General features: G+C 44.0%; 6 protein-coding genes across 9 annotated transcripts; 4 read left to right on the top strand and 2 right to left on the bottom strand.

Moving 5' to 3' along the window:
- The first annotated feature begins 22126 nt into the window (after positions 1 to 22126).
- On the top strand, positions 22127 to 45195 carry LOC144888596 (uncharacterized). Of its 2 annotated transcripts, XM_078767085.1 has the most exons (5): positions 22133 to 22248; positions 37408 to 37483; positions 37600 to 37748; positions 38601 to 38670; positions 43397 to 45195. In XM_078767085.1, exons 1-5 carry the CDS (start codon positions 22194 to 22196, stop codon positions 43458 to 43460), a joined length of 414 nt encoding a protein of 137 aa, XP_078623211.1. In that variant the 5' UTR covers positions 22133 to 22193; the 3' UTR covers positions 43461 to 45195. The 2 variants fall into 2 exon arrangements, 1 of the variants encoding a protein (XP_078623211.1); XR_013621154.1 differs by lacking the exon at positions 38601 to 38670 and having other exon boundaries at positions 22127 to 22248.
- A 48960-nt stretch (positions 45196 to 94155) lies between these two features.
- SWT1 (SWT1 RNA endoribonuclease homolog) lies at positions 94156 to 174531 on the top strand. Of its 2 annotated transcripts, XM_078767516.1 has the most exons (16): positions 94156 to 94534; positions 94685 to 94770; positions 100858 to 102405; positions 108519 to 108608; positions 115067 to 115294; positions 121146 to 121239; positions 129235 to 129562; positions 139616 to 139754; positions 144143 to 144291; positions 144650 to 144694; positions 147948 to 147992; positions 163628 to 163791; positions 163927 to 164028; positions 172391 to 172469; positions 172780 to 172847; positions 173723 to 174531. In XM_078767516.1, the coding sequence occupies exons 1-16, from the start codon at positions 94500 to 94502 to the stop codon at positions 173832 to 173834; spliced, it is 3312 nt and encodes a 1103-aa protein (XP_078623642.1). In that variant the 5' UTR covers positions 94156 to 94499; the 3' UTR covers positions 173835 to 174531. The 2 variants fall into 2 exon arrangements, with proteins under 2 accessions (XP_078623642.1, XP_078623643.1); XM_078767517.1 differs by lacking the exons at positions 144650 to 144694; positions 147948 to 147992.
- Positions 174532 to 194819: 20288 nt separating this feature from the next.
- LOC137438949 (protein Niban 2) lies at positions 194820 to 358022 on the top strand. 2 transcript variants are annotated; one of them, XM_078767514.1, is made up of 14 exons: positions 194820 to 195068; positions 278094 to 278224; positions 281892 to 282017; positions 298412 to 298514; positions 314408 to 314554; positions 314735 to 314850; positions 335514 to 335618; positions 337912 to 338074; positions 344468 to 344655; positions 346169 to 346330; positions 350397 to 350513; positions 353067 to 353174; positions 354145 to 354256; positions 355762 to 358022. In XM_078767514.1, exons 1-14 carry the CDS (start codon positions 194867 to 194869, stop codon positions 356784 to 356786), a joined length of 2805 nt encoding a protein of 934 aa, XP_078623640.1. In that variant the 5' UTR covers positions 194820 to 194866; the 3' UTR covers positions 356787 to 358022. The 2 variants fall into 2 exon arrangements, with proteins under 2 accessions (XP_078623640.1, XP_078623641.1); XM_078767515.1 differs by having other exon boundaries at positions 194823 to 195068; positions 314411 to 314554.
- Positions 358023 to 367026: 9004 nt separating this feature from the next.
- Positions 367027 to 368359, bottom strand: LOC144888683 (uncharacterized). The gene is made up of 2 exons (XM_078767512.1): positions 368159 to 368359; positions 367027 to 368020 (listed from the first exon to the last, which is right to left on the bottom strand). Exons 1-2 carry the CDS (start codon positions 368312 to 368314, stop codon positions 367172 to 367174), a joined length of 1005 nt encoding a protein of 334 aa, XP_078623638.1. The 5' UTR covers positions 368315 to 368359; the 3' UTR covers positions 367027 to 367171.
- A 6075-nt stretch (positions 368360 to 374434) lies between these two features.
- On the bottom strand, positions 374435 to 442786 carry LOC137438947 (desmoplakin). The gene is made up of 22 exons (XM_068134441.2): positions 442581 to 442786; positions 435792 to 435873; positions 433116 to 433243; positions 432403 to 432709; positions 427967 to 428095; positions 414893 to 414970; positions 414070 to 414231; positions 412643 to 412747; positions 410293 to 410388; positions 408084 to 408209; positions 407734 to 407886; positions 406076 to 406230; positions 404665 to 404791; positions 404249 to 404453; positions 403609 to 403772; positions 398231 to 398379; positions 390927 to 391065; positions 390486 to 390679; positions 385527 to 385689; positions 383316 to 383399; positions 380809 to 380904; positions 374435 to 376320 (listed from the first exon to the last, which is right to left on the bottom strand). The coding sequence occupies exons 1-22, from the start codon at positions 442643 to 442645 to the stop codon at positions 376117 to 376119; spliced, it is 3111 nt and encodes a 1036-aa protein (XP_067990542.2). The 5' UTR covers positions 442646 to 442786; the 3' UTR covers positions 374435 to 376116.
- Positions 442787 to 467696: 24910 nt separating this feature from the next.
- Positions 467697 to 530157, top strand: ORC1 (origin recognition complex subunit 1). The gene is made up of 18 exons (XM_078767513.1): positions 467697 to 467770; positions 469049 to 469161; positions 472622 to 472746; positions 473476 to 473651; positions 479989 to 480220; positions 480472 to 480557; positions 481866 to 482014; positions 482171 to 482296; positions 482617 to 482815; positions 485443 to 485528; positions 488480 to 488581; positions 490786 to 490957; positions 494268 to 494375; positions 518334 to 518477; positions 520874 to 520993; positions 523694 to 523857; positions 525482 to 525569; positions 529493 to 530157. Exons 1-18 carry the CDS (start codon positions 467768 to 467770, stop codon positions 529694 to 529696), a joined length of 2397 nt encoding a protein of 798 aa, XP_078623639.1. The 5' UTR covers positions 467697 to 467767; the 3' UTR covers positions 529697 to 530157.
- The last annotated feature ends 46559 nt before the right edge of the window (positions 530158 to 576716 follow it).

Here is a 576716-nt window from a genome sequence, read left to right as displayed (position 1 = left end):
TTATTTTAAAATCACATCTTCGCTTGGAAAAAGTTGATTAGGGACATTTCATTTGAAAATGCGATGTGGCATTCCATATTAGGACCAGTGGAAAATATTATGTTCTTTGTCTGGACTGACTGACAATAGACTTATTAGTCTGTGGGCTTATGTGAAAAAAGCAAAATTTTGGGTAGATTCTTGGCATTCATGTTTAAACACATTTAGAAACATCACTGATAAAGAAAAAAATGGGTGCCAGTTTTGCCATTAACATTTAGGGCCTCCATTGTGAATTTCAATATGGCCGCCCTTTTTTAGCCCATCTGTATGATTTTTCGGTATTCAACATTATTTTAAACATGTATTTGAAATGTGTGTGGCATTTTATTCGTTTTACAAATTGTACACCGCTCCTTTCCTATGGCATCTCCAGACGCTGCATAACGTCATTGCCGGGCACCGAAGGGGGCCCGGCAATGACGCACGCTGAAAGGGAGTACTCGGTTTTCACTCTGGTTGTTTGTTTTCTTGCTTTCTTGTTTGTTTGTTTGTCCGGGCGATCTCAGCCATCCTTTGAGCTGGGAAGCTGAAATTTCGGCACAATAGTGAGAAAGTACTTTGTCAAAAACAGGTACTTTTTGTTTTTGATTTATCAATTAATTAATGAGTTATTTAATTGTTAGCGATTAATTAAGTACTTATACATTTCCTTTCTCTTCTAGGCATTATCTCAGGCACCTTTTGAGTTTGGAAGCTGATATTTGGACATGCCAATGACCAACTGATTTGGCTGCAAAGGCAATTTTTCATTTATTGATTAATCAATGAATCAATTAATCGATTGATTATTCAATTAATGACTTAATTTTTTTTTTTAAGTTACAGATTCTGATGAAATGGTGGTGGTTTATGTGTTCTATTAGGCAATTGATTAACTATTTAATTTTTTTACGATTATTATTTATTTATTTTCATTATTAATTATTTATTTATTTTATTTCTCATCTGGGCAATATCTGAGGCACCTTTTGAGCTAGGAAGCTGATATCCGGACATGACAATGACCAAGTGATTTGGCTGTAAAGGCTATTTTTGATTTATTGATTAATTAATGCATCGATTAATTATTTAATTATTCGATGAATGACTTAATTAATTATATTTTTAAAGTTACATATTCGGATGAAATGTTGGTGGTTTATGTATTCCATTAGCCAATTGATTAACAATTTAATTTTTTTATGATTATTATTTATTTATTTTCATTATTAATCATTTATTTATTTTCTTTCTCATCTGGGCAATATCTCAGGCACCTTTTGAGCTAGGAAGCTAAGATTTGGACATGACAGTGATCAGGTGATGTGGCTATAAAGGATATTTTTGATTTATTGATTTATCATTTAATCGATTAATTAATTATTGATTAATCAATTAATTATTTAATTTTTATTAATGACTTATTTAATTAAATTTGTAAAAGATACATCTTTGGATGAAGCACGAGTGGTTTAGTTATGCTATTAGCCAATAATTGATTAAGAATATATTTTACGATAATCTTTTATTGATTTTAATTATGCAATTAATCAATCAATTATTGTACACCTCTCCCTCCCAATGCACTCTCTGTGAGCTGCACCGCGGTGTTGCCGGGCGCTAGAGGCACCTCGGCAATGCCGCGCTGTAGTGCATTTAATTATTTGGCATGGGGCGGTGTACTTTGAATGTATCTTTACTTGTTTGGTCTTTCATTAAGCAAACTTGTTTTTTCATTTGGTGAATAGCATTGAGATTTATGGCAACTTGTTATTCTAACTTATGCTTTTTATTCCAGGTTAACCATGGCGTCCAGTGAAGAGCCACCACGGAAGAAGTGTGCAACTGAATCTTCCATCAACTTTCGACTCTGCTTGTTTTGTCAAGGAGACAAGTTCACGAAGATTAAAGGTGTTCATCAGCTGGAGCATCTGCGCCAACCAGAATTGGATTTCATATCAACCATTGGTGAACTGTATAAACAATAGAGCTCAATACCAAAACCCCGAGTATTGGCAACCACTACTTGGCAACCATTCTGCGCTAATCATGGGCACAAGCGAAAGACGACGCAAAGTCTTCCTGCAGCCTATATATCACAACCTTGGCCCGGAGAAATCAGCAGCTTTGATCAACTGGCATGCTCTCACAGGCTGTGATACTACAGGACATATCCATAGAAAGGGAAAGAAGGGATGCTTTGCAACTTTCCTGATGGCAAGCCCCGCAATTCTGATAACACTAGCTGGTCTTGGCGAAGGAGATGAACCGTCCGCAGAAGTTATATGTGGCTGTGAAGAGTTTCTTTGCTCTCTTTTCTGTCCACGTGGAGTCGACATTGGACAAGCAAAGATGCTCAGAAGGTTTTTGTTCAAGCAACTGAAAGATGAAGAAGCAGTTGACAAACTGCCACCGACTCAGGGAGCATGGATTGAACATACTAGGACGTGCCCGTACGTGGGTGCCCGTTCCTTGCCCAAAAAAAAAAAAAAAATGTCTTCGCCCATGCATGCATGGGCGTGCCCATGGGCCCATGGGCGTGCCCGTAAGTGCGTGATGTGACCGTACAATGAATGTATCGTCCCGACGCCGCAGCTCGGATGGCGCTGCAGTTAATCGGGCCTGTATCGGCAGAGTTATTATAAACGTGTACTACAATCGATCGTACCTTACAGCGTCTGCTCGCCACGTTCAGCATCAGTACGTCGTCACTATGACTATCCGTAAGTCCGGAAGTGACGTCCTCATTTGACTGTCCGGAAGGTCGCATATCGCAGTTACGATGAATCGCAAATTAGTTTTAATTAGTTTTAAAACATAGTTTAACACCAACATAGCGCCAACATAGTTTGCCAACGTGAAATAAATGAATACGCTCTCAAATGTGCCGTCCGAGGCAGAGTCTGTTCGCCACGTTCGGCACACGTGATAGCTCGCTGCTCTCTGATTGGTTGAATCGTTTTTTGGACATAGCTCGGTAACTACTTCTCCGATTAATATGAAACCTTGAAAAGGCACATCCTCGGGTCCCCAGCAATATACCTGGCAAGTTTCAAGTATATCGGACCCGTGGTTGTCGAGAAACAGCGGTCACAGACAAACAAACACACAGACACACAGACACACAGAGATTACTGGAATTATAGATAGACTAGGACGTGCCCGTACGTGGGTGCCCGTTCCTTGCCAAAAAAAAAAAAAAAATGTCTTCGCCCATGCATGCATGGGCGTGCCCATGGGCCCATGGGCGTGCCCGTAAGTGCGTGATGTGACCGTACAATGAATGTATCGTCCCGACGCCGCAGCTCGGATGGCGCTGCAGTTAATCGGGCCTGTATCGGCAGAGTTATTATAAACGTGTACTACAATCGATCGTACCTTACAGCGTCTGCTCGCCACGTTCAGCATCAGTACGTCGTCACTATGACTATCCGTAAGTCCGGAAGTGACGTCCTCATTTGACTGTCCGGAAGGTCGCATATCGCAGTTACGATGAATCGCAAATTAGTTTTAATTAGTTTTAAAACATAGTTTAATGCCAACATAGCGCCAACATAGTTTGCCAACGTGAAATAAATGAATACGCTCTCAAATGTGCCGTCCGAGGCAGAGTCTGTTCGCCACGTTCGGCACACGTGATAGCTCGCTGCTCTCTGATTGGTTGAATCGTTTTTTGGACATAGCTCGGTAACTACTTCTCCGATTAATATGAAACCTTGAAAAGGCACATCCTCGGGTCCCCAGCAATATACCTGGCAAGTTTCAAGTATATCGGACCCGTGGTTGTCGAGAAACAGCGGTCACAGACAAACAAACACACAGACACACAGACACACAGAGATTACTGGAATTATAGATAGACTAGGACGTGCCCGTACGTGGGTGCCCGTTCCTTGGTGCGGCCCGCGTGCCCGTACTATATATATATCTAAAATTATATCCCCCCCCCCTCTATTTACATGAAATGGTTTGGTCCATTCGCAAAGCCAAAGCGAACGGCTTGCGAGTACGGTGACAATCCCCCCCCCCCCTCCATTTACATGAAATGGTTTGGTCCAAAGCGAACGGCTTGCGAGTACGGTGACAATCCCCCCCCTCTATTTACATGAAATGGTTTGGTCCAAAGCGAACGGCTTGCGAGTACGGTGACAATCCCCCCCCCCCCCCTCTATTTACATGAAATGGTTTGGTCCAAAGCGAACGGCTTGCGGAGTTTGGTAAAGAAATCGCCATAGCTCGGTAACTACTTGTCCGATTAATATGAAACCTTGAAAAGGCACATCCTCGGGTCCCCAGCAATATACCTGGCAAGTTTCAAGTATATCGGACCGGTAGTTGTCGAGAAACAGCGGTCACAGACAAACAAACACACAGACACACAGACATTCACACAGAGATTACTGGAATTATAGATAGATACGCCGTGCCCATGTGCAGGCTAATATCTGGCGCCAGGATATGGTATTGAACCCAACTTGTCTTGACCCTCTGACCTTGGGGTGGCGAAACCTAGACAAAAAGCTACTGACGGTTCTTTCTCAGGTTGCAACAGCTCCGCTCTCAGTGTTGCAGCTCGTCAGGTGTAACTGTGAGAAATCAAAGTATTCGAGAAGATGCTCATGCAGAGGAAACAATGTGGTCTGTACCGAACTTTGCAAATGTGGTGGGGAAGGCAACATATGTACGAACATCACACCACCAATGATTGGCGAAGATCTAGAAGATGATTGAAACAATGACAATTAGGAACATTTAATCCGTAACGTTGACACTCCTGATTCATACATGTTGTACCTTTAAAAAAAAATTATCCATCTTCAAGTTTTTCAACCGCCCAAATAAATTTATATTGGATTACATGTTCTACATTATTTCTATTAAATGTTTTGGAGGACTGGCGAAGAGTGTTCGAATCATAAATATGTTGTTATTATTGGAATCCTCATATGCCAAAACATATGGTTAGACACCAAAAACATCTTCCTATGTCCATTGGTTCAAAAGTTATGGCATTTTACGTAAAAAAAAAAGTCTTAAAATTTGGTGGCCATCTTTGATTTTTGCTAATTTAGAGTATTTCTTGTGCTGTCATTTTGTTTCCAATGAATTGTTGACCCCTATATATGAGTTTAGATAAAATGGAATAAATATTGTATGACATTTGAATGAATAGTAGAGTTAATTGCAATTGGCAAACATTTTTTAAGAAATTGAGTTTCAGTGGCGGCCATTTTGAAATTCAAAATGGGGGCCCTAAATGTTAATGGGAAAACTGGCACCCTTTTTTTTCTTAATCAGTGAAGTTTCTAGATGTGTTTAGACATGAGTGCCAAGAATCTACACCAAAAACGACAAACCTGGAAATGTTACATAAGCCTATAGACTATGTGGTTTTGCCACTCGGTGGCTTAAAACTCTTCCCACAAAATAAATATGTAAATAGTTTGAAAAAAATCGAAGTAAAAATACCTTGAATTATATATATTTTTTGTGCATTTTCCCATCTCCACGAATTACATACCACTTTGAATTATTTATTTATTTTAATTTACTTTGCCATGTCCACTACCAACACACAGCTTTAAATAATTTGTCTATTTTTATACACTTCACCATCTCCAATATCATCAACAAGGCTTGGTTATGGCTTAATGGTTAAGGTGAGCTGTGTCCAAGCCCCCGCTGTGCCAAAATGAGTAGGATTATCCAAGACCAACACACAGCCTTGAATTATTTATTTATATAAAACTACCATCTTCACTCCGAACAAACCACCTTGAATTGTTAGTACAATTTTTACCATCACCACTACCGACATACCATCTTCAAATATTATTTATACATTTTCCAATCTCCACTACTAACACCGAATTTTGAATTATTTATTACCCTCACCAAAGGAGTTTGGGTCAAATAAGGAATTAATAATAAATAAAAAAAATTAATTGATTAATCAATGAATAATGAATCGATTCAGTGATTAATCAATAAATCAAAAATATCCTTTGCAGCCACATCACTTGGTCACTATCATGTCCAAATATGAGCTTCCGAGCTCAAAAGGTGCCTGTGATATTGCCCAGATGAGAAAGAAAATAAATAAATAATTAATAATGAAAATAAATAAATAATAATCATAAAAAAATGAAATAATTAATCAATTCGCTAATATAACACATAAACCACCACCATTTCATCAGAATCTGTAACTTTAAAAAAAAAAAAAATTAGTCATTAATCGAATAATTACTTAATAATTAATCGATTAATTGATTGATTGATTAATAAAAAAAGAATTTAAAAATAGCCTTTGCAGCCAAATCACTTGGTCATTGGCATGTCCAAATATCAGCTTCCTAACTCAAAAGGTGCCTGAGATAATGGCCAGAAGAGAAAGGAAATGTATAAGTAGTTAATTAATTGCTAATAATTAAATAACTCATCAATTAATTGATTAATCAAAAAACAAAAAATACAGTTTTTGACAAAGTACTTGCTCACTATTGTGCCGAAATTTCAGCTTCCTAGCTCAAAGGATGGCTGAGATATTTCCCAGACAAACAAGAAAAGACCCAAACAATCAAACAAACAAACAACCAGAGTGAAAACTGAGGACTCCCTTTCAGCATGCGTCATTGCCAAGCCCCCTTCGGTGCCCGGCAATAATAATAATAATAATATTAATAATAATAATAATAATAATAATAATAAAGGAGTCTTATATAGCCCCATCAAGCAGAGTAAACGACCCTCATGGCGCTTTACATTATCATGCGAACGCACACACACCGCACACACATACACAAACATACACACACACAGACACACCTTCACTCTTGCCCTCCCTATTCCTATTCCTCCTTTCAGCGCGTCTCTCCAAAGCTGGTTTCCTTGCCGAGTACCTCTCCTCTTTGGCTTGGAGCGTTTCGCATCTCACCGCTCCTCTTGGTGCAGCCTCTTTGCTCATCTCCCAGGGTCATCTCCCAAGGCCTCTTGTAAAGCAGTCCCTTACAGTCGCTTTTATCACCTCGGGCAGAATCAAGCCGCCGGCTCCGAGGGCACGCCTACCGGGTCGCTCACCGCGGTGCTGATTGGCTGTTAGGGCTGGTTCACTCCTTCCCTCTTATGACGAGGTGGAGACACGCCTTTCTTCTCCGACTCAAAGCACATGGGCAATGGCGGCCTGCGGGATTGAAAACAACTCCCCTTTTGAAAGGAACTTTGGAGAGCGGAGATGTTTGGGGAAATTGGAAGGGCCTACGCTTATTTTGTTTGATACAATGCAAAGTCAATCTAGTGGGAAACACATATTTAGCCTACATGGAATAAGGAAATACCCTATTTAAAAGATATATCGTGACCTGCATGTAAGTTTCATGGAATTAACTAGGAGGACGGCTACGACCATTATTTACTTAACAGGGTGTTACCATACTTTTGTAACGTTCACATTGTAACGTTTCCACATTCGTTACACTGCACCCTCCTTTCTTCAGGCCCGTCCTCGGGTGCTCGCATCGGCTATCCGTCGCTCTAACCACTAACCCGGTTACCATCGGTGCTTTACTTGCATGCTTACAAGCATACGCTACCCCTTTCACCCTCACAAAACCTGGCGTTCCAACGCCGTCCGTACATTCCACCAACGCTCTCCCTGTTACACACCACACCTCTCGCGCACACTTTGGTCCACACCTCTCCTCCGTTACGTCCTCCGTAACACTCACCATGGGCGTGCACTCTTGCATCCACCCACTAACGCGCTCACATGGGCTCTCCCACACCCGCGCCATGACCAACTCAGGTGTGCTTCCTCGCACACGTTCCACCACCACCTTACTCTCCATGTCACACTTCGTACACCCCGATGTGCATTCTCGCTCGCACTCGGTTTCACACTCGCGCTCCGATGTGCCCTCTCACACCTGCGCCATCACCAACTCACTATTCGTGTCACACTCCGTACACCCCGACGTGCATTCTCGCTCGCACTCGGTTTCACTCCCACACTTTATAACACACCCACTCGCCGACGCACACTTTTTCCTCACACGCGTGCCATTTCCACTCACACGGGACCCTTCACCAACGCCCGGGTGCCATATCGATCCCAAGCGCGCGAAAATTCTTTTGTCGCTAAACATCCTCTTACAAAATCTCCCCGCACAATACACAACAGCACGACTCACCTGGGGGATCCTTTTCTCCACGCGAACCTGCAAACTTCCATTCGGGTTAAGCACAGCATCGTGATGTGAGCAGGGACTTTGTACATAATCCATTTCTCCCTGCAATTCCCGGGCTACCTCCGTCATCTCTTCAATTTTAATTCCCAGCACTGCTTTTTCTTTATTAACCTCGGCGACCGCTGGCTTTAATAAAACACCCTCCTCTACCTCAGCGGTCGCCGGCTTTTCCAAACCCCGTGTCGCGATTTCTACCCCCGTCATTGTACCCGTGCTTTCCTCCGCTTCGCTCAACTGGCGCTTCTCGACCCGCATTACTTCCTTGTGCACCCCTGGGACCCTTTCGCCCAACTTGCGGTCTCTGTCCCTCTGCTCCCTTGCCTCTCTATCGGCCCTCATTCCGTTCGTTGTTGCTTCAATTTTGTTTAACAATCGCTCACTGTTAGCCCTCCTTTGCTCACTATGAGCATCCATTTTTCCCATCAATTGGTCCATAAAAAATCGCATGTACTCTGGCATCTCTGGCTCGGCTGCCGCGACCACGGCCGCAGCGCAATTTGGTGCCGCTACACCCACGTGCGCGAGGACGCCATCTTGTGCGTCTGATACTCCCTCAACCACACCTTCTTTACTCTCCTCCACCATTTTCCCCACTTACATTTCCCCGAGGTCCTGGGTCGATTCCACCCTGTCTATCTCTCCCACCGACATCCGATCGCCTTGATTGTCCATGGCGCGATCTCAAAATTCGGGTTTTGCTTTATAAAACAAAATAAATTTCGGCAGCTTGTAATTTTGAGCGCGTTAAGCGCGCTTCGGGTCCGATTTCGGGTCCGATCTCCCTCCTCGACACCAATTGTTACTCTAATAGTACAATTGGTGTTCCAAAATTTGGGCCTAACAAATTTAGTCCCAGGTCCGAATCCAACTCCTCGACACCAATTGTTACAGACGCGGCTTTAGATGTTATATTGACCGAGCGGTGGTGTATTTAACCGCGTCCGAACAGTTACTCCCCGATTAGAACCCGATTCCACCCGACGTTGACCAGATCGCCCCACAGATATTCAATCGGGAAACCTCTAAAGCGACCGAAAGAGAATGAAAAAGAAGAAGAAGAAGAATACGGAGGAAGAACAGATTTATTATACACACACAAGCAATGGATGGAAGAAGCAGTAACACAGCGAATCGTTAACTTACACTATTCATTTTTACTTAGCCCCAAGACAACGAGCAGGACAGGACGTTCACACTTACACAGGGGATAATGCAGGCAGGTAGGGCTTGAGGTGGATTGCTTGCTAGGGAGGCAAAGTCGGGAGGCCGCAGCTCGCAATTCCTCGCGGTTTTGGCGGGAAACCCTCCGTCGTGTATCCGCTGCGGTAGACGTCACGCGCTGGTTCGGCACACCTGCTCCTCTTCTTGGGGTGGAGCCGTCTCCCTCCTTTCAGCGCGTCTCTCCAAAGCTGGTTTCCTTGCCGAGTACCTCTCCTCTTTGGCTTGGAGCGTTTCGCATCTCACCGCTCCTCTTGGTGCAGCCTCTTTGCTCATCTCCCAGGGTCATCTCCCAAGGCCTCTTGTAAAGCAGTCCCTTACAGTCGCTTTTATCACCTCGGGCAGAATCAAGCCGCCGGCTCCGAGGGCACGCCTACCGGGTCGCTCACCGCGGTGCTGATTGGCTGTTAGGGCTGGTTCACTCCTTCCCTCTTATGACGAGGTGGAGACACGCCTTTCTTCTCCGACTCAAAGCACATGGGCAATGGCGGCCTGCGGGATTGAAAACAACTCCCCTTTTGAAAGGAACTTTGGAGAGCGGAGATGTTTGGGGAAATTGGAAGGGCCTACGCTTATTTTGTTTGATACAATGCAAAGTCAATCTAGTGGGAAACACATATTTAGCCTACATGGAATAAGGAAATACCCTATTTAAAAGATATATCGTGACCTGCGTGTAAGTTTCATGGAATTAACTAGGAGGACGGCTGCGACCATTATTTACTTAACAGGGTGTTACCATACTTTTGTAACGTTCACATTGTAACGTTTCCACATTCGTTACAATATCATATCATATTCATTATAATAGAGCAAACATATATGGTTATGTCGTTATGTATGTTTGTTTATATGCGACGCAAACGTCTTCTTTTTCTTAAAATACAAGTAACACCCTCTTAATTTACCCTATTAATTACGTTTAGACTGCTGAGACCCCTCAGACCTTTGATGACCCTTTAATTACCCCCAAGACCCTTAAGACCACCAAGACCCCTGAAGACCCAAAAGACCCCAAAGACCCAAAACACCCTGAAGACTACAAAGATCCTTAAAGACCCTGAAGACCCAAAACACCCCAAAGACCCAAAATACCCTTAAAGGCCCAGAGGATCCAAAAGACTCTGAAGACCAAATGGCCCCGAAGACCCAAAAGACACCGAAATGTTCAAAGATGCCTATCCCTCTGAAACGATGTGTGGTGAGGCGCACGGAGCATGCCGAGTCACACTAGTGTAAATAATAGACCAAAATATTTCCTGAAAGTCCATTTATTGCCAATTTCATTTGTGAACAGCAAATTTCTTTCAACATAAGCTCCTGCGTTCTCAGCAGATTTTTTTTTTCAAAAGTTTATAACAACTGGGATGTTACATTAAATCCATTGCAAAGCAGCTTGCTAACGCTTGCCAAGCGAGCCGTTCCTTATCAGCCATTTCGTTGGAGTGATTAATTAAGGCTTAGCAGATTCGCGATGACTGATGGACCAAAGTGGCGAACTGTTCAGTAGACTTGTCCACCCCTTCCTTGGTCAAAACAAGAATGACCGCAATATGGTGACGAGCTGCGACAAAATCCGGTTACAGGCCGATTGGGAAACACACTTTTAATGCGCTATTAAAAGATTAACTCGACACCTCTCACCATGTCAGCCTCCGCCACAGTTATATCAGAACGAGCTGATTAGTCACTTACTTACTTGGATTTACTTGGATGTAGAGGCCACAGCAGCCACACTGTCATGGATTGTTTAACCCCAAAATGGGGTTCAAAGATTACGCAACGCTATTTTTTAAATTAATGTAAGCACAATAGTTAGTTATTTGAATGCCCGGATCTTCCTGGAGCGACTTCCGGTGGTTGATTTTTGGGCGCAGAGCGGGGACGGAAGTGTGGCCTTGAGGTGTTTGAACTCTTGGTGGGTGGTGCGCTCCCTTGGAGCAATTGTTACTTTGTACGGCGACAATATATATTTCATTTTATAGCAAAAGCAATGGCACTTAGGTGGAATTTGTTTTGAAAGCCATTAATTAGATGTATTGGCCGATTTATATTCCAAGTTTCAGTTAGTTACAATGTATAACCTTTGATATATGAGCGCCAACACATTTTTGTTGGACGGACGGACAGACACCAACGTGAATTTGAGTGTTTTCTAAATAAAACTCAAGAATACGGAAACAGACGTTGCTGCGCCAGTAAAAGATAAACGCCTCTCCTTCGTTCGAAGCGAATGTCCAACCAAAACACGTTCAGGCTTTGTTATAACATCAGCATTTAATCATCGCACTTTATCGGATGACGAGGCATGAGGCAACAGTACACCTAGATGAACAAGACACCGGGGCCGGGCCCACCGGGACGCGCATGCGCAAATAGCGATGATGCATATGCCTACGTCACCAACAGTAATCACATTAACATATAATGGCGCTGAAATTTGGAACATATTACCTCGACGTACAAAGCATTTACTTCTGCAATTTGCAGCAATTTCGTCCAGTAGAAGTCGAGAAAGGAATTTTCAGTCCCCATGTTAAAGTTGCAAACAGAGAAACGATCCCATACAAAGGGAGGGGCGCTAACCCCAACAACTCGGACGAAACTTGGTGGATAGGTTGGGTGTGTGACAAGGAAGAACTGATTCGCTTTTGGTGAAGATTCGAATCCGGAATGGAGAATTTTTTAAGTGATTCTTCACCATTGGGAGAATAAAGTCGGAGATTGAAAGAGGTGGATTTGGGATGGATTAACGTGGTAGAAAAGATCAAGGTTTTGGATGGCGGAAGATAAGAGATGGTGGTGAACAGCTGTTTTGAAGACCTGGAGGGAGGAGTGGGATTGAAGGGAGTGGGGCAGTTTGTTCCAGAGGCGGAAGAAAAGAGGAATGAAGGAGTGAAAGTGAGCAGAGAGTCTTGATTTTTGCAATTTCACCAGAAGAAGGTTGCTGACTTAAGTTTTAATAATCATTTGTTGCAGAATGCAATGAAAGGTCGTTGGTTGGCTATTTCCGATAGATAAATTAATGAACCATACAATCGCCATCAACATTGTTTTTGTGCTCAATGCATTTTTCCCTTTTCTTTGTATTTTGCTGTTTCATTTACCATGTATTTTCTGGCCTCTGCCTTTTGTAATCATTGACTGTGTGATTCATCTGGAAACGTTTATTTGAATTTATAACTGATAAGTATTTGTAATGTTGCCTTGCTCCGGTTATCGATATCACGCAGCCAGTGTGGTAATATTTTATCCCAGGTTGACTCATTTTGGCTGAAATGCTGACTTTTTATAAACACCATCACTTTGCAGATTCACCGTGAGAATTGGAGAATCGCCTCCATGTTCGCCTTGTCCATTTTGAGTAAACTGGATTGTCACAGCGATTTGACGGTAAGGATTTTTAAGCCCCCGCCCCCCCCCCCCCCCACCCTCTCTCAACAGTTGAGCAACTCCTGTGCTTTATGATGATATCACCCACATCTTCAGTACAGGGTGGCCTGAAAGTTGCTAAATTTCGAGCACCGACCTCCGTTCCCTTCCACCTTCCCACACAGTGGCATGCGGAAACACTGACTCAGGAGAATGATGGAGCCAATTCAGAAACAACGAGAACGCCACTCAGTAGAGAGCATACCTCCACCTGGTTGGCCATATCACTCAATGGTGAAGAATCACTGAAAAATTCTACTAGCCGGATCCGGATCCGGATCTTCACCAAAATTGAATCGATTATTCCTTGTCACACACACAACCTGTCCACCAAGTTTCGTCCAAATCCGTCCACACCTTTTTGAGATATTCTGCTGTGTATCGTGTTTGGCCCCATCTCCCAATGGAGAAGAATCACTGAAAAATTCTACTAGCTGGATCCGGATCCGGATCTTCACCAAAATCTAATCGAATCGTCCTTGTCAAACACCCAACCGGTCCACCAAGTTTCGTCCAAATCCATCCACAACTTTTTGAGATATCCTGCTATGTATAGTTTTTGGCCCCATCTCCCAATGGTGAAGAATCGCTTAAAAATTCTAGTAGCCGGATCCGGATCTTCACCAACATCTAATCATTTTGTCCTTGTCACATATGCTACATCTCCGCCAAATTTCGTCCGAATCCGTCGACAACTTTTTGAGATATCCCGCAATGTATAGTTTTTGGCCCCATCTCCCAATGGTGAAGAATCGCTTAAAAATTCTAGTAGCCGGATCCGGATCCGGATCTTCACCAACATCTAATCATTTTGTCCTTGTCACATATGCTACATCTCCGCCAAATTTCGTCCGAATCCGTCGACAACTTTTTGAAATATTTTGTTCACAAACGAATAAACGGACAGACAGACGGGGTGAAAATATAACCTCCATCCACCTTTGGTGGCGGAGGTAATGACTGATTTATTATTTAAGTAATGCACAAAAATACCTGTGTTTTTAAAGAATTTAAGAACGCCTGCTTTATGAGATAGAGAGGGGTAATGGACTTTCAGGCCACTCTGTACAAGTTGCTGTGCAACACAATGAACTCTTTATCCACCTGTCAAACTCACAAGGACATTCTGAGTATACCGATTTGACCGAAGGCATTCCTTTTACCATGGAAGGTAAAACATGTTTGCAACATATGTAGGTGTGATCATAGTCCTACTTCGTTTTTTAAACTTTTATGAATCGGTGTTTTGTGTTGTTTTAGAAAATCTGTATTTTATGAATTTGGACACTGATATACAGGGTGTTTCATAAAAAAAACACAACCTGGGCAGACAAGAAGTTCTGTCACTGTTCACTGTTCTGTCTGAGGTTCTGTTCTGTTTGAAGTTCTGTTCTGCCACTCAAGCTCACTATCTGCCATGATCTTTCTTGGGAAAAGCACATTTCCAAGCTGGCCTCCAAAGCCAGTCGCCGACTGCGCACCCTTCGTCGTGCGAAGTCCTTCCTTTGCACACCTGAGCTCCTCACCACATACAAGGCTTTCATCCCAGCTCAATGGAGTACTGTTCTCCCCTCTGGGCCGGTGCTCCTGCCTCTCACCTAGCTCGGCTTCACGGTGTTGAAACCAAAGCTTTCAGAATCATTGGAATCTCCTGCGATGAAGCTATCTCCGAGGGCCTTTCACTCACTCACCGCAGGCAGGTTGGTGGTCTTTCTGTCTTCTACCGACTCCTCTCCGGCCTTGCTCCCCCAGCTCTCTCTGGGCTCTTTCCCCCAAATATTCCTACAGGTCGCACAAGATCTGCCAGCAACCCTTTTCTGATGAAACTTCCAAAATCAAGACTATCTGCTCACCTTCACTCTTTCATTCCTCTTTACTCCCGCCTGTGGAACAAACTCCCTCACTCTCTTCAATCCCTCTCCTCCCTCCAGATCTTTAAAACAGCTGTCCACCACCATCTCTTATTTTCTTCCCCCATCCAAAACCTTGATCTCTTCTACCCTCGTTAAAACAGCCCAATTCCACCTCTTTAAATCCCCAACTTCTTTCCTGAAATTCCTAGAAGTGTTCATTTGCTTTATACCGTGTACCCCTCCCTCCTCCCCCAGCCCTCCTCCTTCCACAGATCTCCCGACGTCCCTGTTCTCTTCTGTTGTTGTGCTTGCGTGCTTCCCTCTCTTGTCTCCCGCTCCCTTCATTGTATGTTTTATGTGTCTGTGCATGTTTTCATGTTCAATGTGTTAGCTTTTACACGAGCCTCGATTCTGTAAACAAAAAATAAATAAAAAACCCTTTCAAAGAGTGTGAATTTTTTATTTTTCATACAATTTTTCCCAATTGTAAGTTTGTATGAAGCATCGATTGGAGTAAAAACTACAAACATCAGAGAGTCATCCTGTTAATTTTGAACATGGCATGAACAATTGAACAAAGGATCTTTATTGTGGATTTTTTCTTTGTCACAAAGTCATTTGAACAGACTCAAACACGATTCAGAAATAAGTTTGCGACCACATTAGCCCCAGAAAAAGTCTGCTCTTTTTCAATTGATGAAGCGGTTTGAGTTTCACGGGACAGTACAAAAATTGCTTAAAGTCTGGTCACCTGAAGACTGCAAAATCACAAGAAAACATTGAAACGGTCCATGACGAGGTTTTTGTGGAGCCCCAGGAAATGGCTGCGTCATCGATCTCAAGAATCGAACTTATCTTCATCAAGTACACAAAGAATTCTGAAAAAATGTACCCGTATCGCGTAGAAGTGAAGGGAAAACGAGCAGACAATGATAAACAACTTCGTGTGACGATTTGCGAATGGTTTGAGGGAAAACTGCGTCGCGATCCAAATGTTCTGAGTAATGTGTGGTTTTGTGACGAGACCCACTTTCTTTGAAGTGTTTACGTTGACTCGAAAGACCATGCCTTTTAAGGTTTTAGTTCTCCTGATGAAGTTCCGGAAAGGCTGCTGGACAGCCAGCAATGCACTGCATGGGTTGCCATAAGCACATCTGGCATCATTGGGCCTTTTGGGTTTCAGGATGAAGGGAAATCGGTAACAGTAACAACTGAGCGGTAATTGAAAGTTATCCAGAAGTTCTGGTTTGCATTAGCGAGGAAGCTCAGCATCGACAGGGCTGTGCAATGGTACAACAAGATGGGGCCACACCGCAAACTTCCAATAGATCAATATAGATGGCGACGACAGAAATTCAGTGATCGAATTGTCTCGAGAAGGACAGATGTTGAATGGGTGCCCCCATTCTCGGAACCTCAACACACCTGACATATATTTGGGGTTACCTGAAGGATAGAGTGAATGTACCAGCGGAGACCTCAAACGATTGACGACCTCTAAAATGCAATATTGGCACCAACATCAAAGCTTTTCTGGTTCAGGAATACAGCCGAGTTGTCGACAACCTCACCAAGAGGATCCATTTTTACCTGCTGCACCTGGGCAGCCATTTTGAACACATTATGTGAATTGTCTTGAATGACTCAAACAGCAGCTTTCCTCCACACTATGAGATGAGCAGCTCCGATCGGCACAACACAGACTTTCCTTCCTCAGCGCTACTTCCAGCATTGTATAAACATGATACCGAGGTTAACGGCCATCCGAGCGACGGCACACACATTTATGCTCGTTGGGGGAGGTGGGGTTGCCCCCCAAAATAGGTATTTTTTTCTTTATTTGTTAAAAGTCTCATGATTATGTTAGTATGATTGTGCATCTTCCCCTGTCTTCCAGCAACCATTGAAATTGGTTTCAAATATCTTTAGTCGGTGCAGTATAGTGTTTATTCTACCAGGTGATCGCCAGGGGGTATTGCCCCCTATGTTTATCATCCATATGTGAGTTACCAATCGCGATTATTACTAATCGTGCTGTCGTGGGTCTATCAAGAATGTTCGACTAGCAGGATAGCCTAGATGTATGCACACTCACCTCTGAGATGTCTAGCATGGAAACCAATCTTGGCCTACCTGTAATACTGTCTTTATGATGTTCTGTCGGCAGGGCGATAGGCTACATAAAGGTGTGTGCCGTCACTCTGTTGGCCGTTATCCTCGGTATCAAATCTGCTTACATTAGTTGATGGACGTTAAAGATCCCACAGTATCCTCCACGAAGAAAAGGAGAGCTATCGCCGGCATCCTCGCAAGAAATATATATTCCTTTCTGGAGTGCTGGTGGCAAGTGTTCTGCTCGTTTTGGATACTCCATGGCATCAAGTTGCACGTTTGTCTTCTGAGTTGTTCACCTGTCACATGTGAATTGCCATCTTTGACTATGAAGGGCAACCATGACATCAGGAATAGTAAACACAGTGCCACCTACTGAATGGGCTCTGAAAGAATTGTCCAATCAGAGCCAGACAACACGACTGGACATGCTTTATCATGTGCTCCAAGCAAATGGAAATCGGCATTCGCGAATGTCTCCATGGTTTTACCGGTCTCTCTGACAATGGCAACTGTCCAAATGCAGTGCACGAAAGGTCATTGAACCACGTGAAGTTCATCAGGAGCCCTCTGCGCTAAATTCTGGCCTTTTCAACCTGAGACCGCTCAGCACCGAGTAATAAATAGCGAATGAACTATTGATTTTCTCGGGTTATTGATTGATTGATTTGCTGCTCCTAAGTCATGCTGATGTTTAGAACATTTTTTGCCTTACAATGGTGAGTGCAGACTGAGTATTCGATAATCGATGCATATAAAACATCATATGTGAGTATTTGGTAGTGTAATGTTGGTAGGTGTGATGTTGGTAGGTGTATATGGTCTTTCATTCCTCCTTGATGATCACCTCTTTCTCCTTGATGTAATATTGTATTTTACCCAAATTGTTACATCGCTTCTATTTTTCTTTCTATCACGTCGATAAATCATGCACACTTCTTAAAGCAAGTCTCGCCTCCTCTAAATATATTGTACTCCTCATTATCTGCTTTCGCTTGCAGGTGTCCCATCTTTTTTATTTTTTTACTCCAGGTATTGGTATAAAATATTAGTAACTTTTTTTCTGCCTGCCCTTACCTACAATCATGTTTATATCATTTGCACATTCTCTCTTTTCTGTCCTCTACGCCCTCTGCTGGCCTAAAAAGTCCCCAATTCCCTCTGCAGACATTGCTGCCCCATTGCTGCTTGGCTTCAGCCATATCATTCCTGAAACGCTCCCCCTTCGCTCCCAAAATGATTCCCTCTGCTCTTTCAATGCAAAACGATGCTGCACACACCCTCTTCCAGCCAAAGGTTAACATATATCACTCTATTCATAAATTCCATGTTTGTTTGTTTTTTGTTTTGTTTTTGTATACAGAATCGAGGCTCGTGTAAGAGCGAACACATTGAACATGAAAACATGCACAGACACATAAAACACCCAATGAAGGGAGCAGGAGACAAGAGAGGGAAGCACACAAGCACAACAACAGAAGAGAACAGGGACGTCGGTAGATCTGTGGAAGGGGAAGGGCTGGGGGAGGAGGGAGGGGTACACGGTATAAAGCAAATGAACACTTCTAGGAATTTCAGGAAAGAAGTTGGGGATTTAAAGAGGCGGATTTGGGCTGTATTAACGGGGGTAGGAAAGATCAAGTTTTTGGATAGGGGAAAATAAGAGATGGTGGTAAACAGCTGTTTTAAAGACTTGGAGGGAGGAGAGGGATTGAAGAGAGTGAGGGAGTTTGTTCCAGAGGTGGGAGAAAAGAGGAATTAAATATTTGAAATAGTGAAGGTGAGCAGAGAGTCATTATTTTGGCAGTTTCACCAGATCTTGTGCGTACTGCAGGAATATTTGGGGGACAGAGCACAGACAGAACAGGGGGAGCAAGGCCGGAGAGGAGTTGGTTGAAGACAGAAAGACCACCTACCTGCCTGCAGGGAGAGAGAGAAAGGCCCTCAGAATCAGCTTTATCGGGGGAGATTCCAATGATTCTGAAAGCTTTGGTTTCAACAGCGTGAAGCCGAGCTAGGTGTGAGGCAGGAGCACCAGCCCAGAGGGGAGAGCAGTATTCCATTGAGCTGTGGATGAAAGCCTTGTATGTGGCTAATTGGGCTTCGTGGCAAGCGGTCACATTTCATCTCTTTCTCATTCTGGCAGTCGTATTTTTGGCTCTCGCTGGTGCTGGTTTCGTGGCGGGCGGTCACGTTTTCTGGTGTGCGTTTGAGGAGAACTGTTCGGAGCCCAGAAAACCTTGCAGCATTGGAGCCAGGGGTGTCGTTTTGACTCGGTGCTCTTTGAGGGAGCTAAGGGCCGGGTTGTGCTGGCTGGGCCGGGATCGAGCGGGGGAACGTTGGCTGTATGCTGCACCGCTCGGTGTGCTGGCACGATTGACCGGCACCATTGTTCGGGCGTTTCGACACGCGGTCGTCTCAGCGACCGATCCCACCAAAGTACTTGGCTAGACCAGAGCTGAGTGCCAAATCTAAAGAGGGGATTTTCTTTTTATTTTATATTATTTTTCCCCTGTCGTGTAATTGTGTCCGAATGGAGGCGCCTCAATTTAAGAATCAAGTTTACCTTACCTGTCGTTTTGTGAACCTTGCATTTATTTTCATTAAATCATTATTTGTTGCATTTTACTTTTGTGACGTGTTCATTTACTCGTTTGTGGGTTCTAGGAATACAACCCCGTAGCGGCTGTCCGATCAGGTAAGGCTTCGGGCCTTTCCCGCGCGCGCGAAAAGATAATCCTGCCAAGTTTCAAAATACGCCCCAGAGTTAACTGTTCGGCTATCTGTCCAAGGCTGGTCTTCATTGTCTATGGACTTGACAATACATTAAATTTATGCTCATCCAGCTTACAAGAAGTAAATACGTTTCACAAAAATCACTCACTTCTTTCACAAATATCACAGTTAAAAAGTCATTCAGTTGGACCCTCATCACACTGGTGCAAATGCACTCCTTGACTCCCATGCTTGCACCTCCTCAAATCCCACACACTAGATACATTCTTTTGAAAACTGCAAAGCCTCACACTCTAGGTCCGCCAGTTCCTTGCCGTGCAGGGCAGACCCATAAAAGAAAACTGAGCCGAGTCCACAGGGGCAAACATGTACTGAACGTGGCCCGAACCATTGATTCACTCCACTGTCCCATGGGCTGAGCCGAGTCCACAGACATAAACAAGCACCAAACATGGCCTGAACCATTGATTCACTACTGTCATCGACATGGAGGCCTACATTGACCTCAAAAATAATTGGTGAAAAAAAGAATTATATGAATTTCAAGTCAATCCGATGAAAATTGAGGATTGTAGAAATTCCACCTAAGTTTTTGACATTTTGACCTTTGATGATCTCTACAATAATTCGTAGTTGAATTCAATGACCAAATGTGCAAATCCTCTTCAAATTTCAAGTCAATCGGATGAAAATTGAGGATTTTAGAAATTTGACAAAGTTGTTGACCTTTGGCCTATGTTGACCTTTTGACCTCATAATAATCAATGTGCTTCTTCCTTATGACCAACTCTATCATTTGGTGGAGTTTTGTGAAGATTGACTTAAATGGTGACCTGTATGCGATTGACATACAGACAGACAGACAGACAGAATAACACACCAGACCAACCAATATATGTACTTGAAAAATCCTTCGATTTTCGCAAGTAAAAACAGACAGACACATTCGGTGGCGGAGGTAAAAATGTACAATTTTTTAAACTGTTGTTTTTATTATGTTTATTTGAGTACAAAGAGAACGCCAATGGGCTTTGCATTTTGAGGTGCTTTTAGTTGAATCTGCAACACGTACATAGTTATTCTGAACTTACTTTTCTATATCATTGATAAACTTCCAATTAGGTATTTCATCCAACTGAACAGACGTGCTCTCAAATACGAGATATTCCGGCTTTATTTTTTCGAGATCCAGAGCATCTACCACCAGCATCATGCAGATACCATTTATTTTTCTCGTATACCTGCAACACTCATCAGATACAGCTTTCTACATCGTGACCCATGCATGGCTAAATGGCGAATTAAACTTTGATCTTTATTGATTTCTTGGCGTTTGCCCTCATTGTGTCGTAATTGTAAATGACGCAACTCTGCCTCCCAGATTGCGGTTGGAAAAACACTCCAGTAATGAATGAAAAGAGACAGGCATTCTGAGACTTCGTTGCCATGGCGCTGTTGCCTCCCAACGAAAATCCGGATAATGAATGAGTGAAACTGTTGGCCAAAGTTAGGAATGTTCCAATATCGGGAAACGAGAACATACGCACACAAAGCAAAAGTTGAAATAACCAGAATAACAAATGCATTATATATGACCAGCTCTATGAATGGTTACTAAAACCTCGCAATTTTTGCACATTCAAGTGTTCAGTGAGTTTTGCAGAGTTTTGTAGAGTTTTGTGGAGTTGTTTTTGCACCATTAATTCCTTGTCATTGTTTATTTAGGAGGGGTAGAAGGACTAAACAAGGGTGTGTATTGTTAATGTAGAAAGCATTCATGATGAGTGCTGCATCAGAACGATGGACTGAATTCCCGCGCACATAAACAGCTGTTCAGAAGTTCGACAAAAGCGCGCATCTCAAAAGGGACGCGTCCTGAATAGCTGTCCCTCTCCCCTCCAGTGCACACACTACCTCCCGCCCATCGCAATTCACTCTCTGATCGTCAACAGAGTGACCCGGATTCATTACTTCGCTCGAAGCGCCATTTATCACCCGCTGGCATGAACATTCAAAGACCGCACCCGGCGCGCCGATTGAGTGAGCTGCGTCCTTTTATTTGGGGGGGGCCTGCATTGATCCACATAGTCCCAGGACTAACGAAGCAACGGGAGTCCGTGAAAAGCATCGCGACCCACGGACCGCTTGCACCCTCGCTTGCTTTACGCCAAATGGACCGGGCCATTGCCGGTCGGACTCTTCCTTCCCGTACACCGTATAATCCATTCGAATTCCTGAACTTTCCATCGGATGTCTTCAAAAGGCTAACACTGGTTCTAGGGCAGTTGAGTCCGATTCCTTTGTGCAATTCTTTAATACGCTCAAAGTTTGTCCGAAGTACTCGAGTCACGACCGCTTAAAGCAACTCGGACCCAGAACCAGGGAGATATTGAGCTGTTGCTTTCTCGGTTCCTACCGATGTTATCGTAAGAGACGGCATTCAACTCTGACTCTCCGCTGTTGATTGTCCAAACGCAATTCTTGCTGGGCGTTTGCGCGCAGCGCAAGGGTTGTGCATTGGACATCAACAGCTGTGCGGTCACTGCGACCAAGAGTACTACGGAGCAGGAGACGCATGCGGGAATCAAAAGTTTTCAAACACTTCAAGATGAAGTCCAGTGGGACGGAAGGTGAGGAATGTTGTGTATATGAAAGGGATGGAGATTATCAGGATGTAGGTTTTAGTAGAGAAGGGTAGCTTTGAAGTATGCATACTCGCCTCTGAGCTGCCAAGCCTGGGTTCGAATCTCAACTCAGCTTTGTATAAACTGTCGGATGGTGTTTCACATGTACTTTCACTGTACATTATAACAAAGTGTGTCGTCCCTTCGATGGACATTCATCTTGGTGTCCCGTTTACCAACGGTAGGCCTAGTTGGTGGATTTTTAAAGATCTCACGGTGGCCTCGAAAAGTAGACGAGTTATTGCCAGAGCCTTAAAAAATTAAAAAATTATTGGCTGGTGCATGGGGATCAAGTTGTCTGGTTTTCTTGGATGTTCCTTGCCACCAGGTTGCACTGCTTGCTACCTATTGAGTGTGGTTGCTGCCAACAACAATTCCTCTGCAGGATAAACAAAAGTTGGCATGTGTCATATGAATAGCCTTCGTGATCGGATATGAAGGGCAACCAACCAGGTTTTAGTCAGAACAGATCATGTGACATGCTCGATATAGAGTGTCGGTTTGGCCAAAACATGTTTTTTTAGCTAGGATAACAATCTTGCATGGGTTCCCACTCCAACACAGGAAGTCTGTGCAGGAATTGCAACTTGGCCAGGGTGCCAGCGAATTGGAACTTGGCCAGGGTGCTGGTGAATTGGAACTTGGCAAGGGTGCCAGCAAATTGAAATTTGGCCAGGGTGTTGGTGAATTGGATCTTGGTGGCCAGTTGAATTGGAAATTGGCCAGGGTGCCAGTGAATTGGAACTTGGCCAGGGTGCCGAATTGGAATTTGGCCATGGTGCTGGTGAATCAGAACTTGGCCAGGGTGCTGGTGAATTGGAACTTGGCAAGGGTACCAGCAAATTGAAATTTGGCCAGGGTGTTGGTGAATTGGAACTTGGTGAGGGTGCCAGCGAATTGCTACTTGGTCAGGGTGCCGGTGAATTGGAACTTGGCCCAGGTGCCAGCAAATTGAAACGTGCCCAGGGTGCCGGTGAATTGGAACTTGGCCAGGGTGTTGGCGAATTGGAACTTGGCCAGGGTGTTGGCGAATTGAAACTCGGCCAGGGTGCCAGTGAATTGGAACTTGGCCATGGTGCCGGTGAATTGGAACTTGGCCAGGGTGTTGGCGAATTGGAACTTGGCCAGGGTGTTGGCGAATTGGAACTTGGCCAAGGTGCCGGTGAATTGGAACTTCACCATGGTGCCGGTGAATTGGAAGCTGACCAGAGCACCAGTAAATTGGAACTTGGCCAGGGTGCCGGTGCATTGGAACCTCGCCATGGTGCCGGTGCATTGGAACTTGGCCATGGTGCTGGTGAATTGGAAGTTGGCCAGGGTGCCGGTGAATTGGAACTTGGCCATGGTGCCGATGAATTGGAAGTTGGCCAGGGTGCTGGTGAATTGGAACTTGGCCAGGGTGCCGGTGAATTGGAACTTGGCAAGGGTGCAGGTGCATTGGAACTTGGCCATGGTGCTGGTGAATTGGAAGTTGGCCAGGGTGCTGGTGAATTGGAACTTGGCCAGGGCACCGGTGAATTGGAACTTGGCCATGGTGTTGGTGAATTGGAAGTTGGCCAGGGTGCCGGTGAATTGGAACTTAGCCAGGGTGCTGGTGAATTGGAACTTGGCCAGGTTACCAGTGAATTTGAAATCGGCCACGGTGCTGGTGAATTGGACCTTGGCGTGGGTGCCAGCAAATTGAAACTTGGCCAGGGTGTTGGTGAATTGTAACTTGGCCAGGGTGCCAGCGAATCGGAACTTGGTCAGGGTGACAGCAAATTGAAACTTGGCCAGGGTACGGAACTTGTCCAGGGTGCCGGTGAATTGGAACTTGGCCCAGGTGCCAGCAAATTGAAACTTGGCCAGGATGACGGTGAATTGGAACTTGACATGGGTGCCAGCAAATTGAAACTTTTCCCGGGTGTTGGCAAATTGGAACTTGGCCAGGGTGTTGGCAAATTGGAACTTGGCCAGGGTGTTGGCAAATTGGAACTTGGCCAGGTTGCCAGTGAATTGGAACTTGGCCAGGGTGTTGGCAAATTGGAACTTGGCTAGGGTGCTGGTGAATTGGAACTTGTCCATGGTGCCGGTAAATTGGAAGTTGGCCATGGTGCTGGTGAATTGGAACTTGGCCAGGGTGCCATTGAATTGGAACTTGGCCAGGGTGTTGGTGAATTGGAACTTGTCCATGGTGACGGTGAATTGGAACTTGGCCAGGGTGCTGGTGAATTAGAACTTGGCCAGGTTACCAGTGAATTGGAACTTGGCCAGGGTGTTTGGCGAATTGGAACTTGGCCAGGGTGCTGGTGAATTGGAAGTTTGCCAGGGTGCCGGTGAATTGGAAGTTGGCCAGGGTGCCGGTTGAATTGGAACGTGTCCATGGTGCCGGTGAAATGGAAGTTGGCCATGGTGCTGGTGAATTGGAACTTGGCCAGGGTGCCAGTGAATTGGAACTTGGCCAGGGTGTTGGCGAATTGGAATTTAGCCAGGGTGCTGGTGACTTGGAAGTTGGCCAGGGTGCCGGTGAATTGGAACTTGGCCAGCGTGCTGGTGAATTGCAACTTGGCCAGGTTACCAGTGAATTGGAACTTGGCCAGCGTGCTGGTGAATTGGAAGTTGGCCAGGGTGTCGGTGAATTGGAACTTGGCCAGGGTGCCGGTGAATTGGAACTTGTCCATGGTGCCGGTGAATTGGAACTTGGCCAGGGTGTTGGTGAATTGGAACTTGGCCAGGATGCCGGTGAATTGGAACTTGGCCAGAGTGTTGGTGAATTGGAACTTGGCCAGGGTGCTGGGGAATTGGAACTTGTCCATGGTGCCGGTGAATTAGAACTTGGCCAGGGTGTTGGTGAATTGGAACTTGGCCAGGGTACCGGTGAATTGGAACTTGGCCAGAGTGCAGGTTAATTGGAACTTGGCCAGGGTGTTGGTGAATTGGAACTTGGCCAGGGTGCTGGTTAATTGGAACTTGGCCAGGGTGTTGGTGAATTGGAACTTGGCCAGGGTGCTGGTTAATTGGAACTTGTCCATGGTGCCGGTGAATTGGAACTTGGCCAGGGTGTTGGTGAATTGGAACTTGTCCATGGTGACGGTGAATTATAACTTGGCCAGGGTGCCGGTGAATTGTAACTTAGCCAGGGTGACGGTGAATTGGAACTTTGGCATGGTGCTGGCGAATTGGAACTTGGCCAGGATCCCGGTGAATTGGAACTTGGTCAGGGTGCTGGTGAATTGGAACTTGGCCAAGGTGTTGGCAAATTGGAGACTGGCCAGGTTGCCAGTAAATTGGAACTTGGCCAGGTTGTTGGCAAATTGGAATTTGGCCAAAGTGCCGGTGAATTAGAACTTGGCCAGGTTGCCAGTGAATTGTAAGTTGTCCAGGGTGCTGGTGAATTGGAAGTTGTCCAGGGTGCCAGTGAATTGGAACTTGGCCAGGATGCCGGTGAATTGGAACTTATGTAAGCACTATTAAGTGTGCAGTGTGCATCAGTAACATGAAGGGTGTGCACTAACCATATTCATTTTGTTCACCTATGCACAGTCTGAATTTTGCAGATGTTTTACATCTACAATGACGTCACCTTTCATTATAAAAAATTGCTTTTGAGCTCATCCTGCATGGACTGCTGAAACGTCGAGATATTCTCTGCAATATTGTTATTTTTTGACTTGTTTTCGAAGGCTATTCAAATAGTGCAGCATTGCAAGGGCATACTAGTACAAAGTAGATGTCAAATTGGTGTTTCGCAGGAAGTTCACCATCCCTCTGATCGATGTTAAGCTGGGGATCCAGCCACTACCAATTCGTTTGTGGACGTTAATGATCCCACGGTGTATTTTTCGAAGAGTGGGCGAGTTATTACTGGTATTCTCCATAAATCACAAGTGCCTGTTCAAAACATCTTCCGTCGAACGTCGGGCCTGGCCAGCACATTCGTAAAAGACTTAAGGCAATAACTTTGCCAGGTCGACTCAACAAAGAGGTGGGAATAATTGGGGCAGTTGAAGTGGTAGTACAGTAGTTGCTGATTGTACATCGTGAAGTAAACTTGCAGACAGCTACCCCAACAACCTTTTATTGGACAAAACACCATTAAAATGGTTTAAAGTTAAATTGTTTGATTTGTACCTTATAGACCCGTGGTTCTTAACCTGGGTTCCACTGAATCCCAGGGGTTCAGTGAGCCAGTCACAGGGGTTTGGTGGAGGTCCTCCGAAACGCATTGCAATTTTTTATTTTTATTTTTATATCAATTTTGAATCAAATTTGAACATCAAATTTGAACGCTTATTACTAATATTATTATTATTTTGTATCAATTTTGAATCTATGTGTAATTACGCTTATTATTAATATTACTAGCCGAAACCCGTGGAACATCCACGGAAGGGAGGATGTGGTGTATGGATAGAGTGTACCATGATGGATGGCATTTATGGATTATGGATTATGGATTATGGAATTATGGAATTATGGATTTGCTTGTCCGAGTAAGAGTTAGGAAGAAAGATGAGAATGAAGAGTGCGTATATGAACAACGATCGCCGACACCGGCACAAATGCATGCTCTGGAAGTAAAGGAAGCGAACCTTGGCACAAACTGGTTGGCAGGCTTCTGAGGACGGAACTCAGGATGAACCATGAAAAGCATTTGGTGAAACCCAGTGCCGAACCAGGCTCCGACTACGTCACAATACCGTGATGACTTCGGTGTATACACGTCCACACACTTAGGACAGTACAGTTTAACCTTCGCTCCACCAGGAACATCTGATAGACCTGCAGTCCAATCGCAACATCCCCAGACACACAAAATGAACAACTGGGCAACTTAAAATGCAAAGCCCTTTGTATTCAGACTTCTTCCGTCTGCCAAACATTAAGAAAACCGCGAAAATAAAATACAAAAACATTGACGGTTTTAGGTGATTTTGACCTCAAAAGCAATATGCTTCGGTAACCAAATATGCAAATGTTGCTGAAATTCCAAATCAATCTGATTAAAATTGACTCAACACCATTGGTATCTCTCACAAAGCAGCGGACGTACAGGTGATACTGCTTTATCAATGCAGACAGGTCGACGGCCTCTCCCACCACCTAGTCAGGTTCACTATGTTAACAAATATAATTTCTTTCAAAATTTTGGGAGATTAGCAAACCTGTACATTTTTGGAATCTTCAGAGCATGGAGAATCTGAAAATCAATGTTGGCATTTGCACAGACACCTGCATGGCCGCCATTTTGGATTTTGAAAATGGCCGCCATAAAATACATATTTTGCGCGATCTCGGCTTCTAGTCAACCTAGAGACTTAATTAAATATGCTAATCCTATGTTTTCTGGGTCAAGGAATCCAATAAAGGCCTCAAAATAGTGCTCAGGATTATAGAAAAGCAACAAACAAAGGTAATTGAAAACCATTGTCTTTATATTTGTGATATAACTGTATTACATAATACATGATATTGCAAGTCCTTTGAAGTTATAGGTTGTTATAGGAAGATATAGGTGGTATCAGATTGAACTATAAGTCCTATACACAGTATCTACGAGGTCTATACTGTTCAGGAATATGCTTTTACAGATCTTCATCACTGTCCTGAGTGTCATTTTCGCAAAGGTGTCTACGCAAATGTAAACATTAATTTTTGGATTCCTCATGCTCTGAATATTCCAAAAATGTATAGTTTTGCTAATCTACCAAAATTTTGAACGAAAAAACATAGTGAACCTGACTAACCTCTTCTCAAGTCATTGCGGTTTCTTTCATCATTCCCTCCGCAGTCCCAACAGTTTCGACGCGTTCTTCCAACAACCCAACTCCCAAAATAAAGGTTCGCAGCTCACCTGCACTCATTTGTCCCTCGTCTCCCCCACTTGTGGAACCTCGGTGCTCAGGCCATGCCTTCCCGCTCTCATACTTTTATTTCCGTTCGGTGTAGAAAGAGATTGACATATCGTTCGTCTGTTTTCAGCTCGTTATCTTTAAGCTTCCTTACGTCTCGCCACCTGCTACACCTCTCTGAGTTACGAGGATTTTTGCAACGCACCCCGAGTATCGCAACGTCACTCCATTTAATTTTATTACAATGACGATAAATTCGTTTCCTTATATATCCTAATTTAAAATGTTCAAGGGAATAAAAAGACCATTTGGTTCACACCACCCATGTTCACACCACTCGACTGTCCAATCAGCGGACAGCTCGCTTCGCCTTCGCCCAGCAGACGCCAATACGATGGCGTCATAAGATGGCGTCGTATCGGCAGTTAATCGGATGCTTTTGGGCCCCAACGTCGGCTAATTCAGATTTTTCGAGTATGTCTGTACGTGATAAACAAAGAGCGCGGTTCATAGATCGTAAATCCATTAGTGCCGTGGGCATCAGGTCACTGGGTGCGGCGTAAAAGGGATAACAAAGTCGAGTCCTTAGGGTATTATTATATAGATTATTATTTTGCTATGTATGTTACGAACGAATGGAAATGTTATTTGTAATTGTATTCCCATCCCATTCATGGTTTCTCTGGTCTGTGTTTAAGATAAGTTGTTTCACACTGACTGTAGTGATTTGAATCAATGAGCAACTTGCTAATTATTCTGTTGATGGTGCTTATTTGCTTACTTACTTACTGGATTTTGGACTTTGCAGGTGTTCGGGAATTCCAGTGAATAGCCTCGATTAGCTTGCCGTGTGCCGTGCGTCATTGGTCGCGCCTTACTTTGGAGTTACTGATTAAATGAAAAGTAAGTTGGAAATGTTTGTGGATATGCAGGGCGGGTTCAGAGTTATATTAAAGTCAAAAGTGGATGGTGATTATAAAATATGATTGAATTACTCAGAAAATTAGGTGGAGGTGATATAACTCCTTTGGTCGCAATTCAAAACTAACAATTCGCAGTTTTCTATGCAATATTATAATGGATTTGAGGTGACATAGAGTTGAGTAGATAATAAATCCCGTCATCGTAACTATAAGTTATGTTTTCTTCATTAAAATTTCTCAGTTTTCAGAGGGGTACTGATTATATTTAAGCATGTTCCTTTTTAAATTTTTGTCATACAATTATTAGCCCAAACTCAATTAAGATCAGTTTGTTACTTTTTTTCTTTTTTTTTTGCAGTATGTCGAGCAAAAAAAGGAAGTGGTCAGAGGATTACGTGCGGTACGGGTTCACGTGTTTGACGGAACGGGACGGAAGTCAGCGTCCTCAATGCATGCTTTGCAATGTCAAGTTGATCAACTCCGGCCTAGCACCAGCAAAACTACAGGAACACTTCAAAAAACTGCACGGCGAGCGGCAGTACAAAGACACAATGCTGGATGAATTCAAATTGAAGAGAGTCCGATTCGACGCAAGTGCTACCTTGCCCACTCTCGGCTTCGTTCCAATTGACAAACCGATCCTCACCGCGTCGTATGAAGTTGCGTACCTGATCGCAAAGCAGGGCAAACCGCACACCGTTGGCGAGACACTCATCAAACCGGTCGCGTTGAAGATGGCCAACATCATGCTGGGAAAAGCTGCTGAAAACTAGTTGTCTCTCGTTCCACTCTCAAATGACATCATCAGATGCAGAATCGACGACATGAGCGACGACATCCTCATCCAGGTAGTTGCAGATTTAGTCGCGAGCCCGACGAAATTCAGCCTTGAACTCGACGAGACCACCGACGTTTCGAATTTGAGCCAGCTCATCTTACTTGTGTGTTATGTCAAAGGAGACAAGATCAAGGAAGACTTTCTGTTCTGCAAGCCTCTCACAACAATGACAAAGGCAGCTGATGTGAAGAAGCTTGTGGATGACTTCTTCAGAAGCAACGGCCTCTCGTGGAACATGGTGTCTGCAGTTTGCTCGGACGGAGCTCCAGCCATGCTGGTATGCAACTCGGGTTTTGGAGTGCTGGTGAAGGCCGATGCACCACACATCATGGTCACGCACTGCGTACTGCACAGACACGCGCTGGCATCAAAAACCCTGCCTCCCAAACTGGCCAATGTTCTGAAAATCGTCTTTGAAGCTGTGAATTACGTGCAAAGCCGTGCTCTGAATCATCGCATCTTCAAAGAGCTGTGCAATGAAATCGGCTCTGAATTCGAAGTCCTTCTCTGCCACTCTAACGTTCGATGGTTATCACGAGGGAAGGTAGTGAGCCGTGTTTTTGCCTTGCGTGTAGAATTAGCCCTGTTTTTGCGAGAACAACAGCATTGCCATGCAACGCACTTCCAAGAGTCAGAGTTCATCCTCGCCTTGGCTTACTTAGCTGACATCTTCGACGCACTCAATCATCTCAATTGGCAGATGCGGGGTGGTGGAGTGAATGTCATCGAATCTGAAGAAAAGCTGAGCGCTTTCCGAAAGAAGTTACCGTTGTGGAGGCGTCGAACAGAGAACGACAACTTCGCGAACTTTTCGCTACTGGACGAGTGCGTGAGCGGGATCGAGGATGAGTCTGAAGTTGGAGGCACTGCTGTACCGGGGGAGCTGAAGCAAGTGATTGCCACGCACTTGGATGAGCTGGGAAAGTCATTCGACGGCTACTTCCCGACCAAGAGCAATACCCAGTATGGGTGCGGCAGCCGTTTACTTTCGACGTTGCAACGGCAGATGTCAACGACCAATACCTCGACGACCTCATCGAACTTCAGCAGAGCCAGACTCAACAACAACTCTTCAGCACAACAACACTCTTGAAGGAACTGCGCTCCAACGCAGGTCGAAAGAATTGACGCGACCAAAGACGGAATTCGTCCGAGTTGCTTTATTGAAACAAAACAGCTCAGGTATTCTGACAAGCCCGTTTATCGGGCAGCAATATATATACACATTTATGTCGGGAAGTTTGCCCGGCAAAAGCTATACCGGGCATGCCCGGGTGTCAAGGGCGAGCCTTGGAAAGGCGAGTCTGGACCTGCCCGGGCGTGTTTGGCTGCGGCCTGGCAAGTCGAGGCTGGGCGTGCCCGGGCGCTCTGGGCGAGCCCTGGAAAGGCGACAGCGGGCATGCCCGGACGCTCTGGGCGAGCCCTGGAAAGGCGATAGCGGGCATGCCCGGACGCTCTGGGCGAGCCCTGAAAAGGCGATAGCGGGCATGCCCGGACGCTCTGGGCGAGCCCTGGAAAGGCGAGAGCGGGCATGCCTGGGAAAGACGAGACCGGGCGTGCCCGGGAGGTTCGGGCGTGCCCGGGAACAGTGAGACCGGGCATGACCGGGAGAGGCGTGTCTGGCCGTGTTCTGGCCGGTGCAAGGCGATTGTGTGCATCCAGCGGTAACCGCTACACACGCCCCTCCAGAATCGACCTGCACCGGCAGGGTCAATTTAAGGGGGGTCCGGATGACCCGGCCGAAGCGACCCCTGGAGTGTCGTGGGGAGGGGTCCGACGTGGTGGTGGGTGGTCGAGCGGGGGGAACTGTGGACGGGGGGCGGCCTCGCCGCGGAGGAAGGGCCAACGGTGGTGGTCGGTCGACGTCCATGTGCGCCGGTTTGAGGCGGTCCACAGAAATCCGGTCCGGCCGGCCGCCGAAGTCGACGATGAAAGACTTGTCGCCCCGTCGCAGGACCCGGAAGGGCCCGTCGTACGGCGGCCGGAGTGGCCCCCGGTGCGCGTCATGACGCACAAAGACGTACTCCGCTGTACGAAGCGCCGGGGGGACGTAGGACTGGGGGCCACCGTGGGGGGACGTCGGCACGGGGGCAAATCGTCGGGCGGCCTCCTGGAGGTCCGAGCGCTGGCGAGCGGAGGACCAGGGACTGGTAGCGTCGGGCACGAATTCGCCCGGGACGCGGAGCGGCTGGCCGTAGACGAGCTCGGCGGCGGACGCCTGGAGGTCTTCCTTGGGGGCCGTGCGAAGGCCCAAAAGGACCCACGGCAGCCGGTCGGCCCAACTGTCGTCCTGAAGGCCGGCCACGAGTGCGGCCTTCATGGAGCGGTGAAACCGCTCGCACAACCCGTTGGCTTGGGGGTGGTAGGCCGTGGTGCGGTGCAGCGTGACCCCCAACGAACGGGCGACCGCGCCCCAAAGCTCAGACGTGAACTGTGGGCCGCGGTCGGACGAGATGTCCGCTGGTGCGCCGAAGCGCGCGACCCAGGTGGCGATGAACGCCTGCGCCACGTCGGCGGTGGTGGTGGAGGCGAGGGGCACAGCCTCCGGCCACCTGGTGGTCCTGTCCACCATGGTGAGCAGGTGGGTGAACCCCCGCGAGGGGGGCAGGGGACCCACCAGGTCCACGTGGACGTGGTCGAAACGCCGTTCAGGCACGGCAAAAGGTGCCAGCGGGGCCTGGGTGTGGCGGTGGACCTTGACCCGCTGGCAGGCCGTGCAGGCGTTGGCCCAGTCACGGATGTTTCGTCGAAGGCCGTGCCAGACGAAACGCGCCGACACCAGCTTCTGAGAAGCTTTCCGGCCCGGGTGAGAAAGGCCGTGGATGGAGGTGAAGATGCGGCGCTGCCAGGAAACGGGCACGATGGGGCGAGGCTGGCCCTGGGAGACGTCGCAGAGCAGGACGGTGCCTGCGAAGGGAATGTCGGCCAGGCGGAGGCCCGTGTCCACCGCACGGAGTGCCTGCACCGAGGCGTCGGTGGTCTGGTCGGCCGCCATGAGCGCGAAGTCCACGCCGAGGTGGACCGCGTTCGCACTGGCCCGAGAAAGACAGTCGGCCACGGCGTTGTCTTTGCCGGCGACGTGCCGGATGTCCGTGGTGAACTCTGACACGGTGGAGAGGTGGCACTGCTGGCGGGCCGACCACGGCTCCGTGACCTTAGCCATTGCGTAGACCAACGGCTTGTGGTCGACGAAAGCCGTGAACGGGCGGCCCTCCAGGAGGTGTCGGAAATGGCGAACGGCCAGGAATAGCCCGAGCAGCTCGCAGTCGAAAGTGCTGTAGTTTAACTCGTTCGGCCGGAGTTGCCGGCTGAAAAAAGCGAGTGGCTGCCAAACCCCGTCCACCCATTGCTCATGGACGGCGCCCACCGCGTAGTTGGAGGCGTCCGTAGTGAGGGCGATGGGCGCGTTGAGCACCGGGTGAGCCAGCAGCGTTGCGTCGGCGAGGGCCCGTTTGGCGCTGGCGAAGGCCGCGTCCATGGCCGCGGACCAAATAATGTCATGCTTGGCCGGCTTGCCCCGGAGGGCCTCGTAAAGGGGCCGCATGAGCTGAGCAGCGCGGGGCACGAATCGGTGATAAAAATTCACCATGCCGAGGAACTCTTGGAGGGCCTTGATGGAACGGGGATGCGGGAACGTGGTGATGGCCTCGACCTTGGTCGGCAGTGGCACGGCCCCGGTCTTGGTGATGCGGTGGCCCAAAAAGTCAACGGTCGTCGCGCCGAAGTGGCATTTGACCGGGTTGACAATTAAGCCGTGCTCGCTGAGGCGACCGCACAGTGTTCGGAGGTGGAGGAGGTGCTCGGCGCGGGACGTGCTGGCGACGAGGATATCGTCCAGATAGACGAAAAGAAACGGCAGGTCGCGCAGCACGCCGTCCATCAAGCGCTGGAACGCCTGGGCCGTGTTCTTGAGGCCAAACGGCATCCGCAAAAATTCGAACATGCCGAACGGCGTGATGACGGCCGTCTTCGGGATGTCGGCCGCCCGGACAGGTACCTGGTGGTAGCCCCGTATCAGGTCAATTTTCGAAAAGATGACCCGTCCCGCCAAATGGGCGGAAAAGTCCTGAATATGCGGGATCGGGTACCTGTCGGGGGTGGTAGCGACGTTGAGACGGCGGTAGTCACCACACGGGCGCCATCCACCCCCCGGCTTTGGCACGATGTGCAGTGGCGAGGCCCACGCGCTATCGGAGCGCCGCACGATGCCGAGGTGCTCCAACGCGTCGAACTCGGCCTTCGCCATGGCGAGCTTGGCCGGGTCGAGGCGGCGGGCCCTGGCGTAGACCGGCGGGCCCGTAGTGGGTATGTGGTGCTCGATCCCGTGCCGCACCGCGACGGCCGAAAACGTCGGCCGCGTGAGGGCCGGGAATTCCGCGAGCAGGCGAGCGAACTCGTTCGCTGCCGGGAGGGCGCACGCCAGTTCGGTCGGCGCGGAGCTGCTCATCGTGCACGCCAGGGAGCTGAAGGTCTCGGCGTTGACAAGGCAACGACGTTTGACGTCGACCAGCAGCCCGTGCGCGCAGAGGAAGTCGGCGCCCAGCAAAGCCATGGGGACGCAGGCGGTCACAAAAGTCCATTGAAAACGCTGGCTGCCGAAGCAGAGGGTGACGACGCGTGGGCCGAAAGTGCCTATGGCCGAGCCATTAGCAGCGACCAAAGAGGGGCCGCAAACGGCGTCCCGCCTGTCCTGCTCGGAGGCGGGTATGACGCTCAGTTGGGCGCCGGTGTCACACAGGAAACGCCGCCCAGACGCTTTGTCCCGAATAAACAGCAAGTTGCCCGAGTGGCCGGCGCTCATGGCTGGGAATGAACGCCGGCCCGGCCGTTTCCCGACCTGCCGAAAGTGCACGGGGGCCGGCACGTCCGAGCCTTGTGTCCGAACCTGGCATGGTAATAACACCACACCCGGTCAGGTGGAGGCCCCGGCCGTCATGTCGGAAGCGGGCGGTGCGGCGTGGCGGCCGCCAGTTGCACCGGCAGTTCGGCCTCCAACCGCGCAGGGCGCTCGGGCATCGTGGGCGTCGCCTCGGACGGCGGCGGGCTCCAGGTAACCGCGCCGATGTGCTGGCCCGCCGAGGAGATCTTATCGGCTTCCCTGGCGAGGGCGCGGGAATCCGTGATCAACGTGCCAGCCAGGGCGAGGCGTACCGGGTGAGGCAGCTGGCGAAGGAACAGCTCGCGGAACAGAAAATCTGGAGAGTGCTCACCGAGCAACGAGAGCATATAGTCCATGCGCTCTGACGGGCGCTCGTCGCCGAGCTCGGGCAGAGCGAGCAGGCGCTGTGCGCATGCTGCCGGTGAGAGGGCGAAAGCGTCGAGGAGGAGTGTCTTCAGCGCGTCGTATTTGTCAGCAGCCGGCGGGTGCTCGAGGAGGCTCAAGGCGCGGGCCGCGGTGGCGGAACCGAGCGCCGCCACAACATGGTGGAAGCGGGTGTCGTCCGCGGTGATGCCTCGCAGGGCGAACTGAGAGTCCGCCTGAGTGAACCAAACAGCCGCGTGAGCCTCCCAGAAGGTAGGCAGTTTAAGCGTCACTGCCGTATCCATGTCGGTAGGTCACCAATGAAGGAACTGCGCTCCAACGCAGGTCGAAAGAATTGACGCGACCAAAGACGGAATTCGTCCGAGTTGCTTTATTGAAACAAAACAGCTCAGGTATTCTGACAAGCCCGTTTATCGGGCAGCAATATATATACACATTTATGTCGGGAAGTTTGCCCGGCAAAAGCTATACCGGGCATGCCCGGGTGTCAAGGGCGAGCCTTGGAAAGGCGAGTCTGGACCTGCCCGGGCGTGTTTGGCTGCGGCCTGGCAAGTCGAGGCTGGGCGTGCCCGGGCGCTCTGGGCGAGCCCTGGAAAGGCGATAGCGGGCATGCCCGGACGCTCTGGGCGAGCCCTGGAAAGGCGATAGCGGGCATGCCCGGACGCTCTGGGCGAGCCCTGAAAAGGCGATAGCGGGCATGCCCGGACGCTCTGGGCGAGCCCTGGAAAGGCTAGAGCGGGCATGCCCGGGAAAGACGAGACCGGGCGTGTCCGGGAGGTTCGGGCGTGCCCGGGAACAGTGAGACCGGGCATGCCCGGGAGAGGCGCGTCTGGCCGTGTTCTGGCCGGTGCAAGGCGATTGTGTGCATCCAGCGGTAACCGCTACACTCTCAACGTTTTGGTGCCGCCAAATGGAAGGGTATCCTCACATCGCTAAAATTGCCCTTGAGATCCTCACGCCGTTCATTACAACGTATCTCTGCGAGCATGTGTTTTCGAAACTGGTGGACATTAAAACAAAGAAAAGGAGCAGGCTTGCATGTGAAAATGATTTGAGGGTGGCCCTTGCCAAAACAAAACCACGCATTTCCCAGATCGCCTCCCGAAAAGCAGAACAGAAAACGCATTAAGATGCAATTCTTCTTAATTTTTTGGTCAAATTTGAGGGGTTCCGCGAGTGTTCGGTGGGTTTCATTAGGGTTCGGCGCCTTTAAAAAGGTTAAGAACCACTGTTCTGGACGATACACATATCTAACTTTTTGCTTCATAAGGGAAATATATGTAGATAACTTGCTGTTTTGCATGTTTTGAACTCAGCTGCCGAATTACCCTCACCTGAGGAGAGGGTATTTCATTTGGATCTGTATGTCTGTCTATCTGTCTGCACATAAGGTGCCAATGTAGACCACAATTTTTACACGTTTTCTTTTTTTCAACTGAGTACCTCGATAAAGTATGTACAATTAGGATGCGAGTACGTCTATAAAGTATGTACTATTAGAATGTGTGTACATCTATAAAGTATGTACAATTATAATGTGAGTACGTCTGTAAAGTATGTACTATGAGAATGTGTGTACGTCTATAAAGTAGGTACAATTAGAATGTGAGTACGTCCATAAAGGATGCACAATTAGAATGTGAGTACGTCTATAAAGTATGTACAATTAGAATGTGAGTACGTCTATAAAGTATGTACAATTAGAATGTGAGTACCTCGATAAAGTATGTGCAATTAGAATGTGAGTACCTCGATAAAGTATGTACAATTAGAATGTGTGTATCTCTATAAAGTATGTACAATTACAATGTGACTGCATCTATTAAGTATGTACAATTAGAATGTGAATACGTCCATGAAGTATGAACAATTAGAATGTGAGTACCTCTTTAAAGTGTGTACAATTAGAATGTGAGTACGTCTATAAAATAGGTACTATAAAACTACACATAACAAGTCCAGGGGAGGGTATGCAATCTTTGATAAATTTTTTTAAATATATATTATGTATTATGATATATGCAAGAAAGGAGAAATTTTGGATCCCTGGCCCTCCTCTCCATCACATTGTAACAAGTGGATATTATGTTTTTTGCATTTTATCATTTTTTTAATGAAATCTTTTTGCGAATTTTTAAAAATACATTAATCTAACCTTTTTATTCATTGATTATTACCAATGAGCTGTCTGTTCTGAGTTCGATTCTCGGCCCGACAATAAACTGACGGATTGGTGTTTCACGGCGGCAGGGTGTTGTTTCACAAAGGGTGCCATCCCTCGGATGGTCGTTAAGCCGGACGTCCTATCAGCCTCTGCCAGTACGAGGTAGGTGGACGATAATGATCCCACAATGTCTTTAATTTTGCAAAGAGTAGGTGAGTTATTGTCGGTACAGTACCCTGAGCTGATGGGCCATTCCTTCCCTAAACTGTCATTTGCAGGTGTTGGTTACGTTGCTTGCCAACTCAGAGTGTGTGCTTACTGTCCGAGTTGAGTTGCAGCTCCTACACTATGGATGAATTCACACTCCAAGGTGTTTGTGTCACGTGCAAACAACCACCTGCGGAAAGGAAGGGCAAACAACTTCAAGGTAAAAATTTTCTTGGAAATTTTTCTCTCCGAGGAGCATTTCCGTGTTTCATGGTGGGGGCAGACACACCTTGTATTTCCAACCCCATAACTATAAACTAAGCCATAGACTTATTGATCAAGCCTTGTGAGTATTTTGACGTTTTTTGTATACATGTCGATATTAGCTCTTACTCGAGCCTCGACTTCGTGTACAAAAAAAAAGAAAGTGAATCCAATGGAAATGTGCGTGCATTGATGACTTGAGAGATGTATCATGTAGGCATGGTCAATTCTGAGGGACTTACACATAGTAGCCTATACTAACAATGTGGCACGACGGTCACGACACCCCGAAACGCAGGACGTGCTGAAGGTCGAGATCCACAGATAAAGTGAATAGTTAACGAAGGAAACAAAAAGCGAAACACATCAGGTTCCCCAGAACCGAGTTGAATGGAAGTCCGGCTTGTCGGGGCGTTTTCCCGCGCCCCGTGAATGGCTCTCTCTTAATTGCACACCAATAGAAGAGGGAGATCGGTCAAAAGGAGGGGCAAGGAAAAGGAAAATCTCCCAGTGGAAGGTGGGGTCGATGCCTCTCATTGGACGAAAATTCACCCGATCGAGAAGGCCCTAGAAAATTGGCTTTGATTGGGAATGAATGGCAAATCCTTACAAAGGGCATCTTCCGCCTTTCATTCGTTGCTGTTGTTGCCGCTCTACATCCTGCCTCCCGGTGCTGTTGTTGCTAATTGGTTGTGCGCTCGTGTTGCTGTTTTAGGCCTACCCAGAATGGTGCTATCTGCGCGTTTTTCAGTTCCTTCCCTGCCCTTCTTGCCCTCACATTCATGACTGGATGTTCTTTTTTTCACAGAAAAGAACGAATTCACCACTGCAGGAGAAAGATTCATTGGAACATTTACAGTTGATACTACAGTCGACAGGTACCGTGAAATGGGGTGAATAGGGACGGCAAGGTGAATAGGGACACAAACTGAAAAAAAGTTCGGAAACCTTTTTCGCTGAAAATTGCTAACCATACCGATTTGTTGATATTTGGGTTGAAAGTGTTCTCTTGTTTTTTTAAAAAGCAACTTATAGTCCCTATTAACCCCATATATGGGTTAAATAGGAATAAATAGGATTTTTATGGCTGTCCCTATTCACCCCGTTTTACGGGTTAATAGGGACGGTCACTAATACAAAAAAATAATAATCAAGAAACAATCCTGAGTTTCCAACTTATTGCTAAATTGATAGCTCAGATGGATGCACATAATATGCACCCATAATATAAACCACGGTACCAATGAAAAAAAATATGGGATAAAAAGTTTCTCCAAACTTCCTATTTCTTGATTATTATTTTTTTGTATTCGTGACTGTCCCTATTCACCCGTAAAACGGGGTGAATAGGGACAGCCATAAAAATCCTATTTATTCCTATTTAACCCATATATGGGGTTAATAGGGCCTATAAGTTCCTTTTTAAAAAACAAGAGAACACTTTCAACCCAAATATCATCAAATCAGTATGGTTAGCAATTTTCAGCGAAAAAAGTTTCCGAACTTTTTTTCAGTTTGTGTCCCTATTCACCCCATTTCACGGTACAGGTTTACCTGCATGTTGCTTCAATGTCTATTGTAAATACCTTTCCACTGGTCATTGTGTCCCGTCCCTACGCCATGAGTCACTCACATCTGTATGTTGTCATGAGCTTAACAATAGACAACAAAAACTTGCACAATGAAAAGGCCAACTGTGCCCAGGTTAACCTGGAGTTAGTTCTTGCATGTTTAATGTTTATCAAGCTCCTTGTTTTGACCAAAGATATTTTGATTGGGCGTCTTCAAAAGCCTAACACTGGTGATAGGGCAGTTGGGTCCAATTCTTTTGCGCACTTCTTTAATACGCTCAAAATCATCCGAAGTACTTCAGTCACGACCACTTAAAGCAACTTAGATCCAGCACCAGGGATATATAGAGCACTAGCTTTCTCGGTCCCGACTGATGTTATCGTAAGATCCCGCGTTCGAGTCTCCTCTGTTGATTGGCCGAGCGCAATTCTCTTGTGATGGTTGAAAGGGCTAAAAAAAGAAATGGGACAGGTTATATGTTTATTAGGGGAGCAAAGAAAAAAACTTTTTTTAGTAGAGATCAAGGCAGCGGTCTGTTGCCTACACACCGCCTGGGTTCCATTTTTTGGCTCATTGAAAAAAAAATATAATTTCCCCGTAGATTTAGATTAATTCGAAGAGACTTACCTCATTTTTTTTCTCTCCAAGGAGTGCTTCCGCGTTTCAGGATGTTTCAAAAAGAGTGATACAACTTTAAACGTTTATTTACAAAGAAACAGAAACCTCAGGAACGTGAACCAATCATTGGTTGAAAGGTTATGGCATGGTATTTTCTATCACTGATTGCTATTGCAGTAAGTCACTGCTAGAGTATGTAAGAGGCCAAGGTCTGAAATTGGCATTTAAGGAAAATCCTTGTAATTGACGTTCTCGATGTGTGCCCCTCCGCGGTTCAGACAGGCATTAATCCTGACTCCAAAGTTCTGTCCAACTTTCCTGTAGGTCTCATGTGGCACTGCGTGGAGGTAGTCTGACACCTCCTGCTTCAGATCATCTAGTGTGGCAGGGTGGTTGACGTAGACAGAGCCCTTGGCAGCCCCCCAGAACCAGTAGTCCAGAGGGTTCGAGTCTGGGCTATGGGGTGCCCTGTCATGAGCGGTACCCAGGGCAACGAGGCAGTTTCTGAAGAGATGCTGTAGGAAAGTGATGTTGTCACCAGCAGTATGCGGGGGTGCACCATCCTGTATAAACCAAGTCATGCTGATGTGGTTTGGGGTGTCCTTTTGGGCTAGATTATTATGGAACTTCTGGAGCACGATCCAGTAGCGCTCACCATTGATTGTCACCGTCCTGCTGTTGTCATTCTCAAAATCAGTAAGGCACAATCATTCCCCACCTGGCATTGAAGGTGCAGATGCATGTGACCCTAGGCCCTTTCAAGTACCTCTCAGTGATCTCTTCAGGTGGTTATGCCCCCCAGAAAATGTTGTTGTGGTTGTTGATTTCGTCTCATACCACAGAGCCACCACTTTTGTCTTCTGCTCCACTCTAAATGGCATAGTTGAGCTACGGAGCTAGAAATCCCAGGGAACGAATACCACAATAACACCACCAAACCCTGAAAAGGAAAACGGTATATGTCAAAAAACAAAGAAATGCCAGGAAGTCAAATTTGTATCAATCTTTTGAAACACCCTATATATATTTACTCCAGTTTGCGGATTGCTTCTGCTTGTTGCCCCGATTCAGTATGAGGTTATCAAGTGCTCTGGATTATATACAATGAGCTTTTAAAAAGTTGTAGAGAAACGAGATACTCACAACAGCGTCCAAGATGTGGCAACTTTGAGATTCCGTATAGTATCCCTTCACTTCAATGCATTTATTCCATTTGTCCTTTGAACTTTTTTTCCATTAAAATGGAAGTTTTTAGGTGGTTCCTTCCTCCTTCAACCATGTTTCAGTTTCTTCAGTCAGGTACTCATCATCAGAGCATTGGAGGCCACACAGGTGGGATTTAAAATGTTGAAACAGATAAGTCAAAGGGGGAAAGGTCCAAGTTCAAAGATGGGGGTGAGGGAGTGAAACAATCCAGTTGGTCGAAGCCACAGTGATGGATCGCAATCTGCGCAACACGGGCCTTTTGCATAGGTGTGTTGGGTGAAGGAGAAGCAGATGTTTGGTCAACTTGATCCATGATAGCCTGGTGAAATGTGTGCATGAGGCTGCTGTAATAATCCATTGAGAATGTTATTTTGTGAAGAATATAGTCAACAGGTAGGATTCCTTTGACATTCCAGGTATTATAGGCAATGATCTTGCTGAATGAGGGTTGGGTGTGAAATCCCTTTGGTGAAAGTCATCCTTGCTCTTCCATTGCTTTGATTTCCATTTGATTTCAGGATCCAGATGTTGAAGTCATGTCTTGTCACCAACAAGACCTGACTTCGCCATCAATGTTTATTGCAAATACCACATTTTTTTGGTCAAGCCATATTTCAAAATTGGCCTCCAAAGCCAGTCTCCAACTGGGTTTCCTGCATCGTACAAAGTCCTTCCTTGGCACACCTGAGGTCCTATCTGCCAACAAAGCCTTCGTCTGCAGTTTTATGGAGTACTGCTCTCCCATTTGGGCTGGCAACCCTGCCTCACACATTGCTCAGCTTGACGAGAGGAAAACCAAGACCTTCAGGATTATTGGGATCTCCCGCAAATAAACCAAGGTCTTCAGGATTAATGGGATCTCCCGCCAATGGGCTTTTCACGTTACCATCACGGACAGGTCAGTGGGCTGTCTTCTAACACCTCCTTTCTGGTCTTGCTCCCTCTGCCCTTTCCATGCTTTGTCCCGCCTGCCCCCAGGTTTCTGCTGGGTGCACACAATCCAACATCTGGTGAAACTCCCAATATCCAGAATCAATGTTCACCTACACTCATTTGTTCCTCTTTCTTCCTGCCTGGGGAACCAACTTTCACATTCTCTTCAATCTCATTCTTCCCTACAAGTCTTCAATACAGCTGTTCACCACCATCTCAGATCATCCCTCTTCCAAAACCATAATCTTTAACCCCCAATTCCCAAGCCAACCTCCTTCTGAATTTCCAGTTTGTCCCTCCTGAGAGTTTGCTTCTGTATCCATCTTGTCCACCCCATGTGTCCTCTTTTAACACCCATTCCTCCCCAAGCCCATTGTTTGTCCATGTCTCCCTCTATTTTGTCCTTCAACTCTGCTATTGGTTGCCCTCCCCCCCTAACTCTCTACTTTTTTGGATACATAGTCGAGGCTCGTGGAAGAGTCGAGGCTACTGTTCTTTTTGCTCTGATTGCTTCCTGATCCTGATCCTCGACATTGCTGTCGATGTTGAGTACGAAGGTTTTGGAGGACCTATCTTGTTGTGATCTTGGACAGACTGAAGTGTTCATGAAAACGTTGCTTTGAGAAATTCCACCTTCTGTGATCAGGTCATGTTCAATAACTCACTTCAACATTTTAAGTCATTGCCCATTTGGCTACTGCAAAATATACGAGGGCACACTTTCACCAAATATGGTGACTAGGTGTTCATGGATTTATTTGGTGCTGGCACATTCTTAGGAGCAAACCTGAGTACCCCGATGCCAATTTTAGTAAAAAAAAAACATTTTGTTGAGCTCCACCAAAGCTCTTCTGGTCTGAAAAAGGGCTAACATCCGAAATAACAACTTTTCTTTGCTTCCGATGGCAGTTACGGTCCCTCAATCGGCATCTTATTGATTCCGTCCATTGTCGATGCTAACCTTGAGTTATATAAATAAATGACGTCAGAAGATGAAGGATATGTTGAGAGGTGATGGCCTCGTAGTTTCAACAAGTATGGACCCATATAAATAAATGACATCAGAAGATGAAGGATATGTTGAGAGGTGATGGCCTCGTAGTTTCAACAAGTATGGACCCATAGGACAGACAAACATTTTAAAACTGCACCCACACAGGCAGGTAGCGATAACATATCCCTGCTCAAAGCTCACAAAGGACCTGCTCTTAGAATTGTATCGATATATTTTTTGGGGAATGGATGGGGAGGTATGACTATTTGGCTATTTTTCAGGTGTTTCTTGGAGATCTTCTCTGTTCTGATGACACGCACATGTTCTGAATACGCACAAGCATGATGCGGAAGACACGCAAGCAAATGGATCAAGGAGCAAGGAGTTCACAAAAGTCAAGATCACTGCTGCAGCAGAGGATGGACTTCCAGTGTACAGGATAAATATTTTCAAATTATTCAAGGAGACTTCATTCTCATTAAGGATCAGGATAAAACTGTTCACTGCCTCTATTTGTCAAACTTTGTACATTTCTGTCAACTTTATTAAGTAGGCAATGCAATAAAATATTGCTACCTTCCTTGTTATGTCCTTTTCACAGTCGTGGTCTGAGCTGGCAAGATACCCTAGAGATACGCACACTGAGTTGTTTAGCCTGGGTTTGAATCCTGACCGAGCTATAAACTGTCATCTTGGTCTTTCACAAGCAGGGTCATTCATCAATGTATATGCCATCCCTCGGATGTTAAAATTTAAATTATTGATTAAATTTGATGTTGTAGTGGTTACCTTATTCACATGTCGCGGTTACCTTATTCACTTGTCGCGGTTAACTTATCCGCATGTGACGGTTACATTACGATGGGTTTGGACTAACCCACGCACACGGGCTTTTGGTTGTGTCGTCGTGACGCACGCGCGGCTGTTGGAGCCACGCCTTCCGAAGAGGGTTCTTGGTTTTATATAAGCCGTTACGACTTCCGTTCGTAAGCAGTTGCTGGAGATTTCTGTACAATAAACAACCTTTTGTACCCAACGAAATGGCCTCTTCTTATCGTCTTCGGCAACTGCTAAACTGGTGACCCCATTGCCCCCGAACGTATTCGGGGGCCACATGAACACGGCAGGATTGTGACCGCAATTTCTTCCACAAGACCTAAACTCGAACTGCCGGAGTTTTAGCAACGACGAGCGACCATGTGGTTCGCGCATCGCGCTCATTTCCTCCTCTACGACTGGAGGGGCGAACCAGCTCCGGGACCCTCCGAAGGAACGCCGTTACGGGGCGTTGGCGGCATGGCTACTTCGTCGCCTTCGCGCACACAGGCCGAGCACCGCTGCTCGTCGCCTCCGTGCACACAGGCCGAGCACCGCTGCTCGTCGCCTCCGCGCACACAGGCCGAATACTGCTGCTCGTCGCCTTCGCGCACACAGGCCGAGTACTGCTACTTCGTCGCCTCTGCGCACACAGGCCGAGTACTGCTGCTCGCCACTCCTACTACTGCTCCTACGGCGGATCCCGAGGCTGAAGCTCCTGCAACTACAGCTACTGCCGCTGCTCATCTCTTGCGCACGCACGGCTGCTTCGTTACCTTCGCGCGCACTGCTGCTCGCCGCTCCCACAATTCCTACTGCTGCAACTACAACGGCTACCACTGCTCAGCACCCTCGGCCCGGCTCTGTTCCACCCGCGGCCCGGCTCTGTTCCACCCGCGGCCCGGCTCTGTTCCACCCGCGGCCCGGCTCTGTTCCACCCGCGGCCCGGCTCTGTTCCACCCGCGAACTACGTACACGCCCGTGGCGTGCCTTCTGGGGGGGCGCATGTAGTGGTTACCTTATTCACATGTCGCGGTTACCTTATTCACTTGTCGCGGTTATCTTATCTGCATGTGACGGTTACCATTACGATGGGTTTGGACTAACCCACGCACACGGGCTTTTGGTTGTGTCGTCGTGACGCACACGCGGCTGTTGGAGCCACGCCCTCGGAAGAGGGTTCTTGGTTTTATATAAGCCGTTACAACTTCCGTTCGCTAGCAGTTGCTGGAGATTTCTGTACAATAAACAACCTTTTGTACCCAACGAAATGGCCTCTTCTTATCGTCTTCGGCAACCGCTAAAATGTGACGTTAAAATTGGTCTGCAGGAATTTTTTGGTGGACTTTATAGATCCCATGGTGCCCTTCACAAAGAGTAGGCGAGCTATCACCAGCACCATGAACACATTACAAATTCCAGCTCTAACCAGCAGAGGGCAGTGCATAAGTCACGCAGCCACGCCCTCAGCCAATGAAGCTACCCTGCAGCCTTGTGCTGCATTCAAATGAAGAAGAAGAAGTCGTAGTGTATGGACTGTAAAATCAAATATGTCTATGGAATGATTATATTAATCAAACATGGTGGGTAGGGACTTGATTAGGACTCAATTTTGATTGTATCATGGTTGGATGCTCCTATAATTTTAATTAAATAAAAATGTAAAGTTTTCTAAAGCGCTACGATTATTACTGCTCTATCTTCTCTACATTGGAAAGTTTTATGGCTATTCATCATTTAAGTGGTTTCTTAAAATGGAATAATGGTGTCGAAAAAAACGTAGATTTTCAAGCTGCCATGCGCATTCCTAGAAGTCCTTAGCGTTGATGCTTGTCCACCTGCTCACGGACGGACAAGTTTCTGGGCCGACGGTGGAAGAAGCATCAAGAAAAACCATCTTTTTTTTAGCACAGACTAAAGAAACGTTTGTCCCTCTGTTGTACACCGTTCATTTCCTATGGCATCTCCAGGCGCTGCATAACGTCATTGCCGGGCACCGAAGGGGGCTCGGCAATGACGCACGCTGAAAGGGAGTACTCAGTTTTCACTCCGGTTTCTTGTTGTTACTTGTTACTTGCGAAAATCGAAGATTTTTCAAGTATAATGGTTGGTGTTGTGCATTATTCTGTCTGTCTCTTTGTTTGTCTGTCTGTCTGCATGTCAGTCGCCTACAGGTCACAATTTTCAACCGAACTTCACGAAACTTCACCAAATGGTGGAGTTCGTCATTGGCAAGAAGGATATTGTTTTGGGGGTGAAAAGGTCAACATAGGTCAAAGGTCACCAACTTTATCAAATTTCTAAAATCCTCAATTTTCATCTGATTGACATGAAATTTGAAGAGGAGTTGCATATCTGGTAAATGAATTCAACCACCAACTCTTTTTGAGGTCAACATAGGCCAAAAGGTCAACATAGGCCAAATTTCTAAAATCCTCAATTTTCATCTGATTGACTTGAAGTTTGAAGTAGATTTGCATATCTGGTCAATGAATTCAACCACCAACTATTTTTGAGGTCAACATAGGCCAAAAGGTCAACATAGGCCGAATTTCTAAAATCCTCAATTTCTATCCGATTGACTTGAAATTTGAAGAGGATTTGCATATCTGTTCACTGAATTCAACTACCAAGTATTTTTGAGGTCAACATAGGCCAAAAGGCCAACATAGGCCAAAAGGTCAACATAGGCCTAATTTCTAAAATCCTCAATTTCTATCCGATTGACTTGAAATTTGAAGAGGATTTGCATATCCAGTGAATTAATTCAACCACCAAGTATTTTTGAGGTCAACACAGGCCAAGTTTCTAAAATTCTCAATTTTTATCCGATTAACTTGAAATTTGAACAGGATTTGCATATCTGGTCACTAAATTCAACCATCCAGTATTTTGAGGTCAACATTGGCCAAAAGGTCAACATAAGCCGGATTTCTAAAATTCTGTTTTCATCTGATTAACTTGAAATTTTAAGAGGATTTGCTTGCCAGGTCACTGAATGCATCCACCGATTATTTTTGAAGACATCATAGGCCAACAACCTATTTTAGGGATTTTGCAAGTATCACGCTATGCACAACATATTTCTTGTCTATTTGTTTGTTTGTCCGGGCAACATCTCGCCCGGCCATCCTTTGAGCTTGGAGGCTGAAATTTCAGCACAACAGTGAGAAAGTGCTTTGGCAAAACCTTTATTTTCTGTTTTTTGATTAATCAATTAATTGATTAATTAAGTACTTATTTATTTCCTTTCTCATCTGGGCAATACATCAGGCACTTTTTGAGCGAGGAAGCTGATATTCAGACAGGACAGTGACCAAGTGATGTGGCTGTAAAGGATATTTTGGATTTATTGATTAATCAATTAATAATTTATTGATTAGTTAATTAATCAATTATTTAATTCTTTAAATAATTATTTAATTAGTTTTCAAAAAGTTACAGATTCGAATGAAACATTGGTGGTTTCGGTATGCCATTAGTCAATTGATTAAAAAATTAATTATTTTACGATTATTATATATTTATTTTAATTTCACAATCAATTATTGTCCACCTCTCCCTCCCAGTGCCGTCTCTCTGCTCTTGAGGATGTTATTTATTTATTTGGCATGGGGGCGATGTACTTTGAATGTATCTGTACTTGTATTATATATTATCCCAATGGTTGGCAGGATACCTGAGAGGTAATGTAGTCGGTCACCTTTGACCCGTGTTGTATAATTTAATTCCCACTGATGTTCACTGATGTTCACAACAGGCATGTTGCATCAATGAGGATGCACCTGTCAGATGGGATGTTAAGCCAGGGATCAGTCTACCAGTGTTTGTTGCTGGTGGACATTAAAGATCTCACTGCGTCTTTCACAAAAGTAGGTTATCATGCACGGCACCCTCAATAAATTTCAAATTCCTACGCTTCTGCTGGGTAGACAATGGCCAGTGTATTCGTTGCCAACACCGATGCCCTGGAAAGGGTATGGATTCTAACAACAACAATGGTTATGAGCTACAACCAGGCTGACAACGCGAGGTAACCAGCCTCAGTGTCGGAGCCGCCATCTTGGAAATTGCTTAAGGGTGTCAGTGAAGAGACAAAGCTCGAAGGCATGATGAGTTGCCCTTTCCCACGTATATCGCCGTAACCATGGTCAGGCTAAGGATGCCGGGGCAGAAGGATAGCGAGGCTACGGCCCTTGGGTGCTGGGGGTCGCCTCCGGATCCTTTCAAATGGAAATAGTGTTCTTCCATGGCTCGGAGCAGATGGGGTGATTGTGGCTTTTCGGAGTTTGCGTATTCGTGAGGTGCTAATCGCAAGGAGCGGGGTGGCCAAGAGGGGGATGGGCAAGGGTCTGTGGGGGATTGACCCCAGAACTGTGCCTTCTCTACAGCATTGTTAAAGCACACCCTTCGGGACCTCGGCTTCACATTCCAGAGCGCTGCATGGACGACATCTTTGCCTTAATGGGTGCAGCATTATATATATATATTATAATTCATGTATTGCAGGATAATATCAATGTGATGCTTAAATACATTTTGTTTACCATCTGTCATTCATTTTCAATGTCAAAGTTTTCATTTAATTGTCCATATTTTGTTTGTGCATGCATGTATGTATGTATGTATACTATATGTATGAGTGTGTGTTTATGTGTACGTGTGTGTGTGTGTTTATGTGTTTGTGTTTGTGTATGTGTGTTTGTCGTGTGTGTGTGTGTGTGTTTATTTATGTGTGTGTATCTGTGTGTTTATGTGTATGTTTGTATTTCTGTGTATGTGTATGTGTGTGTGTGTATGTATGTATGTGTGTGTATGTGTTTATTTGTATGTGTGTGTGTGTGTGTGTGTGTGTGTTTATGTGTATGTTTGTATTTATGTGTATGTGTATGTGTGTGTGTGTGTATGTATGTATGTATGTTTGTGTGTGAATTAGAGAGATAGAATTGTGAGGAACAGAAATGAAAAAACGAGATGTGTGTGTGTGTGTGTGTGTGTGTATGTGTGTGTGTGTGTGTGTGTGTGTGTGTGTGTGTGTGTGTGTGTGTGTGTGTGTGTGTGTGTGTGTGTGTGTGTGTGTGTGTGTGTTAAATGACACGAATTACTCCAACGTTCTTGTGTGGTCTGCCGGTGGTGGGTGACGTGTCTAGCTCAAGTCTTTCACGAACATTTAATTGGCAGTAATTTGACCAATGTGCCGGTAATAACTCGCCTACTCTTCACTTAAGAAATAATGGAATCTTTAATGTCCACCAAAAGTTTTGGCATCATGGTTCTCGGGCATAAAATCCTCACCATGGATGGTGAACACATCGATGCGTCGGCGTGCACGTGAAGAAACAGGGTGGCAGTGTGTAGTTGGTTTAAGATTGAAACCAAGCCAGACAGTTCAAATGTTACTGCATATACCTCTAAGCCAGGGGTTGCCAAACCAAGGGCCGCGACATGAACGTGAAAACCCCCCTCAAAAACTCGTTTTTTTTCGGGGAGGTTTCACATCTAAAGTGTTTTCTCTGACAATTATTAGTGTAGGTACCGGTACCAAGTAGGTGGTACTGGTACCATTTGGTCATAAGGCGAATCATTTAAAGTTTTGGGTCATGGACAAAAAAAATTGGGAGCCACTGCTCTAAGCTATCCTCCATATAATACCAGAATCCAAATATAATATCCAAATTCTTTCATAATAGATTTCATTCCATAATTCTTTCATCATATCATAATATCCAAATTCCTTTCCAAAGCAATATCCAAGTTCTTTCTATCTTTCCAAAGCAATATCCAAATTCTTCCTATCTTTCCAAAGCAATATCCAAATTCTTCCTATCTTTCCAAAGCAATATCCAAATTCTTCCTATCTTTCCAAAGCAATATCCAAATTCTTCCTATCTTTCCAAAGCAATATCCAAATTCTTCCTATCTTTCCAAAGCAATATCCAAATTCTTCCTATCTTTCCAAAGCAATATCCAAATTCTTCCTATCTTTCCAAAGCAATATCCAAATTCTTCCTATCTTTCCAAAGCAATATCCAAATTCTTCCTTTCTTTCCAAAGCAATATCCAAATTCTTCCTTTCTTTCCAAAGCAATATCCAAATTCTTCCTATCTTTCCAAAGCAATATCCAAATTCTTCCTATCTTTCCAAAGCAATATCCAAATTCTTCCTATCTTTCCAAAGCAATATCCAAATTCTTTCTATTCCAATGCAATATCCAAATTCTTTCTATTCCAATGCAATATCCAAATTCTTCCTATCTTTCCAAAGCAATATTGTTTGTGCTGCTGTGAGGAACATAGTCATGTCATGTCATGGTCATGGAACATGAACCAATGCTGTGAAGGGGAACAGGTTGAGATGGTTTGGTCATGTGTTGAGGAAGGATGAAAGTGACTGGTTGAGAAGAGTGATGGAAATGAATGTAGAAGGAAGTAGAAGACGGGGAAGACCGAGAAAGACTTGGCTAAAGATGGTGGAAGAAGAAATGCGGGCAAGGGGGTTAACAAGGAGAGATGCAGAAAATAGGGCAAAATGGAGAAGATTGTCATGGGGACCGCAAGGCTAACCCCCGCTCTAGCAGGCAAAATGGCCTTTAAAATGCATGTTGTTGTGTGTTGTTTCCAAAGCAATATCCAAATTCTTCCTATCTTTCCAAAGCAATATCCAAATTCTTCCTATCTTTCCAAAGCAATATCCAAATTCTTTCTATTCCAATGCAATATCCAAATTCTTTCTATTCCAATGCAATATCCAAATTCTTTCTATTCCAATGCAATATCCAAATTCTTTCTATTCCAATGCAATATCCAAATTCTTCCTATCTTTCCAAAGCAATATCCAAATTCTTTCTATTCCAATGCAATATCCAAATTCTTTCTATTCCAATGCAATATCCAAATTCTTTCTATTCCAATGCAATATCCAAATTCTTCCTATCTTTCCAAAGCAATATCCAAATTCTTTCTATTCCAATGCAATATCCAAATTCTTCTTATCTTTCCAAAGCAATATCCAAATTCTTTCTATTCCAATGCAATATCCAAATTCTTTCTATTCCAATGCAATATCCAAATTCTTTCTATTCCAATGCAATATCCAAATTCTTCCTATCTTTCCAAAGCAATATCCAAATTCTTTCTATTCCAAAGCAATATCCAAATTCTTCCTATCTTTCCAAAGCAATATCCAAATTCTTTCTATTCCAATGCAATATCCAAATTCTTTCTATTCCAATGCAATATCCAAATTCTTGCTATCTTTCCAAAGCAATATCCAAATTCTTTCTATTCCAAAGCAATATCCAAATTCTTTCTATTCCAATGCAATATCCAAATTCTTTCTATTCCAAAGCAATATCCAAATTCTTTCTATTCCAATGCAATATCCAAATTCTTTCTATTCCAATGCATTATCCAAATTCTTTCTATTCCAATGCAATACCCAAATTCTTGCTATCTTTCCAAAGCAATATCCAAATTCTTTCTATTCCAAAGCAATATCCAAATTCTTTCTATTCCAATGCAATATCCAAATTCTTCCTATCTTTCCAAAGCAATATCCAAATTCTTTCTATTCCAATGCAATATCCAAATTCTTCCTATCTTTCCAAAGCAATCTCCAAATTCTTTCTATTCCAATGCAATATCCAAATTCTTCCTATCTTTCCAAAGCAATATCCAAATTCTTTCTATTCCAATGCAATATCCAAATTCTTCCTATCTTTCCAAAGCAATATCCAAATTCTTTCTATTCCAATGCAATATCCAAATTCTTCCTATCTTTCCAAAGCAATATCCAAATTCTTTCTATTCCAATGCAATATCCAAATTCTTCCTATCTTTCCAAAGCAATCTCCAAATTCTTTCTATTCCAATGCAATATCCAAATTCTTCCTATCTTTCCAAAGCAATATCCAAATTCTTTCTATTCCAATGCAATATCCAAATTCTTCCTATCTTTCCAAAGCAATATCCACATTCTTCCTATCTTTCCAAAGCAATCTCCAAATTCTTTCTATTCCAATGCAATATCCAAATTCTTCCTATCTTTCCAAAGCAATATCCAAATTCTTTCTATTCCAAAGCAATATCCAAATTCTTCCTATCTTTCCAAAGCAATATCCAAATTCTTTCTATTCCAATGCAATATCCAAATTCTTCCTATCTTTCCAAAGCAATATCCAAATTCTTTCTATTCCAATGCAATATCCAAATTCTTCCTATCTTTCCAAAGCAATATCCAAATTCTTTCTATTCCAATGCAATATCCAAATTCTTCCTATCTTTCCAATGCAATATCCAAATTCTTTCTCTTCCAATGCAATATCCAAATTCTTCCTACCTTTCCAAAGCAATATCCAAATTCTTTCTATTCCAATGCAATATCCAAATTCTTCCTATCTTTCCAAAGCAATATCCAAATTCTTTCTATTCCAATGCAATATCCAAATTCTTCCTATCTTTCCAAAGCAATATCCAAATTCTTTCTATTCCAAAGCAATATCCAAATTCTTTCTATTCCAAAGCAATATCCAAATTCTTTCTATTCCAATGCAATATCCAAATTCTTCTTATCTTTCCAATGCAATATCCAAATTCTTTCTATTCCAATGCAATATCCAAATTCTTCCTGTCTTTCCAATGCAATATCCAAATTCATTCATGCATTTCCAATGCAATATCCAAATTCTTTCTGCCTTTGCAAAGCAATATCCAAATTCCTTCTACCTTTCCAAAGCAATATCCAAATTCCTTCAATCTTTCCAAAGCAATATCCAAATTCCTTCTACCTTTCCAAAGCAATATCCAAATTATTTCTACCTTTCCAAAGCAATATCCAAATTCTTTCTACCTTTCCAAAGCATTATCCAAATTCTTTCTATTCCAATGCAATATCCAAATTCTTCCTATCTTTCCAATGCAATATCCAAATTCATTCATGCATTTCCAATGCAATATCCAAATTCTTTCTGCCTTTGCAAAGCAATATCCAAATTCCTTCTACCTTTCCAAAGCAATATCCAAATTCCTTCAATCTTTCCAAAACAATATCCAAATTCCTTCTATCTTTCCAAAGCAATATCCAAATTATTTCTACCTTTCCAAAGCAATATCCAAATTCTTTCTACCTTTCCAAAGCAATATCCAAATTCTTTCTATTCCAATGCAATATCCAAATTCTTCGTATCTTTCCAATGCAATATCCAAATTCTTTCTATTCCAATGCAATATCCAAATTCTTCCTATCTTTCCAATGCAATATCCAAATTCTTTCTATTCCAATGCAATATCCAAATTCTTCCTCTCTTTCCAATGCAATATCCAAATTCATTCATGCATTTCCAATGCAATATCCAAATTCTTCCTATCTTTCCAAAGCAATATCCACATTCTTCCTATCTTTCCAAAGCAATCTCCAAATTCTTTCTATTCCAATGCAATATCCAAATTCTTTCTATTCCAATGCAATATCCAAATTATTTCTACCTTTCCAAAGCAATATCCAAATTCTTTCTACCTTTCCAAAGCAATATCCAAATTCTTTCTATTCCAATGCAATATCCAAATTCTTCCTATCTTTCCAAAGCAATATCCAAATTCTTTCTATTCCAATGCAATATCCAAATTCTTCCTATCTTTCCAAAGCAATATCCAAATTCTTTCTATTCCAATGCAATATCCAAATTCTTCCTATCTTTCCAAAGCAATATCCAAATTCTTTCTATCTTTCCAAAGCAATATCCAAATTCTTTCTATTCCAATGCAATATCCAAATTCTTCCTATCTTTCCAATGCAATATCCAAATTCTTTCTATTCCAATGCAATATCCAAATTCTTCCTATCTTTCCAATGCAATATCCAAATTCTTTCTATTCCAATGCAATATCCAAATTCTTCCTATCTTTCCAATGCAATATCCAAATTCATTCATGCATTTCCAATGCAATATCCAAATTATTTCTACCTTTCCAAAGCAATATCCAAATTCCTTCTACCTTTCCAAAGCAATATCCAAATTATTTCTGCCTTTGCAAAGCAATATCCAAATTCCTTCAATCTTTCCAAAGCAATATCCAAATTCCTTCTACCTTTCCAAAGCAATATCCAAATTCCTTCTACCTTTCCAAAGCAATATCCAAATTCTTTCTACCTTTCCAAAGCAATATCCAAATTCCTTCAATCTTTCCAAAGCAATATCCAAATTCTTTCTGCCTTTCCAAAGCAATATCCAAATTCTTTCTACCTTTCCAAAGCAATATCCAAATTCCTTCAATCTTTCCAAAGCAATATCCAAATTCTTTCTACCTTTTCAAAGCAATATCCAAATTCCTTCAATCTTTCCAAAGCAATATCCAAATTCCTTTTACCTTTCCAAAGCAATATCCAGATTCCTTCTATCTTTCCAAAGCTGTCTTTGATGAGCTTTGATGGGCTTTGACTGCACGTGACTTCTATTCAAGTGACTTATATTAGTGTTCACATGTTTAGATTAGTTTTGTTGAGCCTAATGTCCTCCTGCCTCGAAGTTCCTTTTGACATTGTGAGGGAGGTCATATTATTTTTTAGACTTTAATCAAACACCAAGATTTATGTTTAAATCTTTAGCAAAAATATTAACGAGGGAGTGCACCACGGCAATTTTTGGGCCAAATGGCCGCATTTCCTTGTTTGAGGTTGGTTTTTCCTCAGCCTCATGTTGTTGAGCCTATAAAAATAATTCCAGTATGGCACTTCCATCTCCACGGCAGATTACGCCGCCATGGGTGACACATATTGGCCAGACAAATCGTGATGGCCAGACAGATGAGAAGTTCTCGAAGTCGCTGATGAGAAGTTCTCATCTACTAGCCCCGCCTACCGCATGAGGTGTTCACGCCCACATATTAAGGGATAACTTGTCTATAAATTACATACGCTGCCTCTTCAGCATCAAGTGTACCAAACGACTTAACCTGACAGGTCCCTGTGACATGTCAATCTAACCCTACTGAAAACACACGGACTATACTACACTTACCATGGTCGAGTTGTGGATCCCCCACCCCATATTTCATATACAGTATTAGCCACCTCAGGGACGGATCCATGAATTTCAAGACTTGCATGAAACTATAGCTCTGGGGAGGGCGGGGTGAGGGGCTAAGGGGGGTCTGGGGGTTCTCCCCCAGGAAATTTGTAAAAATTGATCGTCAGAAACGGCATTTCGTGCGTTCTTGGAAGTTTCTGCAGTTCCTTGTGTCCTTCCCTGGTCCAACAGTTCAACAGATTCGCAATGACTAATGGTCAGATAGAAGGAATGGTGAAACGACTTGCCCAGCTGTTCCTTCCGCTATAAATTGATGAATTTTGTGTTTGTGTCGATATGATACCTCTGTAGATCGCATTTATCAGTTTCCTCACCGCTCAGCAATGCATTATTGGATGGACGAGTCCACTAACGTGCTCAGCAAGGGGTGTTGACAATAGGATTGTACTATTGTGAATATACCCCACGTCGACGTAGCACATGAGTATCGATCCTGTACACACACGAATAATTGACACAAACATGAAGAGAAATTTGAATTCTGCGCAAACTGTACTGCTACCATTATAATTGTGCTCCGCTGTAAACGAGTTTTAATGTAATGCTGTATATTCATGCTCCACCCATGTTTTCCTCATCACGTATTCAATTCATGCCCCACCCATGTGCTGCGTCATCGCCACGTCGTCATCTTCGCGTCATATCCGCTGAAGTGGCTGCTGCTGATTATTTCGCTTTGGACGGTGGATTTATGTGATGAAACTATGGGTTTTTTACCGTCGCACTTGGAGTGTTTTATAATAAAGCAAAAGTGATTTAAAACCTCTGAGCGCGCCGTAAGGATATGTCTGAGCGCGCCGCGCCGACAAACCGTAAGCCGCCTGAAACGTTCCTTGGTCAAAATAATCTGGACACGAGGGCTGTTGCAGGATATTCAGAGCTTATAATAATATCAAAAATCCAGAGGAGAGGGGAAGAGGGGTGCGCGCCCCCTGCACCTCCTCCTCCCTCTGGATCCGCCCCTGCACCCCTGCATGTTTAGTACTGTACAATGAAATGTTGAAGCAACAGCATATTGGATGCATCCACTACATTGACCTGCAGTTGTATCTCAATGGACCTTATGCATATGACGTCACACACCCTTATGCGGAAGTGCGCCCCCTTCAGAGGGCAAGCAATACTGCTACTGCAGCAATACTGCTAGAACTACACAATGCAAATCCTGAGCAGTGCCCCATTCATGAGCAGATTCCACCTGTTGGAGGGACTGAAACCCAAACGGAACTGTCTTTCAGAGACATTCGTGCACTGGAAAAAAACGTGGAGGAACTACAGAAGGACAATATTGCCCTCAGAACTCAAGTGTGTGACCTGGAAGAAAAGGTAAGAGCAACGGGTCTGCAGGAAGAACACCTTCAGAACAACGATGCAAAACTCCGATTTTACACGGGAATTCCTTCTTGGGCAATTTTTGTGCCACTCTTCACGTTTACATCACGTGCTCTACCAACGTGAAAAAAACTCACAAAGTTTGGTCAAGTGCGAATGTTCCTCATGAAGTTGCGATTGAACGTTTTTGACGAGGACCGAGCTTACAGATTCGGAGTCAGCCAGTCAACTGTTTCACGAAACTTCCACCGCGTTCTTGATGTAATGTTTGTAAAGACTCAGTCGCTGATACACTGGCCCAGTCGTGACGCTCTACGTCTCAGTATGCCGTCATCGGTCAGGAAATGTGGTTATTATTGACTGCACTGAAGTGTTTCTAGAGCAGCCGTCCGATTTACTGGCAAGGACACAAGTGTGGAGCAACTACGAGCACCATTCAACTGTAAAGTTTCCAATTGGTATAACACCACAGGGCTCAATATGCTTCCTAAGCCAGTGTTGGGGAGGAAGGGCAACAGATACTGAGATAACGGAAAACAGTGACCTCATGAATAAACTGATGCCAGGGGATGTTGTGCTTGCCGATCGTGGTTTTTTTGTTGATGAATACTGTGGAATGGCGATGGCCGAGGTGAAGGTTCCCCCATTCACCAAGGGAAAGAAGCAACTTGAAAAAGTAGAAGTTGTCTGGAGCAGAGAACTTTCTTGTGTTCGGATCCATGTTGAACGGGTAATTGGAATGGTGAAACAAAAATATACTGTACTCCAAAACCGCATTCCCATCACACTGATGGATGATGGGACATCGCCAGAAGCAACTGTGAACAAAATCGTACAAGTTGCGTGTGCTCTCGTAAATCTTTGTCCAGGAGTAGTTCCTATGGACTGATTATCATGGAAGTGTTATTTTATGGATCAACAGTATCGCCTTATTAGTGAGACACATTGTTAAATACGCACATGAAACAAAACAAAATGACAAGTAACATAAAGTTGCAGCAGTTTTATTGTCACAGTTGTGTCAGCTTCAAAACATATGTACACATATCATGTGCAGCTTCATTTACTGTTCACAGAAAATATGTAGTGTATAAATTTCTACAGAAACATTTCAAACATCACTATATCCATTGTTACTTCACCAAAAACAATTTTTATGATTCATTCACCATGTGGAATTAGTGAAAAAGACTTCAACATGTGCTTCTTGGATAATAAATGTTTTTTCAATTTTCCACAATTGCAAAAAGAAATAAAAATGTGAAACTGTCTACTTTTGTGTTCTACAGATTAAGATCAGTTATGTTACTCTGTGGCTCGCGTCCCGATCGCAGTTGACTCACACATGAACGCGTCGTCAGGGAAATTGTTTGCCCTCTAAGATGGCGTCGCGATTGGTTGTTAGGTGCTTCGTGATGTCAATGCATAAGGTCCATTACCAACGTTATTTCGTGCACGTTTTAATTTAAATATAATACATGCATGAATGCCTGGTCCTATCGTTGTCTATTTTGCTGAAGAACTCTTCTGCACTTATTCTGTGTCTACCCTTCATATCTTAAACATCTATGTTATTTCCCCTCATAACCACCTCCTTTATAATGTGTATGCCGATAACCTCCTGCCTCCTTCAGCTGTGCCTAATAGCCGGCGAAGCCGGTGTTGTCAATGAACGCGTACGTATTATGTTGAAAAGCCAGATTTTGCTGGATCCCTTGGCTTGAGAATTTCGAAGCTTTGACGCACCAAATCGCTCAATGGAGGCCGCCATCTTGCGGATGCGGAAGTATGCATAACAAATTGAAAACGTTCAATAGGAGCTTCTTTCACCCGTCGTTGTTTGATTCATAATCTTATGCACCTCCAATTTATTATTAAAATACTTTAAGACCAACCTCGGCCCGCATGGGCCTGGTTATCTTCAACGAAACGCGTCACCAAACACCGGAACCAATGAGATTCGAGCATTTGAAAAAATATTTCTAAAACCAAATCACGCAATGGAGGCCGCCATCGACCGGATGCGGAAGTTTGCATAAAACAATTGCGAAAAAGTTCAATAGGAGTTTGTTTCACCCGTCGTTCTTTGATTCACAATCTAATGAACCTCTAATTTGTAATTAAAATACGTTAAGACCAACCTCTTTATCTTCAACGAAAATCGTCACCAAACTCCAGAACCAATGAGATTCGAGCATTTGAAAAAATATTTTTTAAAAGCTTATTACGCGTTTCGGAGGGTGAAAACGGCGTCAATATTCTAAAATTGACGAAGAATTATTTTTTAGAAATCTCGTGGCCGTCCGGGATAGTTTTTCACGGCCAGAAATACGGTATAAGCGGTTTACATATTTAGTTTAGAAATACGGATAGTTTTTCACGGCCGGAAATATCCGAAGTTGAGACGGAATTCACCGAATTAATCAAGAAGTAAATTTTATCAATTTTAATCTCATCCAGAATGCAAATTGTGTCATTTTAGGTCTGAATTTTCGAAATTTTGTGAGCTGACCAATCAACGATCAGCTTAGGTCAGCCAATCAGCGCCTTCGACACAGGACATCTTAGTATCTTACCAGGGCGTCGACTGCGATGCCGGGAACGAGGTTGGTGCAAAACAACCGAATCACGCGTAAGAAAATGCTGCTCGAAATACTTCTCATCATATGCTCAAATTTCCTAAGCTAAATCGTCAATGCTTTGGGCACTTTTGTCTGTTACGGAGAAAGAAAAAGAACGGAAATGAAAGGACTGCAACAACGTGGGCTAGAGCTGATGAACTGAAACGTATCAAGTCACTCGCTTACTGCACAGCGAAAAAGTACGAGCACTTGAACAACGTGTTTTTCGACTCGATTCTGCAAAACGCCATGTCACTCGGTCAAAGCCAAAATGAGGAACAATGTTTCGCCTCCATTCTTCATCGCCACACTGACCTATCAGATGTGGCATGAAGGACGACGTTTATGCTTAACCACGACATAAATGTACCCAAGTCTTGGGTACCCAAGCTAATTCGTTAGAAAGTGTCATGTGACTCCTGCTCATTCACCAGGTTACAATCTACACTGTTTCAATTACCAGTTTAAGTCTACACTTTAACTGTACACTGCTAAATTTCTCTACTCGGGGCCATTTTCGAAATTTTTCTCTTCTTTAGTGGTAGACCTGAAAAGCCGAATTAGGCTTCAATCCCATGCTCCCATGCTCAGTAGGTTGTCTGATTTATGATGTTGTCCTGCACCTACCGGTATAAGCGGTTTACATAAAGAAAGAAAGCTCGGTTTGATTAACGACAGTCACACATTGCTGTTGAAACGGCGCTATCGTCTGATCTGTCGGCACTGATCTTACTGCAAGCTAACTTCTTCTGGTGGAGGAAGCCGCAGTGCCCAGAGAGAACCGGTCCTGACAGCGACTGGAGTTAGAAGACTACACACATACTGTGAAAACGTATGTTAAGCCCAGTTAAAATTTCTTAAAATAGGCCTTAAGCTAGCACATCGTATAGTTACTTCCTTAAGCTTCTTGTGACATTTATTGTATGCAGGTATTGGGGAGGACTGTCTGCTCTTCTCTTTTACCAAGTCTTAACAGGTACGGTACCTACTACACCTACCTACTACCAACTACCTAACCTACTGATGCCATCGTGATGGGTAAAATAGTGGCAAGAGGCTTTGGCTTCGCCGGCTCATTGCGGCTTTGCAGTCGGTACTAGTAATGTGTATGCCGATAACCTCCTGTCTCCTTCAGCTGTGCCTAATAGCCGACGAAGCCGGTGTTGTCAATGAACGCGTACGTTTTATGTTGAAAAGCCAGATTTTGCTGGATCCCTTGGCTTGAGAATTTCGAAGCTTTGACGCACAAAATCGCTCAATGGAGGCCGCCATCTTGCGGATGCGGAAGTATGCATAACAAATTGAAAAAAGTTCAATAGGAGTTTGTTTCACCCGTCTTTGTTTGATTCACATTCTTATGCACCTCTAATTTGTAATTAAAATACTTTAAGACCAACCTCGTTATCTTCAACGAAAATCGTCACCAAACACCGGAACCAATGAGATTCGAGCATTTGAAAAAATATTTCAAAAACCAAATCACTCAATGGAGGCCGCCATCTTAAGGATGCGGAAGTATGCATAAAAAAATTGAGAAAAAGTTCAATAGGAGTTTGTTTCACCCGTCTTTGTTTGATTCACAATCCTATGCACCTCTAATTTGTAATTAAAATACTTTAAGACCAACCTCGTTATCTTCAAGGAAAATCGTCACCAAATCGAATCTCCAATGAGATTCGAGCATTTGAAAAAATATTTCAAAAAAGCTTTTTACCGCGTTTCGGACGCTGAAAACGGCGTCAAATATTCTAAAATTGACGAATAATTATTTTTTAGAAATCTCGTGCCCGTAGGGGATAGTTTTTCACGGCCGGAAATATCCGAAGTTGAGACAGAATTCACCGAATTAATCAAGAAGTAAATTTTATAAATTTTAATCTCATCCAGAATGCAAATGGTGTCATTTTGAACTAGGTACGGTACCTACTACACCTACCTACTACCAACTACCTAACCTACTGATGCCATGGTGATGGGTAAAATAGTGGCAAGAGGCTTTGGCCTCGCCGGCTCATTGCGGCTTTGCAGTCGGGTACTAGTAGCTAATACTAGCTAGGCCCGGAATCAATCTAGTAACCCTATGCTGTACCCGCTCTATGGTATTTATGTCCTTCCTGAGATGTGACCAAAATGCACAATATTCCATAAGAGGCCTCACTGGATTCCTATACAGTGTTAAAACCCCTCCTTTGATTTATAATTGATCCCCTACGAATACAACCTAAAACCATACCAGTATTTGCTTTATCTGCTATATCTTATGCTGCTATCTTATAAAAGCCCACACGCGGTTTGGCTGAAGCAGCTCACATGGATCAGCTAAATTAATTGTGGCGAGGGCAAAGCTCTAACTTTCAGGCGATGTATGACCAAATTTGTTTTCGCTGGAAAGTTTATCTAAGTACAGTTCTAATCACCTTTGCCTTAAAAAATTACTTAGTATGTTGGATAAATTCATATAGACTACTAGCAGGAGTACCCAGCATTACCGAGGGGGGGGGGGGGGAGGGGAGGAAGCAGGAGACGGAGGGGTGAGGAAGGGAGTGGGGGGAGTGGAAGAGGGAGGGGTGGGTGGGGTGAGGGAAGAGGGAGGGGAAAGATATACTACATATACATCTTTTGGGGGGTGGCTTTGACAGGCCCCTCTGCTTTTGTGGAGAGGGGGGGGGGGGAGGGAAGGAGGAAAATGTTTCCTGTGCAAAGAGTGCTTTAACCTCAGTGTTGCACAGGTAAGAAAGGAAATTGTAATACCCTCTGCCACCATCACCAGGTGGCGCTACACGGTACACACTCACATAGAGAATTTACACCCCTCTCCCCTACACTCCCGAATGAAGCCGCGGCCACATAGCCTATGTTACCCCCCAGACAAAGTTGTATTTGTATTTGTACCCCGAGTGAAGTATAAAAGCATTTATAGCTGGAGTTGAAGCAAAAGCGTTGCTCAAGCAAAAAAGAAACATGAACATATTTGAAATGCGGGTAAATATAATGGAAAAGCAATTACATCCAAATCATAATCCATCACAAATGTCAAATCATCATTTTACCTTTTCGTTGAATATATGCTGATGAATGTGCCATTCATCAAGTTTCTGAGTTAAGTATGACGTGTATGAAGAAGAAGAAGCCATACACCAACTTCGACCGCTTCCGGAATTGTTTTATTATTTGTGTTCAAATGTCTGGTGATTGTTTTGTATTTATTTAGGCGAATGTGTACTTGTATATAACTAAAGGTGGGCGCGATTCGGAAAATTTTAAGTCCGCTTACCGCTTATCCGCTCCGCCAGCCCGTGTAGTCCGATTCGCTTATCCGCTTCAGCGGCCGAAAATCTTAGTCCGCTTACCGGTTATCCGCTTATCCGCTTCGATTTTTTAAAAGCGCTTCGACGTTTTTAAAGCGATTTTTGACGTTTCTAAAGGGAATTTAATGCTTTTTAAGCCTAAATAGCCATTTCTAACTACTACAAAGACAAACAAAGCTTTTAAGATCAAAAATATACATTTTTATTTAAATAAAATTTATTCAAAATTTATTGAAATAAAGTTTTCCACTCGACTCTACTCTACTCTACAGTTAATTTAAATATAATTTTAATATATGCAAGTTACATTAAAGAAAAATCAATTTGCCCATCCTTTCTTTGACAAGAGAGTCTACTAGTCAACAGACTAGCAGTCTGTTGACTAGTCCTCGTCTTCCTCCTCCACCTCGTGGGCCTTCTTGAGCATTTGGAGGTTGCCCTTCATGAAGACGAGGGCCTCGAAGTTCGGTGCAGCCAGGGCCGACCTCTTAGGCCTGAGGATGTCCGACCCGTAGCTGAACACGCGCTCGACCGAGGCAGAGCTCGGGAGCGGCGTGTTATGCCTGAGAAATAGAGTTACCCAAGCATCACGGAACTCGAGCGGGAAGAGATTGGGCGAGTGACACTCAGTGAACTTGGCACTCAGTGAACTTCTCCTTGAAGGTCTCCTCGATGCTGGCCTGCCTCCTGGCGCCGGCCATGTCCTGGAAGGACTTGTGGCGGCCGCGTCTGCTGCCGCCGTCGAGGGCCGCCTTGAGGTCGTTGTGCTGGGCATCATGGTACCTCTGGTAGTGCACCTTCAAGTTTGAACTTGATCCGGGCTGGGCTTTGAGTGTCTTTGAGCACTTGGTGCACGTGGCCTTGCTGTCCACGTCCTTGAAGAAGGGGGCGATGTGCCTCCACTTCTGGCTGAGGCTGGAATTGTCTGTGTCCATTGTCACGTTGATCTCAGCCGACTCGATTGAGTCCAGCGACATCCTGCTCTCGCTGCGCGCGAGCTGAGGGGTCAGGGCGCAGATCTCCTGACTGTCCTCCACGTCCCCCATAATGTTGACCGCCGGGTTGTGGATGTCGCTGTGCTGGGACTGCTGGTTTGCGTCGCTCATGTGCCTGTCCCTGGCACTGCCGCTGGGCTGGAGAGTCAAAAATCTCTCCATCTTGACGTTATTGCCGCTCTAGCGTCCAATAAAATATTCAGTTTTCACTTATTATTCACTTAAATAAATATTCACAATTCTAGAGTAACGGCTCAGGCTAACAGCTGATTTGGCGAATCGCGATGCGCTTTAATTTTTCGGTAGTCCGCTTACGCTTATCCGCTTCGGTTTCCGGGGGTTGTTCCGATTCGCTTATCCGCTTCGAAAACGTTAGTCCGCTGCAGCGGATAAGCGGATAAGCGGACTTTCGAAGCGGACCGCCCACCTTTGTATATAACTGTCATAATGAAAAAGGCTTCGACACTATGAAGCGATTTTTAAAAAATGCAAAAAACGAACTTTTTTTTTTCAATAAACATTTTTTTTGCATAAAACACTCCCACACACTCACTGATGAACCTCTGAAAGTTTGACGAAGATCTGTTCAGCCATCTCTGAGAAAAATGGCGACACACACACACACACACACACACACACACACACACAGACACACACAGACCAATGGTTCTCTTACAGTCACGTGAAAAAGTAAGTACACCCCATGCAAAGTTTTGACTTTTTCAACATATTTCAACATTCAGCTATTTGATCTTCATTTCAACAATATTGACAGATGTAGGTGATATAATATAACAAATATCATGAAACATTTACATTTTGTAGTCCATTGTATAATTTAAATAAACATAAATGCAAATTTCGCATGTGGAAAAAGTAAGTACACCCTTGGCTCATATAGGTGGTATTGCCCCCTCTGGCAGAAACAACCTCAAGTAGGCATTTCTTATAACTGTCTACCAGTCTCTGGCATCGACTGGGAGAAATTTCTGCCCACTTCTCCATGCAGAATTATTTCAGCTGTGCGATGTTTGAAGGGTTTCTTGCATGCAGAGCTCGTTTTCTATTACCCCCACAACATCTCAATGGGATTTAGTTCCGGGCTTTGACTTGGCCATTACAGAACCCTCCATTTCTTTCTTTTCAGCCATTCCTTGGTGGATTTACTGGTATGTTTAGGGTCATTGTCCTGTTGCAATGTCGACCTTCGGTTGAGCCTCAACTCTCCGACAGATGGCCTCACATTATCCTCAAGCACCCTCTGGTACAATGAAGAATTCATTGTGGATTATATGATGGTGAGCTGCCCAGGCCCTGATGCAGCAAAGCTGCCCCAAACCATAATATTTCCACCACCATGCTTTACAGTTGGTATCAGGTTCTTGTGGTCAAATGCTGTCTTTGGTTTTCGCCAAACATGTCTTCTGGTACTGTGGCCAAATAGCTCTACCTTTGACTCATCTGTCCAGAGCACATTGTTCCAGAAGTGCTGGTCTTTGCCTAGGTGTTCATTGGCAAACTTTAGTCTTGCCCTGATGTTCTTTCTGGCCAGCAAAGGTTTCCTCCTGGCACACCTCCCATGTAGATCAAATTTGTGCAGCCTCTTTCTAATGGATGACTCATGCACTTTAACATCAACAGTGGCAAGAGCTACCTGTAGGCCCCGTGATGACATTCTGGGGTTCTTCGAGACTTCTTTCAGCATCTTGCGGTCTGCTCTCGTGCTGAACTTGCTGGGGCAGCCTGGCCTGAACAAGTTGGCAGTTGTTTGGAATCTTCTCCACTTGTAGATGATCTTCCAGACAGTCGAATGATTGATTTCAAATTGTTTGGAGATCTTTTTAAATCCCTTCCCAGACTCGTCGGCATCTATAACCTTCTTTCTGAAGGCTTCAGAGAGCTCTTTTGATCTAGGCATGGTGACGCCGCACACTTCAACAACAAAGAGCAAACCAAACTAAATGTCTGAGGTTTCAACAAGACAGGTTCCTCCAAGATCCTCTCTAACGATGTTCTAATCATTTGCACCTGAGCTGGTGCACCTGATTCTAATTTTAGGTATTTGAAGTAGTGATAAATGTAGGGGTGTACTTACTTTTTCCACATGCAAAATTTGCATTTATGTTTATTTAAATTATACATTGGACTACAAAATGCAAATGTTTCATGATATTTGTTATATTATATCACCTTTATCTATCAATATTGTTGAAATGAATATCAAATAGCTGTATGTTGAAATATGTTGAAAAAGTCAAAACTTTAAATGGGGTGTACTTACTTTTTCACATGACTGTATATAGTAGATGGATCAAAGGGGTGTAATGTAACAGTGTGATTGTGCAAGCACGTGACAGAATGGAGGGAAGCCTAACCGAGTTGCTCTACTGGTGACATGAACTTTGTAACATCATCATGTATATTACCTTCAGAAAGTATTCACACTCCTTGACTTCTTCACATTTTGTTGTTACAGCCTGAATTTAAAATGGAATTGAGATTATTTTTTTTCACTGATCTACACAATATACCCCATAATGTCAAAGTGGGAATTTTTTAAAATTTGTTTACAGAATAATTAAAAATGTAAGACAGAAATATCTCATTTACATAAGTACTCAATCTCCCACCCGCTCCCCGAGTCAATACTTTGGAGAAGTGCCTTTGGCAGTGATTACAGCTTTTGTCTTCTTGTGTATGTCTCTATCAGCTTTGGACATCTGGATTTGAGGAGTTTCTCCCATTCTTCCTTTGCAGATTTGCATAAGCTCTGTCAAGTTGGAGCTTCGGTGAACAGCAATCTTCAAGTCTTTCCACAGATTCTCAATGATATTCAAGTCTGGGCTTTGACAGGGCCACTCAAGGACGTTCACATTTTTGTTCTGAAGCCATTTCAGTCTTGCTTTGGCTGTATGTTTTGGCACATTGTCCTGCTGGAACGTAAATCTTCACCACAGTCGAAGGTCTTTTGCACTCTGAAGCAGGTTCTCCTCAAGGATTTTCCTGTATTTGGCTCAATTCATTGTTCCCTCTATCCTTACAAGTCTCCCATTCCCTGCCACTGAAAAGCATCCCCATAGTATGATGCTCTGATCACCATGCTTCATGGTCGGGATGGTGTACATGGGTGTTGAGCTGGGCTCGGAATCCACCCGACATAGCGCTTTGCATTCATGCCAAAGAGTTCAGTTTTCGCTCATCAGACCACAGAATATTTTGCCTCACGTTCGCAAAGTCTTTCACGTGCCTTTTTGCAAGCTCCAGGTGTGCTGTCATGTGCCTTTTTCTCAGGAGTAGCTTCTGTCTTGCCACTCTTCCATAAAGCAAATATTTGTGAAGTGATGCAGAGACTGTTGTCCTTCTGGCAGGTTCTCCCATCTCAGCCAAGGAACTCTGTAGTTCTGTCAGAGTGGTCATTGAGTTCTTGGTCACCTCCCTGGCTAAGGTCCTTCTTGCTCAGTTGCTCAGTTTGGTCAGATGGTCAGCTCTGGGAAGAGTCTGGGTAGTTCCATATTCTTTCCATTTCCTAATGATGGAGCTCACTGTGCTCTTGGGAACCTTCAACACTCTAGAAATTCAATAAATGAACAAGATTCCAATTAATATCAAGTTAGATGTCAATTAATTAATTAGAATCCTGTTCATTTATTTAATTGTGTTTCTATGCCCACAGTGATGTTTGTAATAGCGGACATGGATTTGTCCCCCCCATTGGAGGAAGACCCTCTCGTGAGTCGGCCGTTGGTGCTCCTATGGTTGGCAGCCAGTGTCCTGGAAGCAGTAACGGAAAGAGAGTGGCAATCATATGTGGGAAAATTGCATGTTTGGTCAGGGTCGCCCAGATAGCTCAGATGGCAGTGCACTAGTATGCTTCACCAGAGAACCTGGGTTTGATTATTGGGCTGGGCGTGTATTTTTCCCACATATGTTAATTAACTCCAGAAATTGTTTTATACCCTTCCTCAGATCTATGCATCCTCACAATTCCATCTTGGCGTTCTATGGACAGTTCCTTAGACTTCATGGAGTTTCTGCTCTGACATGCACTGTCAACTGTGGACCTTGTATAGAAAGGTGCGTTTCTTTCTAAATCATATCTAATCAATTGAATTGGCCACAGTTGGATTCTAATTAAGTTGTAGAGACATCTCAACGATGCTCAAAGGAAATTGGATGCACCTGAGCTCAATTTTGGAATGTCAAAAATAGGTATTTTTTGTTTGTTTGTGCAAAGTCTAATGATTATGTTAGGGTGATTCTACATGCTGCCCTGTCTTTTTGCAACCATTGAAATTGGTTAAAAATACCTTTGGTCAGTTTTATAAACTGCTTTATTCTTCCAGGTGAGTGCCCAGGGGTATTGCCCCTATTTTATTTTTTTGTGAAAATTTCTAAAAATATAAATTCCACTTTGACATTTTGGGGAATTATTTGTAGATCAGTGACAAAAAAATCTCAATTTATTCCATTTTAAATTCAGGTTGTAATAACAACAAAATGTGAAAAAGTCAAGGTGTTTGAATACTTTCTGAATGCACTGTATCTGCTTGTAGATTTCTGTAAACGTGCAGTTTATTTTGTATTTACACTTACGATGTTGTGTATGTTATTGTCATGTTCGATCTTTGTGAATGAGATACATTTAAGACACATGCCGGTGGTATGAGGTCACACATGTTGAGGTCTGAAATGGACCAATGTACAATTATTTATGTAACACCTTGCTTGAGCACTTAGTTGCTGGAACATGATAATCTTAGTTTGCTGGAACATTACATTCCTGCCTTGATCACACTCATACATTACGCATGCTGTATCGCTTGTCATTCAGCTGATATTCGAGTGCTGATATCCATCGTCACTTCCCTGAGTCTGCTGATAATAAGACGTCCATTTTGGAGTAGGGTAATCTGAAAGGCCTGCATGGAAGTGCTGACAGCTGCTGTTATTGACCAGATAAACAGCGACTCCTCGTTACATTGTGCTTGGTAAAGCCTTGTATTGTGGTGGTATTTGTTTAATTTTTTTTAGGGTCATTACCAGTACTTCGAATACTACAGCCTGGAATGAAGACAGATACTACATGAGAGGCATGATTCTTCACGCCACGTTGTCGTCATAATTATAATGCGCCCACATTTGGTAGGCTGATGGCATCAGGTGCTACTTGGGACACTGTGCTCTGTTTGTAAGATTGAAAATGGTGAGCAGGTGGAAGGCCTCATTTGGTGCAAGCATTCATATGAGCGAGAAAATGTCAGTAGGTCTAGAGCTGGGTCATTGGAGTAGCGGGTTGTAAGGCCTGCCAGCTACATTTGAGGCAGAGCAACAGAAGTTTGCCGTGTTGGCATCAGATGTACACTACTCACAATAAGTTAGGGATATTGGCAGGTTCTTCGGTGTGGTTGATTTTGTGTATTAATTATGTTGAAAAAAGTTGTTGGTCCTAATTCTATGGTTATTAATGAGTGTGAAAAAACACAGCATTCTTGATTTCAATACCCTAACCCTAACCCTTAAAAAAAAAAAAACTCCCTCCCACAATATCCCTAACTTATTGTGAGTAGTGTAAATGCACCTCCATAAGAGTTGGTGGAAGTTACCTCAACGATTGATGCAACAAGTAGATCACCCAGGTCTCTGGACAGATCTTCTGTCGATCGCTCCATCTATGTGATGTCAACCCACGAGCTGGGGATATTTTGCGGCCCACCACTGAAATCAGGAGATTTGATTGTATATGAATGAATGGGTGGGGAATGCAAAAGGACTGTTGACTATGCAGCAACCACTGAAATCAAGCGAAGTTGCATTGTTTATTGAAAGCATCTCTGGGAGTAATCATCAGGAGATTATTGGTCTTGGCAGTAGCTTTTTACAGATCTTGAGTCAATTTCTGTGTTATTATGTGTGTTGGGGATGGGAACACCTAGCACAGTTGCAGCAATGCTGCTTATATTATCGGATTTGAAGTACAGCTGTGTATCCATCTTCATACTTGGAACCACCTTTCGAGGCCATTTTTTTTATCGGATTTGAAGTACAGCTGTGTATCCATCTTCATACTTGGAACCACCTTTCGAGGCCATTTTTCCCAGCAGAGCAGGGGTTGGCCTTTTTCGGGCACCGTGGTCCCCTTTTTGAAGCAATGTTTTATGGCTGGATGCCCTTCCTGTTGGTCGCCTTTTGCGACACACAATGGGAATTACCAGTGAGCTGGTACTCAATTTGCCGACCTCGGAAGGATGACAGGCCGGGTCAGCCCCCCTGGCGTTAATTCAGCGATCGACCGGGATTCAAACCCAGGATCCTAGGATCCCAAGCCCACACCCTAACCGCTAAGCCGGCACCAGGCTTCCATCTTCATACTTGTCCATTTGGACTACATGTCAATAAGCCCCTTAACTATGTATAGCTTCTGCATTACCATTCCCCCAATTACCTTCTAAATTATGCCATTGTTCATCGAATGGAGGTCTTACCACCAACCTGGGAGAGTGGTGTCCACGGTCCATTTAGCACTGGATATGTCGACTCACACTCTTCTCCCAAAAGGAGTTCAAAAGGCTTCCCCTAAATGGGACACTTGGAGAAGTACTTTTCTTTGTAAGTGGAGAATAACGTTTTTCATAAAAGCATATTTCTGCCATACGAAACGATGAAGTACTGTATTACGATATTGGAATGAAGGAATGCGTCAGGTGTGTTGAACGTGCGTGAGATGTGTTGAACTGGTGTGAGAGACAACAATGAGTCCCCTACTGGATTCCTCTCAAAATTACAGTTTCACCAACAAATATCATTGTACTTCACCAGAAATTGAAACCCGGTCCCCTCCAGGAAATTAGGAAGAGCATTACCAATGGAGAGACTGTGAAACTACATCCATTTACTCTCCCTCTGAGCCAATAATTTCATGCAATATCTCATTATGTAATCAAGATCCACGAGTCCAATGAATGTGCTAAATGTTTTCAAAGGAAAATCGACAAGTTTTGCAGGAATTGAATTCTGACGGTTGTGCGGTGGAAGATACCATCACCCAGACTTGGAAACTTTCAGCTTTTTAGGGTTCACAATTTAACCGCACTTCACCACAGAGAGTTCCATAAAAATGTTCTTCCATGCCTTATCCTATCCTGTCGTTTCCATGTATTGGTGAGCAGTGCACATTTGGAACTTTTATCTCTTTTTCACATGTCGAGTTTGAAAGTTTTTGTAAATAGCCTCTGGATTTGCTAATCTCTCGAAGAAATAAAGCCCAATAGGGCAATAATTTTGAGAATGGAAACCTTTTGTGTGATCTACTGCGAAGTCAAATTTGACAAAGGTTAAGCTTTTTCTTAAAAATAAGCAACTGTGTAGTTCTCATAAAATCTGTTATACACAGGAAGTTTCTCCCATCTCCACACAGGATCTCTGGAGCTCAGCCAGAGTGACCATCGGGTTCTTGGTCACCTCTCTTACCAAGGCGCTTCTCCCCCGATTGCTCAGTTTGGCCGGGCGGTCAGCTCTAGGAAGAGTCCTGGTTGTTCCAAACTTCTTCCATTTAAGAATTATGGAGGCCACTGTGCTCTTGGGAACCTTCAATGCAGCAGAATTTTTTTTGTAGGCTTCCCCAGATCTGTGCCTCGACACAATCCTGTCTCTGAGCTCTGCAAGCAGTTCCTTCGACCTCATGGCTTGGTTTTTGCTCTGATATGCATTGTCAGCTGTGAGACCTTATATAGACAGGTGTGTGCCTTTCCAAATCATGTCCAATCAATTGAATTTACCACAGGTGGACTCCAATCAAGGTGTAGAAACATCTCAAAGATGATCAAGAGAAATGGGAAGCACCTGAGCTAAATTTCAAGTGTCATAGCAAAGGGTCTGAATACTTATGTCAATGGGATATGTCAGTTTTTTCTTATTAATAAATTTACAAAACTTTCTAAATTCCTGTTTTCTCTTTGTCATTATAGGGTATTGAGTGTAGATTGATGAGGGAAAAATGAATTTAAACGATTTCAGCATAAGGCTGCAACATAACAAAATGTGAAAAAAGTGAAGGGGTCTGAATACTTTCTGAATGCACTGTATATTGGATCCGCTTCCGGTCCGGTCTGAAGAGGACGCAGGCGTCACATGCTCGCCGCTTCTTCGACTGGGCCACTGTCTGTGGCTTGCTTTTTTGGTGGTCGTGCGGATTTTTTGGCCATTGAGTCTGCCCTCCGCATAGTCCCGGCTCTGCTCCCTGCTTCGCCTACCCGGCTCCTTCGCCTGCTCGCTGTTTCCTCGGGCACGCTCTCGTGGGTTGTGTCCTTTGCAGCGGTGTGGCGGCGGTTTTCCCGCCGTCATCTTGATTTGTAGCGGCGGCGGTTGATTGCCGCTGCATTTCCCGCTTTGCCGTGATCAACCTTGGCCTCGTGATCGTCTCTTTGGTCCTGTCTGCCCTCTGCTTGGTCCCGACTCTGCTCCTGGCTTCACCTACCTGGCTCCTTCGTCTCCTTCGTTTCCTTGGGCCTGCTCCCGTGGGTTGGGACCATTGTTTCACCTCCTCAACCTTGGCCTCGTGCTCGCCTCTCCGCTCCTGCCTGGCATGGCTCTGCGGTACTCTGCCGCAAAGCTCCTTCTGCTCAATACCCGCTCCACCCCATCATGCATCTCTGCCATCAAATCAAATGGACTCCTCCGACGACCCAGGTACATTCACCGTGGCTCCGGTCGTAAGTTTGTATATGTACAATCAGGTCACTCCATCCCCGTCCTCTGGTCGGCTCAGTGCACTCCCACTCATCGTCCCAGCGCACCTAGTCACGGCAACGCACAAAATCGCACCTCCTGCCTGCGAACCCTGGCTAAATCACCTGAATTCATCCCCGCTGTTCAAAACAACATCAAGCTCACCCTGTTCAACACCCGGTCCCTCAACAACAAATGCCTCATCCTCAACGACTACATCCTGGATAACAAACTGGACTTTCTCTGTCTCACCGAAACCTGGCAACAACCACTGGACTACTACACGCTCAACCTCACCACACCCAATGGATATTCCTACGTCAATAAACCACGCTCGGAGGGCCGAGGTGGTGGAATTGCCGTTATCCACCGTCAAGACATCAGGACCAGCCTCATCCCCATCGCCTCATCCTCATCCTTTGAACACCTGGCTTTTAAACTCTCTGGTCGCACGCAGTCAGTCATGGCTGTCGTATACCGCCCTCCCAAACCACACCCATTATTCCTGTCTGACTTCTCCTACTTTCTGACCCAGCTATGTTCCCTCTCCCCCTCAATCCTCCTCCTTGGTGATTTCAATATCCACATGGACTCCACTGACTCCACAATAACCACTGACTTCACTGATTTACTCACCTGCTTTAACCTCACTCAACATGTCAACTTTCCTATGCATATCCGTGGTCACATTATGGACCTTGTCTGCTCCACTGGATTAATTTTGCACCATCTCTCTGGCTCCGACCTCACCCTCTCTGACCACTTAGCCATCACTATGACCATCAACATCCCCACCCCAACACCAAGACATTATCGCACTATCAACTTCCGTTAGCTAAACGCTCTTTCACCTACCTCATTCTCATCCACCCTCTCTGAAAAACTGTCCACTTCTCCCTTCATTGACCTCCACACACCCCTTCCGACCTCACTGACTACTACAACCACACTCTCTCCTCCTGCCTTGACCAGCTTGCGCCTGTAAAAACCAAAACAGTTTCTTTCACCCATTCTGCTCCCTGGTTTACCCCTGAACTCCGCCTGATGAAAACTCGTGCTCGCCAACTTGAAAGACTCCGCAATAAAACAGGTCTCACAGTTCACTCCCAAGCCTACAAGGACCACCTACAACACTACAAAGATGCCCTCTCCCATGCCCGCTCCGCCTACTACTCTCAAATTATCCACTCTGGCTCCGGAAACCCAAAAGCACTCTTCTCGACAACAAACAAACTCCTCCGCCCCCTGGTCACCACCACCCAGTCATTCACAGTAGACAACTGCATCTCCTTCCTTTCTTTCTTCCAACGCAAAATTGACAACATCTACAACAGCTTGACCACCGCCGCACCCGCTCCCCCTCCAACCACCTGCCCCCCCTTATCCTGCCTTCCCCTGTCTCAATTCACCCCGGTCTCCCCTACTGACCTCTCTGAACTCCTCATAGGAATGAAAACTGCCACCTGCACTCTTGACCCCATCCCCTCCAGCTTTGTCAAGGCCTCCCTCCCTGCTCTCTCTCCACTTTTCATTGCAACAATAAACTCCTCCCTGTCTACAGGCATTGTCCCACCATCCCTCAAAATTGCTGCTGTTACCCCCATTCTAAAAAAAAACCTGGTCTAAACCCTGACACCCTAAACAACTTCAGACCCATCTCCAACCTACCCTTTCTGTCGAAAGTTTTGGAACGCGCTGCAGCCACTCAACTCAAACATCACCTCTCTGACAATAACCTGTATGAAACATTCCAATCCGGATTCCGCTCCAACCACAGTACTGAAACTGCTCTCCTCAAAATCACCAACGACCTTCTCCTCTCCTCTGACGCTGGCAACCTCAACATTCTCGTCCTCCTCGACCTCAGCGCTGCCTTTGACACCATCGATCACACCATCCTCCTCACCCGACTTGAATCCACCTTTAACGTTACCGGCACTGCCCTCTCTTGGATTAAATCATACCTCTCTGACAGACGCCAGTTCATCTCCATCAATAACTGCAAATCCCCCACTGCTCCCCTCCCCCAAGGTGTCCCCCAAGGTTCAGTTCTTGGCCCCCTCCTCTTCATCCTTTACCTGTCCCCCCTCGGTCACTTAATCCGCCGTCATGGTCTCCAATTCCACTGCTTCGCCGATGACATCCAGCTTTTCATCTCCACCAAGTCCGTCTCCACCGACACCCACTCTATCCTGACAAACTGCATCTCTGAAATAAAATCCTGGCTTCAAATCAACTTCCTCAAACTTAACTGTGATAAATCTGAAATAATCATCATTGGCCCAAAAACGCTCACAAAATCCACCCATAACTTTGCCCTCAACATCGACGGTATCCCAGTATCCACCTCCCCTCTCATCCGGAATCTTGGCGTCATCTTTGACCAAACCCTCTCCTTCGACAAATACACTAAACAGATCACAAAGACAGCCTTCTTTCACCTGAAAAACATCGCCCGTCTCCGCTCATCCCTCTCCTCCACGGCTGCAGAAACCCTCATCCACGCCTTCATCACCTCCCGTCTGGACTACTGCAATAGCCTCCTCTATGGTTCACCCTCAACAATCACCAATAAACTCCAATACATTCAGAACTCTGCTGCCCGTCTACTCACCCATTCCCGGACCCGTGACCACATCACCCCCATCCTTTACAAGCTTCACTGGCTCCCCATCTCCCAGAGAATCCAGTACAAAATCCTCCTCTTGACCTACAAAGCCCTCCATAACCTGGCCCCATCCTACCTGGCTGACCTACTCTCCAGACACACTCCCACCCGCAACCTCCACTCTGCTGGTACCAACCTCCTGACCCCCCCCCCCCCCCATCCGGACCAAATTCAGATCCTGGGGGGACAGGGCCTTCTCCATCGCTGCTCCCACCCTCTGGAACTCACTACCTCACACCATCAGAGACTCCTCCTCACTCACCACATTCAAAACATCACTGAAGACCCACCTGTTCAGCACGGCATTCAACATTCAAGCCACAGCATTTAACCCCTGACTATCACTTCTCCTTCTCCCTCCTTTTGCTTTAAAAATTTCCCTATTGATTCTTGTCTTTTTGCAATTGTTGTTTTCATGTTTTGTTATGCATTATGTTTTGCACTCTGTCAAAGCGCCTTTGGGCTTCATGAAAAGCGCTATACAAAATAAATGAATTATTATTATTATTATATCTGTGCAGTGTCTGTCCTGTGTTGTGTTGTGTTGTCACTGAACTACTCCCTCATACTTTTGTGAAACCCTACAAAACTTCTGGTATGCACCTACCTCTCCCGCATGTATGTCCTAAGGGTATTTCTTTTAAAAAAGTTTTTGGTTTTTGTGTTTAAAAAAAATTTTTTTTAAATTTTTTTTTCCCCACTTAAATCTTCAACTTCAATTGTTTATAAAATGTAATATCACGTATATTACAAATACATTTGTGCAAAATAATCGTTTGTATTATGATTGGTGTGAACCATGACATAACAGCAACTCAGGTACAGTCATTTATCAAAATATCTGCATATCTGGACAGTGTCTGTGTTGTCACTGAACTACTTACTCCCTCAAACTTTTGTTTCCATGGTTGTGAAGTGTTTTTAATAACGTGGTGGTGAGGTGTTTTGAATCACGTGGTGCTGAGGTGTTTTGAATTACGTGGTGCTGAGGTGTTTTGAATCACGTGGTGCTGAGGTGTTTTGAATTTCATGGTGGTGAGGTGTTTTGAATCACGTGGTGCTGAGGTGTTTTGAATTACATGGTAGTGAGATGTTTTGAATTACGTGGTGGTGAGGTGTTTTGAATTACGTGGTGGTGAGGTGTTTTGAATCACGTGGTGCTAAGGTGTTTTGAATTACATGGTAGTGAGATGTTTTGAATTATGTGGTGGTGAGGTGTTTTGAATCACGTGGTGCTAAGGTGTTTTGAATCACGTGGTGCTAAGGTGTTTTGAATTACATGGTAGTGAGATGTTTTGAATTACGTGGTGGTGAGGTGTTTTGAATTACGTGGTGGTGAGGTGTTTTGAATTACATGGTAGTGAGATGTTTTGAATTACGTGGTGGTGAGGTGTTTTGAATTACGTGGTGGTGAGGTGTTTTGAATCACGTGGTGCTAAGGTGTTTTGAATTACATGGTAGTGAGATGTTTTGAATTACGTGGTGGTGAGGTGTTTTGAATCACGTGGTGCTGAGGTGTTTTGAATCACGTGGTGCTAAGGTGTTTTGAATCACGTGGTGCTAAGGTGTTTTGAATTACATGGTAGTGAGATGTTTTGAATTACGTGGTGGTGAGGTGTTTTGAATCACGTGGTGCTAAGGTGTTTTGAATTACATGGTAGTGAGATGTTTTGAATTACATGGTAGTGAGGTGTTTTGAATTACATGGTAGTGAGGTGTTTTGAATTACATGGTAGTGAGGTGTTTTGAATCACGTGGTGCTAAGGTGTTTTGAATTACATGGTAGTGAGATGTTTTGAATCACGTGGTAGTGAGGTGTTTTGAATTACATGGTAGTGAGGTGTTTTGAATTACATGGTAGTGAGGTGTTTTGAATTACGTGGTGGTGAGGTGTTTTGAATTACGTGGTGGTGAGGTGTTTTGAATTACATGGTGGTGAGGTGTTTTGAATTACGTGGTGGTGAGGTGTTTTGAATTACGTGGTGGTGAGGTGTTTTGAATTACGTGGTGGTGAGGTGTTTTGAATTACATGGTAGTGAGGTGTTTTGAATTACGTGGTGGTGAGGTGTTTTGAATTACGTGGTGGTGAGGTGTTTTGAATTACGTGGTGGTGAGGTGTTTTGAATTATGTGGTGGTGAGGTGTTTTGAATTACATGGTAGTGAGGTGTTTTGAATTACGTGGTGCTGAGGTGTTTTGAATTACATGGTAGTGAGGTGTTTTGAATTACATGGTAGTGAGGTGTTTTGAATTACGTGGTGGTGAGGTGTTTTGAATTACATGGTAGTGAGATGTTTTGAATTACGTGGTGGTGAGGTGTTTTGAATTACGTGGTGGTGAGGTGTTTTGAATTACATGGTAGTGAGATGTTTTGAATTACGTGGTGGTGAGGTGTTTTGAATCACATGGTGCTGAGGTGTTTTGAATTACGTGGTGGTGAGGTGTTTTGAATCACGTGGTGCTGAGGTGTTTTGAATTACATGGTAGTGAGGTGTTTTGAATTACGTGGTGGTGAGGTGTTTTGAATTACATGGTAGTGAGGTGTTTTGAATTACGTGGTGGTGAGGTGTTTTGAATTACGTGGTGGTGAGGTGTTTTGAATTACGTGGTGGTGAGGTGTTTTGAATTACGTGGTGGTGAGGTGTTTTGAATTACGTGGTGGTGAGGTGTTTTGAATTACGTGGTGGTGAGGTGTTTTGAATTACGTGGTGGTGAGGTGTTTTGAATTACATGGTAGTGAGGTGTTTTGAATTACGTGGTGCTGAGGTGTTTTGAATTACATGGTAGTGAGGTGTTTTGAATTACATGGTAGTGAGGTGTTTTGAATTACGTGGTGGTGAGGTGTTTTGAATTACATGGTAGTGAGATGTTTTGAATTACGTGGTGGTGAGGTGTTTTGAATTACGTGGTGGTGAGGTGTTTTGAATTACATGGTAGTGAGATGTTTTGAATTACGTGGTGGTGAGGTGTTTTGAATCACGTGGTGCTGAGGTGTTTTGAATTACGTGGTGGTGAGGTGTTTTGAATCACGTGGTGCTGAGGTGTTTTGAATTACATGGTAGTGAGGTGTTTTGAATTACGTGGTGGTGAGGTGTTTTGAATTACATGGTAGTGAGGTGTTTTGAATTACGTGGTGGTGAGGTGTTTTGAATTACATGGTAGTGAGGTGTTTTGAATTACATGGTAGTGAGGTGTTTTGAATTATGTGGTGGTGAGGTGTTTTGAATGATGTGGTGGTGAGGTGTTTTGAATTACATGGTAGTGAGGTGTTTTGAATTACGTGGTGGTGAGGTGTTTTGAATTACATGGTAGTGAGGTGTTTTGAATTATGTGGTAGTGAGGTGTTTTGAATTAAGTGGTGGTGAGGTGTTTTGAATTATGTGGTGGTGAGGTGTTTTGAATGATGTGGTGGTGAGGTGTTTTGAATTACGTGGTGGTGAGGTGTTTTGAATTAAGTGGTGGTGAGGTGTTTTGAATTATGTGGTGGTGAGGTGTTTTGAATGATGTGGTGGTGAGGTGTTTTGAATTACGTGGTGGTGAGGTGTTTTGAATTACGTTGTGGTGAGGTGTTTTGAATGATGTGGTGGTGAGGTGTTTTGAATTACGTTGTGGTGAGGTGTTTTGAATTACGTGGTGGTGAGGTGTTTTGAATTAAGTGGTGGTGAGGTGTTTTGAATTAAGTGGTGGTGAGGTGTTTTGAATTATGTGGTGGTGAGGTGTTTTGAATGATGTGGTGGTGAGGTGTTTTGAATTACGTGGTCGTGAGGTGTTTTGAATTACGTTGTGGTGAGGTGTTTTGAATTACGTGGTGGTGAGGTGTTTTGAATTAAGTGGTGGTGAGGTGTTTTGAATTAAGTGGTGGTGAGGTGTTTTGAATTATGTGGTGGTGAGGTGTTTTGAATGATGTGGTGGTGAGGTGTTTTGAATTACGTGGTGGTGAGGTGTTGGGATTCCTCCATATTTCTTTATTTAGTGTTATAAACAGCATTAGCGGCTGTTTAAAAAGCTAATCGTGTGGATTTGTGGTTTCTAATATTTTTTACTTCTGGTCGAGGCCGTAGGGTCCGTTACTCTCACGAAAACACCATGATAAGGTATTTATAAACATTGACTCGAAGTTTGTTCAAGGAGGAAAAACCCCTTGGGGAGATATTATTGGTATTAATATTGTTTTGTAATAACATTAATATTATGCTATTATCATTACCCTCGCCAGAGGAGAGGGTATTGCATTTCAGTCCGTTTGTTTGTTTGTTTGTTTGTTTGTCCGCACAGAATATATATGATTTTCTCTGCAACTGTTGGTCCGATTGACAGGAAATTTTCACCATAGGTGCACCTCCACCTGTATAATTTTTTTATGATAATTATGACGTCAGATATATGGATATTTAGAGATGCTCCCCCTGAGCAGCATTGTTGATGTCTGTGGACATTTGATCTGTGTATCGTGCCGAGAGGCATGACACTTATTCTAAGTAAAGCAAATGACAACAGAATGAAATGAGCAACAAGCAATATAAAGCAAGTAAAGGATAACCTAGAACTCTTGCAGCCTGTGTTACCCTTAATTTGACCGTTTATTTAGCCCGAATTTGTTGGCAGAGAGTTATAAACTGTGTTTCCATTTGCCCGTTTGATTGTTTTTGATAGTTGTTGGCTTAAGTAACAGTGACCTCCTATGGTTAACTGAGGTAGTGCAGTTAACTGATCTCTCCCTTTCCCTACACCCACAAGCACATCGACTACCATTTTTTGCTTCAACATGGTGGCATCACTGGCATGGGGCTATTGTTTTTGTAGACAAAGTCGAGGTTCATGGAAGAGCTAAAACCCAAACGAACATAGTCTAAAGAGGGGAAACATGCCAACAGCAGGGAAGAGGGTCACAACAGTGACTTTTTGAGGAAGAATTATTGATATCAAGGAGAAGGAGGAAGGTCACATAACATCAACAAGCTGGATAAGAATAGAGTTTGAGCGAGGGTGAGAATTGGAATAGAGATTATTGGAGGAGGCATGACAAACATCTGTGCGTGTTCGGAAGGTGGAGGCGGGGTTGGGTAGTCCCACCCTTGGCCGAGGCAGACACGCATCATCAAAAAAAATAAAAATAATAAAAATTTGCACACAAAAAAACACTTCAATTAATGAATGAATGAATTGCACATATGATATGAATAACAATGCACACAAACAAAATTGGCCAACAATCAATGTCAAACGGAGACAAATGAGGTACGGTTTACTTAACTTAAAAAGCAGATCGCTCGGAGAAGAGAAGATGAGCTGCAACCCCCAAAAACTCTGCTCCATTATTTGGCACTTTAGGTAAATGGATGTTCTTGTGCAGAGTAAGATGACTGTTAGCTTCAAAAGTTAACACATAGGCCAGCCAGGTACAGTGGAATCATTATATTCGTCTCCTCCTTATTCAATTTATCGACTTGCAGGCGTTTGTTCTTTATGATGAAGGAACTTTTCTTAAGTCCTTTCAATTTGTTTAATTTTTTTCTCTGTTGAATATATCGGTCTTGTTTTGTCCCAAATGATTTGTAGACCTCAAAAAACAAGCACAACCATGATAAGAACAGGGACAATATTAAACACAACAGTTGTTGGGAAATTTACTCCACTTCCGAATTTTTGAGAACTCGTGGGTACAACGGTGGATTTCTGGCATTTTGTATGCTGGTGGGGTCACCCGTGGGAATCCCACGGGCATGGAGGTGTATCGTTGCGATCGGTGCGGCCGTTTTTGCGGTACTTGGGACAATAACGTTAGGCGGGAGTCCAAACATGAAAATGCTGGAGACCAAAGCTGAAATTGGAAAAATAATATAGCCCATTTTACTCCAGGGGGTCCCAGGATTACCCACCCAAAATTTCGTTGAGATCAGTTCAGCCGTTTTTGCGGTACCTGGGAACGGACGGACGGACAGATGGACGGAGAAACAGACGGACGGACATTTGGTGAATTAAAGTAAGATAGGTCTGAATGTTAATTCTCTCTACTTTCGGGCCAAATTACATTGTCTCGGATTTCCAGAGAACCAAGGAAGTACAGGGTGCCCCGCTTAAAGTTGTCCCGGTTAACATTGTTTCGTTATAACGTCCATACTAATTAATATACCAAGGCTTCACAGAACATCGTGATTATTTATCTATAACTCGCTATTATGTCGTCGATGATAGAAATATCTTGGAAAGTCTTTGATGCTACTATTTAATTTATGGGGAATAAAAGAGGTAGAGCAGCAAGTAGTCAATCATTGATCCTTTTTTTTCGGGAGGGAGGAAAACGGTCATCTTAACAATCAGCGGAAGCCTTCACGTCACAGCAAGTGACAGAACTCTCCGGATCTCAGTGACTTGCCACCCTCCACTAGTAGATTGTTCTATTGTACTAAAGGATGATTTTTTTGAAGTTTATTTAACCTTTATTTACAGTATAGTATTACAATGTACAATACAGAATATATAAATAATGACAAGTGTGTGAATTTACTTAAATGTGATGCATTTAATGTGGAGGAAGGGACCTAAACCCCCAATTTATATTAATTATTTTGAAATAAATTGATCCATTTAACGTTGTTTCACTTAGCATCGTGTTTTCAAAATTGTAGTCATGACACTAACCGAGGACCAAGTGTATTTAGTCGTTGCTTTGGCCACTGATAGTTCTCAGCCCATCAGTTGTCCATCCCCGAGTAAAATGGCAGCTACAATTAAGAAAGAATTCGGAAATGTTGAAAGTGACAAAGCTTAGAACAGCTAAATGTTCAGTGTAAATGTAAATGCTTGCCTGGTGTAAATTGGCGGCCCTACAGTAAAATGTTTTGGGGGAGGCACTCATTTTGGGGGAGCCCGAGTCTCCTGCCGAACTCCCAGGTCTCTGAGCGCCAGTTACCTGTGAGAGACCTTTTTTTTTTCTTTTTTTTTGAATACAAGATCGAGGCTCGTGAAAGAGCCAACATTAATCACACAAAAAGTCAAACCGACACATAAAACATATAATAAGGGGAGCGGTAGACAATATGCGGAGAGAGGGTGAAGGACACAAACATAACATTTGAGAGCTGGGACATCGAGAGATCTGTGGGATGGGAGAGGGCTTGGGGGGAGGTGGGAGAGGGATAAAACATATGGACACTGCAAGGACTTCCAGGAAAGAAGTTGGAATTTCAAAAAAAGTGGATCTGGGGTGAATTAGCGGGGGTAGAAAAGATCAAGGTTTTGGATGGGGATAGATGAGAGATGGTGGGTGGTGAACAGCTGTTTTAAAGACCTGGAGGGAGGAGTGGAATTGAAGGGAGTGGGGGAGTTTGGTCCAGAGGCAGGAGAAAAGAGGAATGAAAGAGTGAAGGTGAGCAGAGAGCCCAGATTTTGGCAGTTTAACCATAAGAAGGTTGCTGGCAGATCTTGTGCGGCCTGCAGGAATATTTGGGGGACAGAGCACACAGAGAGAGAGAGAGAGAGAGAGAGAGAGAGAGAGAGAGAGAGAGAGAGAGAGAGAGAGAGAGAGAGAGAGAGAGCTGGGGGAGCAAGGCCGGAGAGGAGTCGGTAGAAGACAGAAAGACCACCAACCTGCCTGTGGTGAGTGAATGAAAGGCCCTCAGAGTTAGCTTCATCGCAGGAGATTCCAATGATTCTGAAAGCTTTGGTTTCAACAGCGTGAAGCCGAGCTAGGTGTGAGGCAGAAGCACCGGCCCAGACGGGAGAACAGTATTCCATTGAGCTGCGGATGAAAGTCTTGTATGTGGTGAGGAGCTCAGGTGTGCCAAGGAAGGACTTCACACGATGGAGGATACCCAGTCGGCGACTGGCTTTGGAGGCCAGCTTGGAAATGTGGTTTTCCCAGGAAAGATCATGGCAGATAGTGAGACCCAAAAGCTTGAGCGACAGAACTTCTTGGAGAGGATTGTTGAGAAAGTAGATGGGAGGGTTGTCCTGTCACGCTTTTTGGAGAGACATAGTAGAGTGTGAGATTTGTCAGGATTGAAAGACCTGTTCCACATGTTTGACAAGTCTGTGATTTTGTCCAGGTCTGCAGAGAGTGAGGAGGCTGCAGACTGCCGATCTGAGGGATGAGGAATGGAGCGGCAGAGAGTGTACTCATCAGCAAAGAGATAGAGAGGATTTTCCAGAGAGTCGGAGAGATCATTGATGAAGACAAGAAAAAGCACAGCGCCCAGAACACTGCCTTGGGGAACTCCAGGCTGAACAGGAAGGGGAGCTGAGAGAAATCCATTCAGGGCCACACTTTGACTACGACCAGAGAGGAAGTCCGCAAGCCATGCATGGAGATTTCCATGGATTCCATAGGAGGAGAGTTTGGTGAGCAGAGCTGGGTGCCAGACCGTATCGAAGGCACGTGATATGTCAAGGGAGACAGCTCTGATTTTCTGTTTGGCATTGAGGACCTCCATCCATTGTTGAGACAGCAGAAGCAGCTTGTCCAGAGTAGAATGACCTGGTCTGAATCCAAATTGATCATCGGAGATCAAGCCAATGGAGAAGAGGAAAGATTTCATATCCGAAGCAATGATGGATTCCATGACTTTGCTGATAATTGGGAGAAGGCTGATTGGTCTGTAGTTGCAAGGATCTGTTTTTGCACATTTTTTGTGTAAAGCGGTAATGTTTGCTGATTTCCAAGATGCTGGCAGATGACCTTGAGCAAAAGAGAGGGTGAAAAGAACAGAGAGAGGGTGAGATAGAGTGGCAGAGCAGGATTTTAGGACCTGTGGGCTGATGCCGTCTGGTCCAGTTGCAAAATCAGAGTCGAGGTTTGACAAAAACTTCTCCACCTTGTCAGGAGAGAAGGACACAGAGTCCAGGAGCAGTTGTATTCGACTGGGTAAGGTGGGAACAGAGAGTGATGGGTTTGGGACACAAGATTTTGAGGCAAACACAGAGTTGAGGCATTCAGCGTTGTCACGTGCGGTGTCAACTGTGTAGCCATTTGAGGTAATGGAGGGGATGGAGGGGGAACAAACACCAGAAACGGATTTGACCAGACGCCACCAGGATTTGGAGGAAGGAGACAGGTTTGAGAGTTCATTCTTGAGTGTGGAGAGATAGTGCTTCCTGGCACTCCTAAGGGTAGACACACACTTGTTCTGAGCTTGGTGGAAGGAACTGAGATTGCCTTCGGTTGGATTAGCCTTCCAAGAGGCAAAGGCAAGTTGTATCAGGGCAACTGCCTCACCACACGATTCAGTGTACCATGGACGGGAGGAAGGGTAAGACAACTGAAGACGAGATGGGATAAATCTGTGCATGAGAGAGAGAGCAGTTTGCTTTGGAAGAATTCCCAGGAAGAATTGATGCAGAGGAAGTAGAGATGGGAGACCAGTCCAGATTATTGATGGCTGCTTGAAGACCGTGCCAGTCGGCCTGAGTGAAATGCCAGACTCGTCGGCGCTGAGGAGGCTCTCTGAGAATGGCCAGAGAGATGTCCACTTTAACAAGCACATGATCAGAAGAACCGATTGGAGCAGAAGAAGAGCAGCAGACATTTGTCATAACCAAGTCTAGAAGAGAAGATACTCCATTGACTGAGATCCAGGTCGGGAAATTGACAGATTGTGTCAGTCCCAATGAGTCACAGAAGTCCTTTGCTGAGGTGCCATGACTGGTGAGAGAGGAACCCACACCCAGCGAGCTGGCATGATGACAGTTGAAGTCGCCACATATGAGGAAGAGAGAGTTGGGATGAGTGGATCGAAGTTGGTCCATGTTGTCAGACAGCGAAATGTAAATGGAGTCATCACTGTTTGGAGGATGGTGCAGAACACATATAAACAAAAGATGGGAGCGGAGAGGAAACCGTACCCAGAGGTACTCCTGAGGGTGAGGTGTAGAGAGGGCAGTGCAAGGAGAGTGAGGAAGAGAGTTTTTGATAAATATAGCAACTCCACCACCAAGACGAGGCTCAGGTCTATCATACCGGCGGAGGGAGTAACCAGGAAGAGATATTAAGGAATCGGAGACATCTTGAAGGAGGAAAGTTTCTGTTGAGCAGATCAAGTCTGGATTGTCAGAAGCAACCTCTATGGAGAGATCAGTCAGGTTTGAGCGATGGCCCCGGATGTTTGTGGTCCATACCGTTAATGAAGAGAGAGGGGAGCATCGGTTGCAGGACAGGGGAGGGGAGGGGTAGAGTCAGATGAAGGATGAGAGGGGGAGGTAGGGAGAGCAGTTGATAGTGTGTCAGAAATTACAGAAGAGTTACAAGAATGGGAAGGATGAGGAGGACGAAAGGTTTGATGGTAATGGGAAGAGGCACAGTGAGGGGTTGTTTGAGGAGGGGGGGGGGGAGGCAGAGGCAAGTCGAAGGTTGGGGGAGGTGGAGGTATGAGATAGAAGGGAGATGAAGTGGGGAGGAGGCGGATTTGAGGAGGAGGTGGAGGGGGGGGAAATTAGAGAGGGAAGGTGGGGGGGGGGGGAGATTTGAAGGGGAGGAGTGAGGAGGGAGTTTAGGAGGGGATGGGCAAGGGGGGAGTTTAGGAGGGGAGGGGTGAGGGGGAGTTTATAAAGTGGATGATTAATGAAAGACGAACATTTATAACAAATTGGGTTTATTGTGATTTTCAAGACAGAGATCCGTTTAAGAACGATAGAGGAGAGGTGGAATGAAAGTGAATTTAGAACATGTGGTGAGGAAGAATTATAAGAGATTGAATATTTTTTTGAAGTGGAATGAGTTGAAGAGGAAATTGAAAAAAGCCTTTTAAATAGGAAGAAAAACAGCGTGTTGTGATATACCACTGAATAAAACAATGCAGGGGAAAATTTAAACATAATTAAATAATATTTAAACAGAACCATGAAGAACAATCTTATATTCACAAAATACCAACGGGGAGAGCGTTTAGAGGGACAATGACGAGTCACGTGAACAGGGCAAAAGGTGGAAGGCAAGCAGATCAAACCTCATCATTTTCTCAAACCATTGGATGGCACACAGGTACACTGTTTCTGTGAACAGATCGAGTTTTATTGGGAGCTCACACAAAACACACCAAGCCCTCGGAAATCACACAGCGAATGAATAATCATGAGTGACGAATAAAAAACAGAGCATGCGCAGGACGTCATCATGTGTCACATCCTGAGCAGTAAAACAGCAACAACCAACACTGGCGTGGCCACTTTCTTTCCTTGAAAAAAAAAACTTCTCTTTGCTAAATAACATTTCTCGTTAACTAGTATAAGTTAACATGCACATACAATGTATCAAAACGTAGAAGAAATGTAAAATATTGGGAACTAGAACGGCACTCGGTGGAGCGAATGCCTTTGCCAGGCTGAAAAGTTTACCTTTTGTATCCCACTGATAGGCCAGATCTGGATTTGACGACCTGAACCAAAATCGAATTGGCTTGTTCTTGTCACCTAACCAACTCATCCACCAAGTTTTGTCATGTCATCCACAACTTTTTGAAATATCATGCTATATAATTTTTGGCCCTATCACTCAATCTGGCCGCCGACTTGGTTTACTTCACCATCTGGCTGCCAAACCTCCTTCCGCCCTTGGTTCCTTACCCCTTCTCCCCTCCCTTCCCGTGCCTCCTCCCCCCAAGCCCTCTCCCTCCAACAGATCTCCCGATGTCCCTGTTCTCTGCTGTTGTACTTGTGTGCTTCCCTCTCTCTCCCCATCTTGTCTCCCGCTCCCTTTATCTTATGTTCTATGTGTCAGTTTGTCTTTTGTGATTAATGTGAGCTCTTGCATGAGCCCCGATCATGTATACAAAAAAAAAAAAAAAAAAAAAAAAAAATGGTGATGAATCCGTTTGAATTTTAAATGTGTCAAAATCCTCGTATCCGGATCCGGATCTTCACCAATTGTCGATTTGTCGTAATCACACACACAACTTGTCCACCAAGTTTTGTCTGAATCCGTCCATAAAGTTTTGAGATATTGTGCTATATATCGGTTTTAGCCCTATGGTAAAGAATCACTTTAAAATTTCTCTGATCTGCATCCTGATCTCTGATCTGACCTGCAAATTTGTGACTGTCGGCCACAAATCATCAGCCCATCGTGGATAAGGACCCTCGCCAATTTGGATTGAAGAAGGAGAGTGAGGGTGGTGGACTCGTGCCTATCTGGACCACAATCAGGACGGCTGGGGAGGTCTTTGAGGTAGATGTAATCTGCAGTTCCCGAGGGAGATGTCTATCAGACAAGGGTGGGAAGTGCTCTTGCTTCTGGGCCTAGCTCAAGTGTACAAGACGCTGCAAGTGCATTTGCTCTTCAGTCTACACCTAGCAAGGGTTCATCATTTATTTGTTACTAAAATATTTTGTCATTTTCTTCTCAATAAAATTCAAAATAATTGATGGTAAAGGGAGAGTCTAGCACTACGTACTCACGACCAACCACACATGTATGGCCTTGTGACCGTTTATACATTCATTGGAGGAATATGGGTGAATGTTTGAATAAATGTGAATCAACAATATACAACAGTTTTTGTATTTTTGTAGAAATATATCGGTCAGTGCTGGACTGGTTAGAGGGTGCGGTCTCCGTGGACCATCCATTTCTTTTACAAACTAAATTTTGATGCTTTTATGTTCGATTTTTTTTAGGAATTAGCATATCGAATGTCAAACTGACCATTGTGAAGGTCATGTGTGAGGTCAATGATACATGCACCAATTAATTTCTCTTGTAAAATAGATATTATTTCATGTGTCACACATAGGGTTTCTTGACAGCTGTTTCCAGACTGGGGAGCATGAGACAATCATCCCCCCCCCCCCCCCCCCCCCCAGCTCATGAGGGCATATATGTGGATATACCTAAAGTTAATGTGTTCTATATAAGCTATATTTGCTCTTGTTTCGTTATTTGCTATATAAGCAATATAGGGAGGGCCTCCTCCCTATATTATATAGCAAATTCGTTATATATATCAGCTTATATAGCCCCTATATAATCTACAATTGTTGTGGATCAGATAGACTTACATCTGACACCGACATCAACATTCTTCATTGATAAATAGCTGAATTTTATCACACAGGCTTGCCACCCATGTGCTCCCCCTTCAAGGGCGGTGGGGGAGCAGTGTAGGAGGTGAGAGTGGGGGGGGGGGGGGGGGGGGGGGTAAGAACTGGCACATACAACAAAATATGTTCCTCAGACTCCAATCTAGGTAAAAATGCCCAAATATTGTTTTCCACGGAGTGTGTCACAAACTTCAGGTTTTTTTTGGGGGGGGGGGGGGGGGGGAGTAAGTACTGTCACATCTTACTATAATTCACCAAATATCCGTCCGTCCGTCTGTCTGTCTGTCTGTCTGTCTGTCTGTTCGAAGGTACCATAAAAACTGCTGAACCGATCGCAAAGATATTTTGGGTGGATAATCCTGGGCTCTCCAGGAGTAAAATAGGCTATTTAGTTTTCCCAATTTCATCTTTAGTCTCCCGAATTCTCAGGTTTGGACTCCCGCATAACATTCGCGTTCGCATAACGTTCATTGTTCTCATTGTGAGGATGTTGCTTTCCCGGGTGCCGCGCGATCGGTGCAGCCGTTTGTGCGGCACCCGGGAAAGCAACATGTCTCCATCGAACGCTAACAGATCACTGTCTCCATCAATCGCTAACAGATCGCTGTCTCCATCGATCTTGCCAAGGCGTAACAGCTATCGGCTCAAAATCCTTTTAACTGTTGATTTGGTACAGTTACACGTATCGGGAATTTGGTACACATATCGCGAGTACATACGACATAGCGATTGTGAACACGATTATCGTTCACGATCACGATCATCATGATCATAGTGTATCGATCACAATTTGAAACACGATGGAATAATATTTACCGATATGAACAGTGATGTGGCTTTTATTGAAATTCTAAAGATTCTGTTTAGATTTTGATGATTTGTGTGTGATATGATTTAACGGATGTTTATATGAATCGTTGAAAATAAAAAAACCCTTCAATTTCTGATATTTTGCCTTTTCATTTGGGCCTCCCAATTGAAGCCCTGCCCGTAGGGCGGGTACCGTTGCTAGTATTACAATAATTCACCAAATGTCCGTCCGTCCATTTGAAGGTACCGCAAAAACGGCTCAACCGATCACAACGATATTTTGGGTGGGTATTCCTGGAAACCCTGGGAGTAAAATAGGCCATATTGTTTTTCCAATTTTTCCAAGTTTTCCAATTTTCCAGTTTTTCCAAACACGATGGAATAATAGCCGGCGAAGCCGGTGTTGTCAATAAACGAGTACGTATTATGTTGAAAACCTGATTATGCCTTGGCTCGAGAATCCGAAGCGCAGTGGAGGCAGCCATCTTGCGGATGCGGAAGTATGCATAACAAATTTAAAACGTTCATTAGGAGTTTCTTTCACCCGTCATCGTTTGATTCACAATCTTATGCACCTCCAATGTATTAATAAAATAATTTAAGACCAACATCGGCCCGCACGGGCCTGGTTATCTTCAACAAAACGCGTCACCAAACACCGGACCCAATGAGAGTCGAGCATTTGCAAAAATATTTCTAAAATGAAATCACTCGATGGTCGCCGCCATCGACCGGATGCGGAAGTTTGCATAAAACAATTGCGAAAAAGTTCAATAGGAGTTTGTTTCACCCGTCGTTCTTTGATTCACAATCTAATGAAACCTCTAATTAGTAATTAAAATACGTTAAGACCAACCTCGTTATCTTCAACGAAAATCGTCATCAAACACCAGAACCAATGAGAGTCGAGCATTTGAAAAAATATTATTACGCGTTTCGGAGGGTGAAAACGGCGTCAAATATTCTAACATTGACGAAGAATTGTTTTTTAGAAATCTCGCGGCCGTATGGGATAGTTTTTCACGGCCAGAAATATGGTATAAGCGGTTTACATATTTAGTTTAGAAATACGGATAGTTTTTCACGGCCGGAAATATCTGAAGTTGAGACGGAATTCACCGAATTAATCACTGCAAGCTAACTTCTTCTGGTGGAGGAAGCTGCCGTGCCCGGAGAGTCAGAGAACCAGCCCTGGCGCCTGACAGCGACTGAAGTTAGAAGACTACACACTTACTGTGAAAACGTATGTTAAGCCCAGTTAAAATTTCTTAAAATAGGCTCTAAGCTAGCACATCGTATAGTTACTTCCTTAAGCTTCTTGTGACATTTATTGTATGCAGGTATTGCCATTGGGGAGGACTGTCTGCTCTTCTCTTTTACCAAGTCTTACCAGATACGGTACCTACTACACCTACCTACTACCAACTACCTAACCTACTGATGCCATAGTGATGCGTAAAATAGTGGCAAGAGGTTTTGGCTTTGCCGGCTCATTGCGGCTTTGCAGTCGGTACTAGTAGTTACCGATATGAACAGTGATGTGGCTTTTGTTGAAATTCTACAAATACTGTTTGTTCTACGTTCCAGGAGAGAGTAGATCGACTCCTGACGAACTTTTCCTATATAAACGTGTGGCTCCGAAGTAACATGGCAGCGTGTGCAAAGCGACTGAGAAACAGGTGTAGCAGCCGCTTCCATGTTACAGATTCGGCGCGCACTCTTCACACATAAACGTGCGACTGAGAAAGACTTGTAGCGGCCGCTTCCATGTTACAGATTCGGCGCGCACTCTTCACACATAAACGTGCGACTGAGAAAGACGTGTAGCGGCCGCTTCCGTTTTGCAGAATTCAATCTTTTTTCAAAATGTGTGCCATGTACTGTTTAGATTTAGATGATTTGCATGTGATATGATTCAACGGATGTTTATATGAAACGTTTGAAATAAAAAAAAGCCTTCAATTTCTGATATTTGTCCTTTTCATAATTTCATTTCGGCCTCCAAATTGGAGCCCCGCCCATAGGGCCCATAGGGTTGCTCGTACAACTAAATCTGCTCCTCAGACTCCAATCTAGGTAAAAATGCCCAAATATTGTTTTTCACGGTATGTGTCACAAACTCCAGGTTTTATTTTCCAGTTTTCTGGGTAAGAACTGGGAGTGGGTAAGAACTGGCACTACAACTAAATCTGCTCCTTTTTTTTTTGTATACAAGATCGAGGCTCGTGAAAGAGCGAACATTAATCACACAGAAAGACAAACCGACACATAAAACATATAACATCGGGAGCGGTAGACAAGATGGGGAGAGAGGGGGAAGGACACAAACACAACATTTGAGAGCAGGGACCGAGAGACATGGAGACATCGAGAGATCTGAGAGAGGGCGAGGGCTTTGGGGGGGGGGGGGGGCATGGGAAGGGGGCGGTGGGAGAGGTATAAAACATATGGACATTGCCAGGACTTCCAGGAAAGAAGTTGGAATTTCAAACAAGGTGGATCTGGGGTGAATTAGCGGGGGTAGAAAAGATCAAGGTTTTGGATGGGGGAAGATAAGAGATGGTGGTGAACAGCTGTTTTAAAGACCTGGAGGGAGGAGTGGGATTGAAGGGAGTGAGGGAGTTTGTTCCAGAGGCGGGAGAAAAGAGGAATGAAAGAGTGAAGGTGAGCAGAGAGCCGAGATTTCGGCAGTTTAACCATCAGAGGGTTGCTGGCAGATCTTGTGCGACCTGTAGGAATATTTGGGGGACAGAGCACAGAGAGAGCTGGGGGTGCAAGGCCGGAGAGGAGTCGGTAGAAGACAGAAAGACCACCTACCTGCCTGCGGTGAGTGAGTGAAACGCCCTCAGAGATAGCTTCATCGCGGGAGATTCCAATAATTCTGAAAGCTTTGGTTTCAACAGCGTGAAGCCGAGCTAGGTGTGAGGCAGGAGCACCGGCCCATAGGGGAGAACAGTATTCCATTGAGCTGCGGATGAAAGCCTTGTATGTGGTGAGGAGCTCAGGTGTGCCGAGGAAGGACTTCGCACGACGGAGGATGCCCAGTCGGCGACTGGCTTTGGAGGCCAGCTTGGAAATGTGGTTTTCCCAAGAAAGATCATGGCAGATAGTGAGACCCAAAATCTTGAGCGACAGAACTTCTTGGAGAGGATTGTTGAGAAAGTAGATGGGAGGGTTGTCCAGTCGATCTTTTCGGAGAGACATAGTAAGAGTGTGAGATTTGTCAGGATTGAAAGACATGTTCCACTTGTTTGACCAGTCTGTGATTTTGTCCAGGTCTTCAGAGAGTGAGGAGGCAGCAGACTGCCGATCTGAGGGAAGAGGAATGGAGCGGCAGAGAGTGGAGTCATCAGCAAAGAGATAGAGAGGATTTTCGAGAGAGTCAGAGAGATCATTGATGAAGACCAGAAAAAGCACGGGGCCCAGAACACTGCCTTGGGGAACTCCAGCCTGAACAGGAAGAGGAGATGAGAGAAACCCATTCAGGGCCACACGTTGACGACGACTAGAGAGGAAGTCCGCCAGCCATGCGTGGAGATTTCCATGGATACCAAAGGAGGAGAGTTTGGTGAGCAGAGCGGGGTGCCAGACCGTGTCGAAGGCACGTGATATGTCGAGGGAGACAGCTCTAATTTCCTGTTTGGCATTGAGGACCTCCATCCATTGTTGAGACAGCAGAAGCAGCATGTCCAGAGTAGAGTGACCTGGTCTGAAACCAAATTGATGATCAGAGATCAAGCCATTGGAGAAGAGGAAAGATTTCATATCCGAAGCAATGATGGATTCCATGACTTTGCTGATAATTGGGAGAAGGCTGATTGGTCTGTAGTTACTAGGATCTGTTTTTGCACCTTTTTTGTGCAAAGCGGTGATGTTGGCTGATTTCCAAGCAGATGGCAGTTGACCTTGAGCAAAAGAGTGGGTGAAGAGAACAGAGAGAGGGTGAGATAGAGCAGCAGAGCAGGATTTTAGGACCCGTGGGCTGATGCCGTCGGGTCCAGTTGCAGAATCCGAGTCGAGGGTTGACAGAAACTTTTCCACCTTGTCAGGAGGAAAGGACACGGAGTCCAGGAGCAGCAGGGTACGACTGGGTATGGTGGGTACAGAGAGGGATGGGTTTGGGACACAAGATTTAGAGGCAAACACAGAGTTGAGGCATTCAGCTTTTTCACGTGCGGAGTCAGCTGTGTAGCCGTTTGAGGTAAGGGAGGGGCTGGAGGGGGAACATACACCAGAAACGGATTTGACCAGACGCCACCAGGATTTGGAAGAGGGAGACAGATAAGAGAGTTCGGTCTTGAGAACGGAGAGATATTGTTTCCTGGCTCTCCTGAGGGTGGACACACACTTGTTTCGTGCTTTGTGAAAGGAAATGAGATTTCCTTCCGTTGGATTTGCTTTCCAGGAGACGAAGGCAAGTTTCCTTGGAGTCCAATCCTTGGACTCCAATCTACGTAAAAATGCCCAAATATTGTTTTTCATGGTATGTGTCACAAACTCCAGGTTTTATTTTCCAGTTATACTGGGTAAGAACTGGGAGTGGGTAAGAACTGGCACTACAACTAAATCTGCTCCTCGGACTCCAATCTAGGTAAAAATGCCCAAATATTGTTTTTCACGGTATGTGTCACAAACTCCAGGTTTTATTTTCCAGTTATACTGGGTAAGAACTGGGAGTGGGTAAGAACTGGCACTACAACTAAATCTGCTCCTCGGACTCCAATCTAGGTAAAAATGCCCAAATATTGTTTTTCACGGATTGTGTCATAAAACATTCAGGTTTTTGACCCCCACTCATACCTCTGCCAGGCTGAAGAGTTCGTTTTGAATCCCACTGATGGGTCAGATCTGGATTCAGACTTCAACCAAATTCGAATCAGCTTGTTCTTGCCATCTAACCAACTCATACACACAGTTTTGGAATAAGTCGTCCACAGCTTTTTGAATTATCATGTTATATATCGTTTTGCCCCTCTCACTCAATGGTGAAGAATCACTTTATAAATTGATAAATTCCAAATCCGGATTCGAATATTTACCAAAATGGAATCATTTCGTCCTTGTCACACACCCAACCTCGACCCCAAATTTCATCCGACTTTTTTTTGAGATATCCTCTTCACAGACAAAAAGCCAAACAGACAGGGGTGAGTAGTAATACAAAGATCTAGTCCTTCTGTTTCACCCTATTCCTATAAAAAGATTTCGGATGTCATCCTACTGGGACATAATCCATCTCGAAGACGATGAAATTCACCTCAAGATTTAGAGCACTTTGGGACCGAGAGCGCAGCTCTTTCGCCCTGGCTTCATAGAGGTATGGTATCGGGGTGTGTTCATTACCACGTTTCTTGTACAGCGCTGGTTAAGTGGCTCAAGCACACTCAAGCGGCTCATAGCGTGTTATTTCCATTTTCAAAGAAGAAGAAGCGTTTTACGGAGACACGTAAAATCCTAGTAACGTAAAATAGAGGAAGAAGAAGCGTCTATTGAAGTAGAAGAATAATATCATCAAGAGAAATAAACAGGAAGCATAAGATAGAAAAAGAAGAAAAAGAGAATAATTACAAGAGTAAGAAGAAATAAAATACGCAGCGTAAAATGGCAGAAGAAGAAGAAGAAGAAGAATAAAAAAGGCGAAACTGCGATAAGGAATCGGCGATTTGAGGTTAAGGCGTGAGTTGCTTCCGCATTTTGAGATTAGGTCGTTGTGCTCAGTACAGTAGAACTTACGCTTCAAGCTAATCTTCGAGATTATTGTGTCGCTTTACATCAATAATCGTCTGACGTCAATAATCATAATATCTTTAATAATCATCTTTTATATCGAATATCGATAATCGTCTGTGCGGTCAACTAACAACAACAACAACAGCAACAATCTGCTGTTGTTGTGAGGCGAAGTTCACTTGAGGAACGCTCTCGTCATGAGAGAAGGAGTTGAATTTTTGGGCGTTTGTGATGTTTGTTTTCAAACATTGTGAGGTGTTTAAAGGACATGGCGAAGCGAAGCTGGTGTGAGGCGCCTCGAAGGTAAATGTATAATGCAATACGTACTTTTACTTCATGAAGGAGTTCGTGCAGTCTGTGGATTCTTACACTTACAGTTAGAGTTACACTACGGCTAATCGTACCTCTTTTGTCATGATGTCCCTGCCTGCCTTCTATTCCAACCTGTGATAGCGTTGAGCCGTTTACTAGTGACCGACATCGTGCCATCGTTGACGCGGCGAAGAAAAGAGCGAAACATGTACTCTCAGAACTTTCAGGTAATGTAGCTTGATCCTGATGGTACACTGTACTGTACAGGTGTGTTTCGTAACCTTTTACACCTCGTTCGGCTTCCTCGTGTCTGTGGCACTTCGTGTGTTCCCATTAATGTTGGACCATAGCGATTGCTGAAGCCCAGAGCCGCCTTTGGGGCAGCACAGCATCCTGGGCTCTGTTACTATGCACCGGTTACTATGTTACTATGCACCGGTTACTATGTTACTATGCACCGGTTACTATGTTACTATGCACCGGTTACTATGTTACTATGCGGTTACTATGTTACTATGCGGTTACTATGTTACTATGCACCGGTTACTATGTCACTATGCGGTTACTAGGCTACTATGCACCGGTTACTAGGTTACTATGCACCGGTTACTATGCACCGGTTACTATGCGGTTACTAGGTTACTATGCTCGGTTGGGCCAGGTTACTATGCACCTACTAGGTTACTATGCACAGGTTACTATGCGGTTACTAGGTTACTATGCACCGGCTACTAGGTTACTATGCTTGGTTGGGCCAGGTTACTATGCACCATTTACTATGCGGTTACTAGGTTACTATGCTCGGTTGGGCCAGGTTACTATGCTCGGTTGGGCCAGGTTACTATGCACCGGTTACTATGCGGTTACTATGCAATAAATCGCCTGAGTTTTTTTTCCCGGATGACGTTATCCAGTCTCCTCTGGCACGGATAACACCTTATCCGTGGTTAGTGATGTGTATGTAGGTTTGTCTAATTCAAAATTGTGGACGATCCATCTTTGTCCGCCGTTTGTCGGACGAACGTTGAAAGGAAATCAGCCAAGTGATAATTGTCTCCGACACCGTTGACGGCAGTTGTGATCGCCCATCAGGCTTTCTCTTCACATCATTAGTTTGGGTGTTGAAGAATTTACTGTTGATGAGCTTTATATGATCTTCTGCCGCCACGACACAGCTGCTGCCGTGGGGCCCCATCATGATGCCATGGGGTCCCCGTCATGCTGCCGTGGGGGCGCCATCGTAATGCGTCATGCTGCCATGGGGGCCCCATCGTGATGCCATGGGGTCCCCGTCATGCTGCCGTGGGGGCCCCATCGTGATTCCATGGGGTCCCCGTCATGCTGCTGTGGGGGCCCCATCGTGATGCCATGGGGTCTCCATCATGCTGCCGTGGGGGCCCCATCGTGATTGCATGGGGTCCCCGTCATGCTGCTGTGGGGGCCCCATCGTGATGCCATGGGGTCCCCGTCATGCTGCCGTTGGGGCCCTATTATGATGCCATGGGGTCCCCGTTATGCTGCCATGGGGGCCCTATTGTGATGCCATGGGGTCCCCGTCATGCTGCCGTGGGGGCCCTATCGTGATGCCAAGTTGCAATCCAAAGTCATGCTGCCATGGAGGCCCTACCCCGCTTCCATGGCATTAAAAGTTTGTTCACATCATTAAAAATAATAGGGTCTGAGGGTGTCTGTGGGGGAGGGGGGGGGGGGGGGTTGATTAACTGCTGCTCCTGATCCAGGTGAGCTTTAGGTGCCGCCTTCTTATTTTTACTTGGCTCATAGGGGCGATCCCCAAAAAGTTGGACACACAAAAATTTTGACTCTGGTAGTAATTCTTGGGAAAAATGCCAGGGGCATAAAAAAAGGCCCTTTATATTGTATGTGCTATGTGCAAACTACAGAAAATAAGGTATATTCTTCGGGGGGAAACGCCAGGGGCATAGAAATGGTCCATTTATATGGTATGTTTCATGTGGCAAAGTATCGAAAAGAAGGGACATTCCATAGCTTGTAGCAAATGCCAAACAATAGAAACGAAGGGACATTCCATGGCTGGTGTCCGTCATGGCACAACACAAATATGAAGAACCCCTGGTAGAATGGTTACATGACAATGAAGGCACATGAAGGAGCTATAAAGAAAGCAATGAAGTATATATTTGGTCCATTCATATATGCACCACCAGCACCCCCAGACACTCTTCTGATTCTGACTATGCTCAATATACTGAAAGATGTCACCAAAGGATATAAACAGAAATATATGTAAATGGTTTGTGATCTTCAGTTATATAAGATTGCAATCCAAATTCAATGGGCTGATCCTGTGCTTTGGAAACATCTCGTAGTAAGGTCTGGAGGAATGCACACGTTGATGTCCTTCCTTGGTTGTTTTGTCAGACTCATGAAGGGGTCTGGCTGAAAAGACTTGTCACATGCTGCGTGCAAGGGAGTGCCGAATATGCTCGATGGGAAAGCATGGCCAAAGGCACTACGTGGTTTCAGAATAGTTGTTACTGTGCTTTTGGAAGTATTTATCCTGAAAGGGAATACAACACTCGAAGAGCTTGAAGGTGCACTTGCGAATGTGTGACAGTCATCAACAGGGTTTGTATGGGTGGACTGCTTCATAATTCCAGTGGTCATTGCTCACCTCTTCACCCGGATAGAGCGTGAAGGAAACTGGCTGTTATACCAACACTGAGAAGAATTAACGAGAAGAATGGTTCTTCGTATGATGGCTGCAGGACACTGGAATTATGCCAGATACCTTTCTTGGTATGTCCAGAGGCAAGTTGATGAAGAGGCTGAGGTCGACTATGAGGGTCTGCTATGAGGGGATCCTCTGTTCCTTTTGAATTTGTGTACAGAGTCCAGGCTCGTGAAAGAGCTAACATTTATCAAACAAACAAATCAAACAAACGAGCAAACAAAGTATATAAAAGGGGAGCGGTCGACAGGATGGGGAGAGAAGGGGAGGAAGCACACAAACACAACATTTGAGAGCAGGGACATCGGGAGATGTTTTTGGAGGGAGAGGGCCTGGGGGGAGGCAGGATAGGTATAAAACGCAAGGACACCAAGGACTTCCAGGAAAGAAGTCAAAAGTCACCTCAAAAAGTGGATTTGGGGTGAAATTAGCGGGGGTAGAAAAGATCAAGGTTTTGGATTGGGGAAGATAAGAGATGGTAGTGAACAGCCGTTTTAAAGACCTGGAGGGAGGAGTGGGATTGAAGAGAGTGAGGGAGTTTGTTCCAGAGGCGGGAGAAAAGAGGAATGAAGGAGTGAAGGTGAGCAGAGAGTCTTGATTTTGGCAGTTTAACCATAAGAGGGTTGCAGGCAGATCTTGTGCGACCTGCAGGAATATTTGTGGGACAGAGCCCAGAGAGAGCTGGGGGAGCAAGGCCGGAGAGGAGTCGGTAGAAGACGGAAAGACCACCAACCTGCCTGCGGTGATTAAGTGAAAGGCCCTCAGAGATGGTGTCATCGCGGGAGATTCCAATGATTCTGAACGCTTTGGTTTCAACAGCGTGAAGACGAGCTAGGTGTGAGGCAGGAGCACCAGCCCAGAGGGGAGAGCAGTACTCCATTGAGCTGCGGATGAAAGCCTTGTATGTGGTGAGGAGCTCAGGTGTGCCAAGGAAGGACTTCGCACGACGGAGGATGCCCAGTCGGCGACTGGCTTTGGAGGCCAGCTTGGAAATGTGGTTTTCCCAGGAAAGATCATGGCAGATAGTGAGACCCAAAAGCTTGAGTGACAGAACTTCTTGGAAAGGATTATTCAGAAAGTAGATGGGAGGGTTGTCCAGTCGGTCTTTTCGGAGAGACATTGTAAGAGTGTGAGATTTGTCAGGATTGAAAGACATGTTCCACTTGTTTGCCCAGTCTGTGATTTTGTCCAGGTCTGCAGAGAGTGAGGAGGCTGCAGACTGCCGATCTGAGGGATGAGGAATGGAGCGGCAGAGAGTGGAGTCATCAGCAAAGAGATAGAGAGGATTTTCAAGAGAGTCAGAGAGATCATTGATGAAGACCAGAAAAAGCACAGGGCCCAGAACACTGCCTTGGGGAACTCCAGCCTGAACAGGAAGAGGAGATGAGAGAAACCCATTCAGGGCCACACGTTGACGACGACTAGAGAGGAAGTCCGCCAGCCATGCGTCAATATTTCCATGGATACCAAAGGAGGAGAGTTTGGTGAGCAGAGCGGGGTGCCAGACCGTATCGAAGGCACGTGATATGTCGAGGGAGACAGCTCTAATTTCCTGTTTGGCATTGAGGACCTCCATCCATTGTTGAGACAGCAGAAGCAGCATGTCCAGAGTAGAGTGACCAGGTCTGAAACCAAATTGATGATCACAGATCAAGCCATTGGAGGAGAGGAAAGATTTCGTATCCGAAGCAATGATGGATTCCATGACTTAACTGATAATTGGGAGAAGGCTGATTGGTCTGTAGTTGCTAGGATCTGTTTTTGCACCTTTTTTGTGCAAAGCGGTGATGTTGGCTGATTTCCAAGCAGATGGCAGTTGACCTTGAGCAAAAGCGAGGGTGAAGAGAACAGAGAGAGGGAGTGAAAGAGCGGAAGAACAGGATTTTAGGACCCGTGGGCTGATGCCGTCGGGTCCAGTTGCAGAATCAGAGTCGAGGGTTGACAGAAACTTTTCCACCTTGTCAGGAGGAAAGGACACGGAGTCCAGGAGCAGCTGGGTACGACTGGGTATGGTGGGTACAGAGAGGGATGGGTTTGGGACACAAGATTTAGAGGCAAACACAGAGTTGAGGCATTCAGCTTTTTCACGTGCGGAGTCAGCTGTGTAGCCGTTTGAGGAAATGATTATTATTATTGGGGAAATGATTATTGAGGAAATGAGGAAATGATTATTGGGTGAACATGTGTGTAGGCATAGCAATGGAGTGTGGAATGTCATTTTGACATACATGTTTGGAGAACAAACGTACTGTTAAAGGGTTTTGGGTCTATGAGGGTTCCCCTCAAACTTATCATGCCTGAGGATACTGATCCCGAATAACTTTTTTAACACGGTGGGTTGCTAGGCAACCATGAGCGCCAATTGGTCTATCACGTGTTCCCAGGGTCCTCCATCTGATCACCGTTTACCTGCACCACGTGGCTTTCCAATCGGGGGATGTGGCTGAGCAACCGCTGATGCATGCCGGACTTGAATGAGCAACAAGTATAGATACATTCAAAGTACACCGCCCCCATGCCAAACAAATAAATAACATCCTCCAGCGTGGCATTGCTGATGTGCCTTAGGCGCCTAGCGATACCGCCATGCAGCATATAGAGACGGTATTTGGAGGGAGAGGTGTACAATAATTGATTGATTAATTGCATAAAATCAATAAATAGTAATCGTAAAATAATTTCTTCATCAATTGGCTAATAGCATACCTCAACCACCAGTGTTTCATCTGAAGCTGTAACTTTGTGAAAATTAATGAAATGTCATTAATCTTAAAAAAAAAATTTGATTAATTGACTAATCAGTAAATGATTAGTCGATTATTTGATTAATCAATAAATCAAAAATATCCTTTATAGCCACATCACTTGGTCACTGTCGTGTCCGAATATCAGCTCCCTAGCTCAAAAGGTGCCTGATATATTGCCCAGATGAGAAAGGAAATAAATGAGTACTTAATTAATCGATAATAATTACATAGTCAATTGATTAATCAAAAAACAAAAAATACTATTTTTGCCAAAGTACTTGTTAACTATTGTGCCAAAATTTCAGCTTCCTAGCTCAAAGGATGGTTGAGATATCGATCGCCCAGACAAACAAAAAGAAAGAAAGAAAGAAACCAGAGTGAAAACTGAGTACTCCCTTTCAGTGAGCGTCACCCCTGGGCCCTCTTTTGTGCCCGGCGATGCGGTCATGTGGCGCCTGGAGATGGAATAGGAAAGGAGCGGTGAACAACAAGAGGGAATTTATTATTTACAGAACAATTTAAGATGTGTAGATGTGGTGCTATGCAGCACTTTAATGCAGAAGCAATTGTCAAAAAAGAAGGAATACAGTAAAAAAAATGTACAAAAGAATAATGATGTATATCTGGTGTTTTTTTTCCTTTTCTTTTTAAAACAAGTTATATGGTTAATGGAAGCTTTTTCTGGAGTTGTTGGTTGTTCTTGCCTATCCTAAATTATAGTTTGCTCATTGTATTGTTATTGCTCAGTCAATAATTGAAATTGACAATTTATCTGCTTTTCTTAAAAAAACAAACCAAAAAACCCCCTTACCCTCATGTTATTGATTAACTTTTTTCTACCCCCCTCTGTGTTGCAGGTGTTTCAAGAAAAAAGCAGGTCTCTGTGCCAACTGGGATGTATGGACCACTGGAAAAAACTAACCAAAAGTGTGCCACCAGTAAGGTTAGAGCCTGTGGTGAAGTCGATTCCTGTTCCATTCCTAGCTCAAATCTTTCAAAGACCCACTGTAGCCAAAAGGAAAGTGATTATTTTGATACCCAGTCTTGTTTGGCATCTCGCAAGCTGCCAGAAGCATCGTTGACAGCCCAAACTCATTTATTTCATAAAACCAGCCCACCGGCATTGGAGAAGGTATCTTCATGTGATGCAAATACATATTCAAAACAGGTGGTGAAGAAATCCCTGTGTTCAGAAATGAAGGTTTCCTTTAAGGTGAAATGTAGAAGTGAGAAGAATAAGCTTGGCACCGGCAGCATTTATAAAAAGTCTTCATTGAACACGGAAAACCAGAAAGCAGCATTACACCTGAATGATACCTATCACAACCATACAAAGAAGTATGTTTTAAAACATTCAAAGGTGAAGACTGGATGCACTGCAGTGATGTCTGCTTGTACCAAGTTGGACAATGAAGTTGCAACGCTACAGTTTTCTCTTCCTCCAAGTTCACAAGCATCACAACCTGGAGCATCAGTTATTGCAACAGTACCAAGTCATTCCAGGTCGCATCACAAACCAGGCAAACATGGGCAATTTGTTGATTATTCACGACAAAATGTTGAACATTTTAAGGATGGCAATGAAACTGAACAAGACGATGCCAACAGAACAATGAGGAAGAAAAGAAATAGGAAAACAGGCATTTTAAGGCCATTTTCTCTGCAAGAGCAGGGGTTAGCCAAAAGAAATAGGAAAATAAATAAGAATATGAAGAAGCAAAATAATATAGAGCAGAAGTATAAAATTGGTGGTAAGGAAGCGAGTTGGATAAAGTCTGATGCCAGTTCAGTTCAACCATACAGTCAGCATGGTAATGAGGGCTGCTTTCTAACAGCAGAAAGAGATTGGGAAAGAAGGTTCAGGAAGCACAATGAAGTTGCAATTCCACAGTTTTCTCTTCCTCCTAGTTCACAAGCATCACAACCTGAAGCATCAGTTATTGCAACAGCACCAAGTCATTCCAGGTCGCAATATCATAAACAAGGCAAACGTGGACAATTTGTTGATGATTCGCGACAAAATATTGAACATTTCAAGGATGACAATGAAACTGAACAAGACGATACTAACAGTACAATGAGGAAGAAAAGGAATAGGAATATGAAGAAGCAAAATAATATAGAGCAGAAGTATAAAATTGGTGGTAAGGAAGGGATTTGGATAAAGTCTGATGCCAGTTCAGTTCAATCATACGGTCAGCATAGTAATGAGGGCTGCTTTAAAACAGAAACAGACAGGAAAAGAACGTTTGAGATGGGTCATCATCACCTTGGATATGGATTTGATGGAGGTGCTTGCGGAGTTGGACGTTGCACAAAGCAGAAGGACTTAATTGAAAAGGGAGAGAATTGTGAGATGAGCATGGAAGTTGACAATCCCATTGATGATCATCTTGTAGACCAAGGTTCGTTGCAGTTTTATACTCTTGATAGTTTTATGCCTCCGCCGACGATATATCCGGAGCCATTATGTTTGTGAGTTGTCAGTCCGGCTGCCCGTGCAAGCCATTCGTCCGTGATAGGTTTTCGTTACCGCGTTAACTTGAGTACGGCTGAAGGGGATCCAAGTCCAACTTGGGGCAGGTATGTATAATGAGGTAAAGATTAAATGGTTACATTTTGGGGTCATGAGGTCAAAGGTCATGTTAAGTAAAAATCGTGTTACTGTGATAACTTGTGAACCTGTGATGGGATTTTGATCAAAGTTGGTACAAGTATGTATTATGATACAATTTTTTTTTTTTTTTGTATACTGATGCCCAGTCAAATGATGATGAACTGATTTGATTTTGGGGTCAAGAGGTCAAAGGTCAGTCTATAAAAGGTTGATAACTTGAGAATGGCTGAAGGAAACGATATCAAGCTTGGTACAATTATGTAAATTGACAGAAAGATGGACTGATCGAAATGTGGGGTCAAGAGGTCAAAGGGCAGAAGTCCTGTTAGGTAAAAATTCTGTTACTGTGCTAACTTGTGGACCAGTGATGGGATTTTGACCAAGCTTGGTGTAAGTATATATTTTGATGCAAAGATGAACTGATTAGATTTTAGCATCAAGAGGTCAATGGACAGAGTCTGTAATAGGTTTTTGTTACCCCGATAACTTAAGAACAGCTGAAGGGAACCAAGTCGAACTTGGTACAAGTATGTATCCTGATGAGTTATATGGGCGGAGGCATATCTGTCGACTTTGCGATGGTGAGGATTGCTGTTCTAGTTTTATTTGTTCTCCTGTGTGTAGTACTCATTGAGGAACTTGTTATACCTTATGCTGCAAATTTGTAGGCAACCCCAGTGTAGTGGCAGAGCCTCAATGTGATTTTATTTTTTATTTCTTTCATGATGGGACCACTGTTTTCACAGACTGTTTTCAGTATGATTGTTTTCACAGAGGAATAAAATAGTTAGTCGAGTTGTACACCGTGAGGTTTTCCAAGATTCTGACGTTTTGGGCTTTTTACCCTTAATTGGAGCAAAGAGGCTATTGTTTAGTGGCTATTAGTGGCTATTAGTTTATTATGTATGTACTAGTTTAAAGTCCGTCAAAAATGAAGGGCGGTACAGCCTTGTGACCGTGCCAAAGTCTGAAGCCTTGGCCTAATATCAGGTGTGCTTATATCTTCTTTATTCATGAGACATCCTATGGGCGTAAATGAACACTCATTTTACTCTGCACATTGCACATCATGTGCAGTGAATTTCACCTGCCTGCACCTTGTATTTATTGTTAATTGTTTAAAAAACCAAAACGTTAATGTACATCCATTTGAGGCTCAGTTTGCAAGTCACCGTCTACAATTCAAATAGAAGAGACGTAATTACTCTTTTATAGAAAATGTTTTTCGTATTTTTTTATTTTCAAAAATAGACGGTAGTGAGCACAGTCGTGTTAAAAGATTGGCCTTTAAAACCCTACCAACTCAAATCGTCCTTATGAAAGGTGACAGACAAATAGTGTTTTATATAGGTAGATACCCTGGTGATACCCTGGTGTTGGGCTAGTGGCTAGGGTGCCGGCTTAGGATCCTAGGATCCTGGGTTCGAATCCCGGTCGATCGCTGAATTAACGCCAGGGGGGTTGACTCAGCCTGTCATCCTTCCGAGGTCGGCTAATTGAGTACCAGTTCACTGGTAATTCCCTGCTTGTCGTAAAAGGCGACAAAAAGGGTTGGCGGCAGGAAGGGCATCCGGCCGTAAAACATTGCTTCAAAAAGGGGACCGAAAAACAACAACAACCACGGTCTCCGAAAAAGGCCAACCCCCGCTTGTGGGGAAAAATGGCCTCTAAAGGTGTTTTTTTATTATTATTTATAGGTAGATGTATGCGTATATGCAGTAAATCACTTAGACATGCATTAGATGGTTGCTGAGAGGAATGCTCCATGAGGGTATAAGAGGGATTAGTGTAGAAATTCAGCAATGGGGGTGGAACTCTTGACATAAACTGCAATCCCTCCATTGGAGTGTAGTGGAGGGGGTGAGATGAAGGCAGAAAAGCAGGAGAGGTGGGAAGCATTTTAAGTGTGTGTCTGTGTAGGGGTTTTTTTTTCTTCCACTCCTACATTTATCTTTGACTGGTGTTGGCTTAGCGGTTAGGGTGCCGGCTTGGGATCCTAGGATCCTGGGTTCGAATCCCGGTGGATCGCTGAATTAACACCAGGGGGGTTGACTCAGCCTATCAGCCTGTCATCCTTCCGAGGTCGGCAAATTGAGTACCAGCATGCTGCGATGAATGATCCCGGTGTGTACCCTGGTTTAGAATAGGTACACCGTATCCCTGGGCATCGTAAGAGGCGACTAAGGGTGGCGTCAGGAAGGGCATCCGGCCATAAAAAAAAACATTGCCTCAAACAGGGAACCATGAATGTCATGGGGCCCGCAAGGCCAAACCCCGCTCTAGTGGGGAAAATGGCCTTAAAACGATCATTCATTCACTGAATCTACTTTTTTTAAAATAAAATTTTCTCCCCTACCCTCCCTTCCGCCTCCTGAATTATATTACTGCATTCATTTTAATGTCTGTGTGCATGCGCGTGCATATTTTTTTTTCTTCACCGAACTGCCCTTTCTCTCATCATTCTCTCATCATTCTCCTGTCACTAAAACATTTCTCGACGGTGCAGTGCTCCCATGGACGATTTATAATTCGAGTCCACAGGCTTGCGATTAGACTCTCGCACACAAAGTGTTTGACTTATCCAGAATATATACATTGCCTTCAGAAAGTATTCATGCTCCTTGACTTTTTTCACATTTTTTGGTGTTGCAGCCTGAATTTAAAATTGATTGAATTGAGATTTTTTGTCACTGATCTAAACATAATATCCCATAATATCAGTGATTTAAAAAAATATTTTTTTATTACATACAAAATAATTAAAAATGAAACAAGTACACATACATTCAAAGTACACCGCCCCATGCCAAATAATTCAATATGCTGCAGCGCGGCATTGCCGGGGCGCCTCAGGCGCCCGGCAATGCCGCAGTGCAGCTCATTGAGGCTGCATTGGGAGGGAGAGGTGTACACTAATTGATTGATTAATTGTTTAATTAAAATCAATAAAAGATTATCACAAAATATTTTCATAATCAATTGGCTAATCGCATAACTAAACCAGTAGTGCTTCATCCAAAGATGTATCTTTTAGAAATTTAATTAAATAAGTCATTTATAAAAAATTAAATAATTAATTGATTACTCAATAAATAATTAATCGATTAATCAATAAATACTTAATAGATGAAATGATTAATCAATAAATAAAAAATATCCTTGATAGCCACATCACTTGGTCACTCATGTCCAAATATTAGCTTCCCAGCTCAAAAGGTGCCTGAGATATTGGCCAAATGAGAAAGAAAATAAATAAATGATTAATAATGAAAATAAATAAATAATAATCATAAAAAAATTAAATTATTAACCAATTTGGTCAGAGAACACATAAACTACCACTATTTCATCAGAATCTGTAACTTAAAAAAAATTTTTTTTTTGTCATTAATCGAATAATTAAATAATTAATCGATTAATTGATTAATTAATAAATCAAAAATATCCTTTGCAGCCAAATCACCTGGTCATTGGCATGTCCAAATATCAGCTTCCTAACTCAAAAGGTGCCTGAGTTAATAATGGTCAGAAGAGAAATGAAATTTAATTAATTAAATAAGTACTTAATTAAACGCTAATAATTAAATAACTCCTCAATTAATTGATTATTCAAAAAACAAAAAATACCGTATTTGACAAAGGACTTGCTCACTACTGTGCCGAAATTTCAGCTTCCTAGCTCAAAGGATGGCTGAGATATCGCCCGGACAAACAAACAAGAAAACAAACAAACAAGAAAGAAACCAGAGTGAAAACTGAGTACTCTCTTTCAGCGTGCGTCACTGCCGAGCCCCCTTTGGTGCCCGTCAATGACGATTTGTAATGCCTGGAGATGGCATAGGAAAGGAGCGGTGTACAATACAGAAATATCTAATTACCTCTGCCACCAAAGGTGGATGGAGGTTATGTTTTCACCCTTGTCTGTGCGTTTGTCTGTCCATTTGTGAACAAAATATCTCACAAAGTTGTGGATGGATTCAGACGAAACTTGGCAGAGATATAGCATATGTGACAGCGATGAAATGATTAGATTTTGGTGAAGATCCGGATTCGGATCCGGCTACTGGAATTTTAAGTGATTCTTCACCATTAGAAGATAGGGCCAAAAACGATACATAGCAGATGTCTCAAAAAGTTATGGACGGATTTGGACGAAACTCCATGGACAGGTTGTGTGTGTGACGAGGAAGAATCGATTCAATTTTGGTGAAGATCCGGATCCAGATCCAGCTAATATAATTTTTTCAGTCATTCTTCACCATTGAGTGATATGGCCAACCAGGCGGAGGTATGCTCTCTACTGAGTGCCGTTCTAGTTTCCATAAGTATTCAACCCCCTGAGTCAATACTTTGTAGGTGCACTTTTGGCAGTGATTACAGCTTTTCCTTTTCCATGAATATGTCTGTATCAGCTTTGCACATCTAGATTTGGGGAGTTTCTCACATTCTTCCTTGCAGATTTGCCAGACAGGCCGCTGCACCACGGATAATTTTGCGGCCCGTCGGGTTGGCAAGCAACTACCGACACTGATTGATACCACGAAACCTGGCAGGGTCCTCACTCTTTTACAAACGCATTATCTTTCCAGTTTGTTGGCGATGCATATTGGAGCCAGTACTTTCAGTGCGTACTCGTTTATTAGTCCCCTACCGGTGTACACCGGAGGGGACTATAGGTTTGCACTCCGTCCCTCCGTCCCTCCATCTGTCAGTCTGTCAGTCCGTCACGCAAAGAACAGTTTTCCGGACTTTTTTTTCTAAACTCTTAATGCTAATGGTTTCAAACTTGGTACATGGTTTCCTGATGATAAGTTACAGATCAAGTTCGAACTTCACGACGTTTCGATCATTTTTGACAACGTTATGGCACTTTGAACTTTGGTAATTTCCCCAACAGTTTTCCGGATGACAGACTGCCGGTAGGGGACATGTATTGCAGCGCAATACTCAGAATGCTTGTTTATTATGTACAGCTGAGTGTAACCGTCAAGTACGCACTGACTTAGTTACGGAGCTAATCAGTGGGGCAGAATTTCCCTTCTATCTAAAAAACAACTTCCTTTGCATACCAACTCGAACCAATAGTGAATGAGACGAAACAGGCAGGATGGAAGCAAACAGTTTACCAAATAAAGCACACGTATTTGCAAAGCACATAATCGATGATGACATTTTACATGTATATATACACGAGCTGAAGTACCCAGTGTTGCCCAGGGAAGTTCCCGGGAGGGGGGGGGGGGAGGGATTAAGGGGTGGACGGGGGTGGGGAGGAGAGGGAAACGGGAGATGAGGGGTAAAGGGAGGAGGAGGAGGAGGAGGAGGAGGAGGAGGAGGAGGAGGGGGAGGGGGAGAGATATAGTGCATATACATCTTTTTTTGGAGGGGGCTTTGAGGGCTTTATTCGGCTCCTCCGTTTTGGGGTGGGGGGGGGGGGGAGGGGGTGGAGGGTAGAAAGACAAATTTACTGGGAAATGCAGAGGATGGCCCAACGTAAAGTGCGCAGCCATTGTTTATGCTCGTGTGGCACAAGTGAAAAGGATTACTGTTGATTGTGGGAAATAGCACTCGTGCTTTTAGTTTGTACCGCTTGGGTCTTAAGAAATGGGAAGAAAAAGGGAAAAACCTAGCTAATCCCCTGCAACGCATATTGACCTGATAGACCGACTAGACAAGAGGGTAGGACTACCTGCACATGTACTTAATTAAATTACTAACTACAGAATCTGTATGTTGTGTGCAATTATCATTGGGGAGTGCCGGTTCACAGAACTGCAACAATATGCTTCAAAACAACCTTAAAATGATATGCTTCCTTGCAGGGCTCACCTAGGTGTGTTGCTGAACAATGTTCATCAAAATGTAATCCATTTTCCCATTGTAATCTAATACCTTTCTCAGTGACAGCCAGGAAAACTGTTGTTGTGCTGGACACAAACATCATGCTGCACCACCTTGACTTGTTGCACAAGCTTGCTTGGCAGAATTCAGGTACCTCAACACTGGGCCATACACTTGCTGAGGATTTGTTGCAGTTTTGAGTATAATCACAAAGTAAAGGGGTGCTATAATGTGTGCTGTGAATGTGTTCACTTCAAGAGTGAATCAAAACACTTAATCCCCTCCCCCTTTTCCCCCCACCCCTCCCCCCCAAAATTGATTTCTTTGATATAACCATTATATGCACCTTTCAATTTATTACTTGTAACTTGCATTTTGCCATAGATACATATTGGTGAAAATGAATGGATAAACCTGATTAGAAACTGTTTGACTGGTGCTTTGCGAGCAGGGTGTTGCATCATTGAGTGTGCCGTTTTTTGGATGGCCGTCCTATTTCTTCCTTAAAATGCCATGAATCAGCTTTGTATTTGTTATTGGACTTGCAAAGTAATCATATTCGCTAACTACACCTCACATGTGCTGTCTTCGCATAGTATGGCCCACCAGTCTTTAGGGTTAACACCGCTGTTGGTGAAACCATGCTAATCTGAACTAATTGGAGGTAGAGGGTGGAAGTGTGGGGTGGGAGGGGGAATACAGCCACAGCTTGTGGCTGCTTGGTTGCATCATTTTCTTGGGGTGCGGCTGTGCCGCTGATGCAATGCCCCCCCATTACCAATCGGCTGGTACTCATTTTGCCGACCTTGAAAGGATAACAGGCTGAGTTAACCTTCCTGGTGTTAATTCAATGGCGCGACAGGGGCTCAAACTTAGGACCCCAATATCTCAAACCAGCCACCTTCACCGTGGATCCAACCCCAACCACAACAATATCACTCCATTATAATCAAATGGGACTTTTTGTGAATTTATTATTGCCAAACCTCAACTTTTCAGGATGTCAAATTGAAACTAACACAGCTTATTTGTACGTATGTGTGTGAAGTTTGATCAAAATTCGTCAAAAGGAAAAGTCAAGACCATCCGAAACATGTAATAACGCCCATTAGGCCGCAGTATAAAATGAGCTGAAATGCTGCACTTATAGACCATGGGCAGTCCGACGAAAAGTGGCTGGAGAACACTTTTCGTTCCGAGGAAAAGGTGCGACTTTAACTTTTGACTGCTGGTAGACAAATATTCGGTGGAGTGTGGGGAACAAGTTTTCCACGATATATTCGCCCAAGAAAACACAGTGAGCAGTTAAAGTTGGGCACCAGGGTCAGACATTTTGGCATTTTTCTCATTCTAATGCCCCTATAGCTCCTCCCATATGCCCCTCCAATCTTCAACTCTCCAGGGGCCATCAGAAACAGGAACATAGCTCTTAAATCAGAAGTATTGACCGTGCAAACGCTTTAGTACATAAATTATAAAAATTGCAACAAGGTGAATCGTTCAGAAAAATAGTGATATAAAATCAATATTAATAAAGATGAATGAAATGAGTCCTGACAGCAGGGCATAGTGCTATCTTACACTGAAGGAAATATCATGGTCATACACTGATCAGTGTGGATGTTGCAAAGGATGCATTTAGGTACATCAACAGTGCGAGTGATCAAAATGTTCATACAAGTACAAATAATTTCAACTTTGACAAGGTTTCGCTTTCCACATCAATAGATCTAGAGATTTGAAATTGCACACGCCCGTCGAATAACTCGAACCTCAATCAAGTCATACCAGTTCACAGTTGGGTTTAATTATTTATTAATTACACGTCGTTTCAGAGGGGAAGGCATCTTTGACCATTTTGGTGTCTTTTGGGTCTTCATGGTGTTTTGGGTCTTCAGGGCCATTTGGGTCTTCAGAGGCTTTTGGGTCTTTGGTGTCTTCAGAGGCTTTTGGGTCTTAAGGGTCTTCGGTGTCTTTTGGGTCTTTGGGGTCTTCAGGGGCTTTTGAGTCTTAAGGGCCTTTTGGTTCTTCTTGGTCTTTAAGGGTCTTTGGGTTTTCGGGGTCGATTGGGTCTTTGGGGTGTTTTGGGTCTTTGGGGTGTTTTGAATCTTTTGGGTCTTTTGGGTCTTTTGGGTGTTTTGGGTTTTTGGGGTGTTTTGGGTCTTTGGGGTGTTTTGGGTCTTTGGGGTGTTTTGGGTCTTTGGGGTGTTTTGGGTCTTTTGGGTGTTTTGGGTCTTTGGGGTGTTTTTGGGTCTTTGGGGTGTTTTTGGGTCTTTGGGGTGTTTTGGGGTGTTTTGGGTATTTGGGGTGTTTTGGGTCTTTGGGGTGTTTTGGGTCTTTGGGGTGTTGGTGGTCTTAAGGGTCTTGGGGGAATTAAAGGGTCGTCAAAGGTCTGAGGAGTCTCAGCAGTCTTAACGCAATTAAGAGGATTAATTATAATTAATTAAGAGGGTGGTAATTGATTTGAAGAAGAAGAAGACGTTTTAGTCGCATATAAACACAACGACGACATACATAACCATATACGTTTGCTCTATTATAATAAGATGTACATGGATGTAGGGGTGTACTTACTTTTTCCACATGCGAAATTTGCATTTATGTGTATTTAAATTATACAATGGACTACAAAATGTAAATGTTTCATGATATTTGTTATATTATATCACCTTTATCTGTCAATATTGTTGAAATGAAGATCAAATAGCTGTATGTTGAAATATGTTGAAAAAGTCAAAACTTTACGTGGGGTGTACTTACTTTTTCACGTGACTGTACATCGCGTTCCACAAATCGAAGTCTTTTCATCATCATCATTATCATCCTGTACATTCCACCCTCAAATAACTCATCGGTGGCTGTTTTAGAGCTATTCTCACTTCTGGCACTTACACATATCTGTGCAGGACAGGTTAGAGGAGAGACATGAACACAGGCCCGTTTTGCATTTTGACATTTTACGTGCGCAGTTGACGACCTGCAGCATAATTTCGGGAGCTGAATCTTGTGTCGTCCACAGAACTGACAATTCATCACCTGTAGCTCGCCAGCCGTGGCCGACTGGAGAAGGAGCATTGATGACATGGCAGAGGGCCCGTCTGTGTATGACGGCTTGATAGTTGGCCCGCAAAATGTTTTTGTGCAGGGTTTCTCTTGGAGATGGCATACACTGTTCTCCTGGCGACAAAGCCAAGCAAAATAGTCTGCATTGTGCATCATTCACGTCAGCTACTGAGTCTTGACCGTAAATAACACAACCGAACCTCTCCAATACAGGTTGCTATGTCAAAATCGGCCCCCAATTGCGTCAAGCGTTGCACAAAGTCCCGCTTTTGTACATGATGAAAAATGTTCTCCTTTCACCATTCTCATGAAACGAGCTTGTGGAGTCACACCTGGTTGGAGATGAAACCCAATGAGACAGACAGTGAGACAATGGCTCCCCAAGGCCATCTTTGATGCATCCTATATCAACCGCACAGGTGCGATTCTTGACGCCAGTCGAAAAAAACCAACAAATTTGCTGGTATTTGTGAACTGAGAGCAGTAGCGATCACTGCGACATCAGTATCTGGACTGTGAATGACAATATCACGATGACTGGAACTGGCGTGCTTTTCGAGGAGGACGAGGAGGAGGGGGAGGAGGAGGAGGAGGAGGTTGGGGTTGGTGTTGGTGTCAGCCTCCTCGTGGTCGCACTGCAACTCATCCACTGACTGTTTATATAGCTCACCTATTGACACTTTCAACACGACATTGGTCAGAATGTCTCATAAATGCTATAATCTCGCCCCCAGATCAGGCAGTTTGCTTGACCGCCAAGTGGTGAAAAGAAAATCAATCGGTGCTTCTTTATTCTCACCCTTTGCGAGAAATGCCTTTCTCCGACTTGGAATATTTTGATCGGGGCTGTGGTGTGCAGTATATGGAGTGTGGTGAGCAATATGTGGTGTGGCGTGCAGTGTGTGGAGTGTGGCGTGCAGTGTGTGGAGTGTGGCGTGCAGTGTGTGGAGTGTGGCATGCAGTGTGTGGAGTGTGGCGTGGAGTGTGGCGTGCAGTGTGTGGAGTGTGGCGTGCAGTGTGTGTGGAGTGTGGCGTGCAGTGTGTGGAGTGTGGCGTGCGCTGTGTGGAGTGTGGCGTGTGGTGTGCGGAGTGTGGCGTGTGGAGTGTGGTGTGTGGCGTGTGGTGTGTGGAGTGTGGAATGTGGAGTGTGGCGTGCAGTGTGTGGAGTGTGGCGTGCAGTGTGTGGAGTGTGGCGTGCAGTGTGTGGAGTGTGGCGTGCAGTGTGTGGAGTGTGGCGTGCAGTGTGTGGAGTGTGGCGTGCAGTGTGTGGAGTGTGGAGTGTGGCGTGTGGAGTGTGGCGTGCGGAGTGTGGAGTGTGGCGTGTGGCGTGCGGTGTGTGGAGTGTGGCGTGCGGTGTGTGGAGTGTGGCGTGCGGTGTGTGGAGTGTGGCGTGCGGCGTGTGGAGTGTGGAGTGTGGCGTGCAGTGTGTGGAGTGTGGCGTGCAGTGTGTGGAGTGTGGCGTGCAGTGTGTGGAGTGTGGCGTGGAGTGTGGCGTGCCGTGTGTGGAGTGTGGCGTGCCGTGTGTGGCGTGCCGTGTGTGGCGTGCCGTGTGTGGCGTGCCGTGTGTGGCGTGCCGTGTGTGGCGTGCCGTGTGTGGCGTGCCGTGGAGTGTGGCGTGCAGTGGAGTGTGGCGTGCAGTGGAGTGTGGCGTGCAGTGGAGTGTGGCGTGCAGTGGAGTGTGGCGTGCAGTGGAGTGTGGCGTGCAGTGGAGTGTGGCGTGCAGTGGAGTGTGGCGTGCAGTGGAGTGTGGCGTGCAGTGTGTGGAGTGGGGTGTGGGGTGCGGCATGCACGCCTGCATGTGGTGTGTGGCGTGCCGTTCTGTATGTGGAGTATGCCGTGCAGAGTGTATGATGGTTGCGATACTGCGATCGGACGATGTCACCACTTTCCCCTTCTAAATGTATTCCATCTAACCTCAGAGAATGGACACACATTCTGTGCTTTTACCAAAGCTGGATGCAAAACACAGAATAAGGGCGACTTCCCAGTGGATTTTGCTTCGGACATGACTCGCCTCACACTGACATGGGGGCCGCCATTGCAGTACAAGTAGTGCAAATGTTTACGAAAATATGGTTTCTGATTGGCTTGGAGTGAGTGCTATTAGTACGCTGACTGGCCAACTTACTCCACTGCTCACAAGCACCTGACACACTTCCACCTAGAGAAATAAGTGCTTGTAACTCCGAGCCAAAGCTAATCCTTGGGCTTTGTTCACATGGAGAACTTTACATACACAGCAGGAAATACCATTTTATCCATATTCTCAGTTCGACAAGTCACACCTCTTCCACAGAACGAAATGAAACGATAGTGGTGGACTGCCCACGGCCTATTGAGATGCAAGGTTTCCTGGGAGTTTTCCTTCTTGAGAGTTTGCTTCAGTATCCATCTTGTCCACCCCCTGTGTCCTGCTCTAGTCCTCATTCGTCCTCGCATCCCTTATCTCTGAAGTCTCTCTCTATTTGTCCCTCAACCCCACTTGTGTCTTTCCCCTTCTCGTTCTGCTGTTCATTTTGTTCTGTTGCTATCCGTTTTGTGTCCTAGCTCCCCCATGTGCCTCGACTTTGTATTTAAAATATATAAATAAAAAAGGCAAGGCAGGCACATGATATTACTAAATATAGAGGATTAATTTTATCAGGACAGAACACAAAGATCCCAACACAAAGACACAAAGAACACAATACTTAAATGATAGGGAAATTAGGCTCTACGTACACAAATCATTCACACAGAACCGTGCTGGATTGTGAACGATATTTCGTCCTTGCACAATGGATAAGGAGCTGCTTTCACGCAGTTGGGCATCCTCTTCCCAGCACCATCGAGGTGTGATGCCACCGGATCAGACCGACATGTTCATCACCAGTGTGAGCATGGTTGAAATGGAGGCGAATGCGAGCAGATGTATGGAAGAAGGGAGAGAGAACGAGCCCTTGTGTACGCTGACCTTGTCTCCTCTGGCCTGCCTAAGGTGGAGCCAGTCATCTGTTTGAGCGGGCCAGTGTCCGGGCACCATGGTCCCAGCTCCAACCACTGCAGTCCCCACGCTAGAGGAAGACCTAACCAATTGCCGGCATGTGTGGGGAAACTGTGTGGACCAATCACTCTCATGAAGAAAGGCAACATGCCATCTTGGACACCCAGTCTTCATCAATCCTCCGAACCCAGCCCAGACTTGTTTGTTTTAAACAAGGGGGGCAAAACTCGAGACTTCCTTGACCTATAACGAAAGCACGAAATTGGATTAATCTCTTCCCTGTGCATCAGAACACTTGGCATTCGACATTAACATTGTTACTGAGGTGTTTTAATAAATTTTGGCATGAATGTCAATGATGCTAAGGCCTTGTTTCTACATTTGAACACTCCCTCCTTCCCCTCTTATAAACATAATACATTTTTTTGTTTTTACAGGAGATGGAAGTTAATGGGCTTCAATGAGAAAGGGGTCAAGGGCTAGCTAGCACACATCCAGCACTAGTTGTACAATCATGCCCATCTCCATTTTGCTGTGCATATCTGACCTTTTGTGTTTTCAGATGCGAGTAGTCCGACACTGCTTATTCCCTGGATTGTGCTGCAAGAGTTGGACTGCTTAAAAGCAGAAAGGAAAGATTCCCGGGCCTCGAAGATCACCAGGTTTTCAAATGACCTCTCAGACCGGTGTATTAAAGCGAAAGATGCAGTGCTCTTCCTCAATAATGCTCTGAAGGCAAAGGCTCCAGCTTTGCTAGGACAGTCTGCTCAACAAGCTGGGGAGCCAATCCGTACGGACATGCACATCTACATCATTCTTTGAAAACTCTAGATATAGCAAGTAATGTAAGAGATTATCGGAATCTATCTCTAATACAGCAGATTTGCCTTTGTAACTCGACTAACATTGCTCCTTTCACCAACTAACTCCTTCTTCCACAGCCATAGTTATTAAATTGAAGTTAAGAATGTTAGATTTAATTATATTGGCAACTTAAGTCGAACATTGGATTGGTATCGATTAGACAATTAATGTTGTGGGGGAACTGTTTGATTTGTGGAAAGCTGTCGTTACTATGGAAGACCAAACTCCTGTTGTGTGCGACAGTGTTTGTAAGCTATGATAACGTGAAAATTGGGGGACAGAATTTCATCGAAAAAGTTCATGAAATAGTCGTTTGACAAACATTTTTTTTTCTGTCAATTCTGATGCCGATTACAGACTTGAAAACTCAGTTGTAATGTTGAAAATTGTCCGAAGTAACTAAAGAAGCCAAAAGGCATGGTATGTGAACCACCACAATCACTTTTGTGAAACAGTACGTTGGAGTAACTTAAGATACATAAAGTCAATGTTCGAGAGATCTATCAAGCCCAGGTAGCTTTAGGAATTTGCTGTGAATCTTATCGACGATCACTTTCTCTTCTTGCCGGATTTGAATGAGACTGGAGACACTTGAAGATTAATACAGAGACAGCAGATCATTGCTTATTTAACGATAGCAACACAGGTCCACTTATTACGGGCGGACATGCAAGGATCATGAAAATCTTTTGCACATAGATTTGTGAGAATGTCAAGACAAAAAACCAAAATTGTCCATCAAATTCCATATTGACTCTTTCAAGTTATACGCACCCAAAACACACATTCAGGCAGAATTGAAGTGTACAGGATACCAGAGGTTTATGAGTGAGGCACCTCTTAAGAAGACGATCTCCACAATGTTCTATGATTTACTGTGACAAGTGTTTACCTCCAAACCCCAAAAACCGAAGTAGGTGGAGGCATGTTGTTCAGTGTAAAACTGTTGAAATGTAAAAGCACATACTTGGTCTGTGATGAAAGAGTGGATGACCCATTGACCCAGCATCACAAGTGTGCATCCATGATCTGGGAGCTGTTTCAAACCTGCATGCTGTGGAGATTCAATATCACTGACTGCTACGCCTCATTCATTGGAAGACGTAAAATTTCCTCAGCTGCAAAGTCTTCTTACCCGAATGATGTTACTTTCATAAATGTTGTCTGTTATTACCAATGACCCCCAAAGAAGATGGAGCTCGGTTGAGCTATACAAGCTATTTGGTCAGACGATGTTTATGCAGAATATAGATACTTCTAGGCTAGGTCCAGTGCCAGTGTTGACTCACTAAGATGTTTGGACATGAGTAGCCAATGGGATTGCTTGTGGAAGTATGTTCCAGAGACTGAAATTCGTGGCAGCAAATGACAGTGACCCTGTCTTTGAAGTCATAAAGAATTTCAGAAGAGGTCCAAGAAAAGGAAAAGTCAAGTTGTGACACTTGTGATGTCAGCAACTAAACTTTTGAGAAGGCAGTTGTAGCTGCAAGCAGTTCACTTTTGTCTTACAAGTGGACTTGTTTCATCAGGCTGTCACAAGATAATCTCTCGGTCTGGCCCAGTCAATCCAAAGTTTAATGACCTGAATTTTCAATCAAACCACACTTGGGCTAGCTGTAAAACTTCATCATCAGTTTAGATCAAAAGAGCTGGATTAACATTCTCCATGGCAGTGGATACATCAGCTCCTATTATGAAGCTCTTAGATTCAGAAGTCCTCTGCTGAGGTTACTGCCCAAGACAGATATGCTATACTATAAAAATAAAAAATAGTTACTGTATATGTGTATATATATATATATATATAATATATATTATATATATTATATATATATATAATATATAATATATATATATATATATAAATAAAATATATATATATATAAATATATATATATATATATATATACACATATATATGTATATATATGTATATGTACAGTCATGGCCAAACATATTGGCACTCTTGCACTTTTTTCAAATAATGCACCATTTCCTCCAGAAAATTGTTGAAATAAAAAAAGTCTTTTGGTATCCACATATGTATTTCATTGGTTTGCAGTGGAACAAAACAAAAAAGAGGAAAAAAATTACTAAATCTTATTCCACACAGAAATCCCAAAATGGCCCAGACTATTATTGGCACCTTTTAGAAGTTGTTAGTAATAATTCGATTTCAAGCACATGATTCTCCTTTACTTTGGAATTGAACTCACCTATGGTGAGTTGCAGGTGCCTGTAATATACAAATCACTCCTTCAACCAGTTTGAATGGAGAAAAGGAGTCATTCTGATGTTTTGTGTCACTGTGTGTACCACAATGAGCATGGAGAAAAGAAAGAAAACCAGAGAATTGTCTGAGGAGGTCAGACATGAGATTGTCCATGCTTGGCTACAATCTTAAGGCTACAAGCCCATCTCCAGAGACCTTGATGTTCATGTGTCCACCATACGCAATGTTATTAGGAAGTTTAAGGCCCATGGCACTGTAGTCAACCTCCCTGGACATGGCCACAAGAGAACACTTGATTGAAGATTGCAGCGTAGGATTGTTCGAATGGTGGAGAAAACACCTCGATCACCTGCCAAACCTTCAGACACAAGGTAGGACACTTTCAACTTGCACCATCCGTCGCCAACTCGATGAAAGGGGGATCTATGGCAGGAGACCCAGGAGGACCCCACTTCTGAGAGAGAGACATAAGAAAGCCTGACTGGAATTTGCCAAAACACACCTGAACAAGCCAGAATCCTTCTGGAAGAATGTCCTGTGGACAGATGAGATCAAATTAGAGCTTTTTGGTAAAGGACATCATTTCTATGTTTACAGGAAACAAAATGAAGCCTTCAAAGAGAAGAACACCTTCCCTACTGTCAAACATGGAGGAGGTTCAGTGATGTTTTGGGGTTGCTGTGCTGCATCTGCCACTGGGTGCCTTGAATGTGTGCATGGCATCATGAAATCAAGAGTTTACCAAGGCATTTTGGAGAGCAATGTTCAACCCAGTGTCAGAAAGCTGGGTCTCAATCGAAGGCCATGGGTCTTGCAGCAGGACAATGACCCCAAACACACTTCAAAAAGCACCCAGGAATGTTCACGACAAAACGTTGGACTGTTCTGAAGTGGCCAGCAATGTGTCCAGATCTAAATCCCATCGAACACCTGTGGGGAGATCTGAAAACAGCAGTTGGGAGAAGGCACCCTTCAAATCTGGGAGAACTGGAGCAATTTGCACAAGAAGAGTGGGTCAAACTGCCAGTAGGGAGGTGGAGGAAGCTCATTCATGGCTAGAGGAAGCGCTTGACTGCAGTTATTTTGTCAAAAGGTTGTATTACCAAATATTAAGTATTGCGTGTCAATAATTTTTCAACGCCATTTCTTTTTCTTTTCTGATTTAAAAGGATATATTAAGTTCTGATTCAAAAACAAAGATTCTGTAATATTAAGAGTGAAATAAAGAATTGTGGAGACCAAATACTTTTAGAGAAAATTGTGAGTTATTTGAAAAAAAGCACAAGGGTGCCAATATTTTTGGCCACGACTGTATATATCTATCTATCTATCTATCTATCTATCTATCTATCTATATATGTATGTATATATATCTATATATATATATGTATATATATCTATATATGTATGTATTCATTACCTAATACGTGGTTCGGCCGCCATCTTGGAAAAACCGAAAAACTTTGCACCTCTATATCTCCGAAAGCGCTGAATAGAAAAAATCGAGACATGGCTCATTGTAAAGAACTCTCCATGGGGAATAAAATATGTTAATGATTATATCATAGGTGCCTCCATTATGATGTTATAATTCGACAAGTACAAAACTTCATCCAATCAAGATGAAATTTCTTGAGCGCCATGTCAGCATAAACTGGTGGAGAAAAAAAATTAATGAATACGTCATCGTTCACGTGGTACGGGCACCATCTTGGAAAAAACAAAAAGCTTTGCACCTCTATCTCAAACACTGCTGCACAGAAATAATTGAGACAGATCTCATTGCAAAGAACTCTCCATGCGGGATAACACATGTGAATAATGACGTCAGAGGTGCCGCCGTTATGACGTCATAATTCGACAAGTAAAAAATACTTTATCCGATCAGGATGAAATTTCTTGAGCATCTTCTCGGTATAAAATGATGCAGAAATAAAATTATAATGACGTCGTAGGTCACGTGGTTCAGCCGCCATATTGTTTTGAGTGAAAAGCTTGAAAAGCCACTAAAATCCAATTTTCTCCAAAAGGACAACAGATCGAGGCCAAACTTTGCACGCAGAATCGCATACCCATGACGAACAAAAAAGTCACCGAGCATGACGTCATGCGTCTCATGGTTTCGGAGTTATGATGTTTTTAAGCATAAACTTTAAAAACCTAGCTCCTCCCTCATTTTTTATCCTATCGAGGGGAAACTTCACAGATGTGTTCAGCATATCAGTCTACTAAAATGACCTTTTGGAATTTGTGACAGGTGACGTGGTTTGGCAGATATAAATAATAATTAAACAAAAATATTAATTTTATAACCCTTGAACCGCTTCATTGATCGACGTGAATCTTTATATTATATTAGAGGTAATGAAGTGTAACAAGTGTGCAAAATTTCAAGATGATTGGATGGATGGTCTCGAAGCTAGAAGTTGTTATTGCGTGAAGAAGAAGTCGTCTAGATTGGGCATGGAATTAATTATCACACTGCACATGATGAGCAAGCAAAGTACGGAGCGACCTCACGGGGTCATTTTGAGCTCAAATAAAATTCTGATTTCAGATTTGTCAATCGCTGAGGTATATTAATACACGACCAAAACAGATTTGGCGAAATTCTGACGATTTTTGACGAAAATATGACATTTGGGTCTTTTTTTTTTTTTTTTTGTATACTGAATCGAGGCTCGTGAAAGAGCTACTGCATTTCAGTAAAGTAAAGTGTGTGCCGTGTCAGCATTATAAAAATTGAAATGTGGCTCATTGTAAATAACTCCATATGGGGAATAGGTGTTGTTAACGATGACGTCATTGGTGCCATAATTATGACGTCATAATTCGACAGGGACAACGCTTAGTCTGATCAGTTTGAAATTTATTGAGCATGATCTATGCAACAATTATTTAGAGAATATAAATTTATGATGTCATTGCTCACGTGGTCTGGCAGCCATATTGGATCAAAAAAAAAGAAACGTTCAAAAATAGAAGAGTTGGCTCACACCAAGTTGACTGCGCAGGGTAAGTATTCCATGAATACCATCTAGTTTTTTTATGCACCGAGTTCAAACTGTACGTAATTAATAGACATACAAGCACATGGCTTCATGGCCAGACAGACAGATGGACAAACGCAGAGACAGAGCTCCTTTTATATTATAGATGTCTAAAATTATTTGTTCGAGTTGGAAACATTTTCTTATCCATAGACACTTTGGAATCTTAAAAAGGGTTGTCCAGCTGCAGGACAATTAGTCCACCTATTTTCCCTTAAAATATTTTTTAGATTTGAATTTTTTTTTCTTGCGTGGGTATTCCTGCTTGGTTTTCATTTTTAAGGTTTTTCAGAATTTTTTTTTTAAGTTTATAATCTCAAAATAAAAATATTTCCTCTTTTTGTGCTTTATCATGGTTGTGCATAGCTTATAATTAAGAAATTGACATTCATGCTTCGTGAGGGAGGGGTAGAGAGGACCGCAGGATTTCACTCGGCCAAGTGCTGATATCATGTGTCGGATATTTTTCGTGATTCCATCCACATGTCTTGCAGGTGGTTTGTTAATGGAATGCAATGACGACCGCATCCTCCAGTGTTGCTTACAGAAGCAAAGGGACCATGCTGAATCACGCATATTCCTCTGGAGGTATATATTCTTGACGTTGCACCTATGTTCATCTTCATTATTGCTTTGAAGTTTATTGAATGAGATCTCAGAGCTTGCTTGAGCTCGAGCGAACCATCTCAATATTAACAGTATGTATAAAGTGTGTTCATATATGAAGGTCTCCCAATTTATTTCAACAAGCACTTATGACTTACAAAAACTAACATGATTCGGTGCGCTGCGCGCGCCTCACTACACGTCGTTTCAGAGGGATAGGTATCTTTGACCATTTCAGTGGCTTTTGGGTCTTAAGGGTCTTTGGGATCTTCAGGGTTTTTGGGTCTTCAGGGTGTTTTGGATCCTCTGGGCCTTTAAGGGTATTTTGGGTCTTCAGGTTTTTTGGGTCTTCAGGGTGTTTTGGATCCTCCGGGCCTTTAAGGGTATTTTGGGTCTTCGCTGTCTTTTGGGTCTGAAGGGTCTTTTGGTTCCTTTGGTTCCTTTGGGCCTTTGGGGTCTTTTGGTCTTCAGGGTATTTTTGAGCCTCAGGGCCTTCAAGGGTATTTTGGGTCTTTGGTGTGTTAGGGGTCTTTGGGGTATTTTGGGTCTTTAAGGGTATTTTGGGTCTTCAGAGGTCTTGGTGGTCTTAAGGGTATTGTGGGACTTAAAGGGTCGTCAAAGGTCTGAGGGGTCTCAGCAGTCTAAACGTAATTAAGAGGGTGTTCATTTTTTTGAAGAAGACGTTTTGGGCGCATATAAACATACAGACAAACATACATAACCACATACGTTTGCTCTATTATAATAAGATGACATGTACGTCACTTCTCAATACATTCCATGAGGAATGCTATACTGTGCACTTTTGGTACTTACTCATCCATGATGTGAAGGCTTTAGCAAAGCTTTTTTCAGGGGTATGTGGAGCCCATTGATAAATCTCATACCAAACATAATCAAGAGAAGTTTGCTGCCACGAAGGTTGTCTTTCATTTTTGGAAGTAATGAAGAGTTACTGAGCATTGGGTCCAGTGAATGTGATAGATGTTAGATAATCCTCCGTTGTGTGAAATCTTTCCTTGGCACTAATGAGCTTCTCACCACTTGTAAAGCTTTCATCTGCAGCTTAATGGAGTACTGCTCTCCCCTCTGGGCTGGTGCTCCTGCCTCACACCTAGCTCAGCTTCACGCTGTAGAAACCAAGGCTTTCAGAATCATTGGTATCTCCCGCAATGAAGCTGATTCTGAGCGCCTTTCACTCGCTCACCGCAGGCAGGTAGGTGGTCTTTCTGTCTTCTACCGACTCCTCTCCGGCCTTGCTCCCACTGCTCTGTCGGTGCTCTGTCCCCCAAATATTCCGACAGGATGCACAAGATCTGTCAGCAACCCTCTTCTGGTGAATCTACCAAAATCAAGACTCTCTGTTCACCTTCACTCTTCCATTCCTGTTTTCTACCGCATCTGGAATAAACTCGCACACTCTCTTCAATCCCACTTCTCCCTCCATAATCTTCAAAACATCTGTTCACCACCATCTCTTATCTTCCCCCATCCAAATCCTTGATCTTTTCTACCCTGTAAATACACTCCAAATCCACCTCAGTGAAATTTGGTTTTCTTTCCTGAAAGTCCTTGTGGTGTCCATCTTGTTAATCCCGTGTGCCCTGCCCCAGCCCTCTACCTTCCACAGATCTCCCGATATCCTTGTTCTCTACTGTTGTGCTTTTCTCTCTTTCCCCCTCTTGTCTCCTGCTCCCTTTATTATGTTATATGTGTCATGAAAATCAAGCTCAGACACGACTTGACCTCTGGGTAGGTTTTAATATCATTTAGATCTGCAGTACATCCTGTAAAAATACATGCATGCAATAGGCATTAAATCAAAGCATTTCATGAGCAGCAATGGTCGATGCAATATAACAATGGTTAGCGCAGCGCATTGTCAGCGCAGCATTTGGGGCGTACATACCATTCAAACTACTGGATAATGTCACAGTGAGTTCTGCTGAAGTGTCGGCGCGCCCCGGTTGTCCCGGGTCTTATAGACGCCCCCCCCCCCCTTCCGTAGCGAGCACCCCTGGGTTCACCTTGGTATAATTTCACTACATTCTCCCCGCCGTTAGAACTATACTGCCGCTCGGCAGGTTGCAAGCAAGCATCAGCAATAAACGAATGGGTCACGTCAATCCACGTCAGTCGGTCCATCCGTAGCGGTCGGGGCGGCGAACCTCCCTGCCAGTTCGTGTTCGGAATCTACCGGGCACGGCGTCCCCTAGCCCGGAGTCCCCCGCGTCGGAATAGCCGCCGGAGGTTGGAGTCGGAGGGGGCGCCCCTGCGCCTTCGGGCACGGGAGCGGGGGACGACGGGAGTAACAGTGGTAGTTCCATAGGGGAAGCTTCGATAGAGTCCATAGACTCGTAGACGGGTTCGTCTATCCCTGTCGTCGTCCCCACATGGGGCGAGATGGCATACGGAGACAGTAGACTCGCGGCCATCCGCCGTTAACACGCGAGCATGCTCGGGATTAGCCTGGAGGACCTGCACCTTGTCAACAAGGGGGTCGTACTTGCTAGTGCGAACCGCTCGTTTGAGATAGGCGGGCCCCGGTTCAGCGAGCCAGCTGGGTAAAGATTGGATACTGCCGGAGCTTCTCGGGTGGTGGAACAGTCGTTCGTGAGGAGTCTGGTTGGTGGCAGTACATAGGAGAGCCCGGATTGAGTTTAGAGCGGCAGGCAGCGACCACGCCCATTTATCGAGGCCTCGGCCGAGGGTCCGAAGGCTTAGCATGACGGCCCGCCATATAATCCCATTAAAGCGTTCGATCTGTCCATTAGCTTGGGGCCGGTACGGGGTGGTGTAGCTCGAAGCGACATTATGCTGGAGCAAGTAGCCCCTCACCTCCTGGGACAGGAACACCGCACCCCGATCGGTATGCACGTAGGTCGCATACCCGAACATAGAAAACAAATTCTGCAGGCACCGAATAACCGTGGCAGCCGACATATCCCCGCACGTGTAAGCAAAGGGGAATCGGGAATACTCATCGACGATAGTGAGCAGATAGCGAGAGTTGCTCGACATCGGCAGCGGCCCTTTGAAGTCCATCGCCAAGCGCTCCCACGGTCTAGTAGCCCTAACGAGTGTCCCCAGAGGGGGGCTATAAAAACGCGGTTTGAGTTCCGCACAGATCGCGCAATCACGGCAGATGCGGCGGATGTCCTCCATCGAGTACGGCAGATTGCCCCCGCGCACAAAATGCGCGAAGCGCGTTACCCCGGGATGACACATAGTGCTGTGCAAAGTGCGCAGCCCCTCCAAAGTTACAACCCCCGCGCAAGTGGCCGGCCTCGATAAGGCGTCAGCGACCAGGTTATCCTTCCCCGGGCGGTATTTGATGGTGTAGCAGAAGTCGGCGAGTTCGATACGCCAACGGGTGATTTTCTCATTCTTAATGCGCTGAGCATGCAAGGTGTCGTACATAAACGCAACACTCTGTTGGTCCGTGATGATTTGGAAACTTCGCCCAAGCAGATACGGACGCCATCGCCGAATTGATTCGACGATCGCGTACGCTTCCTTTTCGACAGACGAATGCCTCCGCTCGGCGGAGGTGAGAGTCCGCGAGAAGAAAGCCACAGGGCGGCCTCCTTGGGAGAGAGTCGCCGCTATCGCATGATCCGAGGCATCACTCTCCAAAACGAAAGAGGCACTCTCGTCAATCGTCGCGACAGCGGCGCCAGCAATGTCGACTTTAAGGCCCTCGAAGGCCGCCAGGGCGGCCGGGCCCATGGGGAAAGTGTCGCAGGCCACGAGGGGGCGGAGCTTTGCGGAGAAATTTTGCACCCACTTTGAGTAGTGGGCGAACAGCCCTAGAGCGCGTTTCAGCGAAGCCCGATCGCTAGGCGGAGCCATATCGAGCAAAGGGCGCAGACGCTCCTTATGCGGAGAGACGGAGCCATGGGTCACGGTGTACCCCAAAAGGTCTACCGTGCGTAGAGAGTATTGACACTTCGCCGCATTCATGGTTAAGCGATATTTCCGCGCGACCTCGAGGAAGCGTTTCAGATTAGCGTCGTGATGCTCCTGGTCATACCCACAAACCGTAAGATTGTCCAGATAGACAAAGACATCGGTCAAATTCTCCTTCGCAACGAGGTCATCCATAGCTCTCTGAAAACAAGCGACGCCGTTCGTTACCCCAAAGGGAAGTCTCGTGAACTGGTACAACCGCTGACCCGATTCAAAGGCTGTAAAGACGCGATCCGCCCTAGAGATGGGGACTTGATGATACGCACTACGCAGATCGAGAGTGCTATAAACAGAATACAGGGCCACCTGGCGTACCAGGGCGTCCATCCCCGGTAAGGGGTAGGCATCCAGCTGTGTAAAACGATTAATCGTCTGCGAATAGTCGATTACCATTCGCCGGCGGTGGGCCTCACTCCGCACCACTAAGACTTGGGCCCGCCACGGTGACCTACTGTGTTCTATGATACCGTCCTTCAAGAGCAGGGCCGTTTCTTCCGCAATGAATTGCGCGTCCGCGCGAGAGTAGCGCCGCGATTTGACGGCTACAGGGGTACAATCAGTGGTCAGGTTGGGGAACAGTGAGAGTGGCTCCATGTCCATTTGAGCGAGGGCGCACACAGCGAGCGTGTCCGGCCCTCCGAAGTCCATTTCCAAACGTCCATGCCGCTTAAGGAAATCAAGTCCTAACAGAACGTCAGCGCATAAGGCCGGTAATACCATGAGATACACGTCCGGGAACGTGTGTCCGTTTATCACAAGTTTCAATCGACACGCCCCTTTTGTGCTCAACCGAAGTCCCTGAGAGGCCATGAAGATCCGGCGGGTTGTCCCGAGAACCGGCCACCCATGTTGATGCACGAGTCGCTGATCAATAAAACTATCCGTGGATCCCGTATCAATCAAAGCTTGCGCAAAAACGCCCGCGACCGTGAGCGAATGAAGGCCTGTGCTAGGCCGGCAGACCCGGCAGGTATAGTTCCGGCCGGGCGAGAAGATCGCGCCTCGCGGGTGGATCCCACGCCGGCTGCAATCCTTCGGGCCTCAGCAGGAGCATTGAAGTCAGTTGGCTCATCAGCAGTTTCATTTGCCAGAGTGGGAGTGAGTTGGTCATAAGAGCAGCCGCCAGATGGCGCTCGAGCCACGTGAGAAAGATTTCTGCCGTCTGTAGATTCACATGCCAAAGTGGGTGCATGTAATTCGCAAAAGCTGCCGTCAGATGGGGCTCGTGTCACGTGAGAAAGATTTCTGCCGTCTGTAGATTCACATGCCAAAGTGGGTGCATGTAATTCGCAAAAGCTGCCGTCAGATGGGGCTCGTGTCACGTGCTGCGTTTGCCGCACTTCGAGAGGAATTTCCAAAGTAGGAGCATGTCGCTTGTTTGAAGTAGGCGTTCGAACGCCAGTCAAGGTTGGACGCGCTGTGACCGGTCGCGTTCGCGCCATTTGTTTCGGTGGCCCGATGTATCTCACCAAGGTCGGGCGAGAAGCCAGAGGCCCGCGAGGAGGAGAGCGGCTCTTCAAAGCTGAGCAAGGCGCCCCGTCCGGCGCTCGATCTGTTGGCTCCGCGATGAGCCCATTCAAGGTCGCTCGGGAATGCGTGCCCCGAGCGGCCTTTTTGCAGACCTTTGCAAAATGGCCCTTGGTGGAGCACAGGTGACAGGTCGCCTCTCGGGCCGGGCATTCAGAGCGAGGATGCTGCCGATTTCCACAAAAATAACATTTTGCATACCGGGCAGGTCGTGGCCTGGCAGCGGCGGCCGCAGTGAGGCCGGAAGCGGAGTCCGCTTCCGGAGCTCCCAGAGTCTCGGCCGTCGTGGGGGTCGGGTCCTCCTCCATATCCTCGGCGGTAGCCCTCTCAGGTCGCGCGAGTTGCGAGGTCCCCGCCACGACTCGTGGGTGATCATATGCGGTCAATTGTTCTCGGGCATCTGTGTATACGCGTGCCAGCCGTAGTGCTTCTGTAAATGTCAGCTCCGCGACCTCCAAGAGACGGAGCCGCAAGACTCCAGAACTAATTCCGGAGATGAATGAATCTCGGAGCAAATCGTCCTGCACTTGCTCGTGGGTCCGGACGTCCTGCACGCAGTCTGCCAATAGGTAACGCAACTCCTGCGCGAAGCGATCGATCGATTCAGACGGTTGCTGCCGCCGCTGAGAAAGTTGATGCCGGCCGTGTACAGCGCTCCGTGTCTTTACGTAGAGGCGCTTCAGCTCGGCTAGGGCCGTAGCGTACGTCCCAAATCGAGAAATGTTCTTGAAAACAGTGTGATGGACCTTGGACTGTAACACGGACAGCTTTATCGCAGCGGTGGGCTCTGTCTCGTGAGCCGCAAAGTAATTCTGCAGCGTGTTGAGCCAATGAGCAAACTCCGATGCAGATCCCTCAGCTTGAGGGTCGGCTCCGAGAATCGGTACCACGATCATCTTGTGGTCAGCCATTCCGGTGATCTAAATGATATTAAATGTCGTGAAAATCAAGCTCAGACACGACTTGACCTCTGGGTAGGTTTTAATATCATTTAGAGCTGCAGTACATCCTGTAAAAATACATGCATGCAATAGGCATTAAATCAGAGCATTTCATGAGCAGCAATGGTCGATGCAATATAACAATGGTTAGCGCAGCGCATTGTCAGCGCAGCATTTGGGGCGTACATACCATTCAAACTACTGGATAATGTCACAGTGAGTTCCGCTGAAGTGTCGGCACGCCCCGGTTGTCCCGGGTCTTATAGACGCCCCCCCATTCCGTAGCGAGCACCCCTGGGTTCACCTTGGTATAATTTCACTACAATATGTGTTAGCTCTTACACGAGCCTCAACCTAATGTACCAGAGTCGGTTCACCAGAGGTCCTGGGTTTGATTCCTGGTCTGGGTGTCTAATTTTCCCACATGTCAATTAATTAGTTATAATCGTGTTTATTAATTTAATTGTATTTTTACGCCCCCAGTGGTGTTTATAATAGCGGACATGGATTTCTTCCCCCATTGGAGGAAGACCCTCTCGTGAGCAGGCCATTGGTGCTCCTATGGTTGGCAGCGAGTGCCCCGGAAGCAGTAACGGAAAGAGTGGCAATCATATGTGTGGGAAAATTGCATGCTTGGTCAGGGTCACCCAGATAGCTCAGATGGCAGAGCATTGGTACTGTTCATCAGAGGACTTGGGTTCGATTCCTGGTCTGTGCGTGTAATTTTCCCACATATGTCACTTGATTAGTTATTCTTGGGGTTTGGGAATTTGAGGGGGGAAGGAAGAAGGCAAGGGGTTGTGGGAGGTTGATGTCAATACTTTGGTTTTGCTTGATAGCATTGACATCTTAAACCACAACGGCACTCCGAGCACGTCACTGCCAGGCTGAACAGTTTACATTTTGTAGCCCACTGATTGGCTCGATCTGTATCTGTACTTTAAACAAAATCAAATCTCTCGTTTTTGTCACCTACCCAACTAATCCACCAAGTTTTGTCCGAATCCGTCCATAACTATTTGAAATTTCGTTTTTGGCCCCATCTCTCAATGGTAAAGAATCGCTTTCAAAATCAAAAAAATTTCAAATGCAGATCTTCACCAAAATGGAATCGATGCCTCCTTGTCACATACTCAACCTCTCCACCAAATTTCGTCCGAATCCGTCCACAACTTTTTGAGATATCCTGCTCCCAGACAGATGCACAGACAGGGATGAAAACATAACCTCAGTCCACCTTTGGTGGCAGTTAACCATGGTTACAGATGAGGATCCCAGATTCGCATCCTAAATACTACATGTTGGTCCATTGTCTAATAATGCCCTTTTTATTCCCGTAAGAGTACACTGATGTCTATTATTGCATTTTTCTTCAGGGTGATTCCTGTGCAAGCTCCACCACGAGCCTCAAATTAATTTATTTCAAAATGTTTTTTTTTTTGAAATTCACATATTTTTGATGCATATCAAGTCTGCTCATGTTTGAAAACATTAAGGGAGCTGCTTCCCCCCACCCCCTTTTACTGTTTCATATTCACAGCAATGATGTGAACCTTTGTACAAAGGCATTGGTGAGTGGGATTGAAGTCTGTAAAGCGGAAGACCTGTCAATTGGGATTGAAGTCTGTAAAGCGGAAGACCTGTCAAACCTCTCATCTATGACCAAAGCTGCAGTCCCCTCGTCGGTCGTCACTCGAGCAGGAGAGAAAACTGAGAGGAAACCTAACCTCGCCATGCCAAAGCCAGATGCACAATGTTGGGTTGACATCTCAGAAACCTTAAAACAGTTGCAGAAAACGATGACAGATGTCTTGACAGTTGTTATGGAGAAGGAGATGCGCCTTGCTTTTGATGAAGATTGGCTAGAGGTGAGATGGAATGTGTATGTTGTCAAAGGATAGTATTTAGTATGAGTTTTTATAAGAGATTTTGCACTTCAGCTTTGCTGAAAGGCCATAGACAATTATATCTTGACAGCTATTTGTATTTAAACCCTGAACAGCCAGTGATCTGAAGAGCCCGCAAATACAAAGGTGAATGAAGTCGGGCTGGAAATGAAGTTTGACATTTTAAAGTCTAGTTGATATAAGAACTTCTTGAAGTGATGCGGGTTGGAAAATCATTTTCAGATGGGTGTTTGGAAACTAATAAAATGGAAAAGGCTAGCAGTTTCACTGAAATATACAGTTGTCAATGCATGGCTGGTAGCTTGTAGTCTGATCCCTTGCAAGCCAGTATAGTAGCAGTTAAAATACTCACACATCCTTCTCTTTCTCCCACTTCATGCTCTGCCTTCTTGCCATGCTCCGTGCCTTTCTCGCCATCCTACGTGCCCTTCTTGTCAATGGTGCTGTCAATGCCTGACGTTCGACTGAAGGTGGCACAAGAATGTGGAATTTATTGGTTCATCATTTCCCATTCGCTGTTTTTTGCACGGGTGCCTCGCTACTATATAATATATATATTGTTACAGACACGACTTTGATGTTAAGGTGGGCCGAGCGGAATGGCCGTCGTGTCCGCACAAATTACCCGATTATACTCGACGTTGACGGAGCCGCGCTACGCTGGATCAATAAAGGAAAAGAAGACACCCGGCTGGATTATAATGACAGACACCAATGTTTCGATTCTCAATTATATTCGTACGGAAAGGTTAGATTACAGGGGCTAGAGGTATATCACAGGAAGACAGGCACTTAGACACACTCTTATATTGACCCCGGACAGACGACAGATAAACGGGACAACGGCTGACTCACACGGGGATTGATGGCAGGGAAAGGCAGGTATCGGTGGCTCCAGGTGCGCCTGGGCTCGGGGCAGAATCCACACGGTTCGGTCCGGTCCAAAGATGCGGGGAGGTCACAGCGCTCGGAGGTAACGTTCTTTCCCAGGCGGGTTCGCTTCCTCTCAGCGATCGCAGGCAACGTTCTTTCTCAGGCGGGGCGCCTCTGACTCAGCGCGCGCAGGTACTTCTTTCTCCAGCTGGGGGCGCATCTCACGTCACGTCCGCTAAGTCGCCACGTATATCCGGCGGGGAGTGACACGCCCTCGGCTCGTTAGCTCCGCCCCAGATGGAATCGGTCCGCCCTTCTGATTGGGTGCGGGGGGGGGTTACCAGGCTCCGCCCTTGACGAGGAGCTGACAGCCAGCCCCTCTGGTAACCCCGTGGAGCGCCGAGCCGGTGTGAGGACGCATCCTCCCCCGCGCCGCCGCGCCGCCCCCATCTCCTCTGTTGTTGTAGTTATAGTTGTGGAAGAAGATGGAAGGAGGTATGGAAGATGGAAGGAGGTATGGGAAAGGTCCTAAACTCACTACTGATGCCATATAATCACATTCTGGTGCAACGAAGAGTCATAATTAATGGAAACGAGGCCTTAACTGACATAGACTAAGAATAACCACCAAGATGTCCGAAAGTTGTCTACGTGTGGTGCGGTGGACCTGGGCACGACATTTAATGGGGGAATAAGGGGAAGGTCGGCTCTACTGATTGTTGTTTACAGACAATGGGACTAGGGAATGGGGGATTGGGGATAGTTGGGGAGTATTGGGGAAAATAGGGGAATATTTACAAGCGGATATGGAGGCCAAATTCCATATTCGCAACATTGCACCCTTCTCTACCCTCGGGGCGTCCCGACCCGATAAATTTTTACCTACTTTAGTGTGGCACGCAATGTAGTTCCCTCTACTATTAACTCTACCCTGAGTGCGACAGTTTTACAGATATTCACAAATGAGTAAATATGTCCCCCTGCGACGTTGCACCCTTCTCCTCACAGAAACACACCCACAGGATAACCGAATCCGGAAAGAATTCGCAAACTAAACATACAGCCGGTAGGGAGCATTATTTACATGACTACGCTGCTATTTACACTACGATCCAGGACCTGTTTTTGGAGGAACACATGCAGATGTTATGCATAGAGAGAGCGCGCTTGCCAGCATCGATACACCAACCCACGAGTGCTCTGTGGCCGACGGCCTTTAATAACGTGCAGAGCACCCTTTCCCAGCATCAAAAGCACCACCCCACCACACAGTCAGCACCATCCGGTGCAGTCACCATTGTTCATGGGAATAAAAATAAATTCGACAACCCCTAACCCTGCAGGTGTCTCTTGCCCTTCGTGTGGCCTTCAGTGGTGTTAACTATTAGTGGTTCACCTGTATGGCATAGGTGCCACGTTGACCCATAGGTCCATCAACGGGTGGTGCTTGGCCGCAAACGAACTGCGGTCCATTGTGGGTGGCCACAAACATTGCGGTCCATATGGTGTATCGATCCAGGCAGCCAACAGCGAAAGTGCAGGCCCACAACTGCGTAGCCAGCACCTCTCTCTCCTCTCTCTCTACCCCAAAGCCAGATCCTCGGAGGCGGGAGACAAAAGAAGCAGACAAGTGAGTAAGGTGGTAAGGGCGCAAAAGTGCACGCAATATAAGGTAATGCACACTGGGGGCACATGGGAACCAGGTGAGACAGGTACGTTCCTATCGTACGCCCCCCCCACCAGGTAACCTACATGGCCCCTCGCTTACCCCTTACTGTATCCACACAACACAACACCACTCATAAACATCTACTTTACAAATCAACAAACATCCCTACTGTCTTCCCCGTTCCTCCCATATACCAAATTCGTCTTCTCTCCCTCCTAACCAATCAAATTTGCCATTTTCAACTGAACATCAAAATTTGCCATCACCAATTCATCATCAGTCCCTCCTAGGGAGGGAGAGATGGAATCACCCCAATGTCTCATCCACGTCGTGATGCGTCTCACAAATCCTCACAACAATTCTTACTTCCTGCAACACAAAACAAAGAAAACACAGGTGTGGAGTCATCATCATCACCACAGGTAAGTGGCTGCGTATGGTGCGACAGGTTCATTAATCCTAACTATTTCCTAAATGACTTTAACAACTTTACACTACCCGGGGTCTTTCTCCGGCCAAACCATTGGCCCTCTTACACTATGGGTTCTAAAAACCAATTCCCATTGGCCAAACTGTGGTGCTCTTCAATTTGGGGTCTCACTCCCCCGATTCATCTCCCGGTGCCCTCGCACAATTTCTGGGCTGCGGCGTGTACCTCTCCCAGTGGGTCTACCCACCTGCACACCTCCACCACTGCAGTTGCCTCCGAGCTTACCTGCTCCTTACCCTAACCTAACTACCTGGGGAAGGCCCTCTGGCGCTCTCCCCACTCGGTGCCCTCTCTGGCACTGGGCTACCCGGGTCCATCCTCCGGATCCTCGGGCCCCATCCACAACTCTACCGGCTCCCAGAGCCCACCTGCGGCCTCACCTGGCCGACATCCTCACAGTGGTGGAGTGCCCAACCAACTACACACACTAACAGGCTACACGCCCAGCCATTTCCACAACACTAATGCACCCATCCATGTACCATTCTTTCACCTGCACCACAAATGCCAATATCCAACCACAATTTACCTGTACCCTCTACCTAACACTTACACTACCCGCCCCGGGTATCCGTGATGGGGGTCCACTCTTCCCCCATTCACACCTTCACACCATGCACACCACTCCGTACCACTTACTCCAACTCTCTCCACACACCTGTATTTGCACACCTGTGCTCTCACACCTGGTGCCACCTGCACCCTTCTCTCCCCAAGCGCATTCGCGCTGATCCACACACTCACTACTCACACACTGCTCCACACACCTGTCCAGTTGCACACCTGTGCAATCACACCTGTTCCATCCTCACACACACACGGCATCATCTCATCTAACTACTCCCTTCTGAAACTTGCGCTTCCCAGTCGTCCCTTTAAACTATTGCGCTCCCTCGTCATTATCATCCATACTAATCTACCTGCGTCCCCACTACAGGTATCAGTCACTAACTAAACTTAACGTTACCTAATGTCATCTTCGCTAGATCCCTACCAATATCCTAACCCACCCGGGCTAGTTTTCACTGCCATCAACCCCATAAGCTATAGCGCATTTGCCCCACATATGGGAAGGATGGTGGATTTGCCATCCCACCACATCGGGGGTCTCTCACTACCAATTTTGCACATCAAATTTCAACAAATTAAAAATTTGCCAATCACTGCCCATCATCTGCCAATCACTACTGCCAATCCCTTGCCAATCATCAAATTTTGTTTTTCTCTAATTTTGGGTCCAAAACACTAACCTCATCACCCAGTCGACTCACTAATACCTCTCGGTGCGCCAATCCCTGTCCAAAGCCCGGCTTCGTAAAGCCAAGCAATGGATGCTGGTTGTTTTGTGCCAGCGGCTGGATGCGTCCGGCACTCGGCGCAGGGACGGGGGCTTACCCGGGCCGAGATCCCACGCATCACCTCGGCGTGGAGCCATCCAATGTCCCGATCTCGACCTGCCGGCACGTCTCAACAAAACGTGGTCGCCATAACGACCCTTCCTATCGGGCTGCCCGCTCCGCCTAGTGGAGCACGGACGCGGCCGTTCAAAGCGAGGCCCAGCACGCACCGAGGGCCCGATTCGGCTATAAGTCGTTCTAAACTCTTTCCCGTCTAACGTCGATGCTTCACCTGGACGCTTACACCCCGCAGCCCGTTCCTTGCTCACACATCCCGCCGTGCCCATGCTCCTCGTACCTTTCCTTACACACCCAGGTACACCCATTCCACTCACAGCCTTGGTCACACACCTGACCACCGAACACTTTGGCACACATTCGTTGTTCGCACACCTCACCAATACACCTCTTCGCGCCCCCTCCTCTGTCACCTCCTCTGTGACAATCACAGGTGTGCTCTCATTCGCACACCCAGCCATGTGCCTCACCACCAACTCCAGCGTGCATTCCCACTCACGCTCTACCATTCCAGGTGTGCATCCTTCCATCCCAGGTGTCCATCCTCGCTCACCTGTCACAACTAACTCACGCTCCATGTCACTCTCACTACTTTCACCTCCATCCTTGACAGCGCACTCACCCTTACTCTTGACAGCGCACTCTTTCCCCATGCACCTGTCCGTTACACACCTTTCTCGCGCACACTCTCCCGTCACACCCTCTGTAACACTCACCACAGGTGTGCATTCTTCCTTACTTTTGACAGCGCACCCTTTCCCCATGCACCTGTCCGTCACACACCTTTCTCGCGCACACTCTCCCGTTACATCCTCTGTAACACTCACCACACCGCGCTTCCATGTGCCCCCTCGCACACGCGCTACGACCGACTCACTCTCGCCAGCACCCTCACTCCTTGGCACGCACTTTTTCCTCACACACCCCAGAGTCGGACTTTCTCGCACACCTCTTTTTTCGCACACCAGACCTGTCGCACACTTCACCAGAGGCCTCTCACGAACACCCGGGTCTATCTCGACCCCCAAGCTTCTTAAATCCCCTGGCGCATCATACGCACGACCATATTGGTCACCACTTACACCGGGTCCTCTTCCTCTTCGCTTCTCCTCCATTACCTGCGAATCCCTCATCCGGTTAATGAGCACATCATCACGATCCAAACACAGACTTTGGACCAATTCTTTTATCTCCTCTTTTATTTCTTTCTTATCCCCTCTCCGTCGCTTCTTAATTTCGCTCATCCCTTCTTCCACTTCTTCTAGTTTCTGCTTCACCTCCTTTATTCCCCGGTACGTCTCCTCAAGCTCATCCTCTATGGCTACCTTGACCGTTTCCAGGTGCGTCCTCACCTGCCGGTCCTTCGCCTCCATTACCTCTATCACCTCGTCCAACCTCGTTGTCAGTCCCTCACGTACCATCTGACATTCCCTCTTTGTCGCTATCAAGTCGTTTTTTATGTCGTTTTGTGTCGCTTTTAAACCTCCTATTACCGCTGTGTTCTTCTTTACTTGGTCCGTTAGTTCTTTTTGTCCCTCCGTCAGCTGTTCTACTTCCTGCGTCAGGTCCTCTATGCCCCCTTGTAACTTTACAGTCCCCTTTCTCACCTCCTTCTCCATGTGCTCCTTACAGTGCCTCACCTCCTCGCGCACTCCTCCGACCTCCTCACTCACACCTCTTCTGATCTCTTCTCCCATCACTTGCATCTCCTGCCCAGATGCCACCCTCATCTGCTCCATTTCCTCCCTGTGAGCATCCAATTTCGTTTCTACCCCCATTCTGACCCCCTCTATCTGCTGCCCCATTTGGTTAACTTCCCTTTCCGCTTGGTCCCTCATGTCCCTCAATTTGCCTTCCATGGTGTTTTCTAACCCCTCTAACCCTTTTTGCATCCCTTCCATTTGATTCTCTTGAGCGGCCATTCTGTTTTCTACCCCCGTTAACCCCTCCTGTATTTCCCCTAATCTATCGTCTAATTTCCCAAATTTCATGTCTAATCCCTTAAAATTATTGTCTAATCCCTCACTGGTACCCCTCGCTTCGTCCCTCATTACCCCTATTTTGCCCTCCAATCGCTCACCCTGAGCATCCATCCGGTTCCCCATTACCCCCATTTGGTCCTCCAATCGCTCACCCTGAGCATCCATCCGGTTCCCCATTACCCCCAATTGGTTACTCTGCAGTTTGAGGGACGCCTGCATTTGCGCCATAAATTGCTCCATGAGGACCTGCATCTGGGCCATCCCTCCCACTTGTGCAGCGGGTGCGGCCGCCGTAGCTATGTGCGAGGCGCCATTTCGCGCGTCTGCTACCCCCGCTGTTTCGCTCTCCTCACGTGTCTCAATTTGGTCCTGGACCGACCCTGCTTCACTCTCCCCTACCGGACCCCAGCCGTCTTGATCCGCCATAGCGCGACTTTCAAAATTCGAGTTTCGTAACACAAATCCAAATTTTGCTGTTATAATTTCGTCGAGCGCAGTAACCGCGGGACCGCGCTCCGGATCGATTTTGTCGAGCGCAGTACGCGCTCCGAATCGATTTTCCCTCCCAAAATTTGGGCCGAACTAATTTAGTCCCGGGTCCGAATCTCACTCCTCGACACCAAATGTTACAGACACGACTTTGATGTTAAGGTGGGCCGAGCGGAATGGCCGTCGTGTCCGCACAAATTACCCGATTATACTCGACGTTGACGGAGCCGCGCTACGCTGGATCAATAAAGGAAAAGAAGACACCCGGCTGGATTATAATGACAGACACCAATGTTTCGATTCTCAATTATATTCGTACGGAAAGGTTAGATTACAGGGGCTAGAGGTATATCACAGGAAGACAGGCACTTAGACACACTCTTATATTGACCCCGGACAGACGACAGATAAACGGGACAACGGCTGACTCACACGGGGATTGATGGCAGGGAAAGGCAGGTATCGGTGGCTCCAGGTGCGCCTGGGCTCGGGGCAGAATCCACACGGTTCGGTCCGGTCCAAAGATGCGGGGAGGTCACAGCGCTCGGAGGTAACGTTCTTTCCCAGGCGGGTTCGCTTCCTCTCAGCGATCGCAGGCAACGTTCTTTCTCAGGCGGGGCGCCTCTGACTCAGCGCGCGCAGGTACTTCTTTCTCCAGCTGGGGGCGCATCTCACGTCACGGCCGCTAAGTCGCCACGTATATCCGGCGGGGAGTGACACGCCCTCGGCTCGTTAGCTCCGCCCCAGATGGAATCGGTCCGCCCTTCTGATTGGGTGCGGGGGGGGGGGGGTTACCAGGCTCCGCCCTTGACGAGGAGCTGACAGCCAGCCCCTCTGGTAACCCCGTGGAGCGCCGAGCCGGTGTGAGGACGCATCCTCCCCCGCGCCGCCGCGCCGCCCCCATCTCCTCTGTTGTTGTAGTTATAGTTGTGGAAGAAGATGGAAGGAGGTATGGAAGATGGAAGGAGGTATGGGAAAGGTCCTAAACTCACTACTGATGCCATATAATCACATTCTGGTGCAACGAAGAGTCATAATTAATGGAAACGAGGCCTTAACTGACATAGACTAAGAATAACTAGCAAGATGTCAGAAAGTTGTCTACGTGTGGTGCGGTTGACCTGGGCACGACATTTAATGGGGGAATAAGGGGAAGGTCGGCTCTACTGATTGTTGTTTACAGACAATGGGACTAGGGAATGGGGGATTGGGGATAGTTGGGGAGTATTGGGGAAAATAGGGGAATATTTACAAGCGGATATGGAGGCCAAATTCCATATTCGCAACAATATATTGTTACGGGGTCCTCCCCTATCCCCTGGTCTCTGTAAACCTCCAAACCCCGAGAGGGTCCCCGGCAGAAAGATATGTTATCCTTGGTTGAAATTAATCAATAATGAAACCACACCAAGGGTGATGAACAAACAATAATATATTATAAATCACACAAAAAGAGCCATACAACAATGGGGGCAATCAACCCTACAATCAAATATTAAGATGGTAACCTTATCTATTCCTTTAACCCAAACTCACAGCACTCCCCCAATGTCTCTGTACCCCACCAAGGCGAAGTCGACTCGCTCCAGCGATCGTTGGATCAATGTCCGATCACAATCAATTGAGGCGTGGATGATCAAAGCAACCCACAGGTCACGTGGTCCAACACCCCGCACAATAGCGGCGAAATGGGAAACCTCCCAAAGACGCGCTCCGACGTACACGTTTGCGGTTCAATCAGCGAGTCTCCTTATAATACTCAAAATCCACTTTCTTGCACAGCCGTCCCCGGCAACCCACCGGGGAATAATGGCCGGCCGACGCGACAAAATCTGTTCACTGCAGGTTGCGCGCGTGGTGAAGATGGCGGACGGCTTTCACTCTAACCGGGGCTTTGAGGCAAGGATACTCTGGAACCTCAATGAGGATACCCGACTACACAGGCTCCACAGCATGCCGGCGATATCTCCTATCGCACGAACTTCCTTTCAAGGACGCAAGGTTCACTTGCACTGTACGCTCGCTCGACCGCTCGGGCCGGAGCTTCCACAAAAACGTCTGTTCACGATCTCCTCCCGCCTCGTCTTCTTCGCTCCCCTTCTCTTCCGGGTCACGATCCGGATTTCCGGCCACATTTTACCAGGAGCGCTTTAAAACCTTTTAACCACAATAACCCTTACTGAGAACAAGCAATAATAATAATACCAACAATAATTAGGGCCGAATCCGTAACAATATATATATATATATATATATATATATATATATATATATATATATATATATATATATATATACACATCATCCTGAATTAAGGTTATGGTTCTATTTACCGAATGAAAAATTTTGGGCCCTGTCAACTTGGTTTGTTGGTGTTTCTTTCTGTTTTGTGAAGAGGGATTGGGTGGAGGACCTCCATATTTTCAATTTGTTTTCTGCAAGATTTGGTTTTCATTTCCATGTTTTATTTTCACTATGTGTATGTGGTAGCAGCAATCTGCTTCCCACGTCTCCGCTTCCCAATCCTCCCAGAGTGAGACCCAGGAAGCACTCAGAACTGTTCACACGGTGTTTATTACAAGAGCCTGTTACATGCACGGAATGTTTCCAGTTATGCACCGAGACGGCGGCGCCCGCTACACGGCAGCACGACCCACATTAGCAAGTAGCAAGTCGTGATGCGTACAATGCACAAGGAAGCGCCCCGAGGCCATACACTGAAAACATTAAAGTTCTTACTGTCAAGCCGGTTATTATACATGGTTCCCCCCCCACCCCCCTCCTCTCATCCCATACTGAGAAATCAAAAGGGGTGGTCCAGACAGTGAGGAGCCTTGCTAAGGGGACAAGGCCACAGGGAGAACATAACATGGCTGGGCTGACATAACACGGCTGGGACGCAAGTAGTGGAAATGTCATTTATGGTCTTGGACTGCCCTGCGAGAGGTTTGGGAGGGTATAGCGGGGCCAATACTCAGTATTGTAAAGGGAGAAGCTGCAAGAAATATGGGTGCCCCCAAATTATTGCCACCACATGTATGCCTCTCAACATGAGAATCTTCTCCGGGATCATACATGAAGAGATTTTTCTTGCAGGTCGTGTTGATACAGCCTCCATGGGACCTGCAGGCACTGCTGAAGTGCCTCGACAAGCACTGGATTGCAGTCTTTGGTTTCTTCCTTCCTCGTGAACTTCAGTGCACAGTTACTGATTTGCGATTCACATTGAAAACAGGTACTCTTGCATTTTTACCACATGAGACTGTCATTCAATTTGCCTTTTTTTGCCATTCAATCAATTCTGTTTTGATCAGTCAAAATATTGTCACCTTATTCGACTGAAACATTCTGACATGCTTCTTGCATTAGTTAGGCCAGATCTTGCATGGCTATATTTCCTTAGTACCTCTGTCCCGCACTGTATTTAGCCATTTTCTTGTGAATGATTGATAGAATACTTAACTCCATTCGTCAGAAGTGCAAGATACATTTATCTTTGCAAATATTGAGACATTGCCCAGGCAAAAATTGAACAGTTATAACTATGGTACAGTATATGAGAGTTGTACTCTCATATACCATAGTTGGTTACAGTACTAATTACATTAGTCTGCAGAGAATAACTATAGTAAAGGCGCGCTCTTTTTGCCTGGGTGACCCCTCACAATCCTTCCCTACCCCTCAAACAGAAAGCTGGTTCATGCAATATTAAGTTAATAATGCAAATATTAAGTATAAAGCTCTCCCCTCTGGGCTGGTGCTCCTGCCTCACACCTCACACCTCACACGTCTTCACGCTGTTGAAACGAAAGCGTTCAGAATCATTGGAATCTCCCGCGATGAAGCTACCTCCGAGGGCCTTTCACTTACTCACCACAGGCAGGTTGGTAGTCTTTCTGTCTTCTACCGACTCCTCTCCGGCCTTGCTCCTCCAGCTCTCTCTGGGCTCTGTCCCCCAAATATTCCTACAGGTCGCACAAGATCTGCCTGCAACCCTCTTCTGATGAAACTGCCAAAATCAAGACTCTCTGCTCACCTTCACTCCTTCATTCCTCTTTTCTCCCGCCTCTGGAACAAACTCCCTCACTCTCTTCAATCCCACTCCTCCCTCCAGGTCTTTAAAACAGCTGTTCACCACCATCTCTTATCTTCCCCCATCCAAAACCCTGATCTTTTCTACCCCTGCTAATTTCAGCCCAAATCCACTTTTTTGAAATACCAACTTCTTTCCTGGAAGTCCTTGGTGTCCTTGTGTTTATACTTCTCCCACCCCCACCCCCCCCCCCCATTCCCACGCCGCCTCCCCCCAAGCCCTCTCCCTCCCACACATTCCCGATGTCCCTGCTCTCAAATGTTGTGTTTATGTTATTCCCCTTCTCTCCCCATCTTGTCTACCGCTCCCCTTTTTATATACTTTGTTTGTTTGTTTGTTTGTCTGTTTGATTTGTTTGTGTGATAAATGTTAGCTCTTTCACGATCCTCGATTCTGTATAAAAAAGAAAAAGAAAAAAAAAAGTTATGGTCCTGCACCTGCACTTCTCTCTATTTTCTAATGGCCCAGCACATTTCTCTTTTGCATCATGTAAACTAGAACAGCACTCGGTAGAGCACATAGTCTCGTCTTGCGTCCTCATTCTCAACAAAAACGCCGTTGTTAATTGAACACGCCGCTATTATGGCCCATATACCTGAATCATCCATGCACCCTCTTATGTCATTGCCATTTACTGTCATTGAACCACGATAGAAAGAGAAAAAGGATGCTTTTTATTATTACCTTGAGCTGATTGAAAGGGCTAAAAAAACAAGACCAATAGTCTAACAATGGCATAGTCGGGCTTGTTTAATACTTTAGTTGAAGACAATAGTATGACCTGGGTGGGGGTACCAGTTAGCAGTTAGCAAATGATGTAAGTATTAAATCTTTTTGACTTCAGCCATGGACAGCCAGTTCGTGATTGACGGGTTAAAAAACGGCGAATGGCAAACAATGAACTAATAAATTCCACATTCCTGTGCCACGTTCAGTCGAACGTCAGACATTGACAGCACGTTCTCTATATTTTCATTCCAAACAGCATCATTCATCATACCAATCACAAATTAATACGATAGTATTGTTATGTTTATGGGGGTAGGTAGGAGAATACCGTAGGAAAGGTAGGATTGAATCGAAATAGTATGGACCATGTGATGTGTAGGAGCATTTCGATGCAATAAGTAGGAGAAGGGAAAATATAGCTTAAGGCTTTGTTTACCTGTGCATCATACGAGGGGTGATGCCATGTTAATTAGTAGTAGGGGTTAAGGTTAATTTCCCCTGTTTGTAATACCCTTTGTGGCCATCCCTAACATTTACAACATCAGCCGGCCAAGCTATTCACGCTCCAATGGACACATAAGGCAAAGGCCTGCCTAGGATTGGTCATGGCCATGGACTGAAGTGATGGGGTGTGGAGATTGGTTAGAGTGTGACGTCATCGTGGAACGTTCGAGAATGGAGGAAGAAAAAGCGAAGTGACCACCATTTTGTCTCTCTCTGTCCTGGGCTACGTGGCAGGCGGTCGCATTTCCTTCACTCTCTCTGTTCTGGCGTTTGTGTGGGTTGGACGCTTGTACCTCTGGCTCTCGGCTGCGGCTGGTTTGTGTGCCCTCCTGGAAGTTTGGGACAGTCGGTGCTCTATGCAGCCGAACGAGAAGGCAAAAAGCTGAGTGTTGGCAAAAAGGAGGGATTTTATTTTATTTTATCATTCCCTTGTCTGTGTGGAGGATCCTCATCTAGAATTATAGATCTTATCTCACCTTTCATTTTTATTGCCTGCTTTATTTTCATTAAACCTTTATTTGTTGCATTTTCAATTTCTTGTGTCTTGTACGTTTATTTGTTTGTGGTTTCGGAAAACCCTCGCTGTGTCCGTCCTTTCAAATAAGACCAGGGACCTCCATTTCACTCGTGTGCTATAAAGACACAACACTGCCATATTTTCGGCTCGTACGCCTTAACATTGGAAATGTGGTTTTCCCAGGAAAGATCATGGCAGATAGTGAGACCCAAAAGCTCGAGTTACAGAACTTCTTGGAGAGGATTGTTGAGAAAGTAGATGGGGGGATTGTCCAGTCGATATTTTCGGAGAGACATAGTAAGAGTGTGAGATTTATCAGGATTGAAAGACATGTTCCACTTTGACCAGTCTGTGATTTTGTCCAGGTATGCAGAGTGTGAGGAGGCTGCAGACTGCCGATCTGAGGGATGAGGAATGGAGCGGCAGAGAGTGGATTTATCAGCAAAGAGATAGAGAGGATTTTCAAGAGGGTCGGATAGATTATTGATGAAGACCAGAAAAAGCACAGGGCCCAGAACACTGCCTTGGGGAACTCCAGCCTGAACTGGCAGGGGAGATGAGAGAAATCCATTCAGGGCCACACGTTGATGACAGCCAGAGAGGAAGTCCGCAAGCCATGCGTGGAGATTTCCATGGATACCACAGGAGGAGAGTGGTGAGCAGAGCGGGGTGCCAGACCGTATCGAAGGTACGTGATATGTCAAGGGAGACGGCTCTGATTTCCTGTTTGGCATTGAGGACCTCCATCCATTGTTGAGACAGCAGAAGCAGCATGTCCAGAGTAGATTGACCTGGTCTGAAACCAAATTGATGATCAGAGATCAAGCCATTGGAGAAGAGGCAGGATTTGATATCCTTCCTGATATCTGATTCCTGATTTGATATCTGAAGCAATGATGGATTCTCCATGACTTTGCTGATAATTCGGAGCAGGCTGATTGGTCTGTAGTTGCAAGGATCTGTTTCTGCACCTTTTTTGTGTAAAGCGTTAATGTTGGCTGATTTCCAAACTGATGGCAGATGACCTTGAGCAAAAGAGAGGGTGAAGAGAAGAGAGAGAGGGTGTGAAAGAGCGGCAGAGCAGGATTTTAGGACCTGTGGGCTGATGCAGTATGGTCCAGTTGCAGAATCAGAGTCGAGGTTTGACAGAAACTTCTCCACCTTGTCAGGAGAGAAGGACACCGAGTCCACGAGAAGCTGGGTTCGACTGGGTAAGGTGGGTATAGAGAGAGATGGGTTTGGGACACAGGATTTTGAGGCAAACACAGAGTTGAGGCATTCAGCTTTGTCACGTGCGGCGTCAACTGTGTAGCCATTTGAGGTAAGGGAGGGGATGGAGGGGGAACAAACACCAGAAACGGATTTGACCATACGCCACCAGGATTTGGAGGAGGGAGACAGGTTCGAGAGTTCAGTCTTTCGAGTCGAGAGATATTGTTTCCTGGCTCTCCTGAGGGTAGACACACACTTTTTCCGAGCTAGGTGGAAGGAACTGAGATTGCCTTCAGTTGGATTTGCCTTCCAAGAGGCAAAGGCAAGTTGTTTCAGGGCAACTGCCTCACCACAACTGCCTCACCTCACCTCACCTCATCATGTTGAATTATTTTTCGGATTCTGGCCCTCTTTCACGAGTATTCGTTTTTCATATTTCAGATGTAGTCACTTGTCTACCATCCATAATAATTCTTCTTGCAAACTTCAAGCTTTTATTTTAAAGATGACAATATAATATTGCACCCTGTGCATGTTTTTTAAGTCGATGTTATTGCGTTTGTTTCAGGTGGAAAAGCATCAGGGGGCCAAGCAATCCTGAATATATTGAATGGTTCACTTTCATTGCTGGAGGCATTCGGCATTAGATCGGACTATAATGGGATTCTACCACAAGCACATGAAAAGTTAACTCGACTTCTCCGAGAATCTCAAAAGGTATGATTCTTTACATGCCAACACACAATCTGACTCGATACTATTACTAGCTCCACCACCTCTCCTACTACTACCTCCTCAATTATTCCCATTTTCTTGTGGGGTTGGTTGGAGAAAGTTTTTGTCTCAAGTCTTTCATAAACTGACTTGCCAGTCCTGAAGTTTGACTAAAATTGGCAGGAATTTTGAATATGTAGAGTCGCAGCAATAACTCGCTTACTCTTTCCGATTATACATTGTGATATCTTTAATGTCCACAAAATAATGGTCGCAGATATGACACCCAATTTAACATCCATCTATATAATAGTACAACTTGTGATGCAGTGTTTAATCTCATGATACACCAATCCCACAGTTTCTCGTCAAGCCAAGAATTGAATGCAGGCAAGACATCTCAAAGGTAAGTGTCCTATCACTGCATCACCCTGTCTGACCAACACAATCTCACCAACTTGAGGTTGATGCAGGATCTCAAATAACATCAATAATACCGTATTTTTCGGTGTATTAACCGCGACCGTTTATTAACCGCACCCCTGACTTTCACCCTCAAAAAATAAATTCATGCTCCCGGCAAAGTTTGATGATGTAGGACTAGAAGTGTGTAGTCGTATAAGCCTCGTCATTGGGTACATGTTGGGAGATGTCTCCTCTTTTTGTCTCCCACTCCCTTTATTATATGTGTATGCGTAGTGCTCTTACTCTTTATAGCCTGGTGTTGGCTTAGCGGTCAGGGTGCCGGCTTGGGATCCTAGGATCCTGGGTTTGAATCCCGGTCGATCGCTGAATTAACACCAGGGGGGTTGACTCAGCCTGTCATCCTTCCGAGGTCGGCAAATTGAGTACCAGCTTGCTGGGATGAATGATCCTGGTGTGTACCCCGGTTTAGAATAGGTACACCGTATCCCTGCACATCGTAAGAGGCGACCAAGGGTTGGCGTCAGGAAGGGCATCCGGCCATAAAAACATTGCCTCAAACAGGGAACCATGATTGTCATGGGGCCCGCAAGGCTAACCCCCGCTCTAGCGGGGAAAATGGCCTTAAAATGATCATTCATTCATGCGTAGTGCTCTTACATGAGCTTCGACTTGGTATACAAAAAAAAGTTTTTTTTTTGTTTTTTTTTGCTATATCTGTGTGTTAACCACACCCTAACTTTTAACTTGTTTTTTTTTCCGATAAAAAGTGCGGTTAATGCATTGGAAAATACGGTATAGATTAAATGTGTCAAGCTGTGCGCTTTAACAAAAATTAAGGGCGTTGCAAAGCACCCTTAACTTTATATGGAACGGTTTCTCTGTATGCAACTTTAATTAAAGTGGGAACTGAAAATTCGTTTCTCGGCTTCTACTGGATGAAATCTGCTGCAAATTTCAAAAGTAAATGCTTTATACATCGAGGTAATATGTTCCAAATTTCAGCAAGGTGCGTTTCCGCAATTCTTGAGTTTTATTAAGAAAAAACTTTAATCAACGTTGATGTCTCAGTCTGTCCATCCGCCCGTCTGACCGAAATGTGTTGGCACTCGTATCTCAAAGGCGATACATTGAAACTAGCTAGAAACTAACTTGAAACTAGAAACGTGGAATATACATTGGCCAATATGTCTAATTAATTGCTTTCAAAACAAATTCCACTGAAGTGCCATAGTTTTTGCTTGGCTCATCGGGGCGAACCCCAAAAAGCTGGACATAGAAACATTTTGACTCCGGTAGTGATTAATATAGAATGAAGTTGTGTGCCAAGAGAATGAAAAAGGCACGAAAAGAATGGCGGCAAAATTTTTTCTTTGTCCAGGATTGGATTGATACCATATTTAATGATGAGCAATGGGAGAGATGGTTTACAATATCGGGCACGACCCCCATACAGACTGCAGGAAAGTGGTTGGTTTTTAATTAGTGCAATTTAATTGATGTATGTGATGTCTTCATGTATTTTTTCATCTGTTGTGATTGCCACTTTCCATTGCCACTATAAGTGGCCATATAAAATGAAGGACATTCTTGGGAAAATGCCAGGGGCATAGAAAAGGCCCCTTTATATAAGGGTATGTGCCATGTGGCAAACAATAGAAAAGAAGGGACATTCCATAGCTTGTAGAAAATGCCAAACAATGTCCATATGGCAGTGTCCATATGTTTATACCTCTCCCACCCCCCCCCCTTCACATGCCTCCCCCCCTTCACATGCCTCCCCCCCTTCACATGCCTCCCCCCCAAAGCCCTCTCCCTCCCACAGATCTCTCCATGTCTCCATGTCTCTCGGTCCCTGCTCTCAAATGTTGTGTTTGTGTCCTTCCCCCTCTCTCCCCATCTTGTCTACCGCTCCCGATGTTATTTGTTTTATGTGTCTGTTTGTCTTTCTGTGTGATTAATGTTCGCTCTTTCACGAGCCTCGATCTTGTATACAAAAAAAAAAAAAAAAAAAAAAAAAAAAAAAAAAAAAAAAAAAAAAAAATAGAAAATAAGGGCCATTCAAAAAATCTCGATGCATGCTGGATTACTCTTGTGTTCTTCGGAGGAAGCAAGTAATGCTCTCAAAAGTTCATATAAAGGGGCGCTCTATTTCATGAAAAGTTCATGCTATCACCGACTTCACAGAAACCCGTCGGTTTTAAGAGAAAATAGTCGGAAGTATTGTAATAGCAAACCTACATAACATCCGTAGTAAAAGCTCTGCTCAAGAGAAAGGCTTTTAAAGGGTGAATACTAAAGTTCTGAAGGGTAAAATATTTTAAAATGTGTATTTTAAAACCATTGGGTGAGACAGTCAGGTGAACTGTCTCACCCAATGGTTGGATATTGCACGCACGTATGGCTCCTTTATATATACTAGGGCATGCCCGTACTATATCTATATCTAAAATTATATCCCCCCCCTCTATTTACATGAAATGGTTTGGTCCAAAGCGAACGGCTTGCGAGTGGTGACAATCCCCCCCCCCTCTATTTACATGCAATGGTTTGGTCCAAAGCGAACGGCTTCCGGAGTTTGGTAAAGAAATCGCCATCGCGTGCACAAACGCGCAGGAAAGCGAATGAATCGCAAATTCGTTTTTATTAGTTGTAAAACATAGTTTAACGCCAACATAGTTTGCAAACGTGAAATAAATGAATACGGTCTCAAATGTGCCATCCGAGGCAGAGTGTGCCCGCCACGTTCGGCACACGCGATCGTTCGCTGCTCTCTGATTGGTTGAATCGTTTTTTGGACATAGCTCGGTAAGTAATTGTCCGATTAATATGAAACCTTGAAAAGGCACATCCTCGGGTCCCCAGCAATATACCTGGCAAGTTAAAAGTATATCGGACCCGTGGTTGTCGAGAAACAGCGGTCACAGACAAACAAACGTACGTACAGACAGACAGACAGAGATTACTGGAATTATAGATAGATTAAAAAGTCACGTCTCCTTCAGCCACTCATGGTGGTATAAAAATGGGGCTCTTGACTCCCCCGCTTCCCCCCCTCCTCCCCCCTCCAAGTTAAATAATAAAATTATGTTTGCTTTTTGACCCCAGACAATAACTAAATTGTTTGTTTTTTTCTGACCCCTTTATCACACATAGTTTAACATCCATCCAAAAAATAGTAAAATTTATGATGCAGTGCTAATCCAACCTAACCTGTGATGCACCAATCCCATCAGGTTCTCATCAAGCCAGTAAATGAATGCAGACAAAACACCTCAAAGGTAAGAGTGACACCTCTGCATCATCTTCTCACCAACACAATCTCACCAACTTGAGGATTATGTTTAGCAGGATCCCAAATCTTATTATAATAGAGCAAACGTATATGGTGATGTTTGTATGTTTGTTTGTTTGTTTGTTTGTTCATTTGTGACCAAAACGTCTTCTTCAAATAAAATTAACACCCAAAACACAGTCCGTGAACTCTTGTCACTGTTGGAATATACCTTTTGATCCTTTAGACTGCTGAGACCCCTCAGACCTTTTTTTTATTTTTATTTTTTATTTTTTATTTTTTTTGTATACAAGATCGAGGCTCGTGAAAGAGCGAACATTAATCACACAGAAAGACAAACCGACACATAAAACATATAACATCGGGAGCGGTAGACAAGATGGGGAGAGAGGGGGAAGGACACAAACACAACATTTGAGAGCAGGGACCGAGAGACATGGAGACATCGAGAGATCTGAGAGAGGGCGATGGCTTGGGGGGGGGGGGGGGGGGGCATGGGAAGGGGGCGGTGGGAGAGGTATAAAACATATGGACACTGCCAGGACTTCCAGGAAAGAAGTTGGAATTTCAAACAAGGTGGATCTGGGGTGAATTAGCGGGGGTAGAAAAGATCAAGGTTTTGGGTGGGGGAAGATAAGAGATGGTGGTGAACAGCTGTTTTAAAGACCTGGAGGGAGGAGTGGGATTGAAGGGAGTGAGGGAGTTTGTTCCAGAGGCGGGAGAAAAGAGGAATGAAAGAGTGAAGGTGAGCAGAGAGCCGAGATTTCGGCAGTTTAACCATCAGAGGGTTGCTGGCAGATCTTGTGCGACCTGTAGGAATATTTGGGGGACAGAGCACAGAGAGAGCTGGGGGTGCAAGGCCGGAGAGGAGTCGGTAGAAGACAGAAAGACCACCTACCTGCCTGCGGTGAGTGAGTGAAAGGCCCTCAGAGATAGCTTCATCGCGGGAGATTCCAATAATTCTGAAAGCTTTGGTTTCAACAGCGTGAAGCCGAGCTAGGTGTGAGGCAGGAGCACCGGCCCATAGGGGAGAACAGTATTCCATTGAGCTGCGGATGAAAGCCTTGTATGTGGTGAGGAGCTCAGGTGTGCCGAGGAAGGACTTCGCACGACGGAGGATGCCCAGTCGGCGACTGGCTTTGGAGGCCAGCTTGGAAATGTGGTTTTCCCAAGAAAGATCATGGCAGATAGTGAGACCCAAAATCTTGAGCGACAGAACTTCTTGGAGAGGATTGTTGAGAAAGTAGATGGGAGGGTTGTCCAGTCGATCTTTTCGGAGAGACATAGTAAGAGTGTGAGATTTGTCAGGATTGAAAGACATGTTCCACTTGTTTGACCAGTCTGTGATTTTGTCCAGGTCTTCAGAGAGTGAGGAGGCAGCAGACTGCCGATCTGAGGGAAGAGGAATGGAGCGGCAGAGAGTGGAGTCATCAGCAAAGAGATAGAGAGGATTTTCGAGAGAGTCAGAGAGATCATTGATGAAGACCAGAAAAAGCACGGGGCCCAGAACACTGCCTTGGGGAACTCCAGCCTGAACAGGAAGAGGAGATGAGAGAAACCCATTCAGGGCCACACGTTGACGACGACGAGAGAGGAAGTCCGCCAGCCATGCGTGGAGATTTCCATGGATACCAAAGGAGGAGAGTTTGGTGAGCAGAGCGGGGTGCCAGACCGTGTCGAAGGCACGTGATATGTCGAGGGAGACAGCTCTAATTTCCTGTTTGGCATTGAGGACCTCCATCCATTGTTGAGACAGCAGAAGCAGCATGTCCAGAGTAGAGTGACCTGGTCTGAAACCAAATTGATGATCAGAGATCAAGCCATTGGAGAAGAGGAAAGATTTCATATCCGAAGCAATGATGGATTCCATGACTTTGCTGATAATTGGGAGAAGGCTGATTGGTCTGTAGTTGCTAGGATCTGTTTTTGCACCTTTTTTGTGCAAAGCGGTGATGTTGGCTGATTTCCAAGCAGATGGCAGTTGACCTTGAGCAAAAGAGAGGGTGAAGAGAACAGAGAGAGGGTGAGATAGAGCGGCAGAGCAGGATTTTAGGACCCGTGGGCTGATGCCGTCGGGTCCAGTTGCAGAATCAGAGTCGAGGGTTGACAGAAACTTTTCCACCTTGTCAGGAGGAAAGGACACGGAGTCCAGGAGCAGCAGGGTACGACTGGGTATGGTGGGTACAGAGAGGGATGGGTTTGGGACACAAGATTTAGAGGCAAACACAGAGTTGAGGCATTCAGCTTTTTCACGTGCGGAGTCAGCTGTGTAGCCGTTTGAGGTAAGGGAGGGGATGGAGGGGGAACAAACACCAGAAACGGATTTGACCAGACGCCACCAGGATTTGGAAGAGGGAGACAGATAAGAGAGTTCGGTCTTGAGAACGGAGAGATATTGTTTCCTGGCTCTCCTGAGGGTGGACACACACTTGTTTCGGGCTTTGTGAAAGGAAATGAGATTTCCTTCCGTTGGATTTGCTTTCCAGGAAACGAAGGCAAGTTGTTTCTGGGCAACAGCCTCACCACAAGATTCCGTGTACCATGGACGGGAGGAAGGGTATGACAACTGAAGACGAGATGGGATAAATCTGTGCATGAGAGAGAGCAATTTACTTTGGAAGAATTCCCAGGATGAGTTGATGTCAGAGGTGGTAGAGATGGGAGACCAGTCCAGATGATTGATGGCTGCTTGAAGACCGTGCCAGTTGGCCTGAGTGAAATGCCAGACTCGTCGACGCTGAGCAGGCTCCCTGAGGATGGTCAGAGAGATGTCCACTTTAACAAGGACATGATCAGATGATCCGATCGGAGCAGAAAAAGAGCAGCAGACATTTTCAGGGAAGTTAGTCATAACCAAGTCCAGAAGAGAAGATGTTCCGTTGACTGAGATCCGGGTCGGGAAATTGACAGATTGTGTCAGTCCCAGTGAGTCGCAGAAGTCCTTTGCTGAAGAGCCATGGCTGGTGAGAGAGGTACCCACACCCAGCCAACTGGCATGGTGACAATTGAAATCTCCACATATGAGGAAGAGAGAGTTGGGATGAGTAGATAGAAGTTGGTCCATATCATCAGACAGCGAGATGTAGATGGAGTCATCACTGTTTGGTGGACGGTACAACACACATATGAACAAGAGGTGGGAGCGAAGGGGAAGCCGTAGCCAGAGGTATTCCTGGGGGTGAGGTGGAGAGAGTGCAGTGCAGGGCGAGTGAGGAAGAGAGTTTTTGATAAAGATAGCAACCCCGCCTCCAGGACGAGGCTCAGGTCTATCATACCGGAGGAGGGAGTAGCCCGGGAGAGATACTATGGAATCAGAGACATCATAAAGGAGGAAAGTTTCTGTTAAGCAGATCACGTCTGGTTTGACAGAAGCAACCTGTATGGAGAGATCAGTTAAGTTTGAACGAAGGCCCCGGATGTTTGAGGTCCATACCGTTAATGAAGAGGAAGGGGGAGCATCAGATACAGAACAGGGGGGAGGAGGGGTAGGGTAAGATGTGGAAGAGGTGGAAGAGATAGGGAGAGCTGTTGAAGGTGTGTCAGAGATTTCAGAATAGCTCGGAGAAAGGGAAGGATGGGGCGGACAAAAGGTTTGATGGTGATTGGGTGAGCCACAATGAGGTGTTATTTGAGGAGGGGGAAGAGCGAGGCAGAAGGTTGGGGGAGATGGAGGTGAGAGTTTGAAGGGGGAAGAAGCGGGGAGGACGCTTTGAGGAGGGGGAGTGAGAGGGGGGAAATTGAGAAGCAATGAGGGTGGGGAGATTTGAAGGGGAGGGGTGAGGGGGGAGTTTGGGAGGGAAGGGACAAGGGGAGGGATTTGAAAGGGATGGGATATGGGGGAGATTTGGAGGGGAGGGGTGAGGCAGGAGTCTAGGAGGGGAGGGGCGAGGGGGCGTCTTGGCGGGGAGGGGTGAGGGGGTAGTTTAGGAGGGAGGGGGCAAGGGGGGAGATTTGAAAGGGACGGGTGATGGGGAAGATTTGGAGGGGAGGGGTGATGGGGAAGATTTGGAGGGGAGGGGTAATGGGGAAGATTTGGAGGGGAGGGGTGAGATTGGATTTTTGAAAGTGTACGATTTATGGGAAACGAACATTTATTGCAAAATGAGTTTCTTGTGACCTTCGAGTTAAAAATACGTTTAAGGACGCTGGATGGAGGATGGAGTGCAGGAGAGTTTAGGGAATGTAGAAAAAAGGCACTATAGGAGATGGATATTTTTTTTGGGATGAATTGATTTGGTGAGCAAGTCGAAAGCAGCCTTTTAAAGAAGAAGAAGAAAAAGGTGTTATAAAATATGACGGAATACATAACTTGAGGGGAAAGTGTAAACATTGAAGGTTAATGAGTGAAAACTATCTGGGGAAATGGGGGAGAAACACGTGGTCGAAGAACGAACGAACGAATAAGAATGAATAAACGAATGAGAACAGAGAAGGAAATGTTTTTTTTTTTTTTTTTTTTTTTTTTTTTTTTTTTTTTTTTTTTTTTTGAGTTGAGATTTACACAAGGAAGTAGGCTATGGGTGAAAAGCCTGGGAATACAGAGAACGAAAGTTATTGGATCACAAATGACGGACCGCTGAGAGAAAAACAAAGCCTCAAGGTTGTACAGTGCACACTGTACAAGGCCTCAAGACACGACACGGCAAACAGACGATCAATTTATGAAAGATAAACACCGAGAAACAACCAAAGTTGCACACAATAACTTCACACACCGAAAGATAAATACAGTTTCGACAAAATACAATTGTGAACAGACAACTTCGAAAAACGTGGAGATCGTGTGGAGCTTCGAAAATCCCTCCCACCGTCTCCGAGATCTCGCGAGATCTCCAATCTCGCGAGATCTTTGACGACCCTTTAAGTCCCCCAAGACCCTTAAGACCACCAAGACCCCTGAAGACTCAAAATACCCTTAAAGACTGCAAAGACCCAAAACACCACGAACACCCAAAAGACCCTTAAAGACCTTGAACCAAAATACCCTGAAGACCCAAAGCACCAAAAAGACCCAAAATACCCCAAAGATCATCAAAGACTCAGAGGAACCAAAAGACCCTTAAACCCAAAAGACCCCAAAGACCCTGAAGACCAAAAATGCCCCAAAGACTCAAAATACCCTTAAAAGCCCCAAATAGCCAGAAGACCCAAAAGTTTCCGAAGACCCAGAAGACCCCAAAGACCCTGAAAACCCAAAATACCCTGAAGAACCAAAATACCCCAAATACCCTTAAATACCCAGAGGAACCAAAATACCCTTAAGACCAAAAATACCCCGAATACCCAAAACACCCCAAAGACCCAAAATACCCTCAAAGGCCCAGAGGATCCAAAATATGCTGAAGAGCCAAATGGCTCTGAAGACCCAAAAGACCCTGAAGACCCAAAACACTGTGAACACCCTGAAGACCCAAGACACCCTGAAGACCCAAGACACGCTGAAGACCCAAAACACCCTGAAGTCCCAAAACACCCTGAAGTCCCAAAACACCCTGAAGTCCCAAAACACCCTGAAGTCCCAAAACACCCTGAAGTCCCAAAACACCCTGAAGTCCCAAAACACCCTGAAGTCCCAAAACACCCTGAAGTCCCAAAACACCCTGAAGACCCAAAACACCTCGAGACCCTAAACACCCTGAAGACCCCAAACACCCTGAAGACCCAAAACACCCTGAACACCCAAAAGGCCCAAAATACCTTGAAGACCCAATTTTGGCCACTCTCCCCCACCATCCGCCCCCCCCCCCATCACCATCCACCCCATCCCCCATCCACCATTCCCCCACTTCCCCCCACGATTCCCAATCCAACATCACCACCACTAAGCTCCCCACCCACCATTGCCGCCATCCCTCACCCCCAGAGAAAGCAGACATGGTCAAAGATGCCTATCCCTCTGAAACGACATGTGGTGAGGCACGTGGAGCGTGCCGAGTCATGCTAGTAACATCAATGATGCAGATTAAATAACAGCAAGCTGTGTGCTTTAACACCAACTTCAGCAGGGGACCAGAGTCACACCGCTAGCTAGCTAAATGCTGTGAATAAGAAGGCAGTAAATACATCAGTTAAAGGCTTTTTGTCAGGATCATTTTTAAAGATTAAGCAAGGTTTATTTGGCCATCCGGCCCATCAAGCCCATGCATTTCTGCCAATGTGTATGTACCCCTCTGCACCCAATGCTTTCAGTTACCGATCCAACTGCAGTTTAAACCCTTCTACGGTTTCAGCTGCTAACTGCTCAAGGGAGACCCATTTCCATGCATTATCTACCTTCTCAGTGAAGAACCCCTGCCTAATCTCGTCCAAACTCTCCTCCTGTGGCCCGTTGTCCTATCGCTGTCCACTCTTGAAAAACCTTTCCACATTTATTCCCTCTAAAGTCAATATGCTTCATTATCTTAAACATCTCAATCAAATCCTCTCATAATTGCCTCCTTTCTATTGTATAAAGTCCTGTCAACTTCAGCCTCTCCGAGTGGTGTGGAAATTGGGTACTGACCTGTCCTACCAAGTTAAATAATTAAATATTATTGTAGTTTGATTTCTAACCGTCCCCACCTCCACCAAATTAAATAACAAAATAATTTTGTTTGATTTCTGACCGACAACCAAAATTAGATGATTCTTTTTATTTTCTGGCCCCTTTATCACACACAGTTTAACATCCATCCAAAGAATAGAACAATTTATGATGCAGTACTTCATCCAGCTTAACCTGTAATGCACCAATCCCACAAGCTCTCGTCAAGCCAAGATTTGAACGCAGGCAAAACACCTCAAAGGTAAGTATCCCACCTCTGCATCATCCTATCTGACTAACACAATCTTACCAACTTGAGGTTAATGTTTCACAGGATCCTAAATGTAACATCAATAATACAGATTAAATGTGTCAAGCTGTCTGCTTCAGCACAATTTTCAGCGGGGGCACCAGCGTCAAATTTTGTTTTTAAAAACTTTTTTTTTACTTTGTGTCGAATATAGTAGAACACGAGGTATTAGCGACATCTATCCATCTATCCACTCCAATATAAGCACTGACTCGGCACATGCACACCACTGGTGTTCCCACAATCCAATGTGCCAAAATGAATGTCAACAACACTGTTTTGCCAGTGTGCAGTGATTGAATTCCTTTTGAAGGAGAACAAATCATTTTTTTGATGTGTACAGGCGATTGAGTCAGGTGTACGGCTTTGTTTGCATGGGTGCTAACAGTGTCTGAAGGTGGGTGGGGGGGGGGGACAAGGACTTCACCAATCAGCCACGCTGTGGTCAGCCGAAAAGTGCCATGACTGAATGCAATGGCTGAAAGTTGATGCTCACCAGTGAGGACTGAAGGGAGATGGTTAGAAAAAAAATCGCTGTCTAGCCTGGCATGGGACATCATGTTGTACAGGGGATCATAGTGACCTTGGTATTTCAAAAAGTTTGGTCCCGTTGGGTTCCCCATTTGTTTACGGAGGAACACAAAAACACATGCATGGATGTGTCAAAACGGTTGCTCCAACGGCATACTGCCGAATGCCGAAGGCGATGACTTCCTGGTCTGTATCGTGACTGGTAATGAAAGCTAGTTCCACCATTTCGACCCAGAAACCAAGCAGCAAAGCATCGATTGGCAGCACTCCACATCTCCAAACACGAAGACCAGAGTACACTCTGCCGGCAAGGCTATGGGAACTGTTTTCTGAGATGCTGATGGATGCATACTGGTTGATTTCCTGCCCAAAGGAGAAAGTATCAACACTGCTCTCTGTGTTCAGATGCTGGATAAACTGAAAAGTGCACTTCAGGAAAAGCGGCCGATTGGGAGATGGGGGTTGGGGAATGGAAGGGGAAGCTGTTATCTTTCAGTATGACAATACTGGACCTAACACTGCGCATCTGACGTTGGAGGAATTCTCAAAGAATGGCTGGGAAGTCCTCCTCCACCCTCCGTGCAGTCCGGACTTGGCCCCATCGGACTGACATGCCAAGCCGAGAACTACGATCTGTTCCCCCCTTGAAAGATCATGTGAGGCCAACACTATGAAAACAATGAGGCAGGTCAGACTACTAAACTCTTCTGCTGTTTCAGCTGCAAACACTGCACAAGAGAGACCATTCCATGCAAAACTACCTTTTGAGTGACAGACTCCTGCCTAATGTCATCCCAACTCTCCTCTTATGGCCCCTGGTCCTATCGCCGTTCATTCTGTGGAAAGATGATTTCACATTTATTCCCTCTCTCGACTATATGCTTCATTATCTTAAACTTCTCAATCAAATCTGTTCATAATCGCCTCTTTTCTAATGTACAGGGTGCTTTATAAAAATCTCAACCCAAAATTGGTTTTATGCTTTTTAAATTTCCCATTGAAACAACATGAAACCTGTACATAAGAATATTTGTAATATCTATCTTCTATAATTATAATAATAGGCTGTGTGTGTGTGTGTGTGTGTGTGTGTGTTAGTTGTATAGTCTCCTCCATAACCCCCAAACCATGAAACCTAGCAGCCCCGAACTTTTCATGCATACTTCTCGAACTCCAATGGAGTTCATGAATGAAAACTGTTTGTTTAAACACCCCTTTTGAAGATAATTCACCAGCTTGTATAACTAAAACAAAAACAGGCTTCTTCCTTGGTGAGTCTGTTAATCCTCTCTGGAGTCGTAAGCTTTTTTGGCCTGCTTAAAAAAATGCCTTTCCTTGGAACAGGCCGCAACGGTTTCTGTATGTAGGCGCTCATAATTTATGTTTTTGCTTTCCTCACTCATATCATCAAATGTCTAATGAAAAAAAAAAATTGTACGAAAATTGTTGCGCTTTTTATGAAACACACTGTACTATCAGGTACCCGACTCCAACAGGTTCGTGCACGTCTGGTTGGTGTGGATGTTAGGGATTTACCCCCCACCCCACTAGGGATGACTCTGAGACATCTTAGACAGTTACAGGAGAATTTATTAGGGTTTAACATGTACATGGGAAAGCTGCCATTTTAAGAGTGACGACAGCTTCTCAACAAAACACATCAGGCTAGGGTCTTTATACTCGACAGGAAATAATAAAACTAACTTGAAAGACAAGATGGAAAGAATAACAATTGGAGTTGTTTTTGTAAGGGGAAGCTATCGAGCCACGTCCTCTCGTCCACGCTGCTTTTGCTCAAGGTCGGTGCCTGAAAGCTTCAACAAGCAGGCCATGTCATCACAGGCCAGGGGTAGTTTGCCAGCTTTGCTCAATTCCCAGAATACTCAAGGGTTGCTCAGACAACAGGGCCAAATGTGAAATCCCTGACAATGGGATTTGACTGGAATCCACCACATGGAACAGTACTGAAGGTGTAGCACAGGGTGGGACAGGAGAGGATGGCGTGATGGTTGGGAGATGGAGTCTGTGTCTCTCAATGGTATATCTCTTCGGATAGAAAAGAGAGATGGAGACATGAGACGCGTCTTCTGCCAAAGGTCCAAATGCTGTGCGGACACTGCTTTTAAGCCCCACGGGGACCTCCTTTCCAGAACGCGGTTGGTCCCGCAACTGATTGCTCGCTGACTGTGGGTGGCACCAGCATTCGGGCTTGCCCACTCTGTGAAGTGGCCCCTCATGAGTGTTCCTGCCTCATCCAAGGCTCTTCAGCTCACTTCTCCATCCTGGCCGAAAGTCCTTACTCAAACGGCTCATGCTAATGTCCATTCCATTGGACCAGTGCCTTTCTGGTGCTAAATTCCTCACCTAGCCTCACCTGTACTGGTGGTTTTACACAATACACAGTTGCCCTGTTCTGCTCTATTGTTACAATCACTGCCTTCCAATCTATTGTTACAATCTCTATTGTTACATATATCACTGAGGTGCATATTATATTACATATGACTCATCTCTGAGAGATCCCCAATACAGAGGTAATTGTAGCCTACTCAAACACACGGGCCATACTATTCTTACCACATTCAAGCTATTGGCCCTCCTCTCCATTTCACAAAACAATATCCTATTCCTGCACTGGAAAAACTCTTCCCTTTCACACGCATTCCAGCTGCTCAGCGTGGCCTGCATAGACCTCCTTTTCCCCCGCATAGACCACCAATCCAGTCAAAATCTCCCTTAACTTCATTTTTGGAAGTTTGTGTGCAGAGATTATCCTGATTTAAAGAAGATTTACATTGTTGTTGAATCATTTTTTTGGTTGCAGCCAGCATTTAGCTTCTGCACAGGGCTGTGCAGTTCTGGCTGCTTCATAGGGGTCACCACTCACCAATAAAACTCAAGGGAGCCTTGTCAAGAAGGCAAATGCCCCAGGACTGCATGCTTTTTTAATAAAAAGGGTGAAAGTCTTGCTTGAGTCTTGCCGGCGAGGTTATGTTTTTTCGCAGCTGTCCATGCTCTCCACGCTATCGAAGTTAAGTAATTGTTCCCATTTGTATTTTCGTCAAAACTGTATTTATTTTATGATGTGTGTACCTACAGTGTGTCCCGAGGAAGATTCTCGGTGTAAATATTTCATACCTGTATAGAAAATCGTCGGTTAATTTGTGTCGTGTCTTTTGAGGCCTTGTAGGCCTACTGTGTCCTACCTTGAGGCTTTGTTTTTCTCTCATCGGTCTGTCGTTTGTGCTCCAATAACTTTCATTCTCTGTTTTTCCCAGTCTTTTCATCCCATAGCCTACTTCCTTGTTTAAAATCTCAACTAAAAAACAAACAAAAACATTTCCTTCTCTGTTCTTATTCGTTGTTCTTATTCGTTTATTCGTTGTTCTTATTCGTTCGTTCGTTCTTCGACCACGTGTTTCTCCCCCATTTCCCCAGATAGTTTTCACTGTTAAACTTTAAAATGTTTAAACTTTCCCCTGAAGTACTGTATTCTGTCGTATATTATAACACCTTTTTCTTCTTCTTCTTTTAAAAGGTTGCTTTCGACTTGCTCACCAAATCTATTTATCCCAAAAAAAATTCCATCTCTTACAGTGCCTCTTTCATACATTCCCTAAACTCTCCTGCACTCCACCCCCCCTCCAGCGTCCTTAAACGTATTTTTAACTCGGTCAGAAGAAACTCATTTTGCAATAAATGTTCGTTTCCCATTAATCATACACTTTCCAAAATCCAATCTCACCCCTCCCCTCCAAAACTTCCCCATCACCCCTCCCCTCCAAATCTTCCCCATCACCCATCCCTTTCAAATCTTCCCCCTTGCCCCTTCCCTCCAAATCCTCCCCATCACCCATCCCTTTCAAATCTCCTCCCTTGCCCCTTCCCTCCTAAACTCCCCCCACACCCCTCCCCTCCTAGACTCCCCCTCGCCCCTCCCCTCCTAGACTCCCCCCTCACCCCTCCCCTCCAAATCTCCCCCATCTCCCATCCCTTTCAAATCCCTCCCCTTGTCCCTTCCCTCCTAAACTCCCACCTAACCCCTCCCCTCATAAACTCCCCCCCCGCCCTCCCCTTCAAATCTCCCCACCCTCATTTCTTCTCCATTTCCCCCCTCACCCCTCCTCCCCAAAGCGTCCTCCCCGCTTCTTCCCCCTTCCAACTCTCACCTCCATCTCCCCCAACCTTCTGCCTCGCTCTTCCCCCTCCTCAAATAACACCTCATTGTGCCTCACCCAATCACCATCAAACCTTTTGTCCGCCCCATCCTTCCCTTTCTCCGAGCGATTCTGAAATCTCTGACACACCTTCAACAGCTCTCCCTACCTCTTCCTCCTCTTCCACATCTTACCCTACCCCTCCTCCCCCCTGTTCTGTATCCGATGCTCCATTGCTCCCCCTTCCTCTTCATTAACGGTATGGACCTCAAACATCCGGGGCCTTCGATCAAACTTAACTGATCTCTCCAAACAGGTTGCTTCTGACAAACCAGACGTGATCTGCTTAACAGAAACTTTCCTCCTTCATGATGTCTCTGATTCCTTAGTATCTCTCCAGGGTTACTCCCTCCTCTGGTATGATAGACCTGAGCCTCGTCCTGGAGGTGGGGTTGCTATCTTTATCAAAAACTCTCTTTCTCACTCGCCCTGCACTGCCCTCTCTCCACCTCACCCCCAGGAATACCTCTGGCTACGGCTTCCCCTTCGCTCCCACCTCTTGTTCATATGTGTGTTTTACCGTCCACCAAACAGTGATGACTCCATCTACATCTCGCTTTCTGATAATATGGACCAACTTCTATCTACTCATCCCAACTCTCTCTCTCTTCCTCATATGTGGTGATTTCAATTGTCACCATGCCAGTTGGCTGGGTGTGGGTACCTCTCTCACCAGCCATGGCTCCTCAGCAAAGGACTTCTGCGACTCACTGGGACTGACACAATCTGTCAATTTCCTGACCTGGATCTCAGTCAACGGAGCATCCTCTCTTCTGGACTTGGTTATGACTAACTTCCCTGAAAATGTCTGCTGCTCTTCTTCTGCTCCAATCGGCTCATCTGATCATGTGCTTGTTAAAGTGGACATCTCTCTGACCATTCTCAGGGAGCCTCCTCAGCGTCGACGAGTCTGGCATTTCACTCAGGCCAACTGGCACGGTCTTCAAGCAGCCATCAATCATCTGGACTGGTCTCGCATCTCGACAACCTTTGACATCAACTCATCCTGGGAATTCTTCCAAAGTAAATTGCTCTCTCTCATGCACAGATTTATCCCATCTCGTCTTCAGTTGTCATACCATTCCTCCGGTTCATGGTACACGGAATCTTGTGGTGAGGCTGTTGCCCAGAAACAACTTGCCTTCGTCTCCGGGAAAGCAAATCCAACGGAAGGAAATCTCATTTCCTTTCACAAAGCCCGAAACAAGTGTGTGTCCACCTTCAGGAGAGCCAGGAAACGATATCTCTCCGTTCTCAAGACCGAACTCTTATCGGTCTCCCTCCTCCAAATCCTGGTGGCGTCTGGTCAAATCTGTTTCTAGTGTTTGTTCCCCCTCCATCCCCTCCCTTACCTCAAACGGCTACACAGCTGACTCCGCACATGAAAAAGCTGAATGCCTCAACTCTGTGTTTGCCTCTAAATCTTGTGTCCCAAACCCATCCCTCTCTGTACTCCCCGTACCCAGTCGTACCCAGCTGCTCCTGGACTCTGTGTCCTTTTCTCCTGACAAGGTGGAAAAGTTTCAGTCAACCCTCGACTCTGATTCTGCAACTGGACCTGACGGCATCAGCCCACGGGTCCTAAAATCCTGTTCTTCCGCTCTTTCACTCCCTCTCTCTGTTCTCTTCACCCTCTCTTTTGCTCAAGGTCATCTGCCATCTGCTTGCAAATCGGCCAACATCACCGCTTTACACAAAAAAGGTGCAAAAACAGATCCTAGCAACTACAGACCAATCAGCCTTCTCCCAATTATCAGCAAAGTCATGAAATCCATCATTGCTTTGGATATGAAATCTTTCCTCTTCTCCAATGGCTTGATCTCTGATCATCAATTTGGTTTCAGACCAGGTCACTCTCCTCTGGACATGCTGCTTCTGCTGTCTCAACAATGGATGGAGGTCCTCAATGCCAAACAGGAAATTAGAGCTGTCTCCCTCGACATATCACGTGCCTTTGATATGGTCTGGCACCCAGCTCTGCTCACCAAACTCTCCTCCTTTGGTATCCATGGAAATCTCCACGCATGGCTGGCGGACTTCTCTCTAGTCATAGTCAACGTGTGGCCCTGAATGGGTTTCTCTCATCTCCTCTTTCTGTTCAGGCTGGAGTTCCCTTCGGCAGTGTTCTGGGCCCTGTGCTTTTTCTGGTCTTCATCAATGATCTCTCCGACTCTCTTGAAAATCCTCTCTATCTCTTTGCTGATGACTCCACTCTCTGCCGCTTCATTCCTCATCCCTCAGACCGGCAGTCTGCAGCCTCCTCATTCTCTGCAGTCCTGGACAAAATCACTGACTGGGCAAACAAGTGGAACATGTCTTTCAATCCTGACAAATCTCACACTCTTACGATGTCTCTCCGAAAAGACCGACTGGACAACCCTCCCATCCACTTTCTGAATCCAAGAAGTTCTGTCACTCAAGCTTTTGGGTCTCACTATCTGCCATGATCTTTCCTGGGAAAACCACATTTCAAATCTGGCATCCAAAGCCAGTCGCAGACTGGGCATCCTCCGTCATGCGAAGTCCTTCCTTGGCACACCTGAGCTCCTCACCACATACAAGGCTTTCATCCGCAGCTCAATGGAATACTGCTGTACCCTCTGGGCTGATGCTCCTGCCTCAAACCTAGCTCGTCTTCACGCTGTTGAAACCAAAGCGTTCAGAATCATTGGAATCTCCCGTGATGAAGCTACTCCGAGGGCCTTTCACTTACTCACCGCAGGCAGGTTGGCGGTCTTTCTGTCTTCTACCGACTCCTCTCCGGCCTTGCTCCTCCAGCTCTCTCTGGGCTCTGTCCCCCAAATATTCCTACAGGTCGCACAAGATCTGCCTGCAACCCTCTTATGGTTAAACTGCCAAAATCAAGACTCTCTGCTCACCTTCACTCCTTCATTCCTCTTTTCTCCCGCCTCTGGAACAAACTCCCTCACCTCTTCAATCCCACTCCTCCCTCCAGGTCTTTAAAACAGCTGTTCACCACCATCTCTTATCTTCCCTCATCCAAAACCTTGATCTTTTCTACCCCCACTAATTTCAACCCAAATCCACTTTTTTGAAATACCAACTTCTTTCCTGGAAGTCCTTGGTGTCCTTGTGTTTATACTGCTCCCACCCCCTTCCCTTCCCACGCCACCTCCCCCCAAGCCCTCTCCCTCCCACACATTCCCGATGTCGCTGCTCTCAAATGTTGTGTTTATGTGCTTCCCCTTCTCTCCCCATCTTGTCTACCGCTCCCCTTTTTATATACTTTGTTTGTTTGTCTGTTTGATTTGTTTGTGTGATAAATGTTAGCTCTTTCAGGAGCCTCGATTATGTATACAAAATAAAAATAAATAAAAATAAAAGATATTCACCTCACTGGCTCTTTTAACTTGTCTTGCATATCTTTAATAATTGACATTGCAAAATACAAAGCTGAATCTCTCAGTATTGTTTCTATTGTAAAAAAAACATGTTCCAAATTCATCAACTGACTGCTTCAACTGACTTGTGTTATAATCTTTTTCTATTTTTCTATTCTTCATTTTTCTATTCATCATCTTTTTATATTTGTCCTCGTTTGTCGGTCTGTCCGTCACGCTATCTCCTAAATGGTTGTGCAGAAATTCACCAAACTTGTTAGTTATGATCACCACATGGCAAGAAGGTGTGAGAGCAGAAAATATTTGGGCCTGCCTCCTGGGTGAGGTAAAAAGGTTAAATACCAAAAAATGCAATTACGGGTACATTTTATAACATTTTTATTGAAACATTGTATATGCGATCAACATTGGAGAACATATTAAGTATGTAACGATTTTTGGGGATTTTATCCCTGGTTCATACCCCCCGGGTATGAACGTATGAACTTTGAGTCATGGGTAAAAATGGATAAAAAATTTACTCTATTTTATATCGAGCCATTCCTCATTGAACTTTTTGCCATATTTTAACTTTACTTTTGGTGGGAAGCTTGGAGATTTGCGATGACGGGTTATCGACTGCTCTAGTTACTTTTTGTGATGACTTTTTCACCCTATTTTTTTTGTTTTGTTTTCAAGGCTCAAAATAACAGCAGCACTGTATCACATTTATCAAGCAACCAACCAACGCACTTGATTGCCTTGTCACAGCCACAAGGTGACCTTACCAATACACATGTTGCTGGTGGTTCTGATCCTTGGGTGGTGTTCGAGGAGATCTGGGCAGCACTCCTTAACTTGACGTGAGGATTACAAAGTTTAATTTGCAGATCAATTTTCATGATATTTTTCTGCACATGTATCCTTTTTTTCTCTCGCATGACTCACTGCTGCACCCACTGGTTTTTATTTATTTATTTATTTATTCCTTTTCTCAGCTCTCACCTGTCTGCTGCCACATACGACTCTATCCAAGTGCCTTTTGAACATCTGCATAGTCTGACATGTGCTGTCAATTCCTTGCTTCTCAGCTTGCACCGGTTTGTATCTTTAAATGGCCGAGTATGAAAAATATTCCTCAGAATGTGACTGTTATTACTGCATCCCCTATATTACAACCTTTGAAAAATTTATTTCCCTGGCAAAGATTTATCATCATACTAAAATTCACAACATGGTGTCTGTCCATCTGACCGTGATGCATTGTCGTTACTTATCCAATCTCAACTGCACTTCACAGGAGGCGTAAGGGTCACATGATGGAGGTTGTAGCAACTTAACTTGCACCTCTCCCCAAGGGTTTTTTCCTCCTTCGACAAATAGCTTATTGTGGCATATTATGGGGCAAGCCTACCAGAATTAAAAAATTTTTTATAAACCACAAACGCATGTGATTACCTTTTTTAAAACAGTCACCATTGCTATTTAACACAACTGAAAGAAATCTGGAGGAAACCCGACGTCCTTGAGGCATTGTATGCTTATCACGGCCACCACAGACTAACGGACCAGAGCCTAGATCTACTGTAATCTATAAACCCGAAAGAAGATGATAACATGACCCTTCCTGACCCTTCCTGCCCCTTCTGTAGGGAGTGGGTGTACTAGTAAGTTAAAAACGAAGATTCCTTCATCCAATTTTTAGCAGGTGTAAATATAAACGAGAAACGACTGCCAAGTTTTTGCTTTCAGGGATCTTGTTCTTTATTTAAGTTCCCCTTCGCAATGTCACTGAGGATTCATCTTTTCGAATCCATGTTCCTCTCTTACATAACTCCTCCACCTCCTCTCATGAAAATCTCACCGTTGAGCATCTTCATCCGTGTTATGGATTCGTCACTTCCGTCTTTGTGGTTTTCATCTATTTGAAGCATTTTTAGTTTCAGGTACTATTATTGTTACGGTTCCTGTGTGAAATGGAGATAACTGTCTTCAAAGGTAAAAATAGTGTTTCAGAAGAAAAACGAAATTGGTGAAGAAGAAACCGGAAGAAGAGGCGGGCGATAGGATCGAGAGAGATCGGAGAAGAAAGGCTTATCTGCTTCGTGGTGGCGAGCGGACCGTGTGGACATTGGTCGCGAGCGAATGTTGGTTTCCCCGGGAAAGGGATTCCCGTGACAGAGTCGTTATTTCTGTTGCAAATAATCCTGCGTGATGGGTTTTGGTTCCGAGAGTGAATCATCATTGGAGAGCAAGCTGACGCCTCCATTATCGGCCGGTCCGCCATTTCACCTCGCACCAGCCCTTCGCCCAGTTCCACGTGTGTGTCGTGGGTTTTCCCGGAGCGACCTCAGCGTGGGAACCACTGATTGTTCATGTCAGCTTCATTGTCGGGTGAACGGAAGGTGTGAGTTTCCATTCACCTTTTGGGTGAACCATTACCGGACCGACTTCGGCCCGACCTCTCACCAAGCGGCTCTTCTGCAGTTTTGACTGTCGACTGACCTGGTTTCAGGTCTCAGTACGACCTTTTCGTGTGATCGCCAGAGCGGGGATCGACTTTGGCCTTGTGTCGTGACACCGTGATTTTGGGGAATGTTACAGTTCGCTCACGTTGGAGTACTGTGAGTTATTGATTAAGGAAATATTGGTGGTACCATCATAGGAATTGTATGGTTTATGATGTGCAAGTGAGAGTTTCCTTGTACTTGCGTTAAGTGTTATTATTGTGTGAGTTTGAATACAATAATTGGTTTTGTATCAATTGCTTGGTGTGGTTCTACTATTGGTCATTGGGACACACACATAATAGCACATCTTTCTGCCGTGACTCCTTTCGAGGCTCAGAGGTACACCGTGGCCGGGGTTTGGGGAGGAGCACATCACATCCGTCAAAGCACAAAACACTTTTGCCGCTTAACTTTCCTCCTCAAGGAGTGGAGACTACTCTCTCTTCTCCAATCCAGGCTCCTCCTTCAGGTGTCTGCTACTTTGCTCTCGAACAGTCAAGTCTGGGCTTCATCTTCAATCCATGACAGTTGATCCTGCTCTCCACAGTTGGTCACAAGACGTTGGAGGAAATGACGTTGAAGGAAACGTTGTCATGCTGAATTGGAGTTGACGTTTGAGGAAACGCTCTCACGCTGGATCTCAGCACACTGCCTGGGAAGCACCAATCCCACAGTTTATAGTCTGCTTGGGAATATAGTCCCACGTGGCAGGCTTTTACAGTCAACAGAATATTTTTGGCATGCTTTTTACGGCGCAGCCCGCAAGGCAAAGCCATCTTAAACAGTGTTTGTCTGTATATATGTATGTCCCTCACAAGCATACACCAATCAGAGCTGAGGGTCTGGTCACATGACAGGGTGATAGTCGCTACTGCATGACATATTACGTCTGTGATGTCATTACAGCGAACGACGTCTGTTTCAACACACCACCATTTTGACTTGTATGCCGTTCAGGCCAAACATATAGTTGAACCTGTCATATATCACAATCGCCATTCTCTACCTTTACGTTTTTCATTCAGTGTGAAACACAACCAAACCGATTTTTAAAATGACCATAAAATATCGAAAGCAAAGGGGGTTATGGGTCTTCTAACGATGCAGTACATATAGGCCTTGGGCTTCATGCCTTCATGCCTCAACTTCAGGCAGCTTTGGACAAATTAACCCAGGTTTCTTAATACAGTAGTATCCTTTTTGTAATAATAATAATAACATTGATAATAATATAGTAAATACTAGAACGCCACTCAGTAGAGCGCATACTTCCGCCGTGGGTCAAGTTGGAATAGTATGATTTTACAAAAGTTTGAGGGAGTAGTTCAGTGTCAACACAAGACAGACACTGCACAGATGGATATATATATATATATATATATATATATATATATATATATATATATATATATATATATATATATATATATATATATATATTATATTATATTATATTATATAGAAAATAATGTTTAAAAAAAAAAGAAGGCAGTTTCACTTACATTTTTGGATTCAGCGTTCAATTCTATATAAGTGAGTGTATTTTGAGGCATGTGTGACTTCAAATAAAATTGTAAGCCAAGAAAAACGTTCGTTTCATTCCTTAGGGATACAACATGTAAAACTGGCCCAAACGTGAAAACAAAACTCGCTCATTTTAAGTCGTACAAGCTATACTAATGCGACCACTCATTCTTCTGGGAAGAATCCCGTGCACATGCTGGTCACACTTATAACTCACCTAAGTCTATAAGTTCATCAAATACTGACACCGCGATTGACATTCGCTGAGGTGAATGTTGATATCTCTTCTGAGGTTAAAAAGAAAAAGAAAAAAAGTTTTAAAGCATTATACATATCAAACGATACATTTTATGAAACGGGGAAACCGAATACAAACTTTGGTGGTTTTAAAATGACAGAATGTCTTTATTAGAAAAAAATAAAATGAACATTGAAGACGACGCTGCTAAGAAATACACCGCTCTAACGCATGACCACGAGTTTAAACTACATTTACAACAAATATGAAAACTATTTTCATATCACAATGTTAAATATAGAATATATAGAAGATAATGTTTAAAAAAAAATGAGCCCTATATTCCAATGGTAAAAAATTCCTGGATCCGGAATAATATCCTGAGCTTCACCAAAAACTAATCAATTCTTCCTTATCCCAAGGGCAATCATCCCACCAACTTTCATCCAAATCCGTTCCGAACTTTTCCAGATATCTTGCACACACACACACACACACACACACGGACACGGACACACACACACACGGACGGACACGATCGAATGCATTACTCCCTAGCGGGAGTAATAATCCTAACACTACAATCCCTTTGTCGTGACTCGTGACTGCAAAGTTACTGGATTGAAGCAGTTTATGGTTCATGACTCAATTAGAAGGCGTCACTTTGATGTGAAGGGTGTAAAGTCGTCACTTTTATAGTGTTGACTAACTGACCAACGTATATAATAAACCAATGTCTCAATGCAATCTCTTCACTTCCATGGTGACAGACAGCTTAGAAACTTACAATACTTCAAATAGTAATAGTTGCATTATTTGCTAACTAGTATCCCCACTCAGGTCACACTCTCCTCTTCAACTAAAGTATCAAACAAGCCTGGCTACGCTGCTGTTAGTCTTGCATTTTTTGGTATATCAAGGCCAAGCTCATGGAAGAGCTAGAACACCGAAAAACGGATCAGGGCGCAACAGAACCAAAGGAACAGTGGAGAGGTGGTGGGGGGTGAGTGGGGGGGGGGGGGGGAGGGGGAGGGGGATTGAAACACCAACAGCAGAGTTGAAGGACAAAGAGAGGGAGACTTGGACAAACAATGGTTGTGGGTAGGAATGCAGGACAGGATGCTTGAGGTGGACAAATGAAGACAGAAGGAAACTCTCAGGAAGGAAAAACTGGAAATTTGGAAGATGTGGGAGGGGGAGGGGGAGGGGGAGGGGGGGCTTTTCGGGATTGGATTTTCACTTTACGGACAGACCGTCTGGGGAACACGCGGTGTGCTCTTGCAGTCAGAGGTTCAGCATTCGAAATTCGAAATGTGCTCTTCACCGGCACTTGGACTAAAAGGGAGGAGCTTAGTATGTGTGGGGAGTGCTGATTGGCCCCCTTCGATGATTGAGTGTGCTCCATCAATTTAAGGCGTAGCTTCGAATGCTACTACTACGTATTTACAACCACACCCAGATCATTATCTTGTGTTACACTCTCTGACTGCCCCTTGTGTTATGTAGTCCCTACATTTGTTACTATTACCCATCCCCAACACCTACCATTTTCTAATTTTAAACTGCGTCTGTCTATCTTTTGCCTTATCTATGAAGGTATCAAAAATTCTAAGTCTAATCCCACCCTCTCTGCTGTCCACCTTGTCATCGTTGTTTTTGTCAGCAGTAAACTTGGAAAGCCTACATTTAACCCCACTGTCCAAATCATTGATGTTAATGATACAAATGATAAATAACGGTACTAGTGCTGAGCCCCAATGTGTGCCATTACTTAAACCTCCCAGCTAGACATTTGCCATTCACAGGCACTGTTTGTTTCCTTTCACTGAACAACTTTTCGATCCAGTTAGCTTCCGCACAAGCCATTCCACAAGCCCTAGCCTTTTTTTTTTTTTCTTCTTCTTTTCTATGCTGAATCGAGGCTCGTGAAAGAGCTGACATTTATTTCACAAACAAATCAACCAGACAAACAAAATATATAAAAAGAGGGAGCGGTAAGACAAGAGAAGGGGAAGCACACAAACACTTGAGAGCACACAACATTTAAGAGCAGGGAGATGTGTGGGAGGGAGAGGGCTTGGGGGCAGGGGGGTGGCAGAAGTATCAAACACAAGGACACCAAGGACTTCCAGGACAGAAGTTGGTATTTCAAAAAAGTGGAATTGGGGTGAAATTAGCGGGGGTAGAAAAGATCAAGGTTTTGGATGGGGGAAGATAAGAGATGGTGGTGAACAGCTGTTTTAAAGACCTGGAGGGTGGAGTGTGATTGAAGAGAGTGAGGGAGTTTGTTCCAGAGGCGGGAGAAAAGAGGAATGAAGGAGTTAAGGTGAGCAGAGAGTCTTGATTTTGGCAGTTTAACCATAAGAGGGTTACGGCCGCCTTTGCGAACAGACTTCTGTGTGTGGTGCCTTATCAAATGCTTTCTGAAAGTCGAAATATATGATATTCCCCACTGCACTTCTCTCATCCACCCAATCAGAAACTGGTTCATGGAACAGTAATAATTTTGATAAACATCCTCCCTTTCATAAATCCATGCTGACTGCCTTTAACCCTCCATTAGTGCGGCGGGGTATCTCAAACCCCTTTTGCATGTTATTAGTCCCCTACCGGTGTACACCGGAGGGGACTATAGGTTTGCACGCCGTCCCTCCGTCCGTCAGTCCGTCACGCAAAGAACAGTTTTCCGGACCTTTTTTCTAAACGCTTAATGCTAATGATTTCAAACTTGGTACATGGTTTCCTCATGATAAGGTACAGGTCAAGTTCGAACTTCACGACGTTTCGATCATTTTTAACAAAGTTATGGCACTTTGGCTTTGGGAATTCTGATAATTCTGATGATCCTTAACTCAGTGCCATTTTAAGTTTTAATTTCCTTTATAAACCAATTTCTCTGCAATAATTGGACCGATTGAGATAAAATTTTCACCATATGATGGAATCGGTCTGTAGAATATTTTAATGGTAATTATGACGTCACAGGTCACGTGGTTCGGCCGCCATATTGTTTTTCGTGAAAACACGAAAACCCCTTTTTCTCTGCAACGGCTGAACAGATTGAGGCCAAACTTTGCAGGCAAAATCGCATACCCATGACGAACAAAAAAGTCAACGAGCATGACGTCATGCGTCACATGGTTTCAGAGTTATGACGTTTTTAAGCATGAACCTTTAAAACCGAGCTCCTCCCTCATTTTTGATCCAATCGAGGGGAAACTTCACAGATCTGTTCAGCACTAAAATGTCCTTTTGGAATTTGCGATAGGGCACGTGGTTTGGCAGATATCGTTAATTAAACGAAAAAAACAAAAAAAGGATATCTCTTGTTTATTCTCGAGTTCTCCTCAAGCGCGTCCTCCGTCCCCGCGCGTCGTCGGCCTCGTCTCGCGAATGTCAACAGCGCGACACAGCGCGCGCTTTCGGGAGGGGCATAGCCAAGCCGAGCAATATATATATATATATATACACATCGATCATTGATCGTGAACCGGAAAATATAATAAATTACTGATGGTTTCAGAGTTATGACGTTTTTAAGCATGAACCTTTAAAACCGAGCCCCTCCCTCATTTTTGATCCAATCGAGGGGAAACTTCACAAATCTGTTCAGCATGTCAGTCTACTAAAATGTCCTTTTGGAATTTGCGATAGGGCACGTGGTTTGGCAGATATCGTTAATTAAACGAAAAAAAATAAAAATGGATATCTCTTGAATCGCCAGGACCTCAGACTGTGAGTTGGTAATAATTTATATAATTCACACAGTGCAATACGTGCAGGCCGCTCCACGGAGCGACCTTGCGGGTTTATCAACGAGGCGAGGCGTGACACACACGTGTCTCAGCATACCTCAGATCAAGTTTGAAAACCAGCATCAACCGTGCATAAATTTGCATATTCGATCATTTTTGACAAAGTTATGGCACTGTGAACTTTGGTAGGGGACATGTATTGCAGCGCAATACTCAGAATGCTTGTTAACCATGTCCAAAGCCATGCCGCACTGATGAGGTTGAATTAGTTTGCATTTATTTCAGTGGTCCCTCCCCCCCCGATCACGAATTCATCAATAACATATTCTCCAAAAGTGAAGTTGATTTAACATCGTTTAAGTCTATCGTTATTTAATTCCTTTGTTGATTTTAAAAAAGTAACTGTGGTCTGTGGGCTGCAAGAATTTGCTGATTTATCTTTATGCCTCTGCTGACAAAGTGGGCGGAGGCATTATGTTTTCGGGTTGTTCGTCCGTCTGTGCGTCTGTGATAGGTTGTTGTTACTGTGATAACTTAGGAAAGGCTAAAGGGAATCAAGTCAAACTTAGTACAATTATGTATGATGATGTAAAGATAAACTGATTAGATTATGGGGTCAAGAGGTCAAAGGTCAGAGGACCTATTAGGTAGAAATTCTGTTACCACGCTAACTTGTGAACTAGTGATGGGATTTTGGCCAAACTTGGTATAAGTATGTATTATGATGAAAAAGTGAACTATTTCGATTTTTGGGTCAATAGGTCAGAGGTTATGTTAGGTAATTTAAGTGATTCTTCACCAATGAGAGATCGAGCCCAAAAACGATACAGTGTATAACGCACGATATCTCAGTTATGGACGGTTTCGGACGAAACTTGGTTGATGAGTTAGGTAGATGAAAAAAAACAAGCTGATTAGATTTTGGTTCAGGTCAGGATGCAGATCCGGCCTATCATGGGATACAAAATGTAAACTGTTTAGCCTGGCGGAGATATTTGCTCTACCGAATGCTGTTCTAGCTTTGTTTTGATTTTATTTGTGGCTGTGTATTTTTAGGCCTCCACTGATGAAGTCGCCAGCGGCATTATGGTTTCGGGTTGTCCGTGCGTCCGTGTTAGGTTATTGTTACCGCGCTAACTTTAGATGGCTGAAGGGATCTAAGTCAAACTTAGTGGAAGTATGTATAATGTTGTGATAAACTGATGAGATTATGGGGTCAAGATGTCAAAGGTCAGTCGTCCCGTTAGGTTAAAAACCTTATCATGGGGTTTAACCTAAGATTAATTATTATAAGGATCATGAAAAACTGTTGATGGGATTAATGAACTAACAAAGGCTTGTTTTACTTATTTGAACGGCCACAGGTATAAAATTTTTTCCTCCACAGAAAATCCGACCTTGTCGTTAAATCCATCTTCACATTAATTTCTTGCAGGGTGGTTTTGGAACAGGGAGTTGGTGAAGGTTTAAGTGAACTGCAGTTTTCTCTTCTCGCTATGCTTCGTTCCCCACTGGTAAGACTTTTATTCTGGTCTTCATAGAGCGAGCATGTCATATTGCACCTTTAGTCATGCAAGTCTTGCTGAGGGTTTGCTTGGACTGTGCATTCTGTGAATATGCCACGAGCAGGACTTGCTTGTATGTGGAGGCTGTTTGAGCAACCTTTTCTCAATAATAATTGACCTATTCCGGCTCCATTTAGATATGTGTACATAACATTTGTGATCCCATTTCAGCAATGCTGCGTAAGATGAATACCAAAACCGTTCTCGAATGTTAGACTTCCTTTTTTCAAAATTATTTTGTTGCTTTGTCAATTTTCAGCTTTCGCTCCATCCCCATGATGTCTCACAAGCCAGCCTTCAACAGTGTTTTGCACCAAGTCACAACCTGTGAGTCTCTTTTTGTGTGGAAGTTGTCTTGGCGAGTTGTGGTGGTTTATCTACAACTTTTGTGGTGGTTTATAATTGTTAAAATAAATGTATATCATCAGTAATTACTTTGGCCTTTTCAGTACCAGGCTTTATTTTCAGTTGAAGGTTAATGTCAGAAAAATGTTTCACAAGACAAAGTAGTGGATTTGGGGAAGAAAGGGTATAATGGTGGCAGGCTCTCACAGCTCAAACACATTGGGTAATGGTATAGACATCAGCAACGTTTTAGTGAAAATGTGTGGGAATTCAGGGCCAGCAGTTGAATCTCCATGATTGCCAAGATCATTTAATCATTTTAATGAGTGGACCTCAAAAGCCTTGAAAGCGTTGCTATGCCCGATTTTAAAGGACTGACCCAAAAACCCTTATTCAGGCCTGTGGTTATCTGATAAGAGTATCGTGCAGGTTTCGAAATAATCAGTGGTCCGGTAACTAATGGACACAACAAAATACCAGTGGACCACTGAAAATTGTTGCGTTGGTGGTCTGTGCTGTCTCCAAAATATGGAATGGCTCGCTTAAAATTTGTGTCCTGCAAAATTGTCTTGGACGAATAACAAGAGAGTAAAGCATTCTGATAAAACACAAAAACTCACTCAGCCCTAATTGTTACGGATACTCTTTCATCAAGATAATTGGCCACAGTCATAGTTTTGGCTAGCAACTGGATGCGTGGTTCGACGGGTAAAACGCGAGTGCCATAGTTAAGTATGTATGTAAAGAGACTGAACACTTGTACATTATGCATGAAAGTGCTATTGGTGATGTGCACCCTGCACCCAAGATTATGTCGGCAGCCCCATTAATTTCTGCTCCCTTGTGTGCATGTGCAGACAGAGGTTGCAGGTGGGAGCGGAACAGCTGGCAGTCATACTGGGTCAATTGCAACAATTTTGCCAAGAAATATGGCTTTACTATCAGAGGCAACAGTCAAGCAACCTCTGAGGACATGTCGTTACGTCGTAGTATCACCACAATAACTATACCAGGAATTACTGTCGATCAGTTCCTACAAATTGCACTGCGTATGTTTTTATGAAATGACATGTTTGAATTTGCAATATTTATTTATAGTTTTTTTATTTTAATGTATGCACTTACTTTGTATGCAGACAATTGAACAGTAACAACACTGTCTGTCTTGTCTGTCTGTCTGACAGTTTTTAGTTGGGTTTATTCTGCTGTGAAACTCGTAGCATTGATGAGTAGTTAGAGTTGAATTATAGAGAGCAAGTTGGAAAAAAAAGAAAAAAGAAGTCCTTTCTTTCTAACTGGGCTCTTTCTCACCTTTGCTTTTAATCCACAGTTTTGTTGTTCTTTCCATAACTTGGAGAGAGTATCAGGGCACCTACAACTGCTTGTTTTACGACCAAAGGATCAGTTCTTACGGACGGGATAAATTCCCCTCTTTAACACATGTGGAATTACTGGCTTCCACCAGGCGATGATATACAGTGCATTCAGAAAGTATTCAGGCCCCTTCACTTTTTTCACACTTTGTTATGTTGCAGCCTTATGCTGAAATCGTTTAAATTCATTTTTCCCCTCATCAATCTGCACTCAATACCCCATAATGACAAAGAGAAAACAGGATTTTAGAAAGTTTTTGCAAATTTATTAAAAATAAAAAACTGAAATATCACATTGACATAAGTATTCATACCCTTTGCTATGACACTTGAAATTTAGCGCAGGTGCCTCCCATTTCTCTTGATCATCTTTGAGATGTTTCTACACCTTGATTGGAGTCCACCTGTGGTAAATTCAATTGATTGGACATGATTTGGAAAGGCACACACCTGTCCATATAAGGTCTCACAGCTGACAATGCATATCAGAGCAAAACCCAAGCACGCCATGAAGTCGAAGGAACTGCCTGCAGAGCTCAGAGACAGGATTGTGTTGAGGCACAGATCTGGGGAAGTCTACAAAAAAAAATTTCTGCTGCATTGAAAGTTCCCAAGAGCACAGTGGCCTCCATAAATTCTTAAATAGAAGAGGTTTGGAACAACCAGGACTCTTCCTAGAGCTGGCCGCCCGGCCAAACTGAGCAATCGGGGGAGAAGGGCCTTGGTAAGAGAGGTGACCAAGAACCCGATGGTCACTCTGGCTGAGCTCCAGAGATCCTGTGTGGAGATGGGAGAAACTTCCAGAAGGACAACCATCACTGCAACACTCCACCGATCTGGGCTTTATTGCAGAGTGGCCAGACGGAAGCCTCTCCGCAGTGAAAGACAAATGAAAGCCCACAGAATCTTGTTTCTCACAGTCTGAGAGTCCTTTAAGTGCTTTTTTGCAAAATCGAAGCAGGCTCTTGGGAACCTTCAATGCAGCAGCGATTTTTTTGTAGGCTTATGTAGGATTTTCACCCTCTTGCTTTTTGCTTCGCCGATGCTCTTGCTTTTTGCTTCATTGACGCCCCTCATCAGCTTTGACTTCGCGGACGCCCTTTGTCTATCTGATCCGAACTGCAAGTGTTGAACCATCACTCTTCGCCGACGCCCATCGCTCTTCGCCGATCCCTCGCTCTGATCCGGCTGACCTGCAAGCGTTGGCCCCTTCTGCGACTCATCTTGAAGCTGGTCGTCCAACCTGCGCTGGAGTTCGTCGTTCGTGCTGCCTTTGAGGCGGCGGTTCGTCCTTTGGACCTTACCTCATCCAGGCTGCACGTCCCGATCGAGCTGCGCATTGCGCACACCAAGCGGCCACCCTAGAGTCAATCCCAGCAAACCACCATCGGTACGAGAATAACCGTTGTGTCATTCCCTATCTGTGAGTGTGTGAAGGCGCTTGTGGGGTTTATTATAGGTAAGGAATTAATAAGGCTGCAACTTCGTCTCTTTCTATTGCCTTGTAAATAAAAGGCTGTACATTTTGTTGTTACTTTCAAACCTGTTCGGGTACGTCTTTTCGCCATTGGCCTAGCATCATCCGAGACCGAATTTGGCTTGAATCAGGTCCGTAAATCACGTCAGGTAACGCCGCTTTCCACACCGTGCAAATCCGCTCGGCACGCAATAAAGTGTGGGAAGCGAGGGTTCGATCCCCGGTTTCTTCCGTCGCATGTCTTGAAGGTATTTGGGATTATTTGACCAGCAAACTCTTCGGCGCGTGGTTGGGAGGTTGGCGATCGGAATTGCTTCGCAATCCGTCGATCACGAGCTTAGTCGCGGTCGGCGGCCTCAGTGGACCCGGAATTTGAGGGGGAGCGGGGTAATAAACTCCCCTTAGAACGTCGACGAACCCGGGATCCACAATATATACTGTGTGTATATATATATATATATATACATATATATATATACATATATATATATATATATTTTTTTTTTAATGCGGTGAACAAATTTGGGTTGCAACATAACAAATATAATTTGTGCCAAGTTTGGTCACAATCCCATCCACAGTTTCGGAGAAGAGGTTACAAGTGTTTACGGACTGACGGACGACGCGCCATCCCATAAGCTCCCCGGAACTACGTTTCAGGTGAACTAAAAACTCTAAGTTAAGTTTAATCGACTCAGTTTTTCATGCTCTTTCCAATGTTCCAACTGTGATCGTCCACTAATTTGCATCCATTTAGCTACCCATAGTTTGGTTCATGGGGAAAAAAAACTTGAGATCAAACATCAGAGAGGAATACTTGCCCCCCCCCCTCACTCCTTGTCTTCTTAATAATTCTCAAACCCCCCCCCACCCCCCCCCGAGATTCGAAGTATTTAGACATATCTTTCGTGATCAATTATGAGGGTTTTTGTCATACCTCACCTGGCCATATGTGGAGCTCAAAGTTTTGATCACTGCATTTGAAAACTTTCAAATCTGTTTATCTATTTATAGGTTGACAAAAACCCATATAAAAACACCGGAAATGGAGAGATCTCACTGAGCTCATTTTAACCTATATAAGTATATACCATACTCAACGCAAATCCATTCAAGGAGAGGCTGCCCCAGGGGGGGGTTTGATTCACTGTAAATAGTTAATATGTAATAATAAAAGGCAGTGTATGTACGTGTGTGTGCGCGTACCTCCAAAACTAAAGCCTGGTGGACCCATACGTTGCATTCATACATCTCGACCTCCAAGGGAGCACAATGAAAGAAAACTGGGTGTTTGGGTGTGTTTCAACACCCCTTTTGAAGATTATTAACGAGGTGCTCATAAAAAAAGCCTTACCAAAATGGTGGTCCGTAATCTTTGTCAGTCCACTGTCGCATCGCTGGGTTCTTAAGCTGCCATTTTGTTTCAGCCTAATCAAATGTGCCTTGCCTTGCAACCACAATGACCTCTCACTGACTAAAGCATATAATCAAAATTTGGATTTGAGGATCTTGTTTACGAAATAAGTATCAAAACCTGAAGTGAAATCTGAACAGATTAACAACATTAGCAATTCTTATAACTAAGTATATATCTTATAACTGAGCTTTAAGCAGGGCTGTACTCCTTCATATTGCCGAAGCATTAAACTTTTTTTCTTTTTTTTTAATACATGGGCTAAGGCTTGTAATAGAGCTCACACACACACACACACACACACACACACACACACACACACACACACACACACACACACACACACACACACACACACACACACACACACACACACTGACGAGACAAACAGCCACTGAGCTTGGGGGAAGTGTCTTACTACCCTCACTTCCCGAGATACTCTAGGTACCAGCGAAGTCATAACAATGGCGCCGCTTTTCTCACCGTACTCAGCGGGGCATTGCCTCAAGAGGAATATCTTCCTCCCCCATGGATGCCAACCGATGGGGATTGTCCGTGCTCTATCCTTTTCATGGAAGGAAGGAGCACGTAGCATTTTAAAAGTCTTTGGTATGACTTGAACCGGTCCTAACCGGATGGGTGTTTTTTAGGAGACACCGTTTCCTAAATGGATTTTTGGATGGATGTAAACTTAACTTTTTCTACTGTTCCAACAATTATATTAAGTGAAGAAAAGATTAACGAATTTGCCCACAAGTGTAAATTTATTGAGTGCAATGAAAATGTTCCTTATTGTACACCGCTCCTTTCCTATGCCATCTCCAGGCATTGCAAATCGTCATTGCCGGGCACCAAAGGGGGCTCGGCAGTGACGCACGCTGAAAGAGAGTACTCAGTTTTCACTCTGGTTTCTTGTTTTCTTTCTTGGTTGTCCGGACGATATCTCAGCCATCCTTTGAGCTAGGAAGCTGAAATTTCGGCACAGTAGTGAGCAAGTCCTTTGTCAAATACGGTATTTTTTGTTTTTTGAATAATCAATTAATTGAGGAGTTATTTAATTATTAGCGTTTAATTAAGTACTTATTTAATTAATTAAATTTCATTTATCTTCTGACCATTATTAACTCAGGCACCTTTTGAGTTAGGAAGCTGATATTTGGACATGCCAATGACCAGGTGATTTGGCTGCAAAGGATATTTTTGATTTATTAATTAATCAATTAATCGATTATTTATTTAATTATTCGATTAATGACAAAAAAACTTTTTTTTTTTAAGTTACAGATTCTGATGAAATAGTGGTAGTTTATGTGTTCTCTGACCAAATTGATTAATAATTTAATTTTTTTATGATTATTATTTATTTATTTTCATTATTAATCATTTATTTATTTTCTTTCTCATTTGGCCAATATCTCAGGCACCTTTTGAGCTGGGAAGCTAATATTTGGACATGAGTGACCAAGTGATGTGGCTATCAAGGATATTTTTGATTTATTGATTAATCATTTCATCTATTAAGTATTTATTGATTAATCGATTAATTATTTATTGAGTAATCAATTAATTATTTAATTTTTTATAAATGACTTATTTAATTAAATTTCTAAAAGATACATCTTCGGATGAAGCACTACTGGTTTAGTTATGCGATTAGCCAATTGATTATGAAAATATTTTGTGATAATCTTTTATTGATTTTAATTATACAATTAATCAATCAATTAGTGTACACCTCTCCCTCCCAATGCAGCCTCAATGAGCTGCACTGCGGTATTGCCGGGCGCCGGAGGCGCCCCGGCAATGCCGCGCTGCAGCATATTTAATTATTTGGCATGGGGCGGTGTACTTTGAATGTATGTGTACTTGTCAACCATTTCTTTGGTGTGGTTGCTTGAGTGTTTAAGCCACTTGACGAGCGATCTTCAGGCTGCTTTTTGCAAGCCATGGCGATACAGTACACAGCGCTCCCTTTTTTTACGTACACAGTTTTTTTATTACAGGAGATTGCATTGAGTCACATTTTTGTGCAATCTACTTTCATGATATCAATATAGTTGTATTAATGCGCCTTTTTCTAGTCCCATCCCCTCCTCCATCCGCCTCCTCCCCATTTGCGTTCTCCTTCCCTCCCCCTCCCTGTTCCCGTTTTCCTCCCCTATCCTCCCCCTCCCCATTGCCGGTGTGCTTTCTCACCTCCTCTCTCCCTCCCCTCTCCATTCTCCCACCCCCCCCCCCTCCCTGCCTCCTCACCCCTCCTTGTTCCCTTTCTCCACCCCTGCCACTCCTTCCCCTCCCTTCCTCTCCCTCCTCCCCTCCCTCCTCCTCTTTTTCCTAACCCCTCTCTTCATATTCCCATCATGAAGCGACTATATGTTTGCTAGTGAGGTAATGAGGATCAAGAGTGAGTATGGGGAGGTGTGTCATGAGGTGGTGGTTCAATGCCTTCTTGAATCCCTGGAGGGAAGAGTGAGACAGAACACAGAACACCCTCTGGAAGGTACTTCCATAGATGGTAGAAGTGAGGAATAAGAGTTGGTGTGCAGTTAACTTTAATTTTGGAAGATTAACCAGGATGGGGTTCCTGGAAGAACGTGCATCCTGGAGTTGCTGGGGTGGTTGGACGACTGAAAGAGAGTGGAGGGATCAATGGTGGAGAATAGGCTGTTGAAAAGATCATCATCGATCTGTCTGCGATGTGAGAGCAGCAGACCTTGTGCTTCAGCCCCATTACAGGAGATTCTAATAATCTTGAGAGCTTTACAGTCCACAATATTCAGGAGAGACAGATGTGATACCTGACTGTGCCAGTCCATATTGGAGAGGAGTACTCCATTGAGCTATGGACAAAGGCCTTGTAGACCGAGTGGCTCTGATTTATTAATTTTTTTCCAAGGAAAGACTTGGATCGACAGAGGATGCCCAATTTCCGGTTGGCTTTGGAGGCCAGCTTTGCTGTGTGTTCAACCCAGGGAAGGGCATGCTGATAGTGAGGCCAAGAAGTTCAGGAGTGTGAACCTCTTCCATTCGACCAATGGAATAGGGGTTATTTGACAATCATTCTAAAGCTATAGGATGACATTGGGATTTTCAAGATTTGAACAACGTTACATTAACTTTCACGAGCCTCGATTCAGTATCCAAAAAAAAAAAAAAAAAAAAAAAAATCAAACCAGAGTCTGATCATTTCCAGATCAGCAAATAGAGAGAGAGATGTAGCTGCTCTGTCTGCCCAGCAGAGGGATGGGGGTTCTGTCTGACACATTGTGGAGTCATTTGTAAAAAGGAAGGGGGGTTTCCAGAGCATCAGAGAGGGCATAGTTCTCGTAATGTCCCAAATCTGGTAGTATGGAATTTTCAAGTGGTGAAGCCGCTTCAATAATTGGCCATGTTGTCTGTCAAAAAATGAAAGAACCTTTCTAACCCACCGTGTTTAATTCTGATGGGTCCTAAAGGGTAATTGTGATGGGTTTCTAAAAGGTAAATATGATGTGTTCTAAAGGGTAATTGTGATGGGTTATACAGAGTAATTGTGATGGGTTATAAAATGTAATTGTGATGGGTTATACAGGGTAATTGTGATTGGTTCTAAAGGGTAATTGTGATTGGTTATAAAGGGTAATTGTGATGGGTTATAAAATGTAATTGTGATGGGTTATACAGGGTAATTGTGATTGGTTCTAAAGGGTAATTGTGATGGGTTATAAAATGTAATTGTGATGGGTTATACAGGGTAATTGTGATGGGTTATAAAGGGTAATTGTGATGGGTTATAAAGGGTAATTGTGATGGGTTATAAAGGGTAATTGTGATGGGTTATAAAGGGTAATTGTGATGGGTTATAAAATGTAATTGTGATGGGTTATACAGGGTAATTGTGATGGGTTATCTATCTATAATTCCAGTAATCTCTGTGTGTGTGTATGCGACCGCTGTTTCTCGACAACTACCGGTCCGATATACTTTAAACTTGCCAGGTATATTGCTGGGGACCCGAGGATGTGCCTTTTCAAGGTTTCATATTAATCGGACAATTACTTACCGAGCTATGTCCAAAAAACGATTCAACCAATCAGAGAGCAGCGAGCTATCGCGTGTGCCGAACGTGGCGAACACACTCTGCCTCGGACGGCACATTTGAGAGCGTATTCATTTATTTCACGTTGGCAAACTATGTTGGCGTTAAACTATGTTTTAAAACTAATTAAAACTACTTTGCGATTCATCGTAACTGCGATTCGTAACTGCCGTTCGCTTTGGCTTTGCGAATGGACCAAACCATTTCATGTAAATAGAGGGGGGGGATTGTCACCGTACTCGTAAGCCGTTCGCTTTGGACCAAACCATTTCATGTAAATAGAGGGGGGGGATATAATTTTAGATATAGATATAGTACGGGCATGCCCTAGTACAGGGTAATTGTGATTGGTTCTAAAGGGTAATTGTGATGGGTTATAAAATGTAATTGTGATGGGTTATACAGGGTAATTGTGATGGGTTATAAAGGGTAATTGTGATTGGTTCTAAAGGGTAATTGTGATGGGTTATAAAGGGTATTTGTGATGGGTTATGAAGGGTAATTGTGATGGGTTATAAAGGGTAATTGTGATGGGTTATAAAGGGTAATTGTGATCGGTTATGAAGGGCAATTGTGATGGGTTATGAAGGGTAATTGTGATGGGTTATGAAGGGTATTTGTGATGGGTTATAAAGGGTAATTGTGATGGGTTATAAAGTGTAATTGTGATGGGTTATTAAGGGTAATTGTGATGGGTTATAAAGGGTAATTGTGATGGGTTCCAAAGGGTAATTGTGATGGGTTCTAAAGGGTAATGCTAAAGGGTTCTAAAAGGTAATGCTAAAGGGTTCTAAATATTGTTACGGATCTCAGAGTACGGCGCTCCCCTTACCGAGGGGGGGGGGGGGGGTTAATCCCCTCGCCTATTAAGCTGGCCGTCTCCGGCCCTGGAGCTTTGACGTCACTTCCGGTCAGCGCTGAATAGGGTGGTAGGCCAATTGTTCCTATTACCTAATTACCAGCGCCTTCCGGTAAGCGAGGAAATGAGCCCCGCCCGAGCCACGGCTGTAATGGACACGCCGAGTGAAGCGAGCCACGACTCAGCTCGTTAACAAAAGGACTAAACCCAATTATAGCGGTTGGCCAAATCGTGCCACAGGTACTCAATGGGGAAAAGACAAAGACGATCGGACGAGAGGAAGCCAAAGAATAAGAAGGGTGAAGGAAGAACAAATATGGTTTATTACTATCTGAAAGAGGAAATGAAAGAAGGGAATATACAAGAAGAGGAAACAAAAGGACATAGGGCAACCTTATACACTCTTATATAACACGCCCATGACAATACAAACAGACTCACACGGAATGGTAGCTGGTCGGGGACGAAGGTCCAGGCAGATGGTTCCAGGCTCCGGGTCCGCCGCAAAGAATGGCAGGCAGCTGGCGTCGTTGGCGCTCGACCGGACCTTACAAATGCGAGGGGCTGGAATGCGCGTACGTATAGCGTGCCGAACGCTCTCAAAACCACGGCAGTTCGTATCCAAAACGATCATCCCAAACGATCCTCCGCGCAATGTTCTTGTATTCGCCGCCTCTGCGCTGTTCTCTCGCATCTGCCGATCTCCCCCGCATCTGCTCTCTCTTCATCTCCCTGATCCTCTCCGTAAAAAGGCTTCGCGCTCGCGCTTTTATTAGGAGCCTCGCGTATCAAGCCGTGTCTGCTTTGCTCCGCCTACCGGTGAACACGCCTCGGCCCGGATTGGTCACGAGGGTTCATTCGTATGAACGATTCATTCGTATCTCCACTCGTGACGCGTTGATGGGGCCACGCCTGTGTTCCTGGCCGCTCCTCCCTTTTTCTCCCACTCTGACCGCGTGCGGAATGGCGGTGGGCAGGAACAAACCAAAAGGGAGCGACGCTGCTGGCAATGGCGGCTTGGGGCGAGCTTTAGCTCCGAGGCAGCGAATGCTGCAATACGGCTACTGGCACTTTGGAGAGAGAGAGAGAGAGATTGGGGATAAATGAAGGGGCCTAGGTTATTTGATTAATACAACGCAGAGTCAAACTATTGGAAACAGATCCTTAACTGAAACATAGACTGATGAAATAACTAAAGAAGAAGCCTATGGTTTCCTACGTGTTGCAATATGACCTAACTAGGGTGCGACCTTTACAAAGGGGGATATTTACAAGAATTATTATTATACAAAGTGAAGGTTCTAAAAACCGTAACACAGCACCCGTCTCTCCTCCAGGCACGCCACGTGCCGACAAAAACTTTAACTTAATGTGACACTCAGGTGTAGTAACCCTCTACTATTAACCTTACCCTGAGTGCGACAGTTTTAAAACAATTAAGTATGTCCCGCCTGCTGCGTTGCATTCTATCTAACAGATTCACGCCCACAGGATAACCGAATCATGGAATTAATTCTCAAAACTACACATTGACGGTGGGGAGCATTATTTACAAAGACACACTATTTGGTATTTACAAAACTAAACCCAGGACCTGTTCTTTTGGGAAACAAAAGCAGAGTTTTTGGAAAGAGGAAAGGTCATGCACTGCACTGCACCGGTACACCATACCCACGGGTGCTCCGAGACGCACAATTGATATTGCAGTGCAATCTCAGAGCACCAAAAGCACCACCATAAAGCACCCAATAAAAAAACACAAAGCACCATCCAGTGCACAGTTATACAGTTCAAAATGTCCCACTGGCGTCCTCGCTGCACAGCCGATGTTCTGCTGGGGTCGATGTTCTGGGTGTCTTCTTGACTTGCTGCCTATTTGAGAGATAACAAAAACACAAAAAGGGCACAAAAGCGTCCACTTTTTTTGTTTAATTACGGTCAGCAGGGGCCAACTAGGGTGGTCCATCTGCTTGGCATAGGTGCCACCTTTACCGTGGTCCACAAGCAAGATTCCCCAGCAGTGGCCATACCACGGCCGTGTGATCCATGATGTGGTGCTCGGCCACAAACGTGTGGTCCATAAGTGGGCTTGGCCACAAACGTGTGGTCCATAAGTGGTGTACCGGTCCAGGCAGGCAGGCAGCGGAGGTGCGGGCACACAACTGCGGTGCCTGCACGCTTTCCCCTCAGTGCCCAGAGAGCACGGTCCATAGGTGGGGAAGGAAGACAAAGTAGAGTTAGCGGGGTGCAAGGGCGCAAGGGTACACATCAACACAATGTAATGCAGAGGTGAGGTGCGCAGGAGAGCGAGCGGAGAAAGCTCGTCCCGACCTTTCCCCCCCCCCCCCCCCGCCCCCCTGTCACCTAATCTACCCTTGCCCTTACCCCATATTTACACAATTTACAATTCGTCTCTAATGTCCTGTCTTCCCCATATCTCCCCTCTATACCAAATTCGTCATCAATCCCAATTTCTCATTAATCCCTCTATTCCAAATTTACCATCAATCCCTCATAAGGAGGAAGAGATGGAACACAAGCACAATGTCACCCCCATGTCATGATGCGTCTTACATACCAGACATTTGCAAAAATCACATGGTGTGGAGTCCTGTCACCTTGGTGAGTGGATGTAGATGGTGCGAAGAGATTCCAATCCTAACTATACTCTAAATGACTTTAACACACTTACTCTACCCGGGGTCTTTCCCTGCAAAACCATTGGCCATCTTACACAATGTGGTTCTAAGAACCGAACTCCCATTGACCAAACTGTGGTGCTCACCAATTTGGGGTCTCACTCCCCCGATTCTACTCCCTGTGCCCTCGCACAATTTCCGGGCTGGGTCGTGTGGCGCTCCCAGCAGGTCCGCTCACCTGCACACCTCCGCAACTGCAGTTGTCTCCGAGCTTATCTGCTCCTTACCCTAACCTATCTGGGGAAGGCCCTCTGGCGCTCTCACCCCCTACTGCCCTCTCTGGCGTCAGGCTACCCGGGTCCGTCCTCCGGATCCTCGGGCCCCATTGAACAACTCTACTGGCTCCCAGAGCCTACCTGCGGCCTCACCTGGCCGACATACTAACAGTGGCAGAGTGCTCAACCAATCACACTCACTAACAGGCCACACGCCCAGCCAATCTCGTTCCACTAATGCACCCAACACAACACTCTGTGCAACTACTCGCACCACAGATGCCAATTTCCAACCACAATTTACCTACTCCCTCTACCTACTTTTAAACTACCCTCCCCGGGTACTTGTGAAGGGGTCCATCTTCCCCATCCACTCCTTTCGCACCAACCACTCCACTCCACATATTCCACACTACTCACTCCACACCATCCATTCCATACTCCATTTACTCCAGACCATTCATTTCATCCAACCATTCTCCATACACCTGTGCTTCACCTGCACTTGCACACTCACCTGGTGTTCTCACACACCTGGTGGCACTTGCACCCTCCTTCCCTCCAGGCGCATTCACTCAAGACAATCCACTCACACTCACAATACTCTACTCAATACTCTTCCTACACACACACTGCATCATCTGATCTAACTACTCCCTTCTGAAATGCGCGCTCCCCATCTTCCCTTATACTAAGCGCTCCCACGTCGTTATAATCCAACTAATCTGCTACGTCCCCTCTACAGGTACAATGTCGCTACTTAAATCTAAAGTTACCTATTGTCATTTTTCTAAATCCCTATACATTATAACCTAACCCTCCCGGGCTAGTTTTCACAGCCATAACCCATAAATCCTATAGCTCCTTTGCCCCCATGGATGCGAGGGATGGTAGAGATACCACCCCCCGACACTGCGTATCAATTTCCAACCATCACTATTCCCAATTTCACTCACTAGTAATTTCAAGCCAATTCCCTACCAATTCCAAACAATTACACTATCATCATCACAGTCCGCTAAACTTGAGCCTCTCGGTACGTCCATGCATTTTCAAAGCTCGGCTTCGCAAAGCCGCGCAATGCATACGGGTGGTTTGGTCTACTGCGGTTGGGTCCGTCCGGCATTCGGTTCAGGGGAGGAGGTTTACTCGGGCCAAGGTTCAAAGCACCATCCCTACGCAGGGCTTTTTGCTCCCATGCGTGATGGCCTTGCCTTGCCCGGGTGGAACGCTGCCACCACCAGGGGGCGCCACTCCGACCCCTTCTACCTCCTCTCAAGCCGGGCCGGTGGCTTCGCCTAGCAAAGCTCAGAATCGACCGTGCAGGGCGGGGCCCGGCCCGAATCATGCACGACGCTCCGAACAGGAGCGACGCGACACCGATCCCCGCCGGTTCCTGCAATACACAAAGCTCGGCACGGACCGAGGGCTCGCGTCGGCTATACGTCAGGCTAGACGCTAACCCGGTCAAAGTCGATGCTCCCTTCGCATGCTCACACGCATACGCGACCCCTTTTACACTCACCAAACCCGGCGCTCCAACGCCGCTCGTACAGCCCACACACTTTGTCACAGCACTCGCTCGTGCATACCCCTTTCTGACGCACTCTGTTACACACCACTCCTCTCGCGCACCTTCTTGCGCACTCATCCTACTCGCACACTCCATTGCACACCACTCCTCTGTTACGTACTCCGTAACACTCACCACGGGTGTGCACTCCTGCACATACTCACGCGCTCCGATGTGCCCTCCCGCACACGCGCCACAACCAACTCAGGTGTGCCTCCTCGCACCCGCTCCTCATCCATCTCACTCTCCGTATCACTCGTCGTTCCACTCCCACCCTCCGATGTGCATTCACTCTCGCACTCGGTAACACTCTCGCGCTCTGACGCCATTCGTACACGCGCCATTGCCATTCATAACGCGCACCACGGACCTTTTACGAGCACCCGGGTGCCGCCTCGATCCCAAGCGCACGAAAATTCTTTTTGCACCAAACACAGCCCGACTCACCTGGGCGCTTCCTCTTCTTCCTTCCTTCACCACCTGCAAACTTCTTATCTGGTTAATAAGCACAGCATCACGATGCGAATCCAGACTTTGTGCAATTTCCCTCTCTTCCTTCTGCGAGTGCTTTTCTACGTCCGCTGTCTCTCCAATTTCCATTTCCACTATTGGTTCGGTTTCTTTGCCAATTTGAATTAATTCTTTTCCTTTATTTTCTTTTCCCTCGACGACCGCTGGCTCGAATAAAATTTTCTCTTCTACTTCGGCGGTCGCCGGCTTTCCCATACCCCGGTCGCGATCTCTATACCCGTCCAGTTACCTGCGCCTTGCTCCAACTCGCTTCTCCCGCACTCCTCGAGTCGCGCTACCTCGTCGTGTACAAATGCGCTTTTCCCGCTTGACCTGCGGTCAAAGTCCTTCCCCAATGCTTTTATCTGGCCACCTATTCGGGTTCTAAACCCTTCAATTTGATTTCCCAATTGCTCCCCCATTCTATCTTCCATTCCCTCACTATCAGCCCTCATTTCTTCCATCTCTTTCCTTAATCCCCCAATTTGGCTCCCCAATTCCCCAATTTGGTTTCCCCATCTCGTTTTTCAATTGCTCATTGGTACCCCTTGCTTCGTCCCTCATTGAATCCATCTTACTCCCCGACTCTACCATATAGGCCCTCATTTGTACCATGAAGGTGTCCAGATAGGATTGCACATCCATAACCCCCATTTGCGCGGCAGGCGTGGCCCTCGCCGCCATGTGCAAGGCACCATTTTGTGCTCCTGTAACCTCGTGCGAGGCGCCGCCATCTTGTGCGCCTGCAACCCTCTCTACCACACCTTCTTCAACCCCATCTTCCATTACCCCCGATTGTTCCCTGGGGTCCTGGGTCGACTCTAACCGCTCTTCTATCTCCCCCACCGGCATCCGACCGCCTTGACTATCCATGGCACGATATAAATTTGGATATGAAATAATAAATATTGGCTGCTCGTAATTTTGACCAAATTTTTCAGATGGTTTAAAAATTTGGTTCGGGTCCAATCCCACTCCTGACACCAATTGTTACGGATCTCAGAGTACGGCGCTCCCCTTACCGAGGCGGGGGGGGGGGGGGGAGTTAATCCCCTCGTCTATTAAGCTGCCCGCCTCCAGTCCTGGAGCTATGACGTCACTTCCGGTCAGCGCTGAATATGGTGGTAGGCCAATTGTTCCTATTACCTAACTACCAGCACCTTCCTGTAAGCGAGGAAATGAGCCCCGCCCGAGCCACGGCTGTAATGGACACGCCGAGCGAAGCGAGCCACGACCCAGGTCGTTAACAAAAGGACTAAACCCGATTATAGCGGTTGGCCAAATCGTTCCACAGGTACTCAATGGGGAAAAGACAAAGCCGATCGGACAAGAGGAAGCCAAAGAATAAGAAGGGTGAAGGACGAACAAATATGGTTTATTACTATCTAAAAGAGGAAATGAAAGAAGGGAATATACAAGAAGAGGAAACAAAAGGACATAGGGCAACCTTATACACTCTTATATAACACGCCCATGACAATACAAACAGACTCACACGGATTGGTAGCTGGTAGGGGAGGAAGGTCCAGGCAGATGGTTCCAGGCTCCGGGTCTGCCGTGAAGAATGGCAGGCAGCTGGCGTCGTTGGCACTCGACCAGACCTTACAAATGTGAGGGGCTGGAATGCGCGTACGTATAGCGTGCCCAACGCTCTCAAAACCACGGCAGTTCGTATCCAAAACGATCCTCCGCGCAATGTTCTTGTATTCGCCGCCTCTGCACTGTTCTCTCGCATCTGCCGATCTCCCCCGCATCTGCTCTCTCTTCATCTCCCTGATCCTCTCCGTAAAAAGGCTTCGCGCTCGCGCTTTTATTAGGAGCCTCGCGTATCAAGCCGTGTCCGCTTTGCTCCGCCTACCGGTGAACACGCCTCGGCCCGGATTGGTCACGAGGGTTCATTCGTACCTCCCCTCGTGACGCGTTGATGGTGCCACGCCTGTGTTCCTGGCCGCTCCTCCCTTTTTCTCCCACTCTGACCGCGTGCGTAATGGCGGCGGGCAGGAACAAACCAAAAGGGAGCGACGCTGCTGGCAATGGTGGCTTGGGGCGAGCTTTAGCTCCGAGGCAGCGAACGCTGCAATACGGCTACTGGCACTTTGGAGAGAGAGAGAGAGATTGGGGATAATTGAAGGGGCCTAGGTTATTTGATTAATTCAACGCAGAGTCAAACTATTGGAAACAGATCCTTAACTGAAACATCGACTAATGAAATAACTAAAGAAGAAGCCTATGGTTTCCTACGTGTTGCAATATGACCTAACTAGGGTGCGACCTTTACAAAGGGGGATATTTACAAGAATATTATTATACAAAGTGAAGGTTCTAAAAACCGTCACAATATATTTCATTCTATTTGTAGTTCTCGGTTCGAATCTAGCCCAGATATAAAATGTCATCTCGGTGATTCACATGTAGGGCAAGGCATCAATGTGTGTGCTCTATCTTTTTTTAAATGATGAGTGTCGAGCAAGGAAGCAGCACGTACCATTTTAAGTCTTTGGTATTCCTCGTCCAGGGTTCACAGTACACACTGACCTCCCAGACTCGGAGCAGATGCTCTGACCATCTCGTTTTTCATAGAAGAAGCATAGAAGCCTTTGGAACAGGAATTTACTGATTTTACAAAAAAAGGAACATTTTCATTGAGCAAGGCCTGCACCAAGGGTCGTCCCATCCACCTGGTATTGAGCAAGGCCTGCTGAACTCAGTCAAAAGGAAGAAGACTGGTTAAAGATCTAACGGTGTCCTCTGCGAAGAGTAGGCAAGCTATTGTCGGCATCCTAGCCAAATTACAAATTCCTGCCCGAATCTTAGTCGAACGTCACAAGACCGTGGGTGTAATTGTGGCCTTGTGGCTGCGAAGATAAGTTGGCTGATAAAGGTTTGTTAAGAACAAGGTGAAGGATGATCCATCTGACCATGTCACATTTCTCCACTGCTCAGTCGTCCATTGCCTGTGGTTTTTGCACCACTGGACTCGGCAAACGTGAATTGCAAACTCTCTTTTTGTTCAGCTCAGCCCCTAATTGAGATGTTTTTTTAATTTTAATTTTAACTACCTCTTACAGATAATGTGTAGTTCTGTGTTTCCGTATTGATACTCATACGTCCTAAATTCAATATTTATAAGTTTATGGCAATTTGTGACAATTTTGGTGGCCATTTTTGAAAAGTTGCACTTTGAAAAGAATGGCCGCCATGTTGAATTTTGAGTTTGCTGATGGACTGGATTTAAAGAGTCAATAACTATCATTCAATAGAAGAGCACAACTGCCAAATTTCATGCTTTTATCACAATGTGAAAATTTCACCCTAATAATGGATGTTCGTCGCCCAGCTCCAGATAATCTTGCATTCGATCTGCCATGGGCATGCCTGGATCCAAAACCGTCCTTCAAGAATTGACAGGTCGTGTCCTAAGCAATCTTTTAAAGAGGGGTGGGGGTGGGGGAGGGGAGGAGTCGTTGTCAAGCTTGCAGATGATCTCTACTGTGGTAGTAACAGGCCTGAAGAACTTCACAACTGGCCACATGTACTACATTCCCTATCACAATGTGATCTGCGTCTATCTGCCCGAAAGACTGTCACCTGTCCCAAGACGACAAATATTCTAGGATGGATTTGGTCTCAGGGTACTTTGCAAGCCAGCCGAAACCGCGTGGACATTATCTCTACCTGCTCTCCACCTGTGAAGGTTAGGGCATGAGATGTTTCACCAGAGCCTCCAATATGCTTTCAAGAGTCCTTCCATAATGCGCCTCGTACACAAACCTGTCACTGCCGGACATGAATGAGTCCAGTGAAAGGATCGAGTGGACAGATGACCTCCGCACAAACTTCCAAATGACACAATCTGCCATTGCATCCACTGAAATCATTTCCCTCTCCCCGACCAGATGATCAAGTCTGGTTTGTGACAGACTGGGCTGTTAAGAATGGCATCGCATCCACACTGTGATGTGAGTCCATCATCGATGCAATGGATGCATCGGTGTGGATGTGAGTGCATGTGATGGATGTGAGTGTGGATGTGGGTGTGGATGTGAGTGCAATGGATGCATCGGTGTGGATGTGAGTAGATCACATCCACACATCCACACTGGTCACTGTATCTGACCCATCATAATAAACTCAAACTTGCTGGTTATCTTCCAACAGTAGTTAGGGTTTAAAGTGGTCGAAGGGTCTAAAGTGTTGAACATGTCGAAAGGGTCTTCAAGCTCTAAAGCTCAAAAGGATCAATTCATTTATTTATTTTTGTATACCAAGTTGAGGCTCCTGGAAGAGCTAACACATACAACCACAGGTGTCGTTTGACATCTCTATTTAGTGGGGGGGGGGTTGGACGTGGAAGGGCTTAATATTAACTAAATGGTATACAGAGAATAATTTATCCCGTGCAGTCAACTTGGTGCGAGCCATCTTTTCTATTTGTGAACGCTTTTTTTTTCTTTGATCCAATATGGCTGCCAGACCACGTGAGCGATGACATCATAAATTTATATTCTCTAATATAATTGTTGCATAGATCACGCTCAATACATTTCAAGCTGATCAGACTAAGCGTTGTCCATATCGAATTATGACGTCAAAATCACGGCATCAATGACATCGTTAACAACACCTATTCCCCATTTGCAGTTCTTTACAATGAGCAACGTTTCAATTTTTTCCCATGGAGTGCTTTTGGAGATAGAGGTGCAACATTTTTCCGGTTTTACCAAGATGGCGTCGGTACCACATGACCTATCACGTCATGATTATATCATTACAATATTCTGCAGGAGGAGGTGCGCCTATGGTGAAAATTTCGTGGCCATCAGACCCAACAGTTGCTGAGAATTTTTTTTTATATTGATCGATAAGTGTTGTACTTGTTGAATTATGACGTCATAACGAATACACCGATGACATCATCATTAACATATCTTATTCCCCATGGGGAGTAGTTGACAATGAGCCAGGTCTCAATTTTTTCCATGGAGTGGTTTCAGAGATAGAGGTGTGAACTTTTTCAAAGATGGCGCCTGTAGCACGTAACCTATGACCATAATTATGAAGAAAAAAAATCGACAGGCATGGCGCTCCCATGGTAAAATTTCGTGTCAATCGGACCAACGGTTGCCGAGAAAATGAATTTTAAAAATGCAGACACGTACGTACGCACCCGAATGCCTAACCTTGTTTTCGCTTCGCAAGTGCAGGGTAATAATGGGTTCTAGATTTTGGTCTGACTTCCAAAATTACCGTTTGTTAATGTAGTTACAGTGTACGTGAAATCACAACTACAGTTTACGTTCTTTATTGTTATGTTTAAATACGTGATGTTTTTAGCTTAATTGTAAACGACTAAAAAAAATTAAGGTGGGGGCATTTCCCCCCTCTGCTTCTCCCTCCAAACTCCGCCGGTGCATACAAGATGTAATAGAGGGAGTGGGAGACAAGAACGGGAGAGAGGGAGGGAAGCACAACACCAGTGGAGAACAGGGACAGTGGTAGATCTGAGGAAGAGAGAGGGCTGGGGTTGGGTACATGGGATAAACAAGATGGACAGCACAAGGACTTTCAGGATAAAAACGGAATTTGAGGAAGGTGGATTTGGGGGGTATTAATATAATCAATGTTTGTATTTGGGGGGTATTAACCAGGGTAGAAAAGATCAAGGTTTTGGATGGGGGAAGATAAGAGATGGTGGTGAACAGTTGTTTTAAAGACCTGGAGGGAGGAGTGGGATTGAAGAGAGTGAGGGAGTTTGTTCCAGAGGCGGGAGAAAAGAGGAATGGAAGAGTGAAGGTGAGCAGAGAGTCTTGATTTTGGCAGTTTAACCAGAAGAGGGTTGCTGGCAGATCTTGTGCGACCTGCAGGAATATTTGGGGGACAGAGCACAGACAGAGCTGGGGGAGCGAGGCCGGAGAGGAGTCGGTAGAAGACAGAAAGACCACCTACCTGCCTGCGGTGAGTGAGTGAAAGGCCCTCACAATCAGCTTCTTCCCGGGAGATTCCAATGATTCTGAAAGCTTTGGTTTCAACAGCGTGAAGACGAGCTAGGTGTGAGGCAGGAGCACCGGCCCAGAGGGGAGAGCAGTATTCCATTGATATGCGGATGAAAGCCTTGTATGTGGTGAGGAGCTCAGGTGTGCAAAGGAAGGACTTCTCACGACGTAGGATGCCCAGTCGGCGACTGGCTTTAGAGGCCAGCTTGGTAATGTGGCCCAGGAAAGATCATGGCAGACAGTGAGACCCAAAAGCTTGAGTGACAGAACTTCTTGGAGAGGATTGTTGAGAAAGTAGATGGAAGGCTTGTCCAGTCGGTCTTTTTGGAGAGACATAGTAAGAGTGTGAGATTTGTCAGGATTGAAAGACATGTTCCACTTGTTTGACCAGTCTGTGATTTTGTCCAGGTCTGCAAAGAGTGAGGAGGCTGCAGACTGCCGGTCTGAGGGATGAGGTATGGAGCGGCAGAGAGTGGAGTCGTCAGGAAAGAGATTGAGAGGATTTTCCAGAGAGTTGGAGAGATCATTAATGAATACCAGAAAAACCACAGGACCCAGAACCACTGCTTTGAGAATTCATGGCATCGATGAGCAAAAACGAATGGAGCCCTTTTTCCAATTCCATCTACTAGCAACGGTACTCGCCCTAAGAGCGGGACTTCAATTGGGAGGCCCAAATGAAAAGGCAAAATATCAGAAATTGAAGGGTTTTTATTTTATTTTAAACGATTTTGTATAAACATCCGTTAAATCATATCACACGCAAATCATCAAAATCTGAACAGTATTTGTAGAATTTCAATAAAAGCCACATCATTGTTCCTATCGATAAATATTATTCCATCGTGTTTGGGAAAATTGGAAAAATTGGAAAAACAAGAAAGCCTATTTTACTCCAGGGGGTCCCAGGATTACCCAACCAAAATTTTGTTGCAATCGGTTCAGCCGTTTTGCGGTACCTGGGAACGGATGGACAGACAGACAGACATTTGGTGAATTATAGTAAGACGTGGTGAGATAATTGACTGATTAACTGAAAATATAATCAATGTTTGTATGTGCATCACATATCGCGAGATTCCATCATATGACGAGATTGTGAATTAAATAAATAAAAAACGTGCTCCTGTTTCGTCGTTATTATATTTTGACCTCTTAATACCTCTTAATTTAAACTCTTAATTGATTTTGTTATTGATCATAATTAAATTGAACCTCATCAACTCGTACACGAGTTAAACTACTTTACCTTGTGTAAATAAATACCGCCTTTTTCTGTTTATGTACTTTGAGAATTTTTTTGAATTTTGTATTTTTAAATGTGATGTGGGAGCGAGTGCGTGTTGATCAACATATGCGCAGTCTTGGTGGGCCGAATGGTCTCCGCCTGCGTCGAAGTTCATTGTATGTCCTTGGGACTTCATTACACGAGTGAATGAAATCGTCACTAATCGTGCAGATACGGGATTGAGCGCACAGGCACTGAACACGCACCGCCCGGAGATACTCCCGCCATCGTCCTGTCGAGGAAGAACAACACGGGATGGAGACTGACGTCAGCGAATGAAAATGACCGCAACATGTGAATATATCTCGTGTGTTTAATACAGGTGGAAATGACCATAGACCAGACGTCACAACTCACAAGTTACCTGCACTCGTTTGTACGACGTCCGCTAAGCAACGATTGGCTATAAATCTTGTCTGTAGGGGCGGGGACTAGACCGTGACTCTCGCTCGCGCTGATTGGTTCGTACAGCGCATTAGGGGCGGTCCTTCGGTGTTGACTGGCATTTTGGGCGCGTTGGGAATGTTGGAATCTATCATAAAGAGTATAGTGGGCGGAGCTTTGTTTTCCAGAGCAGACGTGAGTCACTCCCCGTGTGACTCGCAGAGCTACACAGATCAGTCATCCACGAGGTTTTCCGGAGTGTACGCTGAGCGAAGCTCACTCAACATGGGAGACGTTGTCTCGACGCACTTGGACGACACGCGAAAGCAGTTAATACGAGGTGAGTTTTCACGTGGCGCTGATGAGGTGTTTGTATTTATTAATCGTGTGGTGATTACCTCATGAATCCTCCATACATAGGTGTATCGGAACGTGCTTGGAAACCCGGATATCGAGCACGGACCACGAGGTGTTTTTTCTTTTTTCTTAATCTCGGTTTCAGTGAACTTTTGCTCTGTGCCCAGGTTTTAGTACCTGTACCTGTAATGGTACGTCAGAGGATGGCACCTGTTGTCATCATGTTATTATTAAGTGCAAGATGTTCTGCATCGTAAGTTGGTACACCGTGGTCTTTCGGCGGTGTTTAAGCCGGCCGTCTTGGCGTCTGTCACCATTGAGTCTTTCGATGTAGGTAGGTCGTTGTGTGCCGGTGCCTTGGCCGAATTCCTTCATTGCTGCATTGTTAGCTCACCTGGTTTTTTATACCACGTCTTGGGTTATAGGACCAGCGAATGACGTCATCTCCAAAGTATGGCTTATTCTCACTTGCCTTGGACGATCTTCTACTTCTAGCCTTCCACCGTGCATTTGGTGTCCACTGTACTTACTGTACAGTGCCTGGTAAAATTGATGTAATGGGTTTTCCTCGCTCACACTCAACCTTATCAATCTCTCCTGGTCCTTCTGCTTCCTGAACACTGCATCAACATCTGACGTCACGATCTCGCTTGTCACCCACACCTTGTTTCGTCTGATCACCTCGACCTACCCTCGGTTCCAGTCCACCTCTTTCTTTGTACATCCAGGCAGTGAAAATTAAGGGGATGGGGGGGGGCCCCCCCCCCCCCTCTCCTCCACAACCAAGCCAACCTCTTTCCAAATTTCCAGTCTTTCCTTCCTGGAAGTTTGCTTTTATATTCATATTGTCATCCCCGACTACTCATTCTTCCCCACTTCCCTTATTTGCCCAAATCTCCCCCTTTTGTCCCTTAGCCCTGCTGTTGATGATCCCCCCCCCCCCCCTTTACTGCTCCTGATTCATTGAGTCTATCTCCTCCATGGGCCTTGACTCTATACAAATATATATATTTTTAAATTTTCTTCATATATTGAAGATGTCAACAGTGAAGTGGATGATATTTTGATCTCAGTAACACTCTTGTAGTGTTCGCTGAGGTAGCATAATTTGCTGAGGGGTCTAACTGCTGCTGATGCAGTGCCCCCTGTAGGTTGGCGAATAAATTTGTAATTCATTCATGGAGCTGCCAATAGCTCGAAGACTCTTCACGGAGGACGTCGTGGGCTCTTTAACGTCCACCAACTAATGCCAGCAGACGCCTGGTTTAATGTCCACCTAAGGGATGGTACACGTATTGATGAATCGCTCTACCTGTGAAATACCAGGATGACAGTTCATAGCTGATTCTGGATTCGAACCCAGGCTAGACAGCTTTGAGGTGAGTGTGCATACTTCTAGGTTACCAGTCAGCCCTTTATAGATGGTGTAACTCATTTTTGACCTTTTATACATCGCACCATAATAATGGAATGTTCGAATACAAAATCAAGATTCATTGGAGTGGTGAAGGAAAACCTGGAACCTGAAAACCTGGAAGGTCATTCGGGAGGCACGTTGTTTACACGTTTGTCAGTTACAAGTTCTTTTTGAAAACTTTTTAAAATTCCTTCTGTCTCTAATGTATAGAATCCCCACTTTTTGAGAATGATAGCCAATCATAATGCAGTAGAAGTTCCTCCTAATAAGGTTATCTTGCTACGGTTCCCAACCTGCTTGCTTTACCTTCCATGTACAGTACGTATATAGCTTAATCAAGGAAACGTGAAATCTTAATTTTTCTACAATGTTTTCAACTTTTTTTTGTTACATTTCGATTATTATATTTTTATTTTTTCAAGGTCTACGGCCCATGGAGGAGCTGTAGCACAAGTCGCGTAGACGCTTGCAGACAAATATATCGGACAACGCCAGGCAAATTCAGTCGTTGAGCTTTGAGGAAGTGTTGTAACTTCCAGGGGTACTCTAGGTACCGTGACCCCATCTTCAACCCCATCTTTAGGGTGTGTCCTTTTTTCTCTCGACACAAGGCATAAAATTGACAAATGTCCTTCCCCATGGATGCAAACTTGTGCTCTATCCCATAAATGTTGTCGAGCAAGGAAGCAGCATATACTATTTATGAAATCATTAATATTGTTGCGGGGGCCAGGTTCAAAACCCCCTTCTTGCACAACAATTTTTTTGTGCGATTCCCCTCGGTTAATACCGGAGAATCATGAATACCTTCAATATGCACGGATCAAGGTGCACACGCTTGCCGAAGAACCGTGCGATCAAACCCTCACTTTCCTACACCTTCTGATGCCGAGCGGTTTTGCACGGTGTGGAAAGCGGTGTTACCCCACGAGATTTATGGACCTCAGTCTAGCCAAATTCGGTCCCGGATGATGCTAGGCCAAAGGAGAAAAGACGTACCGAACAGGTTGGAAGTAAGAACAAAATGTACAGCCTTTTATTTGGAAGGCACAGATAAACAGAGACGAAGATTTACCTTAACAATTCTTACCTATCCTAATAAACCCCACTGGCACCTTCACACTCTGACTCGCACTCTTAGGGAATAACACTCTGGTTAAAGGGCGTACCGATGTATGTGCTGGGATTCCTCACTGGTGACCACATAGGTCAGGTCCGCAGGACGAACCGCCGCCTCGAAGTTGGCACGGACGAACTTAGCACAGGTAGATGAACTTCAGCACAGTTGAGTCGTGTAGAAAATGCCAACGCTTGCGGGTCAGCCGGATGGCGCAAAAGATCGGCGCAGACGCGATGGGTGTCGGGCGTCGAACAAAGGCCAAACACGTGTCGTGGGAGATATGAAAAAAAGATATGTCGTGGGTCTCGTTGTGGGCGTGGCGAAAGGGGCAAGAGCTCAGGTGTGTCCTCAGTGAAGTCCCAAAAAGCAAGAGAATGATAATGCCTGCGCGTGGGCTATTATCAGAACTGATCATGCCCTTCAAAATGTTCCAGAGCCTCTCATTGGCTGAGGCTTGTCGCATCATGGCGACAGGTTCCTGGCTCGCCATTGGTCACGTGGGCCGTGCTTTTGGCCACGCCTTTCTGCACATCTGGTGTTATGGCTTCCCTTAACCAACGAAGGTTTGAAGACCCTGCCTAACAACGCATGTTTGGTCTCTATTACTATACAATGGGAAAGGGCTAATCTCTACATTCAATAAAACATAACTAACTACTGCAGGCTACATGTTGTTGTGCAATTGACTACAGGGAGTTTGCCTTTATGGCACAACCGCAACAATATCATTTGGCCAAGGTCAGAATAGAATCGCTGACCTCCCAGACTTGGAGCGGATGCTCGAACCATTACGCCACCATGTATGTTACGGTGCATATTAAACACTTGGTGCTGTTGGAAATGCCGCTGTAAGGTCGTGATTTGGGCAGGTCCATTTTTCTGCAGTAATGGTTATTTGCATTTCTTGGAGATCGTCTTTCTTTTAAAAGTTTGCTTTCGGTTGATACCGTTGATGTGAGGTGGAATTCCTCGCTTTATAAGATTGTGAAATTGCTACATTATGAACTACAACCTCACTCATGACTCAGTTAGTTGGAGGAAATGTAGTTGTGCTGTTAGGGGTGGTTGGGATGGAGCAATATGTAAGCAACAAATTCCATCAAATGCCATGTATCCACCATGGATGCTCCATACCCCTACAACCATGTTAGTGGTGGGGATGGAGCAATATGTAAGCAACAAATTCCATCAAATGGTATATATCCACCATGGATGCTCCAAACCTCAACCACCATGTTGTTCGGGGGTATGGCAGAGGGCGGGGGGAAGAGAGGGGTGGGGTGGGTGTTGTAAAGCATCCATGGTGAATACATGATTGAGTTGGTGTCAAAACGTGGTCATGGATGTTTGGTTGCATTTGATGAAACTGTTACTTTTAATTGATTTGATGAAATTGTTGTTAATGTTAAGACCAAAGCTGTGTTTTTCACCTAAATACATTCTCGTAAGAACAATTTCTTGCATAATTAACATGACTCTGCATCCGGGTGCAAGTTCACTTTTCCTATATTATTTTTTCTTGCTTCCACTCCGCGCATTCCTATGCTCGGTTCTCCTGTGGGTCATTTGCTGGTGCTGCTTTAGTTAAACAAAGAGTATAATTACCAGTGTAAGTTACTTGTTTGCTTTCTGAAATCCTGTCACCAGTGTCATCTCGCTTTATGCAATTAAATCCAAAAGTTTTTTTTCTTATGTCAAAGTTTGTATGTATAGGATTAGGATATTTATCGGTTTTTGGGGGCATGTGGAATGCACGTGCTTCCTTGTTTATTGAACCTGCTTGGACACGACGGGTTTGCATTCACAACCAGTTGTCAAATCTTAAGCGAAGCGGTCCAGAAAGGGCAATCTGCACAAAGTGTCGGAATTGTTTATATTTATTTAAAAAAATTTTTTAACGAAATTAAAATGTAACAGGTGGCACATTTGAATGCAATCTTGAAGAATCCTTAAAATGACGCATAATACAATTTATATAAACCACTCGTTCGAGTACCTGGTGTTACCTGGTTATCTAATATTGTTTGCATTTTGAAGAAATCCATTTTGTTTTTCCTATTTCTTTTGTGAGGGACGAAAACACAATTCCTTCTACCCACAAAGGGAAATTAATATTTTATTAGACACACACAGACAGACACACAAATTGCGGTAATTTAATAGTGTTTCCTTTCACATCGTGACAAATGCTCATTCACTATAGTGTTTAAAAAATAACCCCCCCCCCCCCCCCCCACACACAAAAAAACGAACTTTTTTTTATTTTTAATTTTCAAAAATTTGCTTTCCCCCTAAAACACTCCCTGGCACTCACTGATGAACCTCTGAAAGTTTGAAGATCCCTTCAGCCCTCTGAGAAAAATGGTGACAGACAGACAAGTGGCTCTCTTATGGTATATATTTGATGCTATTTCATTAATTCGAGCAAAATGCGACTAATTTCGTAAGAAATCCTCTTAAATAAAAGTTTCCATTTCTCAGCATTGCTTAAGTGCTGCCTGAACGGTTAAGGTGGCTGACTTGAGATGTTTGGGTCCTCCTGAGTTCAAGCCCCTATCCTGCCGTTGAATTGACACCAGGTGGGTTGACTCAACCTGTCATCCTTCTGAGATCAGCAAAATGAGTATCAACTGACTAGTAATGGGGGGGGGGGGGGGGGGGGAGGGAGAGGAGTTGAGAAAGCACACCGGCAATGGGGAGGGGGAGGATAGGGGAGGAAAACGGGAACAGGGAGGGGGAGGGAAGGAGAACGCAAATGGGGAGGAGGGGATGGGACTAGAAAAAGGCGCATTAATACGCCCCTCCCCATTTTCTGGGGGGGGGGGGGGAGGGGCGTTGCATTAGCGACACAGCCGCACCCCCAGAAAATGATGCAGCCAAGCAGCCCCAGGTTGCATACGAACCACCACCACCATTGATGTATACGGGCTGTAACAGCCTTGTGGTTGTACTAGCTGCTGTATTTCGGTCTCCACATTAGGTGCGCATTGTCCTGCACATTTTCTCTGCGTTTTAAGCATGATTTATATTCTTACACCTTTTCACATGTAGGATTGCTGCTGTTCTAACCCGTACTTGGCATCACTTGTAGACCTATCGGTGACGAATGCTTCTGGGACATTCCACGGTGGTCATGATGTAGCTTTCATTGAAGTCCAAGAGGTATAGTCATTTTGGCAACATCGGTGACATATTTTTTGTCTGAGCAAGCAATTGGATATTTTCTTTTTCCATGAACCTTTGATCCCATGGTATGAGTTTGTCCTTTGCTCACATTGCAGTATGTGACGTCTGATTCATCCTTTGCCACACTGGCATGGTTCTCTTGTGTATTCATTAGCCCATTGCACCATGTTTTCATTGTCTTGGGCAAAGTTAAAATTTGTAGGCTGGGCTGTTGGGTGTGGCTTTTTAACATGAGGAATTTCCCACTTGTTCTAACATATATATATATATATATATATATATATATATATATATATATATATATATATATATATACATACACACACACACACATACACATACACACACACACAGTGTGTGTGTGTGTATTCTTTGGAGTATCTTTGTCAGAGACAACTTGTTGGAAGGTTTGTTGTGACATTTACTCCTACACTCCAGGTTGTGCTAAACGAGCATAAAAATCAAACATATTTGCTTGTCCTCCCCAAGCTGTGAAACAACAATTTTCCCATTACGCACTGCACCTTTCGGGTGGTGATCCATGGTGTCCACTTGTGAAGGTTTATCCTGAAACCCAGGATTGTTTTTGGCTGATGTGTTTTCTAATTTGAATTCCCCCATTCTTGGGTGTTTAATCCACTTGTGCTTGTGATATGTAAATAACTATATAAAACATTCGCTCTCTCCAGAATTTTAGGCACTTGTCTAAACTTTGGCATGGTTGAATGCCCACAAACGTATACCTTGGATTTGGTTTGTGAAAGTTTTTATAAAGCCATTCCCTACTGTGGATATGTATTATCTGCCAAAAAGATGAGACTTGGCTGTGTTGGAAGTCTTATGACTGGTTTAATAAATAGCACCGCAAAGCGGGCGTAACCCCTCAGCCCATGCATGGTGGAAACCAATTTCAAGATGGCTGCCGTGGCGGCCATATTGAAAATCGCAGCGTGCCCATTTTCGAAAGGAGCCTTCCTCTACTCAACCCCAACACACTGCAAAAATGGATTTAATCGGACAAGCCGTTCTTCTCGAAATTGACGGAAACCAAAAGTTGACGGACGCCCGTGACGACAATACCCTTTAGCCCAATTTGGGCTGAGGGGTGAAAAGCGCTTAAACATTGCACTCTCAACTAGAACGGCATTCACTAGAGAGCATACATCTGCCAGGTGAACAGTTTACGTTTTGTATCCTAGAGTAGACCAGAAAATCACAATACAGAATCGCATTCAATCAAAGTAATCTGTCCACAACTTTTTCAGATATCCTGCTATGTATCGTTTTTGGCCCCATCTCCCAATGGTGAAGAATCGCTTCAAAAAAAATTCTAGTAGCCGGATCGGAATCCGGATCTTCACCAAAATCGAATCATTTCGTTGGTGTCACACATGCTACCTCTGCCAAATTTCGTCCGAATCCATCCAACGTTTTGAGATATTTTGTTCACAAACAAACAGACAGGGGTAAAATCATAACCTCCATCCACCTTTGGTGGCGGATGTATATTAAGATGCGTCTCCTGATCAAGATCGGGTTATTTAGGCTTTGGTAAACATTAAGAAGATGGTTCTTTGCAGCTGCGGCAAAAATTTACTTGGGAGTGCAATATGTCAATGATGGACCAAATGACCTAATTTCCTTTTTTATGGTTTCCATGGACCATTTATCTCATGGTATGAGTTTGTCCTTTACTCGGTTCTATTGCAGCACAGAATGTGATGCATTCAATGTCGTCCTATGGAGACTGAGGACCCTTTTGTTTGGCCCAGGGGTTTGGAAATGTACAACGAACAAACAAACTGGCGTGTGTGCGTGTTGTGTACATATACACTACTGTGCAAAAGTTTGGGTTATTCTCATCAAACCATCAGTGATAAGTCATATGTGTTAATTATTGTAAATTAAGTCTTTATAAATGTGTGTGAAGCAAACTGCTGAAGTAAATAACAAGAACAGTGTCATTTTATAGTATCAGTCAATACTTTGTGTGTCTGCCCTTTGCCTTTTTAAATGCCATCAATCTTTTTCCCATGTTTCCTCTTTATGACTGAAGTATTCTTACAGGAACAATGTTCCAAGTATCCTGCAGTACATTCCACGGTTCTGAAGGTTAGTTGGGTTCCTCGCGTTGCTTCCACCACCAAAGGTGGGCGGAGGTTATGTTTTCACCCCCGTCTATCTGTCTGTCCGTTTGTGAACAAAATATCTCGAAAAGTTGTGGACGGATTCGGACGAAATTTGTCAGACGTGGCATATGTGACACTGACGAAATGATTAGATTTTAGTGAAGATCCGGATCCGGCTACGATAATTTAAGCGATTCTTCACCATTGGGAGATTGGGCCAAAAACGATACAGAGCAGGATATCTCAAAAAGTTGTGGACAGATTTGGACGAAACTTGGTGTACCGGTTGGGTGTCTGATAAGGACGATTCGATTAGATTTTGGTGAAGATCTGAATATGAATTCGGATATGAGAATTATTTAAATTTTCAAGCCTTTCCAAAATTTATTTAATAAAAACCACTTTTTTTTTGAAATCCCGACTTCTTTCTTTCCTGGAATTTCTAGCAGTGTCCATGTGTTTTATACCTTCCCCGCCTTCCCATGCCTCCTCCCCTCAAGCCCTCTCCCTCCCATGGATCTTCCGTTGTACTTGTGTACTTCCCTCTCTCCCCATCTTCTCTCCCACTCTCTTTATTGTATGTTTAGTGTGTCCAGTTTTTTTTGTTGTTTTGTTTTTGTGATTGATGTCAAGCTCTTACACGTGCCTCGATCTTGTATATAAAAAAGAAAAGAAAAAAAATGCGATTCTTCACCATTGGGAGATGGGGCCAAAAATGATACATAGCAGGATATCTCAAAGTTGTTGACCAATTTGGAGTGTGTGTGTGTGTGTGTGGTGTGTGTGTGTGGTGTGTGTGTGAGAGAGAGACAAGGAGGAATCTATTAAATTTTGGTGAAGATCCGGATCCAGCTAGTGGAATTTTAAAAGTGATTCTTCACCATTGAGTGATATGGCCAACCATGCGGAGGTATGCTCCCTGCTGAGTGCCGTTCTAGTTCTTCTCTGTTTCCAGGTAATCTCATATGGCCCCAGTGGGATTCATGCCCAGACTCTGGGGTGGCCATTCTATCACTTGGAGCACCAGCTGTCACTTTGTTCTCCAAATACTGTTTTACTATATTGGAAGTGTTTTGTGTCATTATCTTGTTACCTTTCAACCGTTGGTGGGCGGAGGTTATGTTTTCACCCATGTCTGTTTGTCTGTCTGTGCACACACACCCAATTCTTCACCTTTTAGTGATTTGGCCAAAAACGAATAGATAGCATGATATTTCAAAAAGTTCTGAACAGATTATGACAAAACTAGGTGGATGAGTTGATTAGGCTATATGAACAAGCGATTCGGTTTTCGTTCAGGTGTGGATCTGGATTTGACCAATCGGTGGGATACAAAACGTAAACAGTTCAGCCTGCTGGAGGTATGCTCTCTACAGAGTGCCGTTCTTGTTGGAACATGAATCCTCTTCTGATTAAACTATTTCCACTTGGAACAGCATGGTGCTGCACTGCTGCAGTATCTGCTTGTACTTCTCTTTTGTTCACATCCCATTTGTTTTAACAAGTTTTCCTACACCAAAACCTGGAGTACAACCCCAGTCAGAGCCTCACCAGATTAACAGTGCGCTGCAAACAGTGTTGTAGCATTCTTAGTCTTCGGTGTATGAACTGTCATGACAGGTAGGAGAGATTGAACATTGTTTGCATTGATCACCTGAGTTTGTCTAATTTTATTTCAACAGTCTTTTCCAGAAACCGGATTCTAACTTGTTCCTTAACGGCAATGCAAAAACTGATCCATACAGGAACTTGATGGTATTCAATATTCATAGAATACTTAACCTGTGCACTCAACTTGGTGCGAGCCAACTCTTCTGTTTTTGAAGGGTTTTCTTTGATCCAATATGGCTTCCAGACCACATGAGCAATGACATCATACATTTATATTCTATAATATATTGTGTAGATCACGCTCAATAAATTTCAAACTGATCATATTAAGCTTTGTCCCCGTCAAATTATGACGTCATAATTAAGGCACCAATGACGTCATCATTAACAACACTGATTCCCAATGCAGTGTTCTTTACAATGATCCTCTTTTCATTTTTTTTTTTCCATGGAGCGTTTTCGGAGAAATAGAGGTGCAACGTTTTTACAAGATGGCATCCGTACCACGTGACCTATGACGTCATAATTATGAATATTACAGGCGGAGGCATTCCTATGGTAAAGTTTTTTTTGTAAATCGGACAAACGGTTGCCGATAAAATGAATTTTAAAAATGCAGACAAGTACGCCACACGTATGCACGTACACAACCGAATGCTTAACCCTGCTCTTTGCTTCGCGAGCGCAAGGCAACATCCCGCTTGCATTCCCACCACACCTTAAAAATGGGGTTCTAAGCTTGTAATTACAATCGTGACTGTCCAAATAATTTTGATATCAAATATATAATCCTTGCATGACTCAAGTTTAGTTATGGATTTTCACCATATTATGGATCTTATGGATCACTATTATGGATCACATATTATGGATCACTCAATTATGGATCTTCCTTTTGAGGATTCGCTTGCGTTATCAAATGTCTGTTGAAAATGTTTGTTCCAGATTTATTCTCACAGGCAAAGTGTAGTTGTACCCATGAATACAATTCTGAGAAATTGTTTTGTCAATGAGGGAATGTTGGGAGCACGGTTTATATGCTCAGGATGCTGCCATGATGAAGTTAAATCTGGAAAGCGCAATACACGTGCTAATTCGTTTTAAATATAAACTTTAATTTTAGAAAAATAATCCAAATTGCTATATCGTAGTTTTGTGGAATAATTCTTGTTTATAATTCTTTCTTTTTTCCAGTTGTGACGTGTTTTATCTTGATTGCTCTGTTTTGCTCGGCCCTTGTCGAAGCAGTTGAAGGTAACACCATGCCAAAGAGTTATTGTAGATCTTATGATTGCAATAACCAATCAGAAGGCTGGGGGAGGGGAGCAATAAAGTTGAACTTGTTTCATGTGTATAACACCATCAAATATATTGTGCCATTAAAAGGATTGTAATGTAAGCTAACCACATTCCTAAGTTTATGCGGATCACTTTAACTTGTATCTCATCTTTCCCCAAAAAGGAAAAGAATTGCAACAATTTGGCTCAACCATGCCATGTGGATGCCCATTCTACACTGTCTGTATTGAGTGTGGGTTTTATTAGTGCCCTACAGGTTTCATTGGAGGGGACTATACGTTTGCTGTTTGCCCATCCATCTATCTGTCCGTCTCACCGTTGGTTTTTCTTGACTTTTTTTTTTTTCCATACCCTTTAACATATTGAACTGAAAGTTGGTACATTGCTTTTCTATAACAAGTTAAGGAACACGTTTCAGTTTCAGGGAGTTTGGACAATTTAAAAAATTTGTTTTGGCTTTACTATTCAAAATATTGGGACAAGCAGGGGACATTATTGCAAAGCAGTTCACCCTGTTGTTTAATTTAGTTCCTCAATCTTAAATAAAGCAATCATTCATGGTTTAAACCTTGTAAACATTTCCATTGCTGCTTGGCTTTTGAGAATGAGGCAAGTGCATAATCTTCATAAAGTTTGATTATTTACTCGATCATTCAGTAGAAACGTTGAATTTACTCTGTTTATGTAAAGCAGGTGAAATGCTATATTCTGGTCTGGCACCAGATTAATTTATGAACACCTTTAAATTACTAGATTGCTTAGCAGTTAGGGTTCTGGCTTGGGATCCTAGGATCCTGGGTTCGAATCCCGGTCGATCGTTGAATTAACGCCAGGGGGGGTTGACTCAGCCTGTCATCCTTCCGAGGTCGGCAAAATTGAGTACCAGCTTGCTGGGATAAATGTGCCGGTGTGTGCTCCAGTTTAGAAGAGGTACACAGTATCCCTGCGTGCCGTAAGAGGCGACTAATGGGTTTTTTTTTTTTTTTTTTTTTGTATACTGAATCGAGGCTCGTGAAAGAGCTGACATTTACTTCACAAACGAATCAACCAGACAAACAAAATATATAAAAAGAGGGAGCGGAAGACAAGAGAATGGGAAGCACACAAACACTTGAGAGCATGCAACATTTAAGAGCACGGAGATGTTTGGGAGGGAGAGGGCTTGGGGAAAGGAGGCGTGGGAAGGGGGGGGGGGGGGGGGGAGAAGTATAAAACACAAGGACACCAAGGACTTCCAGGACAGAAGTTGGTATTTCAAAAAGTGGCATTGGGGTGAAATTATCGGGGATAGAAAAGATCAAGGTTTTGGATGGGGGAAGATAAGAGATGGTGGTGAACAGCTGTTTTGAAGACCTGGAGGGTGGAGTGGGATTGAAGAGAGTGAGGGAGTTTGTTCCAGAGGTGGGAGAAAAGGGGAATGAAGGAGTGAAGGTGAGCAGAGAGTCTTGATTTTGGCAGTTTAACCATAAGAGGGTTGCAGGCAGATCTTGTGTGACCTGTAGGAATATTTGCGGGACAGAGCCCAGAGAGAGCTGGGGGGGGCAAGGCCAGAGAGGAGTCGGTAGAAGACAAAGACCACCAACCTGCCTGCGGTGAGTGAGTGAGAGGCCCTTGGAGTTTGCTTCATCGCGGGAGATTCCAATGATTCTGAATGCTTTGCTTTCAACAGCATGAAGACGAGCTAGGTGTGAGGCAGGAGCACCAGCCCAGAGGGGAGAGCAGTATTCCATTGAGCTGCGGATGAAAGCCTTGTACGTGGTGAGGAGCTCAGGTGTGCCAAGGAAGGACTTCGCACGACGGAGGATGCCCAGTCGGCGACTGGCTTTGGAGGCCAGATTTTAAATGTGGTTTTCCCAGGAAAGATCATGGCAGATAGTGAGACCCAAAAGTTTGAGTGACAGAACTTCTTGGAGAGGATTATTCAGAAAGTAGATGGGAGGGTTGTCCAGTCGGTCTTTTCGGAGGGACATCGTAAGAGTGTGAGATTTGTCAGGATTGAAAGACATGTTCCACTTGTTTGCCCAGTCTGTGATTTTGTCCAGGTCTGCAGAGAGTGAGGAGGCTGCAGACTGCCGATCTGAGGGATGAAGAATGGAGCGACAGAGAGTAGAGTCATCAGCAAAGAGATAGAGAGGATTTTCAAGAGAGTCGGAGAGATCATTGATGAAGACCAGAAAAAGCACAGGGCCCAGAACACTGCCTTGGGGAACTCCAGCCTGAACAGGAAGAGGAGATGAGAGAAACCCATTCAGGGCCACACGTTGACTACGACTAGAGAGGAAGTCCGCCAGCCATGCGTGGAGATTTCCATGGATACCAACAGAGGAGAGTTTGGTGAGTAGAGCGGGGTGCCAGACCGTATCGAAGGCACGTGATATGTCAAGGGAGACAGCTCTAATTTCCTGTTTGGCATTGGGGACCTCCATCCATTGCTGAGAGAGCAGTAGCAGCATGTCCAGAGTAGAGCATGTCCAACTTCTTTCCTGGAAGTCCTGGCAGTGTCCATATGTTTTATACCTCTCCCACTGCCCCCCCCCCACGCCCCCCCCCCCAAAGCCCTCGCCCTCTCTCAGATCTCTCGATGTCTCCATGTCTCTCGGTCCCTGCTCTCAAATGTTGTGTTTGTGTCCTTCCCCCTCTCTCCCCATCTTGTCTACCGCTCCCTATGTTATATGTTTTATGTGTCGGTTTGTCTTTCTGTGTGATTAATGTTCGCTCTTTCACGAGCCTCGATCTTGTATACAAAAAAAAAAAAAAAAAAAAGTGACCAGGTCTGAAACCAAATTGATGATCAGAGATCAAGCCATTGGAGAAGAGGAAAGATTTCATATCTAAAGCAATGATGGATTCCATGACTTTACTGATAATTGAGAGAAGGCTGATTGGTCTGTAGTTGCTGGGATCTGTTTTTGCACCTTTTTTGTGCAAAGCGGTGATGTTGGCAGATTTCCAAGCAGATGGCAGATGACCTTGAGCAAAAGAGAGTGTGAAGAGAACAGAGAGAGGGAGTGAAAGAGCGGAAGAACAAGATTTTAGGACCCGTGGGCTGATGCCGTCAGGTCCAGTTGCAGAGTCAGAGTCGAGGGTTGACAGAAACTTTTCCACCTTGTCAGTAGGAAAGGACACAGAGTCCAGGAGCAGCTGGGTACGACTGGGTACGGTGGGTACAGAGAGGGATGGGTTTGGGACACAAGATTTAGAGGCAAACACAGAGTTGAGGCATTCAGCTTTTTCACGCGCGGAGTCAGCCGTGTGGCCGTTTGAGGTGAGGGAGGGGATGGAGGGGGAACAAACACCAGAAACAGATTTGACCAGTCGCCACCAGGATTTGGAAGAGGGAGACAGATAAGAGTTCTGTCCTGAGAACGGAGAGATATTGTTTCCTGGCTCTCCTGAGGGTGGACACACACTTGTTTCGGGCTTTGTGAAAGGAAATGAGATTTCCTTCTGTTGGATTTGCTTTCCAGGAGACGAAGGCAAGTTGTTTCTGGGCAATAGCCTCACCACAAGAATCCGTGTACCATGGACGGGAGGAAGGGTATGACAACTGAAGACGAGATGGGATAAATCTGTGCATGAGAGAGAGCAGTTTACTTTGGAAGAATTCCCAGGATGAGTTGATGTCAGAGGCGGTAGAGATGAGAGACCAGTCCAGATGATTGATGGCTGCTTGAAGACCATGCCAGTTGGCCTGAGTGAAATGCCAGACTCGTCGATGCTGAGGAGGCTCTCTGAGAATGGTCAGAGATGTCCACTTTAACAAGCACATGATCAGATGAGCCGATTGGAGCAGAAGAAGAGCAGCAGACATTTTCAGGGAAGTTAGTCATAACCAAGTCCAGAAGAGAAGATGCTCCGTTGATTGAGAAATTTGGTCGTGTCGGGAATTGGTCGGGAAATTGACAGATTGTGTCAGTCCCAGTGAGTCACAGAAGTCCTTTGCTGAAGAGCCATGGCTGGTGAGAGAGGTACCCACACCCAGCCAACTGGCATGGTGACAATTGAAATCACCACATATGAGGAAGAGAGAGTTGGGATGGGTAGATAGAAGTTGGTCCATGTTATCAGACAGCGAGATGTAGATGGAGTCATCACTGTTTGGTGGACGGTACAACACACATATGAACAAAAGGTGGGAGCGAAGCGGAAGCCGTAGCCAAAGGTATTCCTGGGGGTGAGGTGGAGAGAGGGCAGTGGAGGGCGAGTGAGGAAGAGTTTTTTATAAAGATAGCAACCCCCCCTCCAGGACGAGGCTCAGGTCTGTCATACCGGAGGAGGGAGTCACCTGGGAGAGATATAGGGTTGGCATCAGGAAGGGCATGCGGCCATAAAACATTGCCTCATAAAGGGAACCATGATGATTGGCATAGGGCCCGCAAGCTAACCCCTGCTCCAGCAGGGAAAATGGCCTTGAAAAGGGAATTTTAAAAAATTACCAGATCAAGTTTGTGTGAGCTAAGGTGATCAAGCAGCATGTTCATTTTTGCCGAGAAACTTCAGCGCACCTGATAAGAGCCCAGTCAAAGCCTTTCCAACCTCAACCACCCTTGACATCAATGAATTACCTCCGCCACCGAAGGTGGATGGAGGTTATGTTTTCACCCCTGTCTGTCTTTGTTTGTTTGTTTGTCTGTCTGTCTGTGAACAAGATACACTACATGGCCAAAAGGATGCGGACACCCCTTCTAATTAGTGGGTTCGGCTGTTTCAGCTACACCCATTGCTGACAGGTATATATAATCAAGCACACAGCCATGCAATCTCCGTAGACAAACATTGGCAGTAGAATGGACCGTACTGAAGAGCTCAGTGACTTTCAACATGGCACCATCATAAGATGCCACATTTCCAACAAGTCAGTTCGTCAAATGTCTGCCCTGCTAGAGCTGCCCTGGTCAACTGTAAGTGCTGTTATTGTGATGTGGAAATGTCTCGGAGCAACAACAGTTCCGCCGCGAAGTGGTAGGCCACACAAACCCACAGAACAGGACCGCCAAGTGCTGAAGCGCGCAGCATGTAAAAATCGTCTATCCTCAGTTGCAACATTCACTACCGATTTCCAAACTGCCTCTGGAAGCAACGTCAGCACAACAACTGTTCGTTCGGGAGCTTCTTAAAAATGGGTTTCCATGGCCAAGCAGCCGCACACAAGCTTAAGATCACCATGCGCAATGTCAAGCGTCGGCTGGAGTTGTGTAAAGCTCGCCACCATTGGACTCTGGAGCAGTGGAAACACGTTCTCTGGAGTGATGAATCGCGCTTCACCGTCTGGCAGTCCGACGGATGAATCTGGGTTTGGCGGATGCCAGGAGAACGCTACCTGCCCAAATGCATAGTGCCAACTGTAAAGTTTGGTGGAGGAGGAATAATGGTCTGAGACTATTTTTCATGGTTCGGTCTGGGCCCCTTGGTTCCAGTGAAGGGAAATTTTAACGCTACAGCATACAATGACATTCTACACAATTGTGTGCTTCCAACTTTGTGGTGACAATTGGGAAGGCCCTTTCCTGTTTCAGTGTGACTGCCCCCATGCACAAAGCGAAGTCCATACACAAATGGTTTGTTGAGATTGGTGTGGAAAAGCTTGACTGGCTGACACAGAGCCCTGACCTCAACCCCATCAAACACCTTTGGGATGAATTGGAACGCCGACTGTGAGCCAGACCTAATTGCCCAACATCAGTGCCCGACTTCACTAATGCTCTTGTGGCTGAATGGAAGCAAATCCCTGCGCCTTCACAGAAGAGTGGAGGCTGTTATACTAGCAAAAGTGGTACAAACTCCATATGAATGCCCATGATTTTGGAATGAGATGTACGACGAGCACATATGGGTGTGATGTTTGCGTGTCCACACACCTTCGGCCATGTGGTGTATCTCAAAAAGTTGTGGATGGATTCAGACTAAATTTGACCAAGAGGTTGTGTATGTGACTCGGACGAAATGATTAAATGTTGGTGATTATCTGGATTCGGATCCGGCTGATAGAATTTATAAGTGATTCTTCACCATTGGGAGATAGGGCCAAAAACGGCATGTAGCAGAATATCTCAAAAAATTGTTGATTGGACGGATTTGGACGAAACTTCGTGGACCGTTTGGATGTGTAACACGAACGAAGCGATTTGATTTTGGTGAAATATGGATTCGGATGCGAGAATTATTTAATTTTAAAGTGATTCTTCACCATTGAGAGATCGGGTGAAAAGCAATTATATAACACTAGCAGAAGTACCCGGCGTTTCCGGACGGGGGGGGGGGGGGGGGGGTGGTGGTGGGGAGGGGGGAATGGTGAGGGAGGGGGGGGAAGTGGAGGGTGGATAGGGGTAGAGGGGGAAGGGGGGTTGGAGAGGAGAGAGGAGGAAGGGGGGTTGGGAGGGGGAGGGGAGGTTGGGAAGAGGGGGAAGGGGAGGGGAGTGGAGGGAGAAAGGGGAGGGGAGTGTGGGAGGACAGGGGATGGGGGGAGGCAGGAGAGGAAGGGGGTTCATATACTGTATATGTTATGGGGTGAATGTGGCGTTCATCCTGTTTCTGAGTTGTGTGATGCCGATCAGGAAGAAGAAGAAGCCGTACTATCAACTTCGTGCACTTCCGGAATTGTTTGATTTATTTGTATTCAAATGTCTGGTGATTATTTTGTATTTATTTATGTGAATGTGTACTTGTATATAACTGTCATTCATTTTTAAAAGCTTAGGCACTATCGATGTTTTTTTTTGTTTGTTTGTTTTTTTACTCAGAAAAAACGATATTTTTATTTTTTGGCCCAAAACACTCCCAGTCAATCACTGATGAACCTCTGAAAGTTTGACGAAGATCCGTTCAGCCATCTCTGAGAAAAATGGCGACACACACACACAGACAGACATCTCTCTTATATAGTACAATGAATGAATGAATGATCGTTTTAAGGCCATTTTCCCCGCTAGAGCGGGGGTTAGCCTTGCGGGCCCCATGACAATCATGGTTCCCTGTTTGAGGCAATGTTTTTATGGCCAGATGCCCTTCCTGACGCCAACCCTTGGTCGCCTCTTACGATGTGCAGGGATACGGTGTACCTATTCTAAATCGGGGTACACACCGTGATCATTCATCCCAGCAAGCTGGTACTCAATTTGCCGACCTCGGAAGGATGACAGGCTGAGTCAACCCCCCTGGCGTTAATTCAGCGATCGACCGGGATTCGAACCCAGGATCCTAGAATCCCAAGCCGGCACCCTAACCGCTAAGCCAACACCAGGGATATATAGATCTATATAGTAGATGATATTTTATAAAGTTATGGTTGAGGTATGACTAAACTTGGTGGCCGAGTTGGTTAGTTGACAAAAACAAGCTCATTAGATTTTGGTTCATGTCCGAATCTAGGTCTGGCCTACCATTGGGATACAAAACAAACTACTCGGCCTGGTGGAGGTACGTGCTCTACCAAGAGCCTTTCTAATTTATTTATTTGATTCCTACTACCTCCTGCATCCCCACACTTCTATATGTATATGTATATATTTTAGTTGTAATCGGCTTTGTTCTTGTCTCCTTTGGGCAGTGTCGGGACGAATGAGTGTAGCATGATGCAATGGGTGGAGTTTAAAAGCTGTGGAGTTGGAGAAACGCCCTGCAATTGCCCCTCTGTTAACTCCAACAGCTTTACTTAGCCCCGTTTGCCAAGTTGTACGCTCGTCATTTGGCGTTTCACATTCACTATGGTAGCTTGCTTACCGTTTGCCTTTCAGTCCTTAATTTTCAAAAACCCACAAACTTTTTGTACATGTTGCTTTACTTGTACTTAAAGTACTTTGAAAAAGAATACGTGAACACAACGTTGTTTCATGTGTGTAATTTCATCTGTTTCATGGCTGACTACTGTAGTAGTTATTGTTGCTACCGTGGTAGGCTACAACAACGTTGTTTCATGGTCATGTTAGATATTTTCGTTACTGCAATAACTTGAGACTGCCTGAAGGCATGTAGGTCAAACTTGGTACAGGTATATATAATGATGTAAAGGTGAAAAATGAACTAATTAGATTTTGCAGTCATGAGGTCAAAGGTCAGCGGGCATGTTAGGTTAAAAAAAAAAATCCTGTTGGTGCGATAACTTATGAACCAGTGATGGGATTTTCACCAAATTTGGTGTAATTATATATTACTAGGGCATGCCCGTACTATATATATGCCCGTACTATATATCTATCTAAAATTATATCCCCCTCCTCTATTTACATGAAATGGTTTGGTCCATTCGCAACGCCAAAGCGAACGGCGAACGGCTTGCGAGTACAGTGACAATCCCCCCCCTCTATTTACATGAAATGGTTTCGTCCATTCGCAACGACCACAGAACCCCCCCCTCTATTTACATGGAATGGTTTGGTCCATTCGCAACGCCGGCACACGCGATCGTTCGCTGCTCTCTGATTGGTTGAATCGTTTTTTGGACATAGCTCGGTAAGTAATTGTCCGATTAATATGAAACCTTGAAAAGGCACATCCTCGGGTCCCCAGCAATATACCTGGCAAGTGAAAAGTATATCGGACCCGTGGTTGTCGAGAAACAGCGGTCACAGACAGACAAACGTACAAACGTACAAACGTACAGAGATTACTGGAATTATAGATAGATGATGCAAAGATAAACTGATTAGATTTTGGGGTCAAGAGGTCAAAGGTTATGTTAAGTAAAAATTTATGTTGCCATGCTAACTTGTGAACAAGTGATGGGATTTTGGTTTACTTTTTTTTTTTTTTTACATATATACTGTATGATGGATGCAAAAATGAACTGATTATATTTTGGTATCAAAGGTAAGGAGTGAGGTGATTTTGTGATTTTTGGTGAGGTCAGAGGTCATGCCAGGTAAAAATATGATACTTGAGAACAGCTACATGGATTTCAATCAAACTTGGTAGAAGTATGTATAATGATGTAATAATGTGGGTGGAGGTATATTTGTTAACGTCGTGACGTTGAATGTCGTTCTCGTTTATCATTCCCAGGGGGAGGCATGAAGTGGTTTTAATTTTGGTATCCATGGTCTCATACTTTTATGGAAGAAAAAACACGAAAAAAAACAACAACTTGTTTTTATTGAGGTTGAATTTCAAGTGCTACCAATTGGCTAATATCACGAATTGGCTATACCAGGAACCATCAGCGATCTCCAATCACAGCCCTCTAGTCTGTATTGAGTTTCGGCAGAGTCCTTGCATCTTTTTTTTCTTTTTTTAAATCGTCATCTTGTCACTTTCTATCTCTATGCCATGCTTCTTTTGAAATATTCCTCTTTTTGGTTTTCCTAGCTTTTTGGAAGTCGGCATTTAGCTCTCTTGATGTCCTCTTGATGCGATTTTGGTTTTCATCTCTCTTCTTCTGTCTGCAATATTTATGGCCTCCTCTGACAGCTATTTGGCCTTCTTGCTTTAGGGATGTTTTTTTCTCCTCTTTTACAATGTCTTCAACCTCCGGCCACAGTTTGTCTGCCATTCTGTCAACCAAGTCCAGCTCTGCAAAATAGTGGGGAGGGAGGGAGGGAGGGTGTTTTGCCTCTATTGCATTTTGTTACTCCCACCAGGGAGTAATGCATTCACTCGTGTCGGTGTGTGTGTGTTCGTGTGTTTGTGAACAAGATATCTGGAACAGTTCTGAACGGATTTGGATGAAAGTTGGTGGGATGATTGCCCTTGGGATAAGGAAGAATTACTTAGTTTTTGGTGAAGCTCAGGATATTATTCCCGATCCAGGAATTTTTTGAAGGATTTTTTACCATTGGAAGATTGGGCTCATTTTTTTTAAACATTATCTTCTATATATTCCATATTTAACATTGTGATATGAAAATAGTTTTCATATTTGTAGTAAATGTAGTTTAAACTCGTGGTTATGCGTTAGAGCGGTATATTTTTTTAGCAGCGTCTTCAATGTTCATTTTTGTTTTTTCCTAATAAAGACATATTCTGTCATTTTAAAACCACCAAAGTGTGTATTAGGTTTCCCCGTTTCATAAAATATATCGTTTGATACGTATAATGCTTTAAAACTGTTTTTATTTTATTTATTTTTTACCTCAGAAGAGATATCAACATTTAGCTCGGCGAATGTCATTCGCAGTGTCAGTATTTGATGAACTTATAAAGACTTAGTTCTAAATTTGTCAATGGCTGAGGTATATTAACAAACGAATAAAACAGATTTGGCAAAATTCCAACTTTTTTTTTTTAAAGCGCATATTCACCCAGGGTTGTGAGGTTGAAGAAGAAGAAACCTCGCATGGGCTTCCCAGACCAAATAAATAATTCTGGCTCTGCGATTTTCAGGTTTATGGGAGTAACGCATTCGATCGTGTGTGTGTGTGTGTGTGTGTGTGTGTGTGTGTGTGTGTGTGTGTGTGTGTGTGTGTGTGTGTGTGTGTGTGTGTGTGTGTGTGTGTGTGTGTGTGTGTGTGTGTGTGTGTGTGTGTGTGTGTGTGTGTGTGTGTGTGTGTGTGTGTTCGTATGTTCGTGAACAAGATATCTGGAAAAGTTCTGAACGGATTTGGATGAAAGTTGGTGGGATGATTGCCCTTGGGATAAGGAAGAATTCATTAGTTTTTGGTGAAGCTCAGGATATTATTCCGGATCCAGGAATTATTTTTGGAAATTTTTTTGGGAAAGATTTTTTCTGTTTTACTGCATTAAAGCTTTTATTCTTATTCTTAAATGATGTTTTGCTCCTCTAATTCCGAGATATATCAAAATAAATTCTCTGACAGGGCATACTTTTTTTTTCATTTATTGTTTTGGGGAGAGGGGATGTTAAACAAAACGTATTATTCCAACTAAACTCACAGCGGGAGTATGCGCTCTACTGAGTGTTCTCGTTTAGATATGCTTTCAAGGTTTTCACCTTTCTTAATCTAACTCCTAGTTTTGCCACATGGAGTTAATGATCTGTCCAAAATCTGTGCTTCAGAGTATTTTTGGATGGCACAGCACTTTTCCATCTTCCATTAAGAATATAATCGATTTGATTTATTTGTTGCCCATCTGGTGAAATCCAGGTATGCAGTTTATATTTGGGTTGTTTGAACGGTCATGTTTGCAATTATGAGCTCATTCTGCACACACAACTCCAGCATTTGCTACCCTGGCTCATTTTGGATACAAAGTCTGCACTTTCCTGCAATTCCTGGTGATCCTGCTTCTCCAATTTTTGCATTCGTCTTCCATGATTATTAAAATGTTCCCTTTTGGCACTTGTTCCATTAGTTTCTACAACTTCCCATAAAACTCCTCCACATTTTCTTCATCTAACAGCAGAAGTTGGAGCATATATCTGAATTTTTTTTTTTTTTTTTTTTTTTTTTTTTGTATACAAGATCGAGGCTCGTGAAAGAGCGAACATTAATCACACAGAAAGACAAACCGACACATAAAACATATAACATAGGGAGCGGTAGACAAGATGGGGAGAGAGGGGGAAGGACACAAACAACATTTGAGAGCAGGGACCGAGAGACATGGAGACATCGAGAGATCTGAGAGAGGGCGAGGGCTTTGGGGGGGGGGGGCGTGGGAAGGGGGCAGTGGGAGAGGTATAAAACATATGGACACTGCCAGGACTTCCAGGAAAGAAGTTGGAATTTCAAACAAGGTGGATCTGGGGTGAATTAGCGGGGGTAGAAAAGATCAAGGTTTTGGATGGGGGAAGATAAGAGATGGTGGTGAACAGCTGTTTTAAAGACCTGGAGGGAGGAGTGGGATTGAAGGGAGTGAGGTAGTTTGATCCAGAGGCGGGAGAAAAGAGGAATGAAAGAGTGAAGGTGAGCGGAGAGCCGAGATTTCGGCAGTTTAACCATCAGAGGGTTGCTGGCAGATCTTGTGCGACCTGTAGGAATATTTGGGGGACAGAGCACAGAGAGAGCTGGGGGTGCAAGGCCGGAGAGGAGTCGGTAGAAGACAGAAAGACCACCTACCTGCCTGCGGTGAGTGAGTGAAAGGCCCTCAGAGATAGCTTCATCGCGGGAGATTCCAATAATTCTGAAAGCTTTGGTTTCAACAGCGTGAAGCCGAGCTAGGTGTGAGGCAGGAGCACCGGCCCATAGGGGAGAACAGTATTCCATTGAGCTGCGGATGAAAGCCTTGTATGTGGTGAGGAGCTCAGGTGTGCCGAGGAAGGACTTCGCACGACGGAGGATGCCCAGTCGGCGACTGGCTTTGGAGGCCAGCTTGGAAATGTGGTTTTCCCAAGAAAGATCATGGCAGATAGTGAGACCCAAAATCTTGAGCGACAGAACTTCTTGGAGAGGATTGTTGAGAAAGTAGATGGGAGGGTTGTCCAGTCGATCTTTTCGGAGAGACATAGTAAGAGTGTGAGATTTGTCAGGATTGAAAGACATGTTCCACTTGTTTGACCAGTCTGTGATTTTGTCCAGGTCTTCAGAGAGTGAGGAGGCAGCAGACTGCCGATCTGAGGGAAGAGGAATGGAGCGGCAGAGAGTGGAGTCATCAGCAAAGAGATAGAGAGGATTTTCGAGAGAGTCAGAGAGATCATTGATGAAGACCAGAAAAAGCACGGGGCCCAGAACACTGCCTTGGGGAACTCCAGCCTGAACAGGAAGAGGAGATGAGAGAAACCCATTCAGGGCCACACGTTGACGACGACTAGAGAGGAAGTCCGCCAGCCATGTGTGGAGATTTCCATGGATACCAAAGGAGGAGAGTTTGGTGAGCAGAGCGGGGTGCCAGACCGTGTCGAAGGCACGTGATATGTCGAGGGAGACAGCTCTAATTTCCTGTTTGGCATTGAGGACCTCCATCCATTGTTGAGACAGCAGAAGCAGCATGTCCAGAGTAGAGTGACCTGGTCTGAAACCAAATTGATGATCAGAGATCAAGCCATTGGAGAAGAGGAAAGATTTCATATCAGAAGCAATGATGGATTCCATGACTTTGCTGATAATTGGGAGAAGGCTGATTGGTCTGTAGTTGCTAGGATCTGTTTTTGCACCTTTTTTGTGCAAAGCGGTGATGTTGGCTGATTTCCAAGCAGATGGCAGTTGACCTTGAGCAAAAGAGAGGGTGAAGAGAACAGAGAGAGGGTGAGATAGAGCAGCAGAGCAGGATTTTAGGACCCGTGGGCTGATGCCGTCGGGTCCAGTTGCAGAATCAGAGTCGAGGGTTGACAGAAACTTTTCCACCTTGTCAGGAGGAAAGGACACGGAGTCCAGGAGCAGCAGGGTACGACTGGGTATGGTGGGTACAGAGAGGGATGGGTTTGGGACACAAGATTTAGAGGCAAACACAGAGTTGAGGCATTCAGCTTTTTCACGTGCGGAGTCAGCTGTGTAGCCGTTTGAGGTAAGGGAGGGGATGGAGGGGGAACAAACACCAGAAACGGATTTGACCAGACGCCACCAGGATTTGGAAGAGGGAGACAGATAAGAGAGTTCGGTCTTGAGAACGGAGAGATATTGTTTCCTGGCTCTCCTGAGGGTGGACACACACTTGTTTCGGGCTTTGTGAAAGGAAATGAGATTTCCTTCCGTTGGATTTGCTTTCCAGGAGACGAAGGCAAGTTGTTTCTGGGCAACAGCCTCACCACAAGATTCCGTGTACCATGGACGGGAGGAAGGGTATGACAACTGAAGACGAGATGGGATAAATCTGTGCATGAGAGAGAGCAATTTACTTTGGAAGAATTCCCAGGATGAGTTGATGTCAGAGGTGGTAGAGATGGGAGACCAGTCCAGATGATTGATGGCTGCTTGAAGACCATGCCAGTTGGCCTGAGTGAAATGCCAGACTCGTCGACGCTGAGCAGGCTCCCTGAGGATGGTCAGAGAGATGTCCACTTTAACAAGGACATGATCAGATGATCCGATCGGAGCAGAAGAAGAGCAGCAGACATTTTCAGGGAAGTTAGTCATAACCAAGTCCAGAAGAGAAGATGTTCCGTTGACTGAGATCCGGGTCGGGAAATTGACAGATTGTGTCAGTCCCAGTGAGTCGCAGAAGTCCTTTGCTGAGGAACCATGGCTGGTGAGAGAGGTACCCACACCCAGCCAACTGGCATGATGACAGTTGAAATCACCACATATGAGGAAGAGAGAGTTGGGATGAGTAGATAGAAGTTGGTCCATATCATCAGACAGCGAGATGTAGATGGAGTCATCACTGTTTGGTGGACGGTACAACACACATATGAACAAGAGGTGGGAGCGAAGGGGAAGCCGTAGCCAGAGGTATTCCTGGGGGTGAGGTGGAGAGAGTGCAGTGCAGGGCGAGTGAGGAAGAGAGTTTTTGATAAAGATAGCAACCCCGCCTCCAGGACGAGGCTCAGGTCTATCATACCGGAGGAGTGAGTAGCCCGGGAGAGATACTATGGAATCGGAGACATCATAAAGGAGGAAAGTTTCTGTTAAGCAGATCACGTCTGGTTTGACAGAAGCAACCTGTATGGAGAGATCAGTTAAGTTTGAACGAAGGCCCCGGATGTTTGAGGTCCATACCGTTAATGAAGAGGAAGGGGGAGCATCAGATACAGAACAGGGGGGAGGAGGGGTAGGGTAAGATGTGGAAGAGGTGGAAGAGGTAGGGAGAGCTGTTGAAGGTGTGTCAGAGATTTCAGAATAGCTCGGAGAAAGGGAAGGATGGGGCGGACAAAAGGTTTGATGGTGATTGGGTGAGCCACAATGAGGTGTTATTTGAGGAGGGGGAAGAGCGAGGCAGAAGGTTGGGGGAGATGGAGGTGAGAGTTTGAAGGGGGAAGAAGCGGGGAGGACGCTTTGAGGAGGGGGAGTGAGAGGGGGGAAATTGAGAAGCAATGAGGGTGGGGAGATTTGAAGGGGAGGGGTGAGGGGGGAGTTTGGGAGGGAAGGGACAAGGGGAGGGATTTGAAAGGGATGGGATATGGGGGAGATTTGGAGGGGAGGGGTGAGGCAGGAGTCTAGGAGGGGAGGGGCGAGGGGGCGTCTTGGCGGGGAGGGGTGAGGGGGTAGTTTAGGAGGGAGGGGGCAAGGGGGGAGATTTGAAAGGGATGGGTGATGGGGAAGATTTGGAGGGGAGGGGTGATGGGGAAGATTTGGAGGGGAGGGGTTATGGGGAAGATTTGGAGGGGAGGGGTGAGATTGGATTTTTGAAAGTGTACGATTTATGGGAAACGAACATTTATTACCTTCGCAAAAGCGGAAGGTTATGTTTTGATCGCTGTGTATTTATTTGTATGTCTGTGTGTGTGTGTGTGTGTGTATGTTATTCGCATAACTCAAAAAGTATTCAACCGAATTGCATGAAATTTGGTGGGATGATTGGTTATTATACGGGACACATTTGATTAGATTTTGGGAGCAATCGGGTCAAAGGTCAAGGTCAAGGTCACGAAAAGGTCAAAATCGTATTTTTACCATAGCACGGTCAATTTTTATCCAATTGGCATGCAACTAATGCCAAAATGTTCAGAATTCAATGCCCGATCTTGTGATATACGACATGACCCAGTGAAGACATTACCCTTGTTAGCGGTTGGGGGTCAAAGGTCAGGGGGGTCACGACCTTGCAAAATGTGCGTTTTTTGTCATAACTCGGTCAATTCTTATCCGATTTGCATGAAATCAGCACCAAGCTGTTCACTGTTCTGTTCCCTACACTCCCATGCCAAGTACAGAACAGTAGCTGCGGCGAAGGTATGCGCTCTACCGAGTGCCCGTTCTTGTTGCAAAATGAGTTTCTTGTGACCTTCGAGTTAAAAATACGTTGAAGGACGCTGGATGGAGGATGGAGTGCAGGAGAGTTTAGGGAATGTAGAAAAAAGGCACTATAGGAGATGGATTTTTTTTTTGGGATGAATTGATTTGGTGAGCAAGTCGAAAGCAGCCTTTTAAAGAAGAAGAAGAAAAAGGTGTTATAAAATATGACGGAATACATAACTTGAGGGGAAAGTGTAAACATTGAAGGTTAATGAGTGAAAACTATCTGGGGAAATGGGGGAGAAACACGTGGTCGAAGAACGAACGAACGAATAAGAATGAATAAACGAATGAGAACAGAGAAAGAAATGTTATTTTTTTTTTTTTTTTTTTTTTTTTTTTTTTTTTTTGAGGTGAGATTTACACAAGGAAGTAGGCTATGGGTGAAAAGACTGGGAATACAGAGAACGAAAGTTATTGGATCACAAACGACGGACCACTGAGAGAAAAACAAAGCCTCAAGGTTGTACAGTGCACACTGTACAAGGCCTTGCTCGCGACACGGCAAACAGACGATCAATTTATGAAAGATAAACACCGAGAAACAACCAAAGTTGCACACAATAACTTCACACACCGAAAGATAAATACAGTTTCGACAAAATACAATTGTGAACAGACTTAACTTCGAAAAACGTGGAGACCGTGTGGAGCTTCGAAAATCCCTGCCGCCGTCTCCAAGATCTCGCGAGATCTCCCAGTGAATGAATAAAATGAATGAATGAATGATCGTTTTAAGGCTATTTTCCCCGCTAGAGCGGGGGTTAGCCTTGCGGGCCCCATGACAATCATGGTTCCCTGTTTGAGGCAATGTTTTTATGGCCGGATGCCCTTCCTGACGCCAACCCTTGGTCGCCTCTTACGATGCGCAGGGATACGGTGTACCTATTCTAAACCGGGGTACACACCGGGACCTGGTGCATAATGTGCCACCGGGAGCATATATCTGAATGATGGTGGTATTTATCGGATGTCATTTCGTCCTCACTGATATTAACCTATCACTGACTGGATTGTGTCCCAGTACTGACTCTGCCATCATCTGATTGCAAATCACTGCCGCATGATGTTTTGCAGGTTTGGTGACACTTTCCAATCACCAGATTGAAACTGCCTCAAACCAATCCAGCTAAGTTCACTTGTCCCCAAAATTTCGGTTCTTGTCCTCTTCATCTCTCTGTATTACATCTACCTTTTCCATTATTCGTTGCTCTTGCATTCCATTTTTTTGAACATTTGAGGAACTCGGAGATCGACTTCAAGTTCTGGCAACCTCAGAAATTGGTGGTTTTGATAAATATAGATGACGAGCAGAAGTACCCGGCATTGCCGGGCGGGGGAGGGGAGGGGAACGGGGGGGAACGGGGGGGGGGGGGGGGGGGAGAGCGAGCCCCTTGGCAAAGTGAGCGATTTTTTTTTTTCATAGCGTCATAGCGTCATCACGTGATCGCTCTGAGCGAATCAGCGCCCACCTGCTCTGATTCCGTTGATTCCGTGCGCTGAAATGCGCTGAGGTAAATATGAATAAAAAATATGGATCGTGTTACGTGGTCCTCCCCGGTAACTACCTGGTCTTGGTGACCCCCGGACCGTGGGAGGACCCCGCCAGAAAGATATCTGATTTATACGCTTTCGTAGCGCAATCAATATGCAAGACACAATAATTCAAGTCAATAAGAAACCCCACACCAAGGATCCGGATTACTTAATAATATATTCTCCATCCCTCATCAGCAATCAACAATCCATCAACAATCCATCAACAATCTTACTAAGATGGCCATCTCATATATTTCCCCCCTTTCCCCACTCACGACCCCTCAATGGTCACTGTCCCTCACAATGTCTCTGGGCCCCTCCAGACCAAGGTGAAGGTCGACTTCTCCGCACACGGGCGGTTCAACGAACCCCTGGCTGACGTGTTCCAAACGTGCACGTCGCGTACCGGGAACAGCTGCTGCAGTGCACACCTCCTTGCAAAGCAAAGCGGGCAAAGCAAAGCGGGCAAAGCAAAGCGCGGCTTGCAAAGCGCGCGAGGCCCAAGGTGCGACCCGTACGCGTCCTTGTAGACGTTGAGGCGACTGTGCCGGACGCTTGGTTCCGTGCACGAACCCACGGCAACTTGACGTGTAATCGGTAATTACCCCGCGCAGGTAACTCCTTTCGCCAGACGGGCTTTCAAACGCAGCGTCCCCCACGCTGCTCAATATCGACACCGCTCGCGTCGGAGCTGGGCGAGGAAGAAGAACATCGCCGCTTCTCCCGGATCTCGTGTCTTTTTTTCTTCCGGTTCACTATCCCGTTTCCGGTCTCCTGTTATCCGGAGCCTCTCTAACCCTTTAACCACAACAACCTTTAATAGAATAAACATTAATAAGCAATGACATGAATAGTAACTCCTCTAAATCCGGGATCCGTAACAATCGTCAAATATTTTGAGTTCGGCCATGTTCGTCCCAGGCTCAATGGCCATGTCTATGCCAAATATCAAGCATGTAAGCCTCTCCGTTTAGGAGTCTGTCGGTAACATTACACACACACACACACACACACACACACACACACACACACACACACACAACTGTGTTTTATATATACTAGGGCATGCCCGTACGTGGGTGCCCGTTCCTTGCCAAAAAAAAAAAAAAACGCTACCCGTACGCTCTACCCCGCCCGTACGCCCGTAAACAAAAAAAACAACGCTCTTCGCTTCCGCCCTTCGCTCTGACTGAATTGGGAGAAATAATGCGCATAAGAAATCGAGAAATTATTATTTTCTCCGGAAGAAATCGAATTACGAACCGTAATGGCGCACCGCGCTCGGCTCGGCTCGCTCTCACATCGGCCACGCCTACGCAACAACGCGTTCTGTGATTGGCTGCCGGAAGTGCAGTCTTCACTGTCCGGAAGGTCGCATATCGCAGTTACGATGAATTGCAAATTAGTTTTAATTAGTTTTAAAACATAGTTTAACGCCAACATAGTTTGCCAACGTGAAATAAATGAATACGCTCTCAAATGTGCCGTCCGAGGCAGAGTCTGTTCGCCACGTTCGGCACACGTGATAGCTCGCTGCTCTCTGATTGGTTGAATCGTTTTTTGGACATAGCTCGGTAACTACTTCTCCGATTAATATGAAACCTTGAAAAGGCACATCCTCGGGTCCCCAGCAATATACCTGGCAAGTTTAAAGTATATCGGACCGGTAGTTGTCGAGAAACAGCGGTCACAGACAAACAGACATACATACATACATACATACATACATACATACATACATACATACACACAGAGATTACTGGAATTATAGATAGATAGATAGCGAAAACGTTAAAAACTATGAAAATTATCATTTGTTCTTGGAAAGTAAGCAAATATATCCTATTGTCATTACTGATCACGGAAGGTTATAAAGTTGGTCCTCCTTGGCAAGACAAAATCTAATCGGTTTTGAGTTAGCTGAGATTCAGTAGAACAGAGGTGCGTATATAATGAAGTGGGATGGCCAACTGTACATATCTAGGTGTCTTCACCAGCTGGGTGGGTTTTTTGAGTTATAATAGTCTATAGCCAATATGTTTCCCAAAGTTGATGGCAGGGGAGGTTTTTGGAATGTGGCACAATCCTCTCCCCATTAGAGCTGTCATTGCCAAGCTAAGAGACCATTGTAAGCATGCCTCAAAATTATGCAATCAGGCCATTAAGTCATCCAGCTGCCCTTGTATATACCCAGCAAAACAGGAGATTGGTGTGTAGTGGGTATGAGAGAAAGAAGACGTAAGGGGAGTAGAAGAAGCTGGCATTTGTGAGCTTTCTCAGCTTTAGCACGGTTGTGATGAATGTCATCCGCTTTTCCATTGGAGAAACATGGCAGTGTTAAAAGGGACCATGGGGCTTCATTTAGACTGTTCAGTACATTGTTTTTTTTTGCTTAAATTTTTTGAATTGCCATGAGCTGAGAATCTATCAAGGGGTTAGAACCACCTTTAAAGGCCATTTTTCCCCGCAGAGCTGGGGTTGGCCTTTTTCGGGCAACGTGGTCCCCTTTTTGAAGCAGTTTTACGGCTGGATGCTCATCCTGCCACCAACCCTGTTGGTCGCCTCTTGCGACACACAGGGAATTACCAGTGAACTGGTACTCAATTTGCCGACCTCGGAAGGATGACAGGCTGAGTCAACCCCCCTGGCGTTAATTCAGCGATCGACCGGGATTCGAACCCAGGATCCTAGGATCCCAAGCCGGCACCCTAACCGCTAAGCCAACACCAGGCTTATCAAGGGGTTAGGGAGGGTCATTTAGAGCAGTTCCAGGTAGGAGTGAGGAAGTTGAGAAGCAATTAGGAAAGCGATGACAAGATGAATCTCCAGGGCCTTATAATATGCATCCAAGAGTACTGATGCAGGTGACGGGGCAGATGACATTGGTGCTTGTGGATATCTTCAACAGCTCATTGGAGTCAGAACAGGTACTAGAGGATTGGAGAGTAGCAAATGTAACACCGTTGGTTAAGAAAGGATCGGGGAGCTATATAGACCAGTCATTGAGGAAGATGTCAGAGACGTTTGGGATCGGATGAGGAACCATGTAGATTATTTCAAAATAGGTTTAAATGGCAATCGGCGTATACAGAGGTCGTGTTTAACAAATTTATTGGAGTTCTATGAAGAAGTTTCTGATTGGGTAGATACGACAGTGGATGTTGTATGTGTAAACTTTAAGAGAGCATTTCTTAAGTTATCATGAAGGCGTTCAGGTAAGGTGAGTATTTGCGAATTGGCTGGTAGAGTAGATAACTGGATTTGAATCTTGCTTCGTGATGGGAAATAAAATGCTGAGTTATAAGGTGGCCCATTCTCTTACTCCACCCTCCCCGTTCTCTTATTCCCACCCCTTCTCTTACCCCCTCCCACCCCGTTCTTTTACCCCCTCCCATTCTGTTCTCTTACCTCAACCTCCTCGTTCTCTTACCCCAACCTCCTCGTTCTCTTACCCCAACCTCCTCGTTCTCTTACCCCCACCCCGTTCTCTGAACCCCCCCCCCACCCATCCCACTCTCTTACCCCCTCACCCCCACTCTGCTCTATTACCCACTGTCCCCACTCAGTTTTCCTCCTCCCCGCCATCGCCCCCACACCACCCTGTTCTCTTGCACACCGCCGCCACCCCGTCCTCTTACCCGCCCACCCCCTAGCATAGCACATTGCACAGCACACACTTTGATGAATCGCCCTGCCTGTGAAACACCGGGATGACGGTTTATAGCCGGGCCGAAATTTGAACTAAAGCTAGACAGCTCAGAGGAGAGTGTGCGTACCTCAAGGCCATCCTGCCAGCCCCATCATTTTTCTTTGTTTGAAAGTTTTGTGATTTTCCAAACTTTCCCGAGAGAATATAGTTACTACTTTCTATAGATGTCAGATGTCTAAATAAATTGAACGTTTGATCATTGTACACTGCACCTTTCCTATGCCATCTCCAGGCGCTGCATATCGTCATTGCTGGGCACCGAAGGGGGCTCGGCAATGACGCACGCTGAAAGGGTGTACTCAGTTTTCACTCTGGTTGTTTGTTTGTTTGTTTGTTTTCTTGCTTTCTTGTTTGTCTGGGCGATATCTCAGCCATCCTTTTAGCTAGGAAGCTGAAATTTCGGCACAATAGTGAGCAAGTCCTTTGTCAAAAACAGTATTTTTTGTTTTTTGATTAATCAATTAATTGAGTTATTTAATTATTAGCGATTGATTAAGTACTTATTTAATTAAATTTCCTTTCTCTTCTGACCATTAACTCAGGCACCTTTTGAGTTAGGAAGCTGATATTTGGACATGCCAATGACCAGGTGATTTGGCTGCAAACGCTATGTTTGATTTATTAATTCATCAATTAATCGATTAATTATTCAATTAATGACGAAATTTTTTTTTTTAAGTTACAGATTCTGATGAAATGGTGGTGGTTTATGTGTTCTGTGACCGAATTGATAAATAATTTAATTTTTTAATGATTATTATTTTTTTCTTTTCATTATTAATCATTTATTTATTTTCTTTCTCATTTGGCCAATATCTCAGGCACCTTTTGAGCTCGGAAGCTAATATTTGGACATGAGTGACCAAGTGATGTGGCTATCAAGGATATTTTTGATTTATTGATTAATCATTTAATCGATTAATTAAATTTATTGATTAATCAATTAATTATTTAATTTTTTATTAATGTCTTATTTAATGAAATTAAAAAAAGATACATCTTCGGACGAAGCACTAGTGGTTTAGTTATGCTATTAGTCAATTGATTAAGAAAATATTTTGTGATAATCTTTTATTGATTTTAATAATACAATTAATCAATCAATTAGTGGACACCTCTCCATCCCAATGCAGTCTCTATGAGCTGCACTGCGGTATTGCCGGGCGCCATGCCCCGGCAATGCCGCGCTGTCGGATATTTAATTATTTGGCATGGGGGCGGTGTACTTTGAATGTATCTGTACTTGTTTATAATCGATTTATGAAGCGCGCGTAGGTTATCGCTGCGTTATTCTAATTTTATGAACCCTTTCTGCAATTGTTGCTTTTTACATTATACCGGTGCAAGCAAAAATTGATTTTTTAATGTCATTAAATCAGAACTTTAAGTGAATAAAGTGGGAATATGTAGGAAACAAAACACGAAAATTGAGCAGGGGAAGAAATATTGCAGAATATTAAAAAGGAACTGTTATTGAGTTTTCCAAGGAATGCCAAAAGAGGCCTGTCTCATCAGCATTGCAAATCTGGTCTGAAGGTTAAATTCTCATATTGCACTAACTGTGGAAAAATATCTTTACTTTTCAGCAGCCTCTTTATCTGCAAACACTTTCTCAACACTCACTCTAATCCATTGAATATCATGGCGTAACTTAAATTTCTGGCACCAACCAGGAAAAAAAACCCCTCGATACTCACTAATTAGGTGCTGGTGTAATTGTTTAGCCTTGTTACAAAAAGGTGGACCAGAAATAGGTACGCCTTCACTGCGGACGTGGTTTAAACCACCTGTAAATTACCTTGTTGAGGTCGGCTGATCTAACTCCATCCAAGGTTTTCCATTTAGTAATGCCTTTACTTGAATCGCTATTGGCACAAAACTTTACCAGCTTATATATATATATATGTATGTTTGGATGGCATGTGGGGGGGGGAGGTGAGGGGGGGGGGGGGGTGAGGGGGGGGGGAGGTGAGGGGGGTGAAAAACGACCACCCCATCCTAAATACATGCAAAATGATATGCTGAAAAGCTACTGGAGTATAAGCCTTTACTTCTTCTTTGCTCTACTATAATCAGCACTATCGCTTGGCCTCTTGGTGGACGATTGTTATGAGGGCAGAATAAGGCAAAAGCTCGGGGTAACACCACCAACAGGTTCAAACCAGGAAGATAAGGGGACACACATGATGTGTGTTGGCATGGGCTATGGCAGTGCACCAGACTACGAGGGTGGCAGCCTTCACAAACTCGGACGCAATTTTGCCTGTTTGAATCTACGGATGTGCGGAAGTTCAAATTTCATTTGTATTTTGAGATGTTATGGACTTCAGCGTTTTCACTGTAATATGCCATTTAAACCGGTTTAAATATATTTATTAGACAAACAAAACCATTTCGTGTTTGTTGTTTCACTTTGATAGTCTTTTTACCTCAGCCACCAAAGGTGGGTGGAGGTTGTTTTCACCCCTGTCTGTTTGTTTGTGAACAAGATATCTGAAAAAGTTGTGGATGGATTCAGAGAAAACCTGGCAGAGAGGTAGTGTATGTGACAAGGATAAAATAATTAGATTTTGTGAAGATCTGGATTCGGGTCCGGCTCGACGGATTTTTAAAAGTGATTCTTCACCATTGGGAGATGGGATCAAAAACGATACTTGGCACGATATATTAAAAAGTTGTGGATGGATTTTGACGAAACTTGGTGGAGAGGTTGGGTGTCTGACAAAGAAGACCTGGCTCGATTTTGGTGAAGATTTGAATCTGAATCGGAGGATTTTAAAAGTGATTTTCTTCACCATTGAGTGAATGAATGATCATTTTAAGGCCATTTTCCCCACTAGAGCAGGGGTTAAGCCTTGCGGGCCCCATGACAATCATGGTTCCCTGTTTTGAGGCAATGTTTTTATGGCCGGATGCCCTTCCTGACGCCAACCCTTAGTCGCCTCTTACGATGCGCAGGGATACGGTTTACCTATTCTAAACCGGGGTACACACTGGGATCATTCATCCCAGCAAGCTGGTACTCAATTTGCCGACCTCGGAAGGATGGCAGGCTGAGTCAACCCCCCTGGTGTTAATTTAGCGATCGACCGGGATTCGAACCCAGGATCCTAGGATCCCAAGCCGGCACCCTAACCGCTAAGTGAACACCAGGCTATTCTTCACCATTGAGTGATAGGGCTAAAACCAATTATGTAGCACGATATCTCAAAGTTCTGGATGGATTCAGCTGTCTTTTCCAAATTTTAAACCAAAGACCGAATCTATTCGATTTTGATAAAGATCTGAATTTGAATTCGGATACGATAATTATTTCATTTTTAAAGTGATTCTTCACCATTGAGAGATTGACGAAAAGCGATATATAACATGATGTTTAAAAAAAGTTGTGGACGAGTTATGAATAAACTTTATGGATGAGTTGGTTAGGCGACGAGAATAAGCAGATTAGATTTTGGTTCAGGTCCGAATCCTGATCCGGCTATCAGTGGGATACAAAACGTACACTGTTCAGCCTGGCGGAGTTTGCGCTCTACGGAATTGTAAATACAAAATGCTGCTATACATTTAGAAGGAACCCAGGCATTTGGCACCATCTGGTTAAGCAGCATGGATGGTGTTTTGCACATATTGATAGCAGTAGAAACACGGTGTGCAAATGCTAATCGATGCAAGATATGCACGGGGTGTGCACATCGTTGCTTAAATTGCGAGTTGTAGGTTGTTTCAGTACTTCATGTTTTTGTTCTCATTTTCCTTGTCTGACATATGAGACATTCTCCTTTTGATAATAGGTGTACACAGTCTTGTTCCTGTTTTAAAATGTTATTACAACCAAACCAAACAAGACATCGTGGACACCCTGTACATTGATTCGAGTTGTTGGTGGGTTCAAAGACTGGGACTGCTGTAATTGTTTGCGCATGCCAAGAATGAACGCAGATATGATGCCTCATTGGCAATGCACAATGCAAGGACTGAGAAAGTTGAAGACCAAAGATGTATTGCATAGGCATGCATAATTTAAAAAAGAGATGATCCATAAACCAGAAAGATTTCAGGATGAGTGAAGCCATGAAACGGGCGAAAGATTATTCCACGTCCGTCATCGCCGATGAGCAAGTGGATGGGCATCAAAAAATGTAAAACATGGCTGAAGAATGTATACATTTCTGAGGTAGAAATTTTTTCACTGTGACTGCTGTCCAGTTTTTTTGTGTGGATTTAAAAAAAATCTAACTCCACGTTTGGTATTTCCTCCCATTTTCCTCGGCGCCCCTGCTGCGAGGTGGGCCCGACCGGCCTCCTGTGCAGCCCCCGCCACTTCCTGCCGACCGGCTGGTTATGCTTCACATAGAGCTGGACAGTCTGGCAGCAGTGATTTCTACTGCGTCTTCTTGAGGTTTTCCTGTCCTTTTTTTAACGTCAATAGCTACAAGAATCCCATCTGCAAATGCCTTAATTGCTGCTGGTGATTGTTTTGGTTTGTCCATCGAGTAGAAAGTGCTTTGTACACTAAAAAAAAAGCGTTAATGATCTTGTATCCTGAAATACAACCTTGTTGAAAAAAGACATGCTGTGGGGTAGTGGTTGGAATTTGTGTTGTAATGCATCCATTGTGTGAGTATCACCGTGTTTTTTCATCTATTTTCATTCTATGTTCAGTGAGATGAGTAAAAATAAACAAGCATTCTGAGTATTGCACTGCAATACATGTCCCCTACCAAAGTTCAAAGTGTCATAACTTTGTCAAAAATGATCGAATATGCAAATTTATGCACGGTTGATGCTGGTTTTCAAACTTGATCTGAGGTATGCTGAGACACGTGTGTCACGTCTCGTCTCGTTGATGAGCCCGCAAGGTCGCTCCGTGGAGCGGCCTGCACGTATTGCACTGTGTTAATTATATAATTACCAACTCACGGTCTGAGGTACTAGCGATTCAAGAGATATCCATTTTAAAAATATTTTCGTTTAATTAACGATATCTGCCAAATCACGTGACCTATCGCAAATTCCAAAATGACGTTTTAGTAGACTGACATGCTGAACAGATCTGTGAAGTTTCCCCTCGATTGGATGAAAAATGACGGAGGAGCTCAGTTTTAAAGGTTCATGCTTAACGTCATAACTCTGAAACCATGTGACGCATGACGTCATGCTCGCTGACTTTTTTGTTCGTCATGGGTATGCGATTCTGCCTGCAAAGTTTGGCCTCGATCTGTTCAGCCGTTGCAGAGAAAAAAGGGTTTTCGTGTTTTCACGGAAAACAATATGGCGGCCGAACCACGTGACCTGTAACGTCATAATTACCATTAAAATATTCTACAGACCGAGTCCCCCCTATGGTGAAAATTTGATCTCAATCGGTCCTATTATTGCAGAGAAAATCTTTTTTAAAGGAAATTTAAACTTAAAATGGCACTGAGTTAAGGATCATCAGAATTATCAGAATTCCCAAAGTTCAAAGTGCCATAACTTTGTCAAAAATGATCGAAACGTCGTGAAGTGCGAACTTGATCTGTAACTTATCATGAGGAAACCATGTACCAAGTTTGAAATCATTAACATTAAGAATTTAGAAAAAAAAGTCCGGAAAACTGTTCTTTGCGTGACGGACTGACGGACTGACGGACTGACGGACTGACGGACTGACGGACTGACGGACTGACGGACTGACGGACTGACGGACTGACGGACTGACCGACTGACCGACTGACCGACTGACCGACTGACCGACTGACCGACTGACCGACTGACCGACTGACCGACTGACCGACTGACCGACTGACCGACTGACCGACTGACCGACTGACCGACTGACCGACTGACGGACTGACGGCGTGCAAAACTATAGTCCCTCCGGTGTACACCGGTAGGGGACTAATAATGATGCACATATTTATGTATGAAGAGACTGATGTATAGTGGCTCAAACCACGTGAGAGAATGGACAAAATACAGTACAAACTAGAACGGCACTCTGTAGAGCGCATACCTTCGCCAGGCTGAACAGTTTGTTTTGTATCCCACCGATTGGTGGATCTCGATTCGGACCTGAACCAAAATCGAATTGGCTTGTTCTTGTTGCCTAACAAACTCATCCACCAAGTTTTGTCATAACACGTCCATAACGTTTTGAAATATCGTTTTTGGCCTAACTACTCAATGGTGAAATATTTATAAATTATCGTGTCTGGAACCGGATCCGGACACATTTCAAACAACTGATGTAGCCAACCTTGCAAATAAATATTTTGCTATGATGTGTGACTTTGTGGACATCCCGTAGATAATACACCAAGGTGATTCAAATTTGTCTCAATTATTCCAACTTATTGCACTCATTAATTATTTTCTGTAGCTGTGGACTGTTAAGAGATATTATGGGTGTTGCATGAGCAATGGCCCTTCTCCCATAAGAACAGAGTGTTGTCCCTCACTCGTCAAGTCCCTTCGTTGCACACATTTTGTTCCTGTCTCGGTAGCATCGCTCTTGGTTATAACTCCCGCATATGACACTGAAATATGTACCTGCCAAAGTGACAGGCATCAGGTTGGTGAAGATCTGGATCCAGCGAATGGGAATGTTCTTGCTCCTCTGTAGTTCATGCAACAGAAGTTTTTATTAATCGATGTTTAAACTTTTAGAAAGCATTTTGAGTAATGGAGATTGTAGGTATGAAGGAGGGATGCCATGATATGGTGGTGTGGACGAGTTATGACGAAACTCGGGGGACGAATTGGTTCGGTGACGAGAACAAGCCGATTCGATTTTGGTTCAGGTCTGTATCCAGATCCAGCCCATCAGTGGGATGCAAAACATAAACTGTTCAGCCTGGCAGAGGTATGCGCTCTACCGAGTGATGTTCTAGGTTTCTCTGTGTGTGCTTGCTTCCAATTTTCAATATTAAATCATACCTTGTTGTGCTGTATTGTCAAATCCTTGTTCGTGGAGTTTGGGCCACTCAAAGGATAAATTTCTGTGGCGTGTAAAATTCGGTCTGTTTTGAAGCCGTATTCCTCATTCCACTTAGATTCTCCCAGGTATTTTCCTTTCGGCCTCCTCTCCAATGTTATCCTATTCCCCCTCCTCGCTTAATAATTTTTCTAACTCCAAAAAATGAATTTCATAAATTTATAATTCCTTCTGTGTTTTTCCTATATTTCATTCTTATATCCTTTTTTTTTTGTTTTCTAATATCTCCAAATTGAATCTCACCTTGAACGAAGCACCTCCTCTGTCTTGCTTTAAAAGCTTTTAAATACTTTTGAAAATGCTACACTTTCCTTATTTCTCGAATGGTGGGAACTTGGTGTTCTTCTTTACCACATTTCCTTATTCTCCTTCTTGTTGAGCCTCCCCCACATAGCATTATTGCTGTTGTAGGGTTTGTTTCTACAATTGGAACACCCAATTTGTAATGGTACAGCAGAGTTTTAGACACCCTGAACTACAAATCCAGCGTTTAGAAGAAAAAAATTAAAAAATTCATGCACTCAACACTTTCAGAATGAAAATTTTCATCAATAATGTCATTCTAAAGTAGGTGGGGTTGCGGAGTTGACCTTCACCTAAATTTAACGTCATGACTTAATTATAATCATTTGAACTTTTTTTTTTTTTTTTACCATTAAACGTGATTAAAGTTTGTCCGATAGTAACAAAATGGACCTCTCTAGGTAGTTAGAGCAACTCGTATCTATGCTTAGTTTATGTTATACCCCTCCAGGTTAAAGCTTATTCTCAGTATGAAAAAAAGAAATCCTTATTATTTTTTAAATAAACGGCGTAGCCCATTGGGCAAAGCCGTCTAGAACAGTGTTTATCTGTTCAGTGGTGGCAATCCGTCCGTATGTATGTATGTATGTATGTATGTATGTATGTATTTACGTCCCATGAAACGTATACCAATCGGAACTGAGGATCTGGTGACATGACAGGGTGATGTGATTACGTCTGATGCCATTACGGCAGTACGGCGGCTGATGCTCCACACTCCGGCATTTTGATTCCAGTTTCGTTCAGGCTGAACATATCGTCGAACCTGTCATATATCACAATCGCCATGCTCTACCTTCACGTTTTTCATTCAGTGTGAAACACAAACAAACCGATTGTTAAAATGACCATCAAATATCGAAAGCATCGGCGTTACGTCTCTTCTAACAATACGGTACGTATAGGCCTTAGGCTTTATGCCTCACCTTCGGGCCGCTTTGGACAAATAAGCCCAGGTTTCTCAATACATTAGTGTATCGTTTTAGTCGGGGGCTTCCCTTGATGAATGCCCCCTACTGAAATGGGGGTGGAGGGAGGCTTCCCTTGATGAATGCTTTATCACAGGTATCCAGTTCTAGTTCTTGTTTGTACCCTGCACACGTGAAGCGAAAAGTGGTGTTAATCATTTGTTTAAAGTCGGTCCGTCTGTCCATCTGTAAACACCAGTTTATGATCGAGGACCAATTTATTTAAATTGAAAGTTATGTTTGAACATGAATCCAAAAGAAACCTGCCCTTCACCAGTACTTTGTTTATGAATTTGTCCCAATCACCCAAGGGTAGAGGAGTGAGATGAAAAATTTAATTTGTCTGCCTGCCTGCCTGCCTGCCTGCCAGTCAAACAAGATAGAAAATGATTGATCTCTCTGACTCTCTGGAAAATCCTGGTTATTTACTTGCTGATGACTTCACCCTTTGGCATGGCATCCCTCATCCTTCAGATAGTCCAGCAGCAGCCTCTTCCTTCTGCTCAGACCTTGATAAAATCTAAATCACATGTTGGTTAAACCCATGGAATGTGTCCTTAAATCCTGAGAAATCCCACTCTCTCTCTTTCTCTGGAATGACCATTTAACAAACCCTACCATCTACTTTCATAACAATCTTCTTGAGGAAGTTCAGTCACTCAAACTCCTGGGTCTCACATTTCAAACCACATTTCAAAGTTGCCCTCCAGCGGCAGTTGCTGACTGGGCATCCTTCTATGTGCAAAATCCATCCTTGGCTCACCTGAACTATAATCCACATGCAAGGCCTTAATCTGCAATTTGATGGAATACTGCTTGCACCTATGGGCTGGCACTCCTGCCTCACAGCTCAGCTTGTTGCTGTGGAAACCAAGGCTTCCAAAATCATTGGAATTTTCTATGATGAAGCTGAGTCTGGGTCTATCACTTTCCCATCACACAGGTTGTTAGTCTCTGTCTTCTGTCGCCTCTTCTCTGGTCTTCCACTCTCTAACCTTTCCATGCTTTTTTCCCCCCTGCACCCTCCTAGTTTCTGCAAAGTGCATGCAATCCACCAGCAACCCCTCTCTGGATAAACTTTCAAAATCCAGAATCACTGCTCACCTCCACTCATTCGTTCCTCTTTCTTTATGCTTGTGGAACCAACTTCCACATTCTCTTCTCATTCTTCCCTCCAGGTCTGCTGTTCTGCTGTTCATCACCATCTCAGATCATCCCCCTCCACAAACCATGTCTTCATGTCCCCTCCTACCCCCTCCCCACCCTAGTCAGCTATTGACTTTGAAGGACTGGTTTGCTGTATGGTTGGCCCAATGGAGGTCCTTACTGATGGTGATGCTTAAGAGTTCAAGAAACTGAATCTCTTTTAGTGGCTGACCATGATGATAGATGGGTGGGATCATTTGACATGTTGAGATTGAGATTTTCATGGATTGAAGGACCAGTTTCATTTATTATGGACTTTTGTCTAATTATTTTCAGATCAGGATGGGGGGTGATTCAGCTGCCAACTGCCAATCAGTGGGATGGGAGTACTAGAAGACAGTCGTCAGCAAAGAGCAGGAGTGGGTTTTCCAGAGAATCTGAGAGGTCATACATGTATGTAGATGAACAATACTCGGCCAAGCACAGTCTTTGGGCACTCAAGCCTTTACATGCAGTGGAACGGAGTGGATTTCATCGATAGCAATACATTGTGTGAGTGGAGGAAGTGACAAATCCAGCAAAGGCAATCTTCTTTTCCAGAGGTAAAGAGTTTAGCATGCAAAGCAAGATGCCAAACTGTTGAATGCTCAAAACATCTACAAAGAAAGTATCCTGGCTTCTTTGAGATTTAGGGCATCCAACCAACCAATCACTGTTAAGAGAGCAGCAGCAGCATGCCCAGCGCTAAGTAACTTGTATGGATTCCAAATAAGATCGGAATCAGAATATTTGCAAACGGGGAAGACTTACCATCGATAGCAATGATTGATTTCATTATTTTTCTTGTAATTGGAAACAAGCTTACTGGTTCCACGGGGTTGTCAGGATATCCTTGTGGTATGCATACTCACTGTAAGCTGTCTGACCTGGGTTATAATATTGGCCCTGCTATAAACTTGTCATTCTGGTATTTCGCAGGCAGGCTGGGGCATCGATGTATCTGCCGTCCCTCGGATCGACGTTAAACTGGGCATCCCATTTGCTAGCATTGGTTTGTAGGTGTTAAAGATCCCATGGTGTTTGTTGTGGAAAACCATTCAGGTCCGCACAACTTTAGTCCAACGGTTTGGTTTAATTGCATTTAGATCATCAGATCATTCCTGTAAGTAGAAATACACAATAAGCATACGATGCGACATCTCATAAAGCCATTCATATCAGTCAATGCAAGCAAGCTAGATATTCTATAAAGGCGTACCATTAACGAGGCTACCGATGTAACATGTCACAAGGGAGAAGTCTCGGAGCACTGACACAGCAACGGGTCTTATAGTCACGCCCCTAGTGGGGACAACAATGACAGCGAGCAGCGAGCATCCCCACCCGGGTTCAGTACGGATACGATTTCACTACATTCACCCCCCGTCAGAATTATACGGCCGCGTGGCTAAAAGCGAGTGAGCGTCAGCATGGGCGCGGAGTATCAGTCGGCCCAACCGTAGCGGGCCGGGCGGCGAATTTCTCTGCCAGCACGCGTTCGAAATTCCCCGGGTACGGCGTCTCGTAACCCTGTATCCCCGGTGTCAGAGGCGTCAACAGGGTCGGGTGATGAAGGGGGTAACGCCAAGTCGTCGGACCCGGGCAGTCTCGACGGGGGGAGGGTCGGTGGACTATCGGCGATGGGAGCGTCGGGAGAGGTCATAGTCTCATAGATGGGTTCGACCGGTTCGTCCGATTCCCTACTAAGGTCGTCGACCCCGCAAGGGGCAAGATGACGAACGGAGACAGTAGTCTCACGACCATCAGACGTCATCACACGAGCATGCTCAGGATTAGCCTGGAGAATCTGCACTTTGTCCACAAGGGGGTCGTACTTGCTCGCGCGAACTGCCCGTTTAAGGTAGGCCGGCCCGGGCCCAGCGAGCCAACTGGGCAAAGACCGTATACACCCCGAGCTCCTGGGGTGGTGGAAAAGACGCTCGTGGGGAGTTTGGTTAGTTGCCGTACTCAGGAGTGCCCGGATTGAGTTCAACGCCGCAGGTAGCGACCAAGCCCATTTATCGAGGCCCCGGCCGTGGGTCCGGAGATGGAGCATGACGGCCCTCCAGATAATCCCGTTGAAGCGTTCGATCTGCCCATTAGCCTGGGGTCTATACGGCGTGGTGTAACTAGACGCAACGTTGGTTTGGAGCAGATAGCCGCGCACCTCCTGAGACAAGAAGACTGCACCCCGGTCGGTATGGACATAGGCCGGGTAACCGAACATTGAGAACAAGTTCTGTAAGCAACGCATCACCGTGGCAGCAGTCATGTCCGCGCACATATAAGCAAAGGGGAATCGTGAGTACTCATCAACGATAGTGAGCAGATAGCGAGAGCCGCTCGACACCGGCAAAGGGCCCTTGAAATCCATCGCCAAGCGTTCCCACGGGCGTGTAGCCTTCACCAGAGTCCCCATAGGGGGGTTATAGAAACGCGGTTTGATTTCCGCGCAGATAGCGCAGTCGCGACAGATACGGCGGATATCGTCAATCGAGTAAGGGAGATTCCCACTCCGCACGAAATGAGCGAAACACGTTACGCCGGGATGGCCCGCAGTAGCATGCAGTACCCGTAGGCCCTCCAACGAGGTGATACCAGCACATGTAGTGGGGCGCGATAAGGCATCGGCGGCCTGGTTATCCTTCCCTGGGCGATATTTGATGGTGTAACAGAAGTCGGCGAGTTCGATACGCCAGCGAGTGATTTTCTCGTTCTTAATGCGCTGGGCGTGTAAGGTGTCGTACATGAACGCAACGCTTTGCTGGTCCGTGATGATTTGGAAGCTCCGCCCGAGTAGGTACGGGCGCCATCGCCGAATAGACTCGACGATCGCATACGCTTCCTTTTCAACGGACGAGTGCCGCCGCTCAGCGGAGGTAAGAGTCCGTGAAAAGAAAGCCACGGGACGTCCCCCTTGGGAGAGGGTCGCCGCGATGGCCTGATCCGAGGCGTCACTTTCGAGGACGAACGAGCCGCTCTCGTCGATGGTTACTACGGCGGCTCGGGCGATGTCGGTCTTAAGACCTTCAAAGGCCGTCAATGCGGCCGAACTCAGGGGAAAAGTGTCGCAGGCCACAAGGGGGCGAAGTTTCGCGGAGAAATTTTGCACCCATTTGGAGTAATGGGCGAACAGCCCAAGGGCGCGTTTCAGGGACGCCCGATCGCAGGGAGGGGCCATGTCGAGCAAAGGTCGCAGACGTTCCTTATCCGGAGAGACAGAGCCATGGATCACGGTGTACCCCAGAAGATCTATGGTGCGTAGGGAGTATCGGCACTTATCCTCGTTCATAGTTAAGTGATACCGTTGCGCGACCTCAAGGAAGCGCTTCAGATTAGCGTCATGGTGCCCTTGGTCATATCCACAAACCGTAAGGTTATCGAGGTAGACGAAAACATCGGTTAAGTGCTCCCGCGCAACGAGGTCATCCATGGCCCTCTGGAAACAAGCGACCCCGTTCGTCACCCCAAAGGGCAATCGTGTGAATTGGTACAACCGCTGCCCCGACTCGAAAGCGGTATAGATACGATCCGCCCTAGAGATAGGGATCTGGTGGTACGCACTACGGAGATCGAGAGTACTATAGACCGAATACTGGGACACCTGTTGCACTAGCGCGTCCATCCCCGGAAGGGGGTAGGCATCCAGCTGTGTAAAGCGGTTAATCGTTTGGGAATAGTCGATCACCATGCGTTTGCGATGGGCCTCACTGCGCACCACTAAGACCTGGGCACGCCACGGCGACCTACTAGGTTCTATGATGCCGTCTTTCAAGAGCTGAGTCGTTTCGTCCGCAATGAATTGCATGTCCGCGCGAGAGTAGCGTCTCGATTTTACCGCGACAGGGGTACAGTCGGAGGTTAGATTGGGGAACAGTGAAAGCGGACGGACGTCCATTTGCGCTAGGGCGCACACCGTTAGCGCGTCGTCCGCCCCCACAACAAGAGTGTCAGGCCCACCGAACTCCATTACCAGACGTCCATGCAGCTTAAGAAAATCGTGTCCTAGCAGAATATCAGCACATAATGCGGGTAAAACCATAAGGTGTACATCAGGGAAAACCCGTCCCTTTAGCACTAGTTTCAATCGGCATTCCCCTTTTGTGCTAAGCCGGAGTCCCTGGGAAGCCATGAAGATCCGTCTCGTAGACCGCCCGATCCGCCATCCATGCCTGAGCACAAGTCGCTGGTCGATAAAACTATCCGTAGATCCGGTGTCCACCAAGGCCTGAACACAATGGCCCTCAACCATAAGGGGAATAAGGGCTTGAGCCAGGCCAGACGAGGCAGCTGGGAGCGGGACTGAGCCCCCCGAATGGGTCGGACCAGCCTTGCGGGTGGATCCTACACCAGCAGCAGTTTTGCGATCGTGGCCGGAGTCTGCGTTGACCATGGGGAATCCATTATCGTCATCAGAGGGCTTTCCCCAGCATTCCGGTGTTTCGCGATTCAAAATCCGACGAGAAAAGGCCTCCGTAGTATTTGGCATCGCCTTTTGACACTCCTGGCAGATAAAGGCTTCCGTAGTATTCGAAATCGCCTTTTTCGTTTGGTCGCTTTGACAAAAGGCTTCCGTAGTAGTATTCGAAATCGCCTTTTTCGTTTGGTCGCTTTGACAAAAGGCTTCCGTAGTATTCGAAAGCTGTTTCTTCCCTTGCGTGGCTCGAGGTTTGGCCAAGGACGCGGCCTTTGTCCCCGATGGAGAATGAGACGGTGGTGGCTGTCCGGTGGCGCCAGTCAAGGTTGTCTGCGCGCCCAACGGGCCGCAGAGAGGGGCCCTCCCCTTCGAAGTCGGGTAAGGCGCTGGGCTCGTGGGTTCTGCTACAAGCCCGTTCAAGGTTGCCGCGCCTGCGCGAGTCGAAGGGCCGCGAGCCGCGTGCCGATTTCTTGCACACCTTCGCGTAATGTCCCTTTAGCGAGCACAAATGGCAAATAGCGTCACGTGCCGGACACACGACTCGGGCATGACGAGGCCCTCCACAAAAAAAACATGCGGCCCCGCGCAAGGCCTTGGGTCTGCTGGTCGTAACGGCAGCTGTCAGGGTAGGGTCATCCTCCGGAGCATCCCGGAGTTCAGCAGGCGGATCCACGTCCTCGTCAGTGGTACTCTCCGGCCGGGCGTGTAGTGAGGTGCCCGCCAAAAGGCGCGTGCGATCATAGGCGTTCGATTGCATCCGCGCTTCGGTATACACCGTCGCTTGCTCAACCGCCGTAGCGAAGGTCAGGTCGGTCTTCTCCAAGAGTTTGAGACGTAGTTCTTGGGAGGAGACCCCTGCTATGAAGGCATCTAAAAGTCGATCATCTTTAGCCTGCTCGGGAGTCCGTGGCTCCTTGGCGCTGTCCAGCATGAGCTGCCGGAGCTCCTGGGCGTAATGATCCATAGGCTCGTTGGGCTGCTGCCGCCGCGTCTGCAGCAAATAACGCGCATACACAGGGCTTTTTTCTTTTATATAAAGCCGCTTGAGCTCCGCGATGGTAAGATCATACGTCGTGCATTGAGCGACCGCGTGGTAGACCCGGTAGTCGATTTTTGAGTGTAATATTGCCAGCTTCGCGGCAGGCGTCGGAGCGGTCTCAGGCTCATCAAAGAGATGCTCCAGTTGTCGGAGCCAGTGCTTGAGTTGCAAGCCTCCGTCCGTGGCTTGTGGGTCGGCGCTGAAAATGGACACCGTCAACGTCTTGTTGCCAGCCATGTCAGCAGATCCTAAATGCAATTAAGTGTTGTGGAAAACCATTCAGGTCCGCACAACTTTAGTCCAACGGTTTGGTTTAATTGCATTTAGATCATCAGATCATTCCTGTAAGTAGAAATACACAATAAGCATACGATGCGACATCTCATAAAGCCATTCATATCAGTCAATGCAAGCAAGCTAGATATTCTATAAAGGCGTACCATTAACGAGGCTACCGATGTAACATGTCACAAGGGAGAAGTCTCGGAGCACTGACACAGCAACGGGTCTTATAGTCACGCCCCTAGTGGGGACAACAATGACAGCGAGCAGCGAGCATCCCCACCCGGGTTCAGTACGGATACGATTTCACTACAGTGTTCTTCGTGAAATGTAGGTGAGCTATCGCCGGCAACCTGGCTCAAATTCCGAATTCCTTTGCTTCACTGGCACAGCCATGCCCCCAGAAAATGATACCACCTGCATCCATGTGCTCCATACTAAAGAATATGAAGAAGAGTCCACTGTTAAGGAGTCTATAGGAAGAAAGATTGATCCCAAAACGTCTTCAGCTGAGTTTGAGGAACTACCAGGAGATTCCCATTGTTATCCGATAGCATTCCTGCTTGGGTGCAACACGTCATGAGATTGCAGCAGAGTGTGAAGTTTTATCAACGTTACTTCTGATGAAATTGCATACACGCTTTGGTTTGATTTGCCACTTTGTATCTATCCCCCAACTGTGCCTCGGCCTGTTTGGGAATTTATATTTTGGGTGCCATCTGCCCACCTGTCCAGAGCCTCTACTCAATAATGACCACACATTTATTTTATATTCGGCCACACGACATGTATGCAGTCATACCTGGGCTTGAGGTACAGTATTTCAAATAGTTTTGGGATTGGAGGCAAAACTCATGGGACACTTATTTCTGAATTTTGGCAATTATTATTTTATTGGAGAGTACCAACACACAGCTTTGGATTTTTTAAATGCCTCTGCCGACAAAGTTGCCGGAGGAATTATTTTTTCGGGTTGTCCGTCCATCCATCCGTGATAGGTTTTCGTTTCCGTGATAACTTGAGAATGGCTGAAGGGATCCAAGTCACACTTGGTACAGGTATGTATACGGATGTAAACATGAACTGCTTGGCTTTTGGGGTCACAAGATCAAAGGTTGAAGGTCAGAGGTCATGTGAGGTAAACATTCTGTTACCTGACTTGTGAACCAGTGATGGGATTTTGACCAAACTTTGTACATGTATGTACAATGATGTAAACATGGACTGATTTGCTTTTGGGGTCAAGAGGTCAAAGGTCAGAGTCTGTAGTAGGTTTTTGTTATCGCAATAACTTAAGAATGGCTGATGGGAACAAAGTGAAATTTGGTACAAGTAAGTTATGTATAATGATAATGTGGGCGGAGTGGGCGGAGGCATATCGGTCGACGCCACAACATTGGAGAGTGTTGTTGTAGTTTAAATTTATATTTTATTTTATACACTACCATCTCCATTGGGTCAATGCCAACACCCAATCTTGGATTCTTTTTTTTTGGAAACTTTGCCATCTGCACGAGCAACACGCAACTTTGGACTACTTATGTCTCTATACTTCTTTATCTCCACGACTAACACACAACTTTGAATTATTTATTTTTATATATGTTTCCATCTCGACTACATACTTTATTACTGCCATCATAGAAAGTGGCAGGAGGTTATGTTTTCGCCCCTGTATTTCTTTGTCTGTGAACAAGATATCTCAAAAAGTTGTGGATGGATTCAGATGAAATGCGGTGGAGAGGTCGGATGTTTAACAAAGGTGCATGAATTTGATTTTGGTGAAGATCCGAATGTGGATCCAGATATGAGAATTTTTCATTTTTATTGATTCTTCACCATTGAGAGATGGGACCAAAAAAGATTATTATATGGCATGATACTTTAAAACGTAGGGGACACATAGGGGCAATAATAAACATAGGGGCAATACCCCTGGCGCTCACCTGGGAGACTAAACAGTATTCTGCACTGATGAAAGCTATTTTAAACCAATTTCAGTGGTTGCCAGAAGACAGGGCAGCATGTAGAATCATACTAACATAATCATAATGCCATGAACAAACATTGATACAGCACGTTTTTTTTTGTTTTTTTTTTTTGTTTTTTTTAATGCCATGAACAAACTTTAGTGACAGCACAGCAAATATAATTTGTGCCAAGTTTGGTCACAATCCCTTCAGCGGCTTCAGAGAAGAAGTTGCAAGTGTTTACTGACGGACTGACGGGCGTCGCGCCATCGCATACGCTCCCCCTGAACTCAGTTCTAGGTGAGCTAAAGATTGTGGCTGAGTTATGACAAAACTATGTGATTGAGTTGGGTAGGTGACCAAGAAACAAGTCGATTCGATTTTTGGTTAAGGTGCAGATTCAGATCCAGCCTATCGGTGGATACAAAATGTAAACTGTTCAGCCTGGTTGGAGGTATGTGCTCTACAGAGTGTCGTTCCAGTTTATACAATATACATCCTTTATCATTTGCATTTTGCCGTTTTTTTACCATTTGCATTTTGATTGAAAGAGTTTGCATAAGCTACCTTGGATGTCAAATAAAGCTTGTCTTTGGTACGGTAAGAGAAATATTTAGGTGACAGCCCATAAGTTATTACACAAATCATCAAATTGGTATGATTTAAATTGCTGAACTCAAAAGTTTTTTTTCAAAATATTAGCTACAGCATGCTATACTCGGATGTCTTATTTTGTAGCATGGTATTTTTAGCCTTTAGATAATAATACACTGCCTAAAATTGAGTTCCTATTACTGTAGGGATGAGTAGCATCATAAAATGAATATTAAGTCTGTCCAACAACAAAAACAAACAATTAAATCACGTTTTTACCTCACCTGGATCGAAGTGCAGGGTTGCTTATGCGATGGTGCGTCATCAGATAGCCAGACAGTCAGTCCTTCAGTCCATCCATCCGTTCGCAAACACTTGAAACTTCATCTCCGAAACCGCTGAAGGGATTGCGACTAAACTTGGCACAAATGACATTTGTTGTGTTGTCACTAAAGTTTGTTCACGGCAATTAAAAGAAAACGGGGTCTATGGGGGTTTACCGGGGCCAAAGTGAGTGTATCCAGGCTTGACACACCCCCCTCACGCCCGCCCCCCCCCCCCCAAAACAAAATGGGGATTTGCTTTTTTCTCTGGAACTACAGATGCTATTTCGATGAAACCTGACCATAACCTTCATCACCCATGATGTACCAAAGTTTTTCACGGCATTAAAAAAAAATCGGGCCCTGAGGGGATGTCCCCCAAAATAGGTATTTGCTTTCTTCTCAGAAAACTACACATGCAATTTCGATGAAATTCCACAACCTTCACCACCCGTGCTGTACCAAAGTTTGTTCACGGCATTAAACAAGACCGAAAGTCTAACAGCGACATAGCCGGGCTTGTAAAATATTATATACCACAAAAACACATGATTAGCTTTTTAAACAGTCGCTAATGCAGTTTATAACATTAAACAAAGAAATTTTGAGGAATCCTGACATCTGTGAGGTAAGTTTTACTTGCATAACTGAGAAGATTTACTGTAATCTATATACCCCACAATGGTTGGGTTAATAACATGCTATTAAAAAACCGAGGCGAATTCCTTGCTTCCAAGGTTGTTAGTACCGTACAACGCTTATCATTGATTCATGAACCATACACCGCTTCATTTCATCAACTTTGTATTCACGACATTGGGATTAAAGTATTATGGTCATATTTACTATATTGTTATTATTACTATTACGAAAACGATGCTACTGAAATGATACACTACTGTATTAAGAAACCTGAGCTTAATTTGTCTGAAGTGGCCCGAAGGTGAGACATGAAGCCTCAGAACTATACGTACTGTATTGTTGGAAGAGACGTACCGCCGATGCTTTCGATATTTGATGGTCATTTTAACAATCGGTTTATTTGTTTCACACTGAATGAAAAACGTAAAGGTAGAGCATGGCGATTGTAATATATGACAGGTTCGACGATATGTTCGGCCTGAACGACATTGGAATCAAAATGGTGGAGGGTGAAGAGTCAGCCGCTGTTCCGTCGTAATGACATCAGCCGTAATGACATCATCCTGTCATGTGACCAGATCCTCAGCTCTGATTGGTGTACGTTTGAGGGGACATACATACATATGCATGGACAAACACTGCTCTGGACGGCTTTGCCCTTTGGGCTACTCCGTAAATAAAATCTGCCCCTTTGGGGCTCTATCTTCCTATAGAGATCGTCTCTGTTATCATTATCATTTTAAATGCTGAATCTCAATCCATGAACCACCATTAACCATTTTTCAAAGTCTTTGGTATCACTCGGTCGGGGTTTGAACCGCCGACCTCCCAGACTCGTGGAAAACGCTATAACCATTACACCACTGAGTCTGGTAATGCATTTTACCATCCTTTACTTTATCTGGTGTAAAGTGAATCAAAGGTTATCTTGCATGATTATATCCACGATGGTGTTGACGTGTAAAAGTCAGGATCATTTTGGGCTGCTTCACTTCCATGGAATATCTTTTGGATGCAGGAATGTCAGCAGAGAGCTAAAACTTGTCCAGCCTGTATGTATGGTTGCGGTGTTGATGTCACGCCTGGCCCAGATGGTACATATCTGCAGGCATTGCCTTCTGTACTTGTTGCCAATGTTCCATAACAAGGAAGTTAATGAAGCATGTAGTGGGAAAACTACTGCAATGTATCCTGAAAAAGTTAGCTGTTTTGTAAACTCGCACAGATTAAATATGGACGTCGATAGGTTTTTCTTGTTTTCTTGCCAAATGAGGCTTGAGAATTTTTTTTGCCTCCACTTGGGCAATGGTTTTAGGAGGGAAATCATGTGAGTAACTCCAGCAAACCTGCACATCGATTTAGCAATTTCATAAATGTTGTCAGAACTCTAGACCTTCCTAAATTTTCAATGAAATAATCTGACTTCATTGTCTGGCATGTTGGGTGGTTTCAGATCAAAGCAATCGTGGAACAAAATACTGTACAGAACAGACCTGGGACCCTGTGCACTCACCTGTATTCATTGCATGTTTGACCTAGATTTGTAACCCATGACATCAACTTGGGAAAAATACAAATTCCAACTCTTTCGAAGTGGCTTTTAAACTTGTCCGTCACAAATGGATAGATTCTGAGTTTTTCTTTTGAAACAAGTTTTGTCAAACTACCTACTTTGATTTGTTCAATATCTTGTTTTATTTTTGCAATTTTATTATGTATAGATGTAGAAAAAGAATTCATCCTGGAAAGTCTAACCTTGTCGGTTTTGTATTATGACTAACGACATCGACTCTGCAACAAACAGTTTTAAGACCATTTTCCCCTTTTTTAAAGAGGGTTGCTCGACTGATCTGATTTCTCCATGTGGATGTATCCATTGTGCCAGTTTAGTGTAAACCCAAATATTCCCTATCCATCCTTGACAGTTTCGATCCATGTCCTTTCTGGGTGGCCTCTCTGCTTTCTTCCTCTACCAGGAGCTTGAGTTCTTTCTTTACATTTGCACCTCATTACCTCCGCCACCAAAGGTGGATGGAGGTTATGTTTTCACCCCTGTGTCTGTTTGTCCGTTTGTGAACAAAATATCTAAAAGTTGTAGATGGATTCGGACGAAATTTGGCAGAGATGTAGCGTATGTGACCAGGACGTAATGATTAGATTTTGGTGAAGATCCGGATTCGGATTCGGCTACTAGAATTTAAGTGATTCTTCTCCATTGGGCGATAGAGCCAAAAACGATACATAGCAGGATATCTCAAAGTTATTGATGGATTTGGACGAAACTTGTTGAACAGGTTGTGTTTGTGATGTGGAAGAATCTATTCAATTTTGGTGAAGATCCGAGACACGGTGATTGTGTCTCGTATATTTATCTGTATTGATATACGTTCTTGTTTTGACATTTTTGTTAAAAAAAAAGGAGCAGATAGACCACCTACCTGTCTGCAATGTGAGAGCACCAGGCATTGTGCTTCCACAAGCCGAGCTGAGCATCTTCACCAAAAGTATAGGTGAAGATGTTCAGTGAGGTTTGCAGAATGAGGGGGTGACGGCATGTGCAGACAAATAAGGGAAGCACATCAATAAAACGTTTTGTTAGTGGCGTTTGTTTCTGGAAAAGCTGGAAACCCTCCATCCCATTGATGTTGTGCAGTAATAAATGAAATGTCTTTCCTGTCCTTGGACATTCTAAAAGCATACTTCTCCGTCAGCCAATGCTAAATGCCATCTCACGTCGTTTCAAAAATGGCAGCTGTTTCACGTGCGTTTGACCCTGCACGTCCCTTTCATTTGATTATACTTATGCTATGGGGTGTCTTTACATTGCCCATTGTGACCATGCCGTGTTGCAGTACGCGACAGATTAAAGCCACCCTCTGTTCCATCCCTCTGCCAAGAATAGTCTCAACGAGTTGGCCTTGGGCTGTGGTTATTGTGGCTTTGGGTGGGCCCATGGTACTGGCTGGATCAAACAGCTTGTGATGTACAGTCCAAGGTTTTTTGTTTGCATGTATATCTTGGTTTGCATTTTGCCAATGGACATTTATTTCGAGCATTCTGTCTTCTTTGTGTTCCAATCTTGAGGCCTGGGTGATTTTTATTTATTTATTTATTATTATTGAAGCTCTCCCCACCCAAGCTAAGAAGTTTGAAGATTTGTTGGAGAGGGTAATCGACATCTTTAAAAATAAATTGAAGAGTTAAATCAATAACATGATAAGTGTTCAAATGAAAACTGTTAGATGAAACACATCCATAATCCTCAAGGAATGGGAGCAATAAGAAAGTTCAAAAGAGGGATTTGATAATTTTAATTGAAGAATAACACTGAAGACTAGAAAGGGCAATCAGACATTGCAGACCCTTGCCAGGACTTGTTTTGTGTGGTTTTATAGCACGTATTTTAGACTGTTCGCATTCTAATGAAACATACTTTCTCGAGGTACTCGTGTTGGAAAAAATATATATATATATAACATGTAAAAATTGAGGTCTACTTTGGCACATTATGTGCGGACGAACAAACAGGTCGAGATGCAATACGCTCTCCTCTGGCAAGGGTAATGAAGAATATGTTAGCCTATTCCAGAGATTTTTAAATAGCTGGTAGAGCCACCTCTGAAACTTGAAAACTAGCAGAGCCAAGATTTTCCATCAAAGGATCTGACTTTTTGTGCCTTTATTAAAAGTCTTGCATTTTACAATAAATTACTGCCACAATTATTATTTACAGAAGACCCCAATCCCAAATTTCCCACAGTGAATTGTTGAAGGTCTGGATGCCCCCAGCCAATCCAAGTTTTCCACCATTCTTTCAACCTCTCAACCCTCCTGTCCTTGGGGCTTTTACTGGATAACCTGTTGCCTATCGCTAGGAATTACTTCAATATTGAGTTTAGCTGCATAATGGTAGCATCACAGAAAGGAATGTCTCTTGCAAACTCTTAATTTCAAATCATGAAATGAAATGTTCCTACAATTGGCAACTTTTGGCTGCCAATGAATGACTGTGCAGCCTTTGTATAATGTCTCAAGTACTACTTATTCTCATTTTGCAATTCTGATCTGCCGCTGGTAAAGGAAGGATTAACGCCTGAAACTGTTTTACTCCAAAGAAGGATTTAACGCCCAAAATATCACCCTCTCCTTATTTCCCACGCAGTTAGCAAACGTCAATCAACATTCTGTTGATTCTATTTATGTATGGGACAGTCTTATTAAAGGGCATTCTTGTTCATATCTTTGTATTAATGTTTTTATGCCTCCATTGACGAAGTCGTTCCATATGATATAAAGTTCCCTCCCACACAGCAACACCCCAACATCAACTAAATGAGAAATCAAGCACATCCGCACAAGGATATGCCTCACCGAAATCACCATTTATTCTGGTTTTGTATACAAGTTGAGTAGCATTTGTATAGTTGGTGTAATGGCTTTAAATATGCATGGCTGATATGCATTATGAATAGTAGAAGCACCTGCTCCCTACGGGAGCCTCCACCGATGAGGGGAGGAGGTTTGGATTATGTTATTATCTTTGACTATTAATACCATAGCAGAATACCCATCCTACGGACGATGTTGTACCAAGCGTGCAACAGGTATTCTGGCGCATCACTTATTTGGGTGATTTATAGGCAACAGACCGCTGCCTCGATCACTCCCAAATATAGTATTAACCCGAGTTACATATATGAAGCAAAAACATGCGTACTGCTTGTGTGCATGTAATAATACATTATGGTTTAATATAGCTTGGATAATTTCAATTGCACCCTGCCTTCACCAAAGGAATAAAATGCTAAGATGGACAAAAATTTTTTTTTTTTTTTCAAGACTTGAAGGAATTGAACGAAACTTGCACAATGCAAGTGAGGCATCAAACGAAACATCAAACTGACAGTGAGGCATCGGATAAGAGACAGACGTAGGATGAAAATAAGGAGCACGACCTGACATAAAAGTAAAGTCAGCATAAAGGACTCGGACTATGGATAAATAACATCCAGGAGTACCACAGCCAAGACTGCACAATGGTTTACTGTTGCTTCTGAACTTGTACAGAAGTTCAGCTTCAGGGTTCAGGAGCTTCAGGGTTCAGGGTTCCCTCAGAAGCTTCAGGGTTCCCTCAGTAATCCATGAGGGCTTCAGCTTCCTAGGTCAAATCCTCTTGAAGGAGTAGATGATACATGCATAGATACATACCGGTACATACATATGTATGTACAATATACATATAGTGCCTTCAGAAAGTATTCACACCCCTTGACTTTTTCACATTTTGTTGCGTTGCAGCCTGAATTTAAAATGGATTAAATTGAGATTTTTGTGTCACTGATCTACACATAATACACATGATCTATGCTGATCAACACAGTATCTGTACTCGGTAAAGCGCACAGCACCACCAGGCACACCAACTAACCAACTCATCCACCTAGTTTCATCATAACTCCTCCACAACGTTTTGAAATATCATGCTATATATGGTGTTTGGCCCTATCTTTCAATGGTGAAGAATCACTTATAAAATTAAAAAATTCTCTGATCCGATTCCAGATTTGAATCTTCACCAAAACTGAATCGATTCTTCCTTTTCACACACCTAACCTCTTCATCAAGTTTTGTCCAAATCCGTGATGGAATATTATGTACAATATGTTAATAACAGATAGACAAACAAACAGACAGACAAAACCTCTTCCCACCTTTGGTGGCGGAGGTAATCAAATTCATTAAGTTTTTGGAAAACAAAACTGACCGACCCAAAATAGCCCGATTGTATAAATTCTTCTTACTTTTCTTTTCCGACAGCCTAACTCAAAATCGGTTGAAGATAAGGACTTGGTTTAAACACGAATCTTCTGCATTTTATAGTGGGAAGGTCCATGACTGCTCAAAACTTTCATAACTTGAAAAGATTCCACGAAAAGTAGACATCACTGCTTGTTGTGTTGTTGTGTACGCATATAAATATGAAGGCAAATGAGGGGTAGGCGGGACCATGCCTGTATTTACCAGTCTTGTGTGGGAGGAGCCACGCCAACACAATAGCCCGAGGGCCAATCACATATAAATAGGTGTGGGTAACTGCATAAAATGGACAGTAGCGACAACAAAAGAACACTTTCAAGAACAAGTGTGGTTAAGGATGGAATATTATGGACAATCCGACAACCATTGTAGCCAGATATATGCGAATATATATATATATATATATATATATATATATATATATATATATATATATATATATATATATATATATATATATATATATATATATATATATATATATATATATATATATATATATATATATACAGTATATATATATATATACAGTATATATATATATAATATACAGTGTATTCAGAAAGTATTCAGACCCCTTCACTTTTTTCACATTTTGTTATGTTGCAGCCTGATGCTGAAATCGTTTAAAGTGGCCCCTAACCCGTGGAACATCCACGGAAGGGAGGATGTGGTGTATGGATAGAGTGTACCATTATGGATGGCATAGGGGATTTGCTTGTCCACGTAAGTTAGGAAGAAAGATGAGAATGAAGAGTGCGTATATGAACAACGATCGCTGACACCGGCACAAATGCATGCTCTGGATTGTCCACTCAGTGGACGGCTTGCTTTCGCCTTCGCCTGTCCAATCAGCGGATGGCTTGCTTCGCCTTTGCCCAGCAGACGCCATCAAAATTGAATCTTTTTGATGGAATCTTTTTTACAAAATAATTAAAAATGAAAAGCTGAAATGTCTTGAGTCAATATGTATTGACACTGTTATGACACTCCAAATTGAGCTCAGGTGCATCCAATTTCCTTTCATCATCGTTGAGATGTCTCTACAACTTGATTGCAATCTACCTGTGGCCAATTCAATTGAATGGACATAATTTATAAAGAAACACGCCTTTCTATGTAAGGTTTCGCAGTTGACAGTGCATGTCAGAGCAGAAACTCTCCCATGAAGTCCAAGGAACTGTCCGTAGAACTCCGAGATAGAATTGTGAGGAGGCATAGATCTGGGAAAGGGTATAAAACAACCTAGACCAGGCTGCCCGACCAAACTGAGCAACTGGGCAAGAAGGACCTTGGTCGGGGAGGTGACCAATAACTTGATGACCACTCTGACAGAACTATAGAGTCCCTAGGCTGAGATGGGAGAACCTGTCATGAGGACAACAGTCTCTGCAGTACTTTACAAATCCAAGTTTTCTGGGAGAGTGGCCAGACTGAAGCCACTTCTGGGAAAAAGGCACATGACAGCACACCTGGAGATTGCAAAAAGGCACGTGGAAGACTTCAGGCTGTAGCACAACAAACATGAGGCAAAATATTCTGTGGTCTGATTATACGAAAATTGAACTCTTTGTACTGAATGCAAAGCACTACGTCTGGTGGAAACCAAGTGCAGCTCATCACCCATTTAACACCATCCCTACCATGAATCATGGTGGTGGCAGCATCATGCTGAGGGGATGCTTTTCATCAACAGGGACTGGGAGACTTGTAAGTATGGAGAGAACAATGAATGGAGCTGAATACAGGCAAATCCTTCAGGAGAAGCTGTTTCAGAGTGCAAAAGCCCTTAGAATGTAGCAAAGATTTATGTTCCAGCAGGACAATGAGCCCAAGCATACATCGAAAGAAACACTGGAATGGCGTCAGCATAAGAACGTGAAAGTCCTTGAGTGGCCCAGCCAAAGCCCAGCGTTGAATCTCATTGAGAATTTGTGGAAAGACGTTAATATTGCTATTCACCAATGCTGCACATCCACCTTTCCAAAGATTAAGCATATCTGCAAGAAGGAATGGAAGAAACTCCCCAAATCCAGATGTGCAAAGCTGATAGACATATGAAGTATTGACTCGGGGGGGAGGGGAGGGGGGGGGGGTCTGAATACTTTTGTAAATTCTATATTTCTGCATTTCATTTTCAATAATCTTATAATAATTTCTAAAAACATGTTTTCACTTTTTCATTTTGGAGTATTTTGCGTAGATCATTGACAAAAAATTAAATTGAATCCATTTTCAATTCAGGCTGCAGCACAACAAAATGTGGAAAAAAGTTAAGTGGTGTGAATACTTCCTGAAGGCGCTGTACAAACATGCATACATCCTTGCTCCATTTTATATATACTTGCATAACATATGGATTATGGAGGAAGAGCAGTATAACACAAGCAGTAAAGCAAATGATAATTTAGCCAGTATCCGCAGTGTTTACCTAAATGCTATTTTTCCGGTATGTTGCAGTGCTTCAAATGGTGTTTGCAGAGCATTTCTGGTGTTGGAGTCTTGTATATTTTCAACTTTGCTTGCATGTCTTAACATTGCCCGTATATATTCAAACTCTTTTGATCCAAGTTTGTCGGTTCTTCATACTTCATTTCTGCTTTGAAGTCTGTTTAGACTTGTTTTTGTACTACTGTAGCATAATCCTAGCAACGAGTAACATAACGACCATTTGTTGCCCCATTTACTGGTAGTGACCTCACTTGGTATGAACTTCACAACTCGCTTTCCCCATAAAATAGCATTAAGACAGATGTTACTGATACCAGCTAGATACAACTTCAGAAATACTTTATTTGGGCACGAAGAATGAATAAAAGCGATTGATTTGAAACGAAAAAAAATATTGTATGGATTTGCTCGCTGTTGAATCATTTTCGTTCCCATATTCTCTTTTTCATCCCAATGAGAATTGGCTGGGCATGCAGCTTTCAAGGGCTACTGAAGTCTGTTTTCACATTGTGCTGGAGAAGGACAACATTATGGAGACAAAATATTCCTGGCTCTGACGATTTGTCCAGCTCACACATGGCATGCGCTATACTGTATATTTGTTTACTCTGTCTGCCTGTCTGACAAACAATATCAAAAGTCATTCCAAACAGGAAACTTACTGTTTTTAAAGATGCCATAAAGGACACAAACGGCACGAATAAATTGATGTAACGTGTTAAGTAAAGTGGTGTAAGACGCTGGATCAGCGGCAGTAAACTTTAGGAAGAAAAAAAGAAAATTAAACGTCTTTTAAAATATTTATTTTATTTCATTTGAATTTTTATACTTGAACACTGTAGATAGAACAAACTCACCTTTTTGGCACTTTCAAAACCCTTCTGTTCAGTAGTACCTGAACAAAATATTATGGCATTTTGCGTCATGACCAATCGATGCACAGTGGTAAGTCTATAGATAATCTTGTCGGGGACTCCTCCTTCTGACTCCCCATTTCTTAATCTTTATTTCCGTCTTCCGCATACTCTGTAGCCGCTGCTAATTCAATAAATTAGTTTGGCGAAGTTGTCAAGAGGATCGAGTAAAACTGGAAACCGCGGTCTGGACAGCACATTTGCTCAAGTACCATGATAGCATTGTTTACATGGCGACCACCATCTTGTTAAGTGGTGCAAAGTGCTCCGTTTCGTTGAAGTACTTGCTTGAGCGCTTTGAATGAAGCAAGCCTCTTGGCAAGCGGTAAGCAAGCCACTTTCTAACGGAACACATCCCAGGTCCCTCAACTTTGTATATGCTGCTGCCTCTTTCCCAACAATGACCAGAGGCCCTAAATCTTTTAATCCTGATAAATATTCGACTTTGGCACTCCAGAAGGATTGCCAAATTAATTTGCCCGCTTCCTTTTTCAGCTACTTGGAGGTTAAATCTCTTTAATCTAGTCTTTTCCACCATCTCTTTTCCAGTGTAGCTGTCTGCTCTCCCAAACCTCCAACCATTCCTAGGTCCTCGAGGGGATGTATTCTTCTAGTCACACCTACCTGGTTAAAGTCCCAAAATCCAGGCTTGCTGCACTCCTCAAATCTTTGATTCCTCTTTTATCCCATTTATGGAATACCTTCCTGAGTCCTTTCAATGCCACTCTTCACACTGGTCAGGGCTTGAAGCTGGAGGTACACCACCATCTCATGTTATCCTATATCTCTCCCTGTGAACGTTTCTTCCTATATCCCTAATACCAACCCTCTTGCAGATTATTGTTTCCTCCCTTCCCCTTCCCCTTCCCCTTCTCCTCCTCTTTTTCTGTTCATTCATTTCCTGCTTGCTGCATCTGTTTGTTGCCCCCAAACCCCAATGGCAGTATGTTGCCTTTACATCCTCTTTCACCTACATCTTTCTTTAGCCTAGATTTTATATTTAAAATGCTTTACTGATGTCGTCACACATTTCATTTAGGTATTATTTTGTGTTCAACATGTTATTGTAAATGAAACATAATTGTCTCCTCTGTGAGTGTTTTGAATGTTTCTTGATTATGGACCAATGTTATAAATCATATCTAGATAGTTTTGTTGAAAATGGACTTTATCAACACCCTCCTCCCTACCTCTCCCTACCCCTCCAGTAACACATGAAGTAAGATGTGTGTATGTATGTGTGTGTGTGTGTGTATATATATATATATATGTATATATACTGATGTTGACAAATGAGAATGGATTGTGGATGCAAGTCTGGTAAGGTGTCAGTGTGGACGTGAGTTCAGATCCATCAGAGGGTTGAGGATCCATCAGGCCAGGAAAGGGTGTGGGAGTGATTGTGTGGGAGATGTTGGTCTATGGGGTGATTGTGTGCATGTGGAGGCACGGCAGGTTCGAGAGAAGTGTGGGTGTGGACGTGAGTTTGAGTCGGTGAGAGGATTGCATATCCATCAGAGCCAGATGGGTTGTGTGCGTAAGGTGGGTGAGGAAGAGGTACAGCAACTCAGTGCCTTTGAAAAGGGGACACGTAAGACGGCCGGGCGAAACCTCCAGGTAGCAAGCCACAGTGTTGTATGTCCTGGGGTTGTACTTCAGCAGGGAAAGGATGTGAGGAGGAGAGTGAAATGGCCAGGTATGGGAGAAGGAAGTATGGGAGAGAATGTATGGAGTGATGTGTGGGGCGCTTCATAGGTTGAAAGGAAGGGTGGAAGATAGATTGAGAAAGATGAATGAGATTGTGTTTGAGTATGCATGTGTCACATTTGGAGTGAAAGAGTGTGTAGAGAGGGGTGAGAAGGAGGCATGTTTGAGCAGGAGGCAGAGGGAGATTCATGAGTTGAGAATGGAGTTGAGTAGTTTGAATGGAAGAGGGCTGTGGAAGGGGAGAGGAATGAATGGGCTTGAGGTGTTGACGAAGCATGTGATGATGAGGTTGGTGAAGTTGAAGAGAGTGGAAAGGATGAAGAGGCGAAGAAAGGAGAGGCAGAGGCAGAGGAAGAGAAAGAGGTTCTTTGAGAAGCCTTTTCAGTTTATGAATGATCTGTTGGAGCAGTCTCGATTTGGTTTACTGAAGGTACCAAAGGAAGAGTTGGAAGGTCACCTGCGTGTCACGTATGCAGACACAAGGAGGAACGAAGTGGTGGAGGACATCGAAGGAAGGTTATTCTGTGTCTAAAGTAGGAGGAGGCTCTGACACTGTAGCAGTTTAGACCAATATCATTGCTCGATGTAGATGGGAAGATATTGATGAGTGTTGTTGCGGCACGGCTCTCAGGCTTCATCAGAGGGAATGGTTTTGTGGATGGTTCTGTGCAGAAGGCAGGTATACCAGGATCATCAGGATGCATTGAACACTCGGCAATGGTCTGGCAAGTGTTACAGGAGGCAAAGAGGCAAAGGAAGGATGTGGCGGTGGTATGGCTGGATTTGGAGAATGCATATGGGTCAGTGCTGCATGCCTTGATCAGGTATGCCATGGATTTATTTTGGGTGCCACGGAGATTTAGCGATTTTTGATGGCATATTATGATCAGTTTTGGATGCGGTTTGCGACACAGTCCTATGTAACAGAGTGGCAGAAGTTGGAAGTGGGGATCCCGATGGGATGTACCATCTCCCCTATTTTGTTTGTGCTGATTATGGAGCTGTTGATACGTGCGGTGAGTGGACATAGGAAAGAAGTGGAGCTAGCCCCTGGTCAGAGTTTTCCAGTGGTGTTTGCATTCATGGATGACCTGACAGTTGTCCAACAGTCCGCTGATGCAGCAGTAGAGGTACTGGAACGACTGGAAAGGTTGATGCGGTGGGCAAGAATGGGATTTAAAGCAAGAAAGTCGAGGTGTGTGGTAGTGAGATGAGCAGTGGTGGATAATATGCACAGGTTTGAGCTGGGAGGGGAGGTCATTCCATCATTGGTGGAGGCCCCTGTGAAGAGTTTGGGAAGATGGTATACCGTGGAGTTGAATGATGTGGGAAGAGTGGAGGAGGTCAGAAACCAGCTTTTGAGAGGTTTGAACAGGATTGATGGATGTGGTTTGCCAGGTAAGTTGAAGGTATGGTGTTTGAAGTTTGGATTGATGCCACGAGTATTGTGGCCATTGATGATGTATGATATTGCGATTGGGCATGCAGAGAGGATGGAGGTTGTGGTGAGAAGGTGGTTGGGAGTGCCACACTGTTTGACAAACATTGCCTTTCATGGTCAGGGTGGAAAACTCCAGTTGCCCTTGACATCATTAACCGAGGAGTTTAAGGTGGTGAGGGTGTGGGAGTTCTTGATGTTGCGGGATTCAAGTGATGCAGTGGTAAAGAATGCTCTCCCAGAGAAGAAGGGAAGTCGGAAGTGGAATGCAAGAGCAGAGGTGGATGAGACTGAGGAGCGGTTGCAACAGGAGGAGTTCATGGGGATGGTACAGCACGGGAAGCATGGCTTGGGGTGGATGAAGCATGAGCGATGGGGAAAGGCATGTGTGAAAGAGAGGAGGAAGATGGTTGAAAGGGAGGTGAGAAGAAAGGAAGAGGAGGGGAGATAAGTGAAAGCAGTTGGTCAGGCACATCAAGGTGCTTGGACTACAGTCACGTAAAAAAGTAAGTACATTTCTGTTACGTGCTCCTCCCCGACCCCCTGGTCACGGTGTACCTCCGAGCCCCCGAGAGGAGCCACGGCAGAAAAATATGTTATTCTGTGTCAAAAATCAACAGGGGAAACCACACCAATGGTTATCGACAAACAAATATTGTATTAAAAATCACACAAGAATAACGATACAACAATAATAGCAATCAAAAGTACAATCAACACATCTTATGATAGTACCATCAGCTAGTAGAGGATAACTCACTGTGCTCCAAGTGAGTGAAAAAAGAACATTCCCCAATGTCTCCATAGCTCAAAGTTGATCCTCTCCAGTGATCATTAGAGCGATGTCGAATCGAAACCCGAACCCCGTTCAGATGATGGGCCCGGTCACACCGCCAAAACAGCAGAAAGGCGTATGCGGCCGAAGCGGCGCAAAGAGTCACGTGGTCCAAAACTGCGTAAAGCAAACTCAAGGCGAATGGGAAATCCAAAGGCTCCCTCCAGGTCTGAACTTTCACGGCTCAGTCGGCGAACTGCAAATTAATCTTCCAAAAGCCACGGTGCGCACACACACACACACACACACACACACACACACACACACACACACACACACACACACACACACACACACACACACACACACACACACACACACACACACACACACACACACACACACACACACACACACACACACACACACACACACATCAGATACGTCTGAAAGCGGTGGAAATAGCTGACGAAGCAAATACCTTGCTTGACGCGCGAAGCAACAACAACAACAACAACATGCATTTTAAGGCCATTTTCCCTGCTAGAGCGGGGGTTAGCCTTGCGGTCCCCATGACAATCTTCTCCATTTTGCCCTATTTTCTGCATCTCTCCTTGTTTAACCCCCTTGCCCGCATTTCTTCTTCCACCATCTTTAGCCAAGTCTTTCTCGGTCTTCCCTGTCCTCTACTTCCTTCTACATTAATTTCCATCACTCTTCTCAACCAGTCACTTTCATCCTTCCTCAACACATGACCAAACCATCTCAACCTGTTCCTCTTCACAGCATCAATCACAGGCAATATTCCCATCATCTTTCGCAATTCATCATTTGTCTTCCTCTCTCTCAACGATACTCCGCACATCCATCGAACCATTCGCATTTCCACCCTTTCCAGCCTTCGTTGCTGCTCTACGTTCATTACCCATTTCTCACTCCCATAAATCATAACACTTCTCACACATGCAGCATACACCTTTCCCTTCAGCTTCAGCGACACTCTCCTCCTCATCAGCATGCCACTCAGTTCCCGAAACTTCTTCCATGCACATCTCACTCGAGCAACCGTTGCCGAGTCTGATCCACCTTCTCCATTCAGCATGTCTCCGAGGTAGCAAAATGTTTTCACACCTTCCAGCTTCCCGCCGTCTCCAAGATCCAACTCAACATTTCCTCCATCTGCAGCTCCCTCTGTGCACACCTTGCATTTGAATGTAGCTGCCACACTGGTAAATGACCCTCTCAGACCACTACATTTTTGATGAACCCACTCAGCGCACATTGTACATTGAATGGAGTTCACTCCGACACCCTTCCTGCACACAGCACACAGCCACTTCCCAGTTCTTTCCACCTCACCACATGCTTTACCACTTGCCATCACCTTCGTCTTTCCGATATTCACCTTCAGACCTTTTGTCTCCATACATTCCTTCCACTTGTTCATCTTTTCCTTCAGTCCATCCATACTTTCCGCAATCAACACCAGATCATCTGCATACAACAACTCCCACGGTAAACCCTCCTTTACGTTCTGAGCCAGCACCTCCACCACAGCTACAAATAGTAGTGGACTTAGTACCGACCCCTGATGCACTCCCACCTTCACCTCAAACTCACCACTGTTCCCATCCTTCGCCCTTACAGCTGTGCGCGCTCTTTTGTACATTGCCATCACTACTCTGATCAACCAATCCTCCACTCCTAACTTCCTCAATGCCCATGTCAATACTTTGCGTGGGAACCCTATCGAATGCTTTCTCCAGATCAACAAACCCAAAAAACAACTTCTTCCTCTTCTCCATGTACTTCTCCTGCAACTGCCTCACAATGAAAAGCGCATCTGTTGTTCCTCTTCCTGGCATAAATCCAAACTGCATTTCGTCGATCTTCACTTTCTTCCTTATCCTCCTCTCCAACACCCTTTCCAATACCTTCATTCCATGCTCCAATAACTTTATCGCTCGGTACGAGCCACACTTCAGAGGGTCACCTTTCCCCTTGTATAGAGGGACGAGGGTACTCAGTTCCCAGTCCACTGGAATGCGGCCTTCTTTCACCACCAGATTACAGATCTCTGTCATTCTCTTCACACCCCAACTTCCTGCTGCCTTCAACATATCTCCCACAACTCCCGTCGGCCCTCCCGCTTTTCCACTCTTCATTGCTTTTATCGCTTCCTCAACCTCCTTCTCAGTTATCGTCTCTGCCGGTCCTAAAACTGGGTTACTCTCTATGTTGCCATCCCATTCATTCTCTGTATTCAACAGCATTTCCATATATCTTTTCCATCTTCCTTTAATTCCATCTGGGTCGACAACGATTTGTCCCACTTCATCCTTCAAGCAACTCACCCCCATCACATCACACCTCTCTTTCGCTATGTGCTTTGCAATCCTGAATACTGCTTTATGACCCTCTTCCGAATCCAGGCATTCTCCGAACATTTTCCGACATGCCTCCTGCGCCTCGACGCGCGAAGCGCACAAATCAAAATGGCCGACGGCTCGTTCTCGAGTTGCAACGACCCGGCGATGATTCTTCAGAATCCCAACGCCAAACCTGACACCCAGGTTGATCAGTCACAGCGATAACCCCTATCGCAGGAATTCCTATCCAGGAAATTCAAAGTTCACTCGTGACTTGCTCGACAACGTTCGATCCAGAACGCAAAGCAACCAGCTTCTTGTCCGACTTTTCGCTCCTTTCTTTTCTCTCGCCTCCTCTTCTTCTTCGTCTTCCTGGGTCCCGATCCGGTTTCCTGCTTCATTTAACATTAACCTTTTTACCTTTTGACAATAATAATGGCTATTTCCCTCAAACAATAATAATAATAATAATAATAATAATAATAATACATAGAACCAGAAATGTTTCAAGTGGATGAAAACCACAACACCGGAAGTGACGAATTCGTAACAACCCCATGTAAAGTTTTGACTTTTTCAACATATTTTAACATACAGCTATTTGATCTTCATTTCAACAATGTTGACAGATAAAGGTGATATAATATAACAAATATCATGAAACATTTACATTTTGTAGTCCTTTGTATAATTTAAATGTACATAATGCAAATTTCGCATGTGGAAAAAGTAAGTACACCCCATGAAATGTTTTTTAAAATCTTTTTAACATATGTGGACATATCAATATTTGATCTTCATTTAAGCAGTATCTATAGATAAAGGTGATCTAATTGAACAAAAAACAATGAGAGATTGACTTTGCAATAATTTATTAAACAAAAAATTGTTGCACAGCATGCACAATTGCATGCACAGCTAGTTTCAGATCCCCCCACAGCATCTCGATGGGATTTAGATCCGGGCTTTGACTTGGCCATTCCAGAACCCTCCATTTCTTTCTTTTCAGCCATTCCTTGGTGGATTTACTGGTATGTTTAGGGTCATTGTCATGTTGCAAGGTCCACCTTTGGTTGAGCTTCAATTTTCCGACAGATGGCCTCACATTATCCTCAAGCACCCTCTGGGACAATGAAGAATTCATAGTGGATTCTATGATGGTGAGCTGCCCAGGCCCTGATGCAGCAAAGCTGCCCCAAACCATAATATTTCCACCACCATGCTTTACAGTTGGTATCAGGTTCTTGTGGTCAAATGCTCTCTTTGGTTTTCGCCAAACATGTCTTCTGGTACTGTGGCCAAATAGCTCTACCTTTGACTCATCTGTCCAGAGCACATTGTTCCAGAAGTGCTGGTCTTTGCCGAGGTGTTCATTGGCAAACTTTAGTCTTGCCCTGATCTTTCTGGACAGCAATGGTTTCCTCATGGCACACCTCCCATGTAGATCAAATTTGTGCAGCCTCTTTCTAATGGTAGACTCGTGCACTTTGACATCAACAGTGGCAAGAGCTACCTGTAGGTCCCGTGATGACATTCTGGGGTTCTTGGAGACTTCTTTCAGCATCTTGCGGTCTGCTCTCGGGCTGAACTTGCTGGGGCGGCCTGGCCTGAACAAGTTGGCAGTTGTTTGGAATCTTCTACACTTGTAGATGATCATCCGGATAGTCGAATGATTGATTCCAAATTGTTTGTAGATCTTTTTAAATCCCTTCCCAGACTCATAGGCATCTGTAACCTTCTTTCTGAAGGCCTCAGAGAGCTCTTTTGATCTAGGCATGGCGACGCCGCACACTTCAACAACAAAGAGCAAACCAAACTAAATGTCTGAGGTTTAAATAAGACAGGTTCCTCCCTGATCCTCTCTAACGATGTTCTCATCATTTGCACCTGAGCTGGTGCACCTGATTCTAATTTTAGGTATTTGAAGTAGTGATAAATGTAGGGGTGTACTTACTTTTTCCACATGTGAAATTTGCATTTATGTTCATTTAAATTATACAATGGACTACAAATTGTGAATGTTTCATGATATTTGTTATATTATATCACCTTTATCTATCAATATTGTTGAAATGAAGATCAAATAGCTGTATGTTGAAATATGTTGAAAAAGTCAAAATTTTACATGGGGTGTACTTAGTTTTTCACGTGACTGTAGGTGGGAAGGTGTGCGGGTTTAGGATGTTGGAGTGGCAAGAGATTTGGAGGATGGAGCCAATATTTTTAAATTTCCTGTTGCGTGCAACGTATGATGTGTTTCCGTCACCAGTAAACTTGAGATTGTGGGGTTTTTTTTTTTTTTTTTTTTTTTTTTTTTTTTGTATACAAGATCGAGGCTCGTGAAAGAGCGAACATTAATCACACAGAAAGACAAACCGACACATAAAACATATAACATAGGGAGCGGTAGACAAGATGGGGAGAGAGGGGGAAGGACACAAACACAACATTTGAGAGCAGGGACCGAGAGACATGGAGACATGGAGACATGGAGACATGGAGACATCGAGAGATCTGAGAGAGGGCGAGGGCTTTTGGGGGGGGGGGGGCGTGGGAAGGGGGCAGTGGGAGAGGTATAAAACATATGGACACTGCCAGGACTTCCAGGAAAGAAGTTGGAATTTCAAACAAGGTGGATCTGGGGTGAATTAGCGGGGGTAGAAAAGATCAAGGTTTTGGATGGGGGAAGAAAGGAGATGGTGGTGAACAGCTGTTTTAAAGACCTGGAGGGAGGAGTGGGATTGAAGGGAGTGAGGGAGTTTGTTCCAGAGGCGGGAGAAAAGAGGAATGAAAGAGTGAAGGTGAGCGGAGAGCCGAGATTTCGGCAGTTTAACCATCAGAGGGTTGCTGGCAGATCTTGTGCGACCTGTAGGAATATTTGGGGGACAGAGCACAGAGAGAGCTGGGGGTGCAAGGCCGGAGAGGAGTCGGTAGAAGACAGAAAGACCACCTACCTGCCTGCGGTGAGTGAGTGAAAGGCCCTCAGAGATAGCTTCATCGCGGGAGATTCCAATAATTCTGAAAGCTTTGGTTTCAACAGCGTGAAGCCGAGCTAGGTGTGAGGCAGGAGCACCGGCCCATAGGGGAGAACAGTATTCCATTGAGCTGCGGATGAAAGCCTTGCATGTGGTGAGGAGCTCAGGTGTGCCGAGGAAGGACTTCGCACGACGGAGGATGCCCAGTCGGCGACTGGCTTTGGAGGCCAGCTTGGAAATGTGGTTTTCCCAAGAAAGATCATGGCAGATAGTGAGACCCAAAATCTTGAGCGACAGAACTTCTTGGAGAGGATTGTTGAGAAAGTAGATGGGAGGGTTGTCCAGTCGATCTTTTCAGAGAGACATAGTAAGAGTGTGAGATTTGTCAGGATTGAAAGACATGTTCCACTTGTTTGACCAGTCTGTGATTTTGTCCAGGTCTTCAGAGAGTGAGGAGGCAGCAGACTGCCGATCTGAGGGAAGAGGAATGGAGCGGCAGAGAGTGGAGTCATCAGCAAAGAGATAGAGAGGATTTTCGAGAGAGTCAGAGAGATCATTGATGAAGACCAGAAAAAGCACGGGGCCCAGAACACTGCCTTGGGGAACTCCAGCCTGAACAGGAAGAGGAGATGAGAGAAACCCATTCAGGGCCACACGTTGACGACGACTAGAGAGGAAGTCCGCCAGCCATGCGTGGAGATTTCCATGGATACCAAAGGAGGAGAGTTTAGTGAGCAGAGCGGGGTGCCAGACCGTGTCGAAGGCACGTGATATGTCGAGGGAGACAGCTCTAATTTCCTGTTTGGCATTGAGGACCTCCATCCATTGTTGAGACAGCAGAAGCAGCATGTCCAGAGTAGAGTGACCTGGTCTGAAACCAAATTGATGATCAGAGATCAAGCCATTGGAGAAGAGGAAAGATTTCATATCAGAAGCAATGATGGATTCCATGACTTTGCTGATAATTGGGAGAAGGCTGATTGGTCTGTAGTTGCTAGGATCTGTTTTTGCACCTTTTTTGTGCAAAGCGGTGATGTTGGCTGATTTCCAAGCAGATGGCAGTTGACCTTGAGCAAAAGAGAGGGTGAAGAGAACAGAGAGAGGGTGAGATAGAGCAGCAGAGCAGGATTTTAGGACCCGTGGGCTGATGCCGTCGGGTCCAGTTGCAGAATCAGTCGAGGGTTGACAGAAACTTTTCCACCTTGTCAGGAGGAAAGGACACGGAGTCCAGGAGCAGCAGGGTACGACTGGGTATGGTGGGTACAGAGAGGGATGGGTTTGGGACACAAGATTTTAGAGGCAAACACAGAGTTGAGGCATTCAGCTTTTTCACGTGCGGAGTCAGCTGTGTAGCCGTTTGAGGTAAGGGAGGGGATGGAGGGGGAACAAACACCAGAAACTGATTTGACCAGACGCCACCAGGATTTGGAAGAGGGAGACAGATAAGAGAGTTCGGTCTTGAGAACGGAGAGATATTGTTTCCTGGCTCTCCTGAGGGTGGACACACACTTGTTTCGGGCTTTGTGAAAGGAAATGAGATTTCCTTCCGTTGGATTTGCTTTCCAGGAGACGAAGGCAAGTTGTTTCTGGGCAACAGCCTCACCACAAGATTCCGTGTACCATGGACGGGAGGAAGGGTATGACAACTGAAGACGTGATGGGATAAATCTGTGCATGAGAGAGAGCAATTTACTTTGGAAGAATTCCCAGGATGAGTTGATGTCAGAGGTGGTAGAGATGGGAGACCAGTCCAGATGATTGATGGCTGCTTGAAGACCGTGCCAGTTGGCCTGAGTGAAATGCCAGACTCGTCTACGCTGAGCAGGCTCCCTGAGGATGGTCAGAGAGATGTCCACTTTAACAAGGACATGATCAGATGATCCGATCGGAGCAGAAGAAGAGCAGCAGACATTTTCAGGGAAGTTAGTCATAACCAAGTCCAGAAGAGAAGATGTTCCGTTGACTGAGATCCGGGTCGGGAAATTGACAGATTGTGTCAGTCCCAGTGAGTCGCAGAAGTCCTTTGCTGAGGAGCCATGGCTGGTGAGAGAGGTACCCACACCCAGCCAACTGGCATGATGACAGTTGAAATCACCACATATGAGGAAGAGAGAGTTGGGATGAGTAGATAGAAGTTGGTCCATATCATCAGACAGCGAGATGTAGATGAAGTCATCACTGTTTGGTGGACGGTACAACACACATATGAACAAGAGGTGGGAGCGAAGGGGAAGCCGTAGCCAGAGGTATTCCTGGGGGTGAGGTGGAGAGAGTGCAGTGCAGGGCGAGTGAGGAAGAGAGTTTTTGATAAAGATAGCAACCCCGCCTCCAGGACGAGGCTCAGGTCTATCATACCGGAGAAGGGAGTAGCCCGGGAGAGATACTATGGAATCAGAGACATCATAAAGGAGGAAAGTTTCTGTTAAGCAGATCACGTCTGGTTTGACAGAAGCAACCTGTATGGAGAGATCAGTTAAGTTTGAACGAAGGCCCCGGATGTTTGAGGTCCATACCGTTAATGAAGAGGAAGGGGGAGCATCAGATACAGAACAGGGGGGAGGAGGGGTAGGGTAAGATGTGGAAGAGGTGGAAGAGGTAGGGAGAGCTGTTGAAGGTGTGTCAGAGATTTCAGAATAGCTCGGAGAAAGGGAAGGATGGGGCGGACAAAAGGTTTGATGGTGATTGGGTGAGCCACAATGAGGTGTTATTTGAGGAGGGGGAAGAGCGAGGCAGAAGGTTGGGGGAGATGGAGGTGAGAGTTTGAAGGGGGAAGAAGCGGGGAGGACACTTTGAGGAGGGGGAGTGAGCGGGGGGAAATTGAGAAGCAATGAGGGTGGGGAGATTTGAAGGGGAGGGGTGAGGGGGGAGTTTGGGAGGGAAGGGACAAGGGGAGGGATTTGAAAGGGATGGGATATGGGGGAGATTTGGAGGGGAGGGGTGAGGCAGGAGTCTAGGAGGGGAGGGGCGAGGGGGCGTCTTGGCGGGGAGGGGTGAGGGGGTAGTTTAGGAGGGAGGGGGCAAGGGGGGAGATTTGAAAGGGATGGGTGATGGGGAAGATTTGGAGGGGAGGGGTGATGGGGAAGATTTGGAGGGGAGGGGTTATGGGGAAGATTTGGAGGGGAGGGGTGAGATTGGATTTTTGAAAGTGTACGATTTATGGGAAACGAACATTTATTGCAAAATGAGTTTCTTGTGATCTTCGAGTTAAAAATACGTTTAAGGACGCTGGATGGAGGATGGAGTGCAGGAGAGTTTAGGGAATGTAGAAAAAAGGCACTATAGGAGATGGATATTTTTTTGGGGATGAATTGATTTGGTGAGCAAGTCGAAAGCAGCCTTTTAAAGAAGAAGAAGAAAAAGGTGTTATAAAATATGACGGAATACATAACTTGAGGGGAAAGTGTAAACATTGAAGGTTAATGAGTGAAAACTATCTGGGGAAATGGGGGAGAAACACGTGGTCGAAGAACGAAACAACGAATAAGAATGAATAAACGAATGAGAACAGAGAAGGAAATATTTATTTATTTATTTTTATTTTTATTTTTTGTTTTTTTTTGAGTTGAGATTTACACAAGGAAGTAGGCTATGGGTGAAAAGACTGGGAATACAGAGAACGAAAGTTATTGGATCACAAACGACGGACCACTGAGAGAAAAACAAAGCCTCAAGGTTGTACAGTGCACACTGTACAAGGCCTTGCTCGCGACACGGCAAACAGACGATCAATTTATGAAAGATAAACACCGAGAAACAACCAAAGTTGCACACAATAACTTCACACACCGAAAGATAAATACAGTTTCGACAAAATACAATTGTGAACAGACTTAACTTCGAAAAACGTGGAGACCGTGTGGAGTTTCGAAAATCCCTGCCGCCGTCTCCAAGATCTCGCGAGATCTCTCAATTGCAGGAGGGTTGTTGCAGGAGGAGAGATGTTATTTGTGTGGAGGTGTGGTAACTGTGCAGCATGCACCGAGTGCATGTTCAGTGGCATTGGCAGCAGGACAATACAGGTGGCGACATGATCAGGTGCTGGCGGTGGTGGTGCAGATGGTGCAACAAGAGGTGCTGAGGTCGAGAGAGAGAAGAGTGGAGAAGGTAACTGATGGGGGAGAGGTGTGGTTTGTCAGAGGGCCAAGTGGTAAGAGGTGGAAAGAGGAGGAGGTGGAAAGCAAGAGGGCTGTCAGATGCTTGTGATTGCCAGGTGGTGGCAGACCTAAAGCCACAATTGGTATTCCCAGAGGAGATCTGTGTGACAAGGTTGCGGCCTGACATTGTCATTTGGTCAGGTGCAAAAAGACAGGTCATCTTAGGGGAATTGTCTGTACCTTGGGAAGAGAACATGGAGGAGGTGCAAGAGAGGAAAGTACAGTGAGCTGTAGGCTGAGTGCCGGGAGAAGGTTTGGCGAGTTTCGTGTCAGCCATTTGAGGTGGGGGTGTAGAGGGTATATTGGCAAATTCCTTTTCTGCATTTCTTGCTCGGCTTGGAGTGTGTGGGACAGAGAGAAGGAGGATGTGTGACACGGTGGCCCAGGTTGCCTTGAAAGGCTCATTTTGGATATGGAGGAAGTTTATGGAGGCACATCGAATGGTGTAGGTTTGTTGTGTGTGTTTTTTTGGTTGTTGTTACTATTATTTCTTATTTTGTGTATGTGAGTGGGTGAGGCTGTGTGTTTTTGCATGAATGAATTTTTGCACGAGTGTGTTTTTGTATGTTGAGTGGTGTATGTTGTAAGGGTGTGTGTGTGTGTGTGTGTGTGTGTGTGTGTGTGTGTGTGTGTGTGTGTGTGTGTGTGTGTGTGTGTGTGTATATGTATGATCTGGTGTGTTTTGTTGGTGAGTGGTGAAGGGTATAAAGGTGGGTGTTTGAGTGTTCCACCATGTTTGTTTGGTGCTGTGGATTCTGGATGTGGAGGTGTTGGTGTTGTAGTCTGCGTTCGCACTGGCTGGGGGTGGGGGTATGTACACATCCAGGTGTAGTTGCTGCATGTGGATGTGTATGTGCCCCTGCTGGTCCACCTTAGCTGATCGTATTGAGGTTGAAGGGCCAAAACGGTGTGATGGAGGACCTCGGCTGAGGACCCGGTCAGTGCGGCACACTTGGACCCGGTATGTTTTGAACGTGTGTGTGTGTGTGTGTGTGTGTGTGTGTGTGTGTGTGTGTGTGTGTGTGTGTGTGTGTGTGTGTGTGTGTGTGTGTGTGTGTGTGTGTGTGTGTGTGTGTGTGTGTGTGTGTGTGTGTGTGTGTGTGTGTGTGTATGCGCTGTTACATATTTATGTGAAGGTATGTGGATTACCATTCAGGTCTTTGCTTATCCGTGTGTAGTATATTAAGGGTTGTTGTGATTGGAGGGTCAGGAGCCCTTCTGAACAAGTGGCCGGAAACGGAAGTGACCGGAAACGGAAGAGGAAAAGACACGAGGGGGAAAGGATGAGGATTCTTCTTCCTCGCCCCGCTCCGACAAAAAGGTGGGATTGATTGAGCCGTGTGGAAAAGCGGCGTTCCGAAGCCCGCCTGGCGAGAGGAATCCCCGGGACGTGTACCTGCCCGGTGGAGACGTCAAGTTGACGTGGGGCCGTGCATCGACCCCGCGTCGGGCACCGTTCCCAACACCGTCTAAAAAGACGCGTACGGGTCGCCCGTTGGGGCCTAACACGCCTGGCAAGCGGCGTGGGGCTTTTGGCTTGCTTTCCCGTCCCCGCGTCGCGTGGCCGCGAGGGGCTGTAGCCGGGGTGCCGGGTACGATACCTGCCCGGTGGAAACACGTCCACCCGGGGTTCGTTCAACCGCCCGAGTGCGGCGACGCTGACTATCATCTTGGTCAGGAGGGGCCCAGAGACATTGTGCGGGACCGAGACCAAAAGGGTGTCGTGAGTACTCACCGGGACACACGTATATAAGATGGCCATCTTACTCATAGGGAATTGATTGTGGCTGGGAAATATTGTTGATGGTTGTGTATTGTTGATTGCTCGGGGAAAATCTCCGTGGTTGTGTCATTGAAATTGTATGGTATCATTACCATTGGAAATATATCCTTGAACATCAGTTGTCTCCTGGGTGAAATTCATATGGATTGCGTGGCGAAAGCGCATATATAATACAGCTTGCTGGCGGAGTTCCTCTCACGGTCCGGGGGTCACCGAGACCAGGTATTCACCGAGGGGACCACGTAACAGCGCGTGTGTATATATATATATAGTTTATATACATATATATACATATACATATATATATTATATATATATATATATATATATATATATATAGAATGGGTAGATAGAGTGCATGCCAGTAGAGTGCTTGCCGCCACCAGGTTGAACAGTTTGTTTTGTATCCCACTGACAGGCCGGATCTGGATTCGGACCTCAATCAAAATATCATTGGCTTGTTGTCACCTAACCAACTCATCCACCAAGTTTTGTCATAATCCATCCAAATTGTTTTTTGAAATATTCAATTCTGTATATCGTTTTTCGCCCCATCTCACTATGGTGAAGAATCACTTGAGAAATTCTCGTATTCGGATCTTCACAAAAATCGAATCAATTTGTCCTTGTCACATGCCCAAATTGTCCACCAAGTTTCGTTCGAAACCTTCCACAACTTTGAGATATCCTGCTATATCGTTGTTGGCCCTATATCTCAATGGTGAAAAATCCCTTAAAAAATTATCGGATCCAGATCTGAATCTTCACCGGAATCTAATCATTTCGTCCTTGTCACATACCCAACCACTTCACCAAATTTCGTCTGAATCCGTCCACAACTTTTTGAGATGTCCTGTTCCCAAACAGACAAACCTTTGGTGGCGGAGGTAATAATCGTGACCCTTTTGTGTTTTGGATACCATGTACATGAACATGCTGCCACTTTAGATGACAATAAATATAATTGACTTTGAGCTTTACCCATTACTTTGTAAAGTATAGATAGATGAGGGATGCTTTGTGCAGACGAGATAGGCATGGAACATATTGTGAACACTGGGGTTTTCTTTTATGTGAAGAGACCAAAGCACACCTTGGTATGACACAATGGGTTGTACTGTAAATACAACAAGCCATATGTTCACCACACAGAACATAGTTAATTATCTACTGAGTTTTGGGAATGGAGAAAAGTGCACTTTATTAGTATTTTTACATTTGTGGGGTAGGGGTCTGCAGTTATTTATTTTTGGCCTTGGCACTGTTTGTGTTTTTGTGATTTATCAGAATTTTTGCATGTAATTGTTATCATTTCGTATCCAGCCTGTGGTTGCTGGATGCACCATTGCTAGGAGCGCAGCTGTGCCACTGATGGAGTGCCCCCTCTTTTCAGGAAGCTCGTACTCATTTTGCCGACCTCAGAAGGATGACAAGCAGAGAGCACCTTGTGTTAACGGCACGACGGGAGCTCAAACTCAAGACTAAGATCTTAAGCCAACGACTTTAACCGTTAAGCCAACACCAGACTTTGAACGTGTAATAAGAACACTTACTTGGGTTTGGTGTACTCCGTGTGAGAGACCGGTCTTGTCTATTGTGAGGAGAGGTTAATTTTGTCCTGTCAGTTATGTCTCATGTTGAGTCGGTTGACAGAAGCGCTGCAGGCATCTCTCCACACATACACAGCCGGCCTTGAGCTCACAGCGTGTGGTGCCCCCCTCCTCTTGCACGCCCTGAAGGAAACGCTGCCTCTTACGTCTCACCAGTGAGGGGTGAGTGGTGGGGGTTGGGCCTTGGGCCCTAACATATGGCTGCTCCTGATTGGCAGCGAGCAAGGTGATGCACTATTGGACCGCACTGCTTGTCGGTCATGGCCTTGAGTGGGTCAGAATCAGTCATGTAGTTTGACTGAGACTCTGTCGCTGTAAGTGGGAATGACACATATTGACTGGTACCCTGCAGGCGTTGACATCTTGGGGGCAAGGAGAATCGGTTTTAAAAAATGGGGAAAAGGGGCTGCGAGCTTGTCTGCAATGTGAGAGCATGATGACAATGTTGAGAGCTTTGGATTCCACAGATTCTGGGAGGGATAGATGTGATTCTTGGGTTTCAGCTCGTAGGGGAGGTCATAAATCCATTGATCCATTGATATAAAGTTGAGGAGGTAAGGGGTGAAAATAAAAGGTAGTACAGCGAAAGGACGATCATGGACACACAATGACTAATGAGGGCACCTTGTAGGCCTCAAAAAACACGATACGAAAAATCTGATATACTCACAAATTTTCATGAATTGTAAAACAAAACCGAAATAGAAGCACACAGTAAACACATACACAGCAAAATATACAGGAGAAAATCGACAAAAACGATCAGGAGAGCTTATATTTCAGGGTACCGGAGGAGTCAATTAATCGGCACGATGGAGCGCGAGGAACCGGAACCGGAAGTTAAATTTTCAAGTTAATTGGATTAAAATTGACCACATTTCCTTCAATCTCGTTCTTCCCTCCAGGTCTTCCAGACAGCTGATCACCACCATCTCAGATAATCACCCATCTAAAACCATATTTAATACAATGATTAAATACCTGAGCGTTTGCTTCTGTATCCATCTTGTCCACTATCAGTATTCTCCCCTACCTCTTGTGCTTACCTTGTCTGTCGCGTTAATTTTTTTCCCTGGCTCTGCTGTTGGCATTTCCCCCTTCTCTTTCTGCTATTCCTTTTTGCTACTACATCCTGATCCGTTCTGTTCTGACTCTTCCACGAGCCTCGACTCTGCATACAAAAGTAAATAAGTAAAAAGTGATTGAGGTGAGCTGCAATGATGGACTCTATTACCTGACTTAAAGGGTTGGGAGAAGGCTGATAGTTCTATAATTAAGAGGATGAGTCTCAGAATGTTTTTTTTCTTTAAGATAGCAGTGATGCATGCAACTCTCCAGGATGGATGGACTTCCTCATGCAAGGAGGACCTGTAGAAGAGGAGATCGGGTGATAGTCCTGAAGCACATTTCTTGAGGAATGGAGGAGCCATCAGGACTATTTGTTGAATAATTTTAAGCTTGGTAAGGAATTTCTTCACTACGATGGAAAAGTAAACATCCTGTGGGAACATTGTGTAATGGGGGAAAGAGTGTTATATAGAAAGGGATAAATATAGGATCTTACCCTTTTGAGTGATGACAGAGTTCAAGGACAGTTTTTTTTTTTTTCCTCAGAGTTCAGCATGACTGAGTCCTTTTGGTTGGAAGGAATGGAAATGGGATATGTCCCAGACAGACCTCACCAGCCAGATGTTGGACAGAAAATTTGAATGTGGGATGGGATGAATTTGTGAAGAAAAATGAGTCCATTGCAAAAAAAAAAACTTTCAGGAGCAACCAATGTTAGGAGCTAATGTAATGTGATGGACCAGCCTTGACTGGAAAGAGCAGATTACAAGCCAGATGAATAACCTTTACAATATTGCCAGACATATCTGTACCTTTTGGGGGTTATCTTATTACTGGCCTTTTTGAAATTTAGAGAAACCCTAACCTTCCGGTAAGCGCAGGCTGACAACGCAGATCCTGTGACTCGCTGCACCCCTTCCGGTCCAGGTCGTACTGCAGTCATAGTGCAAGAGAACATTATTACATTTACCACCTTTGAGTCAGGATGTGTGGGTGTGGTGTGTGCCTAATTTTTGTAAAATTGATGCCTTGGCCTTTTGGTGGTTCTGTTTAACTTTGCAATTAGTTATTTTTACTGCAGGTGTTTTTGGTTCTGCCACCGATTCCATTCTCGGCCTTTATTTAGTAGTTGATATGCATGTGTGTGGGAATAAGCAGCCATTCTGTATCATGTTTATATGTGGGGCTTTTGAAATGTTGTGAGCATGCTCGACTTCTACACTATGCTTGTGAACTTTGCAAAACGACAAGGTTCCATTGTGTCCCCCTTTTTCCAATGACTTTGTGACCATGTTGCCTCCGTTGGAATTCTCATGGCTTGACCCAGCTGTGAGCCCTGCCCAGCAGGAAAAGGCCTCAGGCAGACAAACAATCTGCATTGTTGTTTCCTTGCATCGTGAGCTGAGGATGTTTTGACATTTTTGCTCTTGGAGGGGATGAAGTGATGAGGGGGAGGGTGGTAGGGCTCGTGGAAAACAAAACATACACTGATTGTCTTACTTCATACGAGGAGATCACAATAAGTACAACGATTCAAAAATATATAAATGTAATTCTTATGTTGTAAGTTTAATCTTTTAATTTTTAAAGGACGTATAATGAATTTGCTACATGAGATCATGGATAAAGCTAGCCCTTTGTAATTGGTGAGGTGAAATATTAGACTGGATTGATCCATACATCCAACAGTGGACTGGTGATGTGAGTGCTTTGGCCTGAACCATTGAACAGCACACGTTTCAGGCTCATGACTCAGGTTTGTAGCTGGAAGAGTGCAGCACCAACAACATTGTTGGTTTGCTGACATAGCAGCCCTTCAAACAGCCCCTCAGTCAGAACGCTGCTTCCTTTTCACCTACATTAAGGCTATTAGCTGATCCAGGATCGCCATCTTTGACATTTTACACATTGATGCTGTAACAGTTAATCCTGTATGACGTGCGAGACAAATAAGAAATATAAGGTTTATGTAACATTTTAAAAATTAGGCACTCGGCAGAGCACGTACCTCCACCAGGCTGAACAGTTTACGTTTTGTATCCAACTGATAGGCCTGATCTGGATCCGGACTTGAACCAAAATCTAATTGGCTTGTTCTTGTCACCTAATCAATTCGTTCAAGTTTCGTTATAACTCGTACACAACTTTTTGACATAATGCTATATATTATTGTTTATTATTGTTAATGCAGCGCTGGGTTTCGTTGTTTACTTACGAGGGGGAGCCTTGGTTCCCCTCGGCCTTACCAGGCCCAAAGCCACCGAGCACGGATAACTCCATGTCACGGCGGTTTGATAATTAACCGTGAGTGCCATTTAGTCTATCAGGGTCCCTCAGTGTCCTTCGTCTATTTGTCGTTTACCTGAAGTCGCGTGGTTTTCCAACCGGGTCTCGTGCCCTCGGTAATGCACTGATCTTATGTTATGATCTTAGTTGGATGCAGATGAGCAACTGCCAGTGCACACCGGATATGCAGATTAGAGCCAATTAGGTGGGGAATTAAAATATCCCAGGCTAACTAGGTGTGAATGGTGCTAGACAAATGAAGGAAAGGAAAGGAAAGGACAGGCACAAACAGATCCGTAGAACAGTTCAACAATAGGGGGTTTATTTACAATGTGAATGAGATGTGATTGCCAGGACTATGGGTAGATGGCAGGACGACAAACAGGCATCAGGCATACAAACACAGGCCCAAGGCGAAGGCAGGATGACCTCCTTAAAACTCTCCACACTGCGTGCAACACAGAAAACCAGCACTTGCACTCTCAATCCCCTCTGAACTCTCTCAGTTCTCTTCAGAATTTGCCAGCTCTCCTCAGAGATGACACACTCCTCTCCTGCGTGTCACAGGCTCCTCCCCTTCTCCTGAGAACTCGCACAATTCCACCTTTTTCATCTCCTCCCTTGTCTCCCTTGACAACCTTCTGCCCCTCAATGTGTTGTGCTCCACCCCCTTTAGGAAACAATCATAGGTCTGCCCCCTTTCTCTTTCCTGTCTCCCGGTGCCACAGGTAGATTGCTGCAAGAGGTTTTACACACATTTCCTTCACTTGATCCCTTGTTACCGATTTCAAAGCGCCACCCTCCGTATGGTGCACATTCAAACAGACAATCCTTAAGCCGACATGACCCTGCTTATTACATCAAGATTGGTTATATACTTCCTATAACCATGAATGAGCTTCCTACACCTCTCTATTGGCAGTTTGGCCCACTCCTCTTGTGCAAACTGCTCCAGTCTTCCCAGATTTGAAGGGTTCTTTCTCCCAACTGCTGTTTTCAGATTTCCCCACATGTGTTCAATCAGATTTAGATCTGGACTCATTGCTGGCCACTTCAGAGCAGTCCAGCATTTTGTCTTGAACCATTCCTGGGTGCTTTTTAAAGTGTTTGGGGTCATTGTCCTGCTTCAAGACCCATGACCTTCGACGGAGACCCAGCTTTCTGACCCTGGGTTGAACATTACTCTCCAGAAGGCCTTGGTAATCTCCTGATTTCATGATGCCATGCACACGTTCAAGGCACCCAGTGCCAGAGGCAGCACAGCAACCCCAAAACATCACTGAACCTTCTCCATGTTTAATTGTAGGGAAGGTGTTCTTTTCTTTGAAGGCTTCATTTTGTTTTCTGTAAACGTCGAGATGATGTGCTTTATCCAAAAGCTCTAATTTCGTCCCATCTGTCCACAGGACATTCTCCCAGAAGGATTTTGTCTTTTCAGGTGTGTTTTGGCAAACTCCAGTCGGGCTTTCTTATGTCTCTCTCTCAGTCCTGTGTCACCTACCATATAACTCCCTTTCATTGAGTTGGTGACTGATGGTGCGAGTTGAAGCTGTCATACCTTGTGTCTGAAGGCCAGCTTGAATCTGTTTGGCAGTTGATTGAGGTGCTTTCTCCACCATTCAAACAATCCTTCGCTGCAATTTTTAATCAAGTTTTCTCTTGCGACCACGTCTAGGGAGGTTGGCTACAGTGCCACGTGCCTTGTACTTCCTGATAACATTGCGTACGGTGGACACAGGAACATCAAGGTCTCTGGAGATGGACTTGTAGCCTTGAGATTGCCCATGCCTGGCTACAATCTTGTCTGACCTCCTCAGACAATTCTCTGGTTTTCTTTCTTTTCTCCATGCTCATTATGGTGACACAAAACAGCAGAAACACTCATTTTCTCCCTTCAAACTGGTTGAATGAGTGATTTTTATATTGCAGGCACCTGCAACTCACCATAGGTGAGTTCAATTCCAAAGTAAAGGAGAATCACCTGCTTGCAATCTTATCATTTCTAATTTCGAAAGGGTGCCAATAATATTGTCCTGGCCATTTTAGGATTTCTGTGTGGAATCAGGTAAGATTTAGTAATTTTTTCGGCTGTTTTTGTTTTGTTCCACTGCACCCCAAAGAAATACATATGTGGCAAACCAAATAAAACTAGCAATTAAGTTGGTTGGGTGATGAAAGGTTGACGGTGGATGAAGTCCTGGAGGGGAGAATGAGACACCGTCCAACCAGTAATACTTTGGAGTCGGCTAACTACCGGTTCATTTGCCTTCTGGGCAACACTCCACAAAATAATCTTATCTTGTAAGTGCATCACTAGTGCATGCATTTAGGAGCCATATTAATCGATTATATATATTCATAACACCTGGTGTTGGCCTAATGGTTATTGCGGTGGGATTGGGATCTTAAGGTCCTGATTTCGAATCCCGCTCAGCTGCTGAATTAATACCAGGTGGGGTTGACTCAGCCTGTCATCCTTCCGAGGACTGCGAAATGAGTACCAGGGTACTGGGTCCACCCTCAAGGAGGTTGGTGGCAGGATTTGCACTCCGGCTGCTGTAAAAACACCTCATTCAATAGCACACACAGTGGTGTGTGTAGGGATGGTGCTGAGGAGTCGTTGAAGGACGCAGCGACATGCTTATCCAGCGTATTCTCCTATATATATATATGTAACATTGAGGCAAAAGGAATAACATTGATATATATATATGTGTGTATATATATATATATATATATATATATATATATATATATATATATATATATATATATATATATATATATATATATATATACATACACATATTAAAAAAAAAAAAATTCAGGTGGAAATCATGAAAAAATGTGTGGGGTGGAGGGCTGCATAATAAAATGGCATAGATGATGATTATCCAAATTGCGGTAAACCTTGAGTAAGCAAACTCTCGATTATGCATCAAGGTCGTGAAGTGCTGAAACATTCTGTTCTGTTCTGAATCGATGTTGCCCATGATTGTGCCATAACAAACCTCGTGTACTTGCATCACTTTGTGTCCTACATGATATGCAACACTAAGTCTGTGTGTGTGCTCTTGACAACTCAGGTGAGTGACACGGACATAGAAACTTCCATTGTATTTTGCACACCGATTTTGCTCTGTGCATTAATGTCTTGTCCACTCTGGAAGTTGGACATATACATGCTCATGCTTATTATTTCTTCCACCTGTCTTCAAACGATGCAGAAAAGGCACAGTCGGTGTTGGATGGTTTTGCATCATACTACAGAGAGCAGTACCCTGTATGCGTGCTCGGTTTTGTGCGGAGGGAGGTTGAGGAGAGAGCCGACATACAACCACAACTACTGCACCGCAAGGTAGCATCTCTCTGATGAAAATCTTTAATCACAGTTTATCCACTGAAAGGTAAACAGAATCGACCACCGTATTCGTTGAGATGACAAAGCTGTTCTCCTTTCCCTCCCCACACTTTTTTTTTTTTTTTTTTTTTAAATACTTGATTAACAGATATGAAATAGAAGAGCAGCAGGGGTACAATAAGTTTTCCTGTTTGGTCAACACATGATCACATTTTTATTAGGATTTAGTTTTCTTTATAGGCTTTCTCGTGTGTGTGTGTGTGTGTGTGTGTGTGTGTGTGTGTGTGTGTGTGTGTGTGTGTGTGTGTGTGTGTGTGTGTGTGTGTGTGTGTGTGTGTGTGTGTGTGTTTTTGCAACTGCTTTTTCGATCAATGCAAAACGTCTAAAATAGGAGGGATTCTCCATGGAGAATATTTTATTGCTGACTTGGACGTCACAAGTCACATGGTATGGCAGCCATATTGCATAAAGGGGGAAACATTTTTTGACAGTTTCTCTGAAACCGCTGAACAAAAAAAAAATGAAACGGCATAATTATGTCATCAACTCCCCCATGTGGTATATAGTGTGATAAGGGTGATGTCATCAGTGAAGTGACATTCCAGCCATAATTGGTTGGATTGAAATATTTATCTGGAAAATTTAAAACTTCATATATCTGATCGATGACCCAATGTGAGTGAAGAATTAAATTTATGACATTCATGAAATTATGTCATGACATTCATGAAAAGCCCATGCCAAGGAACTATGTGACAATAATAGGGTGCATGGATGATATGGGTAAATGGGTTATTTATTTATTTGTATGCAGCCTGTGGCTTCTTGGCTGCATCATTTTCTGGGGGTGTGGCTGCACGACTGATGCAATGCCTCCTTACCAGCTAGCCGGTACTCGTTTTTCCGACCATGGAAGGATGACAGGCCGAGTTGACCCACGACGACAGGGGCTTGAACTCAAGACCCTCGGATTTTAAGCAAGCCACCTTAACGGTTAAGCCAACACCACGCTTATATGGACCATAATAGCAGTGGGCCATAATAGTAGCGTGTTCAGTTAATGATGGTATTTTTGTTCAGGAAGAATGTACGAGGCGAGACTATGTGCTCTACGAGTGCTGTTCTAGTTGTACATGTATTCCTGAGAGTAACATTTTGTGCCATCTTGGAATTTCCAAGCCCCTCTTCATAATCGGTAGAAGTAATTGTTCATAAAATATCCTGAGGTTGATAACCAAGCTTTTCAATTCAATTCGTTGTCCCAAGGCTGGTCTTTCATTATATGCTTACTTATTGGTGAGCAGCAGGATCTGCTTTATGCAATCTGCTCACTTTTTCTGGCTATCCCTTCTTATTTGTTTGTGACCAACGACAAAATGGTGTGTTGCAGATACTTCCTGTTGGTCAGAGTACATTTAGTAATAGCCAGTTGTGGTGCATGGTACCTGCACCATAACAGTCATGGTATTTGAATGTCCTATTTGTTAATTATGTGTGATTGCTTTAGTAAAAAAGAAGCAAAGTGAGTCATTAACAATTGAAAAGTCCCATACCTCTGATTTCGAAATGTATTCTTCTCTCATATGCAGCACCTGTCTGAGTAACATCACTTACTGAGGGGTGTGGCTGTGCTTCTGCATTGTCCCCTGTATGTTGGAGCAGGAAATTGTAATTTGGCCATGTTGTGGCGATACCCTTCACGAACGGCACCGTGGTATCTCATGTCCATTAACTAATGCAGGCAGACAGGTGCCCAGTTTAACCCCCATCTGAGGGATGGCACACACATTGATGCCTCATCCTCCCTGCTAAGCATGATGATAGTTTATAGCTGGGCTGGGTTCAAACCCCGGCGAGACAGCTCAGAGATGAGTGTACATACCTCTAGGCTAAGCTGCTGATCCACATTTCCAATTGAGGGTATTATTTCAGCACGGTATGACTTGGATTGCTTTCTCTTGTACTTAGAGATGATCCTTAAATAGTTGCTTTCTTCAAACGACATGTGCTGCAAAAGAGGCTTCAGTCAGCCGGCTTCGAGTCAGTTCTCGGCTAACATATTTCCAATATACAGGGAGTTCCATAAAGACCCTGACAACTTTGGTTGTTAATATTTTTAGAACCACAAAGGATACAACGATATCCTTTGGTTTATATGATACATAAACTCATAACGTTTTGTGCACACCGGCAATACACTTCAATTTGAGCTCTGTTTGTCACGTGCAGGACATCAAGGTGCCATGTTCGGCTCAGTATGTTTGCGTCCATCAGTGCACATGCAGTTGTAATCGAAGAACGAAGATCCTGCAAGTTTGCCACCTTGGTGTTGTGGACAACATCTTAGACAAACCCACACAGCCAAAAGTCAAGGGGGGGTTATGTCTGGTGATCATTGAGGCCAGGTGGTTGGTCTGTCTCGTCCAATCCAGCCACCAGGAAATTTTTCATTCAGGATGGCTTGAACGACTAAGGCTCAATAAGGGGGAGCGTTGTCCTGTTGAAAATGATATTGGGTTGCAGGTCTTCAATCTGTGGGGAGGCGAATCAACATGGTCATATAAATTATTGATGTCACTATATCCTCTGCAAACAAAAACAAACCCACCAAGTGGTCATGGAAAAAGCCACACCACACATTGACCTATGGACTGTCACCTATGTGTTCAATGACCACGTGGGGGTTTTCAAAGCCCCAGATATTCACATTGTGCCGGTTGACCTTCCCCGATATGTGAAAGCAAGCTTGGTCTGTGAACATGACCTTTTTCAGGCAATCTTCGTCATCCTCTGTGCGACTTTGCATTTCCAAGGCAAACACCTTGCGTTTTGGTCTGTCATTTGGTTTGAGTTCCTGCAGAATGTGCATCTTGTAGGCATAAAGCTTCCGTCTTTTATGCAAAATCCTGTGTTCGGTGATGGTTGGTAATCCCAGTTCTCTGAATGTGTTGGATTGATTTTCTGGGACTTTATTTAAATGATTCATGCACTCCAACGTCTGCTGCACTTGTCCTTGGTCGACCGCCACTTTTCTGTTTTTGACAATTTCCAGTCTCTTTAAATCTCTTGCACCACCCTGATACTAGTCCGCAATGGCGGATTCCTTCCATACATTGTACGAAAATTACGCTGAACTTGCATGATGCGTCTCGTCTCGATTAACCATTTGATGCACTGAGCTTTCGCCTGTGGAGTAGCCATTATATTTTATATTAAACCACCATACCTGAAAATAAAGAAAACTTTGAGTTGATGTATCATATAAAACAAAGGGTATCGTTGTATCATTTGAGGTACTAAATATATTGAGCAAAGTTGTACAGGTCTTTTGGCAACATCTCGTAGATTATTTTTGTTCAAATGGTGCTGAGTATATTGATGAACACATGTGATAAATTACTGTGGCTTATTTTTTTGGGAAGAGCTTTTGAATAAATAATGGCTTTTTCATTAAATTATTCGCTTGTTCAAATCTAATATTTTGGTCTCACTTAAACTGAATAAATAACAATGTGTGGTCAAGTAAATGAAATATAATCTGTGATTGAGCCTTGTTTTCAGCTTGGTGCTCAGTATCTAGAATGGATTTTATTATCTGGGTATCTTATATTAGTCAGATGTTCCCACTGGCTAAATATTGGTGCTGATGTACCTATGCTGACAGACACAGGTGCGAGACAAGATCCTTTTTGAGCGGAAACTCCTCCACACAGAAGATGGACGACGCTGGAAGGAGCGATATGTGTTGGTGCGCGATGATCACTCGATCCATGTGTACGACTCACGAGAGGTGAGGTTATATAGTGCTGCACGGCTTTTCTTAATGATGGATGCATTGCAGATACATTCAAAACTATCATAGAAAGGACAAACATAATCTTGCAGTCCAGTTAAGGAATCAGTATTTTGTCCTATTTCTGCTGCACATGCCGATTATACTGAGTGTGCACAGAGTACTCTTTGTGTTTGTCATAAACTGAGGACAAATAGTCAACTCCCCACCCCACCCCTTTGTTTTTGGGGTGTGTGTGGCCTTGTTCCTGATCTGGAAACGAGACTATTTTGGAATGTTTTTGCCTGGACATTTTCTCTGAAGAATCAACAAGTTCATGTTAAATTAGATAGTTAATAGAACACCTTACCCTATGCAGTGCTTTTCTATATACAATAATTCAATTTAAATGGAATAATCATTTTAAAGGTCAAATAAAAAAAAACTCCAGACATTTACCACTGTTCATGCAGTGTCATATACACCAGTAAACTCGATGCCTTCCCTTGGCCATTTGACCCATCATGCCTGTGCCACACCAACACCAGACCAAATACAGTGGAACCTTGACTTACGAGTTTAATCCGTTCCGTGACCGAGCTCGTAACTCAAATTGCTCGTATCTCAAATCAAATTTCCCCATTGAAATGCATTGAAATGCTATTAATCCGTTCCAGCCCGCCAAAAACCACACCAATTTTTTTTTAAATATACATTATATATAAAAATATCTCGCGCTTTATATTTCACCTGTATGCAGCATACAAGTTGGCAGGATGGCCTGGACTGGAGGTACGCACACTTGACTCTAAAGTCTAAACTGTCCAGCCTGGGTTTGAATCCCGACCCAGCTATAACCTGTCATGGGTGAATCACAGGCAGGGTGATTCATCAATGTGTGTACCGCTAAACTGGGCGCCCCGTTTGCGTCCCATTAGTTGTTGGATGTTAAGGATCTCACCGTGTTTTCCACAAAGAGAAGGCGAGCTATCGCCGGCACTCTGAACAAGTTGACGGCAGAGATACTGTACTTGCACGGCATGATAACCACGTGTCGCACGATCTCTTGTCATGGTCCACAAGATTATCACAGAGAGGTGCAGCTTCCAGCGTTTCGAGATCTGATCCAGGCCTATCCAACGAGACCGGTCCCAGCGTTCTAGGCCCGGTGGTTGTCTCAGACGGACCCGACAACGGCAGTGTTCGTTTTAACTCGATTCGATTCGAGCGCCGACGTGCCGGCGAACAAAACCGGTCATATCTTTTGAACGCGTGGCTCGATTTTTACAAAATAAACTTTTTCTTGAAGGTCTGAACCGTGCGCTCAAAACGATACCGAGTTTGACCCTGAGAGAGCCGTTTTGCGCCGGCAAAGGCGCCTTGTGTGACGTGAGGACCACGTCGTGCTGCATAGATTATCATAAATTATCATATCATTATCGGCGGCGTTATGTATCATTAGCGCTATACGACAGAGATACTGTACGTGCACGTCAAGATAACCACGTGACCGGAGCCCACCTGGCGGCGGAAACTCAAAATAACCGAAATGCGAAAACTAAAATGCAGCGCTATACTACGACAGAGATACTGTACATGCACGGCAAGATAACCACGTGACCGGAGCCCACCTGGCGGCGTAAACTCAAAATAACCGAAATGCGAAAACTAAAATGCAGCGCTATACTACGACAGAGATACTGTACGTGCACGGCAAGATAACCACGTGACCGGGTGGCGAAAGCTCGTAACTCGGATCTCGGCTCGCATCTCAAAGCAATAAACTGCCAGAGTGACGGCTCGTATCTCGAAAAACTCGTAAGTTGGGGCACTCGTAAGTCGAGGTTCCACTGTATATTAGTCAAAACAATGTGATTTAATTGGGGGGGAATTATGGGAGGAGTGGGGATGAGACAATGTGGCATGCTCATGGATATTCCAACGGTGCTAAAATAAAAATGGGGAAATATATTTATTTTTTATTTACATCTATAACGTGTGTGTGTGTGTGTGTGTGTGTGTGTGTGTGTGTGTGTGTGTGTGTGTGTGTGTGTGTGTGTGTGTGTGGTGTGTATCCTCCGTAACTCCAAAACCATGAAACCTAGCGGCCCTAAACTTTGCATGCATACTAAGGGAACTCCGAAGGAGTGCATGAATGAAAACTGGATGCTTGGATAAATTTAAACACCCCTTTTGAAGATAATTGATGGCTTACCTTATTTAAAGGCTTTATCCTGGGTCACCCCAACTTCACCTCGTCGGGGTGGTTCTAAGCCTCCATTTTGTTTCGGCTTATTCAAATGTGCCTTCCCTTGGAAATACGATCTGCTGTCACGGACTAATTACAGTATATAATCAAAATATGTGTTCGGGTTTGAGGAGCGGATCTCGTGGACTAAATAAGTGCTGAAATCTGAAAATTTTAATAAATCACCATTTCTTATAACTAAGTGTATTCACCAAGAGTTGCATTGTTTGCCCACTAACATGGAACGTGAGCTGTATTTGGACCATTTGTCTGTGTCGGTTGGAGAGTATTTCCTCAGAAGATTGAAGTAAGTGTTCTTTGTATCATCTATGCTCTTTAATCACATGGCTGAAATGGCAATTAAGATATGCCCGGTCATAGAAAACACGGCCCGGAGATGTCCAGAGACACTTTTCTTTTTTCTTTTGCTTTTTTTTTTTTTAGCAGATGAACACTTTCTTTCAGCAGTCGGAATTTATGCTAAGCTCAATTCCCCAGATTAAATTTTGAAATTTGGCTCAGGCCAAGAGATTTTATGGTTTATCGCATTTTTTTGCATTTAAATAAAGGCACAAACATCGCCCAGAGAGTTGTATGGGGGTGGACGGAGGTAAGCGTAAGGGGAGGGGAAGTGAAGGCAGCACCATAGAATATGGCACTATTTTTATTTAGGCCTTTATTACCGCCTCGGAAGTACACTGTAAAGAACTTGTGCACACGTTCACTTTGAAATGTGCATGTACACTTTCAGACACTCTATCACTTCTGTATTCTGAAAATATCACGATGTTCATTTTAAAACCACGTTAAAAAACTGAACAAGGTACGTTCCATTACAAGGGAAATAGTCATGATTAATATTTGAAATCTTTAATTTAAATATAAAAAAAACCTGTCCTTTTGTTGCCGTTTTGTATGTATACTGAATACTGAATGCTGTTGAGCTGTCCAGCGATATGTTCAGTTACCAAACAGCTTGCTAGCGCTTGCCAAGCTGGCCGTTCCTTATCAGCAGTTTTTAATGGAGATACAACAAGCGTAAAGTGGAGTTAAGCAATTGATTCATTCCAGAAAGGTAGTTAACCTGCGCTCACGAAGCGAAAAGCAGGGTTAGGCATTCGGTTACGTACATGCGTGCCTGCATTTTTAAAACTAATTTTCTCGGCAACCGTTGGTCCAATTGACACAAAATTTTACCATAGGAGCGCCTCTGCCTGTGTAATCTTTTTATTCATAATTATGACGTCATAGATCACGTGTTATGGATGCCAACTTGGAAAAACTGAAGAAAAAAAAACGTACCTCTTTCTCCAAAACTGCTCCATGGAAAAAATTGAAACATGACTCGTTATAAAGGACTCTGTATGGGGAATAAGTGTTGTTAACGATGACTGCATTGGTGCCTAAATTATTACGTCATAATTCGGCAGACAACACTTGGTCTGATCATTTTGAAATTTCTTCAGTATGATCTACGCAACAATGGTATTGGAGAATATAAATTTATGATGTAATCGCTCACGTGGTCTGGCAGCCATTATTGCATGAAAGAAAAGAACCCTTCAAAAACAGAAGAGTTCGCTTGCACCAACTTGACTGTACAGGGTAAGTATTCTATGAATACCATCTCGTAAAAGCTTTTCCCTATTATTAATACGAAACTTGGTAGATAGTTCACAAAACTTTGACTTGGTTTGGTTCTAACATTCCAATTGTCACCATTACACACCCTCTTCTTGCCTGCATGAGATTATTATTGTACACCGCTCCTTTCATATGACATCTCCAGGCACTGCATTATGTCATTGCTGGGCCCGCCAGTGACGCGTGCTGAAAGGGAGTACTCAGTTTTCACTCCGGTTGTTTGTTTTCTTGTTTGTCCGGGTGATATCTCAGCCATCCTTTGAGCTAGGAAGCTGAAATCCGAAACTTCCCCCTTGCCCCTTCCCCCTTACACTCCGAAACTTCCCCCTTGCCCCTCCACTCTTAAACTCCCCCCTTGCCCCTCCACTCCTGAACTCCCCCCTTGCCCTTCCCCTCCTAAACTTCCCCTTTGCCCCTCCCCTCCTAATCCCCCCCCTTGCCCCTCCACTCCTGATCTCCCCCCTTTCCCCTTCCCTCCAAAACTCCCCCCTTGCCCCTCCCCTCCTAAACTCCCCCCTCACTCCTCCCCTTCAAAACTCCCCCCCAATCCCTCCCATTCAATTCTCCCCCCATATCATTCCTCTCCAATTCTCTCTCCTCCCCCCTCCTCCTCCAAGCTGCCTCCTCCCCACTTCGTCTCCCTTCTATCTCATACCTCCACCCCCCCAAACCTTCTACTTTCCTCTGCCCCCCCCCTCAAACAACCCCTCACTGTGCCGCATCCCTTCACCAGCAAACCTTTCATCCTCCTCATCCTTCCCTTTCTTGGAACTCTTCTGCAACATCTGAAACACTATCAACTGCTCTCCCTACCTCCCCCTCTCATCCTTCATCTTACCCTACTCCTCCCCTCCCCTGTCCTGTACCCGATGCTCCCCCTCTCTCTTCATTAACGGTATGGACCTCAAACATCCGGGGCCTTCGCTCAAACCTGACTGATCTCTCCATACAGGTTGCTTCTGACAATCCAGACTTGATCTGCTTAACAGAGACTTTCCTCCTTCAAGATGTCTCTGATTCCTTAATATCTCTTCCTGGTTACTCCCTCCTCCGGTATGATAGACCTGAGCCTCGGCCTGGTGGTGGGGTGGCTATCTTTGTCAAAAACTCTCTTCCTCACTCTCCTTGCACTGCTCTCTTTCCTCCTCACCCGCAGGAGTACCTCTGGTTACGGCTTCCTCTCCGCTCCCACCTTTTGTTCATATGTGTTCTGTACCGTCCCCCAAACAGTGATGACTCCATCTACATTTCAATGTCTGACAACATGGACCAACTTCTATCCACTCATCCCAACTCTCTCTTCCTCATATGTGGTGACTTCAACTGTCATCATGCCACCTGGTTGGGTGTGGGTTCCTCTCTCACTAGTCATGGCACCTCAGCAAAGGACTTCTGTGACTCACTGGGATTGACACAATCTGTCAATTTCCCGACCCGGATCTCAGCCAATGGAGTATCTTCTCTTCTAGACTTGGTTATGACAAACTTCCCTGCTAATGTCTGCTGCTCTTCTTCTGCTCCAATCGGTTCTTCTGATCATGTGCTTGTCAAAGTGGACATCTCTCTGGCCATTCTCAGAGAGCCTCCTCAGCGTCGACGAGTCTGGCATTTCACTCAGGCCGACTGGGACGGTCTTCAAGCAGCCATCAATCGTCTGGATTGGTCTCCCATCTCCACTGCCTCTGACATCAATTCTTCCTGGGAATTCTTCCAAAGCAAACTGATCTCTCTCATGCACAGATTTATCCCATCTCGCCTTCAATTGTCTTACCCTTCCTCCCGTCCATGGTACACTGAATCTTGTGGTGAGGCAGTTGCCCTGAAACAACTTGCCTTTGCCTCTTGGAAGGCTAATCCAACTGAAGGAAATCTCAGTTCCTTCCACCAAGCTCGGAACAAGTGTGTGTCTACCCTCAGGAGTGCCAGGAAGCACTATCTCTCCTCACTCAAGAATGAACTCTCAAACCTGTCTCCTTCCTCCAAATCCTGGTGGCGTCTGGTCAAATCCGTTTCTGGTGTTTGTTCCCCCTCCATCCCCTCCCTTACCTCAAATGGCCACACAGTTGACATCGCACGTGACAAAGCCGAATGCCTCAACTCTGTGTTCGCCTCGAAATCCTTAGTCCCAAACCCATCTCTCTCTGTTCCCACCTTTCCCAGTCGAACCCAACTGCTCCTGGACTCTGTGTCCTTCTCTCCTGACAAGGTGGAGGAGTTTTTGTCAAACCTCGACTCTGATTCTGCAACTGGACCAGACGGCATCAGCCCACGGGTCTTAAAATCCTGCTCTGCCGCTCTATCTCACCCTCTCTCTGTTCTTTTCACCCTATCTTTTGCTCAAGGTCATCTGCCAGCATCCTGGAAATCAGCTAACATTACCGCTTTACACAAAAAAGGTGCAAAAACAGATCCTTGCAACTACAGACCAATCAGCCTGCTCCCAATTATCAGCAAAGTCATGGAATCCATCATTGCTTCGGATATGAAATCTTTCCTCTTCTCCAATGGCTTGATCTCTGATCATCAATTTGGTTTCAGACCAGGTCACTCTACTCTGGACATGCTGCTTCTGCTGTCTCAACAATGGATGGAGGTCCTCAATGCCAAACAGGAAATCAGAGCTGTCTCCCTTGACATATCAAGGGCCTTTGATACGGTCTGGCACCCAGCTCTGCTCACCAAACTCTCCTCCTATGGTATCCATGGAAATCTCCATGCATGGCTTGCGGACTTCCTCTCTGGTCGTAGTCAACGTGTGGCCCTGAATGGATTTCTCTCATCTCCCCTTCCTGTTCAGGCTGGAGTTCCCCAAGGAAGTGTGCTGGGCCCTGTGCTTTTTCTGGTCTTTATCAATGATCTCTCTGACTCTCTGGAAAATCCTCTCTATCTCTGCTGATGACTCCACTCTCTGCCGCTCCATTCCTCTTCCCTCAGATCGGCAGTCTGCAGCCTCCTCACTCTCTGAAGACCTGGACAAAATCACAGACTGGTCAAACAAGTGGAACATGTCTTTCAATCCTGCCAAATCTCACTCTCTTACTATGTCTCTCCGAAAAGATCGACTGGACAACCCTCCCATCTACTTTCTCAACAATCCTCTCCAAGAAGTTCTGTCACTCAAGCTTTTGGGTCTCACTATCTGCCATGATCTTTCTTGGGAAAACCACATTTCCAAGCTGGCCTCCAAAGCCAGTCGCCGACTGGGCATCCTCCGTCGTGCGAAGTCCTTCCTCGGCACACCTGAGCTCCTCACCACTTACAAGGCTTTCATCCGCAGCTCAATGGAATACTGTTCTCCCCTATGGGCTGGTGCTCCTGCCTCACACCTGGCTCGGCTTCACGCTGTTGAATCCAAAGCTTTCAAAATCATTGGAATCTCCCGCGATGAAGCTATCTCTGAGGGCCTTTCACTCACTCACCGCAGGCAGGTAGGTGGTCTTTCTGTCTTCTACCGACTCCTCTCCGGCCTTGCTCCCCCAGCTCTCTCTGTGCTCTGTCCCCCAAATATTCCTACAGGTCGCACAAGATCTGCCAGCAACCCTCTGATGGTTAAACTGCCGAAATCTCGGCTCTCTGCTCACCTTCACTCTTTCATTCCTCTTTTCTCCCGCCTGTGGAACAAACTCCCACACTCCCTTCAATCCCTCTCCTCCCTCCAGGTCTTTAAAACAGCTGTTCACCACCATCTCTTATCTTCCCCCATCCATAACCTTGATCTTTTCTACCCCCACTAATTCACCCCAGATCCACCTTGTTTGAAATTCCAACTTATTTCCTGGAAATCCTGGCAGTGTCCATATGTTTATACCTCTCCCACCCCCCCCCCCCCCCTTCACATGCCTCCCCCCCTTCACATGCCTCCCCCCCCCCTTCACATGCCTCCCCCCCAAAGCCCTCTCCCACCCACAGATCTCTCGATGTCTCCATGTCTCTCGGTCCCTGCTCTCAAATGTTGTGTTTGTGTCCTTCCCCCTCTCTCCCCATCTTGTCTACCGCTCCCGATGTTATTTGTTTTATGTGTCTGTTTGTCTTTCTGTGTGATTAATGTTCGCTCTTTCACGAGCCTCGATCTTGTATACAAAAAAAAAAAAAATAAAAAAATAAAAAAATTTAGTCATAATAGTGAGTAAGTGCTTTAGCAAAAACTGTATTTTTTGTTTTTTTTATTAATAAATTACTTGATGAGTTACTTAATTATTATCGATTAATTAAGTACTGATTTATTTCCTTTCTCATCTGGACAATATCTCTTTTGATATTGAACCTTTTGAGCTAGGCAGCTGATATTTGAACACGACAATGACCAAGTGATGTGGCTATAAAGGATATTTTTATTTACTAGCAACGGTACCCGCCCTATGGGCCGGGCTTCAATTGGGAGGCCCAAATGAAAAGGCAAAATGTCAGAAATTGAAGGCTTTTTTTTATTTTAAACGATTCATATAAACATCCGTTAAATCATATCACACGGAAATCATCAAATCAGTGATGTGGTTTTTTTATTGAAATTCTAAAAATACTTTTTAGATTTTGATGATTTGCGTGTGATATTTAACGGATGTTAAAATAAATCGCGCCTCCCAATTGAAGCCCCGCCCTTAGGGCGGGTACCGTTGCTCGTCTTATACAATGGCGATACAACAATTTTTACCGCTTTGCTTTGAAGAACGGGAATAAAGGGGGAGGAGCGTGTTAATATGTCTGGTTGAAGGCTTTGGGTGGTGAGGGGGCTTGAAGCCAGATTTTAATTTTACAGCCGCCATATTGGTGCTTGCCGTCACTGCGATGCCAAGCGAAAGACGCCTAAGAGCTGTCACATTCACAATTGCTACTATGTTTGAGTATGTACTCCCTATACATGTACCAAATTCCCGATACGTGAAACTGTACTAAATAAACAGATAAAAGGATTTTGAGCCGATAGGTGTTACGTCCTTGGCAAGATCGATGGAGACAGCGATCTGTTAGCGTATTCACCGCCCAAATAGCTATGTGGAATTCTCTCGAAGAGATTAAATGTCGTTTGAACTTTGGCCGAGGTCATTATTTACTTTTAATGATGTTTATATACGAATGATGTTTATATTGGTTTTGGGTCGTCCTTTCCGCATATCTCGTGGGATTGTGAGTTGGAGAGACGGCCGTGATGGCGGGGAGCGAGGGGGTTGGAATTCTCTCAAGCAGGAATTCAACCCGTGTCCTTATAAAAGGTCTTTGTCCGAGGTCACCGAGTTCGATCGGTGCAGCTGTTTGTGTGGCACCCAGGAAAACAACATCGTCACAATGAACGTTATGTGAACGCGAATGTTATGCGGGAGTCCAAACCTGAGAATCCTGGAGACCAAAGCTGAAATTGAAAAAACTAAATAGCCTATTTTACTCCTGGAGATCCCAGGATTGCCGACCCAAAATATCGTTACGATCAGTTCAGCAGTTTTTTCGGTACCTTCGAACGGACAGACGGACGGACATTTGGTGAATTATAGTAAGATTGATTAATCTTAATTATTCGATTAATGACTTGATTAATTTTTTTAATTACAGATTCAGCTGAAACGGTGGTGGTTTTGGTATTCTATTAGCCAATTGATTAATAATTTAATTATTTTACGATTATTATTTATTTATTTTCGTTATTAATCACTTCCTTATTTTCTGTCATCTGGGCAATATCTCAGGCACCTTTTGAGCTAGGAAGCTGATATTTGAACATGACAGTGACCAAGTGATGTGGCTATAAAGGATATTTTTGATTTATTGATAAATGAATTAATCAATTTATTATTTATTGATAAATGAATTAATTATTTCATTTCTGATTAATTTATTGAATAAATTTTCAAAAAGTTACAGCTTCAGGTTGAAACACTGGTGGTTCATGAAACACTCTTAGCCAATTGGTTAGGAAATTATTTTCCGATCATTATTGATTGATTTTAATTACGCAATTGATCAATCAATTATTGTACACCTCTCCTTCCCAATACCGTCTCTATGTGCTGCACGGCGATACCATGCTGGAGGATATTTATTTATTTGGCATGGGGTAGGTGTTCTTTGAATGTATCTGTACTTGTATGAGTATATGATAATTTTTCCAATCATGATTTATTTTTGAGCTTCATAAAATCTTCTGCCAGAATCAGGAAAATAGTGGGTGGGCTGAAATGTGCATCATGCTAGTGGAATTGCTTCAATACATTTCTTATTGAAGCACCATATTATGCCACAAAATGTCATTTTATTTCTAACATTTCTTGTTGTTTCTGCCTTTCTAAAAACGAATGCTATGATTTTCTGTAAACACAGTCAGCATCTGTGTGTTTGATTCTACTAACCGAGCTGTCTGTTTCCTTAACCCCGTACTTATGTTGCACTAAAACTAAATCGATGCCAGATTCCACACACACCCTGCTGTCAAAACTACATTTTCTTTTTCTGTCATCAACATTGTCTTTATATCTGTTTTGCTTTGGAGATGTCATAGGTTGTAACAATTCCAGATTACTCTGTAATGTCTTTTGTTATCAGTTGTGATGTTTTCATGTATTTGTCTGCACTGCCTTCCCTTATTAGTCCCATACCCGGAGGGGACTATAGGTTTGCTCTCTGTCTGTCTGTCTGTCCCACCTTTGGTTTTCTGCATTTTTTCCAAAACCCTTTAACATATTCAACGGAAACTTGGTACACGGCTTGGTACATGTTTCGCCAATTTTTCACCGAGTTATGCCATTTCGGTTGGAAGGAGAACACATTGGGACCGTCAGGGACATGTATAGCAAAGCAATTCTCCTTGTCGTATCTGTCCTTATCCTCATGTCCATGTCTGTTAGAAGCTCTTGCGGGAGCAAGTATACTTGAAAATGAACAACCTTAGAACACCCCCCCCCCCCCCTTCCCACGCCTCCTCCCCCCAAGCCCTCTCCCTCCCACACATCTCCCTGCTCTCAAAAGTTATGTTTGTGTGCTTCCCCTTCTCTCCCCATCTTGTCTTCCACTCCCGCTTTTTATATATTTTGTTTGTCTGGTTGATTTGTTTGTAAAATATATGTTAGCTCTTTCACGAGCCTCGATTCAGTATACAAAAAAAAAACACTTGCATGATGCAGGGACATTGATGTACTATATGGGAATTTAATCTTTGTTCACTGCAAAGTCCGCAACTCATGCCCAAGTCACATTTGAGATGCAAAATTGTGTGACTTGCGACTTGACTAAATTTACTTGAGACTCGAACTTGGAACTTGGTGTCTGGGTACTTGTTACTTGTGTTTATAATCACTTATTGACGATGTTTGGAAAATAATTATTGAATAAACATTGAGTTACAACAGCGTTTAAAATAAATGGTAAACGATTTTCCATCATGGACGTGCACGGCTTGGTCAATAACGACACATACCTTGGACATGCATACTGTACATGTTCTGTGTGCCAGAGCTCATATCTGCTGGGTTGCATACTGTTCACCAGTAACACTAAGGTTAAAGGGATTGGCCACTGTTCAGACAGCACACCATGTCCAAGTAACAAGCACCAGTCTTACTAATGTGTCTTTCTGTGAAAAACCTAATTCAAAACATTGACATTCCTTCTGCGGGAAACTTGACCCCGAATCAGTAACCTCATGCACATCCTGCTCAAGCTTCATCAGTAATTGTAAATTATATCATGACTTATTTTTTAATAGGAAGACATAAAATATATTTGGATCTTAAAGGCCAACAATTTAAGTTTAAGACAAGTTCTACATTTCATTTTTACGTGCATAATAAATATACAGAAGTAAATTATTAAATCTCCTTACCTGTTCCACATTGAATGCCTTGGTTCTACTTACTTGTAAACCATTTGATTAGTCTCATGTACATTTGTTCAAGTTGCTGCACTATATATGAGAAATAAATTTAACAAAATTTTTTTTTGCTGAGAACAAAGCAAAAAATGTTATTGTATGAAGTTGACAAATAAAAACTTAAGTGAAACAGCTTTTCAGAACATACATTGCTGGAAATGAAGCCTTGTACATCTTGATTCCTTTGTAGCTTGTACTCCAAGGTTGATATCGTAAATGTGGGAATCAACACGAGTTGAAGTAATACGATGGTGACTTGAGAATAGGCTAGAGACTTGCCCTCAAAGGCTAGAGACTTGCCCTCCAAGGCTAGAGACTTGCCCTCCAAGGCTAGAGACTTGCCCTCCAAGGCTAGAGACTTGCCCTCCAAGGCTAGAGACTTGCCCTCAAAGGCTAGAGACTTGCCCTCAAAGGCTAGAGACTTGCCCTCAAAGGCTAGAGACTTGCCCTCAAAGGCTAGAGACTTGCCCTCAAAGGCTCGAGACTTGCCCTCAAAGGTTCGAGACTTGCCCTCAAAGGCTAGAGACTTGCCCTCCAAGGTTCGAGACTTGCCCTCAAAGGTTCGAGACTTGCCCTCAAAGGCTAGAGACTTGCCCTCAAAGGCTAGAGACTTGCCCTCAAAGGCTCGAGACTTGCCCTCAAAGGCTCGAGACTTGCCCTCAAAGGCTAGAGACTTGCCCTCCAAGGCTAGAGACTTGCCCTCCAAGGCTAGAGACTTGCCCTCCAAGGCTAGAGACTTGCCCTCCAAGGCTAGAGACTTGCCCTCCAAGGCTAGAGACTTGCCCTCCAAGGCTAGAGACTTGCCCTCCAAGGCTAGAGACTTGCCCTCCAAGGCTAGAGACTTGCCCTCCAAGGCTAGAGACTTGCCCTCCAAGGCTAGAGACTTGCCCTCCAAGGCTAGAGACTTGCCCTCCAAGGCTCGACACTTGCCCTCAAGTTGGTTCACAGTGTCATAAAGTCATCAGGTTATTTCGTACCAGCAAAACTGTTTTTAAAACTCCTTTTTAGAATTTTTGCATTCCCTCGATGGAGCTTAATGGTAACAAATTTCCTCTTGTAAATATCAAAGCATGCCATTTCTTCGATGATATGATATAATATATTTGGAATATTGTGTATTCTTATCAGTGTTAGCTTGGAAAGAGTTAGATTGAGCCAAAACCATTGATTTTGATTGTAGCTTCTGTTACTGAATGTTCCTGGAAAGGACCCTGTTTAGTTGTTTGTGCCATCATTATGGACATTTAGAGTTACTGGCATAGCACCACATGTGCTTTCCTTCATTTGTTACTTTAGCAGCTTGGCTTGTGCCAAATAAGGCAAGAAAACTTACATCGCTTAACCTGGGTGGGAGGAACTTTGCAGCTCCAATTATACTTACACTTTTCAGGCCTGGGGCCAGCTGCTTTCTCCACCAGGGCAGTCACATCTGTGGAGCCTGCGGCAATGTTGGAGTTAGTAAAAAGGAGGGGAAGTTTTTAGTGTGGCAGTGGATGGGCCAGCGTGGGTGCAGATATAATTTGCCTGGCGAGGCTATAATTTATTGAGTTGAGTGGTCTTCACTTGGAAGTTTGCAATAATGATGCAGGATTGGGGTTCAAATTGGATCTTCTGTTTAGTAACGTTGTTATCTACGCCACCAAAAGTAGATGGAGGTTATGTCTTCAACCCTGGCTGTGTCTGTCTGTCTGTGTCTCTGTTTGTCTGTTTATGAACAGGATGTCTCAAAATGTTGTGGACAGATTCGGATGAGTTGTGGTGGAGATGTTGGGTATATGACGATGTTGAAATGATGAGCTTTTGGTGAATATTTGGGTCTGGGTCTGGATCCAAATTTTTTTTTGTGATTCTTTAACATTGAGAGATAGGGCATAAATGGTGTGTGTGTGTGTGTGTGTGTGTGTGTGTGTGTGTGTGTGTGTGTGTGTGTGTGTGTGTGTGTGTGTGTGTGTGTGTGTGTGTGTGTGTGTGTGTGTGTGTGTGTGTGTGTGTGTGTGTGTGTGTGTGTGTGTGTGTGTGTGTGTGTGTGTGTGTGTATAACACATATACATGTGTGTGTATATATATATATATATTTTATATATATATCTATATATATATAAAACACAGTTTGTGTGTGCGTGTGTGCTTACGGGTTAAAGTTCTTGCTTTAGGTGGAGAAATATGTTTGAGGTTTACAATTTAAATAAAGTTGAATATGGGATGTTGTAAAATTAACATCATTTACAACAATCCTTTAAATTATTTAAGTTTAGGAACAACCGATACTGTACAATTGAGTGTGTGTGTGTGTGTGTGTGTGTGTGTGTGTGTGTGTGTGTGTGTGTGTGTGTGTGTGTGTGTGTGTGTGTGTGTGTGTGTGTGTGTGTGTGAAAGAGAGGGATGGAATTGTAAGGAACAGAAATGAAAAAACGAGATGTGTGTGTGTGTAATGTTACCGATAGACTCCGAAACGGAGAGCCTCACGTGCTTGATATTTGGCATAGACATGGCCATTGAGCCTGGGACGAACATGGCTGAGACCATATTTGACGAGATCCATATTTTTTATACATATTTACGTCAGCGCATTTCAGCGAAGTACCCGCTAATCTCAGCCGGTGCCAGAGTTCGCTGATTCGCTCAGAGCGATCACGTGATGTTCCATCCCGTCACACGTCACACGTTTGCACGTAATTCAGGGCGAAAAGCGATTACGGTTTTTCACCTTTATGCGACCGTGTTTTGTGTCGATTTTGTGCGATATGAATTAAATTTTAATTCATATTTCGTGTTTACGAATTCGAATACGAAGGATTTCCCCTTTCAATTTCGAATACGAATCAAATACGAGCTTGAGTCGAGAGGGCGAATGTACGGGTTGGGAATGTACGGGTCTCCCCTCCCCCACCCGGCAATGCCGGGTACTTCTGCTAGGATCACGTGATGTTCCAACTTTGCCGCCATAATCTCACAGTTATGCGTTCGCACGTAATTCAGTTTTTCCACATTTCAGCGAGGAACATTGCCATTCACACCACATAGGTTTTTGGTCACTTTCATCTGATATTTGTGATTTATTTCAAACAAACTGAATTCTCCCCTCCCCCTCCCCTCCCCCCCTTCCCTCCCCCTCCCCTTCCCCCTCCCCCTCCCCTCCCCTTCCCATCCCCTCCCCTCCCCTCCCCCCTCCCCCCTCCCCTCCCCCTCCCCTCCCCTCCCCCCTCCCCCGCCCGGCAATGCCGGGTACTTCTGCTAGTATATATATATATATATAACACAATATGTCAAAAAGTTGTGGACACATTCGGACGAAACTTTGACGATAGGTTGGGTGTGTGACGAGGAAAGATTCATTCAATTTTGGTGAAGTTTCGAATCTGATTCCAGATCGGAGAATTTTTGAAAGTGATTCTTCACCATTGAGTGATGGGGTGAAAAATTCTATATAGCATGATATTTCAAAAAGTTGTGGACAGGTTATGACAAAACTTGGTGGACAAGTTGGTTCGGTAACAAGAAAAATCCTATTGGATTTTGGTTCAGGTCCGAATCCAGAGCCGGCCTATCATTGGGATACAAAACGTGAACTGTTCAGCCTGGTGGAGATATGAGCTCTACCAAGTGCCGTCCTAGTTTGGAATGTTTCTACTTTTATTTCTCAGATGTAAATGTTGGAGCTCGCAGTCTTTGTTTTTAAGACCATAGTTTGTTTGTTTGGTGTTGGGGTAATGTTTTTAGATATATGGTGTACTATCGACTATCGAAATTTTGCATTTACTTTTTCACTTTCATGGTGAACTATCGACTGAGACGAATGGAATAAATGTCGAGTTGTACATTTTATTCGTTGCGGATGGATGACGGGATCTCTATAATTTTGTAGGATGGACGGCCATACAGTAAGAACAACAACAACAACAACATCAATCCCTTGACAGAATAACTATAAAGGCCCACCCACTGAATGTTGTGATGTTATCCAGCATGGTGAAAACTTTGATGTATTTTTTTTTATTGGGCCAAACAGAATAAAAACATGAGTTGAATGTCCTTTGTGAATGTGAATGTCCTTTGAAGCAGAATTAGTATCCCATTAAGCTTTGTGAAGATGTGTGAAGGGATGAGAGATCAGAAACTGAAAGCGATAGACAAAACAAGCACCAGCGTTTATTTCAATAGATTTAGTCCTTTTCATGTTAGAATCATTTTCTATTTTTGGATGTTCCAAGATTACTCTTTTGGCAGTTTAAGGAAAAAAAAAAAAACATTCTTGACAATTTAAAAAATGTTTGATTTGTTTTTTGTTATTTTTGTTATGTTCAACATCACTATTCAGATACAATTTATTTTTCCAGTAACAACAAATTATATCAAACAAGAAAACTGTGTAGTAAATGTTTGTGCAAAATATGCTGTTTCATGTAGTTGAATAAAAATAGCTGTGGCATGTATATTTGCGGTGAATGTAACCCTTTGGTGACACGTGTCACTGGTTGAATTTAATTTCCTATATATTGATTCAAATATGATTATTCATCAATTTGATTCTATAGCTGTGTTAATCTGATTCAGGAATATGAAATGGAGATTTTTTTGATTTTAAATAGTTTCATCAATTGCATCGATGCAGCCAGGATGGTATTGCATGTTATAATGCTGTGTTGTATACCTCATGTTTGGCAGCGAATGAGCAAGTTACGACTGAGCATTGGTGCTGCAGGCTATTGCGTACTCTCATCCTTTGACGACTACACTGCTCTCCTAGATGCAGCTTTTGATGCCAAAGGTGGGGCCTGCAAGGCAGTTTGTCCTTTTACAGTTACATGGCGTGCCAACAAAAAAAAACGCCAAACCCATAAAAAATTCCCAATACATTTTCATACTAAGTTGCATAAAACTTTAGGAATGTGCAACATTTTGTGTACCAAATATCAAAACCGTAACTTGTAAGACTTTAGTTTGGCACTATGTCAATAACATTTTCCAAATGTCCACCTCTGCACGGAATACTGATTTGAACACGACAGATAAAATTGTTGTCCCCCGTCGCACCGCGGAGCGAAAGGGGGACTATGGTTTTCCCTGCGGGTGTGCGTGCGTGTGCGTGTGCGTGCGTGTGCGTGCGTGTGTGTGCGTAAGCGAAGGACCGCATTCGAATTTGGTGTGTGGGTGCAACCCACGTCAAAATCCAAGATGGCCGCCGCCATGTATGTCTGACGCCATGTATGTCTGAACCTTGTGAGCGGAATATCTTAAAATAAGCGAAGTACCAACTTCTAATCTGGTGTGTGGGTGTATCTAGGCATAAGGAAGAAAGCTATTGAAAATTGGGTCGCCACGTCAAAATCCAAGATGGCCGGCACCACATGTCTTTTTTTTTTCTTTTCTTTTTTTTGTGTGTGTACAGAGTCGAGGCTCGTGAAAGAGCTAACATTTATCAAACAAGCAAACAAAGTATATAAAAAGGGGAGCGGTCGACAAGATGGGGAGAGAAGGGGAGGAAGCACACAAACACAACATTTGAGAGCAGGGACATCGGGAGATGTGTGGGAGGGAGAGGGCCTGGGGGGAGGCAGGATAGGTATAAAACGCAAGGACACCAAGGACTTCCAAGAAAGAGGTCGGCACCTCAAAAAAGTGGATTTGGGGTGAAATTAGCGGGGGTAGAAAAGATCAAGGTTTTGGATTGGGGAAGATAAGAGATGGTGGGGAACAGCCGTTTTAAAGACCTGGAGGGAGGAGTGGGATTGAAGAGAGTGAGGGAGTTTGTTCCAGAGGTGGGAGAAACGAGGAATGAAGGAGTGAAGGTGAGCAGAGAGTCTTGATTTTGGCAGTTTAACCATAAGAGGGTTGCAGGCAGATCTTGTGCGACCTGTAGGAATATTTGGGGGACAGAGCCCAGAGAGAGCTGGGGGAGCAAGGCCGGAGAGGAGTCGGTAGAAGACGGAAAGACCACCAACCTGCCTGCGGTGAGTAAGTGAAAGGCCCTCGGAGATAGCGTCATCGCGGGAGATTCCAATGATTCTGAACGCTTTGGTTTCAACAGCGTGAAGTCGAGCTAGGTGTGAGGCAGGAGCACCAGCCCAGAGAAGAGAGCAGTACTCCATTGAGCTGCGGATGAAAGCCTTGTATGTGGTGAGGAGCTCAGGTGTGCCAAGGAAGGACTTCGCACGACGGAGGATGCCCAGTCGGCGACTGGCTTTGGAGGCCAGCTTGGAAATGTGGTTTTCCCAGGAAAGATCATGGCAGATAGTGAGACCCAAAAGCTTGAGTGACAGAACTTCTTGGAGAGGATTATTCAGAAAGTAGATGGGAGGGTTGTCCAGTCGGTCTTTTCGGAGAGACATCGTAAGAGTGTGAGATTTGTCAGGATTGAAAGACATGTTCCACTTGTTTGCCCAGTCTGTGATTTTGTCCAGGTCAGCAGAGTGAGGAGGCTGCAGACTGCCGATCTGAGGGATGAGGAATGGAGCGGCAGAGTGTGGAGTCATCAGCAAAGAGATAGAGTGGATTTTCAAGAGAGTCAGAGAGATCATTGATGAAGACGAGAAAAAGCACAGGGCCCAGAACACTGCCTTGTGTCTGAACCTTGTGAGCGAAATATCTTGAAAAATAAGCGAAGTACCAACTTCTAATCTGGTGTGTGGGTGTATCTAGGCATAAGGAAGAACGCTATTGAAAAGTGGGTCGCCACGTCAAAATCCAAGATGGCCGCCACCATATATATATATATATGTCTGATCCTTGTGAGCGAAATAGCTTGAAAAATAAACGAACTGCTAACTTCTAATCTGGTGTGTGGGTGTATCTACGCATAAGGGAGAACGCTATTGAAAATTGGGTCGCCACGTCAAAATCCAAGATGGCCACCTTGCATCTTCCACTTTGTCAACTTCCATCACTTCACCGACGGGGGACCTAGGCGTAACGCTTGTTGATTATGTGCTGACAATCGGCAAGTGGTATGGACCTACCTTTCTATGTGATTGCTTGTTTCAGCTCAGACACTTCTAGGATGATCCTTGTACACCTTGTCTTTGAGATGTCACCACAGATAAAAATCTGGAGAATGTGGAGAAGCATGGAGATGTTGTCGCGTCCAATCACTCTCTCACCCAAGTGGCTGTCACCCACTCGCAGGACTCGTTTTCGTTGTGAGGAGTTGCCCCATCTTGCTGGAACCATTGTTCTTCCCTTCTAAAATATATACGACCAAGAGCAGCCCAGAACTCATTCAGCATTTTAATGTAGTGCTCCGGGTTGATGATCATGGCATTACCGTCCTCATCTTTGAACCAGAATGGTCCATTGACGCCACACTTGCTCATGCACACCAGGCTGTGCACTTGACTGAATGCAAAGGTCTCAGGCGAACCTCATCAGGTGCTAGACATTGTTCCCCAGAAGACATTGTTCCTTGAGTTAACTTGGCTATTAAGCAAAATCGAGCCTTGTTCGAGAACCAAACGCCGTTTTGAAAACTCGGCTCGTGTCCAAAGTGTTATTTGATATTCAAGTGAATAATTTTCGATTGCAATGTAGCTCGAGATAAATGGCTGCATATAAATTTGGGAGAGGCATATTACAATTGTTTTTAACTAACAAACATGACAACAAACATACAGGTGTAGGAAAGAAGATATACAAGGGGGTGGTGTGGAGTGAGGAGTTAGTGCACTGGTCATCTGGAACTCTGGAGTGAAACATTGTCTCCCAGACCCACATTTTAGATCTGTATCTAGGCTGTTACACAGACTGAAAGCAGTGGCTTCCTGACAAACACAATTACATTGTAACAACATTGTGATTACGGAATGTATTTTGAGAACGTTTCATCGCTGTCGATGTGTCATGTACATTTCCCAAATGTTTTTTTTCTATGCAACAACTCGATGTTTGAATCCACCAGCACCTGGCACAATAATTAAATTGGTGAAGTGTGGGTGCAAATTTGGATGCAAGGGTAAATGTAGTTGGTGGAAAAACAACATTCCATGCACAGAGGTATGCGACTGCTTGGGTTATTGCTGCAGCAACAAAGGCACAAATGAACAATTATTTAGAGATTATGATTGAGGTTCAAGATCGTGTCACCCTATGAAACAGTAATGAATAGTGATATACACAAAATATACAGTTCATCCCTGTTTATAAGGTCTAGAAGCCCTGCCCTAATATTATTTCCTCATTAATACAGCTGTGGTAGGTCAACCCATCAGGGGTGGCTGGTGAGATGCAACCCTCATTGCAGGAAATATTATTTGATTGACACCTGATAGTAGGCATATACTCGTAAGTGGGATCTATAAAACACAGACCTTATAAACAGAGATGTACTCTGCTTTTTGCCAATAATGTATCCAATGCTTGTTAATTGTGAATAAATGTTAGCGTGAATGTTTAGTGTGACGTATTCGAATTGTTTGCGTTTTCTTCTCGAAATGTACGATTATGCATGTCTTTGCTTTGGCATACCATCTACAGGCTACCTATAATTTTTCACAGCAGCCATTTTGAAATTCAAAATGGCTGTCATGTAGTCTTTCTTACCCATAGTATCGTTTAGGTATCTGTCATCGTAAATATGGTGTCAACATAACTGATTTCACAACGGCAACTAAACTTATGTTTAATGACGACTATTCCATCTTGAATTTGGTACCCTCATCATATTCGAAAATAATGCCACCCTAATTTTTGTAAACCTTTACCAACTAAGCATCCAAAATCAAGTAAAAGTTTACTTTTAACAGACATTTAACACAATATGACATAACACCCCACCATAAGATGACGTTGCAGTCCCAAAGTCACTGTCACTAAATCCGTGTAGTATATTTGTCTGGATCACCTTTGAATGAATGAATGAATGATCGTTTTAAGGCCATTTTCCCCACTACAGCGGGGGTTAGCCTTGCGGCCCCCATGACAATCATGGTTCCCTTTTTGAGGCAATGTTTTTATGGCCGGATGCCCTTCCTGGCGCCAACCCCTAGTCGTCTCTTACGATGCGCAGGGATACGGTGTACCTATTCTAAACCGGGGTACACACCGGGATCATTCATCCCAGCAAGCTGGTACTCAATTTGCCGACCTCGGAAGGATGACAGGCTGAGTCAACCCCCCTGGTGTTAATTCAGCGATCCACCGGGATTCAAACCCAGGATCCTAGGATCCCAAGCCTGCACCCTAACCGCTAAGCCAACACCATACCTTTACTGTATTTTATCATCTGAATAGATTAATGAGAGAATGGAATAGTAAAATGTGCTTGTGTGTGTGACATAACTTATCAGACCACTCTGGGTACCGGAGCCACCATCTTTATAATGCCGCTTTTCTTTCCACACTCAGCGGGGGTGAGTAAGGAAGAATTTCCTCCTCCACATGGGGGTTGTCCGTGCTCTCTCCTTTAAATGCTGACCATCAAGCAAGGAAGCAGCACATACCATTTATATCGTCTTTGGTATGACTCTGCCAGGGTCAGAATCTAACTGCAAGTCTTTCATTCTCCAAGTGGATGACCTAATCATTAAAACAGTTGATCAAATTTATATCTCATAATGCTGACTGTAATTTCTAAGCAGTTGCACATTCTATCATCTTGCAGAGTTTGGCAACACTGATTATATTCGTATGCTGATTATTACTTTTCAAATTAAGTATGGGACCTCCCATCCTCTTTGCTACCTACGTGCCTAAACCTTGGAAAGCTTCATGACGTCTGACCTTGTGGAACATTTTCAAATGGGAATGTCAAACTGCGGTACAACCTTTGAAGTAGAATCCAACTGTTTTCAGATTTGAACAGACATCAAAGCACCTATTCTGCTCCTACAAAAAACAATTGCTACTTGGCGGAAGAGACCACCTAAGAACCATTGGCACTCATCAACTACATTGACTATCGTAGAACTGTTAAGATGGATTTATGGGTAAATAAAATGAATATCAAATTCTGAACCCTGTATAATACATTCCATCAAAACAGTCGTCTAACACTGTTCCAACCAAGCTCGTTTCCATGAAGGTTGTACAAAATGACAATCTTTAAATCTCAGGTAAAGATCTGTGCTCAGAAATGGTGGCCCATGCAATAAAGTGCATTGCTTGGAAAGCGATCACCTTTGAAGATGGAACATACTTTTTTGACTTTTCTCAGTTGCTCTCAAATATTCCCAAAACAATCCCTTGTTCTTCCAATGGAAACCTCCATCACATCACCTGACTTGGAGCAGGTATCCAATCAGGACTGATGAAACAGACTTCGTTTGGACAATGATGCGTCATTGCAATGTCTCAGGTATCTGAGAGATGAAGGAAGAGATTCACAAGGTGGATAGAGAAACAATGATTTATCATTTTTGGACACAGGTAAAGCTCACAGATAAATGACACTCCTGTTATCCTCTTTCTGGGAGAAGAGTGGCCAGCTTGTATGTACAAATTGCCAGGGCACTTCCCCCCTCTCCATCCCTTGATAGTCAGGGCCCTTAGGGATATTTTGGGGCCGTTTGGTTCAAATTCTTCCAAAAGCACCAAATTTGGCCCAGATGTTGCCCATGCCATACTCTTTCGATTTTTGACGGGCGCCAAGACGGGCGCCCCCCCCCCCCGGGGGCCCCATATTGGCGAAATACTAAATGGCCGCCACCCGGATTAGAGGAAAATCAGTTAAATAACCAAAAGGGTTGGAATCATGTATGATACCACTTTTCAGGGGTTTTCGAGGTCGAGGAATCCAATTATGATATTTTGATGATTCGAGGTCAAGGTCAACCCTCAAGGTCATCTTAAAGGTCATTTTTGAGTCAAACATGTCGGTTTTTGAGTTTTTTGTCAAGATTTACGCGAGGTTCACCATTTTATGTTTCTGGGTTGGGTAATCGAACTCTGACCTTATTTTTGACAATTAGAGGAAATATTTACATGTCTATTTCCTAATTTTCAGGCATATGCAGTTCATCAGTCTAATTACAAAGGTACGGATTTTGATGTTTTATGAACTGTATGCCACTGTATGAACCCTGGTGTTGGGCTAGCGGCTAGGGTGCCGGTTTAGGATCCTAGGATCCTGGGTTCGAATCCCGGTCGATCGCTGAATTAACGCCAGGGGGGTTGACTCAGCCTGTCATCCTTCCGAGGTCGGCTAATTGAGTACCAGTTCACTGGTAATTCCCTGTTTGTCGTTAAAGGCGGCAAAAAGGGTTGGCGTCAGGAAGGGCATCCGGCCGTAAAACATTGCTTCAAAAAGGGGACCAAAAAACAACAACAACCACTTTTTTTTAATGCCGTATCCTTGTGTTTAATTTTTGTGCGATCATGATCCGGGTTCATGTATACATGATTGTATACATGTCATAAATATGACGTCATAGGTCATGTGACCTGGCGGCCATATTGGATTTTATGAAAACCTTAAAAATGGATCCCTGCCTTCATTTTTCGATCGATTCATTTTGAACTTTGACCACTTATAGTACGCCATGTGATTGGATGCATATCCTAATTATGACGTCATAGGTCAGGTGACATGGCGGGATGGACCGGTATGGTCCCCGGATCATACCGCCCTTGGTGCCCATCAAAAATCGAAGGAGTATGGCATGGGCAACATCTGCGCCAAATTTGATGCTTTTGGAAGAATTTGAACCAAAATATCCCTAAGGGCCCTGACTATGAAAAGTGCTTCCAAATATTAAGTGACAGTTGTTCAATACTTTGGCATGTGTTATGATAATTTTCGCATCAGCAGAGTAAGACGTGGTCGTGTGATGGCCCTAGATTTGGTTAAATACACAATCATAATTTTTGATACTAGCAGGCACCCCAGCCCTCCAAGAGGGATTACTCGCGTTGGCCCACCGAACACAGATGGCTGCTTAGTCTCCGGGGAGTCAAAAACACAAAATAGTCAAGGATAGCACCGTGATGATAAGCACCAGGATGACTCACGAGGTGAGGAAAGTGTGTGATGAAGATGCTGCACCGTAATGATCAATATTGTAATCTGTGAGAGCGATGTGGAAAGCGTGTGATTTGCTGCACCACCTAGAGTCCTAGACGGACCGTTGTTTACTGCCGCGGATAGATACGATAGCATCAGACACGAATAGCGATGCTGGGGGGGGGGGAAAAAAACAGTCACACCCAATTGGTCAGTGCCGTGACCAATGGACGAGTGAAGGGAAAAACGGGCACACTCAATTGGTTAGTGACGTGACCAATCAACGGGTGAATATTGCTGACATAGCTACAGCCATACAACCTATATTTATAGTCGTAGATTAGGTCCTGGTTATTACTTTACATTATTTAACATTATGAGACCTCAATATGCAGATGTTACCACAATACAATGTCCATTTTCTCCAACAATGGTGTCCAACAAAAGTGTTCATTTTCTAATAATAGCTGGTATTTGTCTTTTTCTACTTTTTTTTTTTTTTTTCAACATCTCTGCTTTTTAATTTTTCCTACAAGAGTGAGGTACATGTAAGAGCAAGTTGAATTGACGGGTAGGGTTAGCGGGTCAACAATTGTGACAATTGGCAAGGGGATAAACAAACGAACAAGAAAGGAAGGGTGGGAGGAAGGAGAAAGAAAACAACACTGAAACAGCAAATAAGAGTAATAGGTTATGGAGAGTTAATGTGGGTAATAAAGATCATGGGTCAGAATTGGGGATCACAAAAGATGGCAAAGATGGTGGTGCACAGCCTGCCTTGAATGCTGCCTTTTCCCATCACAGGGAAAGGGGAGGAGATAAATCGATTCTGTTAACAGTAATATCTTGACTATGCAAGTTAAGGATGTCAGAATCGTCAGATAGACAGGTATGAAGTTGAGCTTTTAGAGCACATCAGCGATTTATACAATTAGCACCAGATGTTAGGTTGAATATTTTTATTATTAGGCAGACCCTCAAAACCATCGCTAATAGAGGAGCATCAGCAAATACAAAGTTGATGACCAGGACAGAATAAAAAATGATGACCGGGCCAGAATCAAAATTGATGGACAGACAGCTCTGCCTATTTGAAAAGAGAAATTATTCATTCATTCATTGATAATGGATTCCATGACTTTGCTTATAATAGGTACCAAATTATATGGCCTATAGTTGAGAGATCCATGCTTTTTCACCTGCGTTAGGAATGTGAGTGAACTTTGCTTTGTTCCAGGCATGTGGTAGCCCAAGGTGAATGACAAGCTGAAGAGAGCAGACAGACGAGACACAAGAGCAGCAGGCGAGGTTTTGATAAATCAGGCATTATGGCCATATTGGCAAGATAGAACCTTTTCTTCCATCTTGGGTGAGAAAGATGGAGTCCAGTTGTCGCCTTGTCGTCACATGGTCCTGAAGCCAATGGACCTAAGTTATCCGGCAACGTCAACCGGTCACTCTCAGATCTTTTGTGGAAGTAACGTTAAATGATTGGTTGTTTTGAGTGATTGGGCATGTGCAGAGTAGGAGGAATGTGGAGCTGTGCTGCAGTGTGGGTATAGTGGGTTTTCTGCCTGGTGAATCCTGTGTAAATATTTTTTGAGGAATGGGTGGTGACCACAGCGCAATCTGGTGAGGTGCACTGTAATTTCTCTTGAGAGAGTTGATTTTGTGTTGTGTATGTGGGGCGGCGGCCAACTTGGGATGTAGTTTATGGTTGTGTGAATGAATTTGTTTGCATGCTGTCGTGAATGCGTATTGTTGTCCGAAAATGGTCTCGATGTCACTGAGAAATGTTACTTTGGTATCTGCTATTGATGTGCTGAGTGCATTGTGTATCTCATGAGGCCAAGGATTTCTGGGTCTTGCTGGAGAGGTTGTTTGAGTAATGTAATGTGAGGTTGATACGAGCACTTGCATCTATCGGTGGTGCGAAGATTTGTTGAGTTTGATGGTGAAATCATGTACTTTTAGATGAGCCAATATTCCAGAAGGTTTGTATGTTGTTGGAGTGAGTTGGTGGCCTGTTGGGTTTTGTAATGTTGGGTAGCCATTGTGAGGTCATCTGCATGGGGAAGGAGTGCTGCCTGGTGTTTGTGTGGTAATGTCTTGTAGAAACAGATTAAAGATGATGGGGTAGAGGATGAAGCCCTGACGTGTGACTTTGAGGATTCTGGTGTCAAATAGGGAGTCAAGTATTCGATCTGAGTTTGGCAACCAGATAGGTTTACTCGTGTTTTGTTAATGAGAGTATGTTGATATACCATATGTCGGAGGCCTTGTTGATGATGTCTATTGCAGCGTGGTGTGTGTGCGCATGTTGGAGGGGGAGTTTGTGATTAAAGCCTTCTTGAATGATTTGTGCTTGTGTGGAGAATAGGGTAGTGTTGTAGTGGTGGAGATGGAAACCATGTTGGGAGGTGGCTAGGGGGGTGGGAGAGTTGATGTCATTGCGAATTAATCTTTCCAACATCTTGGATTGTATACAAAGGAGAGAAATCTACCCCTGTTAACCCTCCCCCCCTCCCCCCATACCCTCCCCTCCTACCCCCCCATCCCCTCCCCTTCAAGCCGTCTCTCTCTCTCCTTCCTAAGAGTTTGCTTCTGTGTCCATCTTCTCCTCCCCCAGTCCCTCCCCCCCCCCCCCCATTCTTCCCCCACAGCCCTTATTTGTCCCTTCCTCGATTTTATCCTTCAACCTTGCTGCTGGTGTGTTCACCTACTCCTTCTCTCTCTCCTTCCTTCTCTCTCTCTCTCTCTCTCCCTCTCCTGGTCCTTTTGTTCTGTTGCGTCCTGATCTGTTCTGTTGCGTCCTGATCTGTTCTGTGTTCTCGTCCTTCCACGAGCTTTGACTTTGTATACAAAAATATATATGCGTATCAATCACCCGTATGATGTCGGGTTATTTGGGAGTTTGTTGTTGAAATCCGTATGGAAATTATGGCATTTTTCAAATTGTGTTTCATCAAGAGTAGTTGCATATTTGAGTGACATTGTTAATAGTTATGAGCTCTAAATGTCTGAGATGAAAGTTAGATACTAACTAGTTCTGGTCCCATGGGTTTAGAATTTTTGGAGATGTTAATTGCTGTTTGAACTTGTGAGGTGGATGGACGTGGCGAGTTGTTGGGTGGAGGTACAAGTTGTGTTATATTTTATTTTATTCAAGGTATTAACGATTTTCCTGTTTGTTGGGGGACCTGCGTTTCTGACACGACTGCATGATGATTGATTAGTGTGTTTGCTTGCTCTTTGCTGCTTGGAATTGGACCATTGGTGGTGTTGGTGGTTTAGGGGAGGGTGACGGATGATTTTTGGATTTGTGAATTTAATAATTATTTTCCAGCATTTTCTATTGTTTGTTTTTATAGTCCACTTTATTTATTAACTTTCCCCTGTTTTGTTGTCTTTGAATGTTTATCAGGCTGGCGACAGTATTATTTTGTGTGTGGATGCTATCTCTCTCTGCTACTGTCTGGGGAGAGAGTGGAGTGGAGGAGGTGGGGAGAGGGGAAGTAGTGGGGGTTGGGATTTTGAGATTATTTTTTAAATAACAGCCATTTCATTATTTAAACATGTGCCCAACCATTTATTAGACATGCATAGTCTGATTTTGTTCACACTTGGCAAAAGCACAGCACATGATGGCATACACGTGCACCTAACTTTATTTTGTGATCGGATCAAAGATGGCCGACTGGTAGACTGGCAGCCATTTTACTTGCAAATAAACTAGACCGACAGTCTAACAACGGCGTAGCCAGGCTTGTTTGATACTTTAGATGAAGAGGATAGTATGACCTGGGTTGGAATACCTGTTACCAATTAGAAAATAATGTAAGTATTAAATATTTTTGACTTCAGGCATGGACAGCCGGTTCATGAATGACTTGGGTAAAAATAAAAAAGGTGAATGGCAAACTTTGAACCAATAAATTCCACATTCTTGTGCCACCATCCGTCGAACGTCAGGCATTGACAGCAGGTTCGTGAAGGACTTGCACAAAAAACGTACCCAGTCTTAATGTTGCTATATCCAGTCAATGGAGAAACTGCAAATGGGGAATTCGCGAATGTCACGGATGGAAACCCTTGTGTCATTTCCTCATTCTGCTTTAAACTTAATATCTCTACATTTTCATTCCAAGCAGCATCATTCATCATTCCAATCACAAATTAATACGATAGTGATAATATATCAAAATATAATGTTATATCACGATTGTATTGAGATATTAAACTAGCGAACCGTCATCGGTTCACGTCTGGATTCGGGAGCATGGTCCATGTCGATCGCATTTCAAATCATAATTGTACAGAGGAATTTCTGAAACCTCCTACCGACCTTACTACACCTGCTGGGACCTCAAAACATTCCACAGAAGGTTATTATATTTCCTTTTAGTAAAATATGCAACTGTAATGATTACTAAATGCGTCCCCCTGTCACGTGACCAGATCCTCAGCTATGATTGGTGTACGTTTGTGGTGACATTCATACGGACAGACAAACGCTGTTCTAGACGGCGTTGCTCTCCAGGCTACGCCATAAAGCAACCCAGTATTGAACATGTCCTCAACCATTTCTCGGAAATGCATTTACCGGTCTTGTTCAAACTTGGCCCACAGATAATAAATGATGGCTTACTTATGCACATCATTTTTTTCCGAGATCAGATCCTTAATGGCCGACCGGTCAGACAGCATTTTCAACCGAATGATAATTTTCTATTGCATAGTTATATAATTTATTTTATACATAAATAAATATTATTAAATGTTATACTGTTTGTGTAATTCAGTATATCTCCTCCACAATATATGAACATTGAATCCCTTCTGTGCGAAATTTGCATTCCCAATCAAAAACATGATACATGATACATGATACATGATACATGCCACATGACCAACTATCTTACAGAATATAACTTCATGACCCACATCATTAATATTCTTGACTGAATAACCCAATCGTACGCAATCTTCAATGTCACATGACCACTCAAGTCAGTTGTGCATACACATACATCTTGTAAATATGGGCTAACTCTTTAACTCCGTACAGCAATATTATTAAAACTACGGGGGCTATGACACTGTATGTCTGTTTCTCCTTGTTTCATTGTTGAAGTAGCTCAACGCGTTATCAGTAGAGCTGGAAGCCTGGTGTTGGCTTAGTGGTACCGGTGCCAGCTTGGCATCCGAGGATCCTGAGTTAGAATCCCTGTCAATTGTTGAATTGATGCCGGGGGGTGGGAGTGCGGGGGATATTAAACACCAGCTCACTGGTAATTGGGGCACCATCAGTGGCATAAACGTGCTTCCAGAAAAATGATGCAACCAGCAGCCACAGGTTTCGTACGAAACAACAACAGTGGAGCTGGGAGATTGTATGTTAAAAGTAGAGATCATTTTATATTAGTGCTGTGAATAGTTCGTAGATTTTGTAGTTTGTGATTGCTTTTTCCCTCCGTAGATAGAGATTTATTGGTAAGTTTAAGTGGGATGATGATGGGAGGTGTTCGGAGGGTAGGTCATGGACCATTCTCCATCAAGTGGTGGTGGTAATCTTGGAGTACATGTGTTAGTTCAGGGGAAATGGGGTTGTCATTTGATCTTTGGCTAACTGTTGTTGGAGGTTGTGTGTGTGTGTGTGTGTGTGTGTGTGTGTGTGTGTGTGTGTGTGTGTGTGTGTGTGTGTGTGTGTGTGTGTGTGTGTGTGTGTGTGTGTGTGTGTGCGCACGCTTTGTCCACAGCAAACACAAGAATGTACTAACAGAAATATTAGGAACCCAACACCTCTCGATCAATGATGATGTTTATCATAATTCCTTTCTTTCCACGAGTCCGGTTTGCATTGCGGAACACGATTTTGGTTTACCATTTTGAAATAACCACCCTTTTGTGTAAATGCTGAAAGTTGTTTAAAAGTCGATTTGAATCGCAGATTTTCCGCGCTGGCATCAGCAGGTTAAAAGTGCCCGTAGAGCCCACCTGGGTCGGTGTAAAAACAGTGCGTGTGCAAAATGCCTCATTTCGCATTCAAACGTAATGCCGAAAATCTTGCGTTGGTTCGAGTTGTGGTATGTTTTGTATGTTTTGTATGTTATTAAAGGAGCGTGGCTTCATGTTTGGAGGTGGTATGTAGCTATTCATTGTTGTGGAGAGTTTTACCTCTTTTTATTTCGATTTAATTTGAATGTTAAGAGTTCAGTGGTGTAATCATTTTATTATAAATGTTGTCTTCGAGTTAGGGTAGTTAAGATTCGGTGTGAGGGTGAGGTGTCCACTACTCCCCTCCATTACTGTTTTGGGCCTGTCTAGTTTGAGTGTGGTCTATTTAGGAATCTGTATGAAAATTCAGGTTGCAATAAGTTTGGATTATTGAATCGGTGCTTTATCAATATTGTGTGTCTTTAGGATGTTTTGTAGTTCTGTAACTTTATTTTGAATACCACTCGTGTTTACTTGTAGGATTCTGATTTGTTTTCTGGATGGTTGTGGAGAGAGATGGGGGAGCGATGCGTTTGTGTTCGGTATTTGGGTAATGGTGGTTGTTAGAAATGGGTGTGCGTAAAGGGTTGCTGAGTTTACAACCCCATGTCCATTGGGATTATTGTATCTAGTGGATGGGGGGTGAGCACGGTGCATTTTGTGTAGCGACTTTTGGCAACTATTGCATTTTAGTGAATAATGTCTTCTGGTGATGGGTGTGTTAGATGTTGGGCATGTGTAGATATTTGGATCAGGATTGAGTTCTCTATCCCTCGCTAGGAGGGCCTGGCAGGTCAGAGGTAGCTGCAAGTCTCCTTCGTGAAAAGATTAACAAAGTTCTCTGGAAGTGTGGCTTTTGCCCCACCACCTGGACCCAGGAATCTGTAGAGGAAATTGAGGAGACGTGAGGATTTTTGTCTTTCAGAGCTCCAGCACTAGGTTTTCCGTGGTCCATCTATTCCTCATGAAGAACAGTACAACTGTTTGTAGGTAATCCTCCACAGTACAAAAACAGAGTCCAGTAGGCAGTCGGTGTTATGTGGGGCCACAGCAGACAGGACATGAGATTTGGAGGCAAACACTTCAGACATTCTGTCTCATCTCAAGTGGGGTCTGCAGTGAGGTTGTGTGTATAACTGTTCTCCCCCACAATCCAAATATTAAGGCCCGTGCTCTGCAGACTCAAACTAGCTACTGGTTACCTCCGCCACCAAAGGTGGATGGAGGTTATGTTTTCACCCCTGTCTGTGTCTGTCTGTCTGGCTGTTTGTTTGCCTGTCTGTCCGTTTGTGAACAGAATATCTCAAAATGTTGTGGATGGATTCGGATGAAATTTGGCAGAGATGTAGCGTATGTGACAAGGACGAAATGATTCGATTTTGGTAAAGATCCAGATTCGGATCCGGCTCGTATAATTTTTTAAGCGATTCTTCACCATTGGGAGATGGGGCCAAAAACGATACATAGCAGATATCTCAAAAAGTTATGGATGGATTTGGACAAAACCTGTTGGACAGGTTGCGTGTGTGACAAGGAAGAATCGATTCAATTTTGGTGAAGATCCAGATCCAGCTAGTAGAATTTATTAAGTGATTCTTCACCATTGAGTGATATGGCCAAAAACGAAGGGGAGATCAGGGTATGAAAGACTGGACCTCTGGTGATTCCTGTGATTGATGATTAAATGTGATTCTGTATTGTGATTTTCTTGTCTACTCTGAGATACAAAACATAAACTGTTCACCAGGTGGAGATATGCTCTCTACTGAGTGATTCTTCACAACTGAGTGATACTGAGGGCTAAAGACTATATGTAACCAAATATTTCAAAAAGTTGTGGATGGGCTCTGACGAAACCTGGACAGGTTTGGTGTGTGACAAGGAAGAATTGATTCAATTTTGGTGAAGATGCAGATCCGGATGCGAGTTTTTTTTTTTTTTTTTTTTTTTTTTTTTTTTTTAACGTGATTCTTCACCATTGAGAGATGGAGCCATAAATGATGCATCACAATATATTTCAAAAGGTTGTGGAGGGGTTATGACAAAACTTGGTGGACGAGTTTGTCCGGTGACGAGAACAAGCCGAATAGATTTTGATTCAGGTCCGAATCCAGACCCGACCTATCAGTGGTGGGATGAATGAATGAATATGAATATGAATGAATGATCGTTTTAAGGCCATTTTCCCCGCTATAGCGGGGGCTAGCCTTGCGTGCCCCATGACAATCATGGTTCCCTGTTTGAGGCAATGTTTTTATGGCCGGATGCCCTTCCTGACGCCAACCCTTGGTCACGCTCTTACGATGCGCAGGGATACGGTGTACCTATTCTAAATCGGGCTACACACCGGGATCATTCATCCCAGCAAGCTGGTACTCAAATTTGCCGACCTCGGAAGGATGACGGGCTGAGTCAACCCCCCTGGCATTAATTCAGCGATCGACCGGGATTCAAACCCAGGATCCTAGGATCCCAAGCCGGCACCCTAACCGCTAAGCCAACACCAGGCTAAAACATAAACTGTCCAGCCTTGGGATACAAAACATAAACTGTCCAGCCTGACATCCAGTTTTACTCTCTGCCGAATGCCATTCTAGTTAGGAATTGTAATGGCCTGCTTATTTCTGATTAAAAAAGAACCTTATTTTTATATGGAGAAGTGTAAAAACTTCACGCTATTTGAATGGTATTTATTTATTTTGCTTTGTTTCCCTTGCTCTGATTAACTGAGAAAGCAGGTGGTTGGCAGCTCCCTGCAGGTGGTGTTGCAGTGGTGTTGTGGCATCCATACGATAGGCACCACCTTTTCTGCACAACCAATGAAACCGACCAGAAAGAATGGGTTGCCGTCTTCCAAGAGTGCATTAGACATCGTAACAATGGTACCTCACAGCCCGAGATGGTTTGAAGTGAATATGAAAAGTTTGATTATTTGATCAACTTTGAACTCTTTGCACATCTCCCGTGCTCAGTTTTGCTTTGACTATTTTTGAAGAATGACTTTAATATTTTACATGCATATTCACATCCCAGATAATTCCCAGTATTTGCCATTTTGGCAGGTCTCTCGGAGCCAGAATCTGTGGAAAGCCAAACGTTCTCTGAAGCTGTACGACTTTACAGGCAGCAAAATGGCAACTATGGCACGTGGGACATGTTCTGTGGGAATGAAGCAATGGTGAGCCTTCACCTGTGATGTTGGTTTTTGCTGCTGTGTGAATGGTTACTTTGCACACATTGTCTTTGTATATTCTGGTGTATTTGGTTTGCATCCTGAAATAAGATGACTGTTGTTTTCTGTTTTGACTTTGTATATTTAGGAGACTAGGGCATGCCCGTACTATATATATATCTAAAATTATATCCCCCCCCTCTATTTACATGAAATGGTTTGGTCCATTCGCAAAGCCAAAGCGAACGGCTTGCGAGTACGGTGACAATCCCCCCCCTCTATTTACATGAAATGGTTTGGTCCAAAGCGAACGGCTTGCGAGTACGGTGACAATCCCCCCCCCTCTATTTACATGAAATGGTTTGGTCCAAAGCGAACGGCTTGCGAGTACGGTGACAATCCCCCCCCTCTATTTACATGAAATGGTTTGGTCCAAAGCGAACGGCTTGCGGAGTTTGGTAAAGAAATCGCCATAGCGTGCACAAACGCGCAGGAAAGCGAAAGAATCGCAAATTAGTTTTAATTAGTTTTAAAACATAGTTTAACGCCAACATAGCGGCAACATAGTTTGCCAACGTGAAATAAATGAATACGCTCTCAAATGTGCCGTCCGAGGCAGTCTGTTCGCCACGTTCGGCACACGTGATAACTTGCTGCTCTCTGATTGGTTGAATCGTTTTTTGGACATAGCTCGGTAACTACTTCTCCGATTAATATGAAACCTTGAAAAGGCACATCCTCGGGTCCCCAGCAATATACCTGGCAAGTTTCAAGTATATCGGACCCGTGGTTGTCGAGAAACAGCAGTCACAGACCACACACAGAGATTACTGGAATTATAGATAGATGAACACAATCAGGAAATTGGATGTGTAACCTGTGACGTTACAATTATCATTGCTTGAACTGACAAATCCTGAAAATTTTCTTGTAAGTCACGTCTCCCATGCAACGTGTATGCAGTGGCACATGATGTCCCATGTCAGTTTTGATGTACATTACTCTATAGAGTGCTCGTGCTGCCAAATAGGTTTCTTGGCAAGGGTTATACTGGGTGGTTTGGCATCGCCCTCCCAGAGGTGTTTGTCTGTGCTCTATCTCTTTCACTGCTGAGTGTCAAGCATGGAAGCAGCACATACCATTATTAAATTCTTCAATACTTGGCCTGGGGTTTGAACCCCGACATCCCATATTCAGAGGTGATGCTCCAAACCATTATGCCACAGAGTCTGGTTAATGCCTTCTAAAGGTCAATACTCTCTATATATGGTCCAATGTTTTCTCTCTCAATTTGAGATTGGCGAGACTTCGTTACCTCCGCCACACAAGGTGGATGGACGTTGTGTTTTCAGCCCTGTCTGTTTGTCTGTTTGTCCGCTGTGAACAGGATATCTCAAAAAGTTGTGGACGGATTCGGACTAAATTTGGCGGAGAGGTTGGGTATGTGATACGGATGAAATCATTAGATTTTGGTCAAGATCCGGATTTTTTTTATTTTTATTTTTTCTCTACAGAGTCTAGGCTCGTGAAAGAGCTAACATTTATCAAACAAACAAATCAAACAAACAAGCAAACAAAGTATATATAAAAAGGGGAGCGGTCGACAAGATGGGGAGAGAAGGGGAGGAAGCACACAAACGCAACATTTGAGAGCAGGGACATCGGGAGATGTGTGGGAGGGAGAGGGCCTGGGGGGAGGCAGGATAGGTATAAAACGCAAGGACACCAAGGACTTCCAGGAAAGAAGTCGGCACCTCAAAAAAGTCGATTTGGGGTGAAATTAGCGGGGGAAATTAGCGGGGGAAATTAGTGGGGGTAGCGGGTGAAATTAGCGGGGGTAGCGGGTGAAATTAGCGGGGGTAGCGGGTGAAATTAGCGGGGGTAGCGGGTGAAATTAGCGGGTGAAATTAGCGGGGGTAGCGGGTGAAATTAGCGGGGGTAGCGGGTGAAATTAGCGGGTGAAATTAGCGGGGGTAGCGGGTGAAATTAGCGGGTGAAATTAGCGGGGGTAGCGGGTGAAATTAGCGGGGGTAGCGGGGGTAGAAAAGATCAAGGTTTTGGATTGGGGAAGATAAGAGATGGTGGATGGATTCAGATCTGGATCGGATAAAACATTTTTAAGTGAGTCTTCACCATTGAGAGATTGGGCCAAACACGATATATAGTACAATGTCTAAAAGTTGTGGACGGATTTGGACGAAACTTTGTGGACAGGTTGGACGTGTGATGAGGAAGAATTTTTCGGTTTTGGTGAAGTTCCGAATATGGGTCCAGATATGAGAATTTTAATTCCTTTAAGTGATTCTTCACCATTGAGTGATGAGGCCAAAAACGATAAATAACATTTAAAAAAGTTGTGTACGACTTGTGACAAAATTTGGTGGATGAGTTGGGTTGGTGACAAGAACAAGCCGATTCGATTTTGATTCAGGTCCGGATCTAGATCTGGCCTATCAGTGGGATGCAAAACGTAAACTGTTAAGCTTGGCGGAGGTATGCACTCTAATGAGTGCTGTTCTACTTTTACATAAAATGAGTTTGCTACTAATGCTATTGGGATGTTTCAAGAGGAGGGTAGTGATTCAAACCGTCGGTGCTTCCCAGTACATTGTCCATCGCAGTCTAACGTATGGGGCACTGTGATTGTACCATCAGACTGGAAAGTCCTTGCCACACAAATCCACGTTTGAAAGCACAATCTTTTCAGAATGACCAGCAAAGAGCCAGTGACCATCGCATTTTGACTCAGACATTTCAGAACAGGCCTTTTGCCAGTTGAGCCATGTCCAGAATACCATTGTTCTGCATCAATCTAAAAAGGTGCCACATCATGCCATGCAGTCAGATAACATAAAAACTATAGAGTGAGCGGATGGTGTCACATTATTTTCACTGACTGTTTTAGCTTCTGCATAGGTGTCAAAGATTAATGTGCTAGAATTTTGTGACTAGGTGGGGAGGAATTTGTTACTTATGCCAATAGATGGCATCATAGGTTTGTGGAGGCAGCCTTGAAGGGATGGGGTGGTACCCCGCACAAGCGAAATGAAAAGTGGGGTTAAGCAATTTGTTCACTTTGTCTGTGTCCTTCTTTCTACAAACATCAGTTTATGATCAGGAACAACTTGATTTCAATTGAATGGTATTTTGAACACGAATTGGATCATGAACCAGAAAACTATCCTGTAGTTTAGCAGTACTTTGGCTGGTATTTGTCTTGATGGTGCATCTGCAGAAAGGAGTGACAATTTTTTTTACTCTGTCTGTCTGCCAGTCTGACAAACAAAATTGAAGATAATTCAAAATAGGAAACTTGCTCTTTTTAAGTAATTCATGAAGGACATGAACAACTAATGTAATGTGTTAAATAAGGTGGTGTAAAAGACGCTGCAGCAACAGTGGTGACCTTCCGACCCCCCCCCCCCCCAACAACCTGTAGAATCGTCATTCAATTCCATTTTGGTGTTATATTGGTGTTGTTATATTGGTGTTATATTGGTGTTATATTGGTGTTCTATGGATGTTCTATGGATGTTCTATGGATGTTCTATGGGTGTTATATGGGTGTTATATGGGTGGTCTCTGAATGGGTAGCGAGGTAAGATGTCTTATAAACTCTTTAGTTACACCTGTAATCATCACCTTGACCAAACCGCAATATCACAACTTCATCCTTATCAGTGACGACGCTCATACACAGCCTTGCACATGTTTTTATTATTTATTTGTGTTGAAGGCTCCAATCACGGACTTGTATCGTCCTCATCGAGGCCAGGCTTTAAATAAAATAACCATGTAGAGAAATAAAAGAGAGAGAATGTAAATGTGTGAAAAATGAGAAAGAAAAGTTTGTGATGAAAAGTATACGATGTTTGTTTGCGAGAAAGAGAGGTTAAAGCTACCCCGGTAGCTATAGTTTGAGTGAGAAAGAAAGTAAGACCAGAAATCCTGACACTGAGAGTGCAAGATGGTTCCGGGCACCACTTTAACGCTCCTAAGTCCGAACTGTAGTACTGCCCTGGGAGGTTGCTGTCTACAACCTACTACCGAAAAAACCGGTCCAACCGGATGGGTGTTTTTTAGGAGACACCATCTCCTTTCCTTGATGGCCATTGGCTTACTAAGGGAACTCATCCGCCCTTTAACAGGTATTGGTTTTAGCTCTGCAGGGTGTCAGTCACCCTCCCCACTGGCAAGCCAATGAGGGTAGATGGTTTTGTTGCTGACTACCTGACCATGCGGCAGGTAGCACTGGGTTACATGTCACCAGTGTTCGTCAAGAGACCGTCCTGACTATAAAATGCATTTCAAGATGAAATATCACTTTTGTGAACTGACCTGCATGATCTCCAGACTGAAGTCTGATTGAACAACCTTGGAACATCGGAGAGGTGTGTTTATATCCATGCCATTCTCGTGATTAACTGGAAGTGGCCATCGTTGAAGAATGCTGCAACATCCCACACTGACAGTTAGATCACCTGACTTGGTCCATGGCAAAACGTGTACAAGCACATACACATCGTGAAAGCAATTTCTGCCAATGTAAACTTCTTTGTGAGCTTTTGTATACTGGCATTGTTGCTCTCCCTCCCCCCCCCCCCCCCTTCCCGCACCTCCTCCCCCCAAGCCCTCTCCCTCCCACACATCTCCCTGCCCTCAAATGTTGTGTTTGTGTGCTTCCCCTTCTCTCCCCATCTTGTCTTCCACTCCCTCTTTTTATATATCTTGTTTGTCTGGTTGATTTGTTTGTGAAATAAATGTTAGCTCTTTCACGAGCCTCATTTCACAATTTGCATTGTTTTCTGAAAGCGTGGTTGTTCCGCTGATTTCGTTTCTGTTACCAGAACCGTACTTCCCGTTTTAAGGCCATTTTCCCTGCTAGAGTGTGGATTAGCCTTGTGGGCCCCATACCATGACGATCATCCTGGTTCCCTTTTTGAGGCAATATTTTCATGGCCAGATGCCCTTCCTGACGTTAACCCTTTAGTCGCCTCTTACGACATGCAGGGATATGGTGTACCTATTCTACACTGGGGCACACAACGGCACATTCATCCCAGCAAGCTGGTGCTCACTTTGCCAACCTCGGAAGGATGACAGGCCGAGTCAACCCCCCTGGCGTTAATTCAACGATCGACCGGAATTCAAACTCAGGATCCCAGCATCCCAAGCCAGCACACTAACCGCTAAGCCAACACCAGGCTCCCTGTTACCAGTATGGTACTCATTTACCGACCTCGAAAGGATGACAGGCTGAGTCAACTCACATGGTGTGATTTCAACGGCACAACAGGGGCTTAAACTCAAGACCCTACATCTTAAGCCAGCCAACCTGAACCATAAAGCCTCCACCCGGCTTCATGGAATAGTGACAGGAAGTAAAAAGGTGATTTACTGCCAGTGGCGAAGGGGTGGCAGCAGTTGGACATGATATAAGCAAGGAAATGACCGAACAGGCAAAGAGGAGAGAGAAAAGCAGAGGATGCAAGGGGAGGAAACATGGTAACCTGCAATTAGGAGGGTTAGGTTGTGTTAGTTAATGAGGTAGAAAAGGTTCCGGGTAGGGATGGCCGATGGGGGATGGCTCGAGATGGTCGTGCATAACCTGCTTGGAGCTCTGGAGGGAAAAGTGGGATTGAACAGCCTCAGAGGTGGGAGAGTTGAGGTTTGCAATTAGTCTGGAATAATTATAGCAGTTTAACCAGGTTACTCTGTGACCTTTATGGTGGATAACGTTAACCATTTTATTTTGTTCTTGTACTCTGTAGCTATAACACAGCACTTCTTTTCCACCTAATTCAGCTGTCCTTGTTTTCCCCATTCCAATGAGATTTCATGATACATTTTCCTATTTCTCCATGGATGGTTTTTTTCCTGCTCTTTTGTTGTTCTCTCAATTTTGGCACACCTCGCTGTTGTTTTGTTTTGGGGGTTCCCTTTGATGTTGCCAATGCTGGCACTATATATCACACTCTTACTATGTCTCTCCGAAAAGACCGACTGGACAACCCTCCCATCTACTTTCTGAACAATCCTCTCTAAGAAGTTCTGTCACTCAAGCTTTTGGGTCTCACTATCTGCCATGATCTTTCCTGGGAAAACCACATTTCCAAGCTGGCCTCCAAAGCCTGTCACCGACTGGGCATCCTCCGTCATGTGAAGTCCTTCCTTGGCACACCTGAACTCCTCACCACATACAAGGCTTTCATCCGCAGCTCAATGGAATACTGTCCTCCCCTCTGGGCCAGTGCTCTTGCCTCACACCTAGCTCGTCTTCACGCTGTTGAAACCAAAGCTTTCAGAATCATTGGAATCTCCCGTGATGAAGCTAACTCTGAGGGTCTTTCACTTACTCACCGCATGCAGGTTGGTGGTCTTTCTGTCTTCTACCGACTCCTCTCCAGCCTTGCTCCCCCAGCTCCCCCAGCTAGCCTGGTGTTGGGCTAGCGGCTAGGGTGCCAGCTTAGGATCCTAGGATCCTGGGTTCGAATCCTGGTCGATCGCTGAATTAATGCCAGGGGGGTTGACTCAGCCTGTCATCCTTCCGAGGTCGGCTAATTGAGTACCAGTTCACTGGTAATTCCCTGTTTGTCGTAAAAGGCGACAAAAAGGGTTGGCGGCAGGAAGGGCATCCGGCCGTAAAACATTGCTCCAAAAAGGGGACAAACAAAAACAACAACAACCACGGTGCCCGAAAAAGGCCAACCCCCGCTTTGCGGGGGAAAATGACCTCTAAAGGTGTTTTTTTTGTTTGTTTTTTTTCATCTGCCATGATCTTTCCTGTGAAAACCACATTTCCAAGCTGGCCTCCAAAGCCTGTCACCGACTGGGCATCCTCCGTCATGTGAAGTCCTTCCTTGGCACACCTGAACTCCTCACCACATACAAGGCTTTCATCCGCAGCTCAATGGAATACTGTCCTCCCCTCTGGGCCATTGCTCTTGCCTCAAACCTAGCTCGTCTTCACGCTGTTGAAACAAAAGCTTTCAGAATCATTGGAATCTCCCGTGATGAAGCTAACTCTGAGGGCCTTTCACTTACTCACCGCATGCAGGTTGGTGGTCTTTCTGTCTTCTACCGACTCCTCTCCGGCCTTGCTCCTCCAGCTCTCTCTGTGCTCTGTCCACCAAATATTCCTACAGGTCGCACAAGATCTGCCAGCAACCCTCTTATGGTTAAACTGCCAAAATGAAGATTCTCTACTCACCTTCACTCCTTCATTCCTCTTTTCTCCTGCATCTGGAACAAACTCCCTCAATCTCTTCAATCCCACTCCTCCCTCCATCTCTTTAAAACAGCTATTCACTACCATCTCTTATTTCGTCTCTTATTCACCATCGTCTCCTCTTCCAAAACCTTGATCTTTTCTACCCCCGCTAATTTCACCCCAGATCCACTTTGAAATACCAACTTCTTTCCTGGAAGTCCTTGCAGTGTCCTTGTGTTTTATACTTCTCCCACCACCCCCCTCCCCGCCTCCCCACGCCTCCTCCCCCCAAGCCCTCTCCCTCCCACAGATCTCCCGATGTCCCTGCTCCCAAATGTTGTGTTTGTGTGCTTCCCCTTCTCTCCCCATCTTGTCTACCGCTCCCCTTATTATGTTTTATGTCTTTGATTTTTTTTTTGTGTGATAAACCTTAGCTCTTTTAACGAGACTCGATCCTGTATACAAAAAAAAAAAAAAAAAAACTGTTCCATGTCGTTTTGTTTCATGTGTAACATTTTTTGGCACAATTGTTTTTGATCATTTCAAGCAAAGTGAGTTTTGGATGCAGTTTTTGGCTTTATTTATTTGTGCTTTTGTACAAATTCGTTTCAATGACGAGCTTTGTAAGTTTGTGGACGATCTTGCAGTTGTTCAGTGTATCTGATTCAACTCCACCAGCCCACTACCTCTTTCACATCTGGGCTGGATGCATTCAATACACTGGTTTGATGAGTATATTTTGACCAGGAAGCAGTGTCCTTGTTTTGTTGTCCAGTTTGTTGATTTCTACTAATGGGCATTTTTACCATAGCCTGGCATATGCGGCTCTGCTTCAGCTGTTTGTTTTTCAAGTTTGGTTTTGTTTCTTGGGGAAAGTTAAATTGATCCATATTTCAAGGAACCTAGAAGCAATATTTACTTGAAGGTAAGTCCATTAATCCATATATGGCGATCCCTATGTCAAGATTCAAGGTTTTCAAGCAAGATTTACACCATGGATATGTTGCACCGATCAGCGAGGCTGGTTCATGGTATGTACGTAAAAATGAACTTTTATTTTGGATCTAAAATGAAACTAGTACAAGGACTGTGATGCCAGGGTTTTCCGTGGTTGCTTGGAGACCGGGCAGCAGGTAGAATCGTCCTAAAGGAATCATAAGACTTAAAACTAAACAACAGATGTATAATTAAATAATCACTTGTGGTTCCTGATCAAAAATATTTTTTGTGCCCGTGAAAAACCACGAATACTCAGGGCACTTGGCTGCGAATATAGAAGCTTTCTGTGCCGTTTGGGGGCGCTGTTATCACATTCTTGCACCTCCGCTTTCTTCCTGCCAAACTGTTTGCTCGTGATGAACAAAGAAACTGATTGGCTCCATTATCAATGTTTTCTCTTTTATACCTGGACCCTAGGATGGAGGTAAGCTGAATCTCAATGTATTGTTGAACCTCTTGAAGTAACTTGAGGCAAATTATTGTATTGTGTGTATACAAAACGTATCATAATTTTTGTGTAAAGCACACACTATAAGTAACAGCATGTACTGAATGGCTATATTTTTCCTTTTTCAGTTTTACATGAATTAAAAACACTTGTGAAACCAAGACAAGGTCTCGTGACCTCTGAGAATTGTAGACATAGAGTGTGATAACCGCCACACTCTCCGTCATTGAAAGGCTGCTCTGTGGGATTTTCCTCCCAACTCAGTTGAATCAATCCTTTGTGGCAATGCTGGCATTTTCTTCTCTTGGTGACCATTTACTAATTCCTATCACTCGGTTTACTTGCTCTTCCTTTATTTTATCATCGTTCGTAAATGTTGTCTGTAATTTTTTTTCTTGTTTCTCAATATTTGATTACTTTTTGTTTTGTAGAATCCCAGATTTGTCTTCTTTTTTTATGTTTCTCCAGGTAGTATTTTCAAAATGGCGGCACACTTTTTTTTTTTGTCTTTTTCTGTTGTGCTTGTTTTGCATCTTCTATATCCCATAGGTAATACAAGTTTGTCGTTTTCAATGGTGGAAATACCCACAGGGTGTCATACTCCTTTTATGGCTTTCTTCAACAGTTCACCATTCATTCTTGGATAGTGTGTGGGTGACATGAACAAACAAAAAAATTACACATGTTCCTGGCAAAGCAGCCATCAGTGTTCCTTGTTTTGCTGGATGTATCTTTTTTTATTTCCTATTGTAGCATTATGATTACAATGAGCCAATAGCTTGAGTAATAAATTAAGCCCCATGGCCCTGTTGGTGATTGTACCAGGAAAAGCACAAAACAAAGAACTCTGCATGCTGGAAAATTTGTTTTCCCCACTATGAAAAGGTTATTTTGGAAAACAGTTTTGTAGTATAAGACTCCTCTGTTTGCCATGTGTCTAAAGGACAGCATTTTGTCTGTTTTCCACCAAAAAAACACATTTTCCTTCATCTCATTGCTGTTCTTATAGCAAAAGAATGGAAAGAAGAGAGATTATAATGATACGATGGATAAATGGATTGTCTCTGAAAGAAAGAATGCCGAGTTCAGAAATCTGGAAAATGTATAAAATAAAAAATAAAAAAACTATTAGGGAATAGAGAAGAAAAAACTTGGTTGGTATGGACATGTCATAGGTCAGCAAATGAAGCTGTAAAATAACAATAAAGCTCGTCCTGGAAGAAAAAGCTGAGGACATCCTAAATGAAGCTGTAAAATAACAATAAAGCTCGTCCTGGAAGAAAAAGCTGAGAGGACATCCTAAAAAGACATGGATTGAAACCGTCAAAGATTTGTATGTTTGGATTTGTAAGAAACTGATGCGTTTGATCCGTATGGAGAAATTCCATCATTTGACCAACCCCCTGAAAAAGGGGAAAAGTGTCGTGCGTTATTATTGTTGTTGTTTGCTTGTCATGCTGTTGATAAACCACATTACATTAGAATTAGTTACTGCTCCCCCATTCCAGTCATTGTGTGACAACTTTGTTGATCGGTTTCTCTTCCAAGCATGTTACCACTGTGTGAGAGCTCTCTATTGATTAGAAAAGAAATGCTGATTACATCCATTGATTGGTGACTCCTATATAAAGGAATGAAAATGAAACCCAGAAATTGATGTGAAATTGGTATTTAAAGAAATTTATCTGGCAAAAGACTAACCTTGTCTGGCAAAATCTCTGCCTCTATATTTCGTAGTGAAACGTCCATCGTTTGGTTGCATAGTTAAAGCAAGGGTGTGGAGGATTGTGCTGGAAGGCCCAGTCACTCCAGCTAAAACAAAATGTGGAATAGTGCCAAGAAAACCATGAAACAATATTGCGTTCAGTCTATGTGACTGAGCCAAGACAAACACCTTGTGTTTGGGTCCATCATTTGGTTTGAGTTCCTGCAGGATCTGCACCTTATTGGTGTAAAACTTCAGTCTTTTATACATAATCCTGTGTACAGTGGTGGTTGGCAGTCCCAGTTCTCTGGATTCGTGTTCGATTGATTTTATGGGACTTTGTTGAAATGATTCACACACTCGTTCAACATCTGCTGTACCTGTGCTTGGTCAACTGGTACTTTTCTGTTTCTGACAACTTCCAGTCTCCTTAAACCCCTTGTACCACTCTCTCGTACCACTCCACGATGGCGAATTCCTTGCTTACTTTGTACGGAAATTACGCTGAACGTGTGTCGTAGCTCGTCTCGATGAACCATTCGACGCACTGAGCATTCTCCTGTGGAGTCGCCATTTTCTTTTAAATTAAACCACCAGGCCTGAAAATAAAGAAAACTTTATGAAAGGCTGTATCATATAAAACAAAGGGTATCGTTGTGTAATTTGTGGTACTAAATATTTTAACAACCAAAGTTGTCCAGGTCTTTTTGGAATACCCTGTAGAAGCAGGTCACATTTTATAAACCGTGAATACGTGGAATCTGTGAATGTCGAAACCTTGAAAGTCAGAATTTTATAGTATATCGTTTTTGTCACCATCTCTCAATGGTGAATACTCGCTTGAAAAACTTCTCTGATCCGGATCTGGTCAAATCACATACCTTCTGATGCAAACATTTTCATTGAATATTTCAAATGAAATGCTTGCCAGTTTTTACATCAGTTTTTGGTCAGTGAGCAGCTGCTGTACTAATAATTGGAATGTTAAACTGACTATTGGGAGAGTGAAGCAGAAATGGTAGACATAACCTCCGTGGGAAAAGTGAGGAGAAAGTTGTGATGAAAGGCTTTGTTTATGTTCACGTCTGAGCGTCGGTGCAGAGCTCGTATTTTACCATCCTTGCTTACTTCGGCCTGTTTATGTTGCTTTATTATATCCCTTCACCTTTCCTAACCACCCCCTCACTCCCTAACCCATTCCAATGGCGGTGACCCAATGCATGGCAGTGCAGTGACCCAATGGTTTTGCAGACTATTTAATCTGTGGTGTACCTTGTTTTTTCTTGCAGTGCAATAACCAAGTTGTTTCACCCTGATGTTACATCTTCAGTACAAGCAGGGGAGGAAAACTGATTTGTGGTGGCCTTGTGTCGTTTTTGGCCCCATCTCTCAATGGTGAAGAATCACCTTTAAATTCTAGAATCCAGATCTTCACCAAAATCTAATCGATTCGTCCTTGTCACACTCCCAACCTGTTCACCAAATTTCGGCCGAATCCGTCCATAACTTTTTGAGTTATCCTGCCCACAGACAAATGGACGAACGTGATATAATGTCAAGCAATTGGCTCTTTTCACAGTTACATATTTTTACATTTGAAGAATTCATAAATTTCTTCACCATTATTTTAAGGCTACCATTGGTGACACGTTTTTCTGGAAGTTGTAACTTGTATACTCCAGTTCCTTTACCTGAATAAAAGGGTCAACAGACAAAGTGAAACAAAGGAAAAATAGGAGGATGAGGATGAATGAATCACAGCATGATGGGGGGATCACAGGTGAAAGGATGGCCTCAGCAATTGTAGTAAAGCTCAAATATAAAATGGGAGAGACCATGAAGTTGGGGTGCACAGTATAGTTGAAGGACTGGAAGGAAGAGCATGAGACAAACAGGAAGGTTTTAAATGTGAGAGAAGGGGTGAATTGATGTAGTTGACCTTTTATTAATTTGTTTTGTAAACGGTGTTTTCTTGGGAAAACACGAGCTTTTGGGCTCTCCTCCACACCAATTGCTCTCAGTGGAATTTTAACACTATCTATCCATCCGGTCAGCCCTTTTACATGAATGTGCCAGGGCCAAGGAAAACTGGAAAGATGCCAGTTGCCTAATATTAGTTTGATGTGTTATCCTAAAAGTTCAGTAGACCTGTTGATGGAGGATGTACTTTTATAAAGTGAACAGTTTTATTCTCTATGAAGTCATGAATTCTCTAACATGTAACACAAATTATATAAGTCCTTTGACAAGTTTTTTGACATATACCTCATGTCATTTTACAATTTATTTTTGTTTAACAATGGCACCCTGTCAACTCCTCTTCAGTGGCTCCCTATTTTGTGATCAAAGGTCATGCACTCTTTGAAAATTATTTTGCAGACCACAGCTCAAGTAAGAAGCATCTGATGTCTCAACTACTTCTTTTCTCTCTCGTGTTCTCTCATGTGGCCTTTGATTTTTCAGGTCACCTTTAATGGTGATCAAGTGTAACAGCAGGTTGACTTCCAGGTAGTGGACAAAAAATGGAAACACCTGGGTAAATTAGGGACACCAGGCAATGGCTTCCACACAGATGTGGCCCATGTATTAATGAAGCAAATAACATCCCAGCATGCTTAGGGTCATTCTTCACAAAAAGCTTCACAGGCCTGTTTGCCCATATTTATGGCGAGCATGGCTGCAAGAGACACCCCCACCCCCTCCAATGCCCCTTTCCACAAAGCACGTGTGCTCGCCAAATGGTTTGATGAGCATGGCACTGATGTTATCCATATGTCATGGCCTTTTCAATCACCAGATCTGAACCAAATAGAGCATTCATGGGATAATCTGGAACGACGCCGGAGACAGAGTTTTCCACCTCCATCAAACAGGTGTGAGTAGATTGACTTTCTCATGGAAGAATGGTGCCTCATCCCTCCTGCAGAATTCCAGATTCTGGTGGACTCTATGCTATGGCACATACCGGCCGTACTGGCCGCACGTGGTGGCCCAATGCCATATTAAGTGACTTTACATTGGTGTTTACATCTATTATCCATTACCTGTATAATGTAGATGGAGTCATATCCATCACATTTGCGGAAAATTCTAGTTTCTAGTTGGTTCACGAGTTATCAAGTGACCACTATATTCGTCATGCGTGCGTGCATGTCTGTCCGCAGCATAACTACCCGATATCATCCGATCTTGATGAAACTTGGGTGGAAGGTTGATATCATGATCTCACTGTATCCTGACGAGAGTGGGCGTATTGCGCCCATTGTGGGCGGAGCCACGCCCGAAAAAGATGTCTTTTTTGGGGGTAATCGAGTTCAAGCTACATATTCTCCGAGGGGTTTGGTGGAATCTGACGGGGGTTTCGGTATTTGGTTAGGCCAATGTCAAGTGTCTAGCCCCACGGAGCTCGATTTTTAATTTTTTCTTTTCATTTTATTAATTAATTAATTTTTTTATTTATATATATATTTTTTCATTTCATTTTTCACCAAATTTTCGGTATTGTGTAGCTAACTAACCTCATAACTGATTATACATTATTTTCTATCATTTCAAGGTCAGTAACCTTCGTTTTGACATTTCTGGGCCTGGCCTGTCCGGGCCTGTTTCGGTTACAGTCCGTCCTTTGTCATTGAATACCACTCGCTCGTGAACCATCATCGTCTCCTGACTTGTTTTACATCCAATTTTAGTTTGACAGAGTCAAAACTTTTGCCATGGCTACCTGCACTGACCAACATCGCACCCCCGGATATTCACAGACAAGCACAAGGCTTCAAGAATACCTTCAGATAGAGGCCAATGATGACCTGCCCACCCATGATGAGCTAGTGAACCCTCCAAGACCTTGACTGACCAACATGAAAGCCTTTCTGGATTAGGGAATGAGAGCAGCCAACATGAAAGGCAAGAAGTTGACACCAGAAATGGGAATAGGAATTGGTGTCAAATGGCCAAATATAATTCCCAGACTGGTATTGCTGGTAATGTGGGGCATTGAATCAGCGGCACAGCCGCACCTCCAGCAAGGTATGCAGCCAAGCAGCCACAAGCTGCATACGAACCACCATCATCAACACATTGAATTGGCATGGACATACAGAACATGCACGCACGTGAAAGTGAAGAGTTCTGTATTGCAGTATTCCCTTTTTAAATCACGTGCTTCAAAAATGGGAAAAGTCTTGCTGCAAAATTCTCTGCCATGCAAAGGAAATTGAATTTTAAAAAAAAATTGTGGAAAAGACGTTTTAAGCCGTCCGAATGGAGTAACAAATATAATGTTCTCTCCTGCAAAAGGGAAAAACATAACTCCCAGACTATGCTGCAGTGACTCTGTGATTAGTATCCTGATAGTAGCAGAAAAAAGCAGCACATGTTTGCAAAGGCCCCAAAGGGTGTGTTGTGGAAAACCATTCAGGTCCACACAACTTTAGTCCAACGGTTTGGTTTAATTGCATTTAGATCATCACATCATTCCTGTAAGTAGAAATACACAATAAGCATACGATGCGACATCTCATAAAGCCATTCATATCAGTCAATGCAAACAAGCTAGTTATTCTATAAAGGCGTACCATAAACGAGGCTACCGATGTAACATGTCACAAGGGAGAAGTCTCGGAGCACTGACACAGCAACGGGTCTTATAGTCACGCCCCTAGCGGTGACAACAATGACAGCGAGCAGCGAGCATCCCCACCCGGGTTCAGTACGGATACGATTTCACTACATTCACCCCCCCCCCCCCCCCGTCAGAATTATACGGCCGCGTGGCTAAAAGCGAGTGAGCGTCAGCATGAATAGGGCGCGGAGTATCAGTCGGCCCAACCATAGCGGGCCGGGCGGCGAATTTCTCTGCCAGCACGCGTTCGAAACTCCCCGGGTACGGCGTCTCGTAACCCTGTATCCCCGGTGTCAGAGGCGTCAACAGGGTCGGGTGATGAAGGGGGTAACGCCAAGTCGTCGGACCCGGGCAGTCTCGACGGGGGGAGGGTCGGTGGACTGTCGGCGATGGGAGCGTCGGGAGAGGCCATAGTCTCATAGATGGGTTCGACCGGTTCGTCCGATTCCCTACTAAGGTCGTCGACCCCGCAAGGGGCAAGATGACGAACGGAGACAGTAGTCTCACGACCATCAGACGTCATCACACGAGCATGCTCAGGATTAGCCTGGAGAATCTGCACTTTGTCCACAAGGGGGTCGTACTTGCTCGCGCGAACCGCCCGTTTAAGGTAGGCCGGCCCGGGCCCAGCGAGCCAACTGGGCAAAGACCGTATACACCCCGAGCTCCTGGGGTGGTGGAAAAGTCGCTCGTGGGGAGTTTGGTTAGTTGCCGTACTCAGGAGTGCCCGGATTGAGTTCAACGCCGCAGGTAGCGACCAAGCCCATTTATCGAGGCCCCGGCCGTGGGTCCGGAGATGGAGCATGACGGCCCTCCAGATAATCCCGTTGAAGCGTTCGATCTGCCCATTAGCCTGGGGTCTGTACGGCGTGGTGTAACTAGACACAATGTTGTTTTGGAGCAGATAGCCGCGCACATCCTGAGACAAGAAGACTGCACCCCGGTCGGTATGGACATAGGCCGGGTAACCGAACATTGAGAACAAGTTCTGTAAGCATCGCATCACCGTGGCAGCAGTCATGTCCGCGCACATATAAGCAAAGGGGAATCGTGAGTACTCATCAACGATAGTGAGCAGATAGCGAGAGCCGCTCGACACCGGCAAAGGGCCCTTGAAATCCATCGCCAAGCGTTCCCACGGGCGTGTAGCCTTCACCAGAGTCCCCATAGGAGGGTTATAGAAACGCGGTTTGATTTCCGCGCAGATAGCGCAGTCGCGACAGATACGGCGGATATCGTCAATCGAGTAAGGGAGATTCCCACTCCGCACGAAATGAGCGAAACGCGTTACGCCGGGATGGCCCGCAGTAGCATGCAGCACCCGTAGGCCCTCCAACGAGGTGATACCAGCACATGTAGTCGGGCGTGATAAGGCATCGGCGGCCTGGTTATCCTTCCCTGGGCGATATTTGATGGTGTAACAGAAGTCGGCGAGTTCGATACGCCAGCGAGTGATTTTCTCGTTCTTAATGCGCTGGGCGTGTAAGGTGTCGTACATGAACGCAACGCTTTGCTGGTCCGTGATGATTTGGAAGCTCCGCCCGAGTAGGTACGGGCGCCATCGCCGAATAGACTCGACGATCGCATACGCTTCCTTTTCAACGGACGAGTGCCTCCGCTCAGCGGAGGTAAGAGTCCGTGAAAAGAAAGCCACGGGACGTCCCCCTTGGGAGAGGGTTGCCGCGATGGCCTGATCCGAGGCGTCACTTTCGAGGACGAACGAGCCGCTCTCGTCGATGGTCGCTACGGCGGCTCGGGCGATGTCGGTCTTAAGACCTTCAAAGGCCGTCAATGCGGCCGAACTCAGGGGAAAAGTGTCGCAGGCCACAAGGGGGGCGAAGTTTCGCGGAGAAATTTTGCACCCATTTGGAGTAATGGGCGAACAGCCCAAGGGCGCGTTTCAGGGACGCCCGATCGCAGGGAGGGGCCATGTCGAGCAAAGGTCGCAGACGTTCCTTATCCGGAGAGACAGAGCCATGGGTCACGGTGTACCCCAGAAGATCTATGGTGCGTAGGGAGTATCGGCACTTATCCTCGTTCATAGTTAAGTGATACCGTTGCGCGACCTCAAGGAAGCGCTTCAGATTAGCGTCATGGTGCCCTTGGTCATATCCACAAACCGTAAGGTTATCGAGGTAGACGAAAACATCGGTTAAGTGCTCCCGCGCAACGAGGTCATCCATGGCCCTCTGGAAACAAGCGACCCCGTTCGTCACCCCAAAGGGCAATCGTGTAAATTGGTACAACCGCTGCCCCGACTCAAAAGCGGTATAGATACGATCCGCCCTAGAGATAGGGATCTGGTGGTACGCACTACGGAGATCGAGAGTACTATAGACCGAATACTGGGATACCTGTTGCACTAGCGCGTCCATCCCCGGAAGGGGGTAGGCATCCAGCTGTGTAAAGCGGTTAATCGTTTGGGAATAGTCGATTACCATGCGTTTGCGATGGGCCTCGCTGCGCACCACTAAGACCTGAGCGCGCCACGGCGACCTGCTAGGTTCTATGATGCCGTCCTTCAAGAGCTGAGCCGTTTCGTCCGCAATGAATTGCATGTCCGCGCGAGAGTAGCGTCGCGATTTTACCGCGACGGGGGTACAGTCGGAGGTTAGATTGGGGAACAGCGAAAGCGGCCGGACGTCCATTTGCGCTAGGGCGCACACCGTTAGCGCGTCGTCCGGCCCCACAACAAGAGTGTCAGGCCCACCGAACTCCATTACCAGACGTCCATGCAGCTTAAGAAAATCGTGTCCTAGCAGAATATCAGCACATAATGCGGGTAAAACCATAAGGTGTACATCAGGGAAAACCCGTCCCTTTAGCATGAGTTTCAATCGGCATTCCCCTTTCGTGCTGAGCCGCAGTCCCTGGGAAGCCATGAAGATCCGTCTCGTAGACCGCCCGATCCGCCATCCATGCCTGAGCACAAGTCGTTGGTCGATAAAACTATCCGTAGATCCGGTATCCACCAAGGCCTGAACACAATGGCCCTCAACCATAAGGGGAATAAGGGCTTGAGCCAGGCCAGACGAGGCAGCTGGGAGCGGGACTGAGCCCCCCGAATGGGTCGGTCCAGCCTCGCGGGTGGATCCTACACCAGCAGCAGTTTTGCGAGCGTGGCCGGAGGCTGTGTTGGCCATGGGGATCCCATTATCGTCATCAGAGGGCTTTCCCCAGCATTCCGGTGTTTCGCGATTCAAAATCCGACGAGAAAAGGCCTCCGTAGTATTTGACATTGCCTTTTGACACTCCTGGCAGATAAAGGCTTCCGTAGTATCCGAAATCGCCTTTTTACATTTTTGGTCGCTTTGACAAGAGGCTTCCGTAGTATTCGAAATTGCCTTTTTACATTTTACAAAGGCTTCCGTAGTATTCGAAAGTTGCCTTAACTCTTTTGATGGGGCGGGGGCCGCCGTTAGCTCGTGGGCGACTCGAGGAGTACGAGGGGCTTGGTGAAGTGTGGCCCGTGGTTTGGCCAAGGACGCGGCCTTTGTCCCCGATGGAGAATGAGACGGTGGTGGCTGTCCGGTGGCGCCAATCAAGGTCGTCTGAGCGCCCAGCGGGCCGCAGAGAGCGGCCCTCCCCTTCGAAGTCGGGTAAGGTGCTGGGCTCGTGGGTTCTGCTACGAGCCCGTTCAAGGTTGCTGCGCCCGCGCGGCCGCGGCTGCGCGAGTCGAAGGGCCGCGAGCCGCGTGCCGATTTCTTGCACACTTTCGCGTAATGTCCCTTTAGCGAGCACAAATGGCAAATAGCGTCACGTGCCGGACACACGACTCGGGCATGACGAGGCCCTCCACAAAAAAAACATGCGGCCCCGCGCAAGGCCTTGGGTCTGCTGGTCGTAACGGCAGCTGTCAGGGTAGGGTCATCCTCCGGAGCATCCCGGAGTTCAGCAGGCGGATCCACGTCCTCGTCAGTGGTACTCTCCGGCCGGGCGTGTAGTGAGGTGCCCGCCAAAAGGCGCGTGCGATCATAGGCGTTCGATTGCATCCGCGCTTCGGTATACACCGTCGCTTGCTCAACCGCCGTAGCGAAGGTCAGGTCGGTCTTCTCCAAGAGTTTGAGACGTAGTTCCTGGGAGGAGACCCCTGCTATGAAGGCATCTAAAAGTCGATCATCTTTAGCTTGCTCGGGAGTCCGTGGCTCCTTGACGCTGTCCAGCATGAGCTGCCGGAGCTCCTGGGCGTAATGATCCATAGGCTCGTTGGGCTGCTGCCGTCGCGTCTGCAGCAAATAACGCGCATACACAGGGCTTTTTTCTTTTATGTAAAGCCGCTTGAGCTCCGCGATGGTAAGATCATACGTCGTGCATTGAGCGACCGCGTGGTAGACCCGGTAGTCGATTTTTGAGTGTAATATCGCCAGCTTCGCGGCAGGCGTCGGAGCGGTCTCAGGCTCGTCAAAGAGATGCTCCAGTTGTCGGAGCCAGTGCTTGAGTTGCAAGCCTCCGTCCGTGGCTTGTGGGTCGGCGCTGAAAATGGACACCGTCAACGTCTTGTTGCCAGCCATGTCAGCAGACACTTAAATGCAATTAAGTGTTGTGGAAAACCATTCAGGTCCACACAACTTTAGTCCAACGGTTTGGTTTAATTGCATTTAGATCATCACATCATTCCTGTAAGTAGAAATACACAATAAGCATACGATGCGACATCTCATAAAGCCATTCATATCAGTCAATGCAAGCAAGCTAGTTATTCTATAAAGGCGTACCATAAACGAGGCTACCGATGTAACATGTCACAAGGGAGAAGTCTCGGAGCACTGACACAGCAACGGGTCTTATAGTCACGCCCCTAGCGGTGACAACAATGACAGCGAGCAGCGAGCATCCCCACCCGGGTTCAGTACGGATACGATTTCACTACAGGGTGTACCAGCTATGAGTACATGACGACTGCCATGCACTGTGCCCCCTCAGCATTAAACAGCAGTCTAACCTCTGCTGCTGTCTTGAGCTGCAGGGTGATGAGGTCGAAAATTGCTGCCCCTTCCTGATCCTCGATATAACCAGTCTTATCCTTTTCGGCACGGCTAGAAGCCCCTCTTGATTAATAGTCAATCCACCTGGTGTTATTTAACGTCACAACAGGGGCTCAAACTCAAAACCCTAAGATCTTAAGCCAGCCACATTAACTGTTAGCCAACACCAGGCTTCGTCATTTAAGCGAAGAGGAGCTCAAGTTGCCTTCAAATCGAACCGGGCAGTGAGAGCAGATTTCACTTCCTGGAACATATTATCTTTTTTTGTTTTTGCCAGAAACCGTTGGTAGTAAATTTTGCTACCGCTACTCGTATCTTAAGCGGAGATTTTAATCTAATGCTGCTGGTGCCTAGCTAGCTTATATAAGAGTGATCAAGAACAAATATCTGCCTATGATTAGTTGTCTCGTATAAATATCTGGACTCTAATGATTATAGTCAAAGTCTCCCTTTCTCAGAAACCAAATTCCCAAACCAGAGGTCTCTTTTCTGCACATTAACACCTGGTTTCTTGAAATACCATGCACTGCCATGTTTGAGGTATAGTTTTCACATTGGTCTGGAAAGAGAAATCTGATGTGATTATTTCATCACAGTATGCTCCAGTTTCACAGCTTCTAAATCATGACCATTGATCATGGGGAAAAGGGTTAGTATGTTGGTGGCACTAAATCACTGTGGAATTATCCTCTTTGCAGATCTTGGCGAACCTGTGCATTGAGGCCGAGCTTCCGCGCCTACGGGCCGACATCCGACCCAAGCTCAAGGGAAAACTACCAGAACGTCTGCGCAATTGGACACTGGTAACACCTGCATTGCGAGACTTCCAACGCAGTCAAAATGTTTAGATTGAATGGGTTGACACACATAATTAACATGGGTGATTCTCATCTTGATACATGCAGTAAGTATCAAGTCAATTTCCGATAACATTTATGGTATGTGATGGAGGAATTGAACCCTGATCTAATTGCAATGCACATGCAGCAATTTATTTTACTTTTTAACAGGATCTTAAGATTCATGAAGGAGCTTGTACATAGAAAGCTTCCAGGGCAAGAATGAGAGAGCAGCATATAAAAGACCATGAATTGTGAGGATGTTGATACATACACTACATAACCAAAAGTATGCGGACACCCCTTCGAATTAGTGGATTCGGCTCTTGGAGCCACACCCAATGCTGACGGGTACAGTCACGTGAAAAAGTAAGTACACCCCATGTAAAGTTTTGACTTTTTCAACATATTTCAACATACAGCTATTTGATCTTCATTTCAACAATATTCATAGATAAAGATGATATAATATAACAAATATCATGAAACATTTACATTTTGTAGTCCATTGTATAATTTAAATAAACATAAATGCTAATTTCGCATGTGGAAAAAATAAGTACACCCTCGGCTCTAATCGGTGGTATTGCCCCCTTTGGCAGAAACAACCTCAAGTAGGCGTTTCTTATAACTGTCTACCAGTCTCTGACATCGACTGGGACAAATTTTTGCCTACTCTTCCATGCAGAATTCTTTCAGCTGTGCGATGTTTGAGGGGTTTCTGCATGCAAAACTCGTTTCAAGTCCCCCCACAACATCTCGATGGGATTTAGATCCGGGCTTTGACTTGGCCATTCCAGAACCCTCCATTTCTTTCTTTTCAGCAATTCCTTGGTGGATTTACTGGTATGTTTAGGGTCATTGTCATGTTGCAAGGTCCACCTTCGGTTGAGCTTCAACTTTCCGACAGATGGCCTCACATTATCCTCAAGCACCCTCTGGTACAATGAAGAATTCATAGTGGATTATATGATGGTGAGCTGCCCAGGCCCTGATGCAGCAAAGCTGCCCCAAACCATAATATTTCCACCACCATGCTTTACAGTTGGTATCAGGTTCTTGTGGTAAAATTCTATCTTTGGTTTTCGCCAAACATGTCTCGAACATTCACCAAACATGTACTGTGGCCAAATAGCTCTACCTTTGACTCATCTGTCCAGAGCACATTGTTCCAGAAGTGCTGGTCTTTGCCGACGTGTTCATTGGCAAACTTTAGTCTTGCCCTGATGTTCTTTCTGGACAGCAAAGGTTTCCTCCTGGCACACCTCCCATGTAGATCAAATTTGTGCAGCCTCTTTCTAATGGTAGACTCGTGCACTTTGACATCAACAGTGGCAAGAGCTACCTGTAGGTCCCGTGATGACATTCTGGGGTTCTTCGAGACTTCTTTCAGCATCTTGCGGTCTGCTCTCGGGCTGAACTTGCTGGGGTGGCCTGGCCTGAATAAGTTGGCAGTTGTTTGGAATCTTCTCCACTTGTAGATGATCTTCTGGACAGTCGAATGATTGATTTCAAATTGTTTGGAGATCTTTTTAAATCCCTTCCCAGACTCGTAGGCATTTATAACCTTCGTTCTGAAGGCCTCAGAGAGCTCTTTTGATCTAGGCATGGTGACGCCGCACACTTCAACAACAAAGAGCAAACCAAACTGAATGTCTGAGGTTTAAATAAGACAGGTTCCTCCAAGATCCTCTCTAATGTTCTAATCGTTTGCACCTGAGCTGGTGCACCTGATTCTAATTTTAGGTATTTGAAGTAGTGATAAATGTAGGGGTGTACTTACTTTTTCCACATGCGAAATTTGCATTTATGTTTATTTAAATTATACAAGGGACTACAAAATGTAAATGTTTCATGATATTTGTTATATTATATCACCTTTATCTATCAATATTGTTGAAATGAAGATCAAATAGCTGTATGTTGAAATATGTTGAAAAAGTCAAAACTTTACATGGGGTGTACTTACTTTTTCACGTGACTGTATATATATGTATATGTATATGTATATATACACACACACACACACACACACACACACACACACACACACACACACACACACACACACACACACACACACACACACACACACACACACACACACACACACACACACACACACACACACACACACACGTCACACTAGTGAGGTTATGCAAAGGCAAGCAGTAGCAATTTTCTATGCAATAATTGCTACGAAGCTTCTTAAGTGAAAACAGTTCTGCTTCAGTTCCAATTGATTTTTGTTTTGCAGGTGTTGTCTGCAGTTTACACTTTGCTTCAGCAACAAGCAGACGCTGCATACAAAAATCTGTCCACAGAAGTACAAGGGTTGAAAAGTGAAATAGAAGCAGCTGCTCGCTCCGACCTTGACCAAATTGTGGCATCACGGGACCATCTCTTTGCCAAGATTCGTGGTGAGGCAGGGGGCAGGAGAAGGATGAACGTGCTCTAAGGAAATCTTATCTATTTACATCAGAGAAATATTTAATTACGGTATGTTAAATTAACAGAAATATCACTTTATACAGACTTGACATTTAATATGGAATATTTTTTTTTCTTGACTTGGGTTTACTTTCTTAACTCAGTATATCAATCTGGTGAGTTTCTTTTACACTTTGGTGATTTATTTGTTAAAAGAACCATGTCATTGATTGTCTGTCGCAGCAAGAAGTCAATAACAAGATTATATCACATGTGGCGTGGCAAAATGTACGGACAGGTGCATTTGATGATTGGCTTCACAGTCGGGTATACAAGGGTTGTTGCGTTCTGTATTAGTGGAAAACAACAGCTGCAGGTCTCCAAAAGTTATTGCCGCTTCCTTTGGAGATGGTCCGTCAACTCGACAATGCTGTTTGTCATGGAGTGGTGGCTTTACGAAATTACGGCATGAAACAGCGTGCTATTGCTCGGCAGTATGGCATCACTCAAGGTCAAGTGTCAAAGATCCTGAAACGAAATGCTCAGAGGGGTGTCCCTACTCCAATACCGAGGCCAGGACGTCCCCACAGAACCACAAGGAGGGATGATCGCCAGCTGCACCGGTTAGTCGTACCAAGTACGACTTGTCGTACAATGGCCGTACCAAGTCAGCTAATCGGCTTAGGGCTGAGTGGCAGCAACTGACAAATGTGCCTGAACCAACGACTGGTTCAAGCAGGCTATTGTGCCAGGCATCCCCTGAGAAAGCCTCGCCTGACCAGACAACATCGCCAGCGCCGATTGCAGTGAGCCAGAGAGCACCGTCAATGGCAGCCAGGACACTGGAATCACGTGATCTTCAGTGACGAGTCTAGATTTCTGGTCTATCGTCAAGATGGCCACGTCCGAGTGCGCAGACAAGTGCATGCAGCCTACAACAAAGATTGTATAGTGCCAAGAGTCCAAGCTGGAGGTGGTGGGGTGACCGTTTGGGCTGCTTTTCATGCAGGGGGCAAAACTGACCTGGTTGTTCTGAATTGAAACCTGAACCAGTTCAAGTACAGGGCCATTCTGGAAGAAACATTGCTTCCATTTGCTCGTGCAGCCTTTCGAGGAAACATTGTCTTCCAAGATGACAATGCACGGCCTCATCGTGCTCGCATGATCCAACACTTTCTTGCTGACGATGGTGTAGAGCATATGGAGTGGCCTGCCATGTCCCCGGATATGAATCCGATAGAGAACTTGTGGGCAGAATTAACGCGTCAAATCGACCACTTGGACCAGCAGCCGACCTCTGTGCGTGAATTGCAGCAGGCTATTGTCACTGCATGGCAAGCGATTCCTGTCCAAACCCTGGCAAATCTCATGAACAGCATGCCTCAACGTGTACGTGCTCTCCTGAATGCTCGTGGGGGTTACACGAAGTACTGAACTGTAATTTTACTGTCTGTAATTCCAGTCGTAATTTAACTTTTGTTTTTGTTAAAAAATTTTTTGCCTAATGTGCAAAATAAAGAGATACTTCTGGAAAACGTACAGAAGTTTAACACAGTACTGTCCATGAATTGAGTTCGATATCGGTTTACATCACTTTCAAGGATCAATTTATTTGTTTTGAAATGTCAAATGTGGTTTTTGTTTCTTTAGAAGGTCACCAACAAAATCTAGAATAATTTCAACATAATTCCAATGAACTTTTGGTTCTAAGACATCTTGAAAAGTAAGTTCACCCCCACAAAAAAAAAATTCCATATTAAATGCCAAGTCTGTATTTTAACATTGTGATTTTCACTAGCTTGCAAAGAACCAATCCAGCTTCTCTCACTTTAATGATGTCCACGGCCTATTTTATGACTTGTAATACCGTCCTTCTCGAGGCGACACTGTACAATACTCATTTACAGGAAGATAATTTGCTTCTTCCCTCCACCCTGAACCTTCGCTTTTCTGGAAGTGCAAATTATTTTAGGCAAGTCGATCTTCACGATGTTCTTGATGCTCAGCATGTCTGTTAATAACAAATATGTTTGTCACGCCATTTCCCACTTCCGGGAGTATTTTTAACTGCATGAAACCTTCCCCTGCACACCCCAAGTACAACAACCACTTTTCGACCCATCCAGCGGTTCAGGTGTGCATATGATATTGTATGATAATTCCTCAATTTTGACATCTATGGTTTTCATGCAAGTATTGAAATACCAGACAGCACTGTATGATAAACATTTGCGTAGAGATAATGGGGGTCAACCTTCTACCCTGAACCCCCCTACACCCTCACTCACTCCCACTCCCACCTGGCTTCCATATTTTTTTTTTTCCCCCACCTAAAACCCTCCCGAGTACAACTCAAACACACTTAAATAGGCAAAAAAAAATTATCTCGTATATATATCATTTTGGAGAAGCAACGTAATATTCATCATCCATGTTAAAAGGTTTGTGTCGTAAATACTTACCCTGTCAAAATAATTAGAGCTATTGAATAATTTGTCGTATTGCCTCAGTGATGTTGGACATTTTTTGATTAAATGACAATATGAAGAGTTATTTTACTTTGACCTTGCAGTGGATCGTAAGTGCAAGAACACCTCAAAAGTAATGTTTGGTTGTTTTTTTTTCATTTTTAAATGTCTTGCTACATGGACTTTTCTAGACTTTTGATTCACTGTATAATTTACCTCATGCTCTTTTGCATGTTAAACAGTAAATGTAATTATTTTGCCATTTGTTTGAAGTGAAAATGTACATTGACTGGACTAGTAGACCAAACCTTTGATTAATGAACTGGAAGTTCACAACAGAAAAAAATGTGTGAATTACTCTACTTGTGATTGCATCTTGCACTGTAGTTATTGTGACATCAAGACGTTTATTTTATCCATAAATCCTGCATATTTCTGAATCTCTTTCTGTGCACCACTGCATGCACCCTGCCTGTTTGTGTACCTCTGTGTGACCCCATATTGCTGTGCACCTTTGCATGAGACCCTATCTGTATGTATGCCTTTGCATGAGACCCTCTGTCTGCTTGACCTTGTCTGCACCTCTGCTTGACCCTTTCTGTCTGTGCACCTTTGCTGGAGCCCATGCCTAGCTTGTGTGCCTTTGTGGGAGTGCATTACAAACCTAAAATAATTGACTATTCTACAGTTGCCTTCTCCAGAGTGGTACAATTGCAAAACAAGAAAGAGCAATCAGAGATTGCAGACCCTCATCAGGATGCTTTTGGTGATTTTGTAAGGCTTTTGTGTTCAAACAAATATGGCAGCCGAACTACGTGACCAATGACATCATCATTATTTTGTTTTTCTCCACCAATTTATCCCTAGTTGATGCTCAAATTTCATCTTGACCAGATGAAGTTTTGTACTTGTCGAATTATGACATCATAATGGAGGCAGCGTTGACATCATCATTAACATGTGTTATTCCCCATGGAGAGTTCTTTACAATGAGCCATGTCAATTTTTTTTTCTATGCAGCGCTTTCGGAGATGTGGAGGTGCAAAGTTTTTTTTTTGTTTTTTTGTTTTGGTTTTTCCTACAAGATGATGCCTGTACCACGTGACCTATGACAGCATAATTATCATTAAAATATTCTACAGGTGGAGGTGCACCTATGGTGAAAATTTCCTGTCAATCGGACCAACAGTTGCAGAGAAAATCATATTTATTCTGTGCGGACAAACAAACAGACAGACAGACAGACAAACAAACAGACTCAAATGCAATACCCTCTCCTCCACTGAGGGTAATCAGAACTGCAATCGGGAGAGCTCGTACCCCCGCCAGGCTGAACAGTTTACGTTTTGTATCCCACTGATAGGCCAGATCTGCATCCAGACCTTAACAAAAATCTAATCGGCTTGTTCTTGTCAACTCCCAATTCATCCACCAAGTTTTTGTCAAAATCCGTCCACAATGTTGTGAAACATCATGCTATATATCGGTTTGGCCCTATCTCCCAATGGTCCTAAAATCCAGATCCTCGATCTCCAAAATCAAATCGGTTTGTCCTTGTGACAGACCCAACCTGTCCACCAAGTTTTGTCCGAATCCATCTTGTATGAACAGGAAGTTCACAACATTCGGATGTATTTTATAGTACAGTCTGTATTTTATATATGTACTGACATTCTAATTGAACATACTTTATGGAGGTGCTCTGTTGAAAAAATACAACATGTGAAACTTATGCTCTGTTGGCACATTATGTGTTGACAAACGGACCCAAATGCGATAATGCAATGCCCTCTCCTCTGGCGATGGTAGCAAACAGGGGTGAATAGTGAATACACCTTTGGTGGTGGAGGTAATGAACTGTTCTGGTTCAAACTACAGACTTGGCATTTAATGTGGAATTTTTTTTTTTTCTTGACATGGGCTTACTTTCTGAACTCAGTATATCAATCTGGTGAGTTTCTTTTACCCTTCGGTGATGTCTTTGTTGAAAGAACCATGTCACTGATTGTCTTTCACAGCAAGAAGTCAATAACAGGATTATATCACAGGTGGCGTGACAAAATGTAAGGACAGGTACATTTGACGATTGGCTTCACAACCGGGTATATAAGGGTTGTTGCGTTCTGTATTAGTGGAAAACAACTGCTGCACGTCTACAAAAGTTATTGCCGCTTCCTCTGGAGATGGTCCGTCAACTTGACAATGCTGTTTGTCATGGAGTGGTGGCTTTACGAAATTCTGGCATGAAACAGCGTGCTATTGCTCGGCAGTATGGCATCACTCAAGGTCAGGTGTCAAAGATCCTGAAACGAAATGCTCAGAGGGGTTGTCCCTACTCCAATACCGAGGCCAGGACGTCCACGCAGAACCACAAGGAGAGATGATCGCCAGCTGCACCGGTTAGTCTGCAATGGCCGTACCAAGTCAGCTAATCGGCTTAGGGCTGAGTGGCAGCAACTGACAAATGTGCCTGTATCCAGATGGCTAGTCAACCAACGACTGGTTCAAGCAGGCTATCGTGCCAGGCGTCCCCTGAGAAAGCCACGCCTGACCAGACAACACAGCCAGCGCTGATTGCAGTGGGCCAGAGAGCACCGTCAATGGCAGCCAGGACACTGGAATCACGTGACCTTCAGTGACGAGTCTAGATTTCTGGTATATCGTCAAGATGGCCGCGTCCGAGTGCGCAGACAAGTGCAGGAAGCCCACAACGAAGATTGTATAGTGCCAAGAGTCCAGGCTGGAGATGGTGGGGTGACCGTTTGCACTGCTTTTCATGCAGGGGGCAAAACTGACCTGGTTGTTCTGAATGGAAACCTGAACCAGTTCAAGTACAGGGTCATTCTGGAAGAAACATTGCTTCCATTTGCTCGTGCAGCCTTTCGAGGAAACTTTGTCTTCCAAGATGACAATGCACGGCCTCATTGTGCTCGCATGATCCAACACTTTCTTGCTGGCTGTGGTGTAGAGCATATGGAGTGGCCTGCCATGTCCCCGGATATGAATCCGATAGAGAACTTGTTGGCAGAATTAACGCATCAAATCGACAACTTGGACCAGCAGCCTACCTCTGTGCGTGAATTGCAGCAGACTATTGTCACTGCATGGCAAGCGATTCCTGTCCAAACATTGGCAAATCTCGTGAACAGCATGCCTCGACGTGTACGTGCTCTCCTGAATGCTCGTGGGGGTTACACGAAGTACTGAACTGTAATTTTACTGTCCGTAATCCCAGTCGTAATTTAGATTTTGTTTTTGTTGAAATTTTTTTGGCTAATGTGCAAAATAAAGAGATACTTCTGGAAAACGTACAGAAGTTTAACACAGTACTGTCCGTGAATTGAGTTCAATATCAGTTTCCATCACTTTCAAGGATCAATTTATTTGCTTCGAAATGTCAAATGTGGTTTTTGTTTCTTTTAAAGATCACATTAACAAAATCTAGAATAATTTCAACATAATTCCAATGAACTTTTGGTTCTCAGTCATCTTGAAAAGTAAGTTCACACCCACAAAAAAAATATTCCATATTAAATGCTAAGTCTGTATTTTCAGTTTACAACGGGATTAGGTGTTGTTTTCAAAAAATGTATGAGGAACATTTTTATTTATTATACCTGATGGTGTCGGAGGTTGCTTGCATTATTGTAACATTTTGGCTATGAAGTATGTCCATGTGCTGCAGTTATGATGAAGCTGTCCAGTTGGACTTGATAACCTCTAATGCTGAAATGTAAGGCATTTATATGTTTAAAATGTCAGTTGTACTGTCCCTTTTAGAGAATGAATGGAGAAGTATGTTGTACAGGTTGGCAATTTATATATTGGTGTGAATGTTAGGTTAATTTAGAGCAACAAATCAATGCTGATGCTTTGTCTTGACCATTCACCCCTCCCCTCTCAATATTGTGGTAGCCTCCATGGGCCAGCATGTGGATACGTGCTGCCATGAGAATGTACAACCACTGCTTGGTGGTGCACTTGATGCTCTAATGGTTGCCGTCAGCGAGGGCTTTGTGGAGCAGCAGCAGCTTTTTCAAGTTGAGACTCAAACTCTGGCACGTAGCCTTCAGAAAGACGGGGGCGCGGAACATCTCCATAAGGTGACATCCATAGTCACAATGAGCATTTGACATCGACAAACCTGATCCTGATAACACTGCCTGCTATGTATTTACCTGAAAACTTAATGAAGGTCAAAACCCTATTTTTTAAATCTATTTAAATATTTACTTATTTTATTTGTCAATTTGCTCACGGATTGGTGAACAAAGGCAAAAAGGGTCAAAACATATGTGGACAACAGAGCTCAGTTGATCTCAGCAGTTGGAAAATAAGTCCCTTGCTAAAAATTTACTGACGTTGGTATTTTAGGCATAAACCTATTTTAGCCATTACTGTTCAATAAGAGATAATTGTTGTAAGGAACAGCATTATGGGGAAAAATAACTGTGCGTGTGTGCTCGTGTACGCTTCAGTGCCTCAAAATCAGTTTGTTTGTTTTTCAATACAAAGTTGAGGCTTGTGGAAGGGCTGGAACACACAAGAGATCAGAACATAACAGAATAAGAACAACATAGTGGAAAGCATGCCCCTCTCCACTTGACTAGAAATGTGCCTTTTAATTTTTCACACAGCCAACATCAGCCATGTTGGGAGCCAAATACCTGTTTTACTTTCAAAACACAATGAGGTGAACCCTTGGCAGGGCGGGCTGTTCCGGGTTCACAGCTGAGGTTGAGAAACCAATCCACCGAATCCCTCTGACGCTAAAGGTGTGTGACTGCGCTGGGGCCTTCTCATCACCGAAGCGAAAAATAACATTCTGCACAAATACAGGGAGACATACATTTCTTGTTGAAACTGAGTTTGAGGATCTCCTCTGACAATACCAGCAGTTGGGGGACCCTGAACTTGGCAGTAGCTTTGCTCAGATCCCTGGGTACCACCAAATGCTGGAGATTGATGGAGTTTGTGGAATCCCTCTTTCACACAAGTTGTTGTCAAGCTGGACGCTGTTGCTTCCAAGCTTGTCGCAAACTTAAAAGGGCCACTCGACAACCACCACAAGCAGGAAATGAGGCGGCAACTTAGGAAGTCAATGGCTAGCTGCTTGGAATCTTCTGCACTCTGGCAGCTTCTACCGCAAGGAATTTAGGGCCGGCCTGGCCATGACAGAGGGAAGGCTGCTTGGAAAGATGCAATCCCTCCAGGCTTCCTCCATCACCGTGGATGGCTCAAAATGGCTCAAAGGTGGCTCCTGAGCCTGTAATTAAATGTGATGGAGAGTGGCCAAATTACCATAGCTCTTCCATGAGCCTCAATAATGTCTACAAATGTTATTAGGTCTGTTATATGTGATCAAAAATGTCAGAACCCTGGATCGATGCATCTTTGCTTGCATTATGTGTGGTTTGCAATGTCAAAATGGAGTTTAGTCACGCACCAAATATGTTCTTGAGTGAGTTCTCATCTTGAGAGAGAGATTTATGGAGAGCTGCTTTCCTCGTTAAACTTTGTTTTCTGCCTTTTTTGTAATGGGTATGGTATTGTGTCTTAGCTCTTGCTCTGCTTTAAATACTGCCTTTTTTGTCACACTGTTTCTCCCACACTCAGTACATGCATGACCTGCAAGTCCTGCCATGGAACACACTCAAGATGCTGCCGTGTTACGAGCAAGCAGAGCGACTCCCTGATCAGTTATCCCATCTCAAGATCTCACTAGGCTTTTGCTCTCCTCGCTCTCTGGTTCACCGTACTCAAGGCCTCATGCAGGAGGTGCTGCGTCCTTATCATAAACCTCATTTTACCTTTGCAAAGTGACCACAAAGCCTAAACCTTGTAGTGCAAATGTGGTATTTTCTGGATTTAAATGCCAAGATCAAATTTTTATTTTCTAGCACAAAGCAGAAGTCACATTAAAAAAAAGTTTTGTTCAAAATGGAAATAATGTTATCTTTCCCAACCCAGCCATGCTTTCAGCTGCTCCCTTAACTGTGCGATACAATATAACCTAATTGCCATTTTATCATGAATTTTCAGATGGGCAAACCACCGCTTCTTCAACTCCTTTTATTTTCGATTTTTCACTTCCGGTTCCTCGAGCGACGGGGCTTGCTTCGATCTTTCCACAGCTTCAAAGTTTGAGTGTTTTCCCGTTCGTTTCTTTGTCAAATTTCCGCTGCGTATTTTGTTGTGTATGTGTTATTGTGTGTTTCTATTTGGTTTTGGTTTTGTAGTTGTTGCAAATTTGTGTGTAATTAGTCGTTTCTTTGTTCGCGCCTCGTGCGCCTCGTGCGGCCTGGTGTCTCGTGCGGCCTCCTCGTCTCGACTTGTGCCCCGCCCCCTATATCTCGTTTTTCTTTCACCTCTGCTCCTGCTTTCTCAAATCCACGTTCTCACTTAGAGACTTTTCCCAGATTGTTTTTCATGGTTTTGATTAAATATTTATTTAAATATGTTTAAACCGCAGCCGTGATGCTGACGCCGCCCCCCCCCCCCCCCACCCCCCAGAATTTCCATGTTTTAAACGTTTCCCAGTGTTTACCCTGGATAAGAATAGGTACGCCTTATCCCTGCGTGTCGTAAGAGGCGACTAAGAGGGTTGGCGTCAGGAAGGGCATCCGGCCATAAAAACATTGCCTCAAAAAGAGAACCATGACAATTACAACTACATGTGGGCAGGGTACAGCCCGAAGTGGAGATCGGTTTCTGAGGTTTGGGACATGGAATGTAGGGACAATGACAGGGAGATCAGGAGAAGTGGTGGAAGTATTGGTCAGAAGAAGAGTGGACATATGTTGTGTGCAAGAGACGAGATGGAAGGGAAGTGGTGTGAGAATGGTGAAGGGTAGGCAGGGACAGAAATACAAGTTTGTATGGCAAGGGTGCCTGGAGGGCGTGAATGGTGTTGGTGTCCTGTTTTCTGAGGAGTTTGTAGACAGTGTGGTGAGTGTGACTAGAGTGAGTGAAAGGTTGATGATGGTGAAAATGATGATTGGAAAGCTCTTGGTGAACGTCATCTCGGGATATGCTCCGCAGGTTGGTCGAAGCGATGAAGAGAAGGACAAGTTCTGGTGTGCGATAGAGAAGCTGATGGAAAACGTGAAAGATGAGGAAGTTGTTGTGGTAGGAGGAGACCTAAATGGACATGTGGGAAGGAGTATGGATGGTTTTGACGGAGTTCATGGGGGTTACGGATATGGTGTGAGAAATGGCGAAGGTGAAAGGATTTTGGAGTTTGCTGATGGAGCTGATTTGTTGATTTGTAATACTCAGTTCCAGAAAGAGTAATAAGCTTGTTACATACACGTCAGGTGGGTCGACGACAACCGTTGACTACCTGATGGTGCGTAGGCGAGATAGGGGGCACCTCCGGGACACAAAGGTGATCCCGGGGGAGGAGGCTGTTTCACAGCACCACTTGGTTGTCTGCAACGTAAGGGTGAAAGGTGCGAGGAGAGCTCGGCGGGTGAAGTACCAACCGAGAATGAAGGTGTGGAGGTTGAAAGAGGTGACAGTAAGGGAGGCATTAAAAGAGAGGCTGAGTATGGTCGAGGATGATGTGGTTGAGCTTGAAAGCGGTTGGATGTCAATAAAAGCTGGTCTGTTGGGAGCCGTTGGTGAGGTATGTGGATGGACAAAAGGACCACCGAGGCACTCGGAAACATGGTGGTGGGATGATGAAGTTGGAAAGAGGATTGACGAGAAGAGGAAGAAGTTCAAGGAGTGGCAGAAGGCGAAGGGTACGGGAGCAGAAACAGCAGAGCATGAAAGTTATAAGGCTCCAGGAAGGCTGCAAAGAAAGAGGTAGCAAAGGCGCAGGAGGCATGTAGGAAAATGTTCGGAGAACGCTTGGATTCGGAAGAGGGTCAGAAAGCAGTATTCAGGATTGCAAAGCAGATAGCAAAAGGGAGGTGTGACGTGATGGGGGTGAGTTGCTTGAAGGATGAAGTGGGACAAATCGTTGTCGACCCAGATGGAATTAAAGGAAGATGGAAAAGATATATGGAAATGCTGTTGAATACAGAGAATGAATGGGATGGCAACATAGAGAGTGACCCAGTTTTGGGACCGGCAGAGAGGATAACTGAGAAGGAAGTTGAGGAAGCGATAAAAGCGGGAGGGCCGACAGGAGTTGTGGGAGATATGTTGAAGGCAGCAGGAAGTTGGGGTGTGAAGAGAATGCCAGAGATCTGTAATCTGGTGGTGAAAGAAGGCCGCATTCCAGTGGATTGGGAACTGAGTACCCTCGTCCCTCTATACAAGGGGAAAGGTGTCCCTCTGGAGTGTGGCTCATACCGAGCGATAAAATTATTGGAGCATGGAATGAAGGAATTGGAAAGGGTGTTGGAGAGGAGGATAAGGAAGAAAGTGAAGATCGACGAAATGCAGTTTGGATTCATACCAGGAAGAGGAATGACAGACGCGCTTTTCATTGTGAGGCAGTTGCAGGAGAAGTACATGGAGAAGAGGAAGAAGTTGTTTCTTGGGTTTGTTGATCTGGAGAAAGCATTCGATCGGGTTCCACGCAAAGTATTGACATGGGCATTGAGGAAGTTAGGAGTGGAGGAATGGTTGATCAGAGTGGTGATGGCAATGTACAAAAGAGCACGCACAGCTGTAAGGATGAAGGACGGGAACAGTGGTGAGTTTGAGGTGAAGGTGGGAGTGCATCAGGGGTCGGTACTAAGTCCACTACTATTTGTAGCTGTGATGGAGGTGCTGGATCAGAACGTAAAGGAGGGTTTACCGTGGGAGTTGTATGCAGATGATCTGGTGTTGATTGCGGAAAGTATGGATGGACTGAAGGAAAAGATGAACACGTGGAAGGAATGTATGGAGACAAAAGGTCTGAAGGTGAATATCGGAAAGACGAAGGTGATGGCAAGTGGTAAAGCATGTGGTGAGGTGGAAAGAACTGGGAAGTGGCCCTGTGCTGTGTGTAGGAAGGGTGTCGGAGTGAACTCCATTCAGTGTACAATGTGCGCTGAGTGGGTTCATCAAAAATGTAGTGGTCTGGAATAGAGCCTGTGATTGATGCTGTGAAGAGGAACAGGTTGAGATGGTTTGGTCATGTGTTGAGGAAGGATGAAAGTGACTGGTTGAGAAGAGTGATGGAAATGAATGTAGAAGGAAGTAGAAGATGGGGAAGACCAAGAAAGACTTGGCTAAAGATGGTGGAAGAAGAAATGCGGGCAAGGGGGTGAACAAGGAGAGATGCAGAAAATAGGGCAAAATGGAGAAGATCGTCATGGGGACCGCAAGGCTAACCCCCACTCTAGCAGAGGAAATGGCCTTTAAAATGCATGTTGTTGTTGTATTTTACCTCTGCTGCCGAAGGTGGACGGATGTTATGTTTTCACCCCTGTCTCTCTGTAAGCAAGATAAGATATCTCTAATAGTTGTGAATGGATTCAGACGAAATTTGCTGGACAGGTTGGGAGTGTGACAAGGATGAATCGATTCAATGTTGATAAAGATCCGAATCCGGATACAAGAATTTTCAATTTTTAAAAAGTAATTCTTCACCATTGAGAGATGGGCCCAAAATGATATATAGCATGATATTTCAAAAAGTTCTGGATGAGTTGTGACCAAACTCGGTGGATGAGTTGGTTAGGTGGCAAGAACAAGCCGATTAGATGACGTTTCAGGTCCAGATACAGATCCGGTGTATCGGTGGGATACAAAACCTAAACTGTTTATCCTAGCAGGAGTTATGCGCTCTATCGAGTACCTTCCCGTTGCCCTATGTTTTCATCGAGTTACCTGGAATCAGCTGAAAATATTTGCGGAACTCTTCCTGGTTCCATATTTGAAAGATGGCTGTCTCTGTCCACAGCTCATGGATGATGCCACATATACTTTTGAGCAGTACTTGCATCAAAGTTTAACGCGGGAAGAAGTGACGGATACACCAGCACAGGCTGTCCAAAAAGCCCAGGAAAGGGTACTCAAGGTTTGTGCACTGGTCATTGTTTTATGGATATATTTTGTGTAAATGAAAAAAAATACATTACAAGAGGACCATCACCTTCCCCTCATCCCTGTGAAAGTGTTCTGTGGATTGTTTACTTGTTCTTATTAACAAATGTATGTACTAACCAAAGCTGCAACCCTCAAAGCAGGCCTTGCCTCTCGTACCTTCAGTAGGTTGGAAGGGATCAAAATGAAACAAACGTAGCAGACTTTCAGAAAAGCTGAATCGTACCTTGTATCGATAGGAAAGAATGGCACACAATGTAAAATCATGGATAAACTTCACTAGTGGATGCATAATAATGGAAAGTCGTTGCAATGTATCAGTTTCCACCAACAAATCGCTAAAGCACGAGTCTCAGATTGAGATCATTCCATGAGCCTATGTGCAAATAAACTTCCAAATAATACTCAAAGCCGTTTGTGTTTGAGGAAGTAGATCTTTTGTTCATGCCTTGGAGAGTTAATTTCTTAGATCTTTCACAAAATGTGCAACGACATGATGCAATTGCAAAGCAACTTTATAACATTTAAATACACTCCTCAATTGTCGACTAATGAGGCCCACTCCCATTATCAGCCATGTTTACTCTGCTAAACTGGAAATGATAGAAAAATAACATGTCAGAAATTTTATACAGCAATATAGTTTGAATTAATTTGTTTACTTGGTACATTGGATCTCCCTGTATTATAATTACAATATTGAGTTTCAGCACCAATATGTAAGGATGTACCAACCAAACTTTTCACATGATCTCAAACTTGATTTTATCCCCACACCTTAACAAAAAAAAAACGTGTGTGTGGTGTGGTGTGGTGTGGTGTGGTGTGTGATGTGTAATGTGTAATGTGTAATGCTATCTCCTAAACAGTTGTGCAGAAATTCAGCAAACTTGGTATTTATGATCACCACATGGAAAGAATGTTTGAGAGTCGTATCATGTTTGGCTTCCTCCATAGGGTCAAAAGGTCAAATACCAAAAAATGTAATTATGAGCACATTGTCAGGCATTTTGATGAAACTTTGTTTATGCAATCATTTAAGGACACATTATAAATATAACATTTTTGGGATTTGACCCCTTGATTGGTGACTTGGGGGTAAAGGGGTCAAAACAAGATTTTTTTTTTGATTCCCCCCCCCCCCCCCCCCGGTGTGTACCCCGGTTTAGAATAGGTACACCGTATCCCTGCGTGTCGTAAGAGGCGACTAAGGGTTGGCGTCAGGAAGGGTATCCGGCCATAAAAACATTGCCTCAAACAGGGAACCATAATTATCATGGGGACCGCAAGGCTAACCCCTGCTCTAGCGGGGAAAATGGCCTTAAAACGATCATTCATTCATATATTCCACCCCTCCCCCCCCCCCCCCCCCCAACTCAAAATTTGATATGGAGTCATTCCTGGTGGAACCTTTTGCCATCTTTCAACTTTGCTTTAGGTGGGAAGTGTGGGGATTTGCGATGGCACGCCATCGACTTCGCTCAAGTTACAATTGTATAACGGTTACTTGAAAAAGGACAATTGCTTTGCGATACATGTCCCCTACCAAGTTTCATTTTAATATGTTAAGGGGTAAGGGGGAAAGGTCTGGAAAACTGACCCATGTATAATAAATATGTGATTTTTTAAAGTTCAAAAAGCGCATAACTCCGTGAAAAATTGGTGAAGCGCCCTGAAACTCAAACTTGTTCTGTGTCTTGGCATAACAAGAGAAAAATGACCACAGTGTGGTCACCAGCTGTGACATGTAGAATCATGAGGATATCCGTTGCAATATGCACTACCAAATTCGACCGGTCATTAAATTATACGCATGCACTCGTGTCTTTTTGTCTTTCAGCTAAATTTATTCTGCTTTCTTCAAACAAATCACGATTTTAGTCCGCGATGTTCTTACCTCATACCGACGCACGTCCGAGTGTATGCGCATGCGCTATTCAAAAAGGCACCCCAACAACAAGAACAACAATGCGGTCATCTCATGGAGCTGCTCGTCGCAGCTAAAAACAATGTACTAAGTTTCAGTTGAATGTGTTGAAGTGTATTGGAAAAGAGGTGCAGAAGCTATGGACAGGTGGGACCGATGGAGAGTACACCTATAGTCTCCCTCCCTGGGCAGAGGACTAATAAAGCAGAAATTGTAACCAGGTTACGGCTGGGACACTGAATGAATCCATGATTCTATAAACTTCTAATAAATCGTTTTTATTTTTTTTCTTGGTTGTAAATGCAAAAGGCTTCCCTATGATACGATGATGATGGTTAGAGAAATCGTGATTATATTATACGATGTCACATTTTCACTTGTTGCTGAGGTGCAGGAGGTCGACAAGCATTTGTATTGTATTTTTTCTTTTATCTGAGGCATCCAACCAACAATTAAAGGAATCCAACAAGTAATATAGGGGAAAAAAAATCATACCGGACCTCCTTCATCCACTTTAACTACATGGGCAAAAATGAATTCCTACAAATTGTCACATGCCTCTGCCCCTCCTCCCCCACTTTTGTTCCCTCTACTCTAAAGAAATATGGTTATGACAGCAGTACTGTGCGGAAAAGGTTCTTCCGAGAGGCTCTGTTGCAGGTCATGGCCCCATTCCTGTTCAGCTCTCTCTGCCCTGACTCAAAAAAAGTGAGTTCACTTAAAACATGTGGTTCACTCCTGGTGATGTTGTCATTGCTTAAACGTTTTTTGACATCAAAAAGGATAACTTATTTTGACCTTACAAGTGTTGATATCCTAGTATTTAGGTGCATGAATGGGCATCTGGTCCTTTCTGATCTTAAAGTTAAAGCGGAGTCGGTTTTGTAACCTGAGCATTGGCAAGATTGCTCACTTGGTATTGTACTCATCTTTGAGCTGTCTGGTCAAGGATTTCTTGTCATATGGAGTTTATTCCGACAAAAACTGCCATTGTGTCAAATCATAGTTGAATCGTATGCCTTGAGATAAATTTTGGATATGCAAGTTGCTTTTATATAGTGATGTAAATGTTATTTGACCTCGATCTTTTTCTTACATGAGCCTCAATCTTGTATACACAAAAAAAAAACCATGGGCCTCTACAGAATATTTCGCTTTCCATTAATTATGGCTTTGTCATTAACAGTCAATATTTGTCAAAACTTCTTGCAAGTCCTGGTTTCCTCTTCATATTTATTTTCAGCACTACTAATATAGTAATATCATCATGACCACGAGAAGCTTCGTCCTCTTCATAAATCTCAACCCTCCTCCTTTTCACATTTTCTTTCTCTTCAGTATCCCTTTCAATGCTTGAGCCTCCATCACTTTCATCCCACAGGATATCAAGCATGTAGATTATTCTGGACATTCATACCATTGATGTTTGTCCCACTGTCACTTCTGCCTTGCTCTTCCACGAGTGTCGCTCAAGTAAAGGGGGAAAAAAAGTACAGATTCAAGTATAATGAGATTCTACAGACAACATCTGAAACCAAAGTTAACAAGTGAAATATAGTTAAACAGTTAAAATATAATTAAACTTCTGCAGCATATTAAACACTACGTACATTATCAGATGAACATGACTGTTAAAGTTGCAGCAATGTGATTGTGCATTCATGTGCCTTTTATTCAGGACCTGGAGAAGTTTAATGAACTCATCTTTGAGGATTACTCAAAATTCATTCATGTGGAAAATCTGTATGAAGAACTTATTCTACAGACAGTCTCAAAAGACATCTTTCAGGGTGAGACAGAATTATTATTAATTTGTTTTTGGTTTTTCCATTTTGTCATATTTTTCTGAGTACAGTGAGAATCCAAAATGAAGGTCCTCATTCTACACAGATCATCAAGAAACTTCAAGTTGTGGAGGTCGTCACAATTGAGAAGCCTATTTATTTTGAGATCAAAGGTCAAGGTCATCTGGAGGTCAAATTTCTAAAATCGCCATTTTTAATCCGATTGACTTGAAAATTGAACAGCATTTGTATATTGTCACTAAATTGGGACACCAACAATTTTGAGGTCAAAGGTCAACTCAAGGTCAAATTTCCCAAATCACTTTTCATCTGAAGAACCATAAATTTTCATCCCATTAACTTGGAAATTGAACAGCATTTGCACATTGAGTCACTAAATTGGGAAACTATTTTTGAGGTCAAAAGGTCAAAGATCAACTTCAGGTCACATCCTCCTGTTCCTCCTCCCCTTCCTCCTGTTGTTCAAATCATTGTCCATATCCCTTAACCCAAGCATTGTCTCACATGCCTCAACGCGCCTGTCAAAATTATCCTCAGATAGTTGGTGAATTGATCTCGGTATGTATTGTTTCGCATTAAGGTATTTTAGTATTCTTCGAATTGATGATCGGCTAATGTTGGTGACGTTTGATAAACGACGAGTTGATAATGGTGTGTTACTGTCGTTGTTGTTGTTGAATGATCGCTCTGCTTTCCTCAGTTCGAACAGTACGAGGCCTACCTGGTGACTGTTTTGGAAGAATGCTGCTGGTTTCATCAAACTGCTTGTTTATTCTGCTGATGGTTCTTCTGTTAATTGCGTTGGCGCCACATTCTTTGACTAGTTGTCTGTGAACTTCAGCCGAATTTCCAGATGCAGAATACAAGCGCACAGCTCAATTTTTCTGTCTCACGATATCCTCCGTCATATTAGGGCGTCTAATTCACAATGAACTGAACTAATGCAAAGACAAACGCGTGTAGCACAGTTAGTGAAGCTCACCCGATCCATATCACGTGATGCACCTCACCCTGTTGCGTATCACGTGATGCCTGTGCGTGTTGTAGCGGTCACATCCATTTACAAGTAATCATGTTTTGTTTTGCGCCAAACAACAATAATAAACTTAGTTGTTTGTTGCAGGTATCATTCTTCAAAATATGCCCAGGGTTTCTGGACCACCCTGTATATATTGTATTATATATATATATATATATATATATATATATATATATATATACATATATATATATATATATATGTATATATACACACACACACACATGTAATTCGGGCTAAATTTTGAGAATATCCATGCATTCCCTACTTCATTGGTGCAGTTTGATATTTTGTGCAGCAAGTAAAGATGTATGAATTTGAATATGATTTGGTGATGTAATATGTCAACGTAATGCTGAAATGTGCTCAAACAAGCCAAGAGCAAACCCTTGACCCATGTTTTTTTTATTTCTCTCCCAAACATACCTAACTTTCGACTTGCATCCTGAAGTTGTCAAGGCAGCGGCTGTGCAAAGCCGGCACAACCTTTATCGAGACAGCATCGTATTCCTACCTGAATCGGACTTCAATCTCGCAGCACTAGGTGAAGATCCCAACATTGACTGGCAAGCCATGCTGGAAGCCAAAGGTGCTGAAGCTGCTGAAATGATGAACGATGCGAGCCAGCAGCAACCAGAGAGGCGGCATGTGGTGCATGAAGGAGAGGGTGACTCGGTGAAGAAAATTGCAGTAGTAGAAGCAAAAGATGAAGAGCAACACACGATGGATTCAGAAGCGATTGGTGCCAAGCATGAGCCAAAAGAAGAAGATCCAAAGGATTTTCCAAAAGAGGAGAAAGAAGACATGGCCGCTGGAGGAGAAAATCAAGGATTACCGCAGGAAATGAAAGAACCTACAGATGAGGTCATGGCAGCTTCAGTGGATGATTCTGTAATATCATTGCCAGTAGCAGAGGAAGGAAATGCCCCATTGGTGCTGGAAGAAGACAGGCCTTTGAAGGAATGTGATGAGACGGATGCAACAAATATTCAAAATGCCCGTGAAGATTCCTCAATGGTGAGGAAGGAAAATGAAAGTGAAGAAGTAAGTAATGGAGGCAGAGAAGAGTTTGAGGAACAGAAGGAGAATAAACAGACAGAAAAGGAAGTGAAACACAAGCAGAAAGAGGAGGAAACGCATGTTGTTGAAGAAGCCGACACTAAAGATGAACAAATCGAGGAATTGTTGGACCAACAAAATGACTTGCCCAAGGACACAGAGCAGCATGGATGTGAAAAGTTGAATGGTGTTGTGGTTGAAGAAATGGATGCAGAAGAAGAAACTATTTCTTTGAATAAAATGAATATGGAGGAGGAAAGGAAACAAAAAGAAAACCTGGAGAAAAAGGCAATGGAAGAAAGTGAGCAGAAGGGGAATTTGGTGGAGAAAAAGACAAATGCTGAGGAGTCGAGGGAGAAGGAAGAAGGGACTGAACTATCCGATTGTCTTCATGAACGAGAACCAGTTTTTGTGTGAACAACCATATCAATATGTCTGCTGGTTTTGATAATTTCAGAATGAGCAACGCCGTGTTGTTTGAACTCCTGGATTTGAATGATCAGTTGAAAGTTATTTCATGTTCGCTTGGATCAATATGCCGATCCAACCACCGGTTTTCTCGCCATGTTTGTTTCTTCTTGCCTGATGATGCCGGAGACCTTTTCACATTTACTTTCAAATGGCATTTATTTTACCAAAAAGCCTTACCTTACTAGGTTGCCTTTCTTGCAAAAGCTTTTCATTCGTGTCCGTGCCTTTACAAAGACCTGAGAAGTTACTAATTATATGTGATGGACATCACCGAATTGAGCGTCAGTGCCGCGTTAGGTGACGAGGTCTTCCACACACCGATGCACAAAGTGTTCTTTGTGACTTGCGGACGGAGACCCGTTTTATTTTGCTACGTAATGAATGATCTGACAAAATAGTGAACCAAAATGATCTTGTAACAAGGAAATGTACTATGGTTAAATTACGCCAAACACAGATCCAACATTATACTTGGTCACCCAAAGGTCTGAAATGCTTTTTTGCTGTGGTGGTGGTGGTGGTGGTGGTGGTGGTGGAACACCCAGGCAATATCCCCCTCACTGACGAACATTTTCATGCAACGTTGCATTTAATGTCGACTGCACTGGGCCTACAGCTTTGCACCTCCACAGGCTTTTTGTGAGTAATCGCAGGACTCTCGTTGCCCTGCTCTTGTCGGGAAAGCTTATCCGATGATGTAACTGGACATGGCAGTGTGTTTCCACTGGCTATGGCATTGAATCGCAATACTTTGGATACCGTGCCCTTGTGTACCTATCCTTTGTATCATCGTCCATCATGCTCTACACAGCGTGTCGGTGCTAACCGAGCAGTTTCTTGTCTATGGTTACAATCCTGGATGGGTTGCCACTCAGATGCAGGTATTCTTTGGATATCAACATTATAATTATCTGGTGTTGTTTTATTACCATAATCTCAGTCAAGCATAATGTTATTGCGCAGGAGGAGTGCACCTTATAAAGAGAGCACAGTTCGTAACTTCATTCCATGGACACACTGAGTACGGTAGCCGTGTGATGGACAGGAAACCCCGATACACCTCCATGCCTTGAAATGAGTGTGAGAGAGTTCACCTGACTGGTAATGCATCAATGGTGCTGGGTAAACACTGCTGGACAATCGCTTATGTAAAGTATTTGGAAAATAAAGAATTGAATTGTTTGTTTGTGTTTATTAATGTTATAAATCCAGCTTTTCACTTTGTATGAGTCTTGCAATTTTATTTATTTCTATGCACCCCGGGGCTGCTGGTTGCATCTTTTTCTGGGGGTGCGGCTGTGCCACTGATGCAATGCCCCCATTGCCAGTCAGCTGGTACTCATTTTGCCCACCTCGGAAGGATGACAGGCTGAGTCGACCCCACCTGGTGTTAATTCAACGGAACGACAGGAGCTTGAACTCAAGACCCGAGGATCTTAAGCCAGACATCTTAACCATAAAGCCAACACCAGGATTCGTATTGCATTGAGCAGTCGATACGTGTGGGAGTATTCATTCATCGTGTATACATACCACAGTGATGGAGATTGTTTACAATCGTCCTTCTCTATCTCTGTCAGTCTTTCCCTTCTCTCTTTGCCTCTCTCCCTCCTTTCCTCTGCCTACCTCCTCCACATATACTCTCTTCATCTCTCTACCTCTTTCTTCTCTCTCTCTCTCTCTCTCTCTCTCTCTCTCTCTCTCTCTCTCTCTCTCTCTCTCTCTCTCTCTCTCACGCGCCCCTGCTGGTTGTTGGTGAGTCATGCGTGGGTGTGGCATCATGGTGGCTGTGCATGTTGAGCTGTGAGTTCTCTGTCGTGTTGGTTGGTTTTCCTGTCCCCTATTTCCCTCCCTTGTGTCCTTGTTTATGTTTGTAAACTTTCCCCTGTGGGTCCTTTCATTGTTGAGACAAGAGAGAGGGAGAGAGCGCACACGGTAGGTGGTGTTCGGTTGCCTTTTTTCGAACCTCCGGGTTTGAGGCCTGGCCTCCATTTTGCCGTGTTTTCCTAGTCCAGGCAGTGGTGTTTCACTGCTCTAAACGGTTCTTGGACCTAGTCCATTCGTTTTGGTTTTACCTCCACTTGCCGGTGTTGCTTGTGGTTGGTATCGTTTTGTTGATTTCTCACCTTTTATTTATTTAATTTACGTTCGCTATAGCAAACGATTGTTTGAGGAATAGCATGTACGAGTCGCTCACTCGCAAGCATGGGCTGGTGTGCGACCCTCCGAGTGAGGTAAAGATGGAGCAAGTGCTTCTAGCAATCGGAAAATGCGTCGGCTCGCATAATATTCGTGCAGCTTCTCGAATGAACAAGAAGTTGTTGTGTTTGTATCGGAGGTGCACATGGTGAACTCCGTTGTGGAGCAAGGCCTTCTCATAGAACCCGACCTGTTTCTAGTGGTTTCCCCATTAGATACACCTGCGGTGAGGGTCAATGTGTCTAATGTCCCTCCCTTTGTTAAAGGTGAGGACTTGTGTGCTCAATTGAGAAAGTTCGGTACGATCGTATCAAAAGTCACAATGGTGCCGATACACTCGGCAAGGGGTGAATTTCGACACGTGAAGACTTTTAAAAGGGTCGTTTACATGATATTGCCCGAAAATGTGCAAAAGCTAAATGTAGTTTTGCATGCAAAGATTAATGGCCATACTTATAGAATGTATGCCTCCACGGACGTCATGGCATGCTATGGGTGTGGAGCTTCCGGACACGTAAAGAGTTCCTGTCCCGGTTTGGTGAGACCATTAGAAAATCGAGACCAGGTGATTGCAGATTCTCCTCCCTCCCCACCTAATGGGGCAGATGATATTGTAAACTCCTCCCCATGACCTAATGGTGATCGGGAAACAGTTGACTCCTCCCCCTCACCGACTGAGATACGTGGAATGGTAGACCCCTCCCCACAACCAATGGGTGAACAGGAAACAGTAGTCCACTCCTCCTTACCTGCTGGTGTGACAAAAGTGGTTGATCCCTCTCCTACTTTACAGGACTACGGATAACAATATGGAAGGGTTCGTAACAGTGGCTCGTAAAAAAGGACATAAACGTTCATGTCCCGTCGTGAAGGATGCAAGCACAGTACAAAGTAAGGTACTTGTGTCAAATGTGTCGCCGAGCTTGCAAGGTGGAGCTTGTGTAGAGAATCCCTGTTTGGGATTGCAAACTGAACCGGGTTTAAATCTAAGCAATTCGTTTGCACCACTTGCCAGACTGTTTGAGAGTTCTGAGTGTGATATAGACATCGAGAATCCTCATGCATCTCAGGAGGACACAAGTGGTGATATTGATAACCCTGATGTCTTACATGACATTAATTTAATGGTCACCAGAGGTGGGCGCAGGGATGGCCAGGTGTAATGATAAAACAGATAAGTCAGACAGCCCCTCAGAAGAAACCTATAAGCCTACACGTTTCGAACAAAATAAAAGGGATGATAAGAAGGAAGCTGCATGAGACGATGAGCAGCTAAACAGGAATGAAAAAGATATCCATGTTTCTGATCCTGGGGAGATTTGTGCCTCAGAAATAAGTTTGCATCAGGAAGAGAATGACAAAGATGATGCATTTGATCTTGATGAACCCTACTCTACCCCATCAGGTAGTGGGTTTTGTGCCCAAGAGGATGAGGATGGGGACACTGTAGTTGCAGAAGATGAAATTAAAAAATTCCTCGATGAATCCTTCAGGAAAAGGAATGTCAGAATTCAGGATTATTTCCCAAACCTACATGCTTTTCTAAAAACTACTAGAAACATGATTCGTGAAGCCCAGCAAGTTGGGATATCAGAACCTCAATTTCAGCGGTTGAGGAAGTGTGCCACTAAGGCAGGAAAAGAACTCCCAAGAGGAGGAAAATTAATAAAGAATAAATGAAGGTAATGTCTCTCAACATGAACGGAGGCCGCAGTTGTATGCGGCATCTGGAGGTGTTACAACTATTTGAGAAAGAAAAGATTTATATTTTCATGTTACAAGAGACACACATCAACCAATCTTGTGAAGATGAGTGGCGCAGAATGTTTAAAGGGTGCTATGTTTTTTCCAGTGCGTTTGAAGAAGCTAAAGCGAGGGTGGCAATAATCTTGCATCCTCGCCTTCAACCATCTGAGATTCACTATAGAGAGATTTGTAAGGGTTTCTTGATGGTGGTGGATTTTATTAGCAGCAATCAAATGGTTAGCATTATTAATGTGTATTGCCCCAGTGACAGCGCTGAAAGGGCTCTATTTCTTCCAAAGTTAGCGGATTGTTTAAGCACTGTTGATTTGACTTGTTTAATTTGTATGGGGGAGACTATAATTGCACACTCAACCCTCGACTGGACAGGAACACTCCTGAGCCACATCCACCCAGTGCAAAGTCCTTGGCACAACTTGTGAAAAAATACAAACTTAGAGATGTATGGCGATTACAAAATCCAAACACCCGTCAATATACATGGGTGTGCTGTGCAAAAAACCAGTTAACCATGGGTCGACTGGACAGATTGTACGTGAACCAAGGAATGGTGAATCTGGTTAAGAGAACATCTATAACTCCATCTGGCTTTTCTGATCAGCATATGATTGCAATGGATTGTATGTTACCCTATCATTGCTGTAAGAATGTACACTGGAATTTAAATGTGAAATTGTTTCAAGATTAACATTTTAAAAATGCCTTCAGACTGGTATGGGAAGGATTAGAAAAGAAAAAGTGTTCTTATGTCAATATGCGACAGTGGTGGGACTGTACCAAGTCACAAATTCAGATTTTCTGCCAACAATATTGCTCGTATGCCACCAGTAATACGTCTGGGTTGATAAGTGCTATAAAAGCAGATGTACTTAAATATGAACAAGAAGGTGAAACATCTTGGGGAAGTGACCAATATCAGCAGCTGATAGAAAAAAAGACCCTGCTGGCCGAACTGGTCAAAGAGCGTGCGGCGGGAGCAATGATTCACCTGCGGATGAGCATAATACACCTCGAGACTCCAAACGAAGATTTCTTCAAAATGCAGAAGGTTGCCAACACCTCTCGGCAGATTCAGAGTCTACGCTCTTCCAACGGTGTTCTGACTTGCCAGAGTGACATTAAACATTCACTGCAAGAGTTTTACTCAAACTTGTTTACTCCAAGAACGGTGGATAAAACGACTTTATCCTGTTTCTGGAAAAATTGGCTTGCGTTCAATTAGAATAGTGAGCAGGGTCATAAAGATTGTATCCCAGACTTTTTTTTAGATTTAAATATTGGGTGGAATGGGGTAAATGAAGAAGTAGATTTTCGTTTAACCTTCCCTGAACTCTCAGTCACAGTTCCTGTTGCCCAGGAACAACTTGGTGTGTTTTCCTCTAACAGCGAAGAATCCGGAGTGTTCCACATCATGGGAAAAAGGGCAATGCATAGAATTTGTCTAGAGGTGTGCTTACCGGGCTGTGCAGCACCCTTGAGGAACAAGTGGAAAGAGTTTTTACCTGCAGGAGCATTTCTCACTCCAAATTTGGATGAAATGTACAGGTGTTCTACTGTGGGACGTACAGGAGACCTAAATTGAAGACTGGTCCATCACGCCCTGGCCACACAGGTGTTAGTTCAGAAGTTTAACCATGCTGTGTCTAATTTATGTCCTTTTTGTGGTAATGTTGAACATTTGTATCATGCGTTTATTGAGTGCAAGAGATTGTCATCTCTGTTTCTGTATCTGAGCCGAATCTTTTGTAAATTCAAAATTGTTTTTTCTGTTACAATCTTTGTTTACGGACTTGCATGTAATACTCGGAAAAACTCTGTGATTTTGCTTTTGAATTTTTTGCTTGGAATTGCTAAGCTTGCAATTTATAAAACCAGAAAAGCCAGATTAGGTAGTGGAAAAAATGAAAATGCACTTTTTTGTTTCATCGGGATGGTGTCAGCATGTATAAAGCTCGAACATGCTTATCATGTAAACATGGGGAACCTTCTTGTGTTTGAAGAGTTATGGGGCATGGGGGGGTGTTTTGTGCAAATGCATTGGAAATGAGGTTGTGATTTGTAAGTAAAGTGGAGTTGGAATACTTTGGTTTTATACTTTTATAATAAAAGGACACAAAAGTCAAAAAAAAGTCTCTCTCTCTCTCTCTCTCTCTCTCTCTCTCTACCTCTCTCTCTACCTCTCTCTACCCCTCTCTCTCTCTCTCTATACCTCTGCCTACCTCCTCTACATCTCTCTCTCTCTCTCTCCCTCTCCCTCTCCCTCCCTCTCTCTCTCTCTCCCTCTCTCTCCCTCTCTCTCCCTCTCTCTTTACCTCTGCCTACCTCCTCCACATCTACTCTCTCTACCTCTCTCGCTCTATCTCTATCTCTCTCTCTATCTCTCTCTCTATCTCTCCCTCCTTACCTCTGCCTACCTCCACCCTGTCTACTCTCTCCATCTCTCTCTGTCTCTCCCTCTTTACCTCTGCCTACCTCCTCCACATCTACTCTCTCCATCTCTCTACCTCTTTCTCTCTACCTCTTTCTCTCTAGCTCTCTCTCCACCCCTCTCTCCCTCTCTTTACCTCTCTCTCGTGCTCTCTCCACCTCTCTCCACCTCTCTCGACCTCTCTCCACCTCTCTCGACCTCTCTCTCGCTCTCTCCGCCTCTCTCTCTCCCTCTCTATACCTCTCTAGCTCTCTCTTTACCTCTCTCTAACTCTCTCCACCTCTCTCCACCTCTCTCTCTCCCTCTCTTTACCTCTCTCTAGCTCTCTCTCACAGCTCTTTACCTCTCTCCCTCTTTACCTCTCTCCCTCTCTTTACCTCTCTCTAGCTCTCTCCACCTCTCTCTCCCTCTCTTTACCGCTCTCTAGCTCTCTCCACCTCTCTCTCTCCACCTCTCTCTCTCTCTCCGCCTCTCTCTCTCCCTCTCTTTACCTCTCTCTCTCCCTCTCTTTACCTCTCTCTCTCCCTCTCTTTACCTCTCTAGCTCTCTCTCTCCCTCTCTTTACCTCTCTCTAGCTCTCTCCACCTCTCTCTCCACCTCTCTCTCCCTCTCTCCCTCTCTTTACCTCTCTCTAGCTCTTTCCACCTCTCTCTCCTCCTCTTTACCTCTCTCTCGCTTTCTCTCTGCCTCTCTCTCCCTCTCTTTACCTCTCTTTACCTATCTCTAGATCTTTACCTCTCTCCACCTCTCTCTCCCTCTCTCTAGCTCTCTCCCTCTCTCTAGCTCTCTCCCTCTCTCTAGCTCTCTCCCTCTCTCTAGCTCTCTCCCTCTCTCTAGCTCTCTCCCCCTCTCTTTACCGCTCTCTCTCCCTCTTGTTACGTCCTCCCCGACCCTCTGGTCACGATGTACCTCCGGCCCCAAGAGGAGTCACGGCAGAAAAATGTGTTATTCTGTGTCAGAAATCAATAGTGAAACCACACCAATGATAATCGACCAACAAATATTGTATTAAAAATCACACAAGAATAACGGTACAACAAATAGCAATCAAAAGTACACAATACATCTTATGATGGTACCATCAACTAGCATAGGATAACTCACGGTGTTCCAAGTGAGTGGAAATACCTTCCCCAATGTCTCTATATTCCCGTCCTCAAGACGAGGTTGACTCGCTCCAGCGATCGCTAGAACAATATCCAATCGAGACCAGAATCCCGTGCGGATGGCAAGGGCAGTCGCACCGCTGAAGCAGCTCAGGCGTAGGCAGTCGAAGCGACGCAAAAAGTCACGTGGTCCAAAACCAAAAGCAAACTCGCGGTGGAATGGGAAATCCCAAAGGCCCCCTCCAGATAGGAACGCTCCCGGTTGTCGGCGAACCGCCACTTAAACTTCAAACTCAGCGTTGCGCACACACATCCCCGACAGACGACAGGATGGTGAAAAAGCTGACGCGTAGCCAAGACCTTTTATTGAACAAAGCGCGAGTGTCAAAATGGCCGACGGCTCTTACTTGAGTCGACACGACCCGGCGATGATTCATCAGAATCGCAACGCCCAAACCTGACCACGCAGGTTTTTCAATCCCCCAGCGATAACACCTATCGCAGGAACTCCTTTCAAGGAAACTCAAAGTTCACTCGCGACTTTCATTTCACAACGCTCGCTACGGAGCTGGAAGCTACTCGCTTCTTGTCCGACTTCACTCGCCACGCTCTCGCCTTCTTCTTCTTCCTCGTCATCCGGCTTCCTGTCTCTTTTTAACATTAACGCTTTTATCCTTTGCAAGCAGTTCATGAACAATAAACCTTTTGAAGACAATAATAGTACATAGAATCAGAAATATTTCATGTGGATGAAAACCACAACAACAGAAGTGACATCCGTAACACTTTACCGCTCTCTCTCCCTCTCTTTACCGCTCTCTCTCCCTCTCTTTACCGCTCTCTCTCCCTCTCTTTACCGCTCTCTCCCCCTCTCTTTACCTCTTTAGCTCTCTCCCCCACTCTTTACCTCTCTCTATCTCTCTCCACCTCTCTCCCTCTCTTTACCTCTCTCTAGCTCTCTCCCCCACTCTTTACCTCTCTCTAGCTCTCGCTCCCTCTCTTTACCTCTCTCTAGCTCTCGCCTCCTCTATTTACCTCTCTAGCTCTCTCCACCTCTCTCTCTCCCTCTCTTTACCTCTCTCTAGCTCTCTCTCCCTCTCTTTACCTCTCTCTAGCTCTCTCCACCTCTCTCTCTCCCTCTCTCTCCCTCTCTTTACCTCTCCAGCTCTCTCCACCTCGCTCTCTCTCCCTCTCTTTACCTCTCTCTGGTTCTCTCCACCTCTCTTCCTCTTTACTTCTCTTCCTCTTTACCTCTCTCTCCCTCTCTTTATTTCTCTCCATCAATCTGGTTTTAGTTTTTTTTTTATGAGAGGTTCTCATGGAAGAGAAAGCTAGATCTGTGAGTGGGGCAAACAGCAGGGAATGAACACACAGGAGAAGAGGAAAGTGAGGATGGGAGGAAGCAAGTAAAATGGTTGTGTTGGGAAAGATTAATGGGGGTAATAAAGATTATGCGAGTCTGAATTGGAGATGACCAGATGTATCAGTGCACTGCTTGCTTGAAACCTTGGAGGAAAAAGTGAGGCAACTGAGACTCGAAACCTTTTCCCGAAATTGAGAAACACATGAACTCATCTCTTTAAAAACTGTTGACTTTCACTAAGAAAATAAGGACACCTGCTCAGGTTTATGCAGGGTGCATATGGTCCACCATCAACCCACTTCTGGTGAAACCACTGCTCACCTCCACTCGTTTTGTTCCTTTTCCTCCCTCCTGTGGAACCTACTGCCACATCCTCTTCATCTCATCCTTCCTTCCAGGTCTTCAAGACAGCTGTTCTCCACCATCTTAGATCCCAAAACATGGTCTTTTTACCCCGTTAACTCTCCCCGAGCCCACATCTTTCCAAATTTCCAGTTTAATCCTACCTGAGTTTGCTCTGTATTCATCTTGTCCACGCCGTGCATCCTCCTCTGCCCCTCATTCCTCCCCACATCCGTTTTGTCCACATCTCCCTCTATTTTGTCCCTCAACCCTGCTGTTAGGTGTTTCCTGTGTCTCTGTCTGTGTGTGTGTGTGTGTGTGTACTGTTACTTTTTTGTTACTTCCTGATCCGTTCTTTGTTCTCGCTCGTCCGAGAATCTCAAGTCTGTATCCTTACCGTAATTCATCGACGTGTGTGTGCAAGTTGCAACCTCCACACGTGGGTTGGTTTCAGGGCATGGAACAGGGACCTACCAGATCTCAAAGACCCAGCTATAAACTGTCGTCCTGGTGCTTCATAAGCAGCCTGATTCATCAATGTGTGTGCCGTCCTTCGGATGAACATTAAACGGCGTCCTGTCTGCCAGCATTAGTTGGTACTTTTTGGACGTTAAGGATCCCACGGTATAGTCTAGTAGGAAGACTAGGTCCCCCTGCACCCCCCGGAGATATACTTCTAATCAGTGTTTCTAGATTGGAAAAAATGTGTAGAAAATGACTAGCTATGGCCCCAAGCTGAAAAAATGTCCCACATACCATTTTTATGCAAATTACTGCTGCCATTATCAAAAAAACGATTTTTGACATATCTCAGCCAATATTGCAGATAATTGAAAAATGAAGGTGTCTAGACCCATGTTTTGAAGGGCATAGATCATGATAGAACTATTCATAACATGATTACATGTGTCTATGGTATACTAGTATGCTAATTAGTGCTTTATTTACAAAATAATCACAGTTTTACGAAATAATAGACTCATATTAAGGTCCGTCTACACAGACGTTAACACAAAGTTTTATTTTTCTAAATATTACAACTGTCAAAATAGTCCTAGCACTCAATGTGACCACTCTTCTCTTGCTTGTTTTAGATAAACATCATTAGCATTAGTGATTCTACACTGAGTCAGTCATCATCATTTTCATCGAAATCGTCAGAGTCAAACTCTTCTTCTCCTTCCTCTTCCTCCTCCTCTTCGTGCTCTCCTGTGTTCAGAAGATCCACCAGTGAGGTTGGTAGGATGGGACCACTGGACCACATTGGTTTCAACAGTCCTTCATCAGTCCTTATCCATCCTTGCTCCTCATAAGGTTTTGGCTTTTCGATGATAGGTTGATCGGCTCTTTTGTACAATGCTACGCGGTGGTTCACACGCTGGATGTGCGGCTTCAGGGCAGACTGGCATGGAGGAAGGCGAGCCAGATCAACCTTGGACTTGGATGTGAGGGTCTTGTCCTCTCCCACCATTTTTCGTAGCAGCTTGGCACGGACAATGTCCACTGATGACTCGCGACTCTGGCCGTACATCACACAGGTGAATTTTTCTAACTGCCTCTCCACCTCAGGGTTGGCATCCCAGTTGTCACCCAGTTCACCGAATGCCCTGTGAAACCTGGGATTCTTCTCCAGCTTTTTCAAGGGCCCGACTTTTCCCTTCCCTTTGAAGGCACTGGTGCAGTCTTCTCCGCTGAACACATAGTACCCCAGGAGAGTGGCACAGTAGTCCTCTCCCAGGGATTCTGCCAGCTCAGAGACGTTGACAAGTTGGCGATGCTTCCCTGACCCTGTATCCAGGTACACCGTCAGCTTGATGTTGTGGGCATGGTGGAGCAGGATCAGGAGGATGTCTGTGTCCGGTGTTCTGACTACAGCGTTCTTGTATCCGATGGTAGCAGCATGATGGAGGTACAGAACCACCCTGGTATCAGTCTCTTCCTGGTTGCTGTAGATCGTGGGGAGTTCACGTACCTCGACCTGAAACACAAAAAGGCACCGCATTTCAATCACCAGTCACTGCCAGTTTCAGATCTAGACAAACATCACAGGTAATCACCTTTTTTTCAGGAAAAATTACAAATTGAATCGCCATTCACGAAGGGCTTTCAATTTTACCTTGCCATTCGTTGAGGCAAGTTGGTGGGCCTTCCCCTCCACGATCAGCACAGCCATCTCTGTTCTCTCCAGCCTGGTAGCTGCCTCTTGTCCACTCCACACTTTCAGAAGAAGCTGGCACATCTGCTTTTTGTTGTCGTCATTTGCAAGGAACATTTTGAAGTCATATGGCTTCCTGGTTGCTGGTCCAGCCAGAATGATCTTCTCTGAGCTGCCCCGCCTCAGCCTCAGTGTCCAAGCCTGTGTAGTATTGTGGTGAGCTGTTTGCTTCGGAACAGGTGCCTTACAGTCACACAGAGGAGAATGTGCTTTGGTAACTTCCATTTTCCATCTGACACTGCACGGCACAGATCTTGTCCAATGGAGAAGACCAGACGCTTCACCTTTTCTGTCTCGATGCCCTCCTTGCCAGTCATTAGCACGCTGAGAAAGCGGACAAGGTCTGGAGGTAGGATGTCTTCAGGATTGAGCTCCATGTCTTCAGCTGTTGGTGGCCATGGTTGGTCTTTACACTCTCTGAAAGCCTGTAGAATACCCTGGCGAAGTTGGAGGGCAACATTTTGGTTCTTGTTTGTGCTTCCGAGTGTGAATGCTCGTGCGAGAGCATTGGAAACTGTTATGTTTGAGCTGTGCACAAGCCAGAAAGAAATGACATCACATTTGTCATGATCAACCTTCGTGAAGTGGATATGCTCCTTGATTGGGTCATTCTGTAGGCGTTTCAGTAGTTTCTCTGACCGATAATTTGAGTTCTCATATCCATTCAGTTTCAGTTCCTCGACATAGAGCAAGCGCAAGGAAGAAAGCTGTAGAACTTTATTCTGCTGGATGACCTGGGTTTGAATGTGTTCCAGTACTGAGTTGAATGCCTTTTCATGGGCGGCTGACATGCAAGCCTGCTCCTTTGGTGCTTCGGCTCTGTGAATCGCACGCTCATAGTTGTAGAATGCTGTGCGGAAAGCTTTAAAACATGACGGATGGTGTTTGGCCTCACATGCAAAGAGGTCTTTGTTTTTCACCTTTCGATGGAGTCGATAGAGACCCATTTTCTCAGCCCGTGTTTCGATTTGCTCCCATGCATTTTCTTTGTTTTTAAAGGATGGGAAGGTTGTAGGCCTCTCAGTATTGCGATGAGCATCTTTGGTCTCAACTTTCTCACAAAATATACACTCTGGCGGGAAGATGGGTTCAGCAGAACCTCCTGGTTTACGAGGAGAGTGATGCCATGATGAGGTTGATGGCCCTGGTTCTGTATCATCTCCCAGACGATGAAAGTGGCGGACAAAGTGCTTATAACACTTGCTGTGATATCCTACTCTTTCTAGGTCATCAGGAAGAGTTGCCGGGATCTGATCACATACTGATTGCATACGACATGGGGAGTCATGCGGTTGGTTGAGACGTCTATCCCGGATCTTTTGAAGCAGTTGCAGTTTTTCTGAAGCAGATCCTTTAATTTTACGGAGGGGCGTGAAATCCCCATGATCAGACATGGATGGTACATGAAGGATGCATGTAGGAGGAGAGCTTTGGGCTGCAGGTTCTACACTCCGTTTTCTTTTGGGCATGCTTGCTGTCGATGTCTACCATCACTGTTAAATGACAAATAAGAAATCACGAATGATGTTAAAAGTGCCTGTGAAAGGAGGCTCTGAGTTTTCAGTGAGGTAACAGAGGTTCTGAGTCATGTTCTACACTAGGGTACTTTTTAGCTGACTAAACCATGTTTAGTGGCATCAAAAGTGCTAATAGCTAAAACATCTAAATTCTTCCACACTAACGTTAGCTATCTAGGCCAATGAAACATTGTGCTAAGTTACTGTAGCTAGCTCAGCTGTCGTGCCTCTTTCTGGTTCAATTCATATACAGAAGTCAACAGATATGTCTCATGTTTGGCATTAACAAAAGTTTAAGTTACACCGACATTAGGAACATACTGTACATAGATGAGGCTAGCTTTAACGTTAGCTAACATGGTGCTAGCTGGCTCAGCTGTTATTCTGCCTGTTTATGATTTCATGCAGAAACTGAAGTCAAGAGTGTGAGTAACATTATAGTTAGCATCTTACCTGGCTAGATTGGGGGATGAATACCAAGAACAACACACAGATGGAATGGAAGACTGAACTTTCAACTGAGGTATTCAATAACATCAACGTTACCAATTGATACGAGCGCGCGAGCGCGCATGTTACATGGATGGAAATGTAAAATGGCAGCTATAGCAGCACTAATTTGGATCTCTAGTCTGTCATTTCTGCACTGTGATTGGATAACATAAAAAAATATGTTTGGGAGTTAACAGCAGGAGTTGGTAGATTTTACGTGGGCTGGGTGAGAAACCTTTAAATAAGCAAGTGAAAATCTCTCGCAATACAAAGTCAATGGTGGGAAGAAAAGTTGAGTGGTACCAATGTTACTGCCAATGTCCCGCCCCTATGCAAGACTCAGGAGCATCTTGTTGACATTTAACCTTGAAAATACCTGGGTTTAGACCCCTTATGTACCATGTTAAGTTATCTGCAGTATTAACGTATCCTTATCATTTGTAAAACTGATTATTTTGTAATTACAGCATTAATATGCATACTAGTATACCATAGACACATGTAATCATGTTATGAATAGTTCTATCATGATCTATGCCCTTCAAAACATGGGTCTAGACACCTTCATTTTTCAATTATCTGCAATATTGGCTGAGATATGTCAAAAATCGTTTTTTTGATAATGGCAGCAGTAATTTGCATAAAAATGGTATGTGGGACATTTTTTCAGCTTGGGGCCATAGCTAGTCATTTTCTACACATTTTTTCCAATCCAGAAACACTGATTAGAAGTATATCTCCGGGGGTGCAGGGGGACCTAGTCTTCCTACTAGACTAGTATCCTTCGGAAAGAGTATGGGAGCTACTCCTGGCATCATGAGCAAATTCCTGCTCTAACCCATCAGCGGTACTCCCACAAATACACAACATGTGGTCAGGAGGTGCAGCAACTCCGCGATGCAACTTTTCTTTTTTGCGAATTCGTCCATGTTTTTCCCCAAGTTTGTTTGTCGTGGCAATTCACTTTGAATTCTCAGGATCGCCGATGTATTGAACCTTCCCTCTGCCATTGTGCTTCTCATGTCGTTTCTAATTCGGCTTTGAAGGAGCGGTCAGCTGACGCAACTGTCACGGGCAATGTGCAAACAAATATTAGAGCAATACAGATATTGTAGAATATTTCATCGAGCCCCATTGTCGTGAGCTCGTTCAGAAGTTGAAGTGTGCCCAGAGGTTTGTCACTACAGTTTGCGCCGTGGAGGCTCCAGATGAGTGATTTCGTCTTCGAATTGAAACTGGGAGACATCGGTGAAGTGCTTCTGCCACTGCCCCCCGAGGGTGGTCGGAGGCATTATGTTTTCGGGTTGTCCGTCCGTATGGTCTTCGTTTTTCTCAGCAACCACATGTCCGATTAAGACGAAACTTTCAGGGTAGGAGTGACACCCATACAGACTGTTTTATAACAATTGTGACGTCATAAGTCACGTGGTATGGCAGCCATCTTGGAATAAACGCAAATAATAATAAAAATTCTTGGAAACCGCTGAATGGAAAAATTTGAAACTTGCCACATTGTCAAGTACTCCCAATGGGGAACAAAAGCATGATAATGATGACATCATAGGTAAAATTTTATAATCGAATTCCTTATCCTAAAAATCGGAAATTGCATGAACATGGTCTCTGACGCATTTGTATTGAAATATTAAATTTATGACATCATAGGTCACATGGTTTGGCAGCCATATTGGATTTAACCTAAAACCTTTTAAAAACATCTTCTCCAAAACCATCAAATTGATTGACTCGAAACTTTGTGTCATTGACTAGGCATGGCGATTAAAAGATGATCACAAAAACATCATTGGTCACATGGTGTGGCAGCCATATTGGATTGAAGGAAAATATAAAATAATTATATCTCTGAAACCACTTACCTCATCGATGCGAAATACTTCCGCATCCGCAAGATGGCGGCCTCCATGGAACGATTTGGTGCGTGAAAGCTTCGAAATTCTCAAAGGATCCAGAAAAATCTGGCTTTTCAACATAATACGCGTTCATTCACAACACCGGCTTCACCGGCTACTAGCAACGGTACCCGCCCTAAGGGCGGGGCTTCAATTGGGAGGCGCAAATGATTGGGTGACCATCGTTTTGGGTGACCTTGAGCTTGACTTTGGGCCTTGAGAGTTCAAAATTGGGCACAGTCTATTCCAGGGCAAGACAAATACGTGTGCAAAGTATGGCGATGCTATGTGCTTGTGCCAACCAACCAACATACTTGCCGGAATCTATTTTGGCAAGTAACAAACAAACCAACGGACTCAAATGCAATACCCTCTCCTCAGGCGAGGATTTAAAAAAAATTAAAACAAGCGATTTTGATCAGTATACCTATACAGTCATTTTGAGAGTGCGTTCAGATTGTCTGACAACAAAACATATTTCGAATATCTCATTTAATTAAGTCATGATTACCTAGGGTGATGGGGACAATTGGTGCTTTTTTAACTAAGGCTGTTTTAGGTTCCCATTGGTTGTAGTTTGCAATTACAAGTCATACAGATTAAACCAATTCATTAAATTAAAGACAGATCAGCCAAGTATTCATTGATACAAATCAGAAGGGTGAACAAATGAGACTTGGAATCTTTATGGCACGCGTGGGGCAGTTGTACCATTATAAACTAGAGCTTCCAGGGAAGCAGAACTCAACTGAACTGACTGGACAACTTTAAAGTAGGTCAGTTGTCTGTACTAGATTCAAAAAGATTTTTGTCAATTTCTATATATACATTTCACTTCCGTAAATGTTGTGTTCACTTCTTTCTCAGTTTCAGCATCCTAAATTCTTGTGCTTTTCTTAAGAGCTGAAAAAATATGCCGGCCTATGGCGGCCATTTTGTGACGGATCGGGTTGGAATGCAATAGCAACCTACCTTGTGTGGTAAGGGTTAAACATTCTAAGTTTGATCAAAATCTGTTAATATTTGTGGACGCGAGAGTGCTAACGTCGTTTTCATGACCAAAAACAAAATGGTCGCCTAAGTCCGCCATTTTTCAATGGATCGGGCTGAAATGTAATACCAACCTGGTCCTTGTGGTAAGGATGCTGCACGTCAAGTTTATCAGAATCGGTTGATATTTGTGGATGCTGGAGTGTTAACGTCGAAAAGTTAATGGACGACAGACGACGGACGCCGGAGGGTTCAGGATGTGATGAAATCAACTGGACGGTAGTCTAGTTGAGTTAACAAGGGTAGATCCACATACGTATACAATCCCTGCCGTACAACCCACGTGCCGCCATCTTAAATTGCCCAGGCTGTCCTATAGGTAAGATGGCCCCTGCCCACCACTCCATACATCCCCACCCCCTGCCACACCCCCTACCACTCCCTACTTGCTCCACCCCCACTACTCGCTACATGCACACCAAACCCCACAACCCTGTACACCCCACCACTCCCTACACTTGCTACTACCTTTTTAGCTCACCTGGGACGAAGTTCCGGGGAGCCTATGCGATGGCGCGTCGTCAGTCCGTAAGCACTTGCAACTTCTTCTCCGAAACCGCTGATGGGATTGTGACCAAACTCGGCGCAAATCATATTTCGTATGTTGCAACTCAAGTTTGTTCACGACATTAAAAAAAAAATCTGTGTCTAAGGGATCTAAGTTGATCCAGGTTTGAACCCCCAAAATAGGTATTTGTTTTCTTCTCTGAAACTACACACACTATTTCGATGAAACTTGACCACAACCTTAATCACCCAAGATGTACCAAAGTTTGTTCACGGCATTAAAAAAAATGTGGGCGTGTATGGGGGGCGGAGGCCCCCCAAAATAGGTTTTTTGTTTTTGTTTGTTTGTTTAAAGTCTTATTATTATGTTAGTAGATTGTACATGCTGCCCTGTCTCCTAGCAACCACTGAAATTGGTTAAAAATACCATGATACGGTTTTAAATACCTTTAGTCAGTGTAGTATACTGCTTTATTCTACCAGGTGAGCACCCAGGGGTATTTCCCCTATGTTTTTACTCCTGTGCTTTTGTAGTTAACAAAATTCAAAATACTGTTTGCCTCGTCAATAATTAAATTAAACAACAAAGATATTTGCAGATCCTAAAAGGTATTTTATCGGTGCTCCTGAAGCAAGGGTGTGGTAAGGGTTTGTTGTGGTACCCCCAAACCAACCATTCAATTGGTCAAACAAGCCTCATGTACCCATAAGCTTGTTTATTCGGTTTGAATCGACAAAGTAAGCAAAGCAACACAATGACAGTGAATACAAAAGAAAATAAATGATAATTATCGCAGTTATCGACAGTTAAGCAATCACCAAACAATTTCTACCAGCAAATGCAAACCAAAGATAGAGATTAAAAGGTGATGTAAAGCTTCATCTTTATGAACATTCAAACAAACATGTGGACCTTGAAATTGAATGATACCTCGGTTTCATTCACTAGCTTAGATGTGCATTTGGAAAAAAGCGAGAAGCTTTTGCTCGTTTTGTTAACCTAAGTATCTCACCTTTCACAAACATCCCATTAACAAATGGTGAAACAATAACAACAACAAACCCATATTGAGCTCGGTAGCATGTTAAGCTACTTTTGGTAACGATTGAGAACTTGCATTGTCAACCTCTCTCTAGTAACAAGTTGTTCCCCGTGCAGAAGCTATTTCCCATGCATGCACACAATGTTTCTTTTCGAGTAATCCCCTTCCCTAGCTAAACATCCTTAAACCATCACAAATTCATTATTTAAGCACAACATAGTAATACTTGAACCAATTTGATTAACCATGACTTAGTGTGTGTTAGTAGGTCACATGTTAGTTAGGGTTACATGCTCTAACGATAACTTTGTATGAGTTAGTGGGTTACAGGTTAGTTATGCTTACATGCTCTCGCCATAACTTTGTGTTTGTTAGCGAGTCACATGTTAGTTACGGTTACATGTTCTCACCATAACTTTGTGTTTGTTAGCGAGTCACATGTTAGTTACGGTTACATGTTCTCACCATAACTTTGTGTTTGTTAGCGAGTCACATGTTAGTTACGGTTACATGTTCTCACCATAACTTTGTGTTTGTTAGCGGATCACAGGTTAGTTACGGTTACATGCTTCGACCATAACTTTGTGTTTGTTCGCCAGTCACAGGTTAATTAGGGTTACATGCTCTGACCTTAATTTTGTGTGTAAGCGGGTCACAGGTTAGTTTGGGTTACATGCTCTAACCATAACTTTGTGTGAGTTAGTGGGTCACATGTTAGTTAGGGTTACACGCTCTCACCATAACTTTGTGTGAGTTAACGGGTCACATGTTAGTTAGGGTTACACGCTCTAACCATAACTTTGTGTGAGTTAGTGGGTCACATGTTAGTTAGGGTTACACGCTCTCACCATAACTTTGTGTGAGTTAGCAGGTCACATGTTAGTTAGGGTTACACGCTGTCACCATAACTTTGTGTGAGTTAGCGTGTCACATGTTAGTTAGGGTTACACACTCTAACCATAACTTTGCGTGAGTTAGCGGGTCACATGTTAATTAGGGTTACACGCTCTAACCATAACTTTGTGTGACTTAGCAGGTCACAGGTTAGTTACGGTTACATGCTCTCACCATAACTTTGTGTGAGTTAGCAGGTCACAGGTTAGTTACGGTTACATGCTCTAACCATAACTCAGTTTCCTCTTTATTTATGCCTTAAACGGCTGTGTTGAGAATCTGTATTATGAACCTGTGGATAGAAGCTTCCCAACCTGGGGGTTGTCCCCTCATAATGCAAGAGTTGATTGATTTATTAATTAGAAAAAAGATATTTCTTCTTTCGTCAATTTTATATAGTGAAGTCATTTTGATATTGAATTTTATTATAGACTGGAGTGCTTCTTTCAAATGGCGTTTCTCCAATCGGTAAGATTGTTGTACTTCTCCTTGGTGATGTAGCCCTTGTTGTAGGCTTCCAGCAATGACATCTGCTGTCCATCCACCGTGATTTTCACTCGTCGTTCCATTTGATTGAAGTTGTCCACCAAACTGATGTACTCGGTGACACGCTGGGACAGCTTTTGCAGGTAAATCCTTAAATCATATTGCTGAGGAGGAATGATGCAGCAAGCTGTTACTGAAATCATCATCATTATTATTATTATTATTATTATTATTATTATTATTATTCGCATAATGTCACTTCTTTCCTTATGATGCGTTTCATTTCCTTTTGCTCAACTCACACTAAATGTTTTGTACAGGAAAAGTAATATTTGTAGCCAGACTAAATGGTTGTAAATGCAATGGTCACATTATATAATTTGGTTAAATAAATGGAATTCTCTGCTTATGGATGTTGGCATGCATGTTGGTTAGGACTGATTGATCGCACATGCATGTTTGGACTGACTTTACCCAGCTGAGACTACAGGAACAAAAAGCTGGACTTCTGAGCCTCCGCAGACAGAGGCCTACAGACTGGAAGAGAAACGGGATGTTTGTGTTGTAATCGGAGCACGATAAAACTGCATGACAATATCAGGGCAAGTGAGAGAGCAATGTAACAGAATATAATTTAATAATATTATATATTTATTTATGTATATATATTTATATTGTTACATGTGTGGGGGTAGGTAACAAAATACGTTAGTCCAGATAGAATTGTATCGATTTAGAATTCTACGATTACACGAAGAAGAAGAAGCCCACCTTCATGTAACTAAGTAGTGAACCCGCTAGCCCAAATGGCCGTGTAAGCGTTTGTGTCTCCATACAAGGGGTGGAGCTATGCTAATTAGGTAGGGCTTAAGAATAAACCCCAGTGTGTAATTACCTTTGCCTGAGGAGAGGGTATTGCATTTGAGTCAGTTTGTTTGTCTGTTTGTCTGTTTGTCCGCACAGAATAAATGTGATTTTCTCTGCAACTGTTGGTCTGATTGACAGGAAATTTTCACCATACGTGCAACTCCACCTGTATAATTTAAAAAAATGATAATTATTACGTCATGGGTCACGTGGTTCGGCCGCCATCTTGGAAAAACCGAAAAACTTTGCACCTCTATATCTACGAAAGCGCTGAATAGAAAAAATTGAGACATGGCTCATTGTAAAGAACTCTCCATGGGGAATAAAATATGTTAATGTTAATGTTGATGTCACAGGTGTCTCCATTATGACGTCATAATTCGACAAGTACAAAACTTCATCCTGTCAAGATGAAATTTCTTGAGCGTCATGTCGGCATAAATTGGTGGGAAAAAACAAAAATGATTACGTCATTGGTCAAGTGGTTTGGCCGCCATCTTGGAAAAACCGAAAAACTTTGCACCTCTATATTTCTGAAAGCACTGAATGGAAAAAATTGAGACATGGCTCATTGTAAAGAACTCTCCATGTGGAATAACATCTGGGAAGGATGTCATAGGTGCCTCCATTATGATTTCATAATTTGACAAGTACAAAACGTCATCCGATCAAGATGAAATTTCTTGTGCATAATCTAGGAATAAATTAGTGGAGAAAAAAAAAATGTTGACGTCATTGGTCACGTGGTTCGGCCGCCATATTTGTTTTAACACGAAGCCTTAAAAACCACTGAAAATACATCCTGGTGAGGGTTTGCAATCTCTGATTGCTCTTTTTCTTGTTGCCCTAGTGATTTTTCCCTGTGTTCTTATAACACTCACTCGACCAGCCATGCAATCGAAACATAATTACAACCACCATAATCTCCGACAGTACCCAGACATTATGACCCCGCCCAGCTGAACATTATTGATGGGCATCAAGAATGGCCGCGAGGCCACACCCCGAAGGACGATTGGTTGGGACGATTAGATGGCGCTGGGCGATGGTCAGAAGGATGACGTCAGAGGGAACCATCGAGAACGGAGGAAGAAAAAGTGAACGTCCCACCATTTTCTCTCTCTGGTGCTGGCTGCGTGGCGGACGGTCGCATATTGCTCTCCCTCTGGTGGTTGCATTTTCCTGGCTCGTGTGCGCTTGTGAAAGAGAAGGCTGGGCAAGAGCGGGTTGGGATAGAGCTGGTATCGTGAGGGGAACATTGTGGAGCATGGAACCACCGGAGGAGAAGGATGGGTTGCTGCCGCTTCATGGCTCAGGGTGCTGTGTGGCAATTCACGTCATCTTGTGTGCTCCCTCGCGGAGACTTGGGGACCATCCGCGCTTGTCCTCGTTGGAGCAGGCTGAGTATCGGCCACCTCACCACACCATTCTCTTTTATTTTATTTCTCCCTGTGTCTGTATATGAGTCCATATGGAGGGTCCCTCATTTAGGAATTTTAGTTTACAATGCATTCATTTTTATTGGCTGCATTATTTTCATTAAACCCATTATTTATTGCATTTATTTGTCTTGTCTGTCTTGTACGTCTATTTGTTCATGTTTTGGATAAACCCTCATCGCGTCCGTCCATTCAACTAAGACTACGAGACCTCCGTTCCCCTCGCGCACCATACAAAGGAATCGCCATCGATTTGGCTTGCTCGCCTCGGAGTTAAAGCTAATTTTGGCCATTCGTCACCCTGAGGTCTTCACTACAGGGTCGATGCGACAATATATATTTCATTTTAAAGCAAAACCTATTGCACTTAGGTGGAATTTGTTTTGAAAGCCATTAACTAGACCTATTGGCAGATGTATATTCCAAGTTTCAGCTAGTTTCAATGTATAGTCCTTGAGATATGAGCAACAACACATTTTGGGCAGACGGACAGACACCAACGTGATTGAGGGTTTAAAAAAAAAAAAAACTCAAGAATGCATAAACGGACATGGCTGAAATTTGGAACATATTACCTCAACATAGAAAGCATTTACTTCTGAAACTTGCAGCCAATTTCATCTAGTAGAAGCCGAGAAATGCATTTTCAGTCCTCATGTTAACACTAGAACCCCCGGAGTGGTCAATTTGACCGCAAGCACATGTTTGGTAGCTGACTATGAGTGTTAAAAAAATTTGTTCACAGTTTTGATTTTCCTTGACTTTTCTTGATTCTGGGTGTTGAATATTCATACAAAATATTGATCTCCTGACCTCAACCACATTTGAGTTACAGGCTATTATACCTAAAACCGGCACTGTGGTCAATTTGACCGATAAGGAAATGTATTGCATAAAACACATGGGTTCAGCATTGATGAATTGTAATTTGAGAGAAGTTATTATCAATACATGTTTCGATGAGATTTGATCTCTGTGTGCCGAATCTGCTAAGCAGGAAGTGCAAGTAAAATTTCTAACATTTTCATTCGTTCGTTCATTCATTCGATTTCAGACAGTGTACTGTATACACGCTATACAGTAAACATGTCACGGCGGCCAGGGCTCATTAATAAAGAGATTTTTGAGCTATTAGGTAGGTGGGTGAGGCTGGTAGTTCTAGTGTTAAAGCTACAGACAGAGAAATGATCCCTTATATAAATGGAGGGGTGCTTTGTGCCTCCCTTTGATATAAATATACATTTTGATTCATTTCATTTGAGTGCCAATTTGATTCATACACCTGCATGAAGAAGTAAATGTATTTTTTTTGCCAGATGTAGGGCACCCCTTTATATAGTCAGGTTCACTATGTTTTTTCGTTCAAAATTTTGGTAGATTAGCAAAACTATACATTTTTGGAATATTCAGAGCATGAGGAATCCAAAAATTAATGTTTACATTTGCGTAGACACCTTTGCGAAAATGACACTCAGGACAGTGATGAAGATCTGTAAAAGCATATTCCTGAACGGTATAGACCTCGTAGATCCTGTGTATAGGACTTATAGTTCAATCTGATACTACCTATAACTTCCTATAACAACCTATAACTTCAAAGGACTTGCAATATCATGTATTATGTAATACAGTTATATCACAAATATAAAGACAATGGTTTTCAATTACCTTTGTTTGTTGCTTTTCTATAATCCTGAGCACTATTTTGAGGCCTTTATTGGATTCCTTGACCCAGAAAACATAGGATTAGCATATTTAATTAAGTCTCTGGGTTGACTAGAAGCCGAGATCGCGCAAAATATGTATTTTATGGCGGCCATTTTCAAAATCCAAAATGGCGGCCATGCAGGTGTCTGTGCAAATGCCAACATTGATTTTCAGATTCTCCATGCTCTGAAGATTCCAAAAATGTACAGGTTTGCTAATCCCAAAATTTTGAAAGAAATTATATTTGTTAACATAGTGAACCTGACTATCTTCATCACTGTCCTGAGTGTCATTTTCGCAAAGGTGTCTACGCAAATGTAAACATTAATTTTTGGATTCCTCATGCTCTGAATATTCCAAAAATGTATAGTTTTGCTAATCTACCAAAATTTTGAACGAAATTATATTTGTTAACATAGTGAACCTGACTAATATGAACTTTTCTTGAGCATTACTTGGTTCCTCCTAAGAGCACAAGGGTAGTACAGCATGCACACGAGTTTTTATGAATGTCCCTTCATTTCTATACCTTGCCACATGGCACATACCCTCATATAAATGGGCCATTTCCATGCCCCTGGTATTTCACCCAAGAATAATAATATAGTACTAGTATTCGTTTAATCTGCTGTTACATACCTCTTGAACAAAATCTCCACGGACGTCAAGTGGGGGCAGACTTCCATGATACTTGACGATGGTATCTCGATACCTCACAAGGAGACCTTCGTAATCCTAAAGGTTCATAAAAGGCTCCGTGTAAATTATATTATCCATTACAGTATCTACGTGTAACTTTGTACAAAATGTTAATTATATTATCAATTACAGCATCTACCTGTAACTTTGTACAACATGCAAGTCATATTATCCATTACAGCATCTATGTGTAACTTTGTACAACATGTAAATTATAGTATCCATTACAGCATCTATGTGTAACTTTGTACATGTAAATTATTTTATCCATTACAGCATCTACGTGTAAATGTTTGTACAACATGTAAATTACATTATACATTACAGCATCTATGTGTAACTTTGTACAACATGTAAATCATATTATCCATTACAGCATCTATGTGTAACTTTGTACAACATGTAAATCATATTATCCATTACAGCATATACATGTAACTTTGTACAACATGTAAATTATATTATCCATTACAGCATCTACATGTAACTTTGTTCAACATGTAAATCATATTGTCCATTAAAGCATCTACTCGAGTGGATTCGCCTCACCACACATCGTCGCTCCAGGGGTTAGACTTTTTAAAACTTATATATATATATACAGACTTGGCATTTAATATGGAATATTTTTTTTCTGGGGGTGAACTTACTTTTCAAGATGACTTAGAACCAAAAGTTCATTGGAATTATGTTGAAATTATTCTAGATTTTGTTAATGTGACCTTTAAAAGAAACAAAAACCACATTTGACATTTCGAAGCAAATAAATTGATCCTTGAAAGTGATGTAAACTGATATCGAACTCAATTCACGGACAGTACTGTATTAAACTTCTCTACATTTTCCAGAAGTATCTCTTTATTTTACACATGAGCCAAAAAAATTTTCAACAACAAAAAAAGTTAAATCATGACTGGGATTACGGACAGTAAAATTACAGTTCAGTACTTCGCGTAACCCCCACGAGCATTCAGGAGAGCACGTACATGTTGAGGCATGCTGTTCCAGAGATTTGCCAAGGTTTGGACAGGAATCACTTGCCATGCAGTGACAATAGCCTGCTGCAATTCACGCACAGTGGTGGGCTGCTGGACGAAGTTGTCGATTTGACGCGTTAATTCTGCCCACAAGTTCTCTATCGGATCCATATCCGGGGACATGGCAGGCCACTCCATATGCTCGACACCACGGTCAACAAGAAAGTGTTGGATCATGCGAGCACGATGAGGCCATGCATTGTCATCTTGGAAGACAAAGTTTCCTCGAGAGGCTGGATGAGCAAATGGAAGCAATGTTTCTTCCAGAATGGCCCTGTACTTGAACTGGTTCAGGTTTCCATTCAGAACAACCAGGTCAGTTTTGCCCCCTGCATGAAAAGCAGCCCAAACGGTCACCCCACCACCTCCAGCTTGGACTCTTGGCACTATACAATCTTCGTTGTAGGCTTCCTGCACTTGTCTGCATACTCGGACGCGGCAATCTTGACGATAGACCAGAAATCTAGACTCGTCACTGAAGGTCACATGATTCCAGTGTCTGGCTGCCATTGACAGTGCTCTCTGGCCCATTGCAATCGGCGCTGGCTGTGTTGTCTGGTCAGGCGTGGCTTTCTCAGGGGACGCCTGGCACGATAGCCTGCTTCAACCAGTCGTTGGTTGACTAGCCTTCTGGATACAGGCACATTTGTCAGTTGCTGCCACTCAGCCCTAAGCCAATTAGCTGACTTGGTTATGGCCATTGCAGACTAACCGGTGCAGCTGGCGATCATCTCTCCTTGTGATTCTGCGGGGACGTCCTATCCTCGGTATCGGAGAAGGGACACCCCTCTGAGCATTTCGTTTCAGGATCTTTGACACCTGACCTTGAGTGATGCCATACTGCCAAGCAATAGCACGCTGTTTCATGCTGGAATTTCGTAAAGCCACCACTCCATGACATACAGCATTGTCAAGTTGACGGACCATCTCCAGAGGAAGCGGCAATAACTTTTGTAGACGTGCAGGAGTTGTTTTCCACTAATACAGAACCAACAACCCTTATATACCCGATTGTGAAGCCAATCGTCAAATGTACCTGCCCTTACAATTTGTCACGCCACCTGTGATATTATCCTGTTATTGACTTCTTGCTGCGAAAGACAATCAGTGACATGGTTCTTTTGACAAAGAAATCACCGAAGCGTAAAAGAAACTGACCAGATTGATATACTGAGTTCAGAAAGTAAACCCAAGTCAAGAATAAAAAAAATATTCCATATTAAATGCCAAGTCTGTATATATATATATAATATAATTTGTGATGTATTAGTGTTTGAAACAACTTCCTCAGAGTTGTCAAATGTAATAACGTATTGATGTACAACTGGTCTCTGAATGACTAAACCAAGGTATTTGTGGATCATTATGAACACAGTTATTTGTCATTTTTAACTTCAACCATTAATTTACCTTCATAGAGGCAGAAATGACGTCGCAGGATTTCTGGAAATCCGAGAGTTTCCTTTCGTTTTTACCCAGTTGGTCTTGCAATTTCTGCAGAGATTAGTACATCATGAGTAGCACATATAAAAGTTACATTTCCACTTGAATCCCATGAACCATCAAGTCCATTTACAAAAATGCAATAAGTCAAAGTGAATAAGGTGCATTTGTATGCAACCCCGAAGACAGCAAGCCAGAAAAAGTATCGGTAACCCATCTTGCAAAAAAAAAAAAAAAAAAAAAAGGACTGGTGAGAATAGAAGATGCCAGACATGAAACTGAAACAGCAGTGAATAAAGCCACAACTATTGCAAAAAAGAAATATATAAAACAAAATATAAATAGATAAACACTAACAACTGGGAGAACGAAAAAAGAGCAGGAAGGTATTCGACAGATTTGGAATCAACAAAAAAGGCTCATTGGAATGGCTAAGAAGAGGTCAGTTCAACTGGGATTGAGAACGAATCAATATAAATCCCCAAGACCAGGGACACTACACCAATGGCTTTAAGAAAATGGTGGGACTGAGTCAATCGGACAGGTATAGGTTTTGCAAGGTAGAAACAGAAAGTACGAGCCACCTCCTATCAGGATGTAAAAAAAACTCATGTCAGAACAGCTATACAACAGAAGGCACAACAAAGTATTTCGAGTAATCCACTGGCACATCTGCAAAAAGTTCAATATTCTAGTTCCATAAACCTGGAAACTTGAACCAAAAGTAATCACTGAAAAGGAATAAACGCTCACGAATGACCGAATGATCCCCTCCAGTGTGAACATAGAAAACAAAGCTTTGCGACCGGATATAGTTCTGAGGTCCTAAAAATAAAATAGGGCATTTTAATGGAGGAGTCATTACCCAGCGATTTTACCTAAACAATGCAGAAATCAAGAAAATGACCAATACCAAGACCTCAAGAATGAAGTGAAAAAATATTGGAAGCAGAAGAGCACAAAAACTGTACCATTGATAATAATTGGAGAATGGAAATGATAAAAAGGAACATTATGGAGATCTTAAAATCCATCCCTGAGAATATTAAAACAAACAAGCTGCAGTTGGAAGTTGTCCAAGGCTCAGTGACGATCCTTAAAAGAGCCCTCGGAACAAAACATTGAGGACAAGAAAACTTCACAAAACTGGTCCATGAATCAAGATCCCTTACTCAAACAGAGGTGGGTACTTCGAGACCTGGGAGGACTCCATTCCACCTTCTGAAACCCACATATGGAGATAACAACCAATGACACATAGACACACTATTGTAAATAATTATGTTAACATAATATAAACTGGGTACAAAATGCAAGTAACACACGATAGAATCACATCTCATGTGTAAAAATGAAATGCTCCAGAGTACAACCACGTGATGATATAATATACTGTGATTGTTTTTCATGCAAGCTATGAGAAAATTACCTGCACAAGGACTATAAAAGTGCATGCGGTGAGATTTCATTGTGGTGTAGCGTATGTGTGGTGAATATTATGACTCTTGGGAAGGAAGTATCACATGACAAGTGTATAGAAATCAGTGTTGTCTGGTAAAGGCGACTCCATGTGGAGGATTGCAGCCCAACTCCATGTTTCAACAGAAGATGTATGTAGGACTATAGAGAGGATACATGGAACTGGTACTTCCTTGTTCTGCTAGACATGTGTTGAAGAACTTTAGCAAATCTACTGCACGCTACTTTTTGGTAGCAATCTTGTATTCTGAAGTTATGAGTCAACCGTCTGGCAAAAACCTTTGACATGCCAAGAAGTTTGTGTATAATCGTTTTAATAATTCAAACAGAAATGCCAAATTGTATTGTAATTCCTGCAACCTTGATTCGGCGGTCAGTCTCCATTGAACTACGCATAACAGACATTGTTCCTAGACTGGTCCTCCAGACCTGGTATCGTCTTCAATCAATTATCCGCTATGTTTAAACTCCTCGCTCGTCGTGTTACCATGGAATAATGCCATTCAATACTTCATGCCATTGGGTGGTTAGACTCATAGTCAGGATTAAGATATCTCAAATTAGATGTTCTCAACAATGGTAAGTCTCTTGGTAAGTGCTAAGTTAGGCCCGACAATAGCGCTTGAGGAATACAAGGTGAATTATCAGGTAGAACAAAATAACATGTGATATTGCAGCAAGTGGGACACATGAGCAAACCTTTAGCTCAGAGATGATGAGTTTGACTTCATCCATGTTGTTACCCTTCAAGCTCTGCGCTCTCTGTAACACCCCTGTGGCTTCGGCGTACCAGTTGTCGAGGAATCGCCGGTGTTGACGATGTTCTTCTAACGTTTTAGACAAGTCGTTCATTCGGTCCAACCTGCAGAAACAAAATGAGACATCTAATCTGCCTCCTCGGTGTGTCATGCAGCATCTAATTCGCTCACCAGGCCCTGGCTTCTACATATAAGGGAAGATATTGCAGTGTATCTTGTACGTGTTGTACGTATATTGTGTCCGTGTTGTACGTATACGTGTTGTACGTATATTGTGTCCCGACGAAGATTTTTCGGTGCAAATCTTTCATACCTGTATTGAAAATCGTGTTAATTCGTGTCGTGTCTTGAGGCCTTGTACAGTGTACACTGTACAACCTTGAGGCTTTGTTTTTCTCTCAGCGGTCCGTCGTTTGTGATCCAATAACTTTCGTTCTCTGTATTCCCAGTCTTTTCACCCATAGCCTACTTCCTTGTGTAAATCTCAACTCAAAAAAAAACAAAAAAAAAAACATTTCCTTCTCTGTTCTCATTCGTTTATTCATTCTTATTCGTTCGTTCGTTCTTCGACCACGTGTTTCTCCCCCATTTCCCCAGATAGTTTTCACTGTTATTAACCTTCAATGTTTACACTTTCCCCTCAAGTTATGTATTCCGTCATATTTTATAACACCTTTTTCTTCTTCTTCTTTAAAGGGCTGCTTTCGACTTGCTCACCAAATCAATTCATCCCCAAAAAAATATCCATCTCCTATAGTGCCTTTTTTCTACATTCCCTAAACTCTCCTGCACTCCATCCTCCATCCAGCGTCCTTAAACGTATTTTTAACTCGAAGGTCACAAGAAACTCATTTTGCAATAAATGTTCGTTTCCCATAAATCGTACACTTTCTAAAATCCAATCTCACCCCTCCCCTCCAAATCTTCCCCATCACCCCTCCCCTCCAAATCTTCCCCATCACCCATCCCTTTCAAATCTCCCCCCTTGCCCCCTCCCTCCTAAACTACCCCCTCACCCCTCCCCGTGAAGACGCCCCCTCGCCCCTCCCCTCCTAGACTCCTGCCTCACCCCTCCCCTCCAAATCTCCCCCATATCCCATCCCTTTCAAATCCCTCCCCTTGTCCCTTCCCTCCCAAACTCCCCCCTCACCCCTCCCCTTCAAATCTCCCCACCCTCATTGCTTCTCAATTTTCCCCCTCTCACTCCCCCTCCTCAAAGCGTCCTCCCCGCTTCTTCCCCCTTCCAACTCTCACCTCCATCTCCCCCAACCTTCTGCCTCGCTCTTCCCCCTCCTCAAATAACACCTCATTGTGCCTCACCCAATCACCATCAAACCTTTTGTCCGCCCCATCCTTCCCTTTCTCCGAGCTATTCTGAAATCTCTGACACACCTTCAACAGCTCTCCCTACCTCTTCCACCTCTTCCACATCTTACCCTACCCCTTCTCCCCCCTGTTCTGAATCTGATGCTCCCCCTTCCTCTTCATTAACGGTATGGACCTCAAACATCCGGGGCCTTCGTTCAAACTTAACTGATCTCTCCATACAGGTTGCTTCTGTCAAACCAGACGTGATCTGCTTAACAGAAACTTTCCTCCTTTATGATGTCTCTGATTCCTTAGTATCTCTCCCGGGCTACTCCCTCCTCCGGTATGATAGACCTGAGCCTCGTCCTGGAGGCGGGGTTGCTATCTTTATCAAAAACTCTCTTCCTCACTCACCCTGCACTGCACTCTCTCCACCTCACCCCCAGGAATACCTCTGGCTACGGCTTCCCCTTCGCTCCCACCTCTTGTTCATATGTGTGTTGTACCGTCCACCAAACAGTGATGACTCCATCTACATCTCGCTGTCTGATAATATGGACCAACTTCTATCTACTCATCCCAACTCTCTCTTCCTCATATGTGGTGATTTCAACTGTCATCATGCCAGTTGGCTGGGTGTGGGTACCTCTCTCACCAGCCATGGCTCCTCAGCAAAGGACTTCTGCGACTCACTGGGACTGACACAATCTGTCAATTTCCCGACCCGGATCTCAGTCAACGGAACATCTTCTCTTCTGGACTTTGTTATGACTAACTTCCCTGAAAATGTCTGCTGCTCTTCTTCTGCTCCAATCGGATCATCTGATCATGTCCTTGTTAAAGTGGACATCTCTCTGACGATCCTCAGGGAGCCTGCTCAGCGTCGACGAGTCTGGCATTTCACTCAGGCCAACTGGCACGGTCTTCAAGCAGCCATCAATCATCTGGACTGGTCTCCCATCTGTACCACCTCTGACATCAACTCATCCTGGGAATTCTTCCAAAGTAAATTGCTCTCTCTCATGCACCGATTTATCTCATCTCGTCTTCAGTTGTCATACCCTTCCTCCCGTCCATGGTACACGGAATCTTGTGGTGAGGCTGTTGCCCAGAAACAACTTGCCTTCGTCTCCTGGAAAGCAAATCCAACGGAAGGAAATCTCATTTCCTTTCACAAAGCCCGAAACAAGTGTGTGTCCACCCTCAGGAGAGCCAGGAAACAATATCTCTCCGTTCTCAAGACCGAACTCTCTTATCTGTCTCCCTCTTCCAAATCCTGGTGGCATCTGGTAAAATCCGTTTCTGGTGTTTGTTCCCCCTCCATCCCCTCCCTTACCTCAAATGGATACACAGCTGACTCCGCACATGAAAAAGCTGAATGCCTCAACTCTGTGTTTGCCTCTAAATCTTGTGTCCCAAACCCATCCCTCTCTGTACCCACCATACCCAGTCGTACCCTGCTGCTCCTGGACTCCGTGTCCTTTCCTCCTGACAAAGTGGAAAAGTTTCTGTCAACCCTCGACTCTGATTCTGCAACTGGACCCGACGGCATCAGCCCACGGGTCCTAAAATCCTGCTCTGCTGCTCTATCTCACCCTCTCTCTGTTGTCTTCACCCTCTCTTTTGCTCAAGGTCAACTGCCATCTGCTTGGAAATCAGCCAACATCACCGCTTTGCACAAAAAAGTTGCAAAAACAGATCCTAGCAACTACAGACCAATCAGCCTTCTCCCAATTATCAGCAAAGTCATGGAATCCATCATTGCTTTGGATATGAAATCTTTCCTCTTCTCCAATGGCTTGATCTCTGATCATCAATTTGGTTTCAGACCAGGTCACTCTACTCTGGACATGCTGCTTCTGCTGTCTCAACAATGGATGGAGGTCCTCAATGCCAAACAGGAAATTAGAGCTGTCTCCCTCGACATATCACGTGCCTTCGACACGGTCTGGCACCCCGCTCTGCTCACCAAACTCTCCTCCTTTGGTATCCATGGAAATCTCCACGCATGGCTGGCGGACTTCCTCTCTAGTCGTCGTCAACGTGTGGCCCTGAATGGGTTTCTCTCATCTCCTCTTCCTGTTCAGGCTGGAGTTCCCCAAGGCAGTGTTCTGGGCCCCGTGCTTTTTCTGGTCTTCATCAATGATCTCTCTGACTCTCTTGAAAATCCTCTCTATCTCTTTGCTAATGACTCCACTCTCTGCCGCTCCATTCCTCTTCCCTCAGATCGGCAGTCTGCAGCCTCCTCACTCTCTGAAGACTTGCACAAAATCACAGACTGGTCAAACAAGTGGAACATGTCTTTCAATCCTGACAAATCTCACACTCTTACTATGTCTCTCCGAAAAGATCGACTGGACAACCCTCCCATCTACTTTCTCAACAATCCTCTTCAAGAAGTTCTGTCGCTCAAGCTTTTGGGTCTCATTATCTGCCATGATCTTTCTTGGGAAAACCACATTTCCAAGCTGGCCTCCAAAGCCAGTCGCCGACTGGGCATCCTCCGTCGTGCGAAGTCCTTCCTCGGCACATGAGCTCCTCACCACATACAAGGCTTTCATCCGCAGCTCAATGGAATACTGTTCTCCCCTATGGGCCGGTGCTCCTGCCTCACACCTAGCTCGGCTTCACGCTGTTGAAACCAAAGCTTTCAGAATTATTGGAATCTCCCGCGATGAAGCTATCTCTGAGGTCCTTTCACTCACTCACCGCAGGCAGGTAGGTGGTCTTTCTGTCTTCTACCGACTCCTCTCCGGCCTTGCACCCCCAGCTCTCTCTGTGCTCTGTCCCCCAAATATTCCTACAGGTCGCACAAGATCTGCCAGCAACCCTCTGATGGTTAAACTGCCGAAATCTCGGCTCTCTGCTCACCTTCACGCTTTCATTCCTCTTTTCTCCCGCCTCTGGAACAAACTCCCTCACTCCCTTCAATCCCACTCCTCCCTCCAGGTCTTTAAAACAGCTGTTCACCACCATCTCTTATCTTCCCCCATCCAAAACCTTGATCTTTTCTACCCCCGCTAATTCACCCCAGATCCACCTTGTTTGAAATTCCAACTTCTTTCCTGGAAGTCCTGGCAGTGTCCATATGTTTTATACCTCTCCCACCGCCCCCTTCCCATGCCCCCCCCCCCCAAAGCCCTCGCCCTCTCTCAGATCTCTCGATGTCTCCATGTCTCTCGGTCCCTGCTCTCAAATGTTGTGTTTGTGTCCTTCCCCCTCTCTCCCTATCTTGTCTACCGCTCCCGATGTTATATGTTTTATGTGTCGGTTTGTCTTTTTGTGTGATTAATGTTAGCTCTTTCACGAGCCTCGATCTTGTATCCAAAAAAAAAAAAAAAAAAAAAAAAGATGTCCCTGATGGTATTTAAAACAAATAAAAATACCTTGTGACCTCTACAGGAAACAATTTATATCTTTCTCTTGAAATCTTTTTTTTTTTTTTACTGATATAAATTGTTCGATTCTAAATTGGCATCAATCAACTCAAGGTAATTCCCATCCAGGTAGATTCTGTTTGTTTTGAATCTTGAGGGTTTTCTTCTTCCCCGACACAAGTAACATACTCACCTGTTTTGAGACTCTCACATACCTGGTGCTTATATGTTGCTGCATGGCATCCCAACGTTGCTCAAGCTTCTGAGCTTGCTGCCCATAATTCTGTACATCAGGGTAATGCAGATTCATGGCCCTCACGAGCTCTTCGTCAGCCTGCCATGCTTTCTGCCATTGTTCACGCATGGTCCGTATCGCTCGCCCTCGCTGGTCCATTTCCAGGTGCCATTGCTAGTTAAAGGATGTTTAATACAAGGGTTAGGATTGTAAAGATGAAGGAGAGAAAGAAGATCAGTATGGAACTGGCACTTCAGAAGAATGACATTCTTGATCGGGGTCCTGAAGCAGCAAAGCCCAATATAAAAATGTAAAGGTAGCTTAGGTTGTAAAAGTAGCATAAATCAAAGGTGCAGATGAAAAAAAAAAGTTGGAATGCATGTTGGGTTAGGAAGGTGTAGTGCTGAGGTTACGTTCAGACCTTTAGAAGTTGAGTGTGAGCATGCACACTCTCAGCACTGGTCACCACCAGCTCTCCACGAGCCAACTTTAGCTCGTACGCCTTCGTGAGAGCTTCCACGTCCAGAAAGCTGTTCACTGCACTATCGATGACCTTCATGCTGCAGGGCGAGCATAAGATGGATAGGTTGGGGGTAACTGGACTCAAGATGTAAACTGGAGTAAAACGTTTGGAGAATGTACCCTTTCATCCTGTCCAATCCTGTCCTGTCCTGTCCTGGACATTTCATCCTGTCCATCTATCAACAGTGTTGAGAAGCATTTCCTTATAAATACATACCCGCACTCTAATTTCATGAATGGCATCTGGAAAAGCCTTCATGGTTCCAGGATACTAACATCTGAGCAACAAGGGCTACAGAGAGCACAAACTCCAGATTGTGAATGGCAAGTTAGTGGAAACAGTGAGGCTATTCATCCCTGATCAATACAATAATCCCCCAGGAAGTCGATTGGTTAATCCGCCATTACACTGATTCGTGAAGAGAAATGACGCTGGTAAAGCGCGGCGTTACGCGCGCTGCTTGTGAGCAAGGAGGAAGCGGACAAGCGGTAACATATAAATGTCTTTATTGTAAGACTACACTGTAACACTGAACTCCTCCGGGCTGATCGCCCGGTGTATATCATGAGGCCACGCCTACCCCTCGGGCGTGGCCACCGCCCACTTCGTGCGTGGAATGATGTCACCACGCCAGTGGGCTTTTGTGTCCGCCACACGCGCCCCCCCCAGAATTCCCGCGCACCTGGAGGGCCAGTTTGCGGGGCAGACGAATGACCCGGCCGAAGCGCCCCCTGGCGATCGGCGGCGTCCGGGGTGCAGGGATACCAGGTGGGATGCCCCTGGCTGCCCCTGGGATGGGTGCAGGACCGGGGGGCGCCGTGGCGGCGGGGCTGGGCGGTGCCGGGGGTCCGCCCGCAGGAGGGCGGCCCCGACGTGGGGGTCGGGCCACTGGCGGTGGATGGTCCACATCGAGGTGGGCCGGCTTGAGGCGGTCTACCGAAACGCGGTCAGGAGTACCGCCGATGTCCAGGGTGAAGTGCTTCGCCCCGGTCTCCAGCACGCGGAAAGGCCCGTCGTACGGGGGCCGCAGTGGTGTCCGATGGGCATCGTGGCGGACGAAGACGTACTCCGCCGTGCGAAGCTCCGGGGCGACGTGCGTCGGTGGGTGCCCGTGGCATGCCGTTGGCACCGGGGCGAACCTCTGGGCGGTCTCTTGCAGAGCGGAGCGCTGCTGTGCCGCGGACCATGGTGCCGTGGAGTCGGGGAGGAACTCGCCCGGCACCCGCAGCGGTTGCCCGAAGACCAACTCCGCCGCGGATGCGCGCAGGTCCTCCTTGGGCGCCGTCCGGAGGCCCAGCAGGACCCAGGGGAGCCTGTCGACCCAGCCGCCGTCGCGGAGGGTGGCCCGGAGCGCGGCCTTCAATGAGCGGTGAAATCGCTCACACAGGCCGTTAGCCTGGGGGTGGTAGGCCGTGGTTCGGTGCAGCCGGACCCCGAGCCCCTGCGCAACCGCCCCCCAGAGCTCCGAGGTGAACTGGGGGCCGCGGTCGGATGAGATGTCTGAGGGGGCGCCGAACCGGGCGACCCAGGTGGCGATGAAAGCCTGCGCGACATCGGCCGCCGTTGTCGACACCAAGGGCACGGCCTCCGGCCACCGGGTGGTGCGGTCCACCATGGTGAGGACGTAGGTGAAACCCCGCGAGGGGGGCAGAGGTCCCACCAGGTCCACGTGGACGTGGTCAAACCGGCGTTCCGGCACCGTGAACGGGGCCAACGGGGCCTGGGTGTGCCGGTGCACCTTGGCGCGCTGGCACGCGAGGCACGTCCTGGCCCAGCCACGGACGGCCTTCCGGAGGCCATGCCAGACGAACTTGTCGGCGATCAGCCTTTGGGAGGCCCTCGCGCCCGGGTGGGACAGGCCGTGGATGGCGTCAAACACCTGGCGCTGCCAGCCCGCGGGCACAATGGGGCGAGGACGCCCGAGGGAGACGTCGCACAAGAGGGCCGCGCCCGCGCCGTCGAACGGCACCTCGGTGACGCGGAGGCCCGTGACGGCGGTCCGCAAGGCCTGGACGTCGGGGTCAGCGGCCTGGTCCGCTGCCATCCGGGCATAGTCGATGCCGAGGTGGACTGCGTGGGCGACGGCCCGGGAAAGGCAATCCGCAACCGGGTTGTCCTTCCCCGCGACGTGCTGGATGTCCGTCGTGTACTCGGACACGGCCGAGAGGTGACGCTGCTGCCGGGCCGACCACTGCTCGGTGACCTTGCCCATCGCGAAGATCAGCAGCTTGTGGTCGACGAAGGCAGTGAACGCCCGGCCCTCGAGCAGATGGCGGAAGTGCCTGACCGCCAAGTGAAGTCCGAGCAACTCGCGGTCGAAGGTACTGTAATGGCGTTCGGGCGGGCGAAGCTGCCGGCTAAAGAACGCCAGCGGTTGCCAAGCTCCACGCACCCATTGCTCGTGCACCGCGCCCACCGCGTAGTCCAAGGCATCGGTGGTGAGGGCGATCGGTGCATCGGGCGCCGGGTGCGCGAGCATGGTGGCGTTAGCCAAAGCGAGCTTCGCGCCCGTGAACGCCGTGTCCATCTGCTCGGTCCAGGTAACGTCGCCTTTGCCCGGCTTACCTCAGAGAGCTTCGTGCAGGGGGCGCAGGAGCTGGGCGATACGGGGCAGGAACCGATGGTAAAAGTTCACCATGCCCAGGAACTCCTGCAGCCCTCTGATCGTGCGGGGGCGCGGAAACCCCTTCACCGCCTCCACCTTGGCCGGCAGGGGGACGGCTCCGTGCCTGGTGACACGGTGCCCCAGAAAATCGATTGTGGCGGCGCCGAACCGGCACTTTGCGGGGTTCACAATCAGGCCATGCTGGCCCAGGCGTTCGAAGAGCGTGCGGAGGTGGCGTAGGTGCTCTTCGCGGGACGCGCTGGCGACGAGGATATCGTCCAGGTAGACGTAGACAAAATCCAAGTCGCGCAGGACGCTGTCCATCAGTCGCTGGAACGCCTGAGCCGCATTCTTCAGACCGAAGGGCATGCGCAGGAACTCGAAGAGTCTGAATGGCGTGATGACCGCCGTCTTCGGGACGTCCTCCGGCCTGACGGGGACCTGATGGTAGCCGCGTATGAGGTCCACCTTCGAGAAGAAGGACCTGCCCGCCAAACGGGCGGAAAAGTCCTGAATGTGGGGGACGGGGTAGCGGTCGGGAGTCGTGGCGTCATTGAGACGGCGATAGTCCCCGCACGGTCGCCATCCCCCGCCGGGCTTCGGCACAATGTGCAGCGGCGACGCCCAAGCGCTCTCTGAGCGCCGAACGATGCCGAGTCGCTCCAGGGTAGCGAACTCCGCTTTTGCCACCGCCAGCTTCGTCGGCTCGAGGCGGCGTGCCCGGGCGTAGACCGGTGGCCCGACGGTGGGGATGTGATGGGCCACCCCGTGCTTGACGGCCCCCGCCGAGAAGGTGGGCCGCGTGAGGGCCAGGAAGCCGGCGAGGAGGCGGGTGAATGCGTCCGCTGCCGGAAGCGTACAGACCAACGTGGCCGGAACCGAATCGTTCGGCAAGCCGCTTGGCAAGCCGCTCGTTGAGCTGGGCAACGCACATGCGAGCGAGCTGAACGTCTCGGCCTGGCCAAGCCGTCTGCGCTTGACGTCGACCAGGAGCCCATTAGCGCACAGGAAGTCCGCGCCAAGCAGTGCCATGGGCACGTCGGCGGTGACGAACGTCCATCGGAAAACCTGCCCTCCAAACCGCAGAGAGAGGCAGCGTTTTCCGTACGTACGGATGGGCGTCCCGTTCGCGGCAAGCAGCGCGGGGCCCCCACCCGCGGCGTGCTTGTCTGACGTGCCGGCGGGAATGACACTCACCTGTGCTCCCGTGTCGCACAGGTAACGGCGCCCGGAGAAGGTGTCCGTTATGAACAGCAGGCTGCTCGAACGGCCGGCGCTCATCGCCACAATTGAGCGCCGGCCCGGGCGTTTCCCGACCCGTTGAAGGAGCACGGCGGATGACACCGCCGAGCTTCGTGGCCGAACTTGGCGTGGAACCAGCACCAGGTGGTGGAGCTGGAGGAGCGCGGCTGGCTCCGCCAGGCCGGTGGAGTCGACGGGTTTCCCCGCGGTGGTGGTTTTCGCCGCGGCGGTGGGCGGGGCGTGGCGGCGTTCACGAGGTGCGTATCAGCATGCTGCTGAACCACAGCGTGCTGTAGAAGATGATGCTGTGGAACATCAGCGTGCTGTAGAAGATGATGCTGTGGAACATCAGCGTGCTGTAGAAGATGATGCTGTGGAACATCAGCGTGCTGTAGAAGATGATGCTGTGGAACATCAGCGTCGAAGGCCGTGACGGCCACGCCAACGCTCGCCCGCGTGTCCGAAGCGGCGAAGTACTTGTCCGCCTCGGCCGCCAATGCTCGGGGTTCCGTTAGCCCGGTCCCGGCCAACGCGAGGCGAACCTGCGCTGGAAGTTGGCGACGGAAAAGCGCCCGGAATAGCGAACCGGGGGCTTCGTCGCCCAACAGTGACAGCATATGGTCCATTCGGACCGACGGGCGCGTCTCACCGAGCTCGGGGAGATCCAGGAGGCGATCGGCCCGTGCGTCGTCCGTGAGGCCGAACGTGGCTAGGAGTAGCCGCTTGAGTGCCTCGTACTTGTGGCCGTCCGGTGGGTGGCGAAGGACGGACACAACTCGAGCGGCCGTGCCGGGCCCGAGGGAGGCGACGACATGGCAGTAGCGCAGGTCGTCGTTGGTGAGGCGCCGAAGCTGAAATTGGGCTTCGGCCTGGACGAACCAGACTTCGGCCTGAGCCTCCCAAAATTCCGGAAGTTTGACGAAGGCGGCCATGGCGATGGCGTCGCGTGTGGAAGGATCGCTCCGGCAGATCCAACGTCGAGGGTCACCAGTAAAGCGCGGCGTTACGCGCGCTGCTTGTGAGCAAGGAGGAAGCGGACAAGCGGTAACATATAAATGTCTTTATTGTAAGACTACACTGTAACACTGAACTCCTCCGGGCTGGTCGCCCGGTGTATATCATGAGGCCACGCCTACCCCTCGGGCGTGGCCACCGCCCACTTCGTGCGTGGAATGATGTCACCACGCCAGTGGGCTTTTGTGTCCGCCACACTGGTAAGCCACGAATGCACCTTGATGAGGACAAACTTTTTTATTCGAAACAAGTCCATGCTAGGCGCCATGATGGAATCTCTCTCTGGTGAGCAATGGTCTTGACTGTGATGCAGAGCACGTTACAAAGACACACAGGTTGGGTAAAAAAAATGGAACGTGAACACCTTTTCAATTCATTCATCTTGACAGTAGTTTTAGGTTGAGTTGACGATTTCAGCATTTTGCTTTTGTTTTATTGCAAAGATAACGATGTTTGATTGGTCTGCCCCAATCACAAAGGCATATGGATGACGGGAATTCAAAACCTCTTCCATGCATATGTTTGGCATTTGCCCTTTTTGTAAAAGTGTGTATGACCTTATGCCAAAAGCTTCAATTGTGTATCTGAATGGTTCCTGATCGAAGTTTGTTCTGCTCGTTCAGGTTCGAGCTTTTCCCACAAGACATAGTCCTCATTAATGAGACCATGCGCGTCCCATTCAGGCTCATTGGTGGCCGGTTTTATTTTTATTTTTTTGTATACAAGGTTGAGGCTAGTGTAAGAGCTAACATTAATAACAAAAAGCGTTATGCCTAGGTCCCCGTTGAAGTGATGTGAGTTGACAAAGTGGAAGACGCAAGGCGGCCATCTTGGATTTTGACGTGGCAACCCAATTTTTCAATAGCGTTCTTCCTTATGCGTAGATACACACACACACCAGATTAGAAGTTAGTAGTTCGTTTATTTTTCACGATATTTCGCTCACAAGGTTCAGACATATATATGGTGACGGCCATCTTGGATTTTGACGTGGCGACCCAATTTTCAACAGCGTTCTTCCTTATACGTAGATACACACACACACCAGATTAGAAGTTAGTAGTTCGTTTATTTTGCACGATATTTCGCTCACAAGGTTCAGACATACATGGCGTCAGACATACATGGCGGCGGCCATCTTGGATTTTGACGTGGGTTGCACCCACACACCAAATTAGAATTCGGTCCTTCGCTTACGCACGCATGCACGTTCGCACGCATGCACGGACGGATGCACGCACAGACACACGGACGGAGGGGAAAACCATAGTCCCCCTTTCGCTCCGCGGTGCGACGGGGGACAAAAAGGCACACTGACACATAAGACAAAAGATAAAGGGAGCGGGACACAAGATGGGGAGAGGGGGAAGAACACAAGTACAAGGGACAAACGAAACAAAAGCACGGGAAGAGGAGGGAGCACACAAGTACAACATTTGAGAGCAGGGACATCGGGAGATCTGTGGGAGGGAAAGGGCTTGGGGGGAGGAGGCATGGGAAGGAGGAGGGCGGTGGGAGAGGTATAAAACACATGCGAGAGGTATAAAACACATGCCCAGGAAAGAAGTCGGTATTTCAAAAAAGTGGATCTGGGGTGAATTAACGGGGGTAGAAAAGATCAAGGTTTTGTATGTGGGAAGATAAGAGATGGTGGTGAACAGCTGTTTTAAAGACCTGGAGGGAGGAGTGAGATTGAAGAGAGTGAGGGAGTTTGTTCCAGAGGCGGGAAAAAAGAGGAATGAAGGAGTGAAGGTGAGCAGAGAGTCTTGATTTTGGCAGTTTAACCATAAGAGGGTTGCAGGGAGATCTTGTGCGACCTGTAGGAATATTTGGGGGCAGAGCATAGACAGAGCTGGGGGGGTAATAGAGACAGGTTGCCCCAAGTAATTAAACCTGTGTAGTGAATTTGGTACATCTCTACAAACCCTTCCTATATATTCAATGAGTGCTTGTTATATCATGTTTCTTGTTTCTAGGTTATAACTCATCTTGCTCTTACAATTTGTTTTGTTGTTTCGTGCTTTTGTTTCGTTTGTTTCAGCACTTCTTCATTCAGTTCAATAAAGCCATGTTTGGATCTCGGCCTTTACCAACTTCAAGCTGGCAATGAAGATGATCATCAGCTGTATTAATGAGGTGAGATTGGAATTTTTGCTTCATTACCTACTCTGCAGTCATGCATTTAGCCTTGTGGTGTGTATATTTGTCCGTACCTACTAGACCCAGATTTAAACCTTCCCTGAATTCACCCATCAGAACTTGTATACATACTCTGAGCTTTCATTAAAAAAAAAACGTTTTTTTGTCATAAACTCAATTTGAATGAAGTTGTGTTGCTCACTGTCTTAAGCTTCTGTCCGTATTATCTTGTAATGTTTGCAGCCTTGTGGACATGTTCCCTACGCAGGTTCTCTGAGTAATGGATAAGTTCTTCTCCTGGCCTGCTGCCTCCAAATCAGCACCGGTGAGGCTGCACTGCCGAATGATTTGCTGTCGGGATCAGGGGAGGTCGAGAGGTTAATGGAGTAGTATTAGATGGTGTTTTCAGAGGGAAATAGGAAAGGATTATGTAATGCACATCATTGTGGTGGCAACCTGAACGTTATCACTGGAGCAATTTCAGTTAATCATCTTTCTCCATTGGGTAATGTTTTAAAGTCTTACCTTTAGTGTACATGGAGTTATCAAAGGCTTTCAAGCTAACTAAGAAGTAACCATATCAGATTCCATGAAGTACAGTACTGAATTCACAAAACGGTGATTGGGGAGGGGGGACGTTTGTAATACGGACTACATTTGTATATAATGGAGCAAGTGTATGTTTGTTTGCATGTACAGTCGTGGCCAAAACATTGGCACCCTTACACCTTTTTCAAATAACTCACAATCTTCTCGAAAAATAAGTTTAAATTAACAAAAGTATTTGGTCTCCAATTCTACTGTATATTTCACTGTTAATATTACAGAACCTTTGTTTTTGATTCAGAACTTAATACATCCTTTTAAATCAGAAAATCAAAAGAAATGGCATTGACAAAATTATTGACACCCGAGACTTAATATTTGGTAGCACAGATTTTGGACAAAATAAGTGCAGTCAAGCGCTTCCTATAGCCATGAATGAGCTTCCTACACCTCTCCACTGGCAGTTTGGCCCATTCTTCTTGTGCAAACTGCTCCACTCCTCTCAGATTTGAAGGGTTCTTTCTCCCAGCTGCTGTTTTCAGATCTCCCCACAGGTGTTCAATGGGATTTACATCTGGACTCATTGCTGACCACTTCAGAACAGTCCATCGTTTTGTCTTGAACCTTCCTGGGTGCTTTTTGAAGTGTTTGGGGTCATTGTCGTGCTGCAACACCTATGACCTACGACAGAGACCCAGCTTTCTCACACTGGGTTCAACATTGCGCTCCAAAATACCTTGGTAATCTCCTCATTTCATGATGCCATGAACACATTCAAGGCACCCCAAAGAGGCAACACAGCAACCCCAAAACATCGTTGAACCTCCTCCATGTTTGACTGTAGGGAAGGTGTTCTTTTCTTTGAAGGCTTCATTTTGTTTTCTGCAAACATAGAGATGATGTGCTTTACAAAAAAGCTCTAATTTGGTCTTATCTGTCCACATGACCTTCTCCCAGAAGGATTTTGGCTTGTTCAGGTGTGTTTTGACAAACTCCAGTCGGGCTTTCTCAGCAATGGGGTCCTCCTGGGTCTCCTACCACAGAACCCCGTTTCTTTTAGTTGGCGACGGATGGTGTGAGTTGAAGCTGTCGTACCTTGTGTCTGAAGGTCAGCTTGAATCTGTTTAGCAGTTGATCGAGGTGCTTTCTCCACCATCAGAATAATCCTTCACTGCAATCTTCGATCAAGTTTTCTGTTGCAGCCATGTCCAGGGAGTTTGGCTGCAGTGCCATGGGCCTTAACCTTCCTGATAACATTGCGTACGGTGGACACAGGAACATCAAGGTCTCTGGAGATGGAATTGTAGCCTTGAGATTGTCCATGCTTGGCTACAATCTTGTGTCTGACCTCCTCAGACAATTCTCTGGTTTTCTTTCTTTTCTCCATGCTCATTGCGGTACACACAGTGACACAAAACAGCAGAGTTACGCCTTTTCTCCCTTCAAACTGGTTGAATGAGTGATTTTTATATTGCAGGCAACTGCAACTCACCAATTCCAAAGTAAACGAGAATCACCTGCTTGAAATCGAATTATTTCTAACTTCTAAAAGGTGACAATAATATTGTCTGGGCCATGTTAGGATTTCTGTGTGGAATAAGCTAAGATTTAGTAATTTTTTCAGCTTTTTTGTTTTGCTCCACTGAAAACCAAAGAAATACATCTGTGGATACCAAAATATTTTAACATTTCTACAATTTTCTGGAAGAAATGGTGCATTATTTGAAAAAGTGCAAGGGTGCCAATATTTTTGGCCACGACTGCATGTATGTATGCATGTATGTATGTATGTACCATCTACTCCTCTGAGAGGATTTGATCTAGGAAGCTGAAACTTTCAGGGATTAATGAGGGCACTGTGAGGATGTGGATGTGCAGGTTTCGTTTGATTCCATCAAGTTTTGAAAAAAAGAATTTTTTCCCATCTTGACATGTTGTTCCTTTGGCGGGAGGGTAGGTGCAAATTGGAATTATACGAGCTATGTTACGACAATGTATTATATATGCACATAAGCAGTATGCATGTTTCCGCTTCATAAACGTAACCTGGGTTCATTTTATTTTCGGGAGCAATCAAGGCAGCGATATGCTGCCTATACACTGCCCAAATAAAGGGGCATGTCAGGAGAACGTGTTGCATGCTTGGAAGAAGATCGCCTGTTAGGTGAGTAATCTGCTATGGTACTAATCTATCTATAATTCCAGTAATCTCTGTGTGTATGTTTGTATGTTTGTATGTTTGTATGTTTGTATGTCTGTGACCGCTGTTTCTCGACAACCACGGGTCCGATATACTTTAAACTTGCCAGGTATATTGCTGGGGACCCGAGGATGTGCCTTTTCAAGGTTTCATATTAATCGGACAAGTAGTTACCGAGCTATGTCCAAAAAACGATTCAACCAATCAGAGAGCAGCGAGCTATCACGTGTGCCGAACGTGGCGAACAGACTCTGCCTCGGACGGCACATTTGAGAGCGTATTCATTTATTTCACGTTGGAAAACTATGTTGCCGTTAAACTATGTTTTAAAACTAATTAAAACTAATTTGCGATTCATCGTAACTGCGATTTGCGACCTTCCGGACAGTCAAATGAGGACGTCACTTCCGGACTTACGGATAGTCATAGTGACGCTGAACGTGGTGAGCAGACGCTGCCTCGGACGGCACATTTGAGAGCGTATTCATTTATTTGATGTTGCAATCTGTGTTGATTGTTGTAAGGTACGATCGATTGTAGTACATACATATTTATATTTTGTACATATTCATTACGGGCACGTCACGGGTACGGGTACGGTACTGGTACGGTTCCGGGTACGGTACGGTTACGGGTACGCCACGTACGGGCACGTCCTAGTAATCATAAAGATAATAACATGACCCCCTGGCAGCTCCCAGCAGCTGCTTCTAGTCTATATATGATGGAGCAATTGTATGTATGTATGTATGTATGTATGTATATATATGATGTACTACTCCAAGAGGATTTTGCCTAGAAAGCTGAAACTACTGCAAACATCATCTATATATATTTCTGTACTACAAACATCATCTATACATCCATACTGCAAACATCGTCTACATAACCGTACTGCGTACAAAGTTTACACAAAGTTTTGTATGGATTTATGATAATGTGTACAAGTACAGTGCCTTCAAAACGTATTCACACCCCTTGACTTTTTTACATTTTGTTGTGTTACAGCCTGAATTTAAAATGGATTCATTTAAGATTTCCTTTTTGTCACTGATCCAGATAATGTCAAAGTTAAATATTTTTTACAGAATTTTTTACAAATGATTAAAAATGAAAAGTTTAAATGGCTTGAGTCAATAATTATTCAACCCTTTGCTTTGACACTCCAAATTGAGCGCAGATGCATCCAATTACCTTTGATCATCCTTGAGATGTCTCTACAACTTGGTTGGAGTCCACCTTCAGTCAATTGAATTGATTGGACATTATTTGGAAAGAAACACACCTTTCTATATAAGGTCCCACAGTTGACAGTGCATGTCAGAGCAGAAACTCTACCATGAAGTCCAAGGAACTGTCCGTAGAACTCTGAGATAGAATTGTGAGGAGGCATAGAGCTGGGGAAGGGTATAAAACCATTTTTAAAGGGTTGAAAGTTCTCAAGAGCACAGTGAGCTCCAACATTGGGAAATGGAAAGGATATGGAATGACCCAGACTCTTCCTTGAGCTGGATGTCCAACCAAACTGAGCAACTGGGCAAGAAGGACATTGGTCAGGGAAGTGACAAAGAACCCAATGACCACACTGACAGAACAACAGAGTTCCTTGGCCGAGATGGGCGAACCTGTCATAAGGACAACAGTTTCTGCAGCACTTCACATATTTAGGCTTTATGGGGGAGTGGCCAGAGGGAATCCATTTCTGAGAAAAAGGAACAGGACAGCACACCTGGAGTTTGTTTGAAAAAAAAAAGCAAAGAAAAAAAAAGCAACCGAAACACTCTGAGAGCATGAGGTAAAAGATTACGTGGTCTGATGAGACGAAAATTGAACCCTTTGGCCTGAATGAAAAGTGCGACTTCTGGTGGAAACTGACATAACTCATCACCCATCTAACACCATCCCTACCATAAAGCATGGTGGTGGCAGCATCATGATATGGGGATGCTTTTCAGCGGCAGGGACCGGGAGACTTGTTAGGATAGAAGGAACAATGAATGGAGCCAAATACAGACAAATCCTTGAGGATAACCTGCTTCAGAGTGCAAAAGACCTTAAACTGTGGTGATTATTTATGTTCTAAAAGGACAATGACCTCAAGTATACAGCCAAAGCAACACTGGAATAGCTTCAGGACAAGAACCTGAAGGTCCTTCAGTGGTCCTGTCAAAGCCCAGACTTTAATCCCATTGAAAATTTGTGGAAAACATCAAGTTTGTTGTTCACCGACACTCCCCATACAACTTCACAGGGCTTGAGCAAATCTGCAAGGAAGAATGGGAGAAACTCCCCAAATCCAGATGTGCAAAACTGATACAGACATACCCAAGAAGACTCAATGCTGTAATCACTGCCAACGGGGCTTCTACAAATTAGTTACTCAGGGGTTGAATACTTATGTAAATTAGATATTTAGGGATTTCATTTTTTATTATTTTGTAAAATAATTCTAAAAAAAAAAGATTCCACTTTGACATTATGGGGTATTTTATGTAGATGATTGAAAAAATCTCAATTTAGTCCATTTTAAATTCAGGCTGTAACACAAAAAATGTGAAAAATGTCAAGGGGTGTGAATACTTTCTGAAGGCACTGCATGAAGGTTTTTTGGGATCTCTTCATATGGCTCACCAAATTCTGCATTGCATTTTGTTTAATGACTTTCTTGTTTATTTTCATTTCTACCAATTCCCCATGTTTCTTCAAAATGCATGAATACTGATTTTGAGTATTAAAATTAAATCTCAACACATCGTTAACAATATATAACCCCTACCCCTTCTCCATCCCCCAAAGCACAAATGTAGCACAAAACTTGAATATTGCCCACGTACTGAGAGCTGTGCCAGACGCTCCTCGCTGTGTGCCAATGGCCGTGCACTCTGCAATGGCGTCTTCACAACCATCATCATCTGTTGTTCAAGAGGGTCAAGACACGGCAGGTTAAGAGTGCCGTATTGAGGGTCAGGCTTCGGGCTTGATGTCGGCGGTTCAGAATCTGAAATTGGGCAGAAATAAATTTGAATGGAGTGCAAATTGGTTCTCATACAAAGCACATCATTTGCACTTACTGGCATTGGCATTTAATTTGAACTGCCAATCTCCTTAAAATTCAGGTTCTTAGACATTTAGTTCAACAGAAACGTCATCGCACCACGCTGTCGTACAACACATGACGCACTGTTTGCTGCCGTGCTTGACACACTTTGCTTTGCACAGCTGTGATGTCACTTGACACAAGTTGCTACTTCTGTGCCATACCTTTAGCAATCTGTCATATTTTTAAAAGGTTTTTCGTATGGCTCGGCTAGGGTTTGATCCACTAACCTACCAGACTCAGAGAGGAAGTTCTCACCATTATGCCACCGATTAGAATAAAATTCTGGTCCTTTTACAATTAGAAGAATACAATTCAGGTAAGCATTGAGGCATCCTTGTGTACTGCTGTTTTTGTTGGTGTTTTGCGGTAAGAACCGTTGTTTGGAGGTACGGTGGTTCCAGTTGTGGCAATTGTTTTGATGATGTAATCTCGTTTCTTGATGCAGGCATTGTAATCTTTCTTCAGCCGAGACAGCTCTTCAGGAGAAAGATACTCTGTGTCTTGTGTCAGTCGGATAAACTCCTTGTAGTTGGATTCAAACTCGCTGACAATCTGGTCGAACTCAGTCTGGGAAGGGCACTGCAAACGGTATGGGTGGAAAGATCACTTGTAAAAATTGCTTTTCAGTGTTTATCATCTTCGTTTCAAATGTTGTACATTATACCGGTGTGGCACAGTATTGAACATATAATCGTTTGAATCATATACAAGTCAAATGAATCGTATAAAAGGGATGTTCTGAGATTTTGAATGGTGTACGTACAACCTGCTTGTACAAGTGTGATATTACCTTTGACACAGTCCATGACGTGATAATTTCAATGTCACGGAGGAGACACTGCCACATCATTGAGCAGCGTAGCCGAATGATCATGTTCTGGCACAGAGAAAAGTTCTGCTCCTGCATCATCTCGATACTGTGTGGGTATGCAGGGTGCATCAGACAAAATGAAGCACAGGTTGTACACAAACCTGTGCTAAGGCAGCCGGCTTTTATATTTTGGTGTCTTGGCTGAGCGACATTAACACCATTATTCGAGGGATTCTATATAACTTGGTATTGTTGAAATTTTATGTATTTATTAGCCTGTCCCAAGCTTTTGTAGGTAGTGTGTGTGTGTGTGTGCGTGCGTGCGTGCGTGCGTGCGCGCGTCCAGGCCGTAACATTTTTACCATTTGAGTTTTGTCATCAAATTTTCACCAAAGCTTTTTTATGATAATACGGAAAAGGCAAATTAATAATTAATAATTTTGGAGCAAATTAATAATTTTACCAAAGGTCAATGGTCAGCGTCACATAAAATCATCAATTTTCATCCGATTGACCTGTAATTTTAAGAATTCGCATACTGGGTCACTGAATTAGTTTACCAATCAAAAGCTAGAAGCTGATTTATTTTTCTTTTATTTTTTAGATCAAAAGGTCAAAGGACGAGGTTGCATAAAATCACCAATTTTCACCCCATTTGCCTGAAATTTTAAGAATTTGCATATCGGGTCACTGAATTGGGTCACCAATCAAAAGGCAGGAGTCGATTGTTTTTTTGTTTGTTTTTTTACATCAAAAGCTCAAAGGTCAAGCTTGCATAAAATTGTCAATTTTCATCCAATTGACCTGAAATTTTAAGAATTTTGTTTGTTTTGTTTAAATATAAATTTTATTTAAATATGTCCAACAAACTAAAAGATTCATTGAAAGTTAGAGTATAGACATAATTGTAACCTACTCGGTGTGCAGGATCAGATTTCAATGTGATGAAAGACACTGAGGCTAAAACAATTCCACCTTCTCTTGCATCAGGCTGAGCTACTCACAGGCCACTCTATTCCATGATAAATCTGATTAGACAATGTCTAGTCCTGTCTAGTCCTGGAGCCATGATGGACTGCCTGTTCTGGCCATGGCTGCATTGGGATGTGATGCACCAGTTTGAGCCAGACGTGGCAATATTGAGCCCCTATGTATCACCTGGACCCAGCTGTAGCTGCAACTAGCCGCAAGCTACCAAAAGTAGCTGGATCAAGTTTCCTCATTGTTAAATACTAATAGTAATAACAGCTACCAGACATTATTAAATAAGAAACAAGGTGATGAGCCACAATTAAATAATAACAATAATAAAAGTGATGTGGCAGTGACATGGTATAAGCAAAGACAACTTCCATCCCAAATGTTTTGTGTTCCAAACACCAAGGCTTACGTGTTGGCCACCTTCAGGGCCTCCTTGTTTGGGGGCGCGATCTGCAGGCATACTGACAGCGCATTCACGTCGGCTCCTCCAGGTGCCGTGCATCGCCAGGTGATGCGCGACCTATTGTTCTTCAATAATAACTGGTCGTTTGGATAGATGGTCATCTGGGGGAAGGGTTGTACCGATAGCTTGGGCAACACAAAAAGAGTCTTGGAATGCTTGGGCAATTGAACATGGATTTGGGTGTCTGTATCATGAAATGATCGTGGATCGTTAATGAATTTGTACATCCGTACATTTTAATTCCAAGGGAAAGGGATTTTCAAAGAAAATTATGGCTTTGGCAGAAATCCACTACATTTCTTTTTTTTTATTTACAACTTGAAATTGTAATTGCCAATAAAATGCTCCATCTGTGTATGTTTCTGAGAGAGAGCGTTAAAAGGTGTGTGACCAGGTGGGGGAAGGCATTGGTGGAGCAAGAATTGCAATGAAAAGGCGGGGATGGCAAAGGGAGAAAGAACAGTGGGCGGGGCGTGCCGTAGGTGGAGCATATATATATATATATATATATATATATATATATATATATATATATATATATATATATATATATATATATATATATATATATATATATATATATATATAATATATATATATATACGTAGTGTGTTCAAAAAGTATCCGACCTTTGTTCATAAAAGATACTCGCATCCAGATAATTTTTTTTTTATAATAACCTCGTTCAAAGTAGTCCCCTTGGGCTGCCACACACTTCTCCCAACGGTTCTGCCACTGTCGGAAGCAGCGCTGGAACGCCTCTTTTGGGATGGCGCGCAGCTGGTCCGTTGCATTCCGCATGATGTCTTCTCTGGAGTCGAAGAAGACGGTCAGCATGACTTTGACATTGCTGCGGACCTGCCTTGCTTTTTTTGGCCTCGGGGATGTTGGATGCTTCCATTGTGATGACTGCAACTTGGTTTCTGGGTCGTACCCATAAACCCAGGACTCATCGCCAGTGATCACTGTGTTGAGGAAGCTGGGATCGCTGTTCACAGTCTCCAGCATGTCCTGTGCGATCTCCAAACGGAGTTGCTTCTGCTCAATCGTTAGCAGCTTTGGTACGAACTTCGCTGAGATTCTCCTGAAGCCCAAATCCTCCTTCATAATGGAATGAACGGTGTTGAATCTTGTGGATCGTTTCCACTTGGGAATCGCCAAGCTTTACACAAAATTTGATGCAGTAGCGTTGTTCAAGTTTTTCCGTCATTTTGTCAAAAACGAAAATCCGACGGCGCTCACTTACATGTCCTCACTCATCGGCGGTCTTCCGTCGAATGACAGCTTCTGCAGGTGGGAAAAAATTCACGCGTGCGCATTAGGATCGCCTACATACGTGCACCAATCAACGCCTCCCTAGCTTCTTTTTTTTTACGCACGAAAAATAAAGGTCGGATACTTTTTGAACACAGTAGTATATATATATATATATATATATATATATATATATATATATATATATATGTATATATATATATATATGTATATATATATATATATATATATATATATATATATATATATATATATATATATATATATTGAAGCGAGCTGAGCGTGCAAGAGGTTACCGTGCCAGAAACCATTACCATTGTTTCACTCACATTGTCCAGTCGATACTTGCAGAGGGCACGTAGTGACAGCATGTCGTGAACTCGGTGCTCTGGCAGGCGAGGACGCAGCTGCACGATGGTTTTGGCTTGCGTGATGAGGCTGTTCACAGTGCGGTTGAACGAGGTAACTGCCTCCTTCTCTGCCTGAAGGCAAGAGTCACATGAGCATGCTGGTTGTAAAAGAAGCTGAGTTGTGTAAATGTTTTTTGCCTTCTTTAGAAACATGCACCTGAATACAATTGTCTATCGTATAATCATTTAATGTATGTACTCGGTACTGTCATGGGCCTGTGCGAGTTTATGGCTGATTATTGGAATTTTCGGGATCCTGACTGCCTTACCATGGCGTCTTGGAGCAGATTCTGAAGCTCGGGAATTGCTGTGTTGTTGTTGGTGTTGTAGTAACGATTAATCGTCTCCTCCTGGGACCTCAGCAATCTTTCAGCATCCTCTATGTCATGGAAAAACTGCGCGCCATGAAACAACAACAATGAGCCACGAGACACTTGACGAGGAAAGATCGGATTGAAAGAAAAGTGGAAATCTCTGAATGAAGTGAATTTTCACAAGGAAGTGGCCAAAAGAGAAGTTTCAACAACAGGAATTGCCTTTATCAGAAGAGGGTTGCCTCCTGATGAAGACCATTTTGGGGCCAAAGCTTCTAACCCGATTATTTATTAATAGAGTTGAAAGGTCAGTTGTTACTGAATGCGTATTGGACAGAAATACAATGACTTCAGTCCGGTGGTTACATTGTTACTGCGGTGCAGCTTCGTCATTGCCGCAGCATGCCCCCTGTAGGTTAAAGCAGGAATTTGTAATTTGCTTAGGGTACCGGTGAAGACTCGCCTACTCTTCACGAAGGACACCGTGGGATCTATAACGTCCACCAACTAATGCTAGTAGACAGGATGCCCAGCTTAATGTCCATCCAAGGGACTGCACAAACATTGATGTCTTGCCCTGCATGCGAAACACCAGGACAGGGGTTTATAGCTTAGTTGGGATTCAAAACCAGGCTAGACCGCTCAATGGTGAGTGTGCGTACCTCTAGGATATCCTGCCAGCTCAAGACTCAGTAAAGAGCGAGATGGGACAGAGAGGAAATAAAACATATGGAAAAAGGTACTTTGCCGGATCTTATCCTTGTCCGTTTGATGAAAAGACTTCCCTATTTGTCTGCAAGGACAACCTTTGCGACAATAACAGCACAACATGTTTCGTTATCTCCTTCAATCTTTAGTTATCGAAAAACAAAGTGCCAAAGATTATTCATGTTCGGTGGACTTGACTGTTTTAACATCCAAAAGTCAACCAGTTACCTGTTATGTATTATATAATACAGTTCACCTGTTGTATATTACAAGTTACCTGTTATGTTGTTATGCCACATGCGTGAAGTAAAAAGCGGGGTTAAGCAATTGGTTCACTCTTGTCTGTCTGTCTACAACAGTCAGTTTATGATCGTGGAACAACTTAATTTCAATTGAATGTTATATTTTGAACATTAATCGGAAAACGAACCTGCAGTTTACTAGCATTTTGCCTCTGCATTCGTCCCGATCGCCCATGCGCAGAGGAGTGAGCTACACAAATTTAGTCTGCCTCTTTGGCAGCCAAACATAATTGAAAATCACTCCAAAAAGGAAACTTACTGTTTTTAGGGACGTCAGAAAGGACAACCAACAGGCACAATTAACTAATGTAACGGGTTAAATAAGGTGGTGTAAAAGGTGCTGCATCAACAGTGGGTTGAGGTGTGGATTAGGGGTATATAAAAAATTATTTGAATTAAAATCCACAGAAAATCACTGATTATGGAGGTTTTTTCTGCCTGCCTCATCATTGTGTTATCTGATTGGCTCATCGTGATGTTTTAACACAAGGGAGGCTATAGATCAATATACTCCTCATATATACATCTATCTATAATTCCAGTAATCTCTGTGTGTATGTTTGTATGTTTGTATGTTTGTATGTTTGTATGTATGTATGTATGTATGTTTGTCTGTGACCGCTGTTTCGCGACAACTACCGGTCCGATATACTTGCAACTTGCCAGGTATATTGCTGGGGACCCGAGGATGTGCCTTTTCAAGGTTTCATATTAATCGGACAAGTAGTTAGCGAGCTATGGCGATTTCTTTACCAAACTTCGCAAGCCGTTCGCTTTGGACCAAACCATTGCATGTAAATAGAGGGGGGGGGGGGGGGATTGTCACCGTACTCGCAAGCCGTTCGCTTTGGACCAAACCATTTCATGTAAATAGAGGGGGGGGATTGTCACCGTACTCGCAAGCCGTTCGCTTTGGACCAAACCATTTCATGTAAATAGAGGGGGGGGATTGTCACCATACTTGCAAGCCGTTCGCTTTGGACCAAACCATTTCATGTAAATAGAGGGGGGGGGGGGGGATATAATTTTAGATATAGATATAGTACGGGCATGCCCTAGTACATATAAATAGAATAACAGATGGCTCAACTATTCGTGAAATATTTTAAATATAAGCTGCATAGTTCTACACTTGTCCAGAGGGTTGTCCTTACCTGGAAGTATCGCTTGTTCTCCTTCAGGTGACCTTGCATGCATTTCACAAGCTCCAGAAGCCAACTCCATTGTGTTTGCAGACTCTCAATGAAAGCCTGTGAAAAACAAGGGAAAATGCAAGTGTTACACATACATCACGTGCTACTTAATACGGTTTTGCTGTAGATGCCTCAAGTGCTGCCTCAACAAGGTATTGCTTCAGATACATCATGCGCTGCCTCAACCAGGTATTGTTCTAGATACATCACATGCTGCCTAAACAAGGTTTTTTTTTGGTTTTTTTCCTTGTATACAAGATCGAGGCTCATGTAAGATCTAACATTAATCACACACACACACAAAAAAAACCGGACACATAAAACATATAATAAAGGGAGGGGGAGACAATATGGGGAGATAGAGGGAAGTACACAAGCACAACAGTAGAGAACAGGGACATCGGGAGATCTGTGGGAGAGGGAGGGCTTGGGGGAGGGGGGGGGGGAAGGCATGGGAAGAGGGAGGGGGTTGGGAGTGGCATAAAACACATAGACACTGCTAGGACTTCCAGGAAAGAAGTTGGTATTTCAAAAAAGTGGATCTGGGGTGAATTAACGGGGGTAGAAAAGATCAAGGTTTTGGATGGGGGAAGATAAGAGATGGTGGTGAACAGTTGTTTTAAAGACCTGGAGGGAGGAGTGGGATTGAAGGTAGTGGGGGAGTTTGTTCCAGAGGCGGGAATAAAGAGGAATGAAAGAGTAAAGGTGAGCAGAGAGTCTTGATTTGGCAATTTCACCAGAAGAGGGTTGCTGGCAGATCTTGTGCGACCTGAAGGAGTACTTGGGGGACAGAGCACAGATAGAGCTGGGGGAGCAAGGCCGGAGAGGAGTCGGTAGAAGACAGAAAGACCACCTACCTGCCTGCGGTGAGTGAGTGAAAGGCCGTCACAATCAGCTTCATCACGGGAGATTCCAATGATTCTGAATGCTTTGGTTTCCCAACAGCGTGAAGCCGAGCGAGGTGTGAGGCAGGAGAATCGGCCCATAGGGGAGAGCAGTATTCCATTAAGCTGCAGATGAAAGCCTTGTATGTGGTGAGGAGCTTGGGTGTGCCAAGGAAGGACTTCGCATGACAAAGGATGCCCAGTCAGCGACTGGCTTTGGAGGCAAGCTTGGAAATGTGGTTTTCCCAGGAAAGATCGTGGCAGATAGTGAGACCCAAAAGCTTGAGTGACAGAACTTCTTGGAGGGGATTGTTGAGAAAGTAGATGGGAGGGTTGTCCAGTCGGTCTTTTCAGAGAGACATAATAAGAGTGTGAGATTTATTAGGATTAAAAGACATGTTCCACTTGTTTGACCAGTCTGTGATTTTGTCCAGGTCTGCAGAGAGTGAGGAGGCTGCAGACTGCCGATCTGAGGGATAAGGAATGGAGCGGCAGAAAGTGGAGTCATCAGCAAAGAGATAGAGAGGATTTTCAAGAGAGTCAGAGAGATCATTGATGAAGACCAGAAAAAGCACAGGGCCCAGAACACTGCCTTGGGGAACTCCAGCCTGAACAGGAAGGGGAGATGAGAGTAATCCATTCAGGGCCACACGTTGACCACAACCAAAGAAGTCCGCAAGCCATGTGTGGATATTTCCATGGATACCATAGGAGGAGAGTTTGAGGAGGAGAGTTTGGTGAGCAGAGCGGGGTGCCAGACCGTATCGAAGGCACATGATATGTCAGGGGAGATAGCTCTGATTTTCTGTTTGGCATTGATGACCTCAATCCATTGTTGAGACAGCTGAAGCAGCATATCCAGAGTAGAGTGACCTTGTCTGAAACCAAATGAATGATCAGAGATGAAGCAATTGAGAAGAGGAAGGATTTGATATCCGAAGCAATGATGGATTCCATGACTTTGCTGATAATTGGGAGCAGGCTGATTGGTCTGTAGTTGCAAGGATCTGTTTTTGCACCTTTTTGTGTGTTTTGTTGTATTATTGTTGTTGTATTGTTGTAGATATATCACATGCTGCCTCAGCAAGATATTGTTCTCGATACATCACATGCTGCCTCAACAAGGTATTTTAGATACATCACGCGCTGCCTCAACAAGGTGTTGTTCTAGATATATCACATGCTGCCTTAACAAGGTATTGGTATAGATATGTTATGTGCTGTCTCAACAAGGTATTGTTCTAGATATATCATGTATTGCCTCATCAAGGTATTGTTATAGATACTGCAGTATATCATGCAGCATCACACCGAACCACAAAAAATCTAGTTAAAGCTTTATCGGTTATTTTGCCAGCATCACACAATCTGGTGTGTCAATATCACTGAAGGTGACGAATCTAATGTAAAATTGCCTAATTTCATACCTCCACAGTGGATTTTGCAGGGTGTCCTTCCGCAATCAGGTTGTCTGCCATCTGCTGCACACGACTTATCTCCACCTCCTCTTGCTCCATAGATTTCATCAACATCTGATAATGAAAACAGTCAACAGTCGTTGGCAAAAATAGAAATTGGCCGAGTGGTCCTGTAACTGAACTAAGTATGGCCATCCAAAACCAGGACTCTTTAGGTGATCTTGACCTTCAAGACCCATTTTAGACCCAACCATTTTAAACTAGATGATATTCATGGAATACTTACCTTGCGCAGTCAACTTAAATAATCTTCTGTTTTTGAAGGGGTATTTTTTTCTTTGATCCAATATTGTTGCCAGACCACGTGAGCGATAACATCATAAATTTCTATTAAATAATATATTGTGTAGATCACGCTCAATACATTTCAAACTGATCAGACTAAGCGTTGTCCCTGTCAAATGATGACGTCATAATTAAGGTACCAATGATGTCATCGTTAACAACACTTATTCCCCATATGGAGTTCCTTACAATGAGCTTTGTTTCAATTGTTTCCATGGAGCGGTTTTGGAGATATAGAGGTGTAACGTTTTTCAATTTTTCCAAGATGGCGCCTGTACCACATGACCTTTGACATCATAGTTGTCATAAAAAATTCTACCGGAGGAGATGCTCCCATGGTGAAAATTTCGTATCCGGACTAACAGTTGCAGAGAAATTTTTTTTTTTCATACTGATCAGATCAAGCTTTGTACTTGTCGAAATATGACGTCATAATGAAGGCAGCAATCACATCATCATTAACATGTCTTATTCCCCATGGGGATTACTTGACAATGAGCCTCGCTTCAATTTTTTTCCATTGAGCGGTTTCGGATATATAGTGTAACGTTTTTCCAAGATGGCGTCCATACCACATGACATATGACGTCATAATTATGAATAAAATTTTTTACAGGCGAAGGCGCTCCTATGGTAAAATTTCGTGTCAATCGGACCAACGCTTTCCGAGAAAAATGGATTTTTAAAATGCACGCACGCACACACGTACGTACGCCACGCCTATACAACCGAATACCTAACCCTGTTTATTGCTTCGTGAGCGCAGGGTAAAGGACGACAGGCTTGACATACTCGGTGTGATCTGGAACAGTCGTCAATTACCTGCTTTGACAGAAAATCCATGTTCGGGCTTCACAAAACAGCTAAAAAGGAAGTTTTTGACCCCACATTGACCTAAATCTACTTTGATCAATTGTAATGTAACATGATATCCATTTAATTGTACAAATTTAAGTATTCATGTGATCATTTCACATGATAAAAATAAATAAATAATAATTAAATCATAGGAACACTTTCAAATTGGATGCAAGGGACTAAAAGAGGTGTGTTAGCAAGATGAAGGTCATGTTTGATCTAGAACCAGTCACCATTAGATCTTCACTTTTTCGTTCCATGTTCGTGTTTCGATCGCTCCAATCGTAGGTCACTTCCTCCTCCTCGCGCTGGTTGAGCCACATGAGCTCTTTGGTGGCACATCGGATGAATGCCTCGAGCTTGTGCAGGCTCTCTTTGCGGTCCATGGATACAGCCTGTGACCATAAAAGAGTAAGAGACACAAAGACTATATTTAGGTTTTTTTCTTTTTTTTTTTAATAAAGGAAGACCCTTCTGTATTTTACGAGTATAAAATAATGTGGAGGTTAAATTAAAACGTAAGCCATTAATCATTTATTAGTCCTTCTGGGGAAACCCTTCCTTGTGCTCGCACGAGAGAGCAGTTTAGGCCCACAGATTGCAGATTGCTTGTGTTTCATATAACCAGAGCCAGGTGTACCAAATATCAACACCTGATCAATTAAATGGACTTCTGGCACATTCTCACTGATTCTTGGTCATCTGCAGTGGGTGTTCAAGACCCTGTAATATTTTGATAGAGCAGGCCATTGTATGCCGGTACCTTGGACACATAAATTCCTATCATAATATGTTGGCGAACCACATCGACGCCACAACCACATTCCAATAATGATGAAACCAGCATGAGAACAAACTTGGAAATTAATTCCGCTCATATTTGCATTTGATAAATTAACAGATACTGTAGATCGAGTGTGATTGGTAATTTCAACTTGTTACCATCTACATCCAAGATGATCCAAGATGACCCCAAGGCAGGGTAGGGGAAAGGAGTCGTTTGTTGGATTCTGTTAAAAGTTCTAAAAGGGGGGCGGGGATAATATTAAAACTTACCATTAGGTTGTTGTATTTTTCCTTAAGATCTTCCAGGCTGTTGTCAAGTTCCGCTTTATATTGGTGAGGGACAGAGGCCTGGTAGAGAGACAGTGATGTCAATGAAATTCAACTTTCCCCAAAATGTTAAATAAGCATAATTAATCGTTCCCGTGGAGACAAGCCCAAGTAGGATTGTATACGAATCGCACCTGCCATTAATTGTGCAAAGCAAGTGTCAGGTGACTAGACAAGTGTCTGATATGCTATGAGAGTTGATCAGTAAGTCCATGGACGAACAGAGTGCGACTATTCATGTTCCTGTGCATGCATCCACATTGTGGCAGCTCAATAATTCTTTGTAAATAAGTAATGAAGCAGAAAACCAAATACAACTCGTACTTTGGAATCATCCAAAGGAACCAAAAAGAAAAGAGCAAAGATGGAGTTATCAGGAGGAACCTAGTCAAGGAACCAGGTCACTCTACTCTGGACATGTTGCTTCTGCTGTCTCAACAATGGATGGAGGTCCTTAATGTCAAACAGGATTTCAGAGCTGTCTCACTTGACATATCACGTGCCTTCGATACGGTCTGGCACCCAGCTCTGCTCACCAAACTCTCCTCCTATTGTATCCATGGAAATCTCCATGCATGGCTTGCGGACTTCCTCTCTGGTCGTAGTCAACGTGTGGCCCTGAATGGATTTCTCTCATCTCCCCTTCCTGTTCAGGCTGGAGTTCCCCAAGGCAGTGTTCTGGGCCCTGTGCTTTTTCTGGTCTTCATCAATGATCTATCCGACTCTCTGGAAAATCCTCTCTATCTCTTTGCTGATGACTCCACTCTCTGCCGCTCCATTCCTCATCCCTCAGATCGGCAGTCTGCAGCCTCCTCACTCTCTGCAGACCTGGACAAAATCGCAGACTGTTCAAACAAGTAGAACATGTCTTTCAATCCTGACAAATCTCACACTCTTACTATGTCTCTCCGAAAAGACTGACTGGACCACCCTCCCATCTACTTTCTCAACAATCCTCTCCAAGAAGTTCTGTCGCTCAAGCTTTTGGGTCTCATAATCTGCCACGATATTTCCTGGGAAAACCACATTTCCAAGCTGGCCTCCAAAGGCAGTCGCCGACTGGGCATTCTCCATCGTGTGAAGTCCTTCCTTGGCACACCTGAGCTCCTCACCACATACAAGGCTTTCATCCGCAGCTCAATGGAATACTGCTCTCCCCTTTGGGCTGGTGCTCCTGCCTCACACCTAGCTCGGCTTCACGTTGTAGAAACCAAAGCTTCTACCGAATCCTCTCTAGCCTGTGCTCTGTCCCCCAAATACTCCAACAGGTCGCACAAGATCTGCCTGCAACCCTCTTCTGGTGAAACTGCCAAAATCAAGACTCTCTGCTCACCTTCACTCTTTCATTCCTCTTTTCTCCCGCCTCTGGAACAAACCCCCTCACTCTCTTCAATCCAACTCCTCCCTCCAGGGCTTTAAAACAGCTGTTCAGCACCATCTCTTATCTCCCCCCATCCAAAACCTTGATCTTTTCTACCCCTGTTAATTCACCCCAGATCCACTTTTATGAAATACCGACTTCTTTCCTGGAAGTCGTAGCTGTGTCCATGTGCTTTTTTTTTTTTTACCTCTCGCACCCCCACCCCCTTCCCACGCCTCCTACCGCCAAGCCCTCTCTCTCCCACAGATCTCCCGATGTCCCTGCTCTCAAATGTTGTTGTCTAGTAGGAAGACTAGGTCCCCCTGCACCCCCCGGAGATATACTTCTAATCAGTGTTTCTAGATTGGAAAAAATGTGTAGAAAATGACTAGCTATGGCCCCAAGCTGAAAAAATGTCCCACATACCATTTTTATGCAAATTACTGCTGCAAATTTTATGCAAAATTATGCAAATTTTATGCAAATTTTTGATGAGGAGTAGAGTTGAGGGGTCTTTGAGGGCTTCATCGAGGTGCTCTCGGTTGCAAGACTGGGTCATTCTGAGAAGCACAGCAGGGTCAGAGATCATGATGTTCTCCTCCTCAGTGAATCTCTCCATCAACAGCCTCTCCATTGCCTCACACACTGTTTTGAGGCAAAAGAGGGACTTTGCGTAGGCCTTTCCACTGAGAACACATTTGAGAGATCCACTTGTTACTAGTTGTGCCTCAAAGAGAATCTCTGCATATCCAGAACCACGCATCTTGTGTCCAGTGAGCATCCCGATGTAGTTCATGGATGTGTGGAAGGGTCCAATCGTTACTACATGACTAGCAAATTCATTTGGCCAGCGCCAGATGATGGGAAGGGCTTTCATGCAGACACCCAGATCAAATGTATTCAGGACCCATCTCTGACCCACCTCAGCAGTTGCTGCCTCGGAACGCTTCAGTAGCTCACGAACAACTGCGTTGTCTGTGATCGGTTGGTGGATAGGCGTGCAGTAGTCGACTGTTGATTTGCTGGGTGGGGGAGAACCAGTTGCAGAGGTGAAACCCCCTAGCCCAGGCACAGGCTGCAGGCCATTGCCATGCCATGCAGGCACCAGGCACAGACCGATCACAGACAACGCAGTTGTTCGTGAGCTACTGAAGCGTTCCGAGGCAGCAACTGCTGAGGTGGGTCAGAGATGGGTCCTGAATACATTTGATCTGGGTGTCTGCATGAAAGCCCTTCCCATCATCTGGCGCTGGCCAAATGAATTTGCTAGTCATGTAGTAACGATTGGACCCTTCCACACATCCATGAACTACATCGGGATGCTCACTGGACACAAGATGCGTGGTTCTGGATATGCAGAGATTCTCTTTGAGGCACAACTAGTAACAAGTGGATCTCTCAAAGGTGTTCTCAGTGGAAAGGCCTACGCAAAGTCCCTCTTTTGCCTCAAAACAGTGTGTGAGGCAATGGAGAGGCTGTTGATGGAGAGATTCACTGAGGAGGAGAACATCATGATCTCTGACCCTGCTGTGCTTCTCAGAATGACCCAGTCTTGCAACCGAGAGCACCTCGATGAAGCCCTCAAAGACCCCTCAACTCTACTCCTCATCAAAAATTTGCATAAAATTTGCAGCAGTAATTTGCATAAAAATGGTATGTGGGACATTTTTTCAGCTTGGGGCCATAGCTAGTCATTTTCTACACATTTTTTCCAATCTAGAAACACTGATTAGAAGTATATCTCCGGGGGGTGCAGGGGGACCTAGTCTTCCTACTAGACTATTGTGCTTGTGTGCTTCCCCCTCTCTCTCCATCTTTTCTCCTGCTCCCTTTATTTTGTTTTATGTGTCCGTTTTTTTTTTTATCATTAATGACCTGGATAGGATTTGGGTTCCTCCACCCTCAAACCCATGCAGCCACAGCCAAGTGAGCCTTCCAGAAAAAAAAAATTCTGCAAGAATTCACTTCTCCGAAGACATAGATAAAGAAAGAGAGAAATAAAGAAAAAGTAAGAATTAGAATGAATGAAGAGAAATATGAAAAAGTAGAAAGAAATGTGAAAGAAACAAATATGCTTAACCCTTATCCCTAACTCCTTCCTAGCCCTAACTCCTAGCCATAGCTTCTAACCCCTAGCCATAGCTTCTAACCCCTAGCCATAGCTTCTAGTCCTAGCTCCTTCCCTTAACTCCTAGCCCTAGCTCCTTCCCTTAACTCTTAGCCCTAGATCCTAGCCCTAGAAAGATGTTGGGAAGAACCCAGATAGATAGATTTCAGCAGTTCTTCCTCAGGCAAAAACACAGCAACAGTTACAAGCTACCAGAGGTCCATCAGCGGGTGAGCAGAATCCACACAGCAACAGGATGTGATGCAATCGTAATGAAACAGAAAACCAAATACTGCATTGGAGTCATCAGAAGGAACCCAAAAATAAGTAAAGAGCAAAGATGGAGTCACCGGGAGGAACCTGGATCGGATTTGGGTATCAAAAGTTTTATCATTTAAAGTTTTATCATTCTGGGTCTAACATTAGCATGGTATCGATTACATAACGTCATCGTGTCCCAAAACCTGTCTATCCAGAGGTTGTTTTTACAGCATTTCTGTAACAGAAAACTAAGGTAAACCTTGAGGAATAAATTGTGAACCTAAAAAAAAACCTCATTTTCCACGATTTATAAATCCATGGAGGACAGTAGGCCGATGAAATATAGTACTTGTGGCTAATTGAAAAAGCATATTGAGTGTTGAGCACACAAAAAAAACCTTTATGGCCACCCAGGGGATCATATTTACCTCGGCCACCGAAGGTAGACAGGGATTATGTTTTCACCATTGTCTGTTTGTCTGACTGTGAGCAGGATATCTCAAAAAGTTGTGGACGAAGTTTGGTGGAGAGGGTTGAGTATGTGACGAGGACAAATTGATTCGATTTTGGTTCATGTCCAGATCCAGATCCGGCCGATCAGTGGCGTACAAACCATAAACTGTTCTTCCTGGTCGAGGTTTGCTCTATACCGAGTGCCATTGTAGTTGGTTCATGTAACCACCGAAGGGACCATGCTGGGTCATATGAAAGTAATGGGATGTGGGGAGGGGGTGATTTTCATAAATGCTCTACATAGATCGTTTGGAATTCACCAAAGATGGCCGAAGCATTTACTGATCGATTTCTTTAAAAGAATGTTTTTATAAAAATAGCAAAATTGAGATCTTGAGGTATTTATAATAAACTGTTCTTAATCGGTGTTTGCATTTTGTTGTTGAAAATAAAACCTAACTTGGGAATGTGCGTACATCTCAGGGGCGGATCCAGGAATTTCAAGATGGGGGGGGGTGTATGAAACGATAGTGCTGGGGGGGGGGACAAAGGGGGTCTGGGGGTCCTCCCCCAGAAAATTTAAAAAAATTGATCGTCAGAAACGGCATTTCGTGCGTTCTTGGAAGTTTCTGCAGTTCCTTGGTTCTTCCCTGGTCCAACAGTTCAGCAGATTCGCACCCCCTGCACCCCCCAACCCCCTGGATCCGCCCCTGCATCTGACTGTAAATGTGGACAAATCAGGAGACGACGATGGTTCACGAGCGAGCGGTATTCAATGACAAATGACGGACTGTAACCGAAACAGGCCCGGACAGGCCAGGCCCGGAAATGTCAAAACGAAGGTTACTGACCTTGAAATGAGATAGAAAATAATGTATAATCAGTTATGAGGTTAGTTAGCTACACAATACCGAAAATTCGGTGAAAAATGAAATGAAAAAAAATGAAAAATCGAGCTCCGTGGGGCTAGACACAGACATTGGCCAAACCAAATACCGAAACCCCCGTCAGATTCCACCAACTTCCTCGGAGATGATGTAGCTTGAACTCGATTACCCCCTAAAAAGACATTTTTTGGGCGTGGCTCCGCTCACAATGGGCGCAATACGCCCACTCTCGGCAGGACACAACTCGATCATGATATCGACCTCCCACCCAAGTTTCATCAAGATCGGATGATATCATCGGGTAGTTATGCTGCGGACAGACAGAAGCACACAGAGACAGACGCACACACATGACGAATATAGTGGTCACTTGATAACTCGAGTGGTGAACCAATAACAATCGGATCGCATGGTTTGTGTCAGCTTAGTGTAAATCTAGGAAACATTGATCAATCTGAGTGTAAATGTGAGTAACGATCACATCACATGGTTTTCCCTCATTGAGGGTAAATTTGGGTAACAATCGGATGCCATGGTTTTGGCCGAGTGTGAAGGTGGCTAAGAATCGGATGTTGATAGTTAGAATCACATTTCATGTCACGTGGTGATGGTTAGTTCGAGTCACATTTCATGTCACGTGTTTTTCAGTGGAACACATGAATCACGATCACCAATAAAATGAAGGCTGAACTCTTTTTCCTGTAACTATATTTGGCTGATTTTTAATACCTGAATGTATTGTTCTGAACACTACTGTACTTCGTTTTCTTCTTCTTCTTCTTATGCCATCCACTTAATTTGGTGACATGAGATTTTTCCATTGTTCTCGATTGAACGCAGCGTTGTTTAAACATCAATGCCACTCAGGCTGGTTTCCTCAATGATGTCGCCAAGGGTTGTGAGAGGCCGCCCCATTCTCCGGGGTTCCTTGGGCCTCCAGAGTAGGACTTTCTTTGTTGGTTCTTCACGGTACATCATATGACCAGCAAGGCGAAGGTTGCGTTACCTCACAATAGCAGATATGCGTGGAACAGAACCATTAAAAAAATCTCTGTTGGTGATATGGTCTCGCCAACAAATGTTCAGGACTTTGCGAAACAATCGGGTGTAAGTACCATCCAATGACTTATCCAGTGCTTTGGTCAAGGTCCCAAATTTGCACGCCTGGAGAAGGATCGACTCAACAGTAGTTTTGAAGATCCTTAGCTTACTGTGTCCGTGGACTGGAGATCTCCAAACTTTGTTGAGGGCATGAACTGCCTGCCAAGCCTGAGCTTTTCTCCATTCTAAGTCATGGTGTAGCTATATCGTTAGCAAAGTTCAAATCAGAAAAGTGCTGTGCTGGACATCTGTGCCATGATGACTGCGAGACCGTCTCGGTCTTCTATCACAAAGCTTAAGGTATAGTCCAAACTCCAAGGCAATAGTAAACAGGTAAGGAGCGAGCAGGTCACCTTTGAAAACTCCAGCTTCGATTTGAAAGTTGAAGTCTCTCCTTCAGGGGTTAGTACCACTTCAGAGTTGTCTTCATACATTATTTATATGGCCTGAACAATCGACCACGGATGCCACATGCATGGACAATCTGGTAACATCTATTCCTGTCAACAGAATAGAAAAGCCTGATGTTTGCTTACTGATTAAGGTGGCTGGCTTAAAATCCGAGGGTCTTGGGTTCAAGCCCCTGTCATGCCGTTGAATTAACATCAGGCAGGTCGACTCAGCCTATAATCCTTCCGTGGTCAGAAAAATGAGTACCACCTGACTGGTAATGGGACATTGCATCAACGGCATAGCCGCACCCCCAAGGCAACCAAGCAATCGCAGGCTGCATACGAACAAATAAAAAACCAGAACGACACTCTTCGACGTCACGATGTCGGCCGTTATGCCTCCGCCCACCTTATTACATCTATCTATAATTCCAGTAATCTCTGTGTGTATGTGTGTGTGTCTGTGTGTGTGTGTGTGTGTGTGTGTGTTTGTCTGTGACCGCTGTTTCTCGACGACTACCGGTCCGATATACTTGAAACTTGCCAGGTATATTGCTGGGGACCCGAGGATGTGCCTTTTCAAGGTTTGAAATTAATCGGACAAGTGGTTCCCAAGGTATGGTCACCGTACTCGCAAGCCGTTCGCTTTGGCTTTGCGAATGGACCAAACCATTTCATGTAAATAGAGGGGGGGGGGGGGGGGGGATAGTCACCGTACTCGCGAGCCGTTCGCTTTGGCTTTGCAAATGGACCAAACCATTTCATGTAAATAGAGGGGGGGGGGGATATAATTTTAGATATATATATAGTACGGGCACGCCCTTGTCATTATAATACTTGTACCAAGTTTGATTTAAATCCCTCAACTGTTCTCATGCTATCACATTTTTTACCTGACATGACCTCTGATATTTTACTTCTTGATGCCATAATCCAATCAGTTCATGTTTGCATCATATGTACCGATACCAAGTTTGGTGAAAATCCCATCACTTTTTTTTTTTTTTTTGTATACAGGATCGAGGCTCGTGAAAGAGCTAACATTTATCACACAAAAAATCAAACAGACACATAAAACATATAATAAGGGGAGCGGTAGACAAGATGGGGAGAGAAGGGAAAGCACACAAACACAACATTTGAGAGCAGGGACATCGGGAGATCTGTGGGAGGGAGAGGGCTTGGGGGGAGGAGGCATGGGAAGGGGTGGATAATAATCCTAACAAGAGCAATAATAGCTTTCCCGCCTGTTGGCTTGCTAGCCTAATTAGAGAAATGACTATACAACTTCTAAAATATTAATAAATGACTATTCATATGAAGAGCTGATTATACGGTTGAGTGGCTAAAGACTTTTCTTTTCTCCATTGACAGGTGTGGGCCTGATTCTCATGGCTGCTCACATTTACCAAGCCCCACTTGGCAAGCATGGTAAGTATGCCAGAAAAAACCCTCAACATGATTTGAGGGAGTCCTTTGTCGTTTAGTGCTGCAGCAAACGGGAGTGCGTCACCAATTGCTTCAAAGAGCAGCCTGGGGTGAGTCGCCTATGAAATATGCATGTTTGGTGTGCAATTTCAATAACATTCCCAGTATTTTCAATGAAAACCGGGTCCTCAACCGGGTCCTCAATCGAGGTCCTCAACATCATCCCGTTTCCGCCCTTCAACCTCGATACAGTCAGCTAAGGTGGGCCAGCAGGGGCACGTACACATCCACATGCAGCAACTGCATCTGGATGCATCTGGATCACTGGTTTACGAGTTGGCAAGGCGACATAATTTTTACCTAACATGAACTCTGACCTTTGACCTCTTGACCGCAAAATCTAATCAGTTCATATTTTCATCATTATACATACCTGTACCAAGTTTGACTTGGATCTCTTCAGCTGTTCTTAAGTTATCGTGGTAACGAAATAATTGTAACTTAACATGACCTCTGGTCTTTGACCTCTTAACCCCAAAATGGAATCAGTTCATCTTTGCATCATCTATCTATAATTCCACTAATCTCTGTCTGTGTGTGTATGCGACCGCTGTTTCTCGACAACTACCGGTCCGATATACTTGAAACTTGCCAGGTATATTGCTGGGGACCCGAGGATGTGCCTTTTCAAGGTTTCATATTAATCGGACAAGTAGTTACCGAGCTATGTCCAAAAAACGATTCAACCAATCAGAGAGCAGCGAGTTATCACGTGTGCCGAACGTGGCGAACAGACTCTGCCTCGGATGGCACATTTGAGAGCGTATTCATTTATTTCACGTTGGCAAACTATGTTGGCGTTAAACTATGTTTTAAAACTAATTAAAACTACTTTGCGATTCATCGTAACTGCGATTCGTAACTACCGTTCGCTTTGGCTTTGCGAATGGACCAAACCATTTCATGTAAATAGAGGGGGGGGGATTGTCACCGTACTCGCAAGCCGTTCGCTTTGGACCAAACCATTTCATGTAAATAGAGGGGGGGGGATATAATTTTAGATATAGATATAGTACGGGCATGCCCTAGTAATATATAATTATACCAAGTTTGTTGAAAATCCCATCACTGGTTTACGAGTTGGCAAGGCGACATAATTTTTACCTAACATGAACTCTGACCTTTGACCACAAAATCTAATCGGTTCATATTTTCGTCATTATACAAACTTTTACCAAGTTTTACTTGGTTCCCTTCAGCTGTTAGCTAGGAGCTAGGGCTAGGAGTTAAGGGAAGGAGCTAGCCCAAGGGCAAGGAGATTTTTGTTCCTTTCACATTTCTTTCTATTTTTCACATTTCTCTTCATTCATTCTAATTAAGTTATTGCAGTTACGAAATAACTGTAACTTAACATGACCTCTGATCTTTGACCTCTTGACCCCAAAATCGAATCAGTTCATCTTTGCATCATAATATATAATTATACCAAGTTTGGTGAAAATCCCATGACTGGTTCACAAGTTAGCTCAGCAACAGAATTTTTTACCTGTTATCACATTTTTACATTTGTCTGACATTTAGCCTTTGACCACTGGATCCCAAAATATAATCAGTTGATCTTTACATCATTATACACACCTGTACCAAGTTTGAATGGGATCCCTTCAGCCGTTCTCAAGTTATAAACCAATTACAGACTTTGACGTTTGACCTCTTGATCCCAAAATCAAATCGGTTCATCTTTACCTCATTTTCCATACCTGCACCAAGTTTGACTAACATACCTTCAGCCGAGCCGTTCTCAGGTTATCGTGATATCACGGACGGATGGACAACCCGAAAACATAATGCCTCCAGTGACTTCGTCGGCGAAGGCATAAAAATCGAATTGATGGCTTTTTTGATGTCGATGAAGATGATAGCATCTTATTTTTTGTGGTTACATATTTCCTTAATGATGCACCTAAGAGCAAGAATCTAAGATGTAGCTCAAAAGGGCCGAAACCATTTTGATTTGGGCATATAATATTTTCTAGTTGAAAGCGATTTCTGTTAATAAGTAGGTGATTGTAGATTTTTGTTGCAGTTTGGGTTCGTTTGGGTTGTTCGACGAAATCCGTGGTTCTTAACCTGGGTTCGACCGAACCCCAGGGGTTCAGTGAGCCAGTCTCAGGGGTTTGGCGGAGTTCCTCCGAAATGCATTGCAATTTTTTTTTTTTTTTTTTTTAGTTTTGTATCAATTTTGAATCTATGTGTAATTACGCTCATTATTAATATTATTATTATTTTGCTATGTATGTCACGAACGAATGGAAATGTTATTTGTAATTGTATTCCCATCCCATTCATGGTTTCTCTGGTCTGTGTTTAAGATAAGTTGTTTCACACTGACTGTAGTAAGTTGAATCAATGAGCAAGTTGCTAATTATTCTGTTGATGGTGCTTACTTGCTTACTTACTTACTGGATTTTGGACATTGCAGGTGTTCGGAAATTCCAGTGAATAGCCTCGATTAGCTTGCCCTGTGCCGTGCGTCATTGGTCGAGCCTTACTTTGGAGTTACTGATTAATTGAAAAGTAAGTTGGAAATGTTTGTGGATATGCAGGGCGGGTTCAGACTTATATTAAAGTCAAAAGTGGATGGTGATTATAAAATATGATTTTATTACTCAGAAAATTAGGTGGAGGTGATATAACTCCTTTGGTCACAATTCAAAACTAACAATTCGCAGTTTTCTATGTAATATTATAATGGGATTTGAGGTGACATAGAGTTGAGTAAATAATAAATCCCATCATCGTAACTATAAGTTATGTTTTCTTCGTTAAAATTTCTCAGTTTTCAGAGGGGTACTGATTATATTTAAGCATGTTCTTTTTAAATTTTTGTCATATAATTATTTGCCCGAACTCAATTAAGATCAGTTTGTTACTTCTTTTTTTTTTTGCAGTATGTCGAGCAAAAAAAGGAAGTGGTCAGAGGATTACGTGCGGTACGGGTTCACGTGTTTGACGGAACAGGACGGAAGTCAGCGTCCTCAATGCATGCTTTGCAATGTCAAGTTGAGCAACTCCAGCCTAGCACCAGCAAAACTACGGGAACACTTCAAAAAACTGCACGGCGAGGGGCAGTACAAAGACGCAACGCTGGATGAATTCAAATTGAAGAGAGTCCGATTCGATGCAAGTGCTACCTTGCCCACTCTCGGCTTCGTTCCAATTGACAAACCGATCCTCACCACGTCGTATGAAGTTGCGTACCTGATCACAAAGCAGGGCAAACCGCACACCGTTGGCGAGACACTCATCAAACCGGCCGCGTTGAAGATGGCCAACATCATGCTGGGAAAAGCTGCTGAAAACAAGTTATCTCTCGTTCCACTCTCAAATGACACCATCAGATGCAGAATCAAAGACATGAGCAACGACATCCTCACCCAGGTAGTTGCAGATTTAGTCGTGAGCCAAACGAAATTCAGCCTTCAATTCGACGAGACCACCGACGTTTCGAATTTGAGCCAGCTCATCTTATTTGTGCGTTATGTCAAAGGAGACGAGATCAAGGAAGACTTTCTGTTCTGCAAGCCTCTCACAACAATGACGAAGGCAGCTGACGTGAAGAAGCTTGTGGACGACTTCTTCAGAAGTAACGGCCTCTCATGGAACATGGTGTCTGCAGTTTGCTCGGACGGAGCTCCAGCCATGCTGGGATGCAACTCCGGTTTTGGAGCGCTGGTTAAGTCCGATGACCACACATCATCATCACGCACTGCGTCCTGCACAGACACGCGCTGGCATCAAAAACCCTGCCTCCAAAACTGGCCAATGTTCTGAAAATCGTCATTGAGACTGAATTACGTGCGAAGCCGTGCTCTGAATCATCGCATCTTCAAAGAGCTGTGCAATGAAATCGGCTCTGAATTCGAAGTCCTTCTCTACCCCTCTAACGTTCGATGGTTATCACGAGGGAAGGTAGTGAGCCGTGTTTTTGCCTTGCGTGTAGAAATAGCCCTGTTTTTGCGAGAACACCAGCATTGCCATGCAACGCACTTCCAAGAGTCAGAGTTCATCCTCGCCTTGGCGTACTTGGATGAAATCTTCGACGCACTCAATCATCTCAATTGCCAGATGCAGGGCGGTGGAGTGAATGTCATCGAATCTGAAGAAAAGCTGGGCACTTTCCGAAAGAAGTTACCGTTGTGGAGGCGGCGAACAGAGAATGACAACTTCGCAAACCTTTCGCGACTGGACAAGTGTGTGAGTGGGATCGAAGATGAGTCTGAAGTTGGAGGCACTGCTGTACCGGGGGAGCTGAAGCAAGCGATTGCGACGCACTTGGATGAGCTGGGACAGTCATTCGACGGATACTTCCCCGGCCAAGAGCAATACCCAGAATGGGTGCGGCAGCCGTTTCCTTTTGACGTTGCAACAGCAGATGTCAACGACCAATACCTCGACGACCTCATCGAACTTCAGCAGAGCCAGACTCAACAACAACTCTTCAGCACAACAACGCTCTCAACGTTTTGGTGCCGCCAAATGGAAGGATATCCTCACATCGCTAAAATTGCCCTTGAGATCCTCACGCCGTTCGTTACAACGTATCTCTGCGAGCATGCGTTTTCGAAACTGGTGGACATTAAAACAAAGAAAAGGAGCAGGCTTGCATGCGAAAATGATTTTAGGGTGGCCCTTGCCAAAAGAAAACCACGCATTTCCCAGATCACCTCCCGAAAAGAAGAACAGAAAACGCATTTAGATGCAATTTTCTTAATTTTTTTTTTGTCAAATTTGAGGGGTTCCGCAAGTGTTCGGTGGGTTTCGTTAGGGTTCGGCACATTTTAAAAAGGTTAAGAACCACTGGACTAAATGGATAAAATGAGATGATTATTATTCAAATGAATGTTTAATCTCACATCCCATGCTCATTCCAATGTTCAATTCATGAAGTAGTATCGACAACGAAATAGAAGATCATTTCGTTGGGCAGCCTTAGGCCTATGTTCTCATTGTGAATGAGTGAGGTACCTGCAGGTGGTTTGCATAGTCCACCTTCGTTCTGAAGTCTGCGATGTTTCTGTGAGTGGCATTGTGCTGTTTGTATGCCTTCTTCATGCTCACCGCATCAACGGGCCACTCACAATCATATATGTCTGCCTGTGACAACATGGCAAATACATGGCACAAGGCACGGTGATATCACAGCACGACAGACACAGCAAAGTATATCACAAGGTATGGCAATATAAATTCCGGAAAGTATAGCACAAGGTATGGCAATATAAATTCCGGTAAAGTATATCACAAGGCATGGCATTATGAATTCCGGTAAAATATATCACAAGGTATGGCAATATATATTCCGGTAAAGTATATCACAAGGTATGGCAATATAAATTCCGGTAAAGTATATTACAAGGTATGGCAATATTTTTTCCGGTAAAGTATATCACAAGGTATGGCAATATATATTCCGGTAAAGTATATCACAAGGCATGGCAATATAAATTCCGGTAAAGTACACTACCTGTCGAAAGTTTTAGAACACCTCAATTTTTCCAGTTTTTATTGAAATTTACGCAGTTTAATGTCTCAATGTACTCTGAAATTAAGCATAGAGCAAACAAACAATTGGAGATAAAAAAGAAATCATAGAATCATTTTGTTTAACAAAATTTAATTTAAAATTTTGACTCAGCAAAGTAGCCACCTTTTGCAGATATAACCGCCGAACTCACTCGTGGCATTCTTTCTGCAATGAAAATCAAATATTGTTCGGGAAGTTTTTCCCAGCACTGTTGCAGAAGTTCCCACAAATGTGTTGCACTTGTAGGTTGCTTTGCTTTCACTCTTCTGTCGAGTTCATCCCAAACAGGCTCGATGGGGTTTAAGTCTGGAGACTGTGCCGGCCATTCCATGATTTGAAGCCTACCGTCTTGTTCTTTTCCTCGAAGGTAGTTTTGACATAGCCTGGAGGTGTGTTTAGGGTCATTATCTTGCTGTCGGATGAACCCCTGACAGACGAGGCATATACCAGAGTGTATTGCATGGCGCTGAAAAATGCTGTGGTAGCCCTTTTGGTTCAGGGTGCCAGTCACTCTGTGCAAGTCGCCGACTGGATACAGCAAAAGAGCCCCAGACCATCACACTTCCTCCTCCATGTTTGACAGTTGGTGTCACACACTGAGGAACCATCCTTTCGCCAACTCGATGGCGAACAAAAACCCTGCGTTATGAACCAAAGACTTCAAATTTTGATTCATCGGTCCATAAGACCTTCTTCCAGTCTTCAGTAGTCCACTGGCGGTGCTTCATGGCCCAGGCAAGCCTCTTTTTCTTATTTTGCCATCTTAGCAATGGCTTTCTTGCTGCCACTCGACCTGTCAAACCTTCAGCTCGAAGTCTTCTCTTCACAGTTGAAACTGAGACTTGCTTACTTCGACCAGTGTTAAACTGTGCTTGAAGCTGTTGTCCTGTGAGCCGCCTATCACGCAAGCTGTTGACTCTCAGAAACTTGTCTTCTGATTCTGTTGTGGCTTTGGGTCTGCCATACCTCTTCCTGTCAGAGTTTCCTCCAGTTTCCAATATACTACTTCCTGCAGTGCAATATTGTCCAAATAATGCTTCAGAGAGTGTAATAACAGTCTGTTCCAATACTGCTTTCAGACAGACAGGGGGTTTGTAATCAAGTAATCAGCAGAGGTTGGGACACCTGTAGGAATTGTTTGCATCAACTTTCAAGACTTAATTTACTTACATTGCTGCAGAACACCTGTAAGTTGTTAACCCATTACTTGTTCCCTGAAGAAGGCCTTTTTTTTTTTTAACAATATAACTGTGCAATTTACATTTTTTTCCTGTTTTTGCTAACCTAAACTTTTTTTTAAAACCTCAAGCAGTTTACTGCTTACCTTTGTACCATTTCAGGTTATTCACTGGACATTAAACTGCGTAAATTCCAATAAAAACTGGAAAAATTGAGGTGTTCTAAAACTTTTGACCGGTAGTGTACTTTACCGGAATTCATATTGCCATGCCTTGTGATATACTTTACAAGAATATATATTGCCATACCTTGGGATATACTTTACCGGAATATATATTGCCTTACCTTGTGATATACTTTACCAGAATATATATTGCCATACCTTGTGATGTACTTTACCGGTAAACCGGCTTTATAAATTCCGTTAAAGTATATCACAAGGTATGGCATTATAAATTCCGGTAAATTATATCACAAGGTATGACAATATAAATTCCGGTAAAGTATATCACATGGCATGGCATTATAAATTCCGGTAAAGTATATCACAAGGTATGGCATTATAAATTCCGTTTAAGTATATCACAAAGTATGGCATTATAAATTCCGGTGAAGTATATCTCAAGGTATGGCAATATAAATTCCGGTAAATTATATTACAAGGTATGACAATATATATTCCAGTAAAGTATATCACATGGCATGGCATTATAAATTCCAGTAAAGTATATCACAAGGTATGGTATTATAAATTCTGGTAAAGTATATCACATGGTATGGAAATATAAATTCCGGTAAAGTATATCACAAAGTATGATGTTATAAATTCCGGTAAAGTATATCACAAGGTATGGTATTATAAATTCCGGTAAAGTGTATCACATGGCATGGCATTATAAATTCCGGTAAAGTATATCACAAGGTATGGCATTATAAATGCCATTAAAGTATATCACATGGCATGGCATTATAAATTCCGGTAAAGTGTATCACAAGGTATGGCAATATAAATTCCGTTAAAGTATATCACAAGGTATGGCAATATAAATTCCGGTAATGTATATCACAAGGTATGGCAATATAAATTCCGGTAAAGTATATCACAAGGTATGGCATTATAAATTCCGGTAAAGTGTATCACATGGCATGGCATTATAAATTCCGGTAAAGTGTATCACAAGGTATGGCAATATAAATTCCGGTAAAGTATGTCACAAGTTATGGCAATATAAATTCCGGTAAACTATATCACATGGCATGGCATTATAAATTCCGGTAAAGTATATCACATTATCACAAGGTATGGCATTATAAATTCAGGTAAAGTATAGTCCCATGGCATGGCATTATACAGGGTGGGCCATTTATCTATTCCTGGTTTTGAAACCCCTGCGATTCTGTTGCTAAGAAACGAAATCGAATTTTTTTTTTTAACCTGATACAGGTACATATTTCAAGTTTTTGTGGTACCAGTTTTATTGAATTCAGAAGTGTACAAAATTAGTTATGAATTTCGACGTAATTTCCTTCATTTTCAAGATCTTCACCAAAATTCCAAGCAGTGTGCATTCTTCGGCGATACTCCAAGGCCATTTTCTATCGCATTTCGACCGTAATTTATCCAAAAGCTGCTTGAATCCACTCTCAGATCTTGAACGTTCACTGGTTGAGTTGCGTAAACTTTGCCCTTAAGATAGCCCCACAATAAGAAATTGCATGGGCTGAGGTTTGGCTCAAGGGTATATTGTTGTTTTTGTTGTTGTTTTTATTGTTGTTTATATTGCATGCAACTAATTTTGTAGTTATCGGATGTTCAATACAGTCGGAGGTCTTTCGGCCCATCAAAGCCTGTGCTATGGTAACCAACTTATGGTTGTGTGCCAGTCAGTGTTGTATCCTTTTTGAATGATAAGCATCAATTAAGGAAGCAGTGCGTAATAACTCACACACATTTCGAGCCGTCCATGGACACTCCTTGCACAAGGACATGCAGGCAACATCATTGCCTGAGGGCACAGCTGTGCTGCCGATGCAGTGCCCTCTGGTGGTTAGGGCAGGAATTTGTTATATGTTCATGATGCCGGCGATAGCTAGCTTACTCTTCGCGAAGAAAACCGTGGGATATTTAACGTCCACCAACGAATGCTGGCAGATGGCGCACACCAGTTTAACGTCCATCCGAGGGACAGCACACACATTGATGAATCGCCCTGCCTGTGAAACATCAGAATAGCAGCCAGTACCTGGGTTGGGATTTTAACACAGGCTAGACAGCTTTCAGGTGAGTGTGCGTACCTCCAGGCCATAATGTCAGCCTACATACCCACTGACCGGCACTCACTGTGGCACACATACAATCTTACAGCGTATCCCATTCCAGACATGGATTCATGGTTCATGGGATAGTTTGTACATGTATCACATGCAGGATTAAGACATCCATAGACATCAGTGTACTTTTCCAGAAATTAAAAAGAACATCAGGAAACAAATGATCCAAGGGTTCATATGACAACTCGACTTGTATAAAACGAGTTGAAGTATGAGAGTCACATGTAACCTACTGTGTAAATAAGATCGCAGCATATGAAGCCATTCTCGCATGACTTATCCTTGGATGCTTCGGGTTAAGTCATTACTGTCTTTAACATGTTCAATATAGAGGACGCACGTGGTGCAGCATGGCTAATGAACTCACCTCTTGCTGTTCGATCCAGGCCTGCATGTCTGAGATGAAGCAAAGCTTCTTGCGCATTTCAGACGAAGATGCGGTGTTGAGTGTCCCTCCGTATTTCGTATAATTGACATCGATCTGCATTTTCTGAACCGCTTGTGGCATTCGATCCATCGACCCAGAAACCTTGTTTGAAGAAGAGACCTGATGTCCATTTATCGTTGCAAACTTTGCCGAGTTGCTCGAGAATCTCTGCGCCGACTTTTCGTACTGTGTGATGGTATGCTGATAGCCCTGTAGAACCTGCAACTCGCTGTGTAACATTGTAACTCTGGAAAGAAAACAAAAAGTCCTTATCAGAGCATTCCATTATTGTTATAACTTCTCCTTTTGGGCTAAATGTTAATGATTTCCAGGAATCAATTCTTTAACCAACTTGAATCATACATATACTGTATATAGCATTTAGACCAAATATAAACAAACTCCTGCCATTCTGCGGTTCAATCTTCTGGAGGTTCAATTACTCCGGTGTACTGTCTAACCAATGTTCCGGCTAATTGAGAGGACATTCACTCTGGGATCCTTATGGATTCTCAAGATGACTTGCAGAGGTTACAAAACAGGAAATAAATAATTATGATTTTTTTTTATTTTAAAGATGGTCCTTGTATACAGCAGACTTTGATGTTGTTGTTCTTATCGATTTTAACAGACATTCCATGATCTCCGAGTACCTTTCTATCTCCATGGGGGCGAGGTGCTTCGCAGACAACATTTTTGCGATCATATCAGCTTCCGTAAGGCACCGACCTGCCTCCTGTATGTGCCAGGGCAGGTGGTGAGTCTCTATTCGCCGCAGGTCCTGCGCATTTGAATGGGAAGAACAGATTTACTTTGGTTGTTCCACGTCATTCTATTGGAGAATTTGATAAAACTAGTACACCCGCAGACTACGGGAGCGACAAGAAGACTCATTCCTCTTTGGGGTATATAGATTACAGTCTCTCTATGGTCGGGTCTCAAGAGCATTGGGTGTTTGTCATTTCCCAAGTTTCTTGTGGAGAGATCGCCAAGTGGTTTAAGCATTCGAGCAAGCACTCCATTCAAAACCTTTAAGGAACGGCTGGCTTGGCAAGCGCTGGCTAGCAGCTTGGCAAATGATCACAACCCGGGCTTCCTCCGTTTCAGTTTCGTGTAAACGGCAGGAGCGAGTTTCAAAAGTTTGCTACGAAAAATACCACGTTAGTGCCAGGAAGGGTCATGTTATTAACCCAACGCTTGTGGGGTATATAGAGTACCATAGATCTTCGCTCAGTTCTGTAAGTAAAACTTACCTCACGGATGTCGGGATTCCTCCAAATCCCTTCATTTAGTGTTATAAACAGCATTGGCGACTGTTTAAAAAGCTAATCATACGTGTTTGTGGTTTATAATATTTTTACTTCCAGTAGAGGCCATTGCTCCCACAAAAACGCCATGATAAGCTATTTCTAAACGTTGACTCGACGTTTGTTCAAGAAGGAAAAACCCCTTGGGGAGGTGGGATATTGTTGGTATTAATTATGTTTTGTAATAACATTAATATTATGCTATTTATCATTAGTTTTGCTGTAAGAACGGCCTTGGAAAAACGCCACGATAAAGCTAACTAAACATCGATATACACCTCAATATACACCTCAACATTTCCTCTCTGGTCGTAGGCAACGTGTGGCCCTGAATGGATTTCTCTCATCTTCCCTTCCCTTCCTGTTCTGGCTGGAGTTCCCCAAGGTAGTGTTCTGGGCCCTGTGCTATTTCTGGTCTTCATCAATGACCTCTCCGACTCTCTGGAAAATCCTCTCTATCTCTTTGCTGATGACTCCACTATCTGCCGCTCCATTCCTCATCCCTCAGATCGGCAGTTTGCAGCCTCCTCACTCTCTGCAGACCTGGACAAAATCACAGACTGGTCAAACAAGTGGAACATGTCTTTCAATCCTGACAAATCTCACACTCTTACAATGTCTCTCCGAAAGGACCGACTGGACAACCCTCCCATCTACTTTCTCAACAATCCTCTCCAAGAAGTTCTGTCGCTCAAGCTTTTGGGTCTCACTATCTGCCATGATCTTTCTTGGGAAAACCACATTTCCAAGCTGGCCTCCAAAGCCAGTCGCCGACTGGGCATCCTCCGTCGTGCGAAGTCCTTCCTTGGCACACCTGAGCTCCTCACCACATACAAGGCTTTCATCCGCAGCTCAATGGAATACTGTTCCCCCCTCTGGGCTGATGCTCCTGCCTCACACCTTGCTCGGCTTCACGCTGTTGAGGCCAAAGCTTTCAGAATCATTGGAATCTCCTGCGATGTAGTCAACTCCGAGAGCCTTTCACTCACTCACCGCAGGCAGGTTGGTGGTCTTTCTGTCTTCTACCGACTCCTCTCCGGCCTTGCTCCCCCAGCTCTCTCTGTGCTCTGTCCCCCCAATATTCCTTCAGGTCGCACAAGATCTGCCTGCAACCCTCTTATGGTTAAACTGCCAAAGTCTAGGCTCTCTGCTCACCTTCACTCCTTCATTCCTCTTTTCTTCCGCCTCTGGAACAAACTCCCCCACTCCCTTCAATCCCACTCCTCCCTCCAGGTCTTTAAAACAGCTGTTCACCACCATCTCTTATCTTCCCCCATCGAAAACCTTGATCTTTTCTACCCCCGGTAATTCACCCCAGAGCCCTTGCAGTGTTCATATGTTTTATTCCTCTCCCACCTCCCCCCAAGTCCTCCCGATGTCCCTGCTCTCAAATGTTGTGTTTGTGTCCTTCCCCCTCTCTCGCCATTTTGTCTGCCGCTCCCCTTGTTTTTTGTGTTTTGTGTGTCGGTTTGTCTTTTTGTGTGATTAATGTTAGCTCTTTCACGAGCCTCGATCTTGTATACAAAAAAAACACACAACCCCATTGACAGAAATAGCGGGGAAAACCGGCTCGGAGGAGAAAACCCCTTGGGGAGGGGGGCAAATGAATGCGCTACAACCTTCATTGTGAAACCCTTAGTCATCCTGTCAAGTTTGGTTGAGATTGGATAAGTAACGACGGAATGTATCGCGGTCAAAAAAATCATCAGACAGACAGACAGACAGACAGACAGACAGACGCCAAATTGCGCATTTCAGTATGATTACCAGAATTAGACATAATTTAAGATCTATGGAATTGTAAACACCCAGAGTGGTGAAAGTATTGCAAAACCTACTTTCACCCTGAGCACGCAAAGCAAAAACCTGGGTGAAGCAATTGGTTCTATAATCGACATGGCGTTGATGTTTTATCAAACGCATGGTAATAATTGTTGAAGATGCTATCTTTCAACGTGATTACCAAATCATATCACTATGTTTTGGTTCCGATCTCAATATGGACGTGCCATGCTGTCTCACCGCCTGAAGGAAGGTATCCGCTTCTCGCAGGAGATTTTCAAAACTCGCTATCAGACTTGATGTGTTAGCGGACGCACTCCAGCTGCGGGTTAGAAAGTAAAGGGTGAGGAAGGAAGAAATTGGAGATGAAGTGCATGTGTGTGTGCACGCACGCACGCACAAAATATGTGCAACATGTCATGCACAAGACGTGTGTACAGTAACACAACATACCACTGCACAGCATGTCACATTTAACATGTTTGTATACAATACAGCATGTGCACAAAATGTATATATAAAAATAATATGTGTTCATACAATACACAGCATATGATGTCACGCAAAACAAAAGATGCCAAAGCCAAACATGTATAAACCATAATCGTGCATGTGTATGCGCTAGTCATGACACATGCATATGTGTGCATGCGTGTGTCATCGCCAGCATTCCTCATCTGCTTCTCTTTCTACACTGTAGGACGTAGGTAGGAGGTTTCAGACTGCAACCGCCCAGGGTGGTACTACCATCCTGACTTAGGAGCGTTAAAGTGGTGCCCGGAACCATCTTACACTCTCCGTGACAGGATTGCTGGTCTTACTTTCTGTCTCACTCAAACTAGAGCTACTGGGCTAGCTTTAATCTCTCTTTCTTGCAAACAAACGCCATACACTTTTCATCACACACTTTTCTTCTCTTTTTTCTTAAACACCTGGCCTCGATGAGGGCTATATAGTCCATGCCCGGAACCTCCAACATAAAAAATATCTTTCTCAGCCATTCTTCCAATCGGATCCACCAAATCGCAGGCTCCCCTTGCACTCATGTCCGACAAATCACAGGCCCCCTTACACTCGGGTCCACCAAATATCAGGCGCCCCTTCCATTTGGGTCTGCCAAATCTCAAGGCCCCCTTCCACTCGGGTCTGCAAAATTGCAGGCCAACCTTCCATTCGCAGGCCCCCCTTCCACTCGGGTCTGCCAAATCTCAAGCCCCCCTTCCACTCGGGTCTGCCAAATCACAGGTCCCCCTTCCACTCGGGTCTGCCAAATCTCAAGCCCCCCTTCCACTCGGGTCTGCCAAATCTCAAGCCCCCCTTCCACTCGGGTCTGCCAAATCTCAAGCCCCCCTTCCACTCGGGTCCACCAAATCGCAGGCCCCCCTTCCACTCGGGTCTGCCAAATCTCAAGCCCCCCTTCCACTCGGGTCTGCCAAATCACAGGGCCCCCTTCCACTCGGGTCTGCCAAATCTCAAGCCCCCCTTCCACTCGGGTCTGCCAAATCTCAAGCCCCCCTTCCACTCGGGTCTGCCAAATCTCAAGCCCCCCTTCCACTCGGGTCTGCCAATCTCAAGCCCTCCTCCCTGTGTGCACGTGCGTGTCCTCCTCGACAGGTTAAAGTCGGCAAAATTCATCAAGCCATGGGCACCTCCCTCTTCTCCCACCAAAGCCGCCCACGAAGCTTTTGTATTCGGCATGTTACTGAATCTCACGGAGCTCCATTCCCTGCAGGCAAAACATGCCTCAATAGGGAGTCACCAAATCCAAGGCCCTCACTTCCGCCATGACAAATTCAGAGAATCCCATCGAGCTGCTAGGCCAGGTCACGTCGCAGACAATCCAAGCAATCTCAGGCGAGAGTTTTTATTTTATTTTATAAGTGATTCACCATTGAGTGATAGGGCCAAAATCTATATACAGCATGATATTTCAAAAAGTAGTGGATTGATTATAATCCACTACATGGAGTCATCAGGAACTTGGTGGCTCTCTGTCATAATTATGACAAAACTTGGTGGATGAGTTGGGTAGGTGACAAGAACAAGCAGATTAGATTTTGGTTCAGATCCGGATCTGGCCTATCAGTGGGATACAAAACGTAAACTGTTCGGCCTTGTGGGGGTATGCGCTCCATCGAGTGTCGTTCTAGTTATTATGGTAGTCGCTGGTTAAAACGACAATTCTGAGAAAAGTTAGTTCAACGAATAATCAACTTATCATTGCGTAAAGTATGAGTTCTGAGCACGGAGGTGCATCTCACGCTCACATTCTCGTCCATAAACTCCATTTAAGTAACTTTAGCAAGAAAGGCTAGACTGTTCGAACCACATTTGAGTTACGTCATTGGGGAGTTCTTGAGGTTCCAAAAAAACAAATCCCATGACCGACGGGCACAGTAAGCTTGTGGGACATTCTGCAGCTTTGCGTGAACTTTAATCAGTATGGTGTTGTCACCAAGGACGTTACCGCTTCTTAGGCTTGGCACAGAAACCTCTCTTAAGCATTTTAATAGGCCGTAATAAATGGGTAAACGTTGGGCCTTGCGAGACGAGTTGGCCAAAGAATCTCTGACTTCATACTTTAAAGACATTGATTGCATCACCTGTCATTAGCTGCATAAACCATAAAGGATTTCCTTGATGTCATCTCAGAGTGTCCCTCTGTGGTGAACACCCAGGCACATTGTCATTCATGAATGTATCATTGAACCAGGATTAAATTAAGAATTCCTGCCGCTGGTTGCATCATTATATTGAGGTTCGGTTATGCCACCGACGGCCCTCCTATATCTTCAGAAAGAATTTGTCATTTTGGTCAGATTGCCGGCGATACTTCACCGACTCTTCGCTGAAAGACACAGTGAGATCTTTAACATCCGACTAATGCTAGCAGACGGGACACCAGGCTTAACATCTATCCACCCAGCTGAAAGATGAGCGATGTCATCACCACCATCTCTTATCTTCCCCCCATCCAAAACCTTGATCTTTTCTACCCCCGTTAATTACCCCAGATCCACTTTTTATGAAATACCGACTTTTTTCCTGGAAGTCCGAGCAGTGTCCACGTGGTTTTTTTTTTTAACCTCTCCCCCACCCCCTTCCCATGCCTCCTCCCCCCAAGCCCTCTCCCTCCCACAGATCTCCTGATGTCCCTGCTCTCCATTTTGTTTTCCCGCTCCCTTTATCATATGTTTTATGTTTTTTTGTGTAAGTTTGTCCTTTTTGTGATCAATGTTACCTCTTCCACGAGCCTCGATCTTGTATACAAAAAAAAAAGTCACGGCAGAGAGTTGAGCCATCAGAGAATAGATTAATAGGATTTCCAGAGAGTCAGAGGGATCATTAATGAAGATCAGGATTGGATGGGGGCCAAGAACACCACCATGACACACGAAATATGTCCAGAGAGACGTCCCTGATTCTCCTGTCTGACATCGAGGGCCTCCATCGATTGTTGGGAGAGTAGAAGCAGCATGTCCGAGTTAGAGTGACCTGGTCTGAATCCAAATTGTTGATCTGAGATGAGGCTGTTGGAGAAAAAGAAGGACCTTATGTCAACTGCGATGATGGATTCCATGACCTTCCACAATCGGCAGAACGAACGCTCTGTAGCAGAGTACGGTACATCAGAATCGGAGATTCTTCATCTCAAGCCCTTATGGAGTACTTTCCACATTCTCTTTGTTAGTTTCACTGGACGGACTATCGGTTTGCTCTCAGTCTGTCCGTCCCACCTGTGGTTTTCCAGACTTTTCCCCCATACCCTTTTAACATATTCAACTGAAACTTGGCACATGGCTTTATTATGATAAGTTACAGAACAAATTTGAGTTTCAGGGCGTTTCATCAGTTTTGCACAGAGTTTTGCCCTTTTGGGCCTTGGAAAATATCATACATGTATTGTACATGTATTGGAAAGCAATTCTCCCTCTTGCCCATTCTAATTGTTGCTTTTCTCTTTGCTTTTTGTTCATTTTCCTCTCTTTTACTCCTAATTTCTTTCTTTATGTCTCTAGATTCTAGGGGGAAGTTAATTCTATCCATTTTTTATTTTTGTAAGGCTCACCTAGCTGCAGGTGATAGATTTGAGGGTAGTGGAGTAGCGGCTGAAACCCGAATCCTATTCCGGTTCTTCCTGATGACTCCATGTTTGCTTTGCTTATTTGGTTTCCTTCTAATGACTACAATTCACTATTTGGCCTTTCATTTGATTCTACTAAAATAAAGTCATGAATACAAAAAGTTTTTTGTTCAACGTGGAATTTCATCAGATGATTTATAGGTCATTTATAGGAAGGATCACTCACCCTCTGTGCTACTCATGAAGGCTCATCACTAATAATAGGCCCTCATGCAACAGCTATTGCAGTTCATGATTAGAAATTGATCAAATGAGATGATGCGATTAACCTCGCTCTCGTCGCACATGTGGACGTAAAGAGGGCACGAGTGGAAAAACCATTGTGTGAACAATGTCATGGGAGATTTTGCATCCACAATACAATGGGCACAGAAGGCTTTAAAGCTCTGCTCAATGAAGGTGTACTCCATGATGCATCACCCTGCCGTGAACAACATGCCTTTTCGAACGGTGATTGGGTGGGACCTTTGATGTAGATCGCCTGCAGGATCAGGACCTGAAGAGACCAGTGGGCTCTTCCATGAATTACAAGGACATTTGGAGAGTATGGACAAATCAACACTGTACATGGGATTTTTGGAGTGAACCCGGAATTCTATCATCATGAGCTTGGTGATCAGATGGGAAGCATCTTCCTCTTCATCAGAAGAAGACCCAGAAGACCCTTTAGTCTTCACCTGAAACCTTTAACGACCCCGTGAGTTTGTTTTTGTTTTTTTTGTTTTTCTGTATACTGAATCGAGGCTCGTGAAAGAGCTAACATTTACTTCACAAAGAAATCAACCAGACAAACAAAATACATAAAAAGAGGGAGCGGAAGACAAGATGGGGAGAGAAGGGGAAGCACACAAACACAACATTTGAGAGCAGGGAGATGTGTGGAAGGGAGAGGGCTTGGGGGGAGGAGGCGTGGGAAGGGGGGGGGGGGGGTGGGAGAAGTATAAAACACAAGGACACCAAGGACTTCCAGGACAGAAGTTGGTATTTCAAAAAAGTGGATTTGGGGTGAAATTAGCGGGGGTAGAAAAGATCAAGGTTTTGGATGGGGGAAGATAAGAGATGGTGGTGAACAGCTGTTTTAAAGACCTGGAGGGTGGAGTGGGATTGAAGAGAGTGAGGGAGTTTGCCTATTTATGACCGATTAAATGAGCTATCCTGATCATGGCATTCAGGTTGCACTTGCACCCACAGGTTGCGCTTGCACCCACAGGTTGCGCTTGCACCCACAGGTTACGCTTGCACCCACAGGTTGCGCTTGCACCCACAGGTTGCGCTTGCACCCACAGGTTATGCTTGCACCCACAGGTTGCGCTTGCACCCACAGGTTGCACTTGCACCCACAGGTTGCGCTTGCACTCACAGGTTGCGCTTGCATCTCTAGGGTGCACTTGCATCCGCAGGTTGCGCTTGCACCCACAGGTTGAACTTGCATCCCCAGGTTGCAATTGCACCCACAGGCTGCACTTGCACCCACAGGTTGTGCTTGCATCTCCAGGTTGCGCTTGCATCTGCAGGTTACGCTTGCACCCACAGGTTGCACTTGCATCCCCAGGTTGCACTTGCACCCATAGGTTGCGCTTGCATCCCCAGGTTGCGTTTGCACCCACAGGCTGCACTTGCACCCACAGGTTGCGCTTGCACCCACAGGTTGCGCTTGCACCCACAGGTTATGCTTGCACCCACAGGTTGCACTTGCATCCCCAGGTTGCACTTGCACCCACAGGTTGCGCTTGCATCTCCAGGTTGCACTTGCACCCACAGGTTGCACTTGCACCCACAGGTTGCGCTTGCATCCACAGGTTGCGCTTGCATCCACAGCAAACCCATGGGAGACATCCACATGTATGAACTTGACCACCACGCAAAAGGGACACCAAACCACACAACATGTCGCTTGGGTTTCACTTGGGAAGTGACGAATCATCAGAGGAGCAACATTATACCGAATTTGGGATGACAAAACAGCTGGGCAATGGTTCTTCTCCATAATACGTACGCAAGTGGCTTGACAAGAGTAACGAAAGGTTTAAGAGTTGAAAATAATAAAAGAGGGAGGGCAGGGGATTTTGGGGCGATATTGTATAAAAGATGAGGATGGTGAGAGATCATCGAAAGGGGAGGGGGGAGGGAGGATGAAGGAGGGTGAGTGATATAGGTGTGTTGAGGATGATGTAGGTGGAGGGTGTGGCCAAGCTTCTGCCGTTTTGTGGAATTTATTCATTACGAAGGTGGTTTGTAACCACAAAATGTCCCCAACACACTGATAGCCCAACATGGAATGTGCACCACATGATCACATGCTAGGTTGCCTTCCTCGCAGGCCGGTGATGGAATGTGACCAATCTCATGAAGTGTGGAATTTGTCACGACGCACATGATACCCTCACATACCCCAACGTCACCTCTTCTTTCAGTCCAAACATATGACATCACATCAGTACAAACATAAAACGTGTTTCTTCGATTCCCAACAAGATTAAACTACCGGGATCTCCGTCCTGTTTTTGGAAGTTTAATAGTTCAATTTCAAATTCACATGATATAACTTGGTCACATGATTCTGTTCCTGTGGGATAGATTGTATACCAATACCATGTATATCCCATCGCTCAGTCGTTGTTAAAAAAACCTTGAGCTGGCTGTTCTATGTACCTGCACTTCCACATACACGTAGATCAAAGATCCGTGACGAACTTAACAAATGGCGGCCATTGGTTGCTCTGGTAAATAGAATCCCTGAAATTTTTGCACCAAATCGTGACAAGCCTTTAATTTCGACTCTAACAGCAAACTCTGTAACTACAGGTAAAGGTATACTTACCTGACAATTCGGAAGATCAAATATGAGGCTGCAGGAGGGAGCGCTGAGCCGCGCAAACTCTTACCTGGTGCATTGAATCTGTTGGCTCAAAGCTGGAGAGGGCATCCGAGTGGTTGTTGGCACCTCCATGGTCGTCCGGGGTGGAGATCTTGCTTCTCAAGTCCGAACGCCACCACAATTGCCGAAACGAGCTCACTTGGTTGAGGGAGGCCGAGCTTCGCTTCAAACTGGAGTGTGTGTGCTTTCCCCTTCCCGTGCCTCTCAAGCCACGAAAGTTGAACGTATGTAACCACACCCCATTACAATCTATCATGGCCACACCTCATGACGTGTCCCTCCAGGTCGAGTCTTTGAAAAGAGTGAGCACGTGCGTTACGTCTGGTGAAGGCAGGTAAACATCACAGAGTTATCTCAACAATACACTCGCTGGAGCACACCAATTATAGCGTGTGTGTGTATATATATATATATATATATATATATATATATATATATATATATATATATATATATATATATATATATATATATATATATATATATACATACATATATATATCTTATTATAATTCACCAAATGTCTGTCTGTCTGTCCGTCTGTTCCCATATACCGCAAAAACGGCTGAATCGATCGCGACGAAATTTTGGGTGGGTAATCCTGGGGCCCCCTGGAGTAAAATAGGCTAAATTGTTTTACCAATTTTTCCAATTTTACAGTTTTTCCAAACACGATGAAATAATATTTACCGATATGAACAGTGATGTGGCTTTTATTGAAATTCAACAAATACTGTTTAGATTTTGATGATTTGCGTGTGATATGATTCAACGGATGTTTATATAAATCATTTAAAATAAAATAAAAACCCTTCAATTTCTGATATTTTGCCTTTTCATTTGGGCCTCCCAATTGAAGCCCCCGCCCGTAGGTGCAGGTACCGTTGCTAGTATATACAGTATAATCTACCATATAAAACACAATGTGTGTGTGTGTGTGTGTGTGTGTGTGTGTGTGTGTGTGTGTGTGTGTGTGTGTGTGTGTGTATGTGTGTCCTTCATAAGGCTAGGTTTTAAATGCTTTGAGTAGTGTTTTAGGAGGGATTTGAGTGGGGGGGTTTAAGGGGCAATCTTTGAACACGACTGTGTGTCTGCCTGTTAAAAGACCTAAAAGACTCTGAGGACCCAAAAGACCCCAAGGACCCAGAAGACCCCAAGGATCCAATGGACCCCAAACACTCAAAATAACCAAAGACCCAAAATACCCTGTAGACTGTTAAAGACACAAAATATAATGAAGACCTAGAAGACCCCAAGGACTCTGAAGACCCAAAACACCACAAAGACCCAAAATACCCCAAAGACTGAAAGGACCCCAAATACCCAAAAGACTGAAAAGACCCTGAAGACGCAATGGACCCCAAAGACCCTGAATACCCAAAAGACCCAAACAACCCCAAGGACCCAAATGACAAAGAGGACCCAAAAGACCCCAATGACTCAGAAGACTCACAAGGACTCTGAAAATCCAAAATACCCCAAAGACCAAAAACACCCAATGAACCCCAAACACCCAAAATACCCTAAAGACCCAAAATACCCCAAAGACCCAAAATACACTGAAGACCCAAAAGACTGAAAAGACCCTAAGACCCAAAAGACCTCAAGGACCCAGAAGACCCAGAAGACCCAATAGACCCCAAACACCCAAAGACCCAAAATACCCTGTAGACTGTTAAAGACACAAAAGATAATGAAGACCTAGAAGACCCCAAGGACTTTGAAGACCCAAAATACCCCAAAGACCCAAAATACCCCAATACCCAAAGGACCCCAAAGACCCAAAATACGGAAAAGGCTTAGACTACCGTACCGTCTCCGACCTTGAGGTTTTGTTTTTCTCTCAGCGATTCGTCGAATGCGCTGAAATTATTTTCGTTCTCTGTTTCGTACCAGTCGTTCACCCCGTACCTCCTTGTTTAATAACTGTAGGCCTACTCACAAAAAAAAAAACCCCCCCCCAAAAAATATTTCCTTCCCAGGTCTTATTCGTTTATTTGTTGTTCTTTTTGTTCGTTCGTTCTTCGTTCGCGATCACGCGGTTAGAAATGTATAATCTCTCTCCTGAACAACTATTTTCTCTCATATATTATAACACCCTTTTCTTCTTTTCCTACAAAAGGATGCTTTCGTCTTGCTCACCAAATCTATTCATTCCAAAAAATATATATAATACCATCTCTTACAGTTCCTCCTTTCTACATTCCCTAAACTATCCAAAACTCCACCCCTCCTCCAGTGCCCTCAAACGTATTTTTGACTCGAAGGTCTCAAACTCATTTTGCAAAAAATGTTCGTTTCCCATGAATCGTACACTTTTCAAAATCCAATCTCACCCCTCCCCTCCAAATCCTCCCCATCACCCATCCCTTTCAAATCTCCCCCCTTGCCCCTTCCCTCCCCTCCCTCCTAAACTCCCCCCACACCCCTCCCCTCCGAGACTCTCCCTCGCTCCTCCCCTCCTAGACACCCCTCTCACCCCTCCTCCTCAAAGCATCCTCCCTGCTTCTTCCCCCTTCCAACTTTCACCTTCATCTCCCCAAACCTTCTGCCTCGCTCTTCCCCTCCTCAAATAACACCTCACTGTGCCTCACCCAATCTCAATCAAACCTTTTGTCTGCCCCATTCTTCCCTTTCTCCAAGCTATTCTGAAATCTCTGACACACCTTCAACAGCTCTCCCTACCTCTTCCTCCTCTTCCACATCTTACCCTACCCCTCCCCCCCCTGTTCTGGACCCGATGCTCCCCCTTCCTCTTCATTAACGGTATGGACCTCAAACATCCGGGGCCTTCGCTCAAACTTGACTGACCTCTCCAAACAGGTTGCTTCTGACAAACCAGATGTGATCTGCTTAACAGAAACTTTCCTCCTTCATGATGTCTCTGATGCCTTGGTATCTCTCCCAGGTTACTCCCTCCTCCGGTATGATAGACCTGAGCCTCGTCCTGGAGGTGGGGTTGCTATCTTTATAAAAAACTCTCTTCCTCACTCGCCCTCCACTGCCCTCTCTCCACCTCACCCCCAGGAATACCTTTGGCTACGGCTTCCCCTTCGCTCCCACCTTTTGTTCATATGTGTGTTGTACCGTCCACCAAACAGCGATGACTCCATCTACATCTCACTGTCTGATAATATGGACCAACTTCGATCTACCCATCCCAACTCTCTCTTCCTCATATGTGGTGATTTCAATTGTCACCATGCCAGTTGGCTGGGTGTGGGTACCTCTCTCACCAGCCATGGCTCTTCAGCAAAGGACTTCTGCGACTCACTGGGACTGACACAATCTGTCAATTTCCCGACCCGGATCTCAGTCAACGGAGCATCTTCTCTTCTGGATTTGGTTAATAATAATAATAATAATGCATTTATTTTATATAGCGCTTTTCAGGAAGCCCAAAGACGCTTATTATGACAAACTTCCCTGAAAATGTCTGCTGCTCTTCTTCTGCTCCAATCGGCTCATCTGATCATGTGCTTGTCAAAGTGGACATCTCTCTGACCATTCTCAGAGAGCCTCCTCAGCGTCGACGAGTCTGGCATTTCACTCAGGCCAACTGGCACGGTCTTCAAGCAGCCATCAATCATCTGGACTGGTCTCCCATCTCTACCGCCTCTGACATCAACTCATCCTGGGAATTCTTTCAAAGTAAATTGCTCTCTCTCATGCACAGATTTATACCATCTCGTCTTCAGTTGTCATACCCTTCCTCCTGTCCATGGCACACGGATTCTTGTGGTGAGGCTGTTGCCCTGAAACAACTTGCTTTCGTCTCCTGGAAAGCAAATCCAACGGAAGGAAATGTCATTTCCTTTCACAAAGCCCGAAACAAGTGTGTGTCCACCTTCAGGAGAGCCAGGAAACAATATCTCACCATTCTCAAGACCGAACTCTCTTATCTGTCTCCCTCTTCCAAATCCTGGTGGCGTCTGGTCAAATCTGTTTCTGGTGTTTGTTCCCCCTCCATCCCCTCCCTCACCTCAAACGGCTTAACGGCTGACTCCGCACGTGAAAAAGCTGAATGCCTCAACTCTGTGTTTGCCTCTAAATCTTGTGTCCCAAACCCATCCCTCTCTGTACCCACCGTACCCAGTCATACCCAGCTGCTCCTGGACTCGGTGTCCTTTCCTCCTGACAAGGTGGAAAAGTTTCTGTCAACCCTCGACTCTGATTCTGCAACTGGTCCTGACGGCATCAGCCCACGGGTCCTAAAATCATGTTCTTCTGCTCTTTCACTCCCTCTTTCTGTTCTCTTCACCCTCTCTTTTGCTCAAGGTCATCTGCCATCTGCTTGGAAATCAGCCAACATCACCGCTTTGCACAAAAAAGGTGCAAAAACAGATCCCAGCAACTACAGACCAATCAGCCTTCTCCCAATTATCAGCAAAGTCATGGAATCCATCATTGCTTCAGATATTAAATCTTTCCTCTTCTCCAATGGCTTGATCTCTGATCATCAATTTGGTTTCAGACCTGGTCACTCTACTCTGGACATGCTGCTTCTGCTTTCTCAACAATGGATGGAGGTCCTCAACGCCAAACAGGAAATTGGAGCTGTCTCCCTTGACATTTCACATGCCTTCGATACGGTCTGGCACCCTGCTCTGCTCACCAAACTCTCCTCCTTTGGTATTAATGGAAATCTCCATGCATGGCTGGCGGACTTCCTCTCTGGTCGTAGTCAACGTGTGGCCCTGAATGGGTTTCTCTCATCTCCTCTTCCTGTTCAGGCTGGAGTTCCCCAAGGTAGTGTTCTGGGCCCTGTGCTTTTTCTGGTCTTCATCAATGATCTCTCTGACTCTCTTGAAAATCCTCTCTATCTCTTTGCTGACGACTCTACTCTCTGTCGCTCCATTCCTCATCCCTCAGATCGGCAGTCTGCAGCCTCCTCACTCTCTGCAGACCTGGACAAAATCACAGACTGGTCAAACAAGTGGAACATGTCTTTCAATCCTGACAAATCTCACACTCTTACAATGTCTCTCCGAAAGGACCGACTGGACAACCCTCCCATCTACTTTCTCAACAATCCTCTCCAAGAAGTTCTGTCGCTCAAGCTTTTGGGTCTCACTATCTGCCATGATCTTTCTTGGGAAAACCACATTTCCAAGCTGGCCTCCAAAGCCAGTCGCCGACTGGGCATCCTCCGTCGTGCGAAGTCCTTCCTTGGCACACCTGAGCTCCTCACCACATACAAGGCTTTCATCTGCAGCTCAATGGAATACTGTTCCCCCCTCTGGGCTGGTGCTCCTGCCTCACACCTTGCTCGGCTTCACGCTGTTGAGGCCAAAGCTTTCAGAATCATTGGAATCTCCTGCGATGTAGTCAACACCGAGGGCCTTTCACCCACTCACCGCAGGCAGGTTGGTGGTCTTTCTGTCTTCTACCGACTCCTCTCCGGCCTTGCTCCCCCAGCTCTCTCTGTGCTCTGTCCCCCCAATATTCCTTCAGGTCGCACAAGATCTGCCTGCAACCCTCTTATGGTTAAACTGCCAAAGTCTAGGCTCTCTGCTCACCTTCACTCTTTCATTCCCCTTTTCTCCCGCCTCTGGAACAAGCTCCCCCACTCCCTTCAATCCCACTCCTCCCTCCAGGTCTTTAAAACAGCTGTTCACCACCATCTCTTATCTTCCCCCATCGAAAACCTTGATCTTTTCTACCCCCGGTAATTCACCCCAGAGTCCTTGCAGTGTTCATATGTTTTATTCCTCTCCCACCTCCCCCCAAGTCCTCCCGATGTCCCTGCTCTCAAATGTTGTGTTTGTGTCCTTCCCCCTCTTCCCCCTCTCTTTTGTGTCCTTCCCCCTCTCTCCCCATCTTGTCTGCCGCTCCCCTTGTTTTTTGTGTTTTGTGTTTCGGTTTGTCTTTTTGTGTGATTAATGTTAGCTCTTTCACGAGCCTCGATCTTGTATACAAAAAAGAAAAAGAAAAAAAAAAGACCCTGAAGACCAAATGGACCCCAAAGACCCAAAAGACCCTGAAGACCCAAAAGATCCCGAGGATCCAAAAGACCCAAACAACCCCAAGGACCCAAATGACAAAGAGGACCCAAAATACCCCAATGACTCAGAAGACCCCAAGGACGCTGAAGACCCAAAATACCCTAAAGACCCAAAGGACCCCTCTTTGGGGTATTTTGGGTCTTTGGGGTCCACTGCGCTCTCAGGGTCTTTTGGTGTTTTGGATTGACATCCTACAGACGTAAATGAACACTCAGTTTACTCTGTGCACATCACGTTCAGCGATTGTCACCTCCCTATGCCGTGTATTTATTGTTATTTAAAAAAAAAACCCGCCTCCGTACACCAACCTTGAGGTTCAGTTTGCAAGCCATCCTCAACAATTCTAGGGTAAGAGACATAATTACTCTTCTTTTGGGTCTTCGGGGTCCTCGAGGTCTTTTGGGTGCTCATGGTCTTTTGCGTCCTTGGGATCGTTTGGGTCTTTGGGGGCTTTTCAGTCTTTATGGTATTTTCGGTCTTCAGGGTATTTAAGGGTCTTTGGGGGAATTTTGGGTTGGCAGGGTATGTTGGGATTATGTGGTCTTTTGGAGCTTTAAGGGTCTTGGAGTCATTTTGGGTCTTTGGGTATTTTGGGTCTTCAGGGCATTTAAGGGTGTTCGGGTCATTTGGGTTCTTGGGGTTGTTAGGGTCTTCGGGGTATTTTGGGTATTTAGGGTCCATTGGGTGTTCAGGGTCTTTTAAGTCTTCGGGGTCTTTTGGGTCCTCAGGGTCTTTTGGGTTGTCAGAGTCCTTGGGGTCTTCTGGATCATTGCGGTCTTCTGGATCATTGGGGTCTTCTGGCTCCTTGGGGTCCTCTGGGTCATTTGGGTCCTTGGGGTCATTTGTGTCTTTTGGGTCCTTGGGGTAATTTGTGTCTTTTGGGTCCTTGGTGGTTTTCTAGGTTATTGGGGTATTTTGGGTATTTAAGGGTATTTGGGGTCTTTGGGGTATTTTGGGTCTTCGGAGTCCTTGGGGTCTTTTGAGTATTTGGGTTATTTTGGGTCTTTGGTCTCCATTGAGTCCTCAGGGTCGTTTTGGTCCTCGGGGTCTTTTAGATCCTCGGCGTATTTTGGTTTTCTGGGTCCTTGGGGTATTTTGGGTCCTCAGAGTGTTTTAGGTCTTTTAACCGGAGGACACACAGTCGTGTTCAAAGATTGCCCATTAAACCCCCCCACTCAAATCCCTCCGAAAGCACTATTCAAGCCTTTAAAACCTACCCTTATGAAGGGGGACAGACATCACACAAACAAATACACAAACACACATTGTGTTTTATTTGGTAGATATTATATATATCATATCTCTGCTGATATGATATATCTGATATGATATATATCATGATATATATCATATATCTGATATGATATATCATATCTCTGCTTATATATATCATATCATATCTCTGATATACTCGTATATCATATCATATCATATCATATCTATTATATATATCATATCATATCTCTGAAGAGTAGAAAAGCGGGAGGGCCGACGGGTGTTGTGGGAGATATGTTGAAGGCAGCGGGAAATTGGGCATCCTCCGTCGTGCGAAGTCCTTCCTAGGCACACCTGAGCTCCTCACCACATACAAGGCTTTCATCCGCAGCTCAATGGAATACTGTTCTCCCCTATGGGCCGGTGCTCCTGCCTCACACCTAGCTCGGCTTCACGCTGTTGAATCCAAAGCTTTCAGAATCATTGGAATCTCCCGCGATGAAGCTATTTCTGAGGGCCTTTCACTCACTCACCGCAGGCAGGTAGGTGGTCTTTCTGTCTTCTATCGACTCCTCTCCGGCCTTGCTCCCCCAGCTCTCTCTGTGCTCTGTCCCCCAAATATTCCTACAGGTCGCACAAGATCTGCCAGCCACCCTCTGATGGTTAAACTGCCGAAATCTCGGCTCTCTGCTCACCTTCACTCTTTCATTCCTCTTTTCTCCCGCCTCTGGAACAAACTCCCACACTCACTTCAATCCCACTCCTCCCTCCAGGTCTTTAAAACAGCTGTTCACCACCATCTCTTATCTTCCCCCATCCAAAACCTTGATCTTTTCTACTCCCACTAATTCACCCCAGATCCACCTTGTTTGAATTTCCAACTTCTTTCCTGGAAGTCCTGGCAGTGTCCATATGTTTTATATCTCTCCCACCCCCCCCCCCCTTCCCATGCCTCCCCCCAAAGCCCTCTCCCTCCCACAGTTCTCTCGATGTCTCCATGTCTCTCGGTCCCTGCTCTCAAATGTTGTGTTTGTGTCCTTCCCCCTCTCTCCCCATCTTGTCTACCGCTCCCGATGTTATTTGTTTTGTGTGTCTGTTTGTCTTTCTGTCTGATTAATGTTCGCTCTTTCACGAGCCTCGATCTTGTATACAAAAAAAAAAAAAAAAAAAAAAAAAAAATGGGGTGTGAAGAGAATGACAGAGATCCGCAATCTAGTGGTGAAAGAAGGCCGCATTCCAGTGGATTGGGAACTGAGTACCCTCGTCCCTCTATACAAGGGGAAAGGTGACCCTCTGGACTGTGGCTCGTATCGAGCGATAAAGTTATTGGAGCATGGAATGAAAGTATTGGAAAGGGTGTTGGAGAGGAGGATAAGGAAGAAAGTGAAGATTGACGAAATGCAGTTTGGATTTATGCAAGGAAGAGGAATGACAGATGCGCTTTTTATTGTGAGGCAGTTGCAGGAGAAGTACATGGAGAAGAGGAAGAAGTTGTTTCTTGGGTTTGTTGATCTGGAGAAAGCATTCGATAGGGTTCCACGTGAAGTAGTGACATGGGCATTGAGGAAGTTAGGAGTGGAGGAATGGTTAATCAGAGTAGTGATGGCAATGTACAAAAAGCGCGCACAGCTGTAAGGACGAAGGACGGGAACAGTGGTGAGTTTGAGATGAAGGTGGGAGTGCATCAGGGAGCCATCAGTACTAAGTCTAAGCCATCAGTACTAAGTCCACTACTATTTGTAGCTGTGATGGAGGTGCTGGCTTGGAACGTAAAGGAGGGTTTCCCATTGGAGTTGTTGTATGCAGATGATCTGGTGTTGATTGCAGAAAGTATGGATGGACTGAAGGAGAAGATGAACAAGTGGAAGGAATGTATGGAGACGAAAGGTCTGAAGGTGAATATCGGAAAAAACAAAGGTGATGGCAAGTGGTAAAGCATGTGGTGAGGTGGAAAGAACTGGGAAGTGGCCATGTGCTTTGTGCAGGAAGGGCGTCGGAGTGAACTCAATTCAATGTACAATGTGCGCTGAGTGGGTTCATCAAAAATGTAGTGGTTTGAGAGGGTCATTAACCAGTGTGGCAGCTACATTCAAGTGTAAGGTGTGCACAGAGGGAGCTGCAGATGGAGGAAATGTTGAGTTGGATCTTGGAGATGGCGTGAAGCTGGAAGGTGTGAAAACATTTTGCTACCTAGGAGACATGCTGAATGGAGAAGGTGGATCAGACTCGGCAACGGTTGCTCGAGTGAGATGTGCATGGAAGAAGTTTCGGGAATTGAGTGGCGTGCTGATGATGAGGGGAGTGTCGTTGAAGCTGAAGGGAAAGGTGTATGCTGCATGTGTGAAAAGTGTTATGATTTATGGGAGCGAGACATGGGTAATGAACGTAGAGCAGCAACGAAGGCTGGAAAGGGTGGAAATGCGAATGGTTCGGTGGATGTGCGGAGTATCGTTGAGAGAGAGGAAGACAAATGATGAATTGCGAAAGATGATGGGAATAGAGCCTGTGATTGATGCTGTGAAGAGGAACAGGTTGAGATGGTTTGGTCATGTGTTGAGGAAGGATGAAAGTGACTGGTTGAGAAGAGTGATGGAAATGAATGTGGAAGGAAGTAGAGGACGGGGAAGACCGAGAAAGACTTGGCTAAAGATGGTCGAAGAAGAAATGCGGGCAAGGGGGTTAACAAGGGGAGATGCAGAAAATAGGGCAAAATGGAGAAGATTGTCATAGGGACCGCCGGGCTAACCCCCGCTCTTGCAGGGAGAATGGCCTTTAAAATGCCTGTTGTATATCTCTGCAAAATTTCCCCAAATCCTTATTAATAATAATAATAATAATAATAATAATAATAATAATAATAAACCTTTATTTCAGACACAAAGTCCATACATCAATCATCACTGTATAGTATTAGTATCACCCAAAAAGGAGGTTATTCCACCTCCACACAACTGATGAATCACTAAGGCGAACAACAATCAATGATTTCACGAGCTTGTTGTCAATGAGAATTACATTCTTTCTAAATCTATACATTTATTTCCTGAGCAATTCTTGAAAAGACATCACTTTATCCGTTTATCGTTCACAAAAGTTTAGGAAGCACAATGGCAGCGAGTGAGGGCCGTAAGGCCCAAGAACCACAGAAAGGAATTGTTAAATCAGACAGTGATTTTACGCATGGATGACTGAACAAAATTGCTCCATGAAGTTGAACAGTTAATACAAGTAAAATATAGATCGTGAATCACTGGTAACCGTTAGGCCTCAGGCTTTACAAACCTCCATCCACCTTTGGTTGCTGGTATCCACTGGTAACCGTTAGGCCTCAGGCTTTACAAACCTCCATCCAACTTCTGCCAGGAAATATCTGCCAGCATCTTGGAAATCAGCAAACATTACCGCTTTCCACAAAAAAATGTGCAAAAACAGATACTTCCAACTACAGACCAATCAGCCTGCTCCCAATTATCAGCAAGATCATGAGATCCATCATTGCTTCAGATATAAAATCCTTCCTCTTCTCCAATAACTTGATCTCCGATCATCAATTTGCATTCAGACAAGGTCATTCTACTCTGGACATGCTGCTTCTGCTGTCTCAACAATGGATGGAGGTCCTCAATGCCAAACAGGAAATCAGAGCCGTCTCCGTTGACATATCACGTGCCTTCTATACGGTCTGGCACCCCGCTCTGCTCACCAAACCCTCCTCCTGTGGTATCCATGGAAATCTCCACGCATGGCTTGCGGACTTCCTCTGTGGTCGTAGTTAACGTGTGGTCCTGAAGGGATTTCTCTCATCTCCCCTTCCTGTTCAGGCTGGAGTTCCCCAAGGCAGTGTTCTGGGCCCTGTGCTTTTTCTGGTCTTCAACGATGATCTCTCTGACTCTATCGAAAATCCTCTCTATCTCTTTGATGATGACTCCACTCTCTGCCGCTCCATTCCTCATCCCTCAGATCGGCAGTCTGCAGCCTCCTCACTCTCTGCAGACCTGGACAAAATCACAGACTGGTCAAACAAGTGGAACATGTCTTTCAATGCTGACAAATCTCACACTCTTACAATGTCTCTCCGAAAAGACCGACTGGGCAACCCTCCCATCTACTTTCTCAACAATCCTCTCCAAGAAGTTCTGTCGCTCAAGCTTTTGGGTCTCACTATCTGCCATGATCTTTCCTGGGAAAACCACATTTCCAAGCTGGCCTCCAAAGCCAGTCGCCGACTGGGCATCCTCCGTCGTGCGAAGTCCTTCCTTGCCACACCTAAGCTCCTCACCACATACAAGGCTTTCATCCGCAGCTCAATGGAATACTGCTCTCCCCTCTGGGCCGGTGCTCCTGCCTCACACCTCGCTCGGCTTCACGCTGTTGAAACCAAAGCTTTCAGAATCATTGGAATCTCCAGCGATGAAGCTACTCCGAGGGCCTTTTACTCACTCACTGCAGGCAGGTTGGTGGTCTTTCTGTCTTTTACCGACTCCTCTCCGGCCTTTCCCCCCCAGCTCTTTCTGTGCTCTGTCCCCCAAATATTCCTACAGGTCGCACAAGATCTGCCAGCAACCCTTATATGGTTAAACTGCCAAAATCTAGCCTCTCTGCTCACCTTCACTCTTTCATTCCTCTTTTTTCCCGCCTCTGGAACAAACTCCCCCACTCGCTTGAATCCCACTCCTCCCTCCAGGTCAAAACAGCTGTTCACCACCATCTCTTATCTTCCCCCATCCAAAACCTTGATCTTTTGTACCCCCGCTAATTCACCCCAGATCCACTTTTTTGAAATTCCAACTTCTTTCCTGGAAGTCCTTGCAGTGTCCATATGTTTTATACCTCTCCCACCTCCCCCCAAGCCCTCTCCCTCCCACAGATCTCTCGATGTCCCTGCTCTCAAATGTTGTGTTTGTGTCCTTCCCGCTCTCCCCGCCATCTTGTCTACCGCTCCCCTTATTATATGTTTTATGTGTCGGTTTGACTTTTCATGCGATTAATGTTAGCTCTTTCACGATTCTCGATCTTGTATACAAAACACAAACAAACCAAAAAAACTTTGGTTGCTGGTAGCCACTGGTAACTGTTTGGCCTCAGGCTTTACAAACCTCCATCCATCTTTGGTTGTTGGTAGCCACTGGTAACGGTTAGGCCTCAGGCTTTACAAACCTCCATCCACCTTTGGTTGTTGGTAGCCACTGGTAACCGTTAGGCCTCAGGCTTTACAAACCTCCATCTATCTTTGGTTGCTGGTAGCCACTGCTAACTGTTTGGCCTCAGGCTTTACAAACCTCCATCCATCTTTGGTTGTTGGTAGCCACTGGTAACCGTTAGGCCTCAGGCTTTACAAACCTCCATCCACCTTTGGTTGTTAGTAGCCACTGGTAACCGTTAGGCCTCAGGCTTTACAAACCTCCATCCACCTTTGGTTGCTGGTAGCCACTGGTAACCGTTAGGCTTCAGGCTTTACAAACCTCCATCCATCTTTGGTTGCTGGTAGCCACTGGTAACCGTTAGGCCTCAGGCTTTACAAACCTCCATCCACCTTTGGTTGCTGGTAGCCACTGGTAACCGTTAGGCTTCAGTCTTTACAAACCTCCATCCACCTTTGGTTGTTGGTAGCCACTGTTAACTGTTAGGCCTCGGGCTTTACAAACCTCCATCCATTTTTGGTTGCTGGTAGCCACTGGTAACCGTTAGGCCTCGGGCTTTACAAACCTCCATCCACCTTTGGTTGCTGGTAGCCACTGGTAACCGTTAGGCTTCAGGCTTTACAAACCTCCATCCATTTTTGGTTGCTGGTAGCCACTGGTAACCGTTAGGCCTCAGGCTTTACAAACCTCCATCCACCTTTGGTTGCTGGTAGCCACTGGTAACCGTTAGGCCTCAGGCTTTACAAACCTCCATCCACCTTTGGTTGCTGGTAGCCACTGGTAACCGTTGGGCCTCAGGCTTTACAAACCTCCATCCACCTTTGGTTGCTGGTAGCCACTGGTAACCGTTAGGCCTCAGGCTTTACAAACCTCCATCCACCTTTGCTTGCTGGTAGCCACTGGTAACCGTTGGGCCTCAGGCTTTACAAACCTCCAGCCACCTTTGGTTGCTGGTAGCCACTGGTAACCGTTAGGCCTCAAGCTTTACAAACCTCCATCCACCTTTGGTTGCTGGTAGCCACTGGTAACCGTTAGGCCTCAGGCTTTACAAACCTCCATCCACCTTTGGTTGCTGGTCGCCACTGGTAACCGTTAGGCCTCGGGCTTTACAAACCTCCATCCACCTTTGGTTGCTGGTAGCCATTGGTAACCGTTAGGCCTCAGGCTTTACAAACCTCCATCCACCTTTGGTTGCTGGTAGCCACTGGTAACCGTTAGGCCTCAGGCTTTACAAACCTCCATCCACCTTTGCTTGCTGGTAGCCACTGGTAACCGTTGGGCCTCAGGCTTTACAAACCTCCAGCCACCTTTGGTTGCTGGTAGCCACTGGTAACCGTTAGGCCTCAGGCTTTACAAACCTCCATCCACCTTTGCTTGCTGGTAGCCACTGGTAACCGTTGGGCCTCAGGCTTTACAAACCTCCAGCCACCTTTGGTTGCTGGTAGCCACTGGTAACCGTTAGGCCTCAGGCTTTACAAATTGCTGTTCAAAAATGGTGACATTATTCGCGGCGACATCTTTGCACTCCGTGTACAAACAATGAAGGCGTTCAGTCAAACTTTCTCTCAGACATGTCCATGTTCGTCATCCTGCTAATAAGAAGAACATGTTCGAGACAACACCCTGAACATGTTTAAATTGTGGACATGCCCTTGGTTTCCAATCATGACAAGTTGGACTGGAATGGCAGGTTGTCGAGAATATGTGGGAACTGCCGCCTGTGATTCGACACACCCAGGAGCACAACGATTGGCTACACTCCGCAAAAATTAACTCACAATGGGCCTGCTTAATATTTGCTTGGTTGACTTGTTTGATGCAGGCCAACCATCTTTGAGCAACAATACAAAATGTTCCAACCCAACGATTTAAACCTAAAATCCACTGATTATCGTTATTATGAAAGTTGTAATAGTATATTCATTGTGTGATAGTAATATGAATTTTACAGAATATCAATAATAATAACGTTTGCATTGTAATAAGCCTTAACGGTTAATGCAGCTGACTTAAGATGTTATGGTTTTGAGTTTGAGCCCCTGTCGGACTGTTGAATTAACACCAGGTAGGTTGATTCAGCCTGTCATTCTTCCAAGGTCGGCAAAATGAGTACCAGCTTCGTGGGAAGAATGAGCCATTTGAGTGGCGGCCGTCTAGGATTGTTTTGGCCTAGACCGACATGACTAAAGCTCTGGAGAGAGAGAGAGAGAGAGAGAGAGAGAGAGAGAGAGAGAGAGAGAGAGAGAGAGAGAGAGAGAGAGAGAGAGAGAGAGAGAGAGAAAGAGAAAGAGAAAAGAAAGAAAGAAAGAGAAAGACAGAAAGAGACAGACAGACAGACAGAAAGAGAGAGACAGACAGAAAGAGAAAGAGAGAGAGAGAGAGAGACAGACAGAAAGAGAAAGACAGAAAGAGAAAGACAGAAAGAGAAAAAGAGAAAGAGAAAAACAGAGGCCAAAAGTCCATGGGTGTTGGGAACTTGGGAACTTAGCCGCATGCCAGTCCGAGGGAAATGCAACTCCCCCCAGCATCAATATAAGCACACAATCAACAGGGCTAAACATTGGCTAACAAGCTACCATCCCATGGACTGCAGTCCACCAGGCTGTTCCAGAGCTTCACTGAAGCATGGTTTGGCATCATTCCTCTGAACATGATCACCACAATCCCAAATCACATCTTGCCGCTATATATCTCAATATTAATCATCCTGTAGTCTTTGCACTCTTCTTTGTGCTCTACCATGCCAACCTGCCCACTCTCAGAGTTTTGCTGTGACATTTTATGTCACATTAAACTGACCATTTGTTCCTCTGAAAACATAATTATCAATGGCATTGTCCACTTGGCTAAATGGCCAATGGCTTCCCCCAGTGACGAGGCCCGATGTTGAGCCGAGCGCTCTACAAGAAGTTGGTTGGTTAGTGCTCTATAAGAAACTTGGTAACAGAACACAATGCTGTGCTTCCTACGGGAGCAGCTGGAAGTGTCCTGTTTTTATCCTCAATAGGGTATATGGATTACAGTAGATCTAGGCTGGAGTGTGTTAGTCTGTGGGGGACTTGATAAGCATATCATGCCTCAAGAACATCGGTTTGCTCCTTCAGTTTAGTGTTAAACAGCAGTAGCAACTGTTTAAAAATAATCATACATGTTTGTGGTTTATAATATTTTTTCTTTTGGTAGAGTTGCCCCATAAAACGCCACAATAAGCTATTTATACACGTTAACACAGTGTTTGTCTAAGGGGAAAAATTACCTTGGAAGGGGGAATATTATTAGTATGAATATTGTTTTGTAATAACTAGCAACCTTATATCCCAATGGGACAAAGAAGATAAGTTTGTACAGTGCCTTCAGATAGTATTCACACCTCTTAATTTTTTCACAATTTTTTGTTACAGCCTGAATTTAAAATGGATTAAAATGAGATTTTCTTTGTCACCGATGTACATTGTACACATAATATCATGTCAAAATGGGAAATGACCCAAATGAATGGAAAGCACTACATCTGGCGGAAACCGAGCACAGCTCATCACCCATCTTACGGCATCCCTACAGTGAAGCATGGTGGTGGCAGCATCATGCTATGGGGATGCTTTTCAGCAGCAGCGACTGGGAGACTTGCAAGGATAGAGGGAACAAGGAATGGAGAGAAATAGAGGCAAATTCTTGAGGATAACCTGCTTCAGAGTGCAAAAGACCTTAGACTGTGGCGAAGATTTATATTCCAACAGGGCAATGACCCCAAGCATACAGCCAAAGCAACACTGAAATGGCTTCAGAACAAGAATGTGAAAGTTCTTAAGTGGTGCAGCCAAAGCTAAAACTTGAATCCCATTGAGAATCTCTGGAAAGAATTGAAGATTGCTGTTCACCGACGCTCCCCATCCAACTTGAAAGAACTTGAGCAAATCTGCAAGGAAGAATGTGAGAAACTCCCTAAATCCACATGTGCAAAGCTGATGGACATAACCAGGAAGACTTGAAGCTGTAATCGCTGCCAAAGGCACTTCTATGAAGTATTGACTCAAGGCCCAAGGGGTTGAATACTTGCGTAAATTAGGTATTTTTTGCATCTAAACATTATAGGTTCTTATGTGTAGATCAGTGAAAAAAGATCTCAATTCAATCCATTTTAAATTCAGCGTGTAATACAACAAAATGTGAAAGAGTCAAGGGGTGTGAATACTTTCTGAAGGTACTGTAAGTAATGACATCAATACTATGCTATTATTGGTGTTGTTATTACTTTTGTTATTAGAAATGGCCTTGAAAAAATGCCACAATAGTCGATAAGCTATCTATACATCTTAACATAGATGTGTCGCTCAAGGCAGTAAACCCCCTTGGAGAGGGGAGCAGATGAAGTCGGTACAACCTTCTTTTTTGACCTTTAGTCCTCCTGTCAATTTTGGTAGAAATTGGATAAGCAATGGCTGAATGTATTGCAGTCAGCCAGACAAACATCAAATTGCATATTTCATTAGCCGTTATCCAATCAAAAACATGTTCCAGTTGAACAAATGACTGTTTCAACTAGATTATGTGGATTTGGGTAAGAAAAGAAGGGATTTGAGTCAACGGCAAACAAAATGAAAGACAACACATTAGAGGATTTCTCAAAAAAAATGATGAATAATAGATGCCCTAATATAGAGCTCTATGGGACATCTCATATGACCAGTTTGCGGCTTGATTCACAATTATTTACATTTTAAAACAACAATTAAACTGTTTTCTATTTGTAAAGTACAGTAATTCTCAAATCACTCCAAGGCCTTTCCTCTAATTTAATAGTATGATAATTTATGCAAAATAATGTTATGGTCGATGGTATCGATGGTATGGCGCAGGGACATTATGAGATAATAGACATAGGACAGTATTTTGGATTTGAACCTGGGATCATGCAGTGCATATGTACTTAGTTGGAAATCAGAAATAGCCAAACCATTAGACTTAGAGAGTTGTCTCAAATGCTGCGATGACATCATCATTCACGTCCCTCCCCTCGTTATCCAACTGATGTTTTTCCAAAGTCTAATTTGACTTCATTCCAAGGTGCACGTTTTGAAGGCTTCCTGTTAATCGGTGTTGTTAACACTTTGGTTACCAAAAACAATCATAAGACTTTACTATCGACACAAAGAGATCTCTATAATAGAGCTGGGTGCAGTGGTAACCACAGGGCAATTACTGGGGGAGCATTACCACAGCGATGGTGGCTCCATCATGTCTGGACCGATTACTAAACCACGGCACTTCCAGCATTATGGAGTCCCTGGGTGCAATCGGGGATTGCGAATGCGTTCTCTCTGCTATTTCGCACCAGTGGCTCCAAACATTCCTGGTCATTGTTGTGTCATGTGTTGTCGATATGAAAGTCGTACAATCATGTCAGTGCTATGCGGCGTCTCCGACACACCATTTATTGCATGAGCTATCCCTTACCAGTTCAGTAACATTTATTTTTGAATAGACGTGAGTAGTGTAGCCAAACTTATCTGGGTGGAACCAGTGGAACCATAGATCATCATCATGGGAGGGCCTGGTCCATTCATATTTTGTGTAATATTGTTTGGTATGTTTGATGACATCATATTTTAACTCGACTCCACCCAGTGTACGAGGGGAACCAGACTTCCCGAATGTTCCTATTACCGTGAAATGGGGTGAATAGGGACAGCAAGGTGAATAGGGACGGCAAGGTGAATAGGGCCGGCAAGGTGAATAGGGACGGCAAGGTGAATAGGGACGGCAAGGTGAATAGGGACGGCAAGGTGAATAGGGCCGGCAAGGTGAATAGGGACGGCAAGGTGAATAGGGACGGCAAGGTGAATAGGGACGGCAAGGTGAATAGGGACGGCAAGGTGAATAGGGACGGCAAGGTGAATAGGGACGGCAAGGTGAATAGGGACGGCAAGGTGAATAGGGACGGCAAGGTGAATAGGGACGGCAAGGTGAATAGGGACGGCAAGGTGAATAGGGACGGCAAGGTGAATAGGGACGGCAAGGTGAATAGGGACAGCAAGGTGAATAGGGACACAAACTGAAAAAAAGTTCGGAAACTTTTTTTCGCTGAAAATTGCTAACCATACTGATTTGTTGATATTTGGGTTGAAAGTGTTCTCTTGTTTTTTTAAAAGCAACTTATAGTCCCTATTAACCCCATATATGGGTTAAATAGGAATAAATAGGGTTTTTATGGCTGTCCCTATTCACCCCGTTTTACAGGTGAATAGGGACAGTCACTAATACAAAAAAATAATCTATTATTGCATTATTCATCATTGCCATGACTGTTTCCTATTACGAGTGATGCTATAAACATGTTTGTCGATCTTTTACCTTCCTACAGGTAACACTCAAGCCTTACACGTCCATCAAACCCTATAATGTTCTATTTAAACGAGAATCTTGTCTCATTGGTTCTTTTGGAATATCTACGTTGGCTTAACGGTTAAGTTGGCTGGCTTAAGATCACAAGGTCCTGAGTTTGAGCTACTGTCAGGCTGCTGAAAGTCGCACCAGGTGGGTTGACCCAGCCCATCATCCTTCGGAGGTTGGCAAAATGAGCACCATCTTACTGGGAGGAATGAGCCATTCGGGTATCCTGCGTCGGAGTGGCCACCCGTCCAGGATTGTGCCCGATAGCCAAGAAACTGCTTCAGCAGCCCCATAGATCTGAAGATTCAAAAACGCGTGTTCTTCTTCATCATCATTATGATACATGTACATTGCATTATAAATGCTGTTTAAGTCTACTGTAGATGAGCATCGCCCCCTACCTTTCACTATCTACTCTTCACTATCGGGATGTGTATCTTGCGGATAGTTTCTCCCTGTGTAAATGTACGTTCAATACGACTGCTAATAACACAAATGCCACACTCGTAAATGATTTCTTCTGAAAAACGTTTGAAAATGCTCGTTTGTAGATTGGACAGATTTTGTTACCTCCGCCACCAAAGGTGGATGGAGGTTATGTTTTCACCCCAGTCTGTCTGACCGTCTGTTTGTTTCTTTGTGAACAAAATATCTCAAAAAGTTGTGGACGGATTCGGACGAAATTTGGCAGAGATGTAGCGTATGTGACAAGGACGAAATGACTAGATTTTGGTGAAGGTCTGGATCCGGATCCGGCTACTAGAATTTTAAAGTGATTCTTCACCATTGGGAGATCGGGCCAAAAACTATACATTGCGGGATATCTCAAAAAGTTGTGGACGGATTTGGACAAATCTTGGTGGACAGGTTGTGTGTGTGACAAGGAAGAATCGATTAGATTTTGGTGAAGATCTGAATATGGATTCGGATATGAGAATTATTTAATTTTTAAAGTAATTCTTCACCATTGAGTGACATGGCCAACCAGGTGGAGGTATGATCTCTACTGAGTGCCGTTCTAGTTTTTTTAATGTTGAAGGTTCCAGACACGGGTTACATAGTCCTCATCAAGGTCAGGCCTTGAATAAAAGAGCTGCATAAAGAGAAATAAAAGAGAGAGAATGTAAAGGTGAGGAGTGCAAATGAGTAAGAAAAGTGTATGTTGTTTGTTTGCAAGAAAGAGAGATGAGGACGAGCCCGGGAGCTGGCTCTCTTGAGAGTGTCACACTTGTTGCGAGCTTTGTGGAATGATCCGAGGTTGCCTTCGGTCAGATTTGCCTTCCAGGAGGAGAATGCAAGTTGTGCTTGAGGCAACTGCCTCACACTAGATCCAGTGTACCACGGGCGGAAATGGGAAGGATCGGAGTGATAACTGCAGACGAGATGGGGGTGAATCTGTGAATCTGAGAGAGCAGGTTTCTGTGGAAACTTCATAAGATATTCAAGTTCAGCTATAGGTACATGAGAAATGCATAAAATCTACTGACGTAGCAAAGTTACGTCGATCTTTAAAAAAGCATTGCGGCATACAGGCAACAGTTGAAACCCTTGAAAGGAATGAAGAACTACAATGATTAACCGAGGGCTGATAAGTAGTTGGAAAGAAAGAAGATCTCATGAGATTGACTAGCACATTTACTGGTAGGAAATGGATTACAGATTATGATTGCTGGGCCTTGTAGTGCCAGGATAGTCAGCTGAAGGCCGCACAACGGTGCAGTAAACAGACCACGCATATGTTGCCTGAGAGGTAAAAGTGCAGAAAGCTTCCAGGTCATAAGTTAATCCTGCTGGAGCCATGCACTTTGGAGGGAGCATCTGCACTGGTGGGATGATTACTGGTCAAACACAGGCCATAAAAGATGTGCATTTATGTCGAGGCTATATGCAATGGGTCCACTCAAGCCACTCACCACATGGTCAATCTTCCGTTGGCTCACTACGCGCTTGCTTCACTCCATGGCTGCATGAATCCAGTCTTTTTGGATGGGCTCAGACACATGTGCTTTGAAATCATTAACAAAGTGATGCTGTGAAGGCCAGACTACATATATCCCTCTCAGATCGCTCACCGTGCGTGGCGCCAGTCCTCTCTTTTCAATGATACTCTTGCATTGTTCTGATGTTGATCCTGCCTCAAGGGACCGTTCACAAGTGACCTCATCTGAAGAATGACCTATCAGCGTAACCACTCTGAGTCATGTCGTTGGTTGCTGAGGGATCTTGCAAATGGATATATACATACATATATATATATATATAAAACACAGTTTGTGTGTGTGTAATGTTACCGATAGACTCCTATACGGAGAGGCTTACGTGCTTGATATTTGGCATAGACATGCCCATTGAGCCTGGGACGAACATGGCCGAACTCAAAATATTTGACGATCCATATTTTTTATTCATATTAACCTCAGCGCATTTCAGCGAAGTACCCGCTAATCTCAGCCGGTTCCAGAGCAGCTCGCTGATTCGCTCAGAGCGATCACGTGATGTTCCATTCCCGCCGCCAGACTGATTCGCTCAGAGCGATCACGTGATGTTCCATCCTGTCACACGTCACACGTTTTTTCACCTTTTATGCGATCGTGTTTTGTATCGATTTTGTGCGATATGAATTAAATGTCTTTGAAACAGCTGTGAAACGTCTTTCCACAACCCTTCCGTAACCGATTGGAGCAGTTTATTGCCGCACAAAACGAGATCGGCGAAGCGAGTTGGTCGAGTCGTGCTGACAAAGATGGCGACACGGCGGCTTCACTTTTCACGGAGTATGAGCGTTCTATATATTTTCAATTCAGTGCGCCCGTGATTTGTGGCATAGACATGACCATTGGGCCTTCACGGTGTAATTTGTGCGAGGCTTTTGTCCGAGTGAGCTTGAGTCGAGAGGGCAAATGTACGGTTTGGGAATGTACGGGTCTCCCTTCCCCCGCCCGGCAACGCCGGTACTGGAGGACGTCACAGGATCGGTGAGTCTCCAAAATCCGCTTCGTGCTGTTGCGAATATGCAGGACTATGTCCGATTGTTGTGCTGCTCTCCGACCATGAGAACTGCAACGTCATTGTTGACTGGCCATCCCCTTCCCTCCCTCCCCCTTCCCTTCCCCCTCCACCCTACCCCTCCCCTTCTCCCCCTCCCCTCCATTTTCCCCCTTCCCCTCCCTTTTCCCCCTCCCCCTCCATTTTCCCCCCTCCCCTTCCCTTTTCCCCCTCCCCCTCCCTTTTCCCCCTCCCCCTCCCTTTTCCCCCTCCCCCTCCCTTTTCCCCCTCCCCCTCCCTTTTCCCCCTCCCCCTCCCTTTTCCCCCTCCCCCTCCCTTTTCCCCTCCCCCTCCCTTTTCCCCTCCCCCTCCCTTTCCCCCCCTCCCCCTCCCTTTCCCCCCCTCCCTTTCCCCCTGCCCCTCCCTTTTCCCCCTCCCCCTCCCTTTTCCCCCTCCCTTTCCCCCTCCCCCCTCCCCCTCCCTTTCCCCCTCCCCCCTCCCCCTCCCTTCCCCCTCCCCCCTCCCCTTCCCCTCCCCCCTCCCCCTCCCCTTCTCCCCTCCCCTCCCTTTTACCCCTCCCCTCCCCCACCCTTCTCCCCTCCCCCACCCTTCTCCCCTCCACCCCTCTTCTCCCCTCCCCCCTCTTCTCCCCTCCCCCCTCTTCTCCTCTCCCCCCCTCTTCTCCCCTCCCCCCCGTTCCCCTCCCCTCCCCCGCCCAGCAATGCCGGGTACTTCTGCCGGGTCCCCCCCTCCCCCTGCCCCCTCCCTCACCCTCCCATCCCTCACCCTCCCCATCCCCCCCTCTTCCCTCTCCCCTGCCCCCTCCCCTCCCCTCCCCTCCCCTCCCCTCCACCCTCCTCTCCCTTCCCCCCTCCTCTCCCCTCCCTTCCCCCCTCCTCTCCCCTCCCCTCCCCTCCCCTCCCCTCCCCCCCTCCTCTCCCCTCCCCTCCCCTCCCCTCCCCTCCCCCTTCCTCTCCCCTCCCCGTAAGCACGTAAGCCTCTATCAAGCACGTAAGCCTCTCCGTTTAGGAGTCTATCGGTAACATTACACACACACACACACACACACACACACACACACACACACACACACACACACACACACACACACACACACACACACACACACACACACACACACACACACACACACACACACACACACACACACACAAACTGTGTTTTATATATATAGATATATACAAGTTGCTTGGTTGTGTCTGATCAGGGTAAACGTCGTAACCACAGCACGTACAATGTTGAATGAGACCTCATTTAAGAGCTCGTGGGTCCAGACAGTGCATGCGGAGATTTAAAAGTTATTGTTATTCATCTCGAGTTATATTCATTTTTGTTGTGTACATGGTGTATATGCACAGTCATTCTTTTTCAATATACAGTAAGTTAGAAAAACCCCAAAAACTATTCAGTCAATTCTGTGTATATCTATCTGTATAATGTATCTATACAATACATATTAAACTGAAAAACAGTCAGTGAAGTCTTCCGTCCACGTGTTGACTACATGTTTATTAATTACGTACTGTTGGAACGTTGGTTGCATCCTGTCTATTAATTTTGTATGTCTATTAATCATGCATTATTGGAATGTACCTTTCGACCCTTTACATAACTGAGACCCCTTAGACCTTTGACAATCCTTTAAGACCTCCTCCCCACCCCCCAAGACTGTCAAGTCTACAAACGCTCCTAAAACCCCAAAGATCCCAGAAGATCTAAAACACCCAACAGACTCTTAAAGACCCAAAGTACCCTGAACACCAAAAGACCCTGAAGACCCCAAAAGACCCTTAAAGCCCTCGGACACTCAAAAGACCCCAAAGGCCCAAAACACCATTAAAGACCCAGAGTACCCAAAATACCCTTAAAATCCCAAACACCCAAAAGACCCAGAAGACCCCAAAAGACCCTTAAAGCCCTCGGACACTCAAAAGATGCAAGGTGCCGAGAGCAATTCCGGTGTAGGACTTCCAGCCGACATATAGTCTAACACACTTAAAACAAATTCTGTACGTGGTATTGCCATATTTCTATAGTGTACAACTTTAGTTTTATCGACATTTATATTCAATTTCCATTGTAATGATTTAACAAGCTGCAAGGCAGCTTCTGTCTCTGACATAAGGAAAACGTCATCGGCATCTAGTAAGATTGAAACGTTCATTTATTACTACACCCTTGCCCAGAACTCTGATGGATATTGCCTGATCGATTAATATGTTTCATAGCTGGCGACTTAATTAACACTTAATTTTCGACTGCGCCAAGCCGTAATTAAACAGAGAAAAAACTTTTAAAAATACCTGCAGTGTGCACGGTTCGTCTAGTCGAACAGATATGGAAAAGCACAGATACGACGTCGTATTCACCATAACTTGTTTAATTTCACCAGGAACACGATGAGGCCAACACAGTAAACATTCAGCACAAAACTTGGTTCATACATTCAGTACAGAACATGATTCATACATTCAGACCGTAAGAAAACTCTGCCCGTAATACAACACTCTGACCAGACCAACACTTCATCCCACTACGTTCACTCCTCACAAGTGAAACTCATCACCACTCCGTTCACTCCTCACAAGTGAGACTCATCGCTACTCCGTTCACTCCTCACAAGTGAGACTCATCACTACTCTGTTCACTCCTCACAAGTGAGACACCATCACTACTCTGTTCACTCCTCACAAGTGACTCATCACTGCTCCGTTCATTCCTCACAAGTGAGACTCATCACTACTCCGTTCACTCCTCACAAGTGAAACTCATCACTACTCCGTTCACTCCTCACAAGTGAGACTCATCACTACTCCGTTCTGACTTTATCACTTGGAAATCTATACATCTTGTATTTCCCAGATTGGTTTGAACAACCAAAAGCAGAACAACCAGTCATTTTGTTTGGCAATAAACAACATTCCCGTACCAAGCTGACGTTCACGCACGGTGAAGTTAGACACAAAATGGCGCCACGAAATCACGTGACCAGAAATCTCGGGTCAGCGCATGGCGCAACTCTCTTTATACAGGGACTCTATTAATACCTATAAAACATCTTTGTAATTATAAAATACCCTTTTATAAGTTTCAAAACAAATCACGAGAAACCTCTTCAAACCGTTCATTTTCCTCACTATTTCGAAGCAGCGCCACTTTCCGGTGTACTTACTGACTGTTGTGTTCTGTTTTATGATATAAATATATATGTAAAGTTTCGTTTGACAAATGTGAGAATATATAATGAATGTACAATGTTGTCGACTTTAAATAATATTGTTTAATTTTCTTTGATTCTCATTGATCAGGGAGAGACTGAGAGAGGAATTCTCAAAACAGGAAGTGCGTAATTGTGTTGTTGTTGTTTAAAGGAATTTTTTTTGAGGCACGGGCGACGGGCGGGAAACGTGTGTCTGCCATCTGGCGAGGAATCGGTAATGGTGAGATGATGCAAAGTAATCTCTCCCGTGTTGCAGAAGTACAGAAGTATGTTTGAGCTGATCGTGCAAGGTTTGTGGTGCGTTTGCAAATTATGTGGCGAAGGATTCCCGTTACGTACTAATGAAGACGAGCGTGTTGTACAGGCTAACTGTACTGATAACGATAAGCTCATAAGTCATGTTTTAATATGTCCTGCGAAATACCGAACCGGATAAGGTCAATCCGAAGGAAATTGCTGGCGATCGACACTTGGTGAGCGGAGCGGAGCGTAGTAGTAGTAGTAGTAGTAGGTAGTAGTAGTAGTGGTAGTAGTAGTAGTAGTAGTAATAGTGGTAGAAGTAGTAGTAGTAGTAGTAGTAGTACATGTGGTACAAGTAGTAGTAGTAGTACATGTGGTAGTAGTGGTAGTAGTAGTACATGCGGTAGTGGTAGTAGTAGTACAAGTAGTGGTAGTAGTAGTAGTAGTAGTGGTAGTAGTAGTAGTAGTAGTAGTACATGTGGTAGTAGTAGTGGTAGAAGTAGTACATGTAGTAGTAGTGGTGGTGGTGGTGGTGGTGGTGGTGGTAGTAGTAGTAGTAGTACAAGTAGTAGTAGTGGTGGTGGTAGTAGTAGTACATGTGGTAGTAGTAGTAGTAGTAGTACAAGTAGTAGTAGTGGTGGTGGTGGTGGTAGTAGTAGTACATGTGGTGGTGGTAGTAGTAGTAGTACATGTGGTAGTAGTAGTAGTAGTACATGTAGTAGTAGTACATGTGGTAGTAGTAGTGGTAGCAGTAGTAGTAGTAGTACAAGTAGTGGTGGTGGTGGTGGTAGTAGTAGTACATGTGGTAGTAGTAGTGGTAGAAGTAGTACATGTAGTAGTGGTGGTGGTGGTAGTAGTAGTACATGTGGCGGTAGTAGTAGTAGTAGTACATGTGGTAGTAGTAGTAGTACAAGTAGTAGTAGTAGTAGTGGTGGTGGTGGTAGTAGTAGTACATGTGGCGGTAGTAGTAGTAGTAGTACATGTGGTAGTAGTAGTAGTAGTACATGTAGTAGTAGTAGTACATGTGGTAGTAGTAGTGGTAGTAGTAGTAGTGGTACATGCATTCCCTTCTTTTTTCGTATGCAGCACAGGTCTGCAGGTAGTAGCATTATTGGCTGAGAGCGCTACTGTGCCGCTGATGCAGTGCCCCTATTACCACTTACCAGTGCCGATCCTCGTTTGACAATGGATCCCTCGTCTGAATTGTGAGGAATGCTGTAACGTACATGGTTATTGGAGTTGTTGCCTCTTCTTGTAGATGAGGAGGTACAGCGATCGACGCCTGAGCCAGCGTAGCAACAACGTGTTGCCATCGAGAAAAGGAAACGATAGTGCTGCAGATTTACAAAAGGAACAGAAAGATCTGTGTGGGTGAGTTATTAGCGTAATTCCAAATGGAACAACTGGCTTAACACTTCCTGAGACAGTCTATTCCATGATACCACCTCCAAGCCATCTTCTTTGGTGTGCAGAATGAGGCTGTGAGTTTGCATCAATATTTTGCTGTCGGTGGGGCTGCAGGACTGATGCGGTGCGCCTCCTCCCCTTCCTCCTCCCTCCTCCCAGTCCCAACCCTCATTCCCTCCTCCCAACCCTCATTCCCTCCTCCCCTTCCTCCTCCCCTTCCTCCTCCCGTTCCTCCTCCCCCATTCTTCCAACCTCCACCCTCACCCCTTCACTCCACTCCCCCTCCCCCCACCCTGCCTTTCCCAACCCCCCCCCTCCCTTTTCCATTCCTCCTTCCACCCTTTTAGTCCATGGGTTGAGTAGGGTTTACATGCACCCGCCCCCCCCCCCCCCCACAACTTAACTTCCCGGGTATGTGCATGTATCCCCCACCCTAGGGGTTAGGAAAAACCATGTTAACAGAAAAAAAACTCATTCCCAAGGTACCTCCCACGCATATTTTGATGTTACCCCCCCCCCCCCCCCCCACGTGTCAGTGATTTCCGAAAATTAGGGGTAGGCGAAATTCAAATGGCCATAACTTTTTACCTCGTCATCCTATGGTTGCATATGACCCCTCAAAATGTTTGTCCTGGGACACTCTTTACAATGATATGTGTTATATGCAAATGAGGTCACTAATGAGGTCACCAGAGGTCAAACTATGAGGGAATGAGTTTTTTTTCTGTTAACATGGTTTTTCCTAACCCCTAGGATGGGGGGAACATGGACATACCCGGGAAGTTAAGTTGTGGGGGGGGTGCATGTAAACCCTACTCAGCCCACGGACTATTTCCTCCTCCCCGTCCCCTTCCAACTCCTTCCCCTTCCTCCTCCCCATCCCCTTCCAACTCCTTCCCCTTCCTCCGCCCCATCCCCTTCCAACTCTTTCCCCTTCCTTCCCCCTTCCCCCTTCCACCTCCTCCCCCCATACTCCTCAAGCTAACTTTGTCCACCAGCCCCCTTCATCCTCCAGCCCCCTTCATCCTCCAGCCCCCTTCCTCCTCCAGCCCCCTTCCTCCTCCAGCCCCCCTCCTCTTCCAGCCCCCTTCTCCTCCAGCCCCCTCCTCCTCCAGCCCCCTTCCTCCTAAAGTCCCCTTCTTCCTCCACCCCTCCTTCTCCTCTTCCCCCATACTCTACCCCCTCCCCCATCCCCGCTTCCTCTCATAGGTTAGAGCACGAATTTTTGGAAATTCAGCCAGCGTGCCAGCGATAGCCCACCTACTCTTTTCTGTGGGATCTTTAAAGCCCAACAATTAATGCCACTAGATGGGAATGTCCAGTTTGAAGTCCACGATGCCAAAAAAAGAAGATTTCCTAACTTTAAAGAAAAACAGGAAAATATTTCTTGGGAGTGGGGCAAGAATTAATTTTTTCCCGAAATAGGAAAATGCCTGTGGAAAGATTTTCTTAAAAGAAGACAGTTTCTTAGAATATGAAAATAACCAGAAATGATCTTGCCAATTTATTATATTTGAAGTAATTTGAAGAAAAACATGAACAATGTTTTCGATTAGCATTTGAAAATTTCTATTTTTTTGCTAATGCAGTCAAATACAGCTTCCCCAAAATATATGGAGAACAAAATGTGTCTTATTCTAATGTATTTGTGCATCAGCAATGTTGTACCACACCATTTACTCACAAGATATCGAATAATGGTGTTTAAATAAAGAAATGCAAACTGCTGTAACAATTTTTATGCGTCCCTCAATGGAGGTATTATGTTTTCGGGTTGTCCGTCCGTCCATCCGTCCAAACGGGCTAAAACTCGTTTTTCTCAGCAACCATATGTCCGATTGAGACAAAACTTTCAGGGTAGGAGTGATACCTCATGCAGAATGTTTTTATGATAATTGTGATGTCATAGGTCACATGGTCAGCAGCCATCTTGGATTAAAAGCAAATAATAATAAAATTATTTCTCGGAAACCGCTGAATTGAAAAATTTGAAACTTGGCACATTGTCAAGTACTCCCAATGGGGACCAAAAGCATGATAATGATGACATCATAGGTGAAGTGGTATACCAGCCAAAAATGTTTTAATCGAATTCCTTATCCTAAAAATCTGAAATTGCATGCACATGATCTATGACCCATTTGTATTGAAGTATTAAATTATGACATAATAGGTCACATGGTTTGGCAGCCATTTTGGATTTAAGGAAAATATTAAATAATTATATCTCTGAAACCTCTCACCCTATCGATGCAAAATTTTACAAATATCATCTTACAGCACTGTTGCATATAGTTTGAAAATGATGATGTTGTAGGTCACGTGGTTTGGCAGCCGTCTTGGATAGAAAAACGAACCTCATCCGATCAACACGAAACTTCACAAACGTGATCCTCTACCCATACATATGCAGAGTGATGGCATCTACCCGTTGTGGGACTATGCGGAGGCATATTGGTGACACAGTCGCATTGTTCTCGTTTACTAATCCCCTACTCCCCCTTTTCGAACAAACCAAGAAAGGGCAAACTTAGCCTCAGTAGAAATTTCATTCATGGTCCATGAACTTCTCTAGTCCGAGGGATGGCACACACGTGTATGAATCTCCCTGTATGTATGTGAAACAATGATTGACAGTTTATAGCTGAGTCAGGATTCGAACCTTCGCCAGACGGCTCACAGGTGAGTCCATACACCTCGAGGCTACCCTACCAACCAGCTCTTAAATTGGCACTAGATTTGTAGCCAGCTCTGATTGACATTGATATTGATAACATCATCACCCACAAGTGTTAAACGTTTCTTGTTTCCCTTAATATGTCACTGATATGATGATAGCAGCTGTGACTGTTTAAATGGCAACTACATATAGCAAATGTCATGTCATGTCATTCACCACTTTATGGAGCTATTTGTACGATGTGCACAAGTTACAGGTTTTAACAATATAATAAACATTGTGGTTCTAACACTTATTGGGGCTGACAAGATAGCTCAGAGGTACGGTATATGCACTCACCTTTGAGCCGTTTACAAGTAGCCAATGTCGGCCCAGCTATAAACTGTCATGCTTGTTTCACAAACACGGCAAGGCCTCTGTGTGCGTGCCACACGTCGGAGGGCAATTAAGACGCCCAGCACTGGTTGTTTGTGGACGCTTGAACAAATTACAAATTTCTGCCACAATAAAATGTCAGTCTTTGCCAGCCGGCTCCAGAAAGACTTGCGCCAGAATTGTTCTCCCCCCGGCCAACGTGACAAACCGGTAAACCCACGTGGGTCCCACGTAATTTCAGCACGTGTTTTCACTACTATCTATAGCATTACCAAGGAATGGGCAAAATGCTAAAATACTCTGCATTCTTAGCCTAATTATGTTGGTATCCTAACTGAGTCCTCCATTGCCTCTTTACCTGATTTACAGGGATGTAGTTGTGCAAACTGGCAAAATAAATCCACAAGATGTCCGGCTTGGAAGCTACATCCTGGTGGCTGGATTCGATGACTCCAAGCCACATGTTGCGAAGATTCTTTCTCTCAACGATGATGGTAACGCTGGGTTTGGGGCGTGCTACTTTCTCATTGACACTACATGCAGTTCATTTTCTGCTTTTCTTACTAATTTTGAAAAATTTTCTTGTGCTATACATGGTGTCTAAAGGAAAAACATGGATAGTGTTCCCCTCTTTTATTAGATTCTACATCTACATGTACTGTAAACATTGCTGGCTATTCATCAGATCCCACTTCACCTATTTTTCTGTTTCCTAGGAATCCATATTTGGTCCCCTTTTGTTTTCTCAACTGCATCCATTTGGTAGAATCTCACAGGATTTCGTTAATGGCTTTCTGATGATATCCATATATATACCTGTCCGTTGAACCTCGTGATGTGTTCTATTCACAATTCGAAATGCCTGTCTGAAGTGCAAACAAGAATGTTCATGAACTTCTTCAAATTCAATGCTGCAACATTGACATGCTGATCCTTTGCTCCTCAACCATTTTTCCATAGGTAAACTTCCAGAAAGTGGAACTTTGGGATGACCAATTAATCTATGCTTCCACAGTTTGAAATAGTTCAAGCCTGTAATTGATTACATCACTCCAATCCTCAAACGTTGTCGTTCGATCCCAGTGCACCAACGAATATATTTTAATATATTGCTTATAACCTTTAAAGCTAAATAGAAATTTGTTTCTGATTATATTTTAGACCTAATTACACCATCTCTTTGTTATCCCAAGACATTTTAACCTTTATTGCTGGACGTGCAGGTAGCATGGCAAGTGTGTGTTGGTTTGCTAGACCGTCTGAGCTACCTAAGCGGTTGCTTCGTAAACTCAACCGACCTCTCCATTCTCAAGAACTATTTCTCTGCGTGGACGGAGAGAGGCATCAGTCCCTTTGGAGCTCTGAGATTGACTCAGACACAATCCTGGGCCTTGCACAGGTAAACTGATTGTACCGACGTCATTTGGCCTACAGTACCACACTGAACACGACACTCGTTGAATCATTTTCTGCCTCGCTCAAGTACAATAGTGTCAAGTACCTTATTAATTCGCTTCATTTTGTGGTTGTGCCACTCGCTGCTATTTCAAGTGTCCTCCGGTGCGGATTGTTCCGTAGAAGCACCCCTTGTTGAGCTTGCTGCATTTCTGATCTTATTTTGTGGATCGATATTCCCAGATATATTTTCTCACCTTATCCACCATATTCGCTAATAGTGCTGCAAATTATTTTTCTTTTCTGTCTTCTTTTTGCTTTTCTTGTGTTTCATTCTTGTTTATTTACTTTGCTTGCATCTGCTTCATTATGATTTTTCTTTTTACTTGTTGATAATGGTACAAGATTATTTTTTATATATGGTCTAAGCTCGTGGAAGAGCTAGGACACCGAACATATCAGGATGCAACATAACAAAGGGAAAGACACAGGAAACAGAAGCAGGAGAAAGTGGAAACGCCAATTGCATGGCGGAGGGAGAAAGTAGATAGAGACAGGCAAACAAGGGATGCAGGTGAAGATGAGGGTGACGGGAGAGCGCAAGGGGTAGACAAGATGGATACATAAGCAAAATTTTGGGAGGGTGGGGGTTTACTGGATGTAGAAAAGAAAAGAAGACAAGCGTTACGCCTAGGTCCACCGTCGGTGAAGTAATGTGAGTTGACAAAGTGGAAGATGCAGGAAACATGGAAGAGTCGATAATATTTGCGAGTGGGTTGGAGATACACCTACACACCAGATTAGAAGTTAGTAGTTCGTTTATTTTTCAAGATATTCCGCTCACAAGGTTCAGACATATATGGTGGTGGCCATCTTGGATTTTGACGTGGCGACCCAATTTTCAATAGCGTTCTTCCTTATGCCTAGATACAGTCGCGCACCGGATTAGAAGTTAGTAGTTCATTTATTTTTCAAGATATTCCGCTCGCAAGGTTCAACGCACGCACACATGCACGCACGCACGCATGGATGCACACACGGACGCACACACGGACGGAGGGGAAAACCATAGTCCCCCTTTCGCTCCGCGGTGTGACGGGGAACAAAAAGATCATTAGAGTTCTTTTGTTAAAAGATTTGTTAAAAGAAAAGATAATTACTGTTATTTTTTTTCCATTATATTGTCATAAAGAAAATAATGAGGTGGTTGCTGTGGAGGAGGGGTTTGGAATAGTGAAGTGTCACAAATTGTGTCTGTGTGTGTGTGTGTGTTATGCAGTGTATTTGCTCAGTGTGAAGTTAGACCTTAATAGTATGCCCAAAAATATTTATGAAACATATTGTTTATTATCGGTTTATTATATACGGATTACTGTAAACGTTACGTTTGACGAGGTGAGATGTTGATTCTAAAAGTTGAGATGTTGTAGTTAGAGTTTAACCTGTGTAGAAAGATTCTTACTGTGCGGGTGATTTCCTGTTACACCCGGATATGGAATCATCTAGCAAGTATGAGGATTTTTTCCGAGAGAAGGACTTTCGTGATTGATCTCCCTCCAAGAATGCATCCCATATTTTTCATTGTACATGTCAATACTCAGAATCGACTTATCTATGTTTTAAGACAGTGCTGATAATGATTCTGTGGCTTGTTTTAAATACTGTACCTCTATATGATAAAAAAAACAAGACCAAAAGTCTAACAGCGGCATAGTCAGGCTTGTAAAATATTATAAACCACAAACACACATGATTAGCTTTTTAAACAGTCGCTAATGGTGTTTATAACATTAAACAAAGAAATTTGGAGGAATCCAGACATCCATGAGGTAAGTTTTACTTTCAGAACTGAGCGAAGATCTACTGTAATCTGTATACCCCTCAAGGGTTGGAGGTGTGCTCATTTACCAAGCAGCTAGCTAGCACTTGCCAAGCCAGCTGTTCCTTAACGGTTTTGAATGGAGTGCTTGCTCGAATGCTTAAACCACTTTGCGATCTCTCCACAAGAAATTTGGTAAATGAACACACACCCAATGTTCTTGAGACCCGACCATTGATCGATTGTAATCTATGTACCCCAAAGAGGAATGACCCTTCCTGCAGCTCCCGTAGTGAGCGGGTGCTTACGCCATAATGCCGTCACATACGTAATGACGTAGCATGATGGCCGGACACTAAACTGCCACGACTTTGTTATATACAAGATATATATTTAACCTCCAGTAACATTGCAGTCACTACAAAGGGATTCGTGTTACGATTAGATTTACTATATTAATAACGTTACGTTATTATTACGAAAATTATATTATTTAAAAAAAAACCGAGGTGAATTCCTTACTTCCGCTTTTACACCGCTTCAATCCATCAACGTTCCATTCACGACATTGGGATTAAAGTGTTATGGTTATATTTACTATAATATTATTATTACTACGAAAACGATGTGACTGAAACGATACCACTGTATTAAGAAACCTGGGTTTAATTTGTCCGAAGCAGACGGTGAGTCATAACGCCTAAGGCCTATATGTACCGTATTGTTGGAAGAGACGTAACGCTGATGCTTTCGATATTTGATGATCATTTTAACAATCTGTTTGTTTGTGTTTCACACTGAATGAAAAACGTAAAGGTAGATCATGGCGATTGTGATATATCACAGGTTCGACAATATCTTCGGCATGAACGGCATATAAATCAAAATGGCGGTGTGTGGAGAGTCAGCCGCAGCACCGCCGTAATGACATCGGACGTACTCGCATCACCCTGTCATGTGACCAGGTTCTTAGCTCTGATTGGTATACGTTTGAGGGGACATACATACATACAGACGGACAAACACTGTTCTAGACGGATTTGCCCGATGGGCTACGCTGTAAAAATCATGTTGGAAAAACTATTTAGATTAACGATTTATCCGAAAGATCAGCCCACATTTATTCAAATAATATGCACAAAACAGCTCATTAATATTAATGACCCTGGAAGTACGGTAGCTATAGCGATGCATTGTGACAGTATCAGGGAGGAGTTGACACTTCTGTTGTTTGACAGATTTGTTAGAGCTTCGTCTTGTACTCAAAATCGATTTCTCCATGAATGAAGGAATGAAAATTAGCCAATTCGACTTGTACTCCACATCGACTTGTAGGCCGAAAAATACGTAAATAGGAACGCAGAGTGTGAAGTGGGAGGACTAATACTAATAAGATGCTACCCATGCGTTTGCACAGGTAATCCAGGGTTTCCTTGTTGCTTGCCATGTTTGAGCTTTTTTGCTTTAACTTTCAAGAAACTCCAGTTTGGCCGGTTTAGAATCTATCGAGTAAAGAAGCTTTAGTGTTTTGTGCCAAAGAGAAAAAAAAGGCAAAGTATATGGGGGGATGGGGGGGAGGGGAGGTGGAATGGAGACAGGGGAGGGGAAGATTCTCCATTTTTACACATGTTATACTGATTACTCCAAAGTACATGCCAATCATCCAATGGTGGTACAGTCTCTCCCTCTCTCTCTCCCTCTCTCCTGCTATCTCTCTCTCCCCCTCCCTTCCCCCTTCACCCCTCCCTCCATCTCCCTCTCTCTCTCTCTCTCCCACTCTTATTTTTGAGTTTGATGGGCAAGACTGTCTTGCACCATTGGCGGAATTCTCAAAAATGGTTATTTTGTTTAAAAAAAATTGGCATTGAGTTTTTTCTTCCTTGGACACTGATGCAAACACAAAAGCAACCGTGGTTGTTCTGGGATGGTTGCAATTTTTCTTTGACTGTTCTTTTATTGTAACTGCTTGAATTTTTTTGCAAGTTTGTACATATACACAAAGAATTAAGTTAAGCACCCCCCCCGTTTTTTTACAACCTCGCACATTACAAGTTTGTTGTCGTCAAAACAGTGTAATATACCCATGATATTGCTATATTTTCTGGAGAAGTGATATTATGGTCACATAAAAACATAACAATCATGCCGTTTTCAATATTTTATTCTGAATAATTTAAGGTGAAATTTTTTGGGAATTTTAGGCATATTTTCACCTCAATTTAAGTATGGAGCTATAGGTCCATCACGGACAGTGTGGATGACGTTTATGTTTTCTAACGTACAGTCATTGTTCTGAGAAGACCTCTAGCGATCTTTGCGTCAATAACGTGTGTAGGACCCACGTGATCGGATCACTGACTCAACCAATCACTTTTTTTCACTTTGATCACTCAATTTCATCAATGGATAATTGCTAATGTCATACCAATCATTATTTGATCTCACATACCTTAGAATATATGCCAATGTATACATATACACAAAGAATATATATTAGGGGGTGCTTACCTTAATTCGTTGTGTAGGGGTGCTTAACTTAATTCTTTGTGTATACATTCCAAAGCCCATGGCATGTGCCCTGTTTTACAGTGTTGACATGTACACCTTGGATCAACATTGCAATTGTTTTTTTTTTTGGATACAACATCGAGGCTCATGTAAGAGCTAACATTAATCACACAAAAAAAACCGGACACATAAAACATAAAAAAGATCCCTCTCTCTCCCAACAAGATTGGGAGAGAGAGGGAAGCACACAAGTACAACAGCAGAGAACAAGGACATTTGGAGATCTGTGGGAGGGAGAGGGCTTGGGAGGAGGAGGCATGGGAAGCGGGGGGGGGGGGGGGGGCGGGGGGGGGGAGTGGGAGAGGTATAAAACACATGGACACTGCTAGTACTTCCAGGAAAGAAGTTGGTATTTCAAAAAAGTGGATCTGGGGTGAATTAATGGGGGTAGAAAAGATCAAGGTTTTGGATGGGGGAAGATAAGAGATGGTGGTGAACAACTGTTTTAAAGACCTGGAGGGAGGAGTGGGATTGAGAGAGTGAGGGAGTTTGTTCCAGAGGCAGGAGAAAAGAGGAATTAAAGATTGAAGGTGAGCAGAGAGTTTTGATTTTGGCACTTTCACCAGAAGAGGGTTGCTGGCAGATCTTGTGCGACCTGTAGGAAAATTTGGGTGACCGAACACACACAGAGCTGGGGGACCTAGGCCAGAGAGGAGTCGGTAGAAGACAGATATAATCGGTAGAAGAAGATATTGCAGTTATAATCTATGCAGATCTTTTGGAATTCTGACAGTCGATGGATTCCCTCATTTTTGCCTTGGCATGTGTAATTTTCGGTGATATTTTTATTCTAAAACATTATCATTGCACCTTTATTATTCACCCGAGGATGAGCGAAGTGAGGTTGAGGCCGTTTACTCCTGGTACGTGAAACACCCTGCAACCCATGCCTACAAAAAACAGACTTGTTGGAACACAGACCACATTTTCTATCCAATTAAAATGTAACTTTTTTTTTTAAAATCACTATGGGCAGGTGCTCCGATGTTGAAAGTTTTGTGTCAATCGCTCAAGTGGATGCGAAGAAAACAAATTTAATAGTAAACTAGAAAGCATCTGAAAATGCAAACCCCGTCCACATCCACTTTGTATTCAGACTTCTTCTTCCTTATGCTAAACATGACAAAAAACGCAAAAAAAAAAATACAAAAAGATTGACGATTTTAGGTGACCTTTACCTTTTTGACCTCAAAAGCAATAGCTTTCAGTGACCCGATATACAAATCCTGCTCAAATTTCTAGTGAATCGGATGAAAATTGATGATTCAATGCAACCTTTGACATTTTAATCTAAAAAAAAATAATTGGCGCCTAGCTTTTGATTGATGAACTAGTTCACTGACCCAATATGCAAATTCTTAAATTTTCAGGTCGATTGATGAAAATTGACGATATTATGTGACGCTGACCTTTGACCTTTTTGCCAAATTATTAATATGCCTTCTCCATATTCTCATAATAAAGCTTTGTTGAAAATTTGATGACAAAACTCAAACGGTAAATAGGTTACGGACCGGACAGACACACAAACAGACACACAGAATTGTTTGAAAAACCCCGTCCCCCGCACATATAACGCAGGGCCTCAACCAACGTTCCACAACATGGTTGCGGATGGTTGTGGATGGCTACTAGTAGTAATAGTTATTGTGAAAATGTATGCAGAACTGCCAGAACTCCCCCGCCCCACCCCTCTCCCACACTGTTTAATGGTGCCTTTGTATCCTCTGCTTCTTCAACGGCCGCAATTATTTTCACCTTCTTTACACTCGCCTCTAAGCTTCATAGCCAGGGTTTGAATAGCTCAAACCCAACCCGACGTCATAGCCCGACTTCATAGCCTGACCCGGCTACAAACTGTCATCCTGGTGTTTTGTATGTAGAGCAAGGCACCAATGTGTGTGCATGTCTTAAGAGGGTATAGTGTTTTCAATACACTGCCTTCTATCTTCAGGTAAAGCTGCTGAAAGCAGATGATCCTGACCCTGCTGCAGACTCAGACAACGTGTTTGTGGTCTGTCTCTCCTGGGATGGCCGTACCATCTCGCCTCTTACAGCCGAGCAGCTTTCTTCTCACCAACTCGATCCTCAGGCGGTCATCACAACTCCGTCTGCAGAGCCCTCTGTCCCACAGAATGGAACAAATGCAATGAATCAACATGGAAGAGCCAAAGATTCCAAACCTAGTTGGTTTTTCATCTTCCTTTACTTCTTTACCTCCATGTTCATGATACTTTTTAAAGTTTAAAAACTGCCTTGCAAGATCACTGACACTCGTCACATTGAAATATTGATTTTCTTATTATCACCTGTTCGAAAGTCCGACTGCCCTTGGCATTTGGTACCATGTCGAGATACTTAAACCTTTTATGGTCTCTATTTTAAGAAGGCTTTTGCTGTCTCAATTCCCACCTCACCACTACCTCAAATACCCAAGCTCAAGTGCATAGGCGTCGACTGACCACAGAAGAAATGATCTCTATGATCTTTGAGGAGGAACCAATGGTAACGGTGACCAATAAGGTATTGATTGCATTGTATACTGCTGTGCCAATTATTTGTTCATTCTGTTTTGTTACCTCCACCACTGAAGGTGGACGGACATTATCTTTTCACCCCCTGTCTGTCTGTCTGTGAGCAGGATATCTCAAAAAGTTATTGATGGATTCTGACAAAACTTGGTGGACAGGTTGGGTGTGTGAGAAGGACTAATTGATTAATTATATTTCATTGAAGATCCTAATCTGGATCCGGATACGATAATTTTTTTCATTTTTTACAAGTGATTCTTCAACATTGAGAGATGGGGCCAAAAACGATATTTAACATGATATTTCAAAAAGTTGTGGATGGGTGATGACAAAACTTGGTGGATGAGTTATTTAGGTGACAAGAACATGCAGATTCGATTTTGGCTCGGGTCCGGATGCAGATCCGGCGTATCAGTGGAATACAAAATGTAAACTGTTCGGTCTGGCGGAGGTGTGCGCTCAACCCAGTGCTGTTCTAGTTACCTCCACCACCATAGGTGGATGGAGGTTATGTCTTCACCCCTGTCTGTCTGTCTGTTTGTTTGTCCATTTGTTTGTGAACAAGATATCTCAAAAAGTTGGGGACGGATTCGGACGAGATTTGGCACAGAGGTAGCGTATGTGACAAGGACGAAATTATTATATTTTGGTGAAGATCCGGATTCGGATCCGGCTAGTAGAATTTTTAAAGTGATTCTTCACCATTGGGAAATGGGGCCAAAAACGAGACGAAGCAGGATATCTCAAAAAGTTGTGGACAGATGATTTTGATTAAATGTGATTGTCTGGTCTCCTCTGGGATACAAAACGTAAACTGTTCACCTGGCGGAGGTATGCTCTCTACCGAGTGCCTTTCTTGTTCCTTATGGAATTAGAATACTGTTTGAGCAATCCATTAAAACTTGTAAATAAATTTAAATTATACTTGTTTGAAGGTTTTTTTTATTTATTATTGTTTTGTTTTTGTATATTGCATTTAAACTCGATCTCGTTTTGCATTTTTTGGTGTATTTCCAAATAGGTATGGTGATGATAATCTTGATTCCAGCCACCATCTTTCAAGTCCTCATTTTAGGCTTGCTTTTCAAATTGACCTTAATTGTCTCATAAAATAGGCCTCTCTGGGTCTGCGATCATGTGCAGGCTCAGCTGGATAAATCGATATGCACAAAAGTTATTCACCCCCTTCACCCCTCCCTCTTCGCCCTCCCATGTGTTTCCTCACCTCCACCTTTTCCTCTCCTCCTTGGCAGGAGGACTCAGCTGAAACACACTTTTGTCATTTTCCTTCCATTACCAGAGCAGCAAGCGAGGCAAGGTTTCAAGTGGCCATTCTATCAAAATTGCCACCCGGAGTCTATCCCTTCGGAAATGCAATAACCACAGAGATAAGCCCCTCCCATCTCCGCGAACCTTAAAAATCAGCAGAACCACAAGAGAGAACACAAAGTCAGTCCTCAATAAATGCCGTGTACAACTTTGAACCATCTATTTGATTGTTTTTGGGGTTTTTTTTTAAATAAAAGATTATTTTATAATATACTTTGAGCTTTTTGGCAACGCCAAACTACCTGTTGTTTTACCCCCAACTCCATTTGTGGTCAGAAATGTTTCAATAGCTCAGGATTGCAAGGCTCCCATCCACAAAAATGATTCTCCTTGGTGTCTCAGATCGGCTTCACGTCTGCTGGCGAAATCGAATGGCACTGCAAAGACACAGCCGACTGTCAGGTACGGCAATGGACAGATGAGAGTCAGATGAGAACATAACCTTTATTTTGTGCATATTGGTAAACTTATCTTGTAAAACACTATAGCTGTTAGCAATTTATATGAGCCTTCGAAGTCCAATAATCTCAGGTCCAGCAGCACCCGAGCCAGTATTGCTAATGACAGCATTGTCATTGGTGTAGGTTCCATGATTTTTGACAAAGTTTTGTTGCGATTTCTGAAGGTACTCCGAGTTTGATAGTGTCGGTTTTTCATCTAGGAATTCAGATTTATTTTAGTATCGTATTTCATGCCAGTTCTATTTTCCCCTTCTTTGACAGTCGCACTTCCAAGCGCAATAAGATCCTGGAGGAAAGTATTTCTGAGGATATTGCAGAAAGTGATGAAGATTATGAAGAGGAAGAAGAAAATGACATCAAGGAGGATGATGATGATGATGATGAAGAGGAGGAACTTGAAGCAGTAAAACCAAGGAGAAGTCACCGTCACATTCCAAAGGGAAGAGTTTCACAAGGAAAGGTTAGCAAATTTAGTCCAAACCTCAATATAAATTTTGTTGCTTGTGGTGGAACCTCATTTAGGGAATGTAGAACCCCCCTTGGAATGAAATGCTTAAATATTGTACTGTTTTCACTGCATCTGTTGAAGCAATGTCTGCCGCAGGCAGGTAGGTGGTCTGTCCTGCCGCAGGCAGGTAGGTGGTCTTTCTGTCTTCTACCGACTCCTATCCGGCCTAGCTCCCCCAGCTCTATCTGTGCTCTGTCCCCCAAATATTCCTACAGGTCGCACAAGATCTGCCAGCAACAATCTTCTGATGAAATTGCCAAAATCAAGACTCTCTGCTCACCTTCACTCTTTCATTCCCCTTTTCTCCCGCCTCTGGAACAAACTCCCTCACTCTCTTCAATCCCACTCCTCCCTGCAGGTCTTTAAAACAGCTGTTCACCACCATCTCTTATCTTCCTCCATCCAAAACCTTGATCTTTTCTACCCCCGTTAATTCACCCCAGATCCACTTTTTTGAAATTCAGACTTCTTTCCTGAAAGTTCTAGCAGTGTCCATGTGTTTTATACTTCTCCCACCCCCCCCCCCCCCACCCTGCCCCGGCCTTCCCATGCCTCCTCCCACCAAGCCATCTCCCTCCCACAGATCTCCCGACGTCCCTGTTCTCTGCTGTTGTACTTGTGTGCTTCCCTCTCTCTCTCCATCTTGTTTCCCGCTCCCTTTATTGTATGTTTTGTGTGTCCGTTTGTTTTTTTTGTGATTGATGTTAGCTCTTACACGAGCCTCGATCTTGTATACCAAAGGTCTCCATGGGATTGACTTTTTTATTTTCTTTGACAGTATCTAAGGCTCATAGTGGAGCTGCCACACATCTACAAAACACACACACACACACACACACACAAGCATACACAACTCGTGCACATGGACATACAGACAAGACAAACAGCTACTGAGCTTTGGGGAAGTGCCATCATTTCCCGGGGCACTCTGGGTAGAAGAGACGTCACAACAATGGCGGCGCCTTGTTCACCGCACTCAGCGGGGCATTTCTTAAGGGGAAAATTCCTCCTTCCCATGGATGCCAACCTATGGAAATTGTCTCAACTTGTGGGGATATGTCCCAACCTATGGGGGACCTATGATAAACTATGAGGATTATTAAAGTTGCTCATGCTCTCGACCCAACAGCTAAAGTAGATCACTTTTAATTGCAGCCTTGTATTTGAGATTGTGACATGAATATTTTTTACACCTTTTTTTACACCTTGTCGCTTGTCAAACTTTTGAACGTGTTTTTTTGTTTTTTCTTTCATTATTGGGAACAAAGTACTTGTATGTACAGTAGATGCCTGTTTTTGCTTTAGAATACGGCCATGTATATTGTCCTGTCCATAGCCGATGAATACCAGCCTTGGACGAATAGCCGGACAGTCCTTTATTCCGAGGCGACTGCCTGAAAAATGGCGGGTGTTTTTTTGGCGCGCGCGGGAATGAAGGAAACAGAGTGCTTACCTGCACGAAGAACACGGGTTTATTCCTGAACCCACAACAAATAGACACGACAGAAATTCAACAAATAATGATTTAATGAAAATAAATGAAAATAAAGTGATGACGAAATAAATGTTGAGGTAAATTAATTTACTACTTTGAGGGACCCTCCAGCAGACTTTAAAAAACAGAAAAGGGGACAAATAATAAAATAAATGTTTCCTTTTAGACGGCCAGCACTCAGCTTTGGTCCCACAGAGGATTTTGAGAGAGAGATATAGAGAGATGGTGATGGTGATGTTCGACGCTCAACGCCTCCTGCGTCGGAGCACCCCAAAATAATGCCCAGACGTGAAGCAAGCAGCCGAGATAGCCCTCCCTCGCACTCCACTCTGTCCGAAGCGCCGAGAGCCCCACAAATGGCAGCCAACAAACACCTCCTCCTCACGATCGAAATTGCCAAAGTTCCACCAGCTCCAAAAAAAATCTCCTCACAAACCTGCACAGCAATGGCCAAACCTCCTCATGCACCAACCCAAGAGAGAACAACTGTTCTTTTTCCAACGGTCGTTTTTCCTATAACCTCCATGCTCTGACATCACACTGTCCAATGGCCGAGATCTATTATATCACCCCATGTCTTCTCAACCAATGATGAAGCTCGGGGTGTGGCCTGTCGGCTTTGCTCCTCCATGCCCCCCGCACCACTCCGGGGGTGTGGCCTCTTTCCTTATTAGGTTGGTGGGGCGGAGTTTACTTGCCGAACACTCTGCCTGGTCATGTGCTGGGTTCTGTCGGCAGTCGAGTCGGTTATTGTTGTTTAATGGGAGGTTTTTATGGGCCGGCCTTGTAGTTGTAAAAACGTAGGGAAAAGCCACAGGGGGCAATCACATACTGGGGGAAAACTAACCTTAATCCCTATCCAGTTGATATAGCTTCACCCCCTGTGTGAAGACAAATAACCAATCTTAAGCTCCAGTTTCCCTCCTTAAATACATCGAGATGTCTCCTACGCATCCACGGTCTATGCTATACCTATTCAATCCTATCTTTACTATGAGATTCCATCATCTACCCCCACAAACGTAACAATATTGTGATACCTTGTATGTATATGATGCTAACCCTAATGTCACTTGTGTAACAGGGCCGTACGATTATCAGTCCCAGTATGCCTTGCAGATCTAGGCCTGCTTTGTCCAGTCCGGGAGTTCTGGAGGATGCAAGAGGCAGGTAATTACAGCAAGTCATTGTTGCCTTCAAGTCCACATTGGATTAATTAGCTATTGGAATGGATAGATGGCTATACGAATTTTGGTTCATATTACATGATTGTGAAAATGCTCTTCAGTCTCATAAAGGTGGAATGAAAACTAGCCATTGCTATCATCCTCTGTCACATACATTATCATTTACATTTTCTGAAACTTTCTGAAACCAACTCTTTCTGAAACCAACTCTCCGAAGGGACCGTCAAGCAACCCCCTCCTCCTCCCATCTACTTTCTTAACAATCCTCTTGAGGAGGTTCAGCCACTCAAACTCCTGGGCCTCACTATCAGCCACGATCTTTCTTGGGCAAACCACTTTTCAAAGTTGGCCTCCAAAGCCAGCCAGTGGCTGGGCATCCTCCAATGTACAAAGTCCTTCCTTGGCACACCTGATCTTCTATTCACCTACAAGACCTTCATCCGCAGCTTGGTGGAGTACTGCTCTCCCCTCTGGGCTGGCTCCCCTGCCTCACATCTTGCTCAGCTTGATCCACAACAATACTTAGGAAGCTCAATTCCATCCAGGATGGAACTGTTCACTTGACTTGTAACTGGCATAAATAAACATCCACCCCATCACACCTGTGTTTTGTGGCCGCATTGTGTACTACACACAGAATGTACTCCAGTAACTGACCTTCCGTGATTCAGTATCTCCTTCCAGCACCACAACTTTATACCATGAAGACGCATAAGAGGGACAACATCAACTGAACCACAAAGCAATCAAGTTCCAATTCAAACAATTCATCCCAACTTGGACATATATCACAGTACCATCATCATAGCTGGCCACTTATGTTAAACCTTTACAGCAGTATTAACTATTATTCTTTATATATGTACACATACCATAACAAGTAAAACACATCTCATTTGTCTTGCATTTCCAAGCCTACCTTAATCTCGAGATTCTTCATTTTTTACAGCGTAGCCCATAGGGCAAAGCCGTCTAGAACAGTGTTTGTCCGTATGTATGTATGTATGTATATATGTCCACTCAAACGTATACCAATCAGAGCTGAGGATCTGGTCACATGACAGGGTGATGTGATTACGTCTGATGTCATTACGGCGTAAGGCTAGCTAACTCTCCACACACCGTCATTTTGATTTATATGCCGTTCATGCCGAACATATTGTTGCGGATATGAGGATTATGTTTTTTTGTATTGTATAGTAAATTGTTTGATTCTGGCCCCTCCTGCCTCCAGTGTTGTGTAAAGGTTAAAAGGGCGTCCCGGTAGTTAATTCCATAAAGCACACATTGAAGGACACGATAAAACCCTTGTTCAGTAGTTTATATCTTTATTATGTGTTTTAGGGTAAGGCCTTGTCTTCCATTAACATGACACTCCATTGCACCAAGTGAAAAAGATAGATTCCCTTCATCCTTCATTCCCATTCCCAAAACCTCCATTTCCCCTTTCGTCAATTGCCATTCGCATTGCCAACTACAATTGTCGCCATTGACCACGAGGCAGGGTTGGGGAAGAAAGGCGGGTCCCCACCTCGTCATAGAGGGGAGGAGTGAGTCAGCCCCACTCAACCAACCACGAACAAGGGGTTGGACTTGGAGAGGGTGTGGAGAGAAACATCAAGGAGGTTCGCGAAGGTTGAGGGGCGGGGCCTATATAACCCGCCACGGGACGTTCCCCAAGGAGATGAGCTATGACAAGAGCTGCGTGGTGAGGTGCAAAGAGCTGAGCTGAGTCGTCAGAGGAGAGCTGAGTAAAAGGGTCCAAGAGAGAGCTGGGTTGTGAGGTCCAAGAGAGAGAAAGGAGATCATCCAGGGAAGCACAAAGCCTGCTATTCGTCACCTTGCTCGCCAGCAGCAGCGTCCACAGCAGCAACAACACTCGACAGCCGCTTGGGGCCTGGACGGCAGTTTGGAGCAGGGCCGCGAAGGAACGGCGGCTGCCCAACGAGCCGATCGTGCTGCAGGACCAGTTGGACCTCCCTATCCCGCCAGCCATCCACCTGCCATCCCTATCATCATTCCCCGTGTGATTCCGTTTCTGTTTGTTCTGTCCTGGGTATTAATTAAGTCTGTATAAGCTAGTATTTTCACTGTGTCTCTAAAAAGCTTCTGTATATTATTTTATTATCTTTCCTCCTCCTTGGTTTCTTTGAGCCTGTACATAGTAAATAAATTTAGTAGTATTTTCAACCTTTTGTCTTCTTCTTCTTCCTTTTCTTCACATCCGTCGTTTTAGTCTTTTCCATATTGAATAGCTGTGGCGCGATACGGCCAACGTCGGGTGAATCGGGTGAATCGGGGAAACTGTTAGGCCGCGGTGCCTCCGCTCGGCAAACAACATCCTTAACCGCGGACCGTAACAATATCGTCAAACCTGTCGTATATCTACAATCGCCATGCTCTACCTTTACGTTTTTCATTCAGTGTGAAACGCAAACAAACCGATTGTTAAAATGACCATCAAATATCTAAAGCACCGGCGTTACTTCTCTTCCAACAAAACGGTACGTACCCAACTCCTGTGGGGTATAATCTAGATTACAGTAGATCTTCGCTCAGTTCTGTAAGTAAAACTTACCTCACAGATGTCTGGATTCCTCCAAATTTCTTTGTTTAATGTTATAAACACCATTAGCGACTGTTTAAAAAGCTAATCATGTGTGTTTGTGGTTTATAATATTTTACAAGCCCGGCTACGCCGCTGTTAGACTTCTGGTCTTGTTTTTTATCTCTGCTTGTATCCATGTCCTTTTCCCGCAGTCTCATTTTCTCCCTGGCTTTCTGCCATCTTCTTTTTCCTTGCTTGTTGCTATCCCTTTGTTATGTTGTGTCCTGATCTGTTCTGTGTCCTAGTTCTTCCATGAGCTTAGACCATGTATGAAAAAAAATCCTGTTTTTAACATTTATCTCTCATCCATGTGTGCCTCTCCTCAGATTGTGTGTCTCTGCTGTGCCTGACTCCTTGCCATGTCGTGAGGAGGAATTCCACCATCTATACTCCTTCATCAGCTCAAAGCTTGATGATGGCACTGGCGGGTATGATCCCATCATGGTGGAAAATGGAGAAACATGTATTGCAGAGCATGTTGTATTGAAAGTTTTAATAGAAACACAAATGCTGAGAATTGTGATACAAATGATTTATGGATAACACTCTCTCAGCAAAAGTTAAAAAATAATAATTTATACAGAGGCCAAGGTTTGTGGAAGAGTTGAAAAAGAATAATGAGCACACCACAAATTTGTTGCAATAGCATGGCAGCACCATTTAGAGGTGAACAGGAAACGATATAATGTGATTCGATGTTTTCCAGAAAAGCTGGCAGCTGTTCTTTTACATGCACTTACCGAACGGAACTGCCGGCTGTTAAAAAAGCAATTTTGACATATTTGTTCGAAAAAACAAAAAAAACATGATTTGATGAACTTGGTCAATGTTTTTTTTTTTTTTTCAGTTAACCTTTGTGTCCGTTCATGAAGTTTATTGCACTCTATCAAACCGATCATTGGAGCTCTGTCAGTTTAAAAACGGCCATTTCCCACTTTACTATAGATCACATGCCACTTCCGTGCCACCCTACATAATGTGTTAGTCAGGTTCACTATGTCAATAAATTATATTTCGTTCAAAATCATGGTAGATTAGCAAACCTATACATTTTTGGAAAGGTTATAGCATAAGGAAACTAAAAATCAATGTTTACATTTGGAGAGATACCTGTATGGCGGCCATTTTGGATTTTCAAAATGGCCACTGTAAAATACATATTTTGTTCTATTTCTACCTCTAATTACCCTAAAAACTTTAAAAAATATACTAAACCTATATTTTCAGGGACAAGGAATCCAATGAAAGTATCAAATTAGTGCTATGGGGAATGGTAAGACACGAATCAAAGGTTTTGAATTGCAAAATACTGTCTTTATATTCGCGATAAGTTGCATAATCAAATACATGTTATCATTTTGTACAGGCAGTTAATAACATCAAAATGTGTCACAATAATTCATATCACCAAACATACACAGGCAATCAGCAAAATCATATATACACATGCAGTCAGTATAACTTCACATCTACACAGGCAGTCAATGACAAAATATACACAGGCAGTCAATGGCATCAAACATACACGATTACAGAATATGCCATTTAGAGTTCGTCATCACTGTCCTGTGTGTCGTATCCGACAATATAGTCCGCATCGTTTTCACAGTCCGTTCCACACAAGCAAAGGTCGGTCAAATTGATTGGCAAATCGAATTGGTCGAATGGTCGATCGAATCGAATTCGATGAATCGAATCGAATCGATCGAATTGGTCGAATGGTCGAATCGAATTGGTCGGAATTGGCAAATGTAAACATTGATTTTCAGATTTTCCATGTAATAACGTTTCCAAAAATGTATAGGTTTGCTAATCTACCATGATTTTGAACGAAAAAACATAGTGAACCTGACTATGTTCTCAAATTGGACAAATGCAACCACCCAGACTCTGCAGGTTCCATGCTGATGGTTTTATTTATTTATTTGATGATTCTCGCTCTGAGTTTTGATTGACGGTTCAAGATGAAGCGAGCCAGCCAATGAGTTCAGCAGAAACTTTCCTTCCTAGTGAATAAAAATCCTTGAAGATGATGTTGGGATGTAGATTGTGAAACTGACCTTGAAGATGGGCTTGTATTTATTTATTAATAACTTGAAGTAGAATAAGCATAACTGTGCAATGTATTTGCAATAATGATAAACTGCAAGAGGACCCTTTCAAGGATGAAGGGAAGTAATATAATCCAGGCCTTTGAAAAAGATTTCCTTATCTCCACTGCATTTATGATTTTGATATAGCCATGGTGTTGGCTTAGCGGTTAGGGTGCCGGCTTGGGATCCTAGGATCCTGGGTTCGAATCCCGGTCGATCGCTGAATTAACGCCAGGGGGGTTGGCTCAGCCTGTCATCCTTCCGAGGTCGGCAAATTGAGTACCAGCTTGCTGGGATGAATGATCACGGTGTGTACCCCGGTTTAGAGTAGGTACACCGTATCCCTGCGCATCGTAAGAGCGTGACCAGGGGTTGGCGTCAGGAAGGGCATCCGGCCATAAAAACATTGCCTCAAACAGGGAACCATGATTGTCATGGGGCCCGCAAGGCTAACCCCCGCTCTAGCGGGGAAAAATGGCCTTAAAACGATCATTCAATTCATTCATTCAATGCAAGTGAGTGTACTTATTGTGTTGCAGGTGCATGTATGTGTCAGGTGTACCAGGGACAGGTAAGACTGCAACAGTGTGCGAGGTAGTCCGAGTTCTGCGTGAAGGTGTATGTCAAGGGGATGTTCCGGAGTTCCGATTCGTCGAGCTCAATGGCCTTCGTCTCACGGAACCACGGCACGCTTTCAGCCATGTGCTTAAGGTGAGGTAGGGTCTTTAAATGGTTGTCCATATATTACATACATCGGTGGGGGTAGTAGGCAGCGGCATGGTTTCAGGATGGTCCAGAGGTGTACTGCAAATACCTTTGAACCATCTAGTCTGGTTTTGATCCTCAGCCTGAATATAAACTGTTGGATTGGTTCTTCACAGATAAGACATTGCAACACAAAGCGCACCGTCGTCCGTCATTCAGAAGGAAGTTACGCTAGCTGTCCATCTGCTAGCATTATCTGATAGGAAAGTCATCACTGGCACCCTCAACAAATTTCCAACCACCTTCAATCGAACGTCATATTTTGCCAGCCATTGTGTAAAGGCCTTGGGCCGAAAACACTCCCACTGGTTGACCCCACAAGAAGATGGGAATAATTGGGGAATTACAGAAGAAGTAGTAATAGTGGGGTTGGAGGTAGGTGATAAGTGTGGGAGAGCAATGGGCACCAGGTTAGGTATATCTAAAGAGAAGGACCAGATGGTGGTAGAGGGGCAAGGCCGGAGGCCCCCGCTCTAGCGGGTAGGGTCTTTCTCTTTAGATATTGTTTGTTTTGGGGTGGTAATAACTTCCACCATGAGTATTGTAGTGGGGTTGGCCGAGGTGGACGTTTGGCACAAATCTTTCACAAAGTGGCTGGCCAGGCCTGATGTTCACCTAAAGCTGATTTGGGCAGGAATTTCGAACATGGACAAAGTGCTGGCAATAAATCTTACTCGACCAGAAAGGTACCACAGGATCTTTAACTTCCACCAACAAATGCTAGCAGAATTGTTCCCAGCTTAACGTTCATCCAAGGGATGGTGCACTTCTTGATCTAACAACTTTGATGTAACTTTGCAGGAAAGTTATTGATGTAACTTTCCTGCAAAGTGTTACGTGTTGCTCCCCGACCTCCTGGTCTCGGTATACCTCCGAACCCCGGGAGGAATCACGGCAGAAAAATATATATTTCCGTGTCGAAATCAATAAGGAAACAACACCAATGATTACGAACAAACCAATAATATATTATAAATCACACCGGAATAACATTACCACAAATGACAATTAAGAGTGCACTCTCTATTCCATCAGCGAGCACGCATAAAGTAACTCAGTGTTCCAAGTGAGTGGAAAGAACCTTCCCCAATTGAATGTCTCTATATTCCCGTCTTCGAGCTCAGAGTTGGTCCCCTCCAGTGATCAACGGAACGATGTCGACTCTAAACCAGAATCTCGTTCCGAGGGCAGGCACAGACACGCCGCCCAAAACGGCACCAAGGCGCACGCGACCCAAAGCGGAGAAAAGGGTCACGTGGTTAAAGTGGCACACAGGCGCACTCACGGCGACTGGGAAATCCAAAGGCCCCCTCCAGGTACGAACTTTCACTGTTCATGGTCGGCGAGCCGCAAAGTAATCGTCAGAAGCCTCGGTGCACACACACCACAGATACGTCTGAACGCGGTGGAAACGGTTGACGAAGCAAGGAAAGCTTGCTCGACGCGCGAAGCGCATGAGTCAAAATGGCGGATGTCTCGTACTTGAGACGTAATCACACGACGATGGTTCCTCCGAATCCAACACCAACCTGACATGCAGGTTTGATCAGTCACAGCGATAACAACTCTATCACGGAATCCCTTTCCAGGAAACCCCAAAGTTCACTCGTGTCTCTTGCTCGACAACGGTCGAACCAGAACGCAAAGCAACCAGCTTCTTCTCCGACTTTTCTCACCGCCCCCTCTTCCTCGCTCGTTGTTTTCCGGTCCACGGTTTCCTGTATCATTTTAAGTTAACCTTTTTATCTTTAGATAGCTGTTCCTGAATAATAAACCTTTTGAGAATAATAATGATACTGTTACGGTTCGCGGTTAAGGATGTTGTTTGCCGAGCGAAGGCACCGCGACCTAACAGTTTTTCCCCGACCAACCCGATTCACCCAGACGTTGGCCGTATCGCGCCACAGCTATTCAATATGGAAACCTCTAAAGCGACCGAATGTAAAGAGGAAGAAGAAGAAGACGTACGGAGGAATAACAGGTTTTATTATTACACACACAAGCAAAAAGGAGCAGTCACGGTTATGTACAGGGACATGAAAGGAGCAGGCACACAGTGAAATCTTTAGCTTACCTATACAAGCTTAATTAATAAACCCCAGGACAACGTTGAAGACAGACGGACGATCACACTTACACGGGGAAATGCAGGCAGGAATGAATGGCTTGGAGATGGGTGGCTTTTAGAGGCAAAGAAGGTTCGGCGGGTACTGGGCACGGTCGGGCCAGAAGGCACCGCCGTCAAGAAGCCGAGCTTTGGTCCCAAACTGCGCGGGCGAAGTTCCTTTCTCTGTACTGCTGCCTCGTGCGCTCCTTGCGTTGCTCCGGTCCGCTTTTCCTGCAGCGCGGCACGTTTCACGGCGGCTCGGTCACACCTGCTCGTCTCCAGCGCATCTCCTGGACCCATCTCCGTAAAAGCTCATCTCAGATCCCTTTTGGAGCGTCCCGCGGCGGGTTATATAGGCTCCGCCCTTCACCCTTTTCGAACCTTCCCCAAACGTTCTCTCTCCGCCCTCTCAAGCCAAACCCCTCGTTCTGGTTTGGATGAGCAGGGCTGACTTACTCCTCCCCTCTATGACGAGGTGGAGACCCGCCTTTCTTCTTCGGCGTTACCTCGTGCGTAATGGAGTCAAATGCAGCACAGTGGACGGCAGATGGAAATGCAGCAAAGTGCCTAAAGAGGCAATTGCAGCAAAGTGGCGAACCTGGCACTTGGAAGCTGCCATGGGGCGTCAGAGGGCCTACTCTTATTTAATTCGGTGCAATGAAGAGTCAAACTAGTGGGAAACACATCCTTAGCCTACACAGAGAATAAGGGACTAACTATTTAAAAGGATATATCGTGTCCTGTGTGTAGGTTTATGGAATTAACTAAGAGGACGAGCTGCGACCATTCTTTACATTACGAGGGTCAGTTACACACAACAAAACCATACTTTTCACATTCGTTACACTTTCTCAAAATTGTTACACTTCTCAAATCCGTTACACTTCTCAAATTCGTTACAATACCTAATATCAGAAACATGTCAAGTGGGTGAAAACCCCAATAACGGAAGTTACGAATCCGTAACAAAAGTACCAATATTGACAGTTTATAGTCGAGCTGAGAATGTAACTCTGATTAGACAGTTCAAAGGTAAGTGCTTTAACTCGGCACCCCAACCAAGAAATTCCCAACCAAGGAAATTCACTGTTGTCGGGTTTGGTTATATGAATAACCTTTACTTTAACTTGATGGTTGCTATGATAACAGGTGCTCACAGGTCGTAAGGCGACACCAGAACACGCTGCATCTCTTTTGGATGAGATGTTTACTCAGCGTGGTAACCACCATGAAGCCACCTTGCTTTTGGTTGACGAGGTGAGGTCAGAGTTTGGAAAAGTAAATTGTGTTTTCTTTGTGATGATTATGATGAGGAGTAGATGATTTTGTTCAGTGCCTTCAGAAAGTATTTACACCCCTTGACTTTTTCACATTTTGTTGTGTTACAGCCTGATTTTAAAATTGATTAAATAAAAAATGTCGCTGATCCACACAAAATACCCCAGAATCACAAAATGAAAATGTTTTTTGAAATTTTTACAAATTTATTGAAAATTAAATACAGAAATATGTAATTTACATATGTATTCACCCCTCCAAGTCAATACTTCATAGAAGCACCTTTGGAAGCGATCTTTGCAAGCAGTCTTTTTGGGTATGTTTGTATCACCTTTGCACATCTGGATTTGATGAGTTTCTCCCATTCTTACTTGAAGGGCTCAAGGTCTGTCAAGTTGGATGTGGAGCATCGGTACATATATACACTACCGGTAAAAAGTTTTAGAACACCTCAATTTTTCCAGTTTTTATTGAAATTTATGCAGTTTAATGTCTCAATGTACTCTGAAATTAAGCACAGAACAAATAAACAATTGGAGAAAAAAAGAAATCATAAAATCATTTTGTTTAACAAAATTTAATTTAAAATTTTGACTCAGGAAAGTAGCCACCTTTTGCAGATATAACCGCCGAACACACTCGTGGCATTCTTTCTACAATGGAAATCAAATATTGTTCGGGAAGTTCTTCCCAACACTGTTGCAGAAGTTCCCACAAATGTGTTGCACTTGTAGGTTGCTTTGCTTTCACCCTTCTGTCCATTTCATCCCAAACCAGCTCGATGGGGTTTAAGTCTGGAGACTGTGCTGGCCATTCCATGATTTGAAGCCTACCGTCTTGTTCTTTTCCTCGAAGGTAGTTTTGACATCGCCTGGATGTGTGTTTAGGGTCATTATCTTGTTGTAGGATGAACCCCTGACCAACTAGGCGTATACCAGAGGGTATTGCATGGCACTGCAAAATGCTGTGGTAGCCCTTTTGGTTCAGGGTGCCAGTCACTCTGTGCAAGTCGCCGACTCTGGATCCAGCAAAAGAGCCCCAGAACATCACGCTTCCTCCTCCATGTTTGACACTTGGTGTCACACACTGAGGAACCATCCTTTCGCCGACTCGACGGCGTACAAAAACCCTGCGTGATGAACCAAAGATTTCAAATTTTGATTCATCGGTCCACAATACCTTCTTCCAGTCTTCAATAGTCCACTGGCGGTGCTTCATGGCCCAGGCAAGCCTTTTTCTTATTTTGCCATCTTAGCAATGGCTTTCCTACTGCCACTCGACCTGTCAAACCTGCAGCTCGAAGTCCTCTCTTCACAGTTGAAACTTGCTTACTTCGACCAGTGTTAAGTTGTGCTTGAAGCTGTTGTTCTGTGAGCCGCCTATCACACAAGCTGTTGACTCTCAAACTTGTCTTCTGATTCTGTTGTGGCTTTGGGTCTGCCAGACCTCTTCCTGTCAGAGTTTCCTCCATTTTCCAATATACTACTTCCTGCAGTGCAATATTGTCCAAATAATGCTTCAGAGGATGTAATAACAGTCTGTTACAATACTGCTTTTATACAGACAGGGGGTTTGTAATGGAGTAATCAGCAGAGGTTGGGACACCTGTAGGAATTGTTTGCATCAACTTTCAAGGCTTAATTTACTTACATTGCTGCAGAACAGCTGTAAGTTGTTAACCCATTACTTGTTCCCTGAAGAAGGCCTATTTTTTTTTTACAATATAATTGTGCAATTTACATTATTTTCCCATCTCTGCTAACCTACACTTTTTTTTTAACCTCAAGCAGTTTAATTCTTACTTTTGTACCATTTCAGGTTCTTCACTGGACATTAAATTGCACAAATTTGAATAAAAACTGGAAAAATTGAGGTGTTCTAAAACTTTTGACCGGTAGTGTATGTATATATACACTATTTGGACAATAGGGTGAGTCTCCTGCTGCCGATCTGATCTCAGCCTCGCTGTCGCTCCACCCCCTTTTTGGGCCTTACCTCATGGCTGGGCTAGTTCCAGCAAACCAGCAAACCAAGAGCAGCAAACGCTGCTGGCAGCCAAAGCGTAACAAACTGCGAGCATCCCAAACTGCGAGCATCCCAAGCGTAACAAACTGCGAGTTGTCAAATGGGGCGCGGGATGGATTCTGCCCAACGAGGTGGAATTTGGAGGGTGGAGGCACAATGGAACGGGACTTACTCTTATTTATTTAATGCAATGCAGAGTCAAACTATTGGGAACACAGCCTTATGGTGTCCTAAGTGTTGCTGTGGACTAACTAGGGTGCTCTCGTTTAACATTAGAAAATGGGGATATTTACAGGGGATTATTTATAAGGGATTATTACAAATATTTACAAAGTGGAGGGTTCTCAAAACCGCAACAATATATATATATATATATATATATATATATATATATATATATATATATATATATATATATATATATATATATATATATATATATATATATATATAGATATCTATATGTAGATATAGATTTATATATATATATACACATACATATATACATACATACATACATACATATATATGTAGATTCATATATAGATATATATGTAGATTCATATATAGATATATATGTAGATTTATATATAGATATATATTATGTAGATTCATATATAGATATATATGTAGATTTATATATAGATATATATGTAGATTTATATATAGATATATATGTAGATTCATATATAGATATATATGTAGATTCATATATAGATATATATGTAGATTCATATAAAGATATATATGTAGATTTATATATAGATATATATGTAGATTTATATATAGATATATATGTAGATTCATATATAGATATATATGTAGATTCATATGTAGATATATATGTAGATTCATATATAGATATAGATGCAGATTTATATATAGATATATATGTAGATTTATATATAGATATATATATGTAGATTTATATATAGATATATATGTAGATTTATATATAGATATATATGTAGATTTATATAAAGATATATATGTAGATTCATATACAGATATATATGTAGATTTATATATAGATATATATGTAGATTTATAAATAGATATATATGTAGATTTATATATAGATATATATGTAGATTTATATATAGATATATATGTAGATTTATATATAGATATATATGTAGATTTATATGTAGATATATATGTAGATTTATATATAGATATATATGTAGATTTATATAAAGATATATATGTAGATATAGATTTATATAGTTATATAGATTTATATAGTTATATAGATTTATATATATAGATATAGATTTATATATATAGATATAGATTTATATATAGATATCGACATAGATATAGTTTTATATATAGATATAGATTTATATATAGATTTATATATAGATATAGATTTATATATAGATTTATATATAGATATAGATTTATATATAGATATATATTTATATATAGATTTATATATAGATATAGATTTATATATAGATTTATATATAGATATAGATTTATATATAGATTTATATATAGATATAGATTTACATATAGATTTATATATAGATATAGATTTATATATCGATTTATATATAGATTTATATATAGATTTATATATAGATATAGATTTATATATAGATATAGATTTATATATAGATTTATATATAGATATACATTTATATATAGATTTATATATAGATTTATATATAGATATAGATTTATATATATATATATATAGATTTATATATAGATTTATATATAGATATAGATTTATATATGTAGATATAGATTTATATATATATATATATATAGATTTATATATAGATTTATAGATATATATATATATACTGTATATAGATTTATATATATAGATATTGACATAGATTTATAGATATAGTTTTATATATAGATATAGATATAGATTTATATGTAGATATAGATTTATATATAGATATAGATATATATGTAGATATAGATTTATATAGTTATATAGATTTATATATATAGATATAGATTTATAGATATAGATATAGATTTATATATATAGATATATATTTATATATATAGATATTGACATAGATTTATAGATATAGACATAGTTTTATATATAGATATAGATTTATATCGATTTATATATAGATATAGATTTATATATATATATAGATATAGATTTATATATGTAGATATAGATTTATATATGTAGATGTAGATTTATATATATATATATATATAAAGATTTATTGATGTAGATATAGATTTATATATACTAGGGCATGCCCGTACTATATATATATCTAAAAGTATATCCCCCCCCTCTATTTACATGCAATGGTTTGGTCCAAAGCGAACGGCTTGCGAGTACGGTGACAATCCCCCCCCTCTATTTACATGAAATGGTTTGGTCCAAAGCGAACGGCTTGCGAGTACGGTGACAATCCCCCCCCTCTATTTACATGAAATGGTTTGGTCCAAAGCGAACGGCTTGCGAGTACGGTGACAATCCCCCCCCCCTCTATTTACATGAAATGGTTTGGTCCAAAGCTAACGGCTTGCGGAGTTTGGTAAAGAAATCGCCATCGCGTGCACAAATGCGCAGGAAAGCGAATGAATCGCAAATTAGTTTTAATTAGTTTTAAAACATAGTTTAACGCCAACATAGCGCCAACATAGTTTGCCGACGGGAAATAAATGAATACGCTCTCAAATGTGCCGTCCGTACTATATATATATCTAAAATTATATCCCCCCCCTCTATTTACATGAAATGGTTTGGTCCAAAGCGAACGGCTTGCGAGTACGGTGACAACCCCCCCCCTCTATTTACATGAAATGGTTTGGTCCAAAGCGAACGGCTTGCGAGTACGGTGTTTTTTATCGGACCCGTGGAATTATAGATAGTAGTTTTAATTAGTCTTAAAACATAGTTTAACGCCAACATAGTTTGCCAACGTGAAATAAATGACTACGCTCTCAAATGTGCCGTCCGAGGCAGAGTCTGTTCGCCACGTTCGGCACACGTGATAACTCGCTGCTCTCTGATTGGTTGAATCGTTTTTTGGACATAGCTCGGTAACTACTTGTCCGATTAATATGAAACCTTGAAAAGGCACATCCTCGGGTCCCCAGCAATATACCTGGCAAGTTTAAAGTATATCGGACCCGTGGTTGTCGAGAAACAGCGGTCACAAACAAACATACAAACATACAAACATACAAACATACACACACACAGAGATTAGTGGAATTATAGATAGATATATATATATATAGATTTATATATATAGATATGGACATAGATTTATAGATATAGTTTTATATATAGACATAGATATAGATTTATATATAGATATAGATATATATGTAGATATAGATTTATATAGTTATATAGATTTATATATATAGATATAGATTTATAGATATAGATTTATATATATATAGATATAGATTTATATATGTAGATATAGATTTATATATGTAGATATAGATTCATATATATATATATATATATAAAGATTTATTGATGTCGATATAGATTTATTTATATATATATTTATATATATATATATATATTGTTGCGAATATGGAATTTGGCCTCCATATCCGCTTGTAAATATTCCCCTATTTCCCCAATACTCCCCAACTATCCCCAATCCCCCATTCCCTAGTCCCATTGTCTGTAAACAACAATCAGTAGAGCCGACCTTCCCCTTTTTCCCCCATTAAATGTCGTGCCCAGGTCCACCGCATCTCACGTAGACAACTTTCGGACATCTTGCTAGTTATTCTTAGTCTATGTCAGTTAAGGACTCCTTTCCATTAATTCTGACTCTTCGTTGCACCAGAATGTGATTATATGGCACCAGTAGTGAGTTTAGGACCTTCCCTTACCTACTCCCATCTTCTTCCCCAAACAACAACAACAACTACAACAACGGCGCGCGGGGGGAGTGTGCGTCCTCACACCGGCTCGGTTCGCCGCCATGACCATGCGCTCCACGGGGTTACCACGAAGGGGCTCCCTGTCAGCCCCTCGTCAAGGGGCGGAGCCGGTAACCCCCCGCACGCACCCAATGAGAAGCAACGAGCCGATTCCATCTGGGGCGGAGCTAACGAGCCGAGGGCGTGTCACTCCCCGCCGGATATACGAAGCGACTCACCGGACGTGACGTCAGATGCGCCCCCAGCTTGAAGAAGAGCAAGTCACTACCTCCGAGCGCTGCGACCTCCCTGCATGCTGCATCTCTGGACCGGACCGAGCCGATTCTGTCCCTGAGCCCAGGTGCACCTGGAGCCATCGATCCTGCCTTTCCTAGCCATCAATCCCCGTGTGAGTCAGCCTTTTGTCCCGTTTATCTGTCGTCTGTTGGGGTTAATATAAGATTGTGTCTAAGTGCCTATCTTCCTTTGCTGTCCCTCTTGTAGTTGTAATCTAACCTTCCGAACGAATATAATCTCCTCCGGAGGTCTTGAGAACCGTATCCCTGGTGTCGAGTCATTTTAATCCCAGCCGTGTGTCTTTTCCTTCATTGATCTAGCGTAGCGCGATTAGTCAACGTTCGGGTATAATCGGGTAACTTGTGCAGACGTGGTCATACCAAACCGCTCGGTAAATAACATCCACCACCACGTCTGTAACAATTGGTGTCGAGGAGTGGAATTCGAACCCGGGACTAAATTTATTAGGCCCAAATTTGTAGTAGAATCAATTCGGAGCGCGTTTCCCGCGCGAAATTATAACGGCGAAATTTGAATTTGTTTTACAAAAATAAAAACCCGAATTTTGAAAGTCGCGCTATGGCAGACCAAGACAGCTGGGGTCCGGTAGGGGAGAGTGAGGCAGGGTCGGTCCAGGACCAAATTGAGGGACGCGAGGAGAGCGAAGCAGCGAGGGTAGCAGACGCACAAAATAGCGTCGTTGTGCCCGACATTGCGGGAGCGCAAAATGGCGCCTCGCTGGTCACCGCGCCCGCGACCGTGGCAGCGCCCCTGGTGGATCCGAACCTTTTTATGTTGCAAATGGGGGCCCTTATGGAGAGGCTAGAAGCAAAAATGGGGGTAATGAATAACGAAATGGGGGTAATGAGGGACGAAGCGAGGGGTACTGGTGAGGGATTAGACAATAATTTTAGGGGATTAGACAACAATTTTAAGGGATTAGACGAGAAATTTGGGAAATTAGACAATAGATTAGGGGAAATACAGGAGGGGTTAATGGGGGTAGAAAACAGAATGGCCGCTCAAGAGAATCAAATGGAAGGGATGCAAAAGGGGTTAGAGGGGGTAGAAAATAGAATGGCTGCCCAGGAGAATCAGATAGAGGGAGTGAAAAATGGGTTAGAGGGGTTAGAAAACAGTATGGAAGGCAAATTGAGGGACATGAGGGACCAAGCGGAAAGGGAAGTTAACCAAATGGTGGGGCAGATAGAGGGGGTCAGAATGGGGGTAGAAACCAAACTGGATGCTCACAGGGAGGAAATGGAGCAGATGAGGGTGGCATCTGGGCAGGAGATGCAAGTGATGGGAGAGGAGATCAGAAGAGGAGTGAGTGAGGAGGTCGGAGGAGTGCGCGAGGAGGTGAGGCACTGTAAGGAGCGCATGGAGAAGGAGGTGAGAAAGGGGACTGTAAAATTGCAAGGGGGTATAGAGGAGTTGACGCTGGGAGTAGAACAACTGACAGTGGGACAAAAGGAGTTGGGGGACCAGGTAAAGAAGAACACAGCGGTAATAGAGGGTTTAAAATCGACACAGAAGGAGATGAAAAAGGACGTAGGGGTAATTAAAAAAGAGTGTCAGACGGTACATGAGGACCTGACGAGGAAAATGGACAAGGTGGTCGAGGTGATGGAGGTTAAAGAGCGGGAGGTGCGGGAGCACATAGAAAAAAATAAAGTGGAGTTAGAGGAAGAACTTAAAGGGGCGCACGAAGAGATGAAGGAGGTGAAGCAGAAATTAGAAGAAGTGGAAGAAGGGGTGAGCGAAATTAAGAAGCGACGGAGAGAGGATAAGAAAGAGATAAAGGAGGAAGTAAAAGAATTGGTCCAAAGTCTGTGTTCGGATCGTGATGATGTGCTCATTAACCGGATGAGGGATTCGCAGGTGATGGAGGAGAAGCGAAGAGGAAGAGGACCCGGTGTAAGTGGTGACCAATATGGTCGTGCGTATGATGCGCCAGGGGATTTAAGAAGCTTGGGGGTCGAGATAGACCCGGGTGTTCGTGAGAGGCCGTTGGTGAAGTGTGCGACAGGTCTGGTGTGCGAAAGAGGAGGTGTGCGAGAAAGTCCGACTCTGGGGTGTGTGAGGAAAAAGTGCGTGCCAAGGAGTGAGGGTGCTGGCGAGAGTGAGTCGGTCGTAGCGCGTGTGCGAGGGAGCACATGGAAGCGTGGTGTGGTGAGTGTTACAGAGGGTGTAACGGGAGAGTGTGCGCGAGAAAGGTGTGTGACGGACAGGTGCATGAGGAAAGAGTGCGCTGTCAGAAGTAAGGAAGAGTGTCCACCTGTGGTGAGTGTTACAGAGGGTGTAACGGGAGAGTGTACGCGAGAAAGGTGTGTGACGGACAGGTGCATGGGGAAAGAGTGTGCTGTCAAGAGTAAGGGTGAGTGCGTGGTCAAGAGTGGAGGTGAGAGTATTGAGAGTGACAAGGAGAGTGAGTTGGTTGTGACAGGTGAGCGAGGATGTACACCTGGGATGGAAGGATGCACACCTGGAATGGTAGAGCGTGAGTGGGAATGCACGCTGGAGTTGGTGGTGAGGCACGTGGTTGGGTGTGCGAATGAGAGCACACCTGTGATTGTCACAGAGGAGGTGACTGAGGAGGGGGCGCGAAGAGGTGTGTTGGTGAGGTGTGCTACCAACAAATGTGTGCCAAAGTGTTCGGTGGTCAGGTGTGTGACCAAGTCTGTGAGTGGAATGAGAGTACCTGGGTGTGTAAGGAAAGGTACGAGGAGCATAGAAACGGCTGGAGGTGTGAGCAAGGAACGGGCTGCGGGGTGTAAGAATCCAGGTGAAGCATCGACGGTAACCAGGTTAGAGGTTAGGTCGACTTTTAGCCGAAGCGGGCCCTCGGTGCGTGCTGGGCCTCGCTTCGAACGGCCGCGTCCGTGCTCCACTAGGCGGAGCGGGCAGCCCGATAGAAAGGGTCGTCATGGCGACCACTTTTTGTTGAGGCAGTCCGGCAGGTCGAGATCGTGACATTGGATGGCTCCGTGCCGAGATGGTGCGTGGGATCTCGGCACGGGTAAGCCCCCGTCCCTGCACCGAATGCCGGACGCATCCAGCCGCTGGCACAGAACAACCCGCATTCATGGCTTGGCTTTACGAAGCCGGGCTTTGGACAGGAATTGGCGCACCGAGAGGTATTAGTGAGTAGACTGGGTGATGAGGTTAGTGTTTTGGACCCAAAATTAGAGAAAAACAAAATTTGATGATTGGCAAGGGATTGGCAGTAGTGATTGGCAGATGATGGGCAGTGATTGGCAAATTTTTAATTTGTTGAAATTTGATGTGCAAAATTGGTAGTGAGAGACCCCCGATGTGGTGGGATGGCAAATCCACCATCCCTCACAGAGTGGGGGCAAAGGAGCACTAGATTATGGGGTGTATGGCAGTGAAAACTAGCCCGGGTGGGTTAGGTTATATTGATAGGGATCTAGAGAAGATGACATTAGGTGACGTTAAGGTTAGTTAGTGACTGATACCTGTAGTGGGGACGCAGGTAGTTTAGTGTGGATGATAATGACGAGGGAGCGCAATAGTTTAAAGGGACGACTGGGACGCGCAAGTTTCAGAAGGGAGTAGTTAGCTGAGATGATGCCGTGTGTGTGAGCATTGAACAGGTGTGATTGCACAGGTGTGCAACTGGACGGGTGTGTGGAGCAGTGTGTGAGTAGTGAGTGTTGTAGATCAGCGCGAATGCGCTTGGGGAGAGAAGGGTGCAGGTGGCACCAGGTGTGAGAGCACAGGTGTGCAAGTACAGGTGTGTGGAGAGAGTTGGAGTAAGTGGTACGGAGTGGTGTGCATGGTGCGAAGGTGTGGATGGGGGAAGAGTGGACCCTTTTCACGAGTACCCGGGGCGGGTAGTGTAAGTGTTAGGTAGAGGGTACAGGTAAATTGTGGTTGGACATTGGCATCTGTGGTGCGGGTGACAGAATGGTATTGTGAATGGGTGCATTAGTGTTGTGGAAATGGCTGGGCGTGTAGCCTGTTAGTGTGTGTAGTTGGTTGGGCACTCCACCACTGTGAGGATGTCGGCCAGGTGAGGCCGCAGGTGGGCTCTGGGAGCCGGTAGAGTTGTGGATGGACCCGGGTAGCCCAGTGCCAGAGAGGGCACCGAGTGGGGCGAGCGCCAGAGGGCCTTCCCCAGGTAGTTAGGTTAGGGTAAGGAGCAGGTAAGCTCGGAGGCAACTGCAGTGGTGGAGGTGTGCAGGTGGGTAGACCCACTGGGAGAGGTACACGCCACAGCCCAGAAATTGTGCGAGGGCACCGTGAGATGAATCGGGGGAGTGAGACCCCAAATTGAAAAGCACCACAGTTTGGCCAATGGGAATTGGTTTTTAGAACCCATAGTGTAAGAGGGCCAATGGTTTGGCCGGAGAAAGACCCCGGGTAGTGTAAAGTTGTTAGTCATTTAGGAAATAGTTAGGATTGATGAACCTGTCGCACCATACGCAGCCACTTACCTGTGGTGATGATGATGACTCCACACCTGTGTTTTCTTTGTTCTGTGTGCAGGAAATGAGAATTGCTGTGAGGATTTGTGAGACGCATCACGACGTGGATGAGACATTGGGGTGATTCCATCTCTCCCTCCCTAGGAGGGACTGATGATGAATTGGTAATGGCAAATTTTGATGTTGAGTTGGAGATGGCAAATTTTGATGAAAGTTGAAAATAGCAAATTTGATTGGTTAGGAGGGAGAGAAGACGAATTTGGTTTATGGGAGGAACGGGGAAGACAGTAGGGACGTTTGTGGATTTGTAAAGTAGATGTTTATGGGTAGTGTTGTGTTTTGTGGATACAGTAAGGGGTAAGGGAGGGGCCATGTAGGTTACCTGGTGGGGGGGGGGGGGGGGGGCGTACGGTAGGAACGTACCTGTCTCACCTGGTTCCCATGTGCCCCCAGTGTGCATTACCTTGCATTGCGTGCACTTTTGCGCCCTTACCACCTTACTCACTTGTCTGCTTCTTTTGTCTCCCACCTCCGAGGATCTGGCTTTGGGGTAGAGAGAGAGGAGAGAGAGGTGCTGGCTTCGCAGTTGTGGGCCTGCACTTTCGCTGTTTGCTGCATGGATCGATACACCATATGGACCGCAATGTTTGTGGCCACCCACCATGGACCGCAGTTCTTATGCGGCCAAGCACCACCCATGGATGGACCTATGGGTCAACGTGGCACCTATGCCATACAAGGTGAACCACTAACAGTTGGCCCCCTGACGGCCACAATAGAGAAATGGACGCGGTTGGCGCCTTTCTTTATTTTTGAAAGAAGTAAGAAGGCCAAGTGCACCACACGAAGGCAAGACCAGCGGCAGAACATCGGCCGGCTGCGACACCACACAATGATTCATAAACACTTTATTGGTGCACCGGATGGTGCTCACTGTGTGATGGGGTGGTGCTTTTGGTGCTTGGAAGGGGTGCTCTGCACATTATTAAAGGCCGTAGGCCACAGAGCACTCGTGGGTTGGTGTATCGATGCTGGCATGCGTGCTCTCTCTCTATGCATAACATCTGCATGTGTTCCTCCAAAAACAGGTCCTGGATCGTAGTGTAAATATCAGCGTAGTCTTGTGTAAATAATGCTCTCTACCGGCTGTATGTTTAGTTTGAGGATTCTTTCCGGATTCGGTTATCCTGTGGGTGTGTTTCTGTGAGGAGAAGGGTGCAACGTCGCAGGGGGACATATTTACTCATTTGTGAATATCTGTAAAACTGTCGCACTCAGGGTAGAGTTAATAGTAGAGGGAACTACATTGCGTGCCACACTAAAGTAGGTAAAAATTTATCGGGTCGGGACGCCCCGAGGGTAGAGAAGGGTGCAATGTTGCGAATATGGAATTTGGCCTCCATATCCGCTTGTAAATATTCCCCTATTTCCCCAATACTCCCCAACTATCCCCAATCCCCCATTCCCTAGTCCCATTGTCTGTAAACAACAATCAGTAGAGCCGACCTTCCCCTTTTTCCCCCATTAAATGTCGTGCCCAGGTCCACCGCATCTCACGTAGACAACTTTCGGACATCTTGCTAGTTATTCTTAGTCTATGTCAGTTAAGGACTCCTTTCCATTAATTCTGACTCTTCGTTGCACCAGAATGTGATTATATGGCACCAGTAGTGAGTTTAGGACCTTCCCTTACCTACTCCCATCTTCTTCCCCAAACAACAACAACAACTACAACAACGGCGCGCGGGGGGAGTGTGCGTCCTCACACCGGCTCGGTTCGCCGCCATGACCATGCGCTCCACGGGGTTACCACGAAGGGGCTCCCTGTCAGCCCCTCGTCAAGGGGCGGAGCCGGTAACCCCCCGCACGCACCCAATGAGAAGCAACGAGCCGATTCCATCTGGGGCGGAGCTAACGAGCCGAGGGCGTGTCACTCCCCGCCGGATATACGAAGCGACTCACCGGACGTGACGTCAGATGCGCCCCCAGCTTGAAGAAGAGCAAGTCACTACCTCCGAGCGCTGCGACCTCCCTGCATGCTGCATCTCTGGACCGGACCGAGCCGATTCTGTCCCTGAGCCCAGGTGCACCTGGAGCCATCGATCCTGCCTTTCCTAGCCATCAATCCCCGTGTGAGTCAGCCTTTTGTCCCGTTTATCTGTCGTCTGTTGGGGTTAATATAAGATTGTGTCTAAGTGCCTATCTTCCTTTGCTGTCCCTCTTGTAGTTGTAATCTAACCTTCCGAACGAATATAATCTCCTCCGGAGGTCTTGAGAACCGTATCCCTGGTGTCGAGTCATTTTAATCCCAGCCGTGTGTCTTTTCCTTCATTGATCTAGCGTAGCGCGATTAGTCAACGTTCGGGTATAATCGGGTAACTTGTGCAGACGTGGTCATACCAAACCGCTCGGTAAATAACATCCACCACCACGTCTGTAACAATATATATATATATATATATATATATATATATATATATATATATATATATATATATATATATATATGGACATAGATTTATAGATATAGTTTTAGATATAGATTTATATATAGATATAGATTTATATATAGATATAGATTTATATATAGATATAGATTTATATAGATATAGATTTATATATAGATATAGATTTATATATAGATATAGATTTTATAGATTATATAGATATAGATTTATAGATATAGATATAGATATAGATATAGATTTATATATAGATTTATATATGTAGATATAGATTTATATATATAGATATGGATTTATATATATAGATATAGATTTATATATATAGATATAGATACAGATTTATATAGATATAGATTTTATAGATTATATAGATCTAGATTTATATATTTATATAGATATAGATTTTGTAGATATAGATATCGATTTTATAGATATAGATATAGGTTTATATATATATATAGATATAGATATTGATTTATATATAGATTTATATATAGATATAGATACAGATTTATATATAGATATAGATTTTTATATATAGATATAGATTTATATATATAGATATAGATTTATATGTATAGATATAGATTTATAGATATGGATATATATACATATAGATATAGATATAGATTTATATAGATATAGATTTTACAGATTATATAGATCTAGATTTATATATATATAGATATAGATTTTATAGATATAGATATCGATTTTATAGATATAGATTTATATATATATAGATATAGATATAGATTTATATATAGATTTATATATAGATTTATATATAGATATCGATTTATATATAGATATAGATTTATATATATAGATATAGATTTATATATATAGATATAGATTTATATGTATAGATATAGATTTATAGATATGGATATATATATGTATATATATATATATATATATATATATATATATATATATATATATATATATATATAGATTTATATATAGATTTATATATAGATATAGATTTTATAGATGATATAGATCTAGATTTATATAGATATAGATTTTATATATATAGATATAGATTTTATAGATATAGATATCGATTTATATATAGATTTATATATAGATATAGATATACATATAGATATAGATTTATATATATAGATATAGATTTATATATATAGATTTATATGTATAGATATAGATTTATAGATATGGATATATATATATATATATATATATATATATATATATATATATTTTTTTTTGGTATACTGAATCGAGGCTCGTGAAAGAGCTAACATTTACTTCACAAACAAATCAACCAGACAAACAAAACACAAAAAGAGGGAGCGGAAAACAAGATGGGGAGAGAAGGGGAAGCACACAAACACAACATTTGAGAGCAGGGAGATGTGTGGAAGGGAGAGGGCTTGGGGGGAGGAGGCGTGGGAAGGGGGGGGTGGGGGTGGAGGGAGAAGTATAAAACACAAGGACACCAAGGACTTCCAGGACAGAAGTTGGTATTTCAAAAAAGTGGAATTGGGGTGAAATTAGCGGGGGTAGAAAAGATCAAGGTTTTGGATGGGGGAAGATAAGAGATGGTGGTGAACAGCAGTTTTAAAGACCTGGAGGGTGGAGTGGGATTGAAGAGAGTGAGGGAGTTTGTTCCAGAGGCGGGAGAAGAGAGGAATGAAGGAGTGAAGGTGAGCAGAGAGTCTTGATTTTGGCAGTTTGACCATAAGAGGGCTGCAGGCAGATCTTGTGCGACCTGTAGGAATATTTGCGGGACAGAGCCCAGAGAGACCTGGGGGGGGGGGGGGCAAGGCCAGAGAGGAGTCGGTAGAAGATGGAAAGACCACCAACCTGCCTGCGGTGAGTGAGTGAGAGGCCCTTGGAGTTAGCTTCATCGCGGGAGATTCCAATGATTCTGAATGCTTTGGTTTCAACAGCGTGAAGACGAGCTATGTGTGAGGCAGGAGCACCAGTCCAGAGGGGAGAGCAGTATTCCATTGAGCTGCGGATGAAAGCCTTGTATGTGGTGAGGAGCTCAGGTGTGCCAAGGAAGGACTTTGCACGACGGAGGATGCCCAGTCGGCGACTGGCTTTGGAGGCCAGATTTGAAATGTGGTTTTCCCAGGAAAGATCATGGCAGATAGTGAGACCCAAAAGCTTGAGTGACAGAACTTCTTGGAGAGGATTATTCAGAAAGTGGATGGGAGGGTTGTCCAGTCGGTCTTTTCGGAGAGACATCGTAAGAGTGTGAGATTTGTCAGGATTGAAAGACATGTTCCACTTGTTTGCCCAGTCTGTGATTTTGTCCAGGTCTGCAGAGAGTGAGGAGGCAGCAGACTGCCGATCTGAGGGATGAAGAATGGAGCGACAGAGAGTAGTGTCATCAGCAAAGAGATACAGAGGATTTTCAAGAGAGTCAGAGAGATCATTGATGAAGACCAGAAAAAGCACAGGGCCCAGAACACTGCCTTGTGGAACTTGTGGAATATATATATACTAGGGCATGCCCGTACTATATATATATCTAAAATTATATCCCCCCCCTCTATTTACATGAAATGGTTTGGTCCAAAGCGAACGGCTTGCGAGTACGGTGACAACCCCCCCCCCTCTATTTACATGAAATGGTTTGGTCCAAAGCGAACGGCTTGCGAGTACGGTGTTTTTTATCGGACCCGTGGAATTATAGATAGTAGTTTTAATTAGTTTTAAAACATAGTTTAACGCCAACATAGTTTGCCAACGTGAAATAAATGAATACGCTCTCAAATGTGCCGTCCGAGGCAGAGTCTGTTCGCCACGTTCGGCACACGTGATAACTCGCTGCTCTCTGATTGGTTGAATCGTTTTTTGGACATAGCTCGGTAACTACTTGTCCGATTAATATGAAACCTTGAAAAGGCACATCCTCGGGTCCCCAGCAATATACCTGGCAAGTTTAAAGTATATCGGACCCGTGGTTGTCGAGAAACAGCGGTCACAAACAAACATACAAACATACAAACATACAAACATACACACACACAGAGATTAGTGGAATTATATATAGATTTATATATAGATATAGATTTTATAGATTATATAGATCTAGATTTATGTATATATATATATATATATATATATATATATACAGTGGAACCTTGACTTACGAGTGCCCCAACTTACGAGTTTTTCGAGATACGAGCCGTCGCTCGGGCGGTTTATTGCTTTGAGATGCGAGCCGAGATCCGAGTTACGAGCTTTCGCCACCCGGTCACATGGTTATCTTGCCGTGCACGTACAGTATCTCTGTCGTATAGCGCTGCATTTTTGTTTTCGCATGTTGGTTATTTTGAGTTTTGCCGCCAGGTGGGTTCCGGTCACGTGGTTATCTTGCCGTGCACGTACAGTATCTCTGTCGTATAGCGCTGCATTTTTGTTTTCGCATGTTGGTTATTTTGAGTTTTGCCGCCAGGTGGGTTCCGGTCACGTGGTTATCTTGCCGTGCACGTACAGTATCTCTGTCGTATAGCGCTGCATTTTTGTTTTCGCATGTTCGATATTTTGAGTTTTGCCGCCAGGTGGGTTCCGGTCACGTGGTTATCTTGCCGTGCACGTACAGTATCTCTGTCGTATAGCGCTGCATTTTTGTTTTCGCATTTTGGTTATTTTGGAAAATTTCATGTTCATGTCGAACATTTCATGTTCATGTTCATGTTTTCATGTTCATGCCATGCCAGGCCACAACTTGTCAGAGTGCCGGTGATAGCTCGCCTTCTCTTTGTGGAAAACACGGTGAGATCCTTAACATCCAACAACTAATGGGACGCAAACGGGGCGCCCAGTTTAGCGGTACACACATTGATGAATCACCCTGCCTGTGATTCACCCATGACAGGTTATAGCTGGGTCGGGATTCAAACCCAGGCTGGACAGTTTAGACTTTAGAGTCAAGTGTGCGTACCTCCAGTCCAGGCCATCCTGCCAACTTGTATGCTGCATACAGGTGAAATATAAAGCGCGAGATATTTTTATATATACTGTATATTTAAAAAAAAATTGGTGTGGTTTTTGGCGGGCTGGAACGGATTAATAGCATTTCAATGCATTTCAATGGGGAAATTTGATTTGAGATACGAGCAATTTGAGTTACGAGCTCGGTCACAGAACGAATTAAACTCGTAAGTCAAGGTTCCACTGTATATATATATGTATATATATATAGATATAGATTTTATAGATATAGATTTATATATATATAGATATAGATTTATATATAGATTTATATATAGATATAGATATAGATTTATAGATATAGATTTATATATAGATTTATATATAGATATAGATATAGATTTATAGATATAGATTTGTATATATAGATTTATATGTATAGATATAGATTTATTTTTATATATATATATACAGACTTGGCATTTAATATGGAATATTTTTTTTCTGGGGGTGAACTTACTTTTCAAGATGTCTTAGAACCAAAAGTTCATTGGAATTATGTTGAAATTATTCTAGATTTTGTTAATGTGACCTTTAAAAGAAACAAAAACCACATTTGACATTTCGAAACAAATAAATTGATCCTTGAAAGTGATGTAAACTGATATCGAACTCAATTCATGGACAGTACTGTGTTAAGCTTCTGTACGTTTTCCAGAAGTATCTCTTTATTTTGCACATTAGCCCAATTTTTTTTTAACAAAAACAAAAGTTATTACGACTGGGATTACGGAGAGTAAAATTACAGTTCAGTACTTCGTGGAACCCCCACGAGCATTCAGGAGAGCACGTACACGTTGAGGCATGCTGTTCACGAGATTTGCCAAGGTTTGGACAGGAATTGCTTGCCACGCAGTGACAATAGCCTGCTGCAATTTACACACAGAGGTCGGCTGCTGGTCCAAGTGGTCGATTTGACGCGTTAATTCTGCCCACAAGTTCTCCATCGGATTCATTTCCGGGGACATGGCAGGCCACTCCATATGCTCTACACCACGGTCAGCAAGAAAGTGTTGGATCATGCGAGCACGATGAGGCCGTGCATTGTCATCTTGGAAGACAATGTTTCCTCGAAAGGTTGCACGAGCAAATGGAAGCAATGTTTCTTCCAGAATGGCCCTGTACTTGAACTGGTTCAGGTTTCCATTCAGAACAACCAGGTCAGTTTTGCCCCCTGCATGAAAAGCAGCCCAAACGGTCACCCCACCACCTCCAGCTTGGACTCTTGGCACTATACAATCTTTGTTGTAGGCTTCATGCACTTGTCTGCGCACTCGGACCCGGCCATCTTGACGATAGACCAGAAATCTAGATTCGTCACTGAAGATCATGTGATTCCAGTGTCCTGGCTGCCATTGACGGTGCTCTCTGGCCCACTGCAATCGGCGCTGGCGGTGTTGTCTGGTCAGGCGTGGCTTTCTCAGGGGACGCCTGGCATGATAGCCTGCTTGAACCAGTCGTTGGTTGAATAGCCTTCTGGATACAGGCACATTTGTCAGTTGCTGCCACTCAGCCCCAAGCCGATTAGCTGACTTGGTATGGCCATTGCGGACTAACCGGTGCAGCTGGCGATCATCCCTCCTTGTGGTTCTGCGGGGACGTCCTGGCCTCGGTATTGGAGTAGGGACACCCCTCTGAGCATTTCGTTTCAGGATCTTTGACACCTGACCTTGACTGATGCCATACTGCCGAGCAATAGCACGCTGTTTCATGCCGTAATTTCGTAAAGCCACCACTCCATGACAAACAGCATTGTCGAGTTGACGGACCATCTCCAGAGGAAGCAGCAATAACTTTTGGAGACGTGCAGCAGTTGTTTTCCAGTAATACAGAACGCAACAACCCTTGTATACCCGACTGTGAAGCCAATCATCAAATGCACCTGTCCGTACATTTTGCCACGCCACCTGTGATATAATCCTGTTGTTGACTTCTTGCCGCGACAGACAATCAATGACATGGTTCTTTTAACAAATAAATCACCAAAGTGTAAAAGAAACTCACCAGATTGATATACTGAGTTAAGAAAGTAAACCCAAGTCAAGAAAAAAAAAATATTCCATATTAAATGCCAAGTCTGTGTATATATATATATATATATATATATATATATATATATATATATATATATATATTGTTGCGGAAATGAGGATTGTGTTTTTTTATTGTGTGTATTATTATTATTGCTTTATTCTGAGCCCTCCTTGCTCCAGTGCGTATAAAGGTCAAAAGGGCGTCCCGGTAGTTAATTCCATAAAGCATACATTGAAGGACACTATAATATCCCTGTTCAGTAGTTTATTTCCTTATTCTGTGTATTAGGGTAAGGCTTTGTCTTCCATTAAAATGACACTCCATTGCACCAAGTGAAATAGATAGATTCCCTTCAATCCCATTCCCAAAACCTCCATTTCCCCTTTCGTCATGGCCAAGCCAGTTTGTTACAGCTGTGGGTTGTTTTCGCCCCCAAAGCCGCCATTGAACATGTGCTCGGGTCGGGGAAGAAAGGCGTGCCCGCCCGTCGTCATCAAGGGCGGAGCCAGAGGGTCGCGTGACCAACCAGGGCCGAGGTGAGCACCCCGATGGGCGTGTCCTGAAGGCCAGCGGCTTTATCGCAGGAGGCGCTATAAAGGCGCGCGCGGAAGAAGTTGCGAAGAGCTGAGTTGTGTGGTTTTGGTTAGAGTTGGTCGTTAGTTGGTCGTCAGTGGTGGTCAGTGGTTGCGTCGAGTGGTTGCGTTGGTTGCGTCGAGTTGTCGGTGGTGAGGATTGATTGGGCCAAGAGAGAGAGAAAGAGTGGTTGGATCAAGAAAGAGAGAGGAGAGAACCCGTCACGCCAGACCCCCCACCAGCGCGTCGGCTCCACCAAGCAGCTCCGACCCGTGATCCCCCGCACACGACAGGATCGGTGGACTCAGCGGCCGTTGAGGTCCAGCCCGACGTCCCGTGCGGGATCAAGCTCCAGCCAGCTCCGTGCCGTCCTCCCCCTCCAGCCACACACACCTCCTTCCAGCCAATCCACTCTGCAATCCCCCATTCGTGTATGTGAGTTTGTTCTGTTTGTTCTGTCCAGGGAATAAGTTAAGCTAGTAATTTTCACTGTGTCACGTGCTTTTTCAATGTTCCCTGTACATAACCGTGACGGCTCCTTTTGCTTGTGTGTGTAAATAATAAATCCCGTTACTCTTCTGTACGTCTTCTTCTTCCTCTTTACATTCGGTCGCTTCAGAGTTTTCCATATTGTATATCTGTGGCGCGATACGGCCAACATTAGGGTGAATCGGGGAAACTGTTAGGTCGCGGTGCCATCCGCTCGGCAAACATAACATCCTTAACCGCGGACCGTAACAATATATATATATATATATATATATATATATATATTGTTACTGATCACGGTTTAGATGTTACTTTGCCGAGCGAAGGCTCCGCGACCGAACAGTTATTCCCCGATTAGAACCCGATTCCACCCAAACGTTGGCCGGATCGCACCGCGGCTGCTCAATGAGGGAAAAGACTAAAACGACGAATGCAAAGAGGAAGACGAAGGCAAAGAAAGGTTTGGAAATACTACTGAATTTATTTACTATTTACACACATAAGCAAAAAGCAAGCAGTCACGTTTATTTACAACACATAAGACCCAGGTGACACAGTGCAAATACTAGCTTATCCAGACTTAATTAAATACCCAGGGACAAGACACACAGAACAAACTCACGTACACAAGAAGGGTGGAGGAAAGGAATGAATGCTGGAAGGAGGAATGGGAAGGTTCAGCTGGGGCAGATGGTTCGGGCTTGATCCCGCACGGGACGTCGGCTGGACCTCGACGGCAACCGATGCCACCGCTATCTGGTCCCCGCGGGGTAACGGGTTGAAGCTGCCTGGTGGAGTCAACGCTGCTTGTGGAGCCAAAGCTGCTTCCCTGGCTCACCTCAGGGCGCGTCTGCCGTCTCTGGCGCAACTGCTGGTAATTGACCTTGAACCTTCTCTCTCTTGGCCCTGGTGTCTCCTCACCACCGACAACTCAACGCAACCAACGCAACCACTGACCACTCGACGCCACCACTTCTTACCGCAACCAACGCAACCACTGACCCTCCACTGACGACCAACTGACGACTCCCCCCTCGCTTCTTGCGCGTGCGTCTTTATAGCGCCTCCAGCGATCAAGCCGCCGGCCTTCAGGACACGCCCATCGGTGTGCTCACCTCGGCCCTGGTTGGTCATGCGACCCTCTGGCTCCGCCCTTGATGACGACGGGCGGGCACGCCCCTCTTCCCCGACCCGAGCACTTGTTCAATGGTGGTTTTGGAGGGGAGGTAATTGGCAATCGAGGCTCGGCAATGACGAAAGGGGATGTGAAAGGAAATGGAGATTTTGGGGATGGGAATGAAAGGGGATCTATTCTCTTTCACTGGTGCAATGGAGTACTTCAATTAATGGGAGACACAGCCTTACCCTAAAACACAGAATAAGAGATAACTATCAAACAGGGGTATTCTATTATTTGGCTGACGTGTATGCTTGTGGACTAATTATGGGATGCCCTTTCACCTTTACACAGCTCCGGAGGCAGGGGGGCGCAGAATAAACAATAATAACAATTCACACAATCAAAAAAAATATACAGTTCTCAAATCCGCAACAATATATATATATATATATATATATTTATATAGATATAGATTTATATAGATTTATAGATATAGATATCGATTTATATATATATAGACATAGATATAGATTTATATCGATATAGATTTATTTCGATATAGATTTATATATATATAGATATAGATTTATATAGATATAGACATAGATATAGATTTATATAGATATAGATATAGATTTATATAGATATAGGTTTATAGATATAGATTTATAGCACCCTGTATATATATATATACAGGGTGCTCCAGAAACCTTGGGCACATTTTAGTGCAAAACAAAACATGATTACTCGTAAATGGATGTGACCACTTCAACACACACAGGCATCAAGTGATACGCAACAGGGTGTGGTGCATCACATGATATGGATCTGGGTGAGCTTCGCTCACTGTGCTGCATGCGTTTGTCTTTGCATTAGTTCAGTTCATTACCTTCGCAAAAGCGGAAGGTTATGTTTTGATCGCTGTGTATTTATTTGTATGTCTGTGTGTGTGTGTGTGTGTGTGTATGTTATTCGCATAACTCAAAAAGTATTCAACCGAATTGCATGAAATTTGGTGGGATGATTGGTTATTATACGGGACACATTTGATTAGATTTTGGGAGCAATCGGGTCAAAGGTCAAGGTCAAGGTCACGAAAAGGTCAAAATCGTATTTTTATTTGTCATAACTCGGTCAATTCTTATCCGATTTGCATGAAATCAGCACCAAACTGTTCACTGTTCTGTTCCCTACACTCCCATGCCAAGTACAGAACAGTAGCTGCGGCGAAGGTATGCGCTCTACCGAGTGCCCGTTCTAGTTGTGAATTTGATGCCCTAATATGACGGAGGATATCGTGAGACAGAAAATTCACACTGTACGCTTGTATGCTGTATCTGGAAATTCGGCTGAAGTTCACAGACAACTTGTCAAAGAATGTGGCACCGATGCAATTAACAGAAGAACCATCGGCAGAGTAAACAAACAGTTTGATGAAACCGGCAGCGTTCTTCCAAAACAGTCACCAGGTAGGCCCCGTACTGTTCGAACTGAGGAAAGCAGTGCGGTCATTCAACAACAACTCGACAGTAACACACCATTATCAACTCGTCGTTTATCAAACGTCACCAACATTAGCCGATCATCGATTCGAATAATACTAAAAGACCTAACCATACATTCCCAGATTAATTCACCAACTATCTGAGGATGATTTTGACATGTTGAGGCATGTGAGACATTGCTTGTGTTAATGGATATGGACAATGATTTGCAGAACAGGATCTTGTGGTCAGATGAATCCAAGTTTACTTTATCTGGTTCTGTGAATCGCAATAACAGCGTGATACGGGCAGTGGACAACCCACGATTTACTGTTGAGCACAACGTCCAGTATCAAGCAGGTGTGTCTGTCTGGGCAGGCATTTCTTCTGGAGGCATTGTTGGACCAATAGTTTTCGAAGAAAATGTGAATGCTGCAAATTACCTTCTAATGTTGGAGCAGCATGTATTTCCACTCAGATTGCCAAATGTGGTTCATGCATGATGGTGCGTCTGCTCATTATGCTTCCAGTGTACGCCAGGCCCTTGATTTGAACATTACAGACAAATGAATTGGCCGTCGTGGTCCAATTGAATGGCCGCCATGGTCTTGTGAATTAACAACACCCTGTGATTTCTTCCTTTGGGGTTTCCTCAAACACAAAGTGTATGCGAGGAATGCTACGACCCTTAGAGACTTGTAACAATTCATCCATAATGAGATTGCTGCCATAATGACTGAAACATGCAGAACTGTGTGTCAGAGTGCAGTTTGAACATTTGAACTGATCTGTTTCATGTATATTAGACTGATTAGACTGTTTAACGAGTAATCTTATTTTGTTTTGCACCAAATATACAACAATAATAAACTTAGTTGTTTGTTGCAGGTATCGTTCTTCAAAATGTGCCCAGAGTTTTTGGACCACTCTGTGTGTGTATATATATATATATTATAATATAATTGATCTGTGCCTCAAAATCTCATGATTTTCCCGACTCGTACTTTACACTTTTGGAACCAAACTCTTGAGCAGTCCTCAAACGTTGTGCATGCTTGCTTTACTCACTGTTGTTCTAAAACGTAATCACCGCAAATGTTTCTGGTTGGTCAAATCCCATTCATGAGTTTTGTTTTCAGGTTGACTCGCTGTGCTCACGACCTACTGTGATATACCGCCTGCTGGACTGGCCGAGTCACCGAGGGTCACGTCTCATCGTAGTTGCCATTGCCAACACATTGGACCTCCCAGAACGTTTACAAGGCCGACTTGCCAGCCGATTGGTACTCATCGCCTGATTCTCAGCAGATTGAGGATTCCTCAGATTTCCTTGTCGTTTTATTGCTGTCAAAGTAAAACAAAATTCAATTAGCAATTTAATGCATATCTATACTATACACAAAGAATTAAGTTAAGCACCCCCCCCCGTTTTTTTACAACCTCGCACATTACAAGTTTGTTGTCGTCAAAACAGTGTAATATACCCATGATATTGCTATATTTTCTGGAGAAGTGATGTTATGGTCACATAAAAACATAACAATCATGCCGTTTTCAATATTTTATTCTGAATAATTTAAGGTGCAATTTTTTGGGAATTTTAGGCATATTTTCACCTCAATTTAAGTATGGAGCTATAGGTCCATCACGGACAGTGTGGATGACGTTTATGTTTTCTAACGTACAGTCATTGTTCTGAGAAGACCTCTAGCGATCTTTGCGTCAATAACGTGTGTAGGACCCACGTGATCGGATCACTGACTCAACCAATCACTTTTTTTCACTTTGATCACTCAATTTCATCAATGGATAATTGCTAATGTCATACCAATCATTATTTGATCTCACATACCTTAGAATATATGCCAATGTATACATATACACAAAGAATATATATTAGGGGGTGCTTACCTTAATTCGTTGTGTAGGGGTGCTTAACTTAATTCTTTGTGTATATAAGAGAGCCGTGTGTGTGTGTGTGTGTGTGTGTGTGTGTGTGTGTGTGTGTGTGTGTGTGTGTGTGTGTGTGTGTGTGTGTGTGTGTGTGTGTGTGTGTGTGTGTGTCAGTAAAGGAAGTGGTTTTGAACAGGAGATTATGAATAGAGTTGTAGCAGGATGGCAAAAATCGTGGGAATTTCTTCCAGGATTTTATGCAAAAAATTGTCTCTAAAATTGAAAGTAAAAGTGTATAAAACAATAGTATGACCAGTTTTCATGTATGCATCAGAGATCTGGACTTTGCAGAAGGAAAATAAAGAAATTGGAGAGAATGGAAATGTGAATGCTTGGGTGGGTGAATGGTGTGCCATTGAGGCATAGAAGAAGGAATGAGGATATTAGGAATGAGTTTGTTGTTAGGAACATGCCATAACATATAAGAGCATCAAGTTTGAGGGGGTTCGGGTATGTATAGAGGACTGAGATCACCCGATAAGAACTGTTTCGGAAAAAGGAGCACAGAGAGACAGGCTACGATAGAGGCATGTTATTTTTACAGGACTAGCACATTACCTGTGGGGTGATTGGGTCACCCTCCTACAGTGACACAGATTTTGATACAGATTACATTTTTACTGTGAGTAATCCTGAACGTCCTTCATACGGACTGCATACTCTGATAAATCACCTGTGAAACACGGAGATGACAGTTAATAGCTGGATCGAGATTCAAACCCAGGTCTTTAGGTCTCCAGGTCTTTAAAACGGCTGTTCACGACCATCTCTTATCTTCCCCAATCCAAAACCTTGATCTTTTCTACCCCCGCTAATTTCACCCCAAATCCACTTTTATGAGGTGACCTTTGTCTTCTTTTCTGGAAGTCCTTGGTGTCCTTGCCTTTTATACCTATCCTGCCTCCCCCCAGGCCCTCTCCTTCCCACACATCTCCCGATGTCCCTGCTCTCAAATGTTGTTTGTGTGCTTCCTCCCCTTTTCTCCCCATCTTGTCGACCGCTCCCCTTTTTATATACTTTGTTTGCTTGCTTGTTTGTTTGATTTGTTTGTTTGATAAATGTTAGCTCTTTCATGAGACTCGACTCTGTATAAAAAAAAAACAAAAAAAAAACCCAAAACCCAGTCTAGACAGCTTAGGTAAGTGTGCGTACCTCTAGGCCATCTTGCCAGCCATATATATGTTTTTGTATATAGATATAAATTAAAAGAGGCTCTTCTGGCTAAACATTTGCATAGGATTTGTGTATTAGGCATGAGGAAATGAGGGTCATAAAGAAGACATACCACAAAATCATTTACTTGTAACCAAGCTATGTTTGGTTAAATAATGAATTAAACCACCTAAGCTGATGAAGCGGTGAGGCACAGACTGAGTCCCATAACGGCAATTGCAGCACTAACTGTTAGCGACACGTGTCTGCTGAACATGCTGAGCACCATGAGTTAGGAAGTGATGTGCACGTGTCGTTCAGCATTGTGTCGCTTTTAGGTCGGCAGAGCCTTTCGTGATCATGCCTGACTGCAGTTCCACCTCCTAACTGAAGTAGATATGTATGCATACACACAAATGCTCCTACTTCATTATCAATGTACAGGTACTTTTCAAAGTTTACATCGAGATGGGAGAGGGAGAATACATGTGATAGATAATTCCACTGTTGTGCTTTCATTTACAAATGAAACGGTGCTTCCTTCTCTTCCTTAATCCTTCTAAATGTTCCTCAGGGTGTGACACGACTCGCCTTCCCTCCTTACTCACACAAGCAGTTGGTTCAGGTGCTAGGTGCACGCCTTGAGGGTCTGCAGGCCTTCCATCCTGATGCGCTCGCTCTCGTGGCACGTAAGGTAAATGTGAGGGACACGTTAAATGTGGTATATGCGTGGTATTCTCACACTTATCTTTGAGTTGTTTAGTTGTGCTTTGATTCTCAGCCCAGGTATAAACTGGCAGATTGGTGCTTCGCAGGCAAGGTGTTGCATCACAAAGTGGATGTTAAGTCCCTTGGATGGATGTTGAACTTGGTGTTCCAGGCTTGGCCAATCAGTTCGTGAAATATTTTGGCCAAACTTCCCCCACAGCTGGCCCAAGAATGTGTGATTAAGTTGTGCTGTTAAAGAATGAGAAGTAGTAATCTCAGTAGTAGTGGTAGTGGTCGGGAATTTGACCCAGGACAAAGTGCAGTCTCCCGACTGATCTATCCGATTCTAATTATTTCCAATAATAATAGCGATATAATAATAGCGTGAGTACTCGACTTTGTTATCCCTTTTACGCCGCACCCAGTGACCCGATGCCCACGGCACTAATGGATTTACGATCTACGAAACGCACTCTTTGTTTATCACGTACAGCCATACTCGAAAAATCTGAATTAGCCGACGTTGGGGCCCAAAAGCATCCGATTAACTGCCGATACGACGCCATCTTACGACGCCATCGTATTGGCGTCTGCTGGGCAAAGGCGAAGCAAGCCGTCCGCTGATTGGACAGGTGAAGGCGAAAGCAAGCCGTCCACTGAGTGGACAATCCAGAGCATGCATTTGTGCCGGTGTCAGCGATCGTTGTTCATATACGCACTCTTCATTCTCATCTTTCTTCCTAACTCTTACTCGGACAAGCAAATCCCCTATGCCATCCATAATGGTACACTCCATCCATGCAGTGGTGTAGTCTACGTGATACGCAGGTATACGCCGTATACCCACTAGGAAAGGTCCAGGATTTCCGTATACGCACTTAAAAATGCGCGAGGATACGTAACAACATAGTTTCGTGACAGAACTTTCACACTTTCATTCATAAAAGGCGCTATATAAATAACTTTCATTCATAAAATGCACTATATGAATAAAATTTGATTTGATTTGATAAAATTCACCCCATCTGTGTTAAGAAGCACCGACTAATGGCATTGGGGCTTCCGTGATCTGTGACCCGGATCTGACGTCACCTACCAAGGAACAACCACACAGTTGCTTAGCGGTCATTCTCGGCGCGAAAATAATGTGAATCAATAAAGGAGAAAAACGAAACGAAAAGATGAAACGAAAGCACACTCAAACGACACTCTTTGAGTGTTTTTGCAAGCCTGCTCCTGAAGCTACTGCCGCTTCGGGTGACACTGACGTCACAGAAACTATAGAAAAAGAGCCAGATGAGCCAGATGAGGCTGATGCTATCCTAACGTTACGCGGTAACGTTACAGAAACTGAGCCCGATGCTATCACCCTACCTGGTAAGTGAAAGTAGCATAGTTATCATTAACATAACTGTAACAGCATGGGATTGTTGGTATATTGAATTCTATCTAGAACTAGCTAACCTCACTAACGTTAGTGTGGTGGATCAATAATTGTGGGAGAAGGGGAGAGATGGCTTGTCCACCAACGAGCTGTATGTTGCTAGCTAGCTAAACAGTGCCAAGCTTCGCTGCTTAGAGCGCACTGTGAAAGCTTGGCTAGCTCCCGATGCTCAGTAGTACCCATTGTAAACAACGAGAAAAGAGAGCCAGCTCAGATATACAATAGTGTGTGTCTGTGTGCAGTAGTCAACAGAATACAATGTTTTTATTTCTCCTTGTTTCAGATGATGAGACAGTTGAGATTGAGAACTCCTGGCCAGCCGTGTGGACTAAAAGTCAGGCTAGGGAGTTTAAAAACAGGCATCCTTGGTTAGAGTGGAGGGACGGAAAGTTAGGTAAATATCAGCACACATGCAAAGCTGAGCCAAGGAAGTACGTCACAACATGGTTGAGAAGCCATCGCTCTGCCACGCAAGCAAGGAGGCAATGCACACCTCAGATGCCCGAGTACAACTACAAACATATTTGGAAAGCTTTGTAGACTACCAGGCTACCCACCCTCCCCTTCTTACCCCACCCCAAGCACACTGCCAGCAAACCAGGTGGAACAGGAGCTGGGCTGTCTGTTCGTGTTCCATCCTTTTTCCAGGGCTTGTGGACTAACACAGTGAACCCAGTATGGATACTTTGATGATGTTAAGTGCCTTTTCAACCTTTATTTGTTAACACATTCACATAACATCTAAGCTTAAATAGCTCTTAACTGGCTGAGTCTTGTTGCTAAAAAATTGAAAATAAATTGATGTTGATAACACATAACCAGTGTATCAGAATGCTCTCAATTACGTGTAGATGCATACTGTATGCATTAGTGAGTGTGGTGGTGCTTATGGGGTGTTGCTTCAGGACGGGTGTCGCTCCGGGGCGCGTCGCTCTGGGACGGGTGACTATGAGGCTGGAAGGGAAAAATCACAGTATACCCACTACAAAAAACTAGACTACACCACTGCATCCATACACCACATCCTCCCTTCTGTGGATGTTCCACGGGTTTCGGCTAGTTTCCAATAACCTCTCATCCCATTGTCGGTGCCGAGTTAATGAAGTGCTCATCACTGTTACCAGACTTGGATGAAATTTTCTTTGAACAAGCAAACTATTTCACACTTGGATGTTCATCTGAAGTATAGGATTGAACCCACAGCCTCTAGACATCTTTCGAACTGTTTTTGTATCTCTCCAGGTCGCTGCACTTTCGGGAGATGCCCGTCGGGCCTTGGACATCTGCCGAAGAGCAGCGGAAATTGCATTGAACACACCTCCCCACAGGCGGCAGCGGGTGGAAATGGCACACATGTCCCGTGCATTGGATGAGATGTTTTCATCGCCCTGCATCCTCGCCATCAGGTCCGTATTCCATTTGTCTCTGCCCAAGCCCACGCCTCTGGTTGCAACACGTTAATGTGCAAATTTGCTTTCCGGTCTTCATTTGATTACTTTTTTTTTTTCAATTAAAAGGCCTGCATAATATTTCACTCTTTCAATTATTTTGGCTTCATATTTCACATTTGATTTTGCTTTTTTATTTATCTGCATGTGCACATTGGGACCGTTCACTTGGGAGTGAAATTTGACCTTCTGTATTCTCTTAAAGGCCATGAAGCCATTGTAATGGGAGAAACGAAGACTATCATGAAGAAGTAATTTTAATTGGGTTTACTTTCCATGAAATGGAGAGTAACCTATGATTATTCCCAAAGTTTTTCTTATTATTATTCTTCCACCCTATTTTGCACCTCCGAAAACTTCATAATTAAGTTTCTCAGCAACCGCTGGTTGAATTGACAGGAAATTTTCATCAAATGATCGGCTAGGCTCGTATAATTTTTTAATGCTAATTATGACGTCATAGGCCACTGGTATGGGCGCCATCTTGTAAAACACCTTCAACTTTGCCCCTCTGCATCTCTGAAACGGCTCAATGGAAAAATTTGAGGAATGGCTCATTCTAAAGAACTCTGCAATGGGAACAAAAAACATGTTTATTTAGTATATTAAAAATGCTAACGTTAAACACATATTTGCTCCCATGAAAATGAGATTTTTTTCCCAGATCCTGAGTTAAAAAAAACTCAGAATGCAAAAATTTTCGAAGTCATACGTCACATGGTTCGGCCGCCAAATTTTTTCGTGAAAAACACGAAAACCCCCTTTTCTCCGCAACGGCTGAACAGATCGAGCCCAAACTTGTCATGCATATTCGCATACCCATGATGAACAAAAAAGTCTCCGATCATGACGTCATGCGTCACATGGTTTCGGAGTTTTGACGTTTTTAAGCATAACCTAAAAATGCTATCTTCTCCATTATTCGCGGAGATATCGAGTGGAAACTTTACACAAATATTCATCATGGGGAGAAGTTTCAATCATACTTGAGACGTTTTTATCAGTCACATGGTTTGGCCGCAATAAATGGGGGAGGGTGATGTGTATGTGGTGGGGGGGGTGGGGGGGGGAGGGTGATATATATGTGTGTGTGTGTGTGTGTGGCGATGTGTGGGGGGGGGGGGGGGGAGTGTGTGTGTGTGCGGGTGTGCGGGTGGGGGGGAGTGTGTGTGTGTGTGTGTGTGTGTGTATGGGAATATGTGTGTGTGTGTGTGTGTATGGGAATATGTGTGTGTGTGTGTGTGTGTAGGGTGGGGTGTGTGTGTGTGTGTCGGGGTTGTATCCAAGTGGGTTGTGTTAAAGCATGTCTAATGAAAGTGGGGTTGTATAAAAAGTGGGGTTGCATGAAAGCGGGAAGGCGGAGTAAACCGATCATCACTGCCAGCAGTTTTAAAGTGGCAGTTGTACTTCTATTTGTTACTTCTTTGTGGACCTAAAACACCATATTATTACATATTAATCAAATCCATTGATCATTTATGCTCGGATCAAAGGATCATGAGAGAAGTTCTCAAAAAGGAACATCAAAAGAGTCCAACAGAGTGTTGTTCATTTTAAGCTCTCTTTTGTGCTCCCTATTTAGGCAAGCATCATGGTTGCAGCGTGCATTTCTACAGGCCCTGTTGGCAGAATTTTCTCACTCTGGGGTTGAGGAGGCAACCTTACTGGAGGTACTGATGCAAGCATACATGCACTGTCATCAGTAATGGACTGGCAATGTGTTTTGGATTCCTCTCAAAGGACATTTTGATGATCTTGTGAAGGATGATCTTGATGATTTCATAGACAGGTTGGTGGATTCAGTGCTCCTTATGGCAGAAGAGATTGGTTATTATTTTGAATGTAGTTGTTTTTAAGTGTTTGTTGTCATGATTTTGTTCAATCTTGCAGTAGTATTAGTAGTAGTTTAGCAGGTAATTATTATTGGGTTTATGAAGAAGCACGTGTTTATAAGGCCAAATTGTAGATTGGTTGAAGGAACAGATAGATGCATTGGAAGAGGTAATGGAGTGTGAAAAATCTGTCGATAAAAGTTGGTTACGTTTGGTGAGGGAGTCTGCACAGTAGATAGCTAGTGGTTAGTGCATGTTGAGTGCATGCAGGGGTGAGGACATGGCGAGTGCAGGCAGGGGTTAGGGCGTGGTGTGATGTGCAGGAGTGAGGGTAGGGATGAGGGCATGGTGAGTGCAGGCAGGGGTGAGGGTAGAGATGAGGGCATGGTGAGTGCAGGCAGTGGTGAGGGCATGGTGAGTGCGGGCAGGGGTGAGGGCATGGCGAGTGCAGGCAGGGGCTAGAAAGCACCTTTTGAGTAAGGAAGCTGATATTTGGACACAACACGGCCCTAGTAATTTGGCTATAACGGTTATTTTTGATTTATTGATTAATCAATTAATTGATGAATTATATCATTTTTCAATTAATTACCTAATTAATTTTCAAAAAATTACAGATTCGGATGAAACAGTGGTGGCTTAAGGTATGCTATTACCCCAATTGATTAAGAAATGCATTATTTTACGATTTTTATTTATTTATTTAAATTACGTAATTTATTAATTGATAAATCAATTATTGTACACCGCTCCCTCCCAATTCCATGTGCTTGTGCTGCACGGCGGCATCACCGGGTGCCAAAGGCACCCCAACAATGTCGTGCGCTGGAGGACGTCATTTATTTATTTGGCATGAGGGCGGTGTACTTTGAATGTAGCGCTATTTGTTTTACATTTATTTAGTGTTGTTTTACAATGTACAATACAGAAAATATAAACAATGAAAAGTGTCTGAATTTACTTAAATGTGATGCATTTAATGTGGCAAAGGAACGTAACCCAATATATTTACATTAATTCTCATGAGATAAATTGATCCATTTAATGTCGTTTCACTTAACGTCGTGTTTATGAGAATGTGACCACGTCGTTAACCAAGGACCATGTGTTTTTAATATGTTGATTCTTCATTCTGTAGGAAGGATCGTCGACAGAGTTGTGTTTTTTCAAAGGAGCGGATATAAGGAATATTGAAGGAAGGTTAAATGACAATGTTAGATCATGTGAGAAGAAATATCTCAAAAAGTTGTGGACCAATTTCGATCGAAGTTTCGCAGAGATGTAGAGTATGTGACAAGGACGAAATGATTAGATTTTGGTGAAGATCCTGATTCGGATCCGGCTAGTGCAATTTTTTAGGCGATTCTTCACCATTGGCAGATAGAGCCAAAAACGATACATAGCAGGATATCTCAAAAAGTTGTGGACATATTTGGACGAAACTTAGTGGACCGGTTGTATCTGTGATGAGGACTAATCTATTCGATGTTGGTGAAGATAAGAATATGGATTCGGATATGATAATTATTTAATTTTTAAAGTGATTCTTCAACATTGAGTGATGGGGATAAAACCAACATATAGCAGGATATCTCAAAAAGTTATGGACGGATTTGGACGAAACTTGTTGGACAGGTTGTGTGTGTGACAAGGAAGAATCGATTCAATTTTGGTGAAGATTCGGATCCGGATCCGGCTAGTACAATTTTTAGTGATTCTTCACCATTGGGAGATTAGGGCCAAAAACGACATTCAGCAGGATATCTCAAAAAGTTATAGATGGATGATTTTGTCGATACCAAAATATATTTTTAATTTCAACAATTTTCTGGAAGAAATGGTGCATTATTTGAAAAAAGTGCAAAGATGCCAATATTTTTGGCCACGACTATAGCTGTTCACCACCATCTCATGTCACCCACCTCCCCTATCCCCACCCCAACCCCACACTCCCACCCAATCCACAACCATGATATTTTCTAACCCCATTAACCCTCCCCAAGCCCACCCCTTTCCAAGTTTGCAGTTTTTCCTTGGACTTCTGTGATTGAGAGTTTGTGGCTTTATCCACCTTGTTCACCCTATATCCTCCGCTACCCCTCATTCTTCCCCACATCTCTGCTTTCTCCAAGTCTCTTCTTTCTTTCTGCTCTTGGCATGTCCTCCCCCTCTTCCTAAATCCGAATATGGTGTAGAATGTGGAGGAAGGAGAGCATTTAGGGATAAGTGACAGAAACCTAATATGTGCAAGTATTCTGTTCAGCATAGTGGAATAAGGCTATTAGCAAACTTTGAGAGTATGAGGAGAGAGTTAGGTGCTCTTGATAGGGTCAAATTACCAGTAAGGTAATCAGCATCAGAGAAAAAGTACACCTTAAGGAGCAAATCAGCAGTGTACAGGTGTATGTTCCAGTGAGGTTTAAATCCATAGGTAGTAAGAGACCAGGGTAGTTGAGCAGGGAATTGTGGAGTGCTATTAAGGTTAAGCAGAAGACATTTATTAGGTACTGCACATCAGGACTGGAGGCAGACTCAGGTAATTATCCGAGTAAACAAAGGCAAATTAACAAAATTACTGGATAATATGAGATGGATATGGCCAAGGATGCTAAACTAAAAAGCAAGGAATATTTTAAGTACAAAATGGGTAAAGAGCAGTTTAAGACAAGTGTGGGCCCATTGAGGAATAACACAGGGAGATTGCTTTGTTATGAAAGGGGAATGGCAGGCTTATTAAATAGTTATATGACCAACTAATCTTGCTCGTGAAGGTTAGTGTCGATCTGTATCGGTGGACAGGCAGTAAAATCAACAGGATGTTGATCGAAGAATGCTAACTGCTGGGGGAAGCAAGAAGCTGACAATTTTAGGTGTTAACCTATTTTGGGTTAAAATAGACACCTCTTTTGCTCCATAAAAATGTCCCACTGACTGCGGAGAGAAAATTCATGCCATGAGATGGCTGCGCTGGTAACCATTGTGTTCTGGGAAGTTACTTCCCCCTCCCTCCTCCAACCCCCTTAAGGTCAATGGCTGCTTGTTTCGTGTTAAAAGATGTGTGTCGTCAGCTGGTATCTCCATATGTGAGTGTCAGAAGGTGGAACGGTGTCCTTCCAGGGCTCAAAGTATCCAATGGAGAATCTTTTATTGCTAACTCTGATGTCATAGGTCACATGGCATGGCAGCTTTATTGGATTAAAGGGAAAAAATTGGACATTATTTTCTCTGCAACCACTCAACGAAAAAATGGAAACTTGGCAAATGTCATCGACTCCCCATGGGGTATATGGGACGATAATGATATCAGTGAAATGGTATTCCAGCCATAATTGGTTGAATTGAATTTTTATCTGAAAAATCTGAAACTTCGTATATCTGATCTACAACCCGATGTGAGTGAATAATTAAATTTATGACATTCATAACCCATGCCAAGAAACTACGGGACATAATAGGGTGCATGGATGATACTGGTATATATGGGCCATAATAGCAGTACAGTAGGCCATATTAGTCGTGGATTCAGTTAACGATGGTATTTTTGTTCAGAATGAACATGCGAGGCAAGACTGTGCATTCGACGAGTCCCTTTCTAGTTCGCAAAGTTTTCTTCTGAGGGCTCTTTTCACGGACCTTTTCCAACTGTAGTTGTTTTAGAGTAATATTGCCAGGGATGATTTTAAAGTTTGCGTGTGCATGCATCGATCACCCGTGCATGAGCTTCAGACCTCATAATAGAAACCATTATTTTGCTTCTGCAGGTTTATCCTCGCTTGGTGTCTCTTTGTCGGCTGGAAGGCATATCACCCCCTTCGATGTCGAGGACGTATGCCTCCTGTGCGGCTCTCTATGCCTGCCGCCTCGTCCTTGCCGACATGGCCCGTAGGCCTTGGCGGCTCCGGCTCAGTGGCAGCCGCGATGACGTTACCTTTGCATTGCGAGGGGCCGAGGGCCTCAAGATCTGAGAGCCTGTTGGATAACGAGTGAAAGTGTTTGGAAGATATCTTTGGAAAATATCTTGCATCATCCAAACGTTTTATTGATGTAATGCACTTTCTGCTCGTTGTGCTTCTGCACGTAGATTGCTTCATGTTGTGAAGTTTCAGCAAAATGTGGTTCTATTGTTCTGGACAGTTAAGACTAAAGGGGTTCATGAAAGGTAATTTTAAATTTTGTGCAGATTAACAGAAATGTGCAATTACGCAAGCTTAATATCTTACTCTTTTAATGGAAAGGTTTTCATTTTCTCCTGGAAGTCCCTGTTGTTGCCACATAAAGCAATTTTAGGGAGCACTTGAGATACTTGGGATGGCGAGGTGTAACCGTTCCCAATCAACCTAGCTTTTAACTCAGGTATTACACTAATGGCGACTTTTATATGTTCATTTACACATTCAAACAAATAAAGTGAAGTTGTCATCTTGTACATTTTAGATGAATTTGGCAGCTGTGTGGTATGGGAGGGGAGGAGGAAGGGTATCATCAATAATAAAGAGACCTGATAATTGTGGGTAGGGAAAACAGGCAAAATGGTGCATGCAAAATGGCAAAAAGACGACCGGTAAGTCGATTAATTTTTTTATGCAGCACGTGGCTGCTGTTTTGCTTCATTGCTGGGAGCATGGCTCTGCTATTTGCTGATGCAATGCCCCCTGCAGGTTAGAGCTTGAGATGGCGGCAGGTTAGAGCTTGAGATTCTTCGCTTTGGAGGCTAGCTTGGAAATGTGGTTTTCCCAGGAAATATCATGGCAGATATTGAGACACAAAAGCTCGAGTGACAGAACTTCTTGGAGAAGATTGTTGAGAAAGTAGATGGGAGGGTTGTGCAGTCGGTCTTTTTGGAGAGACATAGTAAGAGTATGAGATTTGTCAGGATTGAAAGACACGTTCCACTTGTTTGACCAGTCTGTGATTTTTGTCCAGGTCTGCAGAGAGTGAGGAGGCTGCAGACTGCCGATCTGAGGGATGAGGAATGGAGCGGCAGAGAGTGGAGTCATCAGCAAAGAGATAGAGAGGATTTTCCAGAGAGTTGGGAGAGATCATTGATGAAGGCCAGAAAAAGCACAGGGCCCAGAACACTGCCTTGGGGAACTCCAGCCTGAACAGGAAGGGGAGATGAGAGAAATCCATTCAGGGCCACACGTTGACTCTGACCAGAGAGGAAGTCCGCAACCCCATGTGTGGAGATTTCCATGGATATGTTGTGGCTTCTTTTCGGACACCTTTCTTCGCAAAACTCAGCGAGACTCAGTTTAAATCGAGATTTATTCCGATATTGCGAAGACGACTTTACACAAAAATACAGTTATTATTTACAGACAAAATACGACGCGTCGTTCCATGGGGAGAATTCTCTCTTCGCAGCCTCGGAGGGTCCTGTTATATACAAAACGCATTTCCTCTGATCTACAATGGTCGGAATTCTGGGGTCACTTAGAGCCAGCCTTTCTGGCGCCAAACTCCATATGTTTATCATTACGGAGGACACAAAAACTGATAAGGTCCCTCCCAGAGTCCCACTAATAGAGGGGTATATTCCAACTCCGAAATGAATCAGCCTTCTTCCCTCCGTTCACATCCTTAGAGGTCACTGGGTCATTTCACAGATGGTCGGCTGCTTGCTCCAGGTTCCTTGCACTTTCTTTATTTTTATGAACAAGATTCACATTGAAGTACAATTTAACTAATATTTATCAATTGTATTATAAATATGAATTATATATTTATCTATAATTCACAGTCCCTCATTTTTGTTTTTTGTTTATATTAACCATTAATGAATGAATGATCGTTTTAAGGCCATTTTCCCCGCTGGAGCGGGGGTTGGCCTTGCGGGTCCCATGACAATCATGGTTCCCTGTTTTGAGGCAATATTTTAATGGTGGATGCCCTTCCTGACGCCAACCCTTGGTCGCCTCTTACGATGCGCAGGGATATGGTGTACCTATTCTAAACCGGGGTACACACCGGGATATATTATTTGAATTATCCTGCAACCAGCAGGATATATTAACCATTAATCTAAACATCAATTGCAAAATACTCAAACTACAAATTTGGTAATCCAATTTTCAATACCTAAGGCATACACCGTCATCCTGGAAGAATCTGATCATAAAACATTTCTTTGTTCGTTGACTCTTTCCATGTTGATAATTCAGTTCATTTCATTTGCATCACAAATATCTCTGCAAACAAAACTTCACCACAATAATTATAATTTACCATTTTCAAAAATAATAAAGCATCTGCAACATTTGGCAATTATTCTTTGAAAATACGTTTTGCTTCAGAACAAATGTTGACTTTCTGTTTGAAAACAAGAGGCTGGTCACTTGTGTTTGAAATTCAAGTATGAAACATTTTCTTCTGATGTCTTCATAGCACCTACACTATTTCGCGTAAGGTTTCCGCTGTTGTGATAGCTGGGCGGAGTTATAAACTGACCCTGCTCTGCATGTAGCATCCATGCCACTCTTGCTGTGAGCCATAGTAGATTTGAACAAGGCCTTCATCCAGTTGTAGTTGACTTGCCTCCTCACTCATCGTGAGTGGGCAGCAAGTGTTGATGTAATGTTGGTTGACCAGCAAGATGTGGAACAGAGATGCCAGATGCATCCACAACGATGTTAGGACCATGGTGTTCAAGTTATCCATGGTCCATACCAGGAGCAACCAGCAGAATCGTGCACAGCCGTTGTAGAGGAAGAAGCACAGCCGTCCACTTACAGCTCCACGCTGGTTCCCTGGCAGTTGGTGGAGCAATGACACAAGTCACCACATCCAGTAGAAGTTGCAGGTAAGATGTCGCCGTCCCGCAATTGCTGACGTGATGAATGTTCGAGGCATTCGAACAAAAGCAAGTGATCGCCTTTCTTCCATATGTTGCAGTCTGATCCAGGCAAATGGTCACATAAATTTTCCTTGGTGAAGGTAAGCATCCATCTCCAATCTTGCAAAGGAGAATGCCTTCATCATTCTTTGAGAAGGAGGGTGTATACCAAGATTAACTTCATTTTAAGTCACAAATTTTCTTCCTCGAACCTCTTCCCAATGCCGTTTTCACTCCATTTGAGATGTGATCTTGTCTTATCCTTTACTCAGCCACATCTGTATCTGCTTTCCACACACTGAATCAGATAGGGTACATCTTGACATGAAATTACCATGTTTTAACTAATCATGTATATCTTATAACAGCTTCATATTTAACAATTTGTTGTTTTCCTCAAAACATTCAAAAAGTTATATTCATTTATATGCTTCACACGAATAATATCCAATTCAGGTATGTATTTTTCACTACTAAACTAAGAATAGCATTTAAAGTTGCTTTCAGGTTAATATAGTTTGAAAAATTCAACTCATGCAGTTTTTTTTAACACTAAAAGAAAATAAATGCATTAATAATGAGTACATATGATTAAAATCACACAGGAATATATAATTTGCAACAAATTTTGCAAACAAGCAAACTATGCATAATGTATTAATTATCATAGTTCCTCCCCCCTTTAAAAAAAAAACAAAAAAAAAACATGAGTAATTAATGCTATAGTGTTTACTACTAGTATGTGATCTTCAAATGGTACCCTATATCACTTTAATTTTCATGGTGTGTAACTTGTGGTGGTCTGAGTTCACTGATCTTGTAAAACTAACACAGTCCATAATATTTTTGCTATGCCATTATCTTAACTCTACTGTACTCATTTGCACTATTACTCAATCTTTCTATCTCCGCATTCATGTCATCATAAAAATCTTTCTATTTTTGGGTCCATATTTGTTTCTATTCTCATTAGCATCCTATGATTTATCAATTTGTTCCAACACACTGTAACCAATGGTTTTAACCAAGCCTCCACCAAACTATTTCCAATTTGAACTCAAAATGCTAGTTAAACAAAAATTTAAACAATTAACTTCAAAGGGTCAACAAATTAATTTTATAAACGGATCTAATTTTCATCCAATAGTTTTCCTTGCCAACTGTCATATTGTAACACTTTAATAAACCTTTGAAAATCTCGCCCAAATCAATAAATTCCCTTTTTACTTTCCAAATACTCATCTGTAAATTACGTATTCAATCACAGTTTCTCCCAATTTGTTTGGCCTTAATGGCCGCAGAAGTGGCTGCTAACATGCAGTACCTTTTTATCTACCAAGCAAGTATTCTTCCACATAAGACCTCTACCAAATTTTAAAATCTGGGAATTCTGATAATATGGATGCACACTCTCAGGACATTTCAGGCTGCTGTTAACAATCCACTACGATAAATTAATTCCTTTAGCCACAATTAATTAATTAGTACAATTTGAGGATGCTCACCCTCTCACATTCATTTATAGATTCATTGTTTTATGAAAATCAATATACGTTAAAGTCTGGTGTTACATTTTCGGTTTCAATTTCAGCAAGATTTTCTTTACTATTTTTTTTTTTTCATATCATCTTCGCCTAATACACATCCATACATACAACACAATTTATATGCTGATAAAATTCAAGTTTATATATCTATCTATAATTCCAGTAATCTCTGTGTGTTTGTTTGTTTGTACGTTTGTTTGTTTGTACGTTTGTTTGTTTGTCTGTGACCGCTGTTTCTCGACAACCACGGGTCCGATATACTTGAAACTTGCCAGGTATATTGCTGGGGACCCGAGGATGTGCCTTTTCAAGGTTTCATATTAATCGGACAATTACTTACCGAGCTATGTCCAAAAAACGATTCAACCAATCAGAGAGCAGCGAGCTATCGCGTGTGCCGAACGTGGCGAACACACTCTGCCTCGGATGGCACATTTGAGAGCGTATTCATTTATTTCCCGTCGGCAAACTATGTTGGCGCTATGTTGGCGTTAAACGATGTTTTAAAACTAATTAAAACCCCGGGGGGATTGTCACTGTACTCGCAAGCCGTTCGCCGTTCGCTTTGGCGTTGCGAATGGACCAAAACATTTCATGGACCAAACCATTTCATGTAAAGCGTTCGCCGTTCGCTTTGGCGTTGCGAATGGACCAAAACATTTCATGGACCAAACCATTTCATGTAAATAGAGGGGGGGATATAATTTTAGATATAGATATAGTACGGGCATGCCCTAGTATATCAAAAATCCGTGAACAGAGTACTCTGGTAAATCAGTGTAAGATCTTTTACAAATTAGGCTAATTTTGTACTCCCACATTTTTTTTTTGAAGCTCATATCCATAAATAGCTTTGTTCTCATATAAATTTTATCAAAAATGGAATCCCAAGGTTACTCACAATTTCTTACTATTAATTAATTATTGCTTGTAACTCAGCACCTCAAATCTTTGTATTCCATCTTCCTTGACAAAAGAGATAATCTTCCTAATCAAATTACGTTTTTTATTTTATGGATATTTGATCCCATCCACATCGAATTATCTATTTCAAGACAGGCACACTGTCGGTTTCAGCAATCTTTTAAGAGAAAAAATACACAAACTCATGCATTATGTATATTTGTTTGCGTTGGAACCATTATTTTTATATCAAGGTGGGTGTCAATTTCATAAAATTTGTCCCTTAATTTTAGAAATGCAGATACACAAACAGACAAAAAATATTTCTTAGAAAACCCCTATAATGTCCACATTGAAATCACCCTTTGTCTCCCACAATAACTTATCCAAATTTGACAGCACACCCATTCACATGTCAGTCGACCACTGACATATCAATCATGCAAAACAATAGTCCGAAATTCCCACCTGATCATCATGTGACTCTTGTCACTTGGTTCCCAAAAAACAATTTGCAAAGCAATTGTTCCAAAATTTGTAAATTCAAAAATTGTTTTGCCCAAAATGCTCCCTAAAACCACATTTATAATTGGCAAATATGAGGCTTCCAGAATGAACTCTAATCCTGAATCTTTTAATTCAATATTCCAAAAGTTCTCCAATTTTGGCATTTGATCAATTAATTATTATTTTGCTAATAAGCAAAAATGAATCATTCTTGCTCCGAAGACTTTTCAGCCACAGGAAGCGTCAACAGTTGCTCATGTTGGTCTAGTTATCTATTATGTTGAGGCCAATCGTCATTTGGGATCTGCAGCAATGAAGGCCTAATCATTGTCTGAGGTACAGGTAATCACTGGTATCCTTGATCTTTTTTTTTTCTTTTTTTTTTTGTATACATAATCGAGGCTCGTGAAAGAGCTAACATTTATCACACAAACAAATCAAACAGACAAACAAACAAAGTATATAAAAGGGGAGCGGTAGACAAGATGGGGAGAGAAGGGGAAGCACATAAACAACATTTGAGAGCAGGGACATCGGGAATGTGTGGGAGGTAGGGGGGTTGGGGGAGGCGGCGTGGGAAGGGGGGGGGGGGGGAGGTGGGAGAAGTATAAACACAAGGACACCAAGGTCCTTGTACAAATTGAAAGTCTCCTATTTGAATATGGACACGGTCATCTCCAGTGTCCCATATTTCCACACTTAAAACACCGGTCCTTGTCATTGCCTGTTCTTTCAGGCCTACCCATCCTGTTACTTCCTTGTCGATTAGGTCTCTGATTTTCCCTTGGATCATAAGAAAATTCTCTGTACTGTTCTATTTGGGGAGACAAATGGGAATCAGGTGGGGCAACTGTCACTTTTATTCCTACATTTGAAGGCAGTTGTGCATGTATCTCCTTCAATGTATCCTGTATCCTTTTTCGTTTAAGTTCTAGGTCCGTTATCCTTTCTTGCTGTTCCCACTTCCTGGATTCAACATCCCAATGATTCACAGATACCATAGGAGGAGAGTTTGGTGAGCAGAGGGGGGTGCCAGACCGTATCGAAGGCACGTGATATGTCGAGGGAGACAGCTCCAATTTGCTGTTTGGCATTGAGGACCTTCATCCATTGTTGAGATAGCAGAAGCAGCATGTCCAGGGTAGAGTGACCTGGTCTGAATCCAAATTGATGATTGGAGATCAAGGCATTGGAGAAGAGGAAGATTTGATATCCGAAGGAATGATGTATTCCATGACTTTGCTGATAATTGGGAGTAGGCTGATTGGTCTCTAGTTGTAAGGATCTGTTTTTGCACATTTTTTGTGTAAAGCGGTAATGTTGGCTGATTTCCAAGCAGATGGCAGATGACCTTGAACAAAAGAGTGGGTGAAAAGAACAGAGAGAGTGTGAGATAGAGTGGCAGAGCAGGATTTTTGGACCTGTGGGCTGATGCTGTCTGATCCAGTTGCAGAATCAGAGTCGAGGTTTGACAAAAACTTCTCCACCTTGTCAGGAGAGAAGGACACAGAGTCCAGGAGCAGCTGTGTACGACTGGATAAGGTGGGTACAGAGAGACAGATTTGGAACACAAGATTTTGAGGCAAACAGAGTTGAGGCATTCAGCTTTTTATTGTATGGAGTCAACTGTGTAGCTGTTGGGCAAACTAATAAGACGAGTAGACTAGATTTGGGCAAAATAATCGATTACCCGGTTAAAATTGATACCCTCCATCGGAACCGGGATTCAAACCCTAAATTATACAGAACCGATTACCCACCTGTAATGGTTCCGTCTCTAAATGGCCTCTAAAGGTGTTTTTTTTTTTTAATGGTTCCAAGTCTCCGGAGTCGATTGTGACTTTTGAGTATGCCTTATCTCACTTCATTCGTTATTGCACTCGTCGTTATTCTTTACAAAACAGACAAAGAGAAGTACGTTTTTCTCCATTTCGTTTGTACAACTTGTGAAGGAAATTAGCAGACATGCACTCATGAACTGTGTACATGTGGGTCGGACTTCTCCTTCCGGGATCCAATCGACAACATTGGCTTATTGTATGTGTATGAAATATTGTGAAATTCCAAAATCATCATATTTCTTAACAGCAAATGAAAAAAGTCAGGTGCATTCAAGCAGCGGTCTGTTGCCTTATACACTGCCAGGTATACTGGGTTAAAATTTTTTTATTGAGGTTTCCATTAATTTGAAGCAACTTTTACTTCTTGTTTCCTTTCTCAGGAGTATTTTCGTGTTTCAGGTTGGGATAGAGACAGACAATTCCCATTAGCTGTTTCTCTGTGTGATGAAACTATAAAGTAGGAATTGACATGAAGGACCTCCTCGGAAAGCAAAATCTGTTTTGAAAAGCTGTTATGTCATCGAGCATGAACTGGAGCTTCTTTGTATTTGAAAACAATCCGGAAAAACAGCTCGATTTTCAATTCGAAGCAAATTAGATGCGTGCTCTGCATCAATAAGTTATCTTACATGTCGAGTACTTCTGGGATGCATAGGCATCTGAGGTCATTTCATTCAAGGGAAGGTTGTGGTCGTAGAATGGAAAGTCGTGCCAAATGTGACAGACATCGCCATAATATTGGCAAATCAGATCCACCAGCACTTATTCAGGATCACACAATGCAAACATGCTCAATAGTCAAATATGCTCATCATTCTTGAAATTCATAGTAGTGTTCAGTTGCTTTATACCATGCACCCCTCCCCCCCCTCTTGCCTCCCCCCTCCTGCCTCCACCCCTCCCCCCTCCTGCCTTCCCCCACCTCCTGCCCCCTCCCGCCTCCCTCCTCCTGCCTCCCCCCCACCTCATTCCTCCCCTCCTCCTCCTGCTTCCCCTCCTCCTCCTGCCTCCCCTCCCCCTCCTGCCTCCACCTCGCCCTTCCCCACCGGACCTCTCCCTTCCACAGATCTACCGACGTACTCTCTACTGTTGTTGTGCTTGTATGCTTTCCTCTCTCTCCCCCTCTTGTCTCCTGCTCCCTTCATTGTATGTTTCATTTGTCCGTGCATGTTATCATGTTTAATGTGTTAGATCTTGCACGAGCCTCGATTCTGGATACAAAAAAAAGAATAAAAAAGTTACTCCTGGTAAGCTACTTCCCACCTCCCCCCCTCTCCCCCCCCCCATCCCTACATCTTATCCAACTGTATTAATAAGCGAATTCTCTGATTGTTTGTTGTACATTGTAGATCGGAATATCATTAAAAAAAAAAAAACAGAGCTGGGTTGATCTCCACCAAATTTTGCATTTGTGTTTGTCGTACCCACGGTCAGGTAATGGGTGAATGGAATCCCCACACCCGATAAGGAGGGTGGAAGGCAACTTAATAACTAGGCTAACCCCCCAACTCCCTGAGAGGGGGCGAGTGAAGTCGATTTGCCGACTTGTAATATGTCATGCCACTGATTTTATTTGGTGATGAACATAAATTTTATGCTGAGGTTATTTATTTTTATTCCCTCTGCCACCGGCGATGAATGGAGGTTATCTTTTCACCTCTGTTTGACTGTGTAGGATAGCTCAAAAAGTTATAGACGGATTAGGACGAAACTAGTTGAGCAGGTTGGGTGTGTGACAAGGACTATTTGATTATTTATATGTTGGTGAAGAATCAGAATTGATTCCTTTCGGAATCGAGATAGCAATTCGGAATCGGAATCTATTCTCAAATTTTAAGAATCGCCCAAGCCTAGCATCTGCCAAATCAACACATGGGCCAAACCAACATCCCAACATACAAACAACATCGCATTCTTGGAGGTGGCGAGTTCAGACCTGGCAGTTCACTACAAAAACAACAAATTCATCGCAACATTGGCATACATGGCCGACATCTTCAACTTGTTGAACAATCTGAACATATCGTTCCAGGGCAAAACGAACAAGCAGGCGAAATCCGTGTTCGTAATGTATGACAAGATAGCGGCGTTCAAGTCAAAGCTGGATCTATGGAAGAGAAGAGTACAGACCAATGATGAATTTGACATGTTCGAAAACCTGGATGATCTGCTCAGCAAGAGTGTTGAGGACCGTGTGGACATTAAGGATGTCATCGTCGAACATCTGATGAACCTGCGCAAACGATTTGACGAACACTTTCCTGTTGATCCACGCGTGGAGAAGAAGTGGATCCGAGACCCAGGGGCGCCACCAGGGATTTTGGGCCCCATGAAAAGATATCACAATGGGCCCCAATGAAGCACACGCGCACATTTTCCCCCCGACATTTTTGCCAGGAGGTTGAAACAATGCTTATATTTCTGCATACAGTATGGAATTCACTATTTGATGCAAGACTGATACCCACACAAGAAATGTGCTAAAGGCCATCATTTACAGTCTAAATGTAATTTTAATGGTAAGAATTATTACAACATACATTAACCTCTTCAATTAAAATAAATTAACATTGTCATCTATGGAATGATATAACAAACAAAACAAGCATTCTGAGTATTGCGCTGCAATACATGTCCCCTACCGGCAGTCTGTCGTCCGGAAAACTGTTGGGGAAATTACCAAAGTTCAAAGTGCCATAACTTTGTCAAAAACGACCGAAACGTCGTGAAGTTCGAACTTGATCTGTAACTTATCATCAGGAAACCATGTACCAAGTATGAAATCATTAGCATTAAGAGTTTAGAAAAAAAGTCCGGAAAACTGATCTTTGCGTAACGGACTGACAGACGGACACATTGCCGGATTAATCATTAGGCAGACAAGGCATGTGCCTTAGGGCCAGCCAAAAATTCGGGCCACAAAAATGGACAAGCAGTTTTCGTCAATTTTTATTATTTTAAACAAATTATTTCTAATTTCTGTCCCTGCCAGGGTAATATATGTATCTCAATTTTCGCAAATATTTTCGTACCCTGCTGCTCCTGGACTCCGTGTCCTTTCCTCCTGACAAGGTGGAAAAGTTTCTGTCAACCCTCGACTCTGATTCTGCAACTGGACCCGACGGCATCAGCCCACGGGTCCTAAAATCCTGCTCTGCTGCTCTATCTCACCCTCTCTCTGTTCTCTTCACCCTCTCTTTTGCTCAAGGTCAACTGCCATCTGCTTGGAAATCAACCAACATCACCGCTTTGCACAAAAAAGGTGCAAAAACAGATCCTAGCAACTACAGACCAATCAGCCTTCTCCCAATTATCAGCAAAGTCATGGAATCCATCATTGCTTCGGATATGAAATCTTTCCTCTTCTCCAATGGCTTGATCTCTGATCATCAATTTGGTTTCAGACCAGGTCACTCTACTCTGGACATGCTGCTTCTGCTGTCTCAACAATGGATGGAGGTCCTCAATGCCAAACAGGAAATTAGAGCTGTCTCCCTCGACATATCACGTGCCTTCGACACGGTCTGGCACCCCGCTCTGCTCACCAAACTCTCCTCCTTTGGTATCCATGGAAATCTCCACGCATGGCTGGCGGACTTCCTCTCTAGTCGTCGTCAACGTGTGGCCCTGAATGGGTTTCTCTCATCTCCTCTTCCTGTTCAGGCTGGAGTTCCCCAAGGCAGTGTTCTGGGCCCCGTGCTTTTTCTGGTCTTCATCAATGATCTCTCTGACTCTCGAAAATCCTCTCTATCTCTTTGCTGATGACTCCACTCTCTGCCGTTCCATTCCTCTTCCCTCAGATCGGCAGTCTGCTGCCTCCTCACTCTCTGAAGACCTGGACAAAATCACAGACTGGTCAAACAAGTGGAACATGTCTTTCAATCCTGACAAATCTCACACTCTTACTATGTCTCTCCGAAAAGATCGACTGGACAACCCTCCCATCTACTTTCTCAACAATCCTCTCCAAGAAGTTCTGTCGCTCAAGATTTTGGGTCTCACTATCTGCCATGATCTTTCTTGGGAAAACCACATTTCCAAGCTGGCCTCCAAAGCCAGTCGCCGACTGGGCATCCTCCGTCGTGCGAAGTCCTTCCTCGGCACACCTGAGCTCCTCACCACATACAAGGCTTTCATCCGCAGCTCAATGGAATACTGTTCTCCCCTATGGGCCGGTGCTCCTGCCTCACACCTAGCTCGGCTTCACGCTGTTGAAACCAAAGCTTTCAGAATTATTGGAATCTCCCGCGATGAAGCTATCTCTGAGGGCCTTTCACTCACTCACCGCAGGCAGGTAGGTGGTCTTTCCGTCTTCTACCGACTCCTCTCCGGCCTTGCACCCCCAGCTCTCTCTGTGCTCTGTCCCCCAAATATTTCTACAGGTCGCACAAATCTGCCAGCAACCCTCTGATGGTTAAACTGCCGAAATCTCGGCTCTCTGCTCACCTTCACTCTTTCATTCCTCTTTTCTCCCGCCTCTGGAACAAACTCCCTCACTCCCTTCAATCCCACTCCTCCCTCCAGGTCTTTAAAACAGCTGTTCACCACCATCTCTTATCTTCCCCCATCCAAAACCTTGATCTTTTCTACCCCCGCTAATTCACCCCAGATCCACCTTGTTTGAAATTCCAACTTCTTTCCTGGAAGTCCTTGGTGTTCTTGTCTTATATACTTCTCCCCCCCCCCCCCTTCCCACGCCTCCTCCCCCCAAGCCCTCACCCTCCCACACATCTCCCTGCTCTCAAATGTTGTGTTTGTGTGCCTCCCCTTCTCTCCCCATCTTGTCTTCCGCTCCCTCTTTTGATATATTTTGTTTGTCTGGTTGATTTGTTTGTGAAGTAAATGTTAGCTCTTTCACGAGCCTCGATTCAGCATACAAAAAAAATAAAAATAAATCTCTGGCCATTCTCAGAGAGCCTCCTCAGCACCGATGAGTCTTGCATTTCACTAAGGCCGACTGGCATGGTCTGCAAGCAGCCATCAATCATCTGGACTGGTCTCCCATCTCTACTGCTTCTGACATCAATTCTTCCTGGGAATTCTTCCAAAGCAAACTGCTCTCTCTCATGCACAGATTTATCCCATCTCGTCTTCAGTTGCCTTACCCTTCCTCCCATCCATGGTACACTGAATCTTGTGGTGAGGCAGTTGTCCTGAAACAACTTGCCTTTGCCTCTTGGAAGGCAAATCCAACTGAAGGCATTCTCAGTTCCTTCCACCAAGCTCGAAACAAGTGTGTGTCTACCCTCAGGAGTGCCAGGAAGCACTATCTCTCCACACTGAAGATTGAACTCTCAAACCTCTCAAACCTTCCTCCAAATCGTGGTGGCGTCTGGTCAAATCCGTTTCTGGTGTTTGTTGCCCTCCATCCCCTCACTAACCTCAAATGGCTACACAGTTGACACCGCACGTGACAAAGCCGAATGCCTCAACTCTGTGTTTGCCTCAAAATCTTGTGTCCCAAACCCATCTCTCTCTGTTCCCACCTTTCCCAGTCGAACCCAACTGCTCCTGGACTCTGTGTCCTTCTCTCCTGACAAGGTGGAGAAGTTTTTATCAAACCTCGACTCTGATTCTGCAACTGGACCAGACGGCATCAGCCCACGGGTCATAAAATCCTGCTCTGCCGCTCTCTCTCACCCTCTCTCTGTTCTTTTCACCTTCTCTTTTGCTCAATGTCATCTGCCAGCATCTTGGAAATCAGCACACATTACCGCTTTCCACAAAAAGGTGCAAAAACAGATCCTTGCAACGACAGACCAATCAGCCTGCTTCCAATTATCAGCAAAGTCATGGAATCCATCATTGCTTCGGATATCAAATCCTTCCTCTTCTCCAATGGCTTGATCTCTGATCATCAATTTGGATTCAGACCAGGTCATTCTACTCTGGACATGTTGCTTCTGCTGTCTCAACAATGGATGGAGGTCCTCAATGCCAAACAGGAAATCAGAGCTGTCTCACTTGACATATCACGTGCCTTCGATACAGTCTGGCACCCAGCTCTGCTCACCAAACTCTCCTCCTATGGTATCCATGGAAATCTCCATTCATGGCTTGCGGACTTCCTCTCTGGTCGTAGGCAACATGTGGCCCTGAATGGATTTCTCTCATCTCCCCTTCCTGTTCTGGCTGGAGTTCCCCCAAGGTAGTGTTCTGGGCCCTGTGCTATTTCTGGTCTTCATCAATGATCTCTCCGACTCTCTGGAATATCCTCTCTATCTCTTTGCTAATGACTCCACTATCTGCCGCTCCATTCCTTATCCCTCAGATCGGCAGTCTGCAGCCTCCTCACTCTCTGCAGACCTGGACAAAATCACAGACTGGTCAAACAAGTGGAACATGTCTTTCAATCCTGACGAAGCTCACACTCTTACAATGTCTCTTCGAAAGGACCGACTGGAAAACCCTCCCATCTACTGTACTTTCTTAACAATCCTCTCCAAGAAGTTCTGTCGCTCAAGCTTTTGGGTCTCACTATCTGCCATGATCCTTCTTGGGAAAACCACATTTCCAAGCTGGCCTCCAAAGCCAGTCGCCGACTGGGCATCCTCAGTCGTGCGAAGTCCTTCCTTGGCACACCTGAGCTCCTCAACACATACAAGGCTTTCATCCGCAGCTCAATGGAATACTGTTCCCCCCTCTGGGCTGGTGCTCCTGCCTCACACCTTGCTCGGCTTCACGCTGTTGAGGCCATATCTTTCAGAATCATTGGAATCTCCTGCGATGAAGTTAACTCCGAGGGCCTTTCCCTCACTCACCCCAGGCAGGTTGGTGGTCTTTCTGTCTTCTACCGACTCCTCTCCTGCCTTGCTCCCCCAGCTCTCTCTGTGCTCTGTCTCCCCAATATTCCTTCAGGTCGCACAAGATCTGCCTGCAACCCTCTTATGGTTAAACTGCCAAAACCTAGGCTCTCTGCTCACCTTCACTAGCTCAAGTGCGGAAAGTGGATTTCAACACCAGCACAAGTGCGGAAAGTGGTCCTGCAACACCAGCTGAAGTGCAGAAAGTGGTTTTCAACGCTAGCATAAGTGTGGAAAGTGGTTTTGCAACACTAACACAAGTGAGAAAGTGGTTTGGCGACACTAACTCAAGTGCGATAAGTGGTTTTCAATGCCAGTACGAGTGCAAAAAGTGGTTTTTGCAACAATAACACAAGTGCGAAAAGTGGTTTTTCAAGACTCGCACGAGTGCGGAAAGTGGTTTTCAACACCAACACTTGTGCGTAAAGTGGTTTTCAATGCCAGCACGAGTGCGAAAATTGGGTCTGCAACACTAGCTCAAGTGCGGAAAGTGGTTTTCAATGCCAGCATAAGTGTGGAAAGTGGTTTTGCAAAACTAACACAGGTGCAAAAAGTGGTTTTCAATGCCAGCACAAGTGCGGGAAGTGGTTCTGCAACACTAGCTGAAGTGCGGGAAGTGGTTTTGCATCACGAACACAAGTGCAAAAAGTGGTTTTCAATGCAAGCACAAGTACGGAAAGTGGTTCTGCAACACAAACTCAAGCGGGGGAAGTGGTTTTCAATGCCAGCACAAGTGCAGAATTTGGTTCTGCAACATTAGCTGAAGTGCGGAAAGTGGTTTTCACCGCCAGCACAAGTGTGGAAAGTGGTTTTTCAACACTAACACAAGTGCAAAAAGTGGTTCTGCAACACCAACACAAGTGCGGAAAGTGGTTTCTACACCAGCACAAGTGCGGAAAGTGGTTTTTGCAACACTAACACAAGTGCGAATGTGGTTTTGCAAGACTAACACAAGTGCGATAAGTGGTTTTCAACGCCAGCACAAGTACGGAAAGTGGTTCTGCAACACCAACACAAGTACGGAAAGTGGTTTTCTACACCAGCACAAGTGCGGAAAGTGGTTTTTGCAACACTAACACAAGTGCGAATGTGGTTTTGCAACACTAACACAAGTGCGATAAGTGGTTTTCAATGCCAGTACGAGTGCGGAAAGTCGTTTTTGCAACACGAACACAAGTGCGATAAGTGGATTTCAATGCCAGCACAAGTACGGAAAGTGGTTCTGCAACACCAACACAAGTGCGGAAAGTGGTTTTCTACACCAGCACAAGTGCGAAAAGTGGTTTTTGCAACACTAACACAAGTGCGAATATGGTTTTGCAACACTAACACAAGTGCGATAAGTGGTTTTCAACGCCAGTACGAGTGCGGAAAGTCGTTTTTGCAACACTAACACAAGTGCGGAAAGTGGTTTTCAACACCAACACTTGTGAGTAGGTGATAAATGTTGCTTCTGGGACACCTCCGTTTAACATGGGAAATCCCTATCTAATGTCATTTACCCCCCTGTCTTTTTCAAAAATCATAAACACCTCTATTTCTCCCTCTATGAACCTATAATCCTTCTCACCTTATGAACCTATAATCCTTCTCTCCTTATGAACCTATAATCCTTCTTACCTTATGAACCTATAATCCTTCTAGCCTTATGAACCTATGATCCTTCTCACTTACATGTAATTTTTACCCTATTCCCCCCACTACCCCCTTAATGTAGTTCCTTAGACCACTCTACTAATGAGCCTATAAATATATTATCTCTTTCTAACTTTTTTAAGAGTTCCATTCTCCTATAGAACTCATCCCCATCAAGTATATTTATAAAGTATACAGGTTCCTTAACCTTTTGTTGTGAAAGTATAAAGTGGTATGTTTCACGGAGGGTTCTTGTTTGACCTCCTCCTCTCCCACATACCATTTTAAAATTATAATATTTATTATCCGATTGATAACCATTAAAGTTCTCACTCCACTCTAATATATTTTTCTTCCCGCCCTCCATTACCCCACTTAACAAATGAATACGTTTATCCGTCTTGAGAACCTTCTGACCAGTGATTCTCTCAACCTCTTGAATCTGATATTTTTCACATTCGTTATGTTTTCCATTTATATACCAAGGTTGATTACACCTCCACTCATTAGTCTGGTTGATACTTGGTTCTATCATTTATATAATAGTAAAAAAGGCGGCGGTAGCCCGTTAAAATCCCTAACCCCCCCTTTTTAACTTATCACTTATATATATATATATCTTATCACTTATATATGTCTTATCACTTATATATCTTATCACTTATATATCTTATCACTTATATCTTATCACTTATATATCTTATCACTTATATATCTTATCACTTATATACTTATATAACCATAAGGGAGACTATCAATTCCATTTTCTAAAATAAACCTCTTATCATCAAAAGCCCCCAATGCTTTCTTATTTACCTCTTCTGAATATAATTGATGTTTATAACTTCTTATTCCATTAATCTTTCTAAACTCTTCTTTCTTTGTTGTTAAACAGTTATAATAATCCTTAAAGTTTATTGTTTCTTTCATGACATTTTTCTTTACACCTTTTAACTTCTTATCAGTCTTTTCAACGTTATTCACAATGTATTTATAAGCATAAGCCTTCGACCTCAATCCCACAAATTCACTCATAACATTTCCTCCCAATTCATCCTTGAACTTTCCAATCACCTTTTTATTTTTAGAAGAGAACAACTCACTCTCTGGACTGTAATTACTTGTATCATAGATATTAATGTCCTTTTTCATGTCTGAATAAACATCATCAGTATTAATTTTCAAAATAAAACTATCAGTATCCATATACAACAATGACACATTATCCTTATACTTTGTTTTTAGATTAATATAAAAATAATCATACATTAATGACTTTGACAAGTCAAGAATTGATGTTCCAATGTAAATAGGTTTGTCCATTTCAATACTTTCTTTAACCAAATGGATCGCACAAAAGTTCTCAGTAAAGACCTCAGCTCTAGTAAAACTCGGTCTATTAATTAATTTTGATGCTTGTTCCCAAGATGTTGCTAGTCTGATATTTTGTCTTTTCCTCACATTCTCCATGGTCTTACCAAAGACCGCATTATTCATCAATTTATAAAAGTCTTTCTCAAAATCTGTTTTTGACTCTGTTCTTCTTTGTGTATTAAAATCAATGTACCCCTTTAACCAATGACTTTGATTGAACTTTAGAACCCTGTGGATCTTCTCTACTCTTAGACCTTTTGATAAATATTGTCTCAAATTTCTTTGGTGTAGTACATAATTTTTCTTGTTTTATAATGTAGTAAGTAATTTTTCTGTTGATTCACCTATATCAAACGATCGTTGATAATCACTCAACCATTCTTTCTTTGGACTTTCTTTCTCACAGGCAAATGGAAGATCTTTATGTTTGATATGAAGTTGTTCAGGATATTTTAAATCGACCTCAAAATAATAACCAACCTTTGAATCATCCAATTCTTTTTGTGTAGAGATACATACATCTTGTAAAACCTTTGTGTAGTCTTTTTCCTTTACCCATCTTAGTTTCCCATAAGGAAGAGCTTGAGACATTGCCCAGCCATACAAGTTGTTTGCGTCATAGTACATCAAGTAAGAACTCTCTTTCGTTGAATCATAATTTGGAAGATATTTGTTATTTGCTTTTGCGTATCTGCTCGAGCATACTTGTGAAATTCCACCTCTTTTTGCCTTTTCAATCATCAAAAGCATATCGACATCAGTTATCAAATCCAAATCTTGTTTTGTCATTTTCAACATCGCGCTCCAAGCCAATCCAGGTGCTGTGTAGTAGTGAGCAGGATCCAATCCATATCCAGTGCGACAAACAGATCTAAAGGCTTCAAATACATCGGCCAATAAAAGCACATCAGTTTTGAGATACAAATCGTGATACTCGCCAAGATTCTTGATGTTATATTTTTCCCAAACATTTTGTGCATGTACATAATCTTTATCAGATATATGACTGTTGTTTAATTTGTTATCGAAATTTTCTTTTGAAGGAAGTTGTGTTTCATTGAATCTCTCAAATGAGTCCATATAGTCGTAGGGGTAAATTCCCTTTTGTGTTAGAAAATCTTTATCTGAAAAATACTCTGAAAGACATGGAAACTCTTTTAGATTTTGAACCAAGTTAGCCAATGGACTTGCCATGAATTTAAATGTATCAAGAAATCTGATATGAGTAATAGGAGATGTGTGAATTGTTTTTGTGAATGAAATGTATTTCTGATCCGTGTTAGGAATTGCTGAAATATGTCCAGATGTCTTTGAAAGTTCATTAATAAATAGATGCATATCATAATGAGCGTTGTTATGAAGAAAGACAGGAATGAAAGAGGGGACTTGATAATTAATATTACAACTTTGATGAGCTGGACCTCTATATTTACCAGTGAGATGACAATGATCTCTAACCTTTAGACCTTCACCAATTTTTTCCTCACAAATATGACAAACATTGTTTTTTCTAAATTCCCTTTTCTGTTCAATCGTCAAGGACATTGGTTTATTAGTTTCTCTCATTATCCTGGTTAATCGGACACAGTCTTTTTCTAGTCGTTTCACAAACTCCTCTGGGGTAATTGAGCCTCTATACTCCTCTAACTTGTTATATTTATCACAAACTTATGATTTGATATAATAACAAAACCCGCAAGGAGTATGTTTTTGATATTTATTTGTGTATGATTCTTTTGGATCTGGAGAAGCAGTATCTATTTTTTCTAGAATACTTTCAAAATCAGCATATATAACAAAAGGATGTTTGATCTTTTTATTTTCATCTTTGAATGTGATCTTTGAGCCTTCTTTAGGCATATTGATTACCATTGATTTATGTTCACCACAATAATTTGAATGTTTATCTAATCTTTCTTGTGTATGGAAGAAGTTAAGACAACGCAAACAAATATATATTTTATTTGTTCTTTTACATACTTGTGGTTTTATTAATTTAGCAATATCTTTGATGTATGTATAATGTGAATTTTCGTCTGAATTAAAATATAGAAGATTAATATGAGTTTGTTTACAATTGTCAGAAAGCTTTAAAACCTGAATGCTGTTTGTTTCTGTTACACCATAAACATTAACTGATAAATTATTTATCTTTTCAAATTTAGGAATATCATTTAAAGCCATAGGAAACTTTAGATCTTTCGTATTTAATGTATTCTCATATTTTTTATAATGAGATACTCTTTCATCATGAAAATGTGGAGGATGTAAGTGTGCTAGAATAGACCAGAGAAAACATTTATTACCTTCGCAAAAGCGGAAGGTTATGTTTTGATCGCTGTGTATTTATTTGTATGTCTGTGTGTGTGTGTGTGTGTGTGTGTATGTTATTCGCATAACTCAAAAAGTATTCAACCGAATTGCATGAAATTTGGTGGGATGATTGGTTATTATACGGGACACATTTGATTAGATTTTGGGAGCAATCGGGTCAAAGGTCAAGGTCAAGGTCACGAAAAGGTCAAAATCGTATTTTTGTTCTGTTCCCTACACTCCCATGCCAAGTACAGAACAGTAGCTGCGGCGAAGGTATGCGCTCTACCGAGTGCCCGTTCTAGTTGTCTTTATTTTTGATATTGATAACTGCTTTTCTATTTTTGATAACACTGGGTAAATCAATGTAGGAAGAAGCTTTTAGAGGATCTGATTTAAGAATATGAGTGTCTATGTAAATAATTTTTCCTATATTGAATCCACTTCCTACGATTGAATTATCCACATCTTGCTCTTGTTTAATAAGTTCATCATAGACTCCTGATGTTTTAAAATCTTGATATGAAGATATAAAGTGTGGCTCAGTTCTCATGTATGGTGTATCTATAACTCCTTCGTCCTCTGTCATTTCTAATTTTACTCCCATATAAAATTTAAGTGGTTTCATTTCTTTTAGTGTTTTTTCAATCAACGTTTGAACAGCAGGTTTAACTATTTCTACAGCATCAACTATAGACTCTGGTTCAGGAGGTTTGAAGTTAAAGACTCTTATTTTAATATGTCCTTTGAATGCGCCATCAGAGTTTTTAGTTGTGATAAAATTTGATAAATGTTGATTTGTTTTAAAATGTATTTCGAAGCCTTTCTTGAGGATATTTTTATTACATGCAGAACAGTGTTTTGTTTCCTTCTGAATAGGAGATAGTAGGTGAAGTAGATTAAATGTGTGTTTGTTAGTTTTAAGGTGTCTTTTGTATTGTTTATATTCTTGTTCACAAACGTCGCAATACGTTGCTTTGATCATATTTATTTATATAGTAAAATTATACTTAAAACAAAGTGCCTTTTTTAGAGGCTTTTTTAAAGATGAAACTGTGCTTAAAGTAAAACACCTTTGAGCTTTTCAACTCGTTTTATGTATATAACTTTACTTAAAGTAAAACACCTTTGAGCTTTTCAACTCGTTTTATGTATATAACTTTACTTAAAGAAAAACACCTTTGAGCTTTTCAACTCGTTTTATGTATATAACTTTACTTAAAGTAAAACACCTTTGAGCTTTTCAACTCGTTTTATGTATATAACTTTACTGAAAGTAAAACACCTTTGAGCTTTTCAACTCGTTTTATGTATATAACTTCACTTAAAGTAAAGCGTCTATGTATTAGCCAGAAAGTTTAGATACTCTAGTTCATCAATTTCAATTTCACTATCTGAGTCATCAATAAAGCTACTCTCATAACTATCATTTGAACACAAACTATTAGTATCATAACTATCTTCAGATCCTAGACTCTCAGTATCATAACTCTCAGAGTATTGACTGTTAATATCACTCATTTACATACCATTAAACTTCCATCAATATCTATATATTTTCTTTCATTAGAACTAATAACCACAATATTTTTTACATTAAATGTTATTTTCAAATAATCTCTTATAATCAGAGTACGGAATGATAGTTCACCACTAATATTCATATTATTAATTTCACCCACATCTTTGGGTCTATTAAAGAATATACAAATGTTTCCTCTAGAATCGTTGATGGTCTTATCATTCATTTTCAAAGCTTCTTTATCAATGACCTTTTCAAGCTTTGAGTAAATTGTTAGTAGTAGTGGAGAAACTTTTGTCAAATTTACTTTAATAGAGTTATTAATTAACATAGCTTGTCCCGTAAATTTAATAAAAGGACACATGTTATTCTCCATTATGGGTTTAATCCAAAATTCCCATATTTATCTTTGTTCAATTTAACATCTTTGACATATTTTTCTATATCTTCCACCGAAGTAGAGATTGATTGAAATTTGTCTTTTGTGTTTTGAAACATTGTATTTATTAGCTAATAAATTTGGGTTTAGTTTAAGTAAAGTTATATCCATAAAACGAGTTGAAAAGCTCAAAGGTGTTTTACTTTAAGCACAGTTTCATCTTTAAAAAAGCCTCTAAAAAAGGCACTTTGTTTTAAGTATAATTTTACTTTATAAATATGATAAATTCTGAAGGATATTTAGAATTTCCAGACTCTCCATATGATCAATTAGAGAATTGTCCGGCTTGTGGTAGAGTGGGGCTTAAAACAGAATCAGAAGCATATAAACAATGTATTTTCTGTGATTATCTTCTAATTAATGATAATAAAAAATATAGAAAAATATATACAGTAACTCTTTTAAATTAGAACCAAAAATGAATTACTTTACAAGATTAATAAGAGAGATGAATGTTAAGTATTATGGTGATAATACACCATTTCTTACAAGGGAAGAGACTATTTGTATTGAGGAAATGTGTAAGGGTTTAATGATATTTATTATTCAAAATAATTTTAATGGAAATGTTAATACAAGATACTATATAAACAAAATAATGGATTATTTTGAAATTAAACCTGAACTCAGGATAAAATATAGAGTTTCTCAAAAAACTCAGAAAAAGTTAGATGACTTGTTTTCCAAATATATAAATGAATGATTTTTTACCCGTTTGGGAAAATAAGATAAAATTTAATAACCATAAAAATCTTCCAAATTCATTGAGATGTCTAATAGTCGGTTCAAGCAGATGTGGAAAAACCTGTTTACTTTTAAAGATGCTCCTTAGTCCTAATTTTTTAGATTATGATAATTTAATAATTTTTACAAAGTCAAGTTTTCAACTTGAGTATCAACTACTATCACAAGGTTTTAATGCGGGTCTTAAAAAGGAAGACATTATCGGTTTATTTAAACTTCAAAACAAACTAAATGATTATAATATTGAAGATATAATACAATTATTTTGTGAAACACAGAAATCAAAACCGAAACCAAAACCCATAACTTGTATTCTCAGTGATAATACGGATGATATACCTTCACCTCAAGATTTAGATAAATCAAAAAAGAACCTCGTTATCTTTGATGATTGTGTTAATGAGAGAAACCAAACAGTAATGGATAGCTACTATACAAGAGGGAGACATTCTTCTTGTAATTGTATTTATCTTAGTCAGTCATATTTTCAACTCCCTCGACGCTCAATAAGAAACAATGCTAATACTTTTATTTTATTTAAGTTAAATTCAATAGATGTAAATAATTTTTGGAGAGATAATTGCTCTACATTATGTAGTAAAAAAGAATTTGAAAGTTATATGAAACACACGATTGGAAAATATAAATATATTGTTGTGAAACAAGATGAGATACTAACTGATATTTTTCAACAAATAAATACAGAAGATGATTACTGAAGAAAGAGCAAGAAAGTTTAAAGAACATCAAGAGTTGGTTTCAAAAGTTGTAAAGCAACAGGAAGAGATAAAGAAGAAACGGAGACAGAAACTAACTGGTGAAGAAGCCTTTGAAAGAAAACAAGAGAAATTTTTAAACCACTTTTAAAAACTCAACAATCGATTTCACCTACAGTTCCCACGGTAGAATTTACTCCGAAAAAACTTCAAATGCTCAAAGATTTTAGTCAAATGACAGAGCAAGAACTTGGAGAATTATAATATGATGATGAAGGATTATTTCGGCATCTTGAGAAGCTAAATAAACTTTCCAATTATATTGTAGAAGCTCTTCAAAACAATGAATATTTGAAGGGTTCAAAAACCAGAGCAGGTCTCATTCCAACAGAAGAACCAGCACAGTTCCATCTTGTGAAAGAAAAGGTATTGATATTTAATGATAAATTGGTGTTCTTAAGTTCTGACCAACCAAATGTTGAATTAACCCCAAGATTAATGTTTCTTCTAACAAAAGATGGACATGCTAATTCACCTTATTTTGATGAACCGCTTGATATGGAAAGAGAGGAAGATAGAGAGTATATTGAGTTGCTAAACGCACTTGATTATGGAGTTTCTGTTGCTGGTAAAAGTAAGAAGAATGAGAAGGAGAAACATATTATTGATGCTTTAAGTAAGCTTGGTTCGGGTGTTAGTTTTCTTCCAAATGACCCATCACAATTAGTTAATAGGCTATTATTGTTGTGAGGTAGTAAGAAGGCTGGAAACAACAATTGTTTTAATGAATCCTCAGCCATTTTAGATCAGTTGATGAATATGAAAATAATTAATAAATGTCAATACAAAGATATTTTATTAGATATTAAATAAGATGAGAAGCACAATTCTCAGTTTTAATTTCACAACGAGTGATTACACAGCTTCATTCCCTTACCCACTACAACTTGACCCCACAAAATAATATGAGGCTTCTTTGTTGTCAATGGAGACTTACAATACCCGTTTTAATATCACAGAGAAAAACAACAAGTTTAGTTATAATCCAGGAAGTGGATATAAAACTATAACCGTTTCACCCGGTGCTTACGAGATTTCTCAAATATCTTCAGTAGTCTCTCACCTTATGAAAGAAAAAGGCGATGAACCAAAAAATATTGTAATAGATATTCAAAAACACACTTCAAAATCAACTATTAAACTTAAAAATAATTATAAAGTTGATTTCACGATTGAAAATTCGTTCAGAGAGCTATTGGGTTTCTCTTCAAAAAAGATTGAAACTAACGGGACGTCTTACAGTGATAATGTCATTCAAATATCCTCCAGTATAAATTCAGTATTAATTCCTTGTGATTTGATTGATGGTGCTTATAACGATGGAATAAGAACAAATACAATATTTTCATTCAGTGCATACTCAACCCCGATTGGTTATAAATTTAATATGGAACCAAAAAATCTTGTCTATTTACCTGTGTCAGGAAAAACCATATACAGAGTAAATTTTAGGATAACCGACCAAGATAATCGTATGATATCCTTTAATGATGAAATTATATCCATCAGAATTCACCTACGTGAAGTTTTTCAATAAATAAATAATGGTTATTGTGAGAAAACACGAGTTGGGAAAATATAAAATAATTACAGGGGATGGGATGTTCCTTTCACCATACTATAAGGGTGAAGGTATGTTTCTCGGTAGAGGATACTATAAACCAAAGAGACAACGGGGTGTGGGACATCAATTTCGAAATAAAGGAGATGGGATAATTGATACTCTCATGGGTATTGGTTCAACCATCCTTAAACATAAAGACCTAATTGGTTCAACTGCTTCAGCCGTGGGCTCAGTTGCGGGTGCTATAAAGAGTATAAAAGATGCTCAAAAGGAGTCTCATAAATTACAAGCAATCAAAGAAATAAAAAAAGGTAAAACTCAACTATCTTCACAAGAACGACAAAAAATCATTAAAATACTTGGGTCAGGGTTTCAACGATTTTAATGCTATATAAATGCAAGTATGGAAGCGATTGATAGTATAGTGCAGGAAACCACTTTTGCACTTGTATTAGTGTGGAAAAAACACTTTTTGCACTTGTGTTAGTGTTGAAAAACCACTTTTCACACTTGTGTTAGTGTTGAAAAACCACTTTTCGCACTTGTGTTGGTGCAGGAAACCACTTTTGCACTTGTATTAGTGTGGAAAAACCACTTTTCGCACTTGTGTTAGTGTTGAAAAACCACTTTCACACTTGTGTTAGTGTTGAAAAATCACTTTTCGCACTTGTGTTGGTGCAGGAAACCACTTTTGCACTTGTATTAGTGTGGAAAAACCACTTTTCGCACTTGTGTTAGTGTTGAAAAACCACTTTTCACACTTGTGTTAGTGTTGAAAAACCACTTTTCGCACTTGTGTTGGTGCAGGAAACCACTTTTGCACTTGTATTAGTGTGGAAAAAACACTTTTTGCACTTATGATAGTGTTGAAAAACCACCTTTCGCACTTGTGTTGGTGCAGGAAACCACTTTTCGCACTTGTGTTAGTGTTGAAAAACCACTTTTCGCACTTGTGTTGGTGCAGGAAACCACTTTTGCACTTGTATTATTGTGGAAAAACCACTTTTCACACTTGTGTTAGTGTTGAAAAACCACTTTTCGCACTTGTGTTGGTGCAGGAAACCACTTTTGCACTTGTATTAGTGTGGAAAAAACACTTTTTGCACTTGTGATAGTGTTGAAAAACCACTTTTCGCACTTGTGTTAGTGTTGAAAAACCACTTTTCGCACTTGTGTTAGTGCTGAAAAACCACTTTTCGCACTTGTGTTGGTGCAGGAAACCACTTTTGCACTTGTATGAGTGTGGAAAAAACACTTTTTGCACTTGTGATAGTGTTGAAAAACCACTTTTCGCACTTGTGTTAGTGTTGAAAAACCACTTTTCGCACTTATGTTGGTGCAGGAAACCACTTTTGCACTTGTATTATTGTGGAAAAACCACTTTTCACACTTGTGTTAGTGTTGAAAAACCACTTTTTGCACTTGTGTTAGTGTTCAAAAAACACTTTTGCACTTGTGTTAGTGTTGAAAAACTACTTTTCGCACTTGTGTTAGTGTTGAAAAACCACTTTTTGCACTTGTGTTAGTGTTGAAAAACCACTTTTCGCACTTGTGTTGGTGCAGGAAACCACTTTTGCACTTGTATTAGTGTGGAAAAAACACTTTTCGCACTTGTGTTAGTGTTGAAAAACCACTTTTCGCACTTGTGTTAGTGTTGAAAAACCACTTTTCGCACTTGTGTTGGTGCAGGAAACCACTTTTGCACTTGTATTACTGTGGAAAAAACACTTTTTGCACTTGTGATAGTGTTGATAAACCACTTTTCGCAATTGTGTTCGTGGTTTGAAACCACTTTTCGCACTTGTGTTGGTGCAGGAAACCACTTTTGCACTTGTATTAGTGTGGAAAAACCACTTTTTGCACTTGTGTTAGTGTTGAAAAACCACTTTTCGCACTTGTGTTAGTGTTGAAAAACCACTTTTCGCACTTGTGTTGGTGCAGGAAACCACTTTTGCACTTGTGTTAGTGTGGAAAAACCACTTTTCGCACTTGTGTTAGTGTTGAAAAACCACTTTTCGCACTTGTGTTGGTGCAGGAAACCACTTTTGCACTTGTATTAGTGTGGAAAAACCACTTTTCGCACTTTTGTTAGTGTTGAAAAACCACTTTTCGCACTTGTGTTAGTGTTGAAAAACCACTTTTTGCACTTGTGTTAGTGTTCAAAAAACACTTTTCGCACTTGTGTTGGTGCAGGAAACCACTTTTGCACTTGTATTAGTGTGGAAAAAACACTTTTCGCACTTTTGTTAGTGTTGAAAAACCACTTTTCGCACTTGTGTTAGTGTTGAAAACCACTATTCGCACTTGTGTTGGTGCAGGCAACCACTTTTGCACTTGTATTAGTGTGGAAAAAACACTTTTTGCACTTATGATAGTGTTGAAAAACCACTTTTCGCACTTGTGTTGGTGCAGGAAACCACTTTTGCACTTGTATTAGTGTGGAAAAACCACTTTTCGCACTTGTGTTAGTGTTGAAAAACCACTTTTCGCACTTGTGTTAGTGTTGAAAAAAGACTTTTTGCACTTGTGATAGTGTTGAAAAACCACTTTTCGCACTTGTGGTAGTGTTGAAAAACCACTTTTCGCACTTGTGCTGGTGCAGGAAACCACTTTTGCACTTGTATTAGTGTGGAAAACCACTTTTCGCACTTGTGTTAGTGTTGAAAAACCACTTTTCGCACTTGTGTTGGTGCAGGAAACCACTTTTGCACTTGTATTAGTGTGGAAAAAACACTTTTTGCACTTGTGATAGTGTTGAAAAACCACTTTTCGCACTTGTGTTAGTGTTGAAAAACCACTTTTCGCACTTGTGTTGGTGCAGGAAACCACTTTTGCACTTGTATTAGTGTGGAAAAACCACTTTTCGCACTTGTGTTAGTGTTGAAAAACCACTTTTCGCACTTGTGTTAGTGTTGAAAAGCACTTTTCGCACTTGTGTTGGTGCAGGAAACCACTTTTACACTTGTATTATTGTGGAAAAACCACTTTTCACACTTGTGTTAGTGTTGAAAAACCACTTTTCGCACTTGTGTTGGTGCAGGAAACCACTTTTGCACTTGTATTAGTGTGGAAAAAACACTTTTTGCACTTGTGATAGTGTTGAAAAACCACTTTTCGCACTTGTGTTAGTGTTGAAAAACCACTTTTCGCACTTGTGTTAGTGCTGAAAAACCACTTTTCGCACTTGTGTTGGTGCAGGAAACCACTTTTGCACTTGTATGAGTGTGGAAAAAACACTTTTTGCACTTGTGATAGTGTTGAAAAACCACTTTTCGCACTTGTGATAGTGTTGAAAAACCACTTTTCGCACTTGTGTTGGTGCAGGAAACCACTTTTGCACTTGTATTATTGTGGAAAAACCACTTTTCACACTTGTGTTAGTGTTGAAAAACCACTTTTCGCACTTGTGTTGGTGCAGGAAACCACTTTTGCACTTGTATTAGTGTGGAAAAAACACTTTTTGCACTTGTGATAGTGTTGAAAAACCACTTTTCGCACTTGTGGTAGTGGTGAAAAACCACTTTTCGCACTAGTGTTGGTGCAGGAAACCACTTTTGCACTTGTATTAGTGTGGAAAAACCACTTTTGGCACTTGTGTTAGTGTTGAAAAACCACTTTTCGCACTTGTATTATTGTGGAAAAACCACTTTTCACACTTGTGTTAGTGTTGAAAAACCACTTTTCGCACTTGTGTTGGTGCAGGAAACCACTTTTGCACTTGTATTAGTGTGGAAAAAACACTTTTTGCACTTGTGATAGTGTTGACAAACCACTTTTCGCACTTGTGTTAGTGTTGAAAAACCACTTTTCGCACTTGTGTTAGTGCTGAAAAACCACTTTTCGCACTTGTGTTGGTGCAGGAAACCACTTTTGCACTTGTATGAGTGTGGAAAAAACACTTTTTGCACTTGTGATAGTGTTGAAAAACCACTTTTCGCACTTGTGTTAGTGTTGAAAAACCACTTTTTGCACTTGTGTTGGTGCAGGAAACCACTTTTGCATTTGTATCATTGTGGAAAAACCACTTTTCACACTTGTGTTAGTGTTGAAAAACCACTTTTCGCACTTGTGTTGGTGCAGGAAACCACTTTTGCACTTGTATTTGTGTGGAAAAAACACTTTTTGCACTTGTGATAGTGTTGAAAAACCACTTTTCGCACTTGTGGTAGTGGTGAAAAACCACTTTTCGCACTAGTGTTGGTGCAGGAAACCACTTTTGCACTTGTATTAGTGTGGAAAAACCACTTTTGGCACTTGTGTTAGTGTTGAAAAACCACTTTTCGCACTTGTGTTAGTGTTGAAAAACCACTTTTTGCACTTGTGTTAGTGTTGAAAAACCACTTTTCGCACTTGTGTTGGTGCAGGAAACCACTTTTGCACTTGTATTAGTGTGGAAAAAACACTTTTCGCACTTGTGTTAGTGTTGAAAAACCACTTTTCGCACTTGTGTTAGTGTTGAAAAACCACTTTTCGCACTTGTGTTGGTGCAGGAAACCACTTTTGCACTTGTATTAGTGTGGAAAAAACCACTTTTCGCACTTGTGATAGTGTTGAAAAACCACTTTTCGCACTTGTGGTAGTGTTGAAAAACCAATTTTCGCACTTGTGTTGGTGCAGGAAACCACTTTTGAACCTGTATTAGTGTGGAAAAACCACTTTTCGCACTTGTGTTAGTGTTGAAAAACCACTTTTCGCACTTGTGTTAGTGTTGAAAAACCACTTTTCGCACTTGTGCAGGAAACCACTTTTGCACTTGTATTAGTGTGGAAAAAACACTTTTTGCACTTGTGAAAGTGTTGAAAAACCACTTTTCGCACTTGTGTTAGTGTTGAAAAACCACTTTTCGCACTTGTGTTGGTGCTGGAAACCACTTTTGCACATGTATTAGTGTCGAAAAACCACTTTTCGCACTTGTGTTAGTATTGAAAAACCACTTTTCGCACTTGTGTTAGTGTTGAAAAAACACTTTTCGCACCTGTGTTGGTGCAGGAAACCACTTTTGCACTTGTATTATTGTGGAAAAACCACTTTTCGCACTTGTGTTAGTGTTGAAAAACCACTTTTTGCACTTGTGTTGGTGCAGGAAACCACTTTTGCACTTGTATTAGTGTGGAAAAAACACTTTTTGCACTTGTGATAGTGTTGAAAAACCACTTTTCGCACTTGTGTTAGTGTTGAAAAACCACTTTTCGCACTTGTGTTAGTGTTGAAAAACCACTTTTCGCACTTGTGTTGGTGCAGGAAACCACTTTTGCACTTGTATTAGTGTGGAAAAAGCACTTTTTGCACTTGTGATAGTGTTGCAAAACCACTTTTCGCACTTGTGTTAGTGTTGAAAAACTACTTTTCGCACTTGAGTTGGTGCAGGAAACCACTTTTGCACTTGTATTAGTGTGGAAAAAACACTTTTTGCACTTGTGATAGTGTTGAAAAACCACTTTTCGCACTTGTGTTAGTGTTGAAAAACCACTTTTCGCACTTGTGTTGGTGCAGGAAACCACTTTTGCACTTGTATTAGTGTGGGAAAAACACTTTTCGCACTTGTGTTAGTGTTGAAAAACTACTTTTTGCACTTGTGTTAGTGTTGAAAAACCACTTTTTGCACTTGTGTTAGTGTTCAAAAAACACTTTTCGCACTTGTGTTGGTGCAGGAAACCACTTTTGCACTTGTATTAGTGTGGAAAAAACACTTTTCGCACTTTTGTTAGTGTTGAAAAACCACTTTTCGCACTTGTGTTAGTGTTGAAAACCACTTTTCGCACTTGTGTTGGTGCAGGCAACCACTTTTGCACTTGTATTAGTGTGGAAAAAACACTTTTTGCACTTATGATAGTGTTGAAAAACCACTTTTCGCACTTGTGTTGGTGCAGGAAACCACTTTTGCACTTGTATTAGTGTGGAAAAACCACTTTTCGCACTTGTGTTAGTGTTGAAAAACCACTTTTCGCACTTGTGTTAGTGTTGAAAAAAGACTTTTTGCACTTGTGATAGTGTTGAAAAACCACTTTTCGCACTTGTGGTAGTGTTGAAAAACCACTTTTCGCACTTGTGGTGGTGCAGGAAACCACTTTTGCACTTGTATTGGTGTGGAAAACCACTTTTCGCACTTGTGTTAGTGTTGAAAAACCACTTTTCGCACTTGTGTTAGTGTTGAAAAACCACTTTTCGCACTTGTGTTGGTGCAGGAAACCACTTTTGCACTTGTATTAGTGTGGAAAAACCACTTTTCGCACTTGTGTTAGTGTTGAAAAACCACTTTTCGCACTTGTGTTAGTGTTGAAAAACCACTTTTCGCACTTGTGTTGGTGCAGGAAACCACTTTTGCACTTGTATTAGTGTGGAAAAAACCACTTTTCGCACTTGTGTTAGTGTTGAAAAACCACTTTTCGCACTTGTGTTAGTGTTGAAAAACCACTTTTCGCACTTGTGTTGGTGCAGGAAACCACTTTTGCACTTGTATTATTGTGGAAAAACCACTTTTCACACTTGTGTTAGTGTTGAAAAACCACTTTTCGCACTTGTGTTGGTGCAGGAAACCACTTTTGCACTTGTATTAGTGTGGAAAAAACACTTTTTGCACTTGTGATAGTGTTGAAAAACCACTTTTCGCACTTGTGTTAGTGTTGAAAAACCACTTTTCGCACTTGTGTTAGTGCTGAAAAACCACTTTTCGCACTTGTGTTGGTGCAGGAAACCACTTTTGCACTTGTATGAGTGTGGAAAAAACACTTTTTGCACTTGTGATAGTGTTGAAAAACCACTTTTCGCACTTGTGTTAGTGTTGAAAAACCACTTTTCGCACTTGTGTTGGTGCAGGAAACCACTTTTGCACTTGTATTATTGTGGAAAAACCACTTTTCACACTTGTGTTAGTGTTGAAAAACCACTTTTCGCACTTGTGTTAGTGTTGAAAAACCACTTTTCGCACTTGTGTTAGTGTTGATAAACCACTTTTCGCACTTGTGTTCGTGGTTTGAAACCACTTTTCGCACTTGTGTTGGTGCAGGAAACCACTTTTGCACTTGTATTAGTGTGGAAAAACCACTTTTTGCACTTGTGTTAGTGTTGAAAAACCACTTTTTGCACTTGTGTTAGTGTTGAAAAAGCACTTTTCGCACTTGTGTTGGTGCAGGAAACCACTTTTGCACTTGTATTAGTGTGGAAAAAGACTTTTTGCACTTGTGATAGTGTTGAAAAACCACTTTTCGCACTTGTGTTAGTGTTGAAAAACCACTTTTCGCACTTGTGTTGGTGCAGGAAACCACTTTTGCACTTGTGTTAGTGTGGAAAAACCACTTTTTGCACTTGTGTTAGTGTTGAAAAACCACTTTTCGCACTTGTGTTAGTGTTGAAAAACCACTTTTCGCACTTGTGTTGGTGCAGGAAACCACTTTTGCACTTGTATTATTGTGGAAAAACCACTTTTCGCACTTGTGTTAGTGTTGAAAAACCACTTTTCGCACTTGTGTTGGTGCAGGAAACCACTTTTGCACTTGTATTAGTGTGGAAAAAACACTTTTCGCACTTTTGTTAGTGTTGAAAAACCACTTTTCGCACTTGTGTTAGTGTTGAAAAACCACTTTTTGCACTTGTGTTAGTGTTCAAAAAACACTTTTCGCACTTGTGTTGGTGCAGGAAACCACTTTTGCACTTGTATTAGTGTGGAAAAAACACTTTTCGCACTTTTGTTAGTGTTGAAAAACCACTTTTCGCACTTGTGTTAGTGTTGAAAACCACTTTTCGCACTTGTGTTGGTGCAGGCAACCACTTTTTCACTTGTATTAGTGTGGAAAAAACACTTTTTGCACTTGTGATAGTGTTGAAAAACCACTTTTCGCACTTGTGTTAGTGTTGAAAAACCACTTTTCGCACTTGTGTTGGTGCAGGAAACCACTTTTGCACTTGTATTAGTGTGGGAAAAACACTTTTCGCACTTGTGTTAGTGTTGAAAAACCACTTTTCGCACTTGTGTTAGTGTTGAAAAACCACTTTTTGCACTTGTGTTAGTGTTCAAAAAACACTTTTCGCACTTGTGTTGGTGCAGGAAACCACTTTTGCACTTGTATTAGTGTGGAAAAAACACTTTTCGCACTTTTGTTAGTGTTGAAAAACCACTTTTCGCACTTGTGTTAGTGTTGAAAACCACTTTTCGCACTTGTGTTGGTGCAGGCAACCACTTTTGCACTTGTATTAGTGTGGAAAAAACACTTTTTGCACTTATGATAGTGTTGAAAAACCACTTTTCGCACTTGTGTTGGTGCAGGAAACCACTTTTGCACTTGTATTAGTGTGGAAAAACCACTTTTCGCACTTGTGGTGGTGCAGGAAACCACTTTTGCACTTGTATTAGTGTGGAAAACCACTTTTTGCACTTGTGTTAGTGTTGAAAAACCACTTTTCGCACTTGTGTTAGTGTTGAAAAACCACTTTTCGCACTTGTGTTGGTGCAGGAAACCACTTTTGCACTTGTATTAGTGTGGAAAAACCACTTTTTGCACTTGTGTTAGTGTTGAAAAACCACTTTTCGCACTTGTGTTAGTGTTGAAAAACCACTTTTCGCACTTGTGTTGGTGCAGGAAACCACTTTTGCACTTGTATTAGTGTGGAAAAAACACTTTTTGCACTTGTGATAGTGTTGAAAAACCACTTTTCGCACTTGTGTTAGTGTTGAAAAACCACTTTTCGCACTTGTGTTGGTGCAGGAAACCACTTTTGCACTTGTATTAGTGTGGAAAAAACCACTTTTCGCACTTGTGTTAGTGTTGAAAAACCACTTTTCGCACTTGTGTTAGTGTTGAAAAACCACTTTTCGCACTTGTGTTGGTGCAGGAAACCACTTTTGCACTTGTATTATTGTGGAAAAACCACTTTTCACACTTGTGTTAGTGTTTAAAAACCACTTTTCGCACTTGTATTAGTGTGGAAAAAACACTTTTTGCACTTGTGATAGTGTTGAAAAACCACTTTTCGCACTTGTGTTAGTGTTTAAAAACCACTTTTCGCACTTGTGTTGGTGCAGGAAACCACTTTTGCACTTGTATGAGTGTGGAAAAAACACTTTTTGCACTTGTGATAGTGTTGAAAAACCACTTTTCGCACTTGTGTTAGTGTTGAAAAACCACTTTTCGCACTTGTGTTGGTGCAGGAAACCACTTTTGCACTTGTATTATTGTGGAAAAACCACTTTTCACACTTGTGTTAGTGTTGAAAAACCACTTTTCGCACTTGTGTTGGTGCAGGAAACCACTTTTGCACTTGTATTAGTGTGGAAAAAACACTTTTTGCACTTGTGATAGTGTTGAAAAACCACTTTTCGCACTTGTGGTAGTGGTGAAAAACCACTTTTCGCACTTGTGTTGGTGCAGGAAACCACTTTTGCACTTGTATTAGTGTGGAAAAACCACTTTTGGCACTTGTGTTAGTGTTGAAAAACCACTTTTCGCACTTGTGTTAGTGTTGAAAAACCACTTTTTGCACTTGTGTTAGTGTTGAAAAACCACTTTTCGCACTTGTGTTGCTGCAGGAAACCACTTTTGCACTTGTATTAGTGTGGAAAAAACACTTTTCGCACTTGTGTTAGTGTTGAAAAACCACTTTTCGCACTTGTGTTAGTGTTGAAAAACCACTTTTCGCACTTGTGTTGGTGCAGGAAACCACTTTTGCACTTGTATGAGTGTGGAAAAAACACTTTTTGCACTTGTGATAGTGTTGAAAAACCACTTTTCGCACTTGTGTTAGTGTTGAAAAACCACTTTTCGCACTTGTGTTGGTGCAGGAAACCACTTTTGCACTTGTATTATTGTGGAAAAACCACTTTTCACACTTGTGTTAGTGTTGAAAAACCACTTTTCGCACTTGTGTTGGTGCAGGAAACCACTTTTGCACTTGTATTAGTGTGGAAAAAACACTTTTTGCACTTGTGATAGTGTTGAAAAACCACTTTTCGCACTTGTGGTAGTGGTGAAAAACCACTTTTCGCACTTGTGTTGGTGCAGGAAACCACTTTTGCACTTGTATTAGTGTGGAAAAACCACTTTTGGCACTTGTGTTAGTGTTGAAAAACCACTTTTCGCAATTGTGTTAGTGTTGAAAAACCACTTTTTGCACTTGTGTTAGTGTTGAAAAACCACTTTTCGCACTTGTGTTGCTGCAGGAAACCACTTTTGCACTTGTATTAGTGTGGAAAAAACACTTTTCGCACTTGTGTTAGTGTTGAAAAACCACTTTTCGCACTTGTGTTAGTGTTGAAAAACCACTTTTCGCACTTGTGTTGGTGCAGGAAACCACTTTTGCACTTGTATTAGTGTGGAAAAACCACTTTTTGCACTTGTGTTAGTGTTGAAAAACCACTTTTCGCACTTGTGTTAGTGTTGAAAACCACTTTTCGCACTTGTGTTGGTGCAGGAAACCACTTTTGCACTTGTGTTAGTGTGGAAAAACCACTTTTCGCACTTGTGTTAGTGTTGAAAAATTAACTTTTCGCACTTGTGTTAGTGTTGAAAAACCACTTTTCGCACTTGTGTTGGTGCAGGAAACCACTTTTGCACTTGTATTATTGTGGAAAAACCACTTTTCGCACTTGTGTTAGTGTTGAAAAACCACTTTTCGCACTTGTGTTGGTGCAGGAAACCACTTTTGCACTTGTATTAGTGTGGAAAAAACACTTTTCGAACTTTTGTTAGTGTTGAAAAACCACTTTTTGCACTTGTGTTAGTGTTGAAAAACCACTTTTTGCACTTGTGTTAGTGTTCAAAAAACACTTTTCGCACTTGTGTTGGTGCAGGAAACCACTTTTGCACTTGTATTAGTGTGGAAAAAACACTTTTCGCACTTTTGTTAGTGTTGAAAAACCACTTTTCGCACTTGTGTTAGTGTTGAAAACCACTTTTCGCACTTGTGTTGGTGCAGGCAAACACTTTTGCACTTGTATTAGTGTGGAAAAAACACTTTTTGCACTTATGATAGTGTTGAAAAACCACTTTTCGCACTTGTGTTGGTGCAGGAAACCACTTTTGCACTTGTATGAGTGTGGAAAAAACACTTTTCGCACTTGTGTTGGTGCAGGAAACCACTTTTGCACTTGTATTAGTGTGGAAAAAACACTTTTTGCACTTATGATAGTGTTGAAAAACCACTTTTCGCACTTGTGTTGGTGCAGGAAACCACTTTTCGCACTTGTGTTAGTGTTGAAAAACCACTTTTCGCACTTGTGTTGGTGCAGGAAACCACTTTTGCACTTGTATTATTGTGGAAAAACCACTTTTCACACTTGTGTTAGTGTTGAAAAACCACTTTTCGCACTTGTGTTGGTGCAGGAAACCACTTTTGCACTTGTATTAGTGTGGAAAAAACACTTTTTGCACTTGTGATAGTGTTGAAAAACCACTTTTCGCACTTGTGTTAGTGTTGAAAAACCACTTTTCGCACTTGTGTTAGTGCTGAAAAACCACTTTTCGCACTTGTGTTAGTGCTGAAAAACCACTTTTCGCACTTGTGTTGGTGCAGGAAACCACTTTTGCACTTGTATGAGTGTGGAAAAAACACTTTTTGCACTTGTGATAGTGTTGAAAAACCACTTTTCGCACTTGTGTTAGTGTTGAAAACCACTTTTCGCACTTGTGTTGGTGCAGGAAACCACTTTTGCACTTGTATTATTGTGGAAAAACCACTTTTCACACTTGTGTTAGTGTTGAAAAACCACTTTTCGCACTTGTGTTGGTGCAGGAAACCACTTTTGCACTTGTATTTGTGTGGAAAAAACACTTTTTGCACTTGTGATAGTGTTGAAAAACCACTTTTCGCACTTGTGGTAGTGGTGAAAAACCACTTTTCGCACTTGTGTTGGTGCAGGAAACCACTTTTGCACTTGTATTAGTGTGGAAAAACCACTTTTGGCACTTGTGTTAGTGTTGAAAAACCACTTTTCGCACTTGTGTTAGTGTTGAAAAACCACTTTTTGCACTTGTGTTAGTGTTGAAAAACCACTTTTCGCACTTGTGTTGGTGCAGGAAACCACTTTTGCACTTGTATTAGTGTGGAAAAAACACTTTTCGCACTTGTGTTAGTGTTGAAAAACCACTTTTCGCACTTGTGTTAGTGTTGAAAAACCACTTTTCGCACTTGTGTTTGTGCAGGAAACCACTTTTGCACTTGTATTAGTGTGGAAAAAACACTTTTTGCACTTGTGATAGTGTTGATAAACCACTTTTCGCAATTGTGTTCGTGGTTTGAAACCACTTTTCGCACTTGTGTTGGTGCAGGAAACCACTTTTGCACTTGTATTAGTGTGGAAAAACCACTTTTTGCACTTGTGTTAGTGTTGAAAAACCACTTTTCGCACTTGTGTTAGTGTTGAAAAACCACTTTTCGCACTTGTGTTGGTGCAGGAAACCACTTTTGCACTTGTGTTAGTGTGGAAAAACCACTTTTCGCACTTGTGTTAGTGTTGAAAAACCACTTTTCGCACTTGTGTTAGTGTTGAAAAACCACTTTTCGCACTTGTGTTGGTGCAGGAAACCACTTTTGCACTTGTATTATTGTGGAAAAACCACTTTTCGCACTTGTGTTAGTGTTGAAAAACCACTTTTCGCACTTGTGTTGGTGCAGGAAACCACTTTTGCACTTGTATTAGTGTGGAAAAAACACTTTTCGCACTTTTGTTAGTGTTGAAAAACCACTTTTCGCACTTGTGTTAGTGTTGAAAAACTACTTTTTGCACTTGTGTTAGTGTTCAAAAAACACTTTTCGCACTTGTGTTGGTGCAGGAAACCACTTTTGCACTTGTATTAGTGTGGAAAAAACACTTTTCGCACTTTTGTTAGTGTTGAAAAACCACTTTTCGCACTTGTGTTAGTGTTGAAAACCACTATTCGCACTTGTGTTGGTGCAGGCAACCACTTTTGCACTTGTATTAGTGTGGAAAAACCACTTTTCGCACTTGTGTTAGTGTTGAAAAACCACTTTTCGCACTTGTGTTAGTGTTGAAAAACCACTTTTCGCACTTGTGTTGGTGCAGGAAACCACTTTTGCACTTGTATTAGTGTGGAAAAACCACTTTTCGCACTTGTGTTAGTGTTGAAAAACCACTTTTCGCACTTGTGGTAGTGGTGAAAAACCACTTTTCGCACTAGTGTTGGTGCAGGAAACCACTTTTGCACTTGTATTAGTGTGGAAAAACCACTTTTGGCACTTGTGTTAGTGTTGAAAAACCACTTTTCGCACTTGTGTTCGTGTTGAAAAACCACTTTTTGCACTTGTGTTAGTGTTGAAAAACCACTTTTCGCACTTGTGTTGGTGCAGGAAACCACTTTTGCACTTGTATTAGTGTGGAAAAAACACTTTTCGCACTTGTGTTAGTGTTGAAAAACCACTTTTCGCACTTGTGTTAGTGTTGAAAAACCACTTTTCGCACTTGTGTTGGTGCAGGAAACCACTTTTGCACTTGTATTAGTGTGGAAAAAACACTTTTTGCACTTGTGATAGTGTTGATAAACCACTTTTCGCACTTGTGTTCGTGTTTTGAAACCACTTTTCGCACTTGTGTTGGTGCAGGAAACCACTTTTGCACTTGTATTAGTGTGGAAAAAACCACTTTTCGCACTTGTGTTAGTGTTGAAAAACCACTTTTCGCACTTGTGTTAGTGTTGAAAAACCACTTTTCGCACTTGTGTTGGTGCAGGAAACCACTTTTGCACTTGTATTAGTGTGGAAAAACCACTTTTCGCACTTGTGTTAGTGTTGAAAAACCACTTTTCGCACTTGTGTTAGTGTTGAAAAGCACTTTTCGCACTTGTGTTGGTGCAGGAAACCACTTTTACACTTGTATTATTGTGGAAAAACCACTTTTCACACTTGTGTTAGTGTTGAAAAACCACTTTTCGCACTTGTGTTGGTGCAGGAAACCACTTTTGCACTTGTATTAGTGTGGAAAAAACACTTTTTGCACTTGTGATAGTGTTGAAAAACCACTTTTCGCACTTGTGATAGTGTTGAAAAACCACTTTTCGCACATGTGTTAGTGCTGAAAAACCACTTTTCGCACTTGTGTTGGTGCAGGAAACCACTTTTGCACTTGTATGAGTGTGGAAAAAACACTTTTTGCACTTGTGATAGTGTTGAAAAACCACTTTTCGCACTTGTGTTAGTGTTGAAAAACCACTTTTCGCACTTGTGTTGGTGCAGGAAACCACTTTTGCACTTGTATTATTGTGGAAAAACCACTTTTCACACTTGTGTTAGTGTTGAAAAACCACTTTTCGCACTTGTGTTGGTGCAGGAAACCACTTTTGCACTTGTATTAGTGTGGAAAAAACACTTTTTGCACTTGTGATAGTGTTGAAAAACCACTTTTCGCACTTGTGGTAGTGGTGAAAAACCACTTTTCGCACTAGTGTTGGTGCAGGAAACCACTTTTGCACTTGTATTAGTGTGGAAAAACCACTTTTGGCACTTGTGTTAGTGTTGAAAAACCACTTTTCGCACTTGTGTTCGTGTTGAAAAACCACTTTTTGCACTTGTGTTAGTGTTGAAAAACCACTTTTCGCACTTGTGTTGGTGCAGGAAACCACTTTTGCACTTGTATTAGTGTGGAAAAAACACTTTTCGCACTTGTGTTAGTGTTGAAAAACCACTTTTCGCACTTGTGTTAGTGTTGAAAAACCACTTTTCGCACTTGTGTTGGTGCAGGAAACCACTTTTGCACTTGTATTAGTGTGGAAAAAACACTTTTTGCACTTGTGATAGTGTTGATAAACCACTTTTCGCACTTGTGTTCGTGTTTTGAAACCACTTTTCGCACTTGTGTTGGTGCAGGAAACCACTTTTGCACTTGTATTAGTGTGGAAAAAACCACTTTTCGCACTTGTGTTAGTGTTGAAAAACCACTTTTCGCACTTGTGTTAGTGTTGAAAAAGCACTTTTCGCACTTGTGTTGGTGCAGGAAACCACTTTTGCACTTGTATTAGTGTGGAAAAAAGACTTTTTGCACTTGTGATAGTGTTGAAAAACCACTTTTCGCACTTGTGTTAGTGTTGAAAAACCACTTTTCGCACTTGTGTTGGTGCAGGAAACCACTTTTTCACTTGTATTAGTGTGGAAAAACCACTTTTCGCACTTGTGTTGGTGCAGGAAACCACTTTTGCACTTGTATTAGTGTGGAAAAAACACTTTTTGCACTTGTGATAGTGTTGATAAACCACTTTTCGCACTTGTGTTCGTGGTTTGAAACCACTTTTCGCACTTGTGTTAGTGTTGAAAAACCACTTTTCGCACTTGTGTTGGTGCAGGAAACCACTTTTGCACTTGTATTAGTGTGGAAAAACCACTTTTTGCACTTGTGTTAGTGTTGAAAAACCACTTTTCGCACTTGTGTTAGTGTTGAAAAACCACTTTTCGCACTTGTGTTGGTGCAGGAAACCACTTTTGCACTTGTGTTAGTGTGGAAAAACCACTTTTCGCACTTGTGTTAGTGTTGAAAAACCACTTTTCGCACTTGTGTTGGTGCAGGAAACCACTTTTGCACTTGTATTATTGTGGCAAAACCACTTTTCGCACTTGTGTTAGTGTTGAAAAACCACTTTTCGCACTTGTGTTGGTGCAGGAAACCACTTTTGCACTTGTATTAGTGTGGAAAAAACACTTTTCGCACTTTTGTTAGTGTTGAAAAACCACTTTTCGCACTTGTGTTAGTGTTGAAAAACCACTTTTTGCACTTGTGTTAGTGTTCAAAAAACACTTTTCGCACTTGTGTTGGTGCAGGAAACCACTTTTGCACTTGTATTAGTGTGGAAAAAACACTTTTCGCACTTTTGTTAGTGTTGAAAAACCACTTTTCGCACTTGTGTTAGTGTTGAAAACCACTTTTCGCACTTGTGTTGGTGCAGGCAACCACTTTTGCACTTGTATTAGTGTGGAAAAAACACTTTTTGCACTTATGATAGTGTTGAAAAACCACTTTTCGCACTTGTGTTGGTGCAGGAAACCACTTTTGCACTTGTATGAGTGTGGAAAAAACACTTTTCGCACTTGTGTTGGTGCAGGAAACCACTTTTGCACTTGTATTAGTGTGGAAAAAACACTTTTTGCACTTATGATAGTGTTGAAAAACCACTTTTCGCACTTGTGTTGGTGCAGGAAACCACTTTTCGCACTTGTGTTAGTGTTGAAAAACCACTTTTCGCACTTGTGTTGGTGCAGGAAACCACTTTTGCACTTGTATTATTGTGGAAAAACCACTTTTCACACTTGTGTTAGTGTTGAAAAACCACTTTTCGCACTTGTGTTGGTGCAGGAAACCACTTTTGCACTTGTATTAGTGTGGAAAAAACACTTTTTGCACTTGTGATAGTGTTGAAAAACCACTTTTCGCACTTGTGTTAGTGTTGAAAAACCACTTTTCGCACTTGTGTTAGTGCTGAAAAACCACTTTTCGCACTTGTGTTGGTGCAGGAAACCACTTTTGCACTTGTATGAGTGTGGAAAAAACACTTTTTGCACTTGTGATAGTGTTGAAAAACCACTTTTCGCACTTGTGTTAGTGTTGAAAAACCACTTTTCGCACTTGTGTTGGTGCAGGAAACCACTTTTGCACTTGTATTATTGTGGAAAAACCACTTTTCACACTTGTGTTAGTGTTGAAAAACCACTTTTCGCACTTGTGTTGGTGCAGGAAACCACTTTTGCACTTGTATTTGTGTGGAAAAAACACTTTTTGCACTTGTGATAGTGTTGAAAAACCACTTTTCGCACTTGTGGTAGTGGTGAAAAACCACTTTTCGCACTTGTGTTGGTGCAGGAGACCACTTTTGCACTTGTATTAGTGTGGAAAAACCACTTTTGGCACTTGTGTTAGTGTTGAAAAACCACTTTTCGCACTTGTGTTAGTGTTGAAAAACCACTTTTTGCACTTGTAGTGGGGGGGCCAATGTTTTCCCGTTGAATTCAAATGTTAATTTGTGGACACTGGTTGGGTTGTCTTTAGGGATGATAGAAGTTGTAGAAAAAATATGTCTCCATTTTTTTCAAGTTCTTTATAGCGGCCATTTTGGATTATCAAAATGGCGTTTGTTGAAAACCGAAATTGTCATTATCTTGGCTTCTAAATGACCTAGAGTGTTAATTTTGGTGTCCAAATGTACATATTTGCGGATACTTAATCCAATAAACACACATTTATACACCTACATATGATCAAAAGGGTTCTTATGGCAGCCATCTTGGATTTTCACGCACTTATGCCAACACATATATATATTTTTTTCCATCATTTTCACTTCTAAATCACATAAAGGCTGGACTTTAGTGTTCAAATGTACACTTATAATGTCTTTGTGCAATATTTTTAGTTGGCAGTGTTCATTGTTACATTGAAGGATCTCCATCCTCCTCATCATCAGTGTTATCGATTCCCATGGGGCGCTCCTGACCCGTGTTACCACACACCTCTTCATCTGCCCCACACATACACATCTCAGAACAGTTGAGATGCTGAGACCTGCATGAGCAGTGAGACATGCATTGGGTCTTCTTGCAGTTACATTTGATTAGATGTGTGATGGCAGCTGGGGCTGGAGGGTCCTTGGTTGTGATGGGCACCAGCTGATCTCCTTCTGCTCTCCATCCATGTTCTGTTGGTTGTGGAAGCTGGGGGTCCGGTACATCAGCCTGATGCCACACCATGGCCTGGAAATGTGCACGAGCAATGGCTTCATGTAAAGCTCCCCGTGTTGGTGGCAGCTTCTGTGCCTCTAGCTGTTTCTTGGTAAACAGTCTCCACCTCAGCTTGCCCACATCCACAACTGTAGTACGAGGCTCATACAGCTGGCATACAAATGCCTCAATGTCACTTTCTGTGTCAGCTCTCAGCTCCTCAGAGGCCCCAAGGTCATGAAACGCAGATACCACCTCAACAGAGCACCTATTGAGGGCTTGCCAACATGTGAGCTTTCCCTTGCCGGCAAACCGACCAGTCTGGTCTGCTCCCGTGAATGCATGGAATCCTGGTAGGGCTGCAGCCTTCCTGACACCAAGTTCATGTACTATTGGTTCCAGTGAGATTTGCCTCTTCTTGTTCCCCACACCCGTGATGAAGTATGTGTCTTTGCATAGTTCATGGTACCGGTGGAGTGCTAGGATGAATACATCAGTATCAGGTGACTGAATGTACAGCTGTGTTGCACCTCTTCGGACGGCATCTAGACTGTGAAGAAAGATCCTCGTATCAGCCTCCTCCTGGGAGCTACGGAGATGCTGTACATCCATGCAGTTGGAGAAGACATCCTGCCTTGAAGTGACGATGAAGACCTTGGTAGTCCCCTCAAAGTGACACAGAGCTTTCTTTGCCAGATAGACAGTTAGCTCATCTTTGGTGTTGGTGTGCGACAGGAACTGTTTTGCTGTCAGTTTCCCAATCGGGGTGCTGTCTTGAACGTGGTAAGCAGTGGGCGGCTTGCCACCTTGGCGCCTCTCCCGTGTGGCCTCTTTCAGTGAATTTGGCAGATCATATCGGTCAAACACGAGGTGGACTTCATCATACCCGTTGGTCTTGCAGTCCAGTGTTGCATTGAAATGGCCAGCCCACTGGGCACATGTTTTGATCCATTGTGGCTTACCCATTGCTTGCACTAATGCCATGCCGTCTATGACAGTCACCTTCTTGGGAGGGGGTGGAGTATGTTCAGGATTGTCGTCGTCTGGCTGCTGACCAGTGCCAGTTGACTTCTTGGGTAGATCTTCTAGGATGCCCATGAGCTTGCTTTTGTCTGTGCATGGTAGTAGTGTCCCAGCCATTGCAAAGAGGGTTCGTGGAAGCGCGGTGAATTCATATTGACCTATGGCATCCTTCAAGTTGATCTCTGGTCGTGAGCGGGCCACGATCAGCATGCGCGCAAACAGTGACCTGTCGTCTTTCAGCTCTACAACCTTGTCTGCCAGTTTGTGCTTCACAGCTTTCCTGGCACTCTTCCACATCTTCAGTTTGACCTTTCCCATTCTGGCCCAAAGGTTGATTTCATTTGTGTTGATGCGCTCTGCAACAAACGTGTTATACGCTTTCTGACCAATCTCATCTTGGTTGCAGACATCCTTCTGTACTTCAGCTGGCATCACCACCTTGGTGATGATAGTCGTCAGGTCTTCACCCTCATGCGTCATGGGATTCATGGACTCTCTGATCACATTCTTCAGTCGACGAATGCTGTCTTCCTGCCGAGCCCAGACTGTGGTTGATAGGTAGTGGTGCTCCTTGCGTGTAGCTGATTGTGAGCCAGCCATCTGACGGGCTTCTTCAGCAAGCCTACTCAGCTCTGGTGCTGTCAGAAAGAACCTTTCGCGGGCACTGGCATTCTGGGTAATGCCCACAATACCCCCTGTCACCTTCATGATCCTGTTGATGTGCTCCAGTGCATGGTCCACACCTACAGCACAGAAGGGGATTTCATTCTTATGGACACTGAAGTTCCCATCCATGAACTCTTGGTAGATCCCTGGATCTGTCATCTTCAGGGCCTTCATCTCTGCAAGGTACCGGGGAGTCAGCCTGGCATATTTCTGTTTGTCATGTGCAAAGAAGTATATGCACATCTCATCCAGTGAAGACAGGTGAAGCTCAAATTGTCCATCACGGGTGGCACGGATGAATGTGTATATCAGCATTATCATCCGCATGTAGCGTCGCACAAACTTGAACAGTGGACTCTTGGCTTCTTTCCTCTCATCAAACTTTGCCATGGCCTCCAGGACTTCGTTTGACTCGAGGACAGCTAGCATGTTGTTCTGCGCGCTTGTCATCTCCTCTCGGTTGTGTAGATGACAGCTCTGGGCAACCTGTTGTGCTGACTGGGTACATGGGCCCCTCAGATGGGGATGCTCTTGGAAGAATTCGTCCACATAGAGGTCGAAGAGGGCTTGGACAGTGGTGATGTGGGCCTCCAAAGCCCTCTTCATGTGCTTGGCTTCCAGTATTTGTCTGGTCGTTGTTGGGCCATAGATATCAGCCTCAGACCAAGCCTCGTCAAGACCACTGTCCTCTATGGCATTCCCAGCAGCCCTCAGTGCAGCCATCACAGTGTGCATCTCCCCTAGTCGCAGTACCCACTTGCCTTTGCAGTCATCTCTGGTCATCTCCAGCTGTTTGACTCGCTCATACAGGGCCATGTCTAAGGTGATCACTGTCTTCCTATCGGGACCCATGACCATGCAGTTGATTTGCTGTGTCTGTTTCAAGACTGTTATCAGTGTTTGCCATTCATGGGCTGGTGCTACTACCAATGGCAGGGCGTTGACCTCTGTCAGAGGCTTCGAAGAGGAGAGCAGTGAGTTGTAGGCTGTCCAAGTTGGGATATCGTGATGCTTGATCCTACTGCCAGGTGGTTGTTTTGGATCGTGGACGAGTGACCCAACAGGGTCAGCATGCTGGGGTTCTGCAGCTTGCAGCTGGTCATCTGGTGGGATGATGTCGTCTTGTACGTCCTCAGCTTCAGCTGTTCGCATGATTGTGCGTGAAAGTAGCCACACTGTGTCCGTCGCAGAGTACGGCTTGGTGACATCTGGGTTTGACCGTGTCTTGAAGCTATACGTGGTATCTGTGGCAGATTGTTTGTTTGGTGCTTGGCAAGGAACAAAGTCTGGAGCAGTCAGAACCTTGAGTGAGCGGTGTCTGGCCTTTCGGTCATGTAGTGTCAGTGTTCTATGTTCATCTGTGGAGGGTGCATGTTCCCGTCGTTGGTAGAGTGCCCAGGCTGTAGCATGGAGTGTCCGCTTCCCATCAGGTGTGTCTTCATTGAAGTCACTGTTGTCCACTGCAAAGAAGACAAACGTCCCTATGCGCATGGTTCTTGGAAAGTATACACCCTGTTCTGTCGTAGACTCTATGACTGAGTTGGCCAGCTGTGTCTCCAACCGCAAGATCCGACTATAATCAACAGACAGACCGAACCCATGCAGGAAATCCAGAAGCTTCTTGTTTCTGGTGGACTGATGGACTACAATGGCAACGGCAAGCTGCTGTGGCCATTCTAAGCGATGGCGGAATGGTGCATCTGGCTCTTTGGGCTTGTACGTGACTTGGCGTTTTGACTTGTAGCCGTACATGATGTTCTGACTGATGGTTATAACATCTCGATGAATAGTGGCTGAGCGCATAGTCTCTGGCTCAATGCTCGTGGCTGGTCCTTCCAGTAGCCAGCGGAGGAAAGCATAGAGTACTTTGGGTACATGCTTTTCAGCATCATCAGTGTTCATTTCTCCTTCAAATTGCCATGGGTGCTTGTTCTGACAAGCAATGGCACTGCGGAGAACAGAGGCACTCTCAAACAGTTGTTCGATGTTTTTTTCATTTGTCTTCGTCATTGCATCTTCGACAGCTGCATCACGCACGGCAGTGGAGAATACACAGTCTGACTCGTTTCGACGTTTTGGTTTCATGAAGTGAACGTCATCAATGTGAGAGTTGATTTTCTCCTTCATGCCTTGGGTAGTAGGTGATGGGACATTGTGCACACCATTATTGTCAAGAATCCTGGAGTAAACCGACTTCAGGTCAGACATGTTGAGAATTTCACCAGCTTGGAGTAGAGAGCGAACAAGGCTGACAAACTCAATGTCTGCGGCTATTTTGATAACATTAGTTTCTTGCAGTATGTGTTCTTTGTCATCACTTGATGTCCCACTCTTGGGAGCACGTTGGACATTCTGCACCCAGCATGGGAGATGATACTTGACGTCGATCGCATGAGCATCATGTGCACTGATGGCAGCACTCAGCTGAACTTTCCACTTGTGGTTGCTGCCTTCTTCAACAGCTTTCTTCAGCTGTTTACCTGCGTTGAACGTGCATACAACATGTACACTTTCCTTAGTGACCTCTTGACAGAAGAAACAAAGGTCTCTGTTGAATGGAGTTGATGATGAACGTGTGAAGCGAAGAGTCTCGTCTTGCGTAGAACCTGAGGTACTTGCAGCGGCAGGTGCAGAAGAAGGACGTCCACACCTCTTATGAAGATGCTGGGTGTCGCCATGTTCGCAGGCTTTCTGGTGGCGAACTCTAGCACGCTCCAGGTGAGCAGTGTTGCATGTAGATCCATAACATGCCCGGTGCCACTTTGCTTTATTGTTCCTCAAGTCAGTGGCAGTGAAACAGCTTAATCGTTCGCTGATCTGTTTGAAGTCGGCATCACCATATCGTGCCCT

Source organism: Myxine glutinosa, chromosome 13 (genome assembly GCF_964187855.1).
Source record: "Myxine glutinosa chromosome 13, kmMyxGlut1.1, whole genome shotgun sequence".
In the NCBI taxonomy this organism is placed as follows: domain Eukaryota; kingdom Metazoa; phylum Chordata; class Myxini; order Myxiniformes; family Myxinidae; genus Myxine; species Myxine glutinosa.
This window is presented reverse-complemented; position numbering and strand designations above follow the sequence as displayed.

What these genes read in the sequence shown, in the direction of transcription:
- LOC144888683 (XM_078767512.1), bottom strand. Translation starts at nt 368,314, where the DNA reads ATGTTCCTTGCAAATGACGACAACAAAAAGCAGATGTGCCAGCTTCTT. An exon ending in TTGCCTCAACGAATGGCAAG is followed by an intron (nt 368,021 to 368,158) that starts GTAAAATTGAAA and finishes TTTGTGTTTCAG; the next exon opens with GTCGAGGTACGTGAACTCCC.
- LOC144888596 (XM_078767085.1), top strand. Translation starts at nt 22,194, where the DNA reads ATGCGGGAATCAAAAGTTTTCAAACACTTCAAGATGAAGTCCAGTGGG. An exon ending in GAAGTCCAGTGGGACGGAAG is followed by an intron (nt 22,249 to 37,407) that starts GTGAGGAATGTT and finishes TCACGGCGGCAG; the next exon opens with GGTGTTGTTTCACAAAGGGT. An exon ending in TCAGCCTCTGCCAGTACGAG is followed by an intron (nt 37,484 to 37,599) that starts GTAGGTGGACGA and finishes TGTCATTTGCAG; the next exon opens with GTGTTGGTTACGTTGCTTGC.
- LOC137438947 (XM_068134441.2), bottom strand. Translation starts at nt 442,645, where the DNA reads ATGGAGGTGCCAACAACCACTCGGATGCCCTCTCCAGCTTTGAGCCAA. An exon ending in ATCTGCTCCAAGACGCCATG is followed by an intron (nt 407,887 to 408,083) that starts GTAAGGCAGTCA and finishes TCTTGCCTTCAG; the next exon opens with GCAGAGAAGGAGGCAGTTAC. An exon ending in TCATTTCTGCCTCTATGAAG is followed by an intron (nt 380,905 to 383,315) that starts GTAAATTAATGG and finishes ATGAACCTTTAG; the next exon opens with GATTACGAAGGTCTCCTTGT.
- SWT1 (XM_078767516.1), top strand. Translation starts at nt 94,500, where the DNA reads ATGGCGAAGCGAAGCTGGTGTGAGGCGCCTCGAAG. An exon ending in TTCTCCGAGAATCTCAAAAG is followed by an intron (nt 144,292 to 144,649) that starts GTATGATTCTTT and finishes CCAATCCCACAG; the next exon opens with TTTCTCGTCAAGCCAAGAAT. An exon ending in GCAGGCAAGACATCTCAAAG is followed by an intron (nt 144,695 to 147,947) that starts GTAAGTGTCCTA and finishes CAATCCCATCAG; the next exon opens with GTTCTCATCAAGCCAGTAAA.
- ORC1 (XM_078767513.1), top strand. An exon ending in GAAGAGTTTCACAAGGAAAG is followed by an intron (nt 482,816 to 485,442) that starts GTTAGCAAATTT and finishes CTTGTGTAACAG; the next exon opens with GGCCGTACGATTATCAGTCC. An exon ending in CTTTCAGCCATGTGCTTAAG is followed by an intron (nt 490,958 to 494,267) that starts GTGAGGTAGGGT and finishes CTATGATAACAG; the next exon opens with GTGCTCACAGGTCGTAAGGC.
- LOC137438949 (XM_078767514.1), top strand. Translation starts at nt 194,867, where the DNA reads ATGTTGGAATCTATCATAAAGAGTATAGTGGGCGGAGCTTTGTTTTCC. An exon ending in TCTGTGGGAATGAAGCAATG is followed by an intron (nt 314,851 to 335,513) that starts GTGAGCCTTCAC and finishes TCCTCTTTGCAG; the next exon opens with ATCTTGGCGAACCTGTGCAT. An exon ending in GTCTGCGCAATTGGACACTG is followed by an intron (nt 335,619 to 337,911) that starts GTAACACCTGCA and finishes TTTGTTTTGCAG; the next exon opens with GTGTTGTCTGCAGTTTACAC.